Source organism: Phyllostomus discolor, chromosome 11 (assembly GCF_004126475.2).
Source record: "Phyllostomus discolor isolate MPI-MPIP mPhyDis1 chromosome 11, mPhyDis1.pri.v3, whole genome shotgun sequence".
NCBI lineage: Eukaryota > Metazoa > Chordata > Mammalia > Chiroptera > Phyllostomidae > Phyllostomus > Phyllostomus discolor.
This window is the reverse complement of record NC_040913.2, coordinates 70,672,752-71,249,467: the sequence shown is the minus strand read 5'-3', so window position 1 is coordinate 71,249,467 and position 576,716 is coordinate 70,672,752. Positions and strand designations below refer to the sequence as shown.

General features: G+C 41.0%; 1 protein-coding gene across 2 annotated transcripts; it reads right to left on the bottom strand.

Moving 5' to 3' along the window:
- Nucleotides 1-255,280: 255,280 nt before the first annotated feature.
- Nucleotides 255,281-573,027, bottom strand: ZMAT4 (zinc finger matrin-type 4). Of its 2 annotated transcripts, XM_028527005.2 has the most exons (7): nucleotides 572,732-572,971; nucleotides 506,040-506,145; nucleotides 451,202-451,291; nucleotides 390,222-390,378; nucleotides 363,710-363,937; nucleotides 295,413-295,509; nucleotides 255,281-258,668 (listed from the first exon to the last, which is right to left on the bottom strand). In XM_028527005.2, the coding sequence occupies exons 2-7, from the start codon at nucleotides 506,139-506,141 to the stop codon at nucleotides 258,653-258,655; spliced, it is 690 nt and encodes a 229-aa protein (XP_028382806.1). In that variant the 5' UTR covers nucleotides 506,142-506,145; nucleotides 572,732-572,971; the 3' UTR covers nucleotides 255,281-258,652. The 2 variants fall into 2 exon arrangements, with proteins under 2 accessions (XP_028382806.1, XP_035867468.1); XM_036011575.1 differs by lacking the exon at nucleotides 363,710-363,937 and having other exon boundaries at nucleotides 572,732-573,027.
- Nucleotides 573,028-576,716: the final 3,689 nt, after the last annotated feature.

Here is a 576,716-nt window from a genome sequence, read left to right as displayed (position 1 = left end):
TACATGCCTTAAGCACTGAGAACATTATCTGAGATCAAGATTTAATGAATGTTAGTTGTTTCTGTTTTTGGAGGGGGGCTGAAGGGGTTTACATGTTTTCCCCTAACACTGGCACAAATTGTGAGCTAAACAAAATTTTAATCTGCTGAGCTAACTTTTCCATACCTAGTTAGAAAGAACCAGCAACCATGTACCACCTGATATGGTGTGGCTTAATCTCAGAGTCATGGAACAGTCAATAAAATAAACACACAACAACAACAACAACAACAACAACAAAGCTCAAAGTCTTTTCTTGCTTTTCTTAAAAAGCCCGAAGGCAATCCAAACACTTAGTCCAAGGCAACCTTACAAACCTCTCCTTCCTTCCTATTCTCTTCTGTTATACTCAGCAACTGCAAAGATGTTCCTCTGAACAAAATGATTTTCTACTCCAGCACATAAACTTTTTCTCTCCTCTTCCTTTTACTTCTGTGTTATTTAATTCAACTGATATGTTCCAAATCCTCCTCCTCTTCCCCTAGCATCTTGAATTCTCTTTCAACCATGTTCCCAATGTTTGCGTTATAAAAACTCGTCTTGTAGAAACCTAGAGAGAGAAGAGAAGCCTTGTGAGGATGGAAAAGAAGCTGAGAGGCAAACATCAAACTCTGGATGGAACTGGGGGTGGATGGAAGACTGGGGATTCTTCAGAGTCTGTAATCTTTGTCTCATCTAAGTGTATATCAAATACAGAAAGGTAATTCATAATCAGTGGCTGAAAACATGTTAGTAACTCAATAGCTTTACTCCTGCTACTGGTACAGGAGAAGCTATCCCAGAGGCAGTACTGTATCAAAATAGAAGCAGCAAATACGAACTTTTCGAAAATTCTCCCTGTTTGAATCAACTCAGTATCCCTATGGATGAAAAACTATAGCTTTTAACACTGCATCATGATATTTCAAACTGTAGAAGTATGTGTGTGTATGTGTGTGTATGCATGTAAAAAGACAGTAAATCACTAATTATACAATGTCAGGATTGGATTTATTTCACTCACGACCATCCACATCCATTGCTTAAAGGTGAGAGATTGGAGGCCCAGAAAGATTGTGATTTGCCCACAGTAAATCAAAAATTTCTGAATTCGGATTCCTTAGGCCCTAGCACTGAAAGTCAATATGCCAGCCAGTCCTCACAAGGACACCGGGAGCTAGGGAATGTGATGGCCTGGTTGCTGAGAGGCCGTGCGGGCTGCAGAGACATCCTGTTTGCACTTCTCCGGGCCTCCATCCTGCCAGCCTAGAGGACATCCGGGAGAATGCCAAGCCTGGTGCCTGTTCCTCGAATAAAAATGGAGCAAAGATGAAACCCTCCTGGAGATGCTGGCTGAGTGGATCAGTATAAGCCACAAGTAACCCTCGTCTCCAACGGGCCCCTTGTCATGCAGAAGCTCGGAAGGCCGTGCTTGCTCCTTAGGCTTGTTTCATGAAGACTCCACGGTTCCTGATGGAGCCCAGCAACATTGTCCTTCGTTAGCAACAGGAAATAGAAACTTGAAACTCAAAAATCAGGTTTTTAAAAAATTTGCCTCCCTCCAATAAAGGAAACTGCAGTACACAAAAATCTCCAAAATGTGTTCAGTTCTCCCTAGAGCAGCTCAGAACATTTCTCAGTATCCTTTAATTTCATGCCATTTTCCTAAACCAAATATTAAATTTCCCCTGTGAAGTGAAAGTAATAAATCACCAAGGAGAGAATTGGCAGCTCTTATGAAAAAACAAGAGGTAAAAATGAGAAGTGGACACCTTTCTCCTCTTCTCATCACGGCCCTGAGCCCGGCTGTGTGGGCCTCAGCTGCCCCACAGGGGCCGCTCTGCTCCCTGGGCCCCGAGAATGTTCTGTTGTGACTGCCACTGTCATGGATGCGTGCGCTATTTATTTTGTTTGCCTCTGTGTTCTTGCTTTGCTGTCAGAGGAACAGGTGTGGGTGTTTCAGTTTCCTGCAGCTTTGTACCTCAGAGCCATTTCGATTTAAATCAATAATGGCAGCAGATCTATTGTTTGAGACGCCAAACCATTGCTCTGATCCTATTGTTCTGTCAAGACTTTTTTTTTAACTTTTCAAAATAGCTTTTATCACATCACATGTGGATTTATTGTTGCTTTGCACAATTATATAATATATACTCTCTAGTTTTCACAAGTCCTGCTGTTTAGTAAATAAGAAAACAATAAAGTATCTAGCTGCCTGCCAACCTGTTAACTTCATAGCACATCAGATGATTTTTGTGTATACAGTGTGGAAATATGTTTACAGTCAGTCCCTTGGAGCAATGCTGAAGACAAAGAAAACCTTCTTTTTATTCAAGGAAAAGACATGCATGCGTTTTAAGGGGACGCTGTGCAAAAAAAGTGGGGGAGAATTTCTTCTCCGTCTCATTTTAGCATAGCACAGAGGACTGGATTCCACTGACATTTTGGAGATAAACAGAAAACATTTATGTGAGTGAAGTGGAACTCTAAAAAAGTCAAAAAATAGGAGATTTATTTCTTGGTTCACACTCTGTTCCATAAGCATCAACTGCTCATAGTTTGAGCTGTGGTTGCCTGTGGCCACCGGGAGGAGGGCTTCAGTTCAGCGGCTCAGCTCTTAAATCGCAGGCCTCTGCTTTCCAGACAGAATACCACGTGGGGCAGCAAAGAGTCAGGCATTTGCTCTGGTGTTTCAGGGATCCTTAGCCACAGCCATACCTGAGCCAAGTGCCTCAACTCATGACAAAAGCTGAGGAATTTAAAAGGTGTCTGGTATTTTTCAAATCAGAAACGGCTGGACTTACCCTCATGCCCACAGTGGGTTGCGTGTATCTGTGACCCTCTGGCAAGAGATCATCTTCACTGGGTGAACTGGCCGTATCGGAAGGCTAAGTGAGCAACTATCTATGGAACGTATTGAAGACTGGCAAATATTTGTTGCAGGGAAAACCAACATTTATTAAAAGTGCCAGCTATGTAAATAATTTAAGGCCCTGACAAGTAGGAAGTAGAGAGCTATCTTGACATGGAAAGATGACCGCGCCATGAAACTGGTATGAGGTGAGGTATGGGGATGGGTCATCTTTTAAAGCTCCACAGGTGATGCTCCTGACCATTCCGGGTGGACACCCTCTGGAGAAGCGCTTTCAGCTACCCGAAAGGAGCAGGGCACAGAGCCCTACCTGTATTCCATCTATTTGCTGAGGGAAGGAGCATTTTACCAAACCATTTTCTCCCCAGCTTCTCTGAAGACAGAAGAGAATATAACAAAATAAAATAGTCTAAATTGGAGTATGAGGGATCTGGATTAGATATAAGAAGAAACTTTCCGAAGGAAGGAGGCTGGGTATTAAACTGTATTACTTCAGGGATGGTGTGCCACATCATTTTCTGAGCATTTCACAACAAGAATGAATTTCCATCTGTCTTCAAAATGTTTCTAATGGAAAGCCTAGATGGTATTGGAGAGTAAAGCTCATTCTCTCCTACAGGGCTGAAGTCTGCACTCATTTATTCAAAACAAATCAAGTGTGTCCCGAGAGCTTTATAGTGACCTAAAGGAGGCCACTCTGTTGGAAGAACGATTTGGGTGTTCAAGCTGTGTCAGGCCCTATTTGTAAAACTCTGAGAGTTCAGCTCAGTGTGTGTCCTCTGGAGCCAAACTGCCTGGTTTCAGTTTTTCCACTTATTAGAAGATAGGCATGTTTTTAATGTCTTTATCAGTTTACTTGTAATGGGAATGATGATGACGAAGATGAAGATATTGATAGTACCTGTCCTCACGTAGTCATTCTATGACTTCAGCGAGCTAATCTCTGTGAAGTATTTATACCAAGCCTGGAACATAGTAGGCACTTGTATAAAAATTAGATATTTTTATTAAAATTCATTTTAGTTTGCTTACGTCATATATAACTCATTATATTCTGATTTAGTTTCTTAGGTGAAAAACTAAACACGTACACTTTTTTTTTAAAGGTGGTATAAAGGACAGTGTATCCTTGAATTAACAAAATCCTAAGAGGTTGAAGGAAATAGAGAAATTGTCTAGAGGAATGGTTCTCAAACCCGGCTGCACATTAGAATCACTGAGGGAGCTGTTAAACAGTACTAATGCTCAGACCCAATCACAAAAACTACACTCAAGTACTAGGATCTTTTAAAAAAAAACAACACAACAACTCTACTTGTCATTCCAAAGTCTAATAAAGGTTATAAGCCATTGGTCAGGATACCTCTTCCAGGAAATGCAGAAGTTTTCTCAACCAATCTCTTTTTAGCATTTTCATTGACAGAGAACTTACTGCTTCACATAAAGTTGAACACCCCTTTACGTTTAAATAACACTAAGCAAACAATTTGGACTAAACAAATTTGGAGTTTATCTTCAAATACCTCACCTCCTCAAATTGTTGGTGAAAGATTTGCTCGATCAAGTGAAAAATGCCAAACATAATGGGAAATTCTGCAAAGTCTCTAACCTTTCACTACTGTCACAGTTAAATGAAACAAAACACTCTTAAAGGCAAATTGAATTCATTTGCAGTATATAAAAGTTAGTGTTGTTTAAATAAAATGACATAAGATGGCATTTCTCTTTTGAAAGTTGTTTGATAATCTACCTTCACATGATCAGTTTTACACATTTCTTTTAGAACTTTATTTATTCATCTATCACTAATTGTTTATTATAGTCAAAAACAAATGTCAGGCTATACACATTTCTAAATACCAGCGCCAAAGTTGGTTTTAATACATTATTTTTTCTCACCATTCCCTACCTTTTTCCTTGTCCTAAATGATTGGTTGTATTGAAGATTATATTAACAATTAAGCTGATGTGCAGTTGACCTATTTTTTAAAATAGACTGAATATATAAGAATCCAGAGTTGTAATTCAGCTAAATTAAGGACTTGAGAAGTGGCAGAAAGGGGATTCACTATGGAATCTTTTGAGAAAGTGAGTTCTTCTAACTTGTTTAATATGTGATTTAATTTACCAGAATGTAGTCCATGTATAATTTCTGGAGCCGTCAATCAGGTGAAGCAAGACCTGCCAGACACTGAGAATACTTGTGCTGGGGTCCCTCTTTAAGTGTCAGTGGGCATTGCATTCAGGTTGGCTTAGAAGACAAAAATGGGAGAAGAGCAGGACCACCGAAGCCTGGACACCATGTAATCAAATGAGAACAGCTGATTCATGTCAGTATGGCGTGGAGGAGAGACAGAAGTTTACCATTCTCATAGGGACATCCACAAGGGCCGCCTTGAGGAAACTGCAGATCACAGGGATACTGTCACTGATGTCTGTAGGTGTTTGTTGCAATATTCTCCAAAAATACTACTGAATTTTTATTTTTTCATGGCAAAAATATCAGTGGGCCAAGAGTTATGAGCTCTCCCCTGCTGAGTGTATGTCCAGCTAAATGGGCAAAGAACAAAGGAGCTGGAATGAATACAACAAAACAGAATGAATGCATGTGAGAAAGTATTTATAGTAATGTTAAATGGAAAGAAATTGTTGATTATGGTTTTAAACAATTCAATGAGGTATTTTATTTTCTAAACACTAAAAGAAATCTTTAGCGTGTACCCATTTTCTTTTAATTGTAAATTCAATTTCTCAGGTTCCTTTCAGTTCAGAGTAGAAAATTTAATCTTAATACTTTTTCCCCACGGATATGCAGGCAAACAATAGCAATGCTCATTTTGATTAATATAACATCATCTTTTGACATAACGCATTCTTAGGTTATCCACACACCAGCTCTGCACAAAAGAGAAAAAGGCATTATAAATCAAGACTCTGGTCTTTTTCTTGTTTTTTTTTTTTAATTCATTGACCTGGCCTTGAGAAAGATCCCTAAGCTTTGTTCTAGGTTCCTTTATAGAAAAAGGGATTTGAACAAGTTACATATTAATTTTCTTTCAATTCCAACTGCATCAGAGTGGCAAAGGGCTTTAATTAACTTACTCAAGGTCAGGCATTTAGACCGAGGTAGTGAAGGACTTGGGTCCCCTGAATCACCTTTCCAAGTGTTCCCTCTAGGTTTGATCACTTGTTATTTAGAATGTGAAAATAAGGCTTTGGTTTACTTTATTATTTTCTCTTTGATGCTTGGAACAAAAACATCTGTTTAAAGTTACACTATTATATGGGATATTGTTTGGCAACAATATGTTTCACAGAAGCAGTGAACACCAGTGTTTTGAGTTTAGTTGTGAAAATCAGAGGAGAAGGATTTCCATTCCGACCCACTGTCACCAACAGTCACTGCAGTCAGCTCTATCTTGCGTAGGGCCTGTTTCTTAAGGACAGTGATTTTATTTATGTTAAAGGAGTAAGACCTGATGATTTCTCATTCTCCAAGGGCAGAAGCGCTTACCTATATGATTCAATTGACAGTTTTCCAGTTTTACTATTTGTTTAACTGTATTTAGACTAACCCAAACTTTATGGACTTTTAAAAATGGTAGTACTTGAAGCTTAAAATTGAACCATTTGAAGAAGAACTAATAATGAACAATGTTGGCTTCTCCTCTACAAGGAAGAGGGAGCCACATGAACAGGAGAAGATTTTATCTCAGCCTTTTCTTTATCCCATTATTCAGTCTTCCTATAGAGACTGCTGAAATACTGGCTTCCACTGGGCAATGTTAAGTAGGAATGGGGGCCACTATGTTGAAATTGCATAGGGGCCAGTTGCTTGGTTCTTTATGGATGACTCACTCTCTCCTCTGTTTCTTGTCTTCATGCAAAAATTCACCAGGAAAGGATACCGCCCTTCAAATATTTTCCCCATTTCTCCAGCTTCAGTGAGTTCGGTTGGAGGAGTTCGGTAGCAAGCCATGATGCGTTCTCCAATTCAACATTACTAGGGAGCTCTATACTTTGAGAGCTATTGAGAAACCAGTGATAAACTAATACCATGGTTGACTCCTGTTTGCCTCCTGATTACTTTTCAATGTTCTTGGATACAAAAGAAAACAGGGATGGCATCAGCAACTCCAAATCAACAGAAGCTAGCACAATAAAGAATCAAATTCTATAGCTGATGAAAGCAAAAAAAAAAACACCTGCTATTAAAGTTTACCAGAAGTTGACATAACAATCTCAGATGAAGAAGGTTGTACAGGGTCTTAAACTGTGGTTCATTTCTAATCTAGTCCAATTAGATGTTAATGTCTTCACACCTTGTCAGTTGGTTGGAAAAAATTATACTTGGAATCATCAGGTGCCTTGTTCTCTAATAATTATCCTAATTTGTTTTGCCCACTTTGTGTAGTAACCTCACACAAGGTGGAAAATGAGTTTCCCGCAGGTCAGTGAGTATTACCTCACCACTCAATACACATTTGTGGATCATAAACATGGTTCGTTAGTTTCTCAAAGACAAGAAAGTTTTCTTGCTGCAGACATTTCTGAAAGCAATAAAAATTATGTAATCATTCTTGGAGAACATGTTAACATTTACAGTCATAATATGCACATGTGCACACCTAACAAATGGTGCGGGGATCTCAAGTTGAAAGGGACTGTTTAACCACTTAAACGCACCTGTCAACACTTTCTCTAATTGTGATAAATTCTGTTCTCTCACTTGAGAAGGTGACATGTCATGGCAAATAAGTCTGGGAGATCACCTGGAACATGAAAAGATTTCCTGTTTTGTAAGCTATTTCCTACAATGACCAGAAAGTTGTGGACAAAAATCTCACTGGCAGTATAGGTCTTCTGAGCTTTATTAATCACATCAGGAAACCTACACTTTTGTTTGAAAAGCCAATCAGGAAGTCAGATTCTCTTCAGCATGAATGTATTTCAATGAGCTGTTAAATTGGAGTGAGTGTCTGTTTTGCCATGAACCCCAAGTTGCTGAAATTGCTGTGTAATAGAAGTAGCCAGAGGGTCAGAGAATAAGCGTGTAATGCTGACAATGGGTATTAATATGCCACCCTCCCCCTTGTGGTCTAGCTGCCACCGGTAAAACTGCCTCCACTCACACAGACACTATGAAATCATCAAAGTAATATGAATAGTGCCACAACACACTGTTTTGCAATAATGTCACACCTCTTCCAAAATTCCCCATCAGGGCCTGCTGTCCTCTGGTGTCACCATCTCTGTTCAATTTCCTCTTGAAGGCTAGTCTTAATATTTATCTTAATAAGGCACCACAAAGATGTAGATGATAGGAAGAACCTCAGAAGTATAATTTATCTTAGGCAAGTCAGGAGAAACAATTGCTAAATGAAACTCTCCAAATGTTAAAAGACAGCTTTTAAACTGGTTGGTGTGGGGGTGGAAGGGAGAGCAACTCTTCAAAATATTGTGTCATCATTGACTGTTAGATTTGTTACTCTGCAAATATGAGTCCTGGCAGAGAAGAGCAGGAGCTTTCGCTACTGGTCATCTAGGTGGGATTACGTGAATGATACGTTGATGACTGTAAAGAAAAAAAAAGAAAAACAGAAAAGAAATATTCTGTTTTTTCTATCTGTAGGACTTTCAGGGAGTACTGCACATAAAGAGAGTTCTCCATTTGGCCCAAGATCCTACCTACAAACTCGTGAACTGAATGGAACCCCCACGTGGGCAGTTGAAATCCAGACCACTAAAAACACATACTTACACACATACAGTAAAACAAAATGAACAAACACACTCTGGATTGAAAAAGAAGAAACGTGTTCTTCATTAAGTATGCCAGCTAAGCCTCACAGCTGGTCTCCACGATGAGATGTAGTGAAATGAATACTGCACTAAGAATCTGAAATTAGATTAGTTCTGCTTCTACTATTTGCTCTGTAACCTGGATGAGTCCCTTAATATCCTTATCCTCCCTCTTTATATCAAGGTCAAATACTATTTAACTTATTACCCTTAAAGAATTGTTGTCAACGTCAAATTAAACAGTGGATTAAAAAGTGTAATGCATTGTACATATGGAATGCTACCCTTCATTGTTTTTATTAAATTACTTTGCTCAGAATAGTTTTACTTTCTTTATCCACATTTTTTATTGGCTTCTTGTAGGCCTAGGTGATGGAATAAAGAATATATTTACTGGTATGTATGTTCCATGGTCCTGAAATTTAGAAGACTAGGTGATAACCATACTTAATTAAATCAAGTTTAAGGGAAAAGGGGGAAATCCAATTTAATGTATATTCATTTTTTAATTTATTCAGTTATTCCAAAAATTTCAAACCTGGATTGTAGCTGAAAGCATGAAACTTGATATGATTCCGGCTAGTGTAGATGATGGGCATGCAAATAAGTGTAGTATGTAAGAATGCCAAAATCCTACAGAGCAGTGGGAAAAACTAACTTCCTCTGAGAGTAGGAAGTGAGTCTTTAATGGAGTATATCACAAAGTATAAGATGTCTAACTGAATCTTGAAAGGTAAGTAGGCTTTTTTAATGGTAACAACAGTATATTCATCACTATTGGAACTATAACATCTTTTCTTCTAGGAGTAGACCAAAGGATGAAATTACATGAATAAATATGGTAATCATCCTTCACGGTAGAAGAGGTTCTTTTGAAAGCACATTAGCACTGTCTCTACTTAAGCAATTGAGCACCTTAGGCAAGGCTTGCTAAATGGTCTGTTTGGATGGAAATGATCCCATTGGTATTAAGTCCCAACACAATACAGTGAAGAAAATGCCTAGGATCCAGATGTTCCAAAGCAGCTTAGAGGAAGAGAGAAAATTGCAGAGGGGGAATAGAGGCAGAGAGAGAAGGAGAGATGGGAAAGAATGAGAAAGTACAAAGCTAAATTCTGACTTTTTTACTCTATTCTCAATCCCTGTACCCACACTACTTCCCCTCTGTAGCATTATCTCCATCCAAGGCTTGGTTCTACAAAATAAGAAGGATAATTAATCTGTTCAAGAATTTAAATATTTTATAATGTCAGTTATTAATAAAGTATTTGAAATGAAAGCAAATGGTAAATTGAACTAATGTAATTGAGATTAGTGAGCTCTGGGTGTAGATGTTGATGGAACCAAATATTCCCCTGAGATTGTTGTTGGTTTTTGGGGTGCCACTGGCAAGCTCTGAAAGATGGGAAAATCTCTCTTCCTGTACGACCTTCTGAAACAGCTCGAAGAGATGCATGGGCAGCAGGATTTTGTTCTCTTCTATGTTGCCAGCTTCATGGAGTGCTGACCTCAACACAGAGGTATCGGGTCTGCTCAAAGCAAGCAAACATTCAGTAAGTTGGGGATTTCTTTCAGAGTAAGAGTGTCATTCTAGCTGAAATAGTTCAACACATGAAAGGGATTCTTGAGGAAAGAAATTTGCCAAATCCGACTTGAAACAGAAACTTGGAAGCAGTAGCAATGGTACCAGGTGCTGAGTTGGGCAGGACACGGAGTCCAGCGGAGGCTCCCAGTCAGCCTGTGGCAGGCATTCTCTGTCTCCATTTTCTCTCTCCAGCTCTTACACCTTTCTGATAACCTGTGCCCAAGTCATTTTAGGCCCTTGAAGACTGTTTGAACATCTCAGACTTGGGGATAAACAATTCTTTACGCTTTTCTATTGCTGAGGTCACAACAATAGTGATTCTCAAACAGGTTTGTGAATTATAGAAATGCAGCCCTTGGGTCCTACAGAGCACCAGTGAACCAGTATCTCTGAGCTATTCTTCTTCTTATTACCCCTATTAATAATCTAACCACTAAACTCTACCTCTATCTCTAGAGTCTCTTTAGGAAGGGACATAGAGATAATTTAAAAGATGTAAGAGGACTTTAAACCTTAGCAACATTAGAGGGCTGGGCTGATCAGGATAGAGCCACATTTAGCTTAGCCAAGAAAGGTTACATTTTTTAAGTTTTGCCAAGAAAAAATATTTTATGAGCCTACAATGCTACAAATTTAACTCTGGTTATTTGACAGAAACTGTTGACAATCATAATTAGAAAAAGTAATTAGCCACAGAGGGCATCTCTTGGCCCAAGTTTAATTATTTTGGCTTTAAAATTTGTAGAGCAGCACATTTTCAATGGGTTTCTATTTTTCTTTCAAACTTGCAATCTTTCATTTTGTGTTGTTCTTATGCAAACTGAATACATTAGAGGTTGCTTTGTTTCGAAGAGACTTCTTTTCAAAAGCTAAATTCAAATTAACTTAAATTTAATATTTTATCTTATAGATGAGAAATATAGTGACTACTGTGCTTTGATTTTTCTTTCTTTCTCAGAGAGAACTAGTTGCCTCTAAAATCTGGTTGCTCCTTTTCTTGGCTAGTATGGCTGCTCAGTTGGACTAAATTTTCCAGACTCTCTTGCTTTGGGACAGGGCTATGTGACTCTGATGTTGCCATTGGAATAGGACTGTGATGGCTACCACTCCCAAGCCTTGATCTCTGTGTATTGAGCACCTACACTCTCTTCTTGTGACGGGGGCCCAGATTCCATTGTGTAGGCAGTACCAATGTCATGGGGACACGGTGAAGCAGTGACTTGGAACATGGGTCCCTGATAGACTTCAGGAAACCCGGTTCCCCATCGACATGGACAGGTCTCGCTGAAAATTGTACATGAGAGAGTAATAAAGTGCTTTGATTTCTCTTTTAAGTCATTTAGTCTTTATTTTTAATGTGTTGGTACCATTACCAACTTCTTTAAATCCCCCACATGTTCAGCTCCTACAACCTGGTGTTGAACTATTTAAGAAATGCCTAACTGATCTCTGTAACCAGGATTTATAAAAAGGCTTCACATACAATACAAAAAAATATTGAAAGAATATGTGCAAAAATCATTAAAAAATGGCCTGCTTAAGGTGACATAGTCAGTTGCTACAAAACTAAACAGAGGCCTTATGTTTTCAATTATCTTTAATATATTCTCAGTGCAAACCTCACTCGCTTCTCCTGAGAGGAATAAGAACATTGATTTTAGCTTTGTTCTACCATTTTGTCCTCCTATATGTTACAAAGAAATTTCGCTTAGAATATTCTTTCTGTTGTTATTAATTAGTATCAACTAGCTAGTCTTATCAGAGAATTGCCCTAGTGATGTTTTCACAGCAGACAAAACATCTTGGTTTGTCAAATGTATTACAATTTCAGAGAAAAGAAAACAAGCTACTCCAATTATGCTTTGCCATTTGTCTGACACGTTCATTATTCTTGATGCAATTCCTATCACATGTTGTCTTGTTGTAAAAGCCATTTCTGTCAAATTAACTTGGGGAGGACTGGTGGAAAGTGAAAAAAAGAAAAGAAAAGAAAACTCCTCATCTACTTCTAACACCTGGAGAATCAGCAGAGAAATATAATTTTGTCATCTTTCAAATGAAATCAGATTCCAGGCTAGCTGTTCCTGAAATAATCCAATATGAAATGGAAGAGTTGCATCTATCCATGACTATTTAGGGACATGCTCAGTTCATGGAAAATCAATTCCAGCTCAGAGTCATGTGGTGTTTTATGATGCCCCATTAGGATTTTTTTAATTTTTGTAAATCTGCAGAGTTACTCATTTGGATGCTATCAGAAAAAAGACACTTTCAGTTCAACTAAATCCTTATCCAAGAAAATGACCTGGGCTCTGGTCATAGTTTCTACACACATTAAGAAATCAATGGTTTTCCCTTAGTGCACAGAAAAAAAAAGAGGGCAGGGTAAAAGCTTCAAAATCTTTTTAAAAGATATCTTTTCTACATTCTGAGTCACCTCTGTCACCACTTCTTTTCATTTTGACTATTTTTCATCTGTTTATCAATAAAGCTATAGAATAGAGGTATGAGATGACAACTCCCAGAGAGAATAAAACAACAACAACTATGTGTTAGAACAAACAGTCAAATCAAGAATAAGGTAGGGGGTTCAATCTTGATTTTCTAATCCTAGTTTAGTTTGCCACTGCTGAAAGGCCCCTATTAAAGCTAACAAGTGTGAGGAAATGCATAGTAGAATCTCTGTGGTTCAAAAGGAAGCTGAAAGAGTGAACACAATCAGGAGAGATACTAAAGTACACACGTGTTTTGGATGGTAGTGGCAGAATTGGTCTGTTAGTGTTGAAAACAAGAAGTGCAAAACAAGAAAAAATATGGACAATATACAAAGTCAAAGTGGAAGAAAAATATTACTATTCTTTTTTCTGGGGATCCCATTATGTATATGTTGGTACACTTGATGGTTTCCAACCAGTGCCTGAGGTTCTGTTCATTTTTCTTCATTTTTTATTTCCTTCTCCTCAGCCTAGGTAACAGCTATTGGTTTATCTCTTCTTTTTTTTTAAATATTTTATTTATTTATTTTTAGAGAGGGAAGGGAGGGAGAAAAAGAGAGAGAGAGAGAGAGAGAGAGAGAGAGAGAGAGAAACATCGATGTGCGGTTGCTGGGGGCCGTGGCCTGCAACTCAGGAATGTGCCCTGACTGGGAATCGAACCTGCGACACTTTGGTTCGCAGGCCGCACTCAATCCACTGAGCTATGCCAGCCAGGGCATTATTGGCTTATCTTAAAGTTCACTTATTCTTTCTTCTGACAGCTTAATCTTTTGTTGAGCCCTTCTAATAAATATTCATTTCAGTTATTGTGCTGCTTTGCAATTACAGAGTTTCTATTTTCTAAAACATATTTTTGTCTCTAAATTGATGTTCTTTGATCAGACATCTTTGTCACACCTTCCTTTAGTTCTTTAGATGTAGTTTCTTTTAGTTCTTTGAACTGATTTTGTTTATAATTGCTGACCTAAGGTCTTTCTCTACTAAGTCCACACTCTGAGTAGGCTCGGGTACATTTTCTGCTGGCTCTTTTTTCTTGTATGTGCCGTGTGTTGCTGTATCCTTTCATTTATCATAATCTTTGTGGAACACTAGACATTTATATAATATAGTCTTTCAATTCTTGTTTCAGATTCTTCTGTCTCTCAAAGTTTTTTCTGTTGGTATGTTGGTATTGCTGTTGTTTTCTTGTGGGCGCTTACTTACTTAGTAATTTTCCTAAACTAATTCTGTAGATGCTGTGTTCTCTGCTGCGTGTGGACTCTGAGTTGAGTTCTCTGCTAGTGTGTGTGTGTTTTAAGTTGTTGTTTTTGCTGGTAAATCTGACTTCTTAGGTGTCAGAACTGGGGTCAATATAGTTTAATGGTCAGCCAATGATGGGTTAGATTTTCCTAAATGCCTTGCCTTGCATCTCTGTCTTTGCCAAAGCATTGTGTACTAGAAGGTTCGCCCACAAGCTTGACGTAGTTAAGAAGACAGTCTTAGCTTGACTTTCAGTTTATACAGAACCTCAACATCAGCTCTTCTCCCTTCCCATGTTTTTCCTGAGCTTTCTCATAGTCTTTTAGGCCCCCAGAAATATGTTGAAAATTTCTAAAGTTTATTATGGCTATCTAGATATTTGGGTTTCCTTTTGAGTTCCCAGCTAATCTCTTGTTGGCCTCAGCTGAAATCACAACCTTAGGTAGCTGAACTGTTTCTAGGAATTGCTATTGTTTTGGTAACAACCTGGGAATAGGCTTCCTCCTCTTCCCTGCTTCCACTGAGCTGAGCTCTGTGTCAAATCACATAGCAACTATGCTGTGAGAATAGATTTCCCAGGGAGCTGCAAGTTTAATTCAAACACTGGCTGCATTCTGGAGACCATGCTTTTAAAGAAGCTCTAAAAGAGGTGATGTGGGAAAGAGGGTATAAGGGGACTAAATGGTAATGGAAAAAAATACAGTATCTCACCTTTAACAGGAACCTAAACAACAAAGCAAACAACAAAATATAACCAAAGACACTGAAATAGAGAACAAGCTGACAATGACCAGAGAGGTGAGGGGAGGGAATTTCACGGGAAAAGGGGAAGGGTTTATAGGAACAAGTATAAAGGACACATGAACAAAAACCAGGGGAGGAGATGGAAATGGGATGGAGGTGGGGAGGGCTGGAGAGGTGGGCTGGGATGGGAGTTCCTTTGGATTTCCTTTTAAGTTCCCAGCCAATCTCTTGGCAGAAAACTGTATTTGAGCAACAATTAAAATAAAAAAACAATGACAATAAAGAACAGTAACAAAAAATACAGGAAAGCTTAAATAACAAACCAAAAACAACCCCCCCCAAATTAAATAGGTCAGATCTCTTTGTTGTCTGCAATGCTGCTGGCTTTTGACAACTATGCCTCTGAGCTAGGAAGGTGAGGGTATGCGAATAGCCCCAAGTTCAAGCTTGACAGACCCTCCTCCCTCCTCCCCCTCTAACTAAGGCTTAGTAGTTTGTCTTGAACAGATTATTTTCAGGTTCTGTGGTTTGGGTTAATTGACAAAACTTTAAGAATGATTAGCTGTCATTGTTCTGCCTGTATTTTTGTTGCTTTAAAGGCAGAGGAAGGTCACCAGGCTCTCACTCTGCTCTTTCAGAAGTTGGTCTTCTCTTCCACAGTGTATCAAACTGATTTAGCATTTCACATAATTAATCTATTACATGTTTTAAATTTGCAGAACATACGAGAGCTCTACTGCACACACTCACAGCTGGATGCAGGGCTAACCTCTCAGGTCATGACAGCTCATACTAGGCCAGAAAACTCTGACATGTGTAGTGATGTGTAAAACATATGCCCTCAAGATCTCATTTCTTCACCCTCACAAGGAATTTCTCAGTGCTAAGAGGTAGGCAGAACAAAACAAAAGGTGACTGTTGTGAACACACTGGTGATTGGATCACCTGTCCTTGACAGTCCCGCTAGGTGGTTTTGTTTGACTATCGCTGTATAACAAACTACACTCAATAAAGTGGCATAAAACAACAACCATTTTGTTAATGTTACAACTTTATGGGCCAGAAATTCAGTCAGAGATCAGCTGGGCTACACTTCTTTACCACATGGAGCCACTCGGTGTTGCTCAGCAGCTGGCTGGTCTGGCATGGGTGTTCACAAAGACATTGTTAAAAGTCTAGTGCCTTTTCAGATAGCTACAAGGCTAGGCTCTGCTGAATCACTCTGTATTTCTATCCATGCAGTCCCAGGATTTCTTTATGTGGTCCCTCCTACAAAGCAGTCAGACTTCTTACTTCATTGATTGGAGGTTCTCAGAGAACAAGGCTAATTCTTTTAAAAGTTAGGCCCCAAATTGGTATATCACTTCCACTGTCTATTGGTCAAAGCTGTCAAGGGGAGGTGAAATAAATCCCACTTTTTGAAAAGAAGAATTTCAAAGAATTTGATGTCATCTTTAATCTGCCACACAGGCCAGGTTTGTTTGAAAAATGAGACCCAGAGAAGTTAGCAATTTTCTGGGCTTGGGACTGAGCACATCCCTGTGAATCTCTCATCATAAAGGGCCTCTGAGACATCCCTAATCAACCTGAAAATTTGGCTTCTTGAGTCAGACATTTTCCTGATTCATTGAGCATGACGGTGGCATCACCTCTGGAGAATTACTAAAACAACAACAGAGGGATGAAGCCTGCACTTTTCAAAGATATAAAGGGAAAGAGCCAGAATTTGAAGAGATTTCCAAAGGTGATGTTCTCCTAACTCCCTTTCAAGAATCAGATATATTCATTGCTGACACATAATATTGATGGGAATGTTATTTCTTGTCCCCTAATGGACCTAGTAGCAAAATCACCCTGGCTCAACTCTTAGTATAACAAAGCTTGTAGGAAGAGGTGGTTTCATTCCTTAGTATGACTCTGCTGGATTTTCTTAAGGCTCCATCTTTTTTGTTCACACATCTGTCTGGTGCTGTCTCAGGGCACTTTGTCTTGATTAGCTTACAAGTTTTGTTCGTCACAAAACTCTCAACTCTCTTTTCTTTTCTGATCTGGGGAATCTTATCATGAACATATTCACATCTTTCTAATCCTGAAAATGTAAAAGGGTTGTGAACTCCCCCTCTACTGAGTGATTCCAAAGAGGCACAGACTTTGAAACAAAAGTAGAAGTTGATGGATTGTCTTGTAGGGGAGCAGTCATCCACCTGACAGCTTCCACTTTTTGATCTTTAATACAAAAGGCTGTCTTTAACCCCCATCTGGGACAGCAGAGCCAGTTTCACAAAGCATAGTTCTTTGTGTGATAAGAAGGAGGTGGATCCGTGAAACACAGGAAGCAAATTCTATTTCTCACCCATCACTGAATCTTTCATTTGTCAGCAGTGATTAATCCTCTCAAGGGTATGACGATGGTAACACTTGTACCAGACCAGAACAAAAATATCACAAATGCGATATTAAATAGTAGATTTTGTTTAATATTGAACTTCTATATTGAAGGCATTGTACTCTACACTGGGGATATAATGGAAAACAAAATAAATATGCCTCCTGAAACCACAGAGTTGATATTTAGTGAGAAAACAACTAAATAATTGAAGTAACATGCATATTGTTATGAAATACTGTGTTTCAAAATCAAGGAAATTGAATCTGCAAGAGTGCATAAAATGAACTTCATCCAGACTGGAGGTGGGGAAGGTCATGTAACAAGTTAACATGAAACCTGAGGGGAGAGTAAGATGAATCAAATGAAGCAGAGGAGCATTCCAGACACCAGCAATAACATGTATACAGGATCTGATCCAGAAGAAAAAATGGCACTAGGAGGAGGCCTGTGTGGCTGAGGTACAGAGAAAAAAGATCAGGTTGAAGAGAAAGGGCTATGACTAATCACGTAGAGCCTGTGGTAAGTATTTTGCTTACATCATAAATAAAATAAGCATCCACTTAGGGGATTTATGCTTAACACTGGTATAATTAAAAACCATGTTTAGAGAAAAAATCATTCTAGCTGAAATTTGGAAGATGGATTTGATTAGTGCCAGAGTGGCTCTTGAGAAGACTAATTAGAGCCCTGGCTGGTATAGCTCAGTGGATTGAGCACAGGCTTGCAAACCCAAAGGTCACCGGTTCGACTTCCAGTCAGGGCACCTGGTACCTGGGTTTTGGGCCAGGTACCCAATTGGGGGCACTTGAGGGGCAACCACATATTAATGTTACTCTCCCTCTCTTTCTCCTTCCTTTCCCCTCTCTCTAATAAATAAATAAATAAATAAAATCTTAAAAAAAAGATCAATTAGAGATAATATTTTTTTCCCAAAGATATGAATGAGTTAAAATCAATAGAGGTTGATGGGATAAGGTAAGGAGATCAAAATGTTAAACATTGCTGCAAGCAAGTTAATGGAGGCTCAATTCATTTAAAATTGACTTGATGCTAGACTGGAGATTGTGGAGGTATGGAGACAAGGAAAGTGTTAAATGACTGCGAGATTTCCATTTTGAGCAAGAAAATAAATGGTGACCCTTCTTTGAGACAGAGAGCGCTGGATGGGCATTGGACTGACAGCAGCGATCTCCCTTGGGTAAGTTGTCTTTGTGACACTGGAGTGGATGTTAGATGAGTAAAATGACACGTGTTGAAAGAAGAAGAGAGGTTTTGACCTGAACTGTAAATTCAAGAGCCATTAAAATGTAAGTGGTGACTGAAGCTGTGGGCGTGGCCAGGTCGGCCTGAAAAAAGTGCGTAATGGAAGAGGGAGCACTTAAAATGGAAACACACTATTAGTCGGTATTTTAGCTTGAGATTACAACAGGACAGAGAAGAACAACAGATAGGAAAGCATGAGCTCTCAGAAGGAAAGGAAACAAAATGTTTCCCCCCCAAATGTGGACAACAGTGGCCAGTAGGCTCTGCTCATAATTCAGGTAAAGAGAAAAGTGATTAAGTTCCTTGGATTTGGTCACATGAAGATAACTGGGTAACTAACATGAGCAGTTGCTAAAGAATGATCGGGGTGACTTGATGAAACAGTAGAAAGCAAAGAATTAGAGACTGTGTAACAAAAATGTTAACATTGGCTTCAAGGAGGAGAAATGTAATAGTTAAGAGCATTGTTGCATTTTGAATAGTAGCTTCTTACATTTGAATGGTTCAATAGTTGATGAGATAGATTTATTGGAAGGCAGAAGTTCAATAGAAAGGATAAAGATAAAATTACTGAGAGTGTAAGAATCCTAGGAAGCTGAAGACAAGTGTCAACGATGACGAGAAGAACATCCTCTGCAAATAACAAGAGATGATGGAAAACATGGTTAGATCTGCACAATTAAGAGCAGAAATTTGAATAAGTACTAAGTGACTTCAATTTTCTCTGTGAAGTAGATGGCAAGGTATGTGTCAAGTTCATGTCTAAAATATTTGTGAGGAAAAGCAAACAAACCTAATTAACATCCAGGAGTTGTTGGGCACTGCAGATTATGCGATAGAGGTTGCTGATCATGACTTTGTAATGATACCAATGTATCTTGGTTTGAGAATTTCTGCAGTTTCAGTTGTATATACTTGGATGTAAGGTAGAGAAAAAGCATTGTCAGCTTCTTCTTGAGTGGGTATTTTGCAAGACAGGTGTGACAAAAATCACAGGAAAGCAAGAGGTTTTGTGGTATTTGCAAAAGTGCTATTAAAATGTTGAACTATGAAATCTAAACTAGGTTAAGAATGGAAGTGAAGAAAATAGAGGACTCATGGTTTAGAAGAATTTACAAAGCAATAAAATTGGATTTCCAGATGATTTTTATAAAATGAAGTAATTTAATAAGCAAGTTGGAATGAGAGAAGGTATTGATCAAAGAACACAAACCTTGATTTAGCGATTTGTAAAGATGTGTTTGTCTGTTTTTGTTTTGTTTTGGTTTTGGCTTACTTACTCACTGGCTTTGGGACAGAGGGCAGGTGAGTTATAGGGAACTGGAGAAGGACCAGGTATGTGGGGGTTGGTGTTTAGGTCTATGGGATCTGGTTTCTTTCATCTATGGTAATCTTATAAAGGGAGAAAGGTGAGAAGATGCCTCCACGTTCCCTACACATAAGCAAAAAGCATCAGAATCATAAGGACCCCTTTTCTACCTACATGTATCATACACACTGGAATGCACCTGCACCAAGCTCCAAGGGTAAATGGCTTGCTTTCAGATCCTCTTCCCCCAAGTTCTCCATGGAGAATCACCGATTTAACTGAGTCACCATTACTGAGAATGATAGTCTTGCTCCTCAATAATGTTGAAAAGGAAAGAAAAGGTCAAGAATTCCTGCAGTACATCAAAGTGTTAAAGAGAAAAGACGCTCAAGTACATTTTTGTAGACAAACTCACCTGCCCTTACAAGTCTGTATCTGTCACACACAGAATGGTGCATTGCATGCAGTAAATGTTCAATGAACACTTCTTGAATTACACTTCAGATTATACTGGCAACAGAGCTGGCAACTAAGATCTCTCCCCATTCCTGCTACCACCACTTGTTTTTCCAGTGTTAGCATTTAAAAAAAATAAATGTGAAAATCATAATTCTGAGTTATTCCAGCAATACATCAACCACTGTTCTTCTACCTTTCTCATGTCTGTAGCAACCCCGGGTTATCTTCTTGGTTCCTCTAGATATCCAATTATGATCAGTTGCTCAAGCTAAGCCTTCAAGCACGTGTTCTCATTCCCCAGGCTACATGTTTCTCCACTCTTGCTTCAGGAAACATTCTGATTTCCTCAACATCTCTTATTTCTCAGCTGAAGTGAAACTCTGATCAACCTAAATTATACTAAGCTGCAATTGCCTGATAGCTGTTATTAAAATCTGTTGGAAATATTTTTATTTTTATCAAGGAGTATAGAAAGAAGGAAGGAAGGAAGACAGGAAGGAAAGAAGGGACAGAGGACATAAAATGAAGTAACAGTATGTTCCTAAAGTCACAGAGAGTCAGTAAAGATGGGCTTTATTGAAAAATGTTTTCCTGGCTGGCGTAGCTCAGTGGATTGAGTGTGGGCTGTGAACCAAAATGTTGCAGGTTCGATTCCCAGTCAGGGTACATGCCTGGGTTGCAGGCCATGACCCCCAGCAACCGCACATTGATGTTTCTCTCTCTCTCTCTCCCTCCCTTCCCTCTCTAAAAATAAATAAAATCTTTAAAAAAAAGAAAAAAGAAAAAAATTTTTTATTGATTATGCTATTACAGTTATCCCAAATGTTCCCCCTTTGTCCTCCTCCTCCAAGCCTCCCCCCACTCCCTCAGGCAATCCCCGCTCCTTTGTTTGTGTCCATGCGCCATGCGTGTAAGTTCTTCAGCAACTCCATTTCCTATACTTACTTTTACCATCCCCCTTCCTATTCTGTAACTACCAGGTTGTACTTCTTAATCCCTTCACCTTTCCGCCATTCCCTCAGACTTCCTTGAACATTTAAGAAAAGCAATCTGAAGATTAGGATCTACAATGAGATAAACATCTGCAACAAATAAAGGTGAAAGAATATGATCTGGTCAAGTCGAAACAACATATCCCAAGTCATGAAGAGACAAAACTGTACCTCTGTTTTGCTAGCTTTCCTTCCGTTGTTACATTACTGACTGGAAGTTTTCTCAGTGGACTAGCCATGCTTTATACATCCTATCAGCACTCCTGCCATAGTACTCAGGACATGGCAGTTCATAAATAAATGTTTAACTAGAAAAAAATGATAAAGCTTATCAAATATCCGATGTAGGACGTTCTGCCAGATATTTAGAGATGGTAAGCATTGGTATACTTACTTCAAACACTGCAAGAAAGTTCAAGCTTCAAAAAATAGGCTTGAAAGTTTATATAAATAAAATTTACAGAGTCTATGTCAACCCTATGAGTATTTACTATTATTTTCTCCCTTCTACGGTTAGGGGAAGGGGTGTGCACAGAATGATTAAGTAACTGGCCCCAGGTTCACAGATAGCAAATAGTGGGGCAAGGATTGGAATCTTATGATTTTGACTTCTGACATTCTAGTGTTCTTAATTAGTACATGAGAATGCCTCATATTCAAATATGTTTTATTCATAGACTTTGGTGCACTGTGGCTCAGTGAGTCTTTAATTAGATACCTTGTTTAATATAACAAGTACACATGTTTGAAAAAACATCTGTTCAACCCTCAGTTATTGAAAAGAATGAAGAGTGGTAGAGATCTACCAATGGGAATAAACCGAGTGCTGAATTAAAATTAGAATTTTGTCCTCATCATCACAAACATTTACACGTGGCAAGATTTGGCTGAAGCTTTACATGTGCTATCATTGAATCTTTGCAACAGGCCTCTGAAGTAAATATTTTTATAATGTCCTCATTCTACAAATAAAGGGCCTGAGACAGAGAGAGATTACATAACTTTTGCAAGATCACCCTGCTTGTAGCTGGCAGACCCAATCTCAGGGAGTCTGATACCAAAGTATAGACTGTTACCTAATGAAGTACACCATCTCCCCAATAAAAACTGCCAGGTAATTGTAATGGCCCTTGCAAAACACATAAATGTACCAGAGTGTTCTCAGGAGAGCTCTGACTTCTGTGTTATAACATTGCTAATCTGAATTACCTTAATAAAGACTTTTTTTGCCAGTAATGCTTGGGTGTAGAAGGAATTACGCTTATTATAAATTGATATGTTTTCACCAGTAAAAAAAATCATCCAAGTAAAAGCCTCCTGTCCCTGGGGGAGGGGGAGGAGCAAGGTGCTAACAACGATGCTGTAGACAGAGTCAATATTCAACAGCATTCAGTGAACTAATGATCCTTAAGAAGACATGTGATACTAGAAAGAAGAGGATAGTGAGCAGAAAAGATAACTCATGACCACACAATCACAGCTCTGTGTCTGTGCGTGTGTCAAAAGGAGATGAGAAAAAGATGCACTGTGATTGATGATTATGGGAGAAAAACAATCTTGAAAACTCTCAAGCGCTGCATCTTCTTCATCTGCCTTCTTCTATGCCCAGCAGAAGCTCACTGAGGTTCCCTACCTTCAACGACAATGAATCACCTAGACAAAGTAGATAATCTGTCACCTTCTGTTGGCAGCCAGTAAAGGATGATCTGTTGAGAGGTTTAATTTCCCAAGCTCCTGTATAAAATCAATCTCAAAGAAATGTTTCATTGATCATATTTAGGACCAGTTGAAAATTACAAAGTATTTTGTTGGCAGAAGCTTTTCCTGAAACCATGGAAACGGAAGGTCTTTAATTTGTTTCTTCTAAAGATGCTCAGGAGTTTCATAAAGGTAGCATCAGAAATTCTGCAGCGACTCTAGAGTTTGATCTCAACTGGTAGCAGTGTTAATGTAATTACTGAATGAAGGGAGAGCAACATACAGATATTAAAAAGCAAAGTGATGACGGCTTGGAGGAATTTTATGAAATTTTTGTAAGAGTTTCATCAGCTCTGTTTGCCAAAATTATAATATCCAAGTAGAACTAAAGGGTTTCCAGAGATCCTGTTGGTTTGACTAGCTTTTCTTTAGATGACTTGACACTTTCATGAGGTGCACTCTTTCGAAGTATCAGTCAAAGCCGTGTGTGATCCCTGCAGTACAGCAGTGAAAGGGGGGTACAGGTCTAGCTGCAGCATGCTAAAATCATCTGATTCTCGATGTGTTCTGTTATGCAAGAAGCTGAGTAGACAGTGACCAGCTGTTCACCAGCCCATGTACTCTGCTGCCCGCACAAACAGCAAGGCTCCCCCTCTCAGCGAGTCCTGCAGCTCTGCTTGGCCCTGTGACTGAGGTCTAGCCAGAGACACTTTTTTTTTTTAATTTTATGGTGGTTTCTGTTGCTACTGTTGGGATTTATTCAAATTGTATTTTTTAATTAAAAATGATATATATATATACACATACACACATTATATCCACATTATACAAATTTTAGCTTGGAAAAAAGTTCAAAAGGATGTAAAAGAAATCCCCAGAAATAATTATGGCCAATAGTAAGAAAATGTATTTCCACATATCTCTATGTAGACAGAGAAAGAGAGAGAGAGACAGACCCTTTCTCACTTGCTACCTCTGATCCCTGGATTACCTGATACAACCTCCAGCCACCTCAGCTTACTAGGAGGCTAAATTACGGTACTAATCTAAGGGGTTGAGTCCTATTGATTCGGCAATGCCACCAAAATCTTTTACTTTTGTTCTTGTTATTTGCCCTCTGATATCTGCCTATATTCATCAACTTCCCATCATAGTAGAGGAGGATTTGACATTTTTAATCCATATTTCTCTCATAATCTTGCTTCCCTTCTCTAAACATCTATATCACAATTTTCATATACATCTCAATTTAGTTTTTACCTTACGACAACAAAACGTTATTTACTACTAACTCCATTAATGTATTATGATTATTGTTTATGTCTTTTTTTTTCTGTGAGTAGACTAATTCTCTAATATTTCTATCTGGAAATATTATATATATAACATATTACAACATACTATGTTATATATGTATATTATGTACAAAACAGACTACAAGACTTTCTTTAGCACATCTGTCAGATTCTTTCATTGTTTCTGCATGATCAAATTAATCAGATAACCCACCAGTTTCTTTCTCCTGCCAGCTTGAATCGGCCCACTCCTTATGTGAACATACACACACACACACAACACCAGAATAGCCTGTTGATCCAGCAAAGAAGTTTATTAAACCTCCTGCTGGAGGAAAGAGCATTATAAAGGAGAACACAGACTGCCTCACCAGGGTCACAATAGCTCAGGAAAGAAACCTGAGAGGAGGGTATTTACAAGACTTTTGAATGTGGGATAGAATGGTTTCAGGTTGGGAATTTATTGGGTTTAGTGGTGAAACATTGATTAGAACAAGAGACAATGCTTTTTAAAGTGAGTCTAGGTAAGTATTTTGTTGTTTGATTAATTAGGGGTTCTCTTTTTCTCTCTCTTTTTTTTTAGCTATTTATTTTTCCAGATGAAAAAATATATATTTGCGTAGGCAAATTGGTTTCCAGGAATTTCCAGAAGTCAACAATGACATTATTAGTTTTCTACCTTATTTTCCTGGGCAATAAAAAAAACGTTCTTTTGATGAGGTGGAGGGTGTATCAGCTCTTAGTCCTGATAATTAAACTAGCTAGGTAGACATAGATGGCTTCAATATTTCCCTCAGTCTCTCCCTCCCTCCCTTCCTTCTGCTTTCTTTTTGAGAACTTTAAATGCCTAAAAATGTTTTTATGCTATTTTTGTGTTTGATTGCTAGATTGGCCAAGTATATAATTCTGTACTAAAACCATATCCTCCAGAATTTTCAAGTCAATGTTCTATTGTCCTACCAGTTCCTGTGTTGATTTTGAAAATTATAATGCTCTCTGGCTTATCTCTTTATAATGATAAACTTGAACATTTTTAGTCTGGGCAGGTAGTTGATGCTTACAACTCCAATCCTCCAGTTCTTAGAAATATCCCTAAATTAACCCTGTATAATTTCCTCTTCTCCATTTTCTTGGCTCATTATTTCTGGAACATTCACTTATCTGATGTCATGCATTTTGATCAATTATCTCTAAGTCTTCTCCTTATCTCGCCTATTTTTGATCCCTTGGCTTTTCATTGTTTTCTCAGAATTTTTTTTTACAGGCGCTTCCTGGTTTCCAAATAATGGTTGGCATCGCTAATATTCTATTGCCTCCACTCCTGTTCTCTTTCTCTTTGTAGATTAATGATATTTTTATTACTTTACTAAAATTTTAATAGGCGTTCAAGGAAATTAGATGCCATAGGTTTTCAATTTGACAGGCATAAGCAAAAGCCTATAGGCTCTTAAGTATAAATTCTGTGTACTTTTCTCTATTTTAAAATTTCAATATTGTATACCTGAAACTAATAGAATACTGTATGTCTACTAGAATTTTTAAAAATAAGAATTATTAAAAAGTAAATACAATTTTTTATTATGACAGTAATGAGGTCAGAGGTTTGCCTATTGTATTGCTTTTTAAAAGAATTTTTGGTGTATCTATCCATTTGATTTTTTTTCTTTTTTTGATTTTCAATTTCTACTAATCTCTGAATTTCATCCTCTTGCTTTTCCTAGAAATATCAAATAAAATTGACCCTAAATTTAAAATAGATTAGTTATTTTTACAACCATTCTTGTTTATTAGTGACATATGTATGATCTTAAAGATTAACCTGATCATAGTGCTAATAATTCATTATAAATTCATATATTTATATATAGTCTCCTCATTGTCATAATTTTTTAATGGAAGAATTGATTTACTCTTTGGCCAAAAATTTAATTAAGATAATGTTTTAAAATTTTCATATCTGGAAAATTTTCTTTCTTTTGACATTTCAAATTAAGTTATATTTGATGATATTCTATTTTAAAAATGTAGTTTTTATGATTATAGCTTTTCAAAATTTAATAAGGTCTTTTTCTTAACCTTATAGTCAGTGACAAATTTCTAGACCCTTCCCTTTCCACGTTCCAGCTGCAGGGTACCGTATGACATGCTTCCAAAGTGGCAATTTGTTGTGTTTCCTGGTAAGAATTTTACTTTTGTGAAAAAACCCCATCCATCTCCTTTTCTTTTTGCCTTGAACATAGATGGTACGCTGCCAATAGCAACAGCAGACATATTAAAACCCTGAAGGAAAGGCTAAGAAAAATCACAGAAGAAATATGCTGTAAAATCTTGAGCTTTTGAACCAGCATCAATTACTTTTTTCATCTAGACTTTTTGCTATGTGAGGGGAAAAAAAAAACAACCCAAAATAAATAACAAACCAAAAAACATTTCTGAGCCTCTAGATGCACATGTTAAGTTACTTGAAATAATTCTGTACTAATATAGGCCTTACATATGATGACTCTTTATGTTTCTTGTTTACTTAAAAAAAATTATGGTCTATAATATTCAAAATATTAACATACTAACATACATATATAACATACTAACATAAAATATTTAACATACAATAGCTATTAAATTAACATTAGAAATAGTATAATTTTATCAGTTATGTTATTTATTTTTACCTATACTAATCAGTCAAATGAACACAAATATTAAAGTCTGCCTTAAATATTGCATTTTTAAAACATCTTCATATATTTCTTTATTTACCTGACTTTTGTACATTTAATTTATGTTAGTTGGCTCATAAATGTTTATGATATTTCTACTACTATTGCTGATTATTTCTATTATCTATTTAATGGTTTTTATTAATGCTTTATACTCTGATATTTACTATGTGGATATTAACTTTGTGACCCCATTTATTTCATTTATTTTTCCCATTGTTTTGGCTTTAATCTTTTTTTTTAAAGATTTTATTTATTTTTAGAGAGGGAAGGGAAGGAGATAGAGAGAGAGAGAAACATCAATGTGCAGTTGCTGGGGGTCATGGCCTGAAACCCAGGCATGTACCCTGACTGGAATCAAACTTGCGACACTTTGGTTCACAGCCCCCGCTCAATCCACTGAGCTATGCCAGCCAGGGCGGCTTTAATCTTTATCTCCTTTTCACTTTTATTTGTGTGTTGATTACCTAGTGTGAGCACATGGTGCAAACTTCAAAGGGAACAGAACAGTACATGGTAAAAAGTAAACCTCCTTTCACCTCCACCTCAACCATGAATCACCCCTTAAGAGCTTCTAGTGAATCTTACCAGATATATACAGGTAATTTATACATGCAATTTTTATATAAATATTATCAAAATACATGTACTTTTACACTGGATCTTAGCCAAAAGGCCAAGCAGTGATCAAAATACACATACTCTTCTTTGCCTATCACTTAACTTCACCTTTCTTCCATATGAAGTCTATTTCATTGTTTTTAAATAGCTGTATACTCTTCTACTGTAAATGCCCCATAAATTTACCAAGCCCTTATTATGAATGTATGCTTTGTAGCTAACATAAAAAGTGGAGTTTTACTTTCTAACTGTAGAGAACAAACTAGACTTCTAGTTTGAGCTTTTTCTTGGCTCAGAGTAACAGAAATCTTTGGCATTAAAGATATGAAAATGTGTTAACTCACATATTTGGAAACCTAGGTGATGTGATCAGTGGCTTGATTGCATCTTCAAGGACCATGACATTTCCACCTCTGCAGTATTCCATCTTTGCAGTGACTGCACCCTGAACTTTATCCTCCTTAGAGTTTAAGGATGGCCTATAGCAAGACTCTAACTTCTTTCTTTCAATGGAATAGGGCCATGTGTCCACTCATTGACTAATAAGAGCTTAGAGTGAAACTTTGTGTACTGATTAGCTTAACTATCCGGGGTCATCTTCAAGGAATAGGAGAATCATGTGGATGTCTTTAAAAATCTGGGTTCTGTTAGGAAGGACAAGGTGAATAAATATTAGCAATGCAAACAAATGTCCACTATATTTTCTCAATTTAAAACAGTTTGTCTTTAAATAAGAAAGAATATTAATTTACATTAATCCTCATTTATTATCAAAGTTAATGTATTTTCTTTTCATTTTATATTTTTGTTTTTATGGTTCTTACACTAAGTGTTCTATCATATACTTTATGAACTGTATTATTCACATTTTCTCTGTAAATTTGAATGCTAAATATCCTGTTTATATTTTTTACTAGTTTCCTTTGGATGAAAATTAATCTATATGTTTCTAATTATTAATAGCAATAATGAAACAGCATTCAGTACTTCATTTTATAACTTTATATAAAGAATCTTTATTATATAAAGAAATTAGCATACTCTTATTTTCTTTCACTCTACCAAATTTCCAATTATTTTTCATAAATTGGGATTAGTTACTATTGTTGTTAATTATTTATATTGTGTATGTTATATGTGAAAAATTACTTTTATATTTGTCACCCATATTGCCCCACAATTTTTGAAAATATTTATAATTAATGCCATGTCTAACTAGTTTTGATTTTCACCACTAGTTCTTTTATGTCATGGATTTCCCTCTAATGAGTTAAGTCTGATCGATCATTTGTTCAGTAAAAGTTTATCTGAAACTTTTGTTTTTCTAGAGGTGTAGCTGCTGCAGCAAAGCACCATAATGTTCATTTGGTTCATTGTTTTTTTTTCTTTCCTCCCAAACATAGACTTAGGCAATGAGATATGCTTGCCCACACTCGGGAATCCTTAGCCAAGCATGCCAGGAAGCAAGGACTTCCTGGTAGTTCCAGAAATACTTTCAGAAATACTGTCTGGTAGTTCTGGTAGCTAAGAAGATGGCATCGGTTTTAAGAAGCCACAGAAGCCGCAGACTGACAGTGAGTGACCTGTAGTGCCCACGGCCAGGTGCACACTTGTGTCACGTGTGGTTTCCTGCCTGTTGTACAATCCCAGTTCCCCAGCACTCCCAGGGATTCCAGGAGCAGCCTAACATCTAAGGAATTTTATGTTGTGCCTCAATGTGGTGCAGAGTTGGTGTGTGATGTTGAAAAACCACAGCTTCCGAGACTGCTGCCTGTACTGGACAGGGTTAAGCATCCAACATTCGCTGTTTTTCTGTTTGCTTTAGCCTCTCAGTGAACCACAGTTTTCATGTGCTGCTCTCCTGCACCAGGAATAAATATCTAACAAGCACTTTCTCCAGCGGTCAGATAGCCAGCCCTCACCCCTGGGTCCAGGCTCTTTAAATCAAAAGGCTTAAGGGGAATTTTTTTTCAAGAGCTGCTCTACATGCTTCCTACTGACATTTATTTTTATTCAGAGAGGTTACTGGAAGCCAAACTTCACTGAACTGCCTCAATTTCTTTCCATCAGCTCTCCATCTAGAAATTTCTCTAATATTCTGACATCTCAGCAGAATCCTTCATTGGTTACCAACACTAATGTGAAGGGTTCCCCTCCCCCCCAACTTTATGCTTTTTATTCTACTGGCTTTTTTCTTGGTGATCCAGAAAAATGGCAGTTTATTTTACTGTATCATATTTTACTACTAAACCATTTAGGTATGTTTCATACAGTCATGAGTAAAATAAAGGTACATTCCAGCTACAGTAATACCAGGCTGATGTACTTGTTAACAATGGGAGACTGATGAGTTGGAAAATTTTAGTTTAAGGTAATAGTTAATAAGCCTTACAGCTAATGCATGTAAAAAGCTATTGTTTCAGGAACTGCAGGTACGGCCCACCCAGACTCCCAGAGACCACAAGCCATTGACCTTTGAGCTCCAGAAGAGACCATAAGCCACCAAGATGGTATCCAAGCCTTTGTGTCCCAGGGAGAGACAGTCCGCCACCCAGGACACATAAAGAAAATCACTCAAGACACAGAACACAGGACACAGATAAAGAAAATAACCAATCAGCAGGTGAACGGATGTCAGGAAAATTGCCCAACTGCAGATTGTATCTGATTAACCTCTTTCCTGAATTCCAAATCCCTTACCTACGGGTTTGCCCCCTTATAAAAAGTGCTGGCGTGCAAGGAAAGGGAAGATGTTCTGCTAGAGTACAAACCCACTCTCTTCTCAGATCGCCGGCCATCTGAATAAAGCGCCCATAAAGATTCAATCCCTGTCTCTGCCTGTTGGGTCTGGAAGGTGACAGGCAGCCCAAACACCAGCTTTTCCAGTTTCATTAATGAAAACAATTTAAAAGGGGGAATCCATATTGAAATGGAGCCTGGATGCTGGTGATAATTCTTATATTTCAAGGTAGTATACATATTATAACCTTTGAGAATCTGTAACCATCTTTTGTTGTTTGATGATTATAACCAGCAAATACCTGCGATTTGCACAATGCTTTCTGTTTCACTTGGAATTTTGCCTCACTGGCCTCCACTCTTACCTTCAAAAAATCAATCAATCATAAAACTCACTCTGCTCCCAATATTCCACCCTAATGACTTTTTAGCCCAACCAACAAGCAATGAAAACCATGCACTCACTTTTTCTAACAAAATGTCATTTTAGAATTGTCTCTGTGGTATTTATTCTCCCTCAGTGCACTCTCATATGATTCAGTTTATTTATATCACAACAGGATTCTTTATTAATAGTGAAGGCTTTTCATGCTCTCCACACATACCCACAAAATTTGGGATACAGAAAAGAACCTCTCCATTACCATAGATCATTTTTGTTAATTCGGGATTTAAATTCTCACTTTAACATAAGCTCAACGCTTCCCTTTCCTATTAACTTGCTCAATTTGCTTAAGCCACTGACTGATTCGCAAACAGACATGCGCTTTCAAAATTATCCTCTTTGATTCCTCCCTGACCTTATTTCTGTCATTAGCTAAAATCTCATTACTAATAAGCCTTCGACTATTATAGCAAAAACATTTAAAAATAAATTCCAAGAGTTTTGCTTGTATATCAACCTAAGAGAAAAAGAAAGGAAACAAAAAAGGCAAGCAAGATACAAATAAAGGAAAAAGTACAAAAGTGAATATTCCTGCAACGCTATTTATAAACACTTTCTCAAATTTTGACAAATTGGTTTCATAACTTGGTAATTCAGGTAGCATATGTATAAAAATGCCAAGAAATTTCTCTCGAAGTTTTTTTTCCCCCACAGTTCCTGTCAATTAGAAAATAATATATATTTATAAATGATTGTGTACTGCATTTTTAAAATAATTATGTTCTCAGCTAATGCTCTCCTTGTCTTCTTTACTTCATGGTTCATATTTCTTCTAAACAATTTACATAATTCCTCAGAGTGTGTTTTAGGAATTGTTTTTAGTGCCTGGCTTCTTCCTGATCAAAATAGACAACTTGTAAGATGATCTTAAAATATTATAATGATTAAATTAATGACTTTAGATAAGTTGCTTATATGAATTCTCTTGCTTGAAACTCCCCGTGAAACAACTGCTGTCCGAGGGCAGGGTTATTGAGGGCGATGGGCTCAGCTGGCTGTCAGGACACTCAGAGACTGCTCTGCCTGCAGCATGTGGAGAAACCCTGAAGGACATTTATGTTTCCCATAAGGGACCCCCAATGGTGAAAACCAACACGGAAAACCTGTGGGCATCAGGAATGGAAGCTGCAGCATCACACCAGCTGAGAGTGACGTGAGGACTCCATTCGAACCCATGTCTGCACAGTCTCCCTCTTCCTCCAGGGCTCCGGTAGGAGGACCTACTTCTTCCTCCGCCTGGGGAGCAGTAATTCAACACCCCAATGCTGACTTTTAACTCAGTCCAGTGCTTCTGGAAAACAGTGAAGGTTCAGAGACCCACTCACCCTTCATTGTGTTCCTGAAAACAGCTTATTGTGACGAACTATCATTCCCCATATGACTTACTTAAGACATATAGATGCCCCTTTGTTTTCCTATGACAAGGCCAGGCACAGACCTTCCAAATTCCTATTCTTAGCCTCAAAAAACGTTCGTCAAACTGCTTGTTCCCATTGATAAATCAGAACAAAATGCTCATAAGCCAAATTTTGATTAAGATTCTTTCCTCCCGGGCCCCTGGCATTTGACTCACCCTCAGGCTGAGCCCACAGGCAGCCCCTCCTGAAGGCCTCCCCCGGGGAAATAAGTTGACCACAGAGTAGAACATTCGCTGATCCACTCTCCCATCCGGCTACCCATCCTCCAGTTACCCCTAGCCTTGTTTATTCCTCTCTCTCTGAGATGTCAGTAGTTTTAAGTCATATTGTTCTTCTGTTGCAGTAATTCCTCCCTCCCTACTTCACTGGTCTCTTCCTTCTTCCTCTCCCCCTTGCAATATTCTTTCTGAATAAAGGCTTTCTTTGCAAAGTCCATATTTTTAAAAAAAATTTTGAAACATGTACTGAAAGACTCCTCTATAACAAGAACTGAAATTTAATGGGACTGACTTTGTTCCTCCAGCCTCTACTAACCAAAACAGTGGTGGGGACGACGGTGAGAGAAGCGGTGAGGATGGAAATGGAAAGCCAGGCAGGGAAGAGGTGAAAACCCAGCTTAGAAGCCAGGGGCAGCTGTAGGGTCTGAACATTCCCAGATCTTCCTGTCCCTTTGGTCGTGAAAGCACCCACTGAAGTGTGTATTAGCTGACTCAGGGATTCCTCAAATCCCTATTGTAACCATAGAAACTGACCTCCAGTTAGTCATCATGATCTTCAGTCAGTCACCGGACTCAGGATGGTCCCTAGCGATATGTAAAATGAAGCCGACAACAGCCACAGGGGGGCACCAAACACTACCTGGACACGGGCAGATTGAATAGCAGGGATGGACCCCCAGGATGGAACATTTTAGCTGAACTGACTCGCACATTCCATCAACCTCTCAATGATGCTAAGCTACATTTTAAATTCACGTGATGGACTTAATAAGTTACATTTATCTATTATGTGTATTAATTATAATTAATATAATTATAATTCTTAATGTGTTGTCCATACATTATCTATTATACATTAATGTATATATTAATAATATATGTGTATAATTATATGTAATTACATATGTATTATATGTAATTATATGTATATTAATTATATAATGTATAATTAATAATGTATGTGTATGGTGTATACTGTATTAATATATACATTAATGTATAATGTATTGTATTATTATGTATTAATGTATTGTATTGTATTATAATGAAATGTATTAATATATACATTAGTGTATACTATATAATGTATATATAGTTATAGAAATGTATATATACATTATACATTAATATATATTCTGATTTATATCATATGCTGTATATTATATATCATATACTTATATATCATAAGTTACTTATAATAATTTATTATTATGACACATAAGTAATATATAATATTATAATATATAATGTTATATTATATTATAATAATATACAAGTAATGTGTGATATATGAGTAATATATGATATGTAAATATATATTATATACAATATGTAAATTACTTATAATGTATAAGCATTTTATAATCTATAAGTCATTATATATTATATGTTATGTACTTATATACAGGCATATATTATATAAGTATATGATACATATTGTGTGCTATAATATATATTATACATTACATAAGTTATATATCATATGCTATACACTCAGATTGTTATATGTTATAATTATAATTATATATTACATGCTAATATATTTTATAATTACATACTATATATTGTTGATAGGTAGAAGCTGGGGGGAAAAATTATTTAAAATTGAGATACAATGCTTTTTCTACTAAAAGTGGAGACTAATATTCCTTTGGGTGTTTTGTTTTGTTTTTTGGATAAAAGCATTTGGATACCTTTAGTAATGCAAATATGATGCAAAGAAACTCAAAGATGGATGCCTGAAAAGCCTGGGCTCAAAGCAGCTGAAATGCTGTGAAGAAAAACAACATAAAGGGCTGTGTTTGCTGGGGCTGCAGTTGGACGTGCAGATAAGTTGTTCCATGACAACAACTTTCTCAAACATCTTAACAGACCCTCTCTGAAAAATGCATTTTACATTGTACCTGTAACCCAATATTCAAACACACCCTTGTTTTTACAAAACAGTTTCCCTTATCACACCCAGGTCTTTGACAATTTCCATTACTATTTTGTTTAATTTTTAAAATGCCTATGGTAATCCATTATAGTAATTTCAAGAGTACCAGTGGGTTACAAAGGGCATCAGAATAGCCACCCCAAGCTATGGGGCTTGCCAAAGGATTATTTTGGTAAAGAGTTATTTGTGTAAGGATTTACTTTGAACTGATGGCAATTAAAAAACAGCAAACCCAAGATGAATTCTCTGCCCTCCCCTTTTCTGTCACAAAGCAGAATATAAATTTCTCTTTTGTAAAGGAAATTTACATTTGTAAAGGAAATTTACATTTGTAAAGGAAATTTACACTTGTAAAGGAAATTTACATTTGTCAAAAGGTCCTCCTCTCTCCTGTGTCTCCGGATAACTCATCACCTGAAACTGCAGATAAACTTCACTAAACAACTCTTAACCTTGTATTCCCTGGTCACTTTCCTACTGGTTACCTCCAGCCCAACAGCTCACCCCCCTCTTCTCCTTTCCCTAGCCTCTTCTCCGCATTCTCTCATCCTTTGTCAAAATGACATATAAGTCCCCAGGTTTTAACTTCCTCTTTAGGATTTTCACTTTTTTCCTGTGAGACCTCCTCTGTGCATAAGAAACAAATCTTTTCTCCTGTTAATTTCTGCCTTTGTCAGTTTGATTCACAGGCCCCAGCTACTAAACCTAAGAGGGTAGAGAAAGTATTTTTTCTTCTCTTACAGGTTTGCAATCTATAATTTTAAAAAAATTGCATTAGGAACAATGTTTCATTTTCAAGTAAGGATTTAGAGTGAAAGTTGTCACTCATCCTTGTGGAGATGTGAGTGTTTTAATTCAAGCAGCTTTTTTGTGGGAGATTTAGAAATGACTCAGGGACTGCAGGGAAGACATGCAGACAAAATCTTCACCAGCATTGTGTGACACAAGGTAGCCATAAACTGGGTATTACCTGTGTCAACGTAAAAAACATTCAACCCCATAGAGAATTTTTATGAGTTTATTTGAGCCCAACTGACAACGGTTGCCGGGAAGCAAAATCTCAACAGATTGAGAAAATGGCCTGGAAAATGACAGTTTTACCACTTATTTTATAACATCAGAATCAAAGAGGTACACATAAGGGGGTTCCATGAAATTTATTGGTGATGATTAGGGAGGCAGGATAAAACAAAGCAGGGAAATCTCTGGGATTGGATAAAAAAATAAACCAAATAGGAACATACTTCTTTTATATTCGTGGGTATAGGACAGGATACTTGACAGTCGACAATTAACAGGATAACAATAACAATCAGGGGACTTGTGGTCTCTGCTCTGGTGTGGGGCTGTGCTCTTGATGGGGAGCCCAAGAGTCGGAAAATTTTAGTTTAAGGTAATAGTTAATAAGCCTGGTAGTTAATGCATGTAAAAAGCTATTGTTTCAGGAACTGCAAATATGGCCCACCCCGACTCCAGGGGACCACAAGGGATTAACCTTTGTGTTCCAAAAAAGACCATAAGCCATCGAGGTGGTCTCTGAGCCCTTGTGTCCCAGGGAGAGACGGTCGGTCGGCCACCCAGGACACAGATAAAAGAAACCACTCAGACGCAGATAAAGAAGGTCAGCGGATGGAAGGATGTTAGGGAGACTGCCTGACAGCAGCTTGTATGGGATTAACCTCTTTCCCAAATTCCAAATCCCTTACCTATACTTTGGCCCCCTTGTAAAAAACGCTGGCTTGAAAGGAAATTAAGACAGTCTGTTAGGGTACATAACCCGCCATCTTCTCAGATCGCCAGCCATCTGAATAAAGCCACCATAAAGATTCAATCCCTGTCTCTGCTTATTGGGTCTTGTAACTGACAGGCAGGATGCGGAAGTTGGCTTTTCCAGTTTGACTCTGATAGGTCCCCCTTCCCCACAAAAGAAAATGACCCTGATATTCTAAAGGCATGTTATCCTAGGTGCAAAAAGATAATAGACAGGCTTGGTTAAGGTGAAGACTGACCTTTCTCAGGGAAGATACCCAATCTAAGATGTGACTACTTGTCACACACAATCCACTTTTAGTTACAAAGTCTTAGTTTCAGATCACCCTCTGTGGTTACTGTAGGTTCCTGAGTTTGCAAGGCCGCCAGGCAGGCCTCCCCTGAGCTTGTCAGGTTTAGTTTGTGGCCTCTTTTTTGTCCACACCTAGATGCATAGCATTCAACTTGGAATGTGCTTCTGGTTTTCTTAGAAATACTACAGAACATATAAATGGTCGACTGGCTTCTTCTGATTAAATTGTCTGCCTGGGGTGGATATGAAATTCTGCTAATGTGGAAATCATAGGTTCCAGAGCAGACACAATGACTAGGAAGGAGACAGTGACACAAAAGTATGTTGAAGACACATGGGGGCTTTACAGAGATCAGCACAGAATGACCACATACACAGAGACAGAGAGTTATAATGTAACGTTCCTTGAGAGTGAGTCTGAATCCATGGTCTCAGGGAGTGGCCATTCCCAGAAACATTTTAGGGGTTTTTTTGTTAGCACTTTCCTTCTTATATACCTGAAATTTCCATACAGCCTTGTCAGACCTTGCAACCTGATCGTACTTAGGCAATGGGAAATTAGTGGAAGGGTCAGTTGTCTGCCTGGGATGGGGAAGAAGAGCCCAGAACAGTGCCTTACCACAAGACTAGAAAGCCTCTAATAGCAGTGGGTGCCGGCAGAAGCTGGTGGTACCTGGTGGAACCATCACCTAATGCAAGCCAGGCCATGGACTGCAAGGCAGTGTCATGGTGACTTGATAACAGCCAAAAAGGAAGACATAGGGCCCTGTTCCTCAGCATAAAAGGAACTCCGGGAAATAACTTGGTCAGTGGGTTCCTGTACTAAAAGGTGGGGTACTTGAATCAGTGCAATTTATATAAGAAATTTAATGTTACTATAATTACACTTAAAAGCTGGTGAGAAAGCCTGAACTCTATGGTTCTCTCTCTCTCCAACCCCCGCCCCCCCCAGCACATAGTGCTGCCATCTGTTGCTCTTAAAGTTTAGAGGAGCATGACAGGGCCAGCTTGCCTCCCAGAACCTGGAACTGGACTGCAGCAGGTTCTTTTCCCCTCCTCACCTCTCCCCTCTCCTTTTTTGATAGGGAAACACAGAATCAGTTCTATTCATCAACGGACCTGTATAGGACACAATACAAGGGACAGGTTATATGATGACAAATGGGACTACAGGAGTTTACAAATGCAGGCTAACTTACCCTTTTCAGAGTATTTGCTACTATTATCATTAGCTCTGGTTCACTGCTGCAGGTCAAAAATAACAAGACAAACAGTATCAAATCTCCCTGTATTTTAGCTGTAGGTACTGGGTTTTGAAAGCAAAACCAGATCCCCAACAGGTAAGTTTCTAGTTTCAGCATGTACAGTCTCAGTTCACAGTACTGTGGGTGAACATGGTGTCCTCGTATGGGCTTGGGAGAAGAACATTTTGTTAGAACTACACACGGGAGGTTGAGGTTTTGTGATATGACTTATTGGGGTGGAAATAGAAAGCTGCCCTCAGGTTGCTCCACCATCCATCTCCCACGAAGAACAAGAAATCCAACCTGACTTCATCGAGTCCAGTACAGAGGACAAGGTCCAAGAGTTTTGGGCCATTGGTTTAGTCTCATCCAGTCTTTGCCACCATTTGGCTAGCTTATAGTCTGTGCTCCCAGCTGCGCTTCAGCCGGCCGTGTGCCAAGGGCCCATGAGGTCTGCTATAGACCATGCTGCTAGGGCTACATGGTTGCTATGGAGAGAAAACGTGCAAGCAAATGAGGCAAATCTGTGTTCTCCAGCTTGGGTTATATTATCTCGGGTTTGGGCAGGACCAGGCAATCTTTAACCAAGCCCTCTAATCAATTCATTTTCTAGATTGTCTGAGGTTCTGTGTCTCCCATGCAATCCTTTTCCCAGGCTAGACTGACAGGCCACTGCGGTCATCATCTTGGCTTCTACTGGTTATGCATCTAGCAGAGAAATGTCCCCTTTATTGTCTTTACTCTCCCTTGGTATTATGTGGGGAACAGACCAGATATATCTTGGGGAGATTGGAAAACGGGTCCTTTCTCCTTACATGGGGGATGGGAGGGGTGTTAAATCCCTCCGTGGGAAATGCTGCAATTTCCTGGGGTGCTTATGAATGTTGCAAGTTCCTAGCGAAGCAGTCTTATGCTTCCAAATTTCTTAGTCTTGATGTCTGGTTCCCTTTGTTCCCTTTCTTTATTAGTATCTAGCTACCTATGTAAATAACAATAGGTTACTAATTAAGCACAAGGGAAAACAAAATTCAGTGCTCATTTCTACTAAAACTCTTAAATATAAACTAAAGAGGGAAATACCAAAGATCTACTGAAGATTTTGCAAACTCCCTAGTAGTGTGGTCTAGGTTATTTAGACTAATTTTCCCACTGAGAACTACTAAATGGTGGATTATCTTTTTTTTTAATTCTTAAAAGCATTGAAGATGTGGCTGGTAGAAAGGAATTGTTAGAATAAAATCGAAGGGAACCAGGGATCTGGACAAGTAAGAGAGGACCAAAGTCATTTTTGTTGTGGAAGCATTTGTCTGCCCAGGAACATTTGAACTCTCTGTGAGATAGTCTCGTATCCCAAGGGAAAGGATACCAAAGCCCAAGAATACCCTAACTGGGGAGTCTAAGCTGGAACCCCAAAGAGCCATTCTTTCAAATTAAGGATAAGCTAAAAATAAGTTCACCTCGACCCTCAGATTTCAAAGGGTTTCCAGGAAAGTTTCTCTCATCCTGCAACAGGGATAGAAAGCTGCTGTCCCTGGGGACTTGTAAACAAAAGCTGAATATTTTTGGATTTGAACCAAACTCATATCACCCAAATGACGAGAAACAACATGAAAAAACACCTTTAGATTATGAATTCCATTGAAAGTCATCGAGAATAGTTCTCTAAGTCACCCTAAATAGAAATGGATTTTTATCCTTTATCTTAGGCCTACGTAATTTTTCAAAAACAATATATATCTAGTCGCATAAGAGAAAAATACCATGAGTAAGAAGCTTCAAAACCAAATACACAAACAGATGTACCAACACTTCTTACAGTAGAATAATCAGTCATAGTTTATAAAACATAGATTACAAAAATGCATTATATTATAGAAAAAAACTTTCAGGGTCTGTCAAGAAGAGGAAAGCATGAGAAGTAACCCAGCATATGAGAAGAAGTTGCAAACAGAAATTCTGGAAATGAAAATTACTTACAATTTTGAAGCACAGTAACTTAGTAGATGGATTTAAAAGCAAATAGGCTATAATGAAGAACAAATAAATGACCTGGAAAATCAGTCAGAGTTAATTGTACAGAAAGCAGAGTAAATAAATGAAAAGATGGATTCACAGAAAGAAGTTTCGAGATACAAAAGATAAAATGAGAAAAGATCATTGGAGTTCTTGCAGGAAAGGGCAGAACAGAGCAGAAACAATGTGTGAAGACAGTGAATGAGAAATTTCCAAACACAATAAAAAACATTCAAGAATCTCAATGAATCTCCAGCAAATAATTGTTCCTTAAAAATTGTCCATCTAAAGACATTGCAATAAAAGTACCAGACACCAAAGACCAGGAGAAAATCTTAAGCCTGTCCCCCCAAATAGGAGATCATGTTCAAAGGAACAAAAAGATTTATCACTGGCTTCTCAACAGCAACAATGGAAGTCAGGAGATTATGCAATAATATCTAACTCACTGAAACAAATTTACACCAATCTGAAAAATATATGCCTGGAGAGAATCGACCAATTCAAATGTTAATTTTATTTCCCAATGCAAGTAACTTCTTTCAAAATCGAACATGGAAAACAGAAAGAGGGCTTAAGTAACTGACAGGAGGCCCAGGGGATGGATGCTGTAGACTGGAGGGCAGCAAACTATGGCCTGCAGGCTTTGCTCACAGTTTCCGTAAGTATTTATTAGAACACAAACATTCATCTATATATTGTCTCTGCTGTTTTCACAAAACAATGGCAGGACTGATTAAGAGAACTGGGACAGAGACCGTATGGCCCTCAAGCCTAAATATTTAGTAGTTTTTCCTTTAAGAATAATAAGCAACGTAAATGCGTTACGGCAAATGTCACAAAGAAGAAGTATAGACAATGTAAGACCCCAAACAACACAGGAGCCCATTCTATTATGCGAATTTCAAAAGTAGACCAAACTTTACATATAGGCGGGAAAACTATAAAGAAAATAACTATCACAAAAGTCAGAAAGAATGGTTACCTCTGGTATGAGGAAGGATATTATGGTCAGGGGTGGACTCACAGGCTATTGTTTCAAGAAGAGTGTTTCGATGCTTAGCAATATTTTATTTATTGACCTGGACGGTGTTTACAGGTATATTTGCTTTATGATTATTTCTTAAACTGTACATATATGCTTTCTGCATAATTATGGCCTGAATTTTGTCACCCGTTTCATTCGTATGTTCAAGCTCTAGCACCCATTGTGACTATATTTGGAGACAGGGCCTTTAAAGATGAAAGTTAAATGAGGTCGTAGGATGGGGCCTTAATCCAGTAGAACTGGTGTCTTTCCTCGGGCAAGAGGAAGAGATACCGGGGAAGCAAGCTCTCAGAGAAAATGCCGTGTGAGGCACAGCAGGAAGGAGGCCATCTGCAGGCCAAGCAGGAAAATACAAGGGGAAATCAACCTTGCCAGCACCTTGATAGTGGACTTCCAGCCAACAACTGGGAGAAAAAGAAAAAAACGGTTTAAGCCTCCTCTGTCTGTGGTATTTTGTTATGGCAGCTTTAGGAGACCAATGCATGCACTATCCTGACATACGTTAAATCTTACATTTTTAAAAATGGAGATCTTTAAGCCCTGGCTGGCGTATCTCAGTGGATTAAGCATGGGCTGTGAACCAAAGTGTCGCCGGTTCGATTCCCAGTCAGGGTGTGGCAGGAAAAGAAACTGCTCTCTGTAACACTTGCAAGTTTTGTCCGGACAAAAGCTGAGTAAAACTTATTTTTAGGTAAGGAGCTGGCTAGCGGGGTTGCCAGGTAACGCTATCTCAAGGCCGAAATGCTGACCTTCGTTCCTGCTTCTGAATGCTTGCTTTCAGCAGCTGGTCCCCCTTCCTTTCTACCTGTGTAACTGGCATATAAAAAGGACCCCTAACCCAGCCTTTTCGGCTCAGGATTTGGGAATTGACTCCCTTAAGCCCTGTGCGCGTAATAAAGTTTGTGCTTCATTATCTCCCCACCTGTGGGTGGATTTTCCACAACAAGGGTACCTGTCTGGGTTGCAGGCCATGACCCCCAGCAACCGCACATTGATGTTTTTCTCTCTCTCTATCTCCCTCCCTTCCATCTCTAAAAATAAAATAAATAAAATCTTTAAAAAGATTTTAAAATGGGGATCTTTCTACAAGTTTTGCCTACATTTCACAAAATGAGAAAGCTGCATAGTATCCTTTTCTAAATAGTGTTTTTCTAAAGAGATGACTATTCAACCAGTAAATTTCAGAAATCATTGTTTTCTTCGCCCTGGGCGGTGATCTAGAAATTTGTTCACTTGGTCATATGTTTTTGTAAAATTTGAAAACCTAACATGTCTGTAGTCTAAAGACTGATAGAGTTCATCCTTTCCCTGTTAGTTCCCTGTCGGCTGGTCTGCACTGAAGCGGCATTCTGAGGAGCTGGTTAGTCACGAGTGAACTGAGGATACATTTAGTTTGGGCTCAGTGTGGGTGGGTTTGCTTCTGGGGTAGTTAAGTTATTGTTAGTCATCTGCAGTCATAGTTGGTTTTGTGATACGAATGCTGGTATCATAATATGAAAGTGTGTACCGTGGAGGTGCTTGGATAGTGAAAGGGAAACTACAAACTACCTTGTAAACATTTTTTCTAATCATTTCCTGAATAAAATCATAAGCAGAAATTCTGTTTTACAAGATTTAGTGAAAAAAATATTGTCTCATGTCAAGGATATATTTATAAACAGCATACCTAATTATAAAAGTAGCATGTATTTTTTTCTTTTTGATAGAAATTCTGCAGAACAGAATTTATCAAAATTCTTGTTGGAAAGGCTTAAATCTGTAGTAGTACAACAAATAGAATTTACATTTGTAGCAGCTCATATATGAAATAAAATTAGGAAAAGAGTCCCAAACTTGACACCAATCCTTATAATTTATAAGGCCTTACCAATGCTGAGTTAAGAAGCAAAAAGACTTTTTTAAACTATAGATAACAAAAATGTTTTGGCCAATGATATTAGATAAAAACCCAATTATCTTTCTACTCTTTTTAGAGAATAATATTATAAAATAATCTGTCATATGAAAAGGCAGTCAGATAATATGAAACAAAAGCAGAAGTATGTCAGTCTATTAATTACAATAGTAGTTGTTTTCTCTGGATTTTGTAATATTTGAAACATCATATAATTTGATGAGATTCCTTCTCTTGTTCCAAATAAATATTCACTTTTGTACCAAATTTTTCATTCAGTGTTGTTTTGTAAAGAGTGTCCCCCAAATTGTATAAGCATTAGGCCCCCTAAAACCTAGATCCTCCCTAATATAAACTAGCAGATATTTGCTGATTTTCCCTTTCTTTTCTGATAGATTTTTAAAAGATTTTATTTCTTTATTTTTAGAGAGGGAAGGGAGGGAGAAAGAGAGAGAGAGAAACATCAATGTGCAGTTGCTGGGGGCCATGGCCTGCAGCCCAGGCATGTGCCCTGACTGGGAATCGAACCTGCAATGCTTTGGTTTGCAGCCCGCACTCAATCCACTGAACTATGCCAGCCAGGGCTCTTTTCTGATAGTTTTGTCTTCTCTGTGTTAAGACACAATTTGTCTGCCGCTCTATCTTGTCATATATTTACACAGTAATCCTATTTATGAAATTACTGTTGCGCATTAATTGACCTCGCGTTAGTCGGCATTACATTTTCCTTGGAAAGAACAATCTTCCACACATTGAATCTCAATGATATGACCTTCAGTTATGTCTCCCATAACAAAGCAGTTCTGAACTCTCAGTAATACAGCTTACCAAGTCTTTGACTTGGCAATCCTGTGTTTCAATGGCTTTGCTGTCATTCTATAGCAAAAGACACATTCCTGTCTCATATTTTTACTGCTATTTTAGTTCACTTGCTACTTCAGTTTAATCATCTAAACTAAATATCCCTTCAGTTTTTATTTCTGTCTCTTTTCATCATCTACTTTACAAATATTTTGTTTTCCCAATACCTTATCATCTGGCCTTAATCTCAAGATTTTAGTTGAAAGCTTAGGGGTGGAAGCAGGTAAAAGAGTAGTCTCAATTTAGACCTACACAATTTAATCTACTTTTCTCTGCAAGTTTGAAATGATATCATGGAAAAGAAAGGAATTCTACCAGCTACTATGTTTGTTTGCTTGTTTGTTTTTTAACTTGAAAATAACAGGAAACCTTCAAGATCAGTCAGTAATGAAATTAATCTACCATAAACAGACAAACTGTCACAAACTCGGCGTCTGGATGCCTTTATGGTTTTCTAGCACTCTGTGCCCAGTGCTGTGATAGGTGTTATGATAAGTATTAAAGAGATGATAATGAGAACTTTCTTTAAAATGTCAACCAAGACTACATTTTTTAGAGATGTAAGCATATAATTTAATTTTTAACAATTTAAAGTAAGCTGTGTTATGTAACACAAGGCCCTCTTAGAACACTGCAGGAAAAAAAATGTTACTTGTCTCCTTATTTTCTTTTGAAAGTATTGTTTATTGAATAATAATTTACAAACAGTAAAAGTCATCTTTTTGGTGTATAATTTTATGAATATTGATAAACACATACAGGTACATAACCACCACCAGGATTGAGGTATGGGATATTTTCTCCACATGAAAAAGTTTCCATGTTCATTTGTAGCCGATCCCCTACTCCCAACCCCAGCTCCTGGCAAATGCTGAGCTGTTTTCAGTCCCGATGGTTTTGATATTTCCAGAGTGTCATATAAATGGAATCATATAGCATATAGCTGTTTGATCTTGAATTTTTTCATATAGTATTATGCATTTGAGATTCATCAATGTTGAATTATTATCAGCAGCTTCTTCATTAGGTATTTTTTATTAGTGTTTCAGCTTACAGATGTAGCACAGTTTATTTATCCATTGTTCCTTTGATGAAAAGTTGGTTTATTTCCAATTTTCATAATAAAGCCATAAGAAAAATTTCTCTATGGCTTCTCTGTGAACATATGTTTCTATTTCTCTTGGGAACATACATAGGAGTGAAATTACTATATAATATAAGTAAATATTTAACTTTATAAGAAATTGCCAAACTGTTTTCCAAAGTGGCTACACCAGTTCGGCATCCCCATGAACACTGCACGAGAGCTCCAGTTATCTTGCATATATATTTGGAAGCACTTGCCACGGTCATTTCCTTTTCCTTAAATGAGTTAGAATATTCTAACAGGTGCTTAGTACTAACTCATCCTGGTTATAATTTGCATCTCCCTAATGACTAATAATTTCCAGCATTCTTTCCTGTGCTGAAATGAAGATCCATTTGCCCATTTATCTTTTCTGGTGAAGTGTCTGTGCAGATCTGCCCCTTTTTAGTGGGCTGTTTCCTTGTTGCTGAGTCGTAAACAAACTGTCTGTATGCTCTGGAGACCAGTCCTTTCTTACATATGTGTTTTATAAATATTTTTCCCTAGGCTGTGGCATGTCTTATAATTTTTAACAGTGGCTTTTATTTATTTTATTTTTAATGATTGCATTTATTTTACTTTTAGAGAGAGGGGAAGAAAGGGACAAGGAGAGGGAGGGAAACGTCAACATGAGAGGGAAACATCAGTTGGTTGCCTCTAGTAGGTGCTGAAGCTCCCAGGCTTGTGCCCTGACCAGGAGTAGAACCAGTGACCTGTTGCTCTGCGGAATGATGCCCAACAAACTGAACCACACTGGTGAGTGCTTTAACAGTGTTTTTTTAAGTAGATTTAAAAAAAATTGATGAAGTCCATTTATATAATTTTTTTTTATAGTTGGCATTTTTTGTTTCATCTAAGAAAGAGTTGCCCATCTCAATTTGCAAAGTGTTTTTCTATACTTCCTTCTAAAACATGGGTCTTTTAAGACCTAAATGTCTACTAATCATGTTGACTTGATTTTCTAAGGTAATGCTAGGTGTGGATCAACATTCATCATTTTGGATATGAATATCCAATTGGTTTAGCACAATCTTTGGAAAATACAAATATTTCTCCTCTGAGCTGTCTTGAACATCTTCATCAAAAATTGATTGACTACATTATGTGTGGGAAGCATTTTTGAATTTTCCACTCTGTCCTGTTGGCCGCTGTGTCTATCTTCTTGGCTAGAACACATTGTTCTAGTAATTGTAGCTTCAAAGTAAGTTAGGTGGTATGAATCCTATCATTTTGTTCTTTTCCAAAATTGTTTTAGTTATTCCAGTTCTATGGGATGTTCATGCAAATTTTTGCATCAGCTTATTAATTTATTCAAAATAAAAGTCTGCCAGAATTTTGAGATTTCACTGACACTATAAGTACATTAGGGAAAAATTGACATAGTAACCATATTAAGTCTTCTAATCTTTTACCATGAGTGGCTTTCTATTTGTTTAATCTTTTTGTATTTTTCTTATCAGCACTGTGTAGTTTTTAGCCCCCACATCTAGTGTATATTTTGGTAGATTTGTCTCTACCCATCTTATACTTTGGTGCTATTGTAAGTACTTTTAACATTTTAATTTCTAGTTGATTAATATATGTAGAAATGCAGTTAACTTTCGTATATTGTCATTGTGTCCTGCAAACTTACTTAACCTAATTCTGTTATGACACTTTTATTGCATATTCTTTGTAATTCTTTACAGAGATAATTATGCCATTAGTGAATGAAGACACTTTTATTTCTCCTTTTCAATGATATATGTCACTTATTTCATTTTTTGCTTTGTTACATTGGTTAGGTCCTTTATTACAAAATTAACAGTAAGAACAAACACCCTTACCTATTCCTGATCTCAAGGGAAAGAAGTCAGTCTCTTACTATTAAGTATGGAATATACTTATCGATTTTTCATGATGTCTTTTATAATATTGAAGATATATAGTTAAAATCACATATACAATTTAAACTTTTCTCTAGCCTTGGCTAGTGTGGATCAGTGGATTGAGCACCAGCCTGCAAACCAAAGGGTCGCTGGTTCTATTCCCAATCAGAGCACTTGCCTGGGCTATAAGCTAGGTCACCAGTATGGGGCGCTTGAGAGGCAATCACCCATTGATGGTTCTTTACCTGTTTCTGCCCCTCTTCACCACTCTAAAAATAAAATAAATCTAAAAAATAAATAGATAAACTTTTTATTGTTGTTCGATTACAGTTTTCCCAATTTTTCCTCCTTTTCTCTCCCCTGCCCCACCTACCCCCTCCCTTAGTCAGTCCCCATCCTGTTGTCCATTACCATAGGTCCTTTAGTTTAAACATTTTTATAGCCATATTTAAAAACTCAACGGAAACAAAATTATTTTATTCAATCTAAATAGTATCAGTTCAACATCTAAAACACACAAAATATTCATAAAGTAGTTTGTATTCCTCTTCACACTGTGTTTGTAATCCGGTGATTGCACATGTTGTGCATCTTCATTTGGACCAGCCGCATTTCGGGTGCACAAGAGGCACACACGGCTAGTGCCCACTGGTTATGCGGTGCAGCTCCGCAGTTTTCTTTTCTTGAACGTCTTAGTCTCGTTTGGTACCAGGGTCACATTGGCTTCATCAATGAGTTGGAAAGTGCTTCCGCCTCTTCTGTTTTTCAAGAAGAATTTCTGTAGATTGAGCATTATTTTATCCTTAAATGTTTTATAAAAGTTGTCGGTTAAGACACCTGGACCTGTAGTTTTCTTTGTTGGGAGGTATTTAACTATGAATTCAAATTTATTAATAGATAAAGGACTTTTCTAGTTACATATTTTCTCCCTAATGAGCTTTGTTAGGAATTCAAGATATTTGTCCATTTCATTTAACTGTTAACTTTGTTAGAAAAAAATTGTTCACAATGTTCCCATAATATCTTTCTAATGCCTGTAGAATTTATCGGGATGTCCTTACTTTCATTTCTGATATTGATAATTTGGGTTTTTTCTCCTTTTCTTTAGCTCTATCTAGCTAATACTTTATTGTATTTTTTTCAATATATTAGCTTTGGTTTCATTGATTCCCTCTATTGTTTTTGCTTTTAATTTTAATTATTTCTGATCTTATCTTTATTATTTCCTTTCTTTTATTTACTTTATTTTTAATTCTTTAACACCCTGTTACTTACAGTAGGAGAGCTTTGATCGTGGATTTGAAATGTTTCTTCTTTTCTAATAGAAACATTTATGTAAAGCTATAAATTTCCTCTAAACATTGCTTTATCTATACCCCACCAGTTTTGTTATAATAGTGTGTTTCTATTTTTATATCACTCAAAATATTTTCCAGTATTATTTGTGAGTTCCTCTTTGACACATATGCTTTTCAGCAATGTGTTATTTTATTTTCAAATATTTGGACATTTTCTAGATATCTTTCTGTTATTGATTTCTAATTCAACTCTGTTGTGCTCAGAGAACACACTTTGTATGATTTCAGTTCATAAATTTATTAAGGACAATTTTAAAGCCTGGGTAGTATGTACCTTAATGACTTTTCCATGTGCACATGGAAAGGATGTTTATTCTGCTGTTGTTGGGTAGAAATGCACTGATGTCATTCAGGCCAAGTTTGTCGACAGAGTTCAGATCATCTCTCTACTTCCTGGTTTTCTATTTATTATATCAATTATTGAGAAGAATATTGAATGCTCTAATTATAATTTGAAAATGTCAATTTTTAAAATTTTATCAATTTTTATTTTTGTGTATTTTAAAAAACTCTTTTGTTAGGATATTATCACTTAGAACTGTATGCCTTCCTAGTGAATTGACCTGTATCACCATGCAATGCTGGTTAAATGCTACAAAATTCATAAAATTTTAGATTGTGAAATAACATCAATTATATACTGATCTCCCCAACTGATTTATTTCAGGAATTATTTGATTTTCAAATATGACTTAATGGATGAGTTTGTTGATTATAAAAGAATATTTTTTTAAGGTACTTAAAAGTTTAGTTTACTAACATATTAAAAATATGTGATACCTTATTTTCAAAGGCTTAAATATCAAAAGTCATACTTAGAAAACAGACCATGGAAAATATACAAGTGATATTCTCACTATTCTCCTCCAAGTTCTCTTCCCTTAGAAACTTATACACATCTCTATTCTAAATTGTTTATTTTTTTCTCTTATGATGTGTTGGGAATAAGGAAATTAAGAACTAAATTTCCTCTAATAGACAAGAACCACATTGTAGCTAAAAGGAAATGATAAAAGAGACAAAGTACAGTTAAGCAAACATCCTGTGTCTAGCAGACGCTCTCCCCTGAGTAGGCTAGATAAGCAATACTTTGTAGTTTTTAATGAGAAAATAGAAAACTAGCTAGCTAGAGCCAGGAGATTACTAGGTTAATGAACAAACAGCCTGCCTTCCCGCCTTATGCAAAAATGCTTGGTTTGAAATTCCCGCGCTGGGTCTCTGTAAGAGAATTGCTAACTGCCACGTGCTTCTGTATAACGCTTGCTTGCCCGTCCCTATATAAGAAAGTAGTTGTACGCGCTCGGGGCGGCTCTCATTTGCAGCTCCTTGTGGGCACTGTGTCGCTGGACACTTTGAGAGTTCACCCCTGCACAGGTTAAACTTGGCCAATAAAATAACATCTTTGAACCCCTGAAAGTCTCCGATATTGGTTCTCGTGTGTGCTGGATGCTACATGATGCATGTGTCAGGGACAAGAACTGAGTCTGGGCCGGTGCCCTCCCAACAGCTGGTTCACAGACAGTGGTCAGTAAAATGTAACTACATGAACACATAATGAATTACTCAGGCTTTCTCCACTTTGCAGATTTTCATTTTAAATACTGAGCTTTCCAAAGATATTTTCTTTGAGTTTTATGGCGTGTAGTACCAACCATCCAAATTTGCTCTTGTTGCAGCATTTTAAATCCTGCCTCTCTAGAAACCCTTCAGTCTTAGGCAGACTGGTTAATCACCCCATAACTTCTCAGGCTGCATCTGAAAGTTTAAGATGGAAATAAAATAGAGTGACTTGAAATACTCTTTTTGGGGGTGAGGTAGGTAGCTTATTTAGTAAACAGGAGAACTTATGAACAAGGCTTGTCATGGGTGGCTGAAATGAAATACTTTTTTAATCTGTCAGAATCATCCAAATAATTATAATTGAATCACAACGTTCATAAATACAATTTTTTAAACTGGGGCATATCGGTATTCAAGAACTGTAATTTGAATGAATGATGATTATAAATTTCATTTTCACTTTTCTGTGGAAACTTGTCCTCCCCTGTGTATAAAATTTTATTTTATGACTTGTTTTGGTTGACTTTTGGTTCACAGGAGGTAGAGAAAGCAAAATTGAATTGTAAAATGCTGTTTCTCCTTGCATCACACCCAAAAAGGTGAGAAGTGGAACTGTGAGTTAAAACGTCAGTTGGGGTATGAATGATGCCATACAATGCATACAACACATATTGGAGAGAGTTACCTGTATTATTTGTTGACCACTTCCGGGAGAAAATAGGTGTAATTTTGTTGGGGCCAACTGATAAAATAAGCTAACTGCTTTCTTTGACAGTGATTATTCATGACCTTTTCCTTCTATAAACCGTATTTGCAATATTTCTGTTTTTAAGAAACGTGTTTTTTGATATTGCTAGAAGATATTATGCAAATATAAATCACAAGGAACTGGAGTTTTTTCTTAGCAGTGGGAGCAAGGTTCTTTCTGGCAAGACAGGTGTAAATGTCTTTAATTATCCTTTACTAGAGAGCAGTCTGAGAACAAAGCGGCAGCAGCAGGCTGCAAATAGAAACAATCAGCTAGGCTGGATATGCTGAGAGCTAGATTGTTAATTCAATTCACGAAGGGTAAAGCAGTTAATTGCCTTATAAAACCAACTTTTCTTGGTTCCTTATAATCTGAGATGTTATTTGAAATGTACAAGCTGGTACAATCATCATTTGTATCTTTCACACAATTTATAGATTCTAACAAAATAATGACTCTGGCATAATTGAGAAACAATTCTAAGATGTGGCAGTTAGAAGTTACTACCATAGACAAGACACGAAGAACACAAATGAGGGATGATTGTAAATTTCCATAACCATCTGTTATTTCTGCTTCTTCCAATTTTTCAACTAAAAGATTGATGATAAATAATGTATTTTGGACTATAAGATGCACCCTCCCAAATTTGGGAGGAATAATGGTTGTTAATGCAGCTGTTGAGTTCTGTTTACAGTGACATTGGTGAAATATTATGTTATTTATGTTATTAAATATTTACCACATTTTTTTGCTTCAAATTTTTTTTCTATTTTTCTCTAAAACCTGGGTGCATCTTATTGGTCAGGAAAATATGGTAATAACTCTCAGTTTAAAGATGTTTCAAGTATTAATTGAAATGTGCCTATTAGGTCCTTATTTCTTCATGGACATGTCATTTTAAGAAGAGGTTTTAGAAAGCAAAGCGAAATAAGGCATAAAGAAAGCCATATGTTCAGGCACCTTGTCCAGCTTTTCACTGTAATAAGTATTCCATTCATTTTTACAGGTATAAATGAAGAAATTTTGCAGACTTTTCAAAAATAGCCAAAAAGATACTTTAGTTTTATGAAAATTATTTTGTCATATATTGAGTACTTAGTGTACCCAAGACCAACCATGCCTATGAGGGACTTACCATTAATATATTAAAAATAACTTTTTAAAAAGCCCGAAATTTGGAGAGCCGAACTTGACTGTGCTGAGACCTACCACCAGTACGTGGAAGAAACAGTTCTGACGCTCAGAGTGCCTGGTCAAGGCCAGCCTGCTCCACTAAGCCCTTCCCACGAAGAGCAACTTCCCGCGCACCATTAGGAAACTGCGTGTCTACATAGATGCTCACACAGATCCTAAGACTGAGATATTCTTTTGGTTTATGAGCAGATTTATGTGTATTTTTAAATAGAAGTCTTAAGGTCATCTTAGATATCTAGTATTAAATTACTTCTTACCTGTGAGATGAACTTATTTCAAAATTTCAAGTTAGAAAACAGACATGGGATATACAGTAGTTTTGTTCTTGTTACATATGCTCCTCTATGTCCCACAGCCATCATAGCACAACCAACCAGCCTTTCACAAAAGATTTTAGGTAGTTTATTTATTTTTGTAAAGATTTAATTTATTTATTTCTTCCAAGAGGGGAGGGAGGGAGAAAGAGAGCTACAGAAACATCAACGTGTGGTTGCCTCTCGCACACCCACTGCTGGGGACCTGGCCCACAACCCAGGCGTGTGCCTTGACTGGGAATCAGATCAGCGACCTTTCGACTGGCAGGCCGACACTAAACCCATTGAGCTACACCAGCCAGGGCCATTTTTAGTAGTTTAGAAAGAAAGACTTTAGGGCCATGACTGTCAGTTACCCGAATGGCTATAGACAACCATTTGTTTTGTTATTGATACCTAATATATTTTAACCTATAGATCATGAACTGCCCTCCCTATTTCATATCCAGTCTCACTTGATACTGCACTGATTCTTCCCACAGTTTACTGCCTTACATGCACTGTTGCTTCTTATGGATTTATTTATAGGCACATAACATCCTTGCAGACATCTCAGTTAAGTTGAATCTATAAAAAGTAAGTTGTGCTTAGTTGCTTCAGTATACTTCACCTACCCAGTGATAGAGAAAACTTATGGCTTCATATGTTGGACTTAAGAAAACCATTTGAGTATGTATTACATTCTAAGAAACTCTATCGTCTACACTTTTAAAAGATTTTTACTTATTTTTATAGAGATGGGAAAGAAGAGAGATAGAGAGGGAGAGAAACATCAGTGTCTGGTTGCCTCTTGGACGCTCCCAAATGGGGACCTGGCCTGCAACCCAGGTATGCGCCCTGACTGGGAATCGAACCCGTGATTCTTTGGTTTGCAAGCTGGCACTCAGTCCACTGGGCCACACCATCCAGGGCTATCTTCTACATTTTATCTAGAGAGTCTGAGAAAGCCCAAGGTACAATCATAGATCTGCAGACAAAACTTGAGGTTTAGTCTGTAAATTATTTCATCTGTACCTCAGTGTGTTTATTTCTATAACTCTTACTCTAAATGATGGATCTATTTATTTATTTAATGCCTGGTCACACCTGGATTGAGATTAATATCCAAACAAACATCAGAGGTACTATAGGAGAAACCAAAGTAAAAGCATTCATTCTGATGGAATTAAGAAAGTCAGACACGCAATAATAAATGACAAAGAAAGGGTCAATAGAGAGCTGTACTTGTCAATAGGGTATTCAAAAGCTATCTGTGGCTATTTAGCACTTGCAATATGGGGAATTTCAATGTGCTATAATATAAAACATACAAAGGATTTTGAAGACTTAGCATGAAGGATAAATACAAAGTCATGCAATGAGTTGCTCAATTTTTATATTGATTATATGTTAAAATGATGATATTTTGGACAAATTTCTTGAATACTTTTGAGTACTTTTTTAATATGGTTACTAGAAAATAGTATATCATATGTGATGGACATTACATATCTATTGGACAATGCTTATGTGGAGGAAAAATAGATATATTTTTGAACTTCTGTGGTCAAAGATAGCTTAACGGAGGAGAGCTGGAGAAGGACACAGCATAAGATGCCAGTAATGCAGGAAGGAAAGCCCACTTCGGAGAACCCCATGTGCCTTGGAGAAGCACACACAAGCAGGGGTCTTTGTAGTGGCCCACCCTTGTTTTATAACACAGGCACAGCTTGTTTTACGTGCTTCACTGTACTGAGCCTCACAGATATTGTATTTTTTACAATTGAAAGTTTGTGGCAATCCCGTGTTAAGTAAAGCAAACAGTGCCATTTTTCCAACAGTGTTTGCTCACTTAGTGTCTCTGTGCCATGTTTTGGTAAGTATCAGAGTGTTTCAAACACATTCATTGTTTTTATATTTGTTATGATGATCTGTGGTAAATGATCCTTGCTGTTACTAAGTAAGGTAAGACTCTCCACAAGGAAAAGATTATGACTTGTGGAGGGCTCAGATGATGATTAGAACTTTTTAGCAATAAAATATTTTTAAATTAAAATATGTACATTTTTATTTGTTAAGATTTTATTTATTTATTTTTAGAGAGAGGGGAAGGGAGCGAGAAAGAGTGGGAGAGAATCCAATGTGAGAGAGAAGCATACAAGATGCACCCCAAACAGGGACCAAACCCACAACCCAGGCATGTGCCCTGACAGGGAACCAAACCGGTGATCTCTCGCTCTGTGGAACGACACCCAGCTAACTGAGCCACACTGGTCAGGGTAAGATATGTACATTTTTTAGATATAATAGTATTACACATTCAATACACTACAGTGTAGTGTATTTATAACACCAGGAAACCAAAGTTTGTGTGGCTAGCTTAATTGCAATATTCACTTTATCTCAGTGGTCTGAGACTGAACCCATAATCCAAAATATGCCTGTAGTTAGTTAGTTTTATAATGGGTATTTGGGCCTGTGCAGACAGATTGTTGGAAAGCTAACTGATCATAGACAGACAGTACTAATAACAGCAATAATAGGAAATATGTGAGATGGGAATGTGGTGAACTGTTTGTAATACACTTTACGTACTGTTTTATTTATTCATCAAACTATATTCCTCTCTCCAGTCTTCCATAGTTTCTCAGGGGCCAGCATATACTTCCTTAGCCCACTGACTTGGGGCTTGGCCGTGTGACTTGCTTTGACACATGTAATATTTTCCAGTTCTGAATGGGGGTTTCAAAATGCATTACCTATCTCTGCCTGCCCTTTTGTATACTATCATTCACATGAGATAGATGGACTCCAGGTAATTCCTGTTGCTTCAGTCTGGATCCACAATGAGATACGTGTCGAACAGATCTGAACCCAGCCCAGCCCAGCGTGGCCGAGCCACAGCCCACCTGTACAACATGAGCAGGGAAGAAATGACTATGTATGATTTGAGGGTTGTTTGTTACGAAGCACTGTTTCAGCAGAACCGGACTAACACATATACACCATATGACTTCATAATCATTCTTGTATGGGAGATACTGCTAATCCCATTTCAAGCAAGGAAAATATTACTCATGGAAGTTAAATGCCTATATCACATAAACAATAAATGGTGGGAACAGGCTTAGAACTCAAGGGATTTTGACTCTAAACCTAGGCTAGGTTGATCCTTAAGGAAAATTTCATTTAATTTATGTGCAATGATATGAGAATTTTAGTACTGTATGATGGCTTACTTACTTAGAATTTTTATATATGTTTTGTATACACACTTATGGATTCTTCCCACAGTATATGCTTTCCAAAGCTGGCTGTTTGTCTGATGCCTCTTATAGTCAGTCACCACCATATTGAACCTTGCACTTTGTATATTGTTGACTCAAAAAAAATGTGCAGATTGACAGACTGATGTAATTACATTTTATCATACACTTGCTGTTTATATAAGATAAGAAAGATTATCATTACCAAACAGATCTGCCCCTTTGTTTATTCCTGAGGCTCAGTGAAAGGAAACTAACTCTCTTGGTCCTTCACTCCTCTCTCCCTCACGGCCAGGCCCAGGCTCTTTGTTGGTGGTTTGTGATCTGCTGCCCTCCGGGGGTCACTGGGTTTTGTGCTTCTGGGTAAAGAATGACAACAGAGCGAGCACATCAACAGGCTATGCTTTCAAAGAAATACAGATTCAGAATCCACTGATTTATAAAATTAAACAAATATAGCAGTAAATAATGTGATAAAAGTATAAACCTGTATTTGATACAGCACTTTCCCCTAAAGCTTTTTAAATTTTAAATTTTTGATATAATTATTTTAAATGTTAGCATGTTCGTTTTTTTCTCTTAAAATTATAGAATTCCTCATTAAAGTTTTTGCCATAATTGAATCATTAGGTTAGCAATCTATAGTTAAAAAGAAAACTATTTTAGATAACTTTTCCATAAGTATTTGTCTGTATTTTGCTGTATATAATGTACACCCATGTTTTTGGCTCAAACTTTCAGGAAAAATCCTTTGTTTTAAATTTTTAATTCAACATTTTATTTATTTATATTTGGATATTTGTTTTTTGTATTATAAATGAGTTTTAGCATTTATTTTTTAACATATTATAGTACAAAAAATTTTATGTAACATATAATTACAAAACACAAGAACAGATACAAGGTATTTCAGATACTACCCATATAATGCATATCCTCATTTTTCCCCTCAGAAATTTAGGCAACATAGTGTGCATTATACATGGAAAAGTATGCTGAGTTGTGGTAAACTACGTTGTTACCTTTACTGGTATTCTGTCTGGTGGCCTATCACTTCAGCCAGAAGAACTCTCTTTAGCACTTCTTATAAGACAAGTCTTCTAGCTATAAATTTCTTTAGCTTTTGTTCATCTGGAAATGTCCAACCTTAAGTTTTGAAAGATAGTTTTTCTGGGTATAGAATTCTTAATTAAGAGGCATTCCTTTTCTCCTAGAGCTTTAAATATGTCATGTCTGGCCTTTATTATGAGAAATCAGCTAATAATCTTATTGAGTAGATAATATTTTCTAGTGATACACTTCAGACAGACTTTCTATTAAAAATGTGTTAAGATAACAATAAGGAGACAAATAAAAAGAACTTACTGATAGAAAATCAGTGTTTGATTGGGTCACAAAATTTCTAAGCTAAAAGCAGCACTAACAGTTATTTGTCCAACCCTCTTTGCTAATAGTATGTAAATATTTTATTCAAGAATCCTAGTAATATAATAGTAAATTTTATGAGTCAGAATGAAAAATCTCAATCAGGTCCATACAAGGAAAATTGTGTATTATCTGGATTCTCTTAATTCTGCTTTGTAGGCCAAGGCAAATTTATCTGAGGGCAGGCAGTCAGGGAATCTGCAAGGCCAGAAGAGACTCATGCTATGCCTCTCTGAACCTGAGCCCTAACAGACATCAACAAGCAACACAGCATTTTCCCTCAGAGCTCACACTCCGCATTAGCGTGCGTCTCTAAACACATTTCCCACTCTCCTATATTACTCCTAATAGTTTATCTCTAAAATGGAGAATGAAAGACTTGGTGAACATCTTAGATCTCTCTACTACTGTCGGCCTCATATGCATTTGTCTCCACTGGCTGTGCCAGAGGGTTGTGATGTCAACTTCGGTATCTTCCTGATGACCCTGAGCCTCCCTTCCTTCCTCATTGTTTATCTTCATTTCCCAAAAGACAGGTATGAAATCAGAACAGCACAGAAATCAATGCAAAAGTTGCTTATAAACAATTTCTTACTATTTACTCTTTTTATTAGCCAGTGTCTTCTCAGCTTGAAAATATAAGGGGGGAAAGCAACCGAGAGGCAATATGCAGATAATTGCACAAAAGATATGATTTTTATGTCAGATACTCTTCATTCTTATTTGTTTCTTCCATTTTCATTTTAGGCGTGGGGGTTAATGTAATATATATATGGAGGCTGCTATAACTTGTGACACTGTTCGTGTCCCCAGGCATCTACTTCCCCATTAGGAGGTACCATGGGGGGCTGACAGTTCCATACTTTCAAATTTAGGCAAGTATAGAGAGAGGCAGACAAAACAGGGGGGAAAACAGGTGAGCCAGGGATCTGGAGGAGCAGGTGCTGAATTTGTTCCCAACCTAGCCAGCGTCAAGGAGCTTAACCCTTTGCAAGTTACAAAGAACTAAGATTACTTGACTCTATGAAGGCTTGGTTCCCTCAGGATCTATGATTCCAAAGCAGAAATGAGGGGCAAGGTAGAGGGTATGATGAGGACAGAGCGAAAGGAGAGGAACTACACAGGAAGAGTTTTTCTTTACTTTCTTTCACACTCTTTTTTTTTTGGTCAGATGCTAAAAGAGGGCCATGCGACTAAACATAGTGTTCAGTTTGGTTCCCTAAGATCCCAAACTTTCCTAGAGCCACCTTCTAGAGAGCAGATTTTCTCTCATCGCTAGAAGGCATCTTGGAATCAGTCTGAAGCAGTAAATGTATTTTTTAAAGATAAGAACACTAAGGCAACCAAATTAAAAGATTTGCTTCAAGTCACCCAGAAGGCTATGCACAGCTTCGTCTGAAAGTGACTCTCAGAGAGCCCTTCTCAACTGAGACTCATCTGAGTCACAGAAAGCATAAAATAATGTGTGTGACTGTTTACTCAGTTCTCCCAAGGGCTGTATATAGCTAGTACCATTTTAGAGTAATAATGGGGAAGTTAATCTATAACATTTAGTGGATGCCTTGGACATTAGGGCTTAATTCTCTTGAGGAACCTGGGTTGCAAAAGGCTGTAATAGCACAAGGTCCACCATCTGGCTTCTCTGCCCCACCCCCTGACAAACTATTTGGAAGCTAATTCACACATAGTCTGGGGCTGATCCATAGAATGGAAGACACAGTAAGTTTATAAGAGTTATAAAATTAAAGTATAAACCTTATTGTTTAGGCTGCTGGAAGATTCCACACTATAAACACAGGCTGTTTCATCTGTGGCCTTGAGTTATGATTAATTTTAGATAAGCAGTGGATAATATATTTAAAGGAAATCACCTTTGCTCCACCTTGAAACAGAAGCATAAATTTTACTTGTGTTCTAGTTTATGTAATAATGGCTTTGCTATAAAGTGTTTTCCAAATAGCTCAAAACTGGGAAGACTGGCTAATAAAGCACTCTGTGTGTTTATGAGAGAAGAGTAAAATGCTACAGAATTGAACGATTACCTGCAAATAACTGTCAGGAATCTTTTTCCCTGAAGGAATTGACCTTCTCTAGGTGGGCATCCTTCCCCAAAAGCATAGGGAAGCATTCCTCCCTCTCAGGTCATGCTAGCACTTATGGAACAATCAAAGGCAAACATAATCAGAAATAGGAGGAAAATTCAGGAATTCAACAGTGGACAGGGCCAAGCAGTAATTTAGGTTCGTTTGTTTAGTGACAAATGACCACTTGATTTTCTTATAGTTTGTTCATGGATAATTAAATATTTGTAAGGGGGAAGAAATAGGTTAACACTCACTAAAATGAATCCATCTTTGATGTACGATTGCCCTTCAATGCAGGAGATAACCTTGTTTTTGTTTTTGTTTGAATGAACTCACCAAGACAAGTTTCTAATTTAATAACTACATGACCATTTATTTTAATCCACATGGCCTGGTATGTCAGAAGAGGGGCTCAGATCCTGCTTGAAGATACACTATTGCAGGATTGGATGGAGTCTCAGAGCAATTCAGAATTCAGAATGTTGAGTCACTTGGCAAAGTTGCTGTGGATTTTCTGAAATGAGACACTAAAATCAGGATTGAGGACAAAGTAGTCCAGAATAAGCCACTGTGGCATAAAAAAATTATTTTGAGCCAAAACCATTTCATTTCCTAAAATTTCTTATCTGCCTAAAAAACAAAGGACCCCACAAAAACTCAGTTGTCATAAACCTCCTGCCTGGAGCAACCCTAATCTTGTCTTCTGAGAGATGAGCTCTGGGCACAGCAGTCACACATTGTCAAAACACTGCCACGTTTTCCACCTATTTTCCTAAGGGTTCCTTCCCTTCCCCTCCCCTCCCCTCCCCTTCCCTTCTCTTCTTTCTTTTACTCTCTCATTCCTTCTTCCTATCAACAAAGTCACTTGTCTTTCTATAAGTGTCCTCTCTCCCCTTCTTCCAAATAGTCACTTTATCTCCCAGAAGTGTCTCACAGCTTCTCCCTGTCCCCTATTAAAGTGTTCTAAAAGCCCCACTTTCTGACTACCTCCTTGAATCTCATATTCTCTGAACTACCATGTACACGTCTGTGAATGAAACTCTATCATTTCTCTTGGTGTTATGTCTTTTGTCAGTTTAATGTGCAGTTCCCTATCACAGAACTTAAGAGAGTAGAGAAAAAGATTGTTTTTTCCTCTAACAAGGGTCAGGTTACAAAATCAGATCATAATTCTGTATGGTGTGGTGGTAGTCCCTCCCTTGCTTGCTTCTATTGATACAATAAAGCTGAGGAAAAACAATGCATGGTCCCCCTCTCAGTGTACTGTGATTGTGTAACATTGTTCTAATCAATTAAGTTAAAGAATAAATTTTCTGGAATTTGTTTCTGCTTTTTTAAATCAAAATGGCAATGGTGCCGAGGCATCCCCTGCCTGTCTCTTCTTCCTTCCTCGCACGTGGATGCAACATTCGAAGGCACCAACAGTCCTCCATTATCTGTGTAATGAAGCACTTGGAAAGGCAATGCTCCAAGATGAGACAAAAAAATTACAGAGTTTGAGTTTGGATCCCTGAGAGTATCAGTTATCAGGTAACCCAAAACCATCAACTGCCTTCTTCAGGACTTTTTTTTTTTGCCCCGATTTGTTTAAGCCATTCTAGTAGCATATATTGTTAAAATCAGGCAATTGAAATCTTAATTAATGAAAATACTTAAGACAAAACAGGGACCCAGAGACTAGAATCAGGACAGTATAGGGCAATTCTGTAGAACTTATAAAGCTCATTGCTCTTGCTGTTTGCTTCTGTTGCTCCAGAATTTTACTTCAGTTTTAACCAACTCAGTATCTTCACTCCCTTTCAGGAGCCTAATACAAGGGAAACGTAAGCAAATTGCAGTGGCTGAGTCCTGCACGTTTCCCTTGACTGTAGCCAGTGTCTGGTCAAAGAGACCGTGGATCCACCTCAACTGTCCTCTCTCTGTCCCCTTCAGAAAAGCCCTGTAAGTCCTATACCAGCAGCTGAGCAAGTAAAATGGGCAATTACACTTTTTAGAGCAACAAGGACCATTTATACCTCATGTCAGACCTTGAGAGTGGCTGTTCGCTGAAAAGGTGGAGGCCTAGAAAGGAGGGAGATTATATGGAAATACATAAAAGACATTTCCTGGGGAACTATGCAAAGTGTGGGCTAAATGGAAAATACACTACCTATATAAAAATACCCTTGTGCTAGCATCCCTGTCACGTGAGGAGCAGCTCAGGGGGAGAGGCTGGCTTCCCACAAGGTGTACAAATAGGTGCTCTTGATGACAGTGTCAGACACTGAGGGTTCCTGACTTGTCCGTATAATAAAGCAAAATAAGAACTTAAAAGTACACATAATATTTCACTCAAATAAAAACTGCCAAAGCCTTACTTTTTAAGTCACAAATCTGAGATTTCAATTGACCCCTCTTCTCTGCACCATCAAAATCCAGGCTCCCATGCAGCTGAGGTGACATCTTTGGGTAACCTGTTAATATATTTGTGATTGCCCACTCAGCCATACCCTCTTAGGGTCCCAAGAGCCCTAGGGAAATGGAGAAAGGAAGAGGGGAGGAAAGACCTTAGTGACATTTATGCAGTGCCTACAGTGAACCAGGTATGGTGTTACGAACTTTATTAAACTATTGTTAAAAACAAGACAACAGGACAAAACCAAGTTGCACATGAAAAGACTCATGTCCCCAAACTGTGACTTCACTTTCAGCGTTTGTTCTTCTAGAAATGGAATATTAAACCAGTCAGCCAGGAACCATCTGATCAGCACTGGTTGGGTCATCTGCCTGAAAGATCCCTGCCATCCCCTACAGGAAAGTAACTTTGCAATAACCATCCTGCTTTTCTGCTTAGTGTAACTTTCTTGTTGTAGCTCCCTTATGCCTATAAAAGTTTTTCATTCTGTTCTTTTCTACATTTTTATTTATTAATTTTTAGGGAGATAATAAGGGAAGAGAGAGAGGAGAAAGAGAGAGAGACAGAGAGAGAGAGACAGAGAGAGAAACATTGATTTGTTGTTCCACTTATTTATGCATTAATTGACTGATTCTTATATATGCTCTGACCAGGGATCAAACCCGCATCCTTAGGGTATCAGAATGATGTCTAACCAACCAAGCTACCTAGCTAGGGCTAAAAAAATTTCATTCTGTACAACACCTTGGAGCTTCTTTCTATCTGCTAGGTGAGATGCTGCCTGATTCAAATCAATTTTTGCTCAAATAAATTTTAGAAACATTTAATATGCTCCAGTTTTTTCCTTTACCCCTATATACAGGGTGTGGTGCAGCGGGAAAGATATATGTGTGCTGGGTAGTCTATTGAGAGGGTAAGGTGGGATGGACAGCATGTGCGGCAGGGGATCTGGGCAGGGGCACCTGCATTGGGAGGAGATGGGATGGGGGAACTGGTGGAGCGTATGCGGTAGAGCATATACGGGCAGGTAGGGCAGCTGAGGACACCATTATCTGGCACCATCAGGATGCGTAGGCAAGCTCCCGGCTCTCTGGGAAAAGAGACATTGATTGAATATCAAGGAGCTTAAGAGAGAAAAAGTGTACACGGTGAGAAAGTATCAGAAATATAGACGAATGCTGTCACTTCCTATTTTTATAGTTTACCTAGGGTCAAGGCTTTATGGGTTCTATGACTGGAATCCAAAATGGTCCCTTCCAACACCTCCAACACATTTCAGAGGAACAAAGAAAACATTAGCATCCCTGGGAGCTCATCCCATCCACTTGGCAGCAACTAACCCGTCTCCGGTCTCAAAGGGCATGGCTGTTGGAGATACTCAGCTAGGGAAACTAATCACTGTGTAATAGCTTCTGCTCCAGGAGAAATAGTGATCACGAGCAGGATCAGTCAAAAGGCTTGGGAAAAATCTTTACTTGAGTTCCACTGTGTGCTGACTTCACACATTTTCCCCCTAAAATGTTTACAGAAGTAATTTCACCAACACTCCAAGGAAACTACAATAACAAGAGATCTCTTCAGAAGGAAAACAGGAGTACAAAGGATCTGAATGGTGGGCTCAAACACCATCCATTCTGATAATAAAACTCAATATAAAACCAGAAGAAATGCAAATGGAAGGACCCGAAGGATTATAAGTCACAGCTGGGGTTAACCAGTCTTGGCAAGTCAGAGGAATTCATAAAAGCTATTATTACCTCTGTGGAGCTTGAAGCCTTTAGCTTGGACACAGTGACTATCCCTTCCAATGGGGTGACATGGGAAAGGACAGGTCTCACTAGAATGTGTTCCTTGACTACTGCAAATCTTCTTGGGGAGATATTTAACCCTGTTTCCCCTGTAGGAGAGGAAAAATAATTTTCCTCTACCTTTCTGACTTCTCAGCTAGAGACTCCCTGTAATAAACTAATAAGAGGAAAACAAACAGCGGTTTATGCTCATGGGTTGTATATTGGTTTGATTTGACCTCAAATCCACTTGTGTATGACAAAAAGATGATTTTGTCAGTTGAGTTGTTTTGGTTTAAGAGGAAAGTCATTGTGTCATGCTATTGTCACTAACATCTGTGGTTGAGATAAACACTAAGTGGCTCAACTGTGAGGGATGCACGTGGGGGTTTACTGATAAAACCCTGCGGAGAAGCAGTGTGGTTTGGGGTCATTTAGACTATAAATGCTGAGAGCTTATGAGGACTACATCCAAGAGGGTGGGATCTGGACAAGGCAACTCTTCGCTGATGCAAATAGCTCTCCAAAGACCTTGGGGCATTAACTCCTGCCTGGGCAAAGGGACTCTTTACCTCCAATCAGTGGTGGAAACCTGGCAGCTGCAGGAAGGGGCGTATCTTGCCCACGACATCAGGGCCTTTGTTCCCTAGCAATGTGCTCTAGCAACAAGAAACTTGAATTTCGTACTGGCAGCTAGACCTGAGCTCTTGGTTAATGCAGTAGACACCCTGAAGAACCAACTCACAGAAAGGTACACCTCAAACTAAATTTAGGCATTAGTTCTTTCTTCTCCCCCTTCTCTGGAACATTAGTATAATTAATTTACCAGTGGTTTGGAGTTTGCTATTTCTTTATTGGCCTATTTTGAGACATTATCTTGTGCGCTACTGATTGTGAAATTGTTATCATTCCTACTCTGTTAAATAAATTATTGGCATGGACAATCTCAGTCTCTGAGCATTATTTGCCTGCCTGAACAAAACAGCGTGCATACCCCTTGTGTCAGTGAAAAGTTAACCAGGGAAAATGAGTAACTCTCTTAGGTGTCCTAAGCTACCACCTTAAATACTATGTTCAGCTAAAGGCAGATGAAAGAAAAGTATGGTAGGGGTCAGGGATGGAGGTGGGGGAGGGGCAGTTATAGGAGATCACCAGGAAAAGTATTGGAAACAACGGTAAGCTTAGTTACATAGATTTAAGTCAGTGTCTTTTCCATTGATTAGATTCCCTTACGACTCAGTCATCTTTCTCTTCCTTACAAATGAAATTTCTCTTATAAATGTAAATTTCCCTTACAAAATTTCCCTTGTTATTCTTACAAAAGAATAACTTCTACTACTGTTTTCAAAGCTCCTCTCGCATCTGCTGATTCTCAAATTAATCAGCTCAAAATAATCCTTATACCAAAGAGGTATGTTTCGGAGTGACGTATTCTGCTCCACTTCACCTCCAAGACAAAATATGAAACTATGTTTTGGGGTCATAGAAGCAATTGTGATTATAAAGCATGGGATATTTGTTTTATGATTTTTGGGCAGATTACGTTAGCTTCTTACTTCCAAGAATCTAAAGGACAGAAGAAGGTAAAAACAAAGCCTTGGGTATTGTCCAACATCCCTGTTTTTTCTTAGCTGTTCCCTGATCTTTCAAGAGGTTTGTACTCTGTCTATGTTATATGTTATATATAAAAAAGAACAAATGTGATGACTTTTAAAATATAAAAATGATTTATAGAGAAGAAGTAGTATTATAGGAAACCATTCTCTGAGGAGCTTTCCTGAAAGTCCCTGGGAATTTATGAAATGATTTTACTGATGAACCTTATTTTCAGCTCTACCCCACGGCAGTCTCCTTGCAAAAGGAATGGGGATTCTGTTTATGCAACAGAAACTGAAGTTCTGCACAGCAGTCGATAGGAAATAATGTATATCAATTACACAGCTGGAACTGCTGACTTGATCAAATTGTATAATTCTCTTCTCTGGGGGTCTTTTAAATAAATCCATGGAGGGTAGTGTCACAGATTTTATGGGACTATTGTGGTGTTTTTTTTTTTTCTATACACAGAAACTAGTAACTAAAGGCAGCTTGACCACCTTACAGTAACTCACATCCCTAAATACATAAAAATTAATGAAAAACAGTTACAGAATGTTAGCTCTTTATTAGGTTTGGAAGAAATTACTGTTGTTTCTAGGACTTAAAGGGCACTCATTTCTTTTTAAACTTCTTTTCAAGTTTGTATTGGTAATTTCTCTCCTTGGAGTGAAATTAGCTAGACATGTTGGTTTGGACAAGGTCCAATGGTCTCTTGCTTCCTCTCTGATTTATCTTCTTCCTGACTACCACTTACATTGGGTAAGAACTCACTATTAATCTAATTTCATTTGTAAATCTCATCTTATTTTATATCTTTAATTGGATATCATAAAAGCATCTACAGTCCTGGATGAGGTGGCTCAGTGGATTGAGTGCCAGTCTGTGAACCAAAGGGTTGCTGGTTTGATTACCAGTCAGGGCACATGCCTGGGTTGCAGGCCAGGTCCCCAGTAGGGGGCATGAGAGGCAACCACACATTGATGTTTCTCTCTCTCTCACTCTCTTCCTCTTCCTCTAAAAGTAAATAAATAAAATCTTTTTTAAAAAAGCATCTATAATAGTCCCTTCCTTATCTATGAGAGAGTATGTTTCAAGATCCCCAGTGGATATGAAACTGAAGACAGTACCGAATCCTACATATACTATGTTTTTCCTATACATACATACCTATGATATATAAAGTAGGCACAGGAAGAGGTTAACAACAACTAATAATAAAATAGAACAATTGTGATAAGATATGGTGATTAAAGTTATATGAATATAGTCTCTCTCAATATGTTATTGTACTATACTCACCCTTCCTTTTGTGATGATAAGAGATGATAAAATGTCTGTGCGATGAGATAAAGCAAGGTGAATGAGAAATGATTAGGTAGAATAAGGATTACTTGAACACAAGCACTGCTATACAGAGATAGTTGACAGATAATCAAGATGGCTAAGTGATGAAAGGGCTGGTAGCCTGTACAGTGTGGATGATTCACGTCCCAGTCAGGATGAAGTAGGACAAAGTGAGATCTTATCATGTTACTCAGAAGAACATGAGATTTAAAACATATGGATTGTTTATCTCTAGAATTTTTCATTTAATATTTTTGGACTGCTGTTGACCATGGATACCTGAAACCATGGTAGAAAACAGAACTGCAGATAAGAGGGGCATCTTCTGTACTTAATAGGTAAGGTTGCCATGAGGATGAAAATTGTACCCAGCTTGTGGCAAGTTCTTAAAATGTTGGCAATGAGTCATCAATCTGTGCCCTGCTTATTGTCATACCATTTCTGATCAATTTAGAGAGTTATCTGAGTAAAAAGTAATAATCAAAATAGGCATTTCTTTGTTCTTCCAAGAAAAGTTCACTGTGAAATCCTGAGAACAGGACACCTTGCTATTCTTTTCTTTCTCTCTTTTTAAAATTAGATCTCCAGATTCCTCCTGGAGTATCTCTCTAGCTTTGTATATGTAAGAATCACCAAGGTGGGGTTGTTAAATGCAGATCCCAAGAGATTCTTATTTGTAGACTTTTGTGGCCACAGGAACCTGTATTATTAACAGCCTCCTCTACCCCAACCCCCTTCTCTTAAAGGAGGTCACAGAGCTCCCTACGAGAAGCATGGCTTTAAATGGGTTTACTGAACTGCCACCAAATTTGATTTTCTCAATATGTTGATATGTCGAGAAGTCTCTGTACTTTTAAAGCTTTGAAAAGAGATTTTCAGAAACTCTCTACCTTATGTGGTGGTAGCTCCGAGTTCTGCCTAATTTTTCTAAAAGATTCCTAGTGGAATATTTGAGGTACCACTCCAGAATCGTATGCTTTCTTCCAAAGTGCTCAGGAGGATTCAACAGCTTTGTAGAATCTTCCAATCAGATCTTCGCCACCTGCTGGGTTTGGGCACAGACGTGGCTCAGTCCCGTAGAAGCCACCTGGATGCTCTACGTCGGCGCTTTGCTCCCACTGCAGGTACAGACATGGTTGCCAAGTGTGCAGCCATATTTTTATGTGAGAACTATAGAAATGACTCAGAAAATATTCCCTCCGCATGCTTTTCTTCATCCCTGCCTTAAGGAAGGTTTCCATTTCTTTCTATAGCAACCGGTAAAGAAAAAGAAAAACATCCTTAGGTCTCTCGAGTTTTCAGTCTCTGTAGAGCCAGGAAAACAGCATCTACTCTATAGCATTGGTACTCTCGGTCATTGAGACCTTCTGCTGTGTCTTGAGTTTCTGGTGGGACCTCTACATGTTCTGCATAGCAAAGGTGAAACTGCCTTCTCTTCTCATTCAGCAGGAAGCCAAATCAATTAAAAATGTTGCTTGGAAATATGTTGCCTGCTCAGAAAATATAAAACATGACATCTCAACCTCCTCTTCATATGCAGTCAACTTCCATAACCATTGAAGGCATTTAGACACTTGCCCTACAGGAGAACAACACCGTGTATATTTAAACTGCGGGGAGAGAAGAGAAATAACTGCTGTGGTCTTTGCTATGTCTGACTTCTGGTGCGTTTGTTATTTATGCATGTCATCATGCAGGTTTCTAAATATAGAAGCACTGAGTCTCCCATGTGGTGTCTTCCCTGTGGTAAATCTAATTAAACTGCCATTAAAGCCTGTGTTCACTTTGTGATGCCGAGGTGACTGCAGCAGATACTAAATGTTAACAGTGTCTTTCTCTGTGCACTGCCAGGCATTTGGGGAGAAACCTGCAAAAGTAATCTTTATACCAATAGATTTTAACAGCTATTTTTTTAAAACCAGGATTTGCTGATTTTGAAAATACCACTGTCAGCAAAGACCACTTGGAAAAAAATAGTATATTCAGGAAATTTTCTTGTATGTAATAGCATTTGTTGGGTGGTTAAAATCAACATTTGCATGCTTCCCTGGCATTGGATGAACTGCCCCAGACTGCATTTAAAGCTATCCATGTCTGGACCCCTCCCTCTCCAGCAGATACGCCTGAATCGAATGGCCTAATGGTAAGCTCTATTGCTAACTTCTCAACATGACAAGTATGTATTAGCCCTTACCTTTCTGTTCATGCTAATTTTCATTTTTAACTTTAAAGAAATCTTAATTCTACCCATCTTCAGGACTTAGTTTGAAATGAAGCTTATCTTGGACTTCAGCGACCCAAAGTGATTTCTCCTTCACCTTGATTTGATTCATAGTCCAAGTGACCCTTATCACAGATCACCCTGCACTTTTATTCATCATCTGTTTATCAGTAGCATTTTATGGCCCACCAGCCTGAAAAGCAAGGACCGAATTCAGCATAACTCTGGGGAGCTACTTTCTCCATGGCCCAGGTTATTCTCTGCTCCTCAACTCTCAGACTATTATCGGGGTAGAGACAGGATGCTTTCAACTCTCACAGAAGCCAGACAGGCTGGGCTGGGGAGTTCATCAGTGGGGCCCCTTCATTCAGTCTATTTCATGGTTATTGTTTAACGCTCTCTGTTACCTCTCTATTGCTGTCATACTGAAGCCCTACTAACACTTGCTGCCCTGGATAAGTAGGCTCTCTTTCCTTCTGTCTTCTTACTCCACACCATACTCCACCCTATACCCACATACACACTGTGTAGCAGGCCCTCCTTGCAGTTCCTGCTCTGTCACAGCCCCTGGCCATGCTGGTAGTTCCATGCCTCTGGGAAGGCAGGGCACACCAGGTCCATGGCTCACCTGGGGCCTCTGCCAGGTTTGTTTGCAACTCGGAATCTCCTCTGAGCATCACTCCCCTCCTTGCCCCAGCAACCGAGGCACAGCTGGCGTCAGGTCCCACTCATCTTCTCGAATGCCCTGGCGCTTGCTGTGCTAGACGGAGCAGTGTCCCTTTCTTTCACTACCATCTTTCCTTCTCCTTTGGGGCAGTTTATTTTCTAATCTTTCCCTACTCCACTGTTAGATGTCATACCTCCTGGATTTGTAGATCCATGCATATTTCTGTGGCCCCAGAGGTGCACACTCACCCTTTCGCAGGGAGGGATGTGTGGACAAACATTTATCTCACCAATCAGAGTCCTCACTCGGCTCCATGTAAGTCCCCGAGTGTGGCCGACTCAGTTAATGTAAGTTGAGGTCAATCATTTCAAAATCTTTACATCAGTTAGTTACTATGGACCCAGCTTCTATTAGACTCCCAATTTCTTTACTTAAATTATCTTATTAAATACATGTAGCATTACCATGGGCAGACAGTCTTTTGTATGCAATATGTGAGAAAACAGACTCGGGGAAATTAATTAACTTACCCAAGGCCACTCATTTAATAAGAATCAGAGAAGAGATTCAAACTCAAGTCTTTTGACTCGAGTATGCTTGCCATTTCTGCCTGACGGGCTCGTTCCCCAGTGAGGAGGAAAATCCTCAGGAAGATACAAATTTACAATTCCCAGTGGACAAGGTCAGTGGTTTAACCCCACCGGATGGAGACACCATGTTGAACTGAGGTTACCCAGTCATCTATATACTTTGATTATAACATTAAACTTTACAGAAAGAGGTGCTTTATTGTTGATTAGCACATTTAATTATTTGAGAATTAATTATGTATTTTGGAAAATGTAAGCCATACTGAGATATTTTCTCCTGAGTCCCAGAGTTGTGTTTTTATCCTCGGGTCTGGCTTTTGACCCAAATACACAGACTACCGGAGCCCTCTAACAGTTTAAATTGACATCTCTCTCTCCTAAGTAGGTGATTTGTCAGCTCAAGGTTAATGACAGCAAAATGCTAATGATCAAATGGTAATTAAGTGTTTCATGTTTTTAAACCAAAACCTCTGAAGAAGTATTACTATATAATTACAGTCTAGGAAACCTGCATCATTTAAATCCAAGTCAGGGAGGCCTTCCTTCTTAGCAGGGACTTGTTTGCCTTCTATCCGTCTCTATTTGATTTCACACGTCTCATAAATCATTTAGCAGCTGCAATTGTTGTCAAAATGTTTTGGTTTCAAGTGCAAATATTTATAACTATTGTTTTATTTTCCAAAACAAAGAGGAAGAGCTGTGTTGAAAACAGCAACTAGAACTGCCAATGCATTTTAGCTTAGCCTGAGATGAGCCACCATGGGGGCCTGGGATCCATCCTGAGGCCCTTTTCCAAGCTCCTGCTTGAGAATATATGGTTCTCTCCAGTGGGCATGGGCCAGGTCAAAAGCTGGAGAGCCAAATGCAGTTCAAGGATTCCTCAGCCTGACTGAATCGGGTGGACTTGGTCCAGACTGGCTCTGGCCAGGATAAGTGGTCCTCATGCCAGATGAGAGGAACAAGTACATTTTTTCAAGGCATTTCCAAGGATCTTTAAAGACCTTGAAAACTAGTGTCATTATAAGGAAACATAGTTCATGTGGGAAAAGAGTTAAAGCAAACAGGTTCACAGACCCTCCTTTCCCGTGTCCTCCCCTTCGCCCTCTTCCAGCTGGGACATCATGCCGAGCACTCACGGGCTCTCGGAGGTATAGACACTCTTGCCATTTTCATAAGAATCAATACATGAAGAAGGAATAATTCATCAGATTTGTCTGAACAGTTTGTTTTCAAAAAGAATCCAACATGACTTACAATGAAAGTATAGAAACTGCAATGATCATAAAATAATAAAAACCATAAATGAGGAGAAAAACAGATACATGTAGGCTAATAGAGTTACTGCATTAAATGTTGAACATTAAATGTTGTTCTAAGTTTCCAGAAGGCTCAGAAGGAAAATCACCTCATGCCAACATTCATATTAGCACTTTTTAATCGTAGAAGCAACATAAAATTTTTGAATATAAATTTTGAGGATGAGGAAAATGTAATTTTCCAGACTTGTCAAAGCTAGTTTTCTTTTTTGCATATTCCATTTCAATCTTTATTCTTTTTTTAAGATTTTATTTGATTTATTTATTATTTTTTTTCTAGAGAGGGAAGGGAAGGAGAAAGAGAGAGCGAGAGAAACATCAATGTGCGGTTGCTGGAGGTCATGGCCTGCAACCCAGGCATGTGCCCTGACTGGGAATCGAACCTGCAACACTTTGGTTTGCAGCCCTCACTCAATCCACTGAGCTATGCCAGCCAGGTCAATCTTTATTCTTGCACAAATAGCTTTATATTGTTCCATTCATAATATTTGTAAAATTTCATGCTCTTCTTCTCCCCTTCTCAACACGCACATGACCACGTGTCAGATGGATTCTGATGGAAGCTGGATGACCAACAGTTCACAGCCAAGCCCCTGAGAAGCACTGGGAGTGTATGCTCAAGGCGCTGCTGGAGGCAGAGGCAGAGGTGGGGCACAGCCGGTTCCCTTCTCAGAGCTGTGGGTGCTGTCTTCGGTGCGTCACTAAGCCCTTTGAAGCTTAGGAAAGCTAGGAGAACTCTCCTTAGAAAGTACGCAATCATGCAGATATGTTTTCATGCAGTTTTAGGAAGTTGCAGAGCCCAGATTGAAGATGTCATACAGCATTAACTGCTACAGAGCCTGCAAACAGAAATGAGTTCTTCTCCAGGTTCAGCTCAAAAGTAATAATAAGTGAGACCAGAAATAACCCTTGGAATAACAAACTAGGTTGTCTTTTAGGCCTAACGCTTGGGGTGCTGAGACAGAATGGCTGGAGACAATCTTGAACTGCAGGTCTGTCTTAAATGGTTTTGTTTTAGGACACCTTTATGCTGTTTGAAATTGCTGAGAACCTTAAAAGTTTTTTTTTTAAATGTGAGCTATATCTATCAGTATCTATCATACTAGAAATTAAAAATGAGAAATTAAAAATATATTTTACTAATTTATTTAATGTTATAATATTAAATTTGTTACATGCTAACATAAATAATATATCTGTTTAAAAAGCCACTAAATTTATTTTAAAATAGTGGGATAATGACATTGTTTTCTATTTTGCCGATCTCTTTAATGTTGTGTTAACAGAAGACAGCTGGATGCTCATATCTGCTTCTGCATACAATCTGTTGTGCTATGTTGTTTTGGTTGAAGATTATGAAGAAAATCCAATCTCACAATAACATACATATATCTAAAAAAGGGGGCAGTATATTAGCAATATTTTCTAATAATTGTGACTATTCTCTCATACTACACCCACAACTTGACAAGCAATTGTTTAAAAGAGGTCAAATGTATGGTCAGGAAGGGGAGCTAAATTTTGGGTGGTGAGCACACAATGCAATACACAAAAGATGCATTCTAGAATTGTATACTTGAAACGTATACAAGAAGGGCAAAAATAGGCTTACAGTTGTAAGTATACAAAACAGAGTTTATTCGTGTGTTATTATTTATACCTCCTTTTGCCACCCCCTGTATAATGTTATTGACTGATGTTACCCCAATAAATTTAAGAAGGTAAGTTGTCACTGGACGTGCAACACGAGATAAGTACAATGCACTCTTTTTTCTCTCTGTTACATTAAAATCTGGTGATTGATCTTGGCACTAAAATGTTTCCTTTACCCATGAGTATTTGGAGCCTCTCCAGACCCACACAAGAGCCCCTAGATAAGGTTGTGAAGCATTCTAGTCAGTTCTCAGTCGACACACACCACTGGGTCTGCAAGCCCCCTTTGAGTGGTTTTCTCCCACCCTAGGCTGTGTGTGGCTCCTTTTCGCCACCATTAGTTAACAGAGAAAGTCTGGATTATATAGAACATGATTGTCATCCAGATCTTGGCGTCCACAGGAATTCCAGTGCAAGCCTCAAGGGAAAGACATGTTTTGGCGTAAGGAAGGGAAAGGGAGAAAAAACTAGAAGGCAAAGGAAGGCAGATCCAAGAAGCAACCATTTTGGAAAAGACTCTACTTTAAGTGTGTGTATCAGTGCGTGTGTTCTGCGGGTGGGGTGCAGATTCCTGGAGCACAGAGCTGGGGAGAGAGGTGCTAAAAGCCAAGCTTTGCCTAATACTGATCTTCATGGGAAATGCTACACATAGAGCTAATGCAATGTTTATAACTTTTCCAAGCCCCAATTGTTTGCCAGGCAATTGGGGTAATTGTTAAAACAATAACCCTACCTAGATAAGCATTTAACGAAATGGCTCCAAGAACTTCATTTAGATTTTTTTTTCTACCATTAAAATGTTTTATGTTCTAAAACATTGCCTTTTTATAAACAATGGGGTTGATTTTCTCTACTGAAGACAAGGGTAAGCCCAAATTTAAAGAAACTGCTTCGGCACTAACATTTTCTCTCCGCTGGATGTAGTTCCAGACCTGGGGTTTCAAATCTGGCCTTACAGAATCTGGAAGGTTTCCATTGCGCGGTGCTGATTAACGGTCTCTGGTAAAAGGTCAGGGAGCTTGAACCATTCATGGCAGACCGGTCCTTTCAGGAAGGGTCTTGTCCTCCAGAAGGGTCCTGCCTCTCCGCCCCGGAAACCCTGTTGACTGACCTCCCCAGAGACCAGGTCTCAGATTGACCGAGAATACCTGGCTCAAATTTCCTGTTCCAAACGTGTCCCTTTGCAGCCACAGACTTATTTTCCAAGAAATATGTTCTTCTGTACAAGGATCTGATCCAGCTAGGAAATCCTGTGATTTTTAGAGCTGAGGCTCCTGGATTTGCAATGACTTTGCTACTTCTTTAAGAGTGAAGATTGCCGTTGTAATCTTTGCCAAAGCTTCAGAGAGAGGCATTTATTAGCATGAAAGTCAGACAAATGAAAAACCTATTCTGAGGTTGCAACTACAGTCACATCCAGAGGGCGGAGGGTGTTAGTATGCGTTGCATAGGTGGCGCTGTGGCTGCCCGCGTAGGCACTGCACCCCAGCAGCTGGGTACGGGACACTGCGGGTGGGTGTCCACAGGCTCCGGACTGACTGGTGGGAAAGTGGAACACCCATCTCTGAGATTCAAGCATCCCACTCACCGAGTTTATTGTTCCTTTGCTTTTCAAGGAAAGGGATACCACTTACTACCGACACTTTATATCTAATGAACTATTTAAAATTCATCTCCAGCAGCTTCCATAGCTTCGTTATGCAACTAATTTCCCCAAAGGAAGCATAGTTTGAAGTGTCTGGGGCATCCGAAGACACAAGGCAAAAAAGCACATTCTCTGTGAAAGCCAAGCTGGCTTCTGTTCAGGCAGCACCCAGGCGCAGGGGAAACTTGTGTTTATTCCAGATGGCTCCAGACTCCAGGGACCCATTTTTGGTGTCTGCCTCTGTCAAGTTCTCCTGTATTTTCACTGTTAATGGCTCAAAGGGGGCCAGGGGGTGATGTGTTGGCAAAAAAAACATGATGATAAATCCTGCTGATGCACCTTTTCCAGCAAGAGCAGGCAGCTGTCTTCTGCTTGTTATGCCAGGCATGTCTGGTTACCTGTGCTTTTCTCCACTCGCGTTCCCTGGAGGGGAGGAGCTGACGCATGTGCAGTTCCAAGCACCTTAATGAGAAGACTGCTATTGCGGGGCAATCATTATGGCGAACATCTGTGAATTGTAGAGTTTAATTGAGCTACAGCTAATGTTTATTATGTGTGGAAGAGGAGGGGATTAATGGTTGTTTGATTGTCTTTAGATGGTTTCTTATTATCTTTTCCTTTTTTCTTGTGATGTTTTGCCAGAAGTTACAGAAAGCAATCCAAGTCCCAAGATCAGACATCTAAATCAGCCAGGACTCTTCGGATTTGCAAACAAAGCAGACTGGGCGTTGTTCTCACACCCGTCCTTGGAATATATAACATAAAAGGTGGAGGCAGGTGGAACGCAGTTAACCTGTGAGGAGACGTTAGCCACCACCCGTTTTCCAGGAATTTATTATATTTCCTGAGTGGTATCAACTTTGCACTGTCATGTTCAAATACCTTCAACTGAAATTTAGCCAACAAAATAAAAGTTCATAAAGAGATGAAAACACAAGGCCCAGAATTTGTTTGAGACAAAAAGGTAAATAACCCTTAATGTTTTTTCCTTAACACAGCTGAGTACAAATAATTCTCCCATTATCTTGGCTTCACTATACAGACCACCTTGGAGGAACAGAATGCTGTATCCCTCTGCCCTTGACACATCTCTCAAGGCAAAAGTCACAGAACAGCCTTTTCTTTTGTCCCCACAGTGGAACTTAAATCTGGATAATAATTTTCAAGTTGCTTTTGGCAAGAGTATTCCACGTGTCTAGCATCTTAACTCCATTTTCATAAGAAATTGGGGTATATGTAAATATTCCAATTCTAGATTCAATCTCTTCTTCATGCTATAAACCTGAGCTCACAGCTGTCAAGAAAGAAATTTCAGCATTTTTCTTGTTTGGTAGTTAATCTTTAAAGAGCTATCTCTCGAAAGAACTTGGTGGAAAACATGCAGACAGATGCATGCATCTGCCTCTCTTTTGTTGGGTGAACAATACCCGGCAAGGAGTAGGCCATGGTACACAAATCTGCATCGGGGCTAAACTCCCTCCTCCCGTCCAGAGTCACAGGCAGTGGCCTCCACCCACACTCTTGGCAGCCCTAAGCAGACCTCCAGTTCCTCCCTGAGATGCGTCGCTCAGCACAGGAGCAGAAGAGCATCTTTCCCCAGCAGGTCAGGTGAGGCTTTCTAAGTCACCGCAATCAGAGGGCAGCAAAACAAAAAGCAAACACAAACAATAAGAGAAGAGAGGACAAAGCCCTTTACAATAAAATATCTTTGGTCCAAGTGTATATATGTTTTCCTTTTCTTCTAGCTAGCAGTTTTCTTGGAGGTGTCTGAAAGTTAAGAGAAGAGAGCGCTGAAAGAGACATATGTGACGGAAATTAGCTGTTATCTTCAGGATGCCACTGGATTGCACACGGGATAATGAATTAAATGAAGTAGAAACCATGGCCTGAACTGGAAATGTGCTTCGTGCCTAATGTAATTAATCTCTATTGAAACAGCTAAGCCATTTAATTTGTGTTGCATGAATAATGAAATGAGAGGGGCACGTATGAATTAACTTTTTTTAACCAGCAGAGAAGATGCAACCTCCAGGCTTAAGAACTGATTGTGATTTTCCTGACAACTGTTTAGATTTATGTGTGTCAGCCACAACTCCTTCCTCTCATTGTTTGGTCATGGATTAGTCTTGATTTTTAAGACACCATTTCTAGGCCATGCAGACTTTTTGGAAGTTTACATCACAAGGGCGTTTTTGGACAGTGACCCAAAGGGTGTGTATACAACCCAAATAATAGATGCTAGTGGCGTAGCTTTCCCCAGAAACATATCTAGCTTTCTCCTTTCAAGAGTTCCTTACTCTTTTTTAAAAATGATTTTATTTATATATTTTTAGAGAGATGGGAGGAGAGGGAGAAAGAGAGAGAGAGAGAGAGAGAGAGAGAAATCAGTGTGTGAGAGATACATCAACTGGTTGTCTCTTACACGCCCCCAACCAGGGACCTAGCCTATAGCCCAGGCATGTGCCCTGACCAGGAATCGAACAGGTGACCTTTTGGTTTACAGGCTGGTGCTCACTCCGCTGAGCCACACCAGCCAGGGCAAGATTTCGTTTCTCTTAACATTGGGAGAAAGCAGGCAGGAGAGTTATCCCATCACTATTGTCATGTTGGCCTGCGCCCCTGAGACCACTGTGCTCCTGTGAAAATGCTGGTATGGCAGCGCTGACCTCAGAAGAAGACAGTGCCAGAAAGACCTCTACCCCTTTCTTGCTCATTCTAAGCACAGGGATGACCCCTGTCCTTTCAGTTCCTTTACCATTGAATACAGTTTTACTGAAGACTTGGTAATAGCACATTAATAAGGAAACAAACTTGGTGCTACACATCCTAGAGTCTGGCTACTGTGCCCTCCCTCCACCAGCATCTCTGCTGGCTTTTCCTTTCCTTAGCCTGCCAGCATGTTGCAGGCACTGGCCCCATCAGATCCTGTGACCAAATATTTGGACAGAGATGGGAGGGTGAGGGTTTGAATCTATTTCTCAAAAAACAAGGTTATTTAAAGGGGCACTGATTTGGGGTGATATATGTAACATATAGAAAGGTTCTTCTTTGGTTCTTTTTTCAAAATTTATTTTTAGAGAGATGGGAAAGGAGGGAGAGAAACATCAATGTGCAGTTGCCTCTTGAGTGTTCCCCACTGGGGACGTGGCCTGCAACCCAGGCATGTGCCCTGACTGGGAATTGAACCAGCAACCTTTGGTTCATAGGCCAGCACTCAATCCACTGAGCCACACCAAACAAGGCTACAAAGGTTCTTCTTTAGATAACTTTTGTATCTCTTTGCATCCATCTTTTTCCTCATCTTTTTCTCCTATAATCACTGGGACAAACACAATTAAACATTGCTGAATCATTGAAAAGGCAGAGCTCTGACTGCCACAGTCTAGAGGAAATATAATCTTAAAGTGGAAATTACAGGGGCCAGAGGTGAGAAAAAAACATGCAAAAGGGAGAGTTGGTGGAAAATGCTATCAATAATAGTTCAGTAGTGCAAGTTACCGAGTGGTTTCAACTGAAGAGAAAATGCAGCCTTTGAAGGTATGGTCTGTCAGCATTACAGTCAGGAATCTGCATTACAGCCTTGATACCTCTTTTAGTATGGTGGATATAAAAGGGGAAGGTGGTGACCCAGCTGACTCTGGACCATGGAGGCAGTGTAGTGTTTCAGTGGTCCCCTGAGTCCCCTCACACCCCTTCTTCACAGAGAGTCCCCTCACACCTCTTCTTTAGGATCAAGGCAGCTTCAAAGGTAGGAAATCACTGCAACACTCTGTTCCACTTTCCTTTTCATACCCTTCCATCCTCGGAGGCCCAAGGGCTCTAATGCTCTTCCTAAACGGCCCCAGTGACCCACATTATCTTCTCAATTTGTTACCAAACAAAGTGATACACAAGCCTGCGTCTGTACACATCCCCCTCCCTCCATACGCAAGCATAGCACAATAATTGTGGGGAAGGAAAAAGACCTTTATTAAAAGATTGCCCAATTGGTGGAGTGGGGGCTCCCCAGCTCCAAACCATCTCTTCTGCAAAACGCAGAAAGAAGCCAGCCACCCCCAGGACTAGAATCAGTATCCAGACACCCTGTTCTATTCTTATCGGTCCTTCTGGGGCCCAAGGCTGTTATGAGAATGGGTCTCTGTGTCTCAAGGTCCAGCTCTCTCTCTCTCTGGAGTGTGCACTTGTAGGGTCAGTGTCCCCATTGTATCACCGCAGCTTCCTCCCTCCCCCGGGGCCAAGGTGCACTACCAGAGCTCTGCAGCTGCTCATGTCCCTGGGGCCGGAAATGCCCCTGGCCCATGCATCTCTTTGCTGCTCTCAGAGACAGAGAATGGGAGAGGTCCAGGACCTGTGCCATGTGGCATGGGGCCTCAGCATGCTGTGGGCCCACCCTGGCAAGGCCTGCATCTCGTACACAGGAATCAGCCTCCAAGAACTGGCTCCCAAATGTGCAAGTGAGGGGAAGGCATAAAAGGGATAAGTTTGTCTGTGACCTCCATTTAAGATGTTCTGCTCCAAAATCCTACACGCTGTGGGAGTGTCCACCTTATAAGCCAATTCAGGCTTAGGTTCATTTTCATCCACCCCAACAACTTCTCCTCCTGCTGCCATAATCCAGAAGTGGGTAGGAGAGATTTTTTACCTGCGTGCAGGAGCACAGCATCTCACTCAGGTTTTTTTTTGGGGGGGGTGGCACACATTGGCTTGTTTACCCACGTGGAGTCATATGCCCACTGTGGCTTTCATCCACCACCTTAGAGTTTCCTGTAACCCCTCCCTCACTTCGGGGCATGCAGACTTTCTCCTGTTGTGTCGTCCTGTGCTGCTTGATTGCCAGGACCACACACACTGGGACCCTGGGCTAGCTTGTTTACTGTTGCCTTGGGCAGCCTCCTCCTACAGCCCCTCTCTTATTCTCCGGAGGAAGGCAGGCTCTTTCTTGCCTCTTGGGGATACCCCCCTCTACCCAGTGATCCGGCCAGATCCCCCCTGTTAAAAATTGAGTCTACTTCCTCATCAAATATTTTTGTTCTGTACCTTTCCTTCCAACTAGTTACTAGTCAGAATAAGACCTATGTAAATGTATCTAGACTAAGGTGTTAATCCATTTTAAATAAAATTTTCCCTAGTTAAAAGAATGAGCTTCCAAGTGTGGCTTGTTGGGCATTAAAATTAGTCAATAGGGAGAAGCTTTTTGAGAGAATAACAAAACAAAACAAGGGTTTCTGGCCAAGATGGAGGCATAGGCATACACACTGTACCTCCTTGCACAACCAAAAAAAAAAAAGGACAACAATTTAAAAGCAAAAAGCAACCAGAACTGACAGAAAATCGAACTGTGTGCAAGTCTGACGACCAAGGAGTTAAAGAGGACACACTCATCCAGACTGGTAGGAGGCGTGGAGTTGGGCAGCGGGATGGAGAGGACTAGCAGCAAGGCAGCAGCTGGCGGACCCAGCAAGGCAGCGGCTGGTGGAGTGGGCAGTCCCACATTCATGCGCAGATAAACCGGGAGGAGCAATTGGGAAGGGAGACAGACTGCACAACCTAGGGCTCCAGTCTGGGGAAAGAAAGCCTCAAACCTCTGACTGAAAACACCTGTGGGGGTTGCAGCAGCGGGAGAAACTCCCAGCTTCACAGTAAAGTTAGTTGGAGAGACACACAGGCTCCTAGAACATACACCAAACCACCCACCTGGGAATCAGCACCAGAAGGGCCCAGTTTGCTTGTGGGTAGTGGGGGAAGTGACTGAAATCCATCAGAGAGCGGAGCAAGCACCATTGTTCCTTCTTGGACCACTTCCCCACATACAGTGTCACAACACAGCTACGTGGGTTGCCCCACCCTGGGGAATACCTAAGGCGCCACCCCTTACTATGTAACAGGTGTGGTAAGACCAAAAAAAAAAGCACAAAAGAAAGAACAGATCAAAGCTCCAGAAAAAAATACAACTAAGTGACAAAGAGATAGCCAACCTATCAGATGCAGAGTTCAAAACACTGGTAATCAGGATGCTAACAAAAATGTTCCAAAAAATGGGCAACATTATGATTAGTTTGATTTGCTGGGAATGACCAAATCTGGTATGCTATTTTTTTAAAAAGATGTTTAGATGCCACTTTTAGGTCACATCTTGCTAAAAAGAAGTTTGAATTGTCTTTAGTTTAAAGAATGTGATATATATTTTTACCTTCACATGTTTTACCTACTTGTTATAAATTAGAAAAAGCTATCAATATCATATTTAAACAGAGCTCACTAATAACATAGACAACTAGACTCATCACAGTACATTACATGTGACTAAAGTGTAATTCAAGAAAGTTTATTTCCTTTTACTTTTTTGTTTTCTTTTCTGAAAATACATGTTTTCCATAGTTACTCGGAACAATGGGTGGACTTACAGGGGTTCGGCTTCATCTGAACAGAGATGTACTGAAATTAAAACAACAACAACAACAACCAGATTTTCTACCTTTCAATTATGGTGTGTTTCCCAATTTGGACTGAATAATCTAACCAAATCACACTTAATTTTATCCCTCAATTGCAGAAAATAAAAAATTTAAAGCAAAAAGAAAAAGCAAAAACAAGTCAAGTAAAGTCAAGAGCTGGTTGTATACAAAATGTCCTGCTTTTGCCAGTAAGGAGGAATTGGAGCAAATGCATCTTATTCTTTCCCTGGGTTGTCTACCACAGTTACTCTGTATTATACAAAATGTGACAGTTGCTTCCCAAATAGCATATTCTAAGTATTTCATTTCATAAATAACCCAATGAATGTATTCATTCATATTTCTCCTTTTTAATCTTGGAAGTGGGTAATTTATAGCAACTTGAAAAAACAAAAACAGATATCTTCATTATCTATCCAAAACTTGGTGGCTTAAATAACAATTAAAATTTGATTATTTCACATAATAGCTAAAAAACATGGAAGCAACGCAGCTAGGTGTTTTTGATTCCAGGTCTTTCATGACATCGCATTCAAGATGTCAGCTAGAGCTGCCATCATTTGATGGCTTGATTGGGGCTGGAGGATCCACTTCCAAAATGTCTCGGTTGCATGAGATATTTGAATCTGTCGCAGTGAACAGGAGGCCTCAGTTCCTTGCCACTCAGGCCTCTGGGAGGTGGCTTGTGTGTCTCACGATAAGAAAACTGGTTTTCCACTGAGAGAGGAATCCAAGGAAGAGGAATGTAGAGCAGCAATGTTTCTTGCTGCCTAGTCTTAGAAGTCACAAACCATCATTTCTGTAATATCCTAATGATGACATAGGTCATCCCTATTGAATGCAGATTTTAGAAAGACACCTTGGGTGTGTGCCATATATCTCAGCATAACCCCAAAAGGATCTGGGGGAAGCTCTCATCCTCAAATCCATTAAACCCTTTTCTGCAAAATTTATAAATATTCTTACTAGCTTTTTTTTAACCTAAGAAATTTACCACAGATTTATTTTTAAACACTTAATATTTCAGGAATCCATGGATTTGGGGATTGTGGAGAAGGTATTGTAGGTCAGTACTGTTTATATTTCCTCTACTTTTACTTGTATGTGAGTTCACAGCTGGGTTCCCACATCACTTATTTTAGTCCAGGTCACTTAGAAAAAGTACAGTCTAGTTCCAGTGCAGAGTCTGATAGAGAGAGTCTTATATAGAATTTTCATTAATAAATATTAGAAATAAACGCATTACATTGAATTAATGCATCTTAAAAGTTTTATTCAGCATTATAAAAACATTCAAATTACAAAATATTTAATTATAAAAAAACGTTATTAGAATGACTACAATTCTTTGTCTTGAGATTTTTCCAGGATATTTATTATACCTTAGTTGCAGTCCAAAAGTACTTTACTAACTATAGCTATTCCTAGTGAAAACCAAGAAAATATACACTAGACCTAGAAGCAGTAGAAGCTACTTACCTCATTTACAATTAAAAATGATTCAGAGCATGGTGTGCTCTTAGAGAACATTGTAAATTTCTTTCTTTCTTTTTTAAAGCACTAGTTTTTTGAGGAATTATTTTGTGCCTTGGAGTCAAATAGAGGCAGATTCGAATCCTTACTTGCATTTGACCTTGGCCAAGTGACTTAAACTCCTTGAATTACAGGTAGGAGATGGTACTTATCTTTTAAGTTAATTAGAAGGATTAGGAAGAGTAATGTTATTAGCCTGGGTCCTGTCACCTTCTAGAGGCTCAAAGCCTCTAGCTTGTCAACAGCAGTTAGCTGCTATTGTTATGTAAATAAATCACCTGAAAATCTGGGTATAAAGTTTCTACATGTTTAAGAATATTTAAAATACACTCAGGAATTTTCCTGTAATAAAATTATTTGTCAACTTTTCGTTATTTTGAAAAATGAGCAATCTTTCTATAAGGAAACTATGATCTTCACATCACCAATAGATTGGTCTAGACACTCAAATATTAGGTTGGCCTTGACCACGGTATATAAAACACCCAGGTCAACAATGGTTACCTTACAGTCCTCGTAAAAGAAAAGGAATGTTTTCCTGCCCTTTTACTCTGTCCCTTTGAATTAACTTACAGATAGAGGACAAGCTGGGCCAGCGATGGAGACAATAAACATGAATTTCTCCTTAGATACAAATGCAGTGTTTACAAGACGAGGTGTCTGGCACAAGACTTTGACATTATGTGATGCAACTTTTGTTGTGTTAATGGAACTCATTTATATGCTGATAAGACTTGTGTTGCTGGTGGCAGAAGGTTCCTTTATATTAATATAAAGGGAAGCTGTAAGTTTTAATTTACCACAACCTGATCAGCCCAATGGATGTGCTGTTCTCATCATAAATTTAACTATGGTTACATGGCTTGGGCAGATAATTAGAAAGCACATCATTACTCCTACACTGAACACAATATACAGTTTGTTTTTAGCCATACTTGTTTTAGCAGCTTAAAGAGTAAGTTAAATTTATAATACAGTTCGCATCAAGGCACATGCAATAATATTCTAGCATAGAAACAGAGGACACCACAGATTATCCGGTTCAGACCCTTCTTTTTACCAAGGAGGAAATTGCACCGGAGAAGGGAAGGGATTTTCCCGAAGTCACACAGCTGGAAATCATGTTTTCTGTCTAGTTATCCTTTCTCTAATTCAAACCAAAACAGAGTGAAATATGGTAGTATTCTAGTGGAAGAGCCTGTTTATTTTTTCTCATCCATTCACACTCTCTTGAAATAAATGAAAACATTTTGCCAACTTTTTTGTGCAGTGTAAATTATCTGCTGAGTAACCATAGCACTTGTTGAGGTTTTCTTTTTTTAATTTATTCCTTTCTTTTTATGCTCTCTACACTAATTTCATATCGTTTCATTTAAAGACTATCACAACAAACCCATTGTTAGAGGGTGCAGCCAAGAGGGGGGACCCCAAATAGGCATTTGAAATGGGGTCCAGAACTCAAGGTGTCCAGGAGATTTTAAGGTGTCTTCACCCCTTCCCCCACAGGTGTGAGTTGGGGAAAGGGGCACACAGAGCAAGAACATGCAGGGCAGCTTTGCAGCTAATCCATGGCATGGTCATTTAGCATACCTATAGCCTTTGGCTGGTCACTTAGATATGCTAAATAGCTATGGCCATGCTCAAGGCCAGGGGATGGAAAGGGACCTCCCCCCCAAGATGGGACCTGGGAGGCAGGTCCCCTGAGTTACAGTGCCTGCGTGGGAGCTGGGGGAAGATTGGCTCCAGGACATGGGGTGACACCTGCCCAGACCCACGATGGAGACCAGAAAAGCTGGAGAAGACAGCAGATTGAGGGCAAGTGTGCCCAAGTGTAGGAGGAGTCGGAAATGGGGCTGCAGAAGAAGATTGGTGCGGGGATTTAAACCCAGACTCAGCAGCCACTGGGGGAGAACCATGTGGCCTTGACAGAGTGGGGACTCCTGTGGCCCTGGGAGAGAGGACCACGTGCCTGTGCCACAGTGGGGACCCCCACAGCTTTAGAAGGGGGAACCACCACCTGGTTTTAGCAGAGATCCTGGCAACTCAGCCGAGGGTGCCGGGAACTCAGGGAGGTCTCCCAGTCGAGATGGAGTACTAACTAAGAACCAGAGGACTGCCTGAGCCATGGACTTCTATTTCCTTTCCTGGGATACGGTACTCTGGACTGGGCAAAGGGGGAAGGAAGGAAGGACTGTGTGTGTTTGTGGGTGTTTTTAGGGACTTTAGGATTTTTGATAAAGACATTAGGTCACTACTTTAAGTTAGTATAGCATTAAATAAACATTTCCTTTCCTTTTCACAAATCTCTGGCATTGAGAGATGTCTTTCCTAGGGCGGCGGACATAATGGACCCGGGGCTTTCTTTCAATAATAGTATATCGTCCCAGGCCCCCCCTTGTTTGTTCTGTAACACCATCCCCCTACTTCTGCTACTTCTCCCCTCCATCCCAACCAGAAAAATACCCTCAGTAGATGACTTCTTTCCATTGCACTACAAGTGTGTAACGTGGAAGAGGCACTGTTCTAATTGATGGGCGGCACAGAAACCAAGACCTTACATCTTCCTCGCTGGATCCTGAAAACTCTGCTGACTTTCCCTGCACAGAAGTGTTCTGTGACTTCTGTTGCCTCCTTCCTGGAGCTCTGTCTGACCACAGCTGCCCCAAGCAGTCTCTCTCCGTTTTGCAATGTAATCATTAAAATGTTGGTTTAAAAAAAAATCAGTTCCCAGGCTTCGTCTCAAACCTGTGAATCAGGATTGCTGGGTTGAAAATCTGTATTTTAAGGGAGAATAACTGTAGGTTACTCTTAGGCACGTAAAAGTTTGCAACCCACACTCCCACACAAATGAATGTCTTCTCCTCTCACTAGACACTTACTGCATGGCCTCCTGTTATTATTTGTCATTTCTCGAGTGAATAAAATACTTTGTCTATTGAACCATTGGCTTCTTAATGATAGTTGCTGTAATGTACTTTTTCTGTAGGTCTCATGGTGCCTAGAATCATTCATTAAATCTATTGGCTATTCAATGTAGTGAGTGATTTCTTAATTAAATGTGAAGTGACATTATTCATTCTTGATACACATTTCACCACAGGATAGCGGCACAGAATTTTATTTTTTTGTTCTTAAAAATTTTACTTTCTAAAGTGGCCAAACCTGACTGGAGGCTCTCTGGGGACACTAATGTGACTCCTGTGGTCCTTCCCTCCCAGTGGCTCCCTCCTCTCTTTCTGTTTACCCCAGGCTTATTGCATGTCTCTGGTCCTTGCCCTCAGCTCGCAGGTGTTATCTTCACCTGATTATATGCAGCAATAGGCCGTGTGGTTCAGGCCTCAACTAATCACCACGATCCCTTCTATTGTACGCTCGGGGGCAGATATGACTCCGTCAAGGCCAAAGAGACACAAAGAGGGGTTTGCTGGGAAATTCTGGAACATGGAAACTTGGTGGCATGTAACCATGATGGCGTCTTGCAACCATGACAGCAGCCGGCTTTACCATGGGCAGATGCTGGGGAAGGCACAGCAGAGATGGGAAGAAACAGGGTCCATGGTGACCTTAATTAGTTGATGAATAAACCATCCTCCAAGCTGGTTTTGCTTTTGGCTTCTCTAATTACATAAGGGAATAATCCCTTTTTATTCTCCAAGTCACTTTGAGCTGGCATTTTTGTGGCGTGGCAACAGAAGCATCTTGAGTGACACAGGACGGGACCATTTTTATCATGTTCACTGCTGTATCCCCAAGGCCTAACATGGCACATCATTCGAAGTAGATGACTACAATATGTCTGAGTGAATAAAATGAACTTCAGTTGTGCCTTCTTGTTTTCCTAGTGGACTAATAATTACAACACATTCAGAAACTATCGTGGTTTGTCAGAGTACTGCTCATAGTATCCCATATACTGAGCTACACATTTAAGTATTGAATCCCGACTGTATGTATTCCAAGTGCTGTGTTAGTTTCTGGAAATGCAGAGATTTTTACTGGGGAAGATGAAAGCAAAATGAACTGTGTGCTGCCTCCCTGAAATAGCGCAGGCCCTGTGCAGAGTGCAGTCACACAAACTTTTCCATTAACCCTCACATAAGCCCTTTGAGAACTATACCATTGTTACTACTTTTAAACAAATAAAATTATCTCAGGGTGATCAATTGATTAGACCAGCCTCGTAGCTAATACGTGGGGAAATTAATACCCGCACTCAGGTGTGTGTCCTTCCTCCCACACCACAGGCTGGTGCCCGCACCAGAGAACCTCGCTCACAGCCTTTTCAACCCTGCAGGGAAGAGAGCCACGTCAGAGAGGCTGGAAGTTTCACAGTGCACCCTCTGCAGAGAGGACTCAGCAGTTCATTGTTCCAAGGTCACTGAAGGAAAAAATACGAGCTTTGCCTTGGAGAAAAAATTATGTTTGTTACTCACAATGCTTTTTGTCTTTTTAAAAAATTTAATTGGAGCTCATTTTTAGCTTCTGTGACTGTCAAATGACCAAGAGTTCAGCCGCCTTGCTGTGGGGTTTTCAGCCAATTCACGAGGGTTATTTTACTTGACAAGGGTCCTGTTATAATGGGAAGGGTTGTCACATCCTATTCATATCCTGTTTTTGATCTCACTGCAGCAAATTTTGTTAAATTTGCCCTCAATACTGCCCTTTTCCAGATTTTTCTTTTAGCAGCCCCACTTTGATATGCAGCGAGAGCTTTCTCTGGTCAAGCTGTTTCCTGCCTCATTGGATTTCCCCCAACACCTGAATCTGCTCTTTGGCAACGTCCAGCAGTGTGGAGGGTGCCAGACTCCGCAGCAGCTGCACAGCCAGCTGCTGCGGGATTGCAGGCGCTATGGGTGAAGACCTTATCAGTCCTAGATTCCTCGCCCTCACATGAAACGCCCTCCCTGTTCAACAAGACCATTGTGTGCTGTGCTGCTCTACTTAGCAGTGGCTTTAATTCCTTCTCAGCAGCAGATACCATTGTTCTGTGGCAGATAGAGGACTTGAAACGGGTCTCTGGGCAGCCCTGCTCGTGAGCGAGGAAGCACATGAGCTCGGAGTTCCTTCTCAGGGGGTGGTAACCAGAGCTTGAGGACCTCATTAGTAGTAAGAAGCAGCCACAGAGCTTGGGACATAAGATGTTTGATGAAGAGGAGAGGTGAAGGAAGGAGGGAGGGTACTGGAGAAAGAGGATGGGGTAGAAGGCCTGTGGCCTGAAGAGGTGTGGGAGAATGAACCTCAGGAAGGGAAGGTCTCTCATCCCCCCTCTCATCTGCAATCACTCGGGGCTTTTCCAACCAGGTTTATGGGCAAATCCTTTCATTTCCTGGTCTATTCTAGGGCTTAGAGTATAACAGTCACCTCATTATTGTTCTGGCTGAAGTCTGGGATCAGAGTCAATTGTGTAGCATTATGTTTCTGGGGAGCACCCAGGGCTCCCGGCACCTTTTGATCTACAATTTCCCCCATACCCTCATCCAGTTGTCCCAATAAATATGTGTGGGTTTCTGCTGTAGGCCTCCTTCTGTCATTAGCTGCTCTAATGTGACTGTGGTCCTGTTACAGGGTGCAGCCAAGAGGGGGGTCCCAAATAGGGATTTGGAATGGGGACCAGAACTCAAGGTGTCCAGGAAATATTAGGATGTCCTCACCCCTTCCCCCACAGGTGTGAGCTAGGGGAAGGGACAAAGGGAGCCCGGCCATTGAAAGCTGTTTTGCATAGCAACAGCTTTGCAGCTAACCTCTGGCATGGTTATTTAACATACCTATAACCTTTACCTGGTTGCATAGATATGTTCAATAGCTGTGGCCATGCTCTGAGCCAGGGGGATGGAAGTAACTTCCCCCCAAGACGTAACTGGGAGGCAACTCGCCCTAGTTATAGCACTTTCCTGGGAGCTTGGAGAAGATTGGCTCCATGACATGGGGCCACACCTGCCCATACTCACGATGGCAGCCCAGTAAAGCTGGAAGGGTATGAGAGTGCTGGGAAGTGTAGCCAATGGTGGGAGAAGTCGGAAATGGGCTGCAGAGGAAGATTGGCATGGGCATTTAAACCAAGACTTGGAAGCCATTGAAGGGAGAACCACACGGCTTTGGCAGAGTGGAGACTCCCACAGCCATTGTGCAGGGAGCACGTGGCTGTGGACATGTGGGAAACCCATGCGGCTTTGCCAGAGTGGGGACTCCCGTGGCCATCGTGCAGAGAGGACCACGTGGTTGTGGCAGTGAAGGAGAGTCACACAGCTTTGCCAGAGTGGGGACCCCTGTAGCTTTAGAAGGGGGAACCACCGCCCAGCTTTAGCAGAGATCTCGGTGACACAGCTGATGGTGCTGGGAACCAAGGGAGACCTACCAGCCAAGGCGGATTACTCGGAAGAACTGGGGGCTGCCTGAGCCACGGACTTCTTTTTCTTTTCTCGAGATATGGTACCCCAGACTGAGCAAAGGGGGAAGGAAGGACTGTGTGTGTTTGTGGGTGTTTTAAGGGACTTTGGGATTTTGATGAAGACATTAGCTCACTACTTTAAGTCTGTACAGCATTAAATAAACATTCCTTTCCTTTTCACTAATCTCTGGTATAGAGAGATGTCTTTCCTATAAGGCGGCAGACATAACGAACCTGGGGGGTTCCTTTCAGTAATAGTATATCACCCCAGGCCCCCTTTGTTCTGTAACAGTCCTATTTAGACTCTCAGGCCAATGGTGCCCACAGCAGTGCTCACGTCTAAGGGCTGCCCTTCATCTGAATCAAGCTCCTTGGAATTGTTACTCACAGACTGTATGAGTTTCGATGATAGTCCTGTTGCCAAATCCCAACACACCTAGGATGAATGGTGGTGTTTTGTCTCTTAATTCCAGATCATGGCTGAACTCCTTCTTCCACAAACCATTATGTCTGCCTCATCTTATTTAGAAAGGTGACAGTTATGTTGTGCGATTTCAGGATATTGAGTTTGGCATGATCCAGGGGAAATGTTCTAATATTGCTGCTCCCCATACCTCAACCCCCCCACTGGGGCACAATAATATGTGATACCTGAGTCAGTTCTACCCCTGGCCTTGCTCCCACCCAGTCTGAGTTTCTGTAGTTCAACAGCTTGGGCCCTAAAGCTTGCAGCAGGACTGAGGGCCCAGCTCATCTTTGCCTTTCTCCCCACTCTGTGGTCCCATGGCCAGCAGAGTGATCTTTCAAAGCACAGACCTCCTCAGGCCACTTCCCTGCTCAAAACTCTTCAGTGGCTACTTATTGACCTCAGAAAAAAATTAAAAGATTGATTTCAATTGATCAAAATAAAAAAATTGATCAATTCCAATTAAAAGTAAATAGTCTCACAAAAAATGATAAATCTCTGGCTAATTCAATTAAGAAAAATAAGAAAGGAGATACATATATGGAATGTGTATTAACGCAAGTAATGTTTTCCTATATATAGACAGATCACATGGGTACATATATAATTATACCTATATTTATTCATATGAATATTCTTATATTCAAATTAGAAATCTTAATAAAATTTAACTATATTTAAGGCTATTAAATGACCCAGATAAAAGAATAAAATTGGAATAGGCCAAAAATGTAAAAGAAACTTTAGAAGTTTATGAAAGAACAACCTTTAGGAAAGATGCCAGTGTGCTTTACAGGAGAGTTATTGCAAATGTTCAAAAAATAGGTAATCCCTGCCATTATCTGTTACCATTTAAACAGCTCCTAAGGATTCAAAAGAAGTGAAAACCTTTGCATTACATTTCAGTAAGCTAGTATGACTTCAACATTAAACTCTAATTAAATTGTTTGTTTTTAAAATAAAATATTAATCCTCCACAGATTATTTTTTAAAAATTCAAGAAGATAGAAGACTCCCAAACTCTTTTTATGAAGCCAGCATCATCCTAATCCCAAAATGTTGGTAACTGCCCTGCTTGGTTCAGGAGCTGTACCCTCCCCCACCCCACCATGGCGAAGGCTGAGTGGTGACCTTTGGACCATAAGCCACTAAGGAGACAAAGCTTATCTCCCTGGCAAAGGCGCCTCTTCTGCTCCTTTTACTTCACCCTGCCTGGTCCCCAATGCTTGATTGGTTAGCCAATGACAGGTAAGATTCCCCAAGGGGGGGACAACCTAAGACAGGCACAATCTGGGAAGGATTTGGAGGGCTATAGCAAAAGGGGGTGATGGACCCTTGCCCTTCGCCTTTGACATAGCCTGAGTCCTCATTCTGTCTGCAAGAAGTCTCCTAATCTCTTGGCTGCCTTACTTCTCCTGCCTGACTTAAGCCTGAAACAATGCTGGTGGTGGGTGCTGCCCTGTGCTGGAAAGGGCGGGATCACCCTAGGGTGATCATACCTAAAAAAGAATATGTAAAATCCTGTGAAACCTGCTTTGTTTAGAATGCTCTCAATTAAACAATAGGGTCCAAGCAGAAGTGAGTTTGTTCCTCAAAGTTTTATGGCTCTTTAGCTCTGTGACCCTGACTCAAAATAGGTCCTCAGAGTTCTTTGTATGTTTGATTCTTACTTCTTGATAACGATTAATGAGCTTTACCTGCATTCTTGTGCAAAATGAACCCAATAAAAGCCTGTCAAGGCAAGGGTCAGGTTGCTCTCCTCTTGAGAGAGTGGCTAGGCTGCTCCAAGGTGCTCTCCCCTTGAAAGAGTAGCTGTGCTGTCCCTTTTCCTCCACTGGACTCAGTAGTCTGTGTAAATTTGTCTCATGTGTCATCCATAATGCTGAGGACACTACAGGCTGGTGTCTGCATCAGCTGGCACCCAGAAGAGGGACCTGAGGATTCAGAACCTGCTTTAACCCAGAGGCTATGAGCCGTCATTATGGACAATACACCAACTTGGTGAGAGTACATGCGCATCAGCCCAGGTAAGGGCCCACGACACCAAGTGCTTTTTGGTTACGTCATAGGGTGTGTTGGATTTCAGAGGAAAAGAGTTTTCTTCCTAGGTTGCCCTCTTTTGTGACCATTTTGCAACAGTACCTTCCTTAGTAAGCAGGAGCCTTGCTCTCTCTCCCAAGCATTTGCTGACTAGGTCTAGGCTTGGGAGAAAGAGCAAAGACTTTCCCTTTAATCAACTTTAAAAACAGCAAGTAGTTACAGGACTAGCTACAAGCATGTCAGCAAATTGTTTCTTTCAAGCCGCCTCTTGTGGACCTTTCAATTTTGCCTTTTCTCTTTGTCCACCTGCATAAGGAAAAGCAGATAGTGAGTGAGTGTTTCGGTTTTGACTGGACTCCAAAGATCGCTTTCCAGGAGAACTTAGTGTTAGTCCCAGGCTTTATGTGAGAGCGTCCAGCATTTGCTGACAAAAGGTACTTCCTCCGCTCGGCTTGAGAAATCGAATGTTCCCATGTGAGTCAGAACCTTACGAGGGTGTCTGGGATCAATTCCTGAGACGTGCAGGGGCGTTATATGGGCCTCCAACACCACTTCATCTAACTTCTGGCTCATCCGGGAAAGCGAGATATGAAGGTTGGTCACCTAACACTTTGAGCCCCCACTCGTGGTCTTAAACTCTTGGGGGAGGACATGAGACCCATAAGCGGGGTTGGGGTACAAGGAAAGTATGGTGCCCCCTCCCTGACTGTCTTCTACAAACAGCACATTTTTGACCCACTACATTCTTTTCACTAGCGAGAAATAGGATCTAAGGGTACAGGCAGAGTGAAAGCAAAACTGAAACTGGTTTGCTAATCACCACGCTTGTGGTGGGAGGAATTTCAGAAAAGGTTTTTACCAAAACCAGATAAAGACATAACAAAGAAAGAAAACTTCAGGCCAATATCGCTGATGAACATATATGCTAAAATCCTCAACAAAATATTGGCAAACCGCATCCAGCAATATGTTAAAAAGATCATATACCATGACCAAGTGGGATTCATCCCAGGGGTGCAAGGATGGTACAATATTCACAAATCAGTAAATGTAACACATCACATAAACAAAAGCAAAGACAAAAATCACATGATCATATCAATAGATGCGAAAAAAGCATCTGATAAGGTACAGCACCCATTTATGATAAAAACACTCAGCAAAGTGGGAATAGAGGGAGCATTCCTTAACATAATAAAGGCGATATATGAGAGACCTATAGCCAATATCAGTCTCAATGGACAAAAACATAGAGCTTTCCCACTAAGATCAGGAACAAGACTAGGATGCCCGCTTTCACCACTCCTATTCAACATAGTACTGGAAGTCCTAGCGAGGGCAATCAGACAAGAAAAAGAAATAAAAGACATCCAAATTGGAAAAGAGGAAACAAAACTGTCACTGTTTGCAGATGACATGATAGTATATATAGAAAATCCTATGGACTCCACCAAAAAATTACTCAACCTAGTAAATGAATTTGGCAAAACAGCAGGATACAAAGTATTGATTTCAATACTTAGAAATAAAAGGCATTTTTGTACACTAACAATGAAACATAAGAAAAAGAAATCAGGAAAAAAATCCCATTTGATATAGCAACAAGAAAAATAAAGTACCTAGGAATAAACCTAACCAAAGAGGTAAAAGACCTGTACTCAGAAAACTATACAACACTGAAGAAAGAAATTAAGGAAGATAAAAACAAATGGAAGCATATACCATGCTTATGGATTAGAAGAATTAACATCATCAAAATGTCCATACTACCTGAAGCAATTTGTAGATTCAATGCAATCCCTATTAAAGTACATATGACATATTTCACAGATATAGAACAAGCATTTCAGAAATTTACATAGAACCATAAATGACCCCAAACAGCTGCAGCAGTTTTGAGAAAGAAGAACAAAGCAGGATGGATCACAATACCTGATATCAAACTGTATTACAAGAACACTGTAATCAAAACAGCCTGGTACTGGCATAAGAACAGACACACAGACCAATGGAAAAGCACAGAGAGCCCAGAAATAAACCCAAGTCTCTATGGTCAATTAATATTTGACAAAGGGGGAAGAAGCATAAAATGGAGCAAAAATGGCCTCTTCAACAAATGGTGTTGGGAGAGCTGGACAACTACATGGAAAAAAATGAAACTCAATCACCAACTTACACCATACACAAAAATAAATTCAAGGTGGATAAGACTTAAATATGTTATAACACCGTAAAAGTCCTAGAGGAAAATATTGGCAGAAAAATCTCAGATGTCCCACACAGCAACATCTTCACTGATATGTCACCTAAAGCAAGGGACATAAAGGAAAAAAAAAAACAAATGGGACTTCATCAAATTAAAAAGCTTCTGCATGGCTAAAGAAAATAGCATTACAATGAAAAGAGAACCAACTGTATGGGAAAACATATTTGCCAATGATATCTCGGACAAGGGTTTAATCTCCAAAATATATAAAGAACTCGCACGACTCTACTCCAGGAACAAAGAAAGAAAGAAAGAAAGAAAGAAAGAAAATTAAAATATGGGAAAAAGACATGCACAGACACTTCTCTAAGGAGGATATACAGAGGGCCCAGAGACACAGGAAAAGATGCTCAGCATCACTAGCCATCAGAGAGATGCAAATTAAAACCACAGTGAGATACCACATCACACCAGTCAGAATGGCCAACATAAACAAATCAACAAACAAGTGCTGGAGAGGATGCAGAGAAAAGGGAACCCTGGTGCACCGTTGGTGGGACTGCAGACTGGTACAGTCACTATGGAAAACAGTATGGAATTTCCTCAGAAAACTAAAAATGGAACTGCTTTTGGACCCAGCAATTCCACTGCTAGGATTATATCCTAAGAACTCTGAAATACCAATCCAAAAGAACCTATGCATCCCAATGTTCATAGCAGCACAATTTATAATAGTCAAGTGCTGGAAGCAACCTAAGTGCCCATCAGCAAATGAGTGGATCAAAAAACTATAGTACATTTATACAATGGAACTCTACACAGCAGAGAGAAAGAAGGCACTTATACTCTTTGTGACAGCATGGATGGAACTGGAGAGCATTATGCTAAGTGAAATAAGCCAGGTGGTGAGGGACAAATACCATGTGATCTCACCTTTAACTGGGACATAATTGACAAAAGAAAAAAGCAAACAAAATATAACCAGAGTCATTGAAATTAAGAACTATTTAACAATAGCCAGAAGGGAGAGGGGAGGGGACAGTGGGGAGAAGGGTTTTCAGGAACTACTATAAAGGACACATGGACAAAACCAAGGGGGAGGGTGGGAGCAAGGGAGGGAGGTGGGTTTGGAGGGAGTGGAGAGAAAATACAGGCAACTGTAATTGAACAACAATAAGATAATTTAAATTAAAAAATAAAATATTTAGATTAGTGTCCCTTATGAGTACAGATGCCAAATATATCAAAAAAGAGCCAATCAATTTCATCAACATATTAGCGTATACTAGTATATCAGAAAAAATATACACTTTGCTCAAGAAGGTTTAATATAAAAACATATGGTTTATCATTAGAATAGCTATACATGTAATTTATAATGTTAGTAGATCTAAAGGAATAGTATGCATTTGATACAGTTCAAATTTTATTCCAAATTTTTAAACAATGAGTCAAATAGGAGTAAGGAAATATATCCTTAATATGATAAAAATCACAATCACAGTAACAAGTATCTCACCTCATGGCATCAGTGCTAATGGCATTATTACTAAGTCAGACATAAAACAGGAAAGCTCCTTTGTTTTATGTTTACCACTTTTATTATTATGGACATTTTACTCACTGTTCTGAACATTTCAGTCATTGTAAATAAATCTAGGTTAAAGAAACAGAACAATATTATCAATTCTTGTGGAGAGTTCGTAGGCAGCAAGGAATCAGTCACTTTTATAATCTGGTAATATGAATGTGATAAAACATTTTAGAAGGACAATTGGGTAATGGATATCAAAAATCTTGGTTGTATATATAAAATTCTTTTATTTTAGATAAACAAAAATATATATCTTCATTTAACGCATGGTTTTCAGTATTCATGCTGCAGAACTTGAGGTGGCGGTGCTATGTATGTGAAATATATGAGGTCTGTTTGGAAAAAATCCAGCCATTGTTAATATAACGAGAGTGGTTTGCGCAACATTTATATAACCTGGAAGCCAAAGAGAGAGGCCTGGAATGCCCATATATGAACAATGACAACTTCAATGTACTAGTCAGTGGGGGTGGTAGATGCCATTGAGTGTGCATGTGTACTGTGTGGCTGCTGCATTCAAAATAGGAGGAGGAGCTGAAGGAGTAGAGGAACAAATCTGCATCGAATTTTGTGTTAAGCTTGAACATTCCTCTGTGGAAACTATTCAGATGATTCAGAAGGCTGTAGCTATGGGCAACTGGTGATTGACAGCTTCGTCATAACAACACGCTCACTCATGCATCACATTTGGTGCAGAGTTTTTTGGCAAAACATCAATTCACCCAGGCGACTCAGCTCCACTATAGCCCAGATTTGGTGCCCTGTGACTCCTGGATTTTCCCAAAACTAAAATCACCTTTGAAAGGGAAGAGATTTTAGACCATCAGTGAGATTCAGGAAAATAAAATAGGGAAGCTGATGGTGATTGGGAGAACTGTTCAAGATCCCAAGGTATCTATTTTGAAGGGGACTGAGGCATCATTGTCTTATGGGAACTATTTTTTATAACTTGTATGTTCTCCAGTAAATATCTCTATTTTTCATATCAGCCATCGAGAAGATGGCTGGCTATCTTCTCAGCAGACGTGTTATGTCACAAAGATAGAGCTACAGAGAGAGAGTGAAAGGCAACACACTTACAAGGCTCTGGGTGTGAAATCGCTGAAGCAGCCCTGTCAGCAAGGTAAAACCCATGACTCAGATAATATAAAATAAACACATGACCAACATTTCGTTTGATTTATTAGGTAATAAGGGAACTAGTAAGATATTAAGACTAGTCCAAAGGATGCTTAAGAAACTAGATATTTATAGGCAATTTAACAATATTATTCAATGATATGATTGCTAGGCTAGATATAAAACTGGTTAATATTCTATAGCACAAGAAGATTATTTATGTTATCCTTCTTATTGAACAGTGATTCTTGGGATTACTACTGGACAAAAACCTGCAAGTTAATTGTGGCTTCAGTTGAACAAAGCACCTTTCCCTACGCCCATGCTGCCCACTGTGGCAGCCACTCGTCCCGTGTGGCTTTTGAACACCTGATCCAGATGTGCTGGAAATATAAATCTCCCCAGACTTGGAAGAATAGTACAATAAAATGAATTACATACCTAATTAGTAATTTCTTATAATAATTATAAATTAAAATGATAATATTTTTAATATATTGTGTGTTAAATCAATAATATAAAATGAAATTTAACCCTTTATTCTTATGGTTTTACTATGGCTATTAGAAGTGTGGAAATCAGTAGTCTGCACTATGTTTCTCACATTTTATATATATATATTTAAGTCAGAGAATATGATTTATTGTCTATAAAAGCAGTTTCAGCCTGGCTTGGTGTGGCTCAGGAGACTGAGTGCTGGCCTGTGATGTTTTTCACATTATATTATAATTAGTTCTAGATAATTCTTGGGTTGGCCTTCGCTCTCATATGATGTTGAAAAGATATGCCACCCATATTTATGTCTTATTTTCAAGTTTTGAATTATTTCTATTAATAGAAAAATAGGTAATTTATTTTTCTTCATTTTGGGGGTAATTTTATAAAATATCTAAAATAGACAAGCATCCATTCTATAAGCTAAAAAAAAAGACTATTTTTTATATTCCTCCGAAGGTAGGATAAAACGCCGAAGTCAGGTCAGGAAATAAAAAGCACACAGAGCAGGATCGTGAATAGGACTGTAATGGCGTGTTCAGCTATGTTAGCTCAAGTCCTCCTGTGAGTTATTTTCACTAATGATTTCAAGCAGCCAAGCATCTCTTGAAGTCTATTTCAGAGAAAATGAGAGTAGCCCCAGGCATGAGCTCTGAAAGCCTCATCTGGATGAGAAGGAGCCTCACTGTAACTCATTGAGTTACGTACTCTCTCAGAGTAGCTATCAAGCCAGAGGGCCCTTGACACAGTTAAATTAGGTGGTGGCGTGAATCTGAGTTGCAGGCTTTGGGTGGCGAAGGAGGTGGAATGATCGAGACATGCCCCATCCTGTCCCTGTAGTGTCTAAAGATTGGAGGCTATTTGAGGGTCAGAGAAGGCCACGGCCTAAGACAGTGAGAGATTCCTAGGGAGCCTCAAATCTTAGGGTTTTTATGTATTTATCTTGCTTGATAATTTCTAAATTACAGACCTTACAGTTACTAACAATGTCAGTGTAACATGTGTTCCTGGGGGAAACCCTTAAAGGGGCAGCTTTCAATTTGTGGCTATTTCACAGTAACTTCCTATTTGGAGGGTTTAATTTAGGAACGAAAAAGCCAAGGCACTGGGACTTCTGTTGTGGTCTTCTATTATTATGTTCCCTGTGGTCAATGTAGACTCTTAAATACATGAGGATGATAGTTATACATTTAGAAATCAAGGCAACCTGCAATCTCAAATGGCATACCGTAGGTTTTCTAACTTGTAAACATTCTCTCCAAAGTATATAAATTAAAGTTAGTAATAGTATTCCAAACCCCTTGGATGTTGGGTGTGGAGTGTAATTCATATAAAAATGGTTATAAAACTAAATTGGCCTTCTGCTTAAAAATAATAAATAGCTTTTCCCTCCTTTTTTTTTAAAAAGGAGAGTGAAATTTCTTAAGTTAGGCGTAATGGCCAAAGAGATTTATTATGTTTGTCTTCTCTTTGAATTTTAAACTTTAATCAGTTGACCAGATTTTCAAGTTCAGGTAGCATTATGTGGGCCAGTTGACGTTAATGCTGCCTCACTGTGGCTGATTCAATAAACAAGCTAAAGGGAAAGTGTCCTTTCTGTGTGTGCATCTATTTTTAGGACAGAATGAAGCAGGTAGGTCAAGTAACTGCTTCTGAATTGTGTCTGCTCTTTCCTGTATAGACTGACAAGTAGAACCCACTTGGCTAAACTCTATTTGAGGACCTCTGCTGGCATGATTCTGTTTGTCTGGTATGTCCCTTCGCTTCCCCTGGCCCCTTCTCTAACCCTTGTCTTCCTATATTCTATTCTGTAGGTCTCAAAACATGGTTTCAAGACTCTTATTCTACCGAAGGTCCTTCAAGACCATCTGAGAAATCAAAACTATTTTTATAATAACACTAAGGTCTTATTTACTTTTTCCTGTGTTAAAGTTTGTACAAGCAACAGTGGGTAAAAGGCAATGGTGGGTAAAACAGCTGGTGCAGAGCATTAATTAAGGCAGTGCCCCAAACCACACCAATGGTCACTGCACCCATTCTTCACCACGATGCATTCAGTTTCACTTAAGAATGCCTGGGATAAAACAGTAAAAGTTATTAATTGTATTAATTTTGCCCTTAAGTACCTTTCTTTTTATTATTCTCTGTGAGGAAATAGGAAGTACACAGAAAGCAAGCCTTCTGCATGCTGGAGTATGTACGTTGGTTGTCCCAGGGAGAAACACTGGTGCAATGAACTTCTGTGCTGGTACGTTAAAATCCATTCATCTGTATAGAACAAACCCATTAGTCTAGAGAGATTTGTACTGTTACATTAAAGTCCATTGGTCTACTTTGAATGGATTTTCTCTCTTGTTCTGATTTTTGTAACAGTGTAAGTTGATCATTTGGAAAATATTTATTCACTGGGTTATCCAGGCCTTCCAAATGTTGACTCATTCTATTTGAGATTCCACAAATTAAGAAATATTGCTTACAGAATTTTTATAAGTACAATAATAAAAGAGAATAGCCACCGTTATCTTAAAACAGTAATAAAGTACTCTTGCCTTGTCAAGCTACACATTGGTGTGAAACCAAATTTTCTTTATGTACTTCAAACAAAATAACATAACACAAGAGAATGAATGCTGAAGCAGATATGAGAATTTAGCTGTCTTTTATTGTTAGGCATTAAACTGATAAACAAAACAGATAAATAAAAGTCTCTGAATCCTCAATAGTTTTTAAGAGTGTAAAGGGATTTTGAAACCCAAGAGTTTGAAAACTTATGATCTGATCCACCCTGTCTCCTCCCAGAGGCTTTTGTTCACATTTGCTCACTCTCCCTCTGATGCCTTCTGTCACAACACTTCTTGTAGTTTAATGTGCATGCAGGTATTTGGGGGAAACGCTAGATAAAGTGCAGATTCAGATACAATGCATCTGGAGTGGAGCCCAGGCTCCTGGATTCCTAACAGTCTGCCACAATATGCCAGTGCTGCTGGTCCACAGACCACTCCTTAGGCAACAAGAGTCTGAGTCATGCTACCTGTGTGACTCACGTGACCCTCGACACTTGCTGCCTTGTGGCATTTGCCTTGCTGTCTCACTTATTATTGTTATCACTGTTATTACTGCTCTCGCATATATTACCAATTTGGTGCTGGACACCATGCTAAGAACTTTACCTGTATTATCTCATTTCATGCGCACAACATTCCTGTGAGGTAGATTCCATTACTATATCTAATCTACAGTTGAAGAGACTGAGATAAATAATTTGTGAAGATCATGAACAATTAGCAAGATCCAGAATTTGATGCCCATTTGATCCCTTGGCCAATGGTACTAACTGTTACATTCTCTGACCTTGCATAACATTAATTCTAATAATGTAATTTGTTTTTACTTATATACGCCTTGTCTTTCTATTTAGATTATATGTTCCTTGGGGTCAAAACCCAAGTGTTTTGTCACTCCTCGCTGGGTTTGCTTAGTACTTTTTTCAGAACTCTGCAATGGCCCATTCTGTATACTTGCTGAATTAATGGGTCAACATCATGGATCAACATCATTGTTCACATAAGAACAAGTGACTTTGAAACACAAAGCCGTTGCTATTTCCATATCTTCAGTAGAATATAAACATATGCTCCTAGACATACAATGAGGTTATATCCTGATTGATTCATCATTAAGTTGAAAGTATTATAAGTGGAAAATACAGTCCGTACACCTAACCTAATACACATCATAGCTTAGCCTAGCTACCTTAATTGTGCTCAGAGTGCAATATAAAAGAAAGCCCACTGGCAACACAGCACTCTGTAGAGTGCCATTGTTTGCCCTGTGATCCCGTGACTGACTGGCGCTGTGGCTGCTTGCTGCTGCCCAGCATCATGACAGAGTACCCTGCTGCATACTGCTACCCTGGGAGAAGATTAAAATTCAAAATGTGAATTTTTTACTGAATGCATATCATTTTTGCACCATCACAAAGCCTAAAAATTGTATAAGTTGAACTGACCAGTGTAAGTAGGGACCATCTGGATTCTAAATTATTTTAATATGCAGTAGTAAGGTTAGATGGGGGCTGATGAATTTCTATTCCTTTTCTCTCATTTAGGTGAACATATAGGTCCATGTTCATCTTACAATTTTTTTCCTGTGGCCCAGCATTGTTGAATCTTTACATTTTGTTAATTAATCAATTGGCAATATTTAAAAATCAGGGAGTTTGACAAAAAAAAAATCCAGCTCAACTGCTCTGGCTGTAATGGAGCCTGGAAGGAAGTAGCAGCGGCTCCTAGTAAGGCTGGCATTCTCCAGGCCAGTTCAGGGCCCGACATCCCCAGCCCTGCACACCTCTCAGCTTCTACTGGGGTCCTTCAGTCATTTACATGTGTGGTTCTAGTTTTAGGACAATGGTATGCTTTTAGAAATGGTATTTTGTTGTCACCAAATGAGACATGTGTCAAAGTAGGAGCTATTATATAACAGTCATTTCAACAACGTGACCGAAAAAACTTTGTCTTGAAGATCAACTTAAATCTTTTCTCATTAGAGTTTCACAATCTCCATGTTTTTGGAGGGCTCTGCTTAGGAATGTCCTGGCTAGCCAGTTCTCTCAGAGGTTTCAGACTGAGGAAGGGGAACGGAGGGCAGGAAGAATATTCTTACCAGGAAGAAGTGAGAAGGAGGGACTAAAGTTTGGGAGGAAACATGAAATGACAATGAGAAATGAAGGAAGAAAAATAAATATTTCAAAACTGGGTCTTTTTTATTTTTTTAAATTTTATTTATTTTTAGAGAAGGAAGGGAGGGAGAAAGAGAGAGAGAGAGGAATATCAATGTGCAGTTGCTGGGGGCCTTGGCCTGCAACCCAGGCATGTGCCCTGACTGGGAATCAAACCTGCGATACTTTGGTTCACAGCCTGCGCTCAATCCACTGAGCTACGCCAGCCAGGGCTTCAAAATTGGGTCTTTTTGCATGTTACTGTTACTGAACTAAAGGAGTCTGTTTGCCTGCACATATCAAAGCCCAGTAAGGCCCTCGCAGGAGTTTGCAGCAAAGGAAATAAGGGTTTACTTTTAGAAAGTGGTGCAGGCCTGGAGACACAGGCAAGCTAATGCTCAAAGATCTGGCTTTCCGATTGCTTCTGGGGAATGGGTTATATAAGGGAAAAAGCTTTAATCATGGTGGCTAAGGGGGCTAGGGTCACAGTCAGGGTCATGATCTCTACTGATTGGTCAGCACTAAGGTGGGGGGTAGTTGAGCAGTCCATCTGGGCCTGATATCAACCATGGTGTTGCTTCATCTGGCTTCCCTGCTTTTCTGGATCTGGAGCAGAAGCACCACTGAGGCCTAAATGTCATCTGTAGTTGGACGGAAACTCTCTCTGTGGTGAACAGATCAGAGGTTTTGTTCCTCAGATTATCCGATACTGATCAGAACTCACTGTCCTGAGGGCTTACTGATGAAGGGACTGGACAAGCAAGGGAGAAGGAGGCAGGTGAGTCAGGGTGCTAGATGAGGCCAGCTTGAACCAAGAGGAAAGAAAGGAGAAAAGGTCATATTAAAGAACTGAAGTTTCTACACAGTTACATAATCCGTTCTTATTTTTTTAAGTTCAAATCATAATTTATAAACTATACCTGAAAGGGAAGTTTTTTGAAAGTCCAGGGTCAACTGTGCCTTTTTCTCAAAAGCTTCATGTGGAAGATCAACCGCACTCTCAAGGCAGAAGAAAATAGCAATGATTAGCATTTGGATAGGCCTTTTAAAGTTTATAGAGCTCCTTTGCTTACATTAATTCATTTGATCCTCCCTGCAATCTAATGATGTGGGTATTATTATCTTTCCAGTAAAGATAAAGACACCAAGGCTCAAAGCACCTGTCCAGGTGCTCAAGGTCACTTACTCATTAAGGAGCTAGAACAATGTAACTATATTCTAAGCTCCTTCCATTCCCCAGAGCAGCGTTACTGGCATCAAGCCACTATAAAAGTATATAATAAAACTGCACATCTGACTGGAGCTCATTGAGAGTAACTTCTATCTCTAAATCTCCATAAAGACAATTAGCAAATATTTGACTAATCTAATCTGTCTATTACATTTAATGTAATTCTTTTGGTCTTTACAGTTACCTGTACTTAGAGAGGCTGCTTCCTATTCTCTGCCAATCTTTGCTTAAACTCTAGCTTTTTTCTTCTCCTATGTTTACTGTTAGAGAAAAAAATATCTGGCTCTTTTTAAAAGAATAAGGCAGACTTGATTCAGGACTACTGTGGTAGGTTTAGGGCCTACCACAATGGGGTTTTGCAGCAGAGCAGAGAGATTAGGCTCAACTCAGTACAACAAGGAGAAGTGGAAATTTAAGTCCAAGCAGAATTGGGCAGAGGAGGGAGAGGGAAAGAGTCTGTAGATGGAAATTACTAAGAGGATGGGGTAATTCTGCTTAACAGACCTAACTGGCTTCTTGGTAGGCCAAAGTCATTAGACATTACCTGGGAGATGGTGGAGAATGAGGAATTCGGTCAGATATTGAGAGTGATCAGACTGAGGCTAGAAGATTCTGATTAAGCCAGCTTGTCAAAATTCTTTCTAAAACTGGGCTGTTGAGGACATGTCCAAGCACGGGACCTATTTGAAAAGAGCTCAGAGGAACGCAACTACTGCAGACAGAGACAGGGTCCAGGGTCTAGGTGGTTGCAAACAATGGATTGCATATTCTATACAAGCAGAGTTAAGCAAAGCAAGCGAGATTTATTAAGAAAAGTATACTTCCCAAGACTTGGAAGTGGGCCACTTCTGATAGTAGAAAATGGCCTCCTTCCCCTCCAAGGGTATAGGCTTTACAAGGGATTGGTTATTTCTGAATTCCTTTGTTTTGTTTAGTGGGCTTTTTATGATGCATGTGCAAGTGGTTGTACAAGGTCTGTCCATAAAAAGTCCAACCAGTGTTAATGGCTTGACTGACATCTATGTAACCCAGCAGACAAGGAGAGTGACTGGAATGTGCATGCATGAATAATGACAACCTCACCATACTAGTCAGTGGGGGTGGTAGACGCCATTGAATGAGCAATGCATTTAAAATGACTGAGTGAGGAGAACAATGAATCTGTATTGAATTTTGCGTTAAGCTTGAACATTTCTCCGCAGAAACTATCCAGATGATTCAGAAGGCTGCTGCTATGGACAACTGGTGATTGGCAGCTTCATCACTATGATGCTCCCTCTCATGCATCACATATCATGCAGGATTTTTTTTTTTGTAAAACATCAACTCACCCAACTGACTCAGCCCCACTACTGCCCAGATTTTGCACCCTGTGGCTTTTGCCAAAACTAAAATCACCTTTGAAAGGGAAGAAATTTCAGATCATCATTGAGATTCAGGAAAACACATTGGGGCAGCTGATGGCAATTGGGAGAACTGTGTGAGGTCCCAAGGTGCCTACTTTGATGGGGACTGAAGCTCAATGTCCTATGTACAGTGTTTCTTGTATCTGGTGTCTTCTATAATAAATGTCTCTGTTTTTCATATTACATGGCTGGATACCTTCTGGACAGACCTTGTATAACTTTTAAGCTTCTGTGTATGTAATTTCCCACAATTCTCCTTGATTGCTCACCCAAGGGTCAAACCACAATGCTAATTTATGATCACAGTTTGATAATGAAGCAAGGTGATACAGCAGTCTGATACTACTAGGGTGTGCATGCATGACCCCCTTTCTTGGTGCTACAAGGTGTTTCTTAGTAGCCAGCATGGTGGACACTGGCTGATGGCAGTGTGGCATCTCACAGCTCCCTCATCCTATTCTGTCTCCTGCTTAACTTCCCCCCAAGAGACATGGTCTCAAAAATTATTTTTGGGAATTGCTGAGGGAGATGGTCAGAATCTTCTGTATCTGCTTCCTGTTAGAAAGGGCAGTAGACCCTGCCTGCTGAAAGCCATTAAACTTTTGCCTTATTTCATCTAGAATTTGAAGAAGAATTCCTGAGACAATCCTGGATGCTATAGGTTGTCCAGCTTCAGCATCACATTTAAGGATTGGTTGGAAACCCTGGAGCATCATCAACTTGATGTGGAACTGTTCAAGTCTGGAAGATATGAATTTAAGTAACAGGTTGAAGATGTAAAGGCCAAAGATGACTGATATTAGGATGATTAGCAGAGGAGTCACAAAAGGAAGGAATAGAAACATGAGCTATGACTTTGAATCCCAAAAGGAAGTTGAAGTTATGATTTCAGTTGTTGACTGAAGGATACCTTGAATATTTTGTTGAACTTTTCCTAATTTACTAATATAAAAGCAACATTGTTCTTCAAAATATAGACATGTACCACTTTCTGAAGCAGCGAGTAGATTTGACACTCTTCTATTTTGGAGAGTGACCCCTGCTAGGGAGTCTATTTGTTCTTGGAAGACAGCTAAGGTCATCCTTGTCATAGTTAGTTCTTCGGCGGTATCCTGAGACAAGTGATGTTGAATGCCCAGAGAGGATCCTCCCATGGCTGTGCTGGTGGCCAACAGAATGCCTATAAGAGATATTAAGGGAATGAGGGGGACAACCCTCTTGGCCAAGTGCCCTTGTGCCCATAGTGGGATTGGGCAACTGGGATTGTTTTCCCAGGCTGGTGATATCAAGAATAATGTATCCTAGGGAGCAAATTCCCTTCCATTGGGAAAGGAAGATCCAATGTGCTTTAGACTCCCAAATCCAGTATACCCTTGTTTGAGGGGGTAGCTCTGCAATCAACATGATCTCAGTGAGCTTAACAAGCTGGGTTTCAACAGAGACAAATTTGCTGTTTATTTTCTGTTTGGTTCTCAGATATGTGGTCCCCCAGAATTGGGCCCTTTGGGCCACAAGGGAGGCTGTTACCAAACGTCAACAGTGGAATTGTGAAAGTGGGTATTGTTTGTAAATTTAGTAAGATTGAACCCTGGTAGGGTCCTAAGTGCACAGCAAAGGGAGACTTTTGAAAGAGCAGTGCAAGGGTAGAGTTCTTATGTGAGATAATAGCTGACTCGTGTGGTGGGCCTACCCTGACAATAAGTAGTTGTGGGTGAGTTTCCGGGTAACACCAGATTAAGAGTGAGTAGTCCCAGTTGGCAGATGTGTGTGAAATTTTTTCTTCTTCCAGATTGGGGATTCTACCAGTGGCATGTGGGATTGTGGTTAGAGAGATTTCACAGGTGGTATTCTTGAACGGAGGATCTGGGGCTAGAAACTGTTGGCATTGATCCCCAAAAATGCTTACTACAGATGTACCCCTTGGGGCATTGCTAACAATGTAAAGGAATATTTGACTTGGAGGTGATTGATTATGCGAGAAAATAGGGTTCCTCCAGGGGAGCACTCGCTGCTAGTGGAGAAGGATTGAGGTTGTAGCCTTTCGATGTTCTGGGTTGCAAAAATACCTCATGGATTGCAATATTGGGTTTTCTGATCTAGGCAAGTGGAAATATTTCTCCATTGATCTGGAGGCAGGAGTTAAAGTATCCCCAGCTGCAAGTGGAGAGAAAAATCCAACAGGCAGTATTTAGCCTTAAGAGCTGAGCCGTGTGATTTGCAAGGTTGTAGGCAGACTCAGATGAGACTGGGTAAGAGTGGAGGGGAGAGAGTTATTGACCCAAGGAGGGGCAGTAAGAATGCATAATGTAAGTAAGTAAAAACCTTCATTTTGACTTATGTTTGCTGTTCCTCCTTTCTGAACAGGAGCTTGAGATCCTCCAAGGATCCACAGGTGTAGGTGGAGTCCAGATTCCTCTGATGTTCTGGGGGAGGATCCAGGTTAATAGAAGCTGGTTTCACCCTGGAAATATGGACCCAACTATCAACCCCTAATACCTTCACAGCCACGGGGGTACTTAAGACATCCTGGTAGGGATCCTTCTGTTTAGTGTTAAGCTGATCAGTAGGGGACCTTTCTCTCCAAGTTTTGAAAAGTATCCAATTTCTCTGAGATATAGTGGCCTGGAATTTGCCTTTGGGAGTTGGCAAGACTTTATTTCCATATTCCTGCAATGCCTTTTGTACTTGTCCTAAGTGTATTATATGCTTAACTGCATGATGGGTCTCTGCATCAAATATTAAATCTAGACTAAAAAATGGCCCACCGTATAGCATTTCAAATGGGCTGAGTGTAGTATTAGCCTTAGGGGAGCCCCTGATTCTCAGGAGGGGTATAGGTAGTAACTTAACCCAGTTGTCAGAAGTCTCCTGACACAGCTTTGCTAGTGTTATTTTTTAAAGTCTGATTTGTCCACTCTACCTTCCCGGAGGACTGAGGTCTCCAAGAGGACTGGAGGTGATATTTTATGTCTAGGGCCTTGGAAACTGATTGTATGATCTTAAATGTAAAGGATGGCCCGTTATTACTTTGTAGGGAGTGTGGGAGGCTAAATCAGGATGCTATTTTTTAGGAGCTTTTGCTACTTCTGTGGCCTTCTCCGTCCTTGTTGGAAAGGCCTCAATTCACCCACTGAAGGTGTCTATTAAGACTAATATATATTTGTATCCTCTACAGGGAGGCACTTTGGTAAAATCAACCTGCCAGTCTTCTCCTAGATAAATCCCCCTTCACTGAACAAGCTTTAGTGGAGAGTTGGAGCAGAGATGGCTTTTGCCTATGGTTGCTGTAGGTATAAAGAGTGTAGGCCTGGCAAATATTCTTTATAGTAATTTTTAGTTTTTGCCTGCAAATAATTTGTTGACTAATGTTATTATAGCATCCCTTCCTATGTGGAATGAGTCATGCGGAGCCTTTAAAAGTTTCAATTGAGAGGCCTGGGGAAGGAGAAGTTTCTGGCCAATGTAAATCTTGCTCTATAGCCCAAGATTTCTCTTTGGACGTGCAATCAGGTTTCAAGTTAGATGGTACTTGAAGTTCTATGGATGGTAATAAGGCTAATTTTGTGATAGGCCTCTGAGCTGTCTTCCTAGCCTCTTGGTCTACCTTGTTATTTCCTTTGGTAATAGGAGACATAGCCTTCTGGTGGCCCCTCCAGTGTATAACTGCTACTTGTTCAGGGAGCTTAGCTGCTTCTAATGGAGTTAAAATTTCCTGTCTATGTTTAATAGGGGAATTCTTTGCAGTAAGGAGTCCCTTTTCTTTCCAGATGGCAGCATGAGCATGTAGAACCAGGAAGGCACACTTGGAACCTGTATAGATATTAATTCTTTTCCTTTGTCCTACAATGAGAGCTCAGGTCAGGGCTATAATTTCAGCTTTTTGAGCCAAGGTCAAGGGTGGAAGGGGTAGTGCCTCAATGGTGTTATATAAACTATCCATGACATATCCCACCTTTCACTGCCCATTCTGTACCAAACTGCTTCCATCAGCGAACCATTCTTCATCAGGGTTTTCTAAGGGTCGATCTAATAAGTCAGTCCTCCTGTAATAAGGGAGAATAACAATCTCTGAGCAGGAATGAGTTAAGTCTGGAAATGATTCCATAGGCATTAAGAAGGCTGGATTTAAGGTATTATAGGTTTTTATGGTTACTTCAGGATTATCCAGGAGAAGGGCCTGATATCTGGTTAATCTATTTCCTGTCAACCAGAGATGCCCTTTTATTTCTAATACACCTTGGACTTGATGTGGAGTCAGGACTTCTAACTATTGTCCAAAAGTTAACGTGGTACCTTCTTTGGTTAGCATGGCTGTGGCTGCAACTGCTCTTAGGGAGAACACCCAGTTGCTACACTGACCAGCTTTTTAGAGAAGAATGCAACTGGTTGAGGTTCATTTCCTAGTCATTGGACTAAGGACCCTGTGGCCATTCTCTGCTTTTGTGCTATTATAGAAAGGCTGAAGTCAGGGATGCCTATGTCAAGGGCCTTGACTAGGGCCTATTTGATTTTATTAAAGGCTTAACTATGTTCCTTTTCCCATGTGATGCGTTTGGTGTCTGGTCCCTTAGTAGCTTTATACACAGGCTTTACAATTAGTCCAAAGCTTGGGATCCAAATTCTGCAGAATCCAGCCATTACTAAGAAAGAGTAAAGTTGTTGTTTGGTAGCAGGTGGTGTTAGCTCGGTGACTTCTTTTATTCTCTCTGGTGACAGTTGTCTAGATCCTGGGGTTAAGATAAATTTGGGCCTTTTCTTAGAGATGTGATGCCCTTAGTCCCCCCAGAAATTCAGAGTTTGGGTAGTGTTTGGATCTGAGGATTCCTTCTAGGGGCTGCAGATTAGGATGTTATCTGCATATTGTAAGACTGCTCCTTCTTGTAGTTGTCAGCCTCTTAGATCCTTTTCTAACACTCTTGTGTACAGATTGGGGCTGTCTCTAAGCCCTGGTGGTAGTACTATTCAGGTATATTGTTGATGGGTCATTGTTTTGGGGGTCTGTCCATTCAAATGCAAACAGATATTGGAAATCTGGGTGGAGAGGGATGCAAAAGAAGGCATCTTTTAAGTCTAAAACAGTGAGCCACTGGGTATATAGTCTGGTATACCCAAACTGGTGTAACAGGTGAGTATGGTATAAGAGTTGGCCACAAGGGGATGCAGGAGAATGACAGCCACATTAACTAGTCTTAAATCCTGGGCCAATCTCTACTCTCCTGTTGGTTTAAGAATGGAGAGGATTGGGGTATTGTGGGGGGACTGACAGGGTAACAGCAGCCCATGTGTTATAAATTTCTCTAAATTGGGCTGCAGACCCTCCAGGGCCTTCTGCCTGATGGGCTATTGTTTACTGTAGGTTTAGGTGACTTTGAACTGGTTGGGCAGGCTTGGCTTTTCCAGAAACTCCAGAGTCCCAAACTCGGGGACCTACTTCTTGTAAATTTGCTTTAGGATGCTATTTTCCTTCTTATATTCATTGGCTAACATAATTGTAACTATCTTAACTGGAACCTCCTGAAACTTCAAAATGGTCCCTAATCTGGCCAAGAGGCCTTGCCCTATCAACAGTATAGGACAACATGGAATAATTAGGAAAGGATGTTTAAAAACTTGGCTTTTAAATTGACAGGTGAAAGGGGAGTGTAAGAACAAGTTGGAGATTTTCCTTCAACCCCTATGATATTAATTGAGTTAGAGGAGAGAGGTCCAGCATAAGAAGTGAAGACAGAGTAAGTGGCCCCAGTGTTAACAAGAAAATTAATTTTCTTACCTGCCATATCAAGGGTCACTTGGTAGACCCTTGATGTTTCTCAGTAGAAATCAAGATGCTGGTATAGGCTGGGTCCAACCTGTCCTCTGGGCACCCTCAGTCCTCAAGTGCTGCCGTGGCCATAGGTGAAGACTCCTCTCCACTCTGGGAATGGTGGCAGTCTACTTTGCAGTGCCAGGGATCAGGGTTTGTATTTTCACATGTGGCTAATGGCCCCGGGTTGGCCTAGGGCAATGCCTTGCCCAGTGTCCAGGGTGTTTACAATTAAAGTATTTTTTATCTTTTTGCCCTTGGTGTGTCTGTGGCTTTCCCAGCTTACCTTGGGACAGCTGGATGTAGCCAATGGCACTGTTAACAGCTAGTGCTGTTAGTTTGGCCTGCTTCTCCTTCCTTTTTTTCTCACGCTGGTTCTGCTCTTTCTTTACTTCAAATCACAGTTGTTAAAGACAGAGAAGGCAGTGTCCATCAACTGGGCCAGAGGAGTTTGTGAGCCCATTTGTAACTTCTGCAGCTTTCTATGAATATCAGGGGCTAACAGGTTGATAAAGTGTCGTCACATTAATACTTGACCTTCTGGAGGGGATGGATCTAGGTTAGTGTATTTCCTGAATGTCTCAACTAGCCTATTATGGAAAAGAGCAGGATTCTTTTCCTTTCCTTGTGTTTTTTCTCTAATTTGGTCATAATTTACAGGCTTCCTAACACACTGTTTCATCCCAGCTAGGCAACACTGAATCATGGTGTTCCTGTTTCTGATCTCCACCCCCCAGAGTATCATAGTCCTAATCAGACTCAATCAGGGACTAGGTGAGCTGCTGGTCCTATGTCATTGGGATTTTGAGCATGTAACTTATCTGCATATTGACGAGCTTCCTCTCGGATTTTGTCTTTCCCCTGGAGAGCAACAAGTGGTTGAAATGATATAAAGGTCTCCCAGGACACATCAAAGGCAAGAGTTAGGGCTTGAAAATTACTAGTAAAGTGTGAGAGATCTTCAGAAAAGTTTCCTAGCCTGTTTTAAATTGCTGCAAATCAGTTATTGAGAAGGGCACATGCACTCAAATAGGACTTTCTGTGCCTGCTACTGCCCTCAGGGGCAGGAGGGCAGGAGCTGCAGGGAGATGTGAGGCTCTGCTGGGCTAAGTTTCTCTTCAGCTGGTAATTTTGAGTTTTACTGGAGAGTAGGGTGGAGGAGTGGTTATAGCTGTTGACTCAGAGGTTGAGGCTTTGGGACTCTCAGGCCTACTAGCCTCCCTCCGAGAGACAGGTGGGGAACTTAACAATAATAACAGAATATTGTTAGCACCCAAAAGAGCCACCTCCTTTGGCTCAGAGCAAACAGATGAATTTCAATATAACGTCATAAAGTCTTGAACATAGGGTACCTCTGACACTTGCCTAACCTCTAACAGAATAGGTCTAACTGGAGTATGGTGTTGTAGTTGCTGTTCCAATTTTCAGGCCATACTTCCCTATCTCCCAGCTTATCCTGAGGCCAGGCTATATTACAAAAGAAAATTAGCCTCTTTTTCTTGAGATTTTCAGGACCAAGTTTATCCCAGTTTCTAAGAATGCAACCTAATGAGGATCCTGTGGGGATAGAAGGTGTATTTCCCATCTTGCCTTTGGCATACCTAGGGAAAGGAAACAAAGAGTTCAACTCTCTGGCTCCCTAGAGGTGACCGCCTTCATTTTCTGAAGGAGTTTTCTAGTGGGTTACAGGGCATCCTCCATTCGCCCACTGTTCTAAACTACCAGGCATCTCTGGTGATACAAAGGCTTGGGTGTGCTGATCAGCAGAAGACTAAGACTAAAACTGACCACAGACTAATTGTATCCCCTTTGCTGTTAGTGAAGCCAAAGGCTTTGATTAAACTGGATGCCCCCAGCAAATATCAAAGTTACAAGTTTGGCCATGGAGAGGAGCTGGAGATTGGGGATTATACCAGTCATTTGGTACATTTCCTGGAAGGACTGGAAGCTGATATAAGATTGCTCAACCCAATTAAATAGTTCCCAAGAATGGTGAAATATTTGCTACCCATGTGGCCCTGGGTCACTTCAGTCTTGGGGGTATGCTGGACTAAAGCATAGAAGGTGTCTAAAGAGGAGAAGTAAGCCTGTCTCTGTAAAATACCAGAGGAGAAAGTGACTGACCTGAATCAAGTTCCTTTGTTCTTTGTGAGTGCACAGGGGGAAGGAGTGTTCTACCTTATCTATTCTCTTCAAGTATTTCACAAATCTGACCTGAAAGGTCCCTAGGAGGAATCCCAGCAGGTATAAATAAAAGGACCCTTGTTTATATTTGCTGTCAATTATGAAGGATCAAGCCAGGACTTGAACAGGATGACTAAGGATGGCTCATAGGAGTAGGGTGAACAGCCTCAAGATCTTAGACATGATATGATGAAATAGCATGAGGCATGGCCACCTTTGATAGCAGAGGACTGAGAGATATCTACTGATAGTCTCTGGCCAGTGGCACCACAGGCAATGATGAAATAGAAAAAAATAGGAGAGTTAATGCCTTGTCTGCTCTGGGATAGTATCTATGAAAGGCACCTTCCACTTGTAATTTCTGCCTACCACCAGAACAAAGGCAGAACTCACAGTGATTGTAGGCCCAGCAAGAAGGAAAAAGATGCAAATAGAGTATCCAGAACTTTGCAGGAGAAGCAGGATTCAACAGAGTAGTGGTGGGTTTGCAGAAATGACTGACAGTGGGAAAAGACATAATGGAGAGATGTCAAAAGGGATTGACTTAGGCAACCCCTTCTGAGAGTCAAAAATAGCCCTAAAAGGGAACACTGCATGGGGGAGAAGGGTGGGGAGAGTTATGTTTTACTGTGTGCTTCAGGGTGTGGATGTTGTCTTGTGCCTGAAGGGGAACCTAACATTCTTTTTTTCTTAAGGCATTTTATTTACTTATTGTTAGAGAGGGGAAGGGAAGGAGGAAGAGAGGAAGAGAAATATCAATGTATGGTTGCCTCTCATGTGTCCCTTACTGGGGACCTGGCCTGCAGCCCAGGCATGTGCCCTAGACCTGGAATCAAATTGGTGATCCTTTGGTTCACAGGCCAGCACTCAATCCACTGAGCCATACCAGCCAGGGCTGAACCTAACATTCTAACCCCCAATCCATGACCAGCTAGTCTTCAATGGGAGTCTTTCAAGCAGCAGGCACCCTTACAGCTCTTAACTGTCTGACCTGTGCCAACACAAAAGCAGCAGACTCTTTTCAAGGAGCTGGGGTTACCCAAGGCATCAGAAAACAAAACAAAGTGGACAGATGGAGAAAGATGAAATTTTCTTACTGCTCTGGTGCTCTTACAGATGATCTTCCGGCTGGCTTGCCAATTGCTGCAGATGGAGATGGAGTCTAGGTTCTTGCTGATTGCAAACAATGAATTGAGCATACTACAAAAACAGTTAAGTGAAGTAAATAAGATTTATTAAGATAATTATGCCTCCCAACATGTGGGAGCAGGCTACTTTCAAAGGCAAAAAATGGTCTCCTTCCCCTCAAAGGGTTCAGGCTTTCTTGGGGGTTGTTTTTTCTGAATTCCTTTGTTTCACTTGGTGGGCTTTTTTACGGTGCATACACAAGTGGTTATATAATTTTTAAGCTTTTTTGCATGTGATTTCCCACAATCCTCCTTGACTGCTCACCTGAGGGTCAAACCACAATGCTAATTTATTATAATAGCATGATAATGAAGCAAGATGAAACAGCGGTTAGCTACTGCTAGGGTGTGCACATGTAGCCCCCTTGCTGGGTGCTACAGGGTGTTTCTTGGTAACCAGGACACTGGATGCTGGCTGACAGCAGCATGGTATCTCAGGGCTCCCTCATTCCTATTCTGTCTCTCGCCTCACAACTAGAATTTGGTCAAGGAGTGACTCTTCGTCATAGTGTTTATGAAATGAATAGTATGTGATTGGAGAATCAATGCAAACCTTGTTGCTTTCTGGCTGTTAGTCTTGTTTCTAATGAATGTGTGTGTGGTTGTATATATGCATGCATATGTATGCAGGTAGAGGGATTTTGAAAACAAACATTAAATTTTATGATAGTTATTCCTTTATTGTGATGAAGCTATTTGGCTAATAGCTTTTCTTTTCTGTAACTGTTGTCTTTAACCATAAAGGAAGGTAAGTGGCTGAGTTGATTTCTAATGTCCTAACTAGCATGAGAATTTATGTGTTGAAATTCTGTTTCTGTACTTGGTTTGCTATGACATCAGGGGGCCCTCAATAAATGTGGTGGGGAGGCAGCTGTGGCCCCTGACCCTCACTTCATTTCTTGATATGCACAACTGACATTTTTTTCAATCACTTTTAAATGTATATGAAAATATTTCAAGGCAAGTCCTAAGGCCCCACTTTCAACTAAATCATCACCCTTAAGGTTCTTCTGTAGAAATTCTGGAATCACCATGTTCTGTAGTTCCCAAACAGAAGTTCTGAAACATGAAATTGTGCATCTTTCTATAGCTATCACCCTGAGTCCTAGAACCCTGTTCTCCTGATTTAGCTGTGTCAAGACCTCTACAAAATCACGTGTGGCTCTGGGAATACTTCTAGTCTGCCAAATTTGACAAAATTGCAATGTATCTGTGTTGCTATTTGGGCTAAGATTCTTGTCCCTCTCCTTATGTCTCATTGATAAAATTGGATATGATTTAGCAAATGTTTACCATGTGCCAAACATTTTGCATATATTATCTCTAATTCTCATAAAACCCATTCAAGATATAATTATCCCCAAGTTACTAATGACAGAATTTGGATCCAGAGAGGATGGATAATTAGTACCAGAGCTGAATTTGACTCCAGGTCTGCTCAATTCCAAATCATGCGTTCCCCCCACCACCCAAAATATATTATGCTATTGCAGTGTCCTGGCCTTTTTCTGGCTACAGTTAACATCTGAGGATCCAAAGAAATTCATCTCCAATGTAAAACAGAGCAATCAGCAAATGCCTCTTCCCTAGAATTATGCCTTATTTACTCTTCTTACCAACTGTCCAGACTCAGGTGTCCCTACTGCTCTCTGATTCGTCAGAAGGGGCTTAACTTCTTCCTGGCCAGGATGCTAGGATCTCTCAAACTCCCCTGCAAGAGATGGGATCCTGGCTTCAACTGTCATTTAGCTCATTTTGCCTAACGATCATCAACCAGTGGTAAAGCAGTAATAGAAGTTTCTTAAGGAACTTCAGTTCACTTGTATTTCACCTGATAGGTCCTCACATGGAAATATTCCTGTCTACTTCCATGCAATTCTACATTTTTGAAGAAGAAAACATCCTCAAGATGATTTCTTCTACTCCTTTGCTTTGGGGATGATTAACGAGTCTGAGTGGGACAAAATGATTTTATTTAAAACATGTGCCATGTAGATAGTGGAGGAGGACTGGAGTGCAGGTCTCTTGATTCACCACACAGACCTCTTTCCACCATACCACACTGCACCCAGAAGATTCCTGTGTAACCTAACCAAGGTGAGCCATTTTTGCTACTCCCCTAGTCCCAGATGAACCCAGAGCCGATATAGCCGTGAGATTTTCCCAGTCTATGAGAGAAACCTAACAACTGATGAGTGCTGATCTGGAGCCCATGGTGCTTGATCAAACTGAAAAGTATCCTGCTGTCAGATGACCAGGTTAGAAACCCAAACAGCACAAGGCAACCAGTACTGTCTGCTAGAGGCAGGCCCCCTGCTGGTGGACTAAATGCTTAGACGCAGTTCCGTTTTAACTTGTCTCAATAAAAACTTCTACATGCTCTGAAGCCCAAAACTAGCTGAACCACAGGGGGAAAAAAAACAGTACCGGGCTCTAGTTTAGACTTTTCATTCTTTTGTCATTGAGAAATTTTGAAGTTTTAAAATTGAGGGAGAATGAATGACTGTGCTGGGACCCTATTTGAAGGGACAGTTGGGTGCGAGAAGCTGACCAATGGCAGATTTGTTTTTCATTGGTCATTGGGCTATATTTGTACAGACCTCTTTTTAACCGAGGGACTTTGAATGGTATTTCACCACTCTGGGATTTCATTTCTCAGTGATAAAAGGAGTGATTTAGGCCAAGCCATCTCTAGGATTTTCATAGCCCTTCAAAAATAAAACAGAGAAATTTAAAATTTAACTAACATCTTCCAGTTGGATTTTATCTTCATTCCTATCTTGCATGCTCTTTGTCCTCTCATGACCTCCCGTCTTTGATCTCTTCCCCTTAGGAGGGATCCCTTCCCATACGGGAGAATGTTTTTCCTTCCTTAGCCTCTCTTACCTTTTCTCAGCCTCCTTATTCTTGGTCCTTCAGCTTCATCAACTTTGTTAATTACTTCTGTTTGACCAGCTTAGTCTCATTCTGCTCCCTGAAACCTAAATTTTGATGGGAAAAAATATTTGGCTATATTAATTTGATTCATTTCTAATTTATGATTTTCTTCACAGGAAGATTCTCAATACTCTTTAGAAATTCTCTTAATCATTTCTAGTTGGCTTCCTCTTCAATTTCCTATAATAGTAAGCCCAAACATTTATTATTTGTCTCAATGTCCTGTTTTCACTCATGATTATAAATTAGAAAGCATTTTCTCCAAGTACATGAGAAATTTTATTGTAGGAAGTCAGCAACTATGAATTAAGCTTTTAGTATTACCAGGCACTGTTCCAGATAGCAAGGATCAAATAAAGTATTTGTGTTCTTAGAGTCTAGTAAAGAGAATGAAAACAGACAAACAAGGTAAAAAACTGCAAAGGAGTATCCTTGCATCTTGGATGAATCCTAAGCTGCTAGCATATAAGGCAAGACTCCATGATCCTGGGCACAGAATAACATTAGGGGAGTTGTGAGCCACATAAAGGTCTCAGAGCTCATGCAGGCCTGGGGAGTTTTGGAGTATGCTGACCATTGTTAAATGCTATGGAAGAAATAAAACATGGAAAGGGAAGCCAGAAACAATGGGAAGAGATATATAGTATGTATGGAATCATGAGGGAAAGCTATAGTACAGGTGAGTTTGGAGCAGATACCTCAAAGAAGTGAGGATATACATTAAGTAGATAACAAGAGAAAGGGCATTTAGTTAGAGATAACTATACCATCAGTAAACACCCTATGAAATGAGGTTAGTATATTTGAGAAAGATCAAAAAGGCCAACATGTCTGGATTTGAGAGAATGAGGACTAGAATGAGGTACAAAGTCAGAGAAATATGGAGAAATGATGCAGGCCCTTTAAAGGGCCTTGAAAAGGACTTCTACTTTTATATGGAATAAGACATGGGATCTCTAAAGTGTTTTAGTTAAAAAGAATAAAAGGAATGATGTTATGTTAGTGTTTTAATATGCTAGGCTTCTGATTATTAAGGAAAAATTAGCACCAGACTAAGCCTCCCACCATAAGCACTATAAAAATGAACCAAATGTATGAAACAACTACTTGCATATTTTTGAAAGCAGCATGTGACTGTTATCCTAGAAAGAAAAGAAAATAATTAAGGGAGCCAAATTACTGTCCTGGTTTTTTATCCGGTGTCCTCTCTAAATAGCATCTCAGAAATTTGAACTTCATACAAATTTTGATCACTTAAAAATCCATACACAAAGAATCATGCAGATTATGGTAGTCTTGCAAGGCTGAGAACACATAAATCCAAGATGGGGTAACTGATATAAATGGAATTTATAAGGTAGAGCATTAGAGTTAAGCGAGCTTTCAAAGAAGCAGCTGAGGAAAACTGTATAAGATTCCCCTTGAGTCTTGGATTAATGCTAAGCTGCTTAGATGTGGGGCAAGGTTTTATAATACTGGACAAAAAGTAAGTATTGGTGAGCTGTATGCCAAATAGGATTTTGGGAGCTCCTGAAGAACTAGAAGATATTGGAGTTCTGACTGGTCTAAGTTGAGAGGTTTTACTGAATTAGACATTTAGTAGACACTTGAGAAAATTTATACCCCTGGAAATAGGGCTACTGTAGTGAAATAGGTGCTCTAGATTCTCCCTAAGAAAGCTTTAAAAAATTTTGAATATAATAAAAATCATCCTTAGCAATACACTCAACAAGGGCAGACACAAAATTCTAACACTCAACAATTGGTATTCACAATGTCTAAATTTCAATTAAGAATACCATGCAGGCAGAGGAGACTTTCAGTCAAGATGGAGGTATAGATAGACCCACTTCACCTCCTCTCACCACCACAAGAATTACAACTAATCTCAAAACAAGTAACACCCAGAACTGCCAGACGATTGAACTGTATAGAATTCTGACAGCCAAGGATTTAAAGAAGCCACGTTCATCCAGATGGGTAGGAGGGGTAGAGAGGCAAGGAGACATGGTGTTGGCCAGAGAGATGGTGGCAGTGGTGGTGAAGTGGGTGGTCCCACATTCATGTGTGGTGAAAAAAAATTAAGAGGGATACCTTGGGAGAAAGCAATCCCAGCCATAGGCCAGACCACATAGCCCAGGGTTTCAAGGCAGAAAGATAAAGCCCCATAACTTCTGGCTGTAAAAACCAGTAGGGCTTGGGGTGGCAGAAGAAACTGCTGGTTTCTCAGGAGAGTTCACTTTAAGGTCCCACATGGCCTTAAAATGTATGCAAACTTACCTGCTCTGGGATGCACCACAAGGCAACATCTGGAAGAGCACTAGTTACATATGGGAAGTGGGTGAATTGACTGAAAATGGGTCGAGTGCTGGGCAAACCTCCAGAAGCCAGGCAGCAGCATTGACTCCTCTCTGAGTTCCCCCTCACTCACAGAGTCATAAATAGTGAAGCAGGTTGCCCCGCCCTGGCAAATACCTAAGGCTCCACCCCATACAACTTAACAGGTGCACAAATACAGGAAGTCAAAGCAGCTCTACCCAAGACACAGAAACAAACACAGGGAGGCTCCCAAATTGAGGAGGCAAAGAAGTATGCCCCAATTAAAAGAACAGAACAAAACCCTAGAAAAAGAACTAAATGAAGTGGAGATAGCAAACCTATCAGATGCAGAGTTCAAAACACTGGTGTTCAGGATGCTCAGAGAACTCATTGAATACAGCAACAACATAAAGGAAGAAATGAAAGTTACACTAAGTGAAATAAAGAAAAATCCACAGGGAACCAACAGTGAAGGAAAGGAAGCTAGGATTCAAATCAATGATTTGGAACATAAGGAAGAAATAAACATTTAGCCAGAACAGAAAGAAGAAAAAAGAATTAAAAAGAAAATGAGGAGAGTATAATAAGACTCTGGGACATCTCCAAAAGTGCCAGCATGTGAAGAATAGGGATGCCAGAAGAATAGCAAGAGCAAGAATTAACAACTTATTTGAAAAAAAATAATGAAAGAAAACTTCCCTAATTTGGCAAAGGAAGTATATATACATGCCCAGGGAACACAGAGAGTCCCAAACAGGCTGGACCCAAAGATGACCACAGGAAGACACATCATAATTTAAATGTCAAAGGTTAAAGATAAAGAGGAGGTCTAAAAGGCAGCAAGAGAAAAGCAGACAGTTACCTACAAAGGAGAGAGAAATCAGACTATCACCTGATTTCTCAAAAGAAACTTTGTAGGCTAGAAGGGACAGGCATGAGGTATTCAAAGTGATAAAAAGCAGGGACCTACATCTAAGATTACTCTATCCAGCAAAGCTATCATTTAGAATTGAAGGGCAGATAACGTGCTTCCCAAACAAGGTAAAGCTAAAGGAGTTCATCATCACCAAGGTATTATTTCATGAAATGTTAAGGGATTTATTTAAGAAGAAAAAGAAGATCAAAACTATGAACATTAAAATGACAACAAATTCACAACTATCAACAACTGAATCTAAAAAAAGCAAAACCAAAAAAACACCAAACTAAGCAAATCACCAGAACAGGAACAGAATCATAGATATGGAGATCATTTGGAGAACTGTTAGCTGGGAGGGGGAAAGGAGAGAATAGGGGAAAATGTAGAGATATTAAGAAGCATAATTGGCAGGTACAAAATAGTCAGGGGCATGTTAGGAACAGTATAGGAAATGGAAAAGACAAAGAACTTACATGCACGACCCATGGATGTGAACTAAGTAAGGGAGGAGGCTGCTGGAGGGAATGGAGGTACCAGGCACAGGGGGCAAAGAGGAAAAATTGGGACAACTATAATTGCATAATCAATAAAATATACTTAAAAATACTCTACATATAGAAAAGCAGAGGAAAAATGCACCAATGGAAACAGAACCAGAGATGACATACACACTAACAGACATGACAGCATTAAAGAGACAAGGACTTTGTAACAGCTGCTATAAATATAGTTAAGGGTTTAAAGAAAAATATAAGCTTAATAGAGAAGAAAGGGGATAACCCCACAGATAAGAACAGAGCAATAAGAGCAATCTAAACTGAAGCATACATAGATAAAAATATGAAAAAATGAACTGAGTATTAGGGACTTGTGATTCACCAAGTTGAAAAGTTTATGTGTAACTAAGTCTCAGAAAGAAAGGAAAGTGATGGGCACAGAAAGAAAAATATGTGCAGCATTAATAGCAAAAAAAATCCTCCCAAGTTTGACAAAAATATATAATAATCCAACAGAACTAAGAAACCTAAGAAGCATAAACACAAAAAAACCTTCTGTAATGGCACATCACATTTAAACTGTTGAAAACAAAGGACAAAGAGCAAATCTTAAGAGAGTCAGTAAAAAAAGGACGCAAGGGAAATAATAAGAATGTCCACTTACTTTTCATTATAAACAACACAAACAGATGGATTATGAAACGCAACCATTAATGCAGTAAAACAGTTTTTTAAAACTCCATTAACTTGGAATTCTTTATTTATTAAAAATAGCCTTCAAAAAAATCTAACTGAAATTAAAGCAAGTTCGGACAACAAAGTTGAGAAAATATATTGCTACAGACCTGCATTACAAGAACTATTAGAAAATAGTTTTCACTTGACAGTTAATCTAATGATTATAGAACACTACGCACATTTTTTCAAATACAAGTAAAGACAATATGAGAAAAATCAAAACCCGAGAAATTACATCAAATGCGCACTGTTGGGAACCACCCTGCCTGCTTTCAGAAGCTGTAACCCCCCATGGCTAAGGTTGAGTAAAAAGACCTTGGGACCATAAGCCACTAAGGAGACAAAGCTTATCTTCCTGGCAGGAGCACTGCCTCTGCCCCTTTTTACTTCACTCCACTTGGCCCTGGGCAGATGACTGATTAGCCAATGACAGGTAAGATTCCTCAAGGGAGGGATGACCTAAGACAGGCATAGTCATGAGGGGGCCCTCAGGGAAGGACTTGAGGGGCTATTGAAAAAAGGGGTTATGGACCCTTGTCCCTCAGCTTTGGCATAGCCTGAGTCCTCATTCTGTCTTCAAGAAGTCTCCTAATCTCTTGGATGACATACTTCCCCTGCCTGACTTAAGCCTGAAACAATGCAGGAGGGCAGTACAGCCCTGGGCAGGAACAGGTGCTTCCCCAGGGCAATCAGGTCTAAGAAAGAATGCATAAAATCCTGTGAAAACTGCCTTGCTAAGAATACCCTCAATTTAAATAATAAGGGTCCAAGCACAAAATGAATTTGTTTCCCAAAGTTTTATGGTCATTTGGCTATCTGACCCTGACTCAGAATAAGCCTTCATAGTTCTTTGAATGTTATCTACTGTTTGATCATTACTGCCTAACAATGATTGATGAACTTTATATATACACACTGTATTCCTGTGCAAATTAAACCCAATAAAAGCTCACTGAGGAACAGGCTCAAGGCCCTACTCCTCTGAGAGATTGGCTACCTTTCCTACCCAAGCAGATCATGTCTTAGTAGACTTACTCTCTTCTGCAGCAGACAGGGGGGCTCTGTGGGTGGAGCACCCCCTACAATGCACTACAAGAAATATTAAGATAACTTTTTTAACTGATAGGTAGGTCAATGAAAGGTTATACAATACCACATCTGAGAACTGCTAAACTCACATTCTCTTCAAGGTTATATGGAGTATTGACTAGTTAGACCCTATGCTGGGAAATGAAACAAGTCCTGATAAAGTTAAAGAAATTGAAATATTATAGAGTGCATTTTATATTTGTAAAGGAAGTAAAATAGAACATTCATAATAGTAAGATATCTAGAAAAGCCAAGATACTTAACAATAACTCATTTGGGAACAACTTTTGTATTAAGGAAGAAATCACAGGGCAACTTGAAAACTATTTAGAATTAGGTGATAATGGAAACACAGCATCAAAATTTGTGGATGCTGAAAGGCCATACAGAAAATCAACAAAAACAAAAACTGGTGCTTTGAGATGACAAAGTTGACAAAACTTCGGCTAGACTGGCTAGCAAAACAAAAACAGAAGAAGACTCAAATGGCTGGTTAGGAATGAAAGAGGGAACACCACTACCAACACTGTCAGGATAAAAACTACTCTGATAAACACTGCAGTTGTGTGCAAACAAACTGAATGACTTAAAGAAATGGACAAAATCCTAGAAAGACACCAACTACCAAAATTGATTAAAGAAGAAGTAAAATATCTAAATAGACCTATAAAAAATAAAATATCAATTACCTATCAAAAAGCACCCCACAAAGAAAAGTTCAGGCCCAGATGGCTACCGCAGCGAATTCTGCCTAATGTTTAATTAATTAAGGAATTACTGGGGAAGAAGAGAAAATAAGTGCGAATAACATTGGCACTAATGACACAGCTGGACCAAGCTGGAAGGATGTCTAGCGGCTGAGGTAGACATAGACAAAGGAAGGCAAGATGCTATACAACACATACAGTTAGTTGAACACAGACTGTAAGAAGCATGAAACAAAGAAAACTGAAAGCTGTAAAGTAAGAAATGAAACGTCTAAATGCTGCAGTGCTTGCTGTCAGCAAACTAAAATGAACTGGAATGAAACCTTTACAGACAGGCCTCTACGAAGTGTTCTACTCTGGAAACAACAAACTCATAAGAAAGGGAGCAGCTGTAATATTGAGGCAAGATGTAGCACAGGCAGTTAGGGACCACGCTGTGAGGTTTGGCTGGGTAACACCAGACTTCTGGGAAACCCCACTCACAGACCTATTATTAAAATCTATGCGCTGACTACAGAGTCTGAAGAAGATGAAGTTGAAAGCTTTTATGCAAGTATTCAAGAAGAAATTGATCACATACCAAAACAAGACATGCTGATAATTATAGGTGACTGGAACACCACAGTAGGAAATAAAAAAAATCAAATGTCATCAGAAATTTGGACTAGGGGTCAGGAATGAAGCAAGGAATCAGTGCATATATTTCTATAAAGCCAACAACTTGTCCATCAAAATACATGCTTCAAACAGCCAAACAGAGAACTGTATAAATGGTCATCACCAGATGGCCAGTAAAGAAATCAAATAAACCATATAATTGGAAGCAGAAGAGGGAGAAGCTGTATTCTCTTTGCCAAAACAGGGACCAGGAGCGGATTGTGGTACTGGCTGTGAACTATTAACCTCAAACATTAGAGTAAAACTGAGGAAGACCACTAAAACGATTTCAGTGCCCAAATATAAAGTAAGTAACATTCCTGATGGATTTACAGTCCACATAAAAGACAGATTCACACTGTGAAACTTAATTGACAGAGAACCAGGGGCACTGTCTGTGAAACGAAATATATTTTCAGGCAAGAAGGACAAAAGGCAGTGTTGGAAGTAAAAAGGAAAGACAAATTCAGGTGGATAACAGAAGAAACACTGAAAAAAATTTTAAAAACAGGCGAGAGGTGAAAGGGAAAGGTGACAAAAGCAGGGTTTGAATTCTGAAAGCAGTTTTTCACCAGCAATCACACAGAGATGAAGAGCAATTTTGCAAGAGTCGATGTTGGGAGATAGGAGTGAACAACAAACTGGCGAAACAAGAGCTCTCTACCAGAAGATTCAAGAAATAGCTAAAGAACAAAATTAAAAAAACAAACAAAGTAGAAGCAGTCTTACAGAGAACAGGCTCATGGATGCAGGTGGAGGGGTGTCGGGGGATGGGTGAAAAAGGAGAAGGGACTAAGAAGTACTAATTGGCAGTTGCACAATAGTCACGGGGATGTAAAGTACAGCACAGGAAATATGCTCAAAAAACTTTAATAACTATAGATGTGCCTGGTGAATACTTGAGATATTGGAGGAAACACTGCAAAATACATGATTGTCTAACCACTGTACCGTACACCTGAAACTAATACAAAATAATGTTGCGTGCACACTGTGATTAAAAACTAAAGCAAGAAAACAAACAAAACCTTGGAGTTAAGAAGAAATAAAGGGAAATTTAAACCTAGACTAGGCATGCTGAATGTCCAACAAAGACGCGCATTATCTAATCAGGAGAAAATAAAAGGGAGGTGGACACAGTATACTGAAAAGCTATACAGGAGAGACAGGAGGAAGACAGACACCTCTGAAGAAGATTCCTATGAGAAGAACTTACAGTTCTAGAAAGCCAAGTGAAAGCTGCCCTGAAAGTATGAAGAAGAAATAAATCTCCAGGGTATACGGGATAGTGACAGAATTATTTTATTTTATTTTTTTTTATTGTTGTTCAAGTATAGTTGTCTCCATTTCTCCCCCCATCATTTCCCCATCCCAGCCATCCCCACCTCCCACCCTCAATCCTACCCCCCTTTGGTTTTGTCCATGCGTCCTTTATACATGTTCCTGAAAGCCCTACCCCTCTCACCCCCATAGAATTATTGTAATCTACCGAGATTGACTCTGTCAAAATCATAACAAGAATGTGTCACCAAATGTGGAGGGAAAAATGGTATACAAACTGGAAATGCTCAACATACATTCCAGTTTCCAAGAAAGGAGAAGTCAGGGAAAGCAGTAGCTATAGGAGCATTGTTCTAATTTCCCATGCAAGTTCAGGGATGCTCCAGGTGCTACAACCATTGTACCTTTTATGGAGCAAGAAATGTAGGCTGTTCAAACTGTAAATGGAGAGGCACTTGAGATCTGACTGCACACATGTGTTGGATACTTGAATGCTACAAAGAATTTCAAAAGAAGGTTAGTCTATGTTTTATGGACTATAGAAAATGTTCAAACTGGAAATGAATACAAAAAAAGTCTTTGTGTCAATCATGGGAAGCTTGGGTTGCTCTGACAAGAACGGATGTGCCTCAGCACTTGAATGTCCTGATGAGTAGCCTGCCTTATGGACAGGAAGCCACTGGCAGTACAGACAGTGGAGAGGCAGAATGGTGTCCTATAGGCAACGGTGTTGGATGGGGGTGCACATTCTCTCCCTGTTTGTTTAATCTGTACACAGAACACAGCACAGGAAAAGCAGGGCTAGATTCAGAATACAGAGGAGTGAAAGTTTGTGGGAGAAATATCCGTAACTTAACTAACTTAAATAACTGCCTTTCTTTCTTTCTTCTTTCTTTCTTTCTTTCTTTCTTTCTTTCTTTCTTTCTTTCTTTCTTTCTTTCTTTCTTCTTTCTTTCTTTCTTTCTTTCTTTCTTCTTTCTCTCTCTCTCTCTTTCTTTCTTCTTTCTTTCTTTCTTTCTTTCTTTCTTTTCTTTCTTTCTTTCTTTCTTTCTTTCCTTCCTTCCTTCCTTCCTTCCTTCCTTCCTTCCTTCCTTCCTTCCTTCCTTCCTTCCATCTTTTTTCCCCACAGCTTCTAAGCAGGATGCCATTTCTCTAATGGACCAATACACAGGCTAAATAACAATTATATAGATTATGTTAGAGGCATGCCTAACAGACTGTATTTCAATAAGTTCTGTTCGCAACAGAATTTCCATAATTGAAATATTTTTTAAGTATAATAAGGGTGAAATAGTCTATAAGCAGTTCAGAGTATCTGAGTTCTGAGAAAATAATTCTAGAACAAGAGTTATGAGGCCTGTATTCCATTACACACTCGGACACTGCCTAAACTACCTAACTGTATAATCATACCTATGGACAAACCACAGCCTATAAAGACTTTAAGTAACTGCAAAGTGGGAGGTTTTTGCAGGTAGACTCCATCCAGTTATTTGACAAAGAATTCAATGCATACCTATTTAGTGATCTGGAGTTAGTGACTATCAAAATGTGAGACACAACTATATTTTCTTTGGAAATTGGGAACTCACCTATTATTTTCCAATGAGTGGAATTATTAGCAAAGCTATCATTCCTAATACTAGAGAGCTGCTTTAAGTCAATATACCTAGAAAAATAATACCCTTTCCTCCGATAAACATCTGGATGGGAACAAATTGTTTGGCAGCAGGAAACCAAAGGCTGCAGCAGCCCTTGTTCAACTGTATCAGATGCCAGGGGAAGTCCCCAGGAGCAGGAAGCTGGGCAGAGGTGCCCTCACACTCACTGCATTATGGTCGATATGCAGTTAAAAAACAGAACAGCAGGATGTGGATAGTTTTGTTTGAAAGTGTGTCCTTAATCCCAAATCAGATTTCTCATGGAAGAGCAGAGTCCTACAAGACAGCATTTTTGTGCTGGGAGATGTTAGCTATGTGGCCATCCAGGCCTACTCAGTGGGAAATCACTGATCTTAGAGGGCATGTGATGTCTTAGAATTGCTCATTAGCTTAACATTAAATTTATGATAACAACGTTCCTCTTATGGTTGAAAATCAAGTCACCATTCCTTTCAAAGATGCTACTCTCTCCCTGCTTCAGCCCATCCTGGTTCTTGTACGCCACTCTCTCTGCATCCCTTTAGGCCTAGGGATAGTCTGTAACTAGTCCCAGTTACTGTACCAGTCCTTGAAGATGCCCTATACCTAGCCAGACCATATGTATGATCTGTTTATAGTCTTAATATTTTCATTTAAAAATGCCGCTCTGGCTGGTGAGGCTCAGTGGATTGAGTGCCAACCTGTGGACTGAAAGGTTGCCAGTTGATTCCCAGTCAGGCCACATGCCTGAGTTGTGGTCCAGGTCCCCATTTGGGGGCATGAGAGAGGCAACCAACTGCTGTTTCTCTCCCTGTCTTTCTCCATCCCTTCCGTCTCTCTAAAAATAAATAAATAAAATCTTCAAAAAATGCCATCTGTTGTTGGATGCTGACTGACACACTTACAGAGACAAATTCTATTCAGGATAGCAATGGATGATCTTAAAACCAGAACTACAACTCAGTTTACCCGACTCCCTTGTAGCCAGGAGTGCTCAGGTAACATACCTGAGGACAATGAGAGGCAACCAGCAGTTGGGAGGTGGTAGGAGACTTCTGGAAACTTTTTTTTATAGGGAATGGTTTGGTTTCCCTCTTTGTTTCTTAAACCCTTTATTTACCTTATTCTGTCATGGACAGTTAATGCCATGCCCACACTTGACCATAAACCTGAAAGCTACATTACTAGGAACAGAGGAGCAGAAGCTTAAGAAGTCTGGAAGCCTTAAGGCATTGAACTGGTCACAGTACCAACTTATGGAGTTCCAATTTCCAGATGACTAGTTAAATAAGAAAAATAAATCCATATTTGGAAGTCACTGTGACTGGGTCTCTATAATCAGCAGCCCTTGTAACCGGAACTGATACTTAGCACTTTTGTCCTCATCTGCTTGCTTTATGCTGGCTGTTTGTCTAATCTTCCTGACTTTCTTCTGGTCTGATGTCTCAAGTTTGGAGCTGTTTATTGACTTCTTTAGCTTTTGATCAATCTCCCCTCCTGATTCCCATTTCCAGGTGCCCTAATTTCATACCCACCTAGAAACTAGACCCTTTTCTCGACTTAGGAATACTTTTGCATTAACATTTGTGTTCAGTCCTCTGAAACACATTCAGAAGTCTAGACTCGAAGAAGAAAGTGGTGTATGGCCAGTTAATATAACAGAATACTCATTTGAGTTGGAGTCAGATGATGTGGGGTTATTTTTCTACCGCTATGTGACCAGAGGCAAATTAGTAAACTCTCTTAGGGTCAGGTTTTGCCATTAGAAAGATTGGATAAGTTGGTTTTACTTACACAATAGGGCTGTTATGAGACTCAAAATCAAATAAAAATGCTTTCCAGTTTTGAAAAAAACAATTCCACAGTCAGCATACTAATTTAGGGATTATTATCATTGGGATCCTGGAGAGACAGTGCTAGTGCATTGGATAGGGGCCAGCTGTGAGCCTAGAGGAGTCAGTCAACCTTCTGGTACCTAGAGGCTTCCAGTAGCTATGTAGATATTGTTTGCATCACCTGCCAGATTTTGGAAAAGTCACTACCCTAAGTAACATTGTTGCATAGGCACTTGACTCTTTTTTTAACTGTTGAGATCTTATCTAGCAACGTAATTGAAAATAAGGGGACCATAATTAAGTTAGGTCAGAAACGACCTCTTTATTATCACAGGATAAAAGGATCTGGATATTTGTTGCAATGCAGTTTATTTTTTCCTATGAGCTGAAAGAAGGAAGCATCTGGCAGATATTTGCTTTTGTCTAAATCTAGTTTTCTCTCCATTTCATTTGGCACTCCTCTACCTGACGGAAGTTATGGGTAATTAACCTCCATCCACTAACTCACTGAAGTCCTCTGCAGTATTTTCTCAGAAAATAATTTAAAAAATGAATCTCTAGTTTTCCTGCAAGTTGCCCACCAAGAGGGCTAAGCAACAGTGAGAATTGCATGTGCACCTAATGTTTACAGCACCCAAAACAGTACGGTTAATGTGAGAGGTGGCGGGGTAGGCAGTGTTAGAGTATTGACTTGCAGCAGGTGCCTGGTTTGAATCTCAGCTCTGCCACTTCTAATTGCCATGACCTATCTAAACTGCAAGTTAGCTCAGGCCTCAGTTTTCTTTACTAAATTCGACTGATAATGTTACAGAATGGACCCATGGTGGGGACAATATCGTATTACTGAATGGACACCCCCTTCTCCCAGGGTCGCCCTGTATTAGGTTCGCCTTGCCCACTGCCAGGGAATCACAGCTCTCAATGTCAGACATTGGTGAAAAGGAAAGGAATTATTTATTTAAAAACTTATACAGACTTAGAGTAATGACTTAATGTCTTCATTGAAATCCCAAAGTCTCTTAAATACCCACAAATGCACACAGTCCTTCCTTCCCCCCTCTGCCCAGTCAAGGGTACCATATCTCAGGAAAAGAAATAGAAGTCTGTGGCTCAGGTGGCCCCGGGTTCTTTCTAGCAATCCATGCTTGGCTGGCAGGCCTCCCTCAGTTCCCAGCATTATCAGCTGTGTTACCAGGATCTCCAGTTCTTAATCCAAACCCACATGGCCCCTCTTCCTGGCCCACCAGCAAGAGTCCTTTCACTCCTTTCCTTCCCACGGCATCTCCGCTGCATTCTTCCAAACTGCTGAAAGAGAGCTCTGCATTGCTGCTACATCTTGCTTTCTGGCTATCTAAACTGCATGGCAAAGGGAACCGCAAGGCTGCATGGTCCCAACCTTCTCATCAAGAGTCGAGTGGTCCCCTAGCATGGCTGCAGTGCCTGGGTTTAAATTCCAATGTCAATCTTCCTCTGCAGCCCCATTTCTGACTTCTCCCACAAATGGCTACACCCGCCAGCATTCCCGTATTTTTCCAGCTTTTCTGGGCTACCATAGTAAGTCCAGGCAGGCATGGCCCTGTGGTGTGGAGCCAATCATCTCCAAGCGCTCATGTAGGCTCTGTAACCAGGGGGAGCTGCCTCCCAGTTATATCCTGGGCCGAAGTCACTCCCATCTCCCTGGGTCAAGGCATGTCCACAACTTTTTAATATATCCATGTAATCTGTTAAAAGTTATAGATATGTTAAATGACCATGCCTGAGGTTAGTTGCAAAACTGTTGCTATGCAAAACAACTTTCAATGGCCCTGTTCCATGTGTCCCATTCAGACTCATGGGGCTGAGGAAATCCTATATTTTTAAATATTTCCTGGGCACCCTGAGTTCTGGACCCCATTACAAATCCCTATTTGGGGGCCTCCTGGCTGCACCCTGTTACAATAAGAGTACCTCTGTCTTAAATTCATTGTAAGGATTAAATTACCTTGTAGGGAAAATGGTCGAAACAGTAGAGGTGGGAACATGGGCTCAGTGTTCTAGATGATTTAACCATTTAAAATGTGGCCCAGTTGTTGGAGCATTGTCTCGTGAGCCAAAAAGTTGTGTGTTTGATTCCTGATCAGGGCATGTACCCGGGTTGCAGGTTCAATCCCTGGCCAGCATGAATACGGAGGCGCCCAATCGATGTTTTTTTCTCTCACATCGATGTTTCTCTCCCTCCCTTCCACTCACTCTCCCTTCTTGTCTCTCTAAAAGCAATGAAAAGAAATGTCCTTGGGTAAGGAAAATAAATGAAATGAAATAAAATAAAATAAAATAAAATAAAATAAAATAAAATAAAATAAAATAATGTGTGATTCCTAATTTTAAAAAAAATTAAGAAAGGTAAGCTAGAACTTAAGTTTTCATTGTGATTTTGAAATATGGGCACCTAACTTAAAAGCCTGTAACACTGTACACATGCCCAACACAATATGGCTGAGGATGAGTTCAGCTTATAGGCGTCTAGTTTACAGTCTCTGAATTAGAGGAACCTACAGTAGATTTCATGTATTAATGTCCAAGTTCTGGGTCCCTCACCCCGGGCACAATTGGCTTGAAGTAGGGCTGCACCTAGATTGTGAATGGACTAAATTGGTGAGAAAGAGGTGAGAGCAAGCACCTGCTGTGCACCGTTTCTGTGCTGCACTTGAAAAATACAGTTATTACTTCCTGTCAATAATGTGAAAAGTGGTGTGATGCTGTGATTTATAGTAAAAAATGTGTATTTGGTCTTTGTCTTGTTTCTGGCACAGGATTCCTAAAACCATTGGAATTTCCTAATCCCTGAGAGCCACAAAGGTGTCTTGTTAGGTTAATGAGGTGACTTTTGAAAAGCACTTAAAAATGGGGGCTGGTTGTCCAGAGAACCAGCCAAGTGATTGGAAGGTCAGAACTTCAGTATCTTCCCCTCCCCAACTCTGGGGAAGAAAGAAGAGCTGGAGATTAAAAATCAGTCACCAATGGCTAAAGGTTTAACCAATCATGCTTATGTAAAGAAGCGTTCATAAAAACCTAAAAAGAATGGGGTTCAGACAGCTTATGGGCTGGAGAATATGTGAAGGCATGAAAAAGTGGCTCAGAAGGGCACAGGGGCTTTGTACCCCTCCCGCATATCTTGTTTGCTCTGTCCATCTCTTCTTCATCTGGCTGTGGATTTGTATCCTCTAATATCCTTTGCAATTAATCAGTAATCTAGTGAGGAAAGGGTTTTCCTGATTTCTGTGAGTCATTCTAGCAAACTAACTGAACCAAAAGAGGTAAGGTGTGAACCTCTGGTTTATGGCCTTTTGGTTAGCAACACAGGTGACAACTTGGACTTGAAATTCAAGTCCAGAGGTGTAGAGGCAGTCCTGTGGGACCGAGCCCTTAAGCTGTGGGATCTGTTGCTGCCTCCAGGTAGACAGTACCAGAATTGAGTTGAATTGTCGGACACCCAGCTGGCTCTGAAAATTGGTGGAAAGGGGGGAGAAACCCTGCAAGCATGAGAGTAGGTACTAGATCCTTGGGTGGGCATTGTCATCTCCCTTCATAGAGGACAGAACTGAAACTCAGAGAGTCTTGCTTAAGTTTCCATAGCCAGTATCGCCAGGACAGGGATTCAAATTCAGATCAATCTGGCACCAGAGCCCATGTCCTTGACCACTTTTCAAAATTACTTGTCAAGCCACAGAAGTGAAAGTATTGTTCACCACTGGCATAATAGATAAATTCCAAAATCGCAGTAGCTTACCCAAATAGAAATTATTTCTCACTCATGTAACACTCAAAAGTATGTATCCATCTGATCAGTGGACACCTATCCAATCATTCGGAGAACTTGCCCCTTCTATCGATCTAGTTCAGCTTGATATGCTTGTGATTTTCAAGGAATAGAATATGGGGAGAGGGCATAGAATATTGAATTAAAGATATTTGTGGACAGGACTTGGAAATCATGGACATTACTTTCAATCACATGTCACGTCTTAGCCTGCAGTCACATGACCATACAGGGAAAACGAGGAGTCTGGGAAATGTAATCTGGTTATGGCCCAGAATGGAGAGGAACCTGGTTCAGTAAACATCTGGAATCAACACCACCAAGGTCTGGTGGCAACATCCCCATCTGAGATGTGATAATATTTTCATCTACCTAGATCCACTGCACCCTTTTTTGGTGTTGATGGTGGTGGTCATGGTGGTGGTGGGGGCTTCTTTGAATTAGATGACAGAATTTCATCTTATCTTGTCCATGAGATGATAATAAAGTCTTATAAACAGCTACTTTATCAAGGACTTGATAGGCTTCCTCTGCATGAGAGCATTACTGAGGCCATTTCTTTCTGATAGTTTATAACCCTAACAAAGTTACGATGTGGACATTCCTTTAAATCCCCTAATCCATCATCAGCAATGGTATCATGTAGTAACGCCCACTTTTAAATTGAATGTCAGTGCTCTACATTAACAATTCACTGGAAAGAAATGACAAATAATTTCATGGCTTAAGAGCAGCAGACAGATGAGTTCAGTGAAAAGGAGGCCTGATATCAGTGGGAGGTGAACAAAATGTGTAGCCTTCAAATTAAGGGTATTTGCTCTTCATCTTTCTAATCACATAATTTAGTGCCCCTAAGGGTCCTTAGCTCATTCTTTTTAGATGAGCAGCAAGATGTGTGTTCTTGTTTGTCTTTGTTTCTGGCTGCTCCATGTTTGTTTTAGAGCAGTGGGTACAGCGGCCTTGGAAATTTAAATTATTTGCTTCAAGGTATGAACCAGTTTCTTACTTTCATTTAAAAGGAAGATATTTTAGGGTATCTCCCTTTTCTGTCCCTTGAGATTTTTCTTTCCTTTTAAACTCTTCAAGGAAGAATAGCACTTTAGCCTCAGTTTATTGGAACGGTTTGTAAATGCATCTGCGATTCAGCTTCTGCACATAATGTCTTTTTTAATGCATGGAACAGCCCCATAGGACATTGCTTGCACTCAGCACTGCTGCCTCGCATTAACCACGGTAGGAAAGAGGGGCCGGATGGCTGTTTTATGTAACCTCTATTCTGGGCTTCTGTAGAAAGAAGAAACTGGTAACAACATAATAGCAATGAATCCTTTGTCTCTAGGAGCAAGCTCCTATCTAAAAACAGGACATCTGCTCCATCTGCTCCATCTTCTCCAAGCTTGCTATTCCTTCACCTCTAAATACTCTGGCCACTATGTAGGAAAAAAGGATGTAATTAAAGGTTAAGAAAAACAAATGGCATAATTTGTTTAGGGATAGAAATGAAAGGAAATGCAAGTCCTCCGTCCTTGCAAATCTCCTAAGAAGCTGTTCTCCACATCAGTTTCAGCCACTGAAGAGAGGCTACAATTCAATCTGAGTTCAGAGATCTGTGGCACTGCAATTTCACTACGTCCTCTATCAGAAAATCAAACACTTTCTATCAGAAAATCAAAAACCACACACCTTCTCCAAAATACCCCAGATATTAACCGTCTTTCTCTACTGCTACCCTCGGCCTGAGAAGGTCCAGCACTCAGGTTCCTGGCAGTGCATCCATGGAGCTCACAGAATCCAAGGAAAAAAGTCTTTATATCCTCATCCAATGGCTATTCATCCTTTAAAACCATCTGCTCCTCCCAGAGACTCTAGCCTCCCTCACTCCTAAGAACTATTAGGCTGAAAAGGCTGAGATCAGGGTGCCAGGACGGCCAGGTTCTGGTGAAGACTTCTTCCTCTCTTGCAGACAGCCATCTTCTTGCTGTGTCCTCACACATTATAGCATAAAGGCCCCCCTCCCCATGCCTCGATGACCGCCCAAAGGTCCCACCTCCTAACTAACGCCTTCACACTGGGGATTAGTTTCAACAAACTTGCAGTCCATACAAGGAAATTAAAACCACAATGAGATATAGCACCACTTTACACCCTGGAGGATGGCTATAATTGAAGAGTTAAAAAAAAAAGAAAAAACATTTTGGCAAGGATGTAGAGAAATGAGAACAATTATACCCTTTATACATTGCTGGTGGGGATGTAAAATGGTGCAACTGCTGTGGAAAATAATTTGGCAGTTTTTTAAAAAGTTAAGCATAGAATTACTATTTGACTCAGCAATTACCCTCCTAGGTATATACCCAGAAGAACTGAAAAGAATCACTCAGGCAAATGTTCCCACGTGGATATTCAAAGCACCATAATTCACAATCGCTAAAAGGTGGAAACAACCAAAATGTCTGTAAATGGGTGAAGGGATAAACAAAATATAGTACATACACGAAATGGAATATTATTTGGCCATAAACAGAAATGAAATTTCAGTACATGTTGCAACATAGATAAAATTTGAAAACATTATGTTCAGTGAAAGAATTTAGACACAGAAGGCCACACGTTGTATAATTCCCTTTATAGCAAATAGCTAGAAGAGGTAAATCCCTATAGAAACAGAGTTCAAGTGCAGGTTGCTAAATGCTGTGGGGAGGGAGTGATGGGATCGATAGCTTTATGGCTGTGGAGTTTGATTTTGGGTCAATGAAAATATTTTATAACTAGAGAGGGTGATTGCACAACAGTATGAATGTTAGAAATATTGCTGAATTGTAAAATTTGAAATGGTTACTTTTATGTTGTGCAAATTTTACCTAGAAAAGAAAAAGTCTCTGTGTGCATTCACGGAAACCTTGTGAGTCCCCATTCTGCTGCGGTGTGACCAGAGCTCCCGCCTCGTAAACTTTGCACTCCCTCCCTTTGTCCTGTGCTATGGACTGAATGTTTGTGTCCCTTCAGGATTTATATGTTGAAATCCCAACCCCAATATGATGGTTTTAGAAGCTTATTGGGTCATGGAGGAGGAGCCCTGGCTGGTGTGGTTCAGTGATCTGAGCTTAGGCCTGTGAACCAAAGGGTCACTGGCTCAATTTCCAGTCAGGGCACATGTCTGGGTTGTGGGCCAGGTCCTTAGTGGGGACACGTGAGAGGCAACCACACATTGATGTTTCTGTCACTCTCTTTTTCCCTCCATTCCCTTCTTTCTAAAAATAAATAATATATAATTTAAAAAGTGCTCTTCTGAGCTCTCTTGCCCTCTCTGGCCCCTCCCCCAAGTGAGGACCCAAAAAACAGTAGCCCGGAACAAAGTTCTCGGTAAGACTCGGCCATGCTGGCACCCTGGTCTCGGACACAGCTCCTAAACCATTGTGGCTGTTGAAAGCCCCCCAGCCTGTGGTACTTTGTCAGAGCAGTCAGAGCAGACTAAGACACTGGCTGCCTCACCACCATCCTACCAGTCCCAGTCCCCACAGGAGAATGCACCGGGTGCCAGAGGCTCACTTGTCTTTGTATTCTCATTTTTACCAAGTTTACCATCACTGACCTCATCTACAAACTGTGGGCATGCTAAGGGCAGGACAGCTCAGCAATACCATGGATTGCCAAATCCGTGCACACTGATAAGCAGCTAAAAATAACCATGGTAGGCAGAATGTTTCTAAATAGGAATGTGGTACGCTTGCAAGTGGGCATGAAGCAGAACGTGGCAGTCCCGCAGAGAGACGGCAGATGGGTGGTTTAGACACAGCTGCTGCCGCTGAGGGGAGAGACTTGCAGATTACCAGAGAGATGGGGGACAATGAAGATTTATTTGGGGAGAACATTTCAAGGGCATAAAGAATGGAAATAGTCATTTCCCACCCAAAACTCAAATACAGGGATTAGAACATCAGATTTGGAATGATGAGTGAGAATTAAAATCTGGTACGGTGCGTAGCCTTTCACGTGGGGGATATTGGAATGTCCAACAGAGTTTCCCACAATGCTGAGCACGCCCCTATGGTGATGACGGATAACACTGTGTAACCTGAGAGGACCGGAGACAGAAGTTTACATTCTGGAGCAATTGTTGAGGATGTATTTAATGCTGTGGAAGAGAGAACTTAATTTAGTCACTTTCAAGCAATCTTTACCTTGTCAGGCTCATCTCTCTCTTCTGTGGCATCAGGCAGATGGAGGAGCCAGATGCACCTGCCCCCTGTCTTCCGCCATAGTCTACTGAGATGCAGCTCCCTACCTCTAGGCTTTGGTCACCTGTAAATCTTGTTTAGACTATTAGCACCTCCGGGGAGTCTGAAATGTACTAAAAATTACATCAGCCTGAACAGTGTGATATAATTTATATGTTAGTTAAAACTATATTTTAGGGTAGTTGGTTGCTTGATTCTGCGACTCACACTCCTAGCGTTGTAGGCTGGTTGGCACACTCTAGGGGTAGCTACTGTTTTTTGTTGTTGTTGTTTTATTTTGTTTTGTTTAAACTGAATAAATCCATAGTATTTACTTTATGCCAACCACTGGGCTACATGCTTTGAAAACACGAAGTCATAGAAACACACGAATAATAAATATAAGCACTTCAGTTATGTTTACCTGCCGTCAACTTCAGAGACTTTAGGAATTAGCATGATGGGTTTTCATAGATAAGATTAGTGGTATGCAAATTGTGTGGTATGGCTAGAATAGTGTGGAGACACCCTCACTTTGGCCTGAATGTCTAACCAGCTTTGCCACCTTGTTTCTAAAGAATAACACTGGAGGCTTGACCTCTACACAGTCCCATGACCAACTCCAGGATGGGAAGATTCTGGTTATGTAATTTCCCTACTGAAAATAATCCCACCTTTAGAATATTGTTCTATGTGCCATAAGTGAGCTTTTAACCCAGGATTGGTTTGATGAGCTTTAAGGACAGAAAGCTGGAATTCATCACATTGCTTTATGCCTACTTGCAGTCAAATGTGTATCTAGTAAATGTCCAAATGACTTGTTCTTTTTAAAATTTTTTTCCCTTTAAAATTTGTTTGCATTGTAGTCTCATAGCAGAACTATTGCTAGCCCTTACTCATCTCAAACTTTTTGGTGGCTCCTGTGATCTGCTGGAAAGAACCCAAACTGGCTTTAGGAGCATCACAACACTAGGTCCATGTCTGGCCTCCAGCAACAGTGATCTTCACACCATCTGTTGCTCTATTCCCTCACCTTGACTGGGAGAGTGCCTGGGGCCTCTGCTTCTCAGGATGACAGCATCACCTGTCTCAGACACTTGGGAAAGGGATCCACAGTTCCATGGGTGCGTGGGACATCATTAGAGGTTTCCTCATTCTCCCCACCATAGTGGCAGGAGGAGTGCTGATGCGATGCTTCCTGCTTTCTCGTGATCTGGAGAGAATGGGTCATTTCTCCATCAACAACATTTACCCCCTGTAAATAACCTAAGCAACATCTGTGAACCCACTATTATTACCCTGCCCCCCCTCAAGTGTAATAGCCAGTTTCCAAGAAGGAAGCATAATCTGTCTCCTGGCAGTCAGATCATAGACCAAGGCTGGTCTGTGCAACCAACAGAACACAACAAATTTAATGGTATGTCTCTTTCAAGATTTGGTAATAAAAGACACAGTGGCTTCCATTTGGGTTGCTCTTTCTCAAGTCCGAGGCTGGGCCATAAGACCCACTACAAGGAAAATAAATCGTTTGTAGTGCAAGTGAGGGACCACCTTAGAGATCAAACATTTATCCAGACGGAGCTAGAAATCCAGGTACCTGACTGCCATTCTCACAGTCTTTCCCCTTTACCAAAAAGGGAGGTGGCCTTTATCATTACCTGAGTGGCAGTGACACAACAAACTCTTGAATTCACAAACCCAGCAGTTACCATGCTGGCCGCGAGTAGCCCAAAGCTTCCAGGTATGTGGGAAGGTCAGGAGGTGGCATTAGGGTCTCGGGAGTAGGAACAAGAGCCATTATGTGCTAGGGAGAGTGCTGGCCCTTGTGGGCTCCTGGTCTGGATCTGGTCACTTTACTGTGTGACTTTGAGAAAGTTTTATTGTCTCTTGAAGTTTTAGCTTTATCGTCTGTAAAATAGATAAAATAATCCATGCTCTATATACTCCATAGAGTTTTTGAGAAACTAAAATGAGTTAAAATTATGTGATAGTGTTTGGTAAATTATGAAATGCTACATAACTATGAAGGATTATTATTATTCACCCATAGCAATTAAAAAAACCCAAATGTAAATTTATAAATTAGAAAGTCATTACGTGCTAAAAATATTGTTCCAAATCTAATTAAATTAGAACAATGGTTCATTTATCAATTTATATGCTAAGTATCCAAAGAGCAATGCTATGAAATGTAACTAATGAACAGAAATAGACCAAAATAATAGGTTTGTTATATAGCTAAAGCAACTACCTATATGTGAGCCAAGTCTTAACAATTGTGTTCAGAACTCATTTTTCAAAAGACTGGAAATCAGGGCCTTAGTAACACCTGGATTGCTTAAGCCCCTTATAAATTGTTAAAATATATACAATCTTTTTATTTACATCACACTTTACATCTTTCAAAATGTTTTTAATGCATTTTCTCACTTGATTATCCCAAAATGCTTTGAAGCTCAATGGAACGCTTGTCCTCAGTGTACGTACAAGCAAAGAAACTGAGCTTCAGATAGTATGAATGTCACTGCAAAGTCATACAATTATTAGGTACTACAAGTGCGGCTGGAAGTCACGCACAGGTTTTCTCACTTATGGTTCTGTATACTTCCCAATCTACCACAGATACTGGGAACTATACGGATGGGCGATCTGGACTGTTCAGCTTCTCTTCCCACCCCTGGCCTTCTCAAGCAAACACACAGTCACCCCCTTTCCAAGCAAATTGGCATGAATCACCGCTTCATTTTGGCCCCAGGGGCACTATTCACTAAGGTCCCTGGGCTCAGCTCTGAGCTGGATATCTTTGCAAATCACACTAGTATTTTTTGTTTTTGTTTATTGCTTTGTAATATAAGAAGTGAAGCCTCTTAGTGTCCCCCATCTTTGTACATTTTTTAATTCTGTAGGGTCTTGTGTGCATATGAATTTAGCCTCAGAAGCTCTGAGAAGCTGGGAGCCCTGACTTCTATGAGGAATGATAGCTGGAGATGGCAAAAGTGGCTCTGCACACCCAGGGTAAGACCAAAGAGGGTAGTAAGGAAGACTAATTCTTGGCAACTATCTCTTTGTGGGATTCACATATAAGTAGAGGAGAGAAGCTGAATTTCCTTTTTCTTTCTTATTTGTAATGATGTGGTATATTTTAACACATGTTTCTAACAGCATCCCATTCTTGAAGCTTCCCCTTGAGTCTCTTTGAAGCAGAGATTCAAATTTGGAGACCTGTGTGTCACCTGGGGTCTTTTCCCCATTGCACTGGCCTGGTGACTGAGCTGGGAGAGTCATGGTGTGCAGACCAACACTGTGGTCCGTCACTTGCCTCCCTGGGGTGGTTTTTATCCCCACAATTGTGAGTATAGTCAGGAAATAATAGCATGGGCCCTCTTCTTCCTTATTTCTTTTTTGTTGCTATTTAAAATAGAAAAGAAATATAGCTTCAGTGATTCTATTTACTCCACACAATAGAGATAAAGCCCACGGGCGGCACTGTAGATTTCTTCAGGGAATATAATTGGGCTGAGAGTAGAAGGTGCTGCTGGAAGCATTTATTTCTGGCAAAGAGTTTTTCATTTGATGGAGGATGGGAAGCAATAGAAATAAGTGAATATATTCACATGAGGGTTTTAAAAAATAATGATTTGAGGATTATGCTTCTGAAAGAGTGAGTATTCATTCTGTGGGACAGCACAAGGATTTGGGAGGCGTTGAATAAACACACACGTGCACGCACACACGCATAGACCAACAATCCTAAACTTAAAAATGAACCTCTGAGCCCTGGCTGGTGTGGCTTGGTGGACTGAATACCAGCCTGTGAACTAAAGGGTGGCTGGTTTGATTCCCAGTCAGGGCACATGCCTGTGTTTTGGGCCACGTCCTCAGTAGGGGCGCTCAAGAGGCAACCACGAATGGATGTTTCTGTCCCTCTCTTTCTCTTTCCCTTCCCCTCTGTCTAAAAATAAATAAAATCTTAGAAAAAAAAATGAACCTCTGAGAGGGCAGCCATTTTGAACAATTTTTCAAAGAAACAATGCTCAGCTTTTTAAATCTGAAAGTTCTTTCTTTCTTTCTAAGAAAAACAAGGATTAAGTATGTGTAAACCATAGGGTTAAATAAAGCCATACATATTAACTAAATAATTGTCAGAGATTTTAATTACAAACAGTGCTTGACAAATTTTGTATTCAAATTTAATTTATTTCTATAAATTCTTGTTGAGCACATGTTATTATAACTGGGCTTAGCCTGTCCTTTCTCCTCCTTGATTCCCAGCTCAGACTTCAGAGAAACGTAAAAGACTACAGCTTAATATAGATGTGACTGTTATGTTAGTTGTTGAGAGGACTTTTTGGCTCTTTTCAGACCTTTCCAGTCCCCAAGATGGGCCGTCAACATCAGGTTCTCATGGACGAGAAGGCACTTTTTTATATGGCCCTCTGCTCTTCCCCTGGGGTTCGTACCATTCTGCACTTGCATTATAGGCTATTTATTTTCCTCTAGATGAGCCATGTGGCCCAGCCATAGAAGAGTATGCTCCTTGTTGGTGACCTATTTAGTTATCTGAAGTACCTTCCTCAGCTACTTGACTTATTCCAACTCCACCATGAAACCTCTTCATTACTCTTCTAAGATGAAGTCAGAAACTTGGCTGCATTCCTTATCCTTCTTTTGCATCCAGCTGCAGAGGTCTGCCTCTTCTGTTTCAAGGCTGGGGCCCGCCAGCCTGGATCTAATGGAAATCAGAGGCAGGTCTCACTTCATGCTTTTAGCCCGAGGGGCATTGCTAATTCCAGCTCACCTACACATGATTAGCTCACCCCTGGTCCAAGAAATGATCAATCCCCAGTTCATTTAGAGGATTGATTTAGGTATTCTTCCACCCATCCCAGAGCATTTAAGACATCCTTTATTGTTAGTTAATCAAGATCATTTTAATCAAGGGTGGGGAAGATGTAATTTCCTCAAAGAAGACTGACTCCAGGATGCATTGGTAGGGAAACGATAAGAGGCACGACCAATTCTTATTAACCAATGTCACCCTGTTAAATTTAAACCCAGAAGCATGGCCAAAACTAAATACTGCTCTGTGGCCAAACACAGGTCTCAGTATGATGGGAAAGCGCTTAGGTGGGTTCACAAGACAGAACCTCTAAGCATGACTGACCCCAATTCAGCACCCAGTCGGATTGTGATTCTAACTTAATATCTGTTTCCTCTCATATCTGCCGAAATTCCCTCATAATCTCATAGTGATAGTGTAAGTAAATGTGAATGTGCTTTAAAAAGTGAAAGCTGGGATATAAATATCAAGTGTTGTTGTTTATGCTTATATCTAGTCCTACAGCTTCAATGAAATCCACTGATATATTTTTCTATCCACAGCTATAGCCCTTTTTCTTTATCACTTTAGACATGTGGCTGTGTGTCCAAAAGCAGATATAAACATATTCACAAAGAGAGATGATTGTGACTGTGGTTATAAATGGTTACACATGTGCTTTTAGCTCTTTTTTTAATCCCCGCTGTAAATGACTATGTCTTGAAATGCTCTAGTGAGCTATGTTTTGCCTTTAAAAGCTGGTGATCCAAAAATAAGACTTGGGCTGAGTCATCAAGCCCTGGGCTAGGGGAGGGATGTGGTGGAGGAGGAAGTGAGGAGGCTTTTCTAGTGAGGATGCACTGAACAAAGTGGGAAGGCTTTCTCCCGGGGATTGGCAACCTATGGCCCACGGGCTATATTTACCCCTCTTTCTGTTAATAAATAAAGTTTTATTGGAACATGGCCACATTCATTCATTTGGGCATTGTCCCTGGCTGCTTTTGAGCTACAATGGCAGAGTTGAGTAGCAATAGAAACTGTACTTGGTTGGAAAACCTAACATATTATCTATCAGGCCCTTCAGAAAAAGTTTATGGACCTTGGCTTTTTTCTAACATCTATAAACCCATGGTATATTTTACATTTTTCTATACTTTAATTCATCTTACCAGCATAACACTCTGTGAAGTAGCTGTGGTTTGTGTCTTTATGCCCTATTTTGCTGATGAGAGAAATGAAGCTCAGAGAAGCCATATGTCCCAATTCCATCACCTAGAAGAAACAAAAAGGGACTTGAACTAAGATTTCTCAGTGTTAGTTTGACCCTTCGTGTGTTCCTTCACCATATTAGCTTCTGAGTGGGAGCCTTCCTATGGTGTCTACTTGAAGGTGAATACCCTATCTATCTATCTATCTATCTATCCATCCCAAGCTTATTGAGGTATGTGGGGATGAAGATTGAAATTCAGCTTATTAGACCAGCCTTCCTTAGACTCAACACTGTACTGAATTAGAATGTAAAGAACAATGGTTTAAAATCAATAGACAACAACTGCTGGCGAGGTTGTGAAGAAAAGGGAACCCTAGTACATTGTTGGTGGGAATGCAGACCGGTGCAGCTGCTGCAGAAAATAGTATGGAATTTCCTCAGAAAACTAAAAATAGAACTGCCTTTTGACCTGGCAATTCCACTGCTGGGATTATACCCTAAGAACCCTGAAACGCCAATTCAAAAGCACCTATGCACCCTGATGTTCATAGCAGCACAATTTACAATAGCCAAGTGCTAGAAATAGCCTAAGTGCCCATCAGTAAATGAGTGGATCATAAAATGATGGTACATCTACAAAATGGAATACTATGCAATAGGAAAAGAGAAGGAGCTCCTACCCTTCACAACAGCATTGATGGAACTGGAGAGCATTATGCTAAGTGAAATAAGCCAGGCAGTGAGAGACAAATACCATATGATCTCACTGTAAGTGAGATCAACAAAACAAACAGGCAAGCAAAATATAACCAGAGGCACTGAATAAAGAACAAACTGGCAGTAACCAGAGAAGATGGGGAGGGGGGATAATGAGGAAAAGAAGGAAAGGGTTATCAAGGAACATGTATAAAAGGACCTTGGACAAAGCCAAAGGGGGGTAGGATTGAGGGTGGGAGGTGGGGGTGGGTGGGGCAGGGGAAGTGTGGCAGGAAAATGAGAGAGAGAGAAAGAAAGAAGAAAGAAAAAAAGAAGAAAGAAAGAAAAGAAAGAAAGAAAGAAGAAAGAAAGAAAGAAGAAAGAAAGAAAGAAAGAAAGAAAGAAAGAAAGAAAGAAAGAAAGAAAGAAAGAAAGAAGAAAGAAGAAAAGAAAGAAAGAAAGAAAGAAAGAAAGAAAGAAAGAAAGAAAGAAAGAAAGAAAGAAAGACGAAAAGAAAGAAAGAAAGAAAGAAAAGAAAAAGTGGTTAGGACCCCATGTGCTTGCTTTCTGCACCTAACTACCCGAGGAACCTTGGGCAAATTACTTAGTTCTTCTGGGTCTAGGTTCTCCATTTGTACCATAAATAGATACGTGAAAAAAAATCTCTAAATCAATGACAACATGAACTTTCTACAAAATACGTCTTTCCTTTCCAAACCGTGAATTGCAGTACCCTTTACACAGCCCCCCATAGCGCCGGCAGGCTCAGGCAGCCGGTAATGGCAGCTGAGTTGCACAGGTGGCTGGGGTGACAGCAGGCAGCAGAAGGGGGACAGGGCTCCTGAGCTCTTCTGTCCCTGGCTTTGTGTCTTGCTCCCTGGGTCCCCTTATTATAACTCCTGCCTGTCCCTTACATTTTCTGTAAAACTGCAACTCTGCAAAGAGTCTGGCGAGGGGGCTGGTGTCTGTGTAAAAAAGAAACAAAGAGAACAGTCACTTATTTTGTTACCAAAGAGTCTTTCTTTTTTTCCTTTTAATGGAATGTGCTATTTTTAAGTCCCGTCAGCCTGCAAGTGCATGTGCAGCAATTGCCCTGAACACATTTGAATAATGTCTCCGCATCGCTCTGTGATGTGGTGCAGAACGGCAACTTTGTACTTTGCATTTTTATTGTGATGAAGATATTTTATGACAGTATTTGAACCTCAACAAAAATTTTCCTGAAAAAAAGTCATTTCTAGACCAGTTACACAGAAGGAGGATAGCCCAGACCAGTGTCCTCTTGGACAATTTGGGTCAAGGAATGTACAGTGGTAAGGAACCCTGGGCAAATTCTACCAGTTAGTGACCACTACGTTTGCAGTCTCGAATGGTCCCATTCAGCCTCCTGCCCACCTGGCTGCATTAGGGTCAACCTCAGTGCAAAACAGGCAATTTCAAAGACTGCCCCATTGCCCTGCAATCTTTTCTTCTCTGCAGTCCCACGTTTTCCTTTCCCTATGCCTAAGTTGAATGTGCCTTTCACAATGTATCAGGCAGGCCCCAGTCGATACAGATATTTTGGTACAGGGAAATAGGTACCAGATATTGCAGGAGCTGAAAATTCAAAGAGGAGTTGTGAGGCAACCAAGAGATTTAGCAAGAACAGGAAACTGCGATCATCTCTAGAACTGGAGAAACACGGGGAGGAGATGGCATTACCAGGTCTTAGGAGCCCAGTCTTTCCAGTGAAAACTGGGCTTGTGTCAGGAGCTCCCCTTAGAGGGTGGGTCCATAGAGGGGGATTGTTTGAATGGAGCTGGTACCATGGAGGAGACAGCTGTTTCCAGAGATGCAGCTCAAAGCTGAGGGGATGGGGGACGGAAATTCCCTGGCTTCTCCCTTCCGTCTGTCTTCCAGTCTCCTGCCAATGACTCCTATTACCTGGACTCAACAAATTAGCAAGGCAGCCTTGGAAATATAGTTTTCATGGGTCAGATTCTGTAATTCAAGCCAGAGTAGAAAAGGGTAGGGAATTAATTTAAAGGAAACAGGCCAAAAAAGCAAAAAGTACCTTGCATAGCAGAGCACTGTCAACCTCTATTACTCTTAAAGACATCTCCATTGTTCTGGTAAGATTTCCTTCTGCACACAGGGCATGCCTGTGACTGGAGGTGACAGAAATGAAACCACAGGGATAGGTGTGCCTGCAGACCTGGGTGTAGGCAATGCATGAGTGTAGTACAGAGCCAGGGGTCACAAGGACGTGTGTTGGTGTCTGGGAGTAAAAATTGGTGATATTGATTGAAAGGGGCTATACCAGAATTGAAAATTATAGGAGATCCTTATGATCAGACATGATGGCTGCACTGTAGTTCCTGAAGGCCGGCTCATTTTAGGGCTGGATTCCAGCTATCAGCTAGTGGCTTAAAGAGCAGGCTTCCTGAGGGAGGAATTGGACAGCTGTGAGCCCAGAGTTTAGCTCCCATCAATCAGAACAAAACTGAAGCTGTGACCCCAATCCTAGCAATGCGTACTCAAGCCTGGCCCTCTACACAGAACCAACACATTTAAACGTCATAACCTCCAAGTTTACAAAAGTCAGTTTCAAATAGTAAGCTGCATTCAAAACAACTACCCAGGCAGCCTACCCAATTTGCCCCCAACCTATTTTTTCATGGCCTTGATTTTCTGATTCTAAAGATTAGGTTTTTATATCCACCTCTGGTTATTTTTCTCTCCACTGTTTTGAGACTGTTTGAAACACCTCTGAGACTGTTTTTCTCTGCTGCTTCTGGCTTCGTCTTCTCCCACTGTCTGGGGAAGAACTCCTTGCTCTGGCTCCTGGGCTTTCAGGATGTTTCTTCCTCCACCCCCTCTGACGCCCTTCCTCTGCCTGCCACGGCCGCCTCGCCCTGCAGGCAGGGTGCATTCTGAGAAGTAGAGAAGCCGTGTGTCAGACAGGAAGGGAATAGAGACTCTGTTGGATAGATAGGCTAGATAAGTGCGGTAGGGGCCGTGGACGAATGGGGTTCCTAATGAGAGAAAATTCATCCTGGGCCAGTCAGGGAAATGTGGCTGTCAAGAGCTAAGCACATGAACTCTTTTCCCATATATCATCGGCTTTCTCATTGGCCAGCAACATGTGTGCCCCTTCATCTATCATAGAAACTCCCAGGGATCTGTCACCTAATATTTTTAAAAATGGTGACCACTTTCTCTGTTTTCAAGTTTTTCTTTATTGGTGTATTTGTTTGTTAAGAGATAATCAGTCAAGTTTTCTGTATTTATATCAATACTACTTTTGACTAGCTTGGTGACTTCAAAGAATAATGTAACCTTTCTAAGTCTCAAATCCTGCATCTGTAGAAGAGATGTAATATTAGTATCTCTCGTATAGGGTTGCTTTGAAAATTTAAATTGAACAGTTTCATTAAAAACTTAATATAATAAGTGTTCAATAAATGATGTCTGATGTCATCATTGTCATCATTATCATGATCTTCCTCCTCCTCATCATCGTCATTGACTGAGCAGTAGAAATAGTGTTCCTGGCTCTCCACTGCTTTGATACCTCCCACAATAACGTTATTAGCTTGTTTCTAATGTTTCCTCCTACCAGCCACTATCAGACAGATGATGGTAGGTACAATATATGTCATAATAAAAAAATCTTACAAAAGCCTCATTCTCATGGTTCCTGGCCAGTAATTCCTAAATCTTTTATTACTTTTGGGTCTCAGTAGACTTCCTGGCCTCCTATATTTTTTTAAGATTTTATTTTTTTAATTTTATTTTTAGAGAGGGAAGAGAGAAAGAGAGAGAGAGAAACATCAATGTGCGGTTCCTGGGGGCTGTGGCCTGCAACCCAGGCATGTGGCCTGACTGGGAATTGAACCTGCGACACTTTGGTTTGCAGCCCTTGCTCAATCCACTGAGCTACACCAGCCAGGGTCCTATTTTTTTTTTTAATCAAGAAACATCAGAACTTCCTGGGCTCTCTTTCTAGTCTCTGTTAATTCTTTGCCTCAGGAGAGTCCCACTCTCCAGTACTTATGTTCAGGTTTATATTTTGGGTTCCTTAAGTCTCATCTGTAGATGGCCACTTACCTCCTAGGCCTCTGTCATTCTCCTGTGAACTCAACTTCCCAAAGTTTCCAAAAAGAATAAAACTTTCCTTTTCAGGAGTTTGAGGTTAAGAAAAAGTGAGGTGCTATTTATAAAACCCGCAGATATGGCTAGTCTTCTGAAACTGGGCGTCCCCTGGCCATCAGCTGAGTGACACCACAGCTGATTTCTAGGCTCATGTCCTTGTTTTTTTCAGTGTATTATTTACCAGATCAGGCATTGAAAATGTGGATAATGGATTGTCACAGAAAATATTTGTTTACATCTGGGCACTCTCACACCTGTTATTGGTAGTGGGATCAGAACCCAGGGTCCCAGACACAGTCCAGTGGATTTTTTTTATCCAATATACTCACAAAAAATTAAAATCCCAATGTTTTAGAAAAGATTAAAAATGGGACACAAAAGGAGATGAAGGAGAGAAAAGAAACTTATACCTGTGGCTGTGGCCTAAGCATGATCCTACAGTTGATAGCTGAGTGGACATATGACCTAAATTCAAATTGTAGCTCCAATTCCTATTAACTGCACAATATAGAGCAAGTTTCTTAATGGCTTATGCCCTGGTTTCCTTATTTGAAAAATAGGAGGAATAATATCTACTTTATAAGATTCAGAGGCAGTTTAGATGGATTAATACATGTAAAACACTTAGATTACTGACTGGCTCAGGAAATAAGCAACCTGACAAAAAAATCGCAGAAATCTCAGTGGTGTGCAATAACAAGAATTTGTTTCTGAGATGGCTGTGGATCAGCTAGAGCAACCCTAAGCTGAAGGTTGCATGGGGGTGCTCCAGATTTCTCTCATCCTCCTTGGGCCAGTGAGCTAGGCAAGGATTTTCTTCTATTTTTATGGCAGAAGCACCAGGGGCAATCCCCAACAAGCAAGCACATTTAACCCTCACTCCCTTCTCATCTGGTGACATCTTGTTGGCCAAGCAAGTCATGTGGGTGAGCCCAACCTCCAGGATCAGGGAATTATATTCTGTCTTTGTTGGAGGAACTGCAGAGTTACATGGCCAAGGACATGGGTTTGAATGGGAGAAAGTATGAAGAATTTGGACACATAACATTGGCATATAATAAAAGTTTCCTTAATGTTAGCTATTTGAGGTAGTATTATCTCCAGACACTTTTGAAAGAAGATTCTGTTTCCTACCACATATATGTAATACCCTTTGTATCTTCACAAGCACTGCCCTTATATGGTCTCACTACTCACTGCTCTGAAGGGACTCCTGATGATGCCCCTCACCTAGGACCTGTATAGCAATACTCCGTGCAGGCTCAGCATGGCAACACAATTTCTCCTCATTCCAAGAGGGCTGCAGGGAATCTGAAGAAAATCTTGCTGCTTCATACAGTAACACTGCAAATAGTATATTTATTTTAATAAAAGTTTCATAATAAAAGTTTTAATAGCACAAAAAGTTAGCCAATATTGTTGGCTTGTAAAAAGAGATACTCAGGTATCTGGGAAACATGAAACATTGGTGTTCTTACTGAAGAACACCCAAGAGGATATCAAGTTGACCTTGCTGTTTACAGGCTGAATGATGGCTTCCCAGGACTGTCTCTGTTCTAATCTCTGCAACTTGTGAATGTGTCACCTTATAAGGCAACAGGGACTTTGCAGTTGTGATTCCAATAAGAATCTTGAGATGGGGAGATTTTTAGATTTTCCAGGTGGCTCCAATGTAATCACAAGGATCCTTATAAGGAGAAGATTGTAAAGTTAGAGTCAGACTGAAGACAACACGAAGATGAATGTAGAGGGACACATAGAGATTGGAAGATGCCACACGGCTGGTTTGAAAGATGGAGGATGGGGCCACAAGCCAAGAAATGCAGCCAGCCTCTAGAAACTGGAAAAGACAAGGAAATAGATTCCTCCCTAGAGCCAGAAGAAACATAGTCCTGATTACCTATTTTAGGACTTCTGACCTTCAGAACTGCAAAAGAATAAATTTGTGTTGTCTATAACCACTCTCTGTGGATAAGCCCATAAATTTTCTCTCTGCTAGGCCATAGGTCCTACACCTCTTAGTCAATGAAACTAATACTGTGCTTTTGATAAGACAAGCATGTAGGCTGTCTAGAGTTCTAGCAAGCTGGCTCAAACACAGACTTTTTAAATGTCTATCTGTCTCATGTGTACTTGAACTCAGCCTTTCAAAAGTTCTGTTGCCCAGCAGGACCTAGAGGGCATGATTTGTTTCCTAGTTTCTTCTATACCTAGCCTTTTAGAATATTCACTTTCAGAGCACAGGGATTTCCACAGCTGGAACTTCTGTGGCTACCTAGGTCTGCCTTATGGATAGGCAATATAAGCAAGCAGCAAATTCTGAAGCGTGAAGGGTGAGCTCATCACTGGTCCTGGAAAGGATTTGATTAATCTGAAAATAACAGAAAACACGTGTGGCTTAAGTAAATGAATTCATTTCTCTGTATCTTAAATAAAAACAAAACCCAAAAAACTGACATCAGATAAGGAAGACTGATACGTAGGTATGGTTAGGAGGCAGATAGCCTCCTTCTGTCTTCCTGCTCTGCAGCCTAGAGCATGGCTTCATAATCAAGGTTGATTTGTTGTCCAAGCTGACTGGCAGAGGTCCAGCCACTCTCTCTGTGTTTTTGGCAGGAAGAAGGAAAATTAGGGAATGCAAAAGAGCGTACTTCCCAGAAGAATCATCTCCCTTTAATGAGTTTTTCTGGAAGACCCCCATGACCACCACTTATATTTCATTTGCCACCTCTACCTAGGTTTAAGGGCATTTTGTAAAAGTAATCTGTTTTCTAAACATAGACATTTTCTCAAAGAAGAACATTCTTGTTCATTCCAGTTCTGTTAGGGAAAAAAAAGGGGGATAATGGACATGGATTAGGCAACAGTTTTTGCCATAGTTTGCCCCTTCACTACCCAATGTCCATGAGGACTATGCACAAAATACATTCACCACCTCCCTAAAAGAGTTCATTATAAATTCTTACCAAATTGTTGTATCCAGCTCACTATTCAGAGTATTCAGGTTATGTGCAGTTCTCTCATATCTGGGTATTTCTTTTGGTGAAACACAAACTCAAAAGCAAGTTATCTTTTCCAAAACAAGCATGATGGAGAAAAAATGGAATAACTGTAATGAAAAACAAACAAACAAACAAAACTCCTTTCCATTTCGAAAAATGGAAAATGGGAAGCACTGATCCACAGGAATCGTGAAACCCTTGTGTATAAGGATAGTGAGGACTCCTCACCGTGCCAGTGGAGGGTTCCAGTGCAGTTTGCAACAGATTTCTTTATCAGGCAGCCTCAGTTCTGCTCCCAGGGAAGAAGTCCTTTCTTTGTCCTTTTTCCTCTGTTCCCTCTGGCCTCGAACACTGGAAGTCTTCTCATTGCTCATTATCCTTCATAACCACATCTGAAATAGGAACTGGAGAGTACTCCCCCTTGGGGGGCTGGATATCTCTCATCATCTGCTTGTTGTTGTGCAGTTTGGGGGCCCAAGTATTGCTTTGAAGGTAGAAAAATCTTAGGCTGCTAGTGGCCCTGGTATAAGGTTTATCATGATTGTTATCTTGCTTTCTCTAGCGTTGACCACACTTCCAGGCTTCTTGCTTCTATTCTGTCTTATGCAAAGCGATAATAGGTTAAAAAGAGCTTTCAAGCAGAAAGGGCCTCATCTCTTATTTACTGGCCTCTGTGCTCTGCTCAGCCTTGTTTCCTCAAATCAATGGTCACTTACTAGACTCATCTGATACAATGAGCATAGATGGAAATGTAATTACCTTTAATCTTACGTTTGTCAGCAGGTTCCTAGCATCCTAGGAGAGAGCATCACTCTTGTAAAGACAGCAATTTACAGCTACTACTTATAACTGTTTCAGTTCAGGGCATTAAAGTATTCAGCTTTTTCAACCCTGCATGACCTAAATTATGATTTGTCAACCTAATCAACCTAGTCAACCTAATCAATCCTATTCAACCTAGATTGTAGAGTGTAGGCAGGACTATCTCCCTTTAGTAAACTGGCATTTCTCTCCACCTGTGTGTATAGTGTGGCTAGCTCTCATATAAGCTTCTTTCTTTCCTGTAGGACTCTACAGAAAGCAACATGGAGAAGCTAGAACACACCAAAAATTTTAATTTCTAACACTTCTACCATTTTCTAACACTTCAACTTTGGTCTGCAGGGAGTCTGGTTTCCAAGGTCCAGTAGGCAGCAGATGGACAAAATGCTCCCCACTGTAGTAACAAGGACAGCAGGGTTTCCAGGCTGCAATATCTGAATCCTTTATATCTACTTCCCCATCTCCTCCATTCACAGGCAACTTTCTACTGCACTACTTTTTGGAACCCAGATCTGTATCAGTTAAAATTTGTTTTAGCCACATAGAACAGAAGGCCCAAATCCCAAATATGTGATCTAAACAAGGTAGAGGGCCATTTCTCTCTCATATAAAGTAAGGAGGTAATCTAGGGTTGGTATAGTAGCTCTAGAGTGTTTCAGGGACTTGGTTGTTCTATCACCTTTCTCAAGTTCACCTCACTGTCCAAAATGTTTGCTGACTCTCCAGCCATCATGTTCATATTCCAAGCAAGAGAAAGGAGAAGGGAGAAGGGGTACTGAACAGAAAAGTAAAGCCTACAAGTTGGGTGAGCTTTATTTGAAATTCTTTCCTTGGTTCCTCCCAGTGACTGTTACTCAATCACTCCCAGTGGCTGTACCAAGGCTCCTACACCACATGGGAACCTGGGAAATGTAGTCTTGTGGCTGAGCACATAACCACTCAAAATAAAACTGGGTTTCTGCTAGTAAAGAGGAAGAGAAAAAAATATTAGGCAAGAATATCAGTTTCTTTCACATTCTCCAGAATTTCTGTTTTCTCCTACCTTGTGCTATCAGAAGTATGACCAATGCCTCATTTGCCTAACAGTGATTGCCAAAGACTTGAGCTAAATGTTGGGGGTGGGGAAGTAGGGGCAAAGAAACAATGACTGAGTCATCTACACCTTAATGCCAATGAATTTCCTGTCATTTCCCGACAGTGGTTTGATGTAAGAAGAGAAAGAGGTGAAGGAGAGGCTATAAAAAGGGCACTTGGCACCAGAGTAGGGAAGAGGATAGGACATGGACAGTGGAGATAATTTCATTAGTTTTTCTGGTAAAGGCCATCCCAGCTCTAGGCTCTCTCTGCCCTTCACAGGGTCTCTGTTGCAATTGCATCACAGCCCAACTTTTTCCTTGGCCTCACCCTACGTCCTTCATTTATTTTAGGTATTATTTTTTAAAGTACTTCTGTAACAAAACTTCTGAATCAAATCTAAGACTCAATCTGTTTTTTTTGGAGGGGGGAGGGTGGGGGGAGTGTTGGGAAATGACCTGCAGCTGCCTGTGAGATGAGGACACCTTTCTGGGACTTAGGCCACCTGGTCCAGTCTCTCTTTAATGGCAGCGCCTGGGGTGCATGCTCCAGAAGCACCGGGAACTTTCGCTGGTAGCACCTCCAGAGGCTGTGGCTGACCTCCACTGATCCCTTTAACCATCTATAAAGCCCTGTCAAGAATTTATTTAGACATTTGTGTACCAACTACATTTTTAGTATGTATAATCTACTTGGGAACTTGATTTTATAATTTTACCTTATTAGAAAGATTATTAAGGCATTTTCCTTAAATGAAACCTTCTTCAAACTTTAAGGAGTATCTCCTGCTTATAGAGGATTACAAATAATGGCCCATGCTTTACCTATGTGATAGGTAACACACAGATCTCCTTTCCCTAAAATGTACCCCTTTGTTCACCAGAAGTTTATCAGCCTTCTAGCAAAACATTCTTCTGTGGGTGTGGGGAGGAAGTGTGAGATATCCCCTAAGAACTTGGAGATAAGACAAATAAAATTAGCTTCCAAGGGTTCAACTAGTAAAATCCATACACAAGGTCTAAAAATCTGAATGAGTAAATAAGAGTATGTGACCAAAGGATTTGCTTTGCCCCCCAGTTCCACACAAGGTGACCTGGATCTCCGAGAGGCAGGACAGGGATGCGGTTAATATTTAGCAAGCAAAAGCTCAATCACATTGTAATGCATGAACATAAAGGGACAGTTTGAATCACAGCAAGTACAGCTCAATAGGAAAAAACCTGGCAGTGTTTTTCCAGCATTGTCCAAGCTAAGAAGACACTGAATCAGCAAGACAACCTTAATTTAATTACTAGAGAGGTGTTCTGTAGCAAAGGATAGAAATGATTCATAATGCCACACTGTGGCCTGGATAAAAATCTCCCAAATTCTCCACCTTCCTTCTCTCTGATTTTACACTTACTATGCAACTTGAGAATTATTATGTTGACCTCACCAGGAAGGGGCTGTCCTCCAGTTGGAGAAATGAGAATTTCTTTCATTGGATCAAAATAACGTCCATTGTGCACTAATAAGTTTCAATCTCCTGATTCACTTAAATTTAAATTTGGTGAGTGTGAGTCAGTGTCCTTGCTCCCATCTGACTCTGGGACAATGACTAAGTTTGGGTCTCACAGGCACAGTGAATTTACCACAGCAATACCTCTCTGGGAGGAGACTGGGAAAGGGGCGCTGTAGCCTTCAACACAAGACCCCTCACCTCTCAACACGGGCAGAGATCTTTGGAGAGTTTATGTGTGTCTGTCTGCTTAATATTTTATACCCAAGAAATGTGGAAATGCTGAATATCATAGGCAACTTTGGGGATTTCTCTGTAAACTCAACCTTCCAGATCACTCAATAAAAACGAGTTCTAGTTAAGTTCCAGTCTAGCAGTTGAGTGGAGCTCTGTAGTGCTACTAACTGAGCTCGCTGTAAAGAAATAACCTTCAAAGAGGTGAGCGATTGACCATGCCAGCCTCTCTGAGAGTACAACATGGCTTGACATCATGACAAAGCTGTCCCCTGTGACAGGGTGGAACAAATTGCCTGGTGGCTCCCTGATGCACCCACGCCTCTCAGACCACAGAGCAGAAGTAGCAGACCTGTTCAGTAATAACCACAGCCCTGCAGCTACACTGCTAGCATTGCTCTGGGCAGGGGTTGGGGGGGTGATCTATAATTGGAACCCTAGCAGACCAAAGAGCAAGTGACAAAGAGCAAAGGGCACAGGAGATAGAGAATCAAACTCACTTGTGATCTCAAGGTGTTTACAGTCCATGGGGAGATCGGCAGTGAGATGGGTGCTGAATATGAAGGACTTCCAGGGATGAAAGAAAGGAGCACCTGCCTGCTTTACGCTGAGGCTTGGAGAACAAGAAGGTTTTATTTAGTAAGAGAAGGGGTGGGGAAGATGCTTCAGACAGACGAGCAACATGACCATAAAAAAAGCACCTTGGTGTGAGGGAGTACGCAACGTCCCAAAGCTGCAAGTGACTCGTCTGTACGTACAGGGAAGACAGCAATAGTCAAAATACCCTTAGAAACTCCTTAGAAGACTGACGTTTCTTTTCTTATTAAACCCAGTGGAGGTCGTGTCCCAACATTGAAACACGATTCTGTTTTTCCATTTAAGCTGCAGATGAAGGAACTGGGTTGAGTTTTGGAGTCACGTTCAACAAAACGCATTTATCTTCTGCCCCTAGGCTGAGTGGTGGCACTCACACTGAGAGACAAGGAATGCAGAGCAGAAGGCGGAGGACCAGCAGGTTTACAGCTCTCGTCTCTCAGCGTATCGCAGGACAAATGCTCGTCTAGCACAACAGGAGGCAGGAACACCTCCCATCTAAGTTATTGCTTCCTCTAGCTATTCCCGTTTCTCTCCTGCCAAGACTGTATCACTAAATCTCCCTGTGATGTGACCACAAATGGCCAGACTGTCGAGTTCATACGTGGCCTGAGGGGTGGCAGCTGGGAGCAGGAGGAGAGGAAGCAATGCAGAGGAAGTGAGGGAGTTGGTTAAGAGCCATCCTGTGATGCGTCTGGCATGCCAGTGCCTTTGGACATTGTCTGTTCAGGAATGGGGACCCGGGAAAGGCTCTGAATACCCTCCTGTTGGAAGCGTGGAAGATGGATGGAAGAGCAGTGTAAACGGAGGCTGGGAAACGATTTAGCAGGCAGCTGGGAAACCCAAAGGAGCAACAATTAAGATCTCAGCTGGTAAGGCAATCATTGGGAATACAAAGGGAAAGCCCACTCCCAGAAATATTGGGTGGCATATTTAACAGGGAGGGGATTAGGGGTGCAAGAGTGGATGGATTAAAATGACCCCTAAGTTCTTGACTTTAGCATCAGTTGAGATGTTGGCCCTGAATAAGAATTCATAGGGAAAACAGATAACCTATCAAATTGATGAGGTGTGGGTGTGTGTGTGTGTGTGTGTGTGTGTGTGTTTTGTTCTGACACAAAACAAAAGGGTATAATTACAAAGGCATTGGCAGGGTGCAAGGCAAACCGTGAAGGACGGTACAGTAGGATCTCCCTGAAGCACAGCTGAGAGGTTTTAGTGCCCAGCAACACTGGGGCCTGATTCAAAGGGACAGGGAAGGGAACACTTATCAGGATCAAGAGGGCAAGTCCTGTAAAGCAAATCACCTTGAGAGGAGCACCGATCTTCTGAAAAGGGATACCGCCAGCCCAAGTTGACCCCCAGGAAAGCAGCTAGGGAGTAAACACCTTGACCTCACCCTCCTACTTCCCTCTCATCTCCTGCTCAGGCTCCCTATTGACACTGCCAATTGGAAATGAAGTGCATGAGGGCCTGTTGATGTGAGGGCCTGTAAGACATGACTTACAGGTAAGTCTCCAGGCACAGAGAGGACAGTGGAGAAGGTGCAGAAAGCGGGGAAAGGGGTAAACCTAAGATCTCCAGCCCAGGTGCCTTTGTATGAATATGGAGTTAGGGAAGAAGAGCACACCTGGGGGAAGATGACACATTTAGTTCATACAGGGTAAAGACTTGGAGATTCAGATACAGGATCCAAGGGGTGTGCCAAGAAGTCGACATTGAGGAAACACCTAGTATACGCCAGACCTTACTCTACGTGTTTTTTGGAATTGACCTCATTTAAGTTTTATTACAACACCTCAAAGGAACGTTATGATCTCTATTTTACAGATAAGAAAATTGCAACTTAATGAAAATGTGACTACTCTAAAATCATACTAGTAAGTATTAAGAGGTAGGATTTGAATCCAGCCTTGCCTGGCTCTGAAGAGTGTGTTACTTCCCATCTGAAAGTTAATTAAGTTGTGCAAAAAAATAAGAGAGGATGGAAGCTCTAATGTCCCACTTCAGTGCCTGCAATTATCCAGACAATTTATAAACAATTCCTACACTTCACCTCCACATTCGGATCAATGGCTATTTTCTGTGACTTTTCTTGCAGTGGTTCATTTACCCATCTGTTCCCTACAGACTTGGAAGGCCTGTGTGATGATATTTGGGGTTTTCTGCAGCCTTGGGCTCCAATTATAACAGAGGAAGGGTGCAGACAGAGGAGGGCTGAGAAGGAGGAAGCGGGGCTCTGTGAGAGCACCCTGCGGCGAGAGCGGAGCAGCTGGCAGGACGGTCAGGATCCTGCAGATGGCTTTGCATTCTTGGCACCTGTGCAGTGTCGGCCCTCCATGCCAGTGGCCACAGCAAATGGCAAGGTGACCTGTGTGTTTCTTGGAGCCGATCCTTCAGAAGGCAGAAACCTAGCCTTGATGAGAAACAGATGCTTGGCATATGCATTGCTTGCTCTTATCAGCCTGTGAAGAAGGGACAAAAGAACCAGTTCCAATTATATCTGGTTGCTAGTTATGATCGCTCTTAAATGTTTTTCCTCTTCAGATTCAAAAGTTAATGCTTTAAAAAGCAACAACTCCCTGTCCTCTTGCTCTTCCTTTCTAAGTATTCTTTGCTTCTCCCTTCCTCCTCCCCCTCGTCTTCCTCACCCACCCCTCCCCTTCCCCTGCTTCTCCTCTTCTCCCTTTCCTCCTTAATGTCTTCCTCCTCTCTTTCCTCCTCCTTCCTTCCTTCTTCCTTCTTCACCTCTCCCCTATTTCTTTTTTTATCTCACTCTATTCTACTAACTGAATCAGTGTCATAGAGTCTAGATCTGTAAAATCTAAGCACCTTGCTCAAACCTACTGGAATTCTCAATCCTTTTTGGGGCACATGAGAAAGGAGAATGCAGATTACTGTGGGGACCTGGCATTCCCAGGCTGCAGACTGGCAATGAGAGCGACTGAACTGATAACATGTAAACCAGAGGGACAGGGACTGCAGCCCAGCTGAGTGTAACAGGGAGGCTTTCAGAGACTAGACGTACCTGTCTAGTAAGGAGAAACTGCAGGGAGAGAGTGAAAGAAAGAAAGAAAGACAGAATGCTAGGAAATGAGCCCTCCCATCTCCCGGGGGATATAAGAAGGGTTTAGCATCATGGAAAAGTGTCAGCTAGACATTGGGAGGTCACTCAGTGCTTCCTAATTCTAGAGGGTGGCAACCATAGGACCTCCCTCGCTCAGGCTAAAAGGGTTTCCTGCCTAGTAGTAACACTTATGGCATGTTAGGTATCCAGCAAGCCTAGGGATGGAGGGTGCTATTATCCCAGTGGCAGAATGGGGGTGAGAGAGCTAAATTACATGGGAGTCCTGAGAGTTGAGAAGCTGAAAACTAATGCAAATGCATCTCTGGGCTTCTAATTCTCATCTGGAAAGGACTACATTATCCATGGAGATGAGTGAGGTAAACAGGAATCCAAGTCAAAATTAGCTAGGAATTACCAGTGTCTATTTGCAGCCTATACTTTTGGCATTTTGGGTAGCATTTTCTGTTCATTGTGCTTCTTAATATTTCATCATGGTAAAAGTGATTGTCCACAGTTCAGACACTCTCAGGAGTGCAGAGATAGGCATGAGGAATGCTCCCTGGCAGTAGCCCATGAGGCCAGTCACCTAGAGAAATTCATGCCACACAGTGACTGATTCCGGTGTTAGACACTTTCTGAATGTTTAAGGAGGAAGAGAAGAGACCGGTGCCTTTTGCTTACACACCCCTTCTTTTATACAGTTTCTCTACCAGTTCAGTTGGGTTTGGGTATATGAGAAGAGAATTTCTAAAGATCAGTGTTGCTAGACTGGTTCACTATTATTTACCACCTTGTGCCAGATGTTCACTTGGCAGACAGTGCTTAAAGATCCAGGAACAATCGGAAGTCAAGTTTCTCCCTGGAAGCTACACATTGTTAATTCTTTGTCATTGAAAGTTATGTGCCAGCACACTGTGTCCTCAGCTACCCCCAAAAAGATGTGGTATGTTTCTGAGACAGTATTTTTTTTCTACATCAGGCCAGGTTGCAAAATATAGGTTGCTTTACCCTACTACCCTCATTAATGTTCTTTCAGTCTCATAGTTTTTTGTCTGTGAAGATATATTCGACGAGTCTCCCCTCACATATCACAGAATCTCATCCCCTGAATGGCTGAATCTCTTACTTGGATCGCTGGATCGCTGACAGCCCTTGTCAGATGAGAGTCCAGATTGAATGCTGAGCTGCTGGAACAGAAACGTGAGTCTCTTTGATGATCTGGAAGAGAAACCCACTCTCTCTCTGTGTGCAGCCAGGTGGCTGAGCTTTCTACATGTTTCTCCCTGAGCCCTGCTCCCGCCAGCACTCTCCCAGCCATGCCTCCTGCAGATGCATCTCCCTCATGAATGGCACCAAACTAGAGCTGTGCTTGTCTTGGCTCATACTGGCCTCATCCCTTATTTCTCCCCATAAATTTCTCATTCCTAACCTCTGTCTTCCCAAGGCTCAATTCATCATTCTAGCCTGACCTCCCCACTTTGTTCCCATGCTTCGTATTTTTGCAATCAGTAGTTAGCTAATTGTTAATAAAGAAAAGGGTGGCAAAGGGAATTAGAGATTGAGTTTAACAAACTGGGGAGCATAGGCCTGCTTGCATCACCAGGAAGCTACAGCTTCACACCCCAGGGGATCATAGCATTACTCCACTAACAGTATTAACACTCCTCCCTCCCCTGCTCCTGCGCCAGATTGTTGGGAAGCACAGGGGGCAGTGCTTGAGCAAAGAGGCCTATCAATCTAACTAGGGGGTAGACCCATCAAAAGCCCATAAAAGCTTGGAAAGTTGACTGGTTCTTTTGAAAAAGCACCTGGTCTGCCCATAACCCAGGCTAATATAATCCCAGGGGCACAATGAAGTGTGCTCTATCTTTCTCTCTCTCTCTCTCTCTGAATGTGGCCTACATTCATTCCATGTGTTTGCATTCTTTTTCTCTCCCAGGACCACACAACCTATGGGTCTGGCAGCTACAGGAGCCCACAGCAGATAGCCCGAACTCCAAAAGATTGAGCTTTAATGTGAAGCAAAAACTCTGGACACTAGCTTTTGCTTTGGCCTTGCTGAGGACAAGGCTAGACTTTTCCATGGCAGGATGGAGGGAAATGAGACATTAGACATCTGGGGGCAGCTTCTATTTCTACCTGAGAAAATTTTGCCACACCACAATCTTCCATGTGTAGGTTCTTGGAATGTTTTCCTTGTGATCACATGGAAGAGCCTTGTTTTCATCTACAACATGTCTGGACTCTTCTTTTCTTTTTTCTCCTTCAAAACATTCCTTTTGTATTACTTTCCTATTACTACCATAACAAATCACCATTAATTTAGCTTAAAAGAACACAATGTATTATTGTACAGTTCTGTAGGTTAGAAGTCCAGCACAAGTTTCATGGGGCTAAGATTACAATGTCAGCAGGGCTGAGTGCCTTTCTGGATGCTCCAAGGAAGATTCTGCTTCCTTGTCTTTTCCATCTTCTGGAGACAGCCCACATGCCTTGGCGCGTGCTGCCTCCCCACATCTGCAAAGCCAGCAATAGCAAGTTGAGTCTTTCTCATGCTGCATCATTCTTACTTTGCTTGGTCATCCTGTGCTCTTCTTCTCTGCCCCTCTCCTCTACTTTTAAGACTTGTGAGATTTCACTGGGCCCAACTAAATAATCTGGGATAATTTCCCCAACTCAATTTTCTCATCTTAATGACATCTGAAAACTGCCTTTTCTCATGTAGGCTAACAACATATGCACAAGTGCCAGGGATTCAGCTGTAAATATTTGGGGGGTGCCTGCCCTTATTGTGAATATCACACCATTTTTGGCCCCATTCCTATACAAGCTTTAGATGCCTAACAATAATTGAATATACTAATTCACAATCAGGAGTGAATGGATTTATATCTCTCCCCAACACACACACACACACACACACACACACACACACATTGTATTTCTTTTTTAGCTGTTGCCTTCAATCTTTAGCCTAGGTAGTCCATCCTGTAGGAGTTTGAGGTATCATGGTGGGCCCCAGGGAGATGCCATTTCTGTGTGGGGTAAACAGAATGTTCTAGCCCTTCAAATAGCAACACATTGACATTTGCTGGTTCTGCCTGAAGTCAGATCTGCATCTCACAAGACCTTTATCACAGCATGTAGATTTGGGATCCAGACCGAGCACCACAGGCTGGGCTGAGCAGCGTCATTGGGAACCAGCTTATGTGGTCTGCCTGCTCCAAGTGCCTGCTGCAGGGAGTCATTAGAGTAAAGAAGTTTTTCCATATGACATTCATTTATAAGTAAAAATAAATGCTTCTGTGCTTTGCTTCTCCTCTAGTAGGTTAAGATCCCTGAGGGTAAAGGAAAGAAGATGTTATTGATTTTACTGCATTTAAGAAAGAGATTCATGTGCATGTGAATACACACACTTGTACATCTGTGAATACACACTTGCACATCTGTGAATGCGCACATGCCACGGGAGTGACACAGCAGTGAGCACAAGTCACTCAAATGACAAATTCAGGACCAGCTCCTCCTTTTCTATCCCCAGTGTCATGGAGAGAGCATGCTCAGCCCAGGAAACAATAGGGGGAAATGAAAAAGTGTGGGACCTTTGAGGGAGGCTTACAGGCAAGGTGAGGCTATTGATTGTTGCATGATGAGAAAATGAAGAAGGATGTGGCACATTTGGCGATATTGATCCAACCTATTAGCAACAGTGGAAGGTCACTTCATCCTCCACAAATCCTCTGTAAGTTCTGAGCAAAAGCAGGGTGTGTGTGTGTGCATGCACGTGTATATGCGTGTGCACACGTATATGTGTAACAGAGAGACAGAGCAAGAGAAAGAGAAAGAACTAGTGATAGAGGAGTATTTTGAATGGAGTAGACCTTAGCATTGACCAGCTTTAAACCAGCAAAGCAGGCAGTTCAGTGCAGACCTGCCAAGAAGTTGATGTCATAAAGTTTTAAGAACTTTAATTGAAGAATGAGTAGTAGTCTAAATGAACAGCATAGGAGACAGAACAAACTTTCAGGGACATAAATCCTGGCCTTCACAGCTAGATTTCAGGAGCTTTTGGAAGTCTCTCTTCTTTCCTCCAAGTTCCATACCTGAAATTTCACCATTAGAGATTTATTGTGGAAAAGGGAAGGGATTCTGTTTTTGCAGGAAGGCCCCATTTTAGAAAGAAGCATGCGTATATCTCGGATACAGAACTTAGTTGCTATAAGGCATTAGTGTTAGCAGAGCTGATTTTTAATGAGGGGACCATCGCTGGAAGTACAGATTTTGGAGAAAAAGAAATACAATAAATAGTGAAGACCCTAGAGAGAATGAGTAAAGAAAAAAATGATACAGAGAAAGAAAAAAACAGAACATGAGGCTAGCCAGAAGCATAGATTAGAATGAAGGCTTTGTAATAAAGACCACAACTGGTGTCTTGGTTCTACCTTCTACAAGCTATGTCTGATAACATGTGCCTTAAGCTCCCTGAGACATTGCCATGCCACTGTTCATCCTAAAAATTGTGACAGACCTCTGGGTTGTTGTGAAGGTTAGAGTTAATGTTTATAAGCTAGTGTGCCTGGTGCCTAGCAGGTGCCCAGTAAGTGGTTGTTCCTTCCCTGGAGAGGAGATACCTAGAGTGATCTGTTCTCTCACTGAATGTGTACTCTGGGCACTCTGAAAGCCAGCTGAAAAGGTTGGGAGTGCTAATGCTGAGTGCAGGGTGCTGTGCATGATTGAGGTGTCACATAATCTCCTTTTATCTCATTCACTCTCCAAAGGACCCTCCAGAGATGACAGGAAGATTTTGACCCCATTTCCAAGAAGAGCCATGAGCCAAGACAAGAAATTGCTCTAGGTATTCTCCCCTCTTTCCCCTCAATCATTCATTTCTTCCTGTCCACTGAATCTTTCCTGTCATCATGTAAATATGTTATTTGTCCACCTCAAAAATATTTCTCTTGACCCTTGTTTCTGTCCTACTTTCTTTCCCATTGTTATGCTTCTCTTTGCAGCAAAACCCCTAGAAAGAATTGTTTATCTTGCTGTGAGAAAGTAAGGATCACTCATCCTGTTCTCCCTTAGAGCCATTCCCATTAGGTGTTTGTCCCTCCCACTCTATTGAATGGCTCTTGACAAGGGCACCAATGTCTTCCATGTTGCTAAACCTAAGGGTCAGTTCTTGGCTCCAATCTCACTTGACACATCAACCATCGATCACACCCTCTCCCTTGAGAGATGTTCTTCTCTTAGTTTCAGGATTCCATGCTTTCTTCTGTCCCACCTATCTCAAGTCTATTTTTCTGTAGCGTCCTTTGCTAACCCTTCCTCTTCTAATGATGGAGGTCCCCTGAGCTCAGTTCTCTGTCCTCTGTTTCTTACTATTTATTCTCACTCCTTAAAGATCTTATCTAGCCTCAGGCCTTATACGTTATCTGTGCTGGTGATTCTCCCCATCCTCTCTTACCCCAGATCCTTTCTCCATCAGCCTCTGCTCTGCTTTGTGTCCCAGGAGGCTGGCCCCTGCAGAGTACATTTCCCAGGCCTGCTTGCTGGCTGCCTTCTGACTCTGGCTGATAAGAAGTAACTGTAGCAGATGGAGTTTTCCATGGTTCTGTTTCTCACTGGGTTTCAGACACACTTTAAAAGTGGCAATGGCTTTCCATCTTTGCTGCTCTTTTGATGGCCACCATTCCTTGTAAATCCCTTTAATCCTGACAACATCTTGATAAGTATCTCTTTTATTAAATTCTTTCTAGTGAAAGCTTTTAAATGTGTCACTGTCTCCTGCAGGAGCGTTCCTGATAACACCATCTAGAATCTGATGACTCATGAATATATAACCCCGTCTCCTAAACTCCAGGTCCATATAGCAAATGGTGGACTTCAAAGCTTCGTTTGGATGTCTCATAGTCACTTCAGGTTTAACATGAGACAATACCATCTTTAAAGATGCTCATCCCCAAATCCCTGGAGTTCATCTTTGACTCCTCTTCTTCTCTTGCATTGTACATCAAATCTATCAAGGAAACTCCTTGGTTCTCATTACAATAAATCCAGAATCGGACCAATTTTCTCCCCACCCCCATTACTCCCACCCCAGGCCAAGCCAGCATTCTCTTTCCCCTTTGGACACTGTGATGACTTCATCAGATTAGGTCTCCTTGCTTCTGTTCTTGCCTCTTCACAGTCTATTCTCAGCGTGGCTGCCAGGAATAATCCTTTTAAAAAGGAAGGTCAGGTTGTGGGACTCCTCTGTTAAAGACTCTGCCCATTTCCCACCGAGGAACAGCTGAGCCCCTATGACGGTCTAAGAGGCCCCACTTGCCCTTCGCTCTCTGACATCACTCCAGTCACTCTGACTGTGCTGACCTCTGCAAACATTCCAGGTAAGCTCTTGTTTTAAGGCTTGTATGCTGCCCAGGTCCTCTGCCTGGTTACTTTCTCCTCTATATCTGCTTGATTAACTCCTTCACTTCTTTCAAGTTTTTTTTAATCAAACATTACCTTCTCTATGACTCTGAGACTATTCTAGTCACCATGGTACAATGGCCAAGCAGCCCCCTCCTACATCTCCAGTGTCTTCATCACGCATTTTCTTCTTCAAAAGACGTATATGTCCCCCAAAACAATAATGTTTGTTTTTACTAGGTTTGTCTTTGTATTTGTTTTGCAAATTGTAATTATCGTAATTTGTAATAAAAGCTTGTATTGTATTTTGCAATATACTTATTAGGTTATTTATTTATCATTTGTATCCTGTGCAACTGTTTAAGCTTTATGAGGACAGAAATCTTTGCCTGTTTTACTCATGAAACAGTGCTTGGGGGTATAAAAGATACTCTACAAATATATTTTTAAATAAATGAAAGGTAGGTGAATTAGGAAACTTTACTAAGGGCAGGTCTGCCACTTGGAGCCCCATCTTCTCCTCTCACCCCTGTGTTCCTGTAGGTGCGCCATATACTCAGATATGGTGTGACCTTCACTGTCTCCTCTGTGAAGGTACAGTCTTCAACAGCAGAGCAACACAGTTAAGGGGGAGAATCTAGAGCTAGACTGAAAGAGTTTAGATCCCAGCCATGCTGCTCACTTGCTTTGTGTTTGCCTAAGTTACTTAACCTGACTAAGACACATTTTGGTCATCTGTAAGATGAAGCAACTGTGTTAATAGGGTTACCAGGAGGAATAAGTCAGAAATATGAAATGTAAAAGCCATTAAATGATGGCTGCACAGCTGTGTTTCAGAGTATAGCTTTGTTTTGTTTGGTGAGTAATCCCAATCTCTTCCAGAGAAATACTACTGTGTTCTCACTCTGAGGCTGGATACATTGCACAGGACCTGGATCAGAGTAAATGCTATGGAGTGCACAGAGGAGAAGTGTTGTAAGGGTGGAAGCTGAAATTCAATCCTGTACACATTTCCAGGCTACAAAAGAGGAAGCCATCATATTTAAACCTGGAACTCACATCATTTCCTTGATATGTGACCCTTGGAAGTTATTGCTGGGATCAGGATATATCTTCCAAATAGTTTAAAGACTTCATAAAACCCTGTTCTTGGGGTTTATCTATTTATTCTCTTCCCAGCCATGGGAAATAAGAACAGTTGTTTAAATTTTAAGATGATTCTTCCTCTATCCTGAGATATTCTGAACCTATAGAAAAGAGTTTGAAGTTAAGAAATTTGTCTTCAACAGGATCAAGAGTGGACTTCATCAGCTGCCCTAAAATGTGGGTTTATGGCCTATGTCAAACCCTTGGTAGCCATTGGTTCTGCTGTCCTGATTCTTACCATTCACATGTGAGTTCACACGTCTGGTCACTCCAGGACTGAGCTTTACTTTGAACTCAGGTCAAGTGATATGGCCCTGATGCCTGCCTAACTCTTGCAAGTGAATCCTACTTTCTTAGGATTCAGAGTGCAGTCTACTCTTTCCTACTCATATTCACTTTCCTACACTTTCCTGGGGATATAAGAAGTGTTTCCTACACTTTCCTACTCATATTCAGTAGTCCCACCTAGATTGGATTATGGGAAAAAGAGATGAACAGCTACTTATCACGCCAATCTGAAAAGGACATTAAAATATCCCTGCAATAAATAGAAATTGTGATGCCAATTAACTCAGGTTTCCACAGGGACTTATTAGATAACTGGTGAAATGCTAATTTGTCCTGACTTCCAGAGTATGCTCAAAGGTAAATTAAAATGAAAAATAATAAATTAAGTACTTACATGTTGCAAGTGCAAATCTAAGATAAATTAGATGATACTCCTATAAAATTGGTATTCAAAGTCTAAATTACAAATTAGAATGGTGCATATTATAATCCTGTTTGCAAAGGTTCCTTCACAGCATAAAGTTGGCTTCAGACAGTAGAAGTCAATTGTTTGGTAAATATTTTCTTAATATTTATTAATAGGAATATTAATAAATTTCCAAATAAGTATATCACCAAATAAATGTCATAGTCTAAATGCTGAATCAATGTTTAAAGAAAACCAGTTTGGAGATCTATGAAGTTATTTTTTCATTAACATTGCCCATAAGTTTGTGCAGTGTTACTTTTACCATGCCCCATGGGTAAGAAGTGTTTTCCAAGTTGAAGCCCAAACCTTCCACTGTACTAGTTAAAAATACCAAGTGTTGGCCCCAGACTAACTCTACTAAATCAGGAGAAAAAACTAGGAACCTACATTTTAATGTTACCACAAGTTATTCTTACATAGACTCCTAATCTCAAGAGTTACTAAATTAACAACTACAGAGGTACTAAAGGGGGGAAAGAGAAATGAAAGAATGAGAAGAATGAATGAATGAATGAATGAATGATAGAACCTAAAATGCCACCATTCTTTCTGATGAAAAGGTTTAAGTAGCATTCTTTCCCTCCAAGGTAAATCATCCAGCCCACCTGCCTCCCTCTGAGCACTCCCCCAGCCGTCTCCTTCCCCCTGCAATTAGAGTGGACCTCATTCTGGGGTGTGGAGGTTACTTAGCCAGGAGCAGTGATGGTTCTCATCAAGCAGCCAATGGACTCTCATTTATCTTTCCTGGTAATTAATTCTAATACAGCTTCATTTAATACACAGGAGAAAAAGCCTTTGGGGCACGGTTTTACAAGATATTGCAAATCCTAATTGAAATTCTTTACCCTATATTGAAAACAACTTTCCCCAGAAGAATTTAGAAATATTTAAAAGTGATAAAAGGGCAGTTTAGCAACACTAGCTTTTGGCTGTGGAATGTTTTGAAGATGTGTCCATGTCTACAGAAGCAGTTTTAATTCCCTAGTAATCTTAACACGGACTAAAAAATCATGCTAAGTGCTGGGCCTAGAATTACAGATTTATGGAAAATTACATCTCCTCTAATATTACCCAACGTTTTACATGATGCTCACTGTGAACCAGGTACCACCCTGGGCACTGTGAAGTCCCTCAGTTCTTTTTATAGGTGTGAAGCCTAATGCACAGGGAAGTTAACTAACTCTCCCACAGGGACATAGGGTGGTTAAGGCCCCAACTACTGCACTGCCTCTCCCACAGAGTCACCCCACTCATCTAGTTTCCAAATGGAGAAAGTGAACCTGAGGACGTGCGGTAGAGTGCAAGGTCACATGGTCAGGGAACAGCTGAGCTGTAGTGACCTTGGGCTTCCCAGTCCATGTCTCCTACTCTACAGCTGAGTGCCTGTCAACAATGGAAGCACAGAACTCCAGAGGGGGAAGTAAAACCTGGAGTTCAATGAATCTCGTTCCTTCCCCTCATGTCTATTGCTCTCCTTTTGTGACCAATTAAATTGTTCTAATTTTTAGCTGAGCAAGAAGGGAGAAAAGCCTTGCCTTTAAATTTTTTCTGAATTTCCCAAGGCCTAAGTCAGGACCAACCCTTTGGTCACTTCTATTTGTCATTAAAACACATTTTTCCCCCTGAACTTAGAAAAACTGCTCTTGCGATCCTTTTATTTTGTATTCGGGAAATGCCCTCTAAGTAAGGAACTAGAAAGCTCTCCAGTTGGAACTGCCTATAGGTAACTGTCTGTCAATTGGGTTTTGCTGGGCCCAGCCTCTTCTCAGGCTGGCCAGCTGCTGACAGTAGGCAGAGAGTAGGAAAGACTTTGCTTCCTGAGGCTGAGCACGCACACTGGGGAGGGAGGTTTTCCCTGTCCCAGCCCGTGGAGTAAGCCTACCATGTAGGGACCTGGAAGGCAGAAGGGCCACCTGATAGTCCTCATGGCTCCCAGGAACCCAGCAAACATGGATTTCTCTCCCTGCAACGTGTTTGTTCTCTCACTTTTAATTTAGTAGAATGAGATCCCCATACTTTTAGTTGGATTTGACCTTAATATTCTTTAAGCTTTTGCTAAGGCCTTCCTACAAGACTGTCAAGCTTAATTCCTCACAGCTAGATTCAGTGTCACCAGCTACAGATTCACCAAATGTTTTTTTCAATTCAAGGGAAGCTATCTAGCCTATTAACCATCGCTGATTATTTATGTCATGAAAGAATTCCAAGCATTTTGCAATCCATGAAGTATTTGTTTCTTGCTTTAGGTCAAATTTTATTGCTACAAACTCCAAAGTCTTTCCCATATTCCTTAGTGTAAGTGACTTTTGCTGGGGAGGAATGTTGCTTTAAAAATAATGAGCTGTCAAATGGAGCTTAGAAATCATTTAGTTATGTAGAAATTTTCACTGCAACAGCTATCCAAATTCAAGAAACACCTCTTTGATATGCAAATACATTTAGTTAATTCCAGCCTTGTATTTGCCCTTTTCCAGAGAGAAATTCTTATCTTTGTCTCTTCTCACTCTGAACACTTTCTTGGGTAATCTCATCCAGCAATGACCTCACCATGCACCTGTGTGCAATATAGCTTCCAGATGCTGGTAGCATCGAAACATACATCTTCAATTTAGACATTTTCCTTAGCTTCAAACTCATATGTTTAGCTGCCTACTTGAAATCTTTACATGGATGTGCCTCATTGCATTCAAAACTGATTTTCTGCCCAAACCTTTTTATCCTCCTTTATTTTTTATTTGGGTTAAACTACCTAGTCACTCAGTTGAGTTAACCTGAGAGTTGTGATGGTCTTTCCCTCTCTTTCCCCACAACAAAACAATTACTGACTATACTGATAATGTTGACTGCTCACTGCACCTTCACTTCCCCTCCCCCATTTCTAGAAAACTGGTGATTTTGTTCAGATCCACATACACACTGCCCACTTGCTTCTGGAGAAATGAATCCCACCATATTGTGGAAGGTTGTTTGTGATGTTTGTTTTTCCAATATTTGCTTCAAAAAACTCCCTAAATGACTCATCAAGTCTTATCAATATCTGACATTTATCTCCCCATCACTCTCTCCACTGCCACTGTCTCAGTTCCCGCTTTCATCATTTCTTACTTGGATTAATAAAACAATCTTCCTAACTGATGATACTGCATCTAACCCCAATGTACAGCAATGCATCATTTGGAGTTGCCAGAGTGATTATTCTAACATGAAGAAGAAGGAGAAGGAAGAGGAGGAGGACAAGGAGAAGAGGAGAAGGAGAAATCTGCTTGTCTTAGACTCCTGCTCAAAATCTCTTTAGAATTTTTTTCTTACCTTTTCAACCACCAATCAATGCAAAATGACTTTATGATTTATATTTATTTGAAGAACACTAAAAAAGGATGAAAGTAGAGAAAGATGAAAGGACCAACATTGCTCCACATAAAGACAAAGGTTGACACAGAGGCCCAAGAGACTAGAAGGCACAGCAGCCCCTTTGAATGACTCTGGTCTGGATTGAATAAATCTCTCAATCAGACTGTGCGGGCAGAGGCTAAGACATTTGGACCCTGCAATGTCTCAAGGTCAAGATCAAGGCATGTTTTAATCTACATCCTGTTGCAATAATGAAGACTTAGGAGGTAAGCACTTACCTCCTAAGTGCTTAGTACTCTCATTCTTTTCCACCAGCTCCCCGCAACTGAACCATGCAAATCAAATCATCCAGAACAAACCAAAGGCCAGGGAAATAAAGAGCAGGAGATTCATGGGTTGGCCAAATGATAAAATTGTATTACCTATAAAAATGATAGTTCTTACCATGTTATTCAATTTCATTTATGATAGTACCCTAAACTTTTTTCAGTAATAATAGATATCAATCGTTCTATTTTCCTAGTACCCCAATACGCAAGTAACTCATTGTTTGAATAGTCACTTCCTCCTGGGACTATTGAATTTTCAACAGGAGTTACCATGTTCACACAGAACCCTGGTGACCTGCCTTCACAGTTTTAGTAAACTGTTTCAGAGATGGGACTCTGACTCAAGGGCAATCAAAGGACTCCTTGAGAACTTTTAAACTAGAACCAAGACAGTGAATCAGTCTCTGTTATACATTTAAACTGTGTGTTGTAAAGCTATGTGTGAAAGGGAGAGAGAGAGGTAGAGATGAAGCTGTATAGAGATGGAGATGGAGATGCAGATAGAGATAGTGATGATGGAGTTGGAGATAGAAATTGAGAGATTCAGCGAGAAAGAGAGATGAGAGAGGAGAGAAATGCCTGTCAGGGTTTAAGTTTTATCTTTTTCATTTTCACTTTTAAAATATGCTCCTATGGTTGAAAGTCTTTTACTGATAATCCTGGGTAAAAAATCAGCTCCATTTTTTCTTTTCTTTTTTTTTCCTCCTCTTTTTCTCACTTTTTATCCCCTGATTGTAGTTCCTCTAAGACCTGGACATATTACTGACCTTAGACTCACTGAGATACCACAGTTCCTTATAACAAATACTTCTCTTCCTTCTTCTTCTCCATCTCCTCCTTCTTGCTTAGGTTATTTCTAGTTGTCCTTTACAATAGCAAAAATGGTTTCAGCTGATGCACCAGTCTTCTCTCACCATTTAACTTCATGGAGCTCATGCCCCAGGCCTGTGACCTGGGCTGGGAGATCTCTCCAGCCAGATTCATGAAGCTGATTTTTCTTCTCATGTCTCTATCCATGCCTTTGCCCTCAGTTTCTCCTAGTTCTTTTCCTGGGGACTTATCCAAGTCCCCATTTGTCAGTTCATTCCTGAAATCTTTTTTTTATACCTCTGACTCAAGGTAAGTGCCCCCACCCCATGCTCTCACAGTACCCTTTGTATAACTCCATCATCATTCTTAAGACACTCCCCAATAACTGCTGAGCTTTGCCACTAACTCAGATGCTCAGGTCTTTTTAGGGCACAGGATTTCATCAATCTCTCTTTCTCCAGCTTCTCACAGGGCATTTATTTGATAAATAGTTCTTGACTGGCTAGTTAAATGAATGACTCGATCAATTGATCAAACAAATGCTATATTGCAACCTGAGTGAATTTTACAACCTAACAAATTAGCAAAAATTTAAAATAAATAAATAAAAGATGGTGAGATTCTTGGAAAACTGGCACACACGTACACTGTTGATGGCATTGCCAATTAGTGTATCACTTTAGAAAATCAATGTATAGTGTACAACAAGTGCCATAAAAATGTTCACATCTTCAGTTAAAAAATGAAGATTGCTTTCCTAAGGAAACGATTCTAGAAAAACAAAGAGTGGCATAAATATATTTATGGCCACAAAAGAGAAATTTTCACAAAAATTATAGTTTGTTAAGGTGGTAAAATGTTAGAGCAATTTAAAACAAGAAATAAAAACTATAAATAAGGAAAATGTTTATTATATATTAAATTATTTTTTATTCTCACCAGAGGATATGTTCATTGATTTCAGAGAGAGAGGAAAGGGGGGAGAAAGAGAGAGAGAGAGGCAGAGAGAGAGAGAGAGACCTCAATGTGAGAGAAAAATGTTGATCAGTTGCTTCCCCTATGTGCCCCAACAGGGGATCAAATCTGCAACATTTTTGGTGCGTGGTACAACACTCCAACCAGCTGAGCCACCTGGTCAGGCCTATATTGAATTTTAAAATGAAAAATTACAACAGAGCAATTCGTGATGGCTTTGAATTTTTCAAGCATAAATTTAAAGCCTAGAAAACTAATAGGCAAAATGAAATTGTTGAGTGATGGGACTACCATATTGTAGTCTCTTCATCAAAATTCTATTTGAATTAAAAATATGTCATTACAATGACATTTATTAAGCAGGGGGAAATTTTATTTCTGTCCTCCATGCTGTGAGTTCTTCTTTGTAATTCCTGCAATGCATTCTTCTGGATAAGGTATGGGTACAACTACCTGAAAAAATTCCTGACACATGGAATTCAGTACGTTCAATTGAGAACCATCATATCCATATAGTCACAGTTGGCAAATTTGCATAATGATTTATGGACATTTGCCCTAACAATTGTGCGGGACTCCAAAGCAGCTGTTCACCAGCTCAGCTCTAACTTTGCTAACAAGAGGCAGACAGCTGTGGTTAATGAAAAACAATTGCTAATAGATAATTCTAATTTAGCCTTGAAGTGTGCTTTGGTATTGCCAGTACACAGAGTAACTTAAATACAGATCCAGAGGCCTCATGCCTGCTTCATCCCCTTTCTCTTCTCAGGCTTCATTCACCCTCTCGGGCAGGACACTGTAGGGAGATAGTTCCAGAAGGCGATCTGGGAGCATGCTGCATGAGAGGGGGCCAGCTCCTGTTCTAGCTGGTGGCAATAAAATATAAGCCCAATGACACAGTATAGTTTGTGAGGAGTCAGGGTGGAGAGAACCAGGATCAGAACAGAGCTGTGATAACTCCATTCCTAATCGTCTCTCCTTCACTGCTCCACCAGCCTAAAACATTAACACCCTCCTTACAGGCCCCTAGAAAATGAATGTCACCCCAGAGCACAAGCAGAAAGCCAACAGAGCCTAGGATGGTGCTAAGACGGCCAATGTAGAGGACCTGTGGTTTCTACCCTCGGCCTGTTATCTTTTCTGAATAGACCACCCTCTTTTGACCTCACTTTGCTCCTCCACAAGAGAAAAAGGTTGAGAGAAGATCACAGAGCTCCCCTCCAGTTTTGTGATTCTTTAAGTCCCAGCTGGGGTTGGTATCCTTCTACACAGGCTGTCTTTAAGTTAGCTGAAATGAATTTAGGACGCATTCTTCATTGCTAAAGCCCTCAGTCCTTCCTTCTGGGTTTGAGTGCAAATTTGAAAGGACAGTGGACTCAAATTAGAAACTGGGTAATTGATTAACTGTGCAAATATTTTTAATATACTGCAAGTTTCAGTTCATATAGCACAACTTAATTGAATTTGCCCTAAAGTCCTTCAATTAAAATAGTGCAGAAACTAGCATTTTCAAGATAAATGTGGGACCTTGACCAAACTCCAAGAAAACAAAATGGTAAGTTTTTCAAAGGTTAATAACATTCTTCTAATCAAAGCAATAATAGAGATGGAGAGGCTAATTTTCTTTATATGGCGCACAGGAGAATTTTGATAGGTCCGTCCCCAGAGAACCCTGAAACTCTGAGAAACTCAGCAGAGAAATGAGCAGTTTGAAAGCAGCGGTAGAACGGAGCCCCCTTCGGTAGAGATTGTGACTCAGTGCACTTATCTCCACATTACCGCTCATCACACGATCTGCACTGCCTGGCCCACTCGTCCTTGCCAGCCTTTTGCTTACTTCTCAGGGTTTCTTCTTTTTTTTCACCATGAAGTTCTGAATTCCCTGCCTTTTTCCCCTTTTTTATACATTTTTTATTTCCATTGGGTCCCCTTATACTCCCTCCCCGTCTCAATCCTGGTCTTTTCTTTCACTTCTCCCTTGGACTGGACTAGTCTTTGTCTCCCACCACTACCTCGAACACCCTCCACCCCTTCCCTGCCTGTAAAACTCCTGCCTCCTAATCCTGTGACAGTCAGGCCACCTGACTGAGGAGTCAGTTAAGTCTAAGTAAACCTCCTGGCTCTGCTGCTTATTATTTGTATAACTTGGCCCCAGTCTTTTATACATAAGGGACTCAAGTTCTAATGAAAAAAGAAAAATGGGTCAGCTCTGAATTGGTTCTCCAAAGATTCAAAGGAGTTTGCCACCTGCAAAACAAGGTAAATGACTTTCTAAGAAAGGGCAACACCATGTACAAGATGTAGAGGTCTGGAACGAGTTTGGAGATGAGATAGGAAAGTAGGCTGGAACCAAATAATAATGGACCTTTTGTGAAATACTAACTTTTAAATATTATCTTCAGGAAGTGGAAAGACATTGGAGGATGCTATTCTCAAAAGCACTTGATTACTTCTCCTAGCCCTGTAATATTCTGAGTGAGGTTTTTTGCTTAAACATTCTCAATCCAATATGGCACTAATTCTGTTTTTCTTTGGGGGCAAATGATGCATGTTCAGGTAAATATTCATTCTTGACTTACCAGAAATAGTCCTAGTTTTACCTGCTGTCCTGGTTTAATTATTAATAGTGCTTCCCTTTTTATCTCAGAGGTGTGCCAGATTGGCATTACAGAATCTTCTCATCACCTCAAGAGTTTGTATATGAAGAAATTCACATTTATTTTCAAAAAGGTTAATAGCATAATTCTGTAAAAAACAGAAAGCCAGAATTATTCTTAGAAGAAGCTAGAAAATATCCAAGCACTGAAAGTTATGCTCAGGGGCATGATTGGATCTCAGAGAGTGGTGAGTAACGTTGGGGATTCAAGGTGACTGTGTAGTCAAACACCTAGTGCCCAGATGCTGGCCATACACATGCTTCCTGTGTGTCCTTGGCCTTAGTATTTAACCTCACTGTGTTCCAGTTTTTCACCTGTAAAATAACAAAGACATTCATAGCACTACCTCATACTTCCCTTGTGAGGCTCAAAAGAATTAAAATAGGTAAAATGGGTTGAAAAGCCTGACATGGAACGAGAGGATGATAGATGTCAGTATCTGTAAGATTGGTAGTTGAACACTATTTTACTGTGGATGAGACCTAATATATTTTGGTTCTGAAGATCCTTCTGAGTAGCCCATGCTTCTCCTGCCCTACAAATATCCTTTTTAGAAATATTAGGCTCCTTATTACTTATTCACCTGAAGTTTTTCAATTGAACAAATAAACAAAGACAAAGGTCTCTTTAGAAATGAAACTCCATCAGGGAAAATGCAAGAATCATACTTCATCACATTGCTAAACTTGTTTTTTGGCATGCCCGTCTTCGCCTCTAGAAGGAGGCTTCTATGAGCACAAGAACTGTATTTTACCTGACTTCGTATATTTGTACCTTACTTCATAATAAGAACTCAGTTAGGATTTTTTTTGGAGAGAAATTGGGATTATTCACCAACTAAAACAAAGCCGTACTCTGGAACACGGCTCTGCGGCCATCATATAATGGTTTTTACATTTTGTGAATCTTGAGCTTCCTCCCATTGCAGTCAGGCCAATCTTGCCTTCTAACCGCTCACTTGCTTTAGTTGGGAGATACAGAATAAACCAAGTTAGCAGTTTGCATGGGAAACTTTCAGCACCCAGCCTGGAGCAAAGTTAAGATTAGATTTAAGTTTTGAGAAAGGTAGAAAACAGCAGCAATGTACTTGGCAGACAGGGAGAGGTTATTTTTAACAATGACATTAACTTTGTAACCCAAGGTTTTACTTTTTTTCTTTAGAGGCAGTAGATGGTATGGTTAAAAACACAAACTCTGAACAGACTCCTGGGCTCCAATCCTGGCCCTGGTGCTTATTCGCTCTAAAGCCTTGGAGGGGTTACTTGTCCTGGCTGGGGCCTCTATAACCCGGAGCGTAAGGCACAAGGTGCTGTGCTCACACTTTATTGGGGAGCGTAGTCCCACTGAAACCTGAATAAAAGCAAAGGGAGGTGAGGCAAAGGGAAAGAAAGAGACCAAATACAAGGCAGTGTAGAAGCGGGCTGATCGCAGCTCCCCAACACCCTCATTTCTTAGTCTTTGCTAATCCTTTCAAAGCAATGCCAGGAGACTACTCCCTGACATAGGAAAGAACTTATCTGCAGATTGTTATCTTCCACTGCCCTAAGTCCACCACTATGGAAGTGAATTACCCTGAGCTTCTGCTTGGCTTATGCATGGTTGACCAGTAGGTCTCACTTCACCCCCTTAGAGGCCACAGGGAACCCCAGATAGGAATTGAGAGACAGGCAGCACAGATTGAGGCAGGTTGTGCTCACAGCAGCAGAAAGGACTGAAGAAGTTTCTTCAGGTGACCCCTTGGCCTGCAGGTCCAGAAACAACAGCATCTGTGACCTGGTTCCATGATGCTGAGAGCAATGTTGGTCTTTCCTAGAGCAGCTCCACTCAGATGGGGCTTGGATCTCCTCTCTGTGCCTCAATGTCCTCATCTGTAACATGGGAGTGACAATGATGACCTCTCTGTGCCTCAATGTCCTCACCTGTAACATGGGAGTGACAACTACTCACCTGCCTCACAGGCTATTGTCAGAATTGACTAAGTTAATATATGCAAGGTACTTAGGACAGTGCCTGGCACACAGAAAACATAATTAAATGTTAGCTATCAGTAGTAGTATTGGAAGAGTTGTGAAAGCTCTTGTGTATATGCAATTCTGCCTTTCCTTAGGAATCTGTTTGAAGGCAGGGCGATAAGGACTGAATTCAGTATGGAATGATATCTCACGCACTCATGCCCTGTGCCTTGTTCCTGGCCATCCCAGCTGAAATGATGTTCAAGAAAGAGGCAGAAACAAAGCAAGTCCCACCAAATAGCCATGGAACTCACTTCTGCTTTGGTCTCAAGAGGTGCTCCAGGAAAAGTTATCGAACCCCACACATTCTTATCACACTGCTACCCCCATTGGCCTGACTGCTTTCTCCACTAGTGTCACTCGTTCAGAAAAGCATCTAGTAGAACTTCAAGGACAGAGGTGCAGATGCAGCAAGGGCTTAACACAGAGCTCCTATACTTGTTGGTGCTCTGGACAAATCCAGTTTGCAGGACTCTTCTGATAGAACTGCACAAGGTTAGTAAAAATATTTTAATTTGAGCTTTCACTATGACTCCCCAAACAACAGGCTAGCCAGGAGATGCTGTCGGTCACAGTCAGTGAAGCCAAAATTTAAGTGCATTGAAACCAACATTTTAAATCATAGTATCCTCCATAAAAGTCCTTACTTCCTACTTTTCTTTAAAAAGAAACTAGAAGTTGGATAATCCTGGGCATGAATTTCCACATGGAATTAATTAGCTGGAGCAGAATGGTGCCCTTCTGCTTCAGACAGAACACGTTTGCCATAGTTCTCAGCACTCTATTGCCTCCCCTGGCCAGTGGTAACCTAAAAATAAAAAGCATTTCCAAATGAAGGACAAATAATCATGTATTTGAGACCAATCAGAATAACTATTCAGGAACCATTAATTCATGCTGAAGCCCAAAGAGTGTTCTGATTAGGAGACAAAGGCAACTGGGTATTTACGAGAGAGGAAAGGGGAACAACTACATCAGTAGAAAGAAGGCATTTCTACTCGTGCTGATAATGTGACGTTAATTTTAAACAATTTTAAATTTTCAGTCCAGGAGTCATCAGTCCAGTAGTCACGATAATTGCTTTCTTGTTATCTTTGTACACTTTTTATTTTTTTTTAATTTTTGGAAATAATGTTGTCTTAGGCCCAGTCCCAAGGTTAGTTTCTCTGCGTGAACATACCAGAGTTTGAAGCATTAAGACATGCAAGGCAGTGCCTCTGGCATGGCAGCTCCATTTTAAAGTAGCTCCATTAATTATTTTTTAACACCAGTTTCACTCATTTATATTACTTTTTATTGCAGACATTTCAGTTTTCAACCCTGGACGTAAAGCTTCCTGGGCTGGGCTGGCCTTTTGTCATGGAAACATAGGCTCTCAGACTGAAAAGGTATTTTAAAGATGACCTGGTCCGATCCCTGTGGGTCTACCTCTACCTCCACTGCCCCAAACTTGCTCATTGAATACTTGTTTTGTTTGACTGCCCCAAAGTGGAATGGCCTTTAGATTTTATTAGTATTGTCATACATTTTCTTTGTCTATAAAAAAGACAGACATGGAGAATGGAATAGGAAAATAAAGAAAACAGGCACATGATCACATAATACAGGTTTACACTGGAAATTTTGGTACATATATGTGGCAGGTACTGCAGAAATGGTTCACTAAACTCCACACATCTGTATTTGTAGGTCTGTGCAATCTTATCACGTATGTGGCTTCAAGTACTTATCACTACAGTCAAGCTCAAGGTACAGAACAGTTCCAGCTGCACAAGGATCCATTTTACAACCACAACCACAACCACCTTCCTCCCAATCCCCTCTCTAGTCTCTAAACAGAGGTGTCCAAACTCTTGGCATCTCTGAGCCACAATGGAAGAAGGGTTGTCTTGGGCCACACATTAACTACACCAACACTAATGAAAACAAAAACTTCTCATAATGTTTTAAGCAAATTTATGATTTTGTGTTGCACTGCATCCATAGCCCTCCTGGGCCATACACAGCCTGTGGGCTGTGAGTTGGACACCCCTGCACCCCTGCAGTCACTAATCTGTTCTCCAGTCCTTTGGCACCACCATATCAAGAATGCTTAATATAAATAGAATCATACAGTATTTAACCTTTGGAGACTGACATTTTTACTCAACATAATGCCCTGCCAATTCATCTCAGTGTGTATTTTTGTGTGTATCAGTAGTTCTTTCCTTTTTTTTTTTTTGCTATGTACTAGTTCATTCTAACAATATGCAAAGTTTATCTAACCATTCACCTACCGAAGACATGTGGGTGGTTTCCAGTGTTTGGTTATTACAAATAAAGCTGCTGGGAACGTTCATGTACAGATTTTTGTGTAAATGTAAGTTTTAATCTCTCTGGGATAAATGCCTCAGAGTATAATGACTGGTTCATGTTGCAATTGCATATTCAGTTTTACAAGAAACTGCCAGTCTCTTTCCCAGAGTGGCTGCACCATTTTACCTTCCTGCCAGCACTGGCCGAGTGATACAGTTTCTCTTCACATTTGCCAGCATTTGGTATTGTCATTTTAAAAAATTAGCCATTCTGATGAGTGTGTAGTTGTATGTTATTGAGGAGTAATATTATTTGATTTTAAGACAATTCATGTAGCACTATATTATAATTTCAATGGTTGTATAGAGTTCTTTATGCCATGCTATTCAGAATTTATATTCTAAGTTTGCCCTTCATTTCTACAGCATTTTCACATATTTTATTATGCTTAATTTCAGTACTTTATGGCTTGTACTTAGCATCAGTCTCTTTTTTATGAGGAAATGGAGAAAGTGAGAATAAATAAATTATGCAAGGCCACTCAGGAAAATGAAAATATGTTTACTGAGCAATTAGTATATGCTAGCACATTATATCATTTCCTTTCTAGGTGTTTCTAGGCACTATATGTGATTGAGCTAAAATTGTTAAACATTTTCTTTGTCAAAAACATACAGGCAGACAGATATAGAGGAAAAATCTACATATTAGCTATAAACTATAGATAACATAATTGATTATATGATGCACAATATGTATCTGTATATAATGTCTTTAATAATATAAACCTACCAGACATTTTTGCTTATATGTTTAGGGCAGGTACTGTAGAATGACTCTCTAGCTCCATTTGAACTCCTATCCAAGGCTTTTCCTGCTATGCTGTGATACTTGCTGGCGAACAAAAGAGCGAAACTAGAACTTCGCTGCCTGATGCCACGCTTGGTTGCTCACCACAACATTATTACCTCTCCTTCTAACTTGAGAAGATAAACCAAAAACAAACCACCAAAGTGAAAGTTTCAGGGGATATTCTAATTTTTTATTTCTATTGATTAAAGTGTTCTCACCTTAATGTTCCATTTCTTACACCTTCCTTCCTGCCTCTGGTCCTGAGACAGTGGCTATGTTGGGGAAACTCGGCCCCCCAGTTCAGCACCTCATGACAGGATGAGTGTACATCTGGGGGAGCCTTTCTTTGACTGCAGAGTTCTGTACCTCATCCCTTTACACCGTCATAGCCTCTGGGAGGTGAGCTAGTGGGACAAGAAGACAGAACAGAACAGGGGGACAGAAGTTCAAGAATTAACCAAATTTGGACAAATCACAAGAAAACATTCTTAAAATGCAGCAATTGCACCAAAGCAATCTCTCAGTCACTTCTAACTTTGTCATTGGCTTTGATGGGTGTTTTGATTGTATTTGCTCTACTTCCCAGCCTTTCAATAAACAAGGCTGAGCTGGAAGGCATCATCGCCCAGGTCTTTTTAAGGATTCTGGACACCTTGGCCCCTTTTCAAAAATGAGGTGTCTAGAGAAAGAAAATCTAGCCTTGCATATGTGAAACAATCTGATTCTTTCCTATGGCATGTGATTTCAAATAAAGGCACATACAAGCAAGTGCGTCCTCACATCAAGGTTTGCCATAAACAAAAAAAAAAGCAGTACAATTGCTATCCTGTGTGTTAATTCTAGTTATCAGACGTGACCTCCCCTGAGATCCCTAGCATGGCACTGGCTTGGAAGATGAATTTGCCGCTTGTTCACATCAGTCTCTTACTTGGCCATGAGACGTGAGCGGGGTAGAAAAGCAGCACGGAGACTGTAAATGGATCTCGGTAATAAAATACTATTTGTCCACCATAATTCTTCCTGATTTTCCCATGCACTCTGTCCTTCACCAGGAGACAGGGGTTCAGAGGAGCATTCAATCACCAGCCTCATCTACGTCACACCACTACAATGATTAATAAATAATTGTGAAAGCCACACTTGTTCTGTTGACATGGGGCCTTCCAGAGTTAGCTGTTATCCAACTGTTGTCACATCACTTAATTAGGAGGCCAGCATCTGCTGAATGATAAGCCTTAATTGGAAGCACATGGTAGAAAAATAAAACCAAGCCTTAGCTGGCCTTCACTTCTTATACTGTGAAAGCCAGGAGGGACTTGCGGATCATTCAGTCTAGCATGTTCATCTTAGAGACAAGTAAATGGAGGCTTAGAGACTGACAGCTGGTTAGGAGGAAAGCCAGCCTGGAGCTCAGGGTTCTCAGCTGTGCTATTTCTCAGAACCTCACTGCATTTGATCCTTCAGTTTTGTCTTTGTTTTGGCAGTGGCAATTGTAGAACGGACACTGGGTCTTGAATAATGGTGACAATTTGGACCAGTATAGGAGCATTTTCACAGGCTTTTAATTGTCAGTAGGTACAACTCCTTGGTGAAAGTCAAAGGACAAAAACTGTGTCTAACCCAGCAGAAATGGATGGTACTTTGGGACCGTAAACATGGGTGAGTGGATCTACCTATTAACCACTCCTCTGCTCCTAAGGCATTGCATCCTAAACACCAGCACATTGTAGTGCAGTAACACTTCAGAGATGTGTCTCCATATCACTGCCCAGCTGTGATTTCCTAAGTTCTAAAGAAACTATTTTAAAAATATGAATCAAGATAATGATTCTACCCATTGGGACCCCTTCTATTTGGTGTGAAAAGTCAGGATAAGTATCAGAGAAAAATACACTGGAAGGGTATTATGGATTGCTTACTAGGAAGAAAATTTGGTCAGACACAGCACCTCAAGTGGTTTGTAATCTTGTTAAGATGACTGCTTCTAACACATGGGACAAAACAAAAACAATTTCCAACAGGCTAGGGCTGGGTGGCATAATGATACCAAATAAAACACTGGAAATAGCACAGGAGTGAGGACTATTAAGAACTGATGACAAGCAAGTTCTCCCAAATTTCCAACATTGTCTTAGACAGTTGCTCCCAGTTTTATTTCCACTACCCAGCACCACTCCTGGCATGGGTAAGCCCTTATTAAATAAAATATTTCATCTAATCCAAGATAGCATCACTGTCGGAAACACCATTATATTTTGTACCCTTAAGAAAAAATTACAGTGCTGAGTAAACACATCACAACAATGTCAGGCGCGTTAACACATACACAAATAGATGCATCTTCAAATCAACAAAAGGCAGTGTTGGTGAAAGAATAGATGGATGAGTCGCCCAGGGTAGACCTTGGGGGCCGCAGCTCACTTCAATGTGACCACGAGCAAATCACTTGAAGTTTCATTATCTTGAAATTAGAAAATACTAAGAAACCTGCTTCAAAGTTTTTTCATAATGATTAAAACACTATATAATTTGTGATAAGCACTTCATGAACTCAAAGTTTTAATAAAAATTTTAATTAACTAAGTTCCAAAGTTTATTCATATGCAACCGTTGCAATAGCTAGAAAGGAAAGGATGTGTGTGAACAGAACAGCATGAAAGTATTATTGGAAACTGCAGGATGGGCATTGTTTCTTGAATAATGGTGCCGATTTGGACCGCTGGAGAAGCATTTCCACAGGCTTTTAATTGTCAGTAGGTACAGCTCTTCGGTGAAAGTCAAAGGCCAACGAATTGAGTCTAACCCGCAGCAACAGGTGACTCTGCAGCGGACATTTAACGACATTCCTTTTTCATGCTGACCTTGTCTGGTTTGTTGTTGCTGTTGTTACTGACATTGACCACACAAGTTAGCTGAAGTTGTGAACAAAACAACCGAGTGTAGCTTACCACATTAAAGTCTTCTTTTAATCACCTATATTTTAAATCATTAATATGTGTCCCAAGATATTATGTGCTCCTGAAAATAATGAATGTAAATTGGAGGACAAAGAATTATGGAAAAATAGAAAACATTTTACCAAATGTGTTCCTTTGTTTTTCCATGCATATTAATTCTGTCTTAGCAAATTTAAGTAAATTAGTGAGCAGAAAAGTGTCTTTAAAAATTTCGTATCAAATCCTGTCAAGATATTTATTAACAGAAACCTTTTTGTTCTTTCCTCTACTAAAAAGCAGTGAAAATAAATAAGAAATATTAGTTTAAAGGTATGATTCTGTCTAGGGTGCCCTTGTGTGTTTATGGGATCCTGATGAGAACTGAGACTTAATCTTCTAACATGACTGTTTGGAGAAATATTTCTTCTGCTCACTCTACACAGGAGGAAGGTTGAATAAACACCTGAAAATGTAAATTTCTTCCAAGCCACTTTTCCTCTTCTAGCAATTATTCCTTCAGGAAGCATTTCAGTTTTGCTTGACACAGTGATATAGTCCAAGGATAATTCAGGAAAAACTGGCAATAATATTTAACGGATAAGCATCGAGCTCCCAACGTGGTGCTGCCCTCCTTTTATCCACTTGCTATTTGAGCCAAGGGGTGCAATGTAGTAATCTCTGCCCTGCAGTTCCCAACAGAAGGAACATGGGGACTTTGTGTCCATGAACCCTCCATTTCCAAGGAACAATCCAGAGCAGATTTGGCCACTGACATTCTCTAAAGCTGCCTGTTTCTATTTTCTCTTCCATGGCTTTTGTGCTCTTTCCCCTGTTTCTTTGGTTGCACAACTAGCACGTCCACCTCCCTGATAGTGCTCCGTCTCCAGCATGGTCTTCTGCTGTCGCTCTGATCATCTACCCTTCCCAGTGATGTCAGAGCTTTGCTTACCCCCTCGTGGGTCTCATCCTCCTTTCCTCTTCCATCACACACGTTGCACAGTACTGTGATGAAGGCATGTTACAGTTTCTTAGGGCTCCTGTGACAAATTAGCGTAAACTGAGTGGCTTAAAACAACTGAGGTTTATTCTCTCATAGTTTTGAAGGTGAGAGGTCCAAAGTCCAGGTGTTGGGAAGAGCTGTGCTCCTTCTGGAGGCTCTAGAAGAGGATCCTTTCCTGCTTCTCCCAGCCTCAGGTGGTTTCAGGTGTTCCTGGGCTTGCGGCTGCATCACTAATTTCTGCCTTTGTCTTCACATGGCCTCTCCTGTGCCCCTACTCTGTGTTTCTCTTGAAACACTTACCTTTGGACTAGGGCCTACTTGGTTAATCCAGCAGGACCTCACTTTAAGATCCTGTTTAATTACGTCTGCAAAAACCCTTTTTCCAAATAAGATTGCCCTCACAGGTTTTGGGGAGTAAGACATGGACCTATCTTTGAGGGGGTGGGACATGATTCAACACACTATCAGGCATAGAAAGTCCTATTGTCTTAGTTAATATCTATATTCCCACTGTGTAACTTTTAACGTGGCTCATTTTTTAGTTTCTCATATCCTCTTATCAGGACCATTCAACTAAGAGGGGAAGGGCGTAGTCAAGGCATACGTATGATGGACCCATGGTAATGGACAACAGGGTGGGGGGATCGTGGGGGGGAGAATTAGGACAACTGTAACCGAACAACAATAAAGGAAGTGCACTTAGTGTTGAATTAGAAGTTGATAGCAACTCGTAATTACAAGTAAAAACAAACTATGCCTTTCTTAAAAATACTTTGTCCCTAAACTTGACCTTTTTTCAGAAAGATACTGTAGATATTATTTGATATGTGACCCTGGTCTGATGGTCAGGGGAAATGTACTGCATTCAGCATACATACAATACGCCTGCTGGCCCTCCCCCTCGAGGAAGAGAATGAAATTCCACAGCTATCGCCACATCCAGCCGGTTGCGGCTTTGTCCTAAGAGGCCCAAGGGAACCGCCTGGACTTTCAGTGTTGACTATCATGAGGCTAACTGAAAGATCTCTCTGTTATCTTCATCATTGCCCCAAATATAAGCTCTTCAGATCGTTTAGTAGGTTTTATTTACACGTATGTCAAAACTTCAGTACATCTCCTCTTTCTTGATACAACTTCTTGCAACTCCTCTGCTTCTGAAGCTCACCCGTGGAATGAATGCACATTCCACCATAAGCAGGCCAACCTGTGTCCTTAATTCCGTTCCCATACTCCTAGTTAATAGCCCCTATATATGCTGACCACCAGAAAGTCTAAATAGTGTTTAAAATACATGCTGAGTTCTTCTTCTAGACCATTGAATTATGATACGCTGAGGCCACAGGACCCCTGCCTTTAAAAATTATCCATAATTCATTAATGAATGTGTCTGTTAATTATGGGCCATAATCAACATCCCTTGGGAAGTATAGATTCAACTAATGGGAAATAAAAGCAAAATAGCTAGAAAGGCTAAACTTGGACTTGGCAAAAGAACTGCAATAATATAAAATCCAAATTTAAACTTCAAATCTTTTTAATGAAAAGAACTGTCAAGTAATATTTGTTTCATATTCTTATAAAAAGATTGCTCTGGGGAGAGATTTCTACCTACTTGCTATTAACTTTTCATTTAAAGAGCATTCTGTGTTTTTCAGAGAAGCCTCACATTAGGTGGTTCCACAGGGGACTTAGTTGCAGACACATTTCCTTTCTTCCAGAAAGGTGAGAACAACAACAAGCTCAGGAATCAAAAACTTATTTGGAAACAAGCACTCAATTTTGTTCACTCACCTTAAAAATGTATGGTTACCTCGATCCGACCTATTAAGAATTGATGTTAAACAGGTTCTCCCAAGTTTCCAACCTTGTCTCCAGTCTGAAGTCATTCCAGCCACGTCTTGGATTTGGGGACCTGCTAAGTCCCTGATTCACACTTTGCTCAGCCTGACACTGTTTATTTAGAAGGTGATTTCTTCTACTGTTTCTTAAAGTCTTGTAGAAAAGACAGTTACCCCCTTCTCTGGTTTTCTCCCCCTCTTCTACCTCTCTCGTCCTCTGCCACCCTTCTTTTTCTTTCCCGCTGTTTCAGTTTCAAATGGTGTTTTTCTTGTATTGTCTCAAAGCTGATATACAAATTTATTTCACTTTTGGGAGGAAGGGCATTGGATGAATTTACCACTTGCTCATATCTAGAGCTTTCATAATAAAAATGAGAAGCAGATAATATGAATCTGCAGGGAATATTTTATAATTCAACTATTCTGAAAGTTAAAACCTAGTAGCAATGAAAAACACAAAAAGACAACTTTTTGGTTGTCAGTTGAGAATTCACTCTCTCCTTGTTTTAAATCATCCCCAAATGACCGGGGATGAAATCTGGAGGTGCCTATTTCTATTGAGCATCTCTGATTGAAAGACTTTACTTGCAGAAACCCATTCAGCTCCTGCCTGCTTTATGAATTGTTATGACTAAGTCAGCCCATAGTGACCCCTGAGTTTTTACCTTGGGCTCCTTATTTATTCACTGTTTGTTCATGTTTCCAAAGTTTTTATAAGCTCCTAGCAGACAAGCATTGTGTCTCAGCAGAGATAATTACAGTGCAGTAAGAAAACTCTGCATTTGGATTTCAAAGACTTGATAATAATGCAGAAAATTCATTGTGAATGTGCTTTCCAAGAGATTCAAGGTTTTCTTCACCTTTTCTATTTTCCATGCCAAACAAGTGAAGAAAAAAAACATAAACAAACAAAGAAAAAAGAGTTTACTGAAGGTTGTGAGCAGAGAAATGAGCTCATGAATATTTAAATGGAGGTTAGAGAACAGGCTTATCAGGTAGCTGGTTCTATCATGAATGAGCTACATAAACACGTGTTCTTTATATTTGCATTAGAGACATGATTTTTAACACTTTGAAAATTATATCTGGCCGTTTGGGAATTCTTACTGAGGTGTCCAGTTGGTTTACCTTGTGTAGCTGATTAAACTTAGTTGCCCAGGAGGTGCTCCTCATGGGCTATTTTAGGCCTAAACATATCTTGACTTTTAGGATGCATCCTTGGCGACAATAAAAGTTTGGTATCTTTTGCCTCTCAATCTTTCTCTTTTTATTTCTTTGTTTTTATTTTTTTTTTTCCTTTTAAATTCTGTGCTTGTTTTTTGTCTTTGCTTCTGGTTATCGGCTGACTTGCACATGGTTGTTCTGGTGGCGGGGATGACTGGCGGGTGGGTTGGTTTCCATGGTCCGACTATCAGGTAATCTATCAGATAGAGACAGGGCTCTGGTGGCACCGGGTGAGAGGTCATAGAGAACCTGGTTTTTTCAATTGGTTTTGTGTTATTGTTGTTACACAGTGTTTGCTTCTTAGCTTCTTATTTTTATATATTACAGAAGGACTAGATCCCTGGGTAATGTTAACAGAAGTATTCATTTTTGGTACTTTAGAAGGATAAAAATGTGTGAAAAAGATATTTGTGCTGCAGAAGTCATATATGTACATGAGTTTTGTGGGTCTGTTAAAATGCTTGTATGTGATGATTGTCTCCTACCTTCTAGTTTTTCTGTAAAATAAATGTTTCCTACTTTGCTAAAGTTATAATTAGCATACATGAGTGAGAGTCTACTAGGAGCCATAATCGCATAGAGGTACAACTTAACATGCGAGATCACGAGATGTTTTTTCGTTTTCCTAGATGAAACAAGAGGATAACTTTGTTTAAAATTAAGTGACTGGTTGTTCTAAAATGTGAAAGAGAATAGTAGAAAAACAAAATATGAATTCCTGTTGAAGGAGGAAATTTTACTTTCCTTGGATCACAGTACATGTAAAAAATCAGTACGAAAGAAGCAATAAAATCTGCCAACATTTTGCCAAAGGTGGTTAAGTTTATTCAAAAGAGGTTTTTAAAGGAGCTATGATTTCTTTAGTATCAAATAGCATATTGGTGTAAGGTATAATTAGGTTTTCTCTCTGTTTAAATAACAAATATGTCTTGGAATATTGTTCTTTACCTTCTATGATATCTGACAAGAAAATTTGGCCGGTACCTGTTCTATGGCTTAAAGCAGAGGTTGGCAAACCATGGCCTGTGGGCCAAATCCAGCCCATAACAGTATCTGTAAATCCGGTTGTGTTACCCACAAGTACACAAATTTGTTTACATGCTGCTTATGATGTTTTCACATTACAACAGCAAGGGTAGAATAATTGCAACAGAGACCTCATGATTCGCAAAGTCTAAAATATTTACAATCTGGCCCATTACAGAAAGTTTGCTGACCTCTGATTTAAAGCTTCCCATCCTTGTAGGTAGTAAGGAAGGTAACTTCCTGGTTGGCCGGGAGCCGTATATATTTGTAGGCATTGCAGACAAAGCTGGTAGAGATGAATATCTTGGGGCTGATTCCCCGGTCTCAAATTAGAAAAGAAAGTAAGAGCGATGAAACATATCTCTAAAATAGTAGAAACAATTTTGTTACTCTGGGCAAAAATTAACTTTCTGGCCTTACAATTCCTTAACACCACAGGGCTCTAGATTTGCTGACAGTATTAAAAGGTGGTTTGTAAGTAGAAATGAACACTTTTTACTGCAACTATGTAAATGCATTAGGCTTGAACACAAGGAGGTCAGCTTTTCTGTGAATAAGAATAATCTCTAGACATTATGATTTAAGGGGAAACTGTTAATAAAAATAACCAAACCATAAAAGTGGACCGAAGAGATTACTGAATGTTCTTTCAGTGTATTTCTGAGTGTTTTCCACAGGCTAGCCTCAGGATTATCTGATTCTCCCCATTAGGGCTCTGAAAACTATGACCACAGGTCAAAAACAGCAGCTCTCTCTTTCGTAAATAAATAAAATTTAATGGGAACAGCCATGCTCGTGTTTTCTTTTGCTACTTTCAAGGGTAGAGATGAGCAGTGTACGGAGAGCATATGGCTTACAAAGCCCCAAATATTTACTGTCTGGTTCTTTACAGAAACATTGTGCCAACTTCTCCACTTGGAATGTTTTTCTTTCTTTGGCTTATTTACTTTTGATTAGAGTGGGTTTCAACTCTGTAAATATAGATTATAACATAAAAAACTTACAGCAAGGCAAATGATTCTTGTCTAGTGGGAATGTAAAAAAAATGTTCTGCAGAAATGCAAAAGACTTCTATATAAGAGGAGAGATAATCCCCCCAACTGGAGTTGTATTACACTCTAGGATGTTAACTAGTTCTGTAGAGCAGTTAGCTGTCTCATCCAAGCATCAGCCACTACATATTTCATACTCTTTCTAATCACCTGTGAACGGTCTTGCCATTTTGTTGGTTTTCTCATTAATTACCTAAAAAAGCTGTCAGGTGCTCACTTTAAGATTTAATAAAAATGGTTAATATGTAATAATTTCTTTTATTTTTGAGGAAACATTAATCAGATCTTTATGATGTAGTTATGATATGAATATAATTACTGATCAGCAAAAAAAAATGTAAGTTGAAACCACACAAAAGATACAATTTCATAGCCAATCATACTGCCACACAGTAAAGTCTGATCAATTCAAGTTTCGGGTAATTTATGGGAAACTATAGTTATTCATGGATGCACAGTAGTAAAGCCACCACTCTAAAGAAGAAGGTGTGCTCACAGTAGATAGGAAAGTGCAGGTGAACAAGAGGAGATTCTTCTTCCAGGTATGAACCCAAGGAAACCTGTGGAAATGTGCACTAGGATGCATGTGCAAGAGTGTCCACAGCAGAACTGTTTGTATTATCAAACAAACAAATCTAGGTATAAAAATGTATACCAATAGCAGGAAAAATAGTATTTTTCCTGCTATTGGCTCATGTTTGGACCAGGTGATGATCTTTGACAAGCTACTGGTCAGAGGGCATAGAGTGTTCTGATTGGCTGAAATCTAACAACATGTTCGCTCTTAAGCTAGACTTGGAATGAACGTCTTTGGACCCACAAAAATAAATGCATTATTGCTACATGCAACACTAGGAAAGAACCCTACAATACAGGGTTGAGTTAAAATGAAAGAAAAGAAAGAATATATGCACTATGATTGTATTTATATAAATTTAAAAATTGTGCAACACTACAATAAGTTATTTAGAGATACAAGCGTAATGAAATTATAAAGAAAACAAGGGAATCTAACAAAATACAAGATAGTGGCTACTTCTCAGAGAGTAGAGAAAGGATTAGAATCTAGGAGAGGCTGCAGATAACTTTGAACAGTCATGTTTTTCATAGATGGGGTGGGGAATCATTGGGAGTTTGATTTATAGCTACTCTTGAAATCTGACAAATATCCTTTTAATATCCTCAACATTTGATAAAACTAAATTTTAGAAAACAGTCCTCAATGACAACCACAATGGACGATAAAAATAAGGAATTTGAGGTGGGAAGAGCTTCATACATCAGCCAAGATTTTTTAGTCTGCAAATGAACAGTAGCAAAATAGAAAACTAAGTTTAAACAACAAGGGAAATGTACTGGCTCAAGAAAACAAAAGTCTAGGGCTCTAGCCACAGCTTGCTGATGAGGGAGGGAGGGAAGATTGCAGTCCAGCTCTGTCACCAGATCCTGATTCCTCCGAGCTCTGCTTAATGCCATGTGGGATCCGTTGTGAGGTAGCTTTCCCCCTGGAAGATGGCTGCACCAGCTCTAGTACCATGTTTTCTAAGTTCAGGACTTCAGGTACAATGGAAAAGAAAATATGTGTCTTATTCACCAGGCCTAGCAAAAATTTATGTTGTGTCACATTGGCTCATGTTTGGACCAGGTGATGATCTTTGACCAGCTACTGGTCAGAGGGCATAGAGTGTTCTGATTGGCTGGAATCTAACAACATGTTTAAGCTAGACTTGGGATGAACGTCTTTGGACCCACAAAACCAGGAGTAGAGAAAAAACGATTGCCAGGATAAAACCAGAGTTTTTTTTCCAAAAGAATGCAAAATCCAATCTGGGTGGCAAAACTTAAAAATCTAACCAGCCGTTGACTCTGACTCGTCTCTCAGTGAGCCTAACCAGAAAAGCTTGATGCAGTTTCACTGAAAGCAGGAGAAATGGCCCAGAGGTGAGTACTGGTCCGTGCCCAGGTTCCCAGGAAGCTGAGCCTGAAGCAGGGGCTTTCCTGCTTTCAATTCATGAGGGAACTTCACAGGACAAGAAAGAGGGTAAGGAGAATGAAGCAGGGAAGGAGGGAGACACAATCCGAAATACACTGATGAAAACAGTCACCATTAACAAGATTGGTTGCTCTGTCCTTGGTGGGGGGCTCTCCACCACAAAGTGCTATAAATTGCCCCTAGTTTTCCGTGATCAAAGTTTTACCCCACAGGTCACACATGCAAGGTGCTGAGCAGAGAAGCCCTGAAATGAGGAGCAAGAGGTAGCCAGCATGGGCGTGAGGTGAGATACTGCCGGGTTATATCTGTATGAAGGTGTTTTCACCCACACACAGCTGATTTGCTGCAAGGCCAGCTGGAAGAAAAAGCAGGAGAGACAGAGCAGATCTGGTACTGAGCCTTGTACAGGGGGACTCATGGGCAGAATCCACGCTTTGCTTTACGTCACAGTGTTGCTTATAGAGCTGGTGGCAGGCAAGGGTCAAAATTCCCATCACTTCAGTGACACCGCAGGGGTCCCTCTCAATAGGATTTCTTTTTTCCAGCCTCTGAAGCTTCAGGCCTCCATGTGTTCAGTTGTTGTCTCTCAAAAACTATCTGGTGCACCAGGAAGGATTGGTGGGAGGTCCACTCTCACGTGCATCACTTACTTCTCAGATGACCTGCTAAAGTGACTGCCCCATGCCTGGCGTAAGTTTTAGCAAATACTCAACATCAAGCCCAGGTGTTTGGGAGGCCCCTCTCATATTGTTCTAAGCCCAAAACTATGAGCGAAAGTGAAGAGCCAGGGGGAAATAAGAGCCATAGAGTGAGAATGGTAAGAGAATCAGAGGCTTTGGGGTAATTCAACTGAAAGAAGCAGAGAGGGCTCCTGGAATTTGTGGCTTGCAGATGGTCTGGAGAATGGTACCCACAGTAAGGGGACCATTATCCTATCGTGTGAGCTGTTATAGCTCCTTGAAGGTTAACTTTTCCTGCTGCATTCTGTGCTGCTCTGATGCATAATTGGTTTCTGGGAGGTCAGTGGTGTCTCACGAAAAAGCCCCTTTTGAAAAAAAATCAATTGGAAACATTAAAGTGGAAATAATTCCATGCTTAGCTACAGAAACTACAGAAACACATTTCATTGATGAAAAGCTTTTAAAGAATAATATAGGCCTTTATTTCCTAATCCATAAAATGAGGGGGTTGGATTAGGTAATCTTGAAGGTCATTTGTTTGTCTCCGTTGTTAGGAAGTTTAAAGCTTCAATTGTTATAAATTTTAAAGAGGGGTTTGGGGTTTGGGGTTTGGGTTTGTTTATGTCTCTGTCTCTTTCTTTTGTTCTGTCCCTTTCACCTTTTTAGTCAGTGCTAACAGCATCTATATATATGGGTGTCTGTAGTTACCGTGAGCCGGTGAGCCGTTGCAAATCCCTCTGGTAAGTTTATATATCCTGTAAGATCCCTTCAGATTCTAATATTCTATGATTCTAATAACACCTAGACTCACTTTTCCCATCTGAAAAATAAAATAAATAAGTATTGCTTCTCTCTTTGATCAAATGCTGACTCTCGCGAGCATTGAAGCACCCAACGTAAAGAACAGCTCTGAGAGGCCTCAGGGCGCCCTGCACCCTCAGAGCTCTGGCCTTGACTGAGACAGCCCTCGAATGCCCAAGGCAATTCCTCTGTGTCTGCCTTTTAGCAACACTCTGACTCCCTCCTCAAGCGCTTTGTCCCAGCTCTGTCACCCTGCTTTGAGGTTTAGTCACAGAATTTAGCCTCCTACAATCAGTGACACTAGGACAGCTGGGACACCTGAGGCATTCTTTGCCCGGGTCTATTCAGGCGCCCCAGGGAAGCCTAGCAGACCTATCAGCAGCACTCTGAATGAGGGTGCTCTTCCTGAGCTCTTCTCAGGGCTCTTCCTGGGTGGCCTATCCGTTTCAGAGCCATCCACCTCAGCAACAGCCAAGAAGAGAACAAAGAGATGTCACTTGGCCCCACTCCTTTCCTCTGCCTTCCCTGTCCTTCTCCCTTTGCCACTGTGCTAATTCATTTGCCTCTGTGGACCTGAACTCTTTTTGGAACATTCTGTTTTAGTTGCTGTCCTTCAGTTTCCCTTTGTTTTCTTTTCCTTTATTCTGTCTTTTTCTTCTCTTGTCAAATGCCTCTTCCCTTCAGGATTAGCTTATATGCTATTGTATATTCTACAGCTGAGGCCCCATATTTGTAGACAGAGGGGAGTGACTTTCATACATTCTCTTTTGAGCTCGTTGTGGTGGTCTGGAAGGAATGAGCTAGACCTGCAACTTATCACACATATAAATCCTGGGCTTGTGCCTTTCAGGGATGGTTATTGGTCTTCCTGACTGTATAGTTTGAAGCTCCACATTAATGCACCTTTTCTTCTTGCCACCTCAGGTGGAAAATCCATTCCAGGCTGCAATTGTGAACTGGAAACATAAAATCCTCCGCAGGGTGCTGGCAGGCATGTCCTAGGACATTGGCCTTGACAAATCGGTGATGGTGGCGGGGAAATCACTTTCTACACAGGTGCCAGATGAGGGAGAGCAAGCTGTGAGAATAAAGGATGGGGAACCCGCATTTCATGCCTCTGATACCTGCTACCCGCCTTCCTGTGGTCATAAACTGTCATTTCACTCTAATAACAACCAATTAGGAAATAATCGTTAAGCCATTATGCAGATGAATAAGCTGAGGCTCTAGGAGATAAGATCTTTCTCAAGGTCTCACTGCCAGTAGATGGTTGAGGCAGGATCATTACCCAGGTTTGTGTGACTGCAAAGGCCATGCTCTTTTACCGAATAATATGACAACCCTCTAAGTATTGATACCAGCCCTCTAAGATGGGTGCTAACATCCACAATTTTCAAATAAGAAACTCGAGGCTCAGAAAAGTTCACTAACTCGCCCAAGTTCATGCTGTTATAAAGTAGCAGGAGGCATTGCTACCCAATCTTGCTCCAGAGTCCACATCTGGAAGTAACTCACTCAACAGCCAAGGCAGGGTGGCCTGGTGTGCTCAACACCTGAGGCAGGTTTGGGCCTGCAGCCAGTGAGGTTTCTCAGATACCTTGTTTGGCTTCCATCAGTGTGTACTTAAGCCCCAGGGAGCTTCCCAGACAAACAGTGAGCTGCTCTTCCTGAGACAGGCACCATTTGTTCCGCACACCCACTTCCCCTATCCCTGGGTGTGCTGCTGTGCTGGGGCAGCTGCGCCATTCACAGCCCATATGGCAGAGCTGCAACCCACTTAGTGTAAGGGATGTACCAGAAGAGCCTGACAAAAGGAAGCAGCTTTGCTGCCTGCGGGATGATCCCATTTGGAAACCAACATGGGGGATCAGGAGTCCTGTGGTCACTGCACCACAGGCCCAGCCAACCCCTGCAGCAGGAACCAATTACCATGGGACAAATCTGCTTACTTTGGTGCATAAGCATTGCTAACCAGATCTTCAGTCATTTTCCACTCCCTTCAAGCAAAACAGCTCAACCAGCACCCTACTTGGAAGTAGAACAATATCTATGGAGACAGAAGGCAATAGAAAAAAAAAAACCCAACAAAATCAAAACAAACCAAATTTTCCCATAGCAAAATGGCTTACATCCTGGGGTCTATGAGGCCTGTTGGAGGAATAGAAATTCCTCTTGGAATTTCTATTTTAGGACCCAATTTCTTTTTCTTTTCCTGTTATGTCATTCCTCTGTAGCTGCTAAACCCTCCTTTGTGTTTAATTTTTTTCCCCTAAGAAGCAGATGGGAAAACCACAAAGCACACACTGGATAAAGAAAAATGCTGGGAGTGAGAGAACCAGCCTAAGAGTGAGCTTCGCCATGGGGGCCTTTCCAAAGACCCAGCCCTGGGGCTGAATGGCAAGCAACAGGCTCACCTTTGAGAGCAAAGGCACCACCAGGAAGAGGAGCTCAGAAATCTTTGTGCATCTGGGAAACTGTGAACTACCCCCTGAAATTTTACCAACAGGGCAAAGTGGTCTGGCTTTTGAGATGGGCTACCTATAATCCATCCTCACATGAAAGGGGACTTATGCATGGAGCTCTGTCCAGAAGGAAGCCAGCTCTGTGCTGACAGCCGGAAGTATTGACCCCTGTGCAGAGGGAGGAACAGTGGAGATGGTGAAGAGGAATGAGGGCGGCCAGGGTAATGGCTGGGTGTTGGTCATATGAGCATGAGGAAGTGAATGGGCTCCTAAACTCCTGGCAGCCTCAACTGCTAAGCTGCGATGTTAACAGAGTAAGGGCGCAGATCCCCAAATAAGGTGTGTTTTGGCCTTAGGGTAAAGCGTGCATTTACGGAAAATATATCGTCCCCTTAGGCAATATATTGTTTCTCATGACCCAAAGAGGCTTGACTGATAACAAAAGGGGAAAGAAAAAAAGAACAAGATCATAGAAAGTTACTGTTTGGGAACATAGGAGTAGAATCCTCACAGTTTGTTCTCCACAGGGAGACGCTGGAATACATCACAGAAGGTCATGTTTATTCCCAGATAGGCAATCTTCAGGGTTGGGGGTGCCCCTGAGGCAAATAAAGCCCACACTTGAAACTGAGAAATGTGTTCTTTTTATAAATGCCTAACTCTGTGTCTCCCAGGTAAGCCAGGCCAGTAAGAAACTGCTCACTCCGTCCAGTCGGGAACTGCCCTGAGAGGGACACCCGCCAAGGGAGCCAGGGGGGCACTCAGCAAATCTTCTTAGGAACAACCTCATATATGAGTCTAGATATTAATCTCAGACCTCCAGATGTCATGCTTCATTAATACTCAGAGGATCAATCAACTTAGGAAGTTGTGATTGCTTCGACCAACCGAGTATGACAGAAATGAGGTCATGTGACGAAATACAGAAGGCTATGCTGCTTCTACCTGACTCTTTTGGGGACGCCCCCTCTCAGAATCCACAGACTATTCTGTGAGAAGCTCGAACCACTTGGAGATGCCATATGTAAGTATTTTAAGGCTTCAAGGAATGCCAGGCTAGGTACCCAACACGTGAGTAAAGAAGGCCACTGCTGATTCCAGGCCCCGGCTATTCATGTCACTCCAGCAGAGGACTGAGATGTTACTAAATACAGACAAAACCTTCCCACTGTGCCCTGTCGAATTTCTGTGCCTCTTCTGAGCACCGTGAAACGATAGCTGTTTTACATCATTAAATTGGGAGTAGTTTATTTAACAGTAATAACTGGGGACACTAAGTGTTGTACAAACTGACATTAACATCCTCAATTTATAATAGTACTCACATATACTCCTTTCCAGAGATCCTGTGTTGTATATTCTAAGTACTAAGAGAAGCTAATTAGACATTAGAAACTTGCTTGAAAATTGAGGAAGAGACGATTGGTGGTCGTAAGAGGTATTTCCTGGGCCCCTGTGATAGGGCCTGATGAAATATCTTTGTTCTCTTTAACGTCCACAGTCCTATTTTCATCCTTTGAGAAAATATTAGGAACTAGGCATTGTACTAAATGCTGAGTATACAAACATGAATTAGGGAAATCCTATTTGCTAGTTCATATTTTAGAGAATGTCGACATAGAAACCAATACTCATAGCATAATGGATTCATGTCTGTGAGAGAATTAGGAACAGGTGTAGTAAGGTGGCAACTGAGCTGAGTCTGGATGGATAAATAGTAGTCAGCAGAAGACACAGAGGGCATTCTTTGCAGAAAGAACTGCATATGCAAGGCATGGAGGAGGAAAATCACACAGTATATATGAAGAGCCATACGATCCTTGGTTCTTCGATGTGCAAAGTGTAAATAGGGAGGAACAGGGTGGGGAGGCCAGGGCAAGGAATCCGTCAAGCGCCTGGATGCCAGGTAGAAGTTTGGATTTCACAGTGCAGGTGATGCAAAGCTGGGGGTATTTACCACTAGGAAGTGATATGGTCAAGTTGTGTTTTAGAGAAATCACTCTGCTGGTTGTATCAGTGATGTACCTGAGAGGGCAGGTATGTGGGCAGAGAAACTCACTGGGGGATTATTTCCAAAGCCCGAGGGAGGAACTATAAAAGAGTAAACTTGGATAGTAATAGAGGGGATGCAAAGGAGAGAATGGGTTCCAGAATATTTGTAGATAAAATGTTCAGAATTTTCTAATCAATGAGATGCAGGTTGAAGATCAGGGAGGGATCGACATTGTGAGCTCGAAGTGCTTGTGAGAAACAGAAATGGAAATACCCAGCAGAATTTGAATATTTGAATCTGAAGTTGAGGGAAATGAAAATTTGGAAATTATGTACAAATTACAAAAGTAGATAAACTCTCCCAGGAAAACTGTGTGGAGGAAAGAGAATAATAAAGATAAACCCTGAAGGAATTTCAAATGACATTCAAAAACAGAATGAATAAATTAATCAATCTATAGCCATGCAATGGAGTATTATATAGCAATGAAAATGAATACAACAACCACTTGCAACAAAAAGAACTAAGTCTTCCAAAAGTGAGAAAATGCAAGTATGGGAAAATGCATGAAATAAAATATGCAAGGTTAAAATAGGCAAAAAATCAACAAACTGTTAAAGGATGCATATAGGTGGGTAAAACCACAACGAATAAAAAGCGAATGACAGACAGAAAGGTCAGAAGAGTGGAAGCCCATGGGGCTGAGGGAGGGCCGCCATTGTGGACAGATGCACCGGGGGCTCCCGTGGCATTGGTAACACTCTTTCTCAGGAGGGTTCAAGGCTTCACAGGTATAAATATTCACAGCCCATATGAATATTACATATATTGTTTTCAAATGTTTGAAATAATTTATAGCGATATATTTAAATGACCAAGATGTAACTAAGAGACAAAGAAGTCAAGACAGAAAATGTAAATTCAATTACTCTTTTAAACAGCTTAGTCTCTAAGAGATTAGACAGGGTTTAGGCTAGAAGAAGGTATGAGATGGGGAATGTCTTTAGCATCATAGTGATGTGAGCAGTTGTACAGACTCTCGGGGCTGGCGTGCGGGAAAGACAGCAGATGATGTGTGATTCGGTGACCCTGGGGAATCTAAGAAGAGGACTGTTTATATAGGAATTTCAACCTTACTAATGAAGTAAGAATCAGATTGACCTAGGAAACTTTCTGTTTCTAAGGAGTTTAATTTTCAGAAGGAAAACTTCCTTGCCTGGGAAAGCCCCTCAGGTCTTCCTTTACGTCCCCCCAGTAGCCGTCTGTGTAACCGTGACCTTTGCGTGCCCTAGCAGGAGGCACGCGTGAGTGCACAGCAGGAGAGTAGCAGATACTTTCTACTGAAACCAGGCAAAAATAGGATTATTTTTCTAAGACTTCAGGGAGAAAAAACACAAACCACTGGTAGATGACCATATTACCAAATGTACAAACTTATTTGACACTTTGACTAATCCAAGTCATGCTGGAAATAATCATCTCACTGCATATGACTTACAGTTTCACTTCTATTTCTGTGTCTTTATGGCATGACTCATCATCTGCCCCTGACCTTGTCATAGACGGCAGACCCCACTACACGTACTAGTTGCCCAGTCATTGTATTACAGGGGCTTTCTCTGCCTCGACTGGGGAACAACTACTTTGTCCTGGGCTGCTTCTCTTAGTTAAGCTTTTTACTAATTTTGTTCTCTGGATCTCACCAATTATTCTCTCTTGGCCTTTTTTCCCCATTGATTACAGCTGGTAGAAAAATAAAATGTTTACAGTGTTCGTGTTCAGTCTTCCTTGTGTTTATTGCCCCAAGTTCACCTGTCTAGGCTCACATCTGGAAACCTTGAATTATTGACTTAGTAGCTGGATTACAAATATTTAAATAAAGGAAGGTTATCTATCTTAATAGCTGGCACCCAAATCTGTCTTAGATATAGGACCATTTATATTTTAGAAATCACTATCAATCACTTGAGGGTGGGAGGTAAGACCCCAAAAAGATGGGTTGCAATACGACCAACCAAAAAAGCTGTAAGAGATAGTTATCTTCACAGCATGAAATGAGTTTTGTTTACTTATAAAGGCATAAGCCCCTCAAAGACGAACCCACTCTACAGACAACTGTGAACACTACACAAAATACAAAAAGCAAGCCCCTGAAAGCACTGGAAAAGGAACAAAAGCAGAGAGGTTTTAAAAGTGAGGCAAAAAGCAGCTGTCCTCTGTCCTGAAGAACAAAGGAAAGACATGAGTCAACCCCGGGTGCAGGAAAGTGAGGAGGGAACCCTGGAAATGAGAGAGCCACAGGAGAGCCCCACATTCTGTAAAGTAACTTGGCCCAAGTGTCTGGGTGGCCCCCGACAAACGCACATGTGAGCTTCCGCCCAAGGCTAAGAGCCGTGAGCTGAGCTCTGGGCAGTACCCACCATGGGTGAGAAAGGGGTTAAGTTGGAATCGAATCAAATTAGTTGTTTGCTAAAACAAAATATCAGTAATCTTTTAAAAAAATAACAGAATTCAAAGTTGCTGTAAAATGACATTCATATTGCCCAGTCTGCTGCAAAATTAATCTGTAAGGAACCAAGTAAATGGGACACAGTCTCATGGGAAAAGACATGGAACACAGGTCAATCCCGTGATTACCACACGTTGGAACCATCAGATAAGGCTTTTTAAGCCACTATTGCTGGTGTCCAATGAGATAAAGAAAAATACACTTGTAATGAATACAAAACAGGGATTCTTAGAAAAGAAAATACACAAGAGAATCAAATGGAAATTCTAGAATTGAAAAATAAAATACTATTCTACTGCATACACATTTGAGTCCTAAAATAAACAAAACCAACCTGTCAGCACCAATCGTTGGCAAAGATGTAGCATCTTTAATACACTGCCAGTGGTGTTGTAAACCGTGCAACCACTTTGGCAGTTTCCGGAGTGAAGCATACACCAATCATATGGACGCTGTGATTTCGCTCCCAGGTATTTACCCAAGATAAATACAAACATCTGTCTGCACAAAGGCTTGTACACAAATGTTTCAGCAGCTTTATTTGCAATAGTTCCATACTGGAAAGAATGTTAAGCATTCATCAGTGGGTGAATGGATAGACCCTAAAGTGTAGTGCATCCATGCAATTACTACTCATTAATAAAAGGGAATTCTTGGGGGTGAATCTCAAAATCATTATGCTGAGTGAAAGAAGCCAGATGCAAAGGAGGAACACAAACTAGTAAATCCTATGATGCTATTTTTATAAAATTTAATACAATTCTAGAAAATGCAAACTAATCTACAATGACCAGAAGTCACTTGCATGTAGTAGGGATTGCATTTGGCTGAGGAGGAAGAGAGGTTAGATTACAAAAAAGCATGAAGAAGTTTTGTGGATCATGGAAACATTCTTCTTGATTGTGGCAGTGGGTTCACTGTGTCTGCAATTGTCAGAACTCATCAAATTGTGCACTTTAAATGAATACAGTTTGGTTTATGTGGAATAAACTAATGATTAGGAGTCAGAGGAAGGCAGAGAAAAGAGGACGTTTAGTAACACGGAACTCCAGTGGAGCCCAGCAAGGCACTGAAGACTGTCATTTCTTAAGATAAGGCATGTGTAATATTTAGTCAGAACCATTCTGGCTTCCTGCAACATAACCCCATTCCATCTTCTACAAAACTTCTGTAATTCTGAGAAATACACAAAAATCTGTGAGTGGTTTTCCATGAAAATTAAGGACAGGAATTTAGCTGTACAGATGGCTTGGTGTAGGATGGAGTAAGGAAAGCATGCAAAAGGCCAAGGAACAAGCCATAAACTGAGTCATTTCAGTAGAAACTGTAGTTTAGGGCCAAAGGTCACCAGGCAAATATAACATTCCCACATTGGAAGAAATCGCAGGGAGGCACCAGTTTCTCTGTGTGATCTGGACTGGGGATTTGAGTCAGTTGTCCAGATCTTAAAGAGCATCACATATTCAGCCAATAATCTGGAGGATATCTATAAAAGCTCTGCATGCTAAACTTTCCCTTTGGCCACTTGCATTTATGGACATGAATGTGGAACCCCTATGTTCTTAAGGTAGTAATCTTCAATCAAGGGACACATTAGAAGCACCTGGGTTCCTTTAACAATTGGAACCCAGTTCAACCAAGTCAGTATCTCCAGGGTACGGCCTAGGCATGTGTATTTTTTAAATTAATCTAAGGAACTCTGCCCTCACTGGCCTCTGGGTCCACAGAGAAAAGACTGAATGCTTCCTTCACCTTTTGATCCAGAGAGACTAGCTCTTTAACCAGACAGGCTCCTGACCCCACTGGAATCACGCGTCTCAGCAGTGGGCTGGCCCAAATCTTCTGGCCACACAGCCTCAGCCACTCCCTAATGTGAAACTGGTCTTTGACACAGAAGTCCAGGGGCAGTGAAAAGACTTCCCAGATATACCAGAAAGCTATTCCTAAGTAACCAAGTTACCTGGTGTCTATAAAGTGCTCTGTGGAACTTTACTCTGAAACTCTCTCTTCTGAATTCTGAACAAGGAACGGAAAGGTCATGCTTCTAAATGTGTCAGCTAAACTGCTTCTGTCCTAATAAAAATGACTTCCCACACTTTTAACCATCCAGTTCCTCTCTGTCCACAAAATGAACCATGCAAATGCCCAGAATGGATGGATTTATTGAAGGAAAACTGAAAGGATAAATGTAAAATAATGTACAATAACCACCTACTTATTTGATAATTAGAATTTAACTTTTTTAATGTGCAAAATTAAAAAGAGCTATTCATCTTAGAAATAAGATTGTGTGTGCTTTAATCTTCAATATTATGTATATATTTGCATTATGGGTATGATTCTAAGGTAAATCAGATGGAATATATCATTCCTTAGCTAACACTACTTTGATTCTTTCTATATATCAAGTACTGTTCTAACACTTTATATATATTAAGTAGTTTAATCATTACAGCTCCTTGAGTTATCTATTATTTTTATTCTTAGTTTGAAAAGAAAAGAAAAGAAAAGAAAAGAAAAGAAAAGAAAAGAAAAGAAACTGAGATATAAAGAGGTTAACTGACCCTCCAAAGACCACACGTGTGTGAGGTGGAGGAGCTGAGCTTTTCGCCCCAGCAGTCTGGATCCAGAGGAAACACCCACCTGTGAATCACTACACTCCGTTGACTCTTGGGACTTAAAACACTTCTTCTGTATCTGCTCTCCTTCCAGCAATGTATTTCCCATACAGTGGCATTTGAAAATGGTCATAGAAATAGCTGGACTTGTTCATTCAATTTTAACCTCTGACAGTGTATATTATAGAGATAATATTGTTAAAAATGCATTTTGCTACATTGTCCAGTGTCCATAACATTCAACAACAAGTAATCTAAGAAAACATGCAAGATAGGTCAACAAAACTCAGGAGTTAGGGAAATTTTTGTTCAACATTAAAAAATATATACTTGTTTATTGTGAATTTTTCTTTGCTCTTATCTTTTTGTTTGGGCCAACAAGAAATTAAGAACTTCATGTGTAAACTAACATTTTTAAAATGTAGGCCCTTTTGCCATGTTTTTTACTTATTGGGCTTGCTTTCTCATTTTTTTCTCTGTTTGCACTGGTGTAACATTTTATCTTATCTATTTTACTGAATTTTACATATATACTTTACCTTGTTTTAGCTCTTTTGTAATACAAGGCAGGTATGGACTACAAAAACAGAAACTTTTTTTAAAATAGACATTATAAAGGACCTAGGGCCTTTTAGGTAACACATATGGTTGTAAAGAAATATTATGTTTTTCTAAGAAAAAGTTTAATTATCTTGAGTTAATTCCTGATCAATAGTCTCCTCTTAAAGGTTTCTCTGTTTCTGTCTGTCCCTCTTCCTACCCCCATTCTCCTTCTTTGCACCATTTCCTCCTTTCCCCCCTCCTTCCTCCTGTTAAAAATAACACTACAACTATTTTTCTGTTGAACGCAGCTCTGCGTACTGTATCTTCAGAATCAGTTATTAGAAATGTGATTATTGCACACCCATTTTGAAATGGATTTGTTCTTTGTCTATCAACTTAATCATTCATATATACAATTAATCTTTTATTAACACATGGTAAGCATTTTTCCAGGGTGGCACTGTTTTGTAATTTGGTTTATTTTTTTAACTTTTATCTCTAAAAAGTCAAAGGTATTATTCCTTTTTATGGTTTTCAGGTTTATTTTTCATGTTTAGAAAGGTCCCTCCTACTGCAGTTATATAAAGAAAACCACCTATGTTTACTTCCATATTTTTTAATTCAAATCTTTAATAAATCTGCCTCTAATTTTTCTAAAGAATAACAACTTGTCTTTACATAATTCGAATGATACATCTTCCCCTCACTGCTATGTTTATCATCCACAAAATCTTTATTTATATTAGGGTCTATTTCTTGCTACTGTATTAAATTGATTGGTCTATTTACCCATCTATGACAATATAAATATTTTACATTTCAGCATGTTTACATTTCTGGTAATGATTATTTTACCCTGTTATTTGTCCTTTTAAAAGATGATATGCTTATTCTTACATGTTACTTTTCAAATATCATTTTATCAAATCCTCTCAAAACCCATCTTGTTTTTTGACTGAAATATCAAAATTATAGATTAATTTAAAGAATATGTATAAAGAATTTTACATTAATGAACTTTCTTAGTTTAACACATGTCTATTTTTTAATATTATTTTTCTTGGTATTGAATTTACTTCATTGGATTTTTAGGTTACAAAGTAACATATATTTGCTGTAACAACTCAAGCAGTGTAAATATTTAGTAAAATAAACAAATTGCTATCCCTCCAGTCCATCCAAATCCCCAGAGTAACCAGTGTAAACAATGTTGTATGTAACATTCTGTGCCTTTGGATGCTTCAAATCAAAGCTCATATACACATGTGTACATTCCTGCTTTTTACAAAACTTTTTAACATGCTATACCCATTACTCAGCAGCTTGCTTTTTCCTTTTAACGGTGAGACTTACAGACTTCTCTTTAGACCAATATATCTGAATCTAACACCTTGTTCCTCATACCAGTCTGGGTGCATCATAGACAATTTATTTCCCCTGTTGATAGAACTTTGGGTTGTTTTGTTTGTTTTTAACATTTTTTATTTTTAAGTGTTGTTATTTTTTTCAGTTACAGTTTATATTTAATATCATTTTGTATTAGTTTTAGGTATGCAGCATAGTGATTAGATTAAATATTATTTTATGATCTTTAATAGAATTCAAAGTTTCTGAATATTAGTTCTATATATTCCTTGTTAATTTCATCCCTAGATATTTCACCTACTTTTGATGTTGCCACTTTAAATGGCATCTTGTTTTTTATTATAACTTGTGAATGACTGGAGATGGATATATGCTGTTGTATATTAATTTTGTAACCAACCTCCCTATTAAACTTTGTTATCATTTCTAATATTTTAATAGTTATCCTGGATTTTTCATATATAGTATCACAGCTTTTGCAAATAGTGATGTCTTCTCTGACATTTGTACTTATTCATTTTCTCCATATAGTAGATGATCCTTAAGAATATTATTAAAAATATGTTGATAATAGACATCTTTATCGTGTTTCTAACTTTGGTGGAGAACTCTATTAGCATTTTCATCAAGTCTGACACTGTTTGTGTAGTAAATCATGTCAAGATATGTTTTTAGGACTTCCAGCCAAGATGGAGACATAGGTAGATATACTTTGCCTTTCCCCATAACCAAAAGAAGGATGACAACAAATTTAAAAACAAAAAACAACCAGAATTGTCAGAAAATTGAACTGTATGGAAGTCCAACAACCAAGGAGTTAAAGAAGAAACATTCATCCAAACCGGTAGGAGGGCATGGAGACAGACATCCAGGCAGAGAGGACTCACAGCAAGGCGGCAGCTGGAGGACTGGGGCAGGCAAGGTGACAGCTGGCAGAGTGGACAGTCCCACATTTGCATTTGGATAAACCAAGAGGGACAACTGGGGAGTGAGACAGATTGTGCAACCCAGGGTTTCAGTGTGGGGAAATAAAGCCTCAAAACCTCTGACTACAGAAACCTGTGGGGATTGAGGCAGCAGGAGAAACTCCCAGCCTCACAGGAGAGTTTGTTGGAGAGTTCCACAGGGTCCTAGGATGTACACAAACCCACCAACCTGGGAATCAGCACCAGAAGGGCCCAATTTGTTTGTGGGTAGTGGAAGAAGTGACTGAAAGCTGACCGAGAGTTAAGCAAGTGGCATTGTTCCCTGTGGGACCCCTCCCCTACATACAGCCCAATGGGTTGCCCCACCCTGGTAAATATCTAAGACTCCACCACTCACTATGAAACAGGCTCACAGAGACAAAAAATATGGCCCAAATGAAAGAACAGAGTAAAGCTCCACAAAAAATACACCTAAGTGATGAAGAGATAGCCAACCTATCAGATGCAGAGTTCAAAACACTGGTAATCAGGATGCTCACAGAAATGGTTGAGTATGGTTGCAAAATAGATGAAAAAGTGAACGTTATAAAAAGTGAAATAAAGGAAAATGTACAAAGAACCAACAGGGAAGGGAAGGAAACTGGGACTCAAATCAACAGTTTGGAGCAAAAGAAAGAAACAAACTTTGAACCAGAACAGAATGAAGAAAGAAGAATTCAAAAAAATGAGGAGAGGCTTAGGAACCTCTGGGATAACTTTAAACATTCTAACATCTGAATCCTGGGGATGCCAGAAGGAAAGGGGAAGAGCAAGAAATGGAAAACTTATTTGAAAACATTAATGAAGAAGAACTTCCCTCATCTGGCAAAGGAAATAGACTTTCAGGAGGCCCAGGAACCTCAAAGAGCTCCAAAGAAGTTGGACTCAAGGAGAAACACACCAAGGCACATCATAATTACATTACCCAAGATTAAAGATAAAGAGAGAATCTTAAAATCAGTGAGGGAAAAGGAGACAACTACCTACAAAGGAGTTTCCATAAGATGCTGAGCTGATTTCTCAAAAGAAATCTTATAGGCAAGAAGGGGCTGGAAAGAAGTGTTCCAAGTCATGAAAGGCAAGGACCTACATCCAAGATTACTCTCTGCAGGAAAGCTCTCATTTAGAATGGAAGGGCAGATAAAGTGCTTCCCAGATAAGGTCAAGTTGAAGGAGCTCATCATCACCAAGCCCTTATTATATGAACTGTTAAAGGGACTTATCTAAGAAAAAGAAGATCAAAAACACAGACAGTAAAATGACAACAAACTCACAACTATCAATAATTGAACCTAAAAAAAAACAAGAATGAAAACAAAATAAGCAAGCAGCTAGAAGAGCAACAGATTTATAGAGATAGAGATCACATGGAAGGTTATCTGAGGGGCGGGGAATAGGGGAAAGGTACAGGGAATGAGAAGCATAAATGGTAGGTACAAAATAGAAAGGGGGAGGTTAAGAATAGTATGGGAAATGGAGAAGCCAAGGAACTTACATGTATGACCCATGAACATGAACAAAGGTGGTGGAATGATGGTGGGAAGGGGGTACAGGGCAGAAGGGAATAAAGGGGAGAAAAAAATTGGGACAACTGTAATAGCATAATCAATAAAATATATTTAAAAACATTAAATTGACACACAAGGAATAAATGAAGTTTTATTAATAGTTTGTTTTCTTAATCTTTTTCTTTTTCATTGTTTATTTCTAATTAGTAAAGCCATTATATTTTATTAAGTATTTTTTAAAATATCTGTTAAAATAATATGCTATTATTTCCTTTCACTTATCTAATACAGTTGTTTAAATGCTGCCTTCCTTCAGTTTTAAGGTCATAGCTAAGATCAGTTAGTTCCTCTTCCTGAACATCTAAGTCCATACCCCTACCTCCCACATAGAGCTTTTATGCTCTGGGCCACCACACCCCTTCTAATCACCCCAGGCCAAGTACCAGACACCTAGGCACAGTTCTTATGCTCCATAGTCAACTGTATTCTAGGCAGCCAATCCTCAACCTGCTTGCCCTGCCTTGCTCCTTCCTTCCACAGAAGCTGCACTAAAGGCGCTTACCACAGCCCTCTTGCACTCCACTTCTTGACCAACCCTGAGCTCCCCCTGAGCGGTCAGTGCACACTGTGTTCTCCCCAGGGAACTATGAGTAATAAAACTGTAAAAGTCTGTCTGGTTTCTCTTCATTGTCATTGGGCCTCACTGTACCTCACCCAATGTAAGAGGGTAAAAATTCCATACTGGCATGTTGAATAATATTGATAGCTCTTATAATATTTAAACTTTGACATTCCTTGGTATAATATATTAATCTTTCAATGTGCTTTGTGATTCTACATACCAGTATTTTACTTCAGAATGTTGGATTCTTATAACAAATGTACAGCAAGAATTTAGATTGATATTCATTCACTTTTTAAACCATGGATTGTCAGGATTTGTTATCAATACTATGTGGGTTCTAGTAACACAGATTTACTTGTTCTCCATGTACTGGAACAGTTTCCGTAGTCTAGAAATCACCTGTTCTTTAAAGGTGTGAAACAATCGGGCTGTGGAACAGTCTGAGCCTGAAAGGGGCTTGGAAGAGCAGGAGTGTGTAGCTCTGGCGGCTTGCATTCTTTCTTATGAACTGTTTTTATTTACATTTTCTGCTTTCTGAAATACATGTTTGGGTTTTTAATAATTTCCAACAGGTGCTAAGTGGGTAGAGGGAAGAAGGAAGAACTGCTCGGAAGGAAGTGCAGGCTGCCACGCAGCTCCCAGCCAGCACCCCCGCCCGCTCCGGACTGCCCACTGCGCAGGGGGGGCCTCTGCTGGGATTTGCTGGGACTCACAGCTCCTTGCTGTCCCAGCCAAACCCTGTTGAGACTCTGGATTCATGCTCCGATGTGACTCCAAAGCATTGGGAGGACCTGTTCATTGGCAGTTCGTGGCACTCATCTGAAAAAAAGAAAAGTGTTTCTTTTCTGTGTTTCTTGAGTCTGTACTGACAAGGCATGAGCAGCCTTTTTCTGAAAGTGCTCTCACAGCGCAGTGCCACAGGCAGAGCAAGAGAGTTTCTGTAGGGAGCGAATACTCTCTTTCACAGCCCAAGACTTTGTCTATAGTGGTTGTCACCCTGCAGAAGGAAAGTCCCGGAAAGCAGGGACCCGGGAGCAGCTCATTTGAGAAATGCTCACCCAGAGAGCACAGTCAGAAAACACATGGTGCCTGATTTGTCTAACAAGTAGTGGAGCTTGACTACACCAAGACAAGGAGAAGAAGGAGAGCACTGAGGAGACCAGGGAGAAGGACACGTCGCACATCAGATGCACATTGGGGTAGGGAACAGGACAGTTCTCTGAGTGGGTAAAAACTCAGCTCTGAGCAGAATAGAGCTGATGGGGTGGGCTCACATGCAATGTGATTATTATTAGCAAAGCCATTATGTGAAATGAGGGCAGAATGTATCATGTAATTCATTATTCAGGTGTGACACTAGACCCAAGACTTCGGTTACCAACCTTGTCTACAAATTGACCTGTACCCCAATGGGAACCCCAATTCTACTTCTCACCCTGACTCCAACATCATGCTGCCTAACACTGACTTTCCCAGACACTGATTTCCCAAATGCATTCAGTGAATGAATGAAAACAAGTAAGTTTTGAGTCTGGCAAGGCCACTCCTCTGGTCAACCTAGTCTGGGGTCCTACAAAACAAAATTTGTTCTAAGAAGTAGACTGTGGACAGGGACAAAGGGAAAGGGTCTCTTAATAAAGGTTTCTACTCAGAGATCAAGTGTTACTGGCACTTCCACAAGGCATTGAAGGAAGTTATTTTCTACTATCTCTTTACAATAAAGAAAACGAATCACAGTCTACAATCAGCCCCCATGAACTTCCTTTTGTTACAAACTGAACTGTTACGATGTCATGTTAAAAATGCTAATCATTTGTGGTCTCATAAAACAGATGCCATTCTGCCATCAGGGGGCAGTTCGGAAAAAACCTAGGATGGTATGAATAGTCCCTCTCATGCCTCACCCACTACCCTCTGACTTAGGAGAACTCATAGGTTGTTCACATGTTCTGGGGAAGCCATTAGAAAAAACATCAAAGAGGAGGGTCAGCTCAGAGAGTCAGGAGGTTGGCCAAGAAGCACCACTCCAGTCTTCCCAGAAAGTATAGTCAATGTCAGCTGGAACTGCATGGCAGAGCTCCTTAGAGGAGAAGAAAATAATTTCCCCTAACTCCTCAAATAAGTCCCATGTGCAGCTTTAGCCTCATGGAGGCATTTATATCTGCCAAGGTCAAGTTTTTATCTTCTCTTGAGCTCCATGTACACTCTTAGGTGATATAACTGTTCTTTTATGTCTCTGCCTTCATAGTCTTTCCTGCGAAATTGATTTTTAAGGTCCACAAAAAAAAAGGTTATATGCCTTCTTTGGACAAGTAGCATGTGAAAATGGGAAAGTAAAACCAAACTACAAGTCAGAAGAATCAACTTGTATAGAACAACAATTTTTTTAAAAAATACCCCCCCCCCCCAAAAAAAGAACCACATTGTGGTTCTGTCTTTGGGAAGGGCTAGTTGAGTAACCTTGGACTTGTCGTTTTCTTGTTTGGGCCTAAGTTTGCTCACCTACTCGATGAAGACTTATCTCATTAACTCAAGCAGAAAACATTTTCTGAGTATTTTTTTTTGTCAAACACAATAAAACATACTGGGGAAATGAAGGTGCAGATCCAGTCCTGATCTCCACACAGCTCATTTTGTTTTGCTATAGTGGTATGGTACATATTATAGTTGAGATCAGGGCAATGATTTTCTTTTGGAAGAGCATATGAAAATCCAGAATACATAATCCCTGAAGTCATTTGACTTGGGTATAATTTTCAAAATATTTTACAAAGAGTAAGGGATTTCACTGCCAAGTCCAAAAGGGTACACCAGCAATTATGCATCAGCTGACTACCAGCTCTCCCTTCGTGGTCATAGCTGACACTGTTATTTGCCTCTGTTTCCTCTTTGCCAGCAATGCTCAGTTTTGTTCAGCTGACCATGTGCCAGGTCTCAGGAGGTGAACTGTGGTTGTCTTTACTCAAGCATCAGCATCCCATCCTCTCTGTTAGTGATTGACCTATGGGTAGTATTGGCTCAGTTCAGACCAGTGATACATAAGGTGACTGTTGAGAAGTTTCTGGAAAGAATTTTCCACCTGATGAAATGACAGGATTACAAGAATTTTCTCTCATTTGCTCTCTTCTCTCTCTCTCACTCCCCTCACCCCTCTTTTAGCCCTGACCACCCCCCTAATACCTACTTTGGGACAGTCTATGAAGAGCTAATATCTAGGGTTGAATTAGCTATTTGACAACATTATGGGGATGCCAAGAAAATCTCACACATATCCACCAGCTCTAGGTTGGAAATGCCATACTAATCTAGAAATCATCTGCCTATAGATTTATTATTAAGTACAAAATATAAGCATCATATGGTTTGAGCCACTGTAAGTCAAATTTTCTGTTTGATGCTGCTTAATGCATTCCTAATTCATATGATGATATAATAATTTTTGCCACTGAATTTTCTTTTTATGAACAAGAGAACTTTATACACACTGAACATTGTGACTGTGTTTTACAGCCATTCCTAGCTAGAGGTTCCCCTGGGCTGGAATACTTAGATGTTTTAGCTTCTTTAAATAAATCAGTACAAGAGAACCCCCTTTCCTCTCCCAGGAAACAAGTCATTCTGCCCCATTTTCCAATCCAGAGCTACTCTAGAGGCATGATTCCTTCACGTTCTGTCAAAATGTGATGTCTAAGAGCCTCCCCCTCACTGTTCACAGATGGAATTTCCAGGCTTAGCCAGGAACAAAGGTGGTACAGCTACAGCAGGACATAGCTCTTTCTTCCCTTCATTGTCCCTGCCATCCTCTGCATGTCTTGCCCATGTAGACCTTGTGGAGGAGAGATCCTCGAAAATAATAGTGTGTTTACTGTTGTGCTGAGAAATGGTAAATATCCTACAAAGATCAGAGGTTTGTATAACTCAAAGTACACAAGATCTGTAAGTGACATGACAAGTCTGGTGGAAAGACCCCACCCCGCATCGGATGCAGACTCATCTTCTCCAGGGCAAAGGATAAGCCATAAAAACTGTGCTTGGATTACACAAAACAGAAAGCTTATGATTTATAGGGGGTCGGGGCTGAGATTGGGAGAGATATGGTAGGTGCCAGGGGATAAGGAGTTTGAACTACGATTTAAACACAACAGGGAACTGTTAGAGAAATAATTGTCTCTGAGCTTAGAAAATTGTGATTTCTAAGTGATTAAAGCAAGTTTAGAGGTGGTACATGGCATAAAAGTCCTAAAACTTAAGCTACTGCTTTCTCTGGAGCAATTTTTTTTGGCAGGTTAGAAAGTGCTGAGAAAGCATGTACTAAATTATTGACCACCTGGCAGAAAAAGAATGAAAGGACTCCCAGTTTTTGATGAGGTTAGAAATATTTTTAGATGTGACATTGAAGAGAGAAGGGTGTCATGAGGTGAGATAAATTCCATGAGCTTTAAGCAAGTGCTGGTGGAAAATCCATAAATCCCAGCTCTACTAACCAAACTTATGCATTTGGAGAGGTCTAAAAGATTCACCTTGTAATTTCAATGGACTCAAGTAGAAGAGAACACGAAGCTGCTCACAGTCAGGGAAAGAAATAGCCTAGGGAAAGGCAGGAAAAGATATAAAGGGGCCAATTTACAAGATTTTCCCCATATGAATAAAGAGTGATTTCTATGCATATTCATGGCATCTCCTTAGTCATCATAGACCCCTTCTTCTACTTCTAGTGAGTGAGAAAGTACTGCAGGCAGATGGCATTGTGGAAATATTCAGAAGTTCAGGTACAGGCAGACAAAGGGCCTGTGGCCACATGTGAGAACCAGCCAACCTCAAGAAGCTCTTGGCTCTGCTCCATATGTGTCTGCCCCAAGCTCATTCCATCAGACAGAATTCAGTCCCTTCTCCATGAGGTTCGTGTGCCACATATGAACAGAAACTGAGGAATGCCAAGCAGTGCTGGACAGTGAGCATTAGCTATTTGCACATACTAACCATCTATGAATGACATTTGGTCCACAATCAGCTATATTCAATAGGTCTCCTATGGTCCAAGCCTGGAAAATGACCCTTTCTGGCTCCTTCCTTCCATTTACTTTTATACAAATAGTTCCCCAATAAAACCCTTGCATGTTTAACCTGACTTGGTATGTGCTTCTTAGAGGATCTGAACTACTACATCCTCTAACTTCTATAGGAATTTTCTGGACCCTGCATTCTCAATGCAGATGATATCAACCTCCGCCAAATGAAAACTGGTTCTCAAGTGCACAAGAACACTTTGACATTATAATTGTGCACCACAGTACATAAAGAGATATGCTGTATCTGTGACAGCAAACTTCATGGAGGAGGAGCAATTAGGAAAAAAAAACCCTTGTGGGGGCAGTAATTAAAAAATGTTAAGAAATTGTTCTAGATGAGTCATTGAGTCAGAAAGCAGTGATTTCAGAGCTTATGTGAGGATTTCTAAGAAGTGCATTATAGACAAGCCCTAGAATCAGCATGCCTCTCTAACTGCGAAGTGTGGACTAAAGGACAGTGAACAAATGAACATAGACTGATTCACATGCCCTGCCCTAAGGTCAGGAGGTTTTAGATACACAGTAATAAGTTGATGGTTCTCAACATCAGACCTAAGAAATAAGATATTCCTAACATTCGTATTTCTCTCATCATGCCCAGCTACATCCCGCTACAATGCCCTGTAGAGCTGCTCCTTGCTGGAGATCAACACAAACCCAAGTCTGGAACAATCGTCACCTGTTTAGCCAGCAGTACCCTGAGAAACCGCTGGCAGACAGTTCTCTCGGGGGATCTTGCACTTCGGTAGACCTTGTGATAAGGCATGGACAGCTTAGTTCCAGACTGTCTTTAAAGGACATTTGTGTAGCAAATAGCCTTTGAAGAGGGAGACTCTCTTTCAAGAGGACTCTAAGGAAAGGGGAATATTTGTTTCCAGAGTAGGATAATAAAGATAATGTCTCCTCTAGGGTAAACGTGAGACATGTTTGCTAGAAGCTTTTTATAAGATTGGGGGTTTACTCAGCTCAGAGTCCCTCAGCTGAGACATTCCCACTATATGTGCAGCCTCCACCTGGGCCTATCACCACTTTGCCACCATAGGGCTTGGGGACAAGAGGAACCAATGTCAACATGAAGCTCACGCTGTCTGCTGCGCCATGAGCAATAAGGTCCTCTGCCTCTGACCCAGGAATCTGTTTCCTTTCAACATCTTTGAAACTGTGGCAGGCTAGCTTCTTGGCTTGCAAGCAGGATAAAATTTCAGACCCTTCATGGTCCTTACCAGAAGCAGAACCAGGGAGGGATTTCATGAGGAAGAAGCAATTGGGCAAGAATTGAAAACAGCCGGGACTCTGAATGCAATGGTGTTCCTTGCTTGAGACTGGGAGCTGTTCTCCTGTAGCACCTGAGGAGAGTAAGCAAGCTGCTTCTCATACACCTGACCTAGAAGCCTTAGAATTCAAGTGTGCAAAGCCTCGGTGATAAGTTCAGAATGAGAATGTGGTGAAGGTGGAGTATTGTCTCTGCTACACTTCCCACGTACCTAGACTCCTCCTGACTTTAAAGGCACTCTTTAAGGGCATTCTGATGTAACCACTTTCTCCACTCGGTTCTACCTGATAATTTGGGGGAAGGAGTAGAATATCATGGTTGTAAAGCTCAAAAAATGATAGTGCAGGGACAGAGTGGAAAGTTTACCCTTCATGCCCTCCTTATTCAAGGGAAAGAGTTGCTTTTAGTTAAATAAAATGATAAGGTTATTTTAAGAGAAAATCAATAAGACAAAGAGAGTTCTGTCCATCTTATAAATGTGTCATACTGAAGAATGTATGTACGTACTAGGACCCTGCGGGTTGTGACAGAATGAAGCTGAAATGAAAAGAAAGAAACCAGTGGGACACTTTGGGCACCCATCCTAGGCTCATCCCAAGGAACTTACTAGAAATTCAACAAGAAAAATGAAGAAATGACAAATTGATGCTGAACTTTGAAAGTCTTCATGTTAAACTGCTACATTATTATTTCTTCATAATATATATTGTATACATATAATATTATTATTATTATAATTATAACTAACATTTATTGGGAGCCCTTATCTTCTAGGGACTGTTTAAGGGCCTTAAATACATATATGAACTTAGTTAATCTTTGATAAGACTTTAAAGTAGGAGCATTGTTCTTTTCATTTTATAGATAAGAAAATTGGCTCACAATGACAAAAGGTAACATGCTCCACGAGTTGTGGGTTTATAAACTCACACCCAGTCAGCCTCGTTTCAAAGACTGCGTGCTTGGCCATTATTCTATAAAGCTTCTCTAATATTTCATTTCTCCCTAGATTTCCTGCTACCCTGGGACCCAAGATAGTACTATTAGAAAAGGAAAGTTTCGGTGACTTTTATTAATTCTTAAAGAGAATACTGAATCTCATCAAGCTTTTCTTGATATTTCAGAATCATCATGGTAAATCCCAAATACCCTGATGGCATTCAATGAAACTTCACAGACAACTCAATCCAGTTCAATGAGCCATGCTTGTTGTTCTTGTGTCATCTTGTCTCACATTTTTTCTAATCTTCTTGTTAATTCAGCTGACTGGTATCATTTTTTTGTTGTTGGTGTCTTAATGAATCTAGCATGGTTATATGACATATTAACCTTAAGGGAATCTGAGTGCAGAGTATATGAAAATAACCTTTATTTTTCTTTTGTAAATCCACAAGATAATGTCTCTGTAAGGATTTTATAGCAAATTAAAAAGGATTAAAACACCAACCATGACTGAGTGTGACTCCTGAGTCACACCTTGGTTTTTGCCGCTAATGAGCCTATGACCTAGTGTTTCCTGTTAGAGACTCACTTTCCTCATCTTTATTAGACTTGCAGGATAACAATAGTTACATGTGGTTATCTTGTAAGGATTAAATGAAATAACGTGTAGAATGTCTTTAGCAGGCTGTCTGCTAAGTAAGAATTTGAAATTTGTAGCTCCAACTATCCTTATTATGACCATAAAGAGAGGTCCTTCACCTGAGTTCAGGGACGACTTCAGAGAATCTGGAAAATCCCTAAAGCCACACATAAAATTGCTCACAAAGACTCATGTGCATTTTTTTTCTGGGCAAAACGTCAATAGATTTCACTGGATTCTCAAACAGGAAACTTACCAAGTGATTTGAACTCCTGGTCTGAAATAAGAGCTTTGAAGAGCCTGAGGAAGAGAGTGAGAAATGGCTTCAAAGTACGTTGTGACTTTCTGCTGCATGTGTGCATTTTTGTGTGTGTGTTTTCTTGGTGACTGAGCCACTCCAGTTTTTTCCTCACAAAGATTTTTTTCCTTAGAACAGGTTTTGTCTGAACATTCCGGAGGGTGCAGGGGTGAGCATGTGAGGGTCACCTTGCAGCTTTCATTACTCTCAGTCCTCCTACTTTGCTCTTCTTTTTTTTTAAAGATTTTTTTAAAGATTTTATTTATTTATTTTTAGAGAGGGAAGGGAGGGAGACAGAGAGAGAGAGACATCAATGTGTGGTTGCTGGGGGTCATGGCCTGCAACCCAGGCATGTACCCTGACTGGGGATCGAACCTTGCAACACTTTGGTTTGCAGCCTGAGCTCAGTCCACTGAGCTACACCAGCCAGGTAGGTGCTCTCTTAACACTGATCACTGCTTGACAACGTACCTACCTGTGTGCTTGTTTATAGTCTGTCTCCCCCCAAGACTGTAAGCTGCAGGAGGGCTTTTGTTAGCGCTGCATCCTCAGCTCTTAGAACACAGCCGGCATGGGATAGGCACATGGTAAACATGAATTGGGTGAATGCAGCTGGCAACGTGCAGCCTGGCAGGAAGGAAGGCCTTTGGAAAAGTTAGGCAGGGAGCACCAGAACGGTCAGTACTGGACCCCCTTGGGATCTTCTGCATGAGGCTGAGCTGGCCCATCTCACTGCTCAGACTCCACCCTGGTGCACATTGGTTGCAGCCCTCACCCTTAGTTTTCCATGAGGGTCTCCAAAATTTACAGACACCACCAGGGGGCTTTCTTGCATTCTACCCTTTCCCAGCAGTATTTGTAAGAAAGGCTCAGTTTTCATGGAGTTAAGATCACCAAGGGATATTGTTTTGGGCTGGATTGTATTCTTCCCCCAGTTCATATGTTGAAGTCCTAACACTGGTCACCAAGAATGAGACTGTATTTGGAGATAGGTCTTTAAAAAGGTACAGTTAAAAGGAGATAGAGTCAGCCCCAATGCAATATGAGTGGGGTCCTTATAGGAAGAGGATAAAAGGACACAGATATTCACAGAGGAAAGACCGTGTAAAGACACAGGGAGAAAATGACCATCTATAAGGTGTGGAGAGAGGCCTCAGAAGAAACCAACCCTGCCAATGCTTTGATCTTGGACATCCAAACTGCCAGAACTGTAAGAAAATAAATTTCTAATGTTTAAGTCACCCAGGCTGTGATACTTTGTTATGGCAGCCTGAGGAAACTGATGTAACTGTATACTAGCATGTAGGTTTAACCTCAGGGCTCTATTGAGAGATGAGTGTGCCAGACAAGAAGATGAAAGTTCTGTTCTTCCCTTTTGCAATACAGGCAGTTGTTCTCCAAGTGTGGTCTTCGGAGCAGCAGAATTGGCATCAACTGTAAGCTTGTTAGGATATAAATACCCAGGTCCCACTCCAGATTAACTAAGAATCTCTGGGAATGGAGCCCAGAATGCTGTTTTAAAGAGCCCTCCATGTGACTCTCAGGGATCTTGAGGACCACTGGAAAAGAAGCCGTAGGGCATGGGTTTCACCTCTGTAAACTGGGCTCAGCAGCTTCCCCCTGAGTTGCCCTAGTTCCCCTCAAGCGCCGCAAGGGGAAAGCAGTGAAAAGAACGTTGATTGGTGACTTTATTTGAAAATAAAAAATCTAAGGCTCTCTGGTGTTGAGACAAAACAATGATCTCACCAGGAAGTGCAATAATTTTTTTTATATATGAGGAAGCAATAGGCCTGAGAAACCACACTGCCGGCAATTCAGTCAAGAGAATAAAAAATAATTAGCTTTTCTTAAAGGAGATAAATAAAAAAAATTGAATTCCATTGAAACAGAATATTCTAAAAGTCTCTGGTGCTTCGAGCCTTGTCTAATTGCAGGACTCTCACTGGGTCTTGTGTTTTCTTTGCCAGGGAACACAAACTCAAGTTCGTGGCTTCTTAGGCATTTTCTTCTTTATGAATAGGCAATTTTAAGGAGTGATTATGCTGATAAAATTTGTAATTCCTGCAAAGATGAAAAGCCACTGCAACTTTCTGGAAAAACTTTGCAAATGGTGAAGTTTGAAAAGGAAAGCTTAGCCATCACGATTACAGATTTACCCTACTCCCCAAGTACATACGTTCGTTTAAGGTATTCAGGACCCCTGCCCAAAGTGGAATCTTGTCTCAACCTATGTGACCTCACTGTGAATGTACCAATGGGCTGCATCTCTGAGGAAGTTTTACAGTTTTGCTTGTATATTTTGCTGGTGATAGAAAAGTATGATTTTCTTTCCAGACCACTAATCCGTACCTTCTTTCTCTCTGAGCTCCTGGAAAATTCTGACCATTTCATTCTCATGGTTTCAACCCCCACTCACACCAAATACTAACCCCACATTTCTTCAGCCCTGATCTTCTTGATCCGCTTTGCAAATCAGTTCTGGTGATCTCAATATAAATATCTTGTAAGCAACTCACATTCAATATGTCTTAGACTTCAGCATTTTCAGTTACTGCAGAACCTCCGTAATTTCAGCGTCAAGCAGCATACTCCCATTTCTCACTATCTGCTTACTTCCTACAGGCCATTGGTGCCGCCGCCATATTTTTAGTCTCTCCACACTCCTGCCTTCACTCCTCCCTTAACCCAGCTCATCCCTTTCATTGTCCCTCGACTGCCTTCACCTTTTGTCCCATCATCATAATCACTTAAAAAAAAATCCCATCTTTTATTAAATTTTACTTTCCTCCATTCAGAGCATGCACCAAGTGGAGAACCTGGCTAGAAAAGAACTTTAAATCATGCTGCCTATTCTCACCTGAAATTTATGAGCACAGACCTCAGTGTGACTCATAATGCTGTCCAGTAACCATAGCACTTTAAAGTCACTCTCTGAGATGACTATTTCAGTCTTCCTCTCTCTTCAAACCTCCAAAACCTTTCCACCTTTTTCCTGCTCAATTGATGACTTGCTTCCATTTCACTGCAGAAACAGAAACAATCAGAATTTCCACAATCTCCCACCACCCTGCTACTCACCTAACTCTCTGTGCCCATACACTATGCTCTTTTCTATTAATGGCAAAAAGACTGTGCTTGTTTCAGGCTAATCCTAACCACCCATGAATATACGCAATTTTCTTCCCTCTATCCACTCAAATGCATGGGTGTAAAAATTACCTCCTCTCTACTGCAGCATCTAATATTCCTACTCTTCTAGGGTCATTCTTATAAACATGGGATAATTTCCCCATCTTAAGAAATATATTAAAAAATCATCTTCACTTTCCTCTCCAGTTATTGTCTCCAGTTCTATGATTCTCTTTGAGAAAACTCCCAGAGTTATTATATATGCTCACCATTATCCAGTTATCTCCTCCTCTTCTCTTATGATCTCAGGGCAATCAGGTGTTCATTCTCCCCCTCCCCCCCACTCTACTAAAACTAAGCTGTTCTCATCAGGATGACTAATGACCAACTTAGACAGCTAAATCTAATGGTAAAACCAGTTCTCGCCTAACTGGACCCACCAGTATCCTTTGGCACAGTTTTATAATCCTTCCATCCTTGCTACACTTTCTTCCCTTGGCTTCCAGGACACCAACATTTTGGGGGTTGTCTTTGTACACAGGCTACTCCTTACATTCTTTTGCTGGTTCCTCCTCATTTTCCTGACTGCTTCATGTTGCAGGGTTCCAGGATCTATTTTTAAAGCTTTTTTTCTTTTATATCTTCTCCTGCATCTTTAGTGATCCCATCTGTTCACATGGCTTTAAATATTTTTAATTGTCGAGGACACCAAACTTACAACTCTTACCTAGAACTTTCCCCTGAAAGCCATAATAAGTATCCTACTGTTTACTCAGCATCTCTTTTTCTATATCTAAAAGGCATCTCAACTTGTCCATCACCAAAATACCCCCTTAAGATTCCTTCATCTCCTTGCTTCAATAAATGGTAACTTGATATTTGGGGGCATTTAGATAAACTACCTTGTGGTCATTCTTTACTCTCATTTTTCTCTCATATTCTGTAAACATCCCATCAACTAATGGTTTCTGCTTGACCTGTAAAATATTTCAAATCCTAGTCACTTTTAACCATCTTAACTGCTCCTTTGTAATCTCATTCAAGCTACTATCAATGTCCTTCGGATATTTACAGTAACCTCCTAATGGGTCTCTTCCCTCTATGACCTATTATCAACATAATATCTGGAGCAATCCTTCTAAAACATAACATTTTCATCAATTCTACAGTACATGTTTATTTTTTCTTCACAGTTTAACATCTCTGAAATCAGTAATGATCTTATAATCTTTGGCATCTTACAATCTTTATCAGCCAGATTACATTGCTCTGCACAAAGCCTTCCAAAGGTCCACTGTCACCCCCTTCAGAGGTAAAACCAAGAATCCTTACAGACATACACAAGACCCTGTCAGACCCATCATTCCCTGGGCTTCCTATCCTGCTGCTCTCCCATTCCCTCCACTCCAGCTACCATGTCTTCTTTGCTCTTCTTCAACAGACCAAGTCACCTAGACACGAAGGTCTTTGCACTTCCCCTTCTTCCTCTTAGAACTTTCTTTCTGCCCAGGCCATTCTCTCATCTTCTGTGGGTATGGGTTCAAATGTCACTTCTCCATAAGGCTTCTCTCCCACCTACCCCCACCTGCGCAGTATTTCCTATCCACACTCCCCTCTGATTTTCTTTTCTTCAAAGTCTTTCCATAACACATAATTCATATGTTACTTACTTTTCTTGTTTATTGTTTGCCCTCTTCCATTATGAAAACTACATGATGGCAGAGGTTTAGTCCGTTTAGTTCACTGCTGAAATCTCAACATACAGATTTAGTGCCTGGCATCTATTAGATCATTAGTAAAAGTTAATAACCAATTTAAAATAATAAACAATTTAAATCACAGACTTGATATTTAACATGTTAAATTAATTAATACAAAATACATATTTTTAAAAGAATAAAGTGCATGACAAAATAAACTAATTTTTTTCTTCTCCAAATTAGCTCTTTCTTCTGTAGTCCATGCTGAGTTCCTAGTCATCCTAGAAACATTTGTTTCTCCAGCTTCCTTACCCAAAGCACCTAGGCAGTCTCCACACCCTTAAATGTCATTGGATTACATGCCTTCTTCCCATCTCCACTGTCCCAGTCTCAGTGCAGCTTAACAGAATGGCCAGCCTCATAGCTAGAGACCAGGAGGCTGTGATGGGGGTAGAGAGGATGGGAAGGATGATAGCCTGACTTGGTCATCTCCCTCCTGGGTGGCTGGGCAGTAGTGAAACAATTTCCAGGCCACTTTCTAGCTATGCACCACCATCCTGCCTTCCTGGCAGCACACTGTCTCCTTAGTGGTCAGTAAATATAGTCCTCTGAAACCTGGGCATTTGGACTCCTTCAACTGTCCAAAAAAGATGATCCTGTAGCTTGGAAAGTTACAACCTTCTCTAAGAAGCTGGTGGTCCATTTTCTCTTGCTCATTAAGAAGCACAACCCTGAGGCTTCTTAATGAGCAGTACTTAGTGTGTCTCATGAGTAGTATTGGCCATGCCATTATCTGGTAAGAGTTGCAGCAATCACAGAGTTTGGACTTAGCCCCTCCTTTCTGATCCCCCTGACAGGAAAAATGGATGGTGGAGCAGCATTTCAGATTTCCCCTAAAGGTTTTAAGAGAAAGAGCAATAGTTGGGCTGAGAACAGGATCGATGATTTCACTTGTTAAATGAAGGGTGAGATAACTTCGAGCAGTGGAGTGATGAGAACTCTGTGTGTACCATTCCCTCCAATGATGCTTCATGGAATGTGGATATGGAAACATTGGGCTTCAGCCAAAATGTTTCCCCACAACCAAGCTTATAGTAGTATAGGGCTGGAGTGAATAGTTCTTGCCGTAATACCACCAAGAAATGCCTAACCAACAGAGAGAATAGAGAAGAGTGAGAGGTCAAAATTCAGTTTATCAAAAGAAAATTCCAGTAGTTGTTCAATGGAAACAGCCAGAATCAGACAGCAAAGCAGGGGCAAGTGACTAAAAGCCATCATGCCATGGATCTAAAGAATAAGCAAATCAAGGCGCAAACAGAGGGATCTCCAACAAGGTCCTAAGGTATCATGTTGTTGTTGACAATGTCTGGGAATTATCTGTAGCTCAGTCCACCAATTTCAAAGACCTAGGGAAGGAAATACCCCTAACACACAGTATGGGCACAAAAGTATTACTTCCTGCCTTCCCCACATCATCTCTCCTTTTTTATTCCTCTTGGCATTGAATGCAAGAGCTCCAAAGCAGAGAAAACAATTAAGCAAAAGCAGTTCAAAAATATATGGGAGAAGAAGACACTTTGGGCCATACTGAGCAAGTGGCTGCCCTCACTTCTGATGCCAGGAGCTGGTCCCACCCGGCAGTTGTTTACCATTCCTCAGGGCCACTGGAAATTGATGGAACCACAGGACTCCCCATTAGATAAACTGAAACAGCAATAACTCATCTTGATTGTAGTGAATCTCATTCAGTGATTGTGTGTCTAACAGGAAAATAATTTGACCTGAATGAATGAGGACTTGCTTCTAGATGTCACCAGGAGTTGTGGAGTGAACACGGTCTCCCAAATCTATCAGTTTTTGAATGGAAGGAGTCCCATTTAATAATGGACTAATCTTTCAGGTACCTGCTATGCACAGTACAGTAAAAATGAAGAAAAAAATAGCTGTCAGTATGACATGGGCCTGTGATACTTGAAATTAATAGCCAAAGACCATTTGGAATGGTGACCAGGCAGTCATTATCTCCAACAGCTACTGCATTTCACCCAGAAGCCTGACATTCAAGGCAACTCAAACTCTTTCACAAAAGGACCACACATGTGCCAGTTCATTTATTTAGTACCACATCTGAAGATATATTATGTGCTCCATGCTGAGATCTGGTGTATGTCTTGTTGGACCTAACTCACCATTGCCTGGTGTCAGGTTACCTGAAAGAAGGTAGGGAAAGATTTGTAACCACAGTGATGCCCTAATTCAGGACTCTATTTAGTGGTAGGGTGTTCAGAAAAGTGCAAAAGTATCAAAGCAGCTTTGGCCATTATCTGAAATAGAATAAAACCCTTTACCCTCTTATACCATGCCCATCAAATGTTAACAGCGATTGTCTCTGAAAGTCAAGAATGTGAGTGATCTGCATTTCTATTTCTTTATATATTTTCTGTGTATCTTAAATTTCCCACTATGTATATACTATTTTTAGAACTTAAAAAAACTTGTTTTTTAAAAGAAGGGTTGAGAAGTTAAAGAGGAAATTAGGAATTTCCTCTCAATGAAGAGAGAAAAGTGGACATTCCCATAGTTGATAGAAGAAAGCTTAATAATCCAAGAGAGAAAGACCAGGATTAAGGCCAGCTTCTCACCCAAATCTATGCATTGTAATTTTTTCTACATTTTCTTGGCAGCTCTTTGAGTTCCAATAATGCTGGTTTTTTAAAATTCACTCTGTCAAGAAAGAACAGAAAGCAGGGGGTGATTGACAGGAAGAAGAGAGTAGGTTCTGGAGGCTTCCATTCATCCCTGTGGCCACTTCACTGCAGACATGCATCCTCAGGAATTCCTGCCATAGGAAGGGACAGGTGCTCACTGATGGGTGTGCTGTCTCCTATAAAGAAGCTCTCTGCCAGTCACACTACACTGATGTCTTCATCATCCTTCCTTGACTGTTTGCCAGTTGCACACAGAGCAACATCATCTAGACAGGTTCAATCAGTGTCTAGTTAAACAAGCCATTTCTTAGTTGAAAATTATCCCCTCACTCATCAAACTCATCCTCAGCCTCAAAAAATTTCTTCAGGTGCAAACACTTCAAACATCATCCACAGGCCTTATACCTGAGGAGCAAGAGCTCACCTTCTTGAATACTGACTACAGACAAGAGCCAAAGCCCTTGGCATGGCATAAATAGCCCTTGACCATCCATCCTCAATTTATAATTTCAGCATTACCCAACTCATGTGACAATTCAGTTTTTACCACACTAATAACAGCTGTCTGACTCCCCAGTGAATTTTTAGATCATCATATTTCTTCTTTTCTTTTTCCTCTGCCAAGAATATAGTCCCTTTGCATTGTTATTCACTTAGAAAATTTTCTGCTCATCCATCTATCTCTAATATTCCCAGATCCAAAGAACATGCTGCTCCCCTTCAGGCTCTCACAGAACCTTGTACCTGTATATGGACTATCATCTCCCCTCTCACTTTGGTTTATTTGACTTCTTACATCTCTACACTTTGTGGTTTACAAAGGAAATTATTTGTTCATCCTTAAGTTCTAAATAGCCAATAACATAGTAGCTGTTCTCTCAATGGTTGATGAACAAGTTAGTAATTTCTTCTGCCAGGTTTTCAAATACTATGAGATCATGCATCCAAACCTAATCATGAATGGAGTTGTATTTCTTAGGGGGAGGGAATTAAAATATCTTCTACTGCGACTCAATTATTCTGGCTTTTCATTCTATTTAAGAAAGTAAATGATTATAAATGTAGGCAAATAAATGAATTCATGCAAGTATATGCCATTTCATCAACAAACAAGTATGTGTTGAAACCTTATTTGAAGCTAACTCTGTCCTGGATGCTGGGAGACATGTGTTCGTTAGCCAGGAAAGAGAAAAAGCATATGATGTAAATGGGGAGATAAAACTTAGAAGACTTAGACCTGTATTTATTTTGGTTAGTTAAGATTAATAATGTAGGTCTGATTTACATTATATTATAGTAGTGGCTTTTAACAAGTGCATTAGTTCAAGAATAGAAGGTATTATTGGTAAGCACAGAAATACAGAGAGAAAGCCAATGAAGAACGCAGGGCCGGAGCAGACCCTTGAGTGTGCCCACACTCTAGAAGAGGAAGCCTTTGTTTTCTCTATGATATGCTGCCTTTAGCATATCTAGCAGAGCTTATGCCCAGCAAATTGATTCCTTATAGCCAGTTTCTCAACTTCAGCACTACTGACGTTTTGGACAGGGTAATTCTTTGTTGTGGGAACAGTCCTGTGCATTTAGAATGTTTATCAGCACCTCTGGTTTCCACCCTCTAAATGCCGTGGTAACCTGCACCCTACTGCCATCATGACAACCAAAAGTGTCTTCACACACTGCTAATTATACTCTGGGGAACAAAATCTGTCAGGGTCACATAGTAAATATAATTTTCAGGCCTGCTTTGTTGGGGCATTATGTTTTTGTTAGGATTCTTTGAGAGAAAGACAGGGAGAAATCACATAGGTTACCAGGAAGATAGCTCCTGAAGATTCAGTGTATTTGTTTTGTTTTGTATAAAGCTAGCATTACAAAAATGAGGAAAACACACACTATTCACTGTCTGTTTCCTAGTGTTTATTACTTATCCAGGATGAACTGGTAATACTCCAATGATATGAAAATGGTGCCCAAGGCCATTGAATATGACACTGAATTAAGCTTTGGAAACATCCCTAGCAACACGTTTAATTAACTAGGATACTTAGTTTATATTAAATCCACATCAACTAATATTAAAAACATATATATTGAGGCTTAACGGCTTCAGGAGGGCTCAGAGTCTGGTTGCGGTGTTATACATTTTCAGTATACAGGTTCATTGAATCTTTCCAAATTGAGCATTGGGGACTGGAACATTACCACCGATTTGGAAAGCAAAGTGGGGAAAATTAAATTCTTGTGTAACAATGTTTATATTTCAAAGCACTGTTTTTAATGAGCTATAAAAAGATGTTGGGGGACCTTGCCTTATTGGTCGTGGAATTCTTTTTACCTCAGAATATTTGGGTCTCACTTCCTTCAGCAAATGCAGGACAATCACATGATAAAATGGCCATGTGGTATGACCTTCCACATTCACAGGAGGAAATCTCGAGCCTCTGGCCAAGTTTAGTTCAATGTCCACGATCTTCACCAAGCTATCCTTTGTTGGGCCTGAGCTGGGAGAAAGCAAATGAGACCAGGATCTGGAAGCAATTTATCTCTGCCTAACTGAGATGAGGCAGGCATTTGGTCGTGGGATTTGGGAGATTACTATAACAGGGAAAGTGAGGGAGGATGCAGAGAAATGGCTAAAGAAGGTTCACTTAAACTTCCTCTAACAAATAGAATAGATCACAGTGATCACAGTATATGGAATATGATCCATAAGATTAAAATTTTATGCTATAAACCCCCTTACAACAGAATTAATGTTTTGCCTAATTTTTTAACTTTAGTTGTCTTACTTATCACATTCATATGTTGTCATCAACAGCTCATTAATAGTTTCTTACTGTTACTTTGTTGTCCCGAAAGTAGTATAAATTTCCAAGTGACTGAATTATGGAAGGGAGCAGAGCCAGTGAAAACAGGAAGCCTCAGCCACCAAATCCTTTCCTAGGCCTCATGCTCAGTTGTCAGGAATCTGTTGACTCTGTACCATGAGAATTTCCATGGACTTCCCATACTGGCCAATATGGGCCCCACTGTGGGTGCTGGGACCTCATTCTCCAGCCCATGCTGGTTGCTGAAGCCCCATTTCTTGGTCTGTATCCACATGCCTCCGTTAGCAAAGGCCTGACCCCATTCTCCACACTCACCCCGCCAGCACCCCTGGCCCATTCTCTCATGGCTGCCTGCCCAGGCATTTCCCTAGACCTGGACCATTCTTAAGACTCTGACAAGTACAATTATTTTTAAAAACAACAGCAGTGCTTGTGGGATTTTCCTCCTGATTATTAAAAACAAAGCATTTTTTGTGTCAGTAAATTCCTATAAACCACAAGGTCTACCCTTTAGTTTTCTGAGTGATGCTGCCATTTTGCGACTCATGAATCAGTTTTGAGTCAGCAGACTCTGACCAGGATCGATACAGCTGTGTGCAGGTTGGGCTGCCTCACCAAAATATCAAACTGTGTGAGCATCTTTCTGCTTGCCTGTCAATCAGAAGACAGGACTTGGATGAACTTACAGTTCTTTATTTCTCTTTTTCTAAAAATAGAGTTTTCCAATACTTTGGATTTAATACAACTTGAGTGTGATGTCAGAAAAGCAGAGAAGGGTAATAAATACAAAATGAGAGAAATGAGGGACACTAAGGGTATTTAACCAAAAAATTGCTGTTGTCATTCTTACATCTTATCAAACAGATCAAATGTCCCCAACATGGATGCTGAGTGGTTTCTCTCTACTTTAAAATCTAGTTTTAGCTAAAGAAATAAAATCTTGTTTATTTCTTTAATTGATGCTTTTCTAAACCTTTGAATAAAAATCCAAATAGCCATCTTATCAATGGAGTCATAATTATACCTTTCAGCTCTGGTTTTATGAAGCAACACCCAGCAAAAAGCAATATCCTCAGTCTTTGCCCTGGAAACTTGTGCTTTCCTGGTCTTGATGCTGAGCAGCAGGCTGCAGACACTCCTGAGAGATGGCACAGGAAGTGAGATGGCTGAGGGTGGGAAGGGTCAGAGATGGGGACACCCCACAGGAGTAACTACAGAAGAACTTAAGGAGTGTCTCTTTCTCGGCCCACCTTTCTTCTTCACGCTCCAAATATATTCCACCACCGCATGACCTGCAGAAGCTCACAGTCCTGACAACATGGGAAGCTCTGGGCAGTGTGGGCTGTGTGTGTCCTGACAGGATTTCACACTGGACAGGTTGTCGTTTTAACATTGGCTGCTGGCAATAATCCCATCTCAGGGGTGATAGAAGCACAGCTCCCACTTCTGCCCTCTCTTACTCAAAGGGACCTTAAGATGACACACATAAAAAGTTGATGCATATGTGACAGGCACAGGTTTCTCTTCTTCCTGTTGTCTTCCCCTTTTCAATTAATGCTATCTCCCAGGCATGCACGTTGGGTTCATACATACAAGCACATGTGTACCCAAAGACAGAGAAAGCGACCATCTAAAGGGGTCTAGGTAATTATATGTGTGCATTTTTAATATGCACTTGTTAAAACTAGAAAAGTTTAAAGTAAAAGGTAAAACTTTTAAAATAAAGTGAAAGAATTTGAGCTTGAATTTGGCATGATGGTGTCCCACAGTACCCTGTGTATGCCATGGCATTTCAGGCTTTTGTGTGTCATCATCACTGGAATGCTCGCTCACCTTTGGCCCCCAGTGAAAGGGATAGCATCTGCCCATCTCCCAAGCCATGGAGGCTGAGGGCACAAGAAGGCACACACATTAGGAACTTGGCAGGAATTCACATCCTGCCAGGAGCAGATTTGCATGAAGTTCAATCTCAAACACCTCCTTCTGGTTCTTCAGGAGTCACAGGGCTTCTCCCAAGTGTTTGCAACCTTCCTGTCCTATGTGCTGTTGCTGTACCCTCTACCCCAACCTTCTGTTGCTCCAGATGGGCAGGGTCCCTGGGCACTGACAAGTCTGCAGAGCAGAACTGCCTATAAAAGAGCTCTTAGTGGTCCCTTTTGTGCAGTCACAGAGCCTTTTCTCTGCTTGTGTTCCTCCTTTTGCTCTCATTTCCCTCTGGTGACTTCCTTGTCATGGAGCTGCTCTGAGGCTACTGGGCAGTTCCTCCTGGGGGCCACCAAAAGCCCTTTAAAACCAGCCCTCAAGCTCCCTTTCATGGGTCCTATGGACTTAGTTCTCCTCTCCTCCATAGCTTTTATCAAGGCAGATAGTTACTGTCTGCCTACATTGTGTCTCCCTCAACTATGACTGTGAGCTTTCAAGAAGTCTTATTCATTCTCGTGTATGAGACTTGTGTATCCAGCTGACTACCTCACGTGTCCATTCGGTTATCTAACAGACCTTTCAAAGGTACATGTACAACATTGAACTTTTGACTTTCACTTCAGACCTGTTCTTTCCTAAATATTGCTCAGTTCAAGAAGTGAAAATTCTTTTCTCCAGCAACTCAGGCAGAAAATTTTAGAGCCTTCCTTGACTCCTATTATTCTTTCCTAACCTAGGTCCAGTACAAGAAAAATTACCTTCAGCTTAATCTTTAGAATAAAGAATCTGACTACTTGGGGCCTCCACCACAACCACGTTGCCCAAGCCATCACCATCTTTTGCCTGGACTATTTTACTAGCTTTACAAGAGGGACCCTTTCTCACTTGCCTTTGAAGTGAATAATCCACAAAGCAGGCTGTCGAGAGTTGGATGATGGTCCTCCAAAAGCTGTGTGCATGTCCTGCTCTGCAGAACTTGTGAACGGATCTCATTCGGAGTAAGAGATATAACCAAGCTAAGGGTCTAGGAGATGGAATAGCCTGGATTATCAGGAGGGCTTTAAACCCAAATAAAAGTGTTTTTTGTTTTTTTTTTTTAAATAGAAGATACTCAGAAGAGAGACTTAGGGAGAAGAGATGGTGATGTAAAGACTGAGGCAGGGATTGGAGTGGGGCAACCACCCAAAACAACAACAACAACAATAACAACAAAAAACACAATTGTCACCAGAATCCAGAAGACGAAATGATAACCTTAAAGCAAGGATGTCAAACTCAGGTTCACCAGGAGCCTTATCAGCCTCACGGTTGCCTTCAAAGGGCCAAAATAATTTTAGGACTGTAAAAATGTAACTATTTCTTAACTGCTAATGAGTTGAAATTACATTGGGCCTTTTGAAGGCAACCTCGAGGCTGATGTGGCCCCCAGTGAACATGAGATTGATACCCCTGCCTTAGAGTCTTCAGAGGAAGTGCAGCGCTGCTAATGTCTTGATTTCCAACTTCTGGCCTCAAGAACTAAGAGCATGCCTTTCTGTTGTTTTCAGCCACCAAATCTGTGGAATTTGTTGTGGCAGTCCAGAAAACAAACACAACCCAAGGAACACCTTGGGTCTTGTATGTTCTGCATATCTCCTCCGTCCCAACCTTAAAAGTATTCTTTTAATCAAGCTTCTAATTTAGAAAGTTGAGACAAAGTCATTCTTTAAGAGAGCCCAGTAGACATTACAATAGTAGTGGCAGGTGCTCTCCATCCCCTTACAAAGGGAACACGAGCAGCAGCATGGATACCAGCATAGCACAGGCCGACAATGGCAGATCAGAGTGACAAGAACAGTGATGCTGGTGGAGCAAGGACAGTAAGTTGCAGGGCAAAGAGCATTGGTTGTGGCAGCAGCATAACCCTGCGGAAGGAAGGAGGTGATGATGGCTTTGCCCCTGATTCTGCTGGGTAGACACTCTTGTTGTGGGTACTCCTTGAAGATTTCCCCTCCAGCTTGTGTGGACCAGGAAATTAGGGAAATCGGGGATTTCTCTCTGCATTCACAGAGCCCTTTATTCTATGTTGTTTGTTTTTTTAATTTGAACTTAACAAACATATTTTTGACATCTAACAAGAAATTCTAAATATTCTACTTGGAAAAGAAAACACTGACGTTCATAGTCAATGAGATAGGATAGTATATTGTAGCCCAATAAGGACACTTTTCATTGTGAAAGCAATTGCACAATTTTTCTCATTAATTTGGAGGTGAAAAACGCATTCAGAAGGAAAGACTAAAAAAGCAATGACTAACTGCAAATGATGTATAAATTTTAGCAGAGTATACAAAATCAAACTTGCTCTTTTTTTTTCCACTTGCTTTTAAACCTCTGAGCAGAGAATGGAGGGAAGAAGGGCAGGAAACTACCACGTTGGAATTCCTCTATGTTCTAGTCTCACTGCATGGTAGCCTTAGTCTTCATGGAGTCATTTTATTTATTCCTCACCACAACCTACATGGTTGGGCTACTTATTACTTGTTTTACAGATGAAAAAAAAAAAACAGACAGAAAGAGGTTAAATGTCTTACCTAAAGCCATGCAGTTTATAAAAGACCAGAAATGTTTTGAAATAAGCTGCAATCACATGGAGCTCCCCCTCAGCCTGGGTACAGATGGCCTTCTATGGAACACTAGTAGAAAATACGAGTTTCTAAGGAGTCCCATTTAAGTTGTCTAGGTAGGAAACATTTTTTGACAGATCAGATGACCTGTCATTATTATTGAGCAAACATCATCGGCATCTCCATCTGGAGAAATATCTGCCAGAAGTGAGAAAGTATCAATTTCCTTAACACTGTTCCCAACAGGGTTCTTTATTAATCTGCCAATAAAGTCAATTTTGGAGACCTCTGTTGTTTTAGAAATGAAACTTATTTGATTACTTCTTCCTTCAGGACATTTTGGTCATTTGCATTTCTAGAAGTTTGATTCTCAACTCTGAGACCTCCCTCTAGCCAACTGTGCTTTAAGAATGCCCTTCTTCTGGTGCTTGCATGATTTACCACACTTTTCTTTATATAGTAACTCATTCAATCCTTGGGACAATCCTAAGGCACATAGGAATATTCTCACTTTTCAGATTAATAAACTGAGATTCAGAAAATTTTGGTAATTTTCACAGAATCTCACAAATAACAAAGAGTAAAGATAGGACTTGAACTCCTATCTTTAACCTTCATTAGGGTCTCCTTGTCTGTACTTATCCATGATATCCCTTGGGCTCCCAGATATTACATTTCCAGATATTGGAAAGTAGGCACAGTGTTCTATACTGTACCTTACATACTTTCCAAGAAGAAAATGAGGAGGGGAGACTCCCAGCCAAGGTGGAGGTGTAGGTAGATACACTGTGCTTCCTCACACAACCAAAAGGACAACAACAAATTTAAAAACAAAAAATAACCAGAACTGGCAGAAAATCAAACTGTATGGAAGTCCAACAATCAAGGAGTTAAAGAAGGAACATTTATACAGACCAGTAAGAGGGGCGGAAATGGACAGCCCAGCAGAGAGGACTCACGGCAAGGCGATGGCTGGAGGGCTGGGATGGGTGAGGCAGCAGCTGCAGGACCAGGAGAGGTGGCAGCTGGCAGAGCAGGCAGTCCCACATTCGTGTTCAGATACACCAGGAGGAACAACTGGGGAGTGAGACAGACCACACAACACAGGGTTCCAGCATGGGGAAACAAAGCCTCAAAACCTCTGACTGAAAACACCTGTGGGATTGAGGCGGTGGTGGGAGAAACTCCCAGCCTCACAGGAGAGTTCATTGGAGAGAACCACAGGGTCCTGGAATGTACACCAAACCCACCAATCCAGGAATTCTCTGATTGCAGGTAGTGGAGGAAGTGGCTGAAAGTTGGCAGAGAGCCAAGCAAGCAACATTGTTCCCTCCCAGACCCCTCCCCTATATACAGCACCACAACACAGCTCAGTGGGTTGTCCCACACTGGTGAATACCTGAGGCTCCACCCCTTACTATGTAACAGGCGCACCCAGACAAAAAATGGCCTAATTGAAGGAACAGATCAATGCTCCAGAAAAAATACAACTAAGCAACAAAGAGATAGCCAACCTATTAGATAGATGCACAGTTCAAACACTGGTAATCAGGATGCTCACAGAAATTGTTGAGGGAGGAAAAAGTAGACACAATGAAAAGTGAATTAAAGAAAAATGTACAAGGAACCAACAGTGACAGGAAGGAAACCAGTACTCAAATTAACAGTTTAGAGCAGAAGGAAGAAATAAACATTCAACCAGAACAGAATGAAGAAAGAATTCAAAAAAATGAGGAGAGGCTTAAGAAACTTGGGAACAACTTTAAGTATTCCAACATCTGAATCATAGAGGTGCCAGAAAGAGAAGAGGAAAAGCAAGAAATGGAAAATTAACCCTGGCTGGCATAGCTCAGTGGATTGAGCGCAGGCTGCGAACCAAAGCATCACAGGTTCAATTCCCAGTCAGGGCACATGCCTGGGTTGTGGGCCAGGGCCCCCAGCAACCGCACATTGATGTTTTTCTCACTCTCTCTTTTTCCCTCCCTTCCCTCTCTAAAAATAAATGAACAAAATCTTTTAAAAAAGCCTTTTAAAAAAGAAATGGAAAATTTATTTGAAAACATAATGAAGGAGATCTTCTCTAATCTGGCAAAGGAAATAGACTTTCAGAAAGTCCAAGAAGCTCAGAGAATCACAAAGAAATTGGACCCAAGGAAGAACACACCAAGGCACGTTGTAATTGTATTAGCTGATATTAAAGATAAGAAGAGAATCTTAAAAGCAGCAAGGGAAAAGGAGACAGTTACCTACAAAGGGGTTCCCATAAGACTCAGCTGATTTCCCAAAAGAAACCTTGCAGGCAAGAAAGGGCTGAAAAGCAGTATTCCAAGTCATGAAAGGCAATGACCTACATCCAAGATTACTCTCTCCAGCAAAGCTATTATTTAGAATGGAAGGGCAGATAAAGTGCTTCCCAGATAAGGTCAAGTTGAAGGAATTCATCATCACCAAGCCCTAATTATATGAAATGTTAAAAGAACTTATCTAAGGAAAAGAAGAATGAAAAGTTCATATAATCAAAAACTATGATTGTATCCAAGTTTCCAAATCTAAGGAAAAGTTCCTACAATCAAAAACTATGAACAGTAAAATGACAGCAAACTCAACTATCAACAAATGAGCCCTAAAAAAAAAAACTAAGCAAACAACTAGAACAGGAACAGAATTACAGAAATGGGGATCACATGGAGGGTTATCAGAGGGGAGTAGGGCAGGGGAGAATGGGAGAAAAGGTACAGGGAATAAGAAGCATAAACGGTAGGTACAAAACAGATAGGGAAAGATAGACATAGTATAGGAAATGTAGAAACTGAAGAACTTTTATGTACAACCCATGGACATAAACTGTGAGAAGGGGAATGCTGGTGTGGGGTAGAGCAGGGTGGAGGTAATAAAGGGGAGAAAAAAATGGGACAACTGTAATAACATAATCAATAAAATATATTTTAAAAAAACAAGAAGGGCACACATCTTACGGTGCCAAATTTAGTGCTAGACCTTGTGACCTATTCATTCCTTCACCTTACCTGGGCCTCTCTTTACCCACAGCCAAATTAAATAACTCGAAAACAATGTAATCTCAATTATTTTTCTATGGTTTTCCAACAGAATGTATACTGGCTTTGAAATAGGAGTTTAGATGTTTCCTTTTGACTTTCCATAAAAAGATATCCAGTACCCTGGGGTTACAGAATCCTGTCTCATACTCCTCCAATCTGGACATCATCTATACACATTCATACTTCTCTACTTACAACACATTAGATCCTTTCTATGTCTTTATATATTAAGCCTATTTTGTCAATATGAATTGAGAATCCCTGGAGAATAAGCTCGGGGCTCATTTTTCCACCTCTACATTGAAAAGTAGCTTCTCCATTAAATGGCAAGTCCTTCAGCTCAGAGGCTGAATCGTACAGGACTTAAAAAAGACTTCCAGCTGGTTTCATTTTAGGGGCTGGAAAAAAGGCCATTCCCAGAATATCTACTGGCCCAAGGCTGTGATATATTTTTGTTTGATGGTGAGTTGGAAACATTTCACTTCTTCTCTCTTCCTGCTCCATGAGATTTGTCCCATGGATGCAGGCACATAAGCATGAAGGTGTCCATGGCCACAGTGCCCTGGTATAAGGACTGCACCAAACTATCATTCATCTGCTCCTTAGCACTGCAGGCAGGGGAGACCTCCTGCTCAGACCCTCAGTGGTGCAGAAACTGGGAAGTGTTGAGTCTGCAAGATGCTTTTGTGCCTTCAGCCAAGCCTTTTCATTCCAGGGCAGGGCACAGGTGCGCAGTGACCAGCGGAAACGCCATGTGCTTGAATGGAAACCCTTCCTCAAATCAGCTTCTCATGGTGATAAATGTCTACGGCCATTTTCTCAGACATCTCAACTGCAATCTCTGTTAGGTTTGACTTTCCGTGCTTCCCTTCCTCATATCTAGGCTGTCATTAAGTCCTAATAATTATGCCTCCATTTTATTGATGCCTTTTCTATCTCCCCTCTAAATCTTTTTGCAACCATGCTGGCTAAACTCCTGTTGTTACAACTAATCTACAACCCGCTTAACAGTTTTTCTCCCTCCACATTCTCTCTCATCAATCTATCCTGTACAGATTACTTTTCTTAAAATTTAAAATCCACGTATTTTTAACCATATCACTTCCTTTCTAAATAATCCTCAGGAATTTGGTATTATCTACAGAATAAAGTTCAAGTTTTTATCTTAGCTTTCAAGCCATTTCATTATCTGGTTCCTACACATGTTTCTAACCCAATTTCTCACTCAGTCTTAACAAAATGATCTGTGTAGAGGTTGGTCTGCCCACTGCAAATCCTTCCTGCTCGCTTTCGTCTCGCAGCTTCTGCCCGTGCTGTGCCCATTGCTCAGGCAGTGTTTCCTACCTGCGCTCTTCCTCATTGCTGCGTCCACCAACCTGACCTCACTCATTAACTTTCACTCACCAGCCCAGCCCACCAGGAACTTTCCTAGCGTTTGCTGCTTGTTCCTCTATTTTGGTGTGTTTTATGTCCACTTCTCTAGTCAGTTAATATTCCACGTTTCTCACACTGCATCCTGATAGCTGAACATCACTGGGGATTCTGTCTTGTGCTTACTGATTTCTGCCGGAGTACTTACCCCCACAAAAGATGAGTAATACATATATTCTCAATAAATAAATGTTCTTTTTAATACTGATGTCAGCAAATGGTTTACGGCTGCTATTACATTGAATCCATGCAGTGCATCGATCAGTGCTATTTTTCTTATACACAGGACACACTTCGAGCTGCATTTCTTCTGCTGGAATGAGTTTGTGTGGATGGGTCCACACAGTTTTGTGAGATTTTCCCCTGTGACCAGTGAATTGACTTTATGAGCTGGCCCCCCAAGGTCATAACTTATTAAAAGAGGCCTTTATTTTTACAGAATTTACCAAACATAATGGACTTTGAACTCACAGATTTTGCCTATTTAACAGAATGCATAGACCATCAGAAGCATTTGGGTCCTACTTCAGTTTGGTACAGTTACTTTTAGTATAAGTGAGTCCGTGTTTGGGGCATTCATGCCTACAGGTCCACTCACCATACTCGGACAACCATCTCTCTTTCTACCCCAGTCTGGTATTACATATTCCACCTAAGAGTTAGCTCCAAAACGTCCACAGAGCCTTGAGCAAACCCTTTTAGGGTACAGGGCTAATGTTAGGCCCTGCACACCCAAGAACAGTCAAGTCTTTGAAAAATGGCAATAAAAACTTCTTTTTTTCCTCTGTCTTAGTTCTGAACAAATTAGGTAGTTAGGCAAAGGGAGATAAGTGCCAAATATCACATTTTTTACTGATAACATCTAGAGGAAAAGATATGGCTGACATAGGTGGGCATCTAGTTCTCCTAACACTGTAGCTTGGATCAGGGTGACGTACACCCGTGGCAGCAGCCACGCTGGACCGGTAGCCATACCTGCTGCCCTGTGAGGGCTGAGCCCACCCCTGGAAGGCAACAGCAGATGGAACATGGACGGTGATGAAGCAAGCACGGTGTTTGATTCTTCCCAAAGTTTCCATCAGATTAGTCACTCTGCCTTGCCAGAAACAGAGCATGTGAAGGAGCAGGAAGAAGCCGGGAACATTATACTCCCTAAGATTTCCCACGTGGAAGGGAACATCTGGTGTGGGAAAGACACCACACTCCACATAGAGAGATATCCTTGTGCCAGCCCTGAACTGGAAACTTCCATCCATCTTGTCCCCACTGAGGTTCCGGACACTTCTAAGTTACTTTTTCCTCACCTTCCCAGTAATTTGTTCCTCACCTGATCAAGGTCAAAGCAACCTTCAGATTAGGATCGAAGGGTTTAGAGAGAAAACATATGCTGGATTCCAAAATGGGGACTAGACAAAAACATGAATGATGCCACTGTTCTATTTCAGTTTCTGAACAGCAGCTTAAGCAAACATTAGAGATAGCTCGATAAGCTCACTTAGAGTTTGAACCAACAGCAGGCGTGCACACATGCAAAGCCGAGGTAGCTTGAAGGGCACTGATTTTGAAGGAGTGGAGTTACACTAACTTGCTATTTCACCTCCAGTCTATGACTTGGCGCTAGATATGGATTTTAAGTTTATCATTCCAAGGCTAAAGCTTCCTAAATTCATTTGAAGAAGTAAGAAATCGAGCATGGATAACTGTGTTTTTTTTTTTAAATCACCTATAGGGCTATATACCCTGCCACAGTGCGGGCTCTCTATTCTTAGAGATTGAGCACCTTGTAAGGCCAAGCATTTTGCTGAGGATGTATCTCTATTTATTAATTTAATCCTTACAAGGTAACTGTTGAAAAATGGGGACAATTTCTGATGAGCATCATTAAAGAGTTTGCTCAAAGTCACTGAGCTAACACGTACTGCAGTTAAGACTTGGGTAAAGATCTTACTGGTCCCAAACCTGCCTTTCCCCACCACACTAGGCTCTAGCCCCTTGAGTATATGAGAAAGGGGTTGATCATTTGAGTCCCACCTTGCCTTTAATCTAATGAATAAACCAGGACAGGTCACTTCCTGCTGAAGTCCTATTTCTTTCTGTGTAAAGTGCCAGCCTCACTGGGCTATCGTGAAGAACAAAGGAGGCTATTTATGTGAAAGCCTGGTGGAAATTGTAAAGAAGCAGAGCAGGAGAAGGGATTCCAGTGCTTTTCTTCACTTCCTGACCCACACCTCATGGGAATGGGTCTGGATAGCAAACTCATTAGGGCCTGACCTCAGTTCTCTGTTTGACCGCATCACCTGTCTCCTGTCTGTCTCTTCCTTCTAGCTCTGTGTGTCCCGCTTCTCTTTTTCTCTATTACTTCCCTTGGCATTGGCAAAGCAGGTGGGGAAAAATTTGGCATTTGCCAAATGCTTGACATGCGGAGGTAGTGAGTGAATGCAAAGATTCAGTATAAATGAATGATTTTAACTTTCCTGAGCCCAGCAGGTGATGTGGGTGGAGAGAGATCCGAATGAAAAATAACTCAGGGAGCTGTGACACCCAGGGTGATGAATCCATTGTCCTTGTATGAATAAATCAAACACAAAGTCACTCCCGCCTTGTGTGTTGGTCAAGTTACCCCCACGCTCGCCTTTCTCTTGGTGTGTGGATACATTTTCTTGGATTAATTCCTCTTCCAGTTGGGTCTTAAATAACATGTTTCTGATCCTGAAAGCCCAGGAGAGAAATAATTCACTTCAAAAGAAAAAAAAACCATGCAATAATAAATATAAAATGCCAGCATTTCAACAACAAAACACCTACCGCATAGCACTAAGGGAGGAATGTCATCTCGGGAGACTGGAAACTCCCCCGAGAGGGGGCCAAGGAGCTGAGTGGGAAGCGAGAGGGGCTGCGAGGCAGAGGACACGAGATTTCCCAGCAGGACGGGCTCAACTGCAGAGAAAAGGCTATGGGTTGAAAACCTTGAAATCAGAGAGCCTTTAAACAGCCAAGCTCAAGTTTACTGCCTGCTTGGTGGGATGAAAGCTGTGAGCCTACATAAAACTGATTTTTTTAATACAAAAAAAATGATATTCTTTGCATACCTGAGTTTGAGAACTGAGATTCCTACCCATTACACAATCAAATAGAAAATCAAAAGAGTCTCACAATGATTTTAAAATGGAAATGAACCTATATGAAAATAGTTTCATTTCCCAATATGGAAAGAAAACCTATTTTTATGTAAATGAAGGATAGAATAAAAAAAAAAATAGGCTTAAGACGGAAAATTCCCAAATATGGTTGTAAACAAGGCAGGTGCTGAGGGCAGCAGCTGGGCTTTTCTTCCAGAATTTTTAGATTTCTGTATTTGCTTAGCTTGATCCAATTTTGCCCAGCTACTGGGTTGGCCCCACGTTTTCTCACCCTGGGGTCAGACTGCATAATGAAGCAAAGTGGCCTCTGGGGGGCAGCAAAGAGAGCCAGGTTCTCTGAGCCGCTCTAGCCCAAGGGCTTTTGGCAAGTTGTGGTGTCTCTTTTTCCTTATCAGTAAATGAGATGCTTAGGTTAATTCCCTCTTCAGCAACTGTACCTCAAGGGGGCTGCAAAAGCAGGCCACCCCAGTGGGAGGAATATTTTATCGCTGGAGGAGTTTAGAATTGTTGGCACATGGATAACAAAAAGCTGACTGGCTGTTATTCCTTTTTTATTGTTTGGAAGTTATTTCCAGATAATGGACTGAATTCATTATTGCCCACCCCTGGAGTGGGAGGATCAGGCCATTCCCTGTCCTCTCTCCATCCACCACCTGCTCTGAAGTGTTTTGCAGTTCCCCAGATCTGTAACTTTTCTTTTCCTCATCAACATTTAAAGCTTTCTCTGTTTCTCCCCCATCTTCCTGCTTGGCTGGGAGAGAGAACAAACCAGGACTGTGTTGGGTAACCAGCAAAGACAAGATCTTGCAAATTGGCAGGGAGAGAGGCATGCATCAGCCTGCCAAATGGTGAATGTTATTGAAAGATGTAAAATACTCCATGACTTTGATAATGTGGAGAAATGGCTTGACACGAACTCTAACTGCCAGCCAAACAGAGAAAGTGACAGCTGATCCATTAGGCTTTCTGAGTTTCCAGGCATGAAGGTTCTTGTTGGTCCCCAGGGGCTTATTCAGAATCTGGCCTGAGGTATTAATTTACAACCTGCTAAGAGCACTGGGAACTTGGATAAATATAGATAAATACAAGTCAATTCGTTTTAAAAGGTTTTTTTCCTTGTTTTGTTGATTGCCCTCCTATGGGTGTAGTATTTCCTAAGAGCTCTGACTTTGTATCTTTCATTCCTCATGCATGGCATTTACTAGCCCTGCTGGCCATGACCATCCCTGAGTGCTTAAGGGCAGCACACACAAGCCTGAGCTTCTGAGGTACAGAGAATGGGAGTGAAGTAGTCCCAGGACAGGAAACCTAAGAAGTGAGCAATCTCATGTCAATTATAACCACCATTCATTTACCTTTCCCCTGGCCCACTTTCGACCCTAAGAATGATTTGCTCAGAGTTCATTGTTTAGAGAGGGAAAAGAAAGAAAGATAGAATAATGGGTAAAAAAAAAAATCAAAACCTACTCTCAATATTCTAACCTCCAATCCAGTTGTTCTTTGTCTCTTTATCTCTTGGGTATTTCAACATCTATGGTTTGATGGGGTCTCATATGCCTTCCAGGTGAGCATTAACTCATCCACCCTTCATCTATTCAACATCATTACATTCTTGCTCAGCCCTGAAGGGGCCATCCCTTGAGTCATTCACTGTCTAAAAGTCATAATAGGCTTTCAAACCCCTGAGACAACTATGGGCAGTGAACTCAGAGCAACTAGTTACACATTTGGAGAAGTTAAACAGCATTGTTGAGCCTGTGGTGCCAGGAATCTCAAGGGACCTGAAGGATGGAGGACAAGGAGGGAATAAAAGAGAAAGGAGGAGAGAAGATGCAGGGAAAACTCAGTGGGTAGCATTCCCTCTCATCTTATGAAAGAATCCTGACCTAGCATGGGGACTTGGAGTACGAGGAATGCCCGTGGACTTGGACTGAGAAAGAATTTATGGAGCAAGGGAATCATTAAGATCTCCATGCTACTGTGATTTGAAAGAACAAACAGTTTTGTGGGGAAAAGTCTTTACAGGTAAAGAATCCTTAAACAAGGTAACATCTGTATTCAACAAGTTTTTATTGACCTGCTGTGATGTGTCAGGCAACATGCTAAGAAGAGTGCTGAATATGATGGGCAAGGTCCCTACTCACATGGAGCTTACACTCTAGTGCAGAAGACAATTTAACAAGACGTTAACTACATGTGGGACATGCATTACAAACAGAAGGTGCAAGAGCCTTTAGGAGCATGTAATAGTGGAGGACCCTCTTGACCTTGTTAGAAAATCAGGAAAAAGAACGTCCATCAAGTGAAAGCATGGGGTAGAGCACCAAAAGGGTGTGAACACCAGCAAAGCTCACAACCTACTGCTGCCAGAGGCCAGGCTTGCCCAGACCAAGAGCCGGCCCACCTACACTGGCCTTGTCCAGATTTAGGGTGCTTCTTTCACGGTGCCTCTGCTGACACCCACATGTTCCCATTTATAAGAGGCACCTCCATCCCATCCAACCCAGAGTAGTGCCAGCTCTCACAAGATCATCTCAAGGGTAGAGGCTACAGGGAACCAACTGCCTACAAGGTAATTTTTTTAAAAAATCAATAGAAGCCAAGTTTGTGGTGCTAAATTTTTTCAAACTATATGTTCCATTAATCCACAGCAGATGATTAAGGAAGGACAGAAGGAAATTGCTGTCAGTTCACAGAATCATGGAATGTCAGAGCACAAGGGGTCTTTAGGGAGGATTTCACCCAGGGGTTCTCAGCTAGGGTGGGCCCTTCTTCGGAATGCCAGATAAAGCTCTCAAAGTTGACGTCCTGCCTATGCCCCAGCCCAGTTCTGGTACGTTTATTTGGGTTGGTGTGAGGAAGGAGGTCGGTTGGCTTGTATGTAGAACATGATCCTCAGTCGGTTCCAGCATATTTCTGATAGTTCCCTGCACCCCTGCTCCCTGCGGCCCTGCACCACACAGAGCACCACTCATCTAATCTGGGTCTAGGACCAGAGAGGTTAAGCGACTGGGCTGAACTTTCTTTAGTAGTAAACCTGGCACTGGAACACAAGCTTATAATACTTTATTGTTTTTCCATGTTTTGGGGTCTTAAGGCAGGACTGGCTTTGAGGGCTGCCACCTCCTGTCCCTGCCAGGCTTAATGGCAAGATGGTGTTTATAGTCACAGCAGCCAACACAGGGGTGTGTATGCCAGTTCTGTGGAGGGGCCTGGACCCAAGTACAGGAAGAAAATACCCCTCAAATCCCGGTCTGTCTTAATGCTGACAAAGCCATGGGTCTGCCCAGCTGGGGTGGAGGATGAGTCTGTCTCTGTCTTAAGAGTCCCTTCATGCCGGAAACCCACACAGGACAGGCCCTTGGGCCCCTGAGTCCTGCCAGTCTAACCATGTGAACAGGGCAGAGAGGCACCCTCTGGGCCTTTCCGGGAGGACATTGGAGGAACTAGAACCACCAGTAACAAGGTTGGCCACTTTTCTGAAACAGGATGTCAGTGGAGGACCCCTTTCCTTTTGCCCTGTTTCGTGAGGAAACATCGGAGAGTGCAGAAGGGCCAAGAGGAGGCAAGGGGAATCTGACTTCACTCTTCATTGTTTTCAACTCAGTATACAAATTCAAAAACAATTCACATTTTAAAGGAGAAGATATTTCCCAAGTGCAGAGGAATGCTTAAATCTGTCAGTGTGAATTATTCAAAATAGATAGATTTCATGCTAATTTATAGTTATTACCACCCCATCCACCCCAACCTCTGCATGGGGAAATAAGGGGTCACACTGGGGGCAGGAAAGGCAGATTTGTGGGTGCATCATTATGGAGGAACGTAAGAGCCAGTGTCAATCCTCCCAAAATCCAAGTGAAGGAGGAAAGCCTGAGAAGAGAGGAAGACATGAACATGGGAAAGGAGGCATCAGGACTGGAAATGAATGTCAGTTTCAGGACTCCCGTGAGTACCAAAATCCATGGATTCTCAAGTCCCATCTATAAAATGGCATAGTTTTTGCATATAACCTATGCACATCATCCTATGTATTTTAACATGCCTCTAGATTACTTATAATACCTAAAATAACATAAATATTATGTAAATAGTGTTATACAGCATTGCTTAGGAAATAATGACAAAAGGCTGCATACTCAGCACAGATGAAACTGTAAGCCTAACTACATAGTACATGTCAGCAGCAACATGGCATTTTTTTCTAATATTTTTGATTCATGGTTGGTTGAATTCATGGATGTAGAACTTTTGCATAGTTTGCCTGAGGCTCCTACAGTCTCCAAATGATCTCAAAATTCCTACTCTGGTCAGTGACTTCAAAGAGGAGGCCACCAAATTATGGCCCACAGCCCAAACCTGGCTTGCTAACTTTTTTGTGCAGCCTGCAAGCTAAGAAAGGTTTTTAGATTTTTAAAGGTTGAAAAATATCTGTAGAGGAATAAGATATCATGATACGTGAAAATTGCATGGAATTCACATTTCAGTCTTCATAAATAAAGCTTTATTGAGCATAGCCACACTCATTTATGTATTGAATATGGCTGTTTTTGTGCTATAACAGCAGAACGGAGGAGCTGCCAAAGAGACCAAACGACCCTTGTAATATATTTTACTATTTGTCTATTTACAGCGGAAAAGTTTCCTGGCCTCTGATATAGGTGTTGCAGTGAAGAGGGGAGTCATAACGGGAGAAGGACTTGTCTCCATCTTTCTGAGACTGGGGTCTCCCTAGCAGAACACTCACATCCGAGTCCGTGTGTCTTCTTTCACGTCACCAGCACCATTTGTTCTGCCACCACCTTCCACCTGACAGGAGGGCGTGGCTTCAGTTTTTACTCCTGAAACAAAGGAGAACGCAAGACCGTCCTAATGCTTACAACTACGGAAAGAGTGCGCCCTCAGTCTCGGCATCGGGAAGCAACCTACCCTTCACATGAGAAATTCTTAGCAGGTCAAAGAATTTGAGTGTTTTGAATGTATTTCAATGCTCTCTATGAAACAGGAGGATAAGCATAAGGAAAGCCAATTGACTAATTAATTCCACTTTAGCTCCTCACCAATCCTCAAGTCAACCACAACGTCTAGACTAGGATTCCCGTAACACAAACTTTATACTGCATCAAGTAAAACAGAGGGAGGATGGGACTGGGAGAAAGAAGATCCACTTTGACACTAACTCTCTCTGTGCCCTTGAAAAATTATAACCGCAATTACAATTATTATTCTTTGTTGAATGACCACTAGGCTCATTATCCCATAAGAATGCTGTAAAATAAGTATCATTAATCTCCTTTCAAAGATAAGAAAATTGAGACCGAGTCAGTGACTCCACTGCCCAAAGTCACCCCCTTAATAAATGATAGAAACCAAATTTATTCAATTCTGACCACTGGACTCTTATTATGATCAAAAACTTGCTTGCTCTGTGCTCCTCAGTTTCCTTATCTATAAAATGAGAAGATTGTATTAAATTTACTTCAGCCTCTGTCAGCAAAATAAATTCTGTTGATCCTGGAATCCTTAAAATTTGATTTGGTCATTTAGTAAAGCATCAAGACATGTATTTTCCACAGGCTGAAAAAATCCACGTAGGTCCTGGGGAAAGAGCAGTAACTTCGATAGACACTGCTGCTGCTTTCGTGGAACTTCCAGGACAGTCTAAGCTGGGTTTCATCCTATGTGTTGGATTAGGATTTCAGATAATTTTTCTGGAATACATGCAGTAGGAAGAAGATGTACTTGAAAGCAAGTGAAAATATTTGTGAAAGGAGATTATTCTAAATTTTTTTTCTCATCCTCCCTAAAATAATGTGCTCAACATTGCATATTTTCTGAGCTTCCAATTGGGCATCATGTCAGATAGGAGTCATATCTTGTTGAAAACACAGAGACCTGGAGACAAAAAAAAAAGAGAGGGTCCAAAATGGAAATGAGAAGAAAAGCAAAGTCACTAGGGCCCCAGAAGGGAGGAGGCCTTGGAGAGCCAAGCCTAATTGGGCACATTTAGATGAAGACAATCTCTTATTGTTTTAAAGTATAATTCATATATATGTGCATTCAATAAACACTTAATTAGGCATCTACTAGGTGTCAGATACATGCCTAGCAACTGGGTAGGCTGTTCTATACAGCATGCTTCAGGCATTATTATATTTATTGTGAGGAGGGAGGGTTGTGTATTTAACTTCCAGGGCACGTTTGTTGAATGGCTGCTGTATCTAATAAACTATAAACTCTGAATGCAGAGAGACAATTTCTTGATTCCAACACTTGTTTTACCCTTCTCCACCTTTCCACTCAAACAGCCTTGAAAAAGGCAAGTTAAGTTACAATCTCTTGGGAGATAGTAAAATTGGTAAATGCTCTTGTACTAAGAAAAATACAATGAAGTTTTAAGGTATAGAAACTTGGGCATGTAGGTACAGAGGAGACTTTCATTGTCCCTTCTGTGTGCCCCTTCCTAAGAGACACCCTCTAATGGGAAGCTGCTGCTCCTGTGGTGCCCAGAGCCTTCTCGCTCTTTCACACTCTCCTGGCCATACCTGCATGCCCCCACCAGCCTCTCTTCCTGGGAATGGGTCCCTCTTTCTGAGCACATCCTTTTAGGAAATCAAATTCCCAGAAATGGCCAACATGGAAAGTAAATAATAGATGGGAATGTCTTGTAGCTTGGATCACTAAGAATGTCATAGGAATTGGTGGAAATAAGAACAACAACGACAAGACACAGTTTTGACACTGTAGTTTTTCATTTTATGTATCTTGCAAGAAAAAAATGATAGCATGTTTTATTTTTACAGAAATGAATTCAACTGTCCACAGGCAGATAACTGTAGAGTATGCGCACATGAGTCTCACTCTGAACACGGCTGTGAAACAGAACTTCCTGCAATGATGAAAATGTTTCATGTCTGTACTTAGTGGGCACTAAGCATTTGAAATGTAACTAATCCAAAAGAGAAACACATATTTTAAGCTTATTTAATTTTAATTAATCTATAGCTGTACGTGGCTAGTGGTTACTGTTTTGAATAGTACAGATCCAGAAGGTACACATTAGACAAACATGCCGAGCAACAAAAATTTGACTGAAGCTTCTAAACTTCAATATATCTTCCTGCTTGAGGTATAACATGCAAATTAAAATAGGTAAAATCAAGGGAGGTAAGAAATTTTATTCTTTTTGAAGGCAAACTGCAGTCCTAAGTAGCTCTTGCCCAATTTGAGGATGAGTAGCAATAAAAAGGAAATAAATATTGGACCCTAGAAGATATTTTGAGACATAAAAGAGCAAACATATCTTTTTATCATCTAGTTCAGGAAAAAATATATTTTGAAATCTATTGTTTCATGTTGATTAAATTCTCAATAAGACTCAAGAACAGAAACTCTATAAAGGAAAGTTGAAAGATGAGCTGTAGAGACAACCAATTGAAATGGAAAAATAGGTAGCTGGAAATCAGAAAGAGATTAAAAACAGTTGTTAGATGAAATAAGGAAAGATTGCAGACAATTGAAATCCAATCATAGAACTGCAATATGCATTAGAAGTCCCAAAAGACAGAATCAATACTGTAAAAAAGAAAAAAAAATCAAAGGAGCAATTTGGAGGATGAGTTTTCAAAGCTTCACTCTACTACAGACTACAGATTTTTTTTCAAAAAAAGCAGGAATACAAACAACTAGAGTTAAGATGTATCAATGGAACAGAAGCAATAATCAGATACATAGAGAAAAACATTCATAAACATAAAGACAGACCCAAGACACAGAGTGCAAGAGGTCACTGAAAGCCCGTGAAAGAGTGCCAGGAACCAAGAGCCAGATTCCTCTATCTTAATAAAAAGTTTAAATTTCCAGACTTGTTCAGTCCCTCCAAGAGTCTTCAGACAAACCTGTCTCTCTTTCTTCAAACCCAAGAGTAGAGTGCATGACCTAGGAAGGAGTAGCAAAGGTCAGTATTTCTGCAAAGTACCTTTTTTCACTCGATGGTCAGCTGGGCACGTGCACACTCCAGCTACAGAGCTCTCGCTCATTTTCAGCATTCACTGGCCATACAGAACAGAATTATTCGGAAAATCATAACACTTTTAAAATTAATAATACAATAAGGTCATTAAGATATTAATATGTTTGAAAGGATGTCAATGTTGTTTCTCAATATGCAGTATTTCATCAACAATATCGGTTTTTTCTATGTTAAAGTATGAACGACATTGCCTCTCCAGCATTTCTTTCACAGATTATTCAAGGTAATTATATTTTGAACCCTTCATAAAACTACATTTTTAACAATATTCAGAAATTGGTTTAAAATAGGCTGTAATATTTCATAGTTATAACTTTTATGGCTGGAAGCTTTTATGTATCATGATAAAATTAAATCAGAAGATTCTTAAGGTTAAACCCTTTGTTTCAATCTTTCTTAGAGTTCACACTGTGCTTTGCACATAGTAGGAACTTAATAATAATTTTAATCTACCTTAATAACATGTATTTCCAAAGTCAGATCCGCTGCAATATATTGAATTTTGTTTATATTCAAATACCTTTTTTTCTGAAAATTCTTCTGAATTTGTAAGTTCTGGCACATCAACTCCTTGACATTCGTGACAATCTCAAAGCACTGTTTTAAGCTTTTTCCATGGTTTGCACAGCGCCCCCTCCTGGAACTTAGACCAGAGGAATGAGCAGAACCAGGCCTGGCCAGCCCTCCCCTGCAGTACTTTTAAAAATATGAAGTGGGGAGAAATTCTGCTGGTGCTGCCAAGAGCCAGCCTCCCGCTGGTCCCCATTAAGAGAGCCCGCCCACGGTGTGAAACCAGAAGAGAGGAATCCGGCTGAGGAAGCTGGGGAGGGGCCGAATGCGGCCCCTCTGAGCCGGGCCTGGCTTTCTCCTGGGCCTCCAGCTGCTGCCTGGCAGTTTCTTCTTCTCAGTCCTGAAGCCCAAGACTTTCTCTTTTGATGATGGCGATATGAATTAGATTTCTGTGACTGAAAGATACCTGACTGATAATTACAAAAATAAGCGAAATTGGAAAAAAGTATACATAGATTTATATTTTTAAGCTTTTTGTTAGTTGGTTAGAAAGAGGTGCCTATTATTACCATAGTTTAATTAACTATCTGTTCTCCTAGGTACCTAGCATTTTCATATTGTTTTATAATTGTCTGTTTATGTATGTATCTCTCTTGGTAACCTGTTTCTGGGCAGCAAATTATCCCAATGATATGTGGCTTAAAATAGCCAGTGAATTTTATCTCATAATACAATGGGTCAGAAATTCAGACAGGGCTTGCTGAGCAAACCCTCCGGTCCACGCCGTCCCTCCGTATCCATGGAGCCACTTGGCAGCGCTCCACCGGCGGCTGCTGGACTGGTCTGGCGAGTGTGGACAGCTTCACTCACACCTCCGTTGTCAGAACTCCGTGGGGAGGACTAGAGGCTGACCTCAGGGGACCTCTGTCTCCCCACGCGGCTTCACAGTCCCTCTGTGCAGAGTACTCATGTTAGCAGAGTACTTCCCACAAGAGTAGTCAGACTTCTTACCGGGTAGCCCAGGCTCTGTAAGAGCAAGGAACTGGGAACCGCCCGTCTGGAAGACCTGGACCCCAAACTGGCATTGTAATGCGTCTGCGGTAGTCCAGTGGTCAAAGCCAGCCCAGATTCAAGGGGAGGAGCAGTGTCAAAGAACTGGTGGCCTCTTTGATCCTCTGCACCTAGTCGAGCAGCTTGAGGGCATGAATGTGCCTTATGGCTCTACACATCCCTAAATCAACAGGCCAGAAACGTAAGTAGGAAAGCTAGCAAAGGACAGTCAGCATCTGGGTTCTTAACAACATCAGTGGATAGCTGTCCTAAGCGTGGACTGCCCACCTCTCAACTTCTTGTTACAGAAGGAAAGATCCCTAAGTGTTTCAAAACATTGTCAATAAAACATCTGACTAGACTCATCTTCCTCTAAATCAGATCTCAGAATACAACTGAGCAGTATTCACAGTAGGATTTTCCTGAAGGGGGCTGAGAGGATGAAACAGCTTTGATCTACATCTTGGCAAGTTCTTAAATTCGTATCAGGGGGATTAAATACTGCTTAATTGTTTCACATCAAAAATTAAGAAAACATTGCTTTGGGTGCATTCATAGAAACACTTAAAGGTAACCATCATAAAACTTAAATTTTAATTAAATTATAAAAATTACTGGTGGAAAAAAAAGCACACAGTACAGGAGAATACAAAGGGAACCCTTGGCACTCGCCTCCGTCCAGTCAGCTCAGGATCTGGGTGGGAGTCGTTGGGGGATCAGAGTAAATGTGGGGAAGTGCTACGGAAAAGATGCTCGTGCAAGCCCACGGTAGCCCCCTGGTTTGAAGCCAATGGGAGCCGAATATCTCACCTGCCACACTTTTAGGATCATCAACATACTTACAGTGTGCACAAAACTGCGGTATTCTAAGATCTAAACATAATGCGTACTACAGCAAGGGGAGAAGTGCCCACTGATGTTGAATCTGTGGGGGGTGGTTTCTCTCCCCTTTGTGTTGGAAATATACCCGGGGCTGCAGGCTAAACCCTCTCATCGCCAATTAGGAGTTACAAACATCTTGGAGCCTCTGTATCCTTCCAGGTCTCTCTCTGGGGTGCATGCATACAGCATTCTCAGGGCCTGACTTGGCAATGTCTCCCTTCGTTGTCTCATGTTACCCAGGTGTGAGTGGTTCATGCTAAGAACTCTACAGGCAGATGGGAGTAGGGTCGTCACAAGGACTCGGGCTGGGAGAAGGATGCTAGAGTCTGCAGGTGCGGACATGTCTGCCAACAAGCCTCCCTTTCTCTCTGATTCACTTTCTCTCTGATTCCCTTTCTCTCTGGCCGGTTTCAGTGGGCATATGTTAGTTACGGTTTTGTTAATTACTTTGCAACATCTATCCTCTGAATTCCACATCTGATGGCCTTCATGTTTCCAAGACAACAATCACCCCAACAACAAATAGATGGAAATAAGCGGTTTTCTGCCTTCAGCCTCTCGTAGAAGTTACATTAGCTGCTTTTAGAGGAGGATTAATGAGGTCTATCTAATTTCTTTTGCCAAAATTACTATATTTAACAACCTTTCCTCATTGGAAGGGTACAGGGATGATCTGTAGCTTTCTACAAATATGTGAAGAATTGGCTCATTTCTCCAGATATTCCAACAAATGGTTAAAGCCTTAAGATCATTAGAGTATTGCTGACTCATATTGATGGCTTGAACTGGCTTGGAATATTTTACAAACTACCAGAGAAAACAAACATGACAAGTTATTTTTTGTGAACAGTAGAACACATCGGTCTTCAATCAAATGGAAAGCTTTCATTTGTGTGTTTGAGAGCTTCACCTCAGTCTGGCACTGTTCTCTTGAACCCTCGGTACAACAAGCAGTTACCTTTTTCTATGTGTATGAATTCAAATGCCAATTATGTAATTAGCAAATGCATTTCTAATTAGAACTTTAAGTTTCTGACAGAAAAGCATAGCTTTCCCCCCAACCTGTGAGAATGTTTCTAGACTGTATTTTTAGCCTCCGAAATACATTGAAATAAGACCTACAAGAGCACAGAATGTTGCCCACAAAACAGACCTATCTCTTGTGTGTTAACTTCAGAGTTGTCAGAAGGTTCTAAGTTAGTACCTGAAGGCAGCCATTACCCACCTGTCCCCAGGCAGTCCCTTGCTAGGACATTGTTTGTCAGCAGCTTTGTGTTCACTGAGGCAGACCCTGCCATACCTGCATCATGCTAGTGCCTTAGCTTTTGAGCACTTTGGCTAAGCTGACCACCCTGCCGGTATGGACGGAGCAGATACCTGCCATTTACCCATCAGGGCCAGAACTCCTCAGAAACACACAGAGGAATCTAAAGTCAGGTTGCAGCAGCATCTAACCCTCTGGTGGAGTTTTGTGGATGTTTTGGGAAGCTGGTGTCCCTCTTGGAGCCCCTGCTGTGGGGGTAGCCGGCTTTGTCTCCTTGGAGCTGCCTCTTGGTGCCTCCCATGAAGTTCTGTGCTTTGTCTTATTTTCTGCCGTCCTGCCCTGCGTCGTCTCCTCCTCCGTGTCCAACCTCAGCTCTCAGCCTTGCTCAGCTCCTGCTCAGTCTGGAGCTGGCAAGTCCCTAATCCCTGCTGCCAGCTCCAGATTCACCCAAATTGTGTCCCTTGTTTGGTGTCCTCTCCAAGCACCAGCCGAGGAGTCAGGCCAACCCCACACAGCTCACCCATGATCTGGACCAACTCTTGATGTGGTTTTCGTTTGTCTCTTGTTTGTTTGTTTAATCTGGGTTGATGGATCCTGTCTCTTTCTTTCCAGCCTCTTCCTGGAAACTTCTGACCTGCTGCGTGGTCTTTTTCACATATCCTCATTTAGATCGTGCCTTATCCCTGAACAGAAACATTTTTCCTAATGACACAAGTTTGCAAGGTCTTCTGGAAATTGCACAATAGCCCTGCAAGCAATTCTTACTGTAATGAGCCCTTGTCACCTGGTCAGTCTGCCTCTCCCATCTGTGTCCAGACTCTGCTGCTGAGACATGACACTGAGGTCCCTGGGTGCCTCACTTGGAAGGGCACCTGAGAGGACGATTCTCATCACGCCATGGCAAAGCCGACTGCAGGCTTCCATCACAGGCCAGCAACAGTGACCAGAGGTTATCTCAGCATCTTCTTTTCTAAAAGAGCTTGTGCTGAGGAAGCGTGTTCATTTGGAATAGAGTTAGGCTTGGGCAGAGTGAGCGATCCCTCTCGGCTTGTTCTGCAGAGAAGGTGGAGCTCCTCTGTTTTCCGTTCCCTTGACACATCCAGGGAACAGTAAGCAGCGTGGCTGCAATGAGCTGACCAGAGCAGAGACCTGATGGATCCGCTCGTGCCAATCCCACATTGTATAGGCAGGAAGAGTGAGGCTCAGGGAAGCCCCCTCCCAGTCTCAGAGTTGGTAGCAGGACTGAAAATAGAACTCCGAGCCTTTTATAGACCTTGGCTGGGAGCAGGAGGTACCGCAGAGGATGATCCGCAGGCGCTGTGCCATCTGTTAGCCTGGCCCTAGTTTAGGTGACACTGATAAAGTTCAGTTTTCAACACTTGTCCTCTTAGACTAGTACAAAATTGCTAAAGAAATTTCAGGAAGCTCATACTTTCCTCTTTCCTGCAGATAATTTTGCCTGTATTCTTTCTTGTCCGCCTTCTTTTCCTTGCTGTCCCCCAACAATACAACTTTGTGTAGCCACAACAGTTTTGCAGAGGCCAACCCTGCCCCCTCCTTCCTGCCCAGTAGAAACTAATATGGTACCTTAATATTCCTAGGCAACATTATTATCATTTGATATGCCAATGTGATAACAGGCACTTCGCCAACCTTGTCATTTTAGAAGCAAATTGGCTTAAGTAATCACCTAAAACGTCCCCTTCCAAGGCACTTTTTTCCCTGCACATAGAAGACCGCACCTATTATTTCTACTGGGAGCAAGAGAGAAAATATTTCCTCTACTAAGTGATATGGGGATTTATTTGTTTGAAGCCTTTTTGGGCCTTCCATTTAAATAAACCTCCTCTTTAAAAAATGAAAATTCAATGCACGCGTACAGGATTTCAGTGTTGTCAAATATTCGATTTAAACTCTCCCTGTTATTTACATTCAGATCCTAACAACCATTATTACACAAGAGAGTTTTTCTCCCTGCTGACAGCATTCATGCGACGTGGTGCTGGTGTTATTACCAGAGCAATTCTTGTCTCCTGTTTGCTGTGTTCCGAAGCCTTCTGGAACAAATGGAGATTGTTCCCTTTGTCCCCCCCAGCACCAAGTGGGCATTCTCCACTACTCAGCAGAGAACGAGTTCACATCTCTCAAAAGTCAGTCTGATTTGAACAGGATTGATTGGAGGGAGCCAGAGCCTGAAAGCCCAAGGGCATGAAGGGCTCCAGCTCCACTGCCCTGCAGCTTCTGATGTGACAAGGGGCCATCCCGGCCTCTTCTGTTTCTCGTAGGGACATTTCCTAGCATGCCTAACACCAGGCCAAAAAATGCTGCTTCACGTCTTCTCAAAGGGCTCTCTGGTGCGTGCGGCTTCCTCCCGACTCCAGCCAGGGAGCAGTCACACAGGATGCTCCGCTGGCGCTGCGGCAGGCAGTCCTGGGATGACTCTTGGCCATGATGGATGGTGGCTACAGATCTGCAGTTTTGACTGCATGCAGGCCACAGAAGGGGTGACTGTCACTGGCTGGAAGGAGACTTTTCCTGCTGCCCTTGAGCTGCACGTTGATTTGATCTTGGACTCAACACTCTTTCTCCAGTTGTTTTCAAATTGTTAAAATTGTTTGACGTATTTGATTATAAAATTAAAATGGTTTTCTCACTGGAAGCTGAAACCAGGGATGTACTGGACAATTGCATTCATGAAAATGAAGAATAATGAGCCAGAGCTGCACCCTGTGAGAGGTAAATGGAGACGGTACTGCTAAGGGCACCAAGGAAAATGCCAGGAACCCTCTGGACATCTTTGGGAGTTCATGATAGTTTAATAATCTCAACAAAGTAATTGCAAGCTCCATTTGATGATACAGGGGACGTTGGTGCTACCCTCATGTGACCTGGTCGTATTAATTTCTCTGAGTTGCTTTTAATTCACATTCCTGAAAACTGAAATAATCTTAAAGTAAGAGGCACTACTTCATCATACTGTGAGGGAGTAAAAATGCATAGGCACTTTCCTTCATTTACCATGGACTTCCCATTTTGTACAGTAACTGGAACCATCCAGACTATAGCTACCCCGCTGTTTTACCCAAGAAAGCCAAACCCATAGACGCTGCTTTATAAAAGCCCAGGTATCCAGGCAGAACACAGCTACAATTCTGTCCTGCTAAATTTCAATTCCCTTTTTGCAGCTGCAACTTGATGCCTCCTAATTCAAGTCTCAAATAATATTCATGATTGTTTCTTTAACTTCTTCAGATAAATGAACCCATGAGACTATACATATTTTTAAAAAATGTGTGCAGACCATGTAAACACGTGTCTCCTTTTGTCTCCCATGTCTCATGATATCAAGGTCCTGCTCAGTGATGATGAGAAGATTAGCAGGAAGAGGACTGTGAACTAAGAATGGTTGACAAGGAAACCAGAAGTATAGGATCATCTCTTTGAGGGAGGAGTCAGCAGCCCTCATTATCAGCACCGAGAATGCTGATGAAATAAACATGACTTCTTTCAAGGATCAGGGCTCTTGGTCCTCTCCCCGGAACCAAGGAGCCGGGTTCTGGAGAGAGGAGGCAGCAACTAGACACACTCAGGGCTGTAAAGACAGACTTTAGCCTAATGTTTGAATCGCCAGTCTGAATAGCTCAGGTCCACCAGAGCTGCTCAATGACAGGCAGGGCTCTTATTGCCTCAGGGACTGGGTTGGATGGGACTTCTAAATCCATCGTGCTCTGAACAGGACTGGACTGAAGTAAGCCAGCTCCAACCCCACAGGAACTCACGCCCAGGGAAGAGGTTTCTGATTATGCATCGATACAGTGCCTGCTTCTCTAGCACCCATCTTGTGGAGAACAGGAATCATAACGCCGACTTCTGAGCAAACATATAGGGCATTCCAATCAGCTAACGATAAAGAAATCTCTAGGGTGCCAAAAAGCAGACATATTTAGAGATTTGAATTCTTTGTTCTTCATGCCCATTTGCAATCAGCTAACTTTCTGGAGTGGGGGGCTCTTATGTTGAAAGCTGATTTATTTAGTGAGTTCGGCTCAAACTCATGATGTTTATGACTCAGCAGTGTCTGTCTGACATTTATTAGCACTCAAGCAGACTGGCAGCCATAAATCCAGCTTCATTTTTACAGTTAAATGGCTCCTATCATGAAACAAAGGAACAAAGGGGAAGAATCCACAGCTGTGCTATTCATCCTGCATCTTGTCAAAAAATAGAGGAGTGTAGGAATGAATAGGTCATATTGTAATAGATTTATATTTATACACATACATGCATGGACACTATGTACAAATACTAGATAAAAACGTATGCTGAATTCTGCCCTGTTTGTTGGAAATATGTCAAGGAGACCATATCATATCCTGCCATGTTAGAGCAAAACTGACCTCCAGCTCTCCTCGCTGGCTGCAAGTGTGGGTCCTTGTACTGAGTAAAAGCCCAGCAGGCTGACTGAGCTATGGGGCTGAGATGCCTGGGGGTGGGGGAACTATCGGACGTGCTTGAGCCTGGAGTGGAGGTGGGGGAGTGCAGCAGAGTTGAGACGGAGACTGAGACAGGGGCTGCTGGGGAATGCTCATTGACAGCTGCTGGAGCACTCTGGGCGCTGCTTTTCTGGGAAGCTTTGCTAGCAGTGAGTGACTCTTTTCCAGGTAAGTCTGTTTCATCACATAGTTTTAAAAACCAGAAGACTAAAATGAGAGAGATGGGCAAGATATTCTTATAGTTTCCTCCAGGTCTCAGATTAAATGGTTCTGTTTTTCACTGAATGATTATTTGCTAATTGGATAGTAGAAAAGAGGGGAGAATAAGAAATGCATGAAGTTAATTTGTTTAACTCAATAAGAAGGGTATCATCAGCCCACTTTAAATAACAAGAAACTGAAGTTCAAAAAGCGTATATAACTTGCCCAAGATCATAGGGCAAATAAATGACAGAGATCATTTCCAGGGTTTTTTAAACTCCTTTACTATCTCCTCTATAGCATGCCCTGTGTCTGGGACTTTGTAGTCAGTCAATAATTACTAAGTTTTTTAAAAAAGATTTTATTTATTTATTTTTAGAGAGAAAGGGAGGGAGAAGTAGCAGGAGAGAAATATCAATGTGTGGTTGCCTCTTGTGCGTCCCCCCACTAGGGACCTGGCCTGCAACCCAGGCATGTGCCCTGACTGGGAATCAAACCAGTGACCTTTTGATTCACAGGCCCGCACTCAATCCACTGAGTGCACACTCAAACACCAGCCAGGGCTAATAGTTACTAAGTTAATGTATGCAAATATGCTAAACATAACTGCAACCCCTTTATAGTGTTTGTTATAAACTGACTTACCAGAATTTGCAAAAAATGATCAACAGGTTTGGCTTTTTGTTTTTCTTTCTCAGAGGTAGCCATCTCTATTCTCAGGGGAAAAAAATTGGGTAACAAAGATCATTGCAGATGGTTTGTTCTCTGCAAACCCTAGCGATAAGTCAGATGATATCAGACATTCCCTAAAAGTAGGAACTGTACTCTGTCTTGCACTCAACAGCTAGAGAGATAAGACTCTGCACTAACCCTAAGATGCGTTACTACACACAAATGTGTAGGGACTGAGTCCAAGGCCACCCAGAGAGAGGCTCTCCATTCATCTGAGATGGGCAATTTCTGAACCAGTGAGTGACTGGAAAAAACAAAAACCTCTCAAATATTTAGTTTATTTATACCTCAACACTTTCAAAGAAGTCCATGGCTGATGGAGTCACCCAGGGGGAACACTCACTGTATTACATACCCCCATGGGTAGCTTGCAAAGGGTACCTGGTTAGCTTTCATCACCATTAAACTCCCTACACCTAAAGGACACTGACAAATGGTAGCTCATATAATGAGGTAGGAGATGGGCTCATAATTGGTCTTAAATTAAGTGGTAAAAAGAGGATAATGAAGATAGAGGCTGTAAAAAATTTAGTCAAAAGTAGAAGCTTCTTGGCATTTTAAAAATGTCTCCAAAATGGCAAATATTTCCATATACTGACTGTACTTTTTGTTACTAACCACTTTTGGAATAGCAGCATGCTCCAGTGAAGGAAGAAGAGGGATGGAGAAAAAGGACAAGCCACTTTAAAGTTCTCGGTATATAGTTCTCAAGGTAAATCTAAGTGGCAAGAAGAATTAATTCAGAAGCGGGGGGGGGGGGGGACTTAAACCAGTTGTAATATTAATGCTTTTAAAGACCACTGTGGACATCTTGAGGGCAGGGGTTGTCCTCTCTCCACGGGGCACATCTCCATGATGCTCTGACAGCTCTGTCTAGGAGGAGAATTGCTATAGATGGCCTTCCTTGCAAGAAGACCTCCATTTTTTCAAATCTTCTCAAGCTCAGCCAAAGAGATCACATTTTTGACAAAATAGAAAAATATCCTTACTGCCTGGCTTACACATACTCAGCATTCACAATTTCCTTGGGACCGATATTAGGGAGGCTAATCACATCCTCTCATTCTGAGCTTCTTGAAGACTATTTACTGCCAAGAGTAGCAGACTGATGGGACACAGGGTTGACACAACATGGCAAATCTTTGGATTCTCAGCAATAGAAGCATGAACACTGATATTGTTATGCACACTGATTAACACCCCACCAGCTATGAAGGCAGCTTCAAGAAATATGAGCACATACAATAAGAAATTGATTTCGAAGTAGAACATATGGTCACTGAGTTGGCCACCACAAGGAAACCCTCTCTTGCTCATCATTTGTGGTCTTACAGTCAGAACTTTTAATTATCTGAAAAGCAATAATTCAAGTAGAAAATGTGCTGAGAGTTCTCCAAATAGCAAGAATGAAGGACGAGGATTCAATATTGTGTATAGCAATTTCATTTTTTCTTCTAAGAATGCATAAGTTTAGAAGCCAAATATACTACATTATACACTACTCGAACTGTCTGAAGTTAAAGCAGCCTTTGCTGATCCTAGTGACCAGCTACGGAATGAGGGAACCTGAGCCTAGACTTCAACCAACCACATTTGAAGTGAAAGTTTGGCACACAACAATAGTTTCACTGTTATCTGCTAATGATAGTTGGAGGTGAGGGGACAGGTAAAATTAATTTTTTTTCTTTTGTGCATATAATTTGAAGATTATAGAATGTGGATTCTAAAGGTCAGAATAAATTGCTAATTAACTTGAGGCATTTGAAATTAGCAAAAACACCTGTAGCTCAGAATAGAGACTAAGGAGTAATTAATCATACGGGGGGAAAGGGCAGAGGAGTAAAAGGCAGCAGGAAAATTCTTTTTCAGCTAGTTGCCATAGCCTTCATGTGCCCTTACTCAGAACTGTTAGCTATTCATCCCTCTCTCTTTAAACGATATCTTAAAAAAGAAAAACAGTGTTCTTCAGCATTGTTCTAGAAAGACACAAATCAAGGCAGATGTTCATCTGAACAACTTCCTTTGAAGGCATTTAGATATATAGGAACTAGCCATGGCGATTGTCTTTCTCTTTCATGCAACATATGAAGGAATTGAGGGATACATGATCTTTAAACATAAATTAAGTTTTAAATATCAATTACTGCCAATTTTTGGCATTCTATTATAATACAAGATTACTGAAATCACTCTTTAAAACCAGTGTTGACCTCTCCACAGACACACTTTGGGGATGCCTGCTTTACCACCTGCTTAAGAAAATATTTTGGTGTTGCTTCTAAGTGCTTTTTTCTTTCCTGAGGTGCTACACTTGCCAGACTTGAGTGTGATGCTCGCAATGCATGCTGGGATATTCAAAATTTCATTTCACATTAAGATATTTGCATATTAAATGTAAAGTCAAATTTATCAACATGGATATTCCAATGAAATATCCAGTTAGTTAATTTGACATGAAGATCTGCAACTAGAACAAAGGCAGCACTTATATGGAGATTGATATTTTGAAGCACTTGACGTTTATTAATTAGCTCATCCACACCACAAACCTATGAGGTAGTTTAGCATGACTTCAGCATGAATATGTTATGTAAGAAGCAGGAAAAAAAAGATCTGTTGCCATAATAATGTGTTGATCGGACCCTTCTCATTCTGGTCACAAAAGAACAACAATCAATTCCTTGTACAAGCTGGTCAAACAAGCAATGCATATTTATCTTGGATGGAATGTAGAGAGGGTAGTAATTTTATCACCTGACAGTTTGGAAAGGTTATTTTCTTGTTGGAGTTCTAATATACTGTGCTCACAACGGCCTGTCAGAAACACCTCGCTCAAAGATTGTCTTCAGAAAAGGTGTGCTCCCACCCCACCCCACCCAACCCCAGGGCTCAAATTTCCCCACGGGAATATTAGCATTTTTCATCAAAATATTTCCTATTTTTCTTTTCTTGGTCCGATTGGTCTAATAAACTCACTTCGATAGAAAGGTCTAAAGACTCCTGCAGTTCCTATTTATATTTATATGCCATCTGAGGGGCAGATGAAAAACAAATCCTGTTGGTCTTTGTAGGCAAGCGATTGCAGATGAGAGTTTTATTACCACTTTTATCAGCAAGAGGGATCACTGTAGTCCTCTCCACTTAGCAGATTGCTTTATGATCATATTTATTAGTGCACTTGGCTGTGAAGACCATGTATAATGAAAGCTCATTAATTTGGGTTTCACAGCCATGGCATTTGTGGCCACTGGCACAAGTGCTAGCCTGAAGCTCTCACCTCTGCACTTAGGAAGAAAAACTCTTTGGAAAATAAGTGAATTTCATAACCAGGACTGTAGGAGCATTTTATCTCTGAAAAAAGACAGACTATTTCAACTACTTAGCAAGTATCCCTTTAAATACAAAAATTTTACTCTAATAGAAGGACGCCGCCGTTAGGCTTGAGTGCTATGTTAATTCTGAATCATTTCTCCCTCATTGGAGCAAAACTTCAAACGGGCAGTAGTTGGCTAGTTTCATTGACATTCCTACAAGTACTCTGGAACCCTGAAAGTGCTTTAAGTATAGATAATTTGGATAGTCTCGCTCTTCCTAATAGGTAGCGTTCTTCCCTAGTTCACATGAATTGAGGATTACCCATATCTCTCTTGGAATCTGTACTGTAATCAGGTGGCCCTGCCAGAGTAGCTCCACAAAGCTCAAATCTGCAAGGGTCTTTTCTCTTGGCCAGAATGAATTTGCCTCTTTGAAAATATTTACCTTGCATCTCACCCCATTCATTCATAATGAAACTAGAATGAGAGACGTGACCTAATGAAACAAATATAACCATACCCTAGCCCCACCCCCACCCTCCCCCAAAATGACAACAAACAACTAGCTTTCCAAGCAGGAATGTTTCCATTTAAGACTTCCCAAAATATAAGTATATTCATAGGTTCTTTTTGTTTAAAGCTGAACATATCACCTCCATGGTTCCCTGGAATGATAATTTCCCTTATTTGCATGGGCAAAATATGTAAAGAGATTTGAAAACAAAGTGTCTGGCAGGGTATTCACTTTCACTCGACAGCTTGCCAGCAAGCGATGGCGCTTCAATGAAGAATTCTGAAATAATCAGATTATTATATCTGGAAGCTTATCTATAAATGTTGGCAGAGCCTCTCTGTAAAGGAAAAGAGATCTATGTTCATAGGCTCGTCTACACTATATTAGATTATTAAAAACACAAAAACGAAAACACCTGAGGGCATGAGCTCACACGCTAAACACAAAGGAAAACAAAGACTTTTTTTAAAACATGGACAGTGCTTATTTTACAGCAGGATTGACAAATAAAGCCATATTTTACACATTTGAACTAAAGTCGTCATTGAAGGTTGGTAGCTCTTTTTTGTGTGCTTTCCAAAACAGCAAGATAGGTTGCTTCCCATCAAAACCTTCCTTCTTTCCAACAGGACGGCTGCGGCTGGTGTGGCTGCTGCTTTCTGCAGGCATGGAAACTGGCCACCCTGGTCCCTCCTGAGTGGGCCTGCCTCCAGGGATGGTGCCAAATTTCAGATACCTGAATAACAATGCTGTGCATTTCTAAGTCATTTCATTTATTGCTCACTGAGATGTAACCACCTCAGCTCTCTGTAGAAAAACAACAGGTGACCAGAAACGCTGACATCTGGAGATCAGTTGCCTGTAGTCACAATGAACAAAGGGTAACCCCAGCCAGAGAGCACTGAGAAACATCATGAATAGAAACTAAATGCCCGGCTTTCCAGCCAGCCTGCAGGACACCACATCCAGCCCTGATGGAGAAGAATTAAACCTAGAGAAAGAGCTTTATGATTTATTCTTAGAGATATTCCCCATCAGACAGTAAGTGTTCCAGTTAGCCATATTGGCCACTGGTGCTTTTTCCAAAGTGATTGAATCTTGGCTCAGAAAGAGGGCATCAGTGAGAAACAGAGGAATAGGGGACCTCATCATACCCCAGGCTGTCATTCTTCAGAATTTACTTTTTTTCCACATCGTCAGTACCCCACATTAAAGCCCACAAGTCAGGCCAACTTCATAAGAAATATTCATTTACTTCTCTCTCATTCCGGGATTTATAATTCTTCTTTTGGATGCCTTTGGGAAAATATTTCATCAAGGTCAACTGCTGTGAAGACTTTTTTGCCTAAGAGGATCATCATGCAGGCAAACTAATTCTTTTCCTAAGCTATTATTTTGGCAGCTTGCAAAGAGGACTTGGCTTAACCTTGAGAAACTGTTCTTTGAATGATCAGAAAACAGAGATGGGGATTCTTCCTTTATTTACCAGCTTCCTCCTCGGTGTTCAGATGGCAAAGCTGGCTCACACTTTTGAAGGCGAAACGAGAAGGACCAGGATTTGCATTCATTATTTATCTTCTACTAATAGTGATTTTTTCTGGTTCAGTGCATGTTGCCATAGTCATGTTCAACATGATGAAAAAATAATGTTTGTTTCTTGATAGAGGTGGTTTACATCTCAATCATCAAGGATTTAATAGAATAATTTTATATGTTAAAGGAGTCTAGAATAAGCTGGAGATAAAGATTTTTCCACTGTCTTTAAGTTTAAACGATGCTCCCACTGTTTTCTATAGGGTTATAATTTAACATGAGCTGAATATATTATCAGGAAAGAATTTAAAAATCCATCCACACATCACAACTTACCACAAAATTAAAAAAAAAAGAAAGCTCATTTACTCCCCAAAACTAAGATTAGTCATATGTTAATTTGTGAATCCTCGTAAGAAATGTTCATTGTTCAAGAAAGAATCCTCTGGTGGTTGATAAGCAATTCTCCACGGCAGAGAAATCCTGATATTTTTCTCATTTCTTGATTGATGTTTTCACTACTTATTCTTCAGGCTATAAGACAGAAGAGAAGACAGTCTCACCCTCTTTCATAATTACATTCCAATCTCTTTCTCACCCTGCCCCCACCCCCACATCACTTTATCCATCAAATTGAAATAAAGCTAAATTTATATGATAAATTTTTTAAATTCAAATAATTTAATGTATTTAATAACTCAATTATTACCAATATCATCTCCATGTCTGTCTATAGAAGAAAATATATATCCTTTACACAGTCAGTCCAGACATTAAATTCATTCTGCAAATTCTTAAAATAAAAATAATAAATGAATTTTTATTTGAGGCATATTGCATATACCTATCTTTAAATTTCAGATAAAATTACTTGTAGAAACCTCTTGTGAGGAAAGGAGAACATTGTAGCATTTAGATTTTAAATGATTATAAACCTCATTCTCTATTCATTCAGAAGTCTTTCTGTAGATAAATAGAAAAAACTGTTTCTGGTTTTACCCTCAAAAAGTATTGATTTAAATCAAATAGTTCATTAATTTTTTAAGGTTTTTTAGTTTTGTTTTTCTTTATGGTAATCAGATACTACCATTTATTGCATGCCTACTATATGTCAAGAATTTCACATTTTGTTTTACATGATAATTTAATCCCTACAACCATCTTTATGAATGTTAATAACATATGAATGTAATAACATATGAACATTATTTCTCCCCATTTTTTAAAAGATTTTATTTATTTATTTTTTAGAGAGGGAAGGGAGGGAGAAAGAGAGAGAGAGAGAGAGAGAGAGAGAGACATCAATGTGCGGTTGCTGGGGGCCGTGGCCTGCAACCCAGGCATGTACCCTGGCTGGGAATCGAACCTGGGACACTTTGGTTCCCAGCCCGCACTCAATCCACTGAGCTATGCCAGCCAGGGCCATTTCTCCCCATTTTTTGTAAGTGAGAATACTGAGGCTTAAACTGGCTATGTTAATGGCACAAGGTTATATGCCTATTAAGCAGTGAGGGTTGAACTCTGAGAAAGATCAGATTCAGAAGGCAAAAGAGCTTGTTGACATTACGTGCAGGGGATATCTCTCATGCTATTGAAGATGTCCTCTGGCCGCATCATGACTGCCAAAACAGCCCTGGAAAGTGTGGCTCAGTTAGGTGGAGAATCATCCCATAGACCAAAAGGTCACAGGTTCAATTCCCAGTCAAGGCACATATCCAGGTTATGAGTTCTGTCCCTGCTCAGGGAGCAGACAAGAAGGCCAACTGATCTCTCTCTGTCTCTCTCTCTCTCTTCCTTCCTCCCTCCCTCCCTCCCTCCCTTTCTCTCTCACAAAAAAAATGTCCTCAGATGAAGATTAAAAAAGAAATAAAGACTGCTAAAACAGTATTTTCTAATAGTTGACTACTAACACTAAAGTTATATTCTAGGAGGGAGTGTGGCAAAAGTGTAAGAGCAAGTTAGAATCTTTGTATAGATTTTCCTGTCCCTTACCACTAAGATCTAAACATCCTAATGGAAAATCTGATAAATGAAAATTCACATTCTACAAAAGGAAATTCTATCACTCACCTAGAATCACACAGCCTATCTTGAAATTTTATTTTTCTCTCCTCAAAAATGCTTAATCAAATAGATCTTAAAAATAAAATATTCTTAAAATTCAAATAAGAATAAGGATATTGTTGGTATAATGCAGACCAAAAGAAAATGGAGACAACAAGCTATTTTTTTTATAAAAACAGCTTTGAAATTTTGCCTTGGAATGACCCTCATAATGACAGCTACTTTTAAACAGTTATAAAAAGAAAAATCCTATTTTAGAATCTCATATTGTTTCTGCTACCATCAGGTCATGACCTAAGAAAATTCTACAGTCATTGCCATCTTCGCGAATTTATGTGACACAAAGGTCAAAAGTTCTCACTAAACAAACAAGTATGATCCCATTGTTCTAGGCTGCACAGATGAACACTTGTCAGATTAAAGTGAGTCTGACGTGCAGCATAACAGTGAGAAGAAAAAACACACCCGCAGTGGAGCAGGTCTTCAGTCATGATTGCATCATTAGAGCTAACCAGAAGAGAGTTGTGTTTTTTCTTCAACTTATAGTACAAGTGGTATATTAAGAACTTCATCTCTTAATGAGAAAGAATATCACATTCTTCCCTTTTATAGTCAAAATAATTATTCAGACTCTTTCTGAACGCAAGGAAGTAATGACAAATTAAAATGCCTTTAAATTCCATATAGCTTTTATAATTATTCATCTGTTGCTATTATTATTACTATAAAGTCTCCTTTATGTTGTAGTTTGCATCCTATTTGATACAGAAGAACATGGATAATTTTATTGCTATTAATAAATACACAGCCATTCAACCCCAGGAGAAAATTATTTTTCATCTGAGAGATAAGCTGCATAATTCATGTATTTTCAGAAATTTCTTTAAATAGAAAATTGAAGAAAGGCATAGGGAAAAAAGAATTCATTATATAGTTTCCATGTATGGTGAAGAACGGTCTTTGTTCTCAGAGAGTCTTAAATCTGATTTGGGTTAAAGAGACATTTTCCATTGCATTGTACACACACCACTTATACTCACAGAGTTCACTTTATTTTTGAGATATATCATCATAATAAAGAGGATAACATAGCCTCCGTTTCACTTAAAAAATGAAAACATAACAAAAGATCATGAGGGCCTTTTCTTGGGGTCTGGTAATGCAGTAAGAAAAATGTCAGGGTAGTTAGGAATGGATGCCTCCACCTCCCAAAAGCAGTGTTCATGGCAGGGAGCGGTGAGGAGCTTCCACACGCCTAACCTCCGCGAGCTGCAGCCGGCAGGCGTTCCTGACACACACGGGGATGTGATGGCCCCGCAGGGCAGGTCTTGCATTCTGAAGCCCCAAGGCAAATGAGATTCACGTTTCCAGGGCCAGTTAAATAAAAAAGCTTCTCTTTTTCTTAGTCACTTCTTTCCCCCTTCTGACTAGAAGGGTTCAGAGGGCGGAGCGGGGAGGGGGGGGGCGGGGTGGGGGGCGGGATGCTCTAAACTGGCTCATGTGGATTGGTAAGAACTTCTTACTACCTGGAAAAGGAGCTTTAAATACTAAAATTAAACTGTTCTCACCATTAAAAATGACCAGAAATGAAACAATTGTGAAGGGATTAAAAAGTACAAATTGGTAGTTACCAAGGAGTCATGGGGATGCACAGTACAGCGTAGGGGATAGGGTCATTGATGTTGTAATAACTATGTACGGTGTCAGTGGGCCCCAGACTCACTGGGGGATCACTTTGTAAATTATGTAATGTCTGACCACTATGCTGTACACATGAAACTAATATAAAATAACATTAAATGTCAACTGTAATTGAAAAAAAGTTATTTCAAAAAATGAAAGAAAATCCAAGTAATCCCAATGGCAAACTGAGTTCCTAAAATACCTGTTGTATATATTAAATTAAGTTAAAATGACCAGAAATGTATGTAGTCTTTTTGAAATATTATCAAAGTATAGGAAAAACATTCTGACCAAGTGTTTCTGAAGTTCGTAACTCCAGAAAAATTTACTGATTCATTTGTCCCATGCTGAATTTAAACTGTGTGATACACCAATTAAAAAACAAAACAACATCCTCAGCCATTACCAAGCCCAGGTTCTGATAGCCCGGGAGCAAGTTCACAGTGGCATGAAAAATGAAATCGTGGACCATACATGCAGTGATATGGCCAGAACTTGTTAGATTAGGAGTTATGTCAGACATTCTCATCAAGCATGTTGCTGAACAGTTATAACTTTCAACTTGTTCAGCCTACTGAGATGTGCCATGAATGACATCCAAGGACCAAATTAAATTAAATTTCCAAAATTAAACATTTCCCACTTTTTATTCTTTTTCCTCCCTTCATTCCCTATCTTGGCAAATAATAATTTACGGCAGAAATTCAGTGTTTTCCTAGGCTTGTTTTGTTTCTCCCTCATCAACCACAGATTTCCTGGCTTCCTATTTCACTCTGAAATATGTCATTTCCTCTGCCCACCTCCCAGCCCTGCATTTTTCCAGGCCCTTGCCATTGCACTAGTGTGTATATGGCATCTTTGCAACTGGCTCTGCTGCTTTATCCTTTGGTGTTGCAGTGTTTTTCTAGGTTCCCATCACCTACTGCAGAAAATATACCAAAGTCATTTATAATGTGACCACACTGCTTTCTCCTCCAACTGCAACTTTTTGTCAGTCATACACCCCCTGCCCCCATAAATCATTCTAAACTCCCATCACAGAGAATTACTTGAGGTTTTGCCATGCTCTTGAAATGAGCTGCAAATCAGGGTATTCAAAATATTCCCCATGGGGAGATGGGAGAAAGGGGTGATAGGACAGTTAAGATACTTTATATAACAATGGCAAGTTGATAGCTGTGCTGCTGCCCTGGTAAAAGGTCTATATAGTGGCTCATGATGTAGCTGGGGGAGCTTATGCAGAGGTTGCATGAGAGGCAGGAGCCAAAGGCTCCTGTGTGTCATGAGGAACTCTTGCCCCGGCTATAGATGGCACCTGAAAGAAGGTAAAAAACATGGGGGAACTAGCAAAAGTGGCACATTGTAGGAGGGGCCAGATATGTGGTTACATAGGAAGCTTCAGGTCAGCATTTAAAATAAGGGCAGACTGAGAGAGAGGAGGAAGTAGCAGCTGTGTGGCTTGAAAGGGTGCAAAAGGGCTGCCCCATCAGCCATGAGATCAGTAGTGAGTGGCAGCCACGAGGAAAGAGCCATGAAGTAGGGGGATTTGGCTATGAAGTCTGGTGTGTAAAGAGGTGCCAAGCAGTTTAGAGTAAGGAAATGCCATGCGGTTTTGAATTAAGAGCTGGAGTAAGAAAGAGGAGACTTGCTGGGAAACCTGCCTGGAGAAGACAGGGGCAGAGCGAATGGAGCTGTGCAGGAACCTATCCAACCAAGCACGGATTAGTGGGAGATGCCTGGAATACAGAACGGTGGCTTGGAATACTGTGCCACAGGTTTCCGCTTTTCTGAAAGACCATACCTCTGACTGGAGTATTCTGAAACTGGCCTAGGTTTTCAGGGCAGAGGAGGAGGGGTGTTTTAAAGGGAGTAGGACTTAATGGCAGAAATCTGCTATTATTCTGAGTCTATATAACCTGTAAATAAACAACCCCTTTCCTTGTTCACCAAACTCTTGCATTGGGAGTCATGCTTCTTGGCAGTAGGCAACTGAACACCACAGCTTTTCCATAACAGCATAGGCGGGGTTCTGTAACACTCCTAAGTGTTTCTATGGTTTACATAGGCTCCTTCTTCTGCCCAGGAACTTACTGCCCAAGCCTCTACTTTACACATCTTGCCCAGCTTTATATATCACTCTTAGCTGAAGCATACTTCCCTATGATACCCTTTACTGAATGTACCCTTGGCCTAACAAAATGTATTTGGAATGTTTTGAGCAGCCACTTGGAAGTAGAAAACAAAGCCTCAAGAATGTGTCCAAGCTACAGGAAATGATCAATAAGTTGTTATGCTTAAGGCAAGGGGTGAATATGTTTTGCTTCCAAGAAGGGTGAATGGCAGGGGAATTGGGGGTGGTGGAGAAGAAAGGAGAGAAAGAGAATGTGGGAGCAGGGGATGAGATGGGGAGAGAGTAGAATCAGGAAGATGGCTTTGTTCTGCACATGGTGAAGCCTCTGTATGACGTCCAAATGTCCAATAGTTGTCTAAAAAATAAAATCCTTGCAAAATGTTAATTATTAGTGCAAGTCTATGTAGTCTGATTGATAAGAGGAAGAGAAAGCAAAGTTACAGGGGAGAAAGATGAAGAAAGACCACAAGAACTGGGAGTTACAAACATAGGTAGGGCTTTGGATTTAAACAGGCTATTATATATTTTGTTGTCCTACACCAAACCAAGATGACTGGAAGTGGGATATTCAGCCAACATCTCCAACATCCGGGTAACACAAGATGAATTTATCCAAGTCCTTCTTGGGGGAAAAAAAACCCTGTCTGTTATGGCCATTGAATGAAGAAATAATTTAAGAAAATTCAGAGAACGGTCAAATATTGTAAACATTCCAGAAGTTGTGAATATTCAAAATATAGACTGTATAAAATTAATGCAGCTCCATCACTTCCTAATATACACAGAGTAATTTACAAAAACAATTTGCAATTAACTTACCAAAACACCTAAGAAAACAAACCTTCTCTGCTTCATATAGAACTTGCATTGTTTATATGCAAATTAATGCCCCTGATGTGCTTGAAAACAATTTATTCCCTTAAGAAGGAAAACATTCTCTTTATAATCTTGTTTACACTACTCATTTGCTTTGCAAACCATTTTTCATAAAATTACAAAAGAATAAAATGTTAGAGGCAGAGGGACACCAGGGATCATAGACAAGTCCAAAGTCCTCATTTTACAGGTGAGAAACTCGACGAAGCCCGACACGTCCATATCCCTCAGCCTTGCCGAGGCCTGCGCCCTCACACCTGAGCCCCCTTATCTGGGGGACTCCATTCCAACCTTGGGGTTGCAGCCATAGCTGAGGCAGATGCAAACAGCAAGGGGCATCAGTCTCCTAGACAGATAAAAGAGTCCAGCACCTTGTTCTATTCACTTATAGAACTGGAGGCCTGTTTGTTTTGGAGCCTCACTCTTACTTTTATCTCCTGCAGGAAATCTTTCCTGACTCCCTCTCCTCCTTGCCCTGTCCTAGTTAAGTGCCCCTCCTGAGTGCTTCCCTCTGTTGTCTCTCTAACCACATCCTATTGCAATCTTTTGTTTACCATCTGCCTCCCCTTCACAAAAGCCTGGGACGGTGTCTTTGTCTGTGTGTTCAATTCTTGGACGAGGCCTGACACAGAATCAATGCATAGCCTTCCCCAAACACACGTAAATACATAAAGAAAGCTAGAGAGAAAATCTATTGCCACATTGGGAAGAAGCTTAACTCCCAGATACTCGAAGTCCTCATTTCCTGTGCTACACTGGGCAAGTTCATTCTTAGCCTGCATTCTCAGAGGAGAAAAACAATTAAGTATTTAAAGTAGTTCTATCTCTATTATTATCTTCTACTATTCTTCTAATAGGTCCAAAGGGCTCATGATATCAAGTTAGAAAACTTGGTTTTAAACTCCAGCACCAATTGTTACTGCTTGGATATTTATGTACAATATTCCTAACTTTATTTAGTCTCAGTTTATCCATGTGTAAAACAAAGACATCAACCAGATCTTCTACAAAGGGGTGTCATGAGCATTAAATGAGATCATTGACATGAATGTGCCAAGTAACCACTGAAAACTTAGAGATTCTTGTGACCTTATCCTTGTTCTTCATCATTTGAAAGAAAAATTTCTGATGAAGTTGTTATATAATAAAGACTTTATCTGGTTTTTGTCCAGGTTCTTGGAGTCTCTGTCTTAAACCCTTCGAATGTCCCAATTGATTGGAACATCTTTGTCATTCAGGGTGGGCCCTGATAGTTTGTGTTAATGAGGTAATGCATAGTGAGTCCTTAGATAATTTCGGGACGGGACTGGCCATGCTGGAAACACCAGCCTTGTAATCAGAGGGTTGAGATTTTAGCCAAATGATACTAGCTCAACCTCTCTGAAGATGGGGAGGCTAGAGATTGAGACCAGGCATGTGCCAGCGATTTAATTGCTCGAGCCTAAGTAATAAAACCCCAACGAAAAATCTGGACACTGAAGCTCAGAGGGGTTTCCTGCCTGGTGAATACATCAATGTGCCCGAGGGATGAGGGGCGCTTCCTGATTCCATAAGAAGAGGGCTCAGAAACTGCATTTGGGACCCTCCCAGGCCTTACCCTAAGCATTTTGTCTGGTCCTGATTTCTACCTTTCAGACTGTTCAACAGTAGACTGTTGAACCTGAGGAGGCAGTGGGAAACCTGGGGTTTGTAGCCACTCGGTCAGAAGAGCAGATAGCCTGGAATCCCAAAAGCTTGCAGCCACTGGTATCTGAAGGAGAGTAGTCTTGTGGAGGACTTGGCCCCACCTTTTAAAATCTTTGATAACTCCAGGCAGTTAGTGCAAAATCACACTGCATTATTGCAGTAGCAAACCTATCCAATTCTGTTTCTGTGTTGGAGTGGACCGAGCCCAAGCCTTCTTCTATGTGGGGTAGGCACTGATCAGTCTCAAGAGGCTAGACCAGGAGCTGCTGTGCAGTGGAGCATGTGGCAGAAGCAGTTCAGCAGGGGCAGAGCGAGTTGTACCATCAGACGCTGGACCTCAAATCCCAGATCTGGAACTCACTGCCTCAGTTTCCTGATCCATAAGATGGGATGATATAACAATAGCACAGATTTCAAGAGGCTGCTATAAAATTAAATGAGTTAATAGATGAAAATATTATGTACCTCGTACCCATGAAACAATAAATAAATGTTGTCTTTTATCACTAGTAGGGTTATTTATGCTGCTATCTTGCCCCTAATTTAGGCAAAGTCAGTTATGTCTGGTACCTTGGCTGGCCTGCTAGTGGTAAAAATAGAAGTAACATGATGATGCAATTTTTATAACAAATTATTTGACAATTTTTATATTATTATCGAGACTTCAAAACACTATGTGATGGAACAAGCAAACTCAGAAAGAGCATTACATTGTGATCTGGGCCTGGTTTACCACTAACTGGCTACACTGCAGTGTCACTTCATTTCCCCAAGCCTCAGTTTCCTCATTTGTTCTATGAAGAAACAGACCAAGTTATTCTCTAGGCCCCTTCACCTCAGTCATGCTGGAACTCCGTGGCTGGGTGAAGGTCACCAGAGCAAAGATAGACTCAATCCTTTAAGTCATTCAATTCCAAGTTCACCTTTTTTCTGTCAGTCCCATCTGAATTATTACAAACTCCAAAATGACACATCCACTGATAGAGAAGAGTCTATACAAATTTTCTTTTGCTTTTCTTTTCTCCTCCAGGCTCCGAGTTCATTTGCTAACCAGCACCAACTACAAACGCAGCCAAACCTGCCAGCAGACGTCTGAATCCACTGCTGAAATCTACCAGTGCATTTTTCAAACAGAGCCAAACTCTGTGTTATAAATGTGGCAATCAGTCAAGGAGATATTAAAAGAGCCGGCATGTCCTCAAGGAGAATTTCTGGGGGGTGGCGGCCTAGTGCAGCACCCTTCAAAATATCCAGGTCTGAACCAGAACAAACCCAGGCGCACACTGCAAAGGCCAACGGTGTCTGTAATGTCTGTGGAAGAGAGACTCGATGATGTGGAGACAATTCGGTCACACCTAGGAATCCTCCTAGTGAAAACAGACAGTGATGGCCCACTTTAAATAACGACGCCCTCCACATTGTCCCAGTAGGACGTCTGTGATGCAGAGTGAAGTTCATTGCTGTGGAGCCTGGGATCCTGTGCCAGTCGACACAATCTGAGCCATGCAATTAACAACAGACGACTTTACCTCTCTGAGCCCCAGTTCCCTCGTCTCCAATTTGAGGATAAGCTATCTGCTGCATAGGACTTTTGTGAGAAATAAATGGATTGATGAAACCCTTTGCAAATGGTAAAATGAGTGGCAAAGCTATTAAAATGTAAATCATCACAATGATAACTGTATATAATAATGTGACTTCATTAATTCTTAAAGACTACATTATACATTTTAATTGACATATAATGTAGTGGGAATAATATATTGGCTGACTACATTATCATTGGTTTGTTTACATGATAAATCTCTACCACCACGGAGTTCTGAAGTGTCGAAGGACTTGACTCTAATGTACTTACGCTATTGGAAGTAAGATGTTTGTCAGGCTGGGGGTACTAAAAACCTCGGCCTAAGTAGTCGGGAACTGTGAAGGGCAATGAAGCCGGTGGTGGAGGGGAAGATGGGAGCAGGTGGAGGCCACAGGGAGGATTTGCATTTATGTATGGGAGGGGCTAATTGCAACTCACAACTTGGTCCTGACCAGCACTAACGAACTTGGTGATCCAGCTGAGGAGATTTTCAAGCTGTGTTTAAGGTGCCATTTTGGTTTTTCTTGACATTTAGAGTAAACTGCAAGAGTAATAAATTGTAGGAAGAACTGTTAAACAAAAAGAAACCAAGACTTGATGATTTAAAAAAGTCTCAGTCTCTCGGGACAGCAAAGGATGCTAAAGTTAAGACATGGCTTCCGAGTACTATCAGGAAAATGTGGTCTGGAGATACAGCTGAGACTGCATCACACCTGGCATAGACTTCGAAAAGGTAAAAGAATCCTACTGTTACTGGGCCCCACACAGGGGCCTTTGAAGAGAGTAAGGGTGTCCCTCAATGGAATAATAGTGCTCCCAGGAAATTTAAGGACATTGTTTCTCAGCCTTTTCCACTGGACCCAAAGCTAGAGTAAGAGATTTGTGGATGTGACTTTTTTCTAGCGCAGTGAATCCCAGTAAAGTTCACAAAAGTTCTAACATTTTTGAGAAAGTGGCGTCCGCAGAAACAGTGTCATTTTAGACGGAAAGGAGCAGAGATAGCACCAAATGCAAAGAGACCAGCGGACCCAGAAATTCTACTGGCAGGAAGCAGGCCTGGCAAAGTATCAGGTGTAATTGGGTTAGCTCTCATGAACAAGGAAGGATGACTCAGAGGGCAGGCCCAGATGAGCAGCTTTCAAAGCGACGTCCCTGCATCCTGGCATCCACGCCCTGGTGTGATGTCCTCTTCTTGACTGTAGGCTGAATCTGGTGACTTGTTTCTAACAAATACAATATGGGCAGTGTTATTTCAAGATTAAGGAAAAGGCTGTGGTGTCCATTTTGTTCCCACACTGTCTCTTGGCCTGTGGCTTGCTTGCTTGAGTTGCTATAGGCTGCCCATGCCCAGAAATGCCTCTAGCCAGTAGTTCTCTGATGTCAACAACTCACGAGGAACCAGATCCTGCCAACAATGATCTGAGTGAAATTGGAAGCAGATTCGCCCTTAGGGTAGCCTTGATTGAAACCTTAGGAGAAACCCAGAGGCAGAGATCACAGTTAAGTCCTGCCTGGATCCTCCACCCGTAGTAACTGCAAGATAATAAATGCTGGTGTTCTGAACCACTAAATCGAAGTATAATTTGTTAAGCAACAATAGAGAACTAGTGATTTATATTATGCATTAAATTATGTCTCACCCAACCCTAGTGTACCCCCAGAGTTTGTTGACGTTTATAGAATTTTGTTGAAATTCTAACTTCCAAAACCGCAGAATGTGACCTAATTTGGACTTACAGATGTAATTAGTTAAGATGAGGTCATACTGCAGTAGGCTGGGCCCCTAATCCAATATGACCAGCGTCCTTATAAAAAGGGAAATGTGGACACAGAGATAGGTATGTGAGGAGATACGTATCAGAAGCTAGGAACGAGGCCTGGGACGGATCCTCCCCTAGCACCTTCACAGGGTGCATGGGCCTGCCCTGACCTTGATTTCAGACTTCCAGTCTTCACAACAATTCCTGTTGTTGAAGCCACTCAGTGTGCAGAACTTTGTTACGGCAGCCCTAGGAAACTAATAGTCATTAAATGGGAGGGGGGAGGGAGATGCTATTATTGAGTATCAAGCAGAAGAAAAACAACCAAAGAATGACTTTCTCTGTTCCCAGTAGTACCCTGAAATGCTGAAAACCCCTCACAAAAGCCTAGCAGGGGAAAAAAAAAATCTATGTGTCCCTATTCAATTCCATCACCACAGGGCTCTTCCAATCACAGAAATTGCCAGCCAAGGCAATGAGTCATCCAGGTGGGCATCCCCTTGCAGCACAACGTCCTTCCCACACCTCAGAAAGGTAAGTGGGGTACAGTAGCTGGAGAAAAACAGAGCAGAGCAAACCTGAGGTACGGTAAAAGAAAGGTCAGTGGAAGGAGAATGTATGTACCTCTCACCTCCTAAATAGATGTGTTCCTTAAAAAAATGACTCCCTTTTTTGTAAATTAATTTACAGAACTAGCTGACCCATTTAAAGAACCACAGGGTGAATCATTTTAGCAGGAAAAATCATCTTCCAATGTGTCTCTTACATAAGGTTACACTCTATGGAGAAACGCGCCCCAGCTCAGCTCTCAGTGTGACTGAGTGGTCTCCTAGGTGTCAAGATCGATCAATTCTCAAACTCTGTACATATTCATTCTTAATTAATAGACAGAAAGACATTGATTATAGGAAATCCAGGGCTGAAAAACAGACACTCTGATTAAAATTCATGCTGACTGCTCCCACCCAGTGCTGGCAAGTCCTGCTGGAAAAGAAAAAAAATTTTTGTTGACTTTTTTAATATTTGAGAAGAAAGATTAAGAAATGAATTACATTCCAATGGTCCTCAGAGGGAAGTACTGATTCCTGAGGCAGCACAATTATCTGCTTCCAACCTATGACCTTGACTCCCTGAGGACTGACAGAGAGGGAGGGGAGAAGGGAGCCAGGGACCTGCAAGGCTCCCAGTGAGCTGCAAGGGATAGGAAGTGCTCCGCTCTGAACCGAGTGCTACAGAAACGCAGGTTGGACACGAAGTCGCACTGAAGCATGTCTCAGTACTGCTCCTGCCAGATTCTCAGAGCAGACTCAGATATACCCTGCCTCCAGGGGCTGGTCTGAGTCGAGTCTACGTTTTGAAATAATTTCATACACATACCAAACTAACATGGAAATGCAATCATGATAAGGAGTGCCATTTCTCAAGGTGCATCATTTGCAATATTTTGATGAACTCCCATTTGTGAACAGCCAAGCAACATATATTAATAAACAGCAATTACAGTTAGACATCTGTGTCTGCCATCTAAACGGGATCAGTGGCTGGCTCCTGTGTGTTACTGGTTTTCCCACAGTTTGTGGGCTTGATCCAGCCTGGGTGTCAGGAAAATGGTTTCTAGTGATCTCAAGAACCTGGCAGTTAACTTTTGTGGTATACAACCCCCCCCCCCCCAGTTTTGTTGTTGATCTCATTTGTTTTCTTCCTTGGCTTTTCACACAAGTCCCTCACAGTTGGTTGCTCTGACCAAAATTCAGAGTTTAGGAAGCGGAAACTCCCTGTATGGAAGCTGCCACTGATTACATGAAAGTATTTAACTGGCTGTTTGGAAAGGAAAGAAAGCATACGTGAAAAGGACATGCATGGATCTTCAGGCCAGACAGATCTGGATTTGAACTAAAGCCTTGTCATTTACTAATTATGTGACTTGGGAAATTATTTCAGCTTCCTCAAGCCAGGCACTTCATCTATGACTGGGATGTTAACATTCGCCCCTTTAGAGCCAAGCACTACTATAATGTGCCGAAGACACAGCAAAAAATCAAAGTGGCAACATCCATGCCTTATATTTTAATATAGAGAGATCAGCAATGAATAAAAATAAATAAGTTACATGGTATATTGGAATGTGAAGAAAATAATCAGGGCAGAGAATATAGAGAATGTGGAAATAGGAAGTGCAATTTTTAAGAGTGGTCAGAGAACTTGCCATTTGCATGTATAAAAAATGGCCAGTTAACATGTAGTTGCAGGCAGGGGGATCAGTAAGTACAAAAGCTCTGAGGCAAGACCCTTCTTGAGGTCTCCAAGGAGTAGCAGAGTCAGCGTGGCTGGGGCTGAGGGAAGGAGTGTAAGGTGCAGTAGGAGGGCCAAGAGGTGACTGGAGTGGAAAGGTTTAGGTGTGGATGGGGCCCTGCAGCTAATTGTACAGACAGGCTATTATGGTGGACAAGATGGAAAATGATTAGCATGTTTTGAATCGAGGAGTGACCTGGTCATTAAGGGTTTAGCGAATTAAAAAAAGATGAAGATAAAGATGAAGAAGAGGGGAGATGGAGGAGAGGATAGAAGGCAAGGAAGAGAAGGAAGAGGCAGTAGAAATAATATAAAGTACTTAGCACATCTGTTGGGACAGGTAGGTGCTTTAAAAATGCTTCTTTGAAGCCCTCTTCACACTCCACAGAGAACCTTTCTTTCTCTCCTGTTTACCCGAAGACTGTGTGATTTATTCACACAATTTTGGTTAGAAATTTTCATGTTGCCCGAATTAATGTTATGAAACTTAAATAATAAAGATGAAGTTTGGGGTCAAAGCACAATGTTTTGCTGAGATTCTGAGGATTTCTGCAGCTGACTTCTGCCTTGCTGGGTTAAGGAAGTCAGACAATGTGTCACCATTCATCCATCATGAGTTGTCCAGAGATCAGGGCTCTTGATCAACATCCGCAGGGTCGCTCCACTGTCTTCATGGAGAGAGGCAGGATGTGTTCTTCCAAAAAGAACAGAGGAAGACAAAGACGGGGATGGGACTGATAGTTCAATATGGCTGGTGCAGTTTGCAAAAACTGATTTTTCCCCAACCAGTGTCTCTTCACGCAGTCCCCAGTTTAGGGCATATCTCCACGGTTTAGTGTGCAAGCCAGAAATCTGGGAATCAAAGATTCCTCACACACAATTGGTGATCAAGTGACATTAATTCTACTTGCAGATGTATTTCTGAGTTTCTGCATTTCCAGGGTTCCTGCAATAGTTCAGAAGAGAAGCTGTTCCAACTTTTCTCCCTGTTTTTTTTTTTTATCACATTCTAATCCATCCACTGATTTATTTGGAGGAAAAAAAATGCCAGATTAGTTCTCTTCTCTCCTTCAACTCCCCAATGTCTTCTTATTGCCTAAATCCCTTAGATTTATTACACTTTAGACTGTGCAATGTGGCTGGCTACTGTACATCTCTGGAATCATTTCTCAATATCTGCCCCTTTCACTTCCTCCTTACCCCAACCAAAATGCACCTTCTACTCCAGCCATACTGAGCTGGTAGTTCCCCTAAAAGGCACCAAACTGCCTTAGGCAAAGCCTGTGTTTTATCTGTCCTCAGCCTGGGGGGTGCCGGCCTCATTGTAATGACCTTAGCCTTGAGAATGTGCCTCACAGACCTGCACCTGCAGGAAGCCTAGCTGACCAAGGGTCCCACCTGCTGACCTCTGACTCCTCCTCCAGGGCTCCTGCCAGATCATGACTTCGGGTAGCCATGATGTAAGGGCACATATTTTCTAGAAGGTGGGGGGAGTTCTTCAGAGGCAGACAATGGCTTTATCTCCCAATGGCCCTGCTGTCCTTGGACTACACAGGAGTCAAGAGACTTCCACCCAATTTTCCTTCTTGCTCTCCTTCACTCAGGCCAAGAGTGTAGTCTGACAGCTTTCCCAGTTTCTCCTGGATCGCTCTACATTTTTCACTCCCAATTTGCCCTAATATTGTTCGCACACACTGGGTGCTCTCTTAGCACCTGCATCTCAGAGGACCTGGTCCCAGACTAACACAATGACCATCTGGTGAAAGGCTACTCTTTATCTGACATGTCGCTTCTCTATGAAGTACCTCAAGACCGCCAGGTAAAACAATACACCATATGTAATAAGAGTATATTATATAACTAATAATAGCATTGTTGATTTTAGAGATGTTAATATCCACATGTCTCCACTGTATTCTATATAAAATGTCATCATACCTTCTATTATATGGCATTTGTTTATTACAGGGATAGTGTCTTATATAACATCTCTGTACCCATAGAGCTGAGCACAGTGGTTGGCCCACAACCCCAAATAGTTCATCAGTGACTAGAAAAGTGCTTAGTTCACAGGAGATGCTCAGTAAATATATGTCGAGAGTGAATGAATGATGTTTACCGACTAAGCAGATGAATGGGTGAATGGGTAGCACATGTGCATGGAGGGCAGCAGCAGAAATCAAAGGTCATAGAGAAACACCAGGGAGAAGGAGAAAATGGTCTCTTTCCTTGAAGAAATAATGGAGAATGAGCAAATTCTAACAGATAAGAATTGTTAAAAAAAAAAAAAAGACTAAATTTTCCTATACACATTTCAATTAAAAGTCTAACTGTAAATCAAGTATTTGAAAGTTTTTTAATTTTGGTATGTTGGACCATTTCGGTAGTTACATAGTTATGAGATGTTATGCAGCAGAAGATGCATTGGTTATGATCTAAATGTTCAGGAAAGGTGAGCTTGTTGTGGAGGACACACACCCTTATGCCTGGATGGGAAAGATGTTCATGAGCAGGAGAGACTCTAAAAAAAGTCAACAGTCACATTTTAAATGTTTTTGCGGTAAAACTGTGTTGCCAAGAGCAAGGTGCTTTTCACGGACTGAGTTACACCTATAATTTACCATGCCAGTCTTTTTTTTAGGGAGATGCTATATTTAAAAAAAAAAACGTTATTTAATCCATGATGAATCTTCATTCACAATTTCTCATTTTAAGAAATGAAAGTTGTGACATAATGAAGTTTAAAAATTTGGATCCTAATCCCAGTATTTCCGTTTGCTAACTACGTGACTTTGAACAAGGAACAAGCTGCCAGAACAGTGATCTCCTATGAAAAAAGAGTACTAATCAAACTTCCCATACAGTGTCTATGAGGACTGAATGAGATAATGGATGTGCATGCCATGAGAACAGCGGCTGACACACAATTGCTGCTCAATAAACACTGGCTGCAGCGACAGCCAAGGCTGTAGTAGCATCTAATGCATTTTAAATGTCTGAGATGAATTTACAACTTGGTATGCCTCCAAAATTAAAATCTACTTGAAAAGGTTTCTTATAATAGCCCTTTCTTGCTCCTGCTGAACCCACTCATTCTTTCGGGCTGCATTTCCTACTCCATATTTGATAATGGCTTTCCTTTTGTAAGCTCTGAGAAATTTCCCCACTGGAGCTTCTGCTCTGTAAGCCACCTTGCCACCCATCAAGCTGCTGCTACCATTGCAGAGAGTTTAGTCCACCTTTAGGCCTCGCAGACTAGCCCTCCATAGACACGTGCTGTTGCCAAGCTGTTAGAGTGCCCAGTTCTCTGTTGTGTTGCCACTTTGCTTTCTTCCTGATCCATGATCCTATTCTTCAAGCCCTTACATCCTCTCCCTCTACAGCTTACAAAAAAAGGATCCCATAAACGATTTACATTCAGAATCTTTCAATAGATTGAACTATATTTATGGAACTCCTACTTTTGCCAGGCACTGTGTTTGGTCTTGCCAAAAACATCATGGTTTTTAAAAGACAGTGTGTTAGGACAGATAAATGAATGCAAATAAAACTCCACTGGGACCAGTGGAGCAAGCAGGTTGACCTGGCTCTATGGAAAGAAGATGGGTCTTCTCCATGCTAGGTATATCACCAGTGTAGGCAGCCACATGTTCTGCTGATGTTCAAGGGGAGCCCAGAGGACCACTCCTTGACTTTGACTGCAGAGAAATGTGGTGGCTTTAAAACATCCACATATTCTTTCACAACTTTCCCTTTAAGAAAAGGAGCCCAGACTCTACCCTAATCCCTTTTGGTGTGGCTGCACTTGACTTCCTTGGAACAACTAGAAAAAAATGGAATTAGTAGTGTGTGCGTTTGGAGGCTTGGTCACACAGGGGCTACGTCTTCTTCCTTGTTCTTTCTCTTGGATCTATCACTCCAGGAGAAGTTAGCTGCCATCTCTCGAGGAGAGAGCCAGGTGGTGAGGAACAGAGGCCCCCTGCCAATAACCGTGAAAGGGTGCCATCTTGAAAGCACGCCCTTCAGCCCCAATCAGACTTTTGGATGACTATGTCTTGGCATCATTCCTGATTCACAGAAACTGTGAGACAGCAAATATTTGTGGCTTTAGGCTATTTACTTTTGAGATAATTTGTTACACAGCAATGGATAGTTGATAGAGAGGAAATGGACATTGTCACGTTTTGGAGTTACTTAGAAGTAGTAAGTGATATATTGTGTTTAAAGGTAGCTGCTGAGTTTGCCATCAACTTTGGCCATCAACTTTGGAACCTGAAAATGCCAGGAAAAAAATCCAAAGCTGTGATTGACTCTCGTCCCAGAATAAGATGCATGCCTTGGCTACAGCTGGCTTCGACAACCAAAATAATGTCACCTTACATTCATATAATATTTTATGCCTCATATCACCTGATTCTGGAAAATTATTATTCTACATTTTATAAATGACATGATATAAAGTGCATTGCTTAAGGTTTCATAGATAATGATCTGGATGGTATGAACTTGGGACCCTAAATTTCTATTTAACATAATTTGTTTATATTATACCCTCCACATGATTCTATTCCTAAGCCAATGACTATGTTAGTTAATAGGGGAAATAAAAAAATATTTACTGACTATTTATTCTGTGCCAAGAAATGCATAAGGTATTTTACATACTTTATTTCATTTAATAATCATATCCACTGACATAATTTTTGTTAATATCAGTTTTCAGTTCAGGACTCTTGAGAGTGAGGAGAAATAGCAAGAAACTATAAAAATAATAAGGAAATATCAAAGTTACTATCATTCAGTCTTAGTGTTCTTTTCCCTGAAATTCCTGCAGCTATAATTTAACATGATGTAAGATGGGATCATTCCTAAGTCTTGCCTGAACTACTTTAATAATTTTCTGCTTCTAGATTTTTCCAGTCTGCTGCCAGAGTGATATTTCTAAAATCACTTCAATGTGACTCCATTACCTATAGGATTAGTTCTCTCTTACCTATAGAATAAGCCCCTCCCCTACCCCACCCTGAGGACTGCTTACTCTAGCTAACTCCCGCTGATTGGTTCCTCTCTCTCTACACTCCAGGCTCTTTTCTAAACACATAAATCAGCTGTTACTAATGGTGGTGTCACTTGCTAGACCAACCTCCTTACTTTTCCTGTACATCTACTCATCAACAACTCAAGTACCACCTCTTCCAGGAAGTCTTCTCCCAGGCTAAGTTGGCTTCCCCTCTTTGTGCTCCCATAGCATGCCCTGCTTCCCCTGAAATGTCATTTCCCATCTTATATTAAAAGTATCTGTCTCTCACTGTCTGTAATACTAGAAAGCAGTGCATACCTTCAAAAGCAGTGTTTTGGCCTCTTGAGGCACTGGAGATACAGCAGTGAACAAGGCCCAGAAAATCCCTGCCTCTCTGGAACTTTTACTCTATTTCCGAAATCACAGAAGAATGGGTGAATGGATAGATGAATGGATGGATGAATGGATAGATAGCAATTTCAGAGGAAAATAAGTAAGGTAGAGAATTAAAATAAAATGATGTGATAAAAAATGCCTAGCAGACATTTAAGCTGAGTATTGATTGACAAAGAGGAGTTAGTCATGTTGGTGACTGATGGAAAGACACATCAGAAAGCGATTCCAGGTACTGTAGGAGACACAAGTTAAGGCAGCAAAATGTTTGGTTGCTTGTAAAGCAGAGCAAAGGGCAGTCAGTATTCCTGGAGCACAGTGGGCAGGAAGAGATTGGTCTGAGCTGACGCAGAGAGCTAGGTGAAGGTCAGATCTCGTGGGCTCTGCGAGCAGCACAAGAAGTTTGGATTCTCTTCTGAGTACAATGGGAAACTTTCAGAGGATTTCCAGTGAAGAAGACTAAAACATGTGATATATTTTTAAAAGCTTATTCTGGCTGCTGTGTGAGAGATGGCATATAAAAAAGCAAATGTGCCCACAGGGAGCAAGTTAGGAGGCTGCTGCAGGGAGTTCAGAAAAGATAGAAACTGAGGAGATGGAGAGACGAGGACAGATTTGAGATAGGCAGAGGCAGCCACAGGGCTTGCTGATAGATTCCACGTGGAGAGAAAGGGAAGGGAAGAAATGGAATCAGGTTTTAACCTCTAGCCTTTTGCCTTGAGTGACTGGATAAATGATAGTGTTGTTTAAAGATATGGGAGATGGGAGGGGATAAGGAGGTAGAAGGTCTTGGAGGGAAGTCAAGTGTTCTCCTTTTAATTATGCTAAATTAAAGATGCCTATTGGACGTGTCAGTAGGAAGTCTGAAGTTCCAAGAGAAAGATCAGGGTTGATCTGATTATGTATATTCATAGGTATGGGTATGTATAAATGGATAGATAGATAGGTATATAGATAATACATATGGAGATGATTGATAAATAGATAGATAATACACAGATGATAGATAATAAACAGAGTCTGTGTGTGTGTGTGCGTGCGCATGCGTGTATTCGGATAAGATATCTTCTGGAAAGTGTGCTGACAGAAAAGAAGACAGCACCAAGGAATGATCTTTATAAGCCCCCTCGTGACCAAGCTTTCATGGCAATCTCTCCCAGGCAGAAACTGGACAGGGGCTGTTGGACCTGGGCAAGGGCTTGATGTCACGTGTACGCTTTATACATTTTCCCCGAGGTTGGTCTCACAGTCCAACTAACTCTCGTCCTGGTGCCAGTTCCAGTAGATGGCTTCCTGCCACTGCCAACACTGGTGCCACCTAGTGAGTTCCCACCTCCTCCCATTCACAAAGCAGCAAAGCGATTTTCTCTGGAATGCTCTTCCGTAATTCTGTCACACTTTAAATATATACATTGAAAGTAAAATAGACAATTTTGCCAAGGGAAATTGGACATTTTATTATAGCTTGTTGTCCTGAACAAATTATATAAATAACAATACTTCCGATCACAGATGGTCCGTTTTCCAAGATGCTCTGTAATAACTCACCAAGCCATCTCACCAGCAGAATTTTGCCTTTTTTCTTATGCTCATCAATGAGAAAAAAGGTTTAATCTTTCACCTCAAAGTAATCTCAGTATGCAGATAAGGTCATGTATTTTCCAGGTCCTATTTTAGTTCCCTAATATTCTAGATATAATACTCATTCATAGTAGATGTTAACTATCCTATACATGTGAGTCTAGAATATTTTTATTAAAGGCATATGGTTCAACTAAAAAAAGAATGGTCTTTCATTTATATTTTTACTTGTTCCTCAAGCAAAGAGATTCAGAATGTCATTCATTAATAAAACAAGTTCATCTTCCTGAGAAAACTGCAAACCTCAGAAGTCACTCTATCTTTGATTTCTTTAATTTTTTTCCAAAGAGGGACAAAAAATAACTTAGCACTTAATGCCGAGTCTTTCATTCAGTGTTTAAACATTCTGTCTTATATTGTTATTCAGCAGCTTCACTAGTGTACTGTAGTGGTTTCAGGGCTGCTGGCACGGCGAGGCCGAGCCATCCTTCCTGGGATTCTCTTCCCTGTCTGTTTCTGGGTTTGTCTTTTTCCACCGGGAAGATCTGCACTTCTGTGCCCTCCACACCAGATTCCCCCTCAGAATGCTCACTTCACAGAGGTTGAAGGTGGTTTTCTGTCATCCTCACAGGTTCTAGCCCACATTCATGAATTGGAGCTTGTTCTTGCTCTTCCCTGCTTTATATCCACTTCCCTTTCCTACATCCTGCCCTGCACACTTCAGCTCCAGCATTGGATGCAAAGCCAACAGCAGTAGGGAGTGCTTACCCAGCGCCCACAGCTACCTAAGGTCAAACCCGGTGCTTCTCTTTCTGAGTCCCCTTCTCTCCTCCAAAGGATGCATCTCCTCTTCAAGCCTTAACCTCACTTACCTAGCAGAAACAATAATTTCCATTTTCAGCCATGGCTTGTATCTGCATTCCAGGCCTGTTTTCCAACTACCTGCTTCAAAAGCAATATGTCTAAAGTCAACTTACTAAAGTCTATACCAATCTCAATATTCCTTCCACCTCCCAGGCTGGAGAAAGGCAGGCACCTTTCACTCCCTTGTTGTCCTATCAGCAATGACTATCAAATGGTTCCTCCAACTTCTGGAGAAAAACAGGGCCAGAGGGGAAATACAGCAGGTGGCAATTTTGTTTAGATCGGTTTCCCTCAAATTCAGCATACTATTTATTTTATACAAGAGGGTTCTGCTGTTTAATTTTGAGCTCTTTTGCAAAACCTTTTCCTCTATGCAAGCCATACGCCACCCTCCGCCCTTCTCATTGCTACCATCGCTAGACTGCGGGGCACTCTGTCTCCTTCAGGGAGAACACTGGTAGGAAACTCCCTCCCTTTGTTCTTTACCCAGCCATTGTGGTCATGGTGGTCTTGAAACTTCAGCAAGGCTCTCCTGGCCCAAATTAACCACCAACCCCTCACTGACAAACCCTCTGGTTGTTTTGGTCATCTTCCTACTTAATTCTTTCTGGTAGTCAGTTACCCTGTTCTGCACCTTCCTTCTTGAAATGTTTTTTTTTTCTTTGCTCCTGAAACACTTATCTATCTTGTTCTCCTCCTGCTTAGAAAAGGAATATAAAATGTGCCATTACAAAAAAACACTCTGACTTCTTTTCCTTTGTCACTCTGTGTGTGTGCATGTGTGTGTGTTTGTTCTTGCTCTTCTCCAGATGCTCTCCTTGAATGATCTCATGTATTCTCACCTCATTCACTTCAGTAGTCTCCTGCGAGCTGATGACTCCTGAGTCTGCACCTCCAGCCATCATCTACATTGTGAACTCCAGATCCACAGACCTAAATGATCACTGGACCACCTGAATGTTCTCAGGCACCTTAAATGGAGACTGCCCCAAATTGAATTCACCCTTGTTCCCCAGCCAGCTTCATCTCATCCAAGCACATTTCTCTCATTATTCATGTCTGCACTAATCTCTCCCATCTCTCAATTTTTTGCATGATGTTATATAAAATCATGTTGCATATGTTAGCATTTAAATGTTCTATTATGCTCATCTCTTAATTTAGTCTCCTAATTGAAACTTTAGGCTTCTTGAAGGTAGGGATCACATTATTGAGCAGTCCCATATCCTTGAAATATCTGGATTTTAGACAGACAGAGAATGGAATTGAACCATTCTTAAGAATTGGAGCTCTACAAAAGGAAGCACTGCCAAGAATCATAACTCAATCTGTGTCTAAATCCAATAGTAGCAGGCATAATTCATCTTTTTCTGTGAACACTACTAGTAAAGTAAATAATTTTAAAGTAAAAAATCTATAAGAAAAATGCAATGTGCTAAACTAAATTTTTAAAATATACTCAGGACTATGTCTTAAGAATTTCTTCATATGAATGGCTCTGCAAAACTTGATAATGTATCTCCTTCCACCTCCAATTCTCTGATCGGAACAATTGGACCTCCACCTCCAACTCTCTGAGGCCAGAGGAGAAAGACACAACTTCTTAGACTATAGTGGTTCTGTCTCTAAAGATGGCTGTCCTTTGACTCTGAAAACCAGTTGGAACCTGGGGTAGTGGGGGAAGGTGGGAAGCAGAAGCCAGAGGCAGGGCTTCCAGGTCCTACTTTTGTTCCCCATAGTCAGGCTCCCCACAGCGGCTGCCATTGACCTTCTACCAAGTGGCCAGTGGTAGAAGGAGTCCTCTCCGAGTTCTCATCATGACTCTCAGAGGTCATATATCAGCTGTCTAATAAACTTTCTCCAGCTAAAAGTCACAATGAAGCTACTTACTCCCTGTCAGTCCTTCAAAAAGATAAAGTTGTTATAAAATATTTGAAATCATTATTTTATCAGCACTAACCTAAAGAAGGGAAATAAATCATAGTGGACAAAATGAAGGCATGGGGGTCTAGAAATATTTTTTGTATAAGAAAATATTTAACTCATCAAGTTTTATATGTTTTCCCTTGTACTAGTATAAGTCCAGAGTACATGGAAATAGGTGTAACTTCTTCAAGCTTGTCTGGCCCTGGACCTAAAGAGGCCAAGCTCAGCCTTGCTAGTCCCAGCCTTCTTTTTCTGCCTTCTCCACCCCATTTAAAGACATCCTTTACATTTCTATCTCAGGCCTGCCATCTAAACCTCTCACAGGTAAGATTCTGATATTTTTCACTTATGCATCCCATTGTGCAATTATGTCTGTGACTTCTATGGGAAAGTAGACAAAGTAGATTTTTTGTCTGGAAAAGACAATTTTGACAATTAGCTAGCAGGCATGTATGGGAAGAAGTGTATTGCTGTGAGGGGAGAAATTGATTCCCTGAAATCACATCATAAGGCAGGCCAGTTGTTACAGCCTGTCACATCCTCCCGAGGAAATGAAGAAATTACAGCCAGCAGAGAACATTTTGAAATGATATTCACGATTTTCATTGATTTTAGTCATTCTAATTCTGTGTTGGCCTCAATTCTAATTAAACAGTGGGGAAAGGAAAGACTATTAATTGTTGAGCATCCATTGTGGGCACAGGATGAAATTTTATTCAAAAAAATACTGAAACAATCCTACTTCAAGGTTAAAAGAGAAATTACCTGCATAGGTAGTAAAAAAAAAAACTGCTTTAGAGCACTAAAGTCATTCTTATTATGAATATCTGAGTCACACAGAGCAAATAATCTGCTGTCGATTCCTAGAACCATACACTAGAGAAAGTGTTACAAGCATGAAGAGACAATAATTAGAGTAATTTTCAACAGAGGTTGGACAGATGAATGTCTCTAATCATAATTCTTTGATCACCAATGTCATTTATTCTTAATATAATTGTTATTCCTGTTTTCTCTCCTCACTTAATAATGATAAAATATCCTATCAGGTGTTACCAAATTTAAATAAGCATATATAAGTAAAAGGGCTGTACAAAGAGAACCCAGAACAAGTAAACTTTTAAGTGGAGAAATTAGTTTCTTTGGGTAAAGGCTTAGCAGGTGAAGCCCTTACGACCTCCCATACGACAAGACTTCCTGTTCGTAGGCAGGTGCCTCATCCTGTTCACACCTGACTTCCTCCTGGATCCGAGCTTGTTTTCTTTCTTTCTTAAGTCAGGTTCCAGGCTACTTTGGGCACCAAGAGCCTACATTCTTAGTGACGACATTATGATTGAAGGCACAGTGGGTCCTTGTTGTGCCACCCCCCAGCCCCACATCGCTGACAGCCACTCAGCACTCACTGACCTTCATCACTGAGTAAAGCACCAGTAATCTCTCTTGCACTCCGAATGCACCAAAGAATTAAGGGTTCACCCTCTGGAATCACAAAGCTTTAGTGTTTCTGCACTTAAAAGTTACACAAGTGCTTTAAGGATAAGAATGAAACATTCGTTCGTCATGTTCTACTAAGTGATTAAGAATCTAGCACATAGTGGGTCACTTAATAATTATTTGCTAAACTATTTACCCAGTCAGTGAGCGCTCTGGTTTTCCTTCACCATGACATGTTGCCTCAATGAAAACCTCCAGATCTTGAGTGGACCAAATTCTGCTCACAGAAATGAACTCTCTAGATTCACTATAGAAATATCATTTGCATATTCTAGAAGGTTAGCTCATTAGTTAATTGCTACTGGGTCTCTTGATAGTTCAGTTTGAAAAGAAAAATACCCCTCCAATGTATGAAAAGCACTGATGAATATTTTACTCGCACTGATGTTTTGCTGCCATACTTGTGTGAGAGAGGCTCACCCCTTTTCCTCCATGTTTGGAATGGGAACAACGGATGCTGGCCACTGAATTTCCTGGCTGCAAGAAATCCCCCACCCAGATTATACTTTGACCTGGTCTCTCTTCTTCATGGGGGCACACTTTTACCTGCAGGACTATTACGTAATATGGAATTACAAAATTATGACATCCAGTTCTAAGACTAAGAAATAGAAACCTATATAGTTGGCTTCCAAACCTTTGAAGTATGAAGGCTGCTGAAAAATCTGAAACCCCTTCTACTCAGTTGCCCTGAGTAGGAATTATGCTAACCTAAGGCTGGATTTAAAACGAGAAAAACTTTAGCACACCCAGTAAAACCCATCTACAACAGAGACTTAAAGTGTCCTTTCTCATATAGACATTCTCATAGAATCTACTGTCTAGATTCTAATTTAGTAAGTTGCCTGCTCATGAAAATCTTAGCTATAAGTAAGTTTATTTTATTTAGCACTGGAAATGTGTTATAAAATAGAATGTATTATTTGAACTTTATCTATTATCAAGGAAATAAAATCAGAGGTCTGAAACTCATCTACTCAAGGTTATTATAAGATCTTTGTGTTAGAACAGAAATGAGTTTGGTGGTGATGGTTTTAGAAATCAAAAAGAATACAGTGCACATGTTATCCTGTTAGGTGTCTTTAGAAGAAAGGGCACTTAAATAAGGGAGAGAACAGATAGATATAGCTCCAAAGAGTATAATAGCACCAGAGGCTGTGGGTAGAACTTTGAACTCATTGTGTCCCTGGCTTGAAATATCACCCACATTTCTGAAACCTAGCTTTATAGATTTTGATTTGTATTTGACTACTCAGCATGAAATAGGCTGAGATTTTTCTGTGACCCTAAAAGCTCTAGACGAAACACACATTTCCCATTTGCTGCTAAGGACTATTAAGAGTGATAGATATAAATGACTATTATGATGCTTATATAAGTTTATATTCTGACTGAGGTCCAGATTCTGGTTCCATTTGACTAGTCTTAACACAATCCAGAATGGTATAGATAATATTAACTCAAAGAAATAAAAAAAAAAACAAATCTTCAAATTGTTTGCTATTAAGTTATAACTGAAATAACAGTGGTTAACATTAGAAGAGGTGTCACTCTTGCACATGAAAAGTATTGAGTTTTTTAGAAAGCCCTTCCAACTGAGATTAGTCAGACTCAGGTATGAGCAGAAGCACAGAGATGCCTGAGTGGAAAGGATGCAAACAGGGAAGAAAAGTGAGCTCCATATAGTCAGAATGGTTAAGGAGCTCTAACCATGGTGTCTCAAAAAAATATTGGGAGAATGATTTTAGAAAATTTAACCAGGAGCACAGTTCAATTTGTTTTCAAGCTTTATAATCTATGGTCTTTGGAGAGTAATGTGTTAACTACAAATGATTAACAAAATGCAACTGAATCAGAAGGCTAGATAAAGCGGGAAGCCTGGGGAGGAATCAAGGTGTAAAGACTGTGTGTAATTGGGACCATTCAGAAAATGTTCTTTCTGGACCTGGCTGGTGTGGCTCAGTGGATTGATTGCCAGCCTATGAACTGAAAGGTTGCCAGTTTGATTCCCAGTCAGAGCACATGCCTGGGTTGCAGGCCAGGTCCCCAGCTGGGTGTATACGAGAGGCAACAGATCGATGTATCTCTCACACATTGACGTTTCCCTCCCTCTCTTCCTCCTCACTTTCCACTCTCCCTAAAAATAAATAAAACTCTTTTAAAAGTTATTTTTTTAAAAAGTTGTACTTTCTGGTATTGCAAGACTAAATATCAAGCTTGAACCTGTTGTAGAGCATGAGGATGTCCAACAGGTAAAAGGCATAAGACCACAAGATATGCAGAATGAGAGTGGTCTTTGGAGTCCTGCCCTAGATCTCTATGTTCCTCTGTCTGGTTAATGTCATTTTGGGATGACATTAAACCCTGAGAAAAAGTGAACTTTTTTAATCAGAGTCCAGAAGCCCCACATTTGGGCTAGGAAATAGAGTTTGCTGTAAAGAAGTCTGGGACAATCTTACAGAAGAATTACTTGGACACCAGAAGTACTGCTACCTGAACATTCATCTACCCATTCCTCAAGGCCTATTCAAGTTTAATTTTGTTAATAAACAACGTAAACACTTATTGTGGAAAAACTTCATGTCAAGTACTATCTAAGCAGTTCTGTGCTTTTTTTTTTTGTTCTTAAAAACTCAATCTTCATCTATCAGTTTTGGAAAGCATTTTTATAATCTGTTATACTTTACTAATGTGAAGACTTAGTCGCAGATAGGTCTTTAAGTAACAGGCTCAAGGTCACACATTCAGTAGAAAGCAGAGCTGGGATTGGACCCTCATGGTCTCATTCACAAACCACTTCCCTGTACTCACTCCTCAATGACCTTTCCTGATGGCCCCCAACCAGACGCAATTTCTTCCTTTTCTGAATTCCAGTGGCATTTTGTACCTCTTTTACTTACCATATTCTATGTTGATTTTAATGATTATTACTTGACTACTTGTTGCATCCCCTCAACTAGAGTATAAATTTCCTGAGAGGTAAAATTACCGTATTTTTTGGACTATAAGACACACTACCCCACCCCCTATACACACATACATTTGGGAGGGAAATGCAGCGGTGACCCTGCTCCTGCCTCCTGTGAACCATCAACCACCCCCCGCAACCCATCCCCCCAGCAGCGAGCCAGGTAAGCTACATTAGGACTATAAGGCACACCCCTCTTTTCCTCCCAAATATGGGGTGTGCATCTTATAGTCCAAAATATGGTATCTTGGTATCTCCTTCTGTTGTCCCTAAGGCCTGTTTTTAATGCACCACATTAGGTACTCAGTAGATTTTGGTTGTAGCACTGAATTATATGGTATGAAGGGCTAACTTGTCCAATCACTCACACCACTACCCCACCCACACTATGAAAACTGCAGCTATAATGGACATACTCAATCCTCTCCTTTACCCCCCAAAGAGGTGATGGACAATTGAACTCAGTAACACAACCAAGGGCATGTTTTCATTCCCATCATACCTCCTCCCCCCACTTTTCCAACAAAATCAACCTATATGAAGAGAAATTCTTCACTTATTTCATTCGATTCCCTGGCATTGCATGTTCCATGATAATTTTAAAGTGAGTAGACAGATTCTGGCCAAAGTCAACATTCTACTAAAGTTTGGTTGGAGTAAAAGTCAGTGGCAGCTAAATACAGTTTATAGACAAACACACTTTAATTTCTAATGAATTTTGGTGAAATGTGTGGGAAGGGGTTGCAGTTGCTTAGACAAGATCCAGGATGCGTGCAAGTCCAGATGCCTGGACTGTTCAGGTGAGGGGCCAAGGTCTCCTTTAGAACCTTTCTGACTCCCTCTTACCTAGCCCTGTAGGCCTGAGAAGCCACCAGAGTTTGTGATCTATACTAATGGCATGAAATAAAGCTAAAATAAGCTGCTTTATCTACCTTCTCCTTATACAAACAGCTTCACCCTTTTCCCTCCAAGTGACAGACAGCATTTGGAAAGCCCCTGGCCTTTGGTCTAAGGACAGAATGAAAGGCCTCCAGACCCTTCTTCTCTCACACAGCGTGATTAAAGGGTAGATCCCCTCTGGGCCACCCAGCAGTACAGAAGTAAACATGAAAGAAGAACTAGTTTACAGCCAATCTTCTGCCAGCTGAAAAAATATATAAAACAGTTAAAGAAGCTAAATATCAAAGTCGTAAAATAAGAGAATGTTAGAATTGATAGAGACCTCGACTACCCCATATTCCAACTCCCTCAGGTTTCAAATGAAGACACTGAAGCTTGGTGAGGGGCCATGATTTATTCAAAGCCACACAGGGAAAGAAAGAACTACTGATATGTGCCACATTATTAATGAATCTCAAAAACATTATGTTGGGCAAAAGAAGCCAGAAAGCGAAGAATACATGCTATATTATTTTACTAAGGTGTAGTACAGGCAAACTTAAGCTATGGTGACATAAATCAAAAAGTGTTTGCTTGGGGTAGGGTATTGGCTGAAAAGGGGCACAAGGGAACTTTTGATGGTTGAGAAAATGTTCTATATTTTAGTTGGGCTGGTAATTACATGGTGTATAAAGTGTCAAATCCCATCTGATTATATACCTGAAATCTATGCATGTTATTGTATGTAAATTGCATCTCAATAGGTAGATTTTCAAATAATGTTTTAAAGTTGTTAAGAGCCACTTTCTTAAAGTTGTTAAGAGCCAAGAGAGAGTCTTAAGAGAGTGTGATAAACAGGGCTGACAATGGGGCTCTGGTTGTCTGCCTCCTAGGCAGGCCTATTAGGTTCCACCACCCTCCTTCCAGACTTTTCTCTCTTTCTTCATGTACTTTTCAGAGCCATGTCAGGTATGTGATTGGTCCTGGATGACTATCTGAAGCAGCATGACAAAGAATGTGAGAGGTTTCAATGAGGTCCACAATTAAATCTGGGACATTAAATCATCAACTCAGAACTACTCTGGAGACAGCCGTGACTCATGCAAATTTCAAGCAAGACAAAACAATGATTATGGGTCCCCCAAGAAGGAGGTGGGTAGAAGAATGAGTGAGCTGAGAAATATTAGATGTCAGCAGTAATGCTAAAAGTAACATGAAAGAATGAAGGTGCTCACCATTTAGTTCTTTCCAAGCCTGCAAAAGGGCCTAATCTATTCACATACTATAATTATAATGCATCCCTAGGTGTGGTATATATAGAAAAAGCATGCAAGTGAGACTTTTTGAAAAATAGAGCTGTTAGAATTGCCTGTGCATTAGGGCTATATATAGAGAGTTATATGGTTTTATTTTGTTTTTCTGTCTTCTCTGATATTCTCCTCTTTATAGGCTACTGTCTTTTTCATTTGCAAAGTTTGATTCTGTTTCATCAGAGACCCTCCTTAGAAAAGGAAGGGCTATTGACAACAGTGGACCAGAATGTTTTATTAAAAAAAAACAGGGCTAAAAAGAGAACACCCTTTAACCCCCAGGCCTCACCACATCCTCACCACTGTGCTGCAGCAGGCACCCGATTCACAGGATCTAGGAGTGCCCTGGGCTAGGAAGATTCGGCAACACTCCATAATCTCTGCTTCCTAGAAGAGCTAGTTTGCACCACCAGAATCATCAGATAAGACAGGCAGAACAGTTGTCTTGGGCTCTAGATATTGTTCTTTATTCCAGGCCTTTCCAAGCAGCTTCCAAATAATTATCAACCGAAGAGAAATAACCTGACACTCTTTGGGAAAGGACAGCTCTCCTTTCAACACCATCTCATGTCTTGCTCATCTCAGAACTTTACTGAACTTTTATACTTTTCAGAAAAGAAAACTTTCTCATGAAAAAAATAGACCACAATATCAAATCCCACCTCCTCTGGTTATTGAAATTCTTGGTTAGTGGCAGTACACCATACTGAAAATTCCACAGATTATATTTATATTTTTAGCCTTTGAAAAGTCTATGCATTAATTTGTTGTTGCTTTGTTTGCTTGTTTCCAAACAGAGCATCTTCTTGGGGTTTATGCAACTTTTATTTATAATAAAAAAGCATTCTTAATGGTTGGCATATCTTGCAACTATCTTACTTATTATTGTGCACCCCTCAGATAACTTACCACTGTCCTGAAGGCAGGAACTGAATTCCAAGATATTTAAAGCAAATATATTCCAGCTCTGAAAACTAGTCTAAATATCCACTCAATCACTTCACAAATAAATTAATATATTGGAAAACTGAATAATACAAATGCTTTGTCTGGAGGGTTCATCTAGGTGAAAAAAAACTGCAGAAAAAGCAATATGTATCACTATTTAAGGTTTCCCATCAAAGAAAAAAGCAAATTTATAAATTGCTGCTAAGTTCTAGTCAGTCTGATTTATTCTCTTAGACACTTGTGTCTCATTTTCAACCAACTGAAGTATCAAAGTAAGTAATGGCAACTTTTATATCCTTTATTCTAGGTAATATACTGTCCTAAGGCTTGAAGTGTTCCCCAATCTCAAATTTAAATACATTGCATGGGAATTGTTCATTAGTCTGTGGTATGCACTCATCTGCCTTTAAATTTCATTTTAATCATTTGTACTAATTGACAGACTAGCTCCCCTGGAAACACTGAAAAATCTACCTAATAGGCAATTGCTTTAGACATCAGTGTGATCACCTGCATTTCTAAACCTTTAATCTCATTAGCGATTTAATGCCACTTAGTATTTCTCTTGTTATTTAACGATGGAGAAAAATTTGACTGTTATTTTGTTGTTTATGGCATTTCCCCCCAAAAAAGAAAAAATCCATATTACTACTAGTAATAAAGTCAGTAGTAACTTAATTCGAAACAATTTGTTAGATTATATTGTGACAGCTGTCATATCAGCGTGCATTAAAAAAACATCAAAATTGGTGAATTTTTGCATAGCCCTTTTAACATTGAAGATGAAAGAAAATATGCAACATGTTTGGCATATTATGCATTATTGTTTCAATAAAGGTAAAATTGCAACTAAAACGCAAGAAAAGATTTGTGCAGTATATGGAAAGGGTGCTAGGACTGATTGAACGTGTCAAAAGTGGTTTGCGAAGTTTTGTGCTGAAAATGTCTGATTGGATGATGCTCCATGGTAGGGTAGACCAGTTGAAGTTGATAGTGATCAAATTGAGACAGAAACTGAGAACAATCAACGTTACCTCCCACCACATGGGAGACAGCTGACATACTCAAAATATCCAAGTCAATAAAGTTTTCAGTGAAAATGAACAATGTGTTTTTACTTTACAGAAAAAAACAAATAAAATTTTGGGGCCAACCCAATACTTTCAAAGCATTTTAATGTGTTGCTGTACTCCACTTGAACAGACGTTCCATAGCACTTTTCACCGGTGGCATCATCACCATCATCATCATCATCTTGCTCAGCATCATCTTCATTGTTGTCATTATTGTGACAGGCATAATAAGTTGCCCAGGAATATGTGACTGAAGGGATGCTTATGGAATAAGTCAAGTAGGTTTCACACTGCATTAATGTCCTAGGGCTGCCCCTAAGTAAGAGAGAACCACAAACTGCATAGCCTAAAACAACAGAAGTTTATCCTCCCACGGTTCTAGGGAATAAAGTCTAAACTCAAGGTGTCAGCAGGGCCCAGCCTCAAAAAGTTCCAGAGGAGAATCATTCCTTGCCTCTTCCAACCTTGCTGGCTCGTGTGTTTTTGGCTTGTGGAAACATAACCCCAATCTCTGCCTATGTCTTCACACAGCCTTCTTCTCGATGTAGCCTTCTCCCTTTCCTTTCTCTCATAAAGACACGAGGCACTGGATTTAGGGCCCACACTAAGTCCAGAATAATTTCCCCTTGAGATTCTGTTTACATCTGCAAAGACCCTACTTACAAATAACATCACATTCTGAGGTTCTGGGTGGACATAATACTGGGGACACATTGCTAGCTCCAATAAAATGGTGAAGGCTAACTGGGGGACCTGTCGTAAGAAGAATTTTAAGGCTAAATTCAGGATTAGTAGGAAAGAGCCCAGGCTCGTGAAAAAGGCATGGAAAGTGAATGCACGTTTGTCAGGCTCCTGTCATCACTATTCACGTGTCTGTAAGGGAACTGAGACTGGAAGACCTGTCGGTGCCCAAGAGGATGCAGTGGCAAACTTCTATTAGAATAAAATCTACTGATTTAAAATTCAGTGCTCTTTCCACCACACAATTTAATAAACTTTACTCATCTCAACACTTTTTCTAGATATTATTAGTAAAAATATAAATAAAGGAACTTGAAAATTGCTGACACCTTAATACTCATGTTATTCTAATTGCTCAGATTAGAATACTTAAGAACCATTTGGCTGACTTTCATTTTCTCCTCTGACGGGGTAATTGGTATAACACTAACCTTTCACCTAAGGACAAAGTAAAAGCTGGATAGATTCTAAAGAAAACATTTGGGAATCCTTGAAGAGTTGGTATACATTAAGGAAAGTATTACTAGTAAAAAAGAGAAGGACATTTCCTGATGAAAATATACCTTGAATATGTATTTTTTAAAAAATAAAATTAAGAAGTCATTTAGAGAAATCCATATTCACAGTTGGAACTTTTAAATGATGTCTGTTTCTCATAAATATCATAAGCAGATCAAAAGTCAGTAAGGGCATAGAAAATTTGAACAAGGTTGAAAATTCTAACATAATTGATATACAGAACCATTTGCCTAATTACTAAAAAATTACTTTAAAAACCAGTGAACATGGGGTATTACCACAGCTGACCAGATGCCTGGGCCATAGGATGAGTCAACACAAACGTCAAGGGCCTGGAGTCTCTCAGACTGTGTTCTCTGACCACAGCAGAATCAGGCACAAATGGATCACAAAATACATAATAGAAAAATCTCCCAAATATTCTCTTAACCACGAGTAAGGAAAAAAACGCGGTAAAAATTAGAAAATATGTTTAAATAAATAATGATGAAAATACTATATATGCAAAATTGTGAGATACAAAAAATGTGACTTGCAGAATATAGCTAAAATAATCTGTGGTGGCACAATGAGAGCTTTAAATGCATGAATTATAAAACATAAACACTTAAAATTAATAACCTATACTTTGATGTTAACAAGCTGGGGGGCATTAAAATTAAATTGAAAGGGCATAGAAAGAAGGAAATAATTTTTAAATGGTAGAAAATAACTGCACATAGAGAAAAATCAACAAATGCCAAAGTTCATTCATCAAAAAACCTAATAAGCATTGATAAAATTCTCACAAAAATGATCAACAAACAAGAAAAGGAAGAGACACAAATAAATAAAATCAGGAGTGAAAAACATCCTACAAACATTAAAAATAAAATTAAAGGAATATAATGAACAGCTACATACCAATACATCTTAAAATGTAGATAAAATGAGCAAATTCACTGAAAAATAATGAATTAAAACTGATCCAAGAAGAAATAGAAAATATGAATAGTGCTACATTAAAGACATTAAAATTCTAGTACAGATATTTCCACAGTATAAACTCCAAGCCCAGATGATAACATAAATGATTTCTTCCTAATATTTAAGGAATAATAGCAATTTACCACAAACTCTGTCAGGGATTAGAAATAGAGGGAAGACCTCTCAATTTATTCAGTGAAGCCTGCATAAATTCTGAGACCGAGTCTGACAAACATATTACAAAGTATTATGGAACAACAGATCACACATATCCTAAATTTGGTATACAGCAGGTGAAACAGGCATGTGGGTCAAGGCTATTACAATGATTTCGTTCACATTTCCCTCACTTTACTTCTCAGAACAAGAGAGACCTTGTGCTTTTAAGGGAGAAAAGAACTGTGTTTATTGGAAAGAAGGCAGTACTGTAGAAGAGGTACCCTTCTGAAGTCACATATATTTATTAAATCCCTCCAGGGAAGGATGCCCTTTTTCTCAAACCTCATCACTGTATTCTGTGTTGGCAGGCGTCCATGCCGAGCCCATGTGTGGTGACTGATGAAGTGGAAGAAGCAGAAGCACAGGTCAGACACTGTGAGATGTCACTCCCACTCTGCCATTTGTTGCCCAGGTGACGTTGGGTAAGCTTCTTTGCCTCTCTGAGCCTTGGTGTTTTCATATAAAATAATGGGTTATTAGTAGTTATCTCAAGGTAGTGAAGTGCATCAAAGGAGATAATATGTGTGGGAATGCCTAGCACAGATTCTGGCATGTCAAGTTGTACGTGTACACATAGGGAGGCAGATTTTCCTGAAGCTGAAGATACTGTCCACGTTAGTCATTTACAGGACTCATGCCACTTCCAGTCACTATTGTCTACCTCTGTGTGTTTTTAATATTTATTACATTATGATATATATTAATATTATCTATATTAAGAGCAATAAATACATGCCCCTAAAAGATCACCATTTATTGTTGCAGCTACTTGTGTCTGTGTGTCCATCAGACACAGGTTAGTAGAATGCATATGGTGCCTCTTACAGTATACTAGTCAGACAATGAATAGACTACTAGGTGGGGGAGTGGCCAGCAGTGTCCGATGATCCATAGGAGCGCTCTAGGCACTCCATCACAAATCAGAGAAAATCTTCCTTTTGCTGAATTACCTTGATAAAAGTGCTCTGGGGTGGATCAGAGTAAAGCAAGTCATGAAAGTGGCTTTGATCATGAGACAGTGTGACATGGATGCAAAGACTGAGAATCAGTAACCAACGCTGGGCTTACGTTTCCTCACCTACACCAGACCCCCGTGACCTGTGTCTTTAAAATAACCTCACAAAGAAATTTGCTTGCCTGGAACTCACCTTCCTCATACTCCTGCATGGAAAATTGTTACTTATAGTTTAAAATCATACCTTCATTCATTCAAAAATGTTTATGAATCCCTTAAGATGCACGAAGTGCTGTGTTAGGCCCCAAGGTTCTGAGGGTGAGCAGAATCAGAATGTGACTTCTTCCTTCTGTGCTCAGCCACCGCACCAGTGTCCCTGCACAGCTTGCTCTGGTGGCCCCTTCCCTAGTACTCAAAGCTCTGAGAGCCCACATGGTATTCGAGAAAAATCTATGTCTTTACAAGGCGGTCTGGCGGTCAGCTCCTCAAGAGGCAGGCCTGGGTCAATTCATCTTTTATTTCCTAGCGTGCACCTCGGAGCTGACACATAGTACAGCTCAATAAATGTTTGTTGAATACATCATTCATTATTTATGAAGCCTTGGTGCAGTCAAACCTGTTAAATGATTCTGCTAATAAATATCAGAGATATGAAAACAACCACACTCAGGAAAATTACATATTTTTGAGATATTCCTTGTTTTTTTCCCTATGCTGTCAGGTTTTATTAACAGTCCTAGCAGCTACTTTAAAAATGCCTACAAAGCTAATGTCATTTATTTTTAAGAAGATGAGAAGTATAAATGTAGGTAAATATGCCCAATTGGCCTTTTCAGGTTTAAAATCATGAGAATTGTTTTATGTAATGAAATAAGCTTCCATTTAATTGGAAATACTTATGTATATGAATGATTGAATACATCATGAAATTTGTTAGGTTTCTATACTAATTAACAATATTCATCTAGAAATGGCAGAAGACATTCATAACATTTGAAATAACAACGCTAAAGTCTGACACATCCTCCAGATAGAGATAACATTGTTTATTTAAAAACACTTGGCATAGATATAAAATGTTCCTGAAGTTTTATACAAAAACGTGAACTGTCCTTAAAAAATGAAAAAAAGAGAGCCTGTCATTACTCGTGCCACAAAAGGAGAAGCCATTCTTCAAGTGGACTTTTGGAGGCTTCCCAGCAAAAATATCAAGGGAACTTTGGAGGTAAAGAGATGTTGCTTCCATCTCTTTATTTTGAAGTAATTAAAATGTTTAGCCTTTGATCATCATCTACAAATCACATATGAAAGGACTAGAGAGAGAAAGTATGAAAGTACCTACTTGGTCTGATGTTTAGATCCTTTCAGGTGGGCATGATACTGTTCTATTGAGTTTAGAGAGACACTGCAGATGGTACATCTGTAGTTGCGCCTCAGACCTGTGGACAACAGACAGACCTGATTAGCTGCATGCTCATCTTCACCCCGCTGAAAGAACCCAAGATTCTCCAAAAGTTCAGGCTCAGAGCAGCTTACAGGTTATCTGGTCCACCCCACCAAGCCTTCTACCCCTCCTTTCAGAGCCCAGTCAATAGGTTGCATAGAAGAAGCATTATAACTACGAATTATGCTAGAAGCTGCCTGCTTCATTGACATGATGGCTGACATTATTAGAACATACTTTATTGATGGAAAGTGTTTCTGGAAATTTTGTAACCCAAGCAAAGAAGCAGTCCACTTTTTCCCGAGGCAGATAGACATGGTAAGCTGTCACATCTGCATGAAACTTGAGCCTCCAGAAAAATCCTGTCTCAGTTCTTCCACCACTACTCAGATGGCAGAATCAGACAACAGCATACATATCACTCATTTGGGTTCTTCTTCCAGGACCATCTTATAAAATGTAAACACTCAGAAGGATCATATGTTAATCTAATTCACATGAATGCTAACTTTCCACCAGAGAGTTTAAAAGAAAGTTATCTCTGTATTTGTTTATTCATTTAATTACTTCATGAATAGACTATCAACTTTGGACCAGGCACTGGGAATTCCAAGATGAGTAAGTTGCTCTTTGCTCCAAGAAGTTTAGTAAAAACCCGACTCCTTTGTAACATTGACTCATCTAGAGTCAAGCGCGTTAGGAAGCAGCTTTAACCAAACTTGAAAGATTTGTCACAGCTCAGAGACCTACAACAGAACGCATTCTTTCTGCTAGTGTGTCCCATCAGGGCAGAGAGGAAAGTAAACTCATAGTCAAGATCTGAAACTTCAGATCTAAATTCTGGCTTCAATTATTTCTGGTTGTATGATCTAGGGGAAGTCATATAATTTCTTCCTGGCCCCAGTTTCCTTCATCTGCAAGATGAAGACAAGACCATCTGCATCACAAAGTTGTTGTAAGAATTAAGTCAGTAAGATACATTAAAATTCTTAGCAAGCGAGAGTTGTTTTTATTAATTTTGCTCCAAAATCCAGTGTCTTATCCTTGTAAAAAGCCAAGCTATTAGGCAGCTGTAGCTTTTTTTTTCTGATGAATGCAGAGTATTTTCTTTCTAAGAGACAAAGTTCTTATTTTCTTAAAAGGAAAATAATGCACAGAGTTGGAAGAATTTTACAACCTGCTACCTGGGTGACTTTATACAAATTATTTGACCTCTCTGTACTTCTGATTTCTTACATGATTGTGGGGAAGACTGAGTGAGATAAAGCATTGCATGAGAGAGTGTCTGACACATAACAAGTAATCAACATAAATAAACTATTTTTACAATTTCAAAAAGATGTTCAAATGCAACTCTTTCTGTCCCAATATCCCAGATGAAGCCCTAAGACATGGATGCTAACTACACCCACATTGCTAAAGTGAATGTGAGAGCCCCAGTTCAGGGCATCCAAAGGAAGTGGTCAAGAACCGGTTTCCAGCCCCAAGCTGATCATTCACCTCCAGTCTAAAAAAGAGATAGAAGAAAGAGGTAGGGGATTTCTTAAAGGGAGCTTATACAGTACTGTGAGTGTTACTTACCCTCCTCCATGTGAGAGAACTTACGTTATGGGGGTAGTTCTCTCTCACCTGTACCCTATGGGAAAAGGATTCAATGAATTATCTAGAGAGCTGGAGGCATGCTTTCTTGTACTTGGGAAGAAGGTTCTTGAACACTAAACCACCTGCAAGATCCAAAGCCCTAGAGATTGTGGCTATTAGCTACTCTGATGGCAAAGAAAGAAAGGTGGCAGAATTAGGTACAGCCTGTATTCACAGAGCTTGTCAGAGTATAAGATATGTGGAAGTTCCCACAGACCATGTGTGTACTGTGTATGAGAGGAGCTGGTTTGGAGATGTCTTAGATGCTGGAGTTGAGGGCAATGGGATCTCAAAGGAAAGATGCTAGAAGTGTTCAGCTGGAAATCCAGAAGGTCGGCATGATCGCAAAGGAAATATTTAGCTCAGATCAAGTAATGCTGAGTTCCTGAAAGAGCCAAGAAATCCTTCCATGAGTAGTCAGTTTGCAACCCCTGCCAAGCCAGGCAAGATCTATGCCAGCTTCGTATACGTATCTATCAAGTAAACCTTAATCCCCTTCGCCTTTCTCACTTGATACACTGAATCCCTCAGCCTTGGAGGAACCTGAGGCAATCTGCCAAGGTAAAGAAAGAAAAGCAAAATCCTTAGAAGAAAAGCAAAAGCCCCAGGCAGAGAAAAAGAGAGCCTACCTACTCAGGCAGCCCAAGCAGAACTGAGCTAAGGAAGGGAAAAACTAACTTTTAATAAAGTTAGAAGATAGTTAAAAAAATATTTTCCTATCCTGGATATGTCAATTAATGACAAAGAACTTTCATGTATCTAGAAATAAAAGTAAAGAAATCTTTGCTGCTTAAAAGTGTGTGAAAATTCATTAAACTTATCCCGGTTTTTATCCGAGGGGGAGGAAAAAAGTAACCCCACAGAGAGTTTGAAAGGGCAGCAGAGGGCAAGAGTAAGGTCACTTTCTGATTACATCTAATGAGTCTCACTGAATGTTACAGAATCACTCTTATGTCGATAATGTGGCAAAAAACAGAACCTCAAGGACACTGTCAAATTTGTATGGCCCAATGCAGGTTTCAGAAAAATCTATTTGATGTGTCATATGATAAACTGGACTGGCCAGTGGAAAGGCTGGCTTGTTGTTTTAGTTTCAATCACATAATTGGACACTGATATCCCTAACTGCTCAATTAAAAGTCAATTCAGTTATATTCAGTTATAGGGAAACAAACAATGAAATCACAGATCTCTGGGACCTTCTTAGGAAGCAATCTAAGGGACTTAAAATTTCCAGGCAGAGACTGATGATTCAGAGATGAAACAGACAACTGTTGACTCTCTATTCCCTCAAGCAATGACTCTCAAAATTCTCAGTGTGAATACCGCTTCTAATGATCATGCTAAAATGTAGACTCTCAGGCACAACTTCTGGAGATTCTGATTCCATAAGCTTTGGAACGGGGCCTGGGAATAGACAAGAAGTTTCCGACTTGTAACCCCAGCCCCCCCAAATACACATACACCGTGTAAAGTACTGCCCCATAGACATCCATGCCTTTTGGTAACTTCAATCTGCCAGAACAATAGTAGGTCTTTAAAAATATATTATTCCATAAAAAAGAGCTGTGCTCCCATCGCTTTTGCATTTCACAAGCGTGCATGATTCAAAAAGATTACCGTGGACCCCAAGCCCAGAGGCCGTACGTTATCACAACGACCGTGCACAGGAGTTCTTTGAATCCTCATCTCCTCTTTTATGCATCAAATCAGAATATGAAAACCAGCTTCAGGCCTTCCTCCTTCTGCAGTTCTCCATCAATCTTGTCATAATACACGATAACTACTTTTTATAGGGGTCCTCTTCAGACTACAGACCAATCAAAGTTCCCCTCGTAACAAACGAAGGTTCGGCTTGGCAATGGGCATAAATATTTATGTTTAAAAACGGGCACTTTCAACATCACCAACAAATCTAAGAAAAATATTCTGATCTGTTGCTTTTCATTACAGTTCTCATGCTCTGCAGCCAGAGAGAGGCGTGGGCAGGAAATATTTGGCACTTTATTGCGAGGCAGACTACAGGGAGCAGGAATGGGAAAGGCAGTGCATATAAACAAGAACAAAAGCAGCGAAGGGGCAGGGGAGTCCTCCCCCACACATGACACAGTGTCCTTGGCGGGAACTTAGGGCTTTATTAATGCTCAGTTGAAATCCAAATTGCTCTGAATTTTATAGCTCCCTTTCCTCAAAGAAATAGAGAGTCTTATTAAACAAAAAAGGTAACTTTCCTATTTAATTCATTTTCAGTGCAATACCATACTAACAGTATCCAAAAATCTTTGCAGACCTAAAGGTTATATCTACAGGATTTCCAATATGTGTCAGGAAATACAGTCCCCGCCTGCAAGGATCTGACAGACGGCTGTAGAGAGAGAATATATGTATACAAATAGTGACATTGTGAAGGTAGATCATAAAAAGTACCACAGTCAGGACGAGTAGGATGAGCAGAGTGTTATGGGAACTAGAGGAGGAGATTGTTTCTAACTCAAAGGGGCTGAAAAAGCTTCTTGAAGATGCATTGCTTTTGTACTCATATCCCTAAGCACAGTGTGTAGAACAGATGGTCCTGGAGAGTGGAGCAGTATGTGATTACTCTGTGTGCCTTTTCAAGTCCAGCAAAGCTAGACTCTAGGTGTCCCTGCAACTTTAGCTGCATCCATTCTATATGAGAGAAGCGTCATTGTGCCTTTATTATGGTGTCAGTTATTTTGCTGAATGCCAAGAATGTAAGAGGGAATAAAACAGACAGAATAAAATTCTTTACAGAGCTAGCCAGGCAGGAACACAGGAAACTAGTAAACAAATAAAAACATAATTAAAGATTGTGAAAGTAGCACACAGGATGTAGATAGGCTAATGAGAGAGGAACAAGGAAGAAGGGTGATTTTTGACAGCACGGTCAACCGAGTCCTCTGAGAAGTGGGATGTGAAACCAAAGGGACGAGAAGTGAGCTGTGACATGAAGAACTAGTCCAAGAGTTTCCCAGGGAGAGTAAACAGCCAGACAGAGAGCCAGGAGTGGAAATGAGCTTGGTCTGTTCAAGGAACAAAAGGCGGTGAAAGAAACGAACTAAATTAAACAAAACTGTCAACTCAGAATTCTATCTACAGCAAAAATATCCTTCAAAATTGAAAGTAGAATAAGAAAATTTTCAATACAAACTAAGAGAACAGTTTTCCAGCAGACCTGTGTCACAGAAATGCGTACGCAGTCCTGAAGGTGGGGGGCAAATGGCACCGGCTGTAAACTTGCATGCACAGGACAAGGTGGTAAACCCTGATTGATTAATGTGTGGGAATCTACATTCTTATCCCTCTAAATTTATCTGAAGACAGTGGAAAATTTAATGCAATACTATATTGTGTATTGTGTATACTGAATTGTGTACTGTGGTATTTTTAATATATTTATACACATGTAAAACATGCATGTATGTCAACAATAGCACAACGATGAATAGGAGTAGAACAATACTGTTGAAAGGTCATTATGTTTTACATGAGATGGTAAATATTAATTCTGAATAGATAGTGGTCATTTAAGCCTGCATACTATAATCCCCTAGAAACAAATACAAAGCCATAAAGCTAAAGAACTTACAGAGAAAATAAAATAAGATAATAAAATTATCTGATTCGATTAACCCAGAAGAAGGCAGGAAAAGAGCTCTAGACCCAGAGGGTGTCACTGGAGAATTCTATGAAACATTAAAAGGTTGCATAATATCTACTTCTACAATGTCTTTCAGTGAAAAGAGGAGGAAGAACCACTTTTGCCCTTGCTTTTGAGCCAGCCTAGCACTAACAAATTTTGACAGACTCTAAATGAAAATAAAATTGCAAACCAATATTGATCATGAGCATGACAGAAAAGTCCTTTAAAAATTGGCAAATCAGAAACAACACAGATCTAGACATGCATGTTGACATGTATACATACATACAAAGATAATCATATCACAACAAAGTTTGTTTATTCCAGGAAGCAAGAGTGGCTTAACATTTAAAAGTTAAATAATATAGTAATTCACTATATTAACAAACAAAATGAGAAAATGATATAATCATAATAGATGCCCAAAAGAGCACTGAACACATTTCAACATCCATTCAAGATCAAAATTCTCAGCATACTGGAAAAGAACTTTCTTAATTTTATAAAGAGCACCCATCAAAAACCTACAGCTAATATTATATTAAATAGTAAAGTGCTGAACAATTTCCTAAGATAAGGAAAAAGCTAAGAATACAACTTTTATTTTTTCTATTCATCATTGCACTGGAGATTAATTCTAGGCTGTAAAATAAGAGAAGAAAGAGAAAAATATGCTTACAGATTGGAAATGAAGGAGTAAAATTGTCTACTTATAGAAGATATGATTGTTTACATAGATGGTCCTAAGGGAGCTATAAAATAACTACTAATATAATTGAATTTAGTAAAGTCACTGTACACAAGGTCAATAAGGAAAAAATCAATTGCATTTTTAAAATAGTTACAAACAACTGGAAAATAAAAAAATAAATCTAGCATAATAGTATCAAAAATATTTTAAACTCTTAATAATAAATTTAATAAAAGATGTACATGACTGAAAACTATAGAACATTTTCAGAAAAATTAGGGAAAACCTAAATACATACAAAGATATATATATATGATATTTGTGAGCTAGAAAGATCAATATTGCTAGATATCAGTTTTCCTTTATATTCAATGCAAAGTCAATCAAGATTCCAACAGGTTCTTTGTAGAACAGACAAGTAGATTGCAAAATTAACATCAAAATCAAAGTATCCAGAATGGCCAAAACAATTGTGAAAAAAATTTTAAGGATTCACACTTGAAGATGTTAAGATTTGCTATAACATTTGATGTAATCATAAAAGTGTTGCATTAGCATAAGGATGGAGAAGTTGCATCAATGGAACAGAATTGAGAGTCTACAACCAGATCTACACCCAAAGGGTCATTTAAGATGTAATTGACAATACAGTTCTGTATATGTTCACATATACCCCATAATGACTTAAAATACATATACTGTGAAATGATTATCACAAAAAGTTTAGTTAACACCCATTATCTCATGTGGATACACACACAAAAAATTTTTTCCTTATTACAAGAACTTATAGGATCTACACTCTGAGCAACTTACAAATATACCATAACAGCAGTGTTAACTATACTTATCAGTTGTACATCACATCGCCAATAGTATTTATCTTATAACTGAAAGTTACTATCTTTTGACCACTTTCATTGATTTGTAACAAAGGTGTTAAGGCAATTCAAAGGTGAAAAAAATTTATTTAACAAATGGTGTTGGAACAGCTAGATAAATGTGTGCAACAAAAAGATGTACATCAACTTCTACTTAATAACACACATTAAAATTCATATTTATTATAGATTTGAATGTAAAAGCTAAAACTATAAAGCTCCTGGAAAAATACAGGTGAATATTTAATGAACTTGGGGTAGACAGAGATTTCTTAGGAAACAAGAACATAAAACATAAAAAATGAAAAACTGAATTTTATAACAATCAAAAGCCTGTTCTTACTAAAAAAAATTAAGAAGACAAAAAGTTTAAAAGATGAAGGGATTAACAAAAAAAGAGAAAAGTTAAGCTATCTCCTAAGAAAAAAAAATATTTGCAATATATATATCTGATAAGATTTATTTCCAGAATACACAATTAACTCCTACAAATCAATAAAAAAAGACAAACAACCCAATTTTTCCAAAGGACAAAATATTTCATCAGATATGTTATAAAAAAAGATACAGAAAATGATCAATAAGTACATGAAAAGGTACTCAACATTATTTGTCACCCACCAGGGAAATAAAAATTAAAGGAACAGTTAACTACTGTCTCACTATCTACAACTGCCACCTTCAAATAAAACAACAATGCCAAATGTAAATGACTGGAATGAGTGGAAAATCTGGAATTCTCATACATTTCTAAGAAGACTCCAAAATGGTAAAACTACTTGGGAGAACTGTCAATTTCTTTCCAAGTCACATTTTACCCTGTGACTCAGAAATTCTATTCCTAGACACTTACCTGAGGAAGAAAAACTCAAAACAATGTAAATGTTCATCAACACAGTAAGACAAGCAAATTATGATGTGTTCATACAATGGAATAATACATAGAAATTTTAAAATCTACTGATTTTTATTATGTAGTGATTTTTATTATCTACTGGTTTTATTATGATTTTTATTATGTAGTTGATTTATACAACTACATAAGTGAGTCTTAAAAACATAATGCATTGGCAAAAAAGCCAAACATAAAAGAACAATGCTGCATGACTTCATTCACAAAAAGTTCAAGAATGACAAAGCTATTCCGTAATTACAGAAATTCAGAACAGCCACATTCTGGGGGTGGAGAGTGACTGGAAGGGAACACGAGAATTTTCCAGAGGAATATAACTCTTCCATGTCCTGAATGAGACGGTAGTTACAGAGTACACTCTTTTATCAAAGTTCATCAGATTATTTACCCAAGATCTGTATATTTCACATTCTTTAAAAGAAAAACTTAGATGGATGTGATGCTACACAGAAACCTCAGCAAAATAGAGATTTGAGTTTCTATTTTATTCTCATTTACTCACTGAACATTCTCTTGTAAATTACAAAAAGTCAACTTCATACTCACATTTATGCTTTGGTAATCTTGCAACACTCAAAAATATTTACACATGGTCTGAATTAAAATGCTTACTACAGCCAAAATCACTTTGAAAGATGATTAACAATATAAAAGTACAAACAATAGAAATTTGGTTTTGAATGATTTCTTTCTTTCCACTTCTTAAACATTCATTAATCAACATGTCTTTTGAATGAATTGGTTATCTTCCAGTATAAAAGAAAACTAATATTTACACATGCTATGTATAAGTACTATTGTGCTTGTTTTATCACATTTACATATTTACTCTCCACAATACCCTCTGAGTGGACACTATTGTTATCTTGATTTAACAGATGAAGAAATCGAGGTACAGAGACTTACTCAACATCACAGAGCTAGCTGGAGACATGGCTGGGCTTTAAACCCCTACATTCTGCCCAGGAATCTGTGCTCCCAACCACCATGCACACTGCTTTCTGGGACTGGTGACTAGGAACAGAGTCACAGAAAGAAGAAAGGCTCTTTAGAGTTCATCCAAATTCCAGGCTTCACCCCAGATGATTGTATTTCAGGAAACCTATAATGTAATCTAGAAATATGCATTTTCTAAAGCTCCCCAAAGTACAAGTTTTGGAAAAACCATTGGTCTAGTCCAAAACCCTATGAGGGACACAAATATTTTTTTCAATCAGAATTGTTCGTACCTGCTTGCCTTCAGGGCTATCCTTTTATAAACATGATTGAACTCTACACACTGGCCTGAGTTCTGCTGTTTGCACGGGTTTATTCCCAGCTCTTCAAATACATCAAATACTTGAAGAAAGATATCCAGTCCCCTAAGGCTCTGTTCACCAGGCTGAAAGTCCACTGGCACTTTGACAGTGTTGTTTATTTTAAGTTCAAGTTCCCTGCATCATCTCTATTACATTCTGGATGGCATTCCCTATTTCTTGATCACAGTCTTAAACTACAAACCCCCAGACTGAAGGCCAAGTCACTCGTGTGGTTACATCAGCACAAAGTAGAGCAGAACTGTTACATCCTTTGTGCACCATTAATGCTATCAATACCTTTAATTATTTGAGTATAAATGCCTGTGTGTGTGTATGTGTGTGTGTGTGTGTCCCCAGCAGCCCTGACCCACATAATCTAAGCTCATACTGAACCTGCTATCAATCAATACTACATCTTCTCTACACAGGTTTCTACTAAGCCAAAGCTTCATTTATTAATTTTGATCGGTTGGCAGTGGCTGCCAGAGTGCTATGCAAACACTATGAGCCCACTGCAGAAGGTAACAATTGCCATCATCTGTTAGCCGAGTCTGTCACTGGTGAGGGGCAGGGTGCCAGTAACATGCTTTTCATGGTTCTGTCATTCCAGCTCCAGCATGTTAACATAAATCATAGAAAAGTCGGGACAAGGAAAACTCTGGTAAGCCAGGGAGTCCTCAACATGCAGGTGGTAGTGAAAGCCATAGGACTGGTTATACCGTCTACAGAGATGGTGGCAGGTGAGGAGAAGAGAGTGTGGAGGAGAGCGGAGGAGCAGCTAGTATTCCCTGATATCAGAGCATCGTTGATCTGCTCTATCTCCTTACTGCCTCTGGCAGGAGCCGGGCCCATAGGCATCTCCAGCTCCCCCTGGATCTCCGCCTTCAGTGCTGCTGAAGCCCGGGGCAGACGTGGGGGTGGGAACCTGGTGCAAGGCCCCACCTCTCCTGCAGGTCACCCCTATCACTGAGGATGGAGCACTGAGACACAGCTTCCAGTTTGTCCTTGTGGATTTCCTTTTTCCCTTGAGAGTGGTCTTTGTTCTTTCTTCTTCATGCCCATTTCTCCTGACAGCTGAACCTGTTGACTTCAGGCCTAACACGAGCTACAGAAGAATGAGCCTTACAAACACTGCCTCACTAATCCCAGAATTACATAAGGCCTAATCCTTATAATTTCCTTATTTTGTATTTGTTGTGAGCAAGGGAACATTTCTGAAAGAAGTCACTCACACACACATTTGTGTCTTTCCACAATGCCAGGTTTATTAGGAAAGACGTTCCCCAAAAGCCAATACAGTCACATGCAGGTGACATACAGAGAAGGGGAGCTTACACCAGACAAGTGAGCTGAGCTAGCCTCAAGCACAAAGTCCTGGTCACTGGCTGGCGGCACCTGCAGGTAGAGAGGCGGCACCAGTCTTAAGCCAAGTACTTCAGTGTTAGCACGCATCAGTGGCATGAAAAATCTGGCAGGGCTCCCAGTTAACCCGTGGTACAGCCACACTGGAGCGTGGGGTGGTCGGGGCTCTGAGTTCTTATAGCCCACAAGTGGCAGAGGTCCCACTCACAGCAGTGTCCAGTTGGAGTCCTTACCCAGTGTCCAGACTTGTGGTTGGGGGCTTTCTGAGCCCCTCCTAAAGGTGTTCCTGTTATACCTCATTACCTCGGTCTTGGCATAGCACTTGACATAACTGTCATGGCTGACGGGGACTTTCCACTGAATTGTCAAAGGTTCAGAAAATTTGCTCTGCTCTTGCTCTACACAATGTTAATTATGGCGGTTATACTCCTCTGATCAAACCCCAACTGATAGACATGGTATCAAGGAACCAGAGAGAAGAAAGGTTTTCTAGAACTATGAAGAAATCATTATTATCACATTTTACCCTCAAAACCACCTTATGAACATTATTATCCCACTTTACAAATGAGGAAACTATGGTTCAAAAGCATTGAAGTCATAGAACTGCTAAGTAGGAAAGCTAGTGGCCTTAATAATTATACTAGGGCTTTTAAAATTAAAAAAAAAAAGGAGTAAAGAAAAGAGAGTAAAAGAGTTATGTTTTCAAAAACCTTGATTTGAATCTAATATGTAAAGCAGATAAAGCATAGTTGCTCTAGTCTGAATGGGAGTTAGTCAGAGGTCTCAAACTCCAGTCAGTTTCACATCAAACTCCAAGCATAGCACTGAGCTTAGCCCAAGTAAGCGACCTTGGGCTCTGCGAAGCAGTATGGAAAACACTGCTTTTTGTCCCGTCACCCATCATAAGAATAACGTGAGGCACTTTGGTATGCTCAGTCTTAGACTTGCACTATAGAATGTCCCTCCCTGTGAGTTTAATCTAAAGCAACTTCACTAAGATCAGGCTTTGCTGCAATCCCAGTTAAAGACGAGCCTGCACTACTCCATACTGCAGCCATTACAATGGACAAGGTGTTTGAATGCTAGACCTTCTGAATTCATCCCACGGCTCGCAGGCATAGACCGCGGGGTACCAAGCAGTCAATTAAAGCACACACATTTTTCTAAGACAATCCTTCCTCTATTTAAACAGTATAAATGCAAAGCCTTGAAAATGGAATCAGGAAGCAAATGGCTTTGCATCTTCAAAAGCTATTTCCAAACAAAACCTAAAGCTATGAAATAAATTTATTCTCAGTAATTAAAAGACAATTTTAGCCATGTGGGATGCCTGACCCAAGAAAGGACTGGAAAATTGTTACCCTACTGTGAAGATTCAGAAGGGACAGAGTAGCTCATGCTAAATATTTAAAGAGCTGCTTTATTGGAAGAAGGTTTAGATGTGTTTTATGTGGCAGAGAATAGATGTCACTCTTTGAGCAAAATCAGCCCCTAAACAACCTTGAGCTTAGCCTTGGAGGTTATCACTATTAATGTGGTTGCTATTAGCAAACTGCAAACAACCCCAAAATTGAACTGTTTTTTATTTTTGTTTTTGCTTTTGCGATTCAAGCTCAATGTTAAGAAAACAAATAAAGAAATCTACTCGGAAGCAATTTACTATTTAAATTGTACTCAAGGAGTTTTTAACCATATATTAAATACCAACATAGGGGCAAAATAGCTTCTTCCTGGTCTGGATGCTGATGTGACACAAAGGAAAATTCCAGAACAAAAAACAAATGTGCTCTTTCATTTGGGCCCTATGGGAGTGCCATGGATCTCAGCAGACTTAGGCAACTAACAGCATAGCAGGGTATGTGTTTGTTCTGTTTTAATGTGAAGTGTTTTCATAAAATTTGTGTTTTTCTAAAACATATCTTTTGATTACAGATTGTCTTCTGCACTGAGTAGACTGTACTCTTGTCACTCATGGGGGCCTGGTCCCAGGGGTCGGGGGTGTGCCCAGGGCCAGCTGTAGTGTGTGGGTTCTTGACTTTGTGTGGGAAAATTTCACAACACAGTCCAGGTGACCATGAGGATCCATTTACTAAAGCTGGGAGCAGTGAAACCAGGAAGGGCTTAGCATAGAGGAAACAGCAGGAGAGCCTGGGCCGGGCTGCGTTAGCTCACGGGGAAGTCAGAGAAAAGAGGGCTTTAGGGACAGTTGGGTTCCGGATTAGTCTGGAACACGCTACCAGCTGCTCATTGCTTTAGAGTTTAGGAGACACATGCAGAAAGAAGTGCGGGGTGGAGGGGGAAGAAGGGAAAGGAAATGGCCCGGGCTGCTCCCCAGAGGGAGAGTGCATGTGCAAGGTCCTTTGTCTTGAGGCTTCTATCTCCCTCTTGGAGGCAGGAATCTTAGAGGAGGCCTGAGGGGAGGATTCAGTAAAATAGTCATCAGTTCTCCAGCAAGTCCTTCCAGGGTTGTGGTCTCCACTGATCGGTCAGTGACAGGGCAGGTGGTCTTTAATCATTGCGGGTGGTTCTGGCATCAACCACCTGGTTTTGCTGGTTTTCTGGACCTGGAGCTGAAATACGACTGAGGCCAAGATGTTCTCTCCATGGAGGAAAGGCCAGAGGAGGAGAGGTTACCCTGGATGCGAGGTCCTTGTGTTCCCAGTTTTGCCCCTTGCCAGGAACTCAAGGTGACCCTCTGCGCCTGGCTGTAAATGGCCTGCCTGTTGTGTTCAGCTACCTGTCTCAGTTTCCCTGTTCCACTTGCCAAGGATTTTTCCTAGCTGCTCACTATCCTGTCTCAGTGTGACCATAATTTTGTGGATTATGGCATCAAGCTAAACAGTGGGTTAAATTAAAGCTCAGGTAGTTGCTTGTTGCTCCCTGGGGTTGGTAGAAAGCAGAGTGCAAGACAGGGTAGTGGCATTTCTCTTCCCCTCTCTCTCTCTGCCCTGCAGTGGAGTATCTTTCAGGCCATCTCTCATTTTTCTTTTTCTTTTTTTTTTCTCTCAAGGGCTTGGGATCACAGGCTGCTATGATTTACCTACAGAACTGTCAGTAACCATGATAGATGCACAGCTGTCAAAAAATTGTGGTAGTGGTATTGGCTTTTTAGCTGCATTAGGGCAGGACACCGTGATTGTCAACCCTTTCAGTCCTCTGCCAGGAGCCCAAACACATCTTCAGCAACTCTTGCCTTGGAGCTGCACCAGCTGCCTGGTCAATCAAAAGGCCCCGGAAAGGAGAAGAAGCCTGGGTGATAATTTTTAAGAGACCTCATCCAAGAAGGATTCAAAGGTGAAATATGAATGGCAATAAAGTTATAATTGTCAATGACTCCTTTGAATTATTTCCTAAATGAGATTGCACTCTTTCCCTCTTCTTTTTCTCCCTGTCATTCACACACCAGCAGGCCATTAGGTACATGACTATGATCTTTGGTGTCCTCGTGGTTCTTTTGTTAATCTCTCTTGCTGGCTTATAGACACCTCTCTCATATGGCAGGTCTTTATCTTGCCTTCAGGAGACAGCCCGCCAAACTCTGTGTTCAGTCATGGCTGTCTGCTGCTTCCCTGCAATGTTGGCCTTCTAATAGGGATGTTTGGAGTTAAAAAGCTTTCAAGGCTAGAAGGAAAGAACTTTGAAGGTGAAATTTCAGGTTTGACCAGATGGGTCAGAGAGAGCTTTATGCAGACAGCAGCCTTCCAATCTTCACCAGCACCACAGAGCTTCCCGCCACGCCCTCCCCTGGCCAGCCTGACACAAGCACCCTGACACATGGAGCCCCACTGTGACTTGCATAAGTGACTTTTCTCTGGGACACAGAAGATTCCCAATTTACCACTATCCTAGCAGTCTTGCCTACTTATAGAAATATGCCTGATCTCGTGTGATTCACAATGTGAGAGAGAATAACAGAACTCACAAGTTACAGATAAGAGAAACTGTTGATTTTAGAAAAAAACGTTATACAGAATCTAGAAAATGACTGTGACTCTATAATTCTCAAAGGTATTGGGGTCTGAGAGTATGGAAAACAAAGGACAGGAAAGAATGAAGTGCCAATCATTTCCAGGAGGAGGAACTCCATATCTTGTCATCTTTTAATCTACCCTTGTTAATAATCCTTAGGTGTCTCCATGTCCTAGTCTATAAAATGGAGATAGTAACTGTACCTACCTCTGAGATTTTAGATGAAAATTAAAAGAGTCAATATGGTCAGCAATTTTCAACCAGTGTGTCACGAGAATTTTTAAAACATGAAATACCTGACTATTTAGTCAGAGCCACTTACCTCTTTTCTCTTAGATTGTCACATTCAAAAAATGACAACAACCAACACAACAATAGCCGTCTGGTGTAAATGAGTGCACATTATACCTATTTTTTGTCAGATCGGCAAAAAATACATTTTTTGGTGTGCTGCAGAATTTTGTAATTAGCTTTTGTGTGCCATGAGATGAAGAGGTTGAAAATTGCTGATATAGGTGAGCAACTTAGGAAAAAAACAAAAGCAGCTCAATAAATATAAACTAGGATTCTTATTTTTAATCATGATTATTCTCTGTTTGGACAAAAATAAAGACCAAACTCATAAGTGGGAGATTTCATAATAATTTTAATATTCTAAAAATGTTCTCTTTTTTAGCATCCTGAGGCATATTCAAATATTTCTGGCAAGATGCCTTATCCACAGATGCTATTTATACACATTTTTTTGACAGGTCAAATGTTTCCTTATAAACTAATCATCCTATATATTTGCTTGGCATAGAGTTGAATTGAAAATTATCTCTATTCTTTATTTTTAAAAATTTTTTGAAAACATGGAAGACATGACATTTCATGAACTGCTTCATAGGAAGCTGTTGATGCTGTAAATTTCAGTATATTTTCCTTACTTTGTTTTTTAAATTGGGTGACTGAAGCTATTGAATAGGTAATTAGCTAAGTTAATTACCTAAATAAAATAGATAAAAAAGGAAAATGCAGAAGGTATATTGGAAGTCATGTAATTTTTATTCTTAAGATGAACACTCAAGTATCCAGCTGAAGGGTAGGTATTTTTTCTTCCTCAACAGCCTCTGTCAGCAATGCCATTGGTTCTCCAGGGTCCTTACAATTACTGAGCACCTCTGTTGCTACCACCCTAGTCTAAACCCTCATAATTTGCCATCTGAATGATTGCAATTGACCTCTATATCTGTCTCCTTGTTTCTGCTCTTCTTCCCCGTCCTTAGACAAATCTCAACACAGCCGTCAGTGAGCCTGTTAACACTGCAGACCAATAGCTTCCCATCACACTCTGATTAAAAGCCAGAGTCATCACTGTGGCCTCGAACTGTCACACTGGCTGGACCTCTCCCATGGCCTCACCCCCCTCCACTCTCCCCTTGCACACTCCTGCCTCAGGGCTGGCCCTGCTGTTCCCGCTGTCTGACCAGCCTCCGCTCTGTGCATGGCTTGTCCTCAGCTCCTTCAGATGTTCATTTGCATGCCGCCTTCTCTGGGAGGCCTCTCTTGACTGCTCTAGTTAGATGCAAACCTACTCACCCCTTTCTCTGTCGGTTTTCTCTCATCTTTCCCTATAGCACTCAGCATCTAGTACAGTATAGATTTTACTTTTTAAAACAATTTTCCAAAATGCTGTATCAAAATCTAACATTCAAAAAGGCACATATTTTTGTCTTTCTGTTAATCAAGCTCAGAGAGGTGCCTGACACATAGAGGTACCCAGTGAATGCTGGAATGGATAAATGAACGAACGAATGGAATGAATAATTATTAAAAGGCAATACAAGTAAGCTGAACTCTTAAAGAAATGTTTCATCCTTACAGAAATATCCAAATGGCTTTTATTTTTTGGTTACGTGAATGGGAAATTTCATTGAACTATTATTTGAATTTCATGGTTATTTAAAACCAGTATCTATAGATGGGGGAGGGAAGGTTTCAAGAGTAAGTATAGTGCCTCTCTTCCCCCTCCAAGACCCTAATGTGCCTGTCCAGAAGGAACTATCTGAAGAGACAAAGAGTATGTGTATTTCCAAAACTCCCTGAGTATTAGGACATAGGATTAAAATATAGATTGAAACAAAAGGATGCATGCAATTCAGTTTTTAATATGCTACATTTTGAATTTTTAAATGCTTATTTTGAACATGAAAGTAATATACAATGTATTATTTTTAAAATGTATAGTGAATTTATTTTGAAATAAGATATTAGGCCTACAATCCAGTCATATAAAATCCCAACGGCTACAAAATATATCTTTCCTGTTCCAACTGATGGTTTCTACCAGGTATACCTATCACGAGGAATGTGAATTGTTACAGGATTTTTCCTGATCAGCCAATACAAAATAATTGATCTTTAGTTAAAATTACAATTTGGGGGAAAATTTGACTGAAAACGAGTGAATTCAATAACATAAGTTGACACAGTCAAATCAAAAATGTTATTAAATTTGGGATTTTCTGCAAATGTCTCTTAAAAATGTCTGACATTGATATCTATTCTGAACTATTTAAAAAATGAATTCTTAGGGTCCCAGATTCATTCATTGCAGTTTGTTTCATCTTTCCCCTCTTGCATTCCTATTGTACTTTAATTTTCTAACACTCTGACCTCCTGTACTACTCAGTTATAGTCCTGGAGAACAGGGAATGTCTGATTCATTTATGTATTTCCAACATAGGGCCTGGCACACAGTAGGTATTCACTTTAGGTTAATCAGTAGGACTCTTTCTAATGCACACACACAAATATAGGTACGCATTTGCATATATGTAAGCATAAACTCATGCACATATACGCCTACATGAGTAGATTTAAATGTTTTCCATACTGACTTGCCGGAAGGTAAAGAACTAAATTTTCAAAGTGAAATTGAAAAACTTCATCAAATAAGGGCTTTCATAGTATAAGGGGTCTTCTCTATTAAAAGAGCTAAGATTATTTTCCCTTTGGTTAAAAAAAGAGAGAGAGAGAGAGACACCTTACATGATGACATGTCTTAGGGAAATGTCAGCTTGCTCTGAACCTAAGGGTCAGTATATGCAAAGAGCTGTGTACCTATGTGGCTGTGTGATTCCCTGAGTGTGGGTTCCTCTCCAAGGGCTGTGCCTAGAGGCAGGCGGGAGAGTTGAAGCCCTCTGGAAGGAAGGTGTATGAGGATGGTGACTGTTGAATCATGTGCTGCATACAGAGAAGCTGTGGTGAGAGATGAGGTCCCTATCACTCAGTCCAACTGAGTCTTTAATTCCCACCACCAATCCCTTTCATCTGTACTTCCTCACACTGCATTAGTGCCCCAGCCATCCTCTGGATTCCTTGGACAGTGATTATCTCTACTAGTCATGCAGAGTTCTTCTCTTGTCCTGAACTATTAAACTAGTACAATTTAATTTCTCCTAAGTTTGCATCTCCCAATCTAAAGTAAAAGTTGCTTTGAAGAAATAATGGCATTTTAGGACAGTCATCCTTTTATCTGCCCCAGCACCTGCAAAGATTCCTGCTCAAAAAGCTGGTCATGAAGCTGTATAATTAAACATGTGTGTGTCAGTATGGGAGGATGCAGTGTAGGCTCTTCTTATTGGCCAATATGACTCACTATTTGACCTTAGAATTTGGTCAAACCACATATATTGTCAAAATAGCAAAGTCAGATTTTTTTCCTCTGGATTCTTCTTTAATTTTATTCTTAACTACTCTTACTTTCTGGATTCCTTGAGAGATCATTGATCCAAGACCCAGTGGTTTGCCACCCCTCCAAATTTTTCTTATACCTTTGGACTTTGGTTTTCCTCAAGTTTCAAGTCTTCTCAGTTCATTCAGCTATTTTTGAGGAGACACTCCATGTTCCAGCCGAGCCCCCTGAGCCCCAAGTCAGAGGGGATACAGGTCACAAAATCTGCTGTGTCAGGGTCCAGATCTAGGTCCTCGTCCCTTTATTCTACCCCGACAGAGCAAATCCCAAGGTAAGGCAGCATCTCTAACCTTTACAGTTGTTAGAAGAAGAATTAATGAACTGCAGTTTTAACAGGTTCCAATTGGTGACCTATGTAGTTGGTTTAAAGAATAAAAACAAATAACAGTATTTTTCAATAATGCTGATCCCTGAAAACAAACAAAACTACAAAGAATCTGCCCCAAAATCCCCACTGATGATTGAATCCAGAGCTTGGAAAGCGTCAGTAGATCCAAACTTATAAATTATCCACAGAAACACACAAGAATAAATTCAAAGAACATCAAAAGTGTTTTTCACATGCACAAAGAATGCCCCGGCATATACATATATTTTATCTGAGATCAAACAGGCAAGCCTTGGTAAACACATCACATCCTTGGCAGACACTATTACAGTGCAAAAATAGGTTGTGTGAGGCAGCTACTCAGGGCCAAAATTCATCCCATGAGGGGATATCCAAGGAAAATCACACAAAAATATCCTAATCAAGTGGAAGATCCACCAAATCATAGACATTTTTTCACTGCATCTGTCTGAAAGCTTGATTGCCGGTTGAAGCACTTAAGGCAAAATGAATCGTCTGCCTCATTTGGATGAAAGCAGGAACAATTTCTTTCATAAATGGCATGAATATAATTTAATTCTGTTATCTTTTCTGCTTGGGAAAAGTGCCTGGATTTCACAAAGAAATAGGAATTCGATGTTTGTACATTTGCCATGTTTTCTTTGAGACTAAATAAGAAAGAGATGATGCTATATGCACTTTTGAATCTTTGGGTATGTATGCCTTTGATTCAAATTTGTAGGCTCTATAAACAGCAGAAAGGAGTGATAAGCAGGGTGCAACAGAGAAAGCAAGGTGTGTGGGAAATCTAGACTAAACTTTCTCCTTTTCTCAAACTGAATAACCAGATTTACCCTTTTGCATTATTTTTGGCTAGTCATAGCTCATGTGTGTGATGGCTGTTACGGAACTTTCTCTTTATCACTTCATAGAAAAAGATACAATTATCCTTCACCAAATGACCCAGGGTGGCATCTGCCCTTTCCTTGAGTTCTGAGAACAGTGGTCTATGCTTAATTGAGAAGTTCCTTTTGCAAATGCAAAAGTTGTGCAATCCTTTGCTATAGAGAGTCACTTAAAAGTAGTTTTAATGGACCGTGTAATAGCTTATTTGACTGTGCTCTTTTATTTTAGCATAAAAGCATAAATACTCTATTCAAATGTTGAAAAACTATTCAAGGCAAAAATACAAGCCCAGCGTGTCAGCTACAGCATCATTTGGGTTGTGGTCCATTTAAAACTACATCAATGTGTCATCATTAATTGTGTCTGCCTAGAATTTGTACATATTATTCGTGGGATTTATCTGATCCCTGAAATTCACACTTTAACTTATTGTCTGGGCATATAATTACATTTAGGAAGACATTATTCTGTCCTACACCATATGAACGTAGGATTTCCTTCTGGAGAAAATGTTTGTATGTGGTTCATTATTCTGGGCATTAATAAGGAAGATGGATAACGATAAAAAGCAAAAGTCTCAGATGTTTAAATGGTTTCCCAAAAAAGGTTAAAAATAAAATTTTACTATCAGATAATTGAGTTTTGTAGACAAGCTGCTTAAGTGCAGCACTAAACTAGAAGTAGTCTGGAACTCTCCCTGCTGTAGAGCGAGCTGGTTTTTCAGTATGAATTTTTACGGTCAGACCCCCATCCTCACGGCTGAAAAGCAGAGGAAGCCCAGCAAAGGGGAAGTACCTGGGTTCTCAGTTCAAACAAACCGGAAGCTCCACTCCCGAGCACCACTGCTTCCAGTCAGAAGGCACTGAGGCGCAGGAATAAAGATAATACCATTCACTTAACAGGGTCATTGTGAAAGAATGAAGTCTGCAATATATGCAAAGTACTCAGCACAGTTCCAGGCATATTATGGATACTCGATAAACTCTCATTCATAATCACCCTTTTTCTTTCCCTCATGAGTATGTGCATGCTAAATGATAGTCCTTACTTTTCCGGGCAATATTACACAACTAAAGACTCGTTTGGGTGTCAACACAAATAGTGGGCAGGAAATGCAGGTTCTATGCCAAATTAGTTACTAGTAACATCCATAGAAAATGTCTAATTCCATATTTCTGGCAACTCTGCTTCCCTTATTGCCACCTCTTCCCATGCACACATAACATTTGTTCCTTATAAACTGATATTCTTCCAGTTTCCATGTGTGGCCCACTCTTCTCCTTGCTTTTATCTTATTACCAATCTTACCCACTCAAGGACTTTAGCTACCATTTCCAGGCTGTTGGGGCTCAGTCCACATGCTCAGTCCTGGCTGTACCCCTAAGCTCCACACTCACACACCCAATGGCTGACTGGCCTGTTCACCTGAGTGACCTGTAGCCACCTCAAACTTCACATGTCCAAAAGTGTCTTCACTACCTCAACCTACCCCATCCTCTTACCTCTCCATAAACATGTTTCTGTTATTTCCTATGTTCCCACTAATGTATTTCTACCCAAACATTCTCTGAGCTAGAAATGGTTTACCTGCCAATTTAAATCGGTCAAATTAGCTTTGCCCTCTTCCTGACGTTCCTACACGTACTACTTCACTCAGGTATGGAGTTCCATTCCCCACTGCCTTCTTCCCATCCCACACCTTTAACCTGCTCTTGACTTTCTTATCTGCTCATGGATACAATGCACACTTTATCTGTCATCTAGGCTTTCCTCAGCCGGCCAGTTTCCTGGACTGGATGTCACCACCAGGAGCCAATAAGTCATCTGGCCTTCCTGAGAGCGCTCGGCCGGACATGGGCAAAGTTACTGCTTCTTCAGCCATTTCTAGGCTTGAATGCGACACCACTCTGCGGAGCATGAGATCTGACACCCCAAGCAACCTCCAAAGGGCTTGGATGATACAACCTGGAAGAACAGGAAAGGTAGCTTTTCCATGGGGCTGATATTGGCCCAAGGAAAATCACAGACAGGATGAACCTGGATAAAGGAATTTTTCCTTGTTCCTCCCTCTAATGGGCTCATTTAAGGTAGGTCTTCTCAGTACAGACAGTGCAGAAGCATTCCACATGCTGAGTGACAAGCCCTGCTGAGTGACCTTCTGTGTCTCTTCACAGCTCATAATGAAGAAACATCCTACACAGTAATGCATCACTTTTTACTGCTTTGCACCCCTCCGATTTTTTTCTCACTTAGGCTACCCTCCATTTGCACTTAGAAAACAAAGAACCAACATTTTTACCATTATTTTTTTTATTTATTTAAAGATTTTATTTTTCACTTTTTGATTTTTTTAATATTCTATTTTTTAGGCCATTACAGAATCAACATTTAGTCCTTGCCTAAAGTTCTACTTTTTAAGGAAATTAAGGACTAAGAAAACATCAAAAAATGATTTTATGCAACTTTAAACAAAAGTCTCTTTACAAAAGGTAAGAACCTTTGGCTCATTCTCCTTTTCATGCATCACTGTTAAAATAAAATAAAGTAAATATTTATAGTTTAAAAGCCTATTGGGAGAGAGCTACAGGAATGTTACAAAAGTTTGCTTTACCTATTTTAGGAGCCAGAATGAAGAAGGAAACATAATAGATCTCACAAGTGAATAACAATTGGAAGTAAATTTATCAAGAAAAAAATACCTTACCTGTTACTAGGCCCCGAGCTTTGGGAGGAATTTGTCACAGTGCCATGCTGAACTTTGCACAAGGGTCGTAAACTAATGTAATGGATCAAATCCTTTATATCATATGTACTTTTTACAAAAATTTAAAAAATACATAAAGTTGCCTCACATGGATTTTTCTTGAGCTACAGTTAAGAGAAAGGCAACAGCAAGCTGTTTGGGTAGCTATTGTAAAACCTTGATGTACACAAATGATTTAGAGCCCCATTCCAGACTCATGAGCCAGAATTCCCAGGGCTGGGGTCTAGGCATGTGTATTTTTGAAAGGATGAATCAAATGCATACCAAAGTTTGAATACTGGCAATTTCCAACAGTTTAACCTAAGTATTATCTAGGAAATTGTTTCAATTTTGGTAGCCATGGCTGCTTCTAAGTAAGAATACATTCTAAGCACTATCACAGAATGCTGGATCACTGCCCCAATAAACACCATCATTTGGGTTTTAGAATTTATAAAGTGTATATAAAGCCAAAAGGAAATGGAAAATTATGGATCAGTTGAATATTGTCAGAGAAAATATCTGTGAAACAGCCTTTACTGTTAGGAAGCCCTCATTAAGCGAACAGCATAGGGTATAGAATGTGGGATGCTAAAGTGGAATCGGGGTCCCTAAACACCATCAATGAGCTCACAGTATAATTCAGAAGAAAAGTCAAGCAACAGTAGATTATATCACTAAGGGCAAGATGCTGTATGATGAACTAACTCTATACCTACAGATACAAACTGCTTCCTGAACATGTAATTCACTGAGGAAGCCCAAGATCAGCCAAATATTTATCTTTTCTATAAGGAACTTGTCATCCTGGCCAGTGTGGCTCAGCTGGTTGAAGTGATGTCCCATAAACCGGAAGGTCTTGGGTTCAATTTCCAGTCAGGAAATTTTCCAGCCTATGTTGCGGGTTTGGTCCACAGTCCAGTTGGGACTTGTACAAGATACAACCGATCGATGTTTCTCTCTTGCAGAGATGTTTCTCTCCCTCTTTCTCCCTCCCTTCCCTCATCTCTAAAATCAATAAGCATATCCTCAGGTGAGCATAAAAAAATGGTCCTCCCATAGACATTTTTGCTGTAGATAACTGTTATGTGGTGGAATATAAAACAAGTGAGGCACAGAGCACAAATAAGGCCACTGGCATGCTCTCTCAAATTCGACCCACTCTCCACTTTTGAGGGTGTGGCTGAGGTGGGAATGTTTGGGGCTGAGTCCCCGCTGTTTTCTCACACTAACCCACAGGCTCGAGGTTGCCACTCTCTCTGCATGTTTCAACAGGCCTAAGAGCCACTAGGAAGAGCCGCATCTATCTTCACATGACTTTCCAGGCTCCCTGTTTAGAGGTATTCTCAAATATAAGTCTAATTAAAACAAAAAGAAATAAATTCTCGGACCCAGGGTATCCAGGACAAAGGCATATGAGACACCATTTTCCTTTGTAACAAGGAGTCCCGCGGGAGCCGCTGGTATTTATCTTCTATATCTCTGCTCACAGAGGCTAAACACTCACAAACAGTCCGTCAGAGGGTCTGGGGAAAGAGCAGGTATAAATAACACTTCCTGACACCGAATATTTTTCACAGTGTCTAAGTGATGCTCCAGATTTAAAAATGAAACCATGGTTTAACTATCTTTTAAGAGGACACAGTTTGTGTTGGCAGAAAATCGGATACCACTTACCACAAGGTTTTTAATTGTCCTTGAATACTTTTAAATCAAGCTACCAAATCATTTGTTTAATGCAAAAATCAAACCTGTGTGATCATTTTTATCCAGCATATTACATTTTTCTTGCACTAGAAAAAAAGTAATGACATGGTTTAGAGGTCACTAAAGATGGAAAGAAGGGGAGAAGCGAGGGTCTGGCTCACTCACTCCAACCAGGTATCCGTTGGAACAACACAGCTTCCTGCTTCATGCCCTTACTTGCTATTATTGCTTGACTAGCTTCTTAGTTTGGCTTCCTCTGGGTTTGACTGATTTCAAGAAATTGAGTGCAAGAGGTTTATTCTGGAGGCAGTTTCAGGAAACACTAATGAGGGGGTGGGAAAATTAGGTAAGGAAAGCCATTATGGGAAGGTTTGTGTTCCAGTAAGTGAGCTTTATGAATAAGGCTGAATCCCACCGGGGGCTCCGGGAGTGAGCGTAGCGTCTCGGAGAAATCCCACTGTAGGTCAGTCACTGAGGTCAGGTTGCTGGGGGATGATGGAGCAGAGTATTAATTCTCTGACGCTTCCAGCCTCCCACAGGGACAGCAAAGTGAGCCCTGGCGACCAGAGAAAACCCTCAGACAAAGAGATGCTGGTGGCGACAGTATGAATGCGGGTAATACGGACAGACCACCACCACAGGGGTTGGTCTCACGTAGACGTGGCTTTGTGTGCCATTCAAACTCTCTGTAGTCTTCCTAGTTCAGGAAGATGCCTGGGGGTAAGAGAAGAAAGGCAAAGTAATAATAATAAAAGCATAAGTAAATTGGACTTCCCTACATGGGTGGAACATACTTGACACCTTCAGTGCTTGTGCTGTGCTGGGCAGGATTCAGGCTGCAATCAAGCAGAGCTCACAGAGGAGCCTGTAAGGCAGGCACTGATGGGGAGGCCATGAGTCCAGATGGGGTCAGCAAGAATGGGCAAGCAAAGCAGAGAAGCAGCAATGGAAACTTTTGCTCTGTCACTGAGGTAACAGATGGAAGAGATTGTGTGGCCAATAGGAGCAAGGTCCAAGTGGACAGGTACCAGAGAGAAGCAGGGGTCTGGAGACAGCATTATTTAACAGAGGGTACGTTCCAGCAACAATTTCCTCTCACCTTTCCTGGGCATCGGCTCACCATTGCTGATGTCAAAATCACAGGCATGGAAGCTAAGAGGCACATCCCAGTAAGAGGTGATGTGATCAGTGGAGACCATGTCCACCACAAACAGCCCAACTATGTGTCCTTTAATTGTGAGTCAAGTGTGTCTTTCTGAAAATTAAAGCACAGCCTCCTGCCAGTAGCCCAGGACATTTCCATCCATTTCTCGGAGTGAATCATTTACTCACAAAGCAAATGCACAGCAGAAACATCTGGCTCCATAAATGTTAGTAAGCCATACGCTAAATAAAACCACGCTGTTTAGAGGGTATTGGACACAAAATATAAATCTAGATCTTTCTCACTAGCCGTATAGAGGTCAGAGAGTTCCTAAGATATGAAAGTGCCTTAGCTCACTGGGGAATGCAGCAGGCTACAAACTGCTACTGGGCAGGAGGACTGGTACCCATCTTGTGATAATTTCACCTCTGCCACTATCGATCCTGAAGGGCCTGGCAGAGGCAAACTCTAAAGCAAAAAATAAAAGTCTGCATGTTTAGAGCTACAAGAGAGTCGGCAATGGAGCAAAGGTTGATGCGGGGAATATTTCGGAAAGCTCCCTTCTTCCCCATTCTTCCCCAGAGCAAGGCATGGCTCACGGCCTCAGGGCACAGGACCAGGACAAGGTGAGGTCTTTTCTGCCCAGAGCTAGGCAATCTGTTACCTGATGAACATCTTTTTTTCTTCCATGTTAAAGAACATTTTTGTAGCTCAAGAGTCTTCCTATAACATCTAGAAATCCCATTTAACAGCAAAGCCAGAATTTTGTTCAAAGGGAGACAGACCAGTTTTGGATTTTGAGATGCTCCCAATATGAAGTCTATCACACATTATTATAACATAAATTATCCAACCAACAATTCCTTACTCCCAACCACTTGTTTATAGATTTTATTACGTTTTTGATTTAGCCACTTGGTTTTGAATCGCTTCTATTTGAGTCATCTCATTACAAATGGCCCTTATAGGTTATAATTCTGCAACTATAGTACCTAATACAATCTGTATGCAAACCAGCACAAAGATGTTAAAACAGATCTGTTTACATTTTAGTGGCATTCTCAGACAAGCCTTTTGGTTGCTCAAGCTCCTTTTAAGTCTGTGCTGTGCATTTTTCAGCAGAGGCATTTGATTATATGTCCCCTGCTGTTTATTCATTTCCAATGCATTGTAGACCTTTTGGAATACCAGCAGAGTCTTCAAGGAATTATTTATAGCCTAATATGTATTAGCAATGTGTGCCATTCCACAAAATTGAGACCTGAACCATTTTTACTAGAGAAGTGATAGCCACCCTTTCCAGTCTTAGTAATTCCTGCCTAAGAGAGTGGGGGATGTACTGCAAAGAACAGGAGTGATCTGGGTGGGAGGAGAAACAGTGATTCTAGTCTCAGCTCTACCAGAGAGGGGTTGGGGGGACCTCGGGAATGTTACTCCAGGCCTGACACAGAGCTTGTGCTTGTGAGAAAGTTCAGCACCCACCAGCACCACCTCTCTGGGAAAAAACAAAACAAAGCAGATGCATGGGAAGGTGTCAGAATACATAAGCAAAGCCAGACTTTGCTGCAATGAAGGGTGAATGCAGACACAAAGGACTGAATAGTTCAATTCAGTACATAAATCTGGGGGAAAATGGCCGGAAGCAGGATATAATTCTACTAGCTGGGGATTTGATGTGAGGCCAGGTTGGAGCAGCTGGTAATCTGCAAAGATTCATGGGTTCAGTAGTTAAAGCAGATAATAAGGACAGAGGAAACCAGAGATTCAGTCTGGTGGTATCAGGCAGGGCTGGGAGTTTAAGTCCCAACGTCAGAGTAGAAGGAATCAGCAATAATAATGACATGATGTGACATCATCAAGCTAATGTCAGCAACTCCTTGGTCCCTTTTGTACCACATTCCTAGGTAGTTCACAGGCCTCAGCTTCGAGATGACTGTGAAATGGGGTGGGGAATCAGGAAAATACTGTATGTCTCTTCTTTGGATTTCCCCCTTTATAAAACAAATGACTTGAACCAGACCTCTAAGCATCATTTAGGGTCTCAAATAATATTATAATGATTCTTTGATGTCATCTATGAATTGTTCAAGGTAGGCCAAATCATATTTTGAAAAACCTTACCTATGGCTTAGTCATGTCGGCTCTGACACAGTAGTCACAGGGTCATGGCACTATCAATATTGACTCTTTCACTTAGTATTGGCAAAAATGGAAGCTCCACTCCCATTTAGCAGAATAACATTTCTCATAATCTTGGTAGTAAGACTCAGTTCAAAGTGTTTAACATGTTTAAATTGTACATCAGCAAGACATGAAAACACAACAGAAAGTTAAGTTGATAAATGAGCTGATAATGCTTTCCACTACTAAATTACCATGGCTTATAATTTTAAACATGTGAAATATAAAGAAAAAAATAGTTTTCAGACATCCAGAGTTTACACTTGTATCTGCCCAAAGAAAACAGTGAAGGGAATGAGTATGTGTTCATGGTACACAATTGAAAGATATTTGGAAGGATCCTTGCCTCCAAACACCTGTCTTCTCAAACACTAGGAAGAGACCCTTCCAACGTTGAAGTTGCATACTCCAAAGAACCAGGTGTGGCTGATGTCAGGTTATGGAGCAGAAGGAACACTGGGCTGAGAATGAGTTCTATTCTAAACAATTATACTAACTGGATGACCCTACACCAGTCCCTTAACTTCTCTGAATCGTGTACATCCTTTGCGATAAAGGATGCTGAAGACTGGCTCAAAGGTTATGAGCTTCTAAGAGGTTACAAAGCATTAACACTTCATTTAACAAACATTTATTGCCTCCTTCTTATGTGTTCAACACCAAGGCAAATAAAACAGCATCTGAGGCTTCAGGGAGCCTCTGTCTAGATGGTGGACTAACAAAGACACCGCTAACCCCTGAGCAGAATGAAGACCAGAGAAGGCACACAGCATGCTACAAAGGTAGAGGAAGGGTCACTTGACGTAACAGAGGAAGCTAGCCGGAGATTAGTGGCTGGTCATTGAGTGCATGGCTTCCGATAGGGCACATTGGGGCAGCATGTGGCACTAGGACAATATGCCATAGCAGCCAGAGTCCAGACTCAGAGACTGCTGTAGGCTAATGCCATTACTACTCTAAGCAGTCTTCTGTGACTCTTAAAAACAAGAGTAATTATGACTTTCTTTGCAGGGTGAGTGTGAGGATTAAAGTGAGATAATGCAATGAGACAATACTGGCAAATACCTAGCATGATTATGTTAGCTATTTTTATTTTACTAATATGTAAGTTATTCAAAAGAGGAGCCAAGAAGACAAACTTGGCCTTGCTTCACCCAGCTGGAAGCAGTTGTCAACACTAGCCTATAGATCCTCAGATCTATATTTCCTCTCACCGTCACTGAATACCACAAGTACAAGGGCCACATCACACATTCCAGCAACAACCAGGAAAGAACAGTTATCTTGGTTGCTGGAGATCCATCACATATGCATGCGACAAATGGAGTTCTAAAAACCATAGGGACCCCTGACAGATCACTTTGACCCTAAGATGAAATATAGAACCCCTTCTTCCTCCAAGTTTCAGCCCTGCAGTAATAAACCACAGACACAACCAAGGTTCTACTTGATCCATCCAAGCAAGTACAATGATGACTCCAGAAGGAGACACTTTCTGTGATTGGTGGGGTGGCCCTTTCTCCCCTGTACTCTATAGATAATCAAGGCTTATGAGAAACACCAGTTTGCCAGGCTCTATCACTGACTCAAGTGCTCATTCCTTTTGGGAAGGGCTAGGCCTGCTGACCCCTGTTCACAATGCCTTCTCCTGCTTGTGCTCCCAGAATCCTGTGTTTTCCTGTTGGTTCATTACATGGACTGGCTTATGTGTCTGCTTTGGACTGAGTTGTTTCTCTCCAAAATTCCTATGTTGAAATTCTAATCCCCAATGTGACTACATGAGGAGATGGAGTCTTTTAGACATAACTAAGGTTAAATGAAGTCATAAGAGTAGGGTTCTAATCCAATAGAGTTACTTGGCGGTCTTATTAGACAAGAGAGAGATAGCTCTGTCTTTCTGATTTCACACTGGGGAAAGGTCATGTGAAACAGCAAAACAGCAAAAAGGCAACCATCTGCAGGCCAGAAAGAGAGCCCAAACATGCTGGCTCCTGATCTTGGACTTCCAGCTTCCAGGACTATAAAAAATGATAATTTTTGTTGTTTAAGCTACCCCGTCTACAATTATTTTATTATGGTGGTCCAAGCTAAGACAATGTCCACATTCCTTGCCAAATTACAAACTCCTTAAGGGTAGAGACCTTGACTTATTTGCTTTTGTTTCCCCATCTCTGGTATGTCCAACACCTTTAATCATTAAGAAATATTTGATAAATAAGGGAATACTTGATAAAATGGTTAGCTGTGAATATATTTAAAAGTACTCATAGATTCTTCTTAGATTTCAATATACATTCTATTCCTGCCTTCCTCAGGATAAAGAAACTCAACCATATAAAAGAGATTCTCTTTTTTGAGGAAAACTTATTTTTTACCAGTCACTAAAGAGGAAAAGCAGCAAGAACTGGTTGAACCTGGTGGTCAGTGAGTCAATCAGCAAATACTGACTGCCTCTCCCATGGACCAGGCGCTGACCCAGCCACTAAGGATATAACCATGAAGACAGTATGCAGAGTTACTTGCCCCAAGAAGTTTCTCCTCTGGTGGGCAGAAACAGATAGCAAACATGTGGGGGGGAGGGGACAGATAATTCCAGATACTGCCAAGTGCTCTGCTGAAGTTGAAATAAGGTAATGTAGTAGAGCATGACAGAGTGGGGGCTACATAGAGTGTCAAGAAGCATCTCTCTGAAAAGGTTACATTTGAGTTGCAACCTGAATGAGAAGGTGGCAGCCATATGAAGATTTGGGGAACAGAATTCCAAACAGTCGGAAGAGCGAATTCAAAGTCTCTGAGGATGGAACACGTTCAATGAGAAGAAAATCAGCAACTGGAGCACAGTGAACAAAGGGGAAGAGTTGGGAGACAGAGGGAGGGGAAGGCGGGAGCCAGATCATGGGGGCCTTGCAGGCTCTGATAACAAGTTTGAATTTATCTGGCTACAATAGGAAGTCACTGGAGATATTTTAGCAAGGGACATATAATAATCCGATTTACATGTTATAAGTATGACTGAGTGTCATGCAGAAGAGGAGGAACATTGGGGAGGCTGTGACATGTCTGGGAGAGAATGGCGTGGCTTAGACCAGACTGGTCATGGTGGAGGTGGTTAAAAATGGCCCTATTATAGGCATATAGTTTGGAATAGAGAAACTGAATTTATGAATGGATTGATCTCGCAAGCTTTTTGGCATGAGTAACTGCATGGCTGTGGTGTCATTTACAGTGACAAGGTGGGGAAGTGGAGCAGGCAATGACCAGGGTGGGGTGGGGGGAGATGATTGATTCAGTTGAGACATTTGAGGTTGAAATACGTACTGGACACCAAGTGCAGATGTAGAATAGGCAGCTGGTACATGCATCTAGAAGTTAGGGAATAGGTCAGGGCTAGACACATAAACCTGTCAGTCATCAGCATAAAGACAGTGTTTGGAGCCATGGACTGGGGTGAGAGCAGTAAGGGAGACTATGCATGCAGGTGGGAAAACAGTGGATGACAAGGGTAAGGCCCTGGGCACTTCAATTTCTTGAATCATATATTCAGAAGAAGCCAGTCAGGAGCCTTAAAATGTGCCATGAGTGAGGAGGAATACCACCTGTGTGGTATCTTAGAAACCAATGGGAAATAGCAATGTTTCCAGTGAGACATTGCTATTCCAGTGAGATTCTGACAAAATAGGAATTTGTTTTGCCATTTCTAGGAGTGACAGCATTAGAAGAGATTTTAGACCTCAAATGAGTAAAGCGAGGGAAAAAAAATCCCTAAGGATATACAACTCACCTGTGCAAAGGGCCAAGACTAGTCTCCAAGACCAAACTAGTCTGCTGTCAGTCCTGCGCTCTTCACCTGCCGTCCCGTCAGGTCCCCTCCCTACCACCATGCCATGGGCAGTGACCGTGCAGGACGTTTGGGGGAATGGCAGAGCTGGTTGTTTAAGGATTTATTGTGCTTGACCTTTGTACAGCACATTGTCTGAGGGAACAGACCAGATCTTTATCCCACTGGTGTGAGGTTAAGCCTCTGTGACTAAAGGAAAATGTTCCTGTGTCTTCAGAGTTAAGAGAGCAAAGCTGCCTGTAGCTAATAGGAGATGAATGAAGATGGACAGGAACCAATTAGGGTTTCACTGTAGAGATAAAAGAAAGCACAGAGAAGATGTGGGGTAGGCTAGACAGAGCCATTTACAACTTCTGCCCTCCTTAGAGAAGCCACAATGATCTGGGACTGCTCTTGGGGGAAAGGGAAGATAGAATGAGGAGCTATGGAATAATCTATTTGATTAACTGAATTTCCACACCAAAGTTTAGGACACATGACCCTGTGAGGCTTTTCCTGATAACTTCACTCTGAATTAGTTGTTCTCGCTGCAGTTTTTCCAAATAATTCTGCTTCTAAAATTGCATTGTACTTATCTACCTTTGGACCTAAATTCCCCAGTAAACCATGCTTGGTCTAGCAGATATTCAGTAAGTGATTACTGAACCAATCAATAATCAAAAAAACTAATGAGTCAGGAGACTTGAAATTTGGGTTGTCCTTGAAAATCTGAAACATTTATTCCCCTTCAAAATTTTGCCATGAAATATTCTGTTCAGAGAAGCTGAGATTTTCAAGGGCATCAAGCACACTGAGAATGTATCACCACATTACGTAACAAACATTTTGAAACCAAATATATCTGTAGTATAGTCAAACATTAGAATCTACTATTTAGATAAACAGAAGAAAGATAAAAATATATATAGACACACATATACACAAGTGTACACATACATATGTGAATATGTGTGTGTTTATAAAAGTAGTATATGTGTGTTTACATTGTGTTTATATTCATATATGTCTATGTATATACACAAGAAGCCTGTCTGTAAAAAGTCCAGCCATTGTTAATATAACAAGAATGGTTTGTGGGACATTGATGCAACCTGGCAGCCAAGGAGTGGACTGGAATGTGCATGTATGAACAGTGATGATTTCGCTGTACTACTCAGTGGGGACAGTAAACACCATTGAGTGAGCTTGTGTACTATGTGGCTGTTGCATTCAAAATAAATAAGAGGAGCAATGAATCTGCATCAGATTTTGTGTTAGTCTTGAACATTCCTCTACAGAAACTATTCAGATGATTCAGAAGGCCACAGCTATGGGCAACTGGTGAATGGCAGCTTCATCACAACAACACACCCACTCACACGTCACATCTCATGCAGAGGTTTTTGGTGAAACATCAAATCCCCCAGGTTACTCAGCCTCCCTATAACCCAGAGGTGGTGCTCTGCAACTTCTGGCTTTTCCCAAAACTAAAATCACCTTTGGAAGGGAAGAGATTTCAGAATATTGATGACATTCAGGAAAATATGATGGGGCAGCTGATGGCGATTGGGAGAACTGTGTGAGGTCCCAAGGTGCCTGCTTTGAAGGATTGAGGAGTCATTTTCCTGTGTACAATGTTTCTTGTAACTTGTATCTTCTTCAGTAAATGTCTCTATTTTTCATATTACATGGCTGGATACCTTCTGGACAGACCTCATATGCATATGTGTCTATGGGATAGAAAATATATACATACATACATACATACATATATATGTATACATATAAAATATATACACACACACACACACACAGACAGGATATTGTTTTACTGTCTTTGTGGACCATAAAGAAAATATATTTTCCTAAAATTAATATTCAATAACATTTATTGACAATATTATATTTTAATTTTTCATTTGAATGATAATTTTTCTACCATTTAAAACATTGCAACTATGTATAAGCAGGGAATATGACTTAAACATCTTATACCTATGAGATTTAAATATTATCAAAATTAATTTTTAATATTTAAATTATTTTAACTTGTTCATTCAAACTTTAAGTCCAATGAGAGAAGCATCTTTTTTTCCTTATATAGCAATAAGCGCTCTCTCTGTTCAACCAATACTACTTAAAGAATCCTTCCAGAGGATGAGGAGGGCGGTAGAGGAAAGCCCTTACCTAGAGAGACAGGAGGCCTAGGAATTCACTGCTTGAAGGGCTCAGTTTTGTCTCTGCCATGGGAGGAGAAGACACCCACAGAGACAGAATGTGGTGGAGGTTAGGAGGAGACTTCAAACAAGTGTCAGCTTTGAATTGTCTGTTTTTAGAGAATAACAAAGAGTGTTACAGAGGGATGCACCGGAGGACTAAGGTCTGAGTTAAAAGCTCAGGAAGGATTCTGTTAACTTCTCACTGCCCAAGGTCTTGGTGATTTTCCCCATTGGAGTCTCAGCATCGTGATCACAGCAAAGGACTGGAGACCCTGCTGGCTGGCTCCAGGTTGCGGCCTGTCTAAGGGACGTACACACAGGTGGCACAGGGCCTGGGGGCACAAACGAGGGATGTACTGAAGATGGGGAGACATGGTGATGCCTAAGCGAAATAAAGAATGAAATGAAAACAGGGAAGAGGTGTTAAGATGGTAATATATGGATCAGAGGACTAAAGGTCATAACATTGAAAGTAACATTTTTAGAAGGCTTATTATACACCAACTATTGTGCTCAGCATTTCAAATACATTATTTTATTTCACAATAACTTTATGAAGTATGCACTATGACTATCTCTGTTGAAAGCTTAGAGAAGTAAATCACCTAATGTCATCCTGTGAGTAAGCGGTGAGGCTGGGAGGACTGAGCCTGAAGAATAGTTACAGTGGAATTAAGAAACTGTTTTAATATTAGAAATCTGCGGTCTAGGCATAAAATTTTGAATGGAAAGGATGAATTGCTGGAGGGGTGATAAGATGGCCTAAAAGTTGGTAGCTGAATGGTATCAGCTTCACAGGAATGTGATTATTAATTTGGAGCAGAGAGTTGAAAATTTGGAAATGGCGTTAATAAACTAGGAGGATATCCATACTGCTTTTAGGTGCTTTGAAATTTAGATATAATATAAATAAGGAGCAGCCATAGGGAAAATGTCAACACTATCCTATCCTATCTATACTATACTATACTATATTATACTATACTATATATGCTATATATGCTATGCTATATATATACTATTTTATACTCTAAAGAACCATTACTATTTTAGATCTAAATATATAGTTATGTTTTGGGAACCACCCTGCCTGGTTTCAGAAGCTGTAACCCCCCATGGCTAAGGCTGAGTGAGAGACCTTGGGACCATAAGCCACTAGGAGACAAAGCTTATCTCCCTGGCAAGGGCACCACCTCTGCTCCCTTTTACTTCACCCTGCTTGGCCCTCAGTGCATGGACGGTTAGTCAATGATAGGTAAGATTCCTCAAGGGAGGGATGACCCAAGACAGGCATAGTCATGAAGGGGCCCTCAGGGAAGGACTTGGAGGGCTATAGAAAAAGGGGATGATGGACTCTCACCCCCCCACCCCCGCTTTGACATAGCCTGAGTGCTCATTCTGTCTGCAAGAAGTCTCCTAATCTCTTGGCTGCCTTACTTTCTCTGCCTGACTTAAGCCTGAAACAATGCTGGAGGGTGGTGCAGCCCTGGGCAGGAACAAGCAGTTCCCTAGGGCAATCAGGCCTAAGAAAGAATGCATAAAAGCCTGTGAAATCTGCTTTGCTAAGAAAGCCCTTGATTTTCTGATAAGGGTCCAAGCCTGAAACAAGTTTGTTTCCCAAAGTTTTGTGGCCCTTGAGCTAACTGACCCTGACTCAGAATAAGCCCTCATAGTTCTTTGAATGTTATCTATTGTTTGATCCTTACTGCCTGACAATGATTGATGAGCTTTACCTGTATTCCTGTGCAAATTAAACTCAATAAAAGCTCATCGAGGGACTGGCTCAAGGCCCTTCTCCTTTGAGAAATCAACTACCTTTCCTCCCCAAGCAGATCATGTCTTGGTAGACTTATTCTCAGCCGTGGCAGACAGGGGAGCTCTGCAGGCAGAGCACCCCCTCCCCAGTTATAAAGATACACCATATGATGGAAATAAAAACTGTATTTCCATGGAAGGTCATGTGTAGATAGTATAATGTTTACTTGAATCTTACTCTCAAGCTTCCTTTTCCATCTTAATTCTCCTTACCATCCCTCAAGTCTTATTTTCAACACCTCCTTAACAATTTGCCACTCCACGTGAAAAGGCTCGTTATCACTCGTGTTGGTTCCTCCACTTGGAATGTCCAACCCTCAGCTGCATTTGTGTAAACTCTCTCTGGACTGGACCAAATTCTATATTCTACACAAAGTTTTTCTTCCTTCTTCAAACAGAATTATACGTTACTTGTTTTAAAATATCCCCACTGCTTTTATTTGTATTTCAAATGCTTATCTGGCCTTTCATAGTTACATCCCTATTTAGAAAACAACAGCTCATGATTGAGAACATATTCCTGTCAGTCTTACAACTGACCCACCTAAGTGGATTATCTTCTCTACACATAGCCTATGTACAAGATAACTGGTATGAGTTCCATTTTATAGATGAAGAAACTGAAGTTCACAGAGGTGAAATTACTTGACCAAGCTCCACAACCAAATAGTAGCAGACCCAGCATTCAAACATGGGCATTGTGATACCTGCCATCAACCTTGTGCTTAGCTGCTGCACTGTACTGCATTTACAGGTTTGCATTCCATTAATCTTATGAGCTTCCTAAAGAGTGAATATTACAGGTTCACATCTGGGTCTAATTCATCTCTGCATTTCCTTGAGTGTCTATGACAGTGCTTTGCCCATAACAGGCTGTGCAAAGATACCGAATGAAAGGATGAGTGAATCTGGCTTACAAGATTTAACAAGAGAAAACATTGTTTCTAAGCATATAAATAATTGTAGGAAAAGATATATTATCAGAAGAAAATAGGCTTAGAAAGTGAGGAATACTAGGCAGTGGTAGAGTGGAGGGAAAAGGGGGATATGAGACGCATATGTATCACAAATGCTAAAGAGACTTGAGCCACACATACCAGCGTGACAACAGCACCACTAACCCCCTGCGCCCTGTTAGTGCACACATTTTGTGTCAATGCATCTGTGGATATGTTCAGGAAGTCTTTTTTCAAATCCTTGAGAGTTTGATTTTTCTTTTTTAAAATTTATTTTACTTGTTTCATTTTCTTGATACCTTACCCATACACTACCTTTCAATGACATCCCCGTCCCAAGGTTATAGCAATTAACTTCTCAGTTCAACATGAATCCTCCATCTTCCAACATATGGACTAAACCTCTCACATAAGTATTGCCCTGCAGACATTTTGTGTCTACACACACGAGCCAAACTCTTCCTTCATCTAGAGCTAGATTTCTGCTCGTCTCCAGTTTTTGACAAGTTAAATGACCACAGGGAAACCTTTCTTGATTCATCTGACTAGTTAAGTAGAACCAAGAGATTCTGTGGTTTTATTTATAGGGTTATCTAAAGGTTGAACAGATGGACTGCAGTTCCCTAGGGTGGAAGTTTTGGGCCCTGATGTCTTGAATAGAAGCTTCACACCTTGATTTTTGATGCAAGGATTGCTTAAAACAACAGAAATTTATTATCTTGTAGCTTGGAGGCTGGAAGTCAGAAACCAAATGTCAAGAGTCCCATCCCATCTGAAGGCTCTAGGGAGGATTCTTCTGTACCTTTTCTGTGTTCTAGAGACTCCTCGCATACCTTGGCTGTGGCTTACATAACTCCAACCTTTGCCTCGTCTTCACATGGACTTCTCTGTGTTTCTGGGTTTTTTTTTTTCCTTTGGCCTCTTATAAGGACACTCATCACTGAATTTAAGGCCCATCCTAATCCAGGTTAATTTCCTTTGAAAATCTTACCTTAACTACATCTGCAAAGACCCTTATTTCAAATAAGGTTACAGGTCTGAGGTTCTGGGTGATCAAATCTTCTCTTCAATCCACCATAGTAATGTACTGTTGTCTCTTATTTGCCATTTCTGTGATAGTATTGCCTTTACATAATCATTTTGTAATAAGCAGGAGAGAAAATAACATGGCTTTTTAAAAAAATCTATAAAACTGTTGGACTAGGATGATTTAAGAACCCTATAGATGGAGCATTATCCAAAGGGTTTGTTTAAATATCAGATGAAATTAAGATTTAAATGCCATTAGAGTGAATAAAATTAATTTCTTTGGCCCATCAGTAGTTAAAGATGCATGAAAAAAATCTTATTGATTGAGCATATAAGCACAATAAAAATGAATTAGTGTTAACCCCAGGTCTCTCCCCTTAAATAGCTGGGGAGAACAATTTTCTATTTTTTGTCACCTCTAAAAGATGACCTTTCACAGACCAGAAACACTCTTAACAACACCAATCCTGCAGAAAGACTATTAACACATCCTTAATCTCACCCAGAAATTTAAAAGTAAGCCGAGGCAATAACCTCAAGCATCAAGCAGCCATTTTACAGGTAATTGAGGGCTCTGGAAGTTCTAATTCTGCATGTGGGAAGTGGGGCAGGAAATGTGCGGCTCGCAGGTAAAGGTTGCCTGTCTAGGGGAATCGTTCAGCATGGTGATCTCAAGCTCAATTACCTTCTTTGCATTCATAATACCTTCTGATCACCTTACACAAAACAACTCAAATATCATTAACGCACAAAATTTACGTGTGTGTAAAAGCTTCTAAGGAATGGAGCTATCCACGTAGTTGTAGAAAAGACACTGATGCATGATTTATTTTGCAATCTAGCTTCTTGCAGAGTCTAATGAGTCCATTACCCAGTTCCCTTCAGCACCTTGCACACCATTTTCAGTATATTAATTTGAACACATTTATAGGGGTTTCCCAGCGATAGTTCGAGAGTCCAGCCATATGTCTCTATTCTGTCTCACCATTTAGGTGGTAGATAATCTTCTCAGAGGCAAAGGCAGCAATTTCCAGGCAGTCCATGCATAAACTGCTCAGCTACTAATACGGATAACTAAATTCTGAAAAACTGATGAACAACAGAGAGTATACTATGCTCTCTCTCCCCAACCTATATAAAACATTGCCACTTGTATGATTCCTGAGAGGTCCACTTAGCAAAGGCACCAACAAGGAAAAGGTAGCTTGGGAAATCAATGAGTTTTGATCATTTCTTTCACCACAATGTGAAACAGTTGTAAACACAGTGATGAAGGGGACTAGGGAAAATTTCATCACTGCTTCCTTCTATCTTATTCTCTGCATCCTTTCCTTCCTCCCTACAATCCCCGGCTGCCTCCTGTGATCTCTCTGACTCCTTCCCCTTTAAAGAACACCCCACCCCACCACACACAGACACACTCACACGCTTCAGCCCCACACCCAGGCATGTTAGTCAGTGGCCTGGTATTATCCTCTGGCTTCAACAATTCAAACTCCATTCCCTGGTAGTAGAGGTACACTAAATATTTATTTAAAGTACAATAGTTCCCACTAAGAGAGTGGCTGCAATGTTCCAAAGAGAGCACCAGACTTCAGTTTGGATGCATTTATATCCTGGTTCTATCGTTTACTACTTCTGTGGCCTCCTTGAAAAGCCACTCCACACATTGCAGAGGCCTCCTTATTATGTTGGCATCATGTGAAAGGTTCTTGACAATATTTACTGTTGTAGAATAAGTGACTAACAGACCTAATCTTCATGCACGTGCTCTGTAAAGCAATGTTTTTAAAGGAGAGCTTGTACCGAATAAACTGTAATCTAATTAGTAAAAGTTTGAGGGGAGGAAAGGCTGAGTTCCGAAACACCAGGAAAAAGGGTCAGCAGCTCAAAACATTTTCCAAAGGTTACAGACTTCCAAGCTTTTCTTTTCTTTGTTATTATTATTATTTTGAGTCAGCTTCTTAGCCAACCACTGTAAAATGCATTGTGCAGAACAGTGAGAGTTTACCAGCAATAAAAATTGAGAAAATTTCCAGAAGAGCCTGTGATTATTCAAATACACTTCTCGATATGTCATTGCTTTCTCATTTAATGAACATGAGAACATTCTTTAGTAGAAATTTGAGTGTGCAAACACACACACACACAAACTTCCTGTGCCATTTCTTCTTGAAAAACAGGCTTGCAATCACAGAACCGACTACAGTTGAAACCCTGACCCCCCGTAGAAGCAGGGTTTGAAGCATGATGCCAAAATATTTCAGTCTGAAAGAAACCAGCATCTCGGACATAAAGTCAACCAGTTGCCTCAAGTCCACACATATCCATCATTTTTTAAAAGCCAGTGTTCAATTTTTTCTGACAAACACAATCAAAATTTCCTTAAATTGTTAAATTGTTTTTGTTGGTGGTGGTGATGGTGGTGGTACTTTTTTTTTCCTGGTGTTCAGAAGGTCAGCTTTAAATACTTTCACATTTCTTCTGTTGCCTTCTATTATTCTTTGACAAAAATAAACAACTTAGAAAAGAAGGAGAATTTGCTCTGCTGTCTAAAGCTTCTGGGGCTCTAAGAGGAGAAAAAGGGGAGGGGCCCTCACAAGTGACATAGCCTGGAGGAGCTCATAATTGAAGAGTGGAGCTCTGAGTACCGACAGGAAACCACTGACAATATATCCAGGGGTAAGGAAGGGTTGTGTCTCAGACAATCAAGTAACAGCCTAACACATGCATTTGGAACATTAAGGAATCTTTTATGAGGGACTGGGGCCCTAGGATCAATTTTAATTTTACTGAATTCATAAGACACAATTGCCAAGGTTTTTTAATGAAAACCTTTCATCTTTTTAACAAACACCTCCCTCTAGAGAGAGTCACAGTTACTTTTTTCTGATCTGAGAGCTGCCAAATGCAGAACTAGCTATCCTTAAAAAGTAATTACTTCTTTAGCTAAGGCTCGAATGTGCAGTTCTTGAAAAAATAATCACCTTCAAAAGTTCCAAAATAAGGAAGACATTCTGAGTCTTAACTATAAAAAAAATAATAAAATAGCTTTAAAAAAACCCCTGCAATTCCCATGAGGATACACAGAACTCATGAAATCTCTTCTCTGTCTTGAAACTACATTTCTCAGCCAAATTGCAGGTGTTGGAGAAGGGGTCAGAAAAAACACTACAGTAATATGACCAAAAAATGTAACATAAAATTATTTTCAGGATGGAACCAATTTTAGAGAGACCATAAAAGTCAACGGTCATCACAGGAACTGCTGAGCACCAAATCCGAATTAGTGATGACGAGGCTGACTCAGACTCCAAGAGGCTGACATCCCAGGAAAGGTGTGATTTCTGCGTTTAAGTCTCTGAAATAACAAGGTCTGGATAAAGTGACTTAAAACAAGGTGTTAACACGCAGTTTCTTGAGGTCACGCACCTACACCTTCCAAAGAGAAAGATTAAGGGGACTCAGTCACAGAATTATTAAAATTAAATTTTAGAAACGTAACCCCCCAATGTCATATTAAAATAATTATCACATGGGTAGTTTGCTGCAATAGAAACTATGTCCCAAAATAGCCACTGAGACAGTTTGGGCCATAATGACATCTTGGGCAATAACTACTTTTAAGAACCACTCGTGTGACTGTTGAAGAGAGGGATCCATTCTGCCTAGATTCACCAGGATGTTAGGTACCCACCCCTGGGAAGCCAGTGAGTGGGGTAGTGCGTTTGTACCATGATGCTACAATTTAAGGGACATTGGGAAGACACTCTAACAACAACAAATCTTCAATTTGTCCTTATGCTTATTTAATGGAAGACAGAGTCCTTCATTGCACAGTTGAAGGAAGGGTTAAAAAGCCTCACTGTTATGAAAGAAAAGGAAATCCACTGGGAGTCTCTTCTACAGTATAAGTAACTGCTTATCAACATGCAAAAACATGTGCTATAAGGAATGAAGAGTGGAGAGTTAGAGGCAGGAGGCAAGGTACTGTAGCAGGGGCTCTGTGAGGGTGGAGAAGGCATCAGAAGAAACAAGTGGGGGCATTACAATCAAGTAGCACCCACTTCTCAGTTTTGCATTTTAGGCTATGCCTGGACATGAAGACCTCAGAAAAGACTTCTGTGCTCTGGTGGCAGTAGAGCATAAACAAGGTTAGCAATGAATACATACACTGTTTGGATTTCTATTAAATAGGGAAACACTGAATAAATGTATAGGGTTGTATTGGAGGAATAAAAAAATGATAATGACTAGAAGGCACATTAAAGTGCAAGAGAAAAGCTTTGATGAGTTGAGGCTATCACATAGCTGTGTAATAACACATACCTGTTAAGTCATTACAAAATAATGGAATAATTATCTTTAGTCACACTAAGCTCATTCTACTCCTGTCCACCACTCTATGCTGACAGATTGCAGGGCACCCCCTTCTGCCATCTAACTCCCGGGTCTATGACAGGTGCCTGGCCCTCCTGCTTCTTAAGCTGATCTCATGCCTACACAGGGATCCAGCTTGGACAGCAATTCTTGAGCTTCAAAATTTTCACCGTTCTAGGTCATGGAGGTTTTTCTAATAACTCTCCACAGAGGTGGAATGAAAAAACAGAACCCCGCTTCTCTGAGGTTCAGCCAAGTTAAGGCTGAATTTTTCCCAGGTAACTTTCTGTATAAAAAGTAAGGATGGGAAGGGGAAGAGTGAGAGAAGGCAAGAATACACATATTTGCACACAAACACACACATTGATGAAATCACAAAAAACCTGCATGAGTTCCCATTTGCCTAGGTCAATGCTCATAGCTTTGAGGTGGGTGCTTGTCTCGAACTAACAACAAGACTTTAACATAATGTATGAAATATATTCTATTTTATGATATTATATTATAATATACTGTAATATAATATAATGTAAATACACTAATACACAATAGAAAGATCCCGGAGAGGACTCAAGGAAGAAGGGAGTTTTTTAAAAGGGGAAAAATGACAAGCTAACATAAGTCCCTCCCTTCCCCTGTCCTCTGTCTTTCTCTTACACCCATTTTAATGTTCACAGAGAATGTGAAGGCCAGGGGGCTGGCTCAGCAGAAACCAGTGAGTGCACAGGCTGATTGATATGTGTGACACGCAGTGATGAAATGCACTAACAAAGACTCCGCCCCGATTGCACAGAGGCAGCATGTCATTATTCTGTGAGTTGCTTCTCATTGCGTGGTTCTTATCACAGAGATGAACACTCAACTCCTGTCAGGGAACCACTAACAAAAAGCCCATATACAGGGTCCAGCAGAAGTCACACCTGCTGGTTGGCGGGGTAATAATATGGGTGTAATAATTTATAGCTTTAATTTGAACATTTCACCTAAAATGTCATATGGTGAGCTTGAGTGTGATACTGTTATGTTATAGAATTACATGCTTATGATTTTGTAATAAAAGATTTTGTAATAAGAAGGGGGCTTTCTTTATGCCAGGCCCTGTACATATGGTTTATTGCCTAGTACTTTTAAAGCATATTAGAGGCCAATCTTGCTAGTTCTGAGTTCTGGAAAGTTCTCCTTTGGGAAAAAAAATAAAGTTTTTTGTCAACTTAGTTTACTTATTTTTAAAAAAGACAGCACATATTTGTACCAGCAACAACAAAGTAGAGTACACATGAATTGAGTGAAAACTCATAAACCTTTCAGATCAAAATTTTAAAATATTTTTAAGTGACTAAGGTTAGCTCAATCCCAGTAAAAATCATTCTGTAAACATGTTGAATATTTCCAGTATCTCTAGAGATCTGTGTGTAGGTGGCAGATAAAAGCACCTATCTGAGGAGAAAAACAGAGCAAAGGCTAGTAATGGACAAAACTGACATTACAAACCCTACAAAAGGGAGAAGGTTGAGGCTTTGATGATCCAATATAGTAGAAAATAAGTATTAAAAACAAGACAGACCTCAAGCCAACTGGCTTATGTTGAGCCCCACGTTACCAAACCCTGATTTAAATACAGTTTCGGCTCCTCCAGGCATGGAATCTGAAACCAGCCCTTTAGGAATCGCCTGATCAGCCCTAGCTAGGTCATCTGCCTGGTAGAACTCTGCCATCCCCTGAAGGAAAGTGACTTTGCAGTAATTCATCCCTAGTTTTGCCTAGTACGGCCTCCTTATTCCCACTATCTTCTGCCTATAAAATCTCTTTCCTTGTATAGCTCTTTGGAGCTCCTTTTTAGCTGCTAGATCGGATGCTGCCTGGTTCATGAATATTGAATAAAGCCAGTGCAATCTTTAAAATTTGCTCAGTTGAATTTTGTTTTTAACCAAAGTCAAACTTTATGTGGAAAAACATTTATTTTGCTTAGGTGACTTTTCAAATCTTGTTAAGGAGTGGGAATGGAGTAAGAGCTCAGAAACTTTTACATACTTTTTAAATACCTCAATAATTTGCACAGAGAAAAAATTTAAAGACTGTGTTGGTGATTTTATTCTTTTTTAAAATGACTTGCAAATTTTGGGACCCCAGATAGCCAAAGCTTATGTTACAACAATAAAGTGAACCAATTTTCTGCCCCTAACATAGTCTTTTGCTGTTTATTTGATTGAAATATAAGGCTCTTAAAAATATTTTGGCCTGAAAAAATTAGGCACAACATTAAGATTGCCAAATTTAGTAAATAAAAATGCAAATACCTGGTTAAATTTCAGTTTTGGATAAACAACAATTTTTTAGGATATGTATGTCTCAAATGTGGAATACCTGTATACCTATATTACGAAATATGTGCTGTGATCTGAACTTCAGGCCTCACTAATGATCCTATATTTTATCTGACAATCCCAGAGGCCATGCCCTCATCACGTGGGCCACTGTGTTAGTAGGTGAGCAGAAAATAAAGTAGGGCATTAAAAAATAATTACCCTGGGCTATCACAGACAAAAAGAAGAGAATTAAACATTTGTTCACCCTTATTAGTGTAGCTCAGAGGGACAGTGCCTACAGGGTCCAATAGAAGTAACACCTGCTTGAGTGTGGTTGGTGGGGGAATAATATAAGTGTAATAACTTATAGTTTTAATTTGAACATCTCACCTAAAGTGTCACATGGTGTGCTTGAGTATGATGGTGTTATATTACAGAATTACATGCTTATGATTTTGTAATAAAAGATTTTGTAATAAAAGGGGCATTATTTGTGCCAGACCCTGGCACAATGTTGATATACAATCAACATGGTTTCCAGGAGACTAAAGAAACTGAATACTTTTTAGTGTATTCAGCTGTCTTAATTTCTTCACTTGACAAAAAGGGATAATTCTTTTAAAACGAATACATCCAATTAATTCCATTTAGTACCAAAGTGAAAGACTTTCCTTCTAATCTGATACAAACGCATGTTCTTCCTTCATGAGCAAAACCTGGCAAAGCTGTGGCAGTTTCAGCCCCTCTCAGACCATTGTTGTGGAGAGCGATTCATATTCCCCTCATTTCCCCATCAAAAGAAGATCTGAGCTAAAACAAGAGGATCAGAGGCACTGTCTGTGACATGCTGTCAGATTTAGAGGAAGGGCATCGCTGTGCATATGTTTGGTAGGAGTAGAAATGACATCCATTCTGATGGCTCTGGAAACCTCACATCCACGCCATATTTCATTAGACCAAAGTGACTGTCCTATTTTCTTAAGGAAAGATATTTTTAAAAAGTTTTCTCTGGGTAAAACTGCGTGTGAATCAACAATGTCAAATCTTACTCACTTGCTCTTGTGTTAGGGTCATCATGAGTGTGTAACTGTCAGTGTGGAAGTGTAGAAGTTTGGGGACATTTGCCTTTGAAATCATTCTATGCTCTATTCTGTTCCATTATGAGCCATAAAGTGCAGGTGTAAATTTCTTGGCAGCTTTAGAATTCCTGTCCATTTCTTCATGGCTGGTTTCCCAGGCTGTTTAACCAAGAACGTGCCCACACACTCGATTAGAACTCATCTCAAGCAGTTCAGTAGCTGCACCTTGCCTTCCACTTTCATTTGGAAATGAAAAACATAGGAGGCTGGGAACTTTGTCTTACTACAAATAAAATAGATGAGTTGCATTAACTGTTTACCTACTGAGGGACACCCTGCCTACAAAAACTAAAGTGTATTTAACACTTGGAAAACATATTCCTTTGGAAATACATCAGTGACAACTGTTTTCTTGAGACCAGCCAGATGGAGAATAGTCCATGGAACATTTATTGATTCACTAAACAAATACTGCTTCAGTACATACCAAGTGCCAGGCCATGGGTTAAGTGTTAGCAATACAGTGATGAAACAAATGTTCCGGGTCCCTGCGGTCACAGTGCTTTCAGTCTAGAGAGGAGAGACATGTAAAAAGGTGGTTGCCAACCATTGTGATGAGCGCTGTGAATTGAAACGGAAGTATAAGGGGGGACAACTCAGGAAGTGAGCCCAGCCTGGATGCATTCTACAGAGTTTCCTAAAAGGTGCTCACTTAAGAAGAGATCTGGAAATTGAGTAGGAACTTACCCAGTGAAGAGTATGTGTGTGTGTGTGTGTGTGTGGGTGTGCGCGCGCATGCATGTGTGCACGTGTGTGTTGTCCAAAAGACAGGAGTAAGGGCAGGATTCCAGGAATTAAACTATACAAAGACACATGAGGAACTAAAGTTATTTCTGAATGGATGGAGTGTAAACCAAGGTTGAGAGATTTTAGACGTGAATTTGGGGAGGAAAATAGGAATCTGATCCCCAAATCCTTCCCACCAATATTAATTTAAATGTTTCCTGAGGGTAAGACTGAGGTTATGGAGGTTTTTAATCAGGGTAATGGTATATTTGTATTTTATAAAAATTTCTCTGGTTATCAAATGGGAAATAAATTAAAGGGAGAGACTATTTAGAAGACTCTTACAGCAGAGGGATGATGAGCAACAGGATGTAGATGGAACTTGGAAAAAAGTCTTTAAAGAGAAAAAATTTGCTAGATGGAATAAAAGGGGAAAAATCATTTGCAAAATACGCAAGAAATCTAATGCCCAGATCTTGATTTCTAACACCACTCAGGAAGGAAGGAAGGAAAAAAGGAAGAGAGGAAGGAAGAAGGGGAGGGGAGAAGAGGAACAATATTCTGACAAGTGCCCTTAAAACTGTCAAGATAATTGAAAACAAGAAAAGTCACAGCTAAGAGAAGCCTAAGAAGACATGATTAATAATCATAGTGTAGTATGAGATCCTGAAATAGAAAAAAACTAAAGAAACAAATAAATTATGGACTTTTAAAATAGAGGTCTCATTAACTGTGACAAATGTACTACATAAATGTAAGATTAATAACAGGAGAAATTGGATGTGGTATATATAAAAGCTCTCTACACTATCTTTACAATCTTTCTGTAAAACTAAAACTATTCTAAAATAAAAATGTTTACTGAAAAATAAATAAACAATAGATAAAGATAAGAATGAAAACCATGAATTATTGACATAAGGAAGAACCTAACTTTTATGAACAAGCAGTATTTAAAGAGACACATAGGTTTTAGGGAGAACCATGACATAATGAGTATTGTGCCCAGGAAGTTTAGTATGGGGGATTAAGATTAGAATGCATAAAGCTAAATAAAACCCGCAGGAAATTTAGGTTCATTGCAGTGAGGGTCTTTATTTGTATATCTGTACAAATGAAGAAAAAAATCAATGGAATAAAAACTTTATGTCCAGCCATATTCTTGCTTGGGGAAAATAATTCTCTTTAGCCCCAATGGGTGAAGTATGAAGAGCCCTAAGAAATGCCTGATTGAGATATTATTGGAACTGTTCAAGTATGGCTGGAAGGTTTCCAACTCTAGGAAGATGTTCGTACAAGGGATATGAGCTAACTACAGTTGACAACTCATGAGGGGCACACTTTCCTATGAAAATACATTAAAAGACAAATCATTTTTGAACACCCTTAACTCATCCATAAACTGTAGTGTATACAGTTGTATATATACAGCCATGTGGAGTTAACATGTTATGACAATGTAACAGTAACATAACAGGGTAATTTTGTAAAAATAATACACATCATTTATCAATAGAATTAGAATCTTCTTACATGAAGGTCTTCACACCATGAACAATAAGCATCTCCTCTGTAATAAGATTTTTTAATTTAATCTTACTCTTTTTTCTCTTACTATAGAAAAAATTTTAACTGTACTTCTTTGGATTTTTGGTGGTTTCTCTAAGAATTATTATACACATATTCTATTTTTATTCCATTTATAATTAATGTTGTATCACTTCACATAAACTATAAAAGACTTACATTTTCATACTTTATGCTATAATTGCCAATTTTATTTAATCTACCTATGGCTTGGAGACAAAGAAGGACATATTAAAATCATGAAATAGTCAATTTATCAATAATACAGAACAATTATATATGCACCTAACAACAGAGCCTCAAAAGAGCATGAGGCAAAAACTGATAGAATTGGAGGAAAAAACAGACAACTCAACTGTGCTAATCAGAGACTTCAAAATCCCACTTCCAATATGGATAAATAACTAGACAAAAGAGCAACAAAGAAATTGAAGACTTGAATGACACTGTAAACCAGGTAGACCTAAGACACATTTCCAGAACACTTCACTCATAGCAGTATACACATTCTTCTCAAGGACACATGGCAATTCTCTAGAACAGACCATATGTTAGGCCATAAAACATGCCTCCATACATTTAAAAGGGTTGAAGTCATACGAAGCATATTCTTTTAACTATCATGGATAAAACTAGCAATTGGTGACAGAAAAATATTTGAGAAATCCATAAGTATGTGGAAATCAAATCACATATTCTTAAATAACTAATGGGTTAAAGAAAAAATCAAAAGGAACAACAGAAACTACATTCAGATGAATGAAAATGAAAACACAATATATCAAAACTTATGGGATGCAACAAAAGCAATACTCGGATGGAAATTTATAGCTATAAACACATGCATTAAAAACAAAGATCTCAAATCAATAGCCTAATTTTCTATCATAAGAAAATAGAAAAAGAGCAAAATAAGCCCAAAGAAAGCAGAAGGAAATAAATAATTAACATTAGAGAGGAAATAAATGACATAGAGTATAGAAAACATTACAGAAAATAAACAAAACAAAAAGTTGGTTCTTTAAAAAGATCAACAAAATTGAAAGACTTTTAGCTAGCTTGACCAAGAAAAAAATAACTCACAAATTACTAAAATCAGGAATGAAAGTGACAACATCACTAAAGATCTTACAGAAATTACAAGGATTATAAGAGAACACCATGGACAATTGTATGCCAACAAACAAGGCAACCAGGGTAAAGTAAATAGTTTCATGGGGACAAACCATCAAACCTGACTCAGGAAAAAAAGAAAATACATGAACAGAACTACAACAAGTAAAAAGAATTGAATGGCAAACAAACAAAAAAATTTCACACAGAAAAAAGTCCAGGACTAAATGACTTTTTGGTAAATTCTACTAACTAAATTAAGAATTAACACCAATTCTTCACAAACTCTTTCTAAAACAGAAGAGGAGGAAACATTTTCCAACTCACTCCCTATGAGGCCATATTATAAAAATGAACCAAAGATGGCCCTCTTTAATATTGATCCTAGACTGCTTTCTTCTAACTCAAAGCCCACCGACACCAAATTCAAATTTTATACACAGTTATTTTAAAAAGAGCCCCAAATAATCAGATTGTAGCCACTTAGAGCCTGCTTGTTTTGTATACCCCATGAAACTATACTCAACATCTGCTAGCCACACATAAAATAAATCCTAAATATACTATATACTGTACTATATATAGTATATATGAAGTACATAAAATATATATAAATATATATACTATATATATACACGATAAACAGCCACTACTGCTTTCAGAGCTCTCTGACCTAGACTGCCTGCCATGTTGTTTAGAAATATCACCTATACACTAAGCTCCTTCTCCACCTCTTCTCTCCCTCAGGAGCTTTCTTGACTTCCTCCTTTTCTGGGTAGTGGTCCAGGTGCTTCAGCATGTGGATGGTCTCCTGCTATGATTTTCCCAGCATGCAAACCTGTCAAAACATCACCCAACCAAAGCTCATGTGTGTTACTGCAACCTTGTGTTCATATCATTTTCCTCAATCAGTGCCTGAATTTCTCAGTCTCATTGTAGGCCTATATAGGTAACCTTGACACAAAAAACAGTCATAACAAAAACAAAACCAAAAAAACTCTACAATCAATATCCCTTGTAAATATAGACATAAAAATCTTCAACAAAATGCTAACAACTGAATCCAGAAACATAAAAAAAGGTTATGCACTATAACCAAGTAGAGGTTATATCAGGAATGCAACGTTGTTTCACACATAAAAATCAATAAATGTAATTCATCATATAAATAGAACAACATAAAAACCACATGAATGAATAGAATAAAAGACAAAACCTATAAAACTGCTAGAAGAAAATTTTGGTGTAAATCTTTGTGAAAATTGGACTAGTCAATGGTTCTTTAAATAAGATCCCCAAAATACAAGTACCAACAGAAAAATACAGATAAATTAAACTTGATCAAATTTTTAAAAATGTTTACATTTCAAAACTCACGTATGGGAAAAAATCTGCAAATCATATATCTAGTACAAGTCTAGTAGCCCAATTATACAAAGAATTCCTGCAACCCCAAAACAAAAAGACAGATAACCCAATTAAAAACTTGTCAGAGGATATATATAGGTACTTCTCCAAGAATATATACAAATGCCAATAAAAACCTGAAATAATGTTCAATGTAATTAGGTATCAGAAAAAAGCTTACCAAACCCACAATGAAATGCCACTTCATATCCAGTAGGATAGTTAGAGTCAACAAGATAGACAACAATAAGTATTAGCAAGGATATGAAAAAAATGGAAATCTCATACATTGCTGGCAGAAATGTAAAATGATGTAGCCACTTCTGAAGACAGGTCTCTAGTTCTTAAAAAGTTAAACATAGAGCTTTCATTTCCCTGGATTTCCACTCAGCAAATAGCCAAAACTGAAAACATATATGCACACAAAACTTTGGGTGAATATTGAAAGCAGTTATTTTTCATAAGTCAAACTGTGGAAACAACCCAAATGTCCATCAGTTGAAGAACACCTACACAAAAGAGGTCCATGCAAGGGAACAATGTTCAGAAATAAAAATTATGTTCTGATACATGCTACATTGTGAATAAACCCTGAAAACATTACACTAAGTGAAAAAGACTAACACGAAAGGCACATGTTTCCCTTTATACAAAATGTTCAGAGTAATCTAATTAATAGACTGTATATTATGACAGCCAGGGGCTGCAATAAGGGGGGAATGGGGGATAATTGCTAATAGTCCAGAGCTTTATTGGGGTGCTGAAACATTCTACAGTGGATTGTGTTCATGGTTACACAATTTTATGAACGAAATACAACTCATTAAATCGCATGCTCTAAAAAGGTGATTTTCATGACATATAAATTATATCTCAGTATTTTTAAAGAGGGGTCATTAAAATAACCATATGTATTTTAATGAAATTAAAAGAGATAAAACGCCTATTCTGTTAACCTACATATTAATCATGAATAGTGATTTCTAGTCCTTTATGAAGATCTGATTTTTCATCTGGTATTTCTGTGTAGCCTGAAGGGCTTTAGCACTTCTTGTAACACAGATCTGCTGGAAACAAACTCCTTTGAAAATGTCTTTTTTTTTATTGTTGTTCAAGTAGAGTTGTCCGCATTTCCCCCCACCACTCCCCCTGACCCCAGCCATCCCCCCTCCCTCCTCTGATTCCACCACATCTTGGTTTTTGTGAGTGCCAGGTTTGTTTGTTGCTTATTGTTGTTTTTCTTTCAGCACTCTGAAGAGTTTTACTGACTTCTTGATTTAACATTTTGTGTTAATGAGAAGAAATCGGCTATAATTTATATTGCTGTTGGCCTCCAATAATGTACACTTTTTTTCTAGCTGTTTTCAAAATTTTCTCTGTATCTTTTGCTTTCAGAAGTCTGACCATGAAATATACATGATGACTCTAGGTATAGTTGTCTTTAATTTATCCTACTTAGTATTATGAGCTTCCTAAACAATGTAAATTTCTGTCTTTTTATCTTTTCTGTGTTAGTCTTTTTGACATTGTCACATACTACTATGGTGTTTTAAAATTATTCTTTTGAATATATTTTTCTCTGTGTTCTTTAGATTAAGTAACTTCTATTGATCGAATCCCCAGTTCACTAACTGTTGTGTCAAATCCTGTTGGTTTTATAAATACATCCAGTGAATTTTTATTTTGAGTACATCATTTTCCAGATCTAAAATTCCAGTGTCTCTTTTTGTTTCTATCACTGATTACATTCTCTATTTATTAACTCATTACAAGTATATTTTCCTTTATGTCCCAGATATACATTAGCTGAATCATCTCAGCATTAGTCTCTACTGACTATTTTTCTCTTCAGTAGACATCACATTTTCCTATTTCTTTATATGCATGAATATTAATTTAGTACTGTATCTGCACATTATGAAAAGATATACTGTTTAAATTCTAGATTGTTACATTTCTCCAAAGAATACAGCAAGCAGTAGACTTAGCTAACCTCAACACTCCGATCCATGTCTCCTCAGTAGTGTGTGTGCTGGGAGGAGGCAGCAGCTACATCTTCTGCTCAGGACTTCCAGCCTTAGCTGGGCTACTTACAGTGCCCAGTGGATGTGTTGTTTAGCTGTCAGGTGCATGTTTAGGCAGAGTACATACAGAGAATTGGGGGCTTCTCATCTATGGCTTTCTCCTTTTTTGGATTTTCCCTTCAGTTTGGTGCTATGGTGCCCCAGAATGCTTTCCTCTGTGAGTTTTTATTTGAGTTTTGGTCAACCATTTTGGTATTGTCTGGTGTTAGCCCTAAGGGAAGAAGCCATAAAAATGGAGAAAAACACTCAATGTTGTTTCCTTCTTCCAAGTATTCACTTCTCTCAAGTTCCTGTCCATTTTTTAATGTTCTTCCTTGCCTTCAAGTATGGTTTTCTATGCTTTGTCCAGAGTTCATAATTATTACCAGTAGGAAGGTTGATTTGACAGGAGTTACTCCACTATGACAATAGTGGGTTCCCATGATTGGGTTGCAAAAATGGTGAAATCCATTCACATAGTAACCACACTTGGAGAAAAGAGAGACAACTAGAAACAATATATACGGTCAGTAATCATGTATGCATGTGTGGGTACCTGTTGCAGAGGCCAATGATCACTGGCTTCACTGAAGAACTTTCCTGTCTGAGGGCTATAAGAACAGGAAAATTATAGATGTGCACTTGAAATTCAGGGAAGTCTATGGAACAGAGAGGAGGAAAGGAGATGAGTAAAACAATAAAGCTGGCATTGACCCTTGGGAATTCACAACAAGTCTCAGGTACAAGGGGAATAAGTTGAGGTATCTCCAGAATGCCTTCTGTGTTAGTTTGCTTAGGGCTGCAAGCTCAGATATAGTTTGTCCAGACACAAGCAAAATAGTAATCAAAAGATTTTTTGCTAGCCCTGGCTGGCGTAGCTCAGTGGATTGAGCATGGGCTGCGAACCAAAGCATCACAGGTTCGATTCCCAGTCAGGGCACATGCTTGGGTTGCAGGCCATGGCCCCCAGCAACCACACATTGATGTTTCTCTCTCTCTCTCTTTCCCCCCTCCCTTCCCTCTCTAAAAATAAATAAATAAAATCTAAAAAAATTTTTTTTACTGTGACCACATACCTGAATCAAGTCAGGTACAATGAACATGGACTACAGAAGTCCACAGCTTATCAAAAACAGAGAGGGGACAAAACAAAACTCTTTTTTATGGGTCCAAGGTAGGTCCTTTCCTCACTAAAACTGGGCGTGGACAATCTGATACTGCAAATTCTACTCTGGATGTGAAACTATCTACGCCCCAGGCACACGGACTCACAGTAACGTGTTCTTCTGTGGATCAGACTGACCTAGAGAAAAACTAGATGCAGAAGAAGAAGAAGAAATGCTAGGAGAGACATTGTGGATGGCCCAGCCAAAGACCTCCATTGCAGAGAAGAAACTGCAGCCCAGAGAGGGGAAGCAGGTGATCAGGGTCCCAGAGCTACTTAGTAGCAGAGACAGAACCAAATTCTAAGGTTTGACTCTGAGTCCACTTGACTGAACTTTAATGATTCACCAGGCAACTACAGTTTCCCCCAAAAGGGCTTATACTGAGCAATAGATGTCTTGCTTTCACATGCTGTGGCAAAAGAAATCAAGACTCATATTTACAAAACAGCAGTGCTTGATAACTCATTTCAAATCATTTAACAGTTTGCCAGCTGGTGTCTGTGAAAAGCTATGCTACCACTTACTTCACTGGTCCATTAGCTATTTCAGTAAATGTATCATTATTTGTCATACATTGTAAAAATAGAGTCTAAATCTAAGTTACTGGGTATTTTTGTTCATTATTCAGGTCTAAGAACCCATTTAGCTAATGCAGACGTCATACATACCTTCCAAATAAAAGCTCTGTTTTGGTAAATAACATTTTTATTGGCAGCACACCACCAGCTTCCACATTTGCAAAGAAACCTTTAGTTTTATTGCTAAGTATTTTTTTAATTAAAATGGTTTTTCCAAGAAATTTTCCCATTTCTTACAGTAAAAATGTGTAAATCACTTGGGAATTTTAAACACATCCTTTAAGTAATGGAAAAAGCCTGCATTTCCTACTAGCATAGAAGTGTCCTGAAGGCAAGGAACTTTCCTTCTTTATTATTGCATCTGCAGCACCAAGCATGATGTCTATAATACAATATTCACCTACTAAGTATTGTTGGATGACTATACTATTGCTGAATGGGTGAATAAACGCAGAGATCTTTCTACTGGATTGAATCTCTCTATTTGCATGTAGCAGTTTGGGCAATGGGCATTTAGCCACACGAAGGTTCAAGACAGAATTCATCAGGATACCTGTTGCTTCCTCCCTTGCCTCAACCTCAATTATAAAATTTCGTTTGCTTGGGCTAACATTCACGTGAGGTGATAATTGCCAGCAACAGAATCTATTTGAAAAAATGGATCAAAGGTATAGAATGGACTACACTTCCATGTCATTCTTTCCCACTATCTCTACACACAGACATACACCAGAGATCTTCCAGTAAAAAGCTTTGCACAGTATCTCATTTGCCATAGCAACACAATGCCTGTGGACTTCTCGAAGATAAAAGAATGTCTTCTTTTATATTCCAGGACAATGACAGCTTTATATTCCAGGGTTTATCACAATGCCTATTACAGGGTAAATGCTCATTAAATACTGGTCAAAATAAGATAGTGAACAAAAACATCAGTAGGTATGTCCTACTTTGGGGAAACTGGACATTTGTTTTGTATTCCTTAATCTCAGTTCACAGTCAATTTTACAGAATCCCATCCATTGCAGGAAATTAGGTCTATCTGCAGAGTTTTAAAAATAAAAGACATTTATGACTACTTTCTCTGCATGGAGTTAAAGCTGTAACTTTAGAAACAAACAATATAGTGTTCCATTTGTTAAAAGAGATTTCTTTTGATTTTGCATTTTTTTTGCAAACATCCTCTATGTTGTCAAATGAATACATGCCACTAACAAAGCCCACAGCTATTTAAGAGCCAACATAACAGATACACACTCCTAGAACCTTAGGAAAACACTGTGCTGAGCTCTTGCAAAATACCATTTTAGTTGCTGAGCTTAAACTAAACAATAGAGACCTTCAATCAATACTGAGGAAGGGCCATAGAGCCCTGAGGAAGAAAGATGAATTGCTCAGTAGTGACAGTCACGCCAGAGTCAGCTTCTTCAATGTAGCCCAAACTGGCAATTGAACAAGTGACTTGGATTTGGGTGGGTATGTTTTGATGTTGCTTTTGCCCTTTTTCTTGGTCAACATCTCACAACCAAGAACCCTTATTCCAGTTTCCAATTTAGGACATTCTCCAATGTATTAGCCAACTCTGAAATTAGAAATCCAACTTGGTTTCCAGTTCTCTAATTAACGAGGGCACCCACAATACAGAAATGGAGGCAGAATTGTTCTATTTTAAAAGCCATGCTCATCTTTTTTGGAACCTAGTCAGTGATGATGAAGAGTTCATTAAGCTTCTTTAGACTAGTGTTCCATGTATTAGCTTCATTAATAGCAATAATGGGCAAGAGTCTGTGTCAGCTGAAGAAAAATTGCCCACAGGATGTAAATAAACTACTTGCATGTTCATCAACTACATTCCTTGTTGGATTTGAGATTGAACAAAAATTTGTTATTACTCATATTATATATTAGGTTTATATTTTGCTATTAATGGTCCCAAGGCCTTGCCAATGTGTCTTTGAGAATTCTAATGCTCTGGCTCCTTTTCATTTTGCTGGGGGGAGAGTATGAGGAAAAGTGCAGAGAGAAATACATGTTTCATTTGTTGTACTCCTCCCCCTGCTCTGCCTCAGACCCCTCCAGGCCTTCCCACACACCTCTGCATCGATTCTACCTGGCTGCCTGACCTCCCGAACCTGCCCACTCCAACCCGTCACACGGTAATCCCCCTAAGACACAAATGTGACAGGTCATCTCCATGTCCCTTTAAAAAAAAAACCTGTTGCTATCATATATATAGTTTAGCTGTGCCTGACATGCAAGACTATTTATAATTTGTTTCCCTGACTTCATCTCACTTACACATCTAACCCTACTAAATGCAATTGCTAATTATGTTCACATCTTTTCCTCATTACTTCATGCCCTTAGTCATGTTCGTCTCTCTGTTCTAAAACATCTGGTTGCCAATTTCCACATGACCCAATGCTAGCTCCAAGTTGATAATAATTTTTTCTCTATTTTCAATTCCCATTTGTATTGGAATAACTGCTAAGCTCCATTTTTTTCATATGTTATGTATTTATTTCATTAAAGGTATTAGCTTGCTCTCCTTCCCTGCTTCAGACTTTAAAACCTTTGAGATTACAGGATGAGTCACAGACATTTGAATGTTCTGCATGACTTCAACAAACAAAGCCTGGCACATAATAGGAATTTAGTAAGTGTGCATGAATGAATGAATGAATGAGAATTATTTCTTCTATATCAGACTGTTTTTCCAATCCAATGATATGACAGGAACATGAGCCATTTAAGCAATTTAATCATCTAAGCCACAGTGTGGGCTCTGAAGATCAGACTGAGTCTATATGCAACAGCTGAGGTGTCAAAACACATTAAAAATAATAATGCAAAAATAACCAGGTGTAATCTAAGCTAAGCATTTTCTTCTGCCACCTCTTCTTCCCATTCAATTTAGAATTGTGTTCTATAATTATCATATCTGCTTAAAGGCCCTATTTTCTGATGATTCTCAACTAGATAAAACACATACAACTTTCAGAGATTGAAAATACAAGCATAAGGAATAAACTAATTCTTTTTTTAAGTTATTAAATGTAATAAAGATACACCTTACTTGACATACTAATATTTTTTATCGACCATCCAACACTGGGAAATGTTCAATTATCTCTTTGAGACTGGTAATTCTAACTGCGACACAGAAACGGGAGAACCTGGAGTGTAGTTTTTAAGTTAGTTAACAGAAGTGAAACCATTCAAACCACTGGACATTCATTCAAGACCTTCTATCAACAAACACCAAACAAACAAACAAAGAAACAAAAACAATTAAAAAGTGAGCAAAGGACCTGAATAGACCCTTTTCCAAGGAGGACGTACAGATGTTCAATAGACATATGAAAAGATGCTCAACATCACTAATCATCAGAAAAAATGCAAATTAAAGCCTCATTGAGATACCATCTCACATGTCAGATGGGCTATCACCAATAAATCAAGAAACAGCAAGTGCTGGCGAGGATGTGGAGAAAGGGGAACCTTTGGCACTGTTGGTGGGAATGCGGACTGGTGCCGCCACTGTGGAAAGCAGAATGGAGATATCTCAAAAAATTAAAAATGGACCAGCTTTTTGACCCAGTGATCCTACTCCTGGAAAATATCCAGTAAACACAAAACAGTAATTCAAAAGGACATCAGCACCCCTATGTTCATTGCAACATTATTTATATTCACCAAGATAAGGAAGCCGCTGAAGTGTCCACCAATAGAAGAGTAGATAAAACAACAATGAAACATTTTTTTAAAAGACCTTCTATCAACTCTATCTATCTATCTATCTATTTATGGTGCTGTGGATGATAAAAGAAGACAGGGACCCTGCCCTCAAGATACTCTGCCAAGGCCAATACTGATAACACCTAACACCTATTCCTACTGGGATTCACACTTCGGAAGAAGGCTGTGCCAGTATCTGGGTGCGCTTCATGGTAGTAACAGTGAATCAGGGATAGGCTCTGCCTCTGCATGGAAGGGACCATGTCAATGCACTCTGGAGGGCCAACTCTCCACCAAATTCTGTTGAACTTATATCTATTTTTTTCCTCATTTTGTTCCACTTACTTATATCCGCACTGCTACTACTTTCTTTAGTTGATGTTGGCATACTTTCTCACTGGATTACTTTATAGCCTTACAATAAATCTCCCTGCCTCATGTTTAGTTCTCTTCTAATCAAGCCTCCACAATGTTGTCTATAGAAACCTCTTTCAAAAATAGAAATATCAACATGTATTTTTCCTGCTAAAAATCTGCAAATCACTCCCCTATTGCCTTTAAGTTAAATGAAAACTATTCAGCTCCCACCATGACCTGACCGTATTTCTCTAGCCACTTTCCCTATTACTCTCAAACCCGTCATTAAGCTCCAGCCACACAACACAGCTCCTTGAAGGGCCCCACTGTCCCCTGCCCCCAGGGCTTTGCATAGGCTCTGTCCTCAGACTGCAGCTTTGTCCCACTCAGCTGCCTGCCCTGGGTATCTTCCAGTGGTTCTTCAAGGTTCTCCCGACTCCCCTGACCTCAAAGTCCAGGAATTCCAGTCCAATCTCACTGTCAGGTTCACCTCTCTGGACTTGAGCAGCCTGGCTCTTTTGCTCGCCCAGTTATATAAGGCTTAATCAGTGGTCAGGATCCTGGAAATACACCCCCAGTTTCCAGTAAACAAACTCTCCCTCACAAGCCTGAATGCACCTAATGCATTCCATTTTAACACTCCTGCTGTTCTGCAGGAGCCAACATGATGTTCCCAAACTTGATCTCATCCTCAACTCAATGACGGTTAAGAAATTTCTGTTCTCCAATCCACCTAACCACCCACCCACTGCTAATGGCATTAAAAAGGTCTATGTCAGTTGTTCTTGCTCTTAATTACTAAGGAACTCCAGGGTATTTTTAGCCCTGAAAACCATGAATGAATGATGGACCTATTACTAGAAAGTTTTGCTACCCCAAAAATCTGCTAGTGGTTTGGGAAATGTGACCTTGGACAAAGGAGTGGCAAAAACAGGTCCTGCTCTTGAACAGAGAAGAGCAAGTGATTTGGGATAGAAATGAACCAGGCCATTCAGCAGAGAAAATGTGGAGGATCTGGATTCACAAGTACAATGAGATGCAAACACCTATACGCACTTAGAATCAATCAAAACTTCTTATAGTGACCTATTAGGATGTATACAAGGTGACCCTGTGTAACCCCAGTTTCATTCTCTACCCCTCTCACTGGCTTCAAGCATTCTGCCAGCCATTAGGCCCTACATGTATCAAGTCCTTTCCCCACACAGGGCCCTTTGCACTTGCTAGTACCTCTGCTTGGAATAAACAGGTGCTTCATGTCTGGATCTTTCCCTTCCTTTCGGTCACAGTTCAAAATGTCAGCTTCTCCAAAAGGCTGTCATGAACCATCCCACTTCCAGGAACCCACGTCTCATTATCCACTTCACATCTCATTATTCAGCATACAACTCTACTTCTCTCCCCTTAGCCCTTGTCATGGGCTAAAAATACTTGGCTTATTTATTTTCTGTCTTCTCAAGACAAGAACCTTCACTTTCAGTTCACTGCAGTATGCCCAGCATGCTGTGTCTGGTACTCTGTAGGAGTTCAATATTAGTGAAATGAACAGAAAAATGAATGAATGAATGAATGAGTCATAGAAGAAATAAAGAAATAACATAAAACAAGGTTTCTGTTTCTAAAAAACTGACCTTAAGTCAAATGATCAGAACTTCTGCTTCTATGACCTCCTCACACAGAGTTTGGGAGACCTAATCAAGCCATCAACTTGAATTAATTTGGTCCACAAATCTTTGGAATCAGTCAAGCCTAATGGAGTGGCCAAGTATGAAGGGGGTATGGTTTTGGGATGAAGAAAGATTTGCTTAACATCCATGTGGAGGCTCTCAAGCAACCTTCAGGGGAGAAAGCACACCCTTTCTCTGCACCCCTCGGCCAGGACAGCCATCAGGATGGGCCCAGGTCTGGGGCAGAGGACCTTGGAGAGACTGTGTTCTGTTGCCTTGGTTCCCATGAGAATGGGCAGAAATCCCTGATAGATATCACTCTAAAAAAATGAAACCCTTGACTTCATCTGTTTACTGCATATATTCACTCCATCCATGGGTGAGATGCTTTTCACCACAAAGTCTGCAAGGCACAGTGCTTGCCATACAGGTATTTATTTGTCCCCATGCATTCTGACTGATTGGGGTGGTTTTCAAATGTCCCCATATTCTCTGATGGGTCTCTCTACAAAGGTGGAGTGTAATTCCTCACCACTCCTTTATTTTTTGTTTTTTTTTTTAAGTATATTTTACTAATTATGCTATTACAAATATCCCACTTTTTTTCTTCCCTTTACCCTCCTCTATCCTGCAATGCCCCCCTCACCCTCCAGCATTCCCCACCCCCATAGTTCATGTCCATGGGTCATACACACAAGTTCTTTGGCTTCTCCATTTCCTATACTACTCTTAACCTCCCCCTGACTATTTTGTGCTTACCTATTCTGCTTCTTCTTTGCTGTACCTTTTCCCTCCATTGTCCACCCCTCCCTTCCCACTGATAACCCTCCATGTGATCCCCATTTCTGTGATTCTGTTCCTCTTCTAGTTGTTTGCTTAGTTTTAATTTTTTTTTAGGTACAGCTGTTGGTAGTTGTGGGATTGTTGGCATTTTATTGTTCATAATTTTGATCTTCTATTTCTTAGGTAAGTCCTTTTAACAGTTCATATAATAAGGGCTTGGTAATGGTGGACTCCTTTAACTTGACCTTATCAGGGAAACACTTTATCTGCCCTACCATTCTAAATGACAGCTTTGCTGAATAGAGTAATTTTGGATGTAGGTCCTTGCCTTTCATGACTTCAAATACTTCTTTCTGCCCCTTGTTACTGTAAGGTTTCTTTTGAGAAATCAGCTGACAGTCTTATGGGAACACCTTTGTAGGTAACTCGCTCCTTTCCTCTTGCTGCTTTTAAGATTATCTCCTTATGTTTAATCTTGCATAATTATGATGTGCCTTGGTATGTTCCTCCTTGGGCCCAATTTCTTTGGGACTTTCTGGGCTTCGTGGACTTTCTGGAAGTCTATTTCCTTTGCCAGATTAGTTAAGTTTTCCTTTATTATATGTTCAAATAAGTACCACTCCTTTAATACAAATGGATATTGACTTCTAGTTAATAGGATATGATAGAAGTGATGCCAGGTGACCTTAAAAGAATTAAGAAAGATAGCTTCCACCTGATGGATGGCGGACTCTATAGGAAGCCAGACACCACATCATACGTACATTCAAAACCCCTGGGGCACATCCATGAGGACAAAAGTGGAGGTCTCCTGCCAACAGGAAAATGTGTGAACCACATTTTCTACTTTCTTTTATTTGGCTTTAAATTTACATATTGTTCTCTTCTCTGTGTATAGTTACACAGGTTTTGACAAACACATAGCCACCACCACAGCAAGGTACGGACAAGTTTCGTCACCCCTCCAATCCCCTATTATTGCCCTTTGTAGTCAACCTCTTTCCCTCCCCTACTGTCAGTGCCTGACAACCACTAACCTGTTTTGCAGAATGAAAGCACCCTTAAAATGCAACCACCCTTAAAAGTAGGACGGCACTCCAGGCCCATGTCTCAGCTGCAGGGTTATGAGAATGCTCAAGACAGAATCACCCAGCCAAGCTGACCCCAAATACCCCACAGAACCTACAAGTCATCATAAATGTCTAGTGTCATTTCCAGCCACTAAGTTTTGAGGTAATTGCTACACAGCAACAGCTGCTCTGGTTGCCTTTAGAAACTGTTCATGTTAACCAAGAAATTCCACCAGTCTGGAAACAGATACAAAGCCCAAGTTCCATTGCACAGGTAACTTGGGTTACCTGAAGGTACAGGAGGGTCACTGAATAGCATGACTAAGCTGTTCCCTGTCTGAGATGTAGGCAAAGGCCAAACTAAAATTAATTGAAATGGAATATGAGGCAGCCAATGCACTATTACCTGAGAGTTCACAGCAGGAATCATTTAAAAGGTAAAAATCCCTCACTCCAGTATTATGCTTATTCTGAAGGAACACTGGTCATTCTGACTCACACACTACTTCTAATGATTGGAGGTCCTACATGAGCTTCTTGTGTCTGCTGAAAACTAAGCCCCATTCCTACCAATAAAGGCGGAAGTTATATTAGAGAGGGAGTAATAAATTCTAGTGGCTTCTCTAGAAGCGTGTTTTCACAGAACTTGGCTTCTGAATCCCAGGCCTTATGAATAGTGAATATGATTTCTTTGCATTTCCATATTCATCCCAGCTAAGATGGAATCATAAATGTGGGGAAAACTCCTTTATTACATGTACACAATGTACTTTGCAAAGCACTCATTCCCAGAAGACCGAGAATTGACTGTGCCCACTATCTACTGGAGTTCAAAGCAAGTTTTATACTAAAATGTACAAGCTCCCAAATTTAACCATTTTGAAACAAAAGGGTTAATTATCAGAGTTCTAGTTAGTCAATAATGAATCGCTGGAAATTGGAGCACTTACAATGAAGATTCCTGGCTCTTGCCATAACTTAGAAAGGGACAGGCACTTCATTTCTCTGGGCCTCAGAATCCTGCTCTTGTAAAAATAAGGGACATAATTCAATTATGTTTTTTATGTTCTTTCCATAAAATATCATGTTTTTATGGTGCTCAAAAACATGATGTTTTCAAGTAAGCTCTTTTGCCTGTGTCTTTAAATGAGAATTACACCAGAATAGTCCAGTTCAGTGATTTTCAACCATTTTTTCATCTCATGGCACACATAAACTATCTACTAAAATTCTATGGGACACCAAAATATATGCTATTTTTTTACCAATCTGACAAAAAATATGTATACATTTGATTCACCAAAAAATAATAATAGTAATTATTGTTACTTTTTGCTCCAAAGTGATTTGGAGCAAATCACTGACTTTTTTTTAAAAAAATCAGGTGCCTATATTTGTATATAGGGATTTTTGGTACCAAGAATTAACCAATCACACACAACCTCATTATGTGATACAACCAGTAAGATGCAATTCTATTATATGAACTATATATCTATGGTTTGAGATGGGGCATTCATACCAGATAGCTATTGTTGTGTTGGCTGTTGTCATTTTTTAAATTGACAATCTAAGGGAAAAGAAGTCAGTGCCCCTGACTAAATAGGTATTGCTTGTTTTAAAAATTCTTGTGGCATACCACTTGAAAATCATTGCCCTAGTTTCCTCTGAAACAATGAAGTAACTACATTTTTCAATCTTAAAACTTGTAAAAGAATACATAATAAAAGTCGGCAATATGAATCTTTTGTTTTCACCTAACTATAATTTCATAATTTATACTGTTACATAAGAAACTGCTTTATATTTGTGTTCTATGCTGACAAGAAGAATTTAAACTATAAAGCAAACCTCTAAAGTACTTTCTGACCATTAAATTTTATCATTCCATAATTCAAAAGCTTCTTTTGTGTTCTCCATTAGATTCTAAATTCAGAAAGAGGTGACTGATTTTCTTAACAAATTAAAACTTGGAAGGAGAGACAAATACCATCTGTTTTCCAGAATGAATATCACTAAAGTTGAGTCAGTAACCAGGTTATGCATATTAATAACTAGATCAATTCCACTTAAAATTCTTTGTCATCCTATAAAAATAACTTCTTTTAAAAAAGAATTGATCTTCCACTTCAAGCAAAGGAAGGCAAGAATGCAGACACCATTCTATAGTTTCCAATGGCTAAACAGTGTGAATACAAACAAATATAGGTATAAGGTTTTGTGCTATTAAAATATATACAAATAATAGGTAGAAAGTTATGTGGAACTTACATGATTCAAGGGCAATATACACAAATCAACTGCATTTTTATATATCAGTAACAGACATACACAAATGAAATTTCAAAAAATGTAACATACTACTGTTAAAGAACACAACATACCTGAGGAAAAATTTAACAAATATGCTTAAAACTTTTACACTGAGAACTGCAGAACACTGCTGATAGAATTTTATAGAACACATAGAGAGATATAGGATGTTCATGAATTGGAAGACTCATTATTGTGAAGAATTTAAATAAATTCTCTCCAAATTGATCTACAGATTGAATTCAAACCCATTCTATATTACAATAAGTTTTCTATGTAGAGATTAAAAAGATAATTATAAAAGTTATATAGAAATGCAAAAGATTTAGAACAGTCAACAATCTCTAGAAAGAAGAACAAACCTGGAGAAACCGTACTACCTACCGGTAATATCCAGCCTTCTGTAATGCTCAGAAAAATCAATACTATGTCATCCTGGCATAAAGATGGTGGAAGAAATCAATGGAACACAATAGATTGTACAGAAATAGACTCACACGTAATCAATAGATTTTTAATAAAGGTGCAAAGACAATTCAATGGGGAAAAGAAAATATTTTCAACAAATTTTCTGTAACAACCTGGTAAATGAATTAAAATTAACTTCAACCCCTACCTTATATCATATATAAAAATTATTTGAGATACACCATAATCATAGATGTAAAAGCTAAAATAAAAAACTTTGTAGAAAAGAACTTAGAGAATGCCTTTGATCATGGGTGTAGACAAAGATTATTGTAGGCAGGACACAAAAAGCAATAATCACAAAAAGAAAAAGAGGAGATAAATTAGACTTCCATAATGTAAATGTCTGCCCACCAGATATTCTTTAAAAGAGTGAGGATCCATGTCACAGATTAGGAGAAAAATAGTAATGCATATATCTGACAAAGGATTTGTATCAATAATACGTGAAAACCTTCTACCTAACAGTTACTCAATAATAAAAAAGGCAAACAACCAAATTTTGAAAAATATAGACAAAAGACATGAACAGGCATTTCTCAAAGAAAGATACACAAATGACTGATAAGCACAATTAAAAAAGCCTTGGCATCTTCATCAATATGGAAAAACCAATGAAAGCCATCATGAAATACTCGCCTATACTCACTAGAGTGGCTAAAATTTAAAGCCTGGCAAAAACAAATGTTGGTGAGAATACAGAATTCATATACAGTACTTTCCTTTTATCTGTAGGAACTATGTTCCAAGAATCCCCAGTGGATGCCTGCAACCACAGGTAGTACCAAACCTTCTACATGCTACGTTTTGTTCTACACATACATAACCACGATGTTTGATTACCAGTTAGACACAGGAAGAGATTGACAACAGTAACTAATAATAAAATTGAACAATTATATCAGTGTACTGTAATAAAAGTTATGTCAATGGCTTTGGGGCCATTATTAAGTAAAATAAGGATGCCTTGAACACAAGCAGGGTGGTACCACAGCAGCAGACCCGGTGACTGAGACGGCTACTACGTGACTAGGGGGAGAGAAGCACACACAGAGCGCATAAGCTAAACAAAGACATGGGCTGCATCCCAGGCGGGACTGAGCGGGATGGTGCACAATTTCCTCATGTTACAGGACAGCACTCGATTTAAAACTTGGGAACCATTTATCTCTGGAATTTTCCATTTAATACTTTCAGACCCTTGTTGACCATAACTGAAACCAGGGAAAGTGAAACTGTGGATAAGGGGGCATGTTTCTTTTGAGAATGCAAAATAATGAAACTACTCTGAAAAATATTGGGGCAGTTTCTTACATAGTTAAAAAGGCATCCAACTTAAGACCCACCTATTCTACTCCTAAGAATTTACCAAGAGAATTAAAACACGTCAATCACAACAACAGCAGCAAAATGTTCATGGAAGTTTTATTCTAAATAGTTCTCAAAAATCAAAAGGAGAATGGTTATACAAACTGTGCTACTACTCTGTAAGAAAGGCTACTCTGCATTATAGGCAACAAGTGGATACATTTCAAAAACAATATGCTACGCAAAAAAAGATACACACACACACACACACACACAATAGATACTTTCTGCTCCCATTTATATGGGGTCTCAGAGCAGGCAAAAATAATCTATGGTGCAAAAATAAGAAAAGCGCTTCCATGGAACAGAAGTTGTAGGATTGACTGGAAGGAGCACGTGGGGGTTTTCTTGACAAAGGTGTGGATTACAAGGTGTTTGAATGGTTAAAACTCACTGAACTGTAACACTTAATATCTTCTCATGGGACAATACATAAAATATACAACATTTTTTTTGAAATTTAGAAGAAAAACATCATAAATAATTTCCTGTAAAAATTATTTAATCAGGACCTTTTTAGAATTGAAAAATGATTGCCATGTTAAAATGTAGGATTTTAGGTGATTTTTAAATATTGCTTTTGCTGTTTATTTATCCACTCGGCAATTATTAGGTACCTACTATGTAGCTGTCACTGTTCTAGATGATTTGAACACATCAGTGAGCAAAACAGGAAGAGATGCTTTCGAGTCGCTAACAATTCATGGGGGAGCAGGGAGAAAAACAGATGACCAGGTAAACCACAGTAACCAAGTAAACACACTGCTTAAAAAGCTGAGGCGTGCTGGGAAAGAAAGCCCGGGGTACTGCCATATTATCCTCCAACTGCTCGACACCACTTTTTAAAAAGTGATAGCTATGCCTTCAATAACCGATTAGCATTTGTGCTCTTATTAATTAATTGATCATGCATTAGAAGTGTTCTAGAAATAGGGGTGTGTCTGTGTGTATGTGTTTTAAAATGTGCTGAGTTATCATCATTGCTTTATTCCTTGAGCTTCTGCAATATTTAATGCTGGAATAAACATATGTCAAGATGTCACCAGGGGTAGGGGAAAAGGCTGGTTTCAAGGACACCGCATTCCATGCTAATTGCATTTCACTGTTACCGCGTCATAGCCACATTGAGTTATCAAGTCAAAGAGCAGCCCTCTTTGTCTTCTGTGGAAAAGGCAAGCTGCTCCGACGGAGCACAATTCAGACGCCCACGTCATTAAGATGTGGTTGCACATAAAAGGTGCAGCAGGGATAATTCCACATTGACAAGAAGAATGTACTCTAGGAATAATTTCCCATATGTTGTGATATCCGGCACAAAACATAAGTCCTGTTTTTCCCTTTCAGTGCCCTGCCGTGAAGGAGCCACTGAGTCAGATTGTTATCCGCCAGTAACAGTGAGTCAGGGCAGGCCTTCAGCTCTGGGGAGGCTCCTCCTGCATTGTCTCCACGAGACATAGCCTGAGAACATGAGAAATACCCCAACAAACAGCAGTAGTAACAATGACTCCAAAGTTTCTGCAATGAGATCATTCAACATAGAAAAATATTAAACCCGTGTTGTTTTTCTATAGCTAGAAAACATACACAAAAGCAAAGTGTTGTTAATGTTTGCTCTTATTTGTCATTTTCAATCACATTTCTTAGAATAATCAGTTTCTAATCAAGCTCTACAGATATACCAGTTGACTTCCGATCATAAATATATGCTGGATTCTTTCTTCATAATGTGTTTATTTGCCAGGTAGCCAACAGCTTCTATTTTCCTGTCTCTTTGCCTAGACATATAATCCTGCTCACATGGAATGCCTTTGTACTGCCGAAATGCTACCCACCTTTCTAATTCCACCCCAAGTCCCTCTCCTTGGTGAAATCTTCCTCACCAGCAGCATCAGAAGTGACTTGTCCCTTCTTTCGGCTCACACAGCACGATCTTCTATCCCACTTACTTGGTCTAGAATCGTAACAGGTTATATCCTGACTACAATGACCCCTTTCGGGGGCTCATGGCCTGCTTGGGACAATAAAAACTGTAGGCTCTACACACAGAACTATTTTAAATCTAGGCTGCATTTGCAAAATTGATTTGCAAACTTTGTTATTATGGCTATTGTGAATGATGATTCCCTGGCCAGCCCACAACAGCTTACATCACGCAGATAACCTCTGACGTCCAATGTTAACAGCACCTTTCACAGGATTATTTTCTCAGAAATATATGCCATTTTTTCCTACGCTGCCAACATTAAGTTCATCAAAAATGTTTAGGTGATCAAAAATGCTTAAACGGTTATTGACAATGAAATATTCTATAAATTCCATAAAAAACAGGCACCTGGCTGCCTAAGAAACCCACAGGACTGATCTTCACCCTACAGTTTCCAGGTTTCTGCTCAGCAGCCTCTGCAAAACTTCACACAAACTTTGAATGCTGCATGGTTTCCATCAAATCGAAAAAATACCTGTCAAATGGGGTGGGGTAGCCGGGAACCATGGTACATAGGACCATAGTGCCTCAGTTTCCAGGCTATTTCTGTTAAAGGAGCTAGGCCTTGCTAGAAGCCACCGAGTGGAGTCAGTGCATTGCCCTGTTTGAGCTGAATTCTTAATAGCACAAAAGATTGAATAAGAAAATGCTACTTGGCCTTTTTTGGCATCTTCTCTCCTACTGTTCGTGTAAAAAAGCGTTTGTTAGAGAAGATGTTTAAAGATGAAACAAAGGACATGAAATCTGATTTGTGGATGGGTGGCTTTGATCTGAAAAACAGTCGATAAAAATATGGAAATAACAAACTCTTTGAAACAAAGGAGATCACAAAAACTGAGCTAGTTTTCTGCTCATTTCCTTTTTCTTCTATTCCTTTCAGATGAGCCTAATTAATAGGAATAATCACGCCAATCTGTGAAAATGTAGCCTTTCTCTGAAAGCCCAGTTCTGGGGCAGAAATTAGCAGAGTTTCTCTTACCTCTTAGTTCCCCCATATCCAGAGTTGTCCCAAGTTGTTCTAACAAAGCCACTCTTGCCGCATTCTTTTTGTGTTTCTTGCCATCGTAATGTTGCTGGGCCATCAGAGGATTATTAAACCAGGCTGCGCAGAGCCCACAGTATCTGTCTGAGTCTCTTCTCTGGTAGGGAGACGCAACCACCGGAGCAGTGTCCACCCTCGGAGGCTTAAGTGAGCTCAGGGGCGTTGCTGTGAAGGCAACCAGAGAGAAGCACAAGCCTGGTTAGGGCACTTGTCCTCAGTCTCCGGAGGGGGAAGCATCTCAGGTTCATCACAGAGCTCAAAAAGCCAAGAGTTTATTGAGGACGGAAAAATAATCTTTGCCAGCCTTTGCACTTTGAAGTCAGGATACAATAAACATCCCTAATTTATTGAGGTCAGAGTTCTCACTTTGTTATGCTTACCTCTGCTAGGAGACCATTCCTTATAAAGAAAAAAAAGATTTTTAAAAATAAACTCTTGGAGATTAGGAATGGTCTGCTAATCAAATTGAAGCAAACCATGAAGTAAACATTAAACAAACATGACTTGAAATACTCTGAATGAATGAATGAATGAATGAGACATTTGCGTGTCATAAATGAAATTACCGATAAAGGATTTGCCCAAATGGTAGCAGATCGTTCAGTGACATGGATTGTACCAATTGATAAAATCATGCTAATCTCACTGTCAGTTACTTCTGTCTATTGTGATAGGTTATTTTCGAACTATACCTGCTAAAATAATGTTGAAAGTACATTTAAAAAAAGACAAATACTACAGAGCTGATGTTACTTGTCTAAACTGAAAAGGTATCACTATCAGCATTTTGAGATTGCGCAGTCCCAGCTATTAATTTAACACATTCCATTGTAAGCTTATAGGGATTTTTTGGTCCAGGCAAAATAAATAAATAAATAAATAAATACACCCGCAACTTGAAGTTTACTAACAGAAAGTAAAAAATAAGTTTTTTATACATCACAACATAAAAGCTGCTTTCATCCTCATAACAACTGTGACTCTGATTACTGCCCCACTTCCCAGATGATGGGCTTCGGAGATGCCAAGTGATTCTTTAAAATGTTTTATTTATTTATGTTTAGAGAGGGGAAGGGAGGGAGACAGAGAAGGAGAGAAACATCAGTGTGTGGCTGCCTGTCTCTCGCCCCCCACTGGGGACCTGGCCCGCAACCCAGGCATGTGCCCTGACTGGGAATCGAACTGGTGACCCTCTGGTTTGCAGGCCAGAGCTCAATCCACTGAGCCACACCAGCCAGGGCAGAGATGCCAAGTGATTTACTGAAAGTGAGATATCTAGTTATGGGAGAGGTAGGACTCCACACCAAATCCTTAATTTCTAAGACCAATGTTTCCTCTCATACCCCTAAGGACTCTTTTCATGCTTCTTAATAAGCAAAGGGATTCTTTTTCTAGACCTCAGTCATGTTTGTATTTTATATAGGATTTAATTTAATTAGGGGAATTTTTTATTCTAATATTTTGGCAAAGAAAAAGAAATGTAAATTCTCACATAGCCTAGTTTCTGTTTGTCATTTTCTCTGTGATGTGGAAGGCAGCTGGCAAAACCATGAAAATTGGCATCATTCTAAGAAAAAGCTGAGGTACAGAACCTCAATAACAAGTTAAGCAACCACTTAATTAACCCTCCAAGCTCTCAAATAACTTTTCTGTGGACTTTCACTTTTTTAGATTAAATAACTGACATAGAAGTTAGTATTTGCTAAATGACATTTTAATTTAAGGAAGGCCTGTTACTACATCTTGAGAAGGTCTTTTCCTCTCTACCTGGAGATTTCATCAGATCAGGATGTTTTCACCAGCTTGGATGGAGCCACGGTATTGTTTCTGTGAGGACTTAGAGAGATAATACATTTCTTGAAAGCTTCATGGCCGCCTTCCGTGGTAAATCACTGTATGAAAACGAACCTCAAGCGTGAGCACGCCATCTGAGCAGCCACCCCGAGTCACTCTGCTGAGACTTGGAAACCCTAACAGAAAGCTGCAAATACGCAGTTGACCTGCATGTGAAAGACCTACCACCCACTTTTCTGAAGGAAATTGGATTTTGCTACCCAAGTTTCCTGTATCCTTATCAATTTCTGAGGATTTATAGCTGCCTATTGTTTTTGATGACAACAGAAAACATATCAAATGTTCACGATCTGAACAAATGTTCAATCTCGAAGCATAATTTACTTTTCTCTCAACTGGGCCCCAGACAAACCCTACAGAGTCTACTTTGTCAATTGATACTTTATATACCACATGCTAGCAGGAGCAATGCACGATAGAGTGTTTGTCAAATAAGATAGTAATCTTATCTTGCTTTTAAGAAAATACTCTGAGGCTGTGTCTGCGTTGTAGCTTCTCCTCTCTAATAATTCTATCCTCTGTATAGCCCAGAATATGAATGCCTTGTTTCCAATTGTCTTCACCAATCTCAACCCAGTTTGTATTTCGTATAAAGGCAAACTAAGTAGTGTGAGGGGAGTGGAAACAGCTTTGAATCAAAGTCCGCCATCAAGGTTGGGCTGGACTCCCAACACCACTGGCCCATATAACATTTGGCAACATCTCTGATGTCTCTGGTTCCCACAACTTTAACATTCAGAGTCACCATCTCTTTACAGTCCACAGTGTGAGTGACAGAACAAGATGCAGGAGCTCACTCTCTCTTATGGCTTTAACCGAATGCCAAATAACAGAGCTGTGTACCAGGAGAGTATTTTCCAGGTTATAGTGCTAAATCTGTATGAGTATTTGGACCATAACACCCACATTTCTTTGGCAAAGTATATTATTTTAATAAAATACATACAAAGTAAGATAAAGATTACCCTTTGGTTTAAAACATGTTTTTAACAAAACTGGTTAGTTGGCGTGGAGTTAATTTTTATTTTACTTCCATGCTTTATATTTTCATTTTAGTTGCAAATACATTTAGCTAAAGTGGAGGCGGGAAAACAGAGACAACTGTACTTGAACAACAATTTAAAAAATTGTTTAAATAATGCTGTGGAATTCCCCCAAATAAGTAACTAAGTAAGTAAGTAAATAAATAAATATTGACTTCACTCCCTTTATGTAGAACTTAAAACCAAGAGTGAATTCTTGAAAACCAGTGGTTTCCAAGGCTGGATGAACGTTAGACTCACCGAGAGCTTTAAAAAGTCTCTATATCCAGGTTGCCCCCCAGACCAATTATATTAGAACCTCAGAGGAGGAGCCGGGTAGCAAGAGGCTTTTAGCACCTTGCTCCCCCGCCACGGTCACCCATCTCTCTAATGCACCACCAACACTGTGAAGCGCTGACCTCCGTACTGCCAGGTTCTATTTTAAAGTGACTTATTTTAAAGTCTTCTTGGATCTTACATAAGACAAAGTCTCATGTTACATCTAACGGCAATGGAGCCAAATTTTTGTAGGCAATAACCAAAATGTCACATCTTGATCTGTGAGACAGGAAGGAATAATGATTACTTGGTATTTTCTTAAAACCCAAGCAGTTTTTGATTTTGCCAAGATATAAAAGGTTCTTCAAAATACTAGCTGATAGTATACATTAATATGATAAAAGTTAAAAAGCAGTTCTAATTTCTTTCCACATGCAGAAACTCAGATACGGCTTGAGCTGCTGGACCTTCTACCTCGGACAGGCAGACACCATCTTCAGCCTGGTCTGCTGCTGTGTGCCAGCCCTCTGGCACTACACACCTGGCAGCTAAACACCTGTCCCGCTGGGGCTTCTTGATCCCATCTGCTCCGTGAGGCCCCAAGGCCCTAACAACCTCCTTGTAATTGTGTGTGTGTGTGTGTGTGTGTGTGTGTGTAAGAGAATTTCAATAGATCATAATACTAATACTTTGATACTTAATACTTTTGTGTTTGCTGTCTTCCAGAGTCTTTATTTCAATTCATAAAAAATTAAAAACTCTGAAATTTAAAACTATCTTTGTGATTTTTTTGTCATCAAAACTGGATCTGAATTAACAAAAGTCCACTTATAGTCTATATACACATATATTACTTAGTTTAAAAACATACATATTGCAAAAGAATTACTATATCTCAGATCATGACGTGCTATTTCAGATCCATAGTAACATAATATGTGGTACATGCATTTTATTATATAACAAAACTCCTAAAATTTCTGATTTTCAAAATTCACTCAGCTCCAAATATTTTGAACAAAAGATCACAGATCTGTAGCCAGTTCAGAGTAGCTAAAATAAACTCAAATTATTTTAATGATTGAGACAGTTCAAATAAGTCACTGTCCAAAACTTGAGTCTCAGAATCACCTGAGACTGGCATAATTTTCAATGTCATTTTTAGTGCTTTGCACATTTGTCAAGAAGCCAGATCTCCACAGCCATTTGCAGCTGTCTGGAGCATCTCTGTCCTATAGTTGTTTCTTCCCGAAAAACAACTACCGTTGATCCAACACCAACACTATTTCCTGAGCATCATGTGTGTGCCTCCCACAGAACACTCCCTCACTCTGATGTAACACTGCATTCGGCCAGGCTCCCCAGGAGGCCAGCACCTTGCCTGGTGGCAGACGCACTGAGTATACGTCATGCCTTCTGTTGAATTAATTAATGCTCTTCACATGCAAAGTGGGTAAAGTTCACTGGTAACCAGAGTTTTCTTTTTTCTTCTAACTTGTATCCTTTAGCACTTGAGTCGAGGTAGAGAGTAACAAATAAGTGACAAGATTATGGGGAAGTGAAGGCTAAATTCTGGAAGGGCAACAGGCCAAAGGGTAAGCATACATCCCAGTCTCCCTCCGTCTTTTGGATTCAACTGTATGTTTTGAAGATCAGCATTCTCTCAAACTCGTATTCCTTTGCCGCAGTAACCTATGTCCATACATTTCAGAGAGTGCAAATATGCACACTGTTCTAGAAATTTCACTTTCGAACGGGAAGCCATCTGCTCTGATTTGTTTATTGTGACATCCAAACCCTCACTCTGAGCTTCTGGGCTGATACTAACCACCCGAGTTTGCCCAGGGCTGAGAGGGTTCCCGGAACATTTGTGAGAAAGCGAAAAGTCCTGGGCGATCTGGAATGAGTTGGTCACCCTAGCTTCTGGGGTTAAACTTCAGTTAACATCGCAGTGGAGAAACAGGAATTAGTAAAATGTTTGGAAATAATTGTTCAAGAGCCTAGGGCAGGTGCGCTTTCTACCAACTAGAAAGGACCCACCAATAAATAGATCTCAAAGTTTCGCTTGTCAAACTACGAAGTGGGTTTCCTTAGTCGGGTGAGGGGGTAACACAGTCAGCCATCAATGGGATGCTCACCTGCTTGTCTATCTTTTGAACCAGGGACACGGGGTGCCCTTCAACTGCCCTGCCCCCATGTGGGGCTTCCACAAACATCTCCCCTTCTCTCTCTGATGCTAAAGAGCTTTAGGATAACACAAATTAGCCCATTCTCAAAAAGGATTTGGGGTTTTTTAAATAGCTTGAGGAATTTATTCATTTTAAGATGTGGCTTTCTCACCTACAGTACTCTTAATCATGATACAAATTCTTCTGGGTTGTGTGATATGTTGCCATTAATACAAGGGGGAACCCCCCAAACCAGAATTATCTTCTGGAGGGAGGGCCCCTTGTAGCACAGGCTTCCCTCACTGAATGAGTGTTCTAGGAGCCCATCTGTATCTGTACCAGCTGGTGTTGTTGTGAGAGGCTGTGTTAGACTTCAGTGAAATTTTTTTGAAATTTTCAACACGTTTTTCCCATTTCACAATGGGTGATTTATGAGCACATCTGCCCATACCATGCTGAATGTTCAGCAGTTTTTGACCAAGAATAGCATGAGCCCTGGGCCCACCCTCCCTATTCACTTGATCTTGCCCTGAGTGACTTTTTTTTTCTTTCTCCAGATGAAAAAAGCCCTGAAAGCAAACCATTTTGCCAGTGTGTAAGAGGTGAAACAAAAAACAGCAGAAGCACCAAGAGGCATCAAAGTCAATAAGTCAAAAACTGTTTTGAGCAGTGGAAAAACATCTCAATAGGTGTATTGCATCAAATGGAGAGTACTTTGAAGGTGACTGAAGTTTAAACATGAAGAATAAATGTACATTTTTTAATAAATAAATGCCTTTTGGGGGGTTCCCCCTCATATATTATGTCTATACCATGCATTTTCTTAAGTTGCCCCAAATCCCATTTGACCAATGGGGGCAGCCTGAAGTTTAGAGAGATACATCAATCACATTAGACCCCCTAATAATAAGCAGCAAAGAAAACGGCAGAGACTAGATTGTGGGACTCTAAGACCAGCACCATATTTCGATGTCAACTAGCTTCTTATGATGCCGAGGGAGCAACAGGTTAAATGAACACACAGATAAACGTTAGAGTCGGGACACATTTCCTAGGCTTCAGCACCTATTCTCGGTGGGAAAACTGTCTCTGAAGTGATTTTTTTTCTGATTTCTAGTCCCTATAATAAACTGCTTTTTCACCCTCTCTTTTCCTATCCTAAATCAAATTAATGACAGTAGGAATTCTTCAGCAAGTATCACTGTCTTTTTGCAAGTCCTGTTTAGAGGTATATTTGCACAGACCATTCCGTGCGGGCCGGAGAGGACGGCTGTCAGTGTAGGTTGCCAGCCTGGTCTCCAAACAGACCAGCGGCTCCTGCAGACACACGCACCATTCAGTGCAGACTGGGCGCAGTCGAGGCTCAAAATAATAGACTTTCTTTGTCTCTCACAGAGGACGGTGCTGCCTGTGTAGATGGTGGATACTCAACAACCATGTGATAGATAAATGAAAAAAAAATATGGCGAATTTCAGTTAATAGAAACTCAGGGGATGTTCATGTTTTAATAAATTATGAAAGCTAAATTTTAAATCTTTAATGGTTTCATTAAACTGACTTTAAAGGATTAAAAACAAATTAGATGTTGATAAATGGTTATAGAGTAAATAAATTATGGACATCTATAGTCTGAAACAGCAGGCAGTAACCAAAAACATGTTTTAGAAAAAATGTTCAGGATATAATGTAAACTAAAAGATATGGTTCACATGTAGGTTATAAAGCAAATTACTTATTATTAAATTATACACACACATAAAGACCAGAAGGCCATAAATGAAAATCTTAGCAATGGTTACTTCTAAATTGTGGACTCCGGGTAACTTGCTTTATACTCTGGATATACACTCTTCGGTGCAGAGGGAAAGCATTTTCATTTTGTCACTTACATATAGACCACATTTCATGCTAATCCAGTTTAGTGCAAAGTCTAGAAAACACTGCTTAGGGGACTCGAAGTGCCACAACTAGGTCTTAAATTAAATTTCAGACGATTTTATTTGCAGTGATTTATTTATGAATTTATTGTTGATTTGGGGAGAAATGGGTTGAGAGAATGCTGGCTTAGTCAGGCTCCTGTGTGAACGGTCCTATTCCATCTCCCCCTTCTCCAAGAGATATAGAGAAAAGCCATATCTCCACCACACAGCAGATCCAAAAATGGCTCTAATTATTCAGGTAAAGTGAAGAATGTCTCTTCCTTCTCAAAGAGAATTCTGCTGTCCAAGGCTGAAAGATGGGGGTGGAGGGAAGCATGTGCTATTTTTTTCCTATGCCATGAAGGAAATTAAATAAAACACCCCATGTTCCAAAATGTGTGGCATTAAATGTTTCCAGAGGGTAAACAAAGATGAGGGTGACCTACCAGAAGCATCATTCCCACTCGATTTGGTATCGGCACTCTGGGTATAATCAATCCATTAACGGAAATTGCTTCCTCACGCACACTAAATTCATATATCGCCAGTCATCATTAATATAGTATGCATAGATCATTGATTTCCATTAACATAGTATAATTCCCTCTAGTTACAGTCACTGATTAGATCCTAAATATCTTAAGTATGCCTGTTTTCTGCGGAATCCTAGCGTCTGAAAATAAGCCATTAAACGGAACTTTAGAGATCCAAGTCCTTTTCTAACTTTCTCATGTCGTTTGTTGGAGGAACTCACAGGCGATGCTGCTCTGCATTCGTCCACTCCCTAAAACAAGGGGATAGGATGTAAGTTCTACAAGGACGAGGATCTTTATCTGTTTTGTTCGCTGATGTTTCCCAGGTGGTCAGGACTGAGCCTGGCACATAGCATGTGTTAAATAAACTCTTGTCGAATGAGGGGAGCAGTTAATTCTCCAGAAAGCTCTACATTAAGAGAAGGAATCATGGTTTTACTTTTGGATATTACGCTAGTATGATGCGATAGCATCCCTCTTGTCTCTTAGAAACAGCTGTTGTGTTGTGCGTATAGAGACATACCTCACTTTCCTGCACTTCACTTTATTTCACGTCACATATGAGGTGTTTTTTAACAAGTGAAAGGCAGGACCTTCCACCAGCAAAAGATCCCAACTCATTTAATTGCAACACTCGCGTTATTGCAGTGGTCCGGAACTGAAGCACAGTATCTCTGAGCTTCGTCTGTAATGCACTCATGGCATTCAGTCTTCAAATGACATTCACTTAGGGCACTCGACTCCCTCTGAGTTCATTGTCAAAATGTTAGGCTATGGCCACAGTTCCCCAACTCTGCACGAAGTGCACTGGGATGATGCAATGAATATAGAGGAGATCTATAAGATATTTTAAAATTGAGGAAAGCATAGCTATATCTGTCAGACACCATAGGAGCCACTGTCTCCAGGTAGCCCAGTTTCCATATTAGATGCTACAGTCCCTTCAGTGAATTCATATTCCCGTGAAGCTAGATTTTCAGAGGCTGCTGTGTTCCCCCAACTCATCCACTGTGAAACACAATTCAATCAATGAGGAACATGAAATAAAGGTGACAGTGTCTCTAATTCTAATTCTAACCCTGAGATTTCAGAAATTAGGCAGCACCCAAAGTGGTTACTTAAGGAAGAAATGCAAATATTATATTTTCTTTCAGTGCACGTGTATTATTTTTTTCAGACGGTTGCTAAGTAATTAGGACATAAACACTTATTAAGTTGTCTGGACACGAAGAGTTAGGACATCCTCCTACGATAAGATGTTTGAGCAAGAATCGATGACCTGCTTATTGGGCACTCCTAGCAATGCCTTTTCTCGTAAACCTCAGACGAGAAGCAGAGCTCCAAAGGGCAGAGTGGGTTTCCCAGAAAGGCACTCTCTGACTCACTGCCACCCCTGTGTCCCCTCGGCAGGTGTCAGCCTCAGACTAGTGAGCTGGAGGGCATCTCCCAGATCACAGGCAGTATTGTGAGGGGGTGGGGGACTGAAACCTGGGATCTGAGACTGACTTTTGTTCTTTTCATTCTGCCATTACTCCGACTTCACCTAATTCATCCTCCATGCTCAGGGGTGGGAATGATTAACTTATCCAGCAGCATCAGCTAGAGAGCCAGCTCCTGAGATGGTTTCTTACAGCCTATGAATATTTATAGAGGATTCAAAGATGAGAAGAGTGATCAGTGTCATAAGCTCCACAGAAGATAAAGTGCAGGCTGGGTTTAGGAGGACAGAGGGAACGGGCGGCCTTTTGGCCTGGGCTGGACGGAAGCTGAAACTTTAGAAGTAATTCTAAGGAAGTTAGTGCTGATATCTGTCCCTGAGTAGAATGTGTGCATCTACACTTCTCCCCTTCACCCTCGGTCAGCCTCCCCTCAGAAGGCATCTCCCGATTTCTCCATTTAATGCCAGTTGTGAGTTACCATAAACATATATCCCTGAAACTAACATTGCCTTTGATCATCCAGTTTGCAAGTTATAAAAATTGACTCTGTTGTATTTAAAACTACAAATATTAGCTATGCACATATTCTGCAAGGATCTATTTGGATTAATCTAGAAATGAAGTACTATATATCAACTGTCACTCAGAAACTGCTAAATCTGAAGGTTTGATGCTATTCTGAGTCAGCTCTATATAACCTCAAAGCGCATCCAGAACTTCTTGAGGTCAGTTTGTGAGACAGATGGAGCTGCTTTGCTCCATCAGGTGAGCTGCCTCCCAGCACTTGAATCAAGAGAATCCAGACTATCAAACACCAAAACAAGGAGGTTCTCTAGTACCTAAGTGTTTCAAGAGTATCGCCTATACCTCTGCTTCTCATACTGAGCAATGAGGTTGCTGGGTAGAGGATGATTGCAAATAAGGAAGGGTTTTAGGCTACATGAGACTACAGATAAGTGTGGAAAATCATTAGATTAATTCAGTTCCTGGGGGAACAGAAGACTACCCAGGGCCTGAATCATTTAGATGTTTCATCCATAATCATTAACTTAACTACGGCTCGACCACCATTTAAACACTTCATTGCCATGCAGATACTGCCAAAAGGAAGTGCATGAGGGAGAATATAAATTATTTCTATTGAAGAATTTTTAGAACAGGGGTGCCATTAATAGCCAATGAGGATGACACATAAAGCTTTCCAAGAGCTTCGACAACACCTGGCAGTTGATTGAAGATGAAAATCTCAGGTCCAATCCTGGACCACTGAATAGGAACCTACATTTGTGAGGGCTTTGGTTGGCTCGTATGCAAAATGCATTTCAAAAGCACTGAAATTAGGATTCAGCGGTTCTTACCTATGGCTGAGGGTTAGATTGAGCTGGGAGAGGCTAAATACTTACGGACTCTAGGCCCAACCCCAGAATCCGTTGGCATGGGGCTGAGCCATGGTAAGTTTTAAGGTTTTGCAGGTGCTTCTAGTATGCTGCCAAGGTTGGAGACCATGGGACCAAAGGAGTACCATCTGTGATGGGCCTCACTTCCATCTCAGTCTTACCAAGCATCTGTGTTTTCATGTTTTAATCATTCAGCTTGATGTGTTGCCACATTAGGCATCTAGCACCACCCCAGTCCTCATGGAGCTTGAAATCTGGAATGAAACTATTTTAACTCATGTCACAGAACTACTGTATTGTATTTCATTAATTCTACAGAAGTCTATGTGCTTTCTAAAAAAATTACAAAAGGCAATAGGTATAGAGGAAATAACACGGGTTTTAAAATAAAGTCAAAGCAACACTCAGGGTGGGGTGTTTAACTATACTGATGTTTCCTAAAAGAAACTGTTTCCACTGTATTCCAAAGTGAGAGCTAAGCCTGGAAGTCTGGCTTCCCCTACCCTTTGGGGAGAATGCACAATGTATTTATTCTGGGCTGTCAGAGACACAAAAGGGATCTGAATGTTCAAAGAGGGGTGCGTTTGATATTAAGAAAATAATTGCTTCTTCAGGCCTAGAACACAAGAGAGTTGCAAGTATGATAGAGATCTGGGCATCTTAAAAAAAGTGTGTCCAAAGTGGGGCCCTTGGCCTTCTCTTCCGCAGCCTAGCTTGGCACGGAGGGGATGGGACCATCAGTGGAAGTCATTGACCTGGAAGAATATGGCTGCCTGCAGAGGGAGAAGATGAGTAAGACCCATTCTGAGGAAGCTCTGGCTTCACCTCCAGCCTGTGGAAGCCCAGCCCACAAGACCATCTGGGTGGGCATAAAGTAGTCAGAGCCCACAAGCTAAGAGGCTCCTTCAAGGATACCCAATGCCTCTAGGCCCGTGTGTGACCCAAAAGATGGGGAGGTACTCAAAGAATGAATGAGACTTGCCTTCTACCCAACCTTAAGGCCTGGAAGACAGAAGTATTTTTAAATGATTTCAAAAATATATAGAAACATATTTTTGGCACTCAAAAGCTAACTAATAATTCATACTCATTACATCTGATTATTAAAGAAACAAACTGAACATTAAGCAAGCTTTTGAGGCTGTTTGTATAGATATTTCAAAAGATGAGACTATAGTTTAGGAAATTTACTACCAATTATTTTAGGTGGAATGTTTACTTTACAAGTGCCTTCTCAATTTGATAGACTAGACAGTTTTAAGGTTCTTATGCTTAATAGATGACAAGAATTATTGCCAGAAAATCTCACACTGAGTTTTTTTCTGAATAGCAATGCATTCTGTGCATGGATTCCAAGTCCTAACTACAGCTCTTATTGACAGCTCCAGAGGAAGCATGGGAAATTGATTATTTTATTGTTCTACTATATTCCTTCATAAAAATGTGCACTTTCTGAAATAAAGGTATGAGCACATCATAAAACCTCCTGAAAACATCAACTGTCTCATACAGGTCTTTGATCAGCCAAAAGTGAGTTTATAGTATTTAAAAGGATTTGTGAAAATCCTCTAGGTAGTAGTCTCATTGTTAAAATATTTAATTCCATCCAATCGTCAATCTTTTGTTTTATTGATCCTGAAATATAAAATAAGGCAGTAGCCTTGATCTGATCATTGCTCCACACCTCTTTCAATCTACTGCACAAAAGTAATGACCAAAAGTATTTAGTTCAGCTCACATTGCTAATTCACTTAATTCTGCTCACTGTAGAGCAGTCCATGGCCTGATTGATGTGGTTTCTTTTGACAGCATGACCCCATGGAAGGATTACTGCAAGAGAAGTCTCATTGCCACCAGCCAGCTATATCACCTTGGGCAAATGATTTCACCTCTCTGGTCTTCAGTCTCCTCACTGGGAAAAATGAGATGATTGAAATGATTGGTTACAAACCTTCCAGCTTTGTAATTCTGGGAATCTATTACTTGTGGTATTTGTAAGCATTCAAAAGCCAAAGGCATCACCAGAACAAATGCATTGATTTAGAGATGGTGACTTAGAATAGGCCAATTTTCTGATGTAAAAAGAAATGCATGGCTACGAATAGCTGCTTGTTTGACAAACTATTGTCTGCATCTATTAAAACAAGTATCTAGACAGGTTATGCCAGGCAAACCAAATAACCTGATTCAGGTGATAGAACTACCACAGTATATAAAAATCTTATATGCAAATACAAGGTGCCGATTGAACCAGAAGTCATGTATTATTCAAAATTTGAATTTATGCAACTTTCAAACAGATCTAGAACACCCTGATCTTTATTCACTCTACAGGAAACTCACATAAGCCATTCTGTCTGGCATAGGAATTTATAGAAAAGTTCTTAGGCTCTGTCTCTTTCATCTTCTGAAGGAGGGAAAGAAGAAAACGAACAGGATTTTAGAAGAGAAATATACAATAAACACACTTACACATAAGACAAGCAGAGTTGATAAGATTATTGCTTATCTGTCCTTCTTTCCACATTGTTCACTGTCCCTACCAATGAGAAATGCTTGACTGAATGTTTATAAATACCTGTCTTTGTTACTTTATTACTTCCAGTCATGTTTGTGAGAGCCTTGGGGTTTGAACTGTGCTGTTCATTAGGCAAGCAAACATCTGTAGATCATTGTATGAAGCATTATTTATCACCATCGGAGATCAAGGCAAGGTCCTAGGCCGTACAATCCGAAGTCCTGGGTTTAAGTGCCAATTACATATTTTACTGTGTAACACCAAGCAAGTTACTTTAGCCTGTAGGGTCTCAGTTTCTCTTCAGTAAAATAGAGATAATACTTTGTACTTTGTGTTTGTTATGATGATTAAGTGAAATAATAAATGTGATGTTTCTGATACCAAGTCATTACAATGATCAGCCATGATCATTGATTTTATTATTAAGTTAGATTCAGTGTACCCAACTACAGTTTTACCACATCCCAGGATCTTTAAAATATTATGTATTTTTATTTCACTGTTGAGAGATAGACCTTTGAAATTTATTTTTTATAAATGTAATAAACATAAAGTTACTTGTGCTGTGTAGACAGTTAATTCTTCCTATTCATGGTAGTTATGTTCTGTAAAGTCTCCAAGAACACAAACAGCAAATACTAAACCATTGCTCTTGGAGGAATTCAAGGTTTAGTTTCCTGTGAGTCTGTGTTCACCACACTTTAACCAATTGATCAACATAAAACCATGTTTTATACATGCTTCTGTTTAAGGACACTTTATGTAATATATATGTATGATTGACTCATACACACACACACACACACACATACACACACATATGTTTCATTCAAAGCCAACAACAGTCTAATTCAAGTTTGGATGAAGCTTATTTTCACCATAAGGCACATCACAGCCTTCTTGGGACTTAAAAGCACCAGATAGCACTTTAGCACTATCCCTAGGAGCCATTTTAAACTACAAAATCACCAACAAAAGGCACAAAAATGCAAAAAAAAAAACCCTGGCACTGAATAGATTGCAAAAAGGGCCCTTTGCAACATGAGAGCTGAAGTGAGAAGGCAGAGTGTTGCCTTGTCACCCTCAGGTGAGAACACGCATGTGGAGCAACTCAAACACATTACCAGTTTGCACATGTCTACGAATCACCACTAAGGTGCCATGAGCAGTAATTTTTTGATTGCAGATACACTGTAGTGAGTAGGTAAATTCACAAATACAGAATCTGCAGATAATGAGAATCAACTGTGTGCATATGTGTATACCTGTACATATTTACATACAGTAATATACTCATCCAACCATGTGGCAGGTACTGTATTATTTTAATTATATTGTCTCCTTTATTATTACAGTTATATAATGTAAGTCCACCATAATTTTAAAACATGAAATTGGGGGTGGGGAGGAGTTAAAATAACTTGTAAAGGTTCACACAGATTTTTCCAGAGTTTAAACTTGAGTCTGTTTTCAGAGACTATGTGCTAAATTCACCTACTCTATCAGGAGAAAGGGAGTGTTTTAAAGTCAAGCAAGTGGACAAGCCTAACACATCTTGTAAAAGTATAAAGCAACTACCTTTGATCATCATATTTAACTAAAATTTACATAACCAAGATAATTTAATTTGAAAATAAAGCTATAGCTATGCAAATGTGTATCATTATCCTAATACACATTCCTATTTTTACTCATCCAACAAATATTTATTAAATGCCTACTGTGAGCCATGAAGCATTCTGTGCACAGTCATCACCAGAGAGGCGATGCTGTGGTGTCTGCCTCAGCAGCACACCCCAGAGCCGCTCCGTACCCATCTTCCGGTGCTGCTCACACATGCACACCACTGCGGCCAGTCCAAACTTAGGGGTCAGAGATGAAAGAAAAGGCATTGCTTGGAATTACATAAAGGAGAGTGCTCAACACCCAGTTTTGCTAAGAATAAAAGCTGAAATGCTAAACGGTACCTTTAAGGGACAATGTTTCAACAGGATAGATTAGAGTATCCTGCAATAAGAAACACCACCAAAGTATCACAATAAAGGCATCTTTCTTTTCTTGCAAAATCTGATGAAGGTAGAATGGCCCTCCTCTATCTTGTAGTCTAGTCTTAAAATAATGCAAATTGCATCTAATCACAATCAATTGAAAGTCTGGGGAATGTAGACAGCAAATGGGTTTCAGATGAGCAATGTCTCTGCCACAAACAAACAAATTTTCTTGTTAATCATAAATACAATACCCAACCATTTAGATTATGGGTAATCTTAAATCTCCCTTTGATTAATGGCACACAGTGGAGAATATCCATCACTTAAAGCTTTCTTTTTCTATGCTTCAAATTCTTTTTAAATCACCTATATTCTTTTCAAGAAAAATTTTTAAGAACAGTTCAATGAAGTTTTCTTTTAGGATGTTCTTTAGGATTTTGAGTAAGAACTCAGTCTAATTCTTATTCTAACTATTTTACTTACATGCACTTCTCAAAAAAAGAGGGGGAAACCACTAGCCAGCATTATATTGAAATCCATGATCTCTGTCAGTTCCAATCAGTTAAATGAAGGTGGCTTGTATGCTGTGTTGAAAAATATTTCCCCAAAATTCATGTCCCATCTAAATTTTACAAGGTGAACTTATTTGGAAATAAGGTCTTTGCGGATGTCATAAGTTAAACGAACATGAGTCATGCTGGATTAGGTTGAGCCCTGAAGCCAGTAACTGGTGCCTTTCTAAGTAGAGGAAGAGGACACACTGATACACAGGGAAGAAGGACGGTGCCGACAGAAGCAGAGATTGAAGTGACAGAGCTGGGGCGTCAAGGCGGGAACCCCCAGAAGGTAGGAAGATGCAAGGAAGTATTCCCCCCTAGAGCCTCTGGAGGGAGCCTGGCCATCCACACACCTTGATCCCAGACTCTGGCCTCCAGAACTGTGGAAGGGTACATTTCTATTGTTTTCAGCACCCCAGTTTATGAGAATTCATTGCCATGCCCCAGAAAACTAATACAGATTGGAGTTCAGATTTCAAATAAGATTTAACAATCAGAAGGTAAAAGCATATTAAGGTTATGGCAAAATATGGTTATAATTTTCTCTATTTAGTTTCCACAAATGTTTTGAATTTTAGGCTTATGAGAGGCATTTGATATCACTCGAGTCTTACAGCTTCCCTGGAGGGCTTCTCCACTCTTAGCATGGGGGAGCCACAGGGTTTTCCGCCTTCTCTAGTCTTGAGGTGCCACCCCAAGGTATGTCTTTCTAACTCGCCCCTGCTCTCAGTCACACCCCTCACACCGATCCCTAGCTCAGCGCCTCCCCAGTTTCTCAAAGGTACATGGCCTGGGAAAATGCTTTTGTTTTATATGCACATCATACCACTGCCACCCTCTCCTTGATTCCTCTCCCTCGAGATCATCCACTATAGAGATCAGGGGTCAGCCAACCTCTTATATAAAGGGCCCTGTGGCAAACATTTCAGGCTTTGTGGACTCAATGGTCCCTGTCACGACTGCTCGACTCTGCCATCATAACACAAAACCAGACTAAACAGAACACAAACAAATCGGTGCGGCAGTGTGCCCATAAAACTTCATTTATGGATGCTAAAGTATGAGTTTGATATGTTTGCCACGTGTCACAAAATATTCCTTTTTAATTTCTAACCATCTAAAAACATGAAAACAATTTGCCTTGCAGACTTACAAAACAGGCAGCAGCAGGCGCCTTTTTGCTAAGCCCTGATCTAGATCACTGGTTCTCAAGTAGGGTCAACTTTGCCCCCAGGCAATATTTGATAATGTCTGGAGACATTTTTTATCATTTCATCTAGAGGGGTTCTTCTGGCATCTAATGAGTAGAGGCCAAGGATAATGCTAACCATCCTACGATGCATAAGACAGCCCCCACCCCTAACCAAGAACTATCCAGTCAAAAATGGCAATACCATTGAGATTAGAAACCTTGTTCTAGTATAGGATTCCTAAGAGAAATTGAGAACTCACCCTAATGAATTTCCATAAGTTATACAGTTATTAATGCCTTACTTAAGTGACTCTTTATAAATTCATCTTTGAACTTTCCAAGTGCAGTTATTTTAACAGTTCTCTTTTTTTCCAATTTTATTTTAATCATTGTTCAAGTACAGTTTTCTGTCCTTTACTCCCATCCCAGCCCACCCATCTGTTCCTCCCCACCTCCCTCCCATTTCCACACCCCCCCCAGTTTTTGTCCATGTGTCCTTTATATTTGTTCCTGTAAACCCTTCCCATTCTCCCCTGAAATTCCCCTGAAATTCCCTCCCCTCTCCCCTCTGGTCACTGTCAGCCTATTCTCTATTTCAGTGTCTTTGGTTATATTTTGCTTATTTGTTTGTTTTGTTGTTTAGGTTCCTGTTAAAGGTGAGATCATATGGTATTTATCCCTCACCACCTGGCTTATTTCACTTAGCATAATGCTTTCCAGCTCCATCCATACTGTTGCAAAGGGTAGGAGCTCCTTCTTTCCCTCTGCTGCATAGAATTCCATTGTGTAAATGTACCACAGTTTTTTGATCCATTCATTTACTGATGGGCACCTAGGTTGCTTCCAGCACTTGGCTATTGTAAATTGTGCTGCAATGAACAATCGGGTGCATAGGTTCTTTCAGATTGGTGTTTCAGGGTTCTTAGGATATAATCCCAGCAGTGGAATTGTTGGGTCAAAAGGAAGATTGATTTTTAATTTTCTGAGAAAGTTCCATACTGTTTTCCATAGAAGTTGTACCAGTCTTCAGTCCCACTAACAGTGCACTAGGGTCCCCTTTTCTCCACAACCTCTCCAACACTTGTTGTTTGTTGCTTTGTTTATGATGGCCATTCTGACGAGTGTGAAGTGATATCTCATTATGGTTTTAATTTGCATCTCTCTGATAGCTAGCGATATTGAGCATCTTTTCATGTGTCTCTGGATCCTCTGTGTGTCCTCCTTGGAGAAGTGTCTGTTCAAGTCCTTTGCCCATTTTTTAATTGGGTTGCTTGTCTTCTTAGAGTGGAGTCGTGTAAGTTCTTTATATATTTTGGAGATTAAACCCTCGTCCGAGGTATCATTGGCAAATAAGTTTTCCCATATAGTTGGTTCTCTTTTTATTTTAATACTGTTTTCTTTAGCCATGCAGAAGCTTTTTATTTTGATGAGATCCCATTTGTTTATCCTTTCCTTTATGTCCCTTGCTCTAGGGGACATATCGGTGAAAATACTGCAGCGTGGAATATCTGAGATTTTCCTGCCTATGTTCTCCTCTAGGACTTTAATAGTGTCATGGTTTATATTTAAATCTTTTATCCACCTTGAATTTATTTTTGTGTAAGTTGGTGCTTGAGTTTCATTTTCCTTCACGCAGCTGTCCAGTTCTCCCAACACCATTTGTTGAAGAGGCTATTTTTACTCCATTTTATGTTGCTGCCCCCTTTGTCAAATATTAATTGACCATAGAGACTTGGGTTTATTTCTGGGCTCTCTGTTCTGTTCCATTGGTCCATGTGCCTGTTTTTATGCCAGTACCAGGCTGTTTTGATTACAGTGGCCTTGTAGTACAGTTTAGTATCAGGTATTGTGATCCCTCCTACTTTACTCTTCTTTCTCAAAATTGCAGCAGCTATTCGGGGTCATTTATGGTTCCATATAAATTGTTGAAGTGTTTGTTCTATGTCTGTGAAATATGCCATTGGTACTTTAATAGGTATTGCATTGAATGTGTAAATTGCTTTGGGTAATATGGACATTTTGATTATGTTAATTCTTCCAATCGATGAACACAGTATATGTTTTCATTTGTTTGTGTCTTCCTTGATTTCTTTCTTCAGTGTTGTGTAGTTTTCTGAATATAGGTCTTTTACCTCTTTGGTTAGGTTTATTCCTAGGTATTTTATTTTTCTTTTTGCTATATTGAATGGGATTTTTTTTCTTGATTTCTGCTTCTGCTGTTGCATTATTGGTGTACAAAAATGCCTTTTATTTCTGGATATTGACTTTGTATCCCACTGTTTGTTTTAACAGTTCTTTAATATCCTCTTGCACTTGTAGATCTTCATGGTGTTGTGCCTTGTAGTTGGGCGCATATGTGCCCTCCCACTACATGGTACACCTGAGAAGGGCAAGGGTTTCTTATCTACTTTTATATTCCCAGGACACAGGATATTTGTTGAAAGAAATTGAGCTAGGAAAGTAATGAAATAAAATCTCCAGGTTATGAACTTGCTTAAGGCAGGTACCAGATGAGGGAATTTCAGAAGCTACCTCTATTCCTTAGAGTGGATATTTTCTATCCTAGAATGTCAGCTTTGCTGTCGGGTCAGCTGCCAACAGGATGCCATGCTGGATGCAGTGTGAACAAGCTATGGCCAGAAAGCCTGGTGGGACCGGTGCTGGTTGAGTATCTGCTCAACAAGAAGCTCCAATTAGAGCCAGACCAGACCTCCTGCACCACTCCTGGAGGCACCAGTGATGAATGGGCAAGCATCTGCTGAGCTTGGGGTCAGAAACTGGAAGCCGTATGAGGTGGGGGCAGTTGAGGTCACAGAGACAATAATGGATTTGCAGAACACCCAGCTTGGAGTTTGTCTGCCCTGCTCCCATCTGACATACCCAATGCCCCTTGCATTCTTGACTCAGCTTCCCTGCCCAACTCCTGATTTTCTCTCACCCTTACCCTACTTTGCTCTTCCCTTCTCACAGCTCCTCTGTGCCCCCACCCTAAGCTCCTGCACTGCCTATGCTTATTCTTCCTGTGTTTTCTGGTATCAGCCTATCCACACCCTAATGTCCAGGCCAGCACCTTTACGGGCCCCTGCTGACACACGGTGCAAAGCCCCAATGGTCAGCCTCCCAGGCCCTCAGACCATTTCTCCCATCCTCCAGCATAATCTCTGCTCACATCCGGTCTCCTGCTCACTGTTACTAGCTGCCACCTGGCTCCCTTCTCTGCCCGGACACACTGGATTAATGTCTCATTTGGCAGATTTCTATGGATGTTTGATTCTTCTTCTCTCCAAGGTTTCTGTGACCTTGTACCCTGTGCTAAATTTTTACACTCATACTTGTCCTAAGCAGGAACTGAACAGCAGGTTACATTTTTCTGTCACTGTCTGTGAGGAAGAAGAACGTGGCAGTCCTGCTTGTATACAGGAATGTGACAGAAGACAGAGTAAGTATGGAGATGTGGCTCCTCTCCGAGGAGCACTCACAGACCAAGTGGAAAGGTAAATTCACCCAGAGGAAGGAGCCTTGTATAATAGGCAATACCATATTTTAAGTGTGAAATTATACAGCACAGAATTCTGAGCAGAATAAATAAAAATACCTACATTTCTTGAGTAGACCGAGCTACCATTTATTGAATTCCATGTGACACTGAGACAAGCACTTTGTATTTTTTAATCAGCTGGTAAAACCATCATGGAAATCCTTTGACATGAGTAACAGCACTATACCCATTGTACAGATTAGGAAACGGCAGTTCAGGTGAATGAAGTCCTCAGCTAACGAAGAGTGGGGTCAAGAAATGCCTGACTTCACAGCACCCACTTTATTCACTGCAAATTCTAATAGCCAGGAGAAACTCCACAGATTGGTGGAGGCTTGAACTAAGCCTCGAAGGATGGAAAGTATTTACATCCATGACAGGAAGGGATCTTGGATATAGGATAGCTGCGGGAAAGGTACAGTGGGCTAATGGTACAGAGCATTTGAAGATGTGTGTTGAGGAGACAGAGGAAATAAGGTTGGCCATATATAGGAGGTAACTTGCGCAGCTCCTTGTAGGCTAGGAAGACTAACATGTTTCAATATCATAGCAAACAGCAGAGGTTTTGTGCAGTATCGTAATAAGTTATGTTTTCAGAATAAGACCCTGATACAAAGACATACTTCCTGCCTCAAACGCAAAGGCCCTGACAACAGTTATGTCAGTGTTCCATGAGTTGGATTTGAGGTGCTGCAAGGTGAAATATGTGAAATACACATGAAGGACTACTCTGTCTGGCCAAGTATTTACTTAGGTCCGTGTATTAGTTTCCTATGGCTGCTGTAACAAATTACCACCAGTTTAGTGGCTTAACATAACACAGTTATAGTGTATTACTATTTTAGAGATCAAGAACCTTAATTCCATATGCTACCGTAATTCCTTCTTGCCATGTAACACATATTCACAGGTTCTGGGAATTAGGATGTGGACATTTTTGGACACCACTGTTTGGTTCCCTACAGTCAGTGCTCTTACCTTTGGAGCTCCATCAAAGGCAGACCTAACATATAACCTTATAGGCCAACCAGGCAGCCACTTGGGAAAAAACACAGCTCAGCTCAGTGCACAGGAGCCCAGAAAAACCATCATAAAGCCCATTCAAGTCTCTGTCTGATTGCTCCTCCTCTCCACCCTGGAGGAAGCACTTCCCTTCGTGCAGAGTCAGCTCCCAGTGAGGGGTATCTAGGGCCAGTCCCAGCCTTGAGTGAGCAAGACTGCAGCAGCCTTATGTGTACAGTTCGGCATCAAGCTTCTAGCTCTTTTATCACTTTACATTTCTGCTCTGATAACAAAGTCTCTTCTATATCCCTGAGATCTATACCCTTTCCTGGATCCTCATTCTGGTGTTCAGTTCCTTGTTTTGTCCTCTAGAGATCTTGAGTTTTTCTTGAAAATGACTTACTATTGCTCTACTTGCCAGGCCCCAGACCTGGATCTATGGTCTTGCCCCCAGCGTGGTGGCTGAGTCTCCTTCCTGACAGGTTTCCTTAATGTCAGAGCCTGTTTGTCTCCTCAGCTCCACGCCACTCCCTGTCCATGCTCCCCATGACCACCAGCACTGCCCCTCTCTCATGGGCAGCTCCAGTGCCAGGCCCTGCCTCAGTTCATAGAACTTAGACCTGGAGGTTTGTCTCCAAGGAGATACAACATAAGGTCTCTATGTGGTATTCCCAAGGTAGTGTTTGAACATCCCTGTGCTAATCAGAAAGTTAGAGGTTCTGATACAGGGAAGGAGTCATATCCCATATCAACTCATTTACTAAATGCTCACAGTACCTTATACCTCTCAAATAACTCTTAAATCTATTATTGGCTCTGTATAAGGGTCAGTGAGATAAATTCATCCATCATGAGAATTAAATGACAGGTGAGAAATCTGAGGTTGAAAAAGATAATGGAGCTTCTAAAGATTACGTAACTGGGCAGAGCTCAAGCCTGAGTTCCGGCCTCCTGACTCCCAGGCCAGCATTCTTTCTGCTATTTTATGTCAGTGGGTCAACCTTGTAGACTCTGACTGGGTATCTCAGGGTTAGAAAGACCTATGTCATCCGGGCTGATGTCATTAATGCTGGAACCCCCTGAGAAAATGCCCTGCCAAGTGATTAGCCAGTCTCTGCTTCAACAGCTCCCACAGCCACACATTTTACCTTTAAGTATCTCTGAATATTAATAAACTCTCCCTTATCTTGTGCTCAGATCTAACTCCCTAATTTTCTACTTACTCACTGGCTATATTTGTTGCATCCAAGCACACAAATGCATGTATACACACAACATGAATCTTTCTTTCCCATGACAGCCTTCCAAAAGATTTACCCCTGAGTAATCATTTTCCATGCTTAACAACCCCTGCTTCCTTTACTCTTTCTCCAATGAGGGGATTTTTGTGCCCTTCTACCCTCCGAGTCTCCCCTAAATGCTCCTCACAGTGGGATAAATTACATGGCTCCAGCAACCTCACTCTCACCTCTGATCTGGGCACCAGCTCCATGCTGAGGTCTGCTGACCCTGAAAGAACACGGTGGGTCTAGAGTACTCCCCATGCTCTCATCTTGCAGCAGGACCTAAAATGGCATGAACTAGAAGAGATATTCTGAAACACACTAGGCAAGAATTGAAACTGGTTTTTGTTCAAGTGGCTCTGCCAAGCATTTCAGAAATTCTAGTAAACAGACACCCATCTGGACAAGGCAACTCAAACAACAACGAATTCTGCAGGATGCCCAGGGGATGCTTGAGCCCAGTGCATCCTCAGTAGGAGAAAAGGTAATGATTCACAGGTACCGATTGTTCACCCTCATCTGACGGAATAGCTAGGAGAAGCAATGAGTCATGCTTCAATTATTTCTACCCAGAAATCACTCCAGTTCAAGAGCTTATTATTCATGGAGGGGCAGCTTAAGCAGCATACCGGAGCAGGAGAATTGCTTCTCTCTGGCATCTTGATCCACTTTCTTGGGTTTTATATGTTCTTTTTTCCCTTTTGTTTTCATTATAGAAGTAATTTGAAGCCAGCCTGGTTGATTAGGCAGAGCAGTTCCTAGATGTGCACAGGACAGCCTCAGCGTGGACAATGAAGTCCTTTAGGAACTGCTGGTGGTCTTGGCCACAGGCAGCAAGGAACAATGGCACACAGTCCTAACTCTAATCAAGGGGCTGATGGGGCTGCACCTAGTAACTCAGGAGGCCCATGGCCTGGGTGTTACTTTCTGGTGCCTCTTGGTCCTTATCCTGTATTTGTAGTAACTCAATTTGTGCTTGACACCAAGCCTCTACCTATATCCTAGGCCTGGGAACCAGGCTACTGATTTGTTCCTTACACTTGGTTACCAGCCCAATAGTCTTGTCTTAAATGAGGATGCCCTGCCATGCTTTCAACAGGCCTTCCTTTCCCTAGAACCCCAGGACTGCAGCCAGGGCCTCCGACCACCTGCCAGACATTCCTAATGCCAGTACACTGCTTATGTCTCTGCAGGATCTCTGTACCCAGACTCTCCATTGCTAGGTTTCACTCCTCCATCAAGCCCCCAAACCTTCATCCTGTGCCACACGCCCCTAGTCCTACCCTCTGCTTACACTTTCACTAAGGACTCATCTCCCCCTGGCAGGATGTATTGCTGCTGCCTTTGTTCCCTGTCGGCAGCCCAGTGGACACTAAGCCAAGCCCAGGGACCAATTCACTTCTCAGATGCTTCAATTCTGTATGATGTTCCCACTTTTCAAGACTTTTTTCTGCTCAAAGCAACTTTAGAGGACAACAGATGAGAGGATGAGCACTACAGAGCAGTGATGCGCAGCCTGGGAACCCTGGGCTAGTTGGCAAAGGGAGATGCTGGCACCAGGACACGAGAATCTGTTTCCCCCAGTCCCAAACACGACTGGTGCTACTTCCCCCTCCTCACCACCATTCCCTCCTTGCCTGCCCATCATCCTAGCGTCTGTCACAGTGAGGACTGGGCCAGTTCTGTGGACACCGAGGCAAAGTCACTAAATAAAGATTTCAGTTTAAGTGCCTTTGATTTTTCCTTTGAAATATATAAATTACGCCCAAGTTATATTTACAGCTCTGAGAGTATTTGAATTCAGGAAAACAAACCAGTACTTGGAGATCTTGAGGATGTATTTAAATTGACAAAGAACTATTTTTGCTGTGTGGCAATTTTTTTTACAGAAATAACAACTCTCCGTTTGCTAATTAAGATGATAAACAAAGGTACAGCTCCTCTTCCATCACTACCTCTGAGGTTAAATTTAACAGCAATCCTCTGCTTAGGCAGAGAGAACAAATGGGCTAGTTGCTCGTTCATGGAAAACAGGTAAATTTTCCAGTGCCTGTTTCTCTGAGGTGTCTATTTTAAGAGATTTGAAGGGGAGTAGGTTACAAGGTGAGTATCCAACCTTTTAAAGAGCAAGAATCAGGAGTTTCAACCATGTGGCTGCCTATCAAATACTCATACAGAGTGTGCCCCCAAAATAAGCTGGGCTTGTCACTGGATTTCATGTTTCACAATCCTATCCTACCTGTGAATGTCAAAGCCACCCTTGCAAAAACAATAGTCTTTAGTTGGACTAAGTAGAAAAATATAGTGAAAAGATCCCTTGCTATTCTCAAAGTAAAAGAAGGTCTTTCTCTTAATAAAAACACTGCTGAGGATAAAAGCCAAGTATTGTTTTAGACATTCTCCAATTTCCAAAATACCATTTAAAAAAGAATTACACCCACGATTTATTCACAGTTCATTAGACAGCAAGATAAAATGAATTGCTAAATTTTAATTGCACTGAAAAAGTAGACATCATGATATACACCCCCAACTTCTTCACCTTGTCTAATTCACATCTTCACCATAATGTAAACCTTGTCCAATTAGCCTACCTTGATTAAATTAAAGCAGTACACAGTTTTTTTTAGTTTTGTAATTCGATAGGCTTCTGAAGAATGTCTTCAGTTAAGCAATTAGAAGGCCAAATGTTATCAATATGTAAGCTTTTTATTGTGAAAGTTCATAGGGTGAGTCACAGGATTCCCTATGAAGATGATAGTAATTTCATCTCGTAAAAAGATGGAATACTGTCATTTGTTACATGATGGACCTTATATGCTAATTGACTAAGTCAGATAAAAAAGAAAAAGCCCATATGAATTTACTCACATGTGGAATATAAAACCAAAAGGAAACAAAAAAAACAACAGACTCATAGACGCAGACGAGAGACGAGTGGTCACAGGAGGGGAGGGGGCGCAGAGAGGGGCGGAGAGAGGGCTAACCCGGCAAAAGAGTCGAATGTGTGCGAAAGGTGGGAACCAGACTTGTGGTGGTGGGCCCTGTCGGCAGCCCAGTGGAACCCAGCGAGACTCATGCGGTGTTATAGCCAATGCTGCCTCGATAGATAACAAATCCTAATGGACTACTAACGTTATCGCAGATACTATTTAGCATCTGAAAATAAGGGCTTAAAATTAATATTTAAAACATCATATTCACACTTTCTTATTCTAAATAGAAAATTTCTTTAAAAAATTTTAAAGTTTGCAGACTAACTCCATTGTCTGCCAACAAAAGTGTTTTTAATAACCCCAGTTTTGCTCTCCGCACTACCACCACGGATGACACCATGCTCCTCACAGGCCTGGGCAGGGAATGCACCCATTACGCACAGTACGCTCTCTGCCACCCACACTGGTAACAGACGCTAGGGAAGCACAGCGTTTTTTGCGTGATAGACAATCTCTTACATAATATACAATCCATATGACAGACTGCATCTTGCAGAAGGTAAACACCTTTCAGAAGTTGCATGCTGCCAAATTACTGATCCGAAGGAGCCAGGTTGAAGAGGAGCACCTGCAATGGGGTTTAATGGTACATGACAGTGAGGTCTGCGGGGCTCCCTGCTCCCCCCATTTTTGGTTTGGAGGGACATCTGCCATTAGGCTCTGATTCTGGCAGCCACCTCTGAAGTGGGAGCAGGATTAACCGGACAGGCCCGCTGCTCCGACTTCAGCGTCTCCCCACGGTTGCTGTTCATACACATACCTGTGGCCTTCAGTGGAGTTTTCTCTCCTAGCAACAGTTTTAACCTTTTGGCATGGATTTTGCCTTGATAGTGGGAGTCGGCCACCACCGCCGAGGTAAAGGACATGTTACAGAGCGTGCAGCACTTGTTCTTGTCGACCATGTCGGCATCACTGCCCTGCCAGGGGAGAAAAAAGGTGACATTAGAGAGAACCCCAAGTTCTGAGTGTTCTGTATTCCCATTCCCATCTGTTGCAAGTGGGACTGATCACAGGCTTGCTTATTGAAATGTCTAATTTCTATTCTGCAATCTCTTCTTTACTTCGTGATAATCATCAAAACCTACTCAGTAGTTGACTTTCAGCCCACATGTACTCAGTGGCTGCTGTGCCAGCCGCTGCGGATGAATACAGGACCGACATGCAGACGTGAGTTACCACAAGGAAGGAAAGCAGGGCCCGCAGTTAGGCAAAAACACATTGTGTCTGGCACCGTGAGGAAAACACTCTCTAATTGCACTCATTATTCTCATTAAAGCAGGTAAAATATCAGAGTTCAGATGGCCTGAATTATTTAGCAGAAATTATCATTTGACATTCAGCTCTGCCTTTGACGAATTTTAGCCTCACCAGGCAACATGGCCACGTGTTCAAAAACATTGTTTTTAAGATTTACTTAAGGACTTGAATATTTTCCATTATTAACTCATGTATCTCTCATAAAATTCTGACAGTCATGCTGGCTGAATTTTCTATGTGAACTTGTGTAATTATTCTCTTCTTCAGGAAGGTGATTAGTGAAATGCTACATACACACACACACAAAAACACTTAAATCCAACTTGATTTTTATTCTTTTGAAAGACCTGATGAAAATGAATCATGATTCAGAAAAAATAAGTCCTTTGTCAGACCATGTGACCTGGCTATTTTGCACATAGATCATCAATCACCTATATTACGCAAGGGGAAGATTAATCCATTGGCTGCCCTCCTGCCTAGTTGGAAATTGAGGATAATGTGGACTCTCAGATGAGGAGTTAATCTGTTCCTTAATGGAACAGCAATAGCAAAGCATCCCTTTGTTAGAGCAAGCCCTGGATGAGTATCTTGCCTTTTCTTATTTCTAGCAAGCCCAGAGAGTACAGTTTAAAATGGCATGGGGAGAAAGAATAAGGTGGGGAATAAATGGTGAAAGGGAATGATCTGTGCATTTTTGTGATTCTGTGCATTTTTGTGCATAATAATAATATGTCCGGACTGCTAGAGAGAGTGTTGTCTTGCAAATTACGTGGCAGTTAGAAAGCTAACTCTTTCTTCCTTAAGGCATTAGTCTGTAACTTCTCTGACCATTAGAGTTAGTCCTTGGGAGGAGTAGTGTGTGTGTGTGTGTATGTGTGTGTGTGTCCATGTGTGTGTGTGTGCGTGCATTGTGTGTGTTCAGCCCCTACGCTGGCCTGTAGTTCAAGGGAGGAGAGGAAGAGAGAGACCTCAAAAAGAAATCTGAGTTATTTGGAATTACAAAGCCCCACCTACTGCAATTTATTCTCTTGACCTTAGAATGTGAAAACCTTAGAGTTTCCCCCACTTTATTATAGTTACTGAGTGAGATGTGAGGAATTATACTGGTAGGGGTTGGGGGGTCAGGGAGAGAAAACAAATCCTGTGGAGAGAGAAGGAGGTCCCCCAAAGTCCTCTCCTGGAGGGGGACTAGCATTAGGGCAGGACACCTGGCTAGTCATTGAGGCTGTGCCCACTGGGTGTGCCGTAGCTGAAACTTTAAAGCCAAGATGTTTTGATTTTCCCTTCAGCTTAAAAACAAAAATTAAAAAGCTATAAACACTTGTACACCCCTGGGTGGTCTAAGGTAGAGATTGACTGGACCAGGCAGGAAAGGGGAGAGTTGGCCTCTCTTCACCTACCTGGCCAGCCAAAGACTAGGGCATGCCACATACCCTGTGGAGTGGGTAGAGCCCAGGAATACCAGAAAATCACCAACTGGGGTGTTACTATGGGTTCAAGACCAATGAATGAGGTGTTGATAGCCCAAGAAGGATGAAAGACCCAAAACTGGCACTTTCCCCTACTATGTTAGAAGATATCAGTGCTCCATGTTTAAAAAAAAAAAAAAAAGGAAAGGAAGAAAAGATGAAAGTGGTTGCTTTAATTACAAATTTTTCACTTATTTCTGTATGATATGCATCAGGTATGTAATTATTCTTAAAATTAGGCACAAGACCATCAGCCAAACCTTCACCTACAACCTAAACTTACATAGAATTTGCACATCCCTCCTGCTACTTCCATGGAAAGTGCCAGGAAAGCCTGACCTTGGGAAGCAGTCCTTCTCCCGGAGCTCTAACAGGTACATATTTCTAAAGAAGGGCTGGAAACCCAGAAACGGGGGCTGGTTTCATTACATGACCTGTACTCAGAACTGGTTTACAGGGAAAAGAACTGCCCTTGATGTGGATAACGATCAGTGGATTTCTGTCATTCATTCATTCAACACATTTTTAAGAACTTACTGAATGTTAGATTCTTGGTTAGATAAATATGGCACTGCTCCCTATTTTCAATAACATTGAGACTTGGAAAACTGGAGAAGTCAGACAAAAAATAAAAATAAAAGTATTATGATCAAGGAAATAGAGTCTTCTCTTTGGTTCACATCCTTTCAATTGTAAGGTAAAAGACAATTAACATAAGTCTGTTTGTGTGGATTTTTATCCTCAAGCCTTTCTCATGCCTGGAATGCCTTTCCTCATCACTTCTTGTCTAATCCAGTCTTTTCAGAATCTATCTCCATGGGTCAGTTTAGTCATCCCTTCCTTGAAGTGAAGATTTTTCTGACCCCTCTATTGTCCTGCAGAAGTGAGCATTCACCTTAGTTAGGGTCTTCTCTGTCCTGTACATACTTCTTTTACCATAGAACACTAATTATTGCATTCATTTGTTTTCATATTTGTTTCCCTCACAAGCCTATAAAATTCTTTTAAGATCAGGGAAGTCATCTCATTGATTTTGAAGCCCCAGCATCTAGCACAATGCTTGCCACACAAGGGGACCTTTAGTTGTCTACTGAATGAATGGAGCTTTGGGTTGTTTTGTGAGGTTAATTACTTGAATGAAACAAAAGCCAACAATGAAAACAGTTAATGCAAGGAGGTCTAGTTGTTACCCAGAGTCTTTCAGATGGACAGGAAAGTGGCCAGAAAAAGAGCCAGAGGTATCAACAACTTATAAACTAACTTGAAGGCTTAAGTAGGAAGTAATTTCCCCAAAATTATGTTAGTTTCATCATAGTTTTAATATAGATTCCTATATTTCTGCTTTCCTGGGCAATTTCATTCACATCATCATATAGAAGGATCAAAGAATGATAGAAGAGGAGAACCAATTATTATGGAAGTAAATATAATGGAATGCAGTTATGCCACAGTTGTAGACAAGGGACCAGGAAAGTTTCGGTTCCTGGCAACAGAAGGTCCACAACACCCTGAGAAGTTAGGCAGCCATTGAGGTCAGTAGGACATGCTTTGGGGATATTTTACTAAAGGAACTAGTGTAACTCACTTAATACAATTGAAAATGCCACCACCTCTGACTACTTTAACAACAGTGGTGAAAAACAACTACCTAGAAAAAAATGTCAATATTAATCAAGTGCCTGCAAAGAGGTAGAATTTAATTGCATATTCTTGGCTATGAAAATCTCCAATTAATGGCTCCTTGCAACTACAGATCATATAATCTATATTGGAGTCTCCCACTGTATTCAGAGCCATGTTGATAGATTGCCCAGGGTAGAACTCCATAAAGTTTGATGAACTGACTTCAATGAATACATTTAAACTTTCTGGCTTAAAGAATTAAGAATGGCCCCAAGATATCAAGTAAATGAAGAGAAAAACTAAGATTGTGTTAAAATATGGACCTCAAACTGGAGGTAATAATTGTCAGACTTTTCCAGTGAGATGTTTGCATTCCTGGAAAAAAAATTGTGGAGTATCCTAAGTCTGCTTAGTCAAAGCATTTCACAAAGGTAAGTTTTCAGAATTTAATCTCAATGGAAAACCCTAAATGACTCTGGCCAGAAATCTAATCCCAAGAGGCCTTTCTCTTTAAGATTGTTTTTTTACTTAACTCAGATAATTGCCTTCATTCTCTTATACTTTATAGGCCAGCAATTTTTCAACCAGGATGCTATGACACACTGGCATACCACAAGAATTTTTAAAGCATGAATATCTGACTATTTAGTCAGGGGCACTGACCCCTTTATCTTTAGATTGTCCAAAAAAAAGTGACGACAGCTAATAGAGTAATAGCCTTCAGATATGAATGTCTTGTCTTGAACCATAAATATATAGGTCATAGAGTTGCATCTTATTGGTCATGGCATACCATAAGGTTGCATCTAATTGGTTAATTCTTGATATTAGAAATCCTTATGTGTAAGCATAGATACCTGATTTTAAATTTACTTTGGATCAATAAGGGTAGATAATTACTATTATAATTTCTTTGGTAAATCAATCAAAATTAAACCTATTTTTGTCAGATTAGCAAAAAGTATACTTTTGGTGTGTGACAAAATTTTAGTAGTTTATATGTGCCATGAGATTAAAAAGGTTAAAAATTGCTGCTTTAGGCAAATATCAAAAGCCTTAGAGAAAGACTATTACTTCCAGAATTTCAGAATGAGTAGTCCTTTGAAACTGCTCCCTATCAAATAACTATAACTAGTAAAAATTATTTCTTAAAGAATTAACTCTCTACCCTAAGAGCAAACAGCAAATTAAAAAATATTTAAGAAAATATACTAAATTTAAGTAAGAATTTCAGCCATAACTCTCTGCCTCCCTATCAACCACCAAGCTCAGCATAATGGAAGTTCAGCTTTGTTTGGTGGGGTCAAGAAAAGAGGGTTTCCTCATCTATCAGCTCCCAGTAAGGGGTATCAGGAATGTAAGGTCACCTAAATTAATCATGTTCCCTTAATTTGCAAGATGCAAAAGCCAAATTCCTAGTAATATAGCCATGGGATCAGGTACACTCTACTTCTACCCACCCTCACTTACAGGACAGAAGCTCTGTTCCAAGCACAGCAGACCAAGAATATTTGAACTCTGATTTCCCTTCTCCAGCACACATGCTTATTTGTCCACGCCAGGACAGGTAAGCTGAGAAGACCAGAAGCCACCACCTCTGCCCATCTAATAATGCAGGACTTTCATTCTGAGGGAAGCAAGCCACTGTCCCTGTCCCCAGCTCTGGAGCACCAACTTGGAGCTTTTTTCAACAAGAATGGATAGGGAAGAGCAAGTACATGAGAACAGAGAGCTTATAAATTCTCCCCAAAGGAATGACTTTATCTGAAATAGAGTGTGGATAAGTTTAAGTCCAAGGGTAGTCTAAAAAACAATGGAAAATCAACTAAGACAAAGCTGATAGCTCCATTAAAGCAATAACCTAAACCATAGGCCAGCTAGTTTACCAGAGATGACCAGGGAAAAAGACAGCTAAGGACAGCCTTTTTAGAGTCAAAACAAACGTCAAAGACTTGTCTCAAAAACTAACAGTACAAAAAGATGTGAATTTAATTGAATCAGGCTGTGGAGTATTTATATCCTAGAACACTGACAAAAACAATAGAGCAATCATCTAGCAATTGGTAGAACCTAAATGCTAGATATGATTCTAGTGGAGGCAGGCAGTTTCACAGGGGGAGATCGGAGAAACAGACAGTCAAAGGGAGTCTTCCAAAGCCACTGTCACCCCACAGTGACTATGCACATTCCTAAGGCTGCTCCTCTAAGCAGTGATATTGGTGGCTGCATATTGTGAAGGAAATATACATTATTAAAACAGTCTGGACAAGACATTGGACAAAGAGATAAGCAAACAATAACAAAAACAAGCCCCAAGGATGAGGGAATCAGCATATTGCTACAATATATTACCTAAATATTCAATTTCAACAATAGCAACAAACTCACAAAATATGCAAAAAATAAAATAAAGAAATGAAAAGTGTAATCCATACACAGAAAGAAAGGGGGCGGATGTTAGATTTAACTGGCAAAGACTTCAAAGCAACATCAAAGACTTCAAGCAATAACAAATGTGTTTGAAGAATGAAAGGAAATCATGATTTAAAATATAATGGAATATATAATGCCAATATATTATCAAATAAAGAATATCAATAAAGAAAATTATTGAATTAAAATTCTGGAGTTAAAAATACAATACTTCAAATAAAAATTCACTAGAGATTGCTCAGCAGTAGAATTGAGTTTACAGAAAAAATAGAATTAATAAACTGAAGATAGATTGATAGAGATTATGTAATTCAAAGAAGAGACAGGGGAAAATGATGAAAATTAAAGTCTAAAGGAAATGTGGGGCACTGATAAGAACACTAATATATGCATAAAATGAGAGTACCAAAAGTGAACAGGAAGAGAATAGAGCACAAAACAGTATTCAAAGAAACAATGACTGAAACTTTCCCAAATTTTAAGAAAACATTCATCCACTCACTCAAGAACTTTAACAAAATTCAAGTAGTTTTGTTAAAAACTCAAAATGATTCACACCCAGATACACCACAGTTGAAACAATGACAACCAAAAACAAAAGGAAAATTTTGAAGCAGTAGAGAAAAACAAGTCATTACATACAAGGAAACCACAAAATGATTAACAGCTGACTTCTCATTGGAAACAATGGAGGCCAGAAGTCAGTGGGATGACATATCCAAAGTGCTGGGGGAAAAAATATGTCAACCAAGAATCTTAGAGCCAGCCATCCTATCTCTCAAAAATAAATGAAATAAACACATTCAGAGATTTTTTTTAACTGAGAGAAACTGTTACTAGCAGATCCATCTTACCAGAACTACTAAAGAAATTTCTGCAGACTGAAAGCAAGTGACATCAGACAATAATTTGAATTTCATGAAAAAAAATAAATTTAAAAAATGCACCATAAAAATAATTATGTAATTATAAAAAATAGAATATATGCATATATCTTCCTTCTTCCCTTAACTAATTTACAAAGTAGAAGTATAAAATCACATGTATGCATTTGTATATTTTGGCCAATAATGTATAGAAAATATACATAAAAGTATAATGTATTTGACAATAACAGCACCAGAGAAGTAGGTGGGAGTGAAGTTTTACTTGAGTAAGAAAATGACACTGAATTCTAATTGAAATTCACAAGAAAAAAAATGATGAGAACGACAAAGGGTAAATAAGAAGGTTAATACACTAAAATATATAACTGGTATTATTTATTTTCTCAGCTTCTTTAAAAGACAAAAATATGTAACAATTACTATAACAATATATTGTTGAATTGTAATGTACAGATGAAAATGTGTAACAATATTAGCACAAAAGGGGAAGAGAAAAGATAACTGTTCAAGAATAACATTTCTATGCCTTAAATTAAGCTCAATTAAATCTTAAGTAGATTTTGATAAGTTCAGAAGTATATGATAAGCCTCGGAATAACCACTAAATAAATAATTTAAAGTAACATAAAAAAATCACTAAAGAAATTAAAATGTTGCAATTCAAAATATTCTCTTAATTCAAAAGAAAGTTGTAAAGGGGGAATGAGGGAAAAAATACATAATTCATTTATAAAATAAAAGTAAAATGGTAGACACAATTCTAACTATAGGAATAATAACATTAAATGTGGAAGTATTATACAATGTAATCAAAATAGAGGTGGTAAGAGTGGATTTAAAAAATGACCAACCTATACAACATATAGGTTGTTGTGAGGAGACACACTTTAGGTTCAATGATACATATGGGTGAAAGTAAAAGGATGAAAACATATATCAGGCAAACAGTATCCACAAGAAAGCTGTAGCACCTACACTAATATCAAATAAAATAACACATTAAAACTAAAATTATTGCTAAAGGTAAAGAGGGATGCTTCATTATGATTAAAGTGCCAAGTCCTCAGGAAAACATAATAATTATAACAATTATATATACATATGCACATAATTACATCGTTACAAAACATATTAAGTAAAAAGTGACAGAATTAAAAGGAGAACTAGATAATTCTATAGATGTCTACTAGATCTAGTTAAGTCATCTCTTTTTTTCAATTTTCTCATTAATCTATGGCATAATTGTTCTATTCATTATTGAAAGAGCAGTATCAAAGTCTCCAACTATTATTATTGAAAATTACCCAATTTTTTAAAAAATGAGCAAAGGATATGAATAGACATTTCTGCAAAAAAAGATATACAAATGGCCAATAACAATATGAAAAAAATGCTAGACATCACTAGCAATGAGGAAAATACAAATGAAATCACAACAAGCTACCATATCATAACCAGTAGGATAGCTAGAATAAAAAAGATGAGTAATAAAAGTATTACAAAGATGTGAAGAATAGGGAACCCTCATATACTATGAAATTACAATGGCACAAACACATTGGAAAACTGTCTGGCAGCTCCTCAAAACTTTAAACATACAGTTAGCATATGACCCAGCAATTCCACTTCTAGGAAAAGCCAATATTCATTATTCCATTCACTCACGTGAATTTACCTACTTGCAAATATTTGTTATAACCCCAAATCAATACTTGTGGCATATTTTTGGCCATTCATTGATATGTGCAAAGTGGCAAAAAATTTGAGTCACCTGACACTCCCAGTCCCTTCTGAGGTTGAATAAGGCTATGGTCCACCTTCTAGTTTCGCCCTTCAGAATATAAACAGTGCTCTTTTCATGGTCTACTAAGTGCCACATTTTCTGCATTTTTGTTTTTTGTTGGTGGTTTGGCTGCTGAAAATGACTCCCAGGGGTAATGCTGAGCTGCTGTTTAGTGTTCCGAAGCACAAGAAGATTGTGATGTACTTTACAAAGGAAATACATGTGTTAAATAAGCTTCATTCAGGCATGAGAAATAATAATGTTGGCTGTGAGTTCAATGTTAATCAACTGACAATACTGTACATCTAGAATAAGGAAGAGGAAATTCCTGGTATGTCTGTGAGACCACTCCAGATAGTGCTAAAGACATCTACAGCCCATGATGAAATCATGGAAAAGTGGTGAAATTTGTGGATTCATGAAATAATGACTAATAGAAAATGCATAATACATTGTTATGAGGCTAAAAGCCAATGAAATTCACCATATTACCCAGAGTCAGCAAAATGTTAAACCCTTTTCAGCTAGTATTTCATTATAAAGAAATACTACATGTAATCAATTATTTGTAAGAAATACATATTAAATAAGACATCTTTAAATGGGAGCACACATAAAACAAGGTTATGCACTGATCAGTTGACAAGAGTCTTGTAACCAGAGGCTTGCAGGAACTTAACCCTATATTTCCCCTAGGAGCAATGGCTCATTCAGTATTTGCTAGTTCAGTGTTTGCTTATAGTCTGGTATTTGATTTTGAATGGCTCAGTATTTGCTAATTGGCAACTTTATAGAACATAACTAACATGAAAATGAGAATCAAATGTATATTTCATTCGAGATAAATAAAAATACATGTTCACATAAAAACTTGTACTTAAATATTCATAGCAGTATACCTCATAATAGCCCAGAAGTGAAAACAACCCATATGTCCTTATTTTATTTACCTAAAGAATAGGTAAATGTAGGTATGTCCACATTTTATTTACCTGAAGATAGGTAAATGACCTCTCATCAGAAATAAAAAAAATAATAAAATACTGATAAATGCCACAACACAAAGAACCTCGAAAGCATTAATACTAAGTGAAAGAATCCAATCATGAAAGACCATATATCATATGATTCCATTTATATGAAATTTTACAATAGAAAAACCTATAAAAACACAAGTAGATTAGTGATTTTCTAGGAGTAGGGGAATGGGAAGGGAGAGGTCAGGGAAAATGAGGAGCAACTGTTAATGGAATGGGTACAGGGTTTCTTTTTAGTGATCATAAAGTTTATTATGGTGATGGTTACAAAATCCTGAATAAACTAAAACCCTAAATTGGACATTTTAAATATATAAATAGTATGATATACAGAGTATATCTCAATAAAGCTGTTATAGAAAAAGTCTAAGAGATAAATTTAAATGATTTCAAAGCCCCAAAGAAATACTGAAATTTGAAGCATAAGTTTTCTTTTCTTTTCTGGTTATCTTCTACTTGGAAGTGAAACTCTTTCAGAAAGGGAAAAATAGTGAGAATTATTTTGTTTACGTGTGCTCCCTTATAGCATACAGAATTCCTCTGAGCCCTGGCTGGACGTCCTTGGAATTCTGATCACTGGCTAAAGACATATCTTGGTTATACTGGAACTCTAAGTGCAGCTACTACTGAGCTACACCTAACAGTAAGAGCTATCTGATATGCCCTGCTAGAGACAGAAATAACTACCTCTTAGCACATACCTTATAGTAAGATTAAATGTTCAATCAATGCAACTATTTCTAGTGTTATGCATGCTCTTACAGCCAGGTACTCAATTTTGAAAAGACACAGCAAGCAAGAAAAATTCTCCTCTCCCACTACAGTGGGACCAGAAGACCTAAAAGACATGCTTCCTGACTGACTGCAGGGTCCTAGGCAATCTTGCCCCCCCACTGTCCTCTTTCATGTATCCTGTTGCACTCCATCCAGGTCATGATCTTGTCTTCCCTTCCAGCCTATTCAAATCACAATCAGAAGTCAAAGTTCATTTCATCTAGGAGTCCTTCAAGGACTTTTGTGAACTTCATCCACATCTTTGCTGCTGACCTCTCCCAGTCTTTAACATTTGTGCCATAGTTCAGGTTAGATCTTGTCCTTTAATTGTTTTATTAGCATTTTTTAGGACTATCTCTCTAAAAAACACCATGGAGGCAACAACTTTAATAATCATCCTCCCTACCCTTCACCCCCAATCTCCAGTGCCTGCTATGGATCTAGATATACAGAAGAGGCTTGATAAACATGAAATAAATAGTTGCTGAATGAATGACTTGAAGTAGACATCCACTAACCAATTTTAACTCAGTCACATAAGTCTTTTCCACATAAAATAATCTCTCCCTTGCTTTCTTACCAACATTATTGCTTTGTTTCAGAAATGGACAGTTGGCATCAGGTCCATATCCAACACTGAAATGAAGACAGTGGCAATGTCATGTTATTGGGTGAATTTGCCCACATAGGAAGGATGTGTCCCACTGGCTAGGATGTCCCACAGAGAAGCTGATGTGTCTATGTCTGCAGAGTCCACATTCAAACTGGCATGGGCCTTGTGCTCCACTGTTAAGTAGAGAGATGTATACCCTGTTACTTGGATAGAAACCATCCACTCAGTGGACAAAAACTCTCCATTTCCATAGTACTGAGGAAAATGGGTATTTGGACAATAAAGACAAGAGGGAAGGAAGATGCCTATTCAGGAGGGTATAGAATTCTCAGTGTGCCTTTGGTATTTGGAAGGCTTGGTTTGTGTTTCAGTCACTAAAGAAATATTTAAACCTATGGTAATAGTACTCACAAGACCCCCAAAATCAGAAATTAGCCAGAGCTCCCGAGAGAAGACAAATACATAAGTTAGATAAGCCCCATTAACAAAAAGTAGCTAACAAAGATGTCAAAATGTCACAAATAAATAGATGTGCCAGAGAGAAAAAGAGTGGTACAAGAGGCAGATAGGAAGAGAGAGAGAGAAATGTTGAAAAGCTCAGAAAATTTTCAAAAACTACAAAATGAAAAGTTGTATTTCCTGTTTGAAACATCACTTTAAGATTGGATTGGGATGAGGCAGTCTTAAAATCAGAATGAGATCAATGCCAGATTTTTCTTCAGAGCAGCTCTGTTTGCTGTCGTTGTCCACAGTCTCAGACTCCACAGCATCAGCATAGCTGCCGTGGTCCGAGAGTCCTATGGGCCAAACACTGCATTAGGTGCCTGTGAGCTTCACCACATTCAGTTTTCACAATAATCCCAAAATAGTATTCACTCGTCCTTCCTGTTCCCCATCCCATGGATTCAATCCATCACCAAATTCTGTCACCTTGTCCTCCAATTATATCCCCAAACTGTCTACTCCTCTTTACTTCTCAGTCCACTTTTATATTTGTTTCCCATCACTTGTGTTCAGAGGCCGGAATTCCTCTCCATTGCATGCCCCTCTTTTACATTCTTCATACTCCTTATTTCACATTCTAAAAGTTTATGGTTTAGATATTTAAATTTACTTAGTTATTAGTCTCTGACTGCGAAATTATTCAGTATTGTGTCCTCAGTATCTAGAAGAGCACTGTTCTATAGTGTACAGCACAAGCCAAAAATACAGCCACATTTACATTCTGTAATAGCCGTATTTTTTAAAAAATAAAAGAAAACCTGTGGAATTAATTTTTAAAAACATATTTATTAGCCCACTATATCCAAAGTATTTTCCTTTAAACATGTGTCCAACCTGAACATTATTAATGGGGTACTTTACATTCCTTTTCTCAGACTGAGACTTTGAAATCCGGTAGATGTTTTACACTGACAGGGCCTATCAATCCAGTTTATCTGTGTTTCAAGTGCTCACCGACTCCATGTGGCGAGTGGCTGCTGGGTTGGACAGTGCGGTTCCAGTAATTATTAAACAGTCGTTGAATTAAAAATGAACAAAGAAGTCAATGAGTAAATACATGAATAAATCCCCATTTGTACAGATCAGGAAAAAACAAAGCCCAGAGTGGTTGGGTAATTTCTCCAATGTGTCATATGTTTACAATGTGGAGCTGGTTTTTGAATCCTGGCCCAGCTAAATTCAAGGTGGTTCTGTTTCCATTACACAGCAGTGGCACCTTAGGTCAGTCTTCTCATCAAAAAACTTTCAAGGGTTCTTTACTATCTAAAAATAAATTCCTTACCATGACAGTTAAAGTCTGCTAAAATCTCTCAACACACTTTTCTGGCCTTTTCCCCACCGTTGCTGTTCATATATAATATGCTCTAAGAAAACTGATGTTTTCAAGGTCAGGAACACCAAGGAGCCTGCCAAGAGATTTCTCTGCTCTAAATTTCTGACCCCCCTCTCCTGGCTACTTGCCCTTGTCTGATGCTGCAGGTGAACGAAGATTCAGTCTGTAGGTGTCATATCTGTATCGGGTTGGAAAGCAGTAGTCGCCCCCACTAGACGAGGCCCCTTTCATATCCATGTTTCTATCTCTGCCCTAGCACAGTGCTCCGAGTCACATAGCAGCTTCAAAGATTCTTGAATGAGCACACAAAGGAAAAAAGGATTTGATGAACTTTCCCTATTCTCCAACTATATGGAGTATATTTCTATATGTCTTTGTTCACATGGCTCCTTCCAACTAGAATTGTCTCTCAGTCTCTCTATTTGCAAGGGTCACTCAAATGCCATCGCCCTCAGCAAGTCCCCCCGCCAACACTCCCCACCACAGAGATCTCATTCTGAATCCTTCATGCCCGCAGAACTTCACTTAGGCCTCTCCCTACACACTTAACACCATTTAGCATATATCTTATTATAGTTAATGAAAGGTTAGCTCCTTGAGCTAAAAATGTATCATTCTTGGCCCCCAACACAGTGTTTAGTGTGCTGTGGTGTTAAAGAACACAGAATATTAAATTAAAGAGAAGCAGATTCGGAGCCAAAAGATGCCGGTATAAGCCCTGGCTTTAAATGTAGAGGATATCACTTATCTTTATTGAATCTGAAACTTCTTCCCTTTTATTTGAGAAATAAAATTTGTACTGGTCATCTATTTATGAGATAAAAGTCAGGATAACAGAATGCAATAAACTAAAACATGCTTTGTAATCTGCAAAGTACTATGCAAAGTTTATCTATGTATATTGTTTACAAACAATATACATAACTTTAGTTTAGTATAAACTAACAAAGTTTAGTTATGTATAACTAAAGAATGGATGCATATTATCTTATTTTATCTTCTTTATAGAGCTTTCTTATACCTGATATTTTCTCTCTTATTTACAAGTATACATGTTTAAGGTCTTCCACCATTATTATATATGCTTTCTGAGGGCAAGAACTCTGTTTTATTTATAGCTATATCCTCAGTGTCTATAGGAGGACCTGCCATAGGCCATTTAATAAATATTTGTGCTGATTGGTTAAAAATATATATACACATGAAATAAAATGATGATTCTGAGAATATGTTGGCAGTAGTGATAGAGTTTGTAAATTTCTCTAGATCCCTAAATAAAAGCAGAACTAGATAGCCAGACCAAAAACCTACACGTAACATTTATAACAAAACTAGGTGACAAGGTACTTCCATGAATCTCGAAGTGAAAGTGAATGAAAATAAACCCCTGAGAGTGATAAGACCTGCATGGCATCTGCATTTGTTCAAGGAAATAAAGGCAAACAACAGGGCACCCGTTGGACCTCAGAGCCACAGAACCCCCAATTACCAAGAAGCACTCATGACAAAGTGTGGCAGATCCTTATAAGAACAGCAATTGAAATTAAGGTGGCTTGTCTTATCCCAAGAGGAGGGCTTGTCCCATCCTCACAGCAGATGAGTACGGGGGGCCTACATAAGGTCTGAGGGGCAATTACAGTTCACAACATGACCCACCACATCTTCCTTCCAGGAAACTGCTCCATATTAAAGAGAAACAGCTGAGGATAGAATCAAAATTGATCAGAACAAGGATAATGGAGACACAGAAGACAGAAAGTTCAGACAAACATCAGAAAGGGAGAAAGAGCCAATAAATATCAGTGAACAAGCCATTATAAATGTTTTAAACAGTACGCTTATACATGTGTGTGGCAAAAATTTAAAAAGAAAGGAAATCTGTTAAGTTAGAAAAGCAACCTTGAGAATACCTCCTTCTAAAGGTTTGAGACAACTAACTACATTATAATAAGCAAGAGAAAAATGTCAAAGCCAAATGCTATAAAAAGTTGTTTAAAAGCAGCAAAATAAAATGCTTCTAGACAATGGACACATATTAGAAATAAATGCTTTCAAAACAGAAACCCATTTCAAAGCAAACTAAGGAACTTTAAGAACATGATACAAGATATGAAAAAAACATGAAAATGACAAAATTCACAAATTAGTTGTGAGAACTACAAAAATAACTACTAGAAATAAGGAATAAATCACCTCAGAAATAAAGACTAAGCTAGAAAAGATAAATATATGTAATGAATAATTCTCTAAGAGAAATAGGAAGTAAAAGAAAAATATTTAAAATTCCTAAAAAAGCAAAGAGATACAAAGAAATTCAATAGTAAGTGACAAATAGAAGAAAAACAAAGATGATGTAGTAAATGAATAACAAGGGACCTTAAAGCAGAAAGTCAAAGAGTAAGAAGAATGTAAATACACTGGTATTTCCTAAAATTAAATTAAAGAAAGTATACATTGAAAGAGAAAACTCTGAATGTTGATGCAAAGCAAATTACACTAAAATATTTTTAGTAAAATCAATGAACTTCAGAGTAACATTTTTAAAAAGTATCTGAACCTTTAAGAAAATGACTTATTTATAAGGGAAACAAAAATCAAATCATCAGCAATCTTTTCAACTCCAATGTTTTACTCCAAACACAAGTGGAGTACCATATTGTACATTCTCAAGAAAAAACAAGAGGAGCCTGACATTTTATATCCAGCAAAAGTGACACAAATATAAATGGCCCAAAGTGATATAGGCAAGAATTCAGGCAAAGAATTATCTTTGTTCTCCTGAACCTTTCCTGTTGTTATCTACTAGAATGTAAGACTGAAGTAATCAAAATGACTAAAGAGACATCATATAAGAATTAGTGGTAGCATGACATACACAGCAACTCACAGAATTAAAGTAACTGGAAGCTAGTAAGGAGAAAGTATAGTTACATAATGACTGTATGCTCAGATAATGTAGATATAGTATAAATATTTTAAAATGAGAAGAATATGTGTTATAGAACATATTTTATTTATTAGTTAATGTATTAGTGGTATAGTATTATCATTGTTATTGGAAGGATGTTTATATGTGTAATATTCCATAGATAAATGAGTATTTATGGAATACTTTAATTTTGTCATTTCCTGTGTCTGTGAGAATTAAGATACTCAATGTGGAAAAAGCTTAAACAGAAGAATACAGGAAAGGAAATACAGAACTCTGTTATCTTGACTGAATTGAAAAATAATCAGTATTCACTTCTGAGGTAATATATAAACCTATATTTCTTAGCTCTATCCACTGAAGAGAACTAAAAACAATTACAAACTCAATAAAACTAGCACTCAGAAACCTTAACAATCTTGAAATAGCATTCCCACTAAAAGAAACAATCTCCTGTGGGAGGGGAGGGGGAAGGCTGATTCCAGAAGTATACAAGGCGGGAACATCTCGCCATACTAGAAAATGAGAAAGCTGTCAAAGACTCCATGGTCACGACACAAGGACTCAGAGACAAACTTGAATAGGCTTCTACTGACAAAAGATGGGGTGTGTTGAACTTCAAAAGGGGTAGTAATCGCGATTGACCAAAACCCATCAAATACATAAAATTCATTCATTCACAAGAGCATCTCTTAAAAGCCTAGTTGGTCATGTTTGCAGAGTTAATAATGAACCAATTCCTTAACTGAAAAAATTGGTAAATAAAAGGAAAGAAGGAAGGAATTTTTCTGCCTTTTCTAGAAAAACTGCAGCACAGAATACCAAATAGGAAATGAGGAACAATGCTTGTTCAAAATTATTTCAATGCATCAATGGAAAATAAATATTTTAACCTCCAATGAATTACTGGTTTGAGGCATTGAGCATCAGTGGCAGCTAACATTACAAAAAGAGAGACCCTCAGACATTACATGCCTTTGGATAAAATAACTGAGCACCATTTACGGTCTGGCCAAATGCATCAATCCCAAATCCTATCAAGTCTCTGGATCCATCTGTCAACTGGCAAGGAATAGAAAGAACACAGAAAAGTATTGAATGGGACCAGAAATACACAACCAGCAAAACCTACACTTTAGAAAACTCTATAGGTCAAAATGGCCCCAAGTTCTTATACTGGTATATTGCAAAGAAAAAAAAAGAAATCTGCAGATTTAAATAGATGAAAAAACACATTGTTTTTTTAAAAATCAACCAAGGCTAAACTATGGTCATTGGGGAGGCTCACTTTGTGATAAAACTATACAAAACGCAAGAAAATGGTTCTGGAAAAGGCAGGATAGTGGTTACTTCTGGAGACACAAAGAGGGTTGGGGCAGGGATGGAGCAAATGATGGAGCTCCCAACACGACTTGCAAACATCTACCTCCCAACCTGGGTTGAGGTTGCAGGACTCTTTGCCTTGGAATTCATTCAGTGACACACCTACTTTTTTTTTAAATTCTGTATCTGTGTTTTATTTTCTAATAAAAGGTTTTAAAAAAGATTAATTCCTATTTAAAATGCCCCTGGCTAGGAGCCCTAAGTGTCTCTAAAATATTAATGAAGACCAAAAAGGATAAAAAGCACACTAAAAATTAATTTGATAGACCACCCAATGCCGGAAGTTAAAGTAAATTTCTACCTGCTATAAAAAGGAAGGAATTCAATTGAGGTAAGCCCTTGAAGTAGAATAATAATAGAATTTCCCTTATAGTGTAATAGTGAGAATTAAATAAATTTATGTGTAGAAAGTACTTGGAATGGTGCCTTACCTAGAGGAAGAACAATACTGAGAATAGGCTATTGTTTTTATTATATACTTACCCAGGACTGTTCCTCATAAAAGAGAGACCCTTGAAACAAAACAAAACAAAACAAAATAAAAAGACACTGTCTATGTCACACCACCCTTCCCCCAGACCAGACATGTACAAAAAAAAAACAAAACAAAACTGAACAGCTACCCTTTATCATATGGTTTAGGAACCAATAAAACACCGATTGCTTGCCATTTTTCTGTATCCATTCTGTGACATTCATTCCTACTTGTCACCTGGGCAGGGGAATGCAACTGGTACGTTGTACACTGGTGAACGCAGCCTCCCATCTCATAAGCAAAAACAAAGGGCTACAGGGGCAGAGGCACGGAAAGCTGCAGTGGCTCAGCACCCTGGGAACCAGAGCTTTAATGCCAGGTATTGACTCTTAATGTTGGAAAACCAGGCAGCAAGGGTAGGGAAAGATGCTGCCAGAGAAACAACAGAGCTTTACTGTAAAACTGATGAACTTGCAGGAACTGGGAACGGGTCAGGAGCTGTGCACCTCAAACCACATCTAATAATAGTGCTAATAAAGAGATAGAGAATTAGCCAAACACCAAGACAAGTCATAGCTTTTCAAATTTATTTACAAATGTGATGCAAGTGTAACCACTGGAAGCTGGGGCAGGAGAGTTTCTAAATATCCTGTGCAAGAAAAAACACACATCAAATGGCTGAGATAATTTTGAAAATAAACAATGAGAAGGGCTTTAGTCTAATTTGAGAAAATATCATAAAACTCTAATTTTTAAAGTGGGTTTCTGCTACAGAAAGGTACAAGTTAATAAAACAAAATGAGACCAAAAGCAGTTTTCATTTATTGTAATAAATGAAAACTCCAAGTCGATGAGGAAAATGACATTATTTAATAAGTGGAATTGGAAGACTGAATAAAAATTTGGGGAAAACAATAAAGATATAAAATAACTAGAACATAGAAATACTTATATAACCTTAAGATGGGTTAATCTTTTTAAGTATAATATTAAAAAGCAATTCAATACAGAAAATATATGTATATTCCATTCCATAAACCCTATATTCTGTATCAAAAAATACCATGACATTTAAAATCAAGTGGCAAAGAAAAATGACCATATTTTTAAATGCTTACCTATATAAAGAGCATTTGCAAAATGCTAAAAGAAAGCTAATCATCCTCCCCCAATTTTAGTAGAGAACATTAACTAAAAACATATAGAAAAAATAGACATGTTTAATAAAAATATGAAAATGTCTTACAGTAATCTAAACATAAAATTTTAATGTGTTTTTTACTCATAAAATTGGAAACTTTTGGAAAAATACCTAGTATGATCAAAGGTGAAGAGGAATGAGCATTCCAAATCACTGCTGTGAGAAAGATATAGCCCTTCTGGAGAGTGATTTGAGAATGCATATCAGAAACCTTACAGACACATCCTCATTGACCCAGAAATTGTATTTCTAAAAATGTATCCTATAGAAAATATCAGAGATTTGGGTAAATACATACATGGTTATTTGCTCAGGTTGATTACATCACCTGAGCAAAATAAATACATACTGAAAGTAACAGGATAGTACTTGAACAAACTGTGGTGCATTAGCTATTAAAATAATGTGTAATAAAATGTGGTATTTTTATATATTGGTGTAATAAAAAAACACAGTTGTTAAGTGAAAACAGGGCTACTAAAATCATGGTAGACAATATTAATGGACAGGGAATACAATTCCTGATGCTAAGTTCATTCATTCGGTACTTTAAACACGTACTTGTGGAGTATCAACTGCGCACTGGGGACATGCAAGGAACAGCCCAGGTGACAGCCCGTCACAGAATTTATGTCATACTTGTAGAAGCTGATAATACTTAAGATATGTAAAAGATATATTTATCATAATTGCTAAGGAGGAGAAAAAATAAAAGGGGAAAATGAAGCTTTGGGGAGGAAAGTGTGTGAAATTTTAAAATGATCCAAAAACCCTCCTTGTAGAAGGGACTTTGGAATAAAGGCTTGAAGAACCGGCGCTGCAGCATTCTGGGGGAGGAGCACTCTAGGTATAGGGAACAGTGATTAGAAAGGCCTGAGCCTGAGGGTGACCCACGTGTTCACGGATTAGCAAGAGGACCTGAGCAGCAGGTCAGGGAGGCTGCCAATCCTGCAGGACCTGGTAGGTCACCGTGAAGACATTGGCTTTTATGCTGAATGAGATGCAAAGCATCTACAGGCAACAACTGGCATGGACCACATGCAAAAAAAAAATTTGCATATGTATGCATGGATTTTATTTATTCATGTGTACATATGGGAAGAAAGAAGAGTAAAAACAAAAACTAGAAAGGCATGGCTCTAATTTAAAAGACTATGTGTACATTTACATAAAACTTTTTCTTTGTCCTATATAAATTGTCTAAACACTCCATATTTACTATGTGTTCCTTTTTATTTTAAAAAAACAAAGTTTGAAAAGTATCTTAAAATATTTTAAATATTTTAAAAAGAAAGAATGAGCAAGTCTCTATTCCCATCATTTTGGAGGTTGACAGTTAAAAAGAGAGAGAGATCATACATTGACAGATGAGATTCCCTTTCAGCTCCTTGCAGCTCTCAGAGATGTGTCTCTGAAGCAGAGTCACCAGCATGACCCACCTCAGTGACCTGGGTTCACTGACCACCAGGTTCCCCTGTGGTCAATTTCTGTACCTACACAGACTCCCAAACAAACAGCAAGGCCAGCAACATCCTGAACGGACAAGTCATGACCGGAAACTGCCCAGGCCACAGGATGTGGCATGCCTTCTGACTGAATCTTCAAATGGCTGTGGCTTTATGTCTTTACTGTCCAAATGCCACCTCCAGACCTCAACGGTCTACAGAGAAATGAGCAGAAACAGACACTATTTACTCCAATTCCCATGGCTGTCTTTATTGTCACAGCACTGGCAGGGAGGTGGTGGTGGGGGAAATAGAGAATCAAAACTAAAGGATAAAAAAATTAATGGATGCTTTTAAAAAGGAAAAAAATCTCAAACTGGGTTCACCATCAAGAGTAAGAAATGAAACAATCTAGATCTTCAGGTTGTGGTACCCAGCTCTGCAGGGTCCGAATCACTGGAGAACTTCCTGGAAATGCAAGTTCCTGGGGCCTCACCTGAGAACTTCCGCATCCAAAAATTCTTGCCATAGGGTCAAGCACCCTAGACGATTCCACCGTATCTATCTAAAGGATTCCCTAAATCAACTGCGGGAGCTGTTTCCTTGTACCCTTCCTCCTTTTACTTAAGGGAAAGTCAGTTTCGGGGGGTGGGGGGTGGGGGGAATGGCGAGCCTTCTATCAGATCTTCATTACTGCGTTGTGTTCTGTGGAAGTTTCTAAAGAAAGGGTCTCTTCTAGATCTCAATACCCACTCAGGCTCATTTACTTTGCCAGCTGGTTAGCCTGGGCTGGAGTTGGATCAATTGTAATTCCTCCAGCACAGGATGCGGAGGCCACATGAGGACCTACTTTCCCCTCTTATTCTCTCCACTCCTGGCACTGCTGTCATGGTGAAGCAGTTTCACTGGGAAGCTAACCTCTGTAGGTACAAAACACTGCCCTTCTATGACAAGTCTGAGCACTTTCTTTCAATGAGGAGACCGGCTGAAATATTCTGGATCGCTCTTATAATCCTGTAATCTTATCTTTGATTGCTTAGTAATACCATCTTTTCCCAGTAGGGTGGAATCATTCTTTTGCTATTAAATCTTGCTGAAGGTCCTGAAGTTCCAATTTGAAGAGGCCAGAGAGAGGGTATTCTGAGATTCTCATTTATCATTTAATGTGTACTTGGTCTTTGATGCAGACTGTATTTAAAAAGGTCAGAACAAATCACATACTCACTAGCTTTTCTGCATCAGTTCAAATAAGCAAGCCATAAAAAAACCTAGTAGGAAATATGCAAAATATCACATTAAGTAAAAAATTCCATAAAGTAATAACTCCAGATACTCTTTCAACATCGAACAGGAACTGAGATTAGTAAAGTAAGGTTACTGTGAGTATGCTCCTTTTTATTTTAGTTTTAAATAGACTATTTATTTTGGAATAATTTTAAATATGCAGAAAAGTTGTGAAGATAGTACAGAGTGCTCATACCCCATTCACACAGCTTCCCCTAAAGTAACATCTTACATAACCACGACACAGTCTTCAAAACAAGAAATTAACATTACTGTCACCTAAACCCCAGGCTGTACTCGGATTTCGCCAGTTTTTCCACTCACATTCTCTCTCCATGCGAGGATCTGATCCTGGATGGCACACGGCAGTTAGCATTTTGTTTTCCGGTTCTCTTTCACTTTTTCCTGCCAGCTTCGGGATCAGAACTTCATACGGAATAGGGATTTATAAATAGCTGTTAATTAACCAATTCAGCATCTTGTGTTTCATAATTGGTAGCAATTCTGCCCCGAACATGAAGCAATCCATTATGCAGTGCCACCAGCCTGCCTCAGAGGCGAGGCTGGTCTTACCCAGACTTTGGCACGCTCTTAGGCAGGCCTGGGGTTGGAGCAAGAAATCATTCTGGAGCCCAGGTGAACTGGACACTCTAAACAAGCCTTACTAATACCCACTCCTGAAGATAAAAGTAGGCCAGTTTGTCATAGGGCAGTTCTTTGTAACAATACTCTCCAGATGGCTAGAATGACAAATGGCTTAGGAAACTAGAATCATTTATTTTTGAAAAAAATTACGACGTTATTCAAAGGCCATAGTATAAAGAAGGTCTGGGTAAAGGTGGGAAAAATAGGAATCATCCACCAGTCCTTGCACAGATTCCTCTTGACAACAATTACTTTCTAATTACCTACTCACCAGCTTCCCACCCTTTTCCTCACTTGATTCACCTCCACCAAGAAAGAGTGGGGGGGAGGGGGCGGAGAGAGAGGGATACAGAGGAAAGCAAAGTACAATTTTCAACCAGCCTGTCTAGACCATGGCTCTCAAGCCTGCTCCAGAGATAAGGTTCTGGGGGTGCAGGAAAGAGGCTTCCTATGTGGAAGCAATTGTATCTCACATTCCTGTGATTTCAGGTTCCAATTCCTAATGATTTCTCCATCTAAATCTCTGACACGTATACACTTCCTAAGGTTTACCCGTGGCGTTGGCCTGGAATCCCAAGGACCCTTAGAAGTGGGAGAAACAAATACACAAGTCTGATCCTTGAGATACTTTAAAAACACTTACCAACCAGATGAGAACAGGGTCAGGGCCAGAATACAATGGGGGCCCTTCTTAAATGCATTACACCCACGTGATGTTTGTCCTTTTTTAAATTCGTAAGTTTACATGACAGTTGTTGAGATTTTAGTGAAAGCACATTAGAGAAGGCAGTGGGAAATATGCAACTGAAGTCAGCGAATCCCATGGAGAAGTTCTCAAAGCCTTTTATGTGCAAAGAGCACCCGTGCCCACACTTCTCAGCAGTCCCTGCCTTTCCCCAAGGGTACGTCTGGCTTGGCATTAAGGCTTGGAGATGGTTCTGGTGTGTTCTCTGCAGTAGGCAATGCAACCATCTATGTAATTTTCTGCCTCCCCTGAGTTTAGGTCGACCATGGACTTGCCTTTCCCTAATTTTAAAGTAATAATGAACGTCTGCATCCAAGCATTCTGATAAACTTCTTGGCCATGTTTTTTTAGCCTCACAATTAGTCAGAAAACACCAGCACTATTAATGGTCCAAGTAAAAGCAATCTCACTCAGGTGATTGTTGTCACAACTGATTGTATCAATCAGCACCATTCAGGGCAAGTGTCCCCAAACTGCTTAATACATTTATTTTTAATTTCTAGAAGGTGTTGTGATTGCTTTGGGTTAATGCAAGTGTTGGTCTGAGGTCAGAAGCACTTGTAATATCCCCCTCCTCTGTTGTCATCATCCATTTGAGTTACAGGAAAAGGATGACAGGGAGTATGACATCGATGGCCAAGCTAGGTCACGAGCCAAATAAAATTTCAGAGCTATCAGGTAGACTCTTTTAGAAGTCCCTGTCTCGTGATTGCACACTCTGAATGAGGGGAAGGGGATGGGGAAAGGGGCTCAGAAGCAGAATGACAAATGTCATGAGAAAGCTAGCTTTTTTTTTAATTACTTTATTGTTGTTCAATTACAGTTGTCTGCATTTTCTCCCCACCCCTTCCCCCCACCCTAGCCAAACCCACCTCCCTCCCTTGCTTCCACCCTCCCCTTGGTTTTGTCCCTGTGTCCTTTAGACTAGTTGCTGAAAACCTTTCCCCTCACTGTCCCCTCCCGCCTCCCCTCTGGCTATTGTTAGATTGTTCTTGATTTCAATGTCTCTGATTATATTTGGTTTGCTTTTTTCTTTTGTTGATTATGTTCCAGTTAAAGGTGAGATCATATGGTATTTGTCCCTCACCGCCTGGCTTATTTCACTTAGCGTAATGATTTCCAGTTCCATCCATGCTGTCCCAAAGGATAGAAGTGCCTTCTTTCTCTCTGCTGTGTAGAATTCCATTGTGTAAATGTACTGTAGTTTTTTGATCCACTCATTTGCTGATGGGCACTTAGGTTGCTTCCAGCACTTGACTATTGTAAATTGTGCTGCTATGAACATCGGGGTGCATAGGTTCTTTTGGATTGATGTTTTAGGACTCTTAGGGTATAATCCCAGCAGTGGAATTGGTGGGTCCAAAGGCAGTTCCATTTTCAGTTTTCTGAGGGAAATCCACACTGTTTTCCACAGTGGCTGCACCAGTCTGCATTCCCACCGACGGTGCACTAGGGTTCCCTTTTCTCTGCATCCTCTCCAGCACTTGTTTGTTGCATTGTTTATGTTGGCCATTCTGACCTGTGTGAGGTGGTATCTCATTGTGGTTTTAATTTGCATCTCTCTGAGCATCACTAGCCATCAGAGAGATGCAAATTAAAATCACAATGAGAAAGCTAGTTTTAAGCTTAAAGTTGACACTGAGGGTAGAGGTTTCCTGAACTATAAAGTGTCACTTTAAAGCTGAACCATATGCCTGCATTTTACAGCTATCTTAGCGAGTAGAAATGCATGCCTATAACCAGGTAAGTATAGGGTCCAGTACACATAACACCCCTTTTTATTACAAAATCTTTTGTTACAAAATCATAAGCATGTAATCCTATAACATAACAATATCCCACTCAAGCACACATGACATTTTAGGTGAAATGTTCAAATCAAAACTATAAATTATCACACCCATATTATTACCTTACCAACCACACTCAAGCAGGGCTAAGGAGGCCTGCCAGACCCTGTGCACAGGTAGATCACAAGTATCTTAAAGCCACTCCCTGCCTCTGCTCTTGTACTTGAAACTCTTTTTTTGTAGAACTATTTGCTTTTCTTTATAAACAGCCTAAATGTGTCCTTAAATAAAACGTGGTCAAATATGATAAAGCCATATTCCAATTATTGTTAAAAAATTAATAATCATCTTTTTCTCTGTGATCCCCAAAAATAATAATAATAAAACTATGTGATGAAACGCCAAGAGGAAAAGCCACACTTGGAATACCAGAAAACAACCCTCCTTGCCCACGGGCAGGAGATAACTATGGAGGTATGCAGCAGACAGAATTAAGCACCAATGCCATGATGAGAATCTACATGCAGAAGAAAACCGACAAGGGGAGCAGGCACTGTTTACATCCATCTCTGCCCATTATACACTAGTCTTCCCAGTGCCAGCATACAGACGCTCAGCACAGAAGTCTAACTTGTTTAAAAAGTGAGAAACCAAATGATACACAGACTGGTCATCCTCAAAGCATTTCCTGTGAATACTAAGGACCAAGAAGCCTCCTCAGCCAGGCAAAAAAGGGAGAGGAGAATGAGCATCCATATTTGAGTTACCCAATAGACCTTTCTGTAGAACCATAGTGTAGAGATCAATCAGGTATAGTTGAAAAGGTTCTATTGATTCTCTACCTTAGGCACACCATGGACTAATGAAGATTAGTTGACCCACTAGAAATCTAATCAGCTTTTATAATATTATTTCTATAGAAAAAAGGCTCCAAACTCCAGGCAATAGAGTTACAAATGAATTGCTGGAACACAATACATTTGTATTTTGGTAACTACTGGAGAGGGGCAGGAAATAGATTTTTGCCTTTTGTCTGGAAGACAGATGTGAATGGTGGAGAAGAGGGCCGTGCTGAAATGTCACATCTGAAAATGCACACTGATGAATGACTGCTGTCACCCTCCCGTGTGCAAAACTGCCTCCTCAAGTCCCCGTGGTAAGCACGCCCTGCACCTTGCACCCAGGCATCATGGTTCCTCCAAAACTACCCTGCTTAGTTTGTACCTCAGTGTTTCCCGGTCCTCTAGGTAGTTGGTTCCTCTGTACTTTGATTTCTCTCTGGAGCAACCGCTCCCCCATGCTCTCCTTCTCTACTCTGCCCAGCCAAGTTGCCCTGAGATAAACAGCCACATAAAAATGGGTAGTCTGACCACACTCCGGAACTTCCACTTGGTAACATAATGCAAATAGGACAGGGAAGGGAAGAGATGACAAAACCATTCAAGGAACCAGATGTGCCATCTGTGATAGGCCCTAGTCTCACAGGAAGTCAGGATGTAAAATTCTTTTCTTGGATTTTAATAAGATTTGAAGCTTATTAGCTTGCATATAGGTATTGTACTCTGTCAGTCTTCCAAAAAAAAAGAAGTTTGATTTGTTCTAACCTGTTTTTGTAGATCAGGACATCATTGACAATGTTTTAAGATGACATCTAGCTTTTCAGCTGTCTAACTCATATTCAGGTATTTATTAATCATCTACTATATGCCAGACATCAAAGAGAAAGATATAGACTCTTACCTGCAGGAGCTCACAGTGAAAGGAGAAAGAAGGGCACTTGACTGGGTCACTTAGTTTCCGCACACCTGATGTGTTCTAAGTAAACACAGGGAGGCACAGCAGAGAGACTAACTTCCTGAGAGAGCTGGGACCTTCATTGAGCAAAAACACTAGAACTGGGTTTTGAAGGACGAGTAAGACTTTGCCAAGCATGTGAGAAATTAGGAGATGAGAAAGGAGATGGCATGGTCTGGAAAAGGGAAGAAATGCAGAGAAGGGTCCTTGAGGGAGGAGATGGAGTGAACAGGTGGCAAGAACCAGGACCAAAAGAGGCTCAGGACCTAAAAGGAGGGGGTGATCTTGACACTCTTAGCTCCCTAGGTTCCTTTGCAAAACAGTTTAGTAACCAAAGGATCAGAAGTCAAGATGGTATTTCTCATTAAACTGCCTATATTTTCCACCAATCAAGCTAGAAAGGTAACTCTCTCTGTCTCTGCGGGACTTGCAAGAGGACCCGTTTGCGGCAGAGAAGCTGCCTCGTTAGGAGCCACGCCGCGGGGAGCACACTCAGGAGGGAAGTCATTTCAGAATTACCAGACATTAGAGTTGCACTTCCTGAAGCACCTGTGTGTTTATTCCTGCTAAGTCACCTGGCGGCAACTTAAAAGCATAGGTTTTCCAATTAATTGTAAAGTGGCAATCAGGCTGTGGAGAGAGCCATACAGAAGAGTTAGAAGAATTCATGTCTCGACCTGGCTGTGTTCACTCCTTCCCCAAAGAGGCAGGGAGGACCTCATGAGAAACAAAGCTGAGGTAATGTTTTTCCTGAGGTGCTTCTTCAGGGGCAGGGAGAGTTCTTCTGTTCCAGCGTCTTTCTGTGTGTGTTTGCATTAGTCAGAATTCACTAAGGCACTGGGCATCAATGTCTCACGGTAGCATGTACTAGTGTGAGCAACACACACTCCTAAATGGGGTGCAAGGAACTGTTGCTTCGAAGCACAATGTCTAGCCTTCACTGCTCCTGTGCGACAGTCACAGGGGAGGACCCGCCAAACCATCCACCCACTCTCAGCGGTAGCGCTGCATTTAAAGGAACAGGAAAAATGGGAGATCAGGACTTTGTAAAACTTATTGAATTACATCATTTTATAGTATTCAGCATTATTCCATCTTAGCCAGGATACTCGAATTTTCATTCTGCCTTGCCTCTTTTCTTTTCTCCACGGATATTCACCATTGGCACTTTCCTAGATCAGTCTCATACCTTATTTCCATTACCCCGTGGTGTCTGACTGAGTTCATAATAACCTCAAACAGTGTGCTGGCTAAGTGCAACAGACTGGCATGTTCTGAAACACAGTCTTTCCTGTTTCCCTAATGAGAACAACATTCCTGCACAGACGACCCGAATGCACCGGCCTTTGTGCAAACTCGGAAAGCTAACCACGCTGGCTTCACTTGGTCAAAGAGCTTTGTGCTAAAGCAGATGGACTGGAGGAAAACCACTCCAGAAGTATGGTTTTCTTCATTCAGTAGAACCAAATTCACGGGACAAATGGTTTCAAAACATAGAGCCAACCATCAATTATCCAATAACTGATTAAGTAGACAGTCGATTATATAAAGCTCTTGTTCCTCAATTTTCTCTCCCTGGACTTCTGGCCTCTCCATCGTCTTGCTGCAGATGGCTCTTGAGCCAGAGCACAGACAATGCCAGGAGCAAAAATAGGAATCAAGCAAGTGGTCTGGTAGTTCACCGTTCTGTGCCCCATCAGCCTTGATTATCCGAGGCTGGCTGAGAATGTATTTTAGGCCAGAGGTCGACGAAGTATGGCTCAGAGCCCAAATCTGGCCCACTGTCTGCTTTCTGTAAACAAAGTTTATTGGATCACAGTGTTCATTTGCTACATGTCACCAATGGCTGCTTTCACACTACAACAGCAGAGTTGAGTAGTTACAACAGCAACTATGGCTCTTACCCACTGGTCCAGGGCAGAAGCAATTTCCAACCCATCTTAGATGCTTGGGCTAGTGGGCTCAGCTTCTTAGAGCATGTTCTGATTGAGGTGAAGGCCTTATATTTTCTAGCTCATGAGCCCAAATGGTACACTGGCCCCCAACAGGAACAGTATAAATGTCAAGGCCACCCTAAGTGATTAGAAATGTTGAAACATACTTTGGAAGGATACTTTTAACTGCAAGTAAAAGAAAAAACACCAGATCAACTGGCCAAAAGATGTTGTTCTTTCATACAAGAAGTTGAGAAGTAATTTAATTCCAGGGTTAGTTTTCTCACTAGGTTGGCAGCTCAGTGAACACTCAGGTTCTTTGGATCTTCTTGGCCTGTTGCCCTTAGTCTGTCTCATTTGGGCTTCAGGCTAACTCTCCTAAGAAGGCTCCGGGAATTCTAGTCATTTCCCGCTGACACAACAATGTCCAGGAGCAGTAGGACAATCTTTCCTTATGTCTGTTTTTAAGATGGAGTAAAATTCGTCCCATAACTGCCAGGCCCACCCTCAGCTATCTTGCCCTGTGTCTCAGCAGCCAGATCAGTGGCTGACAAGGACACGAGGACCACTGCTTACTCAGATCACGATGCAGCCCTGGGCACTGGGACAGATGCCTCTTCCCCCTAGAGCTCATGGCTGAGCTGAGAAGGATGAATATGGGAAAAAAAACTGGGACTCTGCCAAAACGAAAGAGGACAGGGAGGATGGATGTTGAGTCAGCAACCAACATCCTGTTACTGACTGGCCCGAACCCCCTTCCACCACTAGAAAAACGGTTCACATGGTATGTCCAATCAGTGACCAGCAAGCTGTGCTCTACATACAAAGTACAGACCATTGGTATAGCAGAGAATACTTTCTACTCAAAAAATTAAAATAGTTCCATGAACCAACACTATGAATTTGGGTACATAATTTTATCTCTCTGGACTTTACCAGGTTAAGACAAGATGAAAATCCCTTTAAGGTTACTAATTCAAAACTTTTGATAAAGGAACAGGGGGTATTCCAATAAATATTTTATTTACATGTTTTTATATTTATAAGCTGCATTTTCACACTAAGAATATGAACTAATGTTTTTTTAAAAAACCTAAATACCAAAGGGCAAAGCAAGTACTCATGGGAACTGGTACCAGCAGAAATTAAGGGGAGAAAAACGTGAAAGACAGAGGTGAGGGGACATAGAAAAGGACAAGCCGTGTGATCCTGGGGAGCTGCTTGCGGAAACCTCCTACAGACTGAGCTCTAAGCTCTCCATCATTTGAAACAAGAAGAGAAACACAGTAAGTTATAAAACTGACAATGTCTATGAGATAAAATCACACTACTGGTTTAGAAGAAACGTAGTTTTCCTTGACATTTACGCTTAAGATAAATTCCACTCATGTCTCCCAATTAAGGAGGCATTGTAATAAATATCACTCTTAGGATAAACATTTTAAACTCTGCTATATTAGTCAAAGTGATGCTAACCACTAAAACAAATAAACCCTAATATGTTAATGCTTTAGCACAGTAAACATTTATTTCTTGCTCACACAATGTCCAGTGCTGGTATTTAAGGCCAGTCAGTGGCCACGATCTTTCCATCTCACGGGTTCATCCTTCTCTCAGGACTCTGAGCCATCTGCATTCAGGTAAGGCAGGATTTCTCCACCTTGGCACTATTGACATCTCAGAACAATATTTTGTTGTGGAGGGCTGTCCTGTGTGCATTGTAGGGTGTTTACACGCATCATGGATCACTACCTACCGGAAGCCAGAAACATGACAGAAATGCCTTCAAAAACTGCCAAATTTCTTCTGGGGACAAAAATGCTTCTGGTTGAGAATTGCTGAGTCAGAGGATGGGGAAAGAAAAAGTAGAGAAAACAGCTCTTCTTTACTGGTAGATAATTTGCACGTGCAAAATGGTCAGCTCTTAAGTGTCCAGTTCAATGAGTTCTGACCATTGTTACATATGTGTAATAATTACTATCCAAAACGAGATGTCAGCCCTTTTCCTAACCCAGCAGATTCCCCAGTGCCCTTCTCTAGTCAGTGCATCATCCCCTCCCAGGCAGCCGCTTTCTAATTTCTATCACCATAGCTTAGTTTTATCTATGCGTGGACTTGATGTAAATGGGATAATACAATACGTATCCTTTTGTCGCATAAATCAGTAGTTCTTTCCTTCACGTTGCTGAATACTATTGCATTATATGGGTAAACCACAAACTTCTTTATCTGTTAAGTGTTGCACACAGTCCATTGGTAAGAACTAGTATTAGGACCCACACAGTGTAAGAAGGGCGAGAAGGGACAGTGTTAGCTGGGCAGATACTTCTCAGTGACAGTTCTGTATTCTGAAAAGTAAAGCATCAGTCTCTGGGAGGACAGTTAATTACCTCTGTCACATCTAGCACCTGACTGGGAGATCTGTGTATTGCTTCTGACCTTTAGGCTAGGAGAGGTAAGAGCTCTTACATTACATGGAAGTACTTGCATTATATACATGAGAATAATCAGTTTAGAAACGTAATCTGAAAAACTATCAGCTCCATAAACATTTTTACTAGTCAGCCATGTTAAGTAACAAAGTAAACTCATATCGCAGCTAATTATCCACATGTTCTGACTAAATATTAAATAACCAATCAATATTCAAAGCGATAAAGAACTTGCAGCTAACTCATATTGGAACTTGAAGCAGCATTCTTGAAGCTTCAATATTTTAAAAATAAATTCTTTGGCATTTATTCGAACATTATTGATCAGGTATAAATAGTAATATGTTTGAATTACCATATTGTATTTAAAATCTGCAGACAGGATTCACAAAGGGCTCAACTTGAATTTCATATGATGAATACATTTGTGTTACCTTAGAGTAAAAAACTATATAATCCATAATCATAGGAGTGTAAATTGAATATTTATCACAGGCATCCATGAATGGAAGCCCATATTCATGAATTCATAAATATTTTTGGAATAAAATATTTCCCAGACTGAAAGCACTAGAATCCTAAGAGCACATGGAATAAACACAGCAGTCCTTTCTGTTTGAGGAATGCAGGAAAGCAAAACAGGCCAGCATTCTCTGCTTGATTTTGACTAATGATTTAACATGTACAAACTCAATGAAAATACATAAAAGAAAAACTGATTGAAGATAACTTGATATAAACATATCCCTCATTTTTAAAGATAGGCAAATATATTAGGTTTGCCTCATGTAAAAATAGAAAGTTTTTACACATGTGCATTAATATGCCATCACATGATGATCTTTTTGATTTATGTAACCTAACCTATTTCCGACACTTAATTCTTTATTGTCTTGAAAATACTTGGTTTGTATTCATTGCATATTTCTGTGTATGTAAATTTTTAAGAGTGATTCCCATGTGTGTTCATCCCCTCAAAGGGGTCAGACCTGAGAGTGTAGATGGAGTGTGACTGGCATAGGCCTGGCAAGGGTCTCATAAGGATCCAGGAAAACCCCAAAGAAATAGCCTCTCCCCACACCTCCAGCCAAAGAAATGGCATACAAATCTGGCTCAGAGACAAAGGGTCCTGATAAAGACCTGGCAACAGGAAGGTCAGGCCCAGTGTGGGTACTGGGAGGCAAGCAGGCCCAGGAAGCAAGAGAGAGCAGGCTACGGTGGATAGATGGCATTGGACAGAGCAGGACAGCACCCATGAGGGCCCCCTGGCTGCAAGCCTCAGAAGAACAAGCAGAAAAGAGGTGCCTGAATTAGGACAGTTAGGGGAGCAAGGTCCAAGACATAGGGCGGAACTTGTGTCCAGGACTTTGATGCCCCGGAGGCCTGGGGACTGGAAGGTCTGGGCTCCTGCCCTAGAGTGGCTGTTAGGTCACTGAGATAGGACTAGGGCAGGGGCAGAGGAGGAGGTGCAGTTTAACAGCTATCCAAAGTAGTTGGGGGTCCATAAGGTGGGGCTAAGCCTTGAAGCAAGCAAGGCTGATGCTGGTTTCAAAAGACATAGGACGGCCCTTCATTATCCCTTCCCCAAAAAGGGCCCGAGGCCAGCAGGCCCCAGAGCCTCCGCTGTGGGAAGAGGAATGCTGAGGCTGGGAACCAGGGACGCCTGGCAGGCACAGACTGAGCGTGACCTCCTGCTTTTAACTTTAAAACAATTCTTAACCCAGTTGAAGTAAATGAACATTCTTTTGTAAGAACTTGAATCCATCCTTGCAGGGAAAAAGTTATCACAGGGGGTTCAGTGGGCAGCATAGACTCCATTATTGAACTTTTATTAGGTTTGCAATTGTCTTTGTGAAAAATAAACACTCTGGTATATTTCACTCCTAGCTCAAAATGCCTTGAAACTCTTGGGTTCTTTTAAAAGGTGTTGCTAGAGAGAGGGTAACTGCGACTAATTTGCAATGCATGCCTAGTCATATCGCTAATTTACAGGGCTTGTGTTAATAGTATAATACACTTCAAAGTGAATGTTGTATATTCTACAGAATTAGCTGGAGTTGTTCTGGGGACTGTTAACAAGTTGCTGAATTGCAGAAGCTTTTGGATTTGTCGGGCAGTCATAGCCTATTAGAAGTTGTGTCGAGACGATTTCAGGGGCAGGCGAAAGGGAGCTGCTACTCTCTGCGGAGCCTTAGGCACTACTTTCAAATTTCATTCAGAATGACAGATACATGCATTCCAGATTGCTATTCCAGGTGGGCTCCATCTTAAGAAATCTTAGTTACGAAAGGCAACCTTAGAACATGTCTAAATTAGCAGGATGTTATTTACCTCGATAAAGGATTTTCTATTTAGTCAACTATTATTCATTTATTTATTCATTTATTCACTCAACAAATGCTTCCTGAGCCTTCCCATGTGTAAGGAACTATATTAGGAGTAACATGTGGTCCTTGCCCTGAAGGAGCCAATACCCCTGAAGGCACATATTAATAATTAGCTACAGCCAGTAGGTGACGGGTTAAAAACAAGATGCTATGAACATCAAAATGATGGAGGTGACATTTCCAGCAGGAAATTCAAGGAAAGCTTCACAAAGAAGATAGTAGCCTCACTGACACTCAGATATAACAAGACTTTAACAGTTAGTGATAGCAAGTAGAAAAGATGAACAATCTAGGCGTGCAAAGAATGAGGAGAGAAAACTATAGGGCATGTTCACAGCACAACAAAGGGATCCCGTTGTCTGGATGTGGAATTTGAACAAGAGAGTAGGAGCTGGAAATAGAGCTGTAAAGGTAAGCTGGAGCTGAACCAAGAAGAGCCATAAATGCCAGGGTAGGGAATGTGTGATGGATTTGTTAGGCAATCAGGAGCCAAGAAGCTTTCTGCAAAGAAAATAACAGGATTAATGCTTATTTAATGACAGTAACATTTGCTTCTGGAATACTGTGAATCAAGTACGGAGCAAGAAGACTGAGAAAAGCAATATCAGATAAAAATACGTCACTGGAGTTTGGTGGAGAAGTAACAGGGGCCTCAACCTACCTATGTAGAGTTATACTAACCCTACACCTCTACATGTAGAGGATACTTAGCAGTGGTGTCACATGTGCAGTTGTGGGGGGGGGGGGTCACAAGACTAATCATGGTGCTGCCTGAATCGAGCATACATGGTCAGCTGGGGCTTCAAACGGGAGGTGGCTCTTCCTCCCCAAAAGAGGTTTTCTGTGTCCCCATCATCACTGGCCCTAGAGAAGATGCAGACACAAACAACAGGCGAGAAGGACAGAACTGTAGCACTGGGATGCCACCGCAGGAGCTAAGAAAATGCAATCGTCAAAGTCATTTTTTACATAGAACCAAACCAAGTCCAATTTACTTTACCGACAGGGGTCTGCAGTAAGGAAACCCTGGACATGCCAGAGCAGACAGACTCTCTGGGGCAAGAGCAGTGGGAGCCTCAGAGAAGCAGCTCCAGACAAGACCAGTTCAGAAACTATTTCCTTGGCATTGCCAGTGAAGGCTGCTCCTCAATTCTTTAGTAAGGAGGAACTGGAGACCGCTGTGAAAACCCGCAGGCTAGTCTTACGTTTAGTTGCACATAAGGCTGTATAGGAAACTAAATATTTCCCTATAAGAATATAGATATGATCATTCACAAAGCATCCTCTCATCCAGGCTATTAGGTATCAAGAGGAATAACCTCTCTAGATATTGGGATGTATCAATGACCTGGACTGAGAGAACCCTTCTGAAATTTAAAGCCAGGATTTCTGTATCCAGAGAGTGTGTGTTTGGAGGCAGGGCAAGTACAATGCTATACTGCAGAACAGTTTCATGTTGCAAAGCTTACAAGACAAGCTATACTTTGCAGTAACTTCAAGAACAGTTATAGCTTTCAGCCTAGATACATGAAGGAGAAGAGCTGAGTACAAGTGAGTGTTTGAGTTTGGGGAACTGAAAGAACAGTTTCCCTGTCAGGTAATAGTAGTTGAGGGGGGGAATTATTTTGATAAGATGATGATCTCAGTTGAGAACAGTTGAGTTGGGTGGGAAATCCAGAGTAAGACACAGGCATAGAAAAGACAAAATGAGAGATCACCAGGAAGTCAGAGCATAGGAACAACCATTTCTCAAAATAAACCACAAGCCAATAAAAAGATGCTCTTAAAATAAGCATCAGTTTGCACACAACTTTCTAGAACTATCTCAAAAATTTTAAATGAGATATACCTTTTATTATCTTACTATTATACTTGCTATTAAATCAAAGGTCATTTTACATATTTTTAGAGGAATAAGTAAAAAAACCTCTTTTTTAAAGACCTTATTTCTTTTTAGAGAGGGGGAAGAGAAGGAAAAAAACATCAATACACTGATCAGTTGCCTCTCGTGCACTCCAAACCAGGGATCTCACTCACAGCCCAGGCATGTGCCCTGACCAGAGTAAAACCAGCAGCCTTTTGGTTTGTAGGCAGGGGCTCAATCCACTGAGCCACACCAGCCAGGGCACAACACTCTTTCTAAAAAAGGATTGTAAAGTTCTGGTTTGTCCACCATCTCCCTTGTACATAAGCCAGTCGTCCAGTTGTTTTCCAAATCCACACTCAAAACAAAACAAAATAAAAGCAAAACATACTTAAATAAACTTTTGAAACCAAGAAAACACCAGTCCGTTTCATCACTGGAACATTCCGCCGCACAAGGACAAAGGCTTTGTTTGTTCACTCCATCCTCAGTGCCTAGGACAGTGTCTTGGCAGATGTCAATAAACACAGAAGCGAAAATTTTATTTCTCAACAGACATACTTTTAGCATTTTAGATAGGACTGTTTGCACCTGTTAAATTTTGCCCTGCACAGTGTAGGACATTTAGAGCCACTGGTCAACTCCTGCTCAATGCCAGTAGTTCCCATTGTAATGACCAAAACACTCTCGCTCATTTTTAATGGCCCCTAAGAAGAGTACTGGCCCCAATGCAGACCCGGTATGTGAAATGTGTAGTTTATTATTGGCATCCACCTGTGAACCACCACCAATTTCATGAGACTCTGAAAAATAAAAGAAAACAAAGCCAGAATATTTGAGTGTAAAGAAGAATTATCCATTGCTAATAAAATGCCCAGAGACCCAGTGGAAAGACATTGAGTTTGAAAGGTGCTACCAAGTGGAGACAGAAGAGTAGGAGTAGCCTGCCAGCGTGCTCTAACATTCAGGAGGACCCGGCCCGTCAGCCATCCCCCTTGAGAAACGCCCGTCAGTCTAACTCTCCCTGCCCCATGTCAAATAGTACATCTAGGTTTACAGTGAAAGATGGCTTCTCCAGAAGACAACTATTCCTGAAGACTACACATAGCTAGCTATTCCAGAAGCCAGCCTTGGAAGTCCTCTACCAAAAGGAACCAGCATTGTCCAAAATTTAAGAAGTCCTTAAAATATTAACATTGAAATTACATGTTTTGCAATAATGCTCTCGTTTTTTAATTTTGCAAGAAATATTTTTGGCTTTGGAATTCAATATATGTGTGAGGATTCAAACAATGCCCTGAACACGTCATATGGGGTGTATGTCAATTTTTATTGAATGTTATGTAATAAAATCAGTTTCTGTTATGACCCCAAAATTGCAGAGCCTGCTGAGTTTGAATTTTGAAGAACAAAAACCGTTTCCAACTCTTTCTTGGGAAAAGGCCCATGACTGGATGCCTGAAAAGGCTGGTCCAAGGCACGGCTGACTCAGCTTTTAACTGATGGAGCGTGTGACAATCTGAATTGCTCACTAAATCTGATGTTCTAGGCAGAAACTCCAGCTTATCATTGCTCAAAACTCCAGATTTCATATATAACAGAAAACCAGTCACGTTGTGTCCGTGGAGACACAAGAAGGAGTTTTTGTTGGTGATAAATCTGCAAATGAAGATACTAAACAGCCAGTGCTTAGCACAGAGCTTGGCACGTATGGGGACTTTAATGAGTATTTATCAAATAGAGGAATAAAAGAGATGACTTCAGTCACACAGAAATTTGAGGTTATATTCAATATTTTATGCTTATAAAAGACAAGGTAATGTTCCATACATTTTGTAAGGATTTTCATCAAAATGGTTAAATATTCATTTTTGGTGCCCAGAAGAGTAATAGCCAATTATGTGGAAAAGACTCTCATCTAGAATAATCCCTTTTAGACAGTGCCAAATATTTTTAAGCACTATGAAATACAGGATATGGATATTACTAGTTCTAGTATACTAGAAACTTGATAAAAATGTTTAAGAGCTGATTTCAGGAGGTGAACCCAATTTAAAGCTTCAGGAAATACATTCGGTGTTGAAGCCACTTTTCCAGCCACTCATCAGAATTTTCAGAGAGCTGTGCCCTGTAAACGAAATAATCCTCTCAGAGCAGGGAGTTCAATGACTCTCAGGTAAAACACTCCAAACAAAGGCATGGGGGCCTTTAACTGCAGGCACCACCACGATCCCGAGTCCCAGAACAGCACGCCTGAGCAGGAAACTGGAGAGTGTCTTCCTTTCACAGAAAAACAAACAGGCACAGAGAGTCTGAGCAACTTTCTCCAGGTCACACAGTAAGTTCATGGCTGAGATGAAACTGGACATCGGATCTTCCAAAAGCTAAGAATCCCAGATGAATTATGGAGGAACACAAATAGAAAAGGTGAGTGTGTATACGATCATGCTACCATGCAGAGCAGCAGATACGCAATAAAACACCCACCTTCTGACTGTCCAGACCGATAGTCCTTCAGGTGGAATGAGAAGAGTCTGACTCATTTTACCTGAGCTCCCAGTGGTCTCAGGAACATGGGGAAAGAGCCACCACAAGCACATATTTGCTGGCTGAGAGCCTGAGTCCAAGAAAATGTGTAAGACCTGCTGGTTAAAATGAGGACAACTCCTCCAGCCTTCGCTGGCCTGCCACAGTGGACCCACCATGAAAATGCATGAGACATACAGGAAAGGGCCCTGTTGACCATGGTATACGAATAGCAAGGAACAAACTTCAATGAGAAAGTGGGCAGGCACTTTCCTTCAAATCTGGATAATACCCAGAAGCCTTTGCTTTCCTGACATTGCTATTTTTTATCTTTCAGCAGTAAGTTCAGCTAACAATCGCAAAGTAACCACCTGTGATCCTCATTCATTCAGTAAATTTGGATTGGGCACCACCTGTAAGAGAAGTATAGCCCCAGCCCAGGCGACACCAAATGAGAGGCACGATCCTTGCTCAGGAGGAATGCCCAGTCAAGTTATAGAACAACACTAAAAACAAAAGTTACAAAAAACTGCTGGAAGTATTTTACAAGAGCATAAACAAGTTTAAAAGAGTAAGAAGGGGCAACCCACAAGAAGGAGACTGGGAGAGATGGGAGGTAGAAGTATAAGCAAGGGAAAGATCGTGAAGAAATGGGTTTTGCCATTTCAAAAGCTTCTCACCAGCTGTGTGAGAGCCAGGGGGAGCGAGGGGAGACAGGACATGGAAACCAAGCAGTAAACAGGCCACAGAGGCTGAGCAGACACAAGACATGGGTCATGCTTATGGGCTGAAAGTAGGGGATGAAAACAAGAAGGACTCCAGGGTGTCTGACTTTGGGCCTCATTTACCAAAACTGGAAATACAGGGAACGGGCTTAGTTCTGAGTGGACTTAAAGAGCGCCTCTGGGACTCCCAGGTAGAGGAATCATTAAACCACCGCACAAGCAGGTCTAGAATTAGGACGGAGGTCTGAATGTGGGTACATGGGGTGGTGGCTGAGGCCATGGCAGCAAACGGAAAACAATGCAGAGAGATTTAGAGAAGAGATGGGGGCCAAGGATGGGATCTCTAAGTGTATAAGAATTTAAGCTTAATGGAGGGCAAGCCACTGAAAGAAGAAAGAAAAGAAGTCAGAAAAATAGGAGAAGGAAGAAAAGTCACAGAATCCAAAGGGGTAAGGTTTTTAAAAATAATGTAGGAGCAGCCATTGATGTCATATGCTAAGACTAGGTGAGACAAGGCCTGGAAAGGCCTAAAAAGCCCTGCAGACACTGGTCTTTAGCAGGTCATGAGTACTACTGGCCACATTTCAGTGGTGCCCATTGGCCAGGTAGGTGGGAGGTAAATGAGATGGAAGCCAATGTGAACTTGTTCAAGGAAAGGAAATAAAGCTGGGGGGAGGGGGTCTTATCATATACCTATATCTATATACATACATACAGATTATAACTGGATTTAGATATACATATATATATATATATTTTATGGAAAACGACATAAAGTTTCAGCTCTATAACTTTCCAGCTGTAAGATGTTAGGCAAATTATTTAATCTATCTTGTCCTCAACTTAATTGTGTTTTAAACAGAGACAATAGAGAATAATAGTACTGACTTCAAAGAGTTACATGCAACAGTGCCTGTAAAACATCTAGCTTGGAGTCTGATGCGCTGGATACACTTTATACTACTAATATTAGTATTTTTAATGCTCGTCATTAATATTGCTATCACTCTTGCTACCATAGTTAGGACACTGAAGGTGCTGGCAAAAAGCTGTCCCAGGTGAGTACTGCGAAAAGCAAAGCAAAAAGGTGAGTGTTGAATTGGTTGAGAAGGAAAAAGTTGCGGGGTTGGAAATACGAAGAGGTAAGAAGAAGGATTCCCAGGAGTCAGGAGTCGGAGAGCTAGAGGAATAGGAGTTGTGATTATAGTGTGTATACTGCACAGTAAGACCTCAGAAGAGGGTGAGCGCCAGGTGATAACGAACGACTCTGAGGAAGGCAACAGGGAGCTGTATGGCAAGTAAGACAAAGATCATTCATTCACTCTCAAACTAATATATTTTGAGGAATGACTGCATTATTTAGAAAGCTAGGAACACACCTTGGGGGGGAAAAATCAAAACCCTGCTTCAAAGCTTTGAATTTAGGAGGCTTGTTCCCACAGATGAAAAAGTTGTTCAAGACAGTGGCTAGACAGCAGCAGGAAGACTGCAGACCCAGCGATCGTGGAGCAGACAGGACAAAACTGTAGACTACAGCTCAAGGAGAGCCAGAGGCCGATATATACAGAATCAGTGGACCTGTAATTAGGAGGGGATTTTGCACGAGGGTAGAAAAGTGAAAAAAGCAAGCAGGAACTTGGCACATGCGAGGCCCCGTGGCTAGGGGGAGCCAACGGTGTCTGCTCATTTAGATGGTGGCAGGGAAGTGCCCTCCACATGGGGAGCGAGTTTTCAGTTAAGTGAAGGAGGCAGAGGATGTGCTCTGAGCAGAAAGGCTGTTAATTTGCTCTGGGCAGTACAGGCAAAACGAACTTAAAAACAACAGGTCCAAAATAAGAAAACTGCAAAATTGCTATCACTAAATGTTTAATTAAATGTACACAAAATGTAGAATCATGTCACCCTCATTAATTGTTAAATTTAGTGTTCATAAAATTTCATTACATTTAGAAAACAATCCGTATGTTAGTTATATTTTCCCACTTTGCAGGAGCCGCTGAGTAAGCACAATAGTCATCCAAAAATTGCAGTCAATTGAAAATTAAATTAGTTTCTCATTACCAAGTAAGTTTAAAACTCAAGTTATTATAATTATTTTAAATTTTTATAATTAAAATGTATTTAATGAGGAATGTGGGTAGGTTTTAATGGACTTGGTATAAGCTTCCAGGGTACCTAAGACAGGTATCCCAGAGAGCAAGTAAGGACACAGGGAAAAGAGCCAGAGCAAAGGAAGGAGCCCTAACTTCTCACCAAGGGGCAAGTTAGAATCTCCTAGTGACTTTAACACTGTCTCCAGCTCAGGAATTCCTAACTTATGTGTGCCTTGGATGACTTTGATAGTCGGAAGAAGCTTAGAGACCCTTCTCAAATATAATGTCTTTAAATGCATAAAACAAAATGCACAAGATTACAAAAGAAACAAATTGGAATGAAATGGAACTATTAAAATATTTAATGGACAGTGGTGGGGACTGACTGTGAGATTTCGGGGGGGGGACAGGGTAAGGGGCAATAGGGAAAAAGGCGGTACAACTGTAACTGAACAACAACAAGTAGATAAATAAAAATATTTAATGTTTTTGTAGTAAAAAGATAGGGTAATATATATGCTTCTTTATAAAATAACAAGATCTTTCATTTCATCGTGAGAAGCCTTAAGGATATTTGTGTCTTCAACAACAGTAACATGATTTTAATATATTGGTGGTTTTCTAGTGTCAGATATCAGGAAATGCTAATATTACTATGGTCTGTAGCTCACATTTATAATTGAAAGAAACAGAAAATGTCAAGGTGTCAGCGCAGATGAAGATGTAATGTTTTTCCACATAAGTTCACAGATCTCTAGAATTCTACTCACAAAGCCCTTGGAAGTTCAGGGACCCCTATTAAAAACTGCGCTGGAGCGCCTGAGCAGGTAAGACGGTCAGACGGGGGCAGATGTGGAAGGAGAGGGAGCAGGAGCAGAGCCGTGCTAGCGGGCTCACAGGGGTGTCACATTCAAAGGTGCTCCCCCAAATATTCATTGCCTCTCTCTGACCTACTCCACATCGTCTGGAAGAATCTTTTTCAGTCAGTTTTGGGTTTTATCTTCTTTACCGAAACCTTGTTTGAACAGCACTGGTCTTTGAGAAACACACAAACTCACACACACACACACACACACACACACACCTCTCAAAGTTAGAAGACAATTTTACAAACTGGGGGAAAAAATAAAAAAACAAATATAACAATCAATTATTTCAAAATAAATTATATGAACTTTGCAAAAGCTTATGAAAATTTAGAAATGATGGACATAACCACAAAAATGATAAGCAACCTCATTAGCAATTAAACTGTATCAACTAAATAAACTATCACCTTTACCTATCAAATTAGCAATGATTAATAATATCTACATTTATGAGGATGAGGTAAAATGCACATTTTCATACATTGAGAGTGGAAATGTAAATCAGTGCAAAACTTGAGGAGGGCAATGTTGTTATATACATTAAAAGACTATAAAGTGTATGTACACTTTAACATAGCAATGCCACTAGCAGGACTTCATTCTAAGTAAGTGTCTGCACAAGTAAACCAAAATATAGTTACAAATTTGATATAATATAAATATCCATTAACAAGAGATTTATTAAATAAATTGCACAATATTCATTCAATATAGTAGTAAAAAGATAAAGCATTAAAAATGAAAAGATATCTCTGGTAAGTACTGAAATAAAGAATTTAAATTATTTTATTACATAAAAAGACAGGACACAGATCATTATCTATTGTATGACCTCAATTCTGCCAAAAGTATGTATGTATATATAGAGAGTTTACATATAGTTCATATATAAATGTTATGTATTGTTTATGGTTTATATATAATATTATTTATATATATATATAGAAATGTGGCTATCAAAATAAAATAAATATATCTGTATTCATTTGCAGACATAGCAAAGTAAAGAAACCAGAAATTATCTATACCAGAGTGCTCACAAAAATATCTCAAGAGTAAAATTTTTATTTTCAATTTAAATAAATAAATAAATATAGATAATAATCATTGTATATTCTTTTATAATTAGAAAGGGAAATAATATTTCTGTTCGACAGAAAAGTAACCTAGTTTCAGTGTCTGCCAAAGGTAGACATCTCCGAAAGGAGCCTTTGAATAATTAAGCTTTTAATAAGAATTCAGGACTTTAAAACACTTGCTTAATTGGGCCATTTCATTTAATACCTGAAAGCAGTAACCTGAGGTGACAGCTGAACAGGGGCTCCCTTCTTGATTATTTTCTAAAGTTCCCCGGATGCCGGGCAGAAGCCTCAGACGGCTGATTCGAGCTTGTCCTTGGCTGGGGTTGCCCCCTAAGCACTTCCTGAAGGCTAAGCAATCTGCTTCAAAAGTAACGATGCTCGCGATGACAGAGACCTGGCTACAGCCCAAGCATCATCACTTTCCCACACATTCACCCCACGTGTACTAAGTACCTATCACAAAAAAGAACTAGCAGAATCCCTGTCCTTCTGGACATTATGCAGAGAAAGAAGTCCTTGAAATACAGGAAACATACATGGGTATACTACAAAACAGATGCCATGGGGGGTCACAGGTCACAGTGGTCTTCATGGTATAGGTGCTGTTTGAGCTCAACCATGAACAAGGAACAGGCTTCTCAAGGCAAAGAAGGGGGAGAATGAGCAGTCATTTCTGGGAGGGTGAACAACAGGAAGGAGGGAAGGAAGGAAGGAAGGAAACAGGAGGGGAGGAGGGGAGGGAAGGGGAGGGAAAAGGAAAGAAGGAAGGGAGGGAGGCTGGCTAGTAGCAAATGCTTCCAGGAATGAGGAGTGTCTGATTTGACATGACTTAGGGGTTCACCTGCGTAAATGCCAGCAGCTGAGTCCAGAAGGTTGACTGGGATGGGAAAACAAAGGTCTGTTTAGGGACCCCTTAGAGAAAATGCCCTACCAGGGGTGTTGGGTTTCCTGACACTGCATGGTAGTTGTTTCTTTCTTGATGAAGCAGGAAGGATTGATTCACAGATTGTGCCTGCTGTCTCGGGTTCTCCATCCAGCTACCTCAAGGACTGTGGGCACCCAGCCAGCAGACACTGAAGGCAACCTGCTCAAGGTTGAGAGCTGGGAGGTGGAATGAGGAGGTTGAGGTGAGGCCGAGGGGCATTTAGTTGGCATAGTTAGCACGTTCAATGCCTTTGATGTTTCTATAAAATATCGGGGACACCTGCTCATCAGTGTTCCAAATGAGGTAAAAGAAATGTAATAATATGTGCCCAAGAATCCACCATTTCTGTCCTAAGAAGAATACATGGGTCAGACCCCTCTCCCCACTTCCAACGCCCCTCCTTGGTGTTGCCGCATGGTCCTGCCCAGCTGTGACTCACAAGTGTCTCCCAATTGACTGACTGAGAAACACCCCCACCTTGGATACAGGACACCCTATACAGCTCAAGAATTGTTTCTTTACACAGGGGCATGAAACTACAGACACACTCTGGGCAGAGAGTGAAGGGAGAAAGATATCCTCCAGCCAGTCTCTGCCCTTACTATGTTGCAACTCCTATGTAGTGTCAAACAAAACTAATGAGTGAGGCAGGCCCTGGTTTGGCAGCCCTTAGAAGAGAGTGGTGCCCTGCCAAGAAGTTTAGGTTTATTCTACAAGAAAATACATCATCAAAGTATATAAAGAGGATGGGGACAAGGTAAAATCTAGACATGAGAAAGGCAATTCTGTTGACAAAATTTCTGGGCTGGATAGAAGAAAAGACAGACTCAGAACAAGGGTCAGGAGGCAGGGGCATCAAGCCAAGTGGGAGCTGATGAAGGCTTTGTCTTGTTCTGAAACAGCAGGAAGGGACAGAGATGAGGTGACCAGGGTCAGACAGGGCAGAAATGCAGGATCTGGATGTGACAGGTGAGTGGGGCTAAACGCAATTCAATAATTTTTAGCCTGAGAAAATGGAAACAGTTTGATATTATTAAATCATAAAAGGATAGATAGGAGGGGAAGCAGGTTTTTGTGGGGAGAAAACATAAGTCCACTTTGGCATGGTTATGCTAGACTGAAAACTTCCAAAAGTTCATGATTCTATGACATAGGACTCTATTTTCAATACATAAAAGCAAACTGCAGGGGAATAATCCAAATAAGTGACACATTAAAACATCTTCCCCTCACTCAAATAACAGCACTTCCCAGAATAGAGAGGTATGTCTTCACATTTAAGACTTAGTGTTCTGAGCAAAACAGAAGACTTAAGCTAATCAGTCATTTGCATCTCAGTATGAATGAGCTCATAGGTCTTTTCCTAAAGTAAGACTTCAGAGGAGAGGTAGCAAGGGTGTCTGAGAGTCAAGCACACGGGCCCTGAGAGGGAATGAAAGTCAACAAGAGGACACAGGCAGCACGTTCCTTACAATGTGCCCGCAGAGCTTCTAGGCAACATCACCCCATTTCCAGCCAGAGAACGGATGTATCCCAAGCCTATCTCTAAGGTTATCAAGGCAGTGTCCCCCAAACCCATGACCCAAAAGGCAAGAAAGCAAGTGTGCATTTGATATCTCATATTGCTCAGCACTCAGCTCCCCTCTTGGGGAAACAAAAAGAGACCATTCAGTGTTTTATTGAGTATGTAGTAGTAAGATGCACAATTTGTGTTTCATAGCTGACTTCATCTCTACAACTGCTTTAATAGTAATCAGTTAACCTTCCCTTACTCTACACATGCATGGCTTTCCTCCCACTCTGCCTTGTTCCTTCCATGTCTCCTCTGTGGCCTCACTGTCTTCCCAGCAGTAGGTTTCTACACTCTCCTTACTCTCCCTCCCCTTCTCTGCCCTCCTCTCCTCTCTCACTAGATGTTCCCAACCACATAGGTCACACACAAATTTCCATCTCCCACCAAAACCTCTCCTATGAGGTCCAGACACACATCCCCCTCTATTTGATATAATCTCTTAAATGTCTTATTCACTCCTCAAAGTCAACATTGTCTAAAGTACACTGTCTTATCCAAACCTAGTCTTCTTTCCGAGTTTTCTCTCAGCAAAAGCTCCTGTATCTACTGCTTTGTAACAAATTAGCCCAAACGTAATGGTTTAAAACAACAACTATATGTCTAGTACATAAGTAATCAGGTCAGCAGTTTGGGCAGGACTCAGCACTTGTAAGTGGTCCTCCTGGTCTGAGCTGGGGTCACGTGCTCTCCAACTTTGCAGGCAGCTTACTGGGTGGCTGGCAGTGGCTGGTTTCTGAGGTCCATTATAGTCTCTACCTCCATTCACATGTTCTCTCATTCTCCAGTCAGCTGACCCAGACTGGTCGCCAGAGTCCAAGAGCATCAAGAGCCTAAAAGCAATTTGCACATGTGTTCCTGGCTCTGCTTGTGATACGGTTGCTACTATTCCACTGGCCAAATCAAACTGCCTGGTCAAGGTCTGAGTCAGGTTGGGAGGATGATTATAAAGGACATGGATATAAGGAGGTGGAAACCAGATAGGGCTGTAAATCAGTTCTCCATCACTGAAGATGTCAACTTGAAATTCTCTCGAATTTGTTCTCCTAATCTCTACTTCTTTTACCCTAGTTCCTCCTCCCCTAAACCTCTACAACAGGACCCTAACAGGTCCCCTCACTCCCCTCTGGGGCCTCCTTCAGTCTTTCCTCCATATTGCAACAGAGTAATTTTTAAATGTCAAATCCGATAATTTCTTTCTCCTAGCTTAAATTCTTCGATGGGTTTTTATTGCACTTAAAAACAAAAAGTTCTTCCAATAGCTATTTCTTTAGAGTCCTTGATAATAACTATCAGGTTGCACCTGGTGTTCCAATTTCACTATTGATAGTGCTCTTCCACCCTCAGAAGTGTCCTAGTTTGGATGATAAATTACGTCCTCACCCTTTCCCTAAAAACCTCAGTGGTCTGGCTCCTGCTTAGTGCTCCTTCCAGCCTCTTCTACTACCACTTCTGCTCTGTGCTACCTCGCCATGCTCACCTGCCTTCTATCCCACCCAAAATATTCACAAACACTATTCTTTCTCCCTGGAATGGTCCCCCTTACTTCTTAATTCTTCATTTTTATTTATTGATTTGAAAGAGGGAGAGAGAGAGAAATGTTAGTTAGTTGTTTCACTTATTTATACATTCATTGGTTGATTCTTGTATATGCCCTGACTGAGGATCAGGTCAAACCCACAACCTGGGCATACTGAGATGATGTTCTAACCAACTGAGCTACCTGACCAGGGCCTTCCTTATTTCTCTACCCAGTTAATGCTTGTGCACCTTAGAAATAACTTAGATGCCACTTAGGAATCACTGCTCAGAGAAATCTTCCTTCAATTCCCAGCCAGGTCACCTCCCCTGAATGATATTTCTTAGCACCATGTGCACTCATCCACAGAACATCTCAGAGTTACCGTTTCCACCTGAGGGCAGAGACCTTGTCTTCGCAGGGCTGAGCTCGCCACTTACTCTATATGTGGCATAGGCACAAAACAGTGACCCATGAATTATATACGTAAACAATTATTACACAGAAAATAAAAGAAGTATTTGAAAATACAAACAACCCACAGATCCAGTTTATTTATAAATCATCAGGTTTGTTTCCAGAGAATATTTAAATCAGATGCTATTAAAATTGGAAAGCAACACATGATCAGTTAGTCCAGGGAGGATGCAATCCAGGAGGGTAACTCATCCAAGATCACTTGGCCTTTCTTAAAGTCCAAGACAAGTGCAGACAAGGACTACAGCTTTTCTGTTTCCTGTCTAAATGGCAAGGAACATTGTCATTGGCATCGTAGGTGACAAGGCTTGCACTGAGAAGCCTTCAAATCCCTTCCAGGCTCAGATATTCTTTTGTTATGACTTTACTTTTTGCTTTGGGAGCACCTTATTTTCCCCCCTTTATTCTCTTTACCTCCTCTTTGCCTTATTAGCTATGAAAGCAGAGAGCTACTGCCTAGGAAGTAAGCCACAGTGCACACACAAAAACGTAAAAATGTGAAATCTGTATGAAGAGGGGGATGGATAGGAAAGACACACCAAAGACTCTTATTTCTTGGCATTCAGGAAACTTTAGGTCATAGTTCTACCTTGCATTTTTCCATCCCCCATTACAACAATGGAGATAATGGATAATGAGAGATCAAACAAATTAATTTGTCAATTCTAGGATGTGACACAATGACCATTCATTTCTGGGGTTCCTAATGCCAACTAGTGACCTTCTAGGATTATGAACAACTGAAATGTGAAGAGAAAATTTAATAAGAAAAGGTCAACCATCACTCAATGCACCAATGAAACATGATTTTTTTCCTTTTACAATAAAATATCAAAAACTAAAAAAAAACACTGTGTCTTATAATACATATTCAATACTTATCACCCAAACTATAATGATTATTTAAATTATATAGAGGATAATATTTGCTGAGCTCCTGGGTACCTGAAATCATAGACATTCCTTTAAAGGTCAGCTGTAAAACCAAGTTAATGACTCTGAAGAAAAATGCCTTTTTTCATTAGGAATTCACAATAAAAATACCTTTGCTTTTAACACGGTATTTTTAAATATAATAGACAAATTATACATAATCACAAGATGACCGGGCTGTACAGTGTCACGGATCACAAGGATCAGTGCCTCTGCCAGCACATAATAGCCCAGTGCCGTGCTCCCTCACGTATGCTTCTACAGAGGTTTTCGATGGGGTTTCAACAATGACACACTTAAACAGCAGCCTTTTTAGTATCTATTGAAGTCACTGTGCCATGACAGAATAATACCACCCATGAGCAAAAGGGAGGGGGTACAACCAACCACACTGAGCACGTGCCTGAAGGTGTGCGTGCTGTTGTTACCCAGCGCTATTCCAAATATCTAACTCTCTTCTGGCTAGACTTAAATATTGGGGCTGGGTAAGGGCCAAGTAACGACACGACCTACGTGCTCCTCCAAGCAGAGCTCCGATGTGCAAATGCCAACACCATATTTTTCACTCTTTGTATTAGGTTAAGTTCTTTAAAACAAGAATGTTATTGAATACTGTAGTATTTTTTCGCAGTTGTTCTAGTTCCTTGTCAATTACCTAGGGCTTCTGCAGAAAATGTATCTGTCAGCAGCACTTAATCCTGGAACACAGAGCATTGAATTTCCCCACTAGCTCATTCTAATCAGTCTGCTGTGTGTTTCCTCTCTCAAGTAAAGATTCACTATCACCAGGTCCATTAGAAAAGAGAGCAAAGTAAGAGTTACTGAGCACCTGTCTATCCCTCACCAGGCCCTGTGCTCCCTACTCAACATTCATATTATCACATTTATTCTTCACTGCAGTCCTGGACCATACAAGTGGTTGCCAGAATTTTTCAGATGAGGAAACCAAGTCTTAGAAAAATCATGGAACTTGATCGAGGTCACCCAGCTAGCAGAAGTTGGAGGCCAGATGCAGCTGCAGGGCAGTTCCCCAAACCTACGCCTTTTCCTTACATCACACTGAACTGAGTGGCACCATAGCACCTGACACCTTAGATGTGCAACAAGTGTGGAAGGCCACCAGCTCTCAGTAGGGACATGGGAAGAAAAGAGCCTGATGGGATGAGCCGGTGAACATCGCCCCAGCCCACTGCAGGCTCTGAGCAGAAGAATTCTGAGCCACTCCAGTAAAGGATGCTTTACAGGAACGTAGCACTACTAATGTCACCAACACATTGAAATGGCTGAGCCAGGAGTAAAAGGCAGAACTGTATGTCTTAAAAATAGAGAAAGGCAGTTCATCAAAGGCTGCCACAGGGAGGTGGCAGGATGAAAGAGGTACTAGAATTAGATGGCCTTGGTTTTGATCCTGTGTGTGTCTCCACTGTCCTCTGAACCTTTTTATCTCCTTTGTCTGTAGGCACGGCAGCGTTCACCTGATCACATCTTCTGAGAAAAGTCCATAAGATCACGTATTCGAAGTTCCCAGTGCCATCTGTGATACAGGGCAGGTGCAGAAGAGAGGTTTGCCAGATCCAAGTTTAAAGAGACATTTTACTTCAAATTAGTAGAAGTCAGTGCATCATCCCTGTTTTTCAAACATATTTCTGCAAGGCTTTCTGGCATTTATCAGGAGACATCAATCTTTGTCTTAGCATTACCTGCACCAAATCCAGGTCACATGAAGTTATAAATGTATCTTGCATTAGAATGTCACAACCCTTGGCTGACTCTCAGGCAAAAAGAAAAAAATAATATACATACATTATATAATTTCTAAAAGAACACATCAAGCTAAACAAAGCCAAACAGTCACGAGGCAGAATGTAGTAAAGGAAACAGACTTCTTTGTTCTACAAGAATAACATTCGGAGCATGAGGAACGCCCAGAGGTTACTAAAAAGAAACAGAACGGGCACACGGGGTCACTTAATGGGAAGACAGCAGGCATGATTTATTGCATAGCTCTACAAGAGTAAAGACTCACTGTGCTATGTAGGACAAAGGAAGGAAGGGAGGCAAGATTATCTCACAGCCCTCCCTGCAGCTGGAGAAGAGATGAAGATAAATGGACCCAGACATATAAGGAAAGAAATTTGATTAAAAGTGAAGGATAAAATTTTTCAGGAAAGAGTTGGGACATAAGAGAAAAACAAACATGTTTTATGAGATCTTGGCATGTTATCCAAGGAAACCTATCTATCAGGGAAAAAAAAAATTTTTCAAGATGGAAAAATGTGCTTCAGATCCAGACACTGGAAGAGAGAAAAAAACAGCAGCAAGGGGTGTGAAAGCCAGAGAACCCAGGGGCCACACACCAGGCAGTCAGCAGACGATGCTTTGATGCTTCGATGCTCCTGGGCCCCCCTGCCGGACCCTGAAAAGAAACCCCAACAGATAAACTAACGTTTTCAGAGCTGGAATGAGAGCATGATTATTGCAGAAGAAACAGCTCCTTGGCAGTCTATTGTCACCAGAAATCTTGTATTTAAACTAACCTAAACAAAAATATACTGGGATGCATGTTCAAGGGCTCCTTTACTATGCAAAGTGAGACATATGCTAAGGAATCTGACCTGTACTCTTCCATGTCTCAAGATCATCCAACAGATCTGCTCTATCTCTTCACTGCTGGGTCTGCACTAAAATGTCCTCCAGAGAACTTCCCAAGTGACACTTTTTTCTTATGGGTAAAAAACGGGATCTTGGGATCCGAGAAGGACATCTACCACCATTAGCTCCACATCAACACCTGTGCTAACAGCCTTGATTTGCAGTAAAACAGCTTTGAGCCTCAAGGACAGACTATAGGCAGTGACTAGTGGCAGAGACAGGAAATAAGTGAGCAGGATCTTCAAGGGGGAAGATGGGGTTGGAATGTGTAGGTCCCGATCAGGAGCAGTTGCTGGAGAGACCAGCCTGTGCTCGGAAAATACACCCTCCGAGAACCTATCTCGCCCTTCCCTCAGGTTCTTCCTATTAGAGGATGACCCCCCCAAGGCCAAGAACCTGGTGAAGAGTCTTATGGAAACCATTCATAACCCTCATTTTCTAGAACAAAACCAATCTTACAAAATACTCTTTTAACAAAGGCACTTTGATACTTCTATATCTAAAGTAAGAGTTTATGGAGATGCTCTGTAAGATTTTCCATACAAACAATAAATTTTATTAAAATTATTTTAATCATAATTTTTAAAGAAAAATAACAGGACACTCTCTTACTGTGAAAACACGAACAATCATGTCTGGCACCCCTCTGTGTGACGTGTTAAGGGCACAAAGATAAATGAGGTATGGACCCTGCCCTCGCACAGGCTGAGGCTGTGCTCTCTGGGTTCTGTCAGCTCTGCCTTCTAATCTAAGGAAGGACAGGATGAACCCGCTGGGACTCACTGGACTGGTGTCCCACGAGCACGTCTGAGCTGTTGTGACCCTTGAAATAACCCCCGTTCTGCTGGAAGCACATATCTGACCACTGCCAACATCTGCATCCCTCTCTGGAACTCCTCCAGCAACTTACTGTGGGGCTTAGTTCAGGATGTTGGGGTCTGGCACTATCTTCACCCCAGTCCCCCCACCTTGGTGACTGTCTTGAGCTCACTTAACACACTGTCCTGGCTTCGGACATCAGCATACCTGTGGGCATCTCCAGCCTGTGCCTCCGTGGGATCCACTTCCTGAGCTGGCCCCTGGCTTGGCCTCACCCTCCATCAGAGAAGTAGACAGACGTGACTGAGTTGGAGCTCTGAGGACAAAAGTCTGCCAGTCCCTTCTCCCTAGTTGCCTCCTACTCTTCTGTGGTAGCAAATTTGCCTTTATTCAACTTTACTCCTGCTCAGCCTGGATCAACATGGAACAATCTGGAGAAAGGCTTTTCGTCGCTTCCTTCCGTGCTTCTCCCATCTTTCTGCTCTCTGGGTCACGGCTTTAAAAATGAAGGTTATCACGGCTGCAGGAAGAGGCAGCAACAGTCTAACTGAGCGAGCTCTAAACCTGGGAGTCATTCCAAAACCTTCTTCTCTTTCACACCCATTATTCAGTTTGTCCATTTTTACCTACTTAATTCTCTCTCAAATTTATTGATTTCCCATTTTTCACTGCTGCCATGACCCTCATCGAAGGCCGTACTCTTTCAGTAAAATAATGAAAGTGTGACATTTGACACTTCACCTCTCCTCGTTTTTCCATTAACCCACTCTGCATGTCACGGCACTGCCTGCTTCTGTCTCTGAACACTAGCTGCACTGCCTCTCTTTTTACTCCTTAAGTGTGCCGTGATTTCTGTGGCTGCAGAGGCTTTGCACATGCTGTTCCCTGTGCCCAGGACCCCTCACCTCTTTACCTAGTTAATCCGCACTCATCTTTCAGACACAGCTTAGGCATCGCTTGCTCAGAGAAGCCTTCTCTGACCCCCAAAGACCTTATGATTCCCCATTTTAGGCTTTTCCATTCCTTTCCTTTATTTGCACAATTGTATGATCCTTAAAAAACTAATGTCCACTAATCTCCCACTATCCTGTAAATACTATAAACAGAAACTATATCTGTTTCACTCACCATTAAATTCTCAGCAATCACCACGGTAACTGACTCTGGGTAGGTAATGAATTAAATTAATTTCTTAAAAAAAAGAATAAATGAATGAAGAATGCATAGTGATACAGAGCTGAGGTTCTAGAGCCAAACTCTACTGTGTTTGAATCTTGGCCGTATCACTTACAAGGTGTGCGATTCTGGCTAAGATACTTGGCCCAAGCTTCAGTCTTTACATCTTTTTGAATGGAAGCAATAAAGTTGTAAAATTCAAATGAAATATCTAACAAGTACTTAATATATGGCCTGACACATAAAAAGGGGCTAGTGAGTGGTCTGTTAACAACAGAATATACCCTATGATGTGTCAACAATAGAACAGCAATGGAGCTATAGCAGACAGGATGGAGGTGACAATGCTTTCAGCGATCAAGGACCCATGATACTAACTCTACTGTTAAAAAGAAAAAAAAATACTTTCACAGCTGCCATTTCGGGGAATCCTCCTTTTCTCTCCTCTAGATCATATTCTGCATACAGGGAATAACTATGATACGTATTTCAGTGTGAGTGAGTTTCGGAACCAGAATCCCAAGCTAGAGACCTGGTCTCGGGCCTGGACGGTCATGTACAGATCGGTGCCGGACTGCGCGCTTAAATCATGAGGGGTTCTGTTTTCTTCACTTAGCGTATTGCTGGGGTACCTGTAACAAAAGTGTCGATTCCACTTTGGGGTACGATGTGGAGAGGGAATATTACCCTTTCCAGAAACTATCAGTGATGTATAGCGACAAGAAGAACTATTCCAAATCATTGCTGTTCCAGAAAGCTGGGGAGTGTTGGTTACCATCAGTTGAGTGTGATGTTTAGGCATTGGGAGAAACAAAACACCCTCCTTGTTCCCACAGTTTTGCAGGCCTCAAGCAAATTCTTACAACATACCCGGAGGTCAGGAATTTCAAGCCATCTACATTGAAAAAAAAAAAAAAAAGGCAGAAACAATGACTCGGATTCCAGCTCAGGGGTGTGGAACGATACTTCCTGCTGAGCAAAACCTTCAACCTGCTGGACACCCGTGAACTAAAACTCACAAGGAAGAAAGGACAAGGCAGCTTCAGAGTCCGGAGTGTCCCGAAGGGGCCATTCCTGTGAGCAGGGACACACATGCCCAGCAGTGAACACACCTCCTCTTCCTTCACCAGAATCAGCCACTTCACGCAGCAGCCAGCAGATATCTTTTGTAAATACTGTTCTCAGAGAGTAAATGCAGCAGTGGGCAAACGCAGGTATACAGTTGCTCGTACAGAAAATAATACGATAATTAATAAATAATAATACAAAAATAAACTCTTTGTTCACATACTCACGACTATAAACCTACTTTTTACCCACCCCTGTATTTCAGGCTTTGTGAGACGGACAGTCTCTACCGCAACCACCCAACGCTGCTGCTGTGGAGTTAAAGGAGCCACAGACGATGTATAAAGGGCTGAGTGTGGCTATGCGCCAATGGGACTTTTTCTATGGACACTAAAATTTGAATTTCATGCCATTTATGGCAAAATATGGCATCAAAATAGACCATACTTTTCCGTGTATAATGTGTACCTTTTTTGCCCAAAATTTTGAGGGAAAAGTAAAGATGCACATTATACATGGGTAGTACCTAAAATACCTTGTATCTGTTCTTGTGTTTTGTGATTATTTGTTATATAAAATTTCTTGTACCATAACATGTTCAAACATACATGATAAAATTCCGTTAAAACACAAAAAATAAGTACCTAAATATAAATAAATAAAAAAATTGAATTAAAAAAAGTTAAAACGAAAGATTTTTTCCTGACAGTTTAGGCCAAAAATGTGTGTGTACATTATACACAGCAAAATACGGTATTAGTCTTCTTTTGATTTTTTTTTCTAAGCATTTAAAAATGTAAAATCTAAGCATTTAAAAATGTAAAATCCATTCCCAGCTTGCAGACCTTACAAAAACAGGCAGTGGTGGCATTTGGCCAGCAGCTGTTTTCTGACTTCTGACCTAAGACACAGAAGCAAAGACTAACTCAGGCCTACTTTTTCACCACTTTTCAAGTCTTCAAGGTGAGACCAGCAAGCCTGTGCCTCGCTGAACTACAGAAGTTGTACACCGCAAGGGAGAGACCAAAGAATGGCTCCAACACACCAAGAATACAAGGCTCCGTGAAAAAACACGTACAATACACTTCACCGTTTATCCTGCAGCTTCACACGGAGAAAGCTTTCCTGGAGCCCCTTCCCAGCTCAGAGAGGTAGGCAGGGCAGAGACTGGGGGCCCTGATGAAAACCACGGCAAGTAAGGTTTAGAAAGTCCAAAAGAAGGTTGTAAAAACAGCTCTGTAGCAAAGCCAGGACCAGAATCCCCACGAGTTCAACAAATCTAGACAAAGGAAATGTCAACGTGATGCCCCGTGTAGGTCTGTACCCTCGTCCACCACCCCAGCCTCAGTTGTTGTCTTCATCGCAGTTCTGGGTGAACACTGTCCCGCTGAAATTTATGTCCACCTCAGACATGGGACCTTATTAGGAAACAAGGCCGTTGCAGATTAACCAGTTACAATGGAGCCATCCTGGGCTGCAGTGGGTCTAAATCCAATGACCGGCCTCCCTAGACCAGGAGGGAAGGGCACACAGAAGCCAGCGAAGGCAGATGGGTGTGTTGCAGCTGCAAGCCAAGGCTCCCCAGGGGTCGCCGGTGACCCCCAGTGGTGAAGAGAAACGAGGGGCCTGATTTCCAGTCAGAGCCTCCAGAGGGAGGCCCTGCTGATACCTTGATTACAGACTTGCAGCCTCCAGAGCTGTGAGAGAATCAATTTCTGCTGCGCTAACTTTGTACTGATTGGCTGTAGCAGCCCCAGGAAACTACCACAGCCACCCACTGGCACTTTGCACTCCAGAAATGCCTTTGAATTTTATTTTCCTAAGGACACTGCCCATGTGGACTCCACACTCAGAAGAGCCCTTTCCCACTGTCCTTCCTTTGGCTCACCCACGTCTGTCCTTCAAGAGTCAGCTCAGTGTCACTTTCCCTACGAAGCCTGTCTCCAATCCCATCCTCCCAGGAGAGATCGGCACCGCCCCCCCCCCCCGCCCCACCCCTCAACGATCCTGATTTCTTTTGAACAAGGTTCCACGTCTTTTCATCTTTGTACCTCCAGCACTTAGTGGGTGCTAACTACCTGTTTCATGAAGTGACATGGTGACCTAGTATGCGTTCCAGAAGAAATTTTATTTTGTTTTATATTTTTCCAGCCTTGTTTATGCCACTTAGCAGCTGTGTGACCAGAGTCAAGTTACTTAACCTCTCTGTTTCAGGTGACTTCTCTGAGGGCTACCTTGTGCAGAAGTTGGGAGGATTAAATGCGTTCATGTACATAAGCATTTAGAACTTAGGTGGGAAGTGCCTGAAAAGTGACAGCTACTGTTATTACTTTGCCCCAAAACAACAATGCTCTGAGGCACTAGACCCAGAGGTGGCTTCAATGCCTAAAAATAAGACACAATTTCAAGATAGGTGGAAGGAGCCTGGGACTCAGATTTATGGAAGGAGGAAGAGTCCTAGTCTCAGGCCCCACCAATTTGGGCAAGGCATGGTACTTGTTTGGGCCTTATTTTCACCTTTGTACTAAGGGCAGGTGGGTTGAGTCCTCCCAACCTGAAACCCGGGATGTTTAGGAACCTGGGAAAGTGACAGTGGAGGTTCTCAAGCTATGCTGGGCATTTCAGCGCTCAGGGAAACCAGGTAAATATTTAGGCCCGATGAGCATGATCAGACTAACCAAATGCCAAGTTTCTCCACTTAGAAGGAATTATATTAACTCCATGTAAAAACACTATTTACTTAACACTGACTGGAGATTTAGATTGGTGGCGGTTAGTTATCTTTACAGGATAAAAATAAAAGTAAAACTAAATTACCCTTTTACTTAAAAGTGCTATTTCCCAAACAGACCATTTTTTTCAAAGCACGTGACCCATGGCTAAGAAGATAATAAAAAGGGCCATTGCTGAACAACTTAGATTCTCAATGCAACAGAGGATTTCTAAAGTCCTTTTTTGGCTAGAACGCTCAGGGGATTACTGAAAGTTTCTCTAAGGCAATCAACTATAACAATTTATTTTACATGTAATTTTACTTTGTGGCATCAAGGGGAAAATGTCTTGCTCTAAAATTTCAATGGAAAAAACACAGAAGAGCCAAAGGAGGATTCTGAACAGTAAAAGCACATAAAGGGGGAATTTTAAAAGCTAGAAATGCCAGGACAGGAGACAGAAATAAATTTAAGTTTTTAACACAACCCAACAGCAATAAAAAGGTCAAATGAACTGCAATAGAACTTAGGACTTAACAATAATAACAGTCACTTCTGCACATGTAAACCTGGAGTTCCCGTGTATGCCAGACGACTCGGGGGTCAGGGGCGGGGGGAGGATGTGCCGTTATCACCAGACCCATCAATTGGAGGAGTCACTGATGGCCCAAGGTTCATTTGTGGTCAGGGTTTGGAAAGTCAGCCACGAGTTTTCTCTCTTTCTAGAAGCCATTTACTCTGTCGGGTATTCAGGGCAACATGGAGCTGCCCTCCATCAGCTAACACTGGGATGCCAACCTGCCACAGCCCCTGGAGGCGGGGCAGGTGGGGGCACTGGCAGGAATAGGAAGGAAGTAGAGGAAAGTGTTCCATCCTTCCAAACACACAGGCTGCTGGTGGGAAGGGGAACAGTAATCACAATCGTGCACGCAGAAAGCTCCTTAAAACAAAGTACTAAAGAAATGAATTACCTCAGTTGGGCCTTACAACAAACTTGTATGTTAGATCTTATTGTTATCCCATTTTACAACCCTGTGGAAATAAACCAAGACCAACTACATGTGCACAGGAAAGGTTATTTATTCAAAGCTTGCTATAGCAAGGAATCAGCCACCATCACTTGTATTTGGAGGAGATTCAAAGGCAAGCGGAGAAATGGGAAACTTTATAATGGTAAAAAGGGGAGGCTTCAGGTATGCCCTGCGTGGAGGCTGCTGGCATGGGGAAGCTGCAGGTGGGTTAACTGGGAGAGGACATCCTGTGTGATTGGTTAGAACGTATATATGGCTTTTTCTGGTTGGTCTTGAGTTGGAACTGGGGACAAAAATTAGGGAAGTTGACAGGTAAGAATCAAGCCCTGTTCTTTTGGGTCTGTTGTTACAGGGGTTATTGTTTGGTTTCCTGAGTGAATACTGAAGACTTCCTGTAAGTCTGATTTAAGCAGGCTTCCTGCACTGGTTACTGTCCATGAATGGCTTAGTTTTCTTGGACAAAAATCTATTTTTATATACGGGCTGGCCATTGTCCATTTGTATATTCAGTCTCTCAGCCCTCAGGTATGAATCTGTACAAAATAAAGTTGGTCCAAATAATTACCAATGTTGACACTCAGAGCCCTGGAGAGCGGCTGGGCCTCTGTACTTTATCCCCTGTACCCAAATACCTCGTGGCAAAGATAGACTCGCCTATGGAAACTAGACATAGCCTAATAAAAGGCACCAATCATTTCTTTCAAAAGTAAGATCATTATGTTGTTTTCCTGTCTGCTGATTTGCTTTAACACTATGATTAATAAGCTATAGAAAAATGATTTAATAAATAAATCAATGGTAGATCAAAAATTTCAAAGGAAACATCAAAGGGAAAAGCCCTCAAATCCTTGCAAATACTTCTTGCTCTGAAATCCAAAGATCTTTCACTCCATAAACTGACCTCGAGTTTACTGGCAGAACCAGAGCCTGACTGGGGGGATTAGGGGTCTGGCCGGAGCCGTAGGACCCTGTCTGGAGGAACCTCAGCTTGAGCCTCAGCGCCCCCTTTCTGTCTCCCTGGTCAAGCGCTCCTTAGGAGCTCAGGCAGAAGTGCTGCTACAGTCGAGTGCAGAATGTGAGTGGGTAGAAAGTGATCTTGTTCAAAAGCCAATTGTCAAGTGTCCCTGACCCCGATGTTTCTATTAGGATAAGATGCTAAGTGGCTATTGAATGAAGCAATATAGGCACCATTGCTGGATAATTTCAAAACACAAACAAGCAAAAAACCAATTCTGTCTCTTTTCTAATAGCTACCTGATGGAAAGCATGAATGCAGTGTAGCTGAAGAACTCTGGGATCACATAAGCTCTTTTGACAAAATGCATCGGTCTTCCTTTCTCACTCCCACCCATCCACATCTGACACAGTCCATTCAGGCCCAGAGACCCCAACTCAAATGCCAACTCTTGAGTAGCACCTTCCCTGATCGGATTGCCCTGACCGAGCTCACTCGCCCATTTTTCCCGTGGGACTTTGTGAAGAGTGTTAACAAACCCCTACACTGTGGCATTATAGCTATTTTTAACACTGTCAGTTTTCCTCACTCTACTATGAGTTTCTTTTAGACAAGTCTGTGTCTTATTTATCTCTCTTTTCCTCAATGCCTGACATGTAGCAATGCACCTCGTTACCTATGTGTTCATTTCATATTCCAGAAGCCCAGTGAGGGAAGCATGATAATTACAGCTGTATCAAGGGCTGAGGCTCACAGAGATCAATTATCTGTCCAAGGACATAAAGCTAAGCACTGACAGAACTAGACTCAGTCCCACTTCTTAGCACTTGCAGAGTTTTCAGGGCACCCTTTGCCTCCAACAAGCTCTAAATGATGCTTCACCGAGGCAGTAAAGAAAATTCCGGTGTTCCAGATTAGTCTGTGTGTGAGCAGTTCATCTTGCGGTGCTAACAGACATGCCTGGAATTCATTAGCGGCAGCAGCCCCGATGCTCACTACCTTTGATCGTGTGCCGTTCTCTTGCTCTCTCTTTTCTTTCCTGTGAAGGATACACAGGTGCAGCTTTTGTCAAGTTTCTTCAATGATTATGCATCAATTTTAAATGAAGAAAAGAAGACTGGCATCTATATGGCAGCAAAGGAAAGCAGGATCACAAGCGTAAGTGAGAGTGTAGGGTATAAATCTGTGCCTGCAGCCTCCTCGGAGCTCAAAGAGTGAGGAAATTCCGTGTGGGAGCCTCCGTGTTTGCCACGGCTCTGAATATTCCACTCGGTGGTGGAGGGACTGCTAATCGGTGCGGCCACTGTGGAAAACAGGATGGGGATGCCTCAAAAAGCTGACAACGGAACCACTGTATGACCCAGCAATTGCACTTCTGGGTATTTATCCAAAAAAATGAAAGCATTAGTCTGAAAAGATATATGCACACCTATATTCATTGTAACGTTACTAGTAATTGCCAAAATATGAAAGCAATGTAGATGTCCGTCAATAGATAAATGGATGAAGAAAATCTGGGAGACATATATATACACACACATACACAATGAAGTACTACTCAGCAATAAAAATAATGAAATCCTGCCATTTGCGACAACATGGATGGTTATTAATTGAAATAAGTCATACAGAGAAAGGCAAATACCACATGATTTCACTTATATGTGGAATTCTTCTTAAAAATAAAAACAAATTAACAAACAAAGGAAAACAAAAACAGACTCATGGAAACAAAGAACGAACTGATGATTTCCAGAGCGGAGGGGCACAGGGTGGGTGAAAAAGGAAATATAGTCCTTAATCTTGTGGTAAGCCTGCATAGTGGAGATGGTAACTAGACTTAGTGTGGCGTTCACATATCGTAAAATATATAAATGTTGAATCACCATGCTGTACACCTGAAACTCATATAATATGGTAGGCCAACTACACTTTAATTTTTAAAAAGCAGCTCAAATAAAAAGATAATCTCCCACTTATTAGGAAAAGTAAGCCCTGCTAGGAATATTCATTTCATCAGTCTTCTCCTTGACCTGGCTGCAGTAAGCCCATTGTTTTGACCTGGCACCCTCAGAGCAACTTGGTAATCTTCATTTGTCTTGCCACATCAAGGTTCCTTCAGGGAGAAGGGGCGCTGATCAAAAACCCTGAGTATTTTTATTTGCAAGATATGTATAGTCCTCATTATATGTGAACGAATTCATATTCTGTTTTACATACCAAAGGAAAAGTAAAATATGTAAAAAGCAAAGTATCTGCTCGTTCTGACAAGTTTGCCCCTTAGGTTATGTCTTCCCAGCTGTTCGTCTTCTCATGGCCCCTGGCTCCCCTCACCCAGCCTCTTTCTGTCCCGGCACCTCTGTGCACTCTTTCTCTGTGCCGTCTGGGCACAGTGTCATCAGAAAGTCCTCTAATACCATAACTGCAAGTTCCAGCAGGAAAAAGAAAAAGGACTTGCTTGCAGGTAATATTTTCCATCACATTTAATGAGAACAGTTTCTACACAGCTACAATTCCTGGATCTGCAAAGTTCTTAGCAAACACAACAGACTGTCTAAGGGGATCACGTGGTGCCAAATACTCACATTTTCTGACCGGAGCCTCTTGGCAGGACACCCACCATCCCTGGGGTGAAGCATGTAATACAGTCGGACTTTGCTTGCATGTTTTCGACTCTGGGAAGAAAAAGCAGAAGCAGATACTGTGAGCAGGAAGGCACTTTAAGTCTTTGGAAACACAGCCAGTGACTGCAACTGCCAAGAAATACTTTTATTAGAAAGTACTTCCGCATGCGTTTCGTGGGATAAAGGCTCAGATGTTAAGCGTCATAAAGCCAATCAAATTTCAGGATTAGAAATCACACTTAATTAAGAAAGGTAAGAGCACTGGTGTCTTTTAGCTTGGAGTGAATTATTGTGAGGACTGTTTATCCTCAAAATAAATTTATATTTATACAAATTATATTGCATATTGAATAAATATTGAATATTTATATTTATATAAATTATATTGAATATTGTATAAAATATATTGAATTATATTTAAATGTCCTCAAAAGTAAGACAGGTCAGCAGAGGAAATAATGCAAAGACCAACTCTGATGAAAAATCCACTTTCTCTCTGGCTCCTGCCGCTCTGCCCTCAGAAGCGAGGAGCCACGCCCCCAGGCGCCAGGCACACACATGACGTCTCCAGCAGAAGCCTTTCCCTCCAGTTCTCGTACCCTAGCCTCGGTAATTAAACTATCAAAAGAGCTTTCCAATGTCAGATATCATGAACCAAAAAAACCATTGTCAGTACATCTGAGGACTGGTCAGGGCCCAAGCTCCGTGTGTGTAGGCACATCCAGGGAACAAATAACGTCTCACCTCCTGCAGGATTAGCAGGACGCTCAATTTCCGCTGGCGCTGACTAGTCCGTGCCCATGTCCAGGAGTGGTTCCACCTTTCCTCTACTCCTTTGCTCAACTGAGACTACACCCAGACTCCCCTCACCTTTAAAGAATGCTAAGTTGCTACCTGAGGCAGGAGGGTGGAGTGAAAAGGGTAGCAATAAAACACAGTCAAGACAGACCACATATACAATGGTGGTCCCATAAGATTATAATGTAGCTGAAAAATCCCTGTTGCCTAGTGACATCGCAGCCATTGTCATGTCATAGCGCAACGCCTTACTCAGGTGTTTGTGATGATTCTGGTGTAAACAGACCGACTGCTCTGCCAGTCATGTGAAACCATAGCACATACAGGTGTACAGTACATAATACTGATAATGATAATAAACGACTGTTAATTTGCTCATGTATTTGCTTACTCTACTTCTTATTGTTATGTTGGGGTATATTCTTCGTACATACAAAAAAAAACAGTTTGTCCTGGCTAGTGTGGCACAGTGGATTGAGCACCTGCCTGTGAACCAAAGGGTCACCAGTTGTTTTCCCAGTCCAGGACACATGCCTGGGTTGCAGGCTAGGTGCCCAGTAGGGGGCGCATGAGAGGCAACCAAACATTGATGTTTCTCTCCCTCTCTCTTTCCCTCCCTTCCTCACTCTCTAAAATAAATAAATAAAATCTTTTAAAGAATTTTAAATAATTAAATATTTAAAAATAAAAACAGTTATTAAAATAATAATATAATTTAAAATGATATTTGAAAATAATTAAATAATTAAAAACAATTTTAAAAAATCTTGCTGTAAAGAGTACACTGTGTTATGCCAGCAGCAGCCTCATACACCTTATAATTAACTAGTCTCTTGATTGTACCATTTTTTTTGTGCTTCATTTAATCTTGTGTAGTTTTGTGCAATAACATGCAGTACAATCTTGTAGCCTGGGAGCAATAGGCTATCCTGTGTACTCTAGGCGTGCAGTAGGCTGTACCATATCTAGGTCTGCGCAAGGGCACTCCATGATGTTTGCATAACAATGAAGCCGCCTATGACACATTTCCCAGAAGGTGGCCCCATTGTGAAGCTGCATATGCCTATTGTCAGAAGTTCAAAACCCCACTTCTGTCTCTAGCACTTTCTAACTGGGTGACACTGAGCAAGTCACTTACTCTAATTTGTTGATAGCCCAAGTCTCCTTGTCTCCACATACAAAATGAACATAATGATGTTTACTGGGGTTGCCATAAGAATCAAATACGACAGCACATGTGAAAAATTGCAATTTACCTAATGCTAAATAAACATTTCTCAGGATTGACTGCACCAATCCCTACCTTTGGTTCTACCATAGTCTGTATATGTAAATTTGCCTGGAATCCACTTCTACCTAATTCCAATCCTGTCCCCTTCTTTTACTCAGAGATTATTTCTCCTTGTCCAGGCCTTGGCTCCACTTGGCCCTTATTAGCATTTGGGTTCTAGCCAATCTCATGGATGCTGGTCTGTCTTCATTGATTAGACACACAGCAAATTGCATCTTGTTTACAGGATATATTGTAAATTCTTTCTGTCTGGTTTTCCTCATTTATCACCTTTTTAATGCCTTTTTTGTGCCTACAGCAAGTAGACTGTGCTTCTAAAAAGTCTCTGAATAATTTTAAAGCTTTTAAATGGGTTTAAAAGTGCTATTGGAACATGAAAAATGTTATAGACCTGTAAAAGTACTGAAGTGTGATTTTGTAATATATTTGTATCCATTTCCAGGACGCAGAGAAACTTTAAATCAGGGTTTATCTGGAGTCTTGTTTGCCTGCAAAGTCAGAAAAATAGAGATCCGTGCGGACCTGTGTCATTTGATTTCAACACCATCGTTCAAGCTTCTGCATGTTTTTGAGAGCGATTTGGTGCAAACTAGTATTTGTTCTTTTTGCAAATAAATATGTTGACTACTAAAATCTGTACACATTTTCTGCAGTTCTGTTTGCTCTTTGTAGGTATGGGGTAGTGATAATATTGGGAATATACTGTTACAGTCAAAAAAAATACAAAAGAACTTTAAAAAACCCGCAGGCTCTGAATGTGGCCACAGAGTCAGGGTTGGTGAAAAGCACAAGGAACAAGTAACTGGTGAAAAGAAAAAGTGATAACAGCATGAACTCAGCTACGGCTGAAGTGGGTTTTCAATTTTTCATTTGTTACCATAGAAAAACTTCTTATCACAGTTCCTACACCATCAATCTACTCAAAGCCCTGGATTCCCAGAGAACAAAATCGTAGCAAAATTGGAAATCTCATAATGTGGCCTGTTTTGTGGTTGTTATTTTTTCCTCTTTCCTAAAATATTACTTTTCTTTCATAAAGACTCCAGCAAAGGCAGCATTCACTGGATCATTTCATTGCAGGTTGATAAAACTAGTAAGAACTTGTTAACCAAAAAGACATAGAAATAAATGATAAACTCTGCTGTGAATCCATGCTGTGAGGAGCGATGTTGGAGTTTAAGGAGTATTACCAAGTTTTGTTCATTACAGGCTGCTTTTGTACCCTCAGTTTCCCCCCTCCCCAGTGTGATTGAAGGAGGACCAACTTCCCTACATGCACCGTCTTTGCCCTCGTGTGTGGGTAAAGAGAAACAGCCTTGGCCAACAGCGCCTGATTGCGAAACAGTGGTGGAGGTGGTCTCGCTCATGGCTCCCTGAGTCCCTTTTGTCTGGTCAGCTCTTTTCCCTCCTGCTGCTTTCTCCAGGCTGCCTGGGCCATATCCAATGCCTTCCCACCCACGGGCCATCCTACACTTTGGGCTGGAAGTCCAGCCCCCAAAGGCAGTAACTGTGGAGGCACCCTCGCAGTTAGTCTGATTCACACCCAAAGCCTCTTCCTAAGGATGTTGGCTAACAAAAGGAAAGAGTTTCCCAGTGGTTTGTTTTGAGGAGCTCAGCACCTTGCCCAGCCTCAGCACTGGGGTGTGTTCAACCCGATTCAACAGCAGGGCGTAGCTCTGCTAGTGAGCCCTCCCTTTTCTTCCTGGCACAGTCCCCTCTTCCTCAAGCGAGGACTCTCTGAGTCACCGCCAGTGCCTGCCTTCACCTGACTCCTCTAGACCCCTTAGCTGCCTGCATTGCTTGACAGGTGGCATAGAAATCTCACGTCCTTCGATTTATTCTAAAAGTAAAACCTTCTCCACAGGAAGTTAAAGTGAAATTTGAGGGAAGATGTCCATTGCAGCTTTATCTAAAAAGAAACAACAAAAAATGGCAAAGCAGCTACATGTCCAACAAGTGGCAATGGAATGCCCTAATGTTCAGCTGAAAATGGAATAAAGAAATTCTTTCTACATAATGAATGTTGAATGAACAATTCTAAACTCAAAATCGCTCTTATACTGGGATTAAAGTTACATAAACACTCATTAGGATTTCATAAGGGGGGAGAGGCACAATATATCAGGGTACAGGAAATACGGGCAGTTCTCATTTTTTGTTTCTGTAAGTTGGACTTTAAAATAATAACTTCACAATGCTCAAGCCATTGTAACTCCTCATTAAGTATACCTTTCACTCACAATGATTTTAATTAGTAAAAAATATCGCTGATCTGGGAGGCTTTGGCATGTACTAGTATAATTGACCACATTTCCATCTACCCTTATAAATGTCTTATCAACATTCAAAACACATTTTTTTATTCTAATCCTTGGTGATTACATAAGTGTGCTTAACCAAGTGCAATGTATGTTACTTCAGATTTTAAAACTTTATTTTGGTGGATACAAAGGTGCCAGGGTAAAAATGTGTATTTTTCACAATGCAGTCACTTTTGCTTTCTGTGTATAAATTGAGACTATGGGGCCAGGTGGCCGATGTCCAGACAGCCAAAGTGAGAATGCCTGGAAGAGAGTTATTTCTGAAACTCATTTATGCCATACAAATAAACATATATAACAACAAATCCTTATGACTTTTTCAAAGATTTATTAATACCTAAAATCTGCACCACTTCTAAGAATGTAAAATGACAGACACACTGCCAGCTGAAAGAAAATGTAAAGAGAAAAATATCCTACATACTAAATGTATATATTACAGAATTTCAAGAGGGAAAAGGACAATTACTTTAAGAGAAGGCATGAAAAAAAAATTTATAATCTCTTTCAATTGCACTGAGAGTCGTTTCCAGTTCTTTCTTGCATTAATATTTGCGTTTTAAGCAAAAGTCATTACTTTCATTCAAACCACATCAGCTTTAAGCTTCCCAGAAAGGCCGGAAATGACCAACGCTTCCATTTTAATTAAAGCCCTTGCCCCTGATGCCAGGCATTGCGCAGGGGCAGACCTATCTGCAGATTAGTTCCTTTTACTGAAACAATCTCTTGGCACTCAAAGAAATCGTCTAAAGTGGAAATTCAGGCCAGCCTCCTCCTCGGGGGGATAAAGAAGACGACAAACCTCTATTTCAGATGTACCGCTGTGAAAGAGGGGGGAGAAACTCGAATAGAAATAGAGTGGCTTTGTGCTTCACCTAGAGAGCCATCTTCCATTATCACATATTACTTAAAAAAAATTCACAACTCAAATGTGCTTCCAACAAGCCTCCTGGTTTTTGGTCTCATAAAGTGTGGAGATAAAGCAACTTTGTGTTTGCATAATGCTCCAAACAGCCTTTAAAATTTTTTCACATTTATCATCTCATTTTATCCTCAAATCACAGCTTTGAGGCTGGCAGGAAAGGTGTGATTTCAAATAAGCTTTAAGATCCATTCCTGATTTCCTAGTTAAGTCTTCACCGTCTTACTTCATCACAGATATCTAATTATACCTCTTCTAGAAACCAGCTGAAACAAGTCAAAGACTATAAGCAACAGAGAAAACCTGGAACAGACTCATAATTACAGCAGAGTGGCTCTCACATGCCACCGATTTTGAAGTATTTCAACTCATTCTAGGACAGGAGTGTCAAACTCATTTTCACCAGGGGCCACATCAGCCTCACAGTTGCCTTCAAAGGGCCAACATAATTTTGGGACTGTATAAATGTAACTACTTCTTAATGGCTAAAGAGTTGAAATTGCATTCAGCCCTTTGAAGACAGCCGTGAGACTGATGAGGCCCCCAGTAAAAATGAGTTTGACAGCCGTGTGTAGGGTGAGGATCACAAATACCAAGCATCTGACTTCCCAGGCTGCCTGAGAATGACTGGCTGATGAGAGACTGGGTTTCCATCTCTCGGGAAGAAGGAGAATGTGTGCTGGAAGAACCCAACTTAACACTCCAAGACTGAGCCCTGGAAAAGCTGTAGCATGACCTCACTAGAAAGTCAAGGTTAAAAGCAGATAAACCAAAGAGAGAAAGAACCACAAGTGGTGGAGATTCCTCTGATGAGTGGGCCTCTTTCCCCGAGTGATGCACCTTTCCAACAGGAAGGGGATTGGATAAAGAAACCTGGAGTGGAAGATGATTCAAACCCTGACACCTAGGAAGAGAGAACCATCCCCTAGAGGAAGGCTTTACCAACATAGAGAAGAAAGAAATAAAACGCCTCTGTTGAAACTGCCCAAGGCCCCAGATTCCAAATGTCCTCCCCAGGCTGCTAAGCCACTGAAACAGTCTATAATCCCGTACTGGATCAGAAGATGCTCAGAAGATTCTATGAGAAGATCCAAGGCCAATCCCTTCACACTGGAGACATGCGGCATGCCTTAATAACTTTCTGTTCTGCCAAGGATGAGTGGCACCTCTAAAAAAATTCTGTAAAACAAAGCAAGACTTTGGAAAAACCCTCAAGGAGGAGATATCAAGGGTTGGATTTTTTTTCAATGCAAAATATATACTACAATAGAAGTAAATTTCAAAAGGTACATGTTTAATGTCATTACATTTAAGAAAATACAAAATGAGGATAAAGTCTAAAAGATGACATAAGACAATTAAGAGGAAGATGTGCTGTCTGAATTAATAAAGTAAGGACATTAGGCATACCATAGCTTAATTTGGAAGGTCTTTCACAGAAGTTCAAGAACAGAATCAATGCCACAGATCAGTGTGAAAGTCAAGACAGAGCAACTTCCTACAGTACAGAGGAATAGAATGAAGAAAGGGACGGGGAAATGATATTGATGAGATCTTGCATACGAAAGTCCGGAACAAATACAATGTGGCTTAGGTGGCAGAATAGACACAGAAATTCCCAAAACAGACCCAACACTTTACAACCAAAAACAAACTAAAAAAAAAAGTCTAACTTTGTGAATTAAGAGCAAAAAAACAAAACAAAACAAAAGGAGCAGAACAGATAGATATGATTACAACAAATATATATTTTTTAATCTGAAATGCATACACAGGGTGCGGCAAAAGTAAGTAGGTTTACAGTTGTTCCTGTGGAAAGTAATACAATAATTAATAAATAATATTACAAGAATAAACCATTACATGTAGTCACAATTGTAAACCTACTTTTGCCCCACCCTGTATGGAAGAGGCAAATCGCAAGTAGGAAAAGTATTTGCAATATGTAAAAAAAATGGTTTAACACCTTAAGATAAAGAGTGCACTAACAGATTTATTAGAAAAAAATATTAAAATAAGCAAATGATATAAATAGGAATTATAGAAATGCAAATAACTAAAAAATACATGAAAAGAAATTCATCCAAATTCTACCTTGTAATTTTTAAAGTAAAACATATATAATTTTTCACTTATTAAAATGGCAAAAAGATTTTCAAGATATACATATCTATATGGGTGAAGATTCAGGAAAACTAAGATTCTTGAACATAGCTAATGGGCATAGAAATTGAGATAAACTTCCTGGATGGAAATTTTGCTATGTAAATTCAACAGGCAAGAACTTGTTTGAGCTGACAATCCTACTTCTATGAATTTATATTAATGAAGCAATCAGAGACATGTATTACTATGTATTTATATTAGTGAAAATGAGAAAATAAGTTAAATGTCCTAAACAAGAGAAATAACTATTATGATACATCTATATGATTACCAAACTGCCATTAAGGAGCATAATAATAACATTCAATGACATGAAAAGTATCTATAAAATAATACTAAGAAAAAAATTCTCCATTTCAAACCAGACTATAAATGATGCCATGTTTTTTAAACAAAATTATGTGTGTGTACAACATGTGTGTGTGCATAGATGTAGCAACAGTCTAGGAGGAAGCACACCAAAAGATTAACATTATCATGGATCACAGGTGATTTTAATTTTTCTTATGTATGATTTTTTTGATTTTCCAGTTCCTTAAGAGATCTAATTATTCCAATAATTAGAGGGAAAAAATCAAAATTGTAATGATTCATTTCAATCAATATTGATTATTTACCACTCTACTTGTCCATCTTTTTTTTTAAGATTCTATTTATTTATTTTTTAGAGATGGAAGGGAGGGAGAAAGAGAGAGAGAGAAACATGAATGTGCAGTTGCTGGGGTCATGGTCTGCAACCCAGGCATGTACCCTAACTGGGAATTGAACCTGCGACACTTTGGTTCACAGCCTGTGCTCAATCCACTGAGCTATGCCAGCCAGGTGCTTGTCCATCTTTAAGATGAGGAAAATGTCTCAGAAAGACCAAAGAACTTGTTCAAGATCCCATAACTTATAAACCCTCAGAGAATGGGAATTATAGCTGTTTGTTCACTGTCATGTCCCCATCATCTATTACCATGCCTGATACATAGTAGGAGCTTGATAAAGATTTGTTGATTGAGTAATTGAATGCATGAGTGAAAGAATGAGGCAATCCTAGAACAAGAGCCCAAAACCTTGGATTAGTTAAACCAATTGTGTGAAAGTATTGTACACATAAGTGGTACAGACTCCCTTCCATTACAAAAATAAAATTCAACCTCACACCCATCTATTTTCATTTCTATACCCAATTGCTGCAGCACGAGCCAGAGAGGAGCAGGGAGCCTGCAAACCAAGGAGAGTCTAAGAAACAACCGCAGGCACTTTGCAAAGTGTGCACATTGGAAGAAAAACTCTCAGCAGGTGAAGTGATGAAGACTGAGCTTGAAGCATAAACTGAAGAAATTGAGAAAATGCTGCAACTGGTACAAAAGTCAAGATTCAGAGTGAACAATGTTGCTGCAGAGCACAAGCAGGTCCAGCTTGTTAAGGAAGAGGTCTGGAAGAAGCCAGAGTCAGTTCCTCCATAGCTTCTAAGAACCTGACTCCCCAGATGCTAGTTAGATAAAGTCTCTTTCATCCTGTGGTCAGGCATGTAGTCTATTGGGCTAAGGTATTATGTCTCTTACTTTTTAATTGTAGGATATGGGGCATTTGTGCTGTTGTAGACTGAATTGGGTCCCCCCAGTTTCATATGTTGAAGCCCCACCCCAAATTTTACTGAACTTTGGTATTAAGTCTTTTTGAAGGTAATTAAGGTCAAATGGAGGCAGAAGTGTGTGGCCCCAATCCAATAGGACTGGTGCCCTTTTAGGACAAGGATAAGACACCAACCATCTCTTCCTCTTTCCACATGCACAGAGTAAAGGCCATGTGAGGACACAGCAAGAAGGTGGCCATTCTGTACGCCAGGAAGAGAGGTTTCACCAGAAACCAACCCTGCTGGACCCTTGGCCGTAGACATCTACTCTCCAAACCTGAGGTGAATGTCTGTTGTTCTTAGACACCCATCCTTGAGACTGTACTGCGGCAGCCTAATCCAAGACACCTGCCATTGTCTGAAGTGATGCTCTCTTTGGTTCTTTCTTCTTATACATAGTATTCACTCTATTTATCAAAAGCAAAAGGCACAGCCTCAAAATTTCTAGAACTGGGTCATTTCCTTTTTTTCCAAAACATTTATAAAAGAGCCTTTGAAATGAGAAATGCATGTCTTAAACAAGTATTCAGAAAAGATTATTTTTCTTTGGAGAAAACGTGTGTGGTGGGAATGTGCGGTATTCATGATTGTGTAAACACATTTGCACTAAATTTGTACTTTTGTCTGCCTACACAAGTGACTACCTCAATGCCTTGCAATTTTAAATCAATGTCTTGCAATTCAACAAGTTATTTTACCACCAAAGCATGGAGGAAACATTTTCCTGCTGATTATGTTTTCATGATGTCTGAGCATTTTAAGCAGAATCACATGAGAAATAAGAGAACACTGGAGGCTAAATAATGTTATATACCTCATCTAGGCTTCTCTTTTGCTGTTTGGGGAAAAAAATAAACGAAAATGATATTTCCCCAGAAGCTGCTTGTAAAGAAGTTAAAGTTAGAGATAAGGGAAAAAATAAAGCCAATGTGATCGGTAACTAAAGCCAGAGAAAACTGGGTGATTTGAAGCAACAAAGCTACCAAATCCTCCTGAAATGTGAAAGTAGAAACACCACAAGCCAGTCCTGGGCTATTGTTTCCCAAGGTCTCTTGGTTTCCCTTATAAAATTCAGGTCTGGATTTTTTTATTGTAAAAACATCACAGCGTAAAGTCCTCCAAGATTAACCCCACCACTTCCATGGGCAAACACGAGGGTAAGCTCCATCTCTTTGATAGGAGCGAGGTTTAGCCTGTCAAGAAAACAAGGTTAAGTAGTGTCCCTGCCCTTGTGAAATGAGTGACTAGCTGAGCAAGGCAGGACAGTCACCCTGACGGCCACAATTAGGACAAGAGCAGCAGTAAGGCTCACAGGTGGCCTCTTTGCTCCATATATATTTTCACATTACAGTCTCTTTTACCCCGTCATTTTGTACTCCTTGACATGCACCATGTAATTATTCTTAAGTTGAACTCTATTCTTATGACCGAAATCTCAATTTCTTGTTATTTTTATAGTTTTAATCCATCCCCACAATGTACCTGCACAGAGCAGCTCCTCTGTGAGCAGAAGGTGTGTAGGTCTGTAGTCTGTGTTTGTTCTGTAGTCTGCTTGCTTGTTTTTGCTTTTATTGCCTTTGATTTTGGTGTCAAATCCAAAATAACATTGCCAACACCAATGTCAAGGAGCTCATCCCCTATGTTTTCTTTTAGGAGTCTTTCAGTTTTAGATCTTACATTCAAGTCTTGAATCCATTTTGAGTTGATTTTTGTGTATGCCATAAGATAGGGGTCCAGTCTTCCCAATACCATTTATTGAAGATAACGCCCTTTGCCCACTGTATATTCTTGGCTCCTTTGTCTTAAATTAATGACCATATATGGGTGTATGGGCGACCTTATTTCTGGGCTCTCTAGTCTGTTCATACTGTTTCATTACTGTGGCTTTGTAGTGTAATACCAGGAGGTGTGATGACTTCAGGTTTGCTCTTTTTTCTCAAGGTTGCTTCAGTTACCCAGGGTCTTTTGTGGTTACATACAAGTCTTAGAATTGTTTGTTCTATTTCTGTGAAAAATGTCTTTGGAATTTTGATTGGGATTGCAATGAACTTGTAGGTTACTTTGGGTAGTAGGGACACTACCTAAATTTATGATTATGGGATATCTTTCCAATTTTTTGAGTCTTCATCAATTTCTTTTATCTGTATATTGTAGTTTTGGGTGCACAGATCTTTCTTCATTGGTTAAATTTATTACTAGATATTTTGGGATTCAATTCAAAATGGGACTGTTTATAATTTCTCTTTCTGATATTTCATTATTAGTGGACAGAAATGCAATTGATTTTTGTATATTGATTTATGTCCTGCAAGTTTACTGAATTTGTCTATTAGTCCTAACAGAATTTTTTTGGTGGAGTCTTCAGGGTTTTCTACATATTACAGTATGTCATTTGCAAGTAGAGGCAGTTTTACTTCTTTCCTTCCAGTCTGTCTCTTTCCTGATCTTAGAGGAAAAGGCTTCAGTGTTTTACCATTGAATCTAATGTTACCTGTGGGTTTGTCTTATATGACTTTTATTATGTTGAGGTACAGTCCCTGTATAACCACTTTGTTGAGAGTTTTCTTTTTATTATGAGTGGATATTGAATTTTGCCTAATACTTTTTCTGCATATATTGAGATTTTCATATGATTTTTATAGTTCATAGTGTTAATGTGGTGTATCCCATTGACTGATCTACAGATGTTGCACCATCCTTCCACCGTTGGAATAAATCCCACTTGATCATGATATGATTCCTTTCACATGTTGTTGAATTTGGTTTGCTAATATATTGTAGAGGACTTTTGCATCTATGTTTATGAGGGATATTAGGCTGTAATTTTCTTGTCTTGTAGTGTCCTTGTCTTGTTTTAGTGTTAGAGTAATACTAAGTAAATATTAAGTAAGGCCAGTAAATACTGGTTTTGTAAGTCAGTTTTAAAGTATTTTATCCACTTCTACTTTTTGGAAGATTTTGAAGATAATTAGTGTTAATTCTTTTTTTTAATGTTTCATAGAATTCACCAGTGAAGCCATCCAGTTCTGGACTTTAATTTCTTGGGAGGTTTTTGATTACTGAATCAATCTCTTTACTGGCTAGTGGTATGTTTAGATTATCTATTTCATTATGGTTCAGTTTTAATAGATTGTATGCTTCTATGAATTTATCCATCTTTTCTAGATTGTCCAATTTTGGGGACTCTAATTGTTCATAATGGTGTCCTTTTGATCCTTTGTATTTTTGTAGTACTAGTAATAATGTGTCCTCCTTTATTTATAATTTCAGTTTTGTATCTTCTTTCATTTTTGTCTTGGTAAGTCTAGATAAAGATTTGTCTACTTTATCTTTTCAAAATATCAGCTTTCAGTTTTATTGATATTTTCTATTGTCTCTTTAGTCTCTGCTCCATTTTTTTCTACTTCTACTAAGTAGATATATTCTTCCTTCCACTAAAAGCTCTGCACAGAATAGGAGACTACCAATGAAATAAAATACAACTACAAAATGAGAGAAAAACTGCAAATTACATCTGATAAGGGGTTAAGATCCAAAATGTAAGAACTCGTGCAACTCAAAAACAAAACAAAACCAAAAAAAAAACCCCTCTGATTAAAATGGGCAGAGGAACAATGTAGACATATTCCAGAGAGGACATACAAATGGCCAATGGGTACATAGAACAGTGTTCAACATCACTAATAAGCAGGCAAATGCAAATCAAAACCACAATGAGACATCACCTCACACCTGCTAGAATGGCCATCAACAAAGAGTCAAGAAATAGCAAGTGTTGGCAAAGATGTGAAGAAAAGGGAGCCCTTATAACTGGCACAGCCACTAGGAAGATGGTGATTCCTCAAAAAAAAATTAAAAGTAGAACTGGCACATAATCCAGCAATCCCGCTTCTGGGCATATATCCCAAGGAAATAAAAACAGGATATCAAAGAGATATATGCACTCCCATGTTTATTGCAGCATTATGCACAGCAGCCAAGATATAAAACAACCTCAGTGTCCCTCCATGGATGAATGGATAAACAAGATATGTTATATGCATAGAATGGAGTATTATTCACCCATGAGAATACAGGAAGCCCTGCAAGTTCAGACATATTGATAGGCCTTGAGGCCATTACACTAAGTAGTAAGCCAGAAGGAGAAAGACAAATACTACATGGTATCCCTTACACATGGAACCTAAAATAAATAAAAAATAGAACTGACAGAAACAGGGAATAGATAAGGGGTTGTCAGTAGCTAGAGAGAGAGAGGGAAGTAAGGAGAGGTTGGTGAAAGGCTGGTAAACTTTCAGGTATCAGATGAATAAGATCTGAGGGTCTAACATAAAACATGGTGACTGTAGTTGATAACTGTATTATAGAAATGAAATTGGATAAGAGAGTAGAACTAAAATGTTCTCTCATACACACAAAGATAAATATAATAAACGTGTGCTAGATGTGTTAATTAGCTTGATAGGGGAAACCCTTTCACAATGTGTATGTTGAATTACTACAATGTATACTTTAAATATCTTACAAATTACTTGTCAATTATACCTCAATAGAGCTGAAATGAATGAATGAATGAACAGATAGCCAGGTGACTCAGACTATAGAATATAGCTCCACTAGACCTCACTTTAAACACAGAAATAGTTTGTAAAAAATGGACTAACAAAACAAACAAAAACAGGAGAATATCCACCTAACAAAGATTCTCCCACTTACAAAAATTATATTTTTAAAGTCAGGTTCCTCTGGCACACTCAAAACATGACTTTAACAACTTAGTTTTAATTCCAGATTGGTCCTGGGAGGAGGTAAAGATTTTATATCCATCCTATTTTCAAGAGTACTTCTAGGCACACATCATTTTCATAATCAGAAAAAAAGCAATCAACAAACTTATTAGGAACATTTCCCGGTGTAAAATGCTACACACAGGAAAACAGGCCCATTTCCCCACCCCCTAATGTTCCCCCCATGTTTGGACTAGATTTGCACACACTTGATTAGCTAGCTGACACGGGCAGGGCTGGAAATCCTCACTACTAGTGAAATCGAAGGTCCAGCCTCTTTGCCAGTAGAAAAATAGACTCGTAGCTTGGCTTCACTCAGTAACAAGAAAACAAAAATAATTTATCTTGAATTCCTAGGGTCAAGTGCCCAGATGCACACTTCATTCTCCCAGCACTATGGGGTTGGTTCAACACTACTCTGCAGACCTTAAGGGGAAGCGTGCACGTGGCTGCCAGCTGCAACTTTGCCGTCACCTGCAGCTCCACCACCACCTGCGTTTGAGTATATCTGTTTACCTCCTCAAAGCCCCAGACTGTAGTCTGTTTACAAGTTTTTGAACTGACAGCATGATTAAAGGAAAGTCGAGACTTTCTGAAATAATCCTCCTCTCTAGCCAGGTGGTTCAGAAAGATACATATGTTTGGTAGAAGATAGTTTTATTCAATAGATACTCACCAGATGTTCCCAGAGTCCCTATGTCACTTCTTTCCCTAAGCTAAAAGAACCAGAGAGAAAATAGCTGAAAGGAGCCAGAAGTTTACATTTCCAGATGCTATGGAATGCAGAGTGTCCCCTCTTGGGGAGAGCAGAGGAGAGAGTGCAGGAACTCCTAGGTCCCACCCCACTGTCTGCCGCTCTGCATACAGATCAGACCTAGAGTAGTTCTTTTCCTTTCCATCTTTCTCTAAGTTGGGTCCCTGGACCACCTGATTCAGAATCATAGAGGAAGTTTTTTTAAAAGGAAGTTTTCAGACCTAACAATAAGAACTACTAGGGGTGGGAGGCTGGAAATTAGGTTTCCCACCAGCTCCCCAAATGCTTAGAAGGCAAGTACATTTTTAAAAACCGGGGCTTTTCTTTCCCACCTTTCTCAACTGCTCCTCTCCCCTCCCATTCTATGGCTGCCGAGCTCAGGTTAAAAGAAAAAGAAAATAGGCTGAGAGCTATCTCCAGTTTCAGCTGGATTGCACTTCAGCGTGCAGCAAAATCAGGAAGAACCAGTCTCCAGGCCAATCTCCCAGGGAACGGCAAAGAGCAGGCTGAGAAGGGCAGGGCTTAAAAGAGGCATTTTGGGGGCAGAGGCAATGCTCTGACACCTCCCAGTGCTCAGCTTCTAAGACAGCCTCTTTTTGTTGCTCACAATTGTTTCTTTCCATCCCCCCTCGCAACTTCCATCTTCTTCTCCCTAACCGCCTTCAGAACATTCCCCTTAGATGCCCTACTGACCTACTCAAAGTCAATGCTTTCAAAGAGAAGCCATTATCTTTCCTCCTCGGCCTACCCCCTTTTTGATGTTCCCGTCTTTGTCTAGAATACCTGAATTCTTGCAGGCAGCCATGCACACAACCAAGTGAAGCAAAGATATTGGAATACAGCAACCAAAAAGTTTAAACAAGGATGATAAATATATTTAAGAAGTTGAGAAGATATTTCAGATGAAACAAAAACATGGAATCACAAAAAATAAAAAGAGGCCCATTACTTAGTAAAATTATATACCATGACCATGTTAGATTTATTGGTTTAACAGGTGAAAATCCAGCAATGTTGAGACATGGTTCAACTTTAATTTTCTTTGATAATCTGAAAAAAAATACATCTTGTTTTTTAATAAAAACTTATGTCCACACAAAAAACATGCATGTGGATACTTGTAATAGCTTTGTTTCTAATTGTCAAACCTCGGTAGCAACGGAGACATACTTTCCCACCTGTGATCCACCCAGACAATGGACTATTACTCAATGCGAAAAAGAAAGGAGCTATCAAGCCATGAAAATACATGGAGGAACATTAAGTGCATATTACTAAGTGAAGGAAGCCAATCTGAAGAGGCTGTAGACTGTGTGATTCCAACTCTCTGACATTCTGGAAAGGTTAAACTGTGGAGACAGTAAAAAGATCATTGGTTGCCAGGGGTTAAGGAGAGGCAAGGATGAATAGGCGGAGCACAGGAGATTTTTAGGGCAGTGAAACTACTCTATATGATGATAAAATGATGAATATGACATTATACATTTGTCCAAACCCATCACCCTAATGTAATTATGATGGATTAATGTCGGTTCATCTATTGGAACAAATGTATCATTCTGGTGGGGGATGCTGATAACAAGGGAGGGTATGCAGGAGTCGGGGCAGGGTGTATACGGAGTGTCTCTGCACATCCCTTGCAATTTTGCTGCGGACCTAAAACTGCTCTTAAAAAACTAAAAGTCTTTTAAGTAAAAAAATTTAATGTAGATCCCAAAACCCATAGGAAAATTATCAAACTGAACACAACATTGCAGTTTAATGAAGAAATTAATGAGCCCTGGCTGGCATAGCTCAGTGGATTGAGTGCGGGCTGCGAACCAAAGTGTCGCAGGTTCGATTCCCAGTCAGGGTACATGCCTGGGTTGCAGGCCATGACCCCCAGCAACCATACATTGATGTTTCCCTCTCTCTCTCTCTACCTCCCTTCCTTCCCTCTCTAAAAATAAATAAATAAAATCTTTAAAAAAAAGAAATTAATGAAGAAATTTTGATTATGTCCCTTGAAAGACTAGTAACAAGAACCATACGAGTACTGTCACTTTTGCTGCTGAAGGCAGCACTGGAGCTTCTCACTAACACCATAAAGAAAGCAAAAGAAAAGGAAATCTAAGAACAAGAAGGGAAGAGCTAAAACTCATTGTTTTCAAGTCATGAAAACATTTATCTAGAAAAGTCAATAAAATCAATGGACAGACTATTAGAACTGATATGAGAGTTTTGTCACTTTGAGTGACATGAAGATGCACTGCCCAGGGCACCTTCCGTGGAGAAGCTGTTGCCCCTGCTATGGGGGGACAGTCAGCAGGCAGCCTTTAGCTGGCAACCATTTGGGGGAATGCCCTCAGCTACAGAGAGCTGCCTTGCCCAAGGTCAAATCCTTCTCAAAATATGGGGAGAAAGGTACATTAAGTAAATATATAATAGGAGAGGCACCTGGCATAGACCAATTCTGAGAATGCACTATGAACGTTGAGGGTGATTAACTTATTCTACTACACCAGAAGTTAAATCAAATTTAACCTGTACCAGGTTATACAACTAGTAGGTTGAACAGAGCTGGGATTTGAACCCAGGTTTTCTGACACCAGAGGCTAACGTGTTAACTGCAGTGCTACAGGATAATTTCCCCTTACCATCATAAGATCACAAAATACCTACTGTGTTCCTGCTTCTATATGTCTGTTCATTCTCTTGCCAATTCCTGGGATACACGTATGCCTTCTATTGTATATTGGAATATAACAACTCTTCCCTGTCTAGTCCAAAAATGACCCCTTTATGAACTCCTCCCTAGTTGCTCCAGACATTAATATCATCCTATTTTAACCTCTCATACCTCTCATTGTCTTTATCATATATTTTAGCCTCTTTGTTACTTTTATTTAAGCAATTCATAAAATACTCACTAGCCTATCTCATGCATATCTAATAACTTTCCAGCCTGTCTCATGTAGCCCCAAACCACAGTCACCTTGCAAAGAGTAATGTATGGATTTTCTATATTCTCACAAGGCAGGATATACAGCAGGTGTCAAAAAGTACTTGTTCGTTTAAAGTAAATCAACTTTATCTATACACATATATACATATATATAAATTAGTCTCATTATCTCAAGACTCAAGTTAAAGCAGAGGAAACAGAAGTGTCTTTCCAACTCAGTTCTGCTTGTCTTTCTCAAACACATGGTCAGTATTCTACAATTTCTTCCTTCCCCTCATCATTGTAGACAATCTAATTTTGATTCAGAATCTGATCTCAAAAGTCTGCCCACAGATAAATATGCATTTATAAAGTTAGCCCAAACTACTGAGAAGCATTCAACCAGTGTGATCACGCATTCAGGCTGGACATCTCCTCCTCTGAAGATGCAATGCAGGCTTCATCTTAACATGACTGGACACCACATGGCTATGCGGCACCATGCACAGCCCTCTCCCTGCTGCCACCTGCTCCTCCCTAGATTTCAAGTCGGCCTGCCCCACTTCTTCTCACCTGCTGACTGATTTCCTGTTTCATATAAATGTACTAAAATTGAAAACTGATGAATAAGGGTAGAAAAATTATGACTATTATTTTTTAAGGGATGGAGGCTTTCGCTGTCTTCAGCTCTTCGCCAGCCCACTGCAGTTGTTTCGGGCTTACATGACAAAACGCAGCAGCCAAGGGGAGGCTGCGGCTGCTGGTTCTTTTCTTCTTCGCTGAATTGGGAATCCAGCAGAAATTAGTGCCTTAAACACAACCATCTGTTCTCCTCCATGCAGTTTTTTCTTCTGGACTTCAACAAGGGGTGATATGTTGATTCAAAGTCAAATTTAAATCCAATTCCTGGTATTTCAAATCTTATTCCTCTCAGCTGAGAGTAAATTTATGAAACTGGGCCAAGATGAGGGAGGAACCTAACTAATGTTGGCATCCTGTTAATTTTTCTAGTTTTCTTTTACTACATGAGACCAATGCTACAAAAATAAAAACCAAAAATCCTGTGATATTTCAGCTATGAGAGGATTTAAATGGCCATAGATTCTGGCAGGTAAATAGTATGTGAAACTCTATAACATTCATTCATTCATTTATTCTCCAAACCTTTCATGCATATTACATTTGGACACGAGTCAAAAACCACCAACAGAAGTTATCTGGCATATTGATTATTCTGGTTGAGTTATTGCAACAAAAACAGATGCTACCAAAATAAAGACTAGCCAGCATATATTTTCCAGTTATTCTGTTGTAAAGTCTCAACCTCACTTTCCATTCACTTAGTCTTCTCATTCAGTCCTTGTGCCAGAGCGCACTTCCCTGTTCTTCAGTCTGACATTTCTTGACCTTCTTTTGGCTTTAGTATGTCTAATAGCACACCGCTTCTCGAGTGTCTGGGCCTAGTATAAATGTACACAAGCACAGGTTGTGCTCACAGAATAAAATAGGAATTACATTCCACCAAAGGCTATTCTAGATCCAAGGATGAGTAGGTAGAATATAATTTTGCAATCTGTTGCAAAGATTAAAACAGAGCAGAAAGTTAGAGTCTGCTTTAAGTATAAAGATAGGTCAGCATTTCAAAACTAATTTCACAAGAGATGTTGTTTAAACATTAATGAAGGAACATACTGGTGGAGGTGGTGATCAAGAGAACATGAGTGCAAGTTGACCCTCCAGCTGAACCCAGGCACTCAGAGGCTCCTTCCCCCCTCCCCTGTCCTTACAATATATCCTCTGCCTACAGTTCCCAAGTGGGAGCTGTTCCAAAGACATAGTCTTGAGAGAGTAAGGTGTTATTGAAACCATCTGTACTGAATACGTGACTAAACGCAGTTAAGGCCTCTATAGAAACTTTTAAGATTCTGGTGGAGATGGCACAGAGACCTACTCCTCTTGCAGCCACCCAAGACAAGTCTTATAAGTAAGTTCACTTTTTTATTAAACCCGCCACCTGCCAATCTGGGGTGGTCTGCTTCTTTCTTTTGGCCCTCCCTGCCCTGTATGTATAGGGGCCAGTTTGGGAACCAATACAAACATTAACTTCGAGATGCTGACTAATTTATGGTTCCTTAACTATAGAACGCAAAGATGGGACATGATGATTTTTAATGTCCCAATAAATATAACACTTAGTGATTCATGATATAGACTTTGAAAATGCCATGACAAATTTAGAACACCTAGTGCATATATTAGAAAAGAAGGTCTCAAATCAATGACTTCAACTTCACCTAAAAAAAAACTAGGAATAAATTAATCCTAATGAAAGCAGAGGAAAGGAAAAAAATTAATATCAAAGTGGAAATCATGGGAGTTGGAAACAGGGAAAATAGAGAAAAATCAATGGAAGCAAAGGCTGGTTCAAGAGATTAGTTCAATCAGTAAGACTCTAGTCAGACTAATCAGTCAAAAAAAAAATGGGGAGAGAGAAAAAGACACCAATCACCAAGAGCCAGAACAGGGGAGGTCACAACCTTACAGATATTAAAATAATAAGAGAATATTATGTGCAGTGTTATTATGTACATTATTTCTACAATTTTAATGAATTGGAAAAAATATTGGAAAAATGCAAGTTGCCAAAGTTCACTCAATAACAGATATTCCAAATAGCAGATCTAGTAAAGAAACTTAATTTGTAGCTAAAAACTTTCCCACAAAGGAGACATACACTCTGATGGTTTCACTGAGAAATTCTGACAGACATTTAAGAAAGAAAAAACACCAATTTTATACAAACTCCTCAAGAAAATTGAAGAGGAGGGAATGTTAACCAACTCATTTTATAAGGCCAATGTTATTCTGATACCAAAAACAAAGACATTACAAGGAAGGAAAACTTAAAGACTAGTATTCCTCATGAACATAAATATAAGGATTCTTTAACATATTTTTAGCAAATCGAATCCTAAAATGTATTTTAATAATACATCAAAATCAAGTAGGTTTTACCCCAGGAATGCAACATAGGTTTATTATTTGAAAGCCAATCAGTATAATTCACAATACCTACAGGCCAATAATAATAAAAAAATAAGAAAATTCATTTAACATTAACTACTAAGGAATAGAAAGGTACTTCCTCAACTTGATGAAAGGCGTGTATAAAAAAAAAAAACTAAAGCTAAGATTGTACTTAATGGTAAAAATCTAAATGTTTTTCCCAAAATGTATTAGGCAAGGATATTCACTCTCACATGTTCAGTGAAACATTGTACTATAGCTAGGGCAATAAAGCGATAAAAAATAGAATGCATCCAGATTGTAAAGTGAAAGACTAAATATACAAATGGACAATGGCCAGACCATATATAAATACAGGCCTCTGGCCAACAGCTATAACAACCAGCCCTGGAAGTCAACCTACTATTTGCAGTAACCAGTCCATAAAGTCAAACTACTATTTGTAGCAACCAGTCCAAGAAGCCAAACAGCAATGCCATAGCAATAGCCACAAAGTGACAGAACATGATTAATAACTGAAGCTTCACTAATCTTTTTCCTGCTTCCAACTTACAGATAACTAGAGGAAGTCAAATACCTATCCTAAACCAATCACATAGAATGCCCACTTCTAGTTAGCCTACCTATAGCTTCCCTATTGCCAAAAGCCTCCAAATGAGGCATATATGAATCCCTACAATTTTTCCAGCTATAAAGCCTTCCCACTCCTCTGCCTGCCTCTGAGTCTCTGCCAAATGCATGTGATGGTGGCTGACTCCCTTACTAAGGGAATCAAGCTCTGAATAAATAGCCTTTGTTTATTCTCACTTAGTGGTCTTCATTTCACTCCACGAGACAAAGAAATAATACCATTTTAATTCACAAAACACATGGTTGTACATGTAGAAAATTCTATAGAATCTTTCTTAAAGGATCCTAGAACTAATCCCAGAATTAGTAATGTCTCAGGATAGAAGATTGATGTTTAAAAATCAATTATATACCTACTAGCAGCAAACAATCAGAAATCGATTTTTTAATTCACTATCATAGATTAAAAGTATGAAATACTTTGGGATAAAAACTGACAAAATATGTGCTAGACCCATAAATAAAAACGACAATACATTGCTGAGAGAAATTAAACGAGACAAATAAGTGAAGAGATATACTGCATTCATGTATTGCAAGACTCAAAAATTTTTAAGGTGTCAATTCTCCTGTAAGTCATCCATAGATTTAGTGGAATTCCAATCAAAATCTGGGTAGCGTTTTCATTTGTAGAAATTGATGAACTGGTTATAAAATGCATATTAACATGTATATTCTTAGAATAGTCAAAACAACTTTGATAACAAAGAACAGAGTTAGAGGACTTATACTACCTGAGCAAGAGTTACGGTAAAGCTACAATGATCCAGGAAGCCTGGGACTGGCATCTACATGGAAAAACAGATCAATGGGAAGGAACAGCGTGGGCAGAAATACACTCACACGTACACGGTCACCTGATTTTTGACAAAGATGCAAAAGTAATTCAGTGGAGAAAGGATAATCTTTTCATCCCTTTTCAAAGGTGCTAGAAAAAATAGATACCACAGACATAAAAAAAGAGCATTGATCCATACCTAACATCAATTTTTTTAATAATAAAATAAAATGGATCCTAGACCTAACTATGAAACCTAGAATAATACAGTTTCTGGGGGGGAAAAACACATGTGATTTTTGCAACCAAAGATTAGGCAAAGATTTTACAGATATGACACAAAAAGCACAACCCACAATCAAGTACAAATGGGCCATTTATACTTAATTAAAATTAAGAAGTTTTGCTTTCCAGAAGACAGCTAAAAGAAATAAAAGACATGCTCTGGCTGGTGTGGCTCAGTGGACTGAGTGCCAGCCTGCCAACTGAAAGGTCAGTGGTTCAATTCCCAGTCAGAGCACATACCTGGGCTGCAGGCCAGGTCCCTAGTTAGGGGAGTACAAGAGGCAACCGATGTATCCTTCACATATCGACATTTCTCTCCCTCCCTCCCCTTCTCTCTAAAAATAAATAAATAAATGAAATCTTTAAGAAATAAAAGACAAACAACCACATAAGAGGAAATATTTGCAAATCATGTATCTGATCAAAGATGTGTGTGCAAAGAATTTTCAAAACTCAACAAGAAATTGATTTTTAAAAACATGCAAAGGATTTGAATAGGTAGCTCTCCAATGGCAAATAAGCACATGAAAAGATGTTCCAAATCATTAGGAAAATGCCAGTTAAAACCACAATCCGATGGCACTGCACATCTATCAGGATGCTAAAATAACGACAGTGACTGATCATACCAAATGTTGGCAAGGATTTGGAGCAACTGAAACTTTCAGACATTGCTGCCGGGAACATAAAATGGTACAATGAATTTGAAAAACACTTTGGAAATTCCTTAAAAAGTTAAATGTACACCCACTGTATTAGTTTTTTAGGACTGCCATAACCAATGTCAGAGACTGAGTGGCTTAAACACTTACATTTACTGTCTCACAAGTCTCTAGCAGTCCAAGACCAATATGTTGGAAAGTTCAGTCTCTTCTGAGACCTGTCGCCTTGGCGTCTAGAGGGCTGGCTGCTCCCTGTGTCCTTACATTGTTACCCCTCTGTCCCTATTGTCTGTGTCCTGATATCATCCTCTTCTTACAAGGACACCAGTCTTATTAGGGCACACTTTAGTGACCCCACTTTAGCTTTAAAGGTCCTATCTCCAAACACAGTCACATTCTCACATTCTGAGGTACTGGGGGTTTTGGACTTCAACATACAAATTTTTAAAAGACACAATAACATTAGCCCATAACATCTACCATATGATTCAACCATTCCACTTCTACCCACCTACCCAACAGAAATGAAGCGCTGGTTCATACAAACACTTGGACATTGAGTTTATAGCAGCTTCATTTGTAAAAGCTAGAAACTGAAAACAACCTACATGTCCATCAACAGGTGAATGGATAAACAAATTGCAATGTATTCACATAGTAAGACAGTGTCTGTAACAAAAAAAAAAAAGACTAAACTACTGATACTTGTAACAACATATATGAATCTGAAGTCAAAGAAGCCAGACAAAATAGATTATATACTGCATGATTCCATTTTATATTTATATAAAAGTCCACAAAAAAGCTGTAAACTAGTGGATAGTGACAGAGCAGGCCAGTTACTTCCTGAAGCAATTACGGGCAGGGAGAGTCGAGGAGGAGGACTGGTCTTCTTGGGAGAAGTGTCCGTTCAGGCAGGTCCTCTTTACATTCTCTAATTGGATTGTTTGTTTGTTTGACAGTGAGTCGTGTAAGTTCTTCATGTATTTGGGATATTAACTTCTTGTCAGAACTGTTGTTTACAAATATCTTGTCCCATTTGGTTGGTTTTCTTTGTGTTTTGTTGGCAGTTTCTTTTGCTGTGCAGAAGCTTTTTAGTTTATTTTTGCCCTTACTTCCTTTGCCTTTAGGGTCAAATTTGTCAAATCTTCTCTAACACAAAGGACCTTAACTTTAGTACCTATGTATTCTTCTACATAATTTATCACTTGTCAGAAGATAATCTGACTTTCGGTGTTGGCTCATGTACAAAATGAAGACCATGTATCACAGAAATGTACCATAAACCTGTATTAACCAATCGTATTAACCAATGACACCCTAATAAAATTAATATAAAGGAAGAAAAAGAAGGACTTAGAGAGGGACACAGAAAACTTTTGGAACGGATAGATATGTTCTCTAGCTTAATTGTGTGGATAGTTTTACAGGTGTACACTTATGTCAAATCTTAGCAAAGTACATAATTCAAAAACAGGCACTTTGATATATGGCAATTATACTTCAATAAAGCAGGTGGAAAAAATGAGTCCCATGTCAGGCAAGAAATGACACACCTTTCCCAGAATTGTTCTCACATGTTTACTCATAAAAATAGCATGAGAAAGGTTCAGTACCTTCATTCGCTTATTACACAAGTATCAATGCATGCCATCTTGTTAGGAAAGATGAGGTTCATGCCACACATCCTTTGCCCCACCAAATTCACGTTCCCACCTCACCCGCACTGTTCTATGGACCCCAAGGTGCTGAGCTGTATGAACTCTTCTCACCCTCTGGCCTTGGGCGAAGCTCAGCCTACACAAGGCCCACAGGCAAGGCCAGCTTCGTGGGTATGTGCTCTAAAATATAGTGTGTTGATAGAAAAGACAGGTATAGTAAGACCAACAGATCGAGGGACAATTGTTTTTGAAAAGAGAGTTTATGACTTGCAGTTCCCAGGAAAGAGGAGAGGGAGTGCTACGTCATGGCTGCAGCCAGGGCATTGCCCGGGGTGGTCCTGAGTGGAAGGAGGGAGCCAGGGGCAAGATCCTTTATTGTGGGTCCCACAACAAGAATGGATGAGGCAGAGGAAGTGGGCTTAAGATTGGCTGGGGCACAGGGATTGTCCCTAGTTGCCTAGGATGATTAGGACAGGTATGGCCTCGGGTGTGGGAGCCTGACAAAGGAGGTGATTTGGTGTGTGAACTCTGGATTGGTTGGCTTGTGTTTGAAAAGTGCAACCCTCAGAGGAGGACCGCTCCCAAGGTGGGGGGGCTGGGGGGGAAGAACTGGGGAGGGCAGGGGCAGGGAGCCAATGCAAGGTAACGCAGGCATATTCTCAGGCTGTCCAGAACAAGCTTGTCCAGCGTACGCATGTAGGGCACACATGAAAGCATCCAGTTTATGCAACTAGAAATATGGTCAGTACAGCGTGCAACCCATGCAGTCACACGGGCCACAGCACTCAGAAAGGTCTCGCATTCGCTTTAACACTCTGCTGTCACCGTCTTGAAATTCCTAATAATTTCTGAACAAGCTGCCCTACATTATGTGGCTGGTCCTGCGTGGGAGAGCAGGCAGACAAAGAATTTAGGGTGTCCTTTCCCGTCTGCCCACTCCCTCCCTGCTCAGCCTTGCTTTTCCCATGCCTTCCTTTGTTCCTCCCTCAAAGGTCACGACTCCTGACATGTGGCCCTCTCCACCTGCTCCAGTTCCCCCAGATCCCAAGGACCACATGGCCCCTATGTCTCCTGGGTTGGTAAGTTGCTGAGTAAACCCAAGGAGTTTCACTAGTCCTCGCTGGTTTTCCTAAACTCTTGTCTCACCTTGGCAAAACACCTTCTCATTAACTCTCTTCAGCTGCCCTCTCCTGTGTGCCCGTTTCTAGCCAGGACCCGACCAGAACCCTGTGGGGGATGGTTGTGCAGGAGGAGTAGAGGGAGGAGGCCAGGGTGACACCCAGAGAGCATGGGAGGAAGCACAGATTTGACGGGTGCCGCAGCCATATTACAGAGTAAAAGGCCGTGTGGAAGCTAAAAGGCACTAGAAGCCTCTAAGTACTGCAGCTGAGCACAGCCCAGCCTCTCAAAAGCAGAGGGTAGAGTTTGAAAACAAACAACCACAGAAACTACACTGAGAGAAAAATGCAAAATTTACAGAGTGGTTTTAAACACACTATTCTATCTCCTCTGATCCACCAAGAACCCTGAGGCTCAGAGAGGCTGAGCAACCTGCCGAGGTCACACAGGTCCCTCATCTTGGCTCAGGGCTGAGTGTGCGGGTAAGCACCTGGAAGGCAGAGACTGGTCTGAAGGGCTCGCTGCCTCTCCACAGATCAGAACACCTAGCTCTCAGAAGCCTTGGGTAAGCCAGAGGCTCATTCACTCCACTGCACAGCATGTCCCACAACCTTCCGTCTCAGCCTGAGAAATCTGTGTTCCATTTTGCAGCCTACGGGCAGGTAAGCTGTAAAAGGACAGGCCTGTACCCTGGTGTCCTTCTGCTGGTCCATCTATCGGGTCACTGTGAGCATCAGCGGGCTTACCTGGAGGGTCACTGCACAGCAGGGGAGGGAAGTCTCCAGGTCAAGGTGGGCTGCTGCAAAATGCACTAGTGCTGCTGCCCAGCAAAGATGTGCAGTGAGCTCTCCTGATCTGGGACCATGGAGAAAATCGAAGCTGGGACTGTGTGGGGGAAAACGAGTCTGGACAGGTTCTGAGGCACAGTCTAGTTTTATACTAGTTTTACATTACTTTACTTATAATAAAAGCCCCGTTTCACTTTCAGTTTTCTATACTTTTGTATTTGAGCTAAATACTGTGTTGAACCATGTGACATTGCCACTTTTGTAAGTGAAAAATGGTCAAATATTGGCAATTGCATACAGTTCAATTTTATTTCTTTGATATTCATAAAAAATACATCTTGATTTTTGAAAAATTGAAAGCTCATGTCCACACAAAAATCTACACATGGACATTTATAGCAATTTTATTCGTAACTGTCAAAACTTGGGAACAACCAAGATATCCTTCAGTAGGTAAGTGAACAGATAAACTGGTACATCAGACAACAGAATATCATCAGAGCTAAAGAGAAATGAGCTGTCAGGCCAGCAAGAGGCACAGAGGAAACTTGGAGGCACATCGCTAAGTGAAAGGAGTCAGTGTGAAAAGACTGCACACTGCACGATTCGCACTCCGTGACACTATGGAAAAGGCGAAACGATGGAGACAACAAAACAAAATCAGTGGTTTCCAGGGTTGGAGGGGGCGGGTGGGCGGATGGAGAAACAGAGTTCAGATGATCTGAAGGGCAGTGAAGGTGCTCTGCATGAGCTTACAACAGTGGATGTACACCCGTATGCATTGGTGCAAACCCGCAGGATGTACAACACCAAGAGTGAACCCTAAGGTAGTGAAACTATGGACGTTGGGGGATTATGACTCTGGTGAGTGAAGCTGATAATGGGAAAGGGTACGCATGTGTGTGGGCAGGGGGTATGCAGGAAATCTTTACACTTTCTTCTAAATTTTGTTGTAACCTTAAAACTGTTCTTTAAAAAAAAAGTCTTTAAAAATAGCAGACTGTAAATCTTCGTGTTTTTCTTGTATTAGTCACTTCCTTGCAACAATTTTTGCAATTCTAATATAATCTAAGCATTAAAAACTTTGCCATTAGCAACCAAGATATTCTTCAATAAGTGAGTGGATAAAATACTGGGTACCTCCATACAACGCAATATTATTTGGAGAAAAAAAGAAATGAGTTATCAAGCCACAGAAGGATATGAAGGAAACTTAAGCACATACTACTAAGCGAAAGAAACCCATCTGAAATGGCCACACAATATATGGTTCCAACTGTATGACATTCTGGAAAAGGCAGAACTATGAAGAGGGTTCAAAGACCAGAGACTGCCCGGGGCTTAGGGTGAAGGGGACAAACAGGCAGAGAGCCAGGGATGTTTAGGGCAGTGGAACTATTCTGTACGGCACTGTAGCGGTGAACACATGTCATTATACATTTCTGAAAACCCATACAATGTACAACGCTAAGAGTGAACCCTTGGGCCACCTACAGACTCTGGGTGATAACGATGTGTCGGCGTAGGTTCATTGACTGCAACAAATGCATCACATTAATGCAAAATATTAACAACAGGAGAGGCTGTGGGGTGAGGGAGTATAAGGGAACTCTCCCTACTCCGTGCTCCATTTTTTTGTGTTCCCCAAACTGTTCTAAGAATAAAAGCCATGAAACTGAAAGCATACACACAAAGAAAACAAACGCCACCTTGCCTTCCCTCTGCAGGTAGAAAGCCTAGAGGACAGGTGGGATCCAGGGGAGAGAAAGCACAGAAGAGGCTGAGCGAGTCTGGAGGGAATGCAGGCTCCCGCACCCACAGCAAGGGCCCTTGAGGAGCGAGGACAGCTCCCGGGGACACGCTCCATCCACTCCCCAATCTGCCTAAGGCTGACCTTTCTTCCCTCATCGCGTGACTTAACAACACCCTTGAAATCCTTCGGCGAATTTGCTGCCTCCTTTCAAGCATTACAAATTTTCCATCTGGGGTGTTTCTAAAGCCCTGGTGACATCTAATCTTATCTCCAAGTCATGCCTAAAAGTCCCACGCTTGCGAACATTTCCAAGTAAAATGAATAGTTTGTGACAAGCAGTGTCCCCGATGTTTTCAAACCTGCCGGTTTACAAGGACTGAAGCCACTTATTTTCATCTATGTCATTTTTCTGGCCCTGGGGTTTCTCAAGGTTGAGGGGTCCCCTGGGATGTGACATCTATAATTACAATCTGTCTGGATTTCTCTTGCCACCTTCTTTAGGAAAAGTGTGACAGACTTGCCCCTCCTTTTGTTATCTTGGTAGAGGCGCATATCTGTGTATTTTCTGCCCTTGTTCTGTACACTCCTCAAGGACACCCGCAAGCCGCCATCCATAGAAAACAAAACGTGTTTCTGTCTCCCCACCCATTCTTCTGTATTTTCATCCAGTTAAGCAGAATGTCCATTTTCACCAAAGTTTTTCTTGGAATTAGTTATCTGTGGGCTGATCACTTTAGGAGAGGTCAAAAGGCCATTTTTATGTTTCACCTTTCACAGAAACTTTTTAAACTAAAAACATAGATACCACTAAATAAAATCCATTGAGCCATTCCTGTTGGCGCATCACATAGCATACTACCACGGTAATGGAACTCGCCAGCTTTACCAGGAGGCTGAGGTACACTGAGGAGGGAAATGCCCTCAAGAGCATGGGTGAAAAACAGCTTATCTGCACCTAAGCTGAGGAAACTCCGTTGGCATTGAGAAGCTTTGGGATCTGCCCTGACTCGGACCTCAAGGGCTTCAGAAGTGTTTTTACTCAGTACACTGCAGAGCACTGCAAGTCTCCACCATGACTGTTCACTCAACCTGGGGCACCTAGAAAGGAGATACATGCTCATTATGTTTTGTTTCACAAAGAACTCTATCAGCTAAATGATCCCGAAGACTATCTGCAGGGGGGACCAATCATCAGGCTTCTACATCAGGCTTCTTCCGGAGGAGTTTACTGGGGCTTTTCATCACCTCGTTGTCAACAACCCAAGGGACTGGAGAAAGACAGCTGGGGAAGAAGCAACAGGTCCTTCATCGGGGTGTGCTGTTCGGACCAGGAAGGCACATGATGGCATGGAACAGATATACACTGTCCCCTTACCCTGCCAACTGTCTCTTTCCTTAGGACACACGTGTTTCCACCCCAGGCATGTCCCTGCCCCATGGCCTCAGTTCCTCCTCCTCGGGTCTGTGTTTCAGCTGGGTACCAGATGTCCAGATGTCATCAGAGAGGTGTTGTGGTATTATGTGACAATAGTGATGTTAATGAGTCACACGAAACTACAGAGGGAGTAGGAGGGGAGCTTTGTGGGATGGTGGCAAATGGAACCTTATCCTCCGGAGAACAGAGGACAGAGACAAAGGCCCTGGAGGCTCAGAAGAGGAAGAATAACAGATGCAGAAATAGTGTCTCATCTTAGAAACTCAAAACAAAGCCATTAGAGAAGTCCTCTCCGGGCCTCTGTTTCCTAACCTGCCCATTAGGGTCTCATCAGCAATCCTATTTCAGAATCCTGTCACACGGATCACCACCTCCCAGACCCTTGTCCAGTCACACATCTTCTCTGGACTTGGCCTTGAAAGCCCTAACCTTGGGCCCCTGTTTACAGCCATGCATCCCATCATACCATCTGACCTAGGGGCAGAGCCTGAGAGCAGTCACGGCCAACGGTTTGAACGTCCCTACACAGTGCACTCCTGCAGAGAGGCCCTGTGCACCTGACTCCTCAAGACACAAAGAGAAGATCCGTGGGATCTGTCCCATCAGGCATTCCAAGGCAAGAAGTGAAAGGTGCAAGGTGCTTTATGAAACGCTGTGATCACCAGACCGTAAGACTGCTTTTTAGTGCCTATCTAGCCAATGTAGTTAACTCGAGAATTTACAGTTACAGAAATTCGATTCAGAGCCTCGGCTGTCCCTAGGCTGAGGGGAAAATTTAGTGTCACACCTGCTTCCCCCGGAGGTCCCTTTTTGCTCTGACTGGCTGCACTGATACATCAATTGGGAAACTGTTCTCATCAGTGGAGGCGAGTATTGATTTAAAGTCTGAGGCTCTGGGACTCAGGGTATAAACTTTCTCCACAGATTTATTTTATATAATCCATTGCATTAATGTTGCATATAAAAATTTTCCCGTACTTTATAATAAACATTATCTGTTCTGCAAATTGCAAACCGATGGCATTCTTGAGCATCCAAAGCAATGTTTTATATTCCACTCACTATCACCACAAGTATTTTAGGGTTTATACAAGACACTGCCTACACAGGATTCTGTCCCTTCCTATTATAAAATGGACCTGAAAAGCAAAAGGAATGTTTAAAAATATAACTGCAACTTTTCAGGGGTTTTTTGCATTTTCTCATTCTTTGTTTTTTTCCCCCTTTTCTTTTCACTCAGTCTTAAAGGGCAACTCACTGTGTGAGGAGCTGGTGAGGTTTATGCTATGATCACTCTGCACCAAAACAACCTCAGTCTCTCCCTCTCTGGCCTGCTGTCAGGGGTGGGGGAGCACAGAGGTTTCCAGGCCGTATTTAACCTGCCTTGAAAGCCGGGTCTGAGCAGACTAGGCACATCTATGGTGGACTGTGCATCTACAGTGGAGGGCGCACCCACAGGAGTTTCAGGATGCACCACAGACAGAGGCGATGTTGGACCCCACTTGTGTCTGTCCAGCCCACACATTACCTGGGCCTCGGTCCTCCCCGACTGTTTCCCTTCGTACTCAGATCAGCTCTGAAAATGAAAACAAGAACATTGGTATTCCATCTCAGGATATTTCTTTTTGTGCTGTTGAGCACAGAAGGAGAAAAGGAAGGTGAAGAGCAAGTGCTTAAGTCAGCAATTCACCAAGTTGTCTGCTAACCACAACCCTTGAATTTCACCCAACTCTTTATCACTGTCTCAGTGGTATTTAAAAAAAAAAAGACTTCAAAAGTGCAGACCTACAGTTCTGCCTTCAATGTACTAATTAGAATGGTATCTCCTTGCCTCCTTGGCCCCACCCCACGCAGCTGCTGCAGAGACCTGGAGGTGAGGGAGCTTGGATTTGCAAGCTCGAAGCATTTTTCACAGTATTTCCTTTTGCTTCCTAATCAAATCCCATCTGGAATTCTTTCCCATTTCAACCAAAGGTCACACTGTTCTCTCCTTTCCTCTTGGGTGTCCAGGAAGATGCACGAAGTTCTTGGCCAAAATGTTAGCTGACCGATACCTGGGCACAAAGCCTTCCAGCCCAACCCAGTGCCCCCCTTCCTCTTGAGTTGCCAGTTTGCCTGCCTTCCACCTCCAGGGACCTCAAGCAGGTTCTTGGGCCTGGCCCGCCTCTAGGCTCAGACCCTCAGGATGGGTGCGCTCCAGCAAAGCCAGGCTGTGCACCGTTCCCAGGCACTCTGACTTCTGAGGTTTGGTGCCATCAGCCTGGAGTCTCCTTCCCCATGTCCAACTGCTGAATGTGTCCTCACACTTCAGAGCCCACTCACTGCTGCTCTGTGAATCCAGCCTAGTGATCTCCACGTCCCACCCCGCCAGAACACAGCACTGGCAGCCCTCTAGGCGTCAGGGCGGCTCTGACCTAACACAGGACAACCTGATGTGTGTAACAATCACATGCACATTCCTCTCAGCCCCGTGCATTCCTCCAGGAGGCCCCGTGCTGTCACGGAGACAACACCCCTCACTCTTGTATTCTTGGGCCCCAGGCTCAGTGCCTGGCACTTTCTGAGGGAACATACTTGCGGAATTGAAGAGGACACAACTGAACTTGACTGTCCAGTCCCCTGCCCCTTCCCAAAGAAAGGGCAGAGTGTGACAGGACCAAGGAAGGTGGTGTTCAGGGAATTTCCTAAATAACAGGGTCCAGGTATTGCAGCTGGGCAAATTATATAACTTCTCTGAACCTCAAATTCCCTAAAGGAAAAGTGAAAAATCACAGTATAGTAGGTTCCCCCAATCCTTTCCACAGGTTCAGTTGCCCCTGATCAACTGCAGTCCAAAAATATTCAATGGACAATTCCAGAAATAAGCAATTCTTAAGTTTTAGATTGCATGCCTCTCCGAGTAACACGATGAAACCTCACGCTGTCCTGCTCCATCCTGCCTGAGACATGAGTCATCCCTTTGTCCAGCGGGTCCATGCTGTGCACGCTCCCTCCCCGTCAGTCACTTAGTAGCCCCCTCTGTCATCAGTTTGACTTTCGATAACTGTTATTTTACTTAATAATGGCCCCAACACACAAGAGTAGCAATGCTGGCAATTCGGATCTGCTGAAAAGAAACCATAAAGGGCTTCCTTTAAGTAAAGAGGTGAAAGAAAAAAAATCATATGCTGAGATTGCTAAGATGTACAGTAAGAATAAATCTTCTATCCATGGAATTGTGAAGACGTTCACGCCAGTTTTGCTGCCGCATCTCAAACCGTGTCAGTTATGGTCACAGAGTGTGATGAATGCTTGGTTAAGATGGGACAGACATTATTACATTTATGGGTGGAGACATGAACAGGTTATGTGTTCCAGTGGACAGCGGTGCGTTGTGTAGAAAGTGTTGAGCTTACAGGAAGATGTCAGCAGGGGCTCCCTTCAAACAAGTGACATCAAGCTATTTATGGCAGTAAGGGAGAGTTACACAGATTCCAGAATCAGTTTGGACTAAAAAAAAATGTAAAAATTATTGGAAAAGCTGTATCTTCCAACAAAGAAGCTGCTGCCACATTTCTGGCAAGGTTCCGAAGTTCATTAGGACTCAATGCTATCTGTAGTCTCAGGCATCCACTGGGGGAGGGGGTCTTAAAACATATCCCCCACAGAGAAGGGGGGACAACTGTACCTGCCACTTGAATCATTAAAAGAATGTGAGATGATGCATACAAAGATTGGACCAGCACCTGGTCCTCAATAAATGGAAGCCATTGCCGTAAATAAGATTTGGGTAAAGAAGCACGTTAGGCAGGCAGGCAGTTGATCAGTTCCACACTCCTCACCTGTAACACCTTTCACTTTGAAATTGGTTTATTGGTAAATCCACTAGGATGGGATACAGAGTATGATCCTGGGGTCCAGACCAAACCCTCCAAGGGGTGAGCTGGATGGGAAACAGGGGAGGGTGCCTCAGTAGGTTGTACTGAGGTGAGCTCCTAGGGAAGCAGTGTCAGGGATCCAAGCTGTTCACCTTCTCTGGCGTTTTGACTACCCCTCCCCGCCCCGCTGCCTCACAGCAGGTGAGCAGGAGGGCACAGCATATACCAAGTAACCTGGGGAAGACCCCTACTTCAAGCTGATAGATGGGCTCTTTGCTCCTTCCCCCGCCTCCTATCAGTCTGTGCAGCTCTTCACATAACTTTAAATCCAAGCATGAACCAGGGCTGCTTTGCCTGGAGACCTGATCTGCAAGTTAATGCTTCATACACTTCCCAGGTGGAATCTTCCAGTGTTCTTGTCCTCCTCCCCTGGCGGATTTATCAAGTGGGATGTGTTCCTGCCAACCTGCATGGCTCTGTCCCAAGGTCCTAATACTAGGCTGCTAACATATGACACCCCACAGCGGGCAGGATGTCTTATTTGTCAAGCCCTGCTTGCAAGCTATATGAAAACAGATATTGCTAAAAAGCAGAAAAGAACACTTAGAAACTAATAAACATCTCTACCCCGTGACTGATTCTACCTTGAAGAGCTGCCTTGAAGAGCTGCCTTGAGCTTCCACACGCTGCATAAATCCTCCCTCCTTTAGAGACACAGAGGTCCCTGCCGCTGCTCCTCTCAGCCCCACTATCTCTGACCCCTATGGGCTCCGACAGGGGAAAACTTCACTGACAAAGTAGATAATTCGTACGTGCTTCCCCAAAGCAGCACTCAGCTGAGATTCATTTTCTCTTACCTTTACTGCTGTTGCTATTTCTCAACTTTACTTCCTAGGGCTTCATCCGGAGCCAATACAGTGTTTTATCAGTTAATAAAATAACAGCAGTAATTATAGGCAGTTTTGGTGTGCAGACCTCCCTCGACCCCCCTTTCTCCACCTCAAGGTTCTGCATTGTTTCCATTTAGAGGGTTTCTTTCAGATCAAAGCCTCCTCAGTTGATTGTGACTAGGACATGTTCCCAGTTCACCATACCTTGAGCACCAAGTCTAGCTTATCTCTCCTTGTGTCGGTCTGTGTGTGTGTTTCTATTACTAGACAGACGAATAGATAGATAGATAGATAGATAGATAGATAGATAGATAGATAGATAGATAGATAATAGATAGATAATAAATAGAATCAAAAACTCTGTTTCTCTCTCTCTCTCTCTCTCCCCCTCTCCCTCTCTAATATGTGGACAGAGACAGGTATATGTTATACCTCTAATATAAATGGCAGAGAGAAACTGAGTCAGGCAAGAAGAAAAACAAATTTTTCTTCTTTGTTCCAGCTTTGCAGATTTGCCCCCCTTCACCGCTGGTCCCACAGCTTGGAGGGCTCTCTTACATGGTTTTTTATTTGAATACACAAAAGAGAAAGCTATTCCACAATTTAAAGGCATCAACAGTGTTTTAAAACACCAGCGATATACCTAGAAAGTCAGTCAATCACTAAATAAATCAATCTAGTGATAGTCTTAATCCAATCATTTGGTTGACCCAACTTAGAGATCACTGGCACAAAACCAATTTAAAAATATGAAGTCTCAAAAGGCATAATGGGATAGTGGGCTCTCATACACAATGTAGTTTAAACCAATGTTTCTCAAATGCAAATAAAAGAAGAAATTTTAAAGTGTCCACAAGAACAAAATCCCCAAGCTTCTGATAACTCCTGTCTGAGAAACAATAGCTTAACAATCTAGAGTCTTGTTCTATAAAAAAGGTCTTTTGTTATCATGGAAAAGGGAAATGTTTGATCTTCATACCTGGCAAAAACATGTGCATTAAAAATTATCATTAAACAATTTAAAGTCTAGAAACATTGGTAGAACCTCAAGATTACATTCCTGTACCCACTTTGAGAAACACCATTCCAAACTTGCACAACCAGGACCGTTCTTGCATGCAACAAACAGTTCAACAGGCCATCTGTGGACACGGCCAGGGCTCTCGGAGCCACCGACTTCTGCAGCTCTGGGGAACCGAGCACAGAGCTTCGCTGACGAGCTTTTGCATTGTCGCTTTTCATTTCAAATCCAGGGCATTGAAAATGTCTTTATTTCCTGAAGACACAAAGAAGCACTTCCTCGTAATCACACATACGACAAATGTCCAAGTATAGAGAAGCAAGATTTTTTGAAGTGTGACCTTGAGCAGCCTAAGGTTTTGAAAATGTATTGTCATAATCAGGGCTTTGTTCTATATGTCAAGCAACTACATTTCTCCTTTTTAATTAATAAATGCATTATAATATATACCTAGTCCCCAGAAAAGACAAAGGCAGTTTTTTTCATTATTCTCACATTTTATTAAATTGAGAAGAATAAGGAATAAATATAACCAAGGATGTAAAAGACCTGTATGCAGAAAATTATAAGAAACTGCAGAGGATACAAGGGAAGCACATACCTTAGTCACAGATAGGAATAGTTAACATTAAAACCAAGGCACTCTAGAGTTCAAAACAACTCCTATCAAGATACTAGTGTTGTATTTCACAAAACTAGCACAAATATTCCAAAAATGTACATGGAACCACTAAAGACCCAGAATAGCTATAGCAATCTAGAAAAAGAAGAACAAAGTTGGAGGAATCATGCTGCCTGATATCAAACTATACTATAAGAATATTGTAATAAAAACAGCCTGGTAATGGCATAAAAACAGACATATAAATCAATGGAACAGAATAGAGAGCCCAGAAATAAACCCACACCTTTAAGGTCAATTAATATTTGACAAAAGAGGTAAAGAAATACAATAGGAAAAAGATAGTCTATTTTTAAAACGGTGTTAGGAAAATTGGATAAATACATGCAAAAATGAAACTAGACCACCTTTTTACATCATATACAAAAATAAGTTAAAAATGAACTAAAGACTTAAATGTTAAACTCAAAACCATAAAAATCCTAGAAGAAAACATAGGCAGTAAAATCTCAGACATTGTAGCAATATTTTTTTCTGATATATCACCTCAGGCAAGAGAAACAAAAGAAACAATAAATAAATGGGATTACATTAAATGAAAACATTTTTGCACAGCAAAGGAAACTGTCAACAAAATGAAAAGACAACCCACTAAAATGGACAAGGGACCTGAACAGACACTTCTCCAAAGAGGACATACAGATGGCCAATAGATATATGAAAAGATGCTCAATGTCACTGATCATCAGATAAATGCAAATTAAAACCACAATGAGATATCACTTCATACCTGTCAGAATGGCTACCATCAATAAAGCAACAAACAAGTGCTGGTGAGGATGTGGAGAAAAGGAAACCCTCATGTACTGTTGGTAGGAATACAGACTGATGCAAACACTGTGGAAGGCAATATGGAGTTACATCAAAAAATTAAAAATGGAACTGCCTTATGACCCAGCAATTCCATTTCCGGAAATATATCCAAAGAAACCCCAAACATTAATTCCAAAGAATATATGCACCCCTATGTTCATTGTGGTGTTATTAACAATAGCCAAGATGTAGAAGCAGCCCAAGTGCCCATCAGTAGATGAGTGGATAAAGTAGCTGTGGTGCACTTGCACAATGGAATACTACTCAGCTGTAAAAAAGAGAGAAATCTTACCATTTGTGACAGCATGGATGGATCTGGAGAGCATTATGCTAAGTGAAATAAGCAAGTCAGAAAACGACAAATACCATAAAGTTCCACTCTTATGTGGAACTAACGAAGAAAATAAACTGACAAACAAAATAGAAACAGACTCATAGACAGAAAACAAACTGACAGCTGTTGGAGGGGAGAGGGTTTCAGGGCTGGGTGAAAAGGGTGAAGGGATTCGGGGAATAAAACTCAAAAAGAGTATATGACACAAAAGTACATGACACAAAATTACATGTGACCTTAACAATTACAAAAACCCTATTTAGAGCTTCTATTTGCACATTTATTCTAAAGTATTTCATTTGCTTGATGTATGATTTTGTGGCTTACATAAATTCATCAGTGACAGAAAGCAAATGACTTCGTGTTCATAGCTTTAAAGAAATTTTTGAGAAGAATAAGTCAAACTGATTTTTCTAACAAAGCCATCCAAAATCTGTGTGATGAATAGCACATACCTATGCCTTTCTAATGCTACTTATATCCTTGTCATTCGTATGGTTGTCCTGTCTGCTCCTGTCTTAACTCCCTGTCCTAACTGAGTACAAGATCTTTGTCTTTTTCATCTAGGGATGCCTGTAGAGGAAGAAAATAATGCATCTATTATGGTACATTTATACAGTGTAGATGTTCCAAAAATATGTTGGGATAATAAAGGCAGGCAAACGTCAGGGGTGTTCATCACCACGCTCCTAACTTGGAAGAAAGTGCTCGGAAGTAGCTGCGAGTCTCCCACCTCTGAGAATCCTGCACCACTTGGCTGACCCGAATATAAGAACACTACCCAGGGTGTCCTTCTGTACACCAGCATCACAAAAATAAACTGAAGAGTCTTGTCTTTTCCCAGATGAATGTCCCCAGATGGTATGATAAGACTCTCTTGAATTCTGGAGTCCACCCCTGAAGTCTGAGCAAGCTAGGTGGTGGAGAAGCAATTATGCTCTAGGTGGCCCATGTCTTTCAAAGATTTAAGGACTAGCCCTGAATCTGATGACCCAATCCCAGCGTGGCTTTTTATTTTTATTAAATTAAAAATGTGCATCGCTGCCATTTTAATGTTTTAGCTACAGGACTGCTTTTCTGAGCAAACACATTTTGGTCTTTCAGGTGCTAATGCAGTAAATACTACTTCGTATTCTCTTACTCAGAAAACATTTCAATAAAAATTCTAAATGTCATAAAGACCTAGTGATATCAGATTAACTTCAAAACTTTGTTTCTTTCCTCCTCCACATAATCAGCATATCGATTAGTCCATAAATACCATCCACACTGTGTTACCTCAAGCACACCAAGCCATTCCACAGACATTTGGATTCTTGAAATACTAAAGCCAAGGGGTATCATGCTCTTTTAGTGCCTTAGCTTATTCAGCATCAGACTTTTAATTATTTCTTCTAAATGTGGTCTGGCCTTCTCAGTACACATGGTCCCAAAGCAAACTGACTTGATTAATTCTTTGCACACTGACAATATCAGATTAAAACAGCTTTTAAGCTAGGAAAGCCTCATTATCATATAGCTTATTATTATATGGATTGGATAGAGTATAGGTCAAATCACGTCTCTAGAGCATCATAATTATACAGATTGGAGAGCAGACACAAGGCATTAACAGCCAGTTGGGCAAGGGTTAGACATGTCACTAGCAAAATAAAGATCCACCATGATACCTTCCTTTCTTCTAAGAAAATAAAACTTTTTTTAGATCAAAGGAGATGACTATGGGAGCACCCGAAACAATAAAGGTTTCAATAAAGAATGTTATAGCACTTTGCAAAGAAAATGTGGTAATGAAAATGCAGCTTATGGGTGAAATTGAAAAAAGACAGCATATTTTGGCTTTTTATTATGGGATATTTAAGAGGCAGCTTGGCAATAAATGTTAACGTCTTTCTAATGGCTAGGAGTGCAATTGTATAAAGCTGGAGACTCACCTTGACTTATTGACACAGCTGAGTTTTCAGTTCCATTGCTCATCCCCAGAGGAAATGCAACACACGGAAAAAAAAAAGTGCTTACCCTCACTGGATAAAGGGAGGTAGGCATGAGCTACTATTACACAGCCACATTAGGCATTTTCACCCAGGGGAGGCAATAAGAAAAACATATGGAATAGGCAAGCAAATCAGTAAGAAGGGAGAAAAAAGACTAAAATGTAAACAAGAAGGCCAGAAAAAAATAACCTTCAATTGAGTATTTATCCTGGATATCAATTAATCAAAAAACTGCTATTCATTATGTCCCTCTAGGTTCAAGTGGAGTGTGGAAGAAAAAAGAAATTACAATCAAGGCCCTTGTCTTCAACGTGATTACAATTTATAGAGCAATGATTAAACCTTGGTAAAAGAATAAAAAGAAATATACCATTAAGAGCTAAATTACACAAAGATTATATGTGTGCTCATATGTTTTATGTTTATTAAATTACATTTCCCTGCAATTTTAATATATAAGTTAGGTTAACATTGAATAAATGGATGGGTATAAGGTGACTTGGTACTGCAAAGATAACAGTCCTCTTCAAATTAATTCTTATTTGATGAAACTCCAATAAAATTCCAACTGAACTTGTTAATTTCTTCAGGCATCTATGCCAACAACAAAAGTATATACTGTACAAACAGCTACGTCAACTCTGCAATAGAAGAGGAGTGGCTTGTCGTTCTCAAATATTAAGACATAACACCAAGGCCTAGTAATTGAGTAAAGTATGGGCCGACCCAGATAAAAACAAATAGAATCACAGAACAGAACATAAAGATCTAATGCAGAGTCAAGTACATGTGGAAAATTCGCATATAGTAAACACGACACCACAAATTATGGAGGGCAATGGATAATAGGTAGTGGTAGAAAAACTCATTCACTGTGTAGACAAAAATTTAAGTGGCTTCCTAAATTTCACAATATATAAAGGTAGGCTCCAAACAGAGTTAAAGACAATTAGAAGTATGAAATTAACAAAATCTAGTATACTTAATTTGGGGGATCTATCAATTGGAAGGAATTCTTAAACAGTAAGCAAAATGTTTATTAAATTTATTATACAAATGTTAACAAATTTTACAAATAAGATTAGTAAAGGCCATCATGAACAGATTATAAGAAGATGACTGAATGGGAGAAGATATTTCCAATGTCTAAATCCAACCAAGAATATACAAGGCAATCAAAAAGACAAGTAGACTAGAAAAAGAGAAAAAGGACATGAACACAAGTCACCAAAAGGTAAAGGAAACAAGAGGGCCAATAAGCATACAAAAAGTTGTTCAAACTTTACAATAATTAGAGAAATACCACAATATTGATATCAGCTAGATTTTTAAAAATGAGAAACCCAAACAAAAGCACTTATTGGTAGAGCTGTGGATATGGGAACCCTCATGTACCAACCCTCTTCTGAATGAAGCTCAGTCAGATTAATTTGGCTTACGATGCACAAGTTCCACTGTTGTTTGTGTGCCCATCTCATATAAACCCTCATGCCGGTTCTTTAGGAAACATGTTTAAGGATATTTGTCCCAGCACTGCTTTGGTTAGTCGGGCCCAGAAAGCAATCTAAGTACCTATCTCTGTAGAGATAGGAAAGATCAAAATATGACATATACTCCCTGTGGAAGGTTGCACAGCAGTTAGAAGCAAGAGAGTAGATAAAAGTATAAGAGTGTTCTTAGACACATACCACTGGAGTTCCAGCCAAGATGGAGGCATCGGTAGAAAAGCTTTGCCTCCTCACACAAGCAAAAGAAGGATAACAACCAATTTTAAAACAATAAACAATCAGAACTGCCAGAAACTCAACTGCATGGAACTCCAACAACCAAAGAGTTAAAGAAACATTCAATCCAGACCAGTAGGAGGGGCAGAGATGGACAGCCAAGCAGAGAGAATCCATGGCAAGGTCAGGGACTAAGCAGAAGAGACAGGGCTGGCTGACTGGGACATTAAAGACTCAAAACCTCTAGCTGTAAAAACTGTGGGGGTTACAAAGGTGAGAGAAACTGCCAATCTCACACAGAGAGTTCACTGAAAAGTGGAGCTAGAATGGAGCAAGCATGGCATTGTTCCCTCTCTGACCCCGCCCCCACAGTGCCACAATGCAGCAAAGAGAGTTGCCCCACCCTGTTGAATGCCTAGGTCTCTGCCCCTTACAATGTAACAGGTGTGCTGAGACAAAAAGATATGGCCCAAATGAGCCCTTTTTCTTTAGGAGATAGCTAGTAATATCTATGCAAGGAGATAGCTAGTCTATCTATGCAAATTTCAAAACACTGGTAATCAGGATGCTTACAGAAATGGTTGAGCTTGGTTACAAAATGAAGAAATGAAGGCGATACGAAGTGAAATAAAGGAAAATGTACAGAGAAAAGGAGAGATTTACCTACAAAGGAGTTCCCATAAGACTCTCATTTGATTTCTCAAAAGAAACCTTACAGGCAAGAAGGAGCTGGAAAGAAATATTCCAAGTCCTGAAAGGCAAGGACGTACATCCAAGATTACTCTATCCAGCAAAATTATCAGTTACAATGAAAGGGCAAATAAAGTGCTTCCCAGATAAGGTAAAATTAAAAGAGTTCATCATTACTAAGTACGTATATGAAAAGTTAAATGGACTTATCTAAGAAATAGAGAAAGATCAAAAACTATGAATAGTAAAATGACAACAAACTCATAACTATCAACAACTGAATATAAAAAAACAAAAACTAAAACTAAGCAAACAACTAGAAGAGGAACAGAATTACAAAAATGGAGATCACCTGGAGGGTTATCAATGGGGAGGAGAGAGAGAGAATGCAGGGAGAAGGTACAGGGAATAAGAAGCATAATTGGTAGGCACAAAATAGATGGGGGGAGGTTAAGAATAGTATAGGAAATAGAGAAGCCAAAGAACTTATATATACAACCCATGGACATGAACGAAGGGGTGAGGGGAGTGCAGGAGGAAGAGCAGGGTAGAGGGAGGAGAGAGGGGAGAAAAAATTGGGACAACTGTAATAGCATAATCAATAAAACATACTTAAGAAAGAATACAACTTAAATAAAATGGTAAAATATTTTTTAAAAGAAACATACTGCTAAATGAAATGGGAAAATAAGAATAAGAGTCACATCACAACCCATTTGTACACATTAAAAATACATGCCTCTTCTGTGCATAATGACTGCCTTCCAAAGAGCACAATATGGACAGGCAGGAAATGTACATTTGCAGTGAAGAAACCTGGCAAACACTACCTAGAGCTAAAAGATCAAGGTCAACATCAACAGTGGTAAGTCATGTTGATAGCAGTAACCTTGATACGATCTGATGCAAGTAGCACTTTACCTTCCCCTCTAAGAACACATAACCCCAAGCTAATGATTTTTAAAAATAAAAAATAAAAATCTCTCCTTTAGGGGTCATTCTACTAAATGTCCAACCAGTAATCCTCAAAATAGACTATCAACATCATCAAAAATAAGGAAAGTCTGAGTAACTGTCACAGTCTAGAGAGAGGAGCCTAAGGAGACCCACTGGCTAAATGTAATGTAGAATCCTGGATGGAATCCTAGAACAGAAAAAGGACATTGGGTAAAAACTAAGGCAATCTGAATAAAGTACAGGCTGCACACTTTACAATGTATGTTATATAATAATGTATCAATATTGGTCCATTAGCCCTGACAAATGTACCATAGTAACGCAAGATGTTAGCAGTAGGGGAAACTGGGTCAGAGTATTTAGAAACACTATACTATTTGGTAACTTTTCTGTAAGTCTAAAACTAGACTAAAATAAAAATTATTTTAAAATATACATACAAAGCAATACACATTTTAAAGAACTGTATACAAATAAAAAACATTTCACCTGGCTGGTGTAGCTCAGTGGATTGAGCACGGGCTGCAAACCAAAGCATCACAGGTTGATTCCCAGTCAGGGCACTTGCCTGGGTTGCAGGCCACGGCCCCCAGCAACCACACATTGATGTCTCTCTCTCTCTCTCTTTCTCCCTCCCTTCCCTCTCTGAAAGTAAATAAATAAAATCTTTAAAAAAAAAACCATTTCAATCCTAAGAAATTGGTTCCTGTGGGGATGCAGAGAGGATGGGCATAAGAGGGAATAAAAGGAATGAAGACCCCAATCTTCTCATGTTACGGAAGAAAGAACTAAACTCTGGAAGGGTTGAATGACTTAGCTAAGATTGTACTTACAATGCAGGCCTTCTGACCTTCAGTCAGAAGCTCTTTTCATAACTCAGCCCTTTTCTGCCTGCTCTCAGGGTAAGGTGAGAATGAATTCAGTTCATGGGAAGGAAATGAGAATTTAGGAGGCGAGACAAAGAAAGAATGAACTTTTCTATGAGGTGGAAAAAGATGTTGCTTTGAGGCTTTAAAGCAAGTAACAACACCCTATAGGTCTCCCCACATTAAACATGGGGGTCAGCCCTGGCCACTGTGGCTCAGGTGGTTGGACATCATCCTGCAAACCAAAAAATGGTCTTGGGTTCAATTCCCAATCAGGGCACATGCCTGAGCTGCAGGTTTGGCCCCGGTCAAAGCACATTCAAGAGGCAACTGATCAATGTTTCTTTCTCACATCAATCTTTCTCTCCCTCTCTTTGCCCTCTCTCTAGAATCAATAAAACAAAAAAATTAAAAGTTAAAAATAAAAATAAATAAACATGGGGGCTGGCTTTAAGGCCACAGAAAACTGGGGAGCAAGACAAGGGGCATTATTTAGGGCCAATCCTGGAGTTTAGTTGTCAGAAGATAAATTTATTAGCAGTAAGTCAATAGCTACAAAAAAAAACTAATGAAAACGGGAATGGGTAGGATTCATTTCTTGGACCAGAAGGCATGGAAACTTCCCAAGTCAGAGGCAAAGCTTGTACTACAAGGCCAGAAGAGGAGGAGGACTATTTGTGGCACAAATAGAAGAGAATTGTTCTACTTTTCCTATTTACTTGGTAAAATATAAAACTTTCAAACTGCCTATAGGTTTTTTGAGGTAAAGAAAAGGACTCTTTCTATATTTGAATCAGTAGAGATTGAGCATAAGAGCCTTTCCAGCAGCTGGCGTAGTGGTGCCAAAGCCCAGCCCAGAGGCCAGAGAGAGCTGAAGGACCGGGCAAGGAGCGAGGAGCCGTAGACGCAGGAAGGACAATAGGAAAGTGGCATGGGTCCTTCCTGATTAGCTGCAATTATTTCTTCAAGTGGTCCTCAGGGAAACTGATGGAATTCAAAGTTAGAAAATTCTACTCAAAATTAAATCATCTCAGTCAAAGCCTAAATAAACTAATTATATTTTCAAACCACAAAGGAAGGGAACACACTGTCCTCAACTCTTTCTCCAAGCATCAGAAGACACGTAGGCAAAGGCACATGGCTTAGATTAACACAAGCCCACCACTTAGGTCATTAGCCCCTCAGAACCCCCTGTGTGCTAATACCTTCTTAAAAAATCAATAAGCCCAGATGGCTCAGTGACTGCAAGGCCAGAAATACATATGTTTTCAAGTGAAGGCTAGGAATGGAAAGCTGAAAGAAAAAATTGTCACTCTCAATAACCAATCAGTACAGTCCGAGATCCAAAACGCAGCTGGTATGTGCTTCACCAGACGAGTGTTCACAGAGAGAAAGTCTTTCTTCCACCAGAGTTTTATCACGGCTACCAAAGAGTTCTGAGTCAGTGTAATAAATATGTCCTTATAAAGTATGATGCATTCATATAATGAGAATCTACGCCACAATTAAATAAAAACAGAGGGCATAAGCATGTCACCATTTGTGAAAAATATGTTTAGAAATTAAGTTACCTGTACATGCACAGGATATTTCAAAGGAAACTGTTCACGTGGGTGTCACCTCTGAAGGAGAACCGGGTAGCTGAGAACCGAACCGGGAACAGGTGGGAGGCTTTTAGCATTATACATTGTTTTATACTTTTTGAATTTTAACTTGTGTGAATTTTACTCCCTCTTCAAAAATTATTAAATTAAAAAAGATTATGTAAACATTAATACATTTATACCCCACTATTTTCTTTAGAGACTTTAAAAAAACACATCAAAATGTACCTACATCTAATGCAAAATGATAAATAACTGAGAGCTAATGGATTTAAAATGAAACAGGAAAGTTAAGTAATGTCCAGAGGCAAAGTAAACACAATAAATGTGTACATAGAATCCTGTCTAGTAGCTGGACATGGCCGTGAATTTGGTGGCTAAAGTAGAGCAGGAAACAGAATCAGAGACTCGAGTGCCTGTAATGAACCAGCCTTTCAGGAAAGGAGCCCCTTCTTGCAAGGGAGAGCAAAGAGAAATTTCTCTCAGGCATCCATCTTTCCAAGACACTGATACCATGGTCATGTCCCCAGCCACAGCTCGCAGTTGGAGAACAACCCCAGAGGTTGCTCTTGGACCACCTGAGCGAGGAGTGGCCAGGCTATTCACCACCCAAGGGTGGCAGAGCTCAAGGACTGAGAGATGTGATGGGAAGGCTGGACCCCAAAAGACAGCACAGAGAGGAGACCCTGCAAGTCAGACACGCCACTCAGTACACAGGCTCCCAGTTCCAACTGGAAATCTTTGTACTTGACCAATTAAGTCTGGGAAAGAGAGAGAACACCTTAATTTGATAGCATATTGTCCCTTGTCTTTTCATTTCCCTCCATGACATTGTAATGAACCAGGCATCAACTTCACGGCAGCCCCAGACACTTGATTTCCAGAGTTGTTTTACTTTTTGTTTGCCAAGACCACTTCCTCCGTGAATTACAGCCTTTTCTTTCTTTCTCTTTCTTTTCTACCACAGCTCCCCATCCTCAGCATCCCCAGAGCAGGTCCTCATCACTATGTGCCCTACAGTGTCACACATCCAGTGAACAGAGACAATGCTATGTGCTCACCAAACCTGTTCCACTTTCCTCCTGGGCACCCAGCTAAGCCACATTTCCCAGGCTCTCACACAGTAAGAAGAAAACATATAACTGAGTTCTGGTTAGCAGAATGTGGATGGGTAAGATGTTGGCACTTCCAGGCCTGGCCTCTAAAACATCCTGCACAGTCACCCACACTGCCCATCAAGTACCCCTGGGGCCAGCTGGATTTTAATATGGCAATGTCAAGAGCAAAGATGGTGAAGCCTGTGTCAGTTTGCATGTTAAAGAATTATGTGGCGCAAAATCCCCCTCTGCTAATGCATAATGAGCTATAATATAAGCAAGAAATAAATTTTTATTTCTTCTATTTTTATCTCTGAAATGCTGAGATGGTTTATTACCCGTTAGCCTTCTTTGTCTTAGAAATAAGGGTTCTCCTATAACAAAGAACCTGAATATTTGACATTGGCTTAACAGACAGATAGTAAGGAGAAAGGATACAAATACAACAGATCCAGGTTATTCAGTGGAAAAATACTGGCAAAACTGTTGCCTATAATGCCGTGGAAGGCAGGCCACTTGCCTACTGAGCTTATAGTTCTTCTAAAACTGGATGGTTCTTTGCAAGGTGATGGTTATTGTTCTAAAAGAGCTAGAAGAGGATAGGAAAAAAACAGAACACGTGGTTGAATGTTTTTTTGGTACTCATTGTCTGTTACTAATGTTTGATTAGATTTTTTAATGAAAGAATGAAATACAATAATGTGTAACTCGCACATTAGCACAGAACAATAAAACAAAATGGTTATTCCAGAAGTTTGGGACATAGAGAGTTGGAAAAGTCAGTTTGCCAATTGCTTCCAGTCACCAAAAAGTGAGAGATGTCATTTCAAAAGACACTGTGAATTGAAGACCCAGTGAGACTTCCCAGTTATACGTTGTGGCCCAGGCCTTTGGCAAAGATCAGATTAAGGATGTGGTACTTCCACCTCCTTTTCCGTAACATCTAGACAGCCATCATTAAACTGAAACATAAAATAAGGCACAGTTGAGGAAGCAATGACATAAACAAATACGCCTTGAAATTGTTTCTAGGAAAGAACTGTTGCTTATGACACATGGTGTTATCTGACAAAAAATTAATCAGAAGTCTTCTGTGTTATTGAGAGAATTGTATTACTAAAGCAATTATGATGTTGAACTAGAAAAGCCTTGAATATGTAAAAAGACTTACATCAATCTCAGGCAGGAAACGGGCTATAAAGGCTGGCAATCTGGGGCCCAGGATTTATTGCAGATGTGGCAAGGAGGACAGTGGACAGAAAGCACAATAAAGGCGAAGGGCTGGAGGGCTGAGCCAGGGCTCACTGAGAAAAATAAACAAGGAAGTCCCTTCCCAGAGAGGAAGATCGGAGTCTGTTTGGGAAAGTTCCCCCACCTCCTGGAAAGAGAATCTTCACAATGCATGCCCTGCAGGATGTCAGCTTTGCTAGGATCCAGTGATTACTCTTTGTCTTCTCCTTTTTTCTGAATGGGAAATATCACCACTACTACTCTAAAGTGTAGGAAGAGGAGAGGCAACATTTCTCTTTCGCTCGCAGGTTGCTGAACCAAAAGGAATCACATCCAGATCAGTGACTGGGGAGAACTTGAAGTTGTCCCTTGGAGAGAGGGTGTGTATGCTCTATGTGTTAAAGAAAGAATGAAATAGATATTTGGTTACTGGAGGCAGCAACCCATAGATGGTGGCAGAGATGATCCTATGTGTTAGTTGAACACATCTCATTTTCCCACACATTTAAATTACATTTCCTAACTTCCCCTGCAGTTAAGTAGGACCATGAGATTGAATTCTAGCCGATGGAAGAATTGAGCCTGGCTCCTAAAATCCGGTGAAAAACATCATAGGCTCTCAACAAATGAGAATTCATGATGCAGAGTGTACTCTACCTACTCTTAACCAATGAGCATTGAGCACACACGCCATCTGACAACCGCTCTTAGCCAATACGTGTATTGTCCCACATTGAGAGTGTTCTTCAGCTTACTGCTGTTCACCTCACTGAAGCCTCTCTAAGAACCATTCATTTTTGTGTTATAATAAACTATTTTGACTAATAGTGACTAATAAAAGGTAAAATGACTGGAGCTGCTAAAGTAAAACACAAAATGTAAGAATTACAAATTTTATAGAAGTTCAAAATTCTTTAATGAAATGGTCAAGAAACAGAGGTTCAAGACTTTCAGACAATCAGAAAGAGATTCAAGTCCTCTGACATTATGAAGGGTAATGAAAATTGTTTTAGGCCGTATAAATGCACCAGCATGTGTATTAACAGCATCTGGAGGAAATTAAACATGTCATGACTGCAAGAGATTTGAGGAGACTAACACAGTAATTCTTTATGTACAGCTCAAAGAAGGTATCCTCGCAGGAATCCTGCTATAAAGATCTTTTATTGTTCTCACCCAGTTAACACGTGCATCTCCTAGAGCACACACCCCTGCAATACCCAGCGTAAGTGTGGACCCAATGAGCCCTGACAGGTCTCAAGTCCATTTAATGTGGTACCTGGCAGGACTAATGGGCTGCAGAAACACAAGATGGCATTGACCTACAATTCTCACACATGGGAAAGGAGTTGTCCAATCTGCATGTTAACTCAGACAGTTAGAAAAAAAGAAAAAGGCAAAGTTGAGAGGAAGGTGTGAGAGACTAAGGGAAAGAAGACATTAAAGGCATTAAAGGACCAGAAAGCCCTGACATTTTAATCAGCAAATATTAGGAACCTGAATTTTCAGTTTGTCTCTACCCATGAAGTACTCATACACCATCCATTATTAAAGAGACCAGAAGAGTGCCCTTTGGCTATTCCCTGGATTGAAAAGAAAGCTAGGGAAGGCCAAAGTTCTTTCGGAAGGCAGTCCAAACAAGGAAAAGAGGAAGAACCTATTTCTGTAGGCTCAACGTGCCTACTGCTACACAGACAAGAGAACAATACTGGATTCTGTCATTCCCTGGTGGGTTAATGGGGATTGACATTACTTCAAAGTGCAGAGATATTGGAAGGATTTCTCATCAGTTTGGAGAACTGTCTTTCTGATAACTACAAAACCATCGCTTATACACTGAAGGTCAGTTCTTGAGTATATAGACTCCCAATGTAAACCTATGCCTCCTCTGCCACACCCATCAATGCTCCCATTAAACCTGACCCACTGCTTTCCTCCTCCAGTTCCACCTCCAGCCTCTTCATCAACCTCTAAGTGCACCAATGACCAACAACATGGGCAAAGTGCTGTAGTAGGTGCTGTGGAAATAAATGAATAAAGTCAATGTGAAACTCCCATCTGCCGCCAGGAAGCTTACAATCTTGCTGGGGGTGCCAGGACACCTGAGCCACTGATTTCACAATTAATTACACATATGGCACAGCAACACAAGGGGTATTAGGGTTCACAAGAAGGGGTAAGCAACAGGGGTTGGCACAGTTAGGCTGGCTTCATGGGGCCTGCCTAACAAGATCTTTCCTTCTAGAGCTGTTCATTCACCATCTGCCTTCAAGTTCACTCAGAAAGAAAACAATCCCTCTGTCCTTTGGCTTTCATTTCTCATGGCCCTCCCTATACAAATCCTCTTCTTTCTACATGCCAAAAAAATCACTCCTTCACTCAAGCAATCAACTCTTTCCCTTTGCAGAGAATTATATTTTAGCCACTTGAAACTTCAGCAAACTGCTAAAGTGGCCTCACTAGGAAACTATTTCTAACCTCTATAACAATCAGGCATTCTCATTTGAAAGCTTGTTCTTCCCTTCTATGTCTGTGTCTACTTGTTTTATTAATTCAGACTATTCATCCACCCAGTGAGCAGAGATAACATCTAATTATAGTTCCCACCAAAACATTAACATGTTATTAATGCTTAGCAAGTAAGAAAAATAATAATGTCCTGACATTTCCCTTTTTTTTCAATCTTGGGACTTCACATGCAAAAGGAGATTTTATAAGCATAGCACGAAAGGGTTTGGTCCATTAGATAGATATTAAGCTTTTCTGTCCTCCTATACAAAGGTTCAGCCTTTTAAATGGGGCATGCAGCTATTAGGCAATAACCCATCTGCTAGGTTTTTCTCTCCTGCTTCAGAAAACTAGCACACTAGTTGATGGCACATGTCTTATCAAACGCTGTTCTTTTCATAATACACCTAGACTACAACCATTGGACTATCACTCAGAAATTCTCAATTATACTGTTATGCTTCCAAATGCCTAAGAAATTCACAAGAATCCAAATACCCCTTCTCTTTATGCCCTGACCCCATGCTACCTACACATGATACTGCTCCCTCCCTTCCCTACACAAATCCTCCAGTCCATCCGGCCAGGCCTCCTCAGTGCTTCTTGGAGATGCCAAGACTTCGCATTCCAGCAACCTTACAGCTAACCCATCTACTGAGGCCAAAATAATTCATAATATTCCCCACAAGTCTTTCTTGACCATAATAGCTCTTGGTAATGACCCGATTTTTTAACTTGGAATATGTAAATACCTAAAAAGTTAACAGCACAATGTAGAATATATGAGAAAGCCACATGGGCAGGAGAACTAACATTCTGTTTATATCAAAGTAGATCAGCAGCTCCTTAAGAGCAGGCAGCAGAATTCTACAGAGTATGTTCTCGGTATCATACACACATTTACACCACACTGAACTACTCGTAGCTTTTTCTTCCAATGAAGTTTATAAGCTTCTTGGGGGCAGAGACTATTTCTCATGCAGCTTCAACACCCCCTGTAATAACTAGCACTAATAGTTCTGGGCACACAGAAAGTACACAGTGGCTTGTCAGTGATTTGCTCCGTAGGGAAGCTAAGAATATTATCTGGTTGAACTGAAGAGTAAAATTATACTAAAGCAATAAATCAGTGATAGAGCATTGAGAATAAGGATGACAACATGTTCGGTGATGGGACTTTGGACTCATAGAGACGCACTGTATATGCAATTTCAGCAGAGAGGATGTAGTGGAGGGAGGGGAGAGATTAATAGAGTCAGAGTGTTAACTCTCAAGTGGCATATAGAGATCATCTGATGGAAGCCATCCTTTTGGAGATGAAGAAGTACTGGGGGAGCCTCCTAGCTGAAGCTGGAAAACCAGCTTCACTGCACAAGGCTGCCTCAGTCCTGAGTGGGCCCTCTGCACACACATGTCATTCTCACTGGGGAAGTGCCTCACCTCTGCCTGAAGGCAGGGAGTGAAATGTCATTCAGAGTTCCCATCCATGGTTAATGGGAATGCATTTAATGTTGTTTTAATGATGTGTAGCATTGTTAATTGTAGATCTATTGTAATTGCCTTCTTTTCTTTATCTTGTCTACACCACGTGCAACAAATCCTCCGAACGATTAAATCGTGCCACAGCAAGAGTACAGTGTGCAGACAAGAAAATTTGAGTTCAAGTAACTAAGCCCTTAATTGAGCAGCCAAAATTTTTTCTTTTAATGAATAATTTTGTTGTTTTCAAATTTTTTGATATTTCCTTTTTAGCTCAGATAAGAACAAAGTGGGGCTGGACATTGTCACCAGGATTCTTCAATAAACAAACACTAACTGAGCATCTATGGTATACAGGCACTGTTCCAGGAATTATGAAAGACTAATGAATAAAATTCTCTCTCTGTCCTCCAGAATCTAGTAAAAGGACTGAAAATGAGCAAAAAAGTCAAGTAAAGGGAGAACATAAAGGACTAATAGGAAGCTATGGAATATCAAAGCAAAGACAAATTCCCTGATTTTCCTTAACTGGGGGAGTCAAACGAAGAAAACCATATGTGTTTATAAAGCAATATCCACAGAAATTAGAGAGTTTTTAATTTCAAAAGATGGATATCTTCCCTAGTAGATAATGCTTTAGAATTCACATTCACGTCTCACATTCAATTGCCTCTTGACAAAAGAATATGCTTTTTCCATAGATACTGATTTTTTAGTTTTCTCTGAAGAGCAAGTTTCATTTGCCTTACACAAAATATTGCTACAACAGAGTTAATAATGAAAAACAATATAATTCTGCATGTATGGCACACTTTACAGCTTCTAAAGCATTTGCACAAATACCATTTCAGTAGGTCCCATTGGGCTACCACAAAACCCTGAGGGGTACACAGGTCAATTCATTGTGATTCTGGATGTGTTCATATTATTATTGTTGTTTTCATTGTGCATACAGGACTCTGAGGCTCTGAGGAGTTTTGTGAGTAACAGTGACAACTGGCACTTGTCAGACTCGTCAGACAAAAAGAAAATTGCTGGCTAAGCCCTCCAATCTAAAATTACTTGCAAATTATTACAGTTGAAAACTAAATGGTGCTGGGAAAATTGGAAAGCCACTTGCAAAAGAATAAAACTAAACTACAGCTAATCCCCATGTACAAAAATTAATTCAAAATGGATCAAAGACTTAAATGAAATATCTGAAACAATAAATTACAGAGATGAAAACGTAGTTACTAAATTTATGGACTTTGGTTGTAGAGAACATTTTTTAAAATTTGACCCAAAGGCAAGGGAAGTAAAGACAAAAATAAATGTATGAAACTATATCAAACTAAAAAACTTCTGCACAGCGAAAGAAACCACCAACGAAACAAAAAGGCAACCAACCAAATGGGAGAAGATATTTGCAAACAACATCTCTGACAAAGAGGTTAATATCCAAAATATATAAAGAACTCATACAACTCAATGCCAGACAAACAGACAATCCAATTGAAAAGGGGACAGAGGACCTGAACAGACACTTTTCCCAAGAAGACATACAAATGGTAACAGACATATGAAAAGATGTTCACCTTCACTACCTATTAGGGAAATGCAAATCAAAACTACAATGAGATACCACCTCACACCTGTCAGAATGGCTACCATCAATGAGACAAGTAATGACAAGTGTTGGAGAGGTTGTGGGGGAAAAAGAATCTTCATTCACTGGTAGTGGCAATGTAAACTGGTATAGCCAGTATAGAAAAAACATGGAGGTTTCTCAAAAAATTAAAAACAGAGTTACCATATGACTTAGCAATCACTCTTTTGTGTATCTACCTGAAAAAACTTGGAAACATTTATTCACAAAAACATATGCACCCCTATATTCATTGCATCATTATTCAGTTTGACCAAGACATGGAAACAACCAAAATATTCTTCAGTGGAGGATGGATAAAGAAGATGTGGTCCCCACATACAATGAAATACTACTCAGCCATAAGAAAAGATGAAATACTGCCATTTGAGAAAACGTGGATCAACCTTGAGAATATTGTGCTAAGCTATATAAGTCTGTCAGAAATGGCTAACAACCATATGATTTCATTCATACGTGGGCTACAAAATTGAAACTCATAAACACTGACAACAGTATGGTAGTTACTACAGGGAAGGGAGGTGGGGGATAGCAAAGGGTAAAGGAGGTCAAATACATGGCAATGGAAGGTGATTTGACTTTGACTTAGGCATACAATGCAATATACAGATCACGTATCACAGAAATGCACACTCGAAACTTAAATAATCTTATTAACCAGTGTCACCCCAATAAATTTAATTAAAAACAACAACAAAAAAGGCCCTCGCTGGTGTAGCTCAGTGGATTGAGCACAGGCCTATGAACCACAGGGTCGCCAGTTCAGTTCCCAGTCAGGGCACACGCCTGGGTTGCAGGCCAAGTTCCCCAGTAGGGGGTGTATGAGAGGCAACCACACATAGATGTTTTTCTCCCTCTCTTTCTCCCTCCCTTCCCCTCTGTCTATAAAAATAAATAAAGTCTTTAAAAACCCTCATGTTTCCACTAGTATATGTTCTCTTGAACAAGCAAGCATGCCCTGGGCAGCACTAGGCACCGGGGGGGGGGGGGGGGGGGGGGGGGGGGGGGGGCACAGTTTTCCCTTTTCTTCACACCTGACACCTTGTTCCCTCCTCAGATACTAGCCAACTCTTTTCTCATCCTTTCTTCTCAACAGATGGTGTAAAGGCAGCCATTCGCTCTTTCACCCTGAAGAGCCAAAGCCGCCGAATTACGTCCTTGAAGAGCATTTGGGCTATAGAACTTGTTAAAGCTCTGCAGGGGAACACATCTAGGGCGGCCGCCACCAGGGGAAAGGAACTCGGCACTGAATCACTAACGTTGCCATGTTTCCCCGTGGTAAGGAACAAAGGGCCTCTGAGCTCATCTTCAGGGTCACTGAAGAAAAGAGAAGCTGGCACTCGTGCATCCTGTCTTGTGTCCCTGAAAAGAACTTCAGGGATGAACAATGACAGATTTAACAAGCAGAGAAAGCCCACTGAGTCTCAAGGGGCCGAGGTACAAAGGACAAAAACAGAACCTGGGAAGCAGCCAGGGCCTGAGAATGACCTCCCCATCCCTCACTCCCAACCCCACACATCCGCATTTGCACCTGGCCTGAGCTCAGATGAAGAAGGTTCAAGCCCTGTAGTTCCTAAAATCTGCCCCAACTCTGGAAGGGGGCACCCTCAAGTCCCACAGCCACGACACATGCTACTCTTTCTTCCATTTGAAAACTCTGAGGGGGGGAATCGGTCCTTACCTCGTAATGGGCCACGCGCTGAGATTCGGATATCAGTTGTGCACTGCACACCTTGCAGTAACTGTCAGTAAATAAATCCTGATCGATATCGGAGGACTTCATCAGGCTAAAGGAGAATCAACAGAAAAGAGAAATGAGTCCACTGTGTTGGTGTTTATGCAAGACATAACTGTGTGAAAAAGCCAAACGCACAGTAACGGATCCCATGACGGTAAAAGTGGGGAAGCTCTCCCAAAACCTTCGGTGTCACTCTCTCAGTTAACCATAGTAAGTATACCGTTTATAACTTCCTCATAAATGCCCACTAGGGTTGCTGGTACTGTAGAAAGGGAAATCCACTTTTAGTTTTCTGTGTTTGATAAATCAGCCTTCTATCTAATGCACTCACTGTCAAGGAATTATAGAAGAGAATACTTTCACATATGGTTTTATGTTAGTAAAATATTGTAAGCACTTTATACACCCAACAATAGGAAATAAGTTAAATGAATTTTGATGCATCCACACACTAGAATGCCGGATGAACAGTGGGTGAATTTGAATCTAAATTCAAATCAAATACATTTTAAAAAGAAATATTTAGTGAAATAAAATTTTACCATTATGAACAAAAAAGATTTACAAATCACTGTGCACAGTATTATACTAAATTTGTTTTAAAATATCTATAGGGCCATGACTGGTGTGGCTCAGTGGGTTGGGCATCAGCCAGCAAAGCGAAAGACTGCAGTTGAATTCCTGGTCTGGGCACATGCCTGGGCTGTAGGCCTGGTCCCCAGTCAGGGTGAATATGAGAGGCAACCAATGATGCTTCTCTCTAGCACTGATGTTTCTCTTCCTCTCTTTCTCCCTCCCTTCCCCACTCTCAAATAAATAAATAAATAAATATTTAGAATATGTATAGATACATAAAAAAATTCCAGAAAGTTTTAACAAAATTTTAATAGCAGTTATCTTTGGGATATTATATGCAATTGCCTGTGTAACACTCTTTATATTTAGATTTTCTACAATGAACATGTAATACAAATTAGCTTTGTAAAGAGCCTTATAATCAACATGAAATCTAATTCTGAGTTTTATAGCTATACTTTCCAAATTAAAAAATAAAATCAGACCAAACTCTAACTTTCCTTACAAGCTTATACCTTGTAAAATAGGAAGTCCTCAGCATTTCTGCTGACTCTTTTATTTTAGGGTTATTGAAATTCATAAAGGCCTCCTTCACCACTCTATACCGCAGTTGAGACCACAACGGTACATGTCAACATATTCTCAAATTCCAAGCCCCAAATCAAAATGCAGCCGAGGGTCTCAAGCTTGTGAAAGTGATCTGGCAGAAAGGTGTCTCATAGCAGCTGACGTGTAATGTTACTACCACAGAAACACACACCAGTGCATACGAATGTTTTCCTCCAATCGACAAATTTTGCTTCATTTTACCTCCTGCCTGCCAGGCAAAAAGGAAGGACTGTGCCAGACAACATGTGGTACAGAGGAGCAAAAGACTTTCAAATAATAGGGGAGCACCTTGGAGTTCATCTTATCCCAACGCCCTCATTTTACTTATGACACTGTCCAAAGTCACACTGCTGATAATTGGCATGGACACAAATACAGCATAGTTTGCATGGTTCCGATTTCCACACTCCAGACCCATCCCAGGTCTAATGCTACCTGCCAGCCGTGGGATGTTGGATAAGTCACTAAGCCCCAGAGGTCTCACTTTCCCTCCTATAAAAATTGAGAACATAATTTCCATGACTCCTTAGAGAATTGTGGTGAATATCAAAAGGAGAAATACAGAAGAAGGTACCATACAAACTGAAATTCTCTTACCTTGAAAGGGATGGTTATCACACTTTTAATAATATACTGGTGTTGGTAAGATGTTTGTCTAGACTTTTTTTAATGCTATGAATATATTAATAGTTTATTTATGGAAAATATGTCAACAGTTTATTTTCATGGTCCTTGATGTCTGCTGAACTGTGGAGCCAGGCTCCGTCGGCAGGGGTGTGTGGTGCCGTGTATCTGTCTGCTTCCTGAAGTCCTGTTTACCATCCTGGAATGCTCAGCTTCTGAAGAAGCTGAACATATATATAGAAGGGTGTGTTCCGAGGAAGAGCGAGAGAGATTTGGAGCCCAGGCTGATGGCATCAAATACCCTGATTTGTCTCTTGCTCCAAGCTGTTCTGGCTTCAGAGAGATTAGACAGTTGTAATGAGATTAGTGCATTTGCTCATAGTTTCTGTACCTTGAACTCTGCCACGTCAAGGATCTTGTTCCTGGTTTTTGCTTCTGTTCTAAAAACTCATTAGGTTCTCTTTTTCCCAGAACATGAACCTAGAGCTTTCATTTTTAAACCAAATTTGGGCTCTTGGCTCTGGAACCCCAATTTCCTTAGCAAGTTGCTGTCTGTAACTAATCCCAAAATATGGGTTCTTCACAAGGCCATGATGAGGGTGTGTAATTGGGAGGAAGTGTAGCTGGTATGACACTGTCTATCTTCTCTACTTTGAATCTTCTCTACAGGGTGATCTTTGTCTTGGCTTGCTTCTAGTCCTCCTCAGGTTCTAATCTTTCCTGGACTCAGTGGCTAGCTCTTTGATTCTGAAACCAAATCTGGATTTCTAAAGCAAGCTTTTGCTTAGTAGTATAACCTGGGTGAGATTTTGGGTGAATGCTTTGATGAGGATTTTAATTGATCTTTTGTGAATTTGGTGCAGCTTTGTCTACGATTATGTTACGATTCTATGTCTACCATGCTGTGGTCTTGTTTGGAGAATTGACTTGAGCCGTGTTGGAAGAGAATCCTGGAGCCTTCAACCAAGGGTGACTAAGTCTTAATTAAAGCAATAAAATGAAATACTGTGGTCCATTTTGAGGAAGTTTTGAAACCATTTAAATAGCTGGACCACATAAGTATCTTCCTAAACGCCTGCCTTAACTACTCCAAACTCACTTTCTACCTAGGCTTTGGTTGCCACAGCTCTTTAGGGCATTTGTAGTAAGTACTTTGAAAGGATTCATAGTTTCTAACAAACAACAGTACCACTGGTTTTTCAATGCCCCCAGCACCTATGGTAATGCCAGATAGTAAAGACCACTGACTCTCGAAGCTGAAGTAGACATGTTTTTCTGGCAGCATCATTCTTGGCAAACAGCCCGGTCAACCTACAGTGCCACATTTGACATGCCTGGACACTCACCATCTCATATGACAACCTGTTCCAGAGAGCCTGGCAACTCTAGTTGTCAGGTACTTTTCAGGTTGAATCAAAACCTGTCCCACTATAGATTTCACTCAGTGATTCTGCCTTTGGGCACAGCATAGAACAATGCTACTCTTTTGTCATGAGCTATCGTCCCTCGGGTGTTTGACTATAGCTCTGTTCTATCTATTCCTACTCCCTGTCCTGTCTCACCGTGTTGGTCTGTGTCTATCTCCTGATGGGCCATATTCACAGGCAGTGCCAAGAACTAAAGGAAACACTACAGGTATGGTCCAAATGGGGCAGAGAATTGTGAATTCATATGACTATCCAAAATATTCATTGTCATCTGTAGTGGTCTCTATTCACACACCCAAAATGCAAGCAAGAGGTGCTTTGATGACGGGAAAATGTAGTACAACATTTTGAAATGCCAAGTGGGAGAAGACTTATTAGGTGTAGTTTTGAAGCTAGGCTCCTATAAGTAGTTGTGTTTAAATATTATCATGTTCCCTGCTATTTTTAATAAAGAAGTGCACAAAAATAGATTCATGGGTGACCTGGTTAACAGGAATCTACAAGCGCACTGCATACTCCTTCCTCATTATACAACCGACTGCAGAAATCAAACACTGTGAAAGGATATTCAAGGTACGTGTCGGACCAAGTGGAGCCCGTAGGAGTCTCAGTCTCGGCAAAGCAGCTGTGCAGCAGAAATAGCTTTAAAGGCAGAATATAAAATTTATGTACTAAAAAAATATTCAAAGGAAGAAGAGAATATCGTGCCTTTTCTTTTACTGCTATATATATATCTGTGTGTGTATATATATATATTTGCATATAAGAATATTGATTTGTACATGCCCATAATACAGTAAAATGACAATACAGACTCAATTTTGAAATTTACAAGGCTCAAATGCAATACATGAAGAAGTTAAATTCAGTGGGAATTAGTGGACAAGTGTCAGCCTGGTTGGTACATGAGGGCTTTTTGTGTGGGTCACTTTATTTATTTATTTATTTTTTAACTATTAAAGCTTTTAATATTTTTGTCTCATTTTTTTATTTATTTTAATTGTTGTTGCAGTACAATTTTCTATCTTTTACTCCCATCCCAACCCACCCACCCAGCCATCCCCTCCTCCCTCCCATTTCCACCCTCCCCTAGTTTTTATCCATGTATCCTTTATACTTGTTCCTGTAAACCCTTCCTCTCTTCCCCTGAAATTCCCTCTCCTCTTCCTTCTGAACTCACTTTAAACAGCTAGAGGGATTGATTTTTGATTTAAAGAGTGAAATTCCTGAGGTGGGGGAGGGGCTACTTGTTGATCCCCAGCCTCTGGCTCCTTTAAAATAGGATAATGGGCTTCTCTGGCCTTAAGAAAAGGCAAACCTGATTACTTTTCTTGAGCCTCGGCCATGGCTCTAAATCAGCAGCTAGGCCAGAGACAGGACAGGGCCACGGATCACTTACTGGTCAGTCCTACAGTCCCAACAGAGCTAATCTGTGGTGACTTCCAGCCTAGAAACACAGTGACTGTGCTGCACTCTGAGGCCTTGGGACATGGTGAGGAAAGGGACAAGAGTGGGAAAAGGCGGGAGTTTGACCAGTTTGATTTTCTGGATCTGAAACAGATCTGAATGAGAGCTTCCTCAGTGTTCCCCACCCTGGCACATTCCCAAGCAAACACTTAAGGTTTGAATAACCTCTCTATCACTTTTCAGTAACCACAGAAAACAGTGCTATCTGTATTTTAGTGAAGAAGCCCGGAGTGGAGTTGGAGACAGTATTGGAAAAATTAGAACAGGAGTCTGATCAGATTTTCATTGGCTGGCCCAGGTCTCTATACAAAGGTCTATTCACAGGTGTAGCAGCGACAGTATAAGACTTTGAGGTATAGCTAGGTATCATAAATAGAGGAATAGAGAGGAGAAGAGCTTTTGTTTATTTCACAATGGCTTTTGAGCACCTACCATGTGTGAGGCACAGGGATAATAACAGACGGCACAACTCCTGTCTCCCAAGTCATCATGAACTACTGCGTGAGAAGAGATATACGCACAAATACCTAAGGCACAGAGAGCAGGTGTAATTTGGCCAGTAAAAAGTGTTACAGAATTTGAGAAGACAAGCAGGATTATCAGAAACTCTTTAAAGAGTTTCTACAAGAGTTGAACATTTAAGGATGAGTAGAACAGAGTGGAAGGAAATGGGTCCCAGCTCAAAAGCTAATTCTTTGTCATGGCACAGAGAAAAAAACCTTACCACCAGTAGGCCTGGGGAGATAAATCCCAGGGGCATTGGTAGGGCTAATTCAAGATCATGCAACATAAAGTGAGGTGGCAGCAAATGTAAGGGAAAGAGTGCGCAGAGCTCAAGACCCAGGCAGAAGGAGGAGAGACTGGGGGAGACCAGCCAGGTCTGAAATCTTTTCTTAGGTGCAAGAATAGCCTTCGCAGGATCTTCAGATGAAGATACGAAGGCTGCCCTTCTGCTTCTTTCTGGGTCTCGAGAGTAGATTTCAGGAGCACAGGCTGAAAACCTACAGAACACTGAGGCTTCAGAGCAAAGAGTAATATTCTTCATTCCACTTCATTTCTGAAAAGTGTGAAAACAGCCTCAGCCTCAAAGATCCCCAAACCTATGTGGCCCCTCAGAGGAAAAAGACATTAGTTCTATTCCAAGCTGGTCACTCGCCAACTAGGCCTCTGAACAAGTTACATGTCCTCCCTGAGCTCTTGCTTCCTCATTTGTGAAACAGGAAACATTCTCACAGGGCTATTGTGAGGATCAGAGACAGTGCAGATTTAAAAACAAAATCTAACAAAGACTGGGACATATGGCATACCCTCAAAAACAGATATTACCACCATTATTATGAATATTATTAATTTTGTGTTATTATTCTCGTTTTCAGGAGGGATGCTGTAAATATTTAAGCAGAGAAATAAATAGACCCACATGCACACTAAGGGGGAAGATAACACAGTCGGTGTGCTGAAATCATGGCTTTTATTGCCATCATAGGCCTTCCCTTTTGTATTAACAATATCGTCTATAAAAATGTCTCATTTCTACTGCATCCTACTGCCAGCTGATACTCAGACCTCATGCCTGTGAAGACCCCGGGCTTCATGAGCACTTAAAATCTATTTTTGTTGTCAGTGGGTGTTGATACTAGCAGACGGGGCAGTTGGATGAGAATTCGGTCCCACCTTCTCTCATGCCCATTAGTGCTCTTCTTGCTGTGACTAGCTCCCCTGGGGGACACAAAGGGACACACATGCCATCTCAAAACTGGATGCATCCCAGCTGTCTGGACCCACGGCCACTCATGTGGTCACCCTGAGATGGCCACAGCAGTCATGCTCCCCAGAGAGTCACCTCCTTGGCTCCTTCTCCCTTGCGGGGAGGAGCCCTTGGCTTAGTGATCCCCACCAGCGGGTGCCCTGTCATTATAGTAACATTGGGCGTTTCCACTATAAAATTCACCTAGAAGATCTAACAACCTACTTTCTACCCATTCTCTCTCCTCATGGCCCTTTAAAAATAGAATTTAAGATCCATGGCAATTTCAGCCAAAGGACTGTCTTGCCTTCAAGAGCAGATGTCTGAATCTCCAGGCTGGCACTCCATGTGACTCTGTGAACCAGGTGACCAGTATCAGGGATTGTGGCTCCCCAACAGTGCTTGACCCTCATGAAAGGGTCTAGACCCAGAAGGAATACAGATTTCATTTTTCTATTATAAACATCTGAAGTGCGGCTCCTGAATGAACCAGGCTTAGTGCTAAGGGCCCAACCCTCTGATTGAATTCCCTCGCAGAGACAGGCAGAGTCCTTCTCGCTTTCTGGATGGGAAACTAAGGTTGAGGGGTGACAGAATGGTTCAAAGGCCACACAGCTCCTCAGTGGCAGTCAAGGTACAAGCCAGGGGTGACTGTGCCCCTCAGTCCAGCCCTCACACCACACCCCACCCCACCCCGCCTCCCTGTGCTTGAACTCAGCCCATGAGCCCTTCAGTCTGTTCCACTGCCTGTCCAGTGAGGGGCCAGGCATCCTGCCCAGAATTAATATGTTACGGCATGGGGAGCTCCTACTGTCCAGGGGGAGCCTTGGAAGCTGTTACTGACCTCGGGGCGCAGCCTTTCTTCCCCGTAGTTACACGAACCAAGCTGGAATGCGCCATCATCCTCCCCGACAGCCTCGTCCTGCTTCTGCCTGCACCTCCACAGCTTTTGTGCTCTGTGACCTCACTCACTCTCAGATAAGGCACATACCTCTGCCCTCCCCCTGGGCTTCAGAGCCTCAAACGCCACAGCACTCTTCTGACCGGTCTGACTGGCCCCTCTTCACCCTTTTTGGGGCCCTCAACTCTATGCCCACCCTCACCCCACCAAGGCCACCACTCTCAGCACCTCTGGTCCTCTGTGTCCAGTGTCCCCCATGCTTCGCTCAAGCTACAGGGTAGACTAAAAATGCCACCAGTTAAAAGGAAGGATTTCCCGGTTATGAACATGAAGCAGATCTGAGGTGCATCACTGCTGTTAAAATTCAGCCACATTTAAAAACCATTAAACTCCCAAAGACTATTGACATGTTTCTGTTTTGTTTTATCAATACTGAAATGGATCAAACTCTGCTCAGAAGGGGGAAAGGTATGAGAACCAGCACTGGCCCATTATTAGTACAAAACAAATAAGCCTTGGTCTGCTCTTTTGTGATTGATCCTTTCGAGTTCTTATCCCACTTGCACAAGGACTCCTGAACCAGAATGCACTTTTTGGTGCCCTCACCTTTACTCCATTCCCCTTCCAGGTTCTACCACTGTCTTACTGGGTCATGTTAAAACTCCTTTTCTAGTCTCTCCAGGAACAAAAAGAAAAAGCTCTGAGAGAGAAACCTGTGGCTTCAGCACACATCTCCACAGTGACCCCCTCCTACCTGCCCTCGGGCTCAGAACAAGGAGCTGCGAGGATAGGCTGGAAGCAGGAACTATCCTGTCCCTTTCACATCTCCCTCCACATGGAGGTGGGTGATGAGGGCTGGTTGCCATGGCAGCAGACCAAGCAACCTTGGGGGGGGGGGGGGAACAACCATGAAAAATACTTCAGAAATGAAAGCATATTGGTCTTCCATGAAATCGTGCCAGAGAGAGAAAGGGGGTGGGGAGGAGCCCAGAGCAGCATAGAGGAAGTAGATTCCTGAAACCTGGATTTCGGGGCCTGAGGACTTGAGCACACACTTTCCTTTAATTCACCGCACACCCCATATGTGGTCAGCCCGGAAAACCTGGAACCTCCTGTGCAGTGGCTGAATCACAGTGAAGGTCAAATGCATGACCAGCTTGAAGAATCCTTTCAATCCCCTGTTTCTCAGAATGAGCCCTTTCTTCTGGTCAGATGCTGCTTTTCCCATGCCCGGTATTGCTCAGGTAAAGGAATTTGGCAATCCAGGCCCCTCACCATAAATTATCCACATGCAGGTGCAAGCTCTGTTTTCTAGCCTGAGCTCTGAGCTTTGTTTAAAGAGACATGCAGAGTGAGAGAGAAAGAGAGAGAGACTGCACGCCACTCTCTTCTCTTGCCTGGCATCGCCAGGAGCTGCATAGCTGACTCACACCACTTGAATAATTGCCTTTTAATGGCACCATTTTCTTCACGTGTAAAACCAGGCTCTGTGATTCCTGACTCAGAGGCATCTGCCACTGCTGGGCACACACGCCTCACCCACGGCCCTGGGCCGTGGGGCCATATCTGTCAGTCTCGTTCACATGTGGCACAGGCCAGCCTGATGCCATCTGGGGAGGGGAGCTGCAAGCATGCCCCCAGCTTGAACCAACCTCTGCAGGCACGCATTAAATGAATTGTTATTGAGCGTTTACTCTGTGCAAGGTACTGATCTCACAAAGAAGGGTCACATACTGGGACCCAGTCTACACTATTCCACATAAACATGGACTGGATTCCTGTCTCCTTCTCCACATACATAAACTGTTATTCGCGCCATCTAAAAGGCAATGGCTCTGGCTCTCCCACGTGTCATTCTAGAATTTTCACTTGCCCCATGGCCCAATGGTCCTCTCTAAGATTTTAATGTTGAACCTTTGCCTCTGCCTAATGGTAGAGACTAGGATGGAGGCAGAGGGCACTAGCAGGCATTCCTAAAGATGAAAGCCGTTGGGTTCTGCCTGCATTCCAAAGGCCCTGTTGGAAGCTGCTTTAGGGAGAGCCCGGGCAATAAAGCATCGAGCTCAACTGCACCCGGCTGACTGGCAGGTCTGGGCTGCGATGATGGAGCGCTCTTGTCAGGGAAAACACTGTCTGCATTTGTAAGATATGAATGGGTAAATTCCAGCCCCTGTGCCAGTCACACTGGGTCACAAGCATTTTCTTTCTCTTTCTGTACTTTCAGAGAGGTGGCTTGGGTGGTGGGCGGAGAGCCTGAATTTCCCATTGCTGTATCACTTCAAGTCAAAGCAAAAACAGAGCACCCATCACAGAAGGAAAGCCAGAGGCTAAGGGAAAAAAAAATGATCACTAGTCCACAAAAAGCAGGAGGGGAGGGAAAGAGGAAAGATGGGGGAGTAAAACACATTTCTTGTGTTTTCTTTTGCTCCTTCCATCAGACTAAAGGGCTGTGCAGCCAGGTGGAAAAGCCACTCACATTTTAAGAACAAGCTCCCAACCTCCCCCACCCCTCAAGGGAGGAATGCCAATGTGCATTCCCGACTTTCCAGTGTGCTAGCTCCCTGTGCCTGCTCCACAAGCTAAAAGATAAGACCTTTCTTTTTAATGGTGGATACAAGCCTTCGAACATAGAGTTTATAAATAAGTATTCCATTACTGCAACTTGTTTACATGATTTATCTTCACAAGACTGTCCCTACTAAACCAGACAGATTGAGGGCAGATTTAAACGCGGCTAACACATCCAGGGCTCAGAGGCACCGTTCTGCACCTGGACCCCGCTGCGGAGGAGGGCACAGACGAGACGGACTGGGCTGCTGCAGGGAAAACTACTGCCTTTATTTCAGTCCACGCTCCAAGGCCACTGCACGGAAGTGGGCTGTCCGTCAGCCAGCAGATGGGTTCAGCTCCATTCTCTACTACAGCTCACTAACTGGACTTGGCCTCTCCGCGGAACCCTGTTTGGTCTACATCTGTCCACTACCTTTCCCAAAAATCAGCAAATTGTGAAGTCCCTTCAAAGTCTCTGGAGTAGCCAAGATGGGAAAGCACAGGAATTAAAATGTTGCAAAGTTGGGGCTGCCCACCCACACACTGACCTGTGTACAGGTCAGCCTGTTGTTCCACGAAACTGTTCCATCAGAACTTCTTTCCCGATCTGAGAAATGGTTGGAGATCTCATGGCACCTCTTGCGTTGGGATGCAGCAAAGAAGAGTGAAAATAAAGACAGCTTAAGGAATTCAGCTACCAGGGGCAGCTAAACATATAAAAGTATGTGTACTTTGCTCATTAATAATGAAAGGGTCAGTAAAAATTAAAATAGCTGACTATCTCAAGTGTAGATGAAGTTGTGTGTGCACATGGGGTCTCACACATTCCTGACAGGAGGGTGAGTTGAAAGCATTATTTCGTCAAGCTAAGCAACCCGGCAACCACACTGCTAGTTGGCAGACAACACTCTTGCTCATGTAGAACACCAGGCATGTAAAGGATGATGAGAGTAGCATTGTTCAAACAGCCAAACCTGCAATCAGCCCAAATGCACATTTATAGGAGAGTGGATGAATAAATTGAGGTGTAGTCACAACACAAATGAAGCACGGCAACACACCAGACTACGGATGAATCATAGCAATCTAATATGCACGTGAAGAAGGTAAGTGGAAGGGCACATACACAAGGTCTTTTTTATAAAGTCAAAAACAACTCAAATAAAGACAGGCACATCTTGGGGATACATGTGGATACGATACAACTCTTAAAAATGGTTGGCACAAAAAATGAGGCCAGGATTCAGCATGACGATTTCTTCAGAAGGGCAGGACAGTAGAGAATCACATAGCTGGTAGATGCAAGTCACTGCCAGATCTTAACGTTGCTTTGGAAGGTGGTATACAGGTGCTCATTCTGTTACTACAGATGGTAAATGAACGGGGGATACATCATAGGCTCTACCTATGCACTGGTGATGACAAATGACTTTCCAGAAATGAGCCCTCCACACTCTCTGTAACAGAGACAGTTTGTGGTTGTTGTTTTGCCCCTTTTTTTCCCAGCTACAAAAGATTCGGCTGAATTTCTCACCCTCTCTTGCAATGAGTGTGTCATATGACCGAGTTCTGGCAAATGGAATATGGACAAAGCCACATGCACACTTCTAGGCCTGGCCCTTAAACACCTGCTGCCTCACCATCTATCTGCTCTTCCTTCCTGCATCTTGCATACTGACACCCCCCGGTCAACGTTGGAAGCCCTATGGTAAAGGAGGCCGGGTGCCTGAAAGTCTGAGTTTCTGAATGATTACACAGAGGAGAGCCCCACGTCCCCAGTCCCTGGTGCTCACTGGCCTTTATGTGTTTGAGAAACGAATTTCTAACACATTAAGCCGCCAATTCCAGGATTTATGTAGCATTATCTTAACTAACTCAGTCTGAACACTGGTAGCTTCACAGGGCTGGGAAACGATTCCACAGACGTGTACTTTTTACCTAGTTACGCCTCGTACATGCTTTGTGAGGAAGCTGGGAAAAGCCAGAGACTTTCAAGGGTCTTGTGCTCAAGAGATTACATTTAACATTGCCCTTTTGCCCCGTGCTCTGGGTAATAGCATCGGGCAGCGCAGGCCTCACTGAGAATGCTTATTCAGGGCGATCCCCATCTATTCCTCATTTGAACAGAATGTGGGATTTTTTCATGACTCTGAAACTTACAGAGAAGCACAGCATGACTTTAGAACATGGTCTTTGTACAGGTGCATTTCCCATGAGTCCCTTTTCAGGCATTTTAACTAGGAGCCCTTTTCAAACACCAGTGGCACCTTCTAGGAAGGCCGCTCTACTTCCCTCTAGTTTCGAGCACATCCAACCTACTCCCCCGCTGGCATGCTGGTGCTGGTGTCTTGTGAAATCTGCTTTGCCATTTGTGAGGGGGCACACTGAGCAGATGGCCATGACCACTGGGATGCCAGGTAATGAGCAAATGCCTCACATCAGAGTTCCAGGGTCTTGTCACCCCGCCAGGAACGACAGCCTGGCTGTCTGGCAACAGCCCTGATGTTGGGGGAAAGCACACATCTCCCCAATCCAGCCCTTAACATAGTTATACTTTCCATTTCTTGCCCCGAATCAATTCTTCTCATCTTTCAGCTGCAGCGAGCTGGGGTTGGGCAGGTTCCAGGAACCAGACTGATGTAGGTGCAGCACCTGGCTGAGCAGTTTCTGGGTTTCGGGAACAGAGTGGGCATATTGAGTGTAGGTTGGGTGATGCCCTTCTAAGGCCACGCGCCTCACTCTCCCATCAATTTTGTTCTCACTCCACCCCTGCCTCCAGCCTGGCAGCGAATTATCAGCTCCCCCGTCTAAGCTGTCCACCTATTAAAACCAGACTACCCTGAAACCAGTGCCACCTCTCCTGCATCCCTCCCACCCACCTTCTCCCACTTGCTTGCAGGAAGGTGGGGGTGGGGTTGCTCGGGAGAAGAGCAGATCAGAGTCATGGAAGGGCTCTGGGAGGACAAGGAAAAAGGGGAACATGAACACTTTGGCTGGCAGTGGAAGAGGGATGAAAAGTGGAGACGGAGGGAAAGTAAATGGGCAGGGACTCGGGCAAGCCAGGGCTCTGAGCAGATTGGAGAAAGAATGAATCCCACCCTACGAAGGAGATGGGAATAAGGAAATTACAAGATTAGAAAGGACCCTGGAGATCGTCTCACTGAATCCCTCACATCCAGTGAAAACACAGAAACAACACCCAGGATGACTACGGAACTTCGGCACACTCGCTGTTAGTAACAGGCAAATGGGGACACCTAACTCCTACAATAGCATTCCTTCCCTATGCTCCCCTGCAGTCCGGAATATTTACTGTCTTCCTTTTAGGAATCATTCTGGCAGGGAGGAACCAAAGGCAACCGTTTAAACTCTCAGGAAACCAGACACCTGTGGTTTTGACTGGTGGGAGCCAGTGATGCAGAGCTGCCCAACAAAGACCTCTTCCCAGGTCAGGTCCCCAGAGGGCGGTGAGAGGGGCTGAGAGCGGGAGGAGGAGCAGGCATTGGGGTTGGAGGATACTCCATCTCTTCTGCCACGTTCTTGGATTTTACAAGTGGCAATAAAGGCCAGAGACCTGTGCCGGTGAAGATATTAGGGTCAGAGTGGGAAATAAATTTAAGTACTGATTCCATCTAAAGCTGAGCACTAGCAATGCAATTTCTATCACAAGCAACAATTCTTATTTCTCAACACCCCAAAATAGTAGGCCCTGCTCCCGAGCTGATGGGCTGTAACTTGTTTAGTGACTGAGTAGTCTGGACCCACGTTAAGATAAGTACTCTTATCTTAACGGGTCAGGTGCCCTTCCAAGGAAGGATTTCTTGCCCCAGCTGCTGGGAGTGGAGTTGTTGTTTGAGCTCCAGCTGTCTGCCCCTTCAGGAATGTCCTCTGCTGAGAGAGCCGCCTCACCCAACAGGAAACCCACACCCAGTGACCGATGGATGCAGGGGTGGAAAAGCCCAGCCATGCAGCCCAATATGGGACAATTCCAGCAGTCCATTTCAGTCCTAGAACTCCCCATAGGGCTGGTCTAGACTGTGGCACTTGCTCCCAAGCCCAACTTCCCCGTCCTTCCTCCGCACCTCCCTGCCTCAGATGGCCACCCCAGCAGCCATCGTGAGCACTGAACTCTGCAGAAATTGTCTCCTGGCAAACCTTCTCTACGATGTCTCTTCCCGCCAGTCTGCTCACGAAGCAGACCTCACATGGCAGCCCCAACTATGGACGTTAACGTCATCAGAAATTCTGAGACCAGATCGATTCCTGGAGCCCCAGAACTCCCCCAAGAATCCACCAACTTTACCTCAGGATAGCATTTGTGCAATACTAAGCAAAGAACTGTTTCTGGTAATGCTGTATCCTGAGATCGGCTCTGTGCTATTTAATAATATGCAAGAGAGAGAAATATGCTAGTGCTGAATCCCATTCTTTTGATCTGTGGTCCCCAATGTGGTTACAGTTACTATCGTACCATCTGAGTTGAACTGATGATTCTAAGCCTCATAATGTCAAATAAGTCATATTTCAGTAGCACTTCCTACCCACTGCTAAAAATATTGTTCCTTCCCACACAGCTATTCTTAATGAGATATTTCAAGCCACCTGGCACTCGGGGGAGTTCTTAGGCTAATCTGCTATGGAGTCCCACAACACAGAGACTGTACACAACAGACCCCCAGTGGATGCTGGTGTTGGGGACAAGCAGAGCAAGTGGCATTGCAGGTCATTTTGTCTGACGGTAAGAGATGTTTTCTTGGAGATGTCATTAGACCCACAGTCAGTAGAACCCTGGGGTGAAACACGGTGCATCGTAGCACTTTTTTGCACTGAACACTCCAGAAGAAGAGCTGGCCCCAGTTACTGGCTGGCTTTCCTCCAGGACCTTAGCTGCTCTTAGAGTTTCTGATGAGAACCAGTTTGAAACTTGAACAATTGCTAACTCCCACTGAAATGTAAATGCACCAGGCAAGGCCTCCTCACCAGCTGCATTGCCAACAAATTCCAGCCATTCCGAAGGCACACCACCGTAGCTGACAATTTGCCCTGCTTGCTCTTGCCATCCTCTCTTGATAAATACTAGATTGTTTTTCCTCCTCCTCATCACCCCACTGATCCATGTATCAGGCATCATCTCCCCTGAACATTCCTGCTCCTCCTCTCACCCAGGCTGGGTGAGGGGCCCCTTTCTAGGTTCTGCAGCTCCCTGTGCGCACCTATACATAAGAGATGAAAAGCACTTTTGCAACGGTGTGCTCCCCCATGCACAGGGACTCTCTCTTCTCTGTACTCAGTACTCAGCACCATATTACACACCTCAGCGAAGCACTCCAGCTACGCATTTCAGCTGGCGCTGCAGTAGCAAAAATAAAATGCACTGACTGGTGTGGTCAACCATGTCCAAATAGAACATTTTGTTTCTATTCTTTGAGTCTTATCCTTAAAATGATTTAGGAGTCCAGAGGGTGGTCCCAAAGAAAACAAATCCAAGAGCACCTCTGGGTCTTCTCCAGGGAGAGGCAGGCCGCTCACAGCTACTTGTGCAGACAGTCCAGTGTCTTAAAGCCCATGGAGGGGCTCCACTCTCTGATTAGAAAGTGAGGCCTTTGTCATCAGGAAGGGGTCTAGAAGGAGAGATCAGTATAAAGTCGTCCCTCAGCCACCAGCAGCCCCTGCTTCACGCTGGGTCGTAGCTGGATCAGGAGGTGACACCAAGAGAAATAAATGTGCTTTCAAGTGGCAGCAGCATCCCAGAGGGACCCAGTGAGTTCACCAGTTCTTCCTCTTCCCATCAAATGCACCTCTGCTCTGGGCCACACTATCCCAGGGCCTGATGCTGGAGGGTCAAATAAGGTCCACAGAACTAGTGTAACTAGAGCAGGTACTCAAATCCATGTCTCCTGACTCCAAGTCCAGCCATCTTTACAGAGGTTTTAAATCAGATTTTGGTTCCAGCATTTGCTTTAAGGGTCTTCTAATCCTTATTAAACATTCCAGTTTCTTCCCACTTGCCAAAAAAGAGAAATGATTTGCGGCTCTGACTGAATTCCAGACCTCACAATCAGGAAGGCAAAGCCCGTTGCAGCCGCCGGCTGCCCAGTTGTCACAGATCCTGCCTGGGTTGTTGCGCTTGATTTCGGGGTCAAGAGAAAGCAGTAATTTACAACCTGCCTTCACCTGCCAGTGTCATAAAGGGAGTCCACAAGCAATTAGGCACTTCTAATCACTTAATCCACTTTAAATCTCTGCAAGAAGAAGGTAATAATTATGAAGCTCCGATTTGGCTGGTCCTTGGCTGGCTTTCAGTCAACCAGAGTCCTACAGAATATTATCAAATACATTTTTTAAATATTCCTCCAAAGCTTCTGCAGCCCTGAAATTCAAGCCCGGAGCAGAAAGTCAAGGCCAGGAAACAACCTGGGTTTCCTTCTACCCCTTTCCTCTGCAGGAAGCCAAACTGTCTCAGAGCCTCCACTGAGAGGACCTGGGTTATAAATTGGAGCCAGACCCTTCATTGTATCACATTCATGCCAGTGACCTCTTCAGCCACTGCTCAGCCCCACACAGCCCCTGACCAAGGCCCAATGTGGACAGTTCACTGGGGGCTGCTGGATAGCAGACCCCGCGTGATCCTGTGGCCCGTGTCCAGCTCAGTACAAGGGGACAGTTGGAAAAGAGTATACAACTCGGAGGGAGCTCGGGAAGAGACAAATGCCATCCCTGTTTCTGCAGGGAGCAGAAGCTTACCAAGGGCGTGGACACTCCCTCTACCTGCTGAACTAGAATTTCTCCTCTGATCTTTCCCAAGCCGCAGCAAGTCCTAAATATTTCAGGCTTTTTATCTCCAGGTCTTTAGCATGCCTCCGGCCTTCAACACCCACAATGGCTATTCCACAGAAATGCATTATTTATTCAACAACCACAGGCTTTATGTACTCAAGGGTCACACCTGAGACCGATCCTTGTCTTCTTTCTGGGAAATTTGTGCCTGCGAGTCACCAATACATCCTGGTGATACGAGGGGCTCAAAGAGAGACCACCCCAAGAACTATTTGTGAAACAAAACTAGGCTGAATGGATTTGCTGCCGACTTTGATTTTTGGTTGCTTGGGCAATTTGAGGCATGACGGGAAAATAAATCCAGCAAGGCAATGCACTAGTTTTCAGGACCTGTCCCTACCCTTGTTCCCCTCAGGTTTATAGGCTGTGTATACACTGCATCCAGAAAACCAGGACTCACAGGACTGGGATTGGAACAATTCAGTCAAAGCCCAACCAATGGACACTGAGCATCTTCTTCACCCCAGTCTGGGGGCCTCTGAAAAATGCCCAAGGGTACGACCAGCACACCTGACACCCAAAAAGTGATGAAGAAGGGGAAATTGATAAAGATAATGTAGGTTTTAAATGAAATAATAGTTTACCTTGCGTTAGCAACAAAACTTTCTTTCCAAAGTGATCCCACGTAGCATCATCACATCTTAAATTCACTTGGGATAGTACAAGTATCTTTATCTCATAGCTGACAGTGTGAAAACTGAGGCTTACAGAAAGTAAGTGACTTGTCTCATGTCACGTGGTCTGTGGCAAGGTCAGGGTAAGAACTGGGGCGCCCGTGTCATTGGTGTAGGTGGACATAACAGGATTCCTCCAGAAAGAAGGGCCACAAGGTGACCTCAGCACTGTGGACTGGGTGTTGACAGGACAAATGCAGAGGTACCGGGTGCCCTGTGCCCAAGTCGAGGGGCCCCTTTAGATTCAGTCTTGGTGAACATGATCGCAGATGCTGGCTGAGGCACTGAGTTGAAAATCAATCACCAATAAATGAATATCACATCTCCAGCCCTTTTGGCCTCATCTCTCAACGAGTTCAGTTCCCGCATTCCTGTAAAACTTGGACCTTCTGCTAAAAAGAAATGTGTGGATACCCTGGACCTGTTCCCAGATCGATACGGCCAACCAGCCTCAAACAGAATATTGTAAGCATCTTCATTATTTTCTAAAGCTTTGCTTCTCCAGAAAAAAAATACTCTCATTCTGAGATTCGCCCCTCTGCTGATTGCCCATGGAAGAGGACAAAAAGTTAAGAGTTGTGAATGCTTATCTCCAGGCAATTACAAACACACTGCCCTCAGGTTTCTGGTCTCTCCTAGCTGCTGCGTGCCAACTGTGGACTTTGCTGCCTCTGCAAGATAATGCAGCCTTTGCCGCAGTTGGTGAAATGCTCTAGGAGAGACCTGCAGGTTGTGGTAGCTTCTGAAAAAAACAGCAGCGTCCTGTAATTTCACTGCAGGCAAAACAATTGCTTGTGTTTAGGTAAGGCAGCCCTGACACGGCGAGAGCCCCAAGGTACCATGGCAAGAACATAGCGCAAACCTGTGTTCACTGTCGCAAGGCATCTTGAAAAGCTTGTTATGAATTGTCTCAAAATCTTTAAGTGCACAAGGCTAGGTTTTAAAAGAAAAAAAAAAACTCCGGTTTTAGGGGGCAGTGAGGGTGAAAATGTATTTAACAAGGAGAAAGCCAAGCATCCATTAGGACCAGCCCCAAAAGGAGGCAAGATGTCAAAAGACAGCACCAGCCACACACACAGGAAGGAAGCAGCAGCCCTCCTTGTCTGTGAATCCTGAAATTCCGGGGTTGCACTTCGACCTTTTTAAAGAGATAGCAGTTCCACATTAGCCTTCAGGGGGCACCAGAAAAAGAGCAGGAGGATCTGCCAAGGTGGCACTCGGACCTGCCAGCTCTAGCTGAGACCTGGGAGCTGTCTTCCAAAGGGGGTCCCCAAACAACACTTGTTTTCTTTTCGTACAGCCTTTCACCTACTTTTGTCTCCTCAGTCCACTCCACCCGACCCTCCCACTCTGCTCCAGCTCCGTGCACCCTTCTGGGACAGGAAGAGACAACGAAGGGTGCGGAGCTCAGGTCTGGGGGCCGAGGAGGCCCATTCTGCAGAGGGAGAGGGTTCCCTGGGCAAGGCTGTAGCTGCTTCGGAGCTCCTGGAGGCTGCCTCTGAGCGCCTGACTCTGGATTCCATAATTAAATCACGGGGTGTTTGATCACCTCCTCAATGCAGAGTAATTAAAATCGCCGCACTGTTTGTTTTTCATTTCCTTTGATAAATGGTGACAACTGGTAATGAGCAAAGCAGAATGTTCACCCTCACTCACCCCAGGCTCCCCACTTTCCATGAGCACCCTGATTCTCTCTGGGTGGGCACTGAGTCAGGAACTATAGGAGTAGGGGTGGGCCTGGCCCAAAAGCAGGCACTTGGCAGGAGGGCCCCAAATGGCTGCTGGGAAAACATTTGAGGATGACCCCTCAGGGAGAGCTGTCCCTTTCAACCTTTTAAGGGTAGAAAGATAAGACCTTGTTTTAATGATAAAACTTCAAGTGTAAGTTCACTCTTCCGTTGGCTTTTCAATGCATCCCCCTTTCCTAAGCCCTCATGTTAAAAAAACATGGGGGCAATACAGCCACGCTGGAGAAAACAGCTTCTCAGTGTCAGTCTCTCCATCCTCAGAGTGGCTACCGCCTTCTTTGCCCTGCCTGTCACACTAAGGTGTTCTGAGACTTAAACCACATGTTATACATGAAAATGTTCCACAAGCCACAAAGTTCTGCGGGATGTCAGTAAGTTCCTTGCATTAATCATGCCTCCCTGAGATTTTGAGTGAAAAAGAGAGAGAATTCGTCTGGTTTCCAAGGCAATTTGGTTAAAGCAGGGAGCCCTGAAGAAGGGCAGGGAAGGGGAGGAGGTGGGAGGGCAAAAGCTGTCTCAGGGAACTGTCCGCACCTCCCCCTTCCACGCTGCAGAAGGTGCTCCTCTAGGCTTGAGCCAGTCAGCTGGACTCCCGTGTCCACACTGCTTTCCCAAAGAGCTCCGCCGCACTGGCACCTGCAAGAAAAATGCCCCTCCCCTAATATCTTCAATGTGCTCTGTAATTGGGTTGTGAAGCAAATGAAAGCACCTGCAGAGGCGACTTCTGTCCTGGGAGTTTTCTCTGGCATCACCTCTACGTGGCAGCTTAAGTCCATCCGCCAGGCATGGACTGAGACTGCTTCAATTAAGTCTGGTGCCTGCAGGGCTCTGGCAAGAAAACCTGAGGTCAGCCCCTCCTGGCCTCCAGAGCGTGCCAACCCACCCGTGGATTTTGTGAAATCCATTTCAACACCACACATGATATGGCCTCTAACTGAAGCCCCAGACTTTTCCTCAGAGCCGCAGGGACCAGGCAACCTTCTAGCGACGGGTAATTTTGAAAATGAAAAGAGGTTTGTCTGCTGAAACTCTGGATTTAGGTGCCACTTCTGCCCACCTCCTCTCGCCATCAGCTGTCCTGGAAAAGAGACGTTAACTCAGTATGGGAAAATGAAATCTGATGGTAGACAGCATCTCTCCGAGGGAAGAGGATAGACAGCATCTATCCTCTTCCAAGCCACACCAGCCAGTAAGAAAGAAGGCCACCCTAAAGGTACAATGTTTTCTCCATGTGGAAGTCACACTCCACTCCATAACCCCAATTCCACACTCGTGGCCAGTGTGATCATGTCAGGTTTTCTACCTCAGCATCCCCGGAATGCAATAAAGTTGGCACAAGGAATGCCACCAACACCCGAACACATAGTGGTTAGTCTCAGTTCTATGGGGGAACTTACGGGAACCCAACATTTTGGAGAAAAGTGGGAGGTGACTGAGGCAGAGGCCGAACAGCGGTGCATAACAAAGTGGAAAAGGTGTGACTGCTGACTCTGTCATGTGCTGGTCACAGCACTTTGGATGAGTTATGTGAGCTCTGAGCCTCAGTTTACCCATCAATAAATAACAACACCACATCTCATCATTGTGGTGAGGGGAAAAAAGAACATAAAGTGCCTAAAAGCTTGGTGTATAGTTGAGATCAAGCAAATGGTAGCTACTATCATCTCTATTGCTATCAATAATATCACTGATTTCAGGGGGGATTGCATAATTCTTCAACCATCCCCTTCCTCAACTCAGAAGTCCCTTCACCATGATTCCTGATCACAAAGACTAAGTCAATGCCTGCATCATTTCAGCCAGCCCCAAAGAGTGTGTTTTGGAAAGGGCTCCAGACACGGCACCAAGGAGAGCTCAGGGGTCCCCTGCACATCAGTTCTCTGTCCCTGGCAGATGGCAGGTCACGCAGGGAAGACAAGCTGCTGCCACGCTGGTGGGCGCCACCTCATGCTGCCATCACAACTTGCTAGGTCAAGCCTGCACAGCAGCCTGGAGAGACACAGAGAACCCGGCCTGCAGATCTAGAAATGGGTGCAGCTGGGAAGGGCTGTGGGAGGAAGAAGCTAAACCTGTCAGCTTCTCCCCCAATCTGCACCGGCCGTGGCTGACCGACCGCAGGCCACTCTCAACACAAAGTTGCCTTGTTTTCATCACCTTTAAACCAATTAAACATGGCCAGACACTCCAAGAGGAACAGTCTTCTTTTCTGATTTTCTGAGTACTTGCATTATTTACTTGTAACATGTTTGTAAGTAATGACATTCCTCCGCCTACCTCTTCCCCACAGATTCGGGAAGAAAGAGTAAGATAAAATACTATAAGCTTCCCGGGAGAAAGAGATAAAAGATGATATATTTATATATCTTTGCATCCAAAAAATTGCATGCTGGTTACCCAATCATGCCACCTATCTCCTAGAGAACGCACACCTGACCTGATTACTCTCCTCTATCTCGGTCATCCTCACACATCCCCATGAGTGGGTGGGGCTATGAATAGAGGATAATTCACCAAATTCACCAGATGGCATTACTCACTCCATCTTCTCTGCTTCCAAAACACCATAATGAGAGAGAGGGATAAATACGATTGTCTCTGTGTATGTGTGTGTGGCTCATTCATGAGGATCTCCTTCAACACCTAAGTCAGTGTCTTGCACGGAGCAGAATTTGACCAATATCTGCTCAATTAAATTGTGGTTTATATGCCTGAATATCCAAGAGGGTCAAACCTCACTTTAATCCAAAGAGAGCTACTGAATATCATCTGTGAATTCACCGGCCTCAAAGTTTCCCATCTCAGCAAATGCTACAACGATTCACCCAGCTGCTCAGGACAGAAACCTCAGATTCTTCCGTGGTCGCCCTTTCCTTTCTACCCATACCCAATCTATTAGCAAGACACACTGCTTCTGACTCAAAAACAGATCCTGGACTTGACAATGTATTACTGCCTTTGGCAGTCTATCTGGAGCCTGAGTTGCCATCATCTCTCACATGGACTTCTGCAAGGTACCTGTTCCTCCAGCCTCCATCTTGACATGTTAGGACCACTCCTTATGGTGGCTAGAATGAATTCACCAGCCCTCCAGACACTGTCACACCCCTGTTTAAAGCTTAGCAAAGCTTCTCAGGCAATGAGAATAGAATCCAAACTCCGTACCAGGCCCATGACCCTATCTGAGCTGGACCCTACCTGCCTCTTCAGCCATATCTTCCCCTACTCTCTCCTCCTCACTCACCACCCTCCAGCTGTGCTGGCCTTCCCTCTGTCCACTCAAAGGCACTAAGCTTATACTTGGAATGTTTATCCACCAGATTTTCACCTGGCTACCTTCTTCCAAATATGACCAAGCCCCCACCTATGCACTCCCTACCCCTCCCCTGTCGATATTGCTATCTACCACATCACCCCATTTTCTCTGCTTTAGACTGCATACCAGTATATACAGTGATGTAATTTTTATGTTTATTGTCTAACTCCTCCTCCCCACAAAAAAACTTAAGCTCTTTAGATAGAGAGGCACTCTACCTTAAGAATAGTTGTATCCCCAGGGCCTGGAATGCCACTGGATACATAGTTTGCACTCAATTAACATTTATGAGCTGACTAAATTAAGTGGCTTGATCTAGTGCTGTCTCCAGTATCCAGGTTCTCTCTCACTGAATGTAGTTTTGCACACTCATGTATATTTATAGACCATTGGGGGAAGGGGAGGAAAGAAACTCTCTAGAGACATTATGCAAACCCTCAACATTATGACTATCCTAACAGGCTAGCAGTTTGCACACACATTCTCCTCTTACAAAATATTCCAGGTCAGCAGTTAAACTTTTTTGTCTCAGGACCCCTTTATATACTTAAAAAGTTTTGAGAATCCAAAAAGGCTTTTGTTTACGTGAGTCCTATCTATTAGTATTTACTGTGATAAAATTCAAAACTAAGACATTTTTTAAATATTTATTTAACAACACATTTTAAAATAACAATAATAAACCATTATGTCACATACATAATATATTTACATAAACTAACTATATTCCAAATGCAATGTGATATTCTAGATATGATCCTGGAACAGAAAAAGGACATTAATGAGAAAAATTGTCAAATCCAGATAAAGTCTACAGTTTAGTTAATCATTATGTACCGATAATAATTTCTTAGCTTTGACAAATATACCATAGCAACATAACATGTTGACATTAGGGATAATGGAGAGAACGTTATACAGAAACTCTCTGTACTATGTAACTTTTCTATTAATGTAAAATTATTTCCAAATAAAGGATTTATTTTTAAAAATTGTATTTAAAAAATTTGTGTGAAGAATAGCATTTGTTGACATCTTTGCAAATCCCTTTTATGCCTGGCTTAGTGGGGAGAGCTAGATTCTAGTATCTGCATTCAAACTGTTGTCACGTGCTATTTTAGTTCAAGTGTATGAAGACCATACAGTTCACACAGACATGTAATTGGAAAAGGAAAGATTTACTAGCCCTATCATGTAATTATGGATCCTTTTTTCTTTGATATTGCACCAAAATTTGACAAGGGGTAGCTCCTTAAGTGATAGCTACAATGTGAAATGTGAAACTGTATCAGTGAACACTTTGTACTCTGTTACATTAAACTCTGTTGGTTTATCTTGCATTTTGGATGCATCTTCTACCAATCGATTTTATAACAACATATATTGATCATTTGGAAAACAGTTCACTGAGTTATGTAAATTTTCCAAATGTTGACACATTCCATTATACAAGATCAAAAAAAAAAAAAAACCCGCATTAGTTATATCAACCATCTCTTCAGAAAAGTCTTTAAGGTTTGGGAAGTTGTCAAGTTCATTGTAACAGATATAAATTTTCTAAAATTTAATTTTCTCTTGAGTGCTTGAATTTCATCACTGGCAAAATATACAATGAGTTGTAGTTCCTGAAATGTCAGGCTCTTTTCATTCAATTTCTTTTAATGTTTCCCAAATATTTAAATCTGAATGGCCACAGTTTGTCTACAACCCATTTTTTTCCAAGTAAAAGACTCCAGGTCAGTTCACAGCTCAACTTTGCCTGAAGACAATCTTTGTATTACTAGTATAAAACAGAAGTCTTTTATGCATCATTCCTACTTTATCACACAGGATATTTTTTAAAGTGTACACAAAGACTGACATTTAATGAACACGTAAGGGAGACACAAATTAAAACCATAATGAGATAGCACTTCACACCAGCCAGAATGGCCATCATAAACAAATCAAAAACATGTGCTGGCGAGGCTGTGGAGAAAAGGGAACCCTAGTGCACTGTTGGTGGGATTGCCAACTGGTGCAGCCATAATGGAAAACAGTATGGAATTTCCTCAAAAAACTAAAAATGGAACTGCCTTTTGACCCGGCAATTCCACTGCTAGGATTATACCCTAAGAATCCTGAAATACCAGTTCAAAAGATCCTATGCACCCCAATGTTCATAGCAGCGCAATTTATAATAGCCAAGTGCTGGAAGCAACCTAAGTGCCCATCAGTACATGAGTGAATCAAAAAACTATGGTACATTTACACAATGGAATTCTATGCAACAGAAAGAAAGAAGGAACTCCTACCCTTCATGACAGCAATGTATGGAACTGGAGAGCATTATGCTAAGTGAAATAAGCCAGGTGGTAGAAGACAAATACCATATGATTTCACCTGTGAGTGGAACCTAATCAATAAAGCAAACAAGCCAGCAAAATAGAACCAGAGACATGGAAATAAAGAACAAACTGAAAGAGACCAGAGGGGAGGGAGGAGGGGGATAATGGGAGAAAGAAGGGGAAGGGTCAAGTCAAGGAATGTGTATAAAGGACCCATGGACAAAGATAACGCAGTGGGGAGGGGGAGGGAGCGGGGTGGGGGGGGAGTGACGCAGGGCAGGCAGGGTGCAGGGAGGATTGAATGTGAGAGGTGGGGGTGGGTAGGATGGAGAAGAGTAATGGGGGCAAACAGGAACAACTATAATTGAACAACAATAAAAAAAGAAAGAAAAATTTCTAAAACTTCACCTAGGACTGAAGTGGAACTGGCAGTTTTAGGTTTTGTTTTTATTACTACAAATGTGTGGCAGTTGCACTGACTTCTACTACAGTTTGGTGCCATTGCTCCAATTTGAGCTAAGGCACCAGCAATGTTAATCATCTTTGCTTTTTCCTCACTGTCCAAGTTTCAACCCAATGGAAAAGGCAAATGACACCTTAATATTATTATGATGATAACTTTAACCTCATAGACTTTCTGCAGGGATCTTAGGAAACCCTAATGGTCATTGGACCACATTTTGTGACCACTGTTCTAAATGATTTGCCAGTATAATACCCTCAAATGCAAACATTTATTGAGCACCAACTGTATGTAGGCCTACTTCTAAATTTCTGGGGCTACTGAAGTCAAGATGGCACAAAAGAAAGACAATGTCCCTTTCATGGGAGTTCAAAATATAGTTATGTAAACAACAGATAAATAAAAGAATTCTGAGGAGTATAAGGTAATGTCAGTGATGATGACAAACTGGAGATTGCAATAGGAATTCAAAGTGCTGAGGCAATGAGGACCGTGGACCTGCCCGAGTCAGATTAGATAGGCAGGGATCCCGGAAGTCAGCCCTTGGAAGAGTCAGCCCAAGCTTCCGGATTTCTCCTCCCACCTCATTCCCAGCCATCAACCTAATGTGGATTCTGGAGACCCAGGCCTCAGCTCAAAGTCTCCAGGTGGGGCTGGAGCCAGCACAGGCAGAGAGGGAGGATGTCAGCAAGATGTGTAAGATGGTTTCTGGACGTTAGAACAGTACAGAAGAGAAAGGCAAAAGCCCCTGGTCGGGTACCAGGAGTGGCCAATTTCTACATTTGGGTGACATAAAGAAGGAAGAAAAGGAAATAATGTGATATACTCCAAGAGGGCTAATTATTGGGAAAAAAATAGTTGATTGAATGGGTGACCAACGTTCAAGGACAGGTAGGGCATTTCTGAGAAGAGTTTATGCCAGCTGAATACTGTATACCAACAATAGCGGAAACTCCCACAGCTAATTTGAACACAGTGTTATTTATGGTTTTCCTTCAGTCCCTGCTGTTTGTGTTCATTTCAAATGACACTAGACTTCAAAACTTGGCCACCAGCCCACTTAACTTAGGCTCTTCATAAATGGTTTGCCCAGATCAGACACGGCATGAGCCTGCATCATTTTTCTGACAAGCTGTGGTGTTTCACCCTGCAGAGTCAGGATGTACTGAATCTTAATGGAGCCCAGCAGAGTCCATCCCCATGGTCATGGGCTTGTCTGTTGGCTGCTTTAATGACCCTTGTGCCAAATGACTTAAAATTCCTCAGGATCTCAGTGACTAGAGTTGGATGATTCCAAACAGAGGACCAGAAACACCTTCAGCAGAGATAAAAACTACTTCTTTTCCAGTGAATCCATAGGCTCAGGAGGGGTGGAGAACCACCAAATCCCACCACAGAGCCAAAACTGGGATGAGAACCAACTGACAGGGAAACTGCAGAATTCTCCCAAACAGAATTGACTAGTGACAAATATTGATGATAGTAAAATGTATCTTTTAATGTCTACCCACCACTTACATGGATAGCTCTAGCCTCCAGCATTTTGATGCTATCATTATGCTCACCACCGCCTTCTAAAGAGTAGTGCCACCTAGTTACCCCTCCCATAAGACCCCCACGCTCCGAATAGTGCATGATCCCCAGTAAGGTTTAGTCCCCATTGGTTGTGTGGGACAGGGAAGGGGACACCATGAAGTTTAAATCATATTGTTCCTATCTCTTTACTTGCATTTGTCTCAACTCTCTAAATAGATGGTGGGCCTTTAGGATGGATATATTGGGTGACAAAGGAATATAGAAATATTAAGTATAATTCAGAGAAGAGTTAACTGCTGGAGTGGGTGTCCTGGGATGGCTTAGAATTGAAGACCTAATACAAGGTGGAAAGAATTGGGAAGAAAAGACAAAGGGAAAAAGATACTCCAGGTGAAGGAGAACATTATAGGCAAGGGCATGGAGAGAAATGTTTGTACATTATATTATGTGTACCATCATGGCAAGAGCACAAGGTGAAAGCATGGAAATTAGCACAGGTAACATAAGAGAAGTAGGTTGAGATCATAACATATAGGAAATTGAATGTCACATAGCTAAGCACTGCAGAAACAAAGTGATTCAGACTAGCAGGTGCATACAAGGGAAAGTGGTAGCACAAAGGAGGGAGGTATCAACCCTGAAGACTTCATCATTGAGCATCTAGGCACAAAGGTTGTCATATTTCCCCACATAGACACTGGGAGATGAGCAGAAAAGCACTTTCCAGAGACAGGGAACAGCATAAGCAGAGGCCTTAGAACTTGAACAATATTTTGCATTCAGAAGACTACAAGCAGTAAAATATGGCTACAAGGGAATGTAAGGGAGATGTGGGAGCTGGTGCTCTAGGTATGGACAGGTGCCAACTCAGGGAGGATCTGGTCAGTTAGCAGCTTCCTATGTACACTCACTCCAATGGGCACAAGGAATTCACAAGGGACCTCAGGGGCTTCAACTGTCAGGAAGAACAATGGGAATGATGAATAAGTAGGTTCCGACCTCCCTTCCACCAGACAAGCTCTGCTGTAATGAAAAGTTCTCCACTGCAGTCATAACTAAAAATGTGGAAACTCCTGATATCGGTGTTGTTAAAAATTGTCAGCAGCAAAGGACTGCGGTGACCAGGAAGCTACCAGGGCAATATCAGCAGCATGGATGCCTGATGGAAGGGAAGAAAGTGAAGAGATTACCACTTAGTTCAAGTGAGAGTTGATCAAGGCTGGACTATGACTATTTAAAACAAAAAAAATAAAAAAAATAAAGATATGTTGCTAAGAGACGATATCAAGAAGGGATTCACTGGGATTTAATGGCTAATTATACATAAGGAGCCACAATGGGATTTCACTACACATCAGCTAAACTAATTACAATTAAAAGTCTGACAACAGCAAATTTCGGGAGGAGTCTTCTAAACCCTCACGCATTGCTGCTAGGAGTGAAAATGGCATATTAACTTTGAAAAACTGTTCAGCAATTGTTGTTAACATAAAAGAGAGGCCTACTTCATGACCCAACTCTTTTACTCCTATATATCTACCAAAGGGAAATGAAAATATATACCCCTCCAAAGACCCGTATAACAATATGCATAATAACTTTGCTCATAAAAGTAAAAAATACAGGAAATATCTCATATGTTCATCAACTGGAAAATGGACAAGCAGTTTTTAGTATATTCATATAATGGAATGCAACTCAACAATAAAAAGAAAGGCACTACCAAAATAAGGAACGATATCAAAAAATATATATGTGTAGTAAAGGAAGCTAGACATAAAAAAGTACATAATATAAGATTGAATTTATATGAAGTTCAAGAACAGGCAACACTAAAACTACTCTGTGTGAGAGAAATCAACAATGGTTGCCCCTAGGGAGGTGGAGTTATTGACTGCAAAAGGGCAGGAACAATGTTCAGTGGTGATAGTCACGTTCTATTTTTAATTTAGGTGAGAGTTACACAATGTAAACATCTGCCAACACTCATTGGACTCTACATGTAAGAGCTATGCATTTTACTATATACTTCAATGATTTTCCTTCACATGAGGAACCTAGAGTAAGGCAAAGTCAAAGGTGACTCGAGAGTTCAACTGGACAGATAGGGGAAAAAAAATTGCCACTAATGAAATAAGGAAATTGGTAAGGGGGTGAAATAGTTCTGATTTCCACCTTGTTTAAAACTTAGTCTTTATACTTTGAAATATTTGTGCTTTTTTTCTTTTGCCTTCTCTTAGATCATAAGCTCCCTGAAATCTCCTTAAAACAAAAACTGGGGCAGAACAAACCCTCAGTCACTGGATGTTGCCTTGGCATTGAGATCACGTGGCTATTTTTCCTCTTCCCTCTGGACCCTAAGATTGACGGGTTTAATAAGCAAGTGTATAGAAGCCTTTATGAATGACAACAGGTCAATATTACTGCTGCTTGAGAAGATGGCTTCATTTCTGTGGCTCTTACATCCAATGCTTTGACCCAGAGGAATGACTTACTAGAAGATTTTAAGTTCTGTGAAAGGCCAGCCACACAAATGGTATGAGAAGGGTTTTCCATACCCCTTAGCTCATATTATCTGCTCCACCCACAAATAGTTCACCTCAGTTCTCAAGGTACCAGCAAACTCCCCTCATTAGAAACTCCTTCTCCTCATACCTCCCTTTCTGTTCTCACTCACCATGCTCATCTGCCTGATTCTTGTCCTCTTTGTCAATGTGATTAAACACATGAAATCCGTCCATACTAATTGTGTATGTGTTCCATCCAACCAGTTACCTGCTCTGTAAGACAAAAGGTGGCCTTGCAGGACAGCTGTGTTTATGATCAATGGTGAAGCATATCATGTCCTGTCATCCTAATATCATTAAAATACATTTTGCTCACACCTACCTTGGAGGGAAGGGGGACTCCTGAGGTCCAAAGAAAACCTCTGTAATTGCTCTTGACCACAGAGTAAACTCTAGGTAAATACCGTTTCCTCTCCAGCTGGACCAGGGCTGCTGGTGCCTGCCTTGCCATTCCTGATCTCAGAAACTTCAGAAGGATTGTGCTTTTCAAAAAAATTGGATTTATGCAAAATAACCAAAGAAGCCACATGCCAACCTTCAAGGTCTCCTGCTTTAGAAGCTGCAGGGAAAGCTATCGCAAGGTTACTCTCCTTACAGGGAGGGTCACCCTCACCCTCATCAGTGAATCAAGAGACTTAACCAGTGACACAAATCCAAAGAAAAGTGACACTTCTTCCCTTTTCTCTCTACTCCCTAATCTCCCACAAGCAGTACCTGCATGGAAACCTAAGTCTTCAACCTCCTAAAATCCATGAGAGTGGCAGTGGAAGAGTCTAGTAACATACACACACATATAGAATGGGGCAAAAGTACATTTAATAATCCATAAATAGCCCTGGCTGGTGTAGCTTAGTGGATTGAGCATGGGCCTGTGAACCAAAAGGTTGCTGGTTCGATTCCCAGTCAGGACTCATTCCTGGGTTGCAAGCTAGGTCCCTAGTACGTGGTGCTCAAGAGGCAACCACACATTGATGTTTCCCACTCTTTCTCCTTCCCTTCCCCTCTCTCTAAAAATAAATAAATAAAATCTTTAAAAAAATAATCAATAAATAATAATACAAGACTAAACTCTGTTTCACATACTCACAACTGTAAACCTACTTTTACCCCACCTTTAGGGATTCTGAGTTTATTGACAGACAAGGAAAAGTCTAGGCTCGGTAATTGCCTTCAGTGGGCTTTTAACATAAGCCAAACAACTCTGATTAAGAGCAGAATCTCAAGATAAGCTGGAGTAACTCTGCTACCAGTCTGTACACATCCTGACAGGTGTCGAAGCAAACATGGGTGTTCACAGGAGAGACGCAGCAACGGCAATGGCGGTATTACAACTGCAGCAATAGAAGGGAATAGAAGTTACCCTGCAATATAACCAAGCCTCTAGATAACCGTGAACAGCCAAGTTATGTCATAGGAGGTAAGCAGAGTAAGAGGGTCGGAGGGATCACAGCACTTCACATGTTAATGTAATCATTTCGTGGACACTCATTCTTCCATATCTCCCAGATCTACTTTTTAGCCGCACTACTCAATCAACTTGAAATCACAGAAAAAGATGTGATTAGATTAGTCTGAGGAAAGAGGTTGCTAATTCTATTTACAGAGAAGTGACAAAATTCTATGTGAAACAGCAAAAAGAATAAAGACTTTGTGACTATTTGGATCAAGGACTACTCCCAGCTCTAGGATCTGTGCCTGGAGCAAGTCACAGATCATGTCAGCATCACTTTCCGCATCTGAACATATGGGTAATGTTTGCTTATACACAGTGTTTGATAATGACCCCTGGCACAAAAGGCTTTTTCCTAGAGATCTTTCAATCCAAAAAATATTAATAAGCATCGCCATGGTTTTAGCACCAGCCTGAGGTGGGCCAGAGGCTTCGCCAAATGAGTGGCAGCCAAATTGACCCAGATACAAGCCAGTACTCACCAGAGCCATTGTTACACTTTGCCCTCCCACCCTACATTTACAGAAATGATTAATTTATTGACTAGAACAGACATATTTTCACTTCCTACAATATCCAATGTCGTTTTAGGTGTTTTCAAAAGGTGTGTTATTCCCTTTCATTGTGACATCTTTTAATGCTTGTTTCCAGGACCACGCATGAAGCTCCATGAAGGGCCATGGCTGACAGTGACACAGAGCCTTGGACATGTGAGTTGGTCACTTTGAACGTTAGGACAATGACCCCCCAATTTTTTCATCTCATGGAGAATTTTCACAGAGAACACAGATCACATACTACTACAGTGTCTCTCATGTTACTGGGAAGAGTTTCAGCTTTACCCCAAAAGGTCAACAGATACTCTTGAGCAACTACTTACTTGCTTCAAAACTGAAGATGCAACAAGCCAGGCTCTGACCCTGCTCTCATCGAGCCTGCAGTCTAGAGGGGAGGGGTGACTGCAATATAACAGGATAAAAACATCTCACTGGGCAATGTGTGGTGCTATATGAGCCCCACGGACACCATTAAAGCTGCAATTGGGAAGGCCAGGAAGAGCTTCCTGGAGGAGGAGGCAGAAGGAAGACCCAAAGGGCAGCAGGTCTCCTCCTCGTGAGGTCTCCTCATGGCCTCAAGGAAGCCCTCCCCAACTACTCCTCCCAGTCTTAATTAGGTCCTTCTCACACTCTCTTATAGTCCGTGTTTCTTCCCTTACTTATCACCATTTGTATTTATGTATTTGCACTTAACACTGGCCTCCTCAACTAGTTCAGAACCCTGTATCAGGGGAGGGCCCATGTCTATTTTGTGTACCAGCATTTAGTCCAGGGCCTGGCCCATGCCAACTGCTCTGTAAATATGTGTTGGATGAAGTAGGACTCAGAAGCCTGTTATAGGCAGAAAGAATGAGCTGTGCCAAGGGTGGAGAGTTGAAAACAGACGACGCATTCAGGGAGTGGATAGCCATTCTGGTGACCCAGTGGTCATAGTGGGGGGAGGGGCAAGAATAGCACCATGAGATGAGTCTGAGAAAAAGGCAGTGAACAAACCAGATAGTGTCATGTAAACCTTATGGAGAAGTTTGGTCTCTATCGCAAGGACAATGTGGACTTTTGAAGAATGTTAAGTAGAAAAGTGAGGTGATCAGATTTGTATTCATCTTACTACAGTGTAGAAAATATTTACAAAAAACCAAGACTGGAAGTGGGAAAACTGGTTAGAAGTGCATATATGAAACCACATGAAAAATTATGGTGAGCCTCTCCAGAAATGGAAACGAATTTGGGGGAAAATAGAGGTACCAAAACAATCAGTGGGAAGTAGAGCCTGCTTGCATTGCGGATCCTTTGAAAGATGCACCTGAAGAAAAAGGAGGAGCCAAGAACCATGCCCTGGCATTTGGCTTGGACAGTGCTGCCATTCACTGTGGCAGAGAACAACCCAAAGGAGGTGGAAGGTGAGGCAGGGAGAAGGGATGTAGACAATGGTTTCAGTTTACACCTGGATACGTGTAAGTATCTATAGAGTTTGCAAGTAGAAATTCCTAGGGAATAACTGAGTACACCAGAGTGAGGCAAATCGGAGCAAGAGCAGGTACAGATTTGAGGAAAATCCATATAGTGCTGGTCATTGAAATGGGGAATAGATTAAATTCCCCCAAAATTAATCAGAATAGTATACTTTTATGAGATACCAATTACGGGAGGCCTTGTGAAGGTCATTAATTTATGTAAGAACCCAAAGTAAAGCTATCTATCGTGAATACTCGTGACTGGTCCAGTATTCATGCAAAGATTACACACACACACACACAACTTTATCACAGCACTGACCTATATAAAATAATTGTCATACATTATTACTTGCTCAGCAATTAGATTATAAAGTCCTAGAAAATGGGATGCATTTTTATCCATATTTTATTCACCATCATATCTCTTGTGCCTTGCCCAATGTCCAGCACATAAAAGGTGCCCAAGCAACAGTTGTCTACAGCATTGAATTGAATGCTTTGATTTTAAGACTTTCTGAATTCCTTCCCAGAACATGGATGAATTTGACTTTTGCTTAGATGAAATAAACCAGAGTTGTGTGTTTCGGGCCCAGGAAATCTGGATCACTTCAGCCTCCAAAGGCATTTTCCACTCCCCAGTATCCTGAAAGTCATCAGAAAACAGCCTATGTTGACATTCATTTTCCCATTGAGAGTTTCCCCTTCTCCCCTGAGTATACTATTATACACTGACTCTATACATGCACAGACTGAATACATTACTAAAACCTTACATACCTGCAAGTGTTTGCATCAAAGAAAGTTTGGGAGAAATAGGGGGAAAAACGAATCTCTGGTTAGTGGGGTATCAGGCAAGGTGGCCCTAGCGTGGTGGACATGCTGGCAGACCTCAAGTCCTCCCCATGTAGGTGGGAAGGCTCGATTCGATGACCAAGATAAGAGCTAAGGCATCTTAGTGGCAAGGGCAAGAGAGGTCAAGTGTCATGCTTGTCCTGTGTAGCCTGGGTACCAGCCACAACTCATGGCAGCCACAAACTGGTGACAGTGTCCTGATCCTTCATCTAAATTCTTTGTCTCTGTGACCACAGTGGGGCTGTGCCCTGTCAGAGTGACTGGACTTTTGATGCATTGTGATGGTACAAGCTGAATTTGAACAAACATGGAGACAGCCTCTAGCATGTTAAGAGATGGCTGTGAAAAGTCTACGAAATTGTATTTCTCAAAAACTGAACTATATGTCACAACATATTAAAAATTGAAAGCACACTGAAGCTAATTTGGATGATATGAAATTCCAATATTATACCGGGTTCCTAAAAATATAAAATCCTGAACACTTTTATTGAAACACATTGAAATTCTTTTTCTATTTAGGAAGTCAGTTCTCTAAATACAGGAGTGGCATTGTGCACAACACAGAATTTTACTGAATGAATTCTGAACAGGATCAGACAAAGATGCAAAATTAAATCTTATTGACAAATTTTGATACAATGTTCCCTAAAAATGTCTTTTTTGTGTGTGGATATCTTTTGGCAAAGGCAAGGGCTGAAAGAATCAACCTTTTGCTGAATTCACAAGTTCTCAATGACTCCTAGCAAGATTAGCAAATGCCACTTTTTTCCACTCTGGAGCTTCACACAACTTTTTGCACTACAAAGCCCTTGACAAAAAGAAAGTTGTGAATGCAGAATGAAATGTGCCAAGACTAATACCGCTCAGAAAATGTCCCCTTTAAACAAAATCTCCCACACAATTCCACTGCACTGCTACCGGGGTTGAGACCTGTGCTGGGGAGGGGGCACAGCACAGGGGGACTGGACTGCCTAGGTGTGCAGGGGCCTTTGGGTGGGATGAGAATTCAGCCCCCGTGGCAACACTGTAGTGAGCCAGGCCTCCACCCTCCCAGGCCCACAAAGGATGAGCAATGGACATTGACCCTGTATCTTTTTCATGCTGAACTCCCAGCTGGGTAATTTAAATACATGGTTCACCATTTCCCCAACAATAGCCCTAGGAGGGATTACAGCATTCTTAATTTACTGGGACTCAAACAGAAACTGGAACTTAGAAAGGTAGTTACCTAATGTTCCACAGCCTCGGTTGATAAAGCTGAGACTCAAATCCAGACTCTCTGACTCTATCTTAATCTGTTTTCACTGCCCCAGGCTGAATGCAGAAGTTTGAGCCCGAAAAGATATCCTTCCTTCTCCTACCATTTGCTGGATATCAATCTGATTTTCCCAACCAATTTTTGGATTTTAGAATGCCAAACCAACTCACTTTCCAACTTCTCAAAAGGATGTAAAGCTGTGAAGCAAATGAATGGTAATAATAAAGACTCAGCTTCAGGCGCCTTGGAAACACAAAGCTCCACACCAGCCTGGTGTTCCTGAATGTCTCCGGGCTGAAATTCCATTGGCGTCAACCCCTGGACACGACATTCTCAGGACACAGCACTGCCAACGCTGACCTTCCAGGGCCCCGGGAAAGAAGGTGATCCCCTACAGTTCTCCAGAATTCGAACCCATCACTGCACACACATGGTCTCTGTTGCATGCTTCCTTGTTTTTGTCCTATGTCTCCCCTTCCTGTTTTAAGTGTTGGTGGGCACCTGAGGACTCCGGGCGGTGGGCATCAGGGTTCTGCACATGATGCCGGTGTCCCAGGTCTGGGAACCCTCAAGTGCCCCATTGCAAGCAGATCCATTTCCACTAATAGCTGGTCGATGTGCCTTCTGAGCCCACTGGCACCCCAGGCACATTTCCAACAAACAATGTGGCACACACAGGAATTCATCCGAATCCAGCAAAAATCACTTAGCTTAATAACGCTGCCCTGATTTAATTTTAACTTTTCATAAAGCGTGAGAGACGAGTGGGGTGTGCTTGGTGCTTTATGGATTACTGATGAGCCTGGGCTCACATCTGGTTGTTTTATCTTTTTTTTTTTTTTACAACTTCCAAAAAGAAGGGGTTTAGGAAAGGAAATGGAAGGATAATTAAGAGGAGGGCAACACCTGCAAAACGAGCAACCGAAATGCTCTCCCCGAGGCAAGGGGGAGTGTTTTGCTTCTCTCTGGTGTGTAGCTGGCAAGAGCCTGGGGAGTCCAGAGATAATGGCCTCGGTTAATGAATTCAGTGCTGTGGGTGTGAGCATGCAGCAGGAAAGGCACCACACATACATGCACACACACACAGACATGCACACACACACACAGAAACATGCTCACACACACGCATATGTATACACACACGGGGCACACAATGGAACGGTATCATACTTGTCCTCCCCAGTCTGCACTCAGGCAGTGCCCTCAGGGCACAGAAAGACACCACTGCCCACAGAGTGACTGCGCCTTGCAAGCTCTAGGTTTGAACAGATGTTCTAACAAAGTCACCCTGAGCTCTCCTCTTTGCCCCATCCTAACTTCTCCAGCTCTTCCCTGCAGCTACGCCATTAGAGGCACTATCGCTTCTCACTGACATGACTACAATAACCTCCTCCCTCTTGCCCTCTCTTGCCCCTTATTCTATTTTCCAAGGAACAAAGGAGTGGTCCTGATAAACATAAGCCAGATCCTATGATTCCTTTGCTCAGGCCTCCCCAGTGGCTTCTCATCTCAATCCAAGTTAAAGCCAAAGTCCTTGCAGCAGCTGCCGAGCCCTGTGTGCTCAGCACAATCTGCACCCTTCCCGCTCTTTGCCTCTTTGTCCAAATCACAATGCTCCTTAGTTCCAGCCACACTGCCTTCCTCGCCTCAGGGCCTTTGCACCTGCTGTTTACTCTGGAAGGCTCTTCTCAGAGATCCACGTGGCTCACTCTGTCATTTCCTTTGAGTTTCCATTCAAATGTCACCGATCACATATAGGGTTCCAATTCTCTCCTGCTACCCTCCTCTACCATTCCCAGTCCCACTTAACCTGTCTTATTTTTCTGCTCCACACTTACCATCTTATGAAACACTGTCAAACTTGCCTATTCACTTTTCCTGTTGGTCCCCACCAAGCAGACTTCAGGCTCCACGACAGCAGTGATTACTGTCCTCAGCTGCACCCCAGAGGCTAGCACAATGCCCGACACAAATGAGTTATTAACATATGTGCATAATATATATTACTGTATTTTAATATAGTTGCTGAATGAAAAATGAACAAAAAAATTTGTTCTGATTTGCAAATATATTCACATAAAAAATTTAATCCCATTGTTTACATCTCTAAATCTCCTGTACTCAGAAATGAAATCAGACAAAATCAAGAGGGCTACAGGGCCTCAGGAAGGCAGTGAACGAAGCAGCTGTGGCCACAGCAGCTTGGAAGCCTCCGTGAGGAGAGTGAGTCGGCCTCCTCTGCCCCTGCGGTTCCTGGGAGTCCTGGGACTCTGCCCGCTGGAGCAATGAAGCTCGGCTCCAGAGCCACGGGCGGTGAACGACAGCTGGCACCCCGCCCGGGCCTGCGTCGTCTGAGCAGGGCTTAGGGCTTTCTCAGGACACAACACCTCCTTGCCCTGGGACCCAAGTCAAGAGAGCTCAGCCATCACACACTGCACTTGGGCACCATGAGGACTCCTCGGGGGCCAGGACAAGAAAGCAGAAGACAATATTTGGGTTAGAAGTATTAAAGCAGAGAAGCGTCCAAGGTGATCTGTCCTGCGCCCCATCCCATCTTCAAGCAAAGATCATCACAAACCCCTCCCTGCCAAAGCAGACTGGGTGAGCTCTGATGCCTCTTGCTTACCTTAGTAAGCCTTTGAGAAATGCCCGTTCGTCCCTCTCCATTGCCACCAAAGCAGACGCACCAATCGTCCTCCCGGACTGCAGACTGTGCTTCACCCAACCCGTTCTGCACACCAGGCTCAGGACGTTAAACGGCATCACACTGTGGAACTGGCCTAACAAAAAGCCTACCATGTTACCTCCTGCACCAAACTAAAGCTCCCCTCTCCGACCCCAAAGTCCTGCAAGGCAGGCTCTGCGCCACCGGCCCACCACCATTGGCCATCATGCCCCGGCCTGAACCCTCTGGTTTAGACACCATTCTTCATTCCGCCCCTCTTCACACGCCTGTTTCCATGCCTGCCCCCACCTCTACTCACTTGCGTTTGTGCCACTGCCTCTCCCTGGGAGGCCCTCCCTTCAGCGACACAAGTGCTAACGCAGCCTCCAGAGGACCCGATCCAAGCTTCGTCTTCACCGAGAAACTCACCTCGCTTTAGCCGCTGTCACATATAATGTGTCATGAGTTGAACACCACAAGAGCCCCAATAATTACTGACTGACTGACTGACTGACGGGTGCCTATTGTCTTTGTACAATATCTATGGGATTATTTTTTTGCCTCTGGGGAGAGAGCATAATATCGGGCTTTGGTGTCAGGCAGACTTGGACTCAAACCTCCAGCCTGCCACTTACTATGCCCGAATTTGGCTGAACGACTTCACTGTTTCTAGTCTCAATTTCATTCTCTAGGAAAAGAGAATGAAAGTACACATTTCCCAGGGTTATTATAAGGACAAAATGAGATGATGCCCAGACGCTGTTAGGGCAGGGACTTTGCCTTCATCATCTCAGGGTCCAGGAGAGTAACTGACACACAGTTCTCCTCAATAATAAAAAAAAAAATTTTACAAAAGGGTGACTGGACAGTGTACATAAAACCCCTTGGACACCCACTGTATGGTGGATAATAAAAAAAAAAAAAACAGAGCTATTGTTGACAGCCTTAAGCCGACCGGAGAATAACCGTGGCCTCTCCCTGGGGGACTCTCCCCGCACCTGACGGCCATTAGCGGGACGCCCCCCCCCCTCCACCCCCGCCCGTGCTGGCTGAGACAGCACAGGCCCATTAGCTCCTCCTTACTGCTCCCGTCCTCTCGTCTCTTCATCACCGTCCTCGAGGACCTTCCCAATTTCACACAAGATAAAAATTAAGAAGTCTGGTTAACTCTGGAAGGGAAGAGGATCCTCCCCTAGACATTCATCGCTTACGTCATTCGTGTCTTTCTTGTGCTACCAAAGAACTCGGTTTTATTCTTTCTTCACACGTCGGGTGTCCCCCTCCCAGGCTGGGCATGGATTTGTGGGGCTACGCGACATTCCTGGCACATTTCTGCCCCCCAAACAACCGCCACAGAATAGATGCTGAAAAAAAATAATTGTTGAGTAACTGAATGGATGGGCTGGCTGATTAATTAAAGTCAATTTTATAACTGTGGATCTTAAAAATTAATGGCAGAAATGAGTCTAAATTTTGGTCTTCAGAATAAAATGAAGACTTTTTTTCCAGTCTAAGGGAGAGGATACAGGAGCAAACCATGGTCTTAAGACACTCTCTCCAAGGAGGGACTTCTGTTTGCTGGGCCATCTGGAGTTTTGGATCGTTTGGGTAGTTGTTCGGATGCACATGTCACCCTCCCTCTTTTCCCCAGCTCCCTTACCTGTAAAACAAGCCCCGTGACCTCTCGTGACCTTCCAAGGAGGCTGGCTGAGGGGTGAGGAGGTTTACTTGAAACGTCCTCTTATCCCCAGGGAAATGAAAATGCTCTGAAGGAAGCATATTATTTATTATTTCTCCACCGTCAGATGACGATGGAGCTCACATCTCACTGCCCCACAGAGATGCCGGGCAAGAACGTTACAAGAGTTGCTACGCCATTTCTTAAGGGTGATGTGGGGCAAGACAAAGGATGAGAAAGAGACTCCTCCCTTTTCTGTGAGAGTACAGACACATTTAGAATTAACCGGAAGCAGTGGAAAAAAGACCATTGTATTTCTCCAGATTTGTACCTTGGAATGTCCAGAGCAATAATTTGCCGTGGATCAGGAATTTTCAAAATCTCTGTGGATCTGCAGAGAAGGGCCGAGAAGAGCAGAAGCAAGTGAACGTTAGAAAAAAAGGCAAAAAAAGAGATTCCCAGGCAAAAAGTGGGACAAGCGGCAACATCACCAACAGTGAACCTCCCAAGGATGAGTGAGACCCTCCAGCCAGCCTGGATGGTGCTGAGATGTGGACGGACCCATCCTCTGCACTCACACTGTTTTCTGTCCAGCGTTTCTCCACAACAGAAGCCGGCCCTTCCACTGGGCGGCCCAGTTCCCCTGCGCTCTTGCTGCCTCCATTAAAGAAAGGTTCTCAGGAAAAGATCTGATAGACTGCCTCTGGATAAGTCCAAGATGATCACAGAAGCTCATGAGTTACCACTCCTAAATATATGTGTCTTTTAGCTCAGATTAAAACCTAACATGAAAAAAATCCGTCTCAATTTGGGGCTTTCGGAGAAAACGTGGGACAAGATTTATAAAGCAGAATAGGATATTTGAAATCAGGGCCAACTGGGGCAGTTTTGGGATGTCTGCTCACTGCTGCGGTCAGCCCGGGGGGAGGTGCCACTCGAAAGCAGAGGGTAGCACCAGAGACCTCTGCAGTCACACTGGCTGAGCTGCTGTGTTCACAGCCTCTCCACTCCCCATCCCGCCACCAGGCTCACACACGTGCACACGCTCACACAGGTGCTCACACACTCAGCAGGCAGGCCTCTGTTCGGGGTAGGAAAGGCACCCCACATTGAGGAACTCTGAAGGGGGCACCCCACAGAGTACCCCCCAAGAGTTCCCCAGCTTGGAGAGAGGAGCAGGAAGCTCACCAGGGGCCAGTAGAAACATCTTTTCTTCAGACACAAGTCCTGTCACAGGATGTGCTGTTGCTAGGTAACAGTGATTCCCCCCACTTTTCCTGACTGTAGGCCCCCAAGCCTTCCCACTCTGGACGAGGAAGGCTAAACAGCCTATGAAATGCCTCCAGTGTGTTCTCAAAGCCCCCTCCTGGGCAGGCAGGCCTCTGGCCCGTTTTATAGGGCCGGTGAGGGTGCAAAGAGTGACAGTGAGGCGCAAAGGCTATAGTGACAGCGCAGGGCTCCCTCCAGCCACCCTCACCTTGTGCCCCAGGGGTAACGCCAACATCTTCTGGGGCTTAAAATCACAAGACTATTGTCTGAGAACTAGATTTGAATTTAAGCAGAGGGGTACTGCTGGTTGGCTGTGGGGGGTAGGGGGCAGTCAAGGGGATTTTGCTTGCGTTTATTTTTTGTTAGGTGTTTTCAAATTTAAAGGGGTTTTGCTATTCCAGGAGGCCTTTATGGAGCAAAACATGCCAGAGCAATCAGCAGGGGCCGGCCCACTGAACTCTCTGTGGACCAGTACGCAGAAATTGTGGCCTCCAGGATTTTAAATAATCAGGGGCTGTCAGTACCAATAAACCTCAGTCTCTGAAGCCCTGAGAAGTTAAAAAAAAAAAAAAACTCCTCCATGCAAGGTGACAAAGAGACTTAGATAAAGAACCCTGCAGGGGAAAAAAGGGTCAGCTGTAGCTTGAGGGATGTGTCGCCTTTGGCCCATCAGAGAGGCCCCCCGCGTCACCTGACTGGCAACCCAAGCCCCAAATCAGCCTCCCCCGAATGCATGGGCACATGTGCGCAGAAAAGATAATGTTAATGTCACTCCTTGTTTGCCTTTCTGTCTACAAAAATGCCCACTTATCAGTATTTAATGGCTCTCAGAAATAAATCTATTTTAGAACATTATCCAAGATGCAAATGAGTCACTGAAAGCTGTGGCTACGACCTTTCCCTGTCACTGGGTAGATGTTTCCAAATCAACGGCAGCCTTCCCAGTGGCCTAACTCATGCGGGGGTTGCTTAAGGTGACACAGGGATGTCGAGTGCTGGACCCTTAACCTTGCTTTGGGGAGTGACAGACCCCCAAGTGGTCCTCAGATCTTTGAAGAGTCAACGCCCTCATTTTACAGGGACGGTTCCTATTAGGCACAATGGTTTCTCCTCAAGAGGTGGTTTCCTCCATCTCCTGGTCTCTGGTGACAAAGCCAGGTCATCGATAACGTCTAATGACAAAAGAAGCCCCCACAGAGAGACCACTGCCCTCTAGAAGACCCAAATACACAGAAACTGCTCAAACAAGGTGCCCCGACAAAGTGGTCCCAGAAGGTCCAAAACTAGTTCAACCCCACCAGGAGTTAGGAACCGTGGCCTTTTAGAGACCACAAGTCCTCCCCACTGTTCCCATTGTTTGTGATGACGTCTCCCTTCCACTCTGACAACCTGAGTTTCACCTTCGGACGCTTGTGAGAAGGGGCAAGTTGGTTAACTGTCACGGAGGCGGCCAGGCTTCCATGAGGGCATTCGACTCCCACCACAAGCCCACCGCTCCCAGGAAAAGTGAAGATGGTTAACAACAGGCTGGAAATTGAACCGTGTCTTCTCATATCAAAGGTTCAGGTACTCTCCCCAGAGGAACAGACACCCACATGCCATTTATTTATTGTTTTAAGTATTTTTGATCCTCACCTGAAGGTACTTTTATTGATTTTAGAGAGAGAGAAGCATCAATGTGAGAGAAAAACATCAGATGCTTCCCATATGCACCCTGACCGGGGAGTGAACTGCAAGCTATGTATGTGTCCTGACGAAGGATCAAACCAGCAACCTTTTGGTGTACGGGATGATGCTCCAACCAACTGAGCCATGTGGCCAGGGCACAGTCACATGCCTTTTATTCTTTCACTGCCACTCCAGACACTACAGCTTATGGAACACACGGACCTGTTGGCTGCACGGTCACATTTCCCTAGATCTGAGAATCCCAGAACTAAGAGCTATCCTGGGAGCCATCCTGGGAGCCATTCCATCTCCCAAACTCCCCAAAGTCCCCTCTCTCTTCCTTAGTCTCTTCATCCATGTCATGGAGTGATCTTACCTATCCTGGAGGCACAACAGTGGTGTGGGTAAGGGCATGGATTGTGAAGTCCCTGGTTATGTGAGACCTTGGGCAAATCTGTGCCTCAGTTTCCCTCGCATATGGGAGGAGCCCTTAATAATACCAACCTCACAAGGTAATAGGAAACACTAAAGGAGAACACTGCCTACCTCTTAGTAAATGTCATCAGTGTCATTATAGAGTAATTTTAAGATTTATGAGTAACCTGAGTACAGAGAGGTACCAATGGCTCTCCAGTTGGTCTCCACCATTAATGCACTAATCCAAGTCACCATACCTTCTTCCCTGGGCTATCGTAAAAGGCTTCAGTCTCCGACTCTAGAATCCCACCTCTCCAATAGCTCTTTCATAACACTCTAGAGACACAGTCATTAATTTATATTATTCTTCTGCTTAAAAACCTTTAATATCTATCTGTTGCTTATTGGATAAAGTCCAGATTCTTGTTGCAGCCTGCAGGACTCTCCATCAGTGAATGTGCCACTTCTGGCTCCTCTCCCACCCCACTGCTCTCGTCTGCCTGGAACGGCCCTCCCATTTCGACTGCGAGAACCACCGGACATCCTTCTCCACACAACTCTCCTGCCCTCTACCTCTTCCCAACTCCATCTGTCACCGTTGACATATCTCCCCCTTCTAACATACTGAGTGGTAGAGACTGGGACAGTGTGTCCAGCATCCTTATCTTTCCCCATGCCTAGCATCATGGCTGGCACTGAGTAGATGCTCCATAAGTACCTGTGAAGTGAAGCATTTCCCCTTGCAATGGCATAGACACAGGCAGGTTCAATGTCAACACATTCTTATCACTGATACGGCCCCATAAGGGATATTTCAACTAAGTAGCCCTTCATTGACTTGGGAGTGCTCTCAGTCAGATCTACATACCAGCAAAGTGGGATTCTGACCAGAAATCTCTGAAGCCCAGGATCACACGTAAAGCTTAACATACCCTCTCTGCCCTCCCCACCCCACTCTAGGCAACCCAGAATACAAAAGGAATGTTTAATTTTTAACAGTACTCACACTCTGTTGGCATGCCAATTAACACCAGTGAATCATCTTCATTAGGTGTGATAGTGACTAGGGGAGAAAAGATTAGCTCCAACAAAATATTCTGTGCTTGTATCAAGTATCCTGGTGGCTCATGAGATTAACCTGCCTCAGATCAAATCCTCATCAAACTGGCCCTGCTCCACTGGAGACCTGTCACTAAACCTCTGGATGGTGTCAAAGAAGCAAAAACACCCAGCCAGGAAAGCAGCCAGACGTAGAGATCTGACCCAAACAATCATCACAAAATTAATTGATGTCCTCTAAAAGCAGGCGGAATTCTTTGCGATCGTAACAGCCCCTGATATAAGAAACATCCATCCGTTATAATTCCTGAGTCCCTAAGGAGATAGCAAAGATGAATCACATAGCGCACCTATTCCTAAGTAGTTTTCAGTCCAAGGAGGACCAGTTAAAAGGCTCCTTACTTGCCAGAGGTCCCCCCCCCACAGCCTTTCCCATCTCTGGCATTGGCATCTGCAGCTTTCCAGTTCTTCAGGCCAAAACCCTTGCAATCATTCTCGATTCCTTGCCTTCTCCCACATATTGATATCACAATCAATTCATGAAAAACAAAATTCAAAATACACAGAGTGTATTTTGTCACCTTTCTCGTCACCTCCATTCTGGCCCAGGCCACCTGGATAGCTACGTTAGCCTCTCAACTGGTCTCCTGCTTCCAGCCTTCCCTGCCTTCAGTCTGTTCTAAACGAAGCATCCAGGGAGACTCTTTTAAAAAGCAGATCTTATCACTCTTCTGCTCCAAATTTTCCTTGTGTCCCTCAGTCCTTAAAATGGCCTGAAGGCCCAATGTGATGTCCCCCCTGTTATTTCTCCCTCTCCTCCTCACTCTATTACAACCTGACTGGCCTCCCGTTCCTTGGACACATCAGGCACCCTCCCACCTCAGGGCCTTAGCGCAAGTCTCTGCAGAGATGTAACCCTCTTCAGGAGTCCTATGGAGAGGGCACCCTATTTAAAACTGCGACGCAATGCCACATCCCCTATCGTGGCATTCCCAATCACTACTTACGCTGCTCTTTTTTTCTTTTTTCCACAATAATTATCACCTACTAACATTTTATTGAACTTACTTATGCACTATATCTAGTATTCATTATTTGTTTCCCCCAGCTAAAATGTAAACTCAATGAAAGCATTAGTCTTTGATTTCTTCATTGATTTATCGAAGGTACAGAGAATAGTGTCTGGCATCTGATAGGCACTCAATCAATAGTTTACTAGTAAGTACTGAGAGAAGTACGTAGAAGTGAGTATGAGCATCTTTTAGAGCCAGAGACAGGAGACGAGAGATCAGGCAAGGTTCCATTGAGGAAATGACATTTGAACTAAACCTTGAAAGATGAGTAGGATTTGAACCTACAGAGCTGTCAGATGGGCATTTAAGTGGACTATGCCTTAGGGCTACAGAGGGCCTGTAGAGAAGAGTGGGATGGAAGCAGGAGACCAGTTGAGAAGAGTTAGGCACAAGGCAGGCAATGGGCAGGGACATGGTAGAGAAGTGGGTTGGAAGAAACGATTGGAACCACAGACTTGATGGCCAGGGAGAGGATCCTGTTGATAAAAGTGCTAAGATTTCTGTGATGAGTTGGAAGCATCGTTTCCCTTCAGCCACTTCCACATTATAGAAACAGAAACCGGGAATGTTTGGAAAAAATCATCAACCTTCACAAACTGACAGCCCACAGACCTTAGTCATTTTCCTTTCTGTCCTCAGACCTGCCAGCTCATTCCTGTTTAGGGGCCTGTGCTCATGCCACCTTCCCAGCCCAGGGGCCTTGCTCCTTTCCCTCCTTTTACTCCTGAAGACTAACTAAGCCCCAGCTCAACCCTTCCTTGCACTTGCACTTCCTTGCACTTCTGACCACCACCCAGTGATTCACCACCCCCACTTGTGCATGTTCACTGCACCCTCCTCTACCCCACTGAGCCCTTCCTTGTTCTCCGGTCACTTGACCCATATCTGTCTCCTCATCTACATTGCATGCAACTTTGTGGGCAACACCAGTGCCGTGGTCCTCTTTTGTGACCTCAGCACAGTTCTGAGCACGTAGGAGGAGCTGCATTAAATGTCTGTGTTTCGGGCATTCTACAGGCAGAACCAGTCTGACCCGTTGCAGCATTTGTAATGAGTGTGCCCATCACGTCCAGTTGCTAAGACACCACCTGGCATCCTCTTGAAGAAAAGAACCTTCTGAGGCAGTAGAAATTACATTCTAGTCCCACTTGAAGATGACGGGGTAGAAGGTACTGGTTAGTGTTGGTTGGCTGGTTGATTTTTAAATGTATAATATATACTGGGAAGATGCCCCTCGTTAGAGTGGGAATGAGTGTCAGCATTCACCTTAGCAGTTTCTAACTTTGAGGTTGGGATGATCCCCCCACTAAATCTTACAATTGGGTGCCCACAGCCATGAATGACACCCCCAGAGAAGAACATTCCCCTAAACTAAGACAGTATATCTTCCTTAAACTTTCCCTTAAGTCTCAGCCCCAGGTGAAAATTATAAAAGTTGACTTTACATTTGGCATGGGTTCCTATACACCCTTCCCAGGGCAACTGTGCATACCTAATTTATACACAATTTAATAATGGTTACACTCTTGCACATGAACAGTTTTGAGCTACTGAAACTTTTGTTTAGTGCTTTTATCAGCTCTGTGGGCCAAGCCCTCCCCTAATTATATATAACCTTGGCCTGAGCTGACTGGACTGAAGGAGGCGTGGCTTCAGTCACGGCTTATCTTAGTAGGCAAAACCAGAGAAGGCAGTGGTATCTGTGTTTATAATTCAACAGAAGGAAAATGCCCCCCCTTCCCAATTTTCTACTGGATGTTCCATCTGCTCTACTCAGAATATCAGGAGCAGGGCAGAAGAAAGGACCAAGAAACAGAACTCGTACCTGCCAATCCTGCACGCGCTGAATTTGCACCTGTCTCTGGAACTGACCAACAAAATCCTCGCAGCATCTAAAGAAGGTACCAAGATGTCCAGGGTGAAGCTAAATTCTTACTTCTTTGTTGCACCAGCCTCTGTTCCCATCGTTCAGGTTTCTAGCTCTCCAGAGGTACTCCAGTTTCCTCCTGAGCAAACATAACTGACCCCTCGGTTCCCTGTCCAAGTGTCACCTGCACATAAAACTTTCTGCCCAGCTTTATACTTAACACAGAGCTCCTCCTGGATCTGAGCCTTGCCTCTCCCCAGCCCCAGCCCCTCAGGTGTGATGGCTGCGGGTATAAGAACATGAAACGCTGAGGGGGCCACTAAGGAGCATGTAAACGTGTGGTTTCAGACAAGGGAATTGGTTAAAAAGAAACAGCTAATGAGCATGAATACTGAAGAGGATTCAGCACAGTATAGCACAATGGTGCTTGCAGCCCCCCCGCTGGTGATGAAAATACTAGTTGTTACCTATGTGATTTCCAATTTAAGAAGAGCAATGGGAAACAGGCTAATGATTAAGGTGTGTGGTGTCTCCACAGGCGTTTGTGGGGTTGGGGTGTGAGAAGTGGCCGAGTCAGGGCTTCGGCCCCAGGACACAGCCAGGCTGGTAGCTGGAGGAGCTCTTACTACTCCACCTGCTCTGCTGGGCAGCCAAGCTCTGGTGCCCTGAGCCAGTCAGGCCTCAGAGGGACATGCAGGAGGCCCCGCCCTGCCCCCGTGCACACATCTGCAGGGGGATGGGGCTGCTCCAAGTCTCTCCAGGTGGGAACCTACTGCCCAAGCTGCTCGAGACAAGTTCTGTGCCATGAGGATACCAAGACAGTGGACGAACGCATCATGTCCTTGAAGACGACTACTGAGCCACTAGATCAAGGGTGGCAACCGGCTATCCCCATTCACTCTGTGGAAGAGGAAATGGGTTTGGCTGCAGAAAGGGTGATTGGGTTAGCAGAATTAAATCTGAAAGTAGCATAAAGTAATATAACTTGGAGACTCATTCCTTGGAGGAGGAGAGAAGAATAATCAGTATGAGGAAAGCTATTCTCAGAGGTAGAAGTATTACCTCAACACTGTTGTTATATGTGGAATTGCACCCCCTCCCGAGAAAAAACAATTCCTATGTAAAGTCCTAACCCCAGTAGGTCCGACCATGACCTGTGTGGAGATGGGGCCTTAACAGCGGTAATAACATTAAAATGAGGTCATCAGGGTGGGCTCTAACCCGGTGAGACTGGTGTTCTCATGAAAAGGGAAATCTACACATGATCTTAGCCAAAAGGCCGAGAAGCAATGAAAAAAAGGGAAATCTGGACGCGGTAACAGTGGCACACAGAAGAAAGACACTCTGAAAAGACATCGATCAGCCAAAAAAGGAAACCTGGACCAGAGCCTTCCTCACAGCCTCAGGAGGCTGCTAACACCTCGACCCAGAACTACCAGCCTTCAGGACGACCAGACAATAAATTTCTGTTGTTTAAGCCACTCAGGATGTGGCAGTTTGTTACCACAGTCCTAGCAAGCCGACACAACTGTTAGAGATTCTCTCTACGACTGTTAAAAATCCCCAGGTATTTATAAAAGCCATCTTTTCATATCTGAAGCCCAGGAAGCCTGGTACTAATAAAGCTGCCCTCTGCTGTGCTGTGAGCTTTGATGACAAGGACTAATTTAATTCAGCACTCTGCCTGGACATAATCAATACTTGGGAAAGTCGTTTTTTTCTGTTGTTGAAAGCTCTTTAACTCCTTTTTACCAAATTCCTAAAAAAAAAAAAAAACAAAAACAAAAGGAACAAAACCACATATGTGTTTGAACACATTCAGGATTTTTACTAACGTCTGCACATAAGTGTGTGTGTTTGTGTGTAGCCAGAGAGAGAGGACGGAGAGGAGGGAGAAGAGAGATTTCCTTCCCAAGACTTTCAGTGGGTGGCAGGGAAAAACTCAGCACCATGCCACCATTACAGCTGATATCTGGTGCTATTTATAGAGCCGGCCGTAGCCATGTCAGATCTTGAAAAGAAGAAAACATCTGGGCTCATTCCCGGGGAGACGAAGAGCCCAAGTCACAACACACAGCACCGTGCAAGGCGGCATTTTCACAAAAGTTACAACTTCCATTTGCTTTTAAATGTAACCGTGTGCCTCAGAGGAACTCAGGGAACCGGAGTCCTGCACCAGGCGCGGTAAAAGAACAACACAACAGTCATTGCATTCTCAAGTTTACATCAGTTCTGAAGTAAAGGGATGCGTGGTTTCCAGAGGGCAGAGAGCACAGAGCATCTCCTCAGTCAAGAGCCTCAGAGCGGCCAGTGGCCTCCAACAATCAGTCAGGAGAGGTGGCCCCACTGACCTAAGGTCGGCAGCAGCCCTGGGGCGTGCTCAGCAGGGCGGAACTTAGAGCCAAAACCGGCCCCCAGCTCCTCACCTGATGGCAGGAGGCACCCACTCCCTGGGCCATCCCTCGGAGATGTCCTCGGGAGGGACTGAAGGAAAATATTTAAACTCACGTAACACTTGGGATATCTTCACTAAAAGAAAAAACATCACTATTTCCACAATACTTCACAGATTTAAAAAAGCAAGCGTGGCCTACTTGAAGCAAAACCAATATATTTTTTAAACTCCAGATTTTGAAAACATGCATATCAAAATTGTCTTCCAGCATACAAAAACAAAGAGTAAATTCTGCACAGCTCACCAGGGAATGCCCAGCACCCAGCCCAAGACCTGGAACAGTGCATGTCCTCAAAAGGTATTTGTGGAGAAAACAATTGTATCTGTTAAACAGCCAGCTCCATCGATGCGCTCAATGTATTATAAAATACACCCCATTCCTCAACATGTGTAGTGTGGTAGGTGAGACACCTTTGTAATGAAGCCCAGGCTTGGGGACAACTGTGTCCTAAGGGATGCATCATCCCGGGCATCTCCAGCCCCAGTGAGCACCCTCTGTGACCATTGTGTAGGATGGGCTGCTGTTTTCTTTTCAGAAACCTCTTCCTGGCCTCCCAGTTTCAACCACAAGGAGGAGGGCGGCAGGTTCCAGTCGGGCTGTGGCCCTGGCGGTGAGCGGCTAACACCGGGGTTGTCAGCATGTCTGTGGATGTCAGGGCAGAGGGCACACCCAGGCAGTCCACCTGCTGTGCGGGCACTGTCTTCACACCCGCTTCTGCCTCTTCACTCCACCACGTTTGTTTCTCTCTTCTTCTTCTAATTTTTATTGATCTTATTGGGGTGACATTGGTTAATGAAGTTATATAGGTATCAGCTGTACAATTCTATAACACATCGTCTGTATATTGTATTGCGCGTTCACCACCCCAAGTCAAGTCTCCTTCCGTCACCATTTGTCCTCCCTTTATGCTCTGCTACCTCTCCCCAACCCGTTTCCCTCTGGTCATCACCCTATTGTTGTCTGTGTCTAAGAGGGCTCCTTTTTTCCCTTTGCTTAATCCCCTCCCCTTTTTCACCCAAAACATGTGTTTCTCCCACATTGTGCAGAGAGGGATACGAGGAGCATCCATACAAAGCCACCCAGCAAGCTTCCAGGAAATCCACACCTGATCCACAGAGAAATACTGATCCACACAGGCTGCCAGATATTCTTTCCATAACTCTTACTATAATAATTAATAAAGCTTCATTGTAGGATATTTGTAAACCTCAGGAAAAAATATAAAGAGAAATACAAAATTCACCCATAATCTTACCATCCGCAGAGAATCTTTATTGGCATTTTGGCATATTTTATTCATGTTTGCATATATAGAGACAGATATATAATCCATTAGCCAGTTTGGAAGATATGTCATGTAGAGCTCAGAAGCATTGTCTCAGGTCATTAACATTCTTCAGTGCTTTCATACGGCTGCCTATACTACTCCATTGTATGGATATACCATTATTAGTTAACAGGTTCCCTGCTGTGGGGGAAAGTTGATCCAGTGTTTCAAAAAATAAATAACACCACCATGCACAATTTTGCAAGCACACATATTTCCCCACACTTCTGATTGTTTCTTTGTGATACAATCCTAGAAACAAATAAAAAAAAAAGAGTATAGAAACCCCCTAAATCAGCCTCCAGAAAGACTGCACCAATTTCAGCTCTACTAACAGGACATTTGTGTTTCCGTGACAATGCCATTTTTAACCCTCAATAATTTTATAGCTGGGAAAATGGCATCTCGTTTACATTTTAATTATCATTTTGGTTATTGTTGTTATTAAATTGTTATTGGTGATAAGTGCTTGACTGGAATCTCAATACACCACAGCCATCCCTGTAGGGTGGGCCCTCCAGTCCTCCCCCAACACAGGGAAAAACAGGCCCAGCTAAGCGGCTTGTACATAACCAACCAGGCACGGTCAGAGCCAGAGTCAGAGCCTGACTCAAAGCCCCATTTCACTGTGCTGCTTACTCACAGTGTCAAACATTTTCCATGTGTTTTCCATTGTATTCCTCTTTCTCTGAACTGTAGTAAATGTATTTTTCTGTGTAGAAAAACAGCCTAAGCATTTCGGGTGCTTTGACACGCCACACTTGTACCCAGATTGCACGTCACCCCCTAACTCACAGGCGGCAAGCACAAGGCCCGTGGGGCTGAATCCGGCCCTCCCTGTTTTGCTGGCCCAGCACCTTGCTTCTACCCAGTGGCAGCACCGAGCTCCTTGCCCCTAGTTAAGGAGCAGTTACATTTACACAATCCTAAAATTACATTCAGCTCTTTGAAGGCAACCTCGAGGCCGATGTGTCCGCACCCCCCACCCCACCCTGTGAAAATGAGTTTGACGCCCCTGCCCTAAATCCTCCTTGCCTCAGCCCAACCCAAACAACTGCCCATCTCCCCACACATGTCACGACACAGTGTCTCCCCGCTACACTGAGCAGAGTTTAAATGGCTCCACCTAAGCCTTCTTGAGATTACCCTAAATGCCCTGGAATTTAACTTAACCTTCATTGGAAAATGTCCATTCGTGGCCAAGAAGCAGTACTGAGTATCAACCGTATGGGGCCCACTAACAGACCAGCTTGAAAACACAGCTCTCACAAGGGCCCTTCTGTTGGCTCATCCATTCCTTTCCTTGTAGGAGGCAGCCTCCGTGACAATGTCACATTTAAGTGCACAACCAGGCCAGCAGCCATCCATCACAGTCACGCCTCAGAAGCCCAGGGAAATGGGTGCCCCTCCACCCTCCACGGGCGGAATCCTCTCAAAGGGTGAGCTCCCTAGGAGCTCTGCCACGGGCAGTCAGAGAACACTCCCACCCAGCACAGAGCCCTGCACTGAGAGCTGGAAGGGACGCCAGGAAGGGGGAGTTTCTTTCCTTCGAAGTCACCTGCTTGCCCAGGAATTCATGCTGCAGGAAACTTCTGCAGGATCATAAACCAGCCTGCGTCTGCCTCCAAGCTCACTCTGCAACTCGCAGCGATCATCTGCTTGATTCACCTCAGGTTAGGGAGATGGATAGGATTCTCCCACAAATCACTTGGTTAGGATGAGAAATCTATGCTCCTGCTGTTCTAAGCATTGCAGAGATTTTTGGTTCCCTTTAAATCTCTCTCAATATCATAGTTCTTGCGGCTTTCAGAGTTTCCTCCCCAAGATTTATGGTCGGAAGGCACTGCACTATTTGGCAGTGCTACATTGTTCCTCTCTGGTACTCTGACCAGCAATATTTTGGGAGGAAGCTCTTGAGCTCCGAAACTGGAGAACAGGAATTCCGACCTTTTTTTTTAATCACTCTGGGATCCCCTCTGCAGAGCTGCTCGGAATCCCTGGCCTGGCTCCTCCTCGCCCCAGCCCACGGTCAACCTGGCCCACTAACCTGGCCCATCCTGGCCCACTCTTAGAGAAAAAGCACCCCATGATGACCTTGTCTTACTTCCCATAGACCCCTGAGCATGCACCCCATTACAGATCCATGCTAGATATCTTACAGCTGGCCCTCCACTTGATCCCTACAGCAAATCTACAAGATGGGTATCATCAAGTATTTCTAAACTGGGGAAACTGAGGTTTGGAGCAGCCACACAGACTGAGCCAAATCTGTGGACATACTTTAGGTTAGATAAATTCCGGGTCCCTACATCTCTGTGCTTGCATATTCTTTATTTTATCTCAAAAAGACCACCAGGAATAAGACTGGGAGAAACGATGGGTGAGTCCCTCTTCCTCCAACAGCCCTGAACCACAAATTCCTCATTGCCTTCATCACTCCCACAAACGACCTCATTCCCTAAGTGAGAACAGCACTTTAGACTTTCTGCAATCTGAGTTCCCACTTAGAAAAACATAATGGCCCAGGGGTGCCAATCACAGGACCTATACACCCCCAGCTCTGTAGGAGGTCACGCCCCTTCCCCCTGCCGGGGCTGATCTGACAGTGCATTGATGTAAACCCTCGCAGGCTTGCTGAAGTCACCTGAGCGAATGCCCCACTTGCCCCCACCCGGCTTCATGGCCACCCTCAGACTCCCTCAGTCCCCACACAGCACAGTCTCAGGGCCAATCACCCGCCCTGCTTTTCTGCTGGGTTTGTGACCACAGATCGTTCTCCTTCTCCAAAGCCCCAAGTCATTTCCCTTCCCTGCAACCCCACTTATTCCTTGGTCTGTCTTCCTTTTGCTTTCCCCACAGACATCTGACTAGAACTGAGGAGGTGTTCTGTTTCTTCATAGCTCATGCCAGCGTTTCCCTCTTCCCAGACTGCAGGGAATGGAGAAGCCCTCCTGGGGAGATGTCTTCTCCACTTCTCCTCCTGTTGTCCTAGGACGCCGAGAGGAAGACACGGCAGAGTTCAGCCCCACCTGATGAGTTCCACGTCATGTCCAGATCTTGTGACCTTGGGTAATTCCCTTCTCTCCCCAGGACAATGTCTTAGGTAAAAAATAAAGAAAGAAGTCTTCCTGCCATTCTCTATCCCCTCCTTTCACATAGGAAGATGTAAAAAAAATCTCAAAAAAAAGAGAGAGAGAGGGGGAAAAAGTGCAGTGAGCATCCCTAAGTCCCCCAACCCCAGATCAGTAAGCTCTTGGCCCCTCACTCAAAGGACTTTTAGTAACTCCAGGCAAGTGATTTGATTTCTTCAAAATATAACTGTACAAAAAAATTGTAACTACGTGTAATAGATGTTAATTAGACTTATTATGGTGATCATTTCACAATACATTCATATATTGAATCATTATGTTGTACACCTGAAACTAATATAATATGCTTATTGTACCTCAATTTTTAAAGAGTACAGTCATACAAGAGCCACCTGGGTAGGCAGCTTCAGGTCTGTAGGAATCTGAGACTATTTTTTGAAGACTTTCAATCCATACCCTCATCTTGACCTTATTAATTCAGTCATAACTCTTCAGAATGTACAGGGCCCCTTTTACAGTGAAAAGCTCAAGTGACAGCATTGGCAGAAAACTTATAATTTTGATTTAAAGGCCCAGACTCCTCTCCATCATTGTCTCCATCCCTCTCCCCCTGGGCTCAGGGGGCATCTATTCCCACAGCCCAGGGGCCAAGGTCATTCCCCACCCCTTTCAGAGCTCTTGATCTTCCGTCCTAGACACTGAGAAAATGAAGCAATAGAAAAGAGCCTCCATGCAGATCCCCACCCATCCCACCATGCCCAGCCACCCACCTACCTGCCCTTCCCTCCCTTGGCTCTCCGTTACCAGCTACAGCCATGCCCATAGGTCCACTGGGTCCCAGCCCTGCCCTCCCTCAAGGCCATCGCTCCAGCTGGTCTCACCTCCCGCTCCTGCTCCTGCACCTTTACCTTCGTGCTCTCCTGACTGGATCATCCCCACCAGCACACAAGCATCATCCTGTTATTTTTCCCACTTCAGGGAGACATGCTTGCTTTGACCCAACATGCCCCTACAGTTAACTTTTCATTTCTTTGCACCCCTTGACAGCCACACTTCTCCCTAAAGTTGTTTACATGGTCTGTCTCCCAGTGCCTCTCTCCCATCCCACTCCAACCATCCAAACTGCTCTCGCCAGCCCACCCATGGCCTCCACGCAGCTAACACACAGTTCTCAGTCCTCATACTTCAAATGTCTGCAGTAGCTGACCCAGCTGATCACTCCCGCCTTCTTCAGAAACACTTCCCTTGGTTTCTAAGGCAGCACTCTCTCTCGGTTCACCTCTTGTCTCACGGGCTGTTTCTTCTCAGCCTCCTTTGCTGCTTCGTCTCCACGTCCGAGACTCAGAGTCAGTAAACATGGCCTACAACCCAGGTGCCTGTTTATATAAATAAAGTTTTGTTGAACACAGCCACATTCGTTCATTTATATGTTATGTAGGGCTGCTTCTGTGCTGTCTGAGCAAATTGAACAGTTATTGCAAAGACCGTATGGCCCACAAAGTTTAAAATATTTATTATACAAAGTCTAAAATATTTAGTACCTGGCTCTTTAAGAAAAAGCTTGCCAATTTCTATCCTTGATCTATAAATATTGGAGTTCCCAGAACTCAGTCTTTATACCTCCTGTGTATCTATACCACTAAGTGATCTCATCTGGTCTCATACTTTAAACTGAATCAATATAACACCAGTTCCCAAGATTTTTCTCTAGCATAGGCTTCTTCTCTGAAACCCAGACCCATAACCCAGTTGACTAGTGGGCATGTCATTTAGATGTCTGACATCTCCCCAGATAAACTCCTCCCAACATTTCCATCTCATGCCAAAAACCTTGGAAATCATCACTGAACCCTCTTTTTCCCCTTGAGACCGTGTAAACTCTCAAACCCCACATGCAACCCATCAGCAAATCTTGCTGGTTCCACCTTCAAAGCACATCCAGAATCCAACCTCTGCACACCCCTGCACCACTACCACCCTAATCCAGCCCGCTGCCCTCTCTCGCCAGGATCCGTGCCTCCTGACTGGCCTCCAGCCTCTAGCAGCCCTCCTACAGTGGCTTGCAACACATGTGGCAGCCAGAGCGATCTGTTTAAATAAGAGGCTGTGTTACACCTTTGCTCCAAACTTCCCAGTGCTTTGAGGAAGCTGCCCCTGGCCTCACTGCCACACCTGACACCTCAAGTGTCTGCAGTTTCCAGACCTCTGCTGGCCTGGACTGCTCCCCCACACACACATCGACGTGGACCACCCCCACTGCCCTCGGTCTCTGCCCCGGCCACTTTATTGATAAGGCTCCCCCCCCCCGAACATGCTCTCCCCACGCACACTCCCTACCTATCCCCTGGCCCTGCCTTGGTTTCCCGTGTCACATACCAGCCCCCCTACATGTTTACGTATTGGTTTGCCATCTGTACCCCCCACTAGAATATTATTAGCTCTGCAGGGATAGGGCCTGGGTCAGCTTGGTCCACTCCTGCCTGCATTCTACAACTTTACAACTGTGTTTCCCAAGTCTGAATATTTTGAGCAGTGAATAAATGAACACATAAAATTTCAGCCCTGGACGGTGTGGCTTACTGGGGCTGGAGTGTCATCCTGTGACCAAAAGGTCGTGGGTTCATTTCCTGTCAGGGCACATATCTAGGTTGCAGGTTTAATCCTCAGTCCGGGCGCATGGGGGAGGCAACCAATCAATGCTTCTCTCTTGCATCAATGTTTCTCTCTCTCTCTTCCTCTCTCCCTTCCTCTCTCTCTAAAACGCAATGAAAAAAGAAATGTCCTCGGGTAAGGATTAAATAAACAAATAAATAAATGGAATTTCAGAAGCTCGCGTCCCTGTTAAGGAAACGAGGAGGAAAAGAGAAGCACACTGTCTTCGTTGTGGAGAAATCGAAGAGAAGGTCACGGCTTAAAGCTGCCGTAGACTGGGAGCCAGCGGTATCCCTCACTGACCTGTCCCAAGGAATGGACAAGTGACAAGGGGACTGCTTGCCAGCAGCCCCTCGAATCTCCCTCCAGAGACTCCTGGAAGTTAGGAGGGGGCAGAACAGACAAATGGAGAGGGGCTGCTCTGGAGGCAGATGGAGCCTCATTCCCCGTCCCCTCCATGCCTCCTCCCTAGTCACCCGCTCGGACCCAGAAGGGGTGAGTGGAGAGGGGCACGGCAGACAGCGAGCCAGGCTTGGAATCTGACAGCCACCAGCCAGCCGTGTCACCCTGATGAGCCTTAACCACTCCGTGCCTCAGTTTCCTCTCTGTAAAATGGGGGTGATGGCCAGATGTTTAAAAATCTGAAAATGAAGGGTAGTCTCAGACTTCTTCTCCTTTCTTGTATGTGTCTTACCACACTTAAAGACTGTCACTTAAAAGGAGGTTCTGCTCAGCTTTTCCCATGTTCTATAAGTTGCTCCCTCATTTCCAAACATCCCTCTTGAGTTCCTCACCTTCTCCCCATTCTGCTCCCACTTTTTCCTTCCTGTCTTTTAACTCTCCCTTCTTCCTCCGACATTTGGAAAACACTAAATTCCAGGCAGGCAGGCAGGCAGGCAGGCATGGGAGGGCTGGCAGGACAGGCACCTCCAGATCCTCTCCCTCTTCCTGGAGCCCTGCAGGGCAATTTCATTGTCAGCAGGAACAAAACCACGAGGGGCAGCAAGAGACAGAGGATCCTTATGAGAACCTGCAACCCATTTCCCCCTCCCTCCCTTCACTCAGGGCACAGCCACATTGTCCCTTGCTTACAAAACAGAAGGAATTTCTGAGATGGAAGCAGAGCCTGGAAAAACGGAACACCCAAGGCACCTCCCCTGTCCTCTCCCTGACCCAGCCAAACAGTGCCTTGCCTGCCCCTGACATCCCATGCTGGCTCCTGCCTCCAGACCGCTACTCACACCAAGGACATCTCTCCTTCCACCCAAATCGCCGTCACCCTTCAGGGCTCAGGACCCGCAGCCTCCAGGAACCTCCTGAGACCACTGGTACCCTCACAGACATCCACTGTTCTCAGCACTTCCTCGGGGCTTAATGCTGGGGCTCAGCCGAATACACCCTTGCACTGGAAGTCACCTTGTGTGTGCTGCTGTCCACTGTTCACATGCCCTCCAAGGCCACCAGGGTCTACGCCCCGCCCCTCCTTCACCCAGGACCCAGAAGCCAGCAAGATCCCTTACTGATAAGGGGCTCAGGCAGTATTTGCAGGCAGAAAATCTGGCTCATTCCCTGGTGGCTTTTCTGTCAACTGCCCATATGAACTGAGGTGAGTGGTTTTGCCTTTCCCAGTATTAATGTCCTCCTCTGCAAAATGGGGGTAACAACACCTTCTCCACCCTCCTCCAAGGCTTGTGAATACAAAGCACCATACAAACACACACTATGATTAAAATAAATAAAGCAGCAAATCAGCCACTTGGCCCACAACCCTCCTCAGTCTGCCCTACCTCCAGGCTGGCCCATCCACTTTTCCCAGTTAAGCCTGTGAAAGCCGCAAGGACACACCCATCAGAGCCGCCACCTGCCCTGCCAAGGGAAGGCACCCCACAGCTCCCACGTGGCCCAGGCATACAACATGGAGCCAGCCAGCTGTGACTTCCACAGAGAGAGAGAGCAGGACTCTCAGGCTGCCTGGAGTTTACGCAACAGTGAAAACCATAACGGGAAGCAAATGCACTCCAGAAAAGCAGCCATACATGACACAGTTGGTCAGGAGACAGGACCCTGAGGGTCTCCCTGGAGAGCCTGCAGCACCCAAAGATGCTCCTGTAAACGTGACAGCTGTCAGGGCATTGATTTGGTCTTAATGACTGTGCAAACTGACAAAGGCATGGCTTCTGGGAAAGAGGGGACTACGGTCCACACTTCCTGGTGGAAACCTGCCCGCCGTCCTCAACAGCACAAGGAGCCCCACAAAACGGCCCGCTCTGGAAAGGGTGCAGGCTCTGACACCAAAGTTCCTTGTCACCTAGCTCTGCCACTCACTAGCTTTGTGAGCCTAGCCAAGTCAGAGCTGCTTGAGCCTCAACTTCCCCACTTGTGAAGTCAGCAGATGTACATGATGCATGTCCACACGCCACCTGACCACTGTAGGCGGGTGGCAGGGCCTGGCTGGGGATGTGTGTGGATGGCGGATGAGGTAGGAAGAAGGAACAAGGATGCCACAGCCCACGGGCATCATTCCCTGCACAGAGATTCTGACTATGCAACGCCGGAAGCAGGCATAGCCTTTACTGATGCCAGGTAGCCCGCGCGGCACTTCCTGCCGCATTGATCTGATCTCACCAAGTGGAATGAGAGCACCACGCATGATAGTGAGCAACACAGTGCCTGACACATTGCCATACGTATGTTCGGTGCTCAAACATTTGCAAATTGAGTAACTGAGTTAAATGGCATTTTTTCTGTTTGTAAAATAATGCCCTTGCTGTAGGAACTTTGGGAACTAGTCTAACAAAATAAAAAATCACTCATTTCTAAAACCCACAGATAACCACTGTTATTACTTTGATATGTTGTATTCTATTCTATTTCTCATGACTCTATGCATCTCTACTTTTTTACAAAATTGCACATACTCTTTTTATTTTAAATCTTTATCTACTTAATATATAGTGCTAGCATTTTCCCATATTCTTACCTATTATTCAATGTAATTTTAATAGCTTCCTTAATTTCCATTTTATAGATGAGCTATATTAGGTTTAATTAATCCCCCCACACAATGTTTTGTTTGATAAATAATGCTAAAAGAAATATCTTGATTAGAGCTATTTTGCACATCTCTAATAATTTCCTTAGAATAAATTCCTAGAAGAACAATTGCTTAGTGGCTCAAAGGGTATATTTTTGAATTATGTCTCCCATATTTGCAAATTCTCTTCCCACCAGCTCAGTATAAAAATGCCCATTTTTTCAGCACTCTTAATAACACTGGATCTTATCATTTTCAATTCTGGTAATCTGGAAGGTAGATAATTATATCTTAATTTTTAAGTTCATGTTTTAATTATTAGTGAGGTTGGACACTTTTGCATATTTTCCTGGACATTTCTGTTTCTTTGCTCTGTGTTTGCCCACTTGCCTATCAGACACAGGCTGATTTTTTTCAATCATTTTATGGACAAGAGAATCAGTCCACAGCCTACTGTGATGACCCAGTCCCCATGTTTAACAATCCCTTCCATTAAGGCATTAATGCTAATGTCCAACTCATATCCTTTTCCTGTCCCTTAAGCCCACTTACCCTCATCCTGTCTAGGAAGTGGGGGATGGACTCTTCCATCTTTCCTCTCACAGAGCGACCTTTCCTCATCAGCCAGCTTCTCCTCCGGGGAATAATTGCTCTTCAATTTTGCCCAATCTAGTGTAACTTATGAAGTCAGAGTATTACCCTTTGATGCTGTCCCCTCCCCTCCTTCCACAATCACCCTCTTCCTCCTCATCACTTCTCACCTGGACAGCAGCAAATTACTTCAGAATCAGCCTCTCTGTCCCAGGGTTGCCCCTCCCAGACCTCGCCCCCCTGCCCAAACATCACCCCCACTCTCACTTCACAACTCATCTTCTAAATGCAAATGTGACTGTATCTTTTTCTGCCTAAAACCCTTCTGCTCCTCAGTGTGGCCAGCTGGTCCCTCTCCCACCCCCCAAAACACACCTCACGTGCTTAGACGCAGCAACACCCGAGTATTACTCACAGCACTCTGACGCACCATGCTGTTTCATGCTTCTGAGTCTTGCAAATGTAGCTGTGCTCCTTCCCACCTCTCCCGCCTTTGCCTGGTGGGGTTCTACGTATTTGGCAAGTCCCTCTCAGGTGTTCCTCTCTCCAGAAGGGCTCCTCTGACCATGTCAAGTAAGGGTCACCATGTGCACCCTGCATCCAGGACATACACGGTCATGCCACTACAGCTTACTGGATTCTGGTGCACCCCATGCGCCAAGATCGAGGGCAGAAGTGTGCAGTCAGGTGAACGTCATTCAGAACAGAAAGGACACAGAGGGAGCACCCTGGGCTGGCCAGCCCACCTGACGTATTTCTGTGGGCCGTGGGGTCCTGCATTTCCACTGACAGGCTCCTATCCTTTCTCATGCTCTCCGACCCCTCCTCTCTCGTCTCCATTTTCACCAGCTCTCTGTCCTTCGAGCCTCTCTCACAGCCTGGCAGCCCACCCCTGGAACCCACTGTGTCCTCTCCTCTTTTGGCTCAGCCAGTGCCGGGACAGACAGTGTAGGTGGCTGCCCCCAGGGGCTAGTGGCCTTCCCACACCAAGTTCCTGCAAGAGAAGGACCGAGCCTATCTTGTCTTATAGACCCCCTAGTGCCTGCCTCTGTGCTGAGCACAACGGCTCAGATAGCCCTTGTAAATACAAAAAAAAAAAACCAAAAAAAAAAAAAACCAGCAGGCTTGCGGGAGTGGAAGGCTTAGGCCCTACCCTGGGCACTTGCTGCTGACCCCTAACTAGCCCATCACAAACTTCTGTGTTTTCTTCCTTTTTTTCTCAGGGACTACACATGTGAGCTTACTAATTACGCATCTATTTTGTGGGGCTCACATCACCCACTCATCTTCCTTCCTACGCGGCTCAAAGCACTGCCAGGCAAAGCCCTCCACAGTGTCTGCCCCACTCTCCCGAGTGGGAGGCCCCTGGCCGGACAGCAGCGCTCCGCTCCTCCCAAGTCCGCACCCCACAGCAAGCGGCCCCTGGCCCCGAGGAGCTCACACCTGTGCTGCAGCTCCCCTGGGCCCCTCCAACACTCCATCCAGGGGGCTCCACGCACAACACCCAGGACATGTGTCTGCCCAGAAATGAGTCAAGTCTGGCTGGAAGAAATGTAGAATTTCAGCCCCACCTTGGAGAAGCTTCTCTCAGAAATAACTACCTGTATGGAATTGAAAATTCTGTTTTGTTTTGTAAAGGTGACCGGTGAAGTGTCTTATCCGGAGCCTGTGAGTGCTGTGGGCCTCTGTCACTTCACCTATACCAAGAGGAGTCTCTCACCTTTGTGAGATTCAAATCAAACAAGGTTTTCTTTATTCGTAGCTCCCTTCCTGGTCCCCCCCGCTGTACCCCACCCCTTCCTTTTGGTTCCCGTCTCAGGCATGTGTTCCACCACCCCTGGCCTGGCAGCAGCCCATCCTCTGCCGGGCCCTCAGCGGTTCACTGTGTAAATCAGGGGAGCCGGAGTTGAGTGCGTGGTGTTAGGAATGTGCACTCAATAAATACTGCTTAACTGCAGGTGGCCCCGTCTCTGCCATTTGGTTCGAGAAAAATTGGGAGCCCAGAAAAACCAAATGATCTCTTTGATTTGGAAGCAAGGGGAAAGAATGAGCTACAAAGCAAACAACACCGACTTGGGAGATGGAGGACCTTGATTCTGGTCCCGGCTCTGCCAGCGGGTCAGTGCTCGAGGACGCCAAGGACTGTTACCTCTTTGGGCCTCATTTGCCCCATCTGGAAATGAAAGGTTAGATTTGATGAGAGATCCCCAAGCTCTAGGCAGGACCTGCCAGTCAAGGCAGCAGCCTGGAGAGCAGCGCAGGGGGGACGTGTCCCCACTCGTCCCCCGGGACTGTGAGTCTCAGCCACTCTGGTACCCCCCAGTGAAGGGGAGGGTTCAGAGAAATAAAAAAGGACCCTCATTGGAGAGGGAGGACTCCCTGGACTAGACAGCCCCTGCCACCCACCCCTCCTAGCCCTCTGCCTTCTCCTCCAGCTGAATCTCCTGCCTATCCATTTCCTAAGGATCATCCCAGAGGCTCCACAACCTTCCTTTTTAACAACTCTTGCTGATGGAAAATTCTTCCTCATACCTAATCTAAGTCCATCTGCTGCAATTTCTGTCTATTTTCTCTCGTTCAATCCTTACTGGAGATGGAGAACAGCTGGTCGCCATCCTCCATATAACATCCCCTCCTAAACCAGAATCAGTTATTACATCACCCCGCAGCCTGTTTCTCTGCTGGTATAACATCCACCATTCCTTCTGACCTGCCTCCATGGATTCTGGCTCAGAAAGCACCCCTGAGCGCCGTGGCCTGCATGGGAGGATGCTCGGCGAGCTCCAGCTCCTTCTGGAGCTGTGGCATCCCCAGCTGGAGGTAGGACTCGAGTGACAAAATCCAGAGAGTAGGTCAGACAGAGCAGAAACGGCTCAACCAGTCCAAGCCCCTAGCTTTCAGCGAACTGAAAGACAGAGCAAGGAACTACAGCAACCAAGGTCAAACCTGAGGGACCATGCTCCAGTGGCTGGACCCCAAATATTGCCACCACAATGCAACAAGAGGCTGCAGTACCTTCTTGACATGGGATGAGCAGGATTAGCCTGAACCGAAAAGCAAAGGGCCGCGGTTGCTCAGACACTTCCCATCCAAACTGTCTTTCCAACCCCACTAGCAGATATCTGAAACTTCACTATGAACGTCTCTGATATCTACTAAGAACTCAAATATCTCTGTTAGTGGCAACAGTGCTAACAATTCACACCTTAGTATCAATAAGTAGCTTTTATCCTTTCCATCCCCTGATAGGGAAATGTAGGGGTGAGAAGAGAATAAAGGACAAAGAAACTGGGAAAATGACAGACAGATTTCACTGCCTGCTAATGTTTTCAAGGTCAGTCCTGCACATGGGGGCTAAGGGTGGGCGGGACAGTGCAGCAGTGAAGGTTTTGCCTGGTGGGAAATTCTTGCATCTGACAGCCCCGTGCTTAGAAACATCTCCCCTGCCTGGCTTGCGGAGGGGAGTTGCACCTCCCCAGGTGTTCCTGTGAGGTCTGCGTGGAGCTGAACATGGTGAAAGAATTACCTCATTGCTCCCACAGGGCCCGCCCAACGAGCATCCCAGAATTCCTGACTCCCCCTGGTTAACTGTTTCAGATATGAGGTGAGCAGGGTGTCTAAATGAAATCGCAACCTCTAGGGTACCCTTCAGTGGCAGGAAGAGAGAGCCAGAAGAGAAGGAAGAAAGGGAGATATATTTGAGATTAAGTGTGATTGTTCAGGTTACCTGCTCCCATAGCTCCCAAGTGGGGAGGGAGAAAGAAGTATGGAATAGTGAATCAGGTGAACTATTTACTAATTCTTTTGGCTATGAAATTTCCCTCAGTGAAGAATGAACAGAGCTTATGACATTTCAGAGCTTATATTTCAAAACAGCCTTCACCCCGTCTTGAATAAACAGAAGTTCCATGCTCCAGCCTCCTCGCCTTTCAGGGGCGCTCCAGGCTACTTCCAACCCGCAGGCTCGCACGCCCTTCCCCGGGACAACTAGGGAGGCCACACATCCACCAGAGAAAAAGAAGACATGTCAACAGCGTTTACAAAAACACCTAACACAATAAATGTGCTTATTTGATTTCTCCCAAGCCACAAAATTAAATTTTAAAGTAGAAGTCTAAAAGGCTCTTTTCTGATAAAAATTCTAATATGTTTTCAATCCCATTTTATGGGACAGTTTTCTTTAACAGCAGTATCAGCACAAAATGACAAGATCAAAGCAGGGTGGCAAAGAGATTATTTACCGATGTGTTTGTGATGAAGGACATGACAGGAGGGAGACGGGATGGGGGCGGGGGGCGGGTAGTAAGGAAGGGACTTTTACTTGCCAGGTAAATCAGCCAGGACTTGTGAAAACAGAAAGAGGCAACCCCTTCAGAGCACAGTGGTTAAATGAGAGAAATCCTAGCTGGCCAGTTGTTGGGAGGAGAAAATGCTGGGTCTATGGATGACGCCTCTCCAGGGTCCAGGCTAAAGCGACCATGTCTGATGAAATAACAACTAACAAATTTAACTTCCTGAGCACTAATTGGGCCCTACATACACAAGCAGGTGCTCGCTTCACAGCAACTAATCAGCCTAGCACCAGCCCCAGCGATTACACTCTCCAACCTGGATCGTGGCAGGGGGGCTGGATCTGGGTGTCATGCCCCACCACGCAAGGTGAGGTTGCAATGATAGTATTTTGCATTTTGTCGATTATTCTTCAGCTCCTAATATGCTTTTTTTAGTCTGAAGTTGTTATTTTAATGATCTCTGTTCCAAATGGGGAACTAAAGGGAAGAGAAATGAGGGGGAGGGAGAGGGAGGCAAAGCAAGCGCTCCAGCGTGTCCCACTTGTACTTCAAGGCTCCCTCTGCTCCCTGCCCCCAGCCTGCCTTTTTCCTCTCTGCATGAGTCACCATTCAGAGGCTGCTTTAAAAAACCTTACTTTTAATGTCCTCTATCACAACAGAAACCTAGCAGATCAGCTTCAACGAAAGGGACCCCAACTTCATTACCTGTTCCTGGTTCTAAACACCCCCTCAGACTCAAAGTATTTTCTAGTTTTATCACTGTCTTCATGAAAGCCAAGGTGTCCCCTTTCAAAGTCCCCCACCTGCTGGGTGCAGCCTGTCCTAGGATCCCTGGGTGTCACGTGCCCTAGACAGACCACAGAACAGAAGGTTTGGGGCCGGTTATAGCAGGCAGCCAACGAAGGTCCATAGTCCACCCCTGGCTCCTGAACACAAAGGCGTTATAATTTGTGGGGCTGCGAGTTTGTTTTGTTTACTGTCAAACAACATGTGCAGAAGAGAAAGCTGACTGTATCTTGGCAAAAAAAAAAAAATAGTCAGGCAGCTGTTTTTTCAATCATTGTGGGTAGAGCTTCGACAATAACAACTCCCACCCAAGATAGCTGCCTGAACGAGGTGGAGGAAAACCTGTTGTAGAGGTTAAAGAAAATAGGAATTAAAAAGTGAAAGTGATGTGTGCAGCCCGAGAATGGAGGCTGTCACCTGCACCCAGTGGGAAGGGTGACACGGGGAAAGGTGTTGCTAGAGGATCCCTCCCAGAAAGTTCACTTGCTGCCAGGACTGGGGGTCAAATTCCCCAGTTCAGGTCTAGGATAGAAACCAGAGTCAGAAAGTTCACCTGAATTCCCCCAAAGCCTTAGGGACTTGTAAGATCAACCCTGGACTGGGAGCTCCTGGGTATCAGCAGGTCAGAGGACATCCCCAGGGGAGTGATGTGGGGCATTCAAATAGGAAGTTCCTTCCAGACCAAGCACGTTACCTTCTCCCCCATGGGTACGCTGCTTCCTAGGAGGCACACCTCCGGGAAAGGAGTTTCCCCCAGGGCCAAAAGTGGGTCTGAGAGCAAGTGAGGCCTGCTGGTCCCACAGTTAGAGCACACTAGGGGACTCCCAGGCTGAACCAGTTGCCTGCCTTGATGAGCTTTTCCACTTGAAGAGTAGTCATCAGAAGCAGTGTCGCTGGTGGCTCCAGCAACTTGTGGGCCACAAGGGTACCATACCTGTGCACCTAAACAGAGCCAGCCCCCAGGAACCCGCCCCTCCCACCAGCCTCCGCCTCCCAGAGAGGCTGCTTGCTTACCACAGAATAGCCCTGGTCTAATAAGGGTAGAAACACAGGATAAAATTTAGCTCCATCCCCCTCATTTCAGCACACACCGAACCTGAAAAGTCTTCCAGAGTTTTCGAGAGCTAATCAATTAAGACATTCCTTCTCCTCTGAGAACTGTTTTGTTGGCCTCCCCCCAAGTTGTGTGACACCCAGATGCCCACACCCCAGGAAATTTCCCCTTCGAAATGAAATGAACTGAGACAGAGTGGGCAAGGTGTAAGAGGCAGGAAAGAGACAGAAGTTTGAGAAGGACTCAAGTTGAAGGTCACAACAGTTGGGAGAAGGCAGGTGAAGGTAAAAGGTAATGGAAAGGGGGCAGACCTTATGGCGGAAAACCCAGCCAACCAATCACGTTTCTCAGAATCAGCCTCCCAATGATGGGTCCACCAGCAGGCAGCACACTCAGAGGTCCAACTCTCTTTCACCCAACTAACCTGAATCGACACCCCAACCCTGCGGGCACCCTAGCCCAAGACCAGACCTATTTCCACAGACGTGAGCGCAGCTAATTGAGAGAGTAGTAAACAAACCCAGTTAAGGCAGCGCAGAAGTTTTCCAAATTGTCAGCTTGTTTTCCTCCCAACAAAAGACGGTGATTTCCCACCTTTGCCACATTTCCTCCCCTAAACTTTTCTTTCTGCATTCCCTCTACATATGCTAAACTGCGAGCCACCGAGCGTGGAAGCGCGGGAGCAGCACCCCGGGGACGCAGGCAAGAGTACCTTTTCCGCGGAGCAGAGGGGCTGGTGCCCGGAGGCTCGCTGCCCTGCCGAGCCGTGGAAGGATGCTGCCGGGATGGAGCACGCTGAGGATTACGCGTTCCTGTTTCTGCGACCAGACCTTTCAGCAGCTCCGACCAACTGTGCTAGCGATGCACTTAGCAATTATCTGCTGGCGCCGACGCCCCGCCCTCTGCTCTTGCGATTGGCTCTCCAGTCCCGGGCAGGACTGCATTGGTTTCAACCGACCTCACTCATTGCTTTGGCTCCTACTATTATCTAAGCCATCAAAGGGAATAATTCCATGTTTCATTGACAACCTGTAAGGCTGTCCTCCGGCCGGTGTGGGGGCAGGACTGGGAGTCCAGTGGAGGGAGGACGACGGAGTAAAAAAAGTGGAGGGTGGGGGAGAGAGAGAGCTGGAGAAGCGGTGGGGAGAGAGGGAGAGAGGGAGGGAGAGAGGGAGGGAGGGAGAGAGGAAGAGAGAGAGATGGAGAGAGAGAGAGAGAGAGAGAGAGAGAGAGAGAGAGAGAGAGAGAGAGAGAGAGAGAGAGAGAGAGAGATGGAGCTATCAAGCAATCAGATTCTTGCTCCAGCATTTTAACTTCCACAATAAGAGTCCATAGCAACAATTTTCTGGCCTTATTCCCGCCCCCCCCCCCCCCCCAACTGGTGCATGTTCCTGAGGGCACAGAGAAATATAACAGCGGGGTTTTGCCTGTGTCAGACTAGGTCTGGGAAGCAAAGCAAGGTAAGAGCTGAAGGAATATAGGGGTATTGTTCCTGGGGCCACCCTGGAGGGCATGTCAAGGTCATTTTAGACTATTTAGGGGGACATATTATGCATCATCCTTGGAGTTTATCCATCCGTTCCTTCTTTCACACTCCACCTAAGCCCCCAACCTGCAAAGACAGTTTCCCTTTGCAGCCTAGTCAGAGCCTGAGAAGAGCTGTTCTTAAAGCCAATGAAAGTCTGGAAGTCCTCACTGTTCTCACTGGGAGGCCCAGAGAGACAGGCATTCCAGAGCTAATCATTCTGCTCAGAGCCTCACTCTCACTTATTCTAACCAAGTGCCAATAAATTGCCTAGACCTACTACATCAGCAGCCAAAGCAAGGGAAAGAGATGGAACCCATCAAGGGGTGGGAATGGCTTAAATGCTTTGCGTTGTTCACCAGAGAATCATAAAACATAAGTTTTGACATTTTCCCCTTAATGTATTTTTTTATGATATGGAAAGGATGTTGTTTGGTTGCTGAACTTTTTTTAGAGAAAAAAATGTTAAAGGGGTCTTTTAACAAAAGCACTTAGAATATCAAGTTTCAGATAAGTTAGACTAAACTAATCTTTCGCCCTTCTCCTCCTGGGATCCTCCCTCACATCTTTGAGTACAGGCTATGGTTCCAGGCCCTCCCCCGTGGCCTTGCACAACTGCAACCGTTATCATCGTCCGCATCCTTGGAAACAAATGGCATGTTCCCTCTGCCGTGTCCAGTGAGCTTCTGCTTCATGCATACATGTCCGGCTTCCTTAAATACATTGCAAGCACTGTAAGAACAGAACCAGTATCATGAACACCTTTATAACTCCACTGACAGCACTGAGCACTCAAAAAGTGGGCTGACTAATAAAACCCAGTTCAAAGCATGAGGTGTGCAGAGCACTGAGCCCCCACAGAATTATCATTCTGCTGTGATAGCTCATCCAGCTGGGCAGTGTAGGGAGGGGGCCCACCGTAAAGTCCAGGAGGTAGAAATCCAGGACTAAGCACTGTGACTGCTGCAGCTAGGAAGTCCCTCCAAGCTCCTGGTGCCTTGTTCTCGCTAGAACATGAAGCAACTCTTCACTCAGTGCTGTCCTTCTCCCTCAAGCATCTGAAGGAAATAAGAAATGTGAGATGCACATTTTATTTCTGAGGCATCTACCTCCAAAAATTAAGTCATTTCCATAATGGCTTCCCAAGCATCAACACGGCCAAATGAAGAAGGACAACATCTTTGGAATCCAAAACTAGGACAAGGGATGCCGCGAAATATTTGTTCCTATTTCATTCATTTGCCTAGGTAAAATTCTTATAAAGGTATAGTGGTAAAATTAAACTCAGTTATTCATTTAAAATTGACAGCCTCAGAAAATCTGGCATGTTCAGTCATGGTGTAAAAACCGTAAATAACACTTTCAGAAGTTAAGCAGTGAGATTTCCACTTCCAGAAGAAAGCAGGCTTTGGGCTTGGGCCTTCACACTCTCTCTCCGTCCCCCTCCCCCCTGCAAAAAATAAGAAGTAAACTAAATTGTAAGGATGCTCTTTAACACCTATCAAAGGCTCAATTGTCCTCTAAGAAAAAGGAATCCATCTCAAGTGATTTTCTAAAATGCTTTGTCTAAAACAGCATGTTTTTACATGTACTTTTTGCCTTCTGAAGATGAGAGACAAAGAGAGCTGCAAACAGTTGTTTATGTCGGTGCCTTTTAAACTGCCTGGTCATAAAATATTCTCTTTGAGAGAAGGATGATCCCTTGGTGTCCCATAGATCACCTGCTTAATTCTGGGAGTTGGAGAACGCATATTAAGTATGCAGATTCCGCTGGTACTTGCACTTGTATTAAATATCAGCTCCATACAATTTAAATTCACTGGAGTATGAAATGTACCAAATTCCATTTTGTGGGCAGTACCCCGGCGAAGTAGTCCATTTTGATTTAACAGTTTCAGGGCATTAGCAGTCTGAAAGGCTTTCAGGGGTTCATGTTCCATTTTGAGTAATTAAGGAAAGAATTTTTTTTTATTAAAACACAAATTACATAGCAGCTGCTGGAACTGCCATCTTTCTTGTGGGCAACCCCTTGCTACAACAAATTACCCTGACCTACAGTGGGAAGCTGGAGAGACCCTGTGTTTACTCTTCTGTTTATGCCACTTTCTCAGTTATCATTTATTTATGCCAAATTCTGTTCCTAAAAGGGAGAAGAGGAGAATAAATCTAGGCAATGCCAAGAAAGGAGGAAGTGTGTGAAAACAGGAGGGAAATAAAGACGGGGACTTTCAACACTACATCTTTGCTAACTGAGTTGAGCCACACAACACCAGCGTAGTGAAAATGTGATATTAGCAGGATTTCTGGAAAACGGCACTGAGTGAATGAAAGATTTTTCAGGAAACTTCTCCCCATTAGAGAGGCTTGGAGGAACATACGCACAGCTTTCTGTTCTGGATGATGGTTGTTGTGAAACTTCACGTAACCCGATTTCTTCCCCCTCTGCCCACCCACGCCACCCCCCACGTCAAACCTGTGGAGCCAGTGGCATTTCGACTAAGTACAAGAGGGTATTGTGGTTGCCAAGAAGGTGTCAGTCAGCATGAGCCATTCTTCATGATTTCATTAATTACTAATGAGTCTTCAGTAGGTTGGCGTTAAAAGAAACAGGGCTTCATGAGGTTTGAACACAGTCAGGAATATTTTATCATTTAAAATACCCTGCTAAATAAAAGCAGGTGATCCCCTTGGTTCAGATCATGACTATATTTATTAGTGAGCCAGAGTTGTGAGTAATCTGAAAAGAAAAAGACAGAGACAGACAGAGATTTGCAAGATTAAATTGCCCCCCTAAATTCTGTTGGGCTTCAGTTAAATTATTCATAAGAAATATGGAACTGAAAGTTGTCATTAAATATTGCCCAGCAATGCGCCAATTGACAGAAGCTGGAGAACTGAATGAAGAAGATCAGTATGCTTTCTGTGAGGCTGGCAGATCGCATGTGGCATCATGCTCCCTCCCAGAACACAGGTCTGCACACACGAATACAACTGTCGAATGGACTCACTGCCCACCAGGACCCATGTTCTCACATAGAAGCCTCTCTGAAAGGAATCAAGAAACATGTTTATAAAACCTGCCACCCATTATTTTCTCATTGACAAATCAGAGTAATAGTTATTTCCAAGGCCACTGAGAGAATAATGTCAAATAAACCTACACAGGACTACA

What these genes read in the sequence shown, in the direction of transcription:
- ZMAT4 (XM_028527005.2), bottom strand. Translation starts at nt 506,141, where the DNA reads ATGAAGTCCTCCGATATCGATCAGGATTTATTTACTGACAGTTACTGC. An exon ending in AGAGGCTCCGGTCAGAAAAT is followed by an intron (nt 390,379 to 451,201) that starts GTGAGTATTTGG and finishes CTCCCCTGGCAG; the next exon opens with GGCAGTGATGCCGACATGGT. An exon ending in AACTCCACTGAAGGCCACAG is followed by an intron (nt 363,938 to 390,221) that starts GTATGTGTATGA and finishes TTGCCTTCACAG; the next exon opens with CAACGCCCCTGAGCTCACTT.